Source organism: Uranotaenia lowii, chromosome 2 (genome assembly GCF_029784155.1).
Source record: "Uranotaenia lowii strain MFRU-FL chromosome 2, ASM2978415v1, whole genome shotgun sequence".
Classification (NCBI taxonomy): domain Eukaryota; kingdom Metazoa; phylum Arthropoda; class Insecta; order Diptera; family Culicidae; genus Uranotaenia; species Uranotaenia lowii.
This window is the reverse complement of record NC_073692.1, coordinates 173994945-174570558: the sequence shown is the minus strand read 5'-3', so window position 1 is coordinate 174570558 and position 575614 is coordinate 173994945. Positions and strand designations below refer to the sequence as shown.

Sequence of the window (575614 nt, the reverse complement as noted above, 5' to 3'; positions counted from 1 at the left end):
GATTCAATTTCTCGTCCTCTCTTTGTCTGGTGGTCTGGGGAAGTCTATCTCTCTCTCTCTGCATACCCCTAGGTGGCACGTTTGTGGCTTTTTCGGACCACAGACAGTTGGTAAACAGTCAGGCACATCTATATGTAGGCACACGAAGTGCCATAGCGCTTGAGTGCAAATAATAGTTGCAATTCTTGAAACATCGGCCAGTGAGATAGAATCAACATTCATTCAGCACCTACAACGATGTCCGATTCCAGGAATTCCGGGATAAGGTAAAGTCGTGTCGAAATACACAATAGATATATAACCTAGAAAACTAATAAAAAAAATTTAATTGATCAAGGGCTCGGCATTCTGACTTGGATTTTTAATCTTTAATATTAATGATATAATTCAATCTTTTAATTTCCGATTATATTCACAATATGACTTGTTAAAAACTAAGAAAAGAAAATCCATCTACTGTTAATATAAAGTTGAACATAACAATAAAAAAAAGTTTTAACTTGATAGGTTATAACTACGATATAAGTTAATTTTTCTTAAAAACAGTAGGGGAGAGTGGGGTAACATGGGCCATGGAGAAACGTGGGCCACTCTTATTATCTCAGAGGTGTGGCCACTTCAAAAATATAAATACAACTGTCATATTTTTTGATATGCTGTTGACTCAAATACGTATCATATGTATGGTTCTTTTATTTATCAAGCTTAAAAAAAAATAAAAAAAAAATTACTTACATAATTAAAGCACCCGCTAATTGCATCAAAGGGGAAACGAAAGTTTATAACAGAAGTATGCTCATACGCTTATGATCTTATTTTTGCCATGTTCTTTCACGTGGAAAAGGATTTTTTGATGAAAAATCAATAAGTCACACACACGCAACCAAATTGCAAATAATAGATTGTGGGGAATCGTGGGCTACATTTTGGGCCACCTATATTTTTATGTTTTATACACATTCAAAACTCAATATACGTTTTTCCTATCTGTTAAGTTTTCTTATGCCAAATGAAGACATATGAAAAATATGGGGTCCATGCTGTATAAGGAATTTGGCAGAAGCGTTCGCGAGCCAGGTTTAACGAATTATTCGTTCATACACAACTCTCTTTTATATTTCCTTATCTAAAATCGCTTTCAAATAACTAAATGAATTATGGAATTTCAACTCAATTGGGTCAACTCATAAACTTTATCTAGTCAATTTGTATTTGGTGGCCCACGACTCCCCACAGTTTTTCATAATAAAAAACAAAATAGGGGAGATAAGGGCATAACGAGCACCCGGGGTATAGTAAGCATTTCTCTTTTCTACAAAAGTACGCATTTTCTTAAATAAATTTTCATGAGGAAAAGTTTCGTACTTCCTATAATATTAATTTTTCAACAAAAAAGATCTTATTAACATATTCACAGAAATATTTAAACAAAAACATCTAGGTTCTCAAGTGAAGAAAATATTATAATTTTCAAGCACCAGGAAATATGCTTTTATGATCTTTGAATTATCTTGATCTATGATATCCGCACTGCAACAAGATATACACATTGTTCCTCAATTTTCATCATCGTCAATTTTTGGATTTTTCATTAAAATCAATTTTAAAACGCGTTCTTACTTTAAGTAATTTGTCGACTCAGGGCGAACAGAGCACAATTAATCGGGGCACGATGAGCGTTTTCTGCCGTATAATCTAGCATCGAATTCAACTTGATGTAGTCAACAGAATGATAGAACTACAGCTTCACCAGTTCACATCTGACGATTAGGTCTATTGGTTAGATGTCGGAGAGGTGATCAGAAGACTCGAGTTCGATTCCTGTTTGAGGAAATTTTTTTTTCATTTACCATCAAAAATTATAGTTTAGCATCAAAACAGACCAATAAATTTGAGAGTCAAATGCTTGAAGCGCCACACAGCGGTCAATCCGAGAACTTCTTCCACAAATCTTCATGATTTTTCTTCGAAAATCCATAATTTTATAACGAATGATACACTTCTGCCCACCATAAATCGACTAGGGATAATTGTTTTGAATGGAGATTGCGAATAAAACTTAAAGAAAGCGAAAAAATATATCTTGTTTAAGTTATAGGGCTGTGAATTTTACCAGTCATTTTGACTGGTCACGGTCCGAGTGTTTATGGCGAAATTTATTTCGCTTATTAAAAGAGCTAGAGAAATAAAAAATAAATAGATGTGTAGTAATTCAAAGTTCATGAAAAGTCGTACTTTTTGAGAATTTTAAAAACGAAGCTTTAAAAGATATTCAAAAACAAAGTGTCAAACCAGCCATTTTGACTGGTGCGGTCCTTTTCGTGTTAGCCATTGAAAACAGCTTTAATTTGTGAGTTACATTTCTATTTCAACACTCTCGGCACATAAAAACTTTATAAGCAAAATGCCTTCAAACCATTTGTAAATAAACAAAAAATCTTTTTCGTGTTCAGTCCCTAAAAATGTCTCTTTCCTGACTGGCTGAAACTTGAAAAAGTAGATGAAAACGTTTAAAAATGCATTTTAAAAATTTTTGTCGATAGCTGAAAATCATTCACTGTAGGGTAAGGTTGCCAGAATTTTTTAAGCACTCATCTGGGCCGGGCAAATCCGGGCAATTTTATACAAAAACCTGGCAAAATCCGGGAATTTATTTTAAAATTGACGACCAATAATCCGGGTAGTATCTGAACAAATTTTGGTAAAAACCTAGAAACTACTCAACAAAAATCAAGAAAAAAAATACATCAAAAGTCATCGATAGAATTCAAATCGTATTTAAGGATTTCAAAAACTTATTTATATAAAACGTGCTCACAAATTTCGTTATGGAGGCATTAATAATAAACTGTTACAACGCAATTTGTTTTTTTTTCGATTGATTATCCAAATAAAGTGAATAAATCCGGGCAGAATCCGGCATTTTTCAATTAAATCCAGGCAACCGGACCGGGCCGGGCTGTTCCCAAATTTTTAATGAAATAACCGGGCAAACCTGGATAAAACCGGACAATCCTAGCCGCTAGTCGTATAACGCAAAGATCAAAATATTCGATCATGAATGGTGAATGAAAAAAAAAAATCGTATCGGTCAGGAATCGAACTCGAGTCTTCTAAATACCTCTCCGATACCTTAACAATAGGCTAAGGTAAACAAGTCAAGCTGTAACTCTATAATTCAGTTGACTTCATCGAGTGTAATTTGCTGCTAGATTCTACGGCAGAAAACTCTCATTGTGCCCCGATCAATGGTGCTTTGTTTGCCCCGAGTTAACAAGTTAAAGTAAAAACGCGATTTAAAAGAAAAATAAAAAAATAATGATTGTGGAAATTGAAGAACAATATGTACATTATGTTGCTGTGCGTACATTATAGATCCAAATGATTTAACGATCATAAGAGCTTCTTTTCCGGTGCACAAAAATTATAATATTTTCGTCACTTGAGAACTTAGTTGGTTTGGTGCTTTGATCGCATGCAGACTGAGAAGGTGGCCGCACGCGTCTGTTCCCCAGGTCAGGGGCGGCGTGCAACAACAACCGAGCGTCTGTTCTCCAGGTCAGGGGCGGCTCAAACAGCGTGTGTCTTGCAGCAAGTGGCTGAATTTATGAAATGCGGCTCCCGCCAGCTAAATCCAAGATGGCAGCCCCATCGCGGGATAGGGACTTTAGGCTAACAACCTACTGCTCCCGATTCATAAACTTGTTACGGAATCCGAAAGAAATGACAGATCTGGAACTTTGGCGACGACTTTTATCATGATAACACGGACACGAATTGGAACTTGAAATGTTTTAACCCTTGCTCAACAAGGCAAGCTGGCTCAACTTGCTAGAGAAGCTAGCCGCCTCAAGCTTGAAATTCTGGGACTGAGCAAAATCAGTTGGCTTAACACTGGAGAACACAAGACACAGTCCGGGCAAGTCCTGCTTTACTCTGGCAAACGAGGAGAACATGCTACTCGGGAACGATGAGTTGGTTTCCTGTTAAGCCCGCAGGCCTACGCGGCCCTCATTAGATGGGAACCGATAAACGAAAAAAAATAATCGTAGCCAGATTTAGAACACGGGTTAGAAACCTTACAATGGTCCAGTGTTATGCGCCAACTGACGTTGCCGATTTGCAGGAGAAAGAGCAGTTTTACAGTCAACTGAACAACGTGGCAGAGAAAATTCCGAAGGGTGACATTCAAATCCATTTGGGCGACTTCAACGCAAAGATTGGCTCCGACAATCAAGACCTTTTGCGCATCATGGGGCTCCATGGCCTAGGACAGATGAGCGAAAACGGAGAGCTGTTTGTAGAATTTTGTGGCAACAACAACATGGTGATCGGTGGATCGCACTTCCCCCATCGACCAGCACATAAGGTCACTTGGGTATCCCGAGATGGCCGAACAGAAAATCAAATTGACCACATTTGCATCAGTCGAAAATGGAGAAGGAGCCTTCTTGATGTCCGCAACAAGCGAAGCGCAGACATTGCAGCTGACCATCACCTCGTCCTTGGCGAGATACGACTGAGAGTTGCGCGTGTCCAACGGCGCGAGGAGAAAGTCGGGCGTCGATACGACGTCTGCCGGTTGGAGAATCCAGAGGTGAAAAGGGCATACGTTGAACAGCTAGAATCCCGAGCCTCGGAGCTGCCGACAGACGGAACAGTCGAAGAACAGTGGTGTGGAATCAAGAATGCCTTTATCACGACGAGCCATGATACTCTCGGTAAAGTTTGTGGAAGAAGAAGTGAATGGATGTCGGATGAAATTTGGAGGATGGTCAATGATCGGAGAAAGGCGAAAGTCGGAATTGAGCAGGCATGTACCGGGTCAGCCAAAGCAGCCGCCCACTTACGATATGCGGAGCTGGAAAAGGCAGTTAAACGAGCTTGTAGACGAGACAAGAGAGCCTGGACCAACTCCCTAGCCGAAGAGGGAGAAAGAGCCGCCGCCAATGGAGATATCCGATTACTTTATGACATTTCTCGCCGCCTCAGTGGTGCAAGGACTAATGCAAGAATGCCGCTGAAAGACCGAACAGGTCAGTTATGGACCGATCGAACAGATGGACTGAGCACTTCGAACAACTCTTCCGAGTCACGCACGAATAGCGATGGCAAACAGAACCCTCAGCTTGAAGGGCCAACAGTAAGTCGCATAAATGGCGTCAACTCGGATGCGCCCTCGCTGGCTGAAATAGAAGCGGCAATCAAAAACATGAAATCCAACAAAGCACCTGGGTTCGATTGCATCCCTGCTGAAATGCTGAAAGCCGACCCTGCCCTGTCAGCACAAATGTTGCACCGTCTTTTCGCTGACATCTGGGATACTGCGACATTCCCGGCCGACTGGATGCAGGGTGTCCTCGTAAAGGTCCCGAAGAAAGGAGACCTGACAGAGTGCGGTAACTGGCGAGGCATAACGTTGATCTGTACAACCCTCAAAGTACTCTGCAAAGTGATCCTGAACAGGATCCAGGAGAAAATCGACGCTACACTCCGACGGCAACAAGCTGGATTCCGATCCGGACGATCATGTGTGGACCACATCACAACGCTACGAATCATACTGGAACAAATCAACGAACTCCAGGACTCTCTTCTGCTGGTTTTCGTTGATTTCGAAAAAGCATTCGACCGACTTAACCATGAAAACATCTGGGCGGCTCTAAGGCGACGAGGGGTCCCAGAGATACTAGTCCATCTCATCGAAGCACAATACGAGGCATTTTCGTGCAAGGTCTTGCACGACGGTGTCTTGTCCGAACCAATCCCGGTAACTGCTGGAGTGAGACAAGGATGTATTTTATCACCACTACTTTTTCTTATCGTAATGGATGAGATTCTGACTGGATCGATCGACTGTGCACCGAACCGAGGATTGCCGTGGAATCCTTCAACAATGGAGCATCTGAACGACCTTGACTTGGCTGACGATATTGTTTTGCTCGCCCAAACGCAACCGGATATGCAGAGCTAACTCGACGAACTCACCGAAAGTTCCAAGGCAGCAGGTCTCAAAGTCAATGTCGGAAAGACCAAGTCGATGGAGATCAACACAGGAAATCCCTCCAGTTTCATGGTAGCTGGGAAACAAGTTGAGAAAGTGGAGTGCTTCCAGTATCTTGGTAGCCAGATAACGCCTGATGGTGGTACCAGGAAAGACATCGAAACCCGGATCAAAAAGGCCCGATTTGCGTTTGCGAGTCTCCGAAACATCTGGCGGTCACGCCAGATCTCTCTACGAACAAAAATCCGAATCTTCAACTCAAGCGTCAAATGTGGTGACGACGCGAAAACTGCAAGTATTTGTAAACCGCTGCCTGCGGAATATCATCCGCGCTTGGTGGCCTGGCAACTGGATCTCGACTGAGGAGCTACATCGCCGTCATCAAAGGGCGCTAGAAATCGAGATTCGGGAACGTAAGTGGAGATGGATTGGGCACACGCTGCGAAAAGATGAAAACGAGATTTGCAGAGAGGCGCTAGATTGGAATCCAGAAGGTCATCGAAGAAGAGGCAGACCCAGAAACTCGTGGCGGCGAAGCCTAGCCGCTGAAATCCGAAATGTCGACGAGAATCTTGACTGGGACCAGATGAAAACGCTGGCTCCGGATCGTCAACAGTGGAGGTCTTTTACCACGGCCCTATGCACCGGAGGATCGGCGCGGGGTTATTAAGTAAGTAAGTAAGAAGTTTATTCTAATTTTTTCATTAACACGGCTCGGTATTTCTGGAAGGGTTACCAAAACCCCTTAAAATTTGTAATTCTACATAATTTGGATAAAATTCGTATCACATAATCTTAAGCACAGATCACAGAATTTAATTAAAAAATCACTGGTTATCCAAATTTTTCAAGAAAAATATTCATATTTTTTCTGTAAAATATTCATATTTTTACTGTAAAATATTCAAATTAATCGCCAGGTAGATGCAATATTACATCGAATCAATGTTTTACACCAATGGAGTTGAACTTAATCAACATGAAAATTTGAAAAACCTGCATAATTTTGGAAAAAATAAGGAGTTTGAGTTTTTCTATTAATTCAAGACATGCTTAGGAGTGTATCCATGGACCAATGTCCATATATTTTATGTAGCATTTCATTGAAATATCATAATGAAAACATTTTGGGTTCTAAAGTATGACAGATAACGGTTGCGAAATGTAACTGAAAATTGCTGAATTTTATAAAAGAATTTTGACAAAAAAGTTTAAATTGAATTATCTATTTTGTTGAAAACACAGGTTTTTGGGCAACCTTGATATCGAATAGAACTATTTTATATATAGAAAATGAGCATCGCTTATTTTTGCCCCATTGTAGATATGGAATTATCCTCTCTCATTTGATCCCATATTTGATATAATCAACCGGTGAATCTATAACTTTTTTTTTTTTATAAAAATGAAAATTTATAATTAATCAAGTTTTTACATTTGATCTTGGTTATGTGAAAAAAATGAGCTTTCAGAAAGTCATATAGAAGAAAAATATCATTCTCTCTATTATACACAATCATGGATGGCATTATTCTTCTGTTTGGCTTGTTTAATGAAAGAGAGTGCAATTTTGTCTCTACAGTTTCTACAGGAGATTCAAAAAAAAAAAATCTAAGCTAAAAAAGCCACAGATACTTTTAATTAATTTTTGATTTCTTATATATTCCCATAAAAAATGTTTGAGAAAATATAATCAAAAAGGTCTATAATGTTTTTCTCTTAGTTCAAAACTACTTGATTCTTAACTTCAATCAAGTTTTAGATTTTTGCAGATTAGATATCATTTTTAGTTTCCTTCCGTAGTAAAAATATCATTGGATTTTTTCCTTTTTTAAATAAATTTTTCAACTTCAAGGCGTTTGAGGGTCACCTCTGGAAACCAATAAAAGTGAAATTTTTATCTTGATTAATGGATAAATATTCAGAGGTAGGAGCAATGATATTTTTTTCAAAATTTACATACATTTAAATATCTAGCTAAGGGTCACTCTAGTGAACATGGCTGTGTAATAAACGACTCGAAAGGTCTCGACAGAAAAAAGTTAGTATAGGTCCAAGAAAATCTACAGTGGAAGAGAAAAGTTTATAAATGGATTAAGTTGTATTATTTCAAGTAAAAAAGTGGCAGAAATGTTCAACTAGCTGGTCAATTTTAAAGTCTAGCAGATGATTTTGAAAGAAAACAATTTTTTTTGTTTGATTACTTTATTTCCTAATTTTTTGACTCCGTAGTGACCAGATCTCTCGGTACAAAAAACGGGCAGTCGGTAGACAAACATGGTCGTTTTTGAGGTTAATGTTCCCAAAATTCAAAAGTGTTAGTGAAACGCCCTGAATTATGACTGGAATACTACTAGCGGCAAATAGGACTCTTGGAAGACGCACCCAAAAATTTAAAAAAGTCTTCTGGGACCCTCAATGAATTCATGAAGATAAAGTAAAAAAAAAGTGTAAAACCCGAACTTTTCATACGATCAACCACCGAAATTGTTTTAGTCATTTCAGAAAAAATTGGATGCTGGATTATAAAATTGCTGTAATTTTAAACATTTTGGCATCATTAGAACATATGATACACATATTTTTTTTATGTATTTTTAAAGATAGCTGTTTTTAACTATTTCTTCATTTCAGATTTTTCTTTTTCCTTAAATTTACTTTTGATTTTGAGTATGTTAGCTCAATGTTTTAGCAAAAAAATCAATTATATCTATCGAATTTTCAAGCTGTTTATGTACTACTCTACTGGATTTAATTTTTTAATTTCAAATTTTATATCAGATCGAGCTTTTAAAGTGGATTCCAGTTCATAAATCATAATGTTTAGCAATCCCTTTAATTAAATTTGGGTTCGAATCCCATTTCTGATTCGTACCAGATGAGAAATTTTAGGACGACTAATGCTTTATGGCTATGCAATTTATTTTCATCCCAACCGCGTAAAGCTTTAAATTCATGAACAATCTCAATCATCAAACGCAAAAACGAAATGGCGATATTTTATCTCTGATTTTAGAAACAACACAGGAATAATAATCTCAACAGTTAGCGAAAAATCAACCTTTTTGAGTATGAGCGTTCATAGTCTTTGGATAAGTTCATAGGACTAGTCTGCCCCTACTTGCATAACAGTCCCATATGAATTTTCGTCAATTTTCATCTGACCTGACAGTTCGTCATTTTAAACATTGGACTTCAATATAAAACAATGAAAAAATAAACTTTGTTCTAGCAATTACGAAAAAATATCAACTAGTGACTATCCCATATGAAATATACCCGCATAACAGTCCCATATCCCCCAGTCCCATATCCCTTACTATGTTTCTTTCGGTGAAATAATCTTCGATTTATTGCTTTAAGTGATTTAAACAAGATTCAACTCACTTGATGTCGAATTATGCACACTGCACAGTAAATTCAACTACTGTTTTTGAAGGCAGGCTAAAATAAAGGAAGGATGGTCTTCCCGTGAAAAAAGCTATCAGAAACAACTAAAAATCATAATAAGATTCAACTTACAATGTGGAATCCACGGACTATATTTACAAATTTAGAAATGATCAAATTTAAGTCTTAGAAGGTAGCTTGGTGAGCAAACCATATTCTGTATGGGACTGTTATGCGAGTAGATTTGAAAAAGTTCTCGAATTTTCTCGCATTACGAAAAAAATGGTGCCCAGACCTTGCCAGTTGCCAAATTTCAAAAATTTCAGGTCCTGCGATTTATTATGACAACCTTGAACACATTATATGAAACGATATTTGTTTATGCTGAAAACTGTGGTCACAATTTAAAAATGTATTCCAAAACAGAAAAAGCTGATTTTCTCGCTTGCTTGTTTTTGCATATGGGGCTGTTATGAAAGTAGGGGCAGTAGTGTGCTTGAAAACTTAGAGCTACTCTTTGTTCTTATCATTTATATTTGTATGTATATATTGTTTTAAATTTGGTTGGTGGATACCTTTTTTTTTATAAAGGACCTTTTTTCTAGGTTACGGTTCAATTAACCAATTGCCTAAAAAGTGTTTTTAAACTCGGAAGTTGCATTCAACTGTGATATTATTTCTCATAAGTGACGACATTCACATGAACCGGAATTCTGTCTTTTTCTCAATGGAACGTTCAATCGATATGGTATTTATTTCCTATTTCAAAACCCTTTTTGTGGTCTGTTTTTTAAATGGCTAAATCTGTTTTAATCTTAATCAAATCTCTCAAATCCATTTTCTGTGCGGACAGAATCTGTACTAAAAAATAATGAAAAAACTGTACTTTTTAAGATAAATCTGTACTTAAGCTATTTTTCAAACCCTGGGGCCTAAAAAGCTTCGTCTTGGTCCAAAACTCATCCATTAAATTCGCAGAATTTTTAAGTAACGTTTACATGAGTAAATTTGAACTTCAAGGTTTGTATGGGAAAGTTAAATATTTTGTACTGAAAAATCAACATCATTTTTTTTCTTCTGCACCCAAAATTCAGCCTCTGTGCCAATGGCGTGTAGTCAATTACATAGCATCATTGCTACAAGAAGATAACGCGACCGGTGCTGATTCGATTTGCTCCCACTGGCATTAATCTCCCAAGTTAACCGAATTGCGTATGTCTGAAAGAAACAAAATAAAAATGTTCTCACCTCCCTCCCTATCGTATCACAAGACGAAGAAGGATGGAAATAAATACCGGCCAACACCAGGCAGCCAGCGAACCGAGCACTGTGCGTGTGAATGTAGCAAAAGCAACAACAAAAATATCCTTCTAATTCAATCCACCAGCACAGGCAAACCACGGCCAACCTGTGCGTGTATATGCAGTAAAAGCAACAAAAAAAACATTGCTTCAATTCAATCCACCGGCAAACAACCACGGCTAAGCTGTGCGTGTGTATGTAGCAAAAGCAACAACAAAAACATTCCTTCAATTCACCGGCAAACACCCATCGGCCAAGCTGCCCGGCTTTAGCAGCTGTGTATATGTAGCGTGTGTATCCTAATAGCAGGCAGTAAGCAAACACAGTTCTCATTCAATGGGTTTCCCGTTCCTTCACTCCCGTTTCCTTTCCCGTTTCCATCGCAAGACAAAGGAATGCCTTGAAAGGAGGCCAAACACCGGGAAGCCTCCGTCGTACACCCAAAATAATTTTCACTTAAAAAATAAGTGACATCTGTAGTAAATTCTCGCCATACGTAATTTCATTTGAATTTTAAGTGATGGGTCAAGTGAATTCACTTAAGTGACCGGTCAAGTGAATTACACTAGGACGTTCGAGTGAAATTTATCTGAGTTTCTAAGTATGTTTCTAGTTAATTATCTCTCGCGTTTTTAAATAAAAGAACATTTAACGAACAGCACTACGATTTCAAATACCTACATTACGCTTTCGCCATAAATTTATGGCGAAAGGAAAATTCCATCTTAATCCCAAGGCAGATCGGTAACTGCGGATAGTGCGACTTCTAAATCTTCCCTGCTGCAAACCAAAAAACCTGTCCCGTTCAACCCACAAGCTGAAACATGATAACACCTTTAAATAACTTTTTCTTACATCGCGTTTAACACAAACTACCGCCAAAATCGCCTATTAAAGAATTGGAAAAATCCAAATCCAGCATAAGCTTTAAACGCTGCTCTTTAGAATTTGCCATTTCGAACTCTGAAAATAAACACAATTACAACCTGACATTCACTTGAAATTCAAGTGATGGGGAAGTGAATATTTTTTCTCACTTCAAATTCAAGTGACGACTGAAGTGAATGTGGATGAATTCACTTGAAATTTAAGTGACTGCCAAGTGAAATGTATATGTCGCACTTGAATGGAAGAAAATCACTGGATCCTTGTTTTTAAGTGAAAAATCATGTGTATTTTAAGAGTGAATTTGGGTTCAGTGTATGACAAACAGCCCTCGTCCTGCATGAATCTCAAATAGTACACTGGTTAAGATGTCGGACTGGCAAGACGATTTGAATGGTGATATGAGTTCGAATCTCCCCACGGCGCTGTGGTTATTAATTTTATTTTCTTGTTTCTGGGATGGATTATCCAATAGGAACGAAATCCCATAAAATGTTTTTCTTGTTTCGCTTGAATGTAGTGGTCATGCATAATTTTGGTTGGAAGCCGAGTCCTTATGCCAGTTACGGTTTTTCAAACATACCGTCTTCGGCACAGTGCACATTTCAGAGCATTATCGGCACAGAGATTTGCTAAAAAGGCATTGGATTTCTGTTACCTCTTCTATGGGTGTGTGGAAACGAGCTTGCTAATGGTTTATGTGCCAATTTATAAATTCTCTACAGAAAATTTTCCGCTAAAAAACTTTGTTGAAGTCCGTAACTTCGTGTCTTATTAGACAAAAAAAGTTATAAGCTGTTTAACAAAGTCATGTCTTTTCGCATTGATAAACCTTAAATTCAATTGACATCACTGCTGGGTGCCTAGCATAAACAAATGTAGGATTTTAGTCGATTTTATAAGATTTCTTACACTTTTTAAAAAAGAAAAGAAACATGAAAATATAAATTTTCAGAAGCAAAGTGATTTAAAAGTCATTAAAGTTCGTCATGTTCGTTAGTTGAATATTTTATTAACATTAGACAAGTATTCTTCTTTTCATTCCCTCCAATCCAAAGGGCATCTAGAGTAAAGGTCATTTGGGAACTACTCCATCCTTGAGTGGAAACGTGCAACCGTTGGGCATTTTGCTCTAGATGCTGTTTCAATATGGGTGTATCCAAATGTGCAACGAAGCTGTCTGTCCGAGCAGTAAACTTGGTTTGTTCCAGGGATCTAGAGCAAAAAATACGTAAACGACAAGGCTCCCGAGGAAAAATTGAATTTGATGAAACTCGGATCAGCGAGTCGAAACTGCTTGCTGCAAATAGTCTTCCCGGGAAAAACTAAAAAAAAAAGGTCTTGATCGGCCAGTTCCTGTGTACTTAGCTATAACCGGAACTGTCGGCTTCTTTCATGTTTTCAATTCCTTGGTACCCGGAAAGCAAAAAGGACATGATAATAAAATTGACCGAACTTGAATGCAATGCGGCTATCGACTTTTTTAGACAACCATTCGAACGTGATTTTTCTTTACTATTTGTCTGCTCGATTTCTTCCTGGAATTGTGCCCTATGTCGTCTTTTTTCAATGCTACTTTCATCGTTTTTTATGTTACAGGAAACTTAGTTTTAGTTGATTTTTTTACTGAAGACCAATATTAGTCTCAAATTTCTGAAAGCAACAATTTTATGAATACTCATTGAACAGTTTGACCGAAGAACGTCTAACTTAATCATGATAAATCAGACCGCACTCGAAACGGAGCCAAATCACTGACTGGTTGCCAGATTGCCCTCCCAATCTTCGAGTTGCGGAAACACTGTTAGAGAAATTTCCCCCATAATGTTGATTTATGCGTTTATCAACAACGGTTTTTTTTTCTCACCCTTCTCTTCATCTGCCAACATTTAGCGACAAAAGTCCGCTACAAAAAGCCGCTCAAAGTGTTACAATTTATGTATTTCCCAACCCATAAGTGAGTGTTGCATGGCGCTGAGGAATTGGCTCTGGCTTAAGAAGTTTTTCAACAACTGGAGAAATTTTACCCCCGTTCTGGTTTCAAGTTGAAAGCAATTGCTTTTTAATGCTACTTGCTGCCACTTTATTCTGTTTTGATCAATAAAATTGCCCGGGAGGGTCTTGAGACGTTTAAGTCGGCTGAAATATGGAAAACATCATACTCGTGGTCACTGTCAGAGTTTTGATGGAGTATTCTAGAGCAATTGATAACGGAAGAGTCTGAAGAAGAGCGTGTGGCTTTAAAAAAATTTAATTCAAAAATTGACTATAGGTTCAATTAGACATCAATCCTGATTTCAGTGACATATGTATGTACGTTTATTTTAGACGATCCAATTTATTTAACACCTATTACGAACGTATTCCCTTAAATATGCGAATGAAAAGGCAAAAATTCGCAAAAGGGACTTCAAACGGAACGGAAAGAGAAATAAATAAAAAAAGCGTATTCTGCAAACTTGTCTTAAATTGGGGATCCGGTTACAATTCTCATTCGAACGGAAGAGTGCATCCATATATGTAGATGGGTGACGATATTGGAAATTGTCTCGCGCCCCCCCATCCCACTTCACTCACTCCCTCAGGCTCATCGATTTGGTGTTGAATATCGAATCCTATCCTGAATCGAATCGAACATATCAGTCAAAGTAAGTTCTCGCATTTCTTCCATTTGGCTCGAACGTATGCAAGTTATGCTCTTGTCGTGCCGAGCATAATAAAAAAAAAACTTTATTATTACTTTTGTTACACTTTTCACTTTTTAACTTTATTCACTTGATCCTAAACTAAGACTGAAGAGCAAAGCTGATTCCCTGATTGTTTTATTAAACTATAATTAACGAGTCAGCAATAACCATCATCGCGTCGGTCACCGTTCGAGTCGTCCACGTCGTCTAGGTTGTCCCCTGCGCGGTTGCGCGTGTGTCACCTGATACCATACCATCGTTCACCTGTCTGGCTCGTGGCGCTATTCCATTCTGTTTCACACGTACCCGGTGGGAAATGTTCTACGTCACAGGTAGCCGGTGGGAAATGTTATAACGCCTCCCCCCTCAAGTGTCAAGCGTCCTCGTTTGACTTCTGATGCTTCGGAAGCGATGTAAATCCTGATGCTGAGAAGAATGCTTTCGATGTAGAGTTTAGGGTTGCTCCCTGGTCCTTGGGTTTTGTCTCAATAGGTACTTCTCCTGGAAGCTTTGGTTTCAAGCTGAAAGATTGTAAGGTAATCCTTCCTTCTTCGTGTGCAGGTTGATGCTCAGTCGATTTGGCTTTGTATCTGCGGATGCAAGATATGATTAGTAGTAACAAGATGATGGAGGCAATGGCTATTCCTCCGATGCTTTGTGAGTTGGTCATGCGTAGCTTGAGATTTTGTATTTCTTTTAGATTGTCAATGTGCATTTGATGTACTTCTTCGAGATTGAAATTTTGTTTGGTTATTTCGATCTCTTTTCCGAATATTGGAGTGAGATATTCGTGTTTTTGTTTTGTTTGAAAGGTGTTTTTGAATGTAAAATTCTGCACTGTAACTGTGCAGTTACCTGTCTCGATAATGATAGGTGTTGAGATGATCCGAGAATCTCCACATGAGTCCAGTATGCTGATTGCTTTGTGACTGTTGACCAATATCGTTCCTGCATTTATTTCTTTAATGATCGGTTGATCCGGCTGTTTGGACATGGGGCATTTTGCTTGTTGATTCGTCAGTATTCTTGAAATGCATTCATCTTCCACAGGATATGTGTTGTCGCAAATATAACATTTTTCCTTTTGCTCGAAAAACGTTTGTTGGTGTATGGTTAGGTATCGGATGTCCGTGTTGATTTGGCTGCCGTTAATGTTGACCGGTTCCAGTTGTATCAGCGTGTATTCCTTCTGCTCTACTTTTGGGATTTTAACAATTATTATAACATGGTTGTTTTGCAGAGAAGCTATTGCTTTTACAAATTTATAAATTTCTTCTTCGAATTTGATGTCTATTTGTTGATTAACCAAAAATTTATAAATATATTCTTTCTCCTGAGAACTAAGAATATTTTTGTTTAAAAAGTTGGATTTAGAAAAGGCAATTTGTTCCTCTAGTTCTTCTAGTGTTTTGATTAATATCTCTAAGTTGAATATAAGATTTATAACTTCTAGATCTTTTCGAAAATGTGTGTCGTTAGAGAAGATTTGATCTTTGATTAATTTGAGGGTTTTTGTGACTTTATTCAGAGTTGTTTGAAATAAACTATTGATTTTAATTTGCTTTGCTTGATTATCAATTATTGTGTTGCTGTTATTTTCTAAAATTTCTAAATTTTTATTGATGAGCGTTAAGTCTTCTTCATCTGGGTTTCCAGCAATGAATTTAACAGCTTTGCCTAGTGCGTTGATTAGTCCTCTCCTAAATCTTTTTGGGTAGAATCCATTTAATTTTTCGTTTGCTTTTTTAATTTTGAATCGTAAAGTTTGTTCTAAGTGATCTGTTATGTTAAGTGCGTTAGCTAACTTTTCTATACAGTCGATGTTTTGTCTAATCTCGTCTAAACTGATTCTGTGTATCAATCTTTCGTAGCCTATTCTCGTTTTTACGGTATCTAGTTTTATAGTCAAAAGTCCATTTCTTGTCGTTATGTCATGGTATGTGGTTGCTGCCGTCAGCGCTATCAGTCTGAAACAAAACGGTCAGAAAAAGGTTATGTTTTTAGTCGATTTTTGTGAATCTTGACATTATAGGAGTCCCTGAAAGTTAAGTCGTTGTTTTCTTTAAATTCGTTGGTTAACTTTGACAAAAACGTTTTTTCCTACTTCTAATTCTTGGGGTTTGTCTTTTGTTTTGTTTTTCTCTTCTACTTGTTTTCTACGTCTTTCCATAGTAACTTTGATTGCAGATTGCATTTTGTTGAAGTTTTGGAGGATGTCATCAGTGTTTGCTTGGTTTTGGCTATTGAAAACTATATCTCTAGGTTTGAAACCTGTAGCAGAATGAAATGTGTTGTTATAAGTGTCCACTAAAATGTTGATTTGATCGGAAAATTCTAAATCGTTGTATTTCTGATGTAAAGTTCTGTAAAGTTCGATTAAAGTGGAGTGGAAGCGCTCTACTATTCCGTTTGAGTTACTAGAACTCGCGTGGTGAATTTCTATGTTTAAATTTTGTAAGAATCCTATGAGGTCGATTGATGTGAAACTAGGTTCCTGGTCGCAAACTATTATTTCTGGTCTTCCAAAGATTCTAATGTGCTCCGTGATTGCTCTTTTGATGTCAATGATAGTTCTCGTCTCAAGAGGGATCACGTTTGCGAATTTTGAAAATGCGTCCACTACCGTTAACATTTTTCTTTGTTTCAAGAAAAATATGTCCATATGGACTTTTTGAAAGGGTTTTTGTGTTTCATTGAATTTTTGAATTAATTTGGGTGGCTTTCTGTCGTATTTGCATTTTTTGCAAACAAGACAGCTGTCGATAAAAATTTTGATCTTTTTTTCAATTTCTGGGAAAAAATAGTCCGAAAGAATTTGTAATTTATTTTCTTTTGCGCCCCTGTGCGCGTGTTGGTGAACCTTCCGCACGATTTCGTCCTGTTCTTGCGACGTCTTTACGTCCCTTAGTAGAACCTGTGAATGAAAAATCTTAAAAGTTTTATTACTAGAAAAATGTTTTTTATATGTTTCCTGAATCAATTGCATTATTGAAATGGGACAGTGTAGGCAGTTCATGCCCCTAGGATTTAATTTTGTCTTAAAAATATTCACTATATCGATTTCGCTGAATTGTGTTTGAACTATCGTGAATCTGTGGTATTTTGGAAAGATTTCTTCGTGAACTATCATTGGGATTTCACCTATTCTTAGAATAAGCTGGGTTCTGAAAACGTTTATAGGTTTTTCCGTAGCCCAGATGTAGTAATCGTCGCTGGTATCCGCTGAGTGGATAGTCATTTGGTCGCTGTCACTGTCTGTATCCGATAGTTGAGCTTCTATAGGAATTTGAGAGTTGGAATTGATTTCGTCTATCTTTAATCTAGAAAGTGCATCGGCTACAGTATTTTGTTTTCCAGGTTTGTAAATAGGCTCGTAATCAAATTCTTCAAGTGCTAATTTTCCTCGTATAATTCTTTGGTTGGCATTAGTCATCGAGAAGGTTAATGGTTGGTGATCTGTAATAAGTTTGAATCTTCTTCCATACAGATATGGTCGAAAATGCTTGACTGCCCATACGACTGCCAAAAACTCTTTTTCAGTAGTCGAGTATTTTTCTTCCGTTTGGCTTAATGTCCGCGATGCGTAGGCGATTGGTCTATCTTTTCCTAAAGGTCCTTGTGAGAGAACTGCTCCTATAGCGTAATCGCTCGCGTCTGTCGTCAAAATGAACTCTTTTGTGAAATCTGGATAGATTAACACAGGGTCTGTTATCAGCAGTTGCTTACATTTTTTGAAACACTTTTCGATTTCTGGAGTTATCGTGAAATTAGCGTCTTTCCTGAGTAATGCGGTTAATGGTTTAACAACTTTAGCAAAATCCTTTATAAATCTTCTGTAGTAACCTAATGTTCCAAGAAATTGACGAATTCCTTTTTCGTTATTAGGGATCGGCCAATTTTTTATTACTTCAATTTTGTCACTGTTGGGTCGGACTCCATCCTCAGACACTGTATGACCTAAGAATTGAGTTTCTTTTCTGAAGAACTCACATTTGTCCAGTTGGATTTTCAACCTGGCATCCTTAAGTTTTTTCATAACAAGTGCTAAGTCTATGGAATGGTTTTGCAGAGAGCTGGAATATATTATGATATCGTCCATGTAGACGAAACAACATTTTCCGATTAAATCTCTCAAAATGCAATCCATAACCCTCTGGAACGTTGCTGGTGCGTTTTTAAGCCCAAATGGCATACGTGTAAATTCGTATTTGCCACCGTTCACAGAAAAAGCTGTTTTTTCCTGGTCTGCTTCATCCAATTGAATTTGGTGAAAGCCAGAAACTAGGTCGATTGTAGAAAAATATTTCGACCTTCCCAGTTTATCGAGAATATCTGATATCTCGGGTATGGGGTATTTATCATTTATCGTTTTTTCGTTAAGTTTTCGATAGTCGATAACTAAACGAAATTTTTTTGAACCAGATGAGTCGGCCTTTTTAGGGACCACCCATACAGGTGAAGTATAGGGAGAGATGGATTCTTTTATGATCCCATCTTCCAACATTTTTTTAATTTGCTTCTGTACTTCCTCTTCATACACGTATGGATACTTGTATGATTTGGTGTGTACAGGGATACTGTCTACCGTACGGATTCTGTGTTTAATTTTATGAGTAAACGTCAGTTTATCCGATTCGATGTATAACACATCGCGGTATTGATTTACCACTTTTTTCAAAGCCCTTTTTTCCTCTTCGTTCATGTGTTCATCACGAAAAGAATAATTTTTAGGGTTAATTTGCTTTGGCAATTCTTTTAATTCGAATTGATCTTCGTTCACCAAAGCCTCGGTTAAATTTATTTCTTGTGGTCTTTTTGTGCTGTTTTGGATAGCAACTATAGCCGTTTTATTGACGCTATTGTACAGACCTGGTAAAATAATGAAAGAACCATAATTTTTTTCGTCAGCAATTAAAAAGTCTCCATCATTCTTCGTTTTAATTGCAATGAACTGAAATTCTTGTTCATTAATGTTAATGGTGCTGTTTTCCGGAAATTTTTTCAACATTTTAATTGTTTTTCTTCCAATTTTTAGAGTGTTGCTACGAATATCAATTCGAGCATTTAAATCTCTAAGTGTTTCGTAGCCAATCAAGCCGTCGAAAAACTTGTGAAATTTAAACACATAAAATTTTATTTTCTTGTTTATTAGAAACGGGTCGAAAGATGCCGATTTATTTATGCTGTGTTTTCCATTAATATTTCCAACTCTAATTCCTTTTTCGGTTTTACAATTTTCTATGTTTACATGATCTGGTGAGATATAGTTCTTATTTGATCCAGTATCGATCAAGAGCTTTATCTCGCCTTTTGAGGTTTGAATTGTAATGTAGGGTATGAAGTCATTTGTCGTCAGTCTTTTTGGTTTTCGGTCTCTTCCACCTGAAAATTTATTTCACCCTCGGCGAAATAATCGTCATCGTCTGATTCGATTACTGAGTCGTCCGGTTCTGAAGTTATATTATCTTCGTTTATAATTTCTGAGTTACTTTTATTTTCATGTATGTTGATATCTATTCTTGACTTTGCTGTTCTCATCGATACGTCATCGTCCATTGTCGGGTTTTTAATGTTTTTAAATTTCCCTGAACCTTGCCTAAAATTCCCTGAAGGCGGCTTGAGAATTTGTTTGCTATTCCCCGGTTGTGGTTTTTGGTAAATAAATTGCTTGCTATTCCCCGGTTGTGGTTTTTGATGAATAGATAATTTGTTTTCGTTTAATTTCGTTCGGTACGCTGCATTTGAAAATTGCAGAGTTGTATTGTATGCATCTTCCAAAGTTTTTGGATTGCAACTCCTTACGTGCATCGATACATTTTCATTTAATCCATCCACGAATCTTGTGACGGTTATTAAACTGATCAACGAATTGATCGCTTTTGTAGCATTTTTATACTCATCCATTGTGGATGCTGTTGCCTTTACTGAGGTGTCAATTGACTTTATTTTGTTATAAAACTCAGTGATAGTCCTTTTTCCTTGTTGTATGTAGAATAAGGATTGGATGTGTGAAGTGAGATCTCTACGATCTCCGTATGAATTGAGGATTGCCTCCTTAATTTCCTCCCATGTGTTGGGGTTTCCAGAAGCAATTAGTATTTCCTTAGCTTCGTCGATAATTTTGGCTTTTACAGCCCTTATAAGTTGCGGGTAAAGTGGGCTATGTAAATACCCCGAAAATAACTCGAGAGTATTCTCCACGTCTTCCACCCAAGCTTGTGCTTCTTTTTTGTTGCCTTTGAAATTCGGCAAGTTTTTTATCGGATCCGGTGTCCGAAAATGAATGAATGGGTCATCTGCCCTTGTTTTCATTTCATTAATTGTTTGTATCAAACTATTCTGGTTATCTGTCAGGTTTTTTAAATGAGCGATTAGCTCTTCCCTCGACATTTCTTCCGCCATTTCTCTATTTTGATCGAATCTTTCTATTCTTTTCATGAAAGAAAAATTCTATGGCGAGAAATGAAGATTGATAAACCACAATATTTTTTTCACTCGATCTTAAGATCGTTTTAAGTCACTTCTTGTAATTTGTAAAGAAAAATTTACTTACATTAACGGGATAATCGTGACCTTCATCTCCCGGAGTCTTAGCCTCGTTAAGTGATGGATGTAGGTTACCAGTTGGCTGCTTCTCCTCCCTAGGGGTCGCAAATTGAACAGTGTCCTCCTGTCAACGGTTTCCCGGGCCTCTAGTAATTCTCCCTGAATTTGGATGAGCTGCTCTTCGTGGCTGGTTGATGATGATTTAGGATTTTTTTCCACTTTTCTTCACTTCACTAGTCACTACTTTCCAACTTAGTCCAGACTGCGCCAGTTATGCTCTTGTCGTGCCGAGCATAATAAAAAAAAAACTTTATTATTACTTTTGTTACACTTTTCACTTTTTAACTTTATTCACTTGATCCTAAACTAAGACTGAAGAGCAAAGCTGATTCCCTGATTGTTTTATTAAACTATAATTAACGAGTCAGCAATAACCATCATCGCGTCGGTCACCGTTCGAGTCGTCCACGTCGTCTAGGTTGTCCCCTGCGCGGTTGCGCGTGTGTCACCTGATACCATACCATCGTTCACCTGTCTGGCTCGTGGCGCTATTCCATTCTGTTTCACACGTACCCGGTGGGAAATGTTCTACGTCACAGGTAGCCGGTGGGAAATGTTATAACGTGCATATATCCGCATACATATCTATGTATATACATTTGAACTTTCCAACTTTTGGAAATTTGAGCGAATACCTATCGACAGACTGCAGCTGCAGCACTTTTGTCGTCAATTTCGAAGGTACAGATAAAATCGACTCATCGGAGGAAGGATATCATCAAGTTGATATTCATGGAATATTTTAACGGTTTTTCCCTCTCTCTGTCAGTTGCTCTTTGGAAATGAGATATACCCATATGGGGACGAATGTTATTTGCCATCTCGGTACAAAGGAAAATATAAACCATCTTATTTCCATTAGTTTTACGTGGCAGAAGCGACGATATCGTGTTCTGGTGGAGTCTGTCCGGCATCACAGGCGTCCGTACTATCAATTAAAAACAGCATCCCGTTAAACGATTTAAAGTGAAAATAATTTTGAAAATTTAAAAAAAATGTGAGAGGAAAATTTAATTTTTGAAAGCTTTTTATGACCGTAACGCATAAACTCGGAAACAGAAGGGAAAAATGGAGTATAACTGGGGTAATTTGTACTTTAGGGTTGCATGAATGAATGGGAAAAATGATCATGATCGAATTTAGAAAACAGTTAGGGGAACATGCCCTATTATGCGCCACCTAAGCGAATCGCTGATTTTCTATGTATTCCACGTACAAATTGTGTTAAAAATGGGTGTAATCGTTGAAGAAAAGTGTTTCCTACAAATTCCTATGATTTTTCATCACTCAAATTACCATAGTTTCTTCAAAAACACGATTTTTAAAAACCATGTTCAAAGCCACAGAACAAAACTGTGTTGCGAATACGCGCCGCTGTGTATTCAATACGCGCCTAGCAGCCGAACACACCCGAGAGCAGCCGAAGACCGAAAACACACCAATACTTACAGACACTTTGACTGACAAAAAAAATCAAAATGGACTAATAGAAATTTAACAAAAAATGAAAAATAGGTTTTTTGGGCTGAATTAACGCTCAAAATATGGTTTTAGACTTTTTGTTCATTTTCAATGAAAATTGGCCTTTTTGAAAAATCAATGCTATTTTCAGCCTACTACGATTGGCGCGTTATAAAGAGCGCATGGGCCGTGATAGAACATATCCATGAAAAGCATACCTTAGCGAGTTCAGTATGATTTTTTAGCATAAAATCATAATTTAGATTCTCCTCTATCGATGTGTCAGAAAATATTGTCTTATTCGTGTTTCTCTGCTTGGTGACACCTTATTGAAAGTGTTTTAAAATTTAGATCGAAATGAAGAAAAACCTAAATTGTGAAATTATCACGACACAGGGGCATTTTAAGGAAAAATTCATACTTGCCATGACCAATCACAGCATTTAAAACAAATTGGTAATATTTTGCAGGCTTAAAATGTTTCAGATTCTTCAGAACAAGAGTGGCGCGTATTAGCCACATGGGGCGTTATATGAACTTTTCCCCTACATATACATTTTGTAGATTGGCACAAAAAACTGACCGTTGCAAAACTTCAGCTCAATCGGACTTGATTTAGAAGTGCCTCAAAGCGCTCAAAGTTTCGGTGTATTTACGCTCAAAAAACACCAATGGACCTTAGAAATGCTCGAAAATGGACCGGTTTTAAGCAAAACGGACTTCAGAATTTTTCGAGATAACACTAGAGCTCGACGTTTTTATGCATTTTGCATCAACATTAAAATTCAAATTTTCCAAACTTCCTTTGGTTGGCGTTACGGGATTTTTGAAATTCTTGACTCTAGACCAACAATTTTTTTTTAGAAAACATCGTATTTCGACGATTTTAGCATTTTCAACTCACTTGGCATCAAAATTTAAAAAAAAATTGATTTTACCGATTTATTATGTTCCCTTTTTGATGATGTTTGATCGCTTTGAAGCATACCTAAAACAAGTCCGATTGAGCTAAAGTTTTACACAGCTTAGTTTTTTTTTCGATAAACCTACGAAATGTACATCATCGATTTGCGAAATTCGGCGTGACATCACTCAGATTTCCGATTTTTTGGATCGATAAGCCATGGAAAAATCGATCAAATCGTTTTATTTTGGATCCGATATTTCGATCTTTTGAAGGTTTTTTTTTCTATTTATTGCAGAGATTTTCAGATTTTGTTTCATTCAGATTCCGAAAGACTGCTCTGCATTAATGGTGATACTGTGCCTATCGTGCCTATAAGGGTATATTCGGGCGATAGTATTGGCGAAAAATTGGCCTCAGCCATAACCTTAAATTTTGATCTGCTGGCGGCCTCATCAGTGATGCTAGGTTCGTGATGAATTCAAAATATTTGAAGTATATTTTTATGTACTGGTTGGTAGGTTAAAAAAGAGTTGTTTCTAACTTCTAAACGAATACTAAGTCATTCACTGTTACAAACAAGTAAATTAATGAAAGCCCTGTCTATGTTAACTTTGAAAATAATCGCCTACATGCTATGATTATTTTAAACATATCAATATAATTCGCTACATCGTTTAGGTGTGCGATACAGTAAGTCGTTATTTCATGTAGATAAATGATGCGTTTAATTTCACATTAGAATAGAAATCGACGGGAAAGTTGCAAATTCTCAGTACTGATGAAAATGTTTTTCAATACCAATGCAATTAAAAATATGTAATCATTTTCCAAATATCAATACACTTGGCAGCCCTGAACACCCAAACCACCAAAACACGAACATCTGTGTATCGCTTTTCGACAGGACGAATTTGTCGATATTAGTACCGAAAAATCGCGTTTATCGTGCGCCCTTCTCAAAAATCGATTCTGTTCTCCCATGGTTTGAGGTTAGGGCTGAGGCCTCCTCCTAAGGTGGTGTTCGTGTATAACTGTCAATATATCCTAATAGTATTATATCGAGACCGACTTAATATGACATGTTTTTATACTCTTGAGGAAAATCTGAACTCTTATCAAAAGCTTACTCAGCCTTGAATTAAGCATCCATAGCATTTTACTCAGCTCGAAATTTCAACTCTTATTGAAACTTTTAAGTTTCAAAGTCAATGCTCAGTAGAAGGCTGTTTAGCTGAATGAGACTACAATAAAAACTATTTCAAGAAAAATAAAGAGCTCATTTCCTTTTGAAGTATTACATTCCACAAATTGATATTTCAATATTCATTGCTTCTCCTCTTAATTAAGTTTATACTTGAAAAATTTGGATGCTTGGAGAATTGAACTTGATTCTTCTACATGCTAGCTAAGACTTGCCAGATAGCCGGGATATTTTGTCGCTAGATATTCGAAACAACGGATCAACTAACTCTTTGAACGGCTGCTTGCTGTAACCTCACCATCGTTCAGCTTTCTACATCGAACGTTCATGTCACGAAACCTATGATCTAGGGTAAGCCAATCGATTGCTATGCCGCGTTCTTCTCCAGGGTGGCCATCCTTTTGTCGATAGCTGTCTTCCAGAAGACCCAGTTATCCGGCGCTGGAGCTCGCTGAGTAATTAAGGTAGCTCCATATTAATATCGGCAGCAACGTTAGCCACGTAGTACTAAGGAGCTTCTCTGATTCGCTGACTGCGTCTCAGAGTCGGTACTGGATTAACGTAATATTGATCATAATCATCAGGAAATTCCATGCTACTCTCGTAGCCGCTTTTGCCTTGATCATCTACAATTACACTCTCAGTGTGATTGAGATCAGCAGACACATCCGCTAACCGCTCAGATGCAGGTCCTCGTCTGAAACCTTATGCTGACTGGCACCAGAATCGAAGACAAATCTAACATTTCGTTCGATCTGGTAGCTGATAACCGCACCATGCGATTGTACAGCATATTGCTTTCTCGAACGTTGTTTTCTGGTATCCCCAGATAAACAACCTCCTGCCGCTTTCTTCGCGTTTCCTCTCAAAGCCTTCATTACGCGATGACATCGAGAATCTGTACTTCCGGCAGGAGTACAGCACCCAGTGTCAAACCGTTGCACCCAAAGCACCCAGTGTCAAACCGTTGAAGACGAGCTCACGCATGTTAACCACATGCGCAACGCAACTCGAAAGCATGAGAATAATCCTTTCGGCTTGCAGCTTTATAGACTGTCCAGTTTCTCCAACGCTTTTATTGCTCTAAAGAGCTGAATTGAAACTTTCAGCAGCATGCGCCCAATCTGGCTTTGATGCACTGCTGAAGTTGCTGGCAACTAACCGTCGCCCAAAATATCTCCAAATCCACAGGAAAAATAAACTTCTGGCTTGGATCAGCTCGCGCTTGCTAACTGCAGCGTAGCTCCCATCCCGAAAGTCACCTCCCCCGAAGGTTCCTCCGACCACCGTTCCGGGTTAATCCTCCATAAAGAGTATTCAAATCTGACCAATCCTGGTTGTAGATCGCGAGAGTCCTCATCCCGGCCGTTGGAAACCCACCGCATCGAGACTACATGCTGACCACAGCGTACAACCAAAGTACGAGTGTAACCCTCTCGGCTATCAGTTCCACCCAATAAATGCGGGGTGAACCTCCTGACAATCGCGCTGGCCGGTTGTGGATCCAGGGAATCCTCCCGGCCGTCGGACGTGAGCTCACGAATGCTAACTGCAGCGTGGCTCGCGACGACATCGAGAGTAACTCTCTCGGTCCACGAACCTCCTCGGACTCGACCTCCGGTGGAACCTCCGTGCTAGCCTGTGACGTCTCGCTGGCTCCTGTCTGAGCTGGCAGTCCTCCGACAGCTTGCTGGCTCTCTGCGATGGTCCTCTGGCTCCTCGACCCTAGCTGGTCCTTCTGCGCTGGCCGCTGGAAAACGTGCTATCCGCAAGCCTGATAAACTTGAGTGTTCCCCTCTCACTAACTCGCTTTTTTTTCAAAATTTAGACATATCTGGGCCTATAACTTGTTGAAAACGCAGGTTTCAGTGGTAGAATAGAGTTAATCTTTATTCAGGTTTGTTCCTCAAGTCTTTTCATAACTATCCATGACATTAGCAATAGCTATTTGTCACTTCCCACTTCTCATATTCCTCAACCGGGAAAGTACTCATTTCTCAATGAGCACTTTGATACTCTTAGCCAGAATACCTGGCAACACTGTTGTGTTACCACGAATCTAATTTGAGTACTCGCTAACTTTAAGCTACTCAGTTCAGAGTGACGGCTACTCAGTTGTCGCCAAAACCGCACCTACTCAGTTCTGACTAAACGGCTTTTACTCAGAACTGACTAACAGCCCTTTTCGCGACAACTGAGTCATGGTTACTCAGAATGCGCGAAGATTCTGAAGCGGTTTTTGGCCGCTTTTTTCATGGTAGAATAGTTAAAACCTGTGTTATTTCTTAGACAAATGATGAATTTGTTGATTTGGTGAAAAACAAAAGTCCAAATTTTGTGCATACCCATTTATTTTTAAAAAAATCCATAAACTTATTTTTTATTTCGCCCGTCGGGCTCGTCGGGTCGTCTCCCGGGCTGGGACCCATTATCACTGATGAACTGATGTACAAGCTAAGCCTTGAAACGTGTGTAAAGTTCCAACGACCGTTTTCAATCAATTTTATGTGTTTTGGTTGAGCCACCAGATGTCTCCAAGGACATCAGAGAGAACTGTCAAGAAGAAAGTGAAATGTAAACAAAACAAAATAACAAACTATTATTCAGTTATGAATATGTCGAATTATTATTTGACGAGTTTTGAGCAAATTGATGTTATAGATTCGCGACACATTTATGATTTGCGTAATGGAAATGTTTAGCTTTAAGCTGTTTTCTAATTGCTTCGAACTAGCATGAAGCACTAAATAGAAACAGATATGATACGAGAAAATGCTCGCTCAGAAAAGCCTAGAATCGGTATTGTTAATTTTAAACTCAACTGGATAACTGGTTCGTCTGGCTTGTCCGAAGTTCTTAGTTAGTCTTTTTTTAGTAAAAAAGTATGAAGATAAAATTAAACAGGCAAATTTACTTTGCTGTGAATATATTGAAGTCGTCCATTCTACTACGATGTTAATTTATCAATTTTTGAGATCATATACGATTGTGCTCTTCCAAGAATGAGGTACTTCAAAAGTTTATTCGGCTTGTTTAAATGATAGCATTCGAAACTTTGTACTGGTTTCTGGAATATAATAATTCAAGCTTGTACATCTGTTTGTTATTTTGGCAGTTTCTGTAGTGAAAAAAATATGATGATGCTATTTTCCCCAACTTGAAATTATTATTGGTTAATCTAATTGTATAGAATAATTCGTCTTATTGTATTTAAATTTATTCATTTTTGAATTCAAATACCATTGCGTCCTTTCGAAAAATTGTTGCATTTAAAAGAGCTATCTAGAAACAGTGCCGTCTATTGCGCCGTTCAAAAGTTAGAAATCTAGCAATAGATGGCACTGTTTTCCATCATTTTTTAACGGCTTCTTTAAAATAGAGCACTGGAAATTTTACACAAGTTTCTGAAGATTTTTTGTTCGAGCTTGTACATCTGTTCATCTGTGCCATTATGCCGTACAAGATTAAGTAATGGAAAATTTATTTGGACCATCATCACAGAACCCTGTAATAAAAATAATATCAGAGCTAGAAATTATCTTTCGGATTAATATTCACCATGTATTTTTTTATTTTTGCTCCACGAAACAACCAAGTCCGACCGCCTCGCACAAAATGATCATCATTTACTCAGTTGTCACCTTCAAGCACTCGAGTTCTCTGAGTGCCGAATTTTCTGACGTCTGAGTAATTTTTCCGCTGATTTTTGAGTTCATTAAGATCAGCCGTTGGCTGCTTCATATATGTGGCGACGTCTGAGTAAAAGGTAGGCGGGCTCTGAGAATTTCAAATTTAGCGAGTAGTCTTGCTTAACCGTGTGATGATGTAAACATTTGTACCGCGTTTATCATCATCACCGGTCATCAGCAATCATCGATCTACTGTTCTCGATTGCGAATTGGACATTGCAAAAGGAACCTAAACAATGTGGTTTGGTTTCGTCGCGGAATAATATAAAAATCGCGAAATCGTTAAAAATGGTCAAATCGACCGTGTGCAGCCTTCTCAAACGTTTCCGTGAGATGCATACTATCAATCGGCAGGTTCAAACCAAGCGTCATAGTGGAACTAAGGATCGGAAGCTGCATTTGAAGGTGTTGAGAACGATCAAGGCAAACCCAGGGCAGACGGACTATGAAATCGCCAAGAAATTTAATGCAGAACGGAGCACCGTCAGAAGGATTCGCCTGCGCAAAGGAAAACGATCTTATTCGGTCAGTAAGCAACCAAACCGGACATTGAAGCAGAATGTAGTAGCCATAGGACGTGCCCGTAAGTTATACAACAAGATTCTAACGAAGTACGACGGATGCATTCTCATGGATGACGAAACGTCCTGGCCAAAAATTTTATAAAGCCACTGGTCGGGGTGGACCATGGACTCCAAGATGTACGAGGAGGAGTGGAACAAAATGGCCGCTGAGGTCAGCGAGGTACAAACTATGATGAGTGGTATTCGACGAAAAGTTCGAAATTTGAACAAAATCACATCGAAATAATTTTTTTATTATTTTTACTTTCAAGTGCAATAAAAACCTACATTTTGAGTGCAAAACATTTTTATTTCGTTTACAAAGCTTCGAGATCGACCCGTTTTAATGCGTCCAGTTTTAAGATGATCTATGCTTTCAAGTAATATTAATACAAAATTAACAAAAAAGTATATACTGCAGACTACACAGTTCTTAACATCGAACTTTCAACGAGGTTTCGCACCCTTTCGATTTGGACGTATCAAATCCAATATTCAAACGTTCGATCCGTGATTTCACTTTAATTTAAAATCATACATTGTATGTTATTAAAACAAATTTTTAATTATAAGTTCTTTAGTTTGTATGACTTCACGGTCAAAAACTCCAAATAAAATAAAGTAAAAATTATATAAAGAAGTTAAACAGTGTACATTGTTGAACTTAAGAAAAAATAATTTAAAGCGTGTCGAATTTCATGACAATAATTATTTTTACTTATTCTAACGAAGATATTTTCTAATCTCTAAATACTAAATAACTTTCTAAAAATACGTCTTTGTACCTATTGTTATTCACATAAGATTTTAAATAATAAGCTGCAGATGAATTCCGTCTTCTTTTCAAAACCTAACACACCTATTGCAGTGCCTTCGGAAAAGTTCCGCTGAAACTTTTGTAGATATTTCAAGAAAGTTTCATTGTTTAAACAAAGATATCCTTTGAAATCGAGATGAATAAGTCTTATCGTTAAAAATCCTTCGAGAATGAAAAATCTTTTAAAATAAGCTAAATTTTGCAAAAAATAAGGTTTATAGGCATTTCAAAGTTGTACCGTAATCCGGGGTAATATTGATAACTTTTTTCAATATTTTTCGATTATTTTTCCTGTTAATGAGAATATGACATGTTTCATATTTTAAAAACCAGTACTGAACTCCAATGAACGTAAAACATGGTTGCAGAAATTTATTTAACTACTTTAAATTTGATTTAAAAATCGATTTCGTCGCTGTTTAGGAATTGATGCTTTGGGGTTACATTGATCAGTCTCTATTTTGACGGTTTTAACGAGTTTTCTTGATCACAAAGGATACGAAACACCTTCATAATTGTTAACAAATTCTAATTTAACAATTTCACCTTGCTTTTTAACGTTTTTTTTAAAAACATTTACAATCGAAAAAAAAAACCATAATGCTGCATACATCTAGGGGCAAAAATTATAATCATTGCTAAATAGTTTTAGTTTCAAAATACAAATGAAATTTTACCTTCACACAGTCCCCTAGGCCCTCCCACTATTTCCATTTTCATTTTTTCTTCAAAGTTTACGATTTGATTGGATTCCTATCCATTTGTCCAATAAGGGCTTACTCTTGGAAAATGTCCATTCTTTTTAAATATAAAAATTTTATCATTAAATGACTATAAAAATAACACTATAACTGTACATATACAAAGAATAAAAGTAGTTCTTTCACATAAGGCAACCCGTTTGCTTCTAAATACTTTTTGATATCATCAGGAGAGTTGTTTGTTTGCGAGCCTTGGAAAAAAGAGATATTTTAAGATATAGAAATTAAATTTTTCACTAACAGAAAACAATTTCCAATACAAACCAAATTTTGTCTATTTGATACTCAAATAATAGGCTTTCGAACGTAGAAAACAGTTTTCAAAAATTCAAACTATAGACTAAGTTATTGATGATAATGTGGAAAAATTCATTGATGTTCAAAGTTACCCCGCTGATCAAAGTTACCCCGTTTTACGGTACTTGATTTTTCGGTGTAATTTACATTTAAAGGTGTATCTTACCTTAAAAATGTGAAATTCAAAATTTATTTGTTTAGTTGTTTGTGATGATTTGAGAGTAATAACGTGTTATTAGTATCCAAAACTTCAAAACTTAGTGGTTCCAGAACCTCCGATGATTTTTTTTATTAGTTAGATAGGTGTTTTTGTTTGAATATTTGGGAAAGTACTTACAATATTGTGAGAAATTCATTGATATCGTTTTTATTGGAATTGTTCAAAACGAGGTAACGAAGCGCCGTTACAATGAATGAACATCTAAAATAAAAGTTCTTATTCTGTAATTGTTAGGACTTTAGCACGATTCCAAATCTCAATCGATTTGTATCTATCCAGATACATATGATTTTATTCAAAACCCTTCATTCCGTTTAGATATAAAAAAAAGTTGATTCTATATCACTCTTTTGTATAGTTTCTAGTTGAAGGATCCTTTTTTCAAAGGCGGTGAAGTGTAGTGTAGATTGTAGCCAACACATTTTTTTTTTCAAATTCATCGATCCGACAAGAAAGTCGTATTGAATCTTACTGTGTGATATCTACAAACTCATTAATCATTTCCGCATGACGACGCCACCAATGCGTTTCGCCATTTTTTTTCGGAGGCAACATTTGCGAAAAGCGCAACAGCATGATGGAACATATTCACATATTTATGTATGTACCAGTACCCACGTCAGACTTTTATCAATTTTCCTTTTTTTCGCCGCGGCGCTGCTCATTCACACAAACATGCTCGTTCACCCACCCACCCACAACACAAGGTCACGTTTGCCAGCACTCGAAATTAAATAAAGCATAAATGAAAGTGGCAGAATGAAATTCCGTCGTATGAAGAACATCAAATTCAACGCTTTCGGATGATGGGGGAGTTTGGTGTATTGACGGGTAAATAAAAAAAAAAAACAGAAATCGTATAAAGAAATAACATCGCAAAAATAAACTGCCAAACGGAAAGATGATAAATGATCGGCTTCCAGCAAAGATTCCACACGAGGAGGAGGCCTTTGATGTTTGCAAACATATTGAAACTGTTGGGCCTTCCCCATCCCATTTCAGGTTGTTGATACTTATGGGGGAGAAAAAAGCTTCCCAATTTTTCCTTCAACTTCTTCCAACCACCAACACCCACCATAAAGACTTTGGACAGATGCGAATCGTGAGCGAAATAAAGGAGCAACTTTTCTTTCATTGCTTTCCCACATCATGGCAGATTAGAGGTCGAGCAATGGTTCGGAAAACATGGACAATTCCTAACATCATCGACGACGACGACGAGCTTATGAGCCTCTCTGTTCCTGGAAAAAAAAGTTAAGGATCAGAAAAAAGGAAAACTTTGAAGGCTAGGAGGCTAGGTGTCTTCCGTTTGACCATCAACATCAAAGCGGGAAGTAGGTGGTAGGACATGAAACATGGACGATCAATCAACCCACCAATTTGAGAAATTCTTGGATGCTCTAAATACAGACCCCGTTCGTTTTTGGCAACATTCGATTTTGGCAACATTCGATTTTGGCAACATCCGATTTTGGCACATGTGCCAAAATCGAACGGTTTTTAAAAACAACATTACAATTTAGTTTTCGTTATAACAGTACCAATTTAAATCAGACAAATACCACCAATACGTTTTTGTGTTCTGAAATGGTGGTATAAAACAACAATAAAACCAAAAGTTTTTTTTTTTAAATTTATTAAGTACTAAAAAATGACAAAAAGATGAAAAATTCAAAAAGTTAAAAAACAAATCCAAAAAAAAGACTGAAAATGACTAAAAACAACTAAAAAATGATGAAGAACGAAAAAAAAAGCAAATATGACAAATGAAAACAAACATTATAAACAAAACAAGATAAGTGCAAAATGCATCAAATACATGATGAAAAAAAAATTATAAATTTCTAGAATTGGTCGGAAATTGACTAAAAATAACGTTTTTGATAATAATATTATTTATTTTGTAAAAATAACTAATAAAAAAGTGGAGAAAAAAACCGTTCGATTTTGGCAACATTCGATTTTGGCAACACAAAATGTACGAGCGTGTTGCCAAAATCGAACGGGGTCTGTACATACCTTCTATGAAGGTGTTCAGTAAAAATTTGTAGCTTTAAAACCTAGAACTTAACATATATTTAGATTAACCGAATTTTTCGAATTTAAACTCTAGAAGTTGGAATTAAGAATTTTTAATTCAGTACCACTGACTTAAAAATCGCAAGCAAGCATTCTTAAATTTGAATTGAGATTGTGTAGATCAGTGGTTTTCAAAGTGGTCCCTACCGCCCCCTTGGGGGCGTTGAGAGCTTCCAGGGGGGCGTTGAGCTCAATTTTAAAATTTGGGGGGCGTTGGAAAGGCTCAGGGGGGCTATGAGGTCCTAATTCACAATTTCACCAGAAGAACGTATGTTTGGAATAACAACGAGTAGGTTCGATGCAAAACAATGAAATTACGTTACAGAACTTAACATCAGGTTCAAAACTGAAATATCTATAATTTCACAGAGCTGCAAGCTAAATTTTGTTCCTGAATCTTAATAGTTTTTTCCTTAAAATGTATCTAAAGGTTTTTTTTTTTAAATTGTCACAGATTTTGTATTTTTGCGTTTTGATCTTGTTTTGTAAGATTATTTTGGATTATACTGAAAAAGATTAGTTTTTGATGGCAATGCTAGATAATCTTCAAAATGTAAAGTCTCAAAAAATCTGCTAAACAGAAAAAAATCGAAAAATCTGTGTAAAAAGACCTAATCTGTGATTTGGTGATAGATTTGTTGGAAAGAAAATTTGGAAGAATTTTTTTAAGTTAGTGCTTTTTTATTTTAAGTTCTTATTTGTTCATCTTTATTTCAATTGGTTCAAAAAATCTATTGTGCTCTTTGCCATTGATACAGTTCTAACCTCTTCGGTTATTACAAACATTGCAAGAATTCATTTATAAGAACCTAAAATGAATTTTAAGACCCGTTAATGCTGCCTAACTTCGAACAGGATTCAAATTCAGATAACAAGAAATAATTCTATTTTTTACGTTATTTCACCGGCTTGTCAGTAATTCATTTGTATTCAATAATATAAATTAATATAGAATTGAATATAGATTTTTGTTTACCAAAACTAAAGTTTGATTAGATAGATATGCAAGATAAGATTTGATATCAAAACAAACTTATCAATCAGTTTAAGTATTTGTCCAGGAAATTTTACATAGAGTGAAGTGTTTACTGGAGGTTTGAGGCAATTTTTCGATACGTATCCTGGCCGGAAAATTCATTTAAAAACCTTGCAAAATCCGGGCATTTGATTTCAAAATTGTCGACCTAAATCCTGGCAATATCCGGCTAACTTTTTCAAAACCCAGAAATCACTCAATAAAAATCAAGAAAAAAATGAAAAAAATTAATTTTTATCAAATTTCATAGACAGATTAAAAAAAAAAAACTTTCATGATTATTTTATAAAACATGCTAAAAAATATCGTTTTGAAGGCTTAAATGAAAAATTTTTACATCACAATTGGTTTTTTTTTGTTTGATTTGCCAAAAAATTTTGAATAGATCCGGACAAAATCCGGGTATATTTTAATGTAATCCAGGCAGCCGGATCGGACCGGACTGTTCCCAAATTTTATATGAAATATCCGGGAAAACACAAATAAAACCGAAAAATCTGGCAAACCGTAACTGGGAGCCGAAAAGGTATAAGTGCAAAAAAGTTCATTCCGAGAAAACGCGGTTTTAAGATGTTATGTTTGGTAATTTTCCATAAACTTTTCGAAAATTTGCGTTTTTCCTTCGAACAAAATATTAAATTCTAAAAAATCTGAAAAATAACGAAACATAGTTTGAAATATGAAGCATCGTCTGACATTTTTAAATCAAAATCGACTTTTTCTAAACTTATAATATACCCTACTCCTTTGCCTCTGAGGGGCTCATATAAATTTGAATGAATTTTGTGTTAAGTTCCACAACAACATAAAGCCAAAAGCTAATGGTTTAACAAGTTCATCGCCCAAAATAAATCTCGGAGAGTTAAAGTAAAGCAAGAGAGCTCCAGATTTACAACGCGTGGCTAAACTGAGCGGCTATCTTGCGTAAATAAGACCCGTTTATGGGTCCCATGGCGACAAACGTGTTAACAACGATCCAGATTATATTTTTTTTTTTTAGATTTTCTAAAAATTTGCCCAGGGGGGCGTTGAGCTTGCAAATTTTGAAAAAGTGGGCGGTCGGTGAAAAAAGTTTGAAAACCACTGGTGTAGATTGATGTTGTTACTGCGTCTTTATTGCTTTTTTTATGATGTAAGTCTCTTCTCGTATCTACCGACATATCTGGATCCCCCATTTGAGTTTGTACAGTGATAAAACCAAAGAGATAAGTTCGGTTTGGTGAATATTTATGCAATGTTTTGTTTTTCTTTCAAGACAAGTGGCTCACTTGTTATGGCTTAGATAGCGTTATCGCGAGCATCTTGATGAACTCGATTTCAGCTTACATGAATACATTTAGCAAACAACAAAAAGATACGATGATGGGAAATAAAATGTTTTAAAAAGTGGGACTACTCCGTGTCTTCATTAAAACGACATTTTTTTTATAAATTACATTAGGTCCTCAGAGGTAGGGGTTTTTTGAAGAGTTGTGTTTTCCTATGAAAAAAAAATAGGTAAAATCTCAAAACCTGGAAAATGAACCAGTAGGTTGAACAATAGAAAATTGCTAAAATATTAAAATCTCGATACTTTTTGAACTAATTATTTACTCTCTATCTTTTTATAAGAAGGCCTTATAAATAAATCAACACAATTTTGCATTTCAATATATAAACATTAGGATAACCCTTAGCTGTATGGAGGTTTTTATAAGCCAACATTTTACTGCTCCCACCCCCTTAAATGGATCATTTTAGAAAGATAACAAACTGTACACTATTTCATTTTGATTGGATTACTCTAAGGCAGGGGTCGGGGAACTTTTTGAATCATTACCCCAAAATATGTTTATTTAAGTTGATATTACCCCATGACGAAGAGCAAAAAAAACGTATCCGTATACACTAAGCGAGCTCTCAAAGCGTGTTATTTAAATGCCTCAGGGGGAAATATTCACTTCTGAAAATGCCGCTTAACCCTTTACTTTCGAAATTAAACCAACAAATTCATAAAATTGCAAATTGAAAATATACACTTTTCACTCACAAAATATTCACTGTTACCCCCAAATATTTCACTTTTACCCCATTTGGGGTAATTTACCCCGGTTCCCCGACCGCTGCTCTAAGGCGACCTTCAACCGATCATATTGAAAAATTTTTGATAAAAAGGTTAAAAGTTTCATTAAAAAATTTATAAATTTTAGCAACACTGTAAAAATATTTAAACTTAATACAGGCTTGGCATCAGTCATCGTCATTAGTCAAAAAACTGTGACTGTGAAGCCTCTTGGTCCGTCAAACTCAATTGACTGTTCCTTATACGCCAGTCACTTCGTTCGCCAGGCAGTGAATAGGCCTATTAAAGCCTTACTTACTTACTTACTTACTAAACTTCCGATTCATGTTAAAACCATAGATGGTTTTTATGTGCATAAAGAAACCTTTGCGTATATTAGCCATAATTTAGATTTATGTTTTCGACCAGGAAGATGTTTTTAGATTATAATTTTAGGCTTTTTACGGTCTGAAATTTTGAGCAAACAACTTTTTTTTTGAAAAAACCCGAAGTTTCGACCATTTTTTGTGGACTTTCTCAAGGGAACTGGAAGTTTATTTGAGCATTGTTAGTGAACTATTGTAAAATGTGTAAACTTACTTATCTGTCTGCAGTTATTGTAAAAAGCGTTTTTTTTTCAACGGCTAGGTCTCCAGTATTTGCATCTCTGTAGAGGGTATTGTAATTATTACATTTGCAGTCATATTTTTGAATTGAGAATCTTTCCATCCGGTTCAAATTGTAGGAATCTGAATTCAAAAATTAATTTTCACCACGATGTGTGCATCCAAAACAGTTAGGATTCAAAACAGCTTGGGAGATATTCTTCTCTACACTAAAAAAATTAAATTCAGAACCAAATTATGATAAAAGAGTAAAGTTAATCAAGAGTAACAATCTAGACTAAAAACTAATAAAAAAATCTCAAAAACCCATTTTGCTACATTTTTTTAAAAATTTCTCACTTGGTCATCGAAATTCAGGTCTGAATATTAAATCGAATTAAATGAAACCCATTTCGGAGGTTCAGATTTCATAATTCCCATAACCAAATTTGTATTCCTATTTTCGTATTTCGGATTTTGTATCCTGACCAGGATTCATGATTTTCAGTTCGAATAATCATTAGAAATTAGAAATGAAAAGCTGCTTTGAAATTCTGGTTCAAATTTGGTTTTGCATTTCATATCAAATTTGAATCATGTTTTTTGAGGTCATATGTAATTTCAATATTTTGATAATAGTTTTCCGAATATAAAAAAAGAATAAAAAAAAATCAAATTCTATTCAAAAAATATTATCCACAAAATTTTCATTAGGGATTGATTCTTTATTAAATATATTTGCTGGTAAAGAAGAATCTTCACCTAAAAATCTGCACAAAATTCTAAATTTTCTTTCTCTAATTTGGTTCAAGTTTGCATCAAGAAAATTTGATCCGAAAACGTGATGAATTTTATCTCCTTCTTTTTTTTTGAAAATTTTATTTATTTACATCAAAGGTTAAAATCTTTGAATTTGATAAATAGTTTGGGCTTGTTTGATTTTAGTATAGAAAAAGCTTTTTTCAAAGAAATGGGAGACTCTCCTAAAAAAGCTTTTTTTATGCCCAAATCAACTAAGTTTGATCAACCAGACTCAAACTCTACTCAAACAAATTCAAAGATTTCTACCATCGATGAAAGAGAATTTGGCTTATCTTTTAGGTTTAGGACCAATTTTCAAAAGTTACGATTCAATACGAAAACTTTGGATGTTAAAGTACCTACTTAAAAATGAATAATCATATAGTAACAAAAATAATTTGTTTTTTTTTCTATGTATTCGTGCATTGTTGTGCAAAAAGTCATAAGATATAATCAGTCAGTTTGTAATCACCCCTAAAAATATACATATTAAGTTCGGCCATAACTCAGTCATCTAATGGGCTATTTAATTTCTTTTGATCTCAGTTGAAAAAGGATTAGCAAAACCTTTTTCGTAAGTATTTGGCAAAATGTTTATGTTAACTAAATATCACTTAAAATAAGCATTTCCAGAAATTCGCACAAAAATTTGCTAGTTTTTGTCTCGCTGACTTTTCAGCAAAATTTCCAGCAATTTAAATTTCTAGAAAAAACAGCAAACATCAATGCTGGTTTCCAGCAATTCAAATTGCTGGAAAATCAGCAATCAAGATTGCTGGAATCCAGCTAATTCTTTTAAAACAATCGGCTGTATTTAGTAGGGGAAAGTGAGGTTTCGTGGGCCATGGGGAAACGTGGGCCATTTTTAATATCTCAGATGTGTGTTGAGATAAAAATCTTGAACCAACTATCATCGTCGACGCTTTGCGAGAGCATATATTTCTATATGTTGTTGACTTCTATACGCATCATATGCTTCTTTTATTCATCAAGCTAAAAAAAGTTAAAAAAATTTACTTACATAATTAAAACACCACCCGCTAATTTCATCGATGGGGAACCTAAAATTCATAACAAAAATATGCTCATACGCTTATGATCTTAGTTTTGTCATAAACTTTCACGTGGAAAAGGAATTTTTGATGAAACATCAATAAGTTACACAAACGCAGCCAATTTGCAAATCAAAGCTTGTGGGGAATCGTGTGCCACACATCTTGAACCACCTATATTTTTATGTTTTTATACACATTCAGAACTTAAAATACGTTTTCCCTATCTTTTAAGTTTTCTTATGCCAAATGAAGAGTTATGAAATACGTTTTATCAATCCTATATAAGGAATTTTCCAAAACTTTCGCAAGCCAGGTTTTGGAATCTATTCGATCATACGCAGCTCTCTTTTTTCATCTGAAACTGCTTTTAAAATAACGAAATGAATTATGAAATCACAGTTTTGGGTCAACTCATAAATTTTGCGTGTTATTTGGTCAATTTGGATTTAGTGGCCCACGATTCCCCACCATTTTTCAAAATCCAAAAAATATTGCTTTTTTTAAATCAGTCAGAATTTGGAGAAAATAACTTGTTGAAAATTAAAAAAAAATATATTTATGATACCTTGAAAGAAAAGAAAACCATAGCATTTTTTATTTTCATTTTATCATTTTATTATTATAAAGAAGTTATGGAATAACGAAAAAAAGTGGCCCATGATTTCCCACTCTCACCTTTATTTCCTAGAACTTTTTTTTTGATTTTCCAACACCGGCTCTGGAGTGACAGCTTTGTGTCAAAATGTTGATCATTCGCCACCTGAGAAAAGAGTTCTTCCTTTTGTTGTTCCTTTTTCATTCCAATTTCATTTACCTAACTGAAGAAAACGTGATTCATACTAAGCCACCCCCCCACTCCCTTCGATTTGTCTGAAAATCCAGAAAGGAGAAATAAAGAGTGTAAAGAATTTTAATTCAAAATTTGATATTTTTTTCAGAACATTCAAACAGTTGAAAAAGCAAAAATAAAATGGTGGGAGATGGAAGTTGCATAACCTTTTGTTTTCGAAATTTACTCACATTTTCGATCTAACATTATTCGACTTTTTTATTCTGTGCAATGTTGATTGTATACAAGTTTGTTGCATGCAAGTTTGTGCTCAATTTAATTAAATAAAATTAAAATCTAGATTATTTTTTATCATCTCCCCCCATCATGATGCCTTACCTTAACTCCAAGTGACAAAAGAAAGCATTTCAAATTTGTTCCGGTCTTATGATCACTCAGAAGACGAATTGGAATGGCTTTAACATTTAGATTGATAATAAAGATTCTGAATAAGTATGAAATAAGTATGAAATTCTCTGAACTCTTGATTACCTGAGTTTTAAGGCCAATTTAAACCACGGGACATTATGAAAGAAATGTATAAGAGTTCGTTGAAAACCATTCATATCTTTAATTTTTTATTCAACGCTTTGCATAGAGAAGGCAAACAAATTATTCTTTTTCAATATTAATAACTTTAGTCTAGCATTTGAAATTGATATAAAATTATTTTTAAGTTAAATTTGTTAAATTTTTAAAACTTTATTTTTATGGAAATATTTCAAGCTTATTGCACAATTGCGGTTATTAGTTTTTGTTTTAGGAAGCCAATTCTGAAAAAAAAATCAAAACTGTTTTTCTACTGTTTTTATTATCACTAACTTATTTGTTTTTCTTCTTACTCGATTTTTAATTTCTAAAAACGATTTTTTCAGAACTAAGTATCTTTTCTCTTTTTTAATGTTTTTAATCCCTCTCGAAGATAGGTTTTCGTTTCTACGCATCGCCGCAAAACTTCGATTCCCAATTTTGTTTCCCATTGGCTAAGCGCTCGACTAAACTGTTTCGGAAACTCTGTGACCGTATCGTCGAATGATGTTTTGACGAATTCTTTCCACACCCCTCTTACAATCGCTTTCTTCCCACCATCGAACCCATTCATTTGGATAGTTTTATTTATTATTTCACCAGTTTTGTGTCGCATGCTGATGACTCTGACCGAATGGAGGAGCTTATGTAGCTATGATGAATTCAATCAGTGCATTAGAGTGGAAAATAAAGTTTATTCCCGATTCCCGAGAGTTTGGGTTAGTGTGTTGATTTTGTCCACTTATTCGTTTTCTGTCAATATATACACTCTATTGCTATGAGCCCGGTCGTCTTTTCTATTTTCACTCTCCTTCTTCACTTTTGATCGTCATGATTTAGCGAGATGTCGGTTTCACTGGGTCAACTTTCTGCATTTTGCTGGATGGTTCTGAAATTTAGGGCAGTCAAAGTACTTGAACAGAAAATGAGAGTCTTTCCAGGGAAAATATGTAGAAAGTATCAATAGTCACTCCTTTTTTCGATAATTTTTGTGCCATAACAAATTATAGTAAGATACAAGATAATTTGGTTAATTGTTTAAATTTCAATTTTTATTAAGTTATTTTGCAACTTTACATTAACAATTCATCAATTGATTCAATTTATACCGCAATGTTTTGGATTTCTGTGCAGAAAAAAAAAACATTTTCATCCACAGAAGGACGAACTCAAAAGGGTCACCATCAAAAAGCAAATCAAATTTTAGCAAATGTGGCTCCAACGTGAACATTTCATAAACTTTATAAACATGGAAACGTATGGAACTGTTGTCCACGTTTCTTCCTTCCTTGCTTTCAGTTGTCTCTGCGTTTTATACTGCGCAGTAGACTGAGTCGATTTGGGATCATTTTTGAATTTCCCAAACCCTGGGGTCTTAAAAGCTTCAACTTGGTCCAAAACTCATCCATGATTTTTTGCAGAATTTTTAAGTAACGTTTACATGAGTAAATTTGAACTTTTAGGTTTGTATGGGAAAATTCAAAATTTTGTACTGAAAAATCAACATCGTTTTAGTTTCTTCTGTGGAACCGATCCAGCTGACGGTTTTTGTGCCAATTTATAAAATTCCTTAGGGAAATTTTCCGCTGAACAACTTTGTCGAAGAACTTAAGTTCGTATCTTATTTGGCAAAAAAGTTATTAGCAGTTTAATAGGGGTATGTCTTTTCGCATTGATAAACAATAAATTCAATAGACATCACTGCTGGAGACTCGCGAAGTATTGCATGAAAAGTAGTCATGCAGTAGTTCAGCGGAAAATTATTACTTGGGTAAATCGATTTTTCTCTCGAAACTAGTTCACAACTAACTATTTAAATTTTGGGATTCCGAAAGAAAATAATCCTTCAAACAAAACGCAACCAGTTGGTCCATTTTTTATTAAATATATCTTTTAACTCTTAATTAAATACAAATTGTGTTTTTCACATCAGTCCAAAAATATATTCAAGATTGAAATCACTTTCTCAACCTATTTTTTAGTACGTGCATGAAATATAGATATAAAACGATGTAAAATCGGATCTTTTTAAATTTGGAGCGCATAAAATTAAAGGCTTAAGCATTCCTGGCTTGCATAGTTTTATAAATGTTTTGGTCCAAATGTTAAAAATTAGAATCTAGGATTTGAAATATTATTTGATTTTTTTCTTCTAAATTCATTAGATTCAAAAAAGCGCAATTTGAAATTCTATTCAAACATTCAAAAATATACTTTTCAATTGATTCTTTGAAGCAATTATGTGGTGGTTGGGTAATTATCAAATTTATCTAGTATAATTTACCGATGTCATTACTTGCAGCAACAAGCAGAAACACGTAAAATTAGTTAAATATTTGATTCAGAATGCTAATAACTTTTTAGAAATAACTTTAGTGATACTTTATCTTTGATATTCAAAACATAACAAATTAAAATAAATTATATTAGAAACTATAAGATATTTCAGAAGCATCTTTCCAAAAAAAAAATTGAACTGATAGTAAAAATTTAAAAAAAAAATCAAAGTAGATATGTAGAAAAGGCAAGTGATTATCAACAAACGCCATAAGGGTAGTTTTTGAGAATTTAAATGCCATTGATTAATTTAAGCCGAAGAATTTCTTTTCTACATTCCTGCAATATTGTAAAAGGCTGTAAAACAGTTTTTTTTAAAGCTTCAATATTGAAAACCTACACTGATTACCCTATGACCAGCACTAGTAGTATGGGAAAATAATAAAAGTTAATTCGAAACTTTGTTTTAGTTTGTGTCGAACTGAGCTTAGAGTAAACTAATCAATCTATTGTCGCCTGAAAGTCTCGAAACTCAAACTGACTTTTCAAAACATGTTTCCAGTTACACAACAAAATTCAAATTTCGTTCCCAAACAATTTAATATTCAATTAAAATACTTTCCCGTGATTGTAATGTTCGATTGATACTGAAGTAGCCGTGAAAACGCTTAAAAACTACTCAACCATTCAATCGGACACATAATTGGATAGCTCAACTCTCACCCTACAATGGGCACGCATTGACTATTCAATAAAATGCGTTTATGTGAATGACGAGGGCGATTTGTTTGTTTGTTCTGTGCCGCCATGCATTCTGATCTGATACCTAGCTAGCTGCCTGCAATCAAATGAAGCCGCCAAGCACGGATTGATTTTCGGCGGCCGGCCACACATCTCACATTTCATTCACGGTCCATGCCGGTCAGCTGCCGAAAACAAGCACTTCAGAATTCCTTCTTCAGCATTTGAATTGGACTTTGGTGTCCAGTCCACGTGGATTTCGGGGTTTTCGGGGACCCCCAAGTTTACCTGCTTGGATTATCGTTGTACTTACCGAAGGAAAATAAAAGCACTTGAGAAGCTGCGTGTCGTTTTCTTTGACGGATTCAAGTGGGTCGTCGTCGTCGTTAAACAGTCCCCGTCATCGCCATTAATGGTTTATCATCGTTGTCATCGTCATCCCCGCCATCTCGCAGCGTTCTTCAGATTATGTTGGTCATGTCAAGAACAAGAATTTCATTGTTGCAATATCTGAAATAGAGGAAGGATTGCTTTTTCCCTCGGCCCAAGGTAAACGTCGTGTGCGGTATTTGGAGAGATTTGAAATTTGTAAGAATTTCGGCTCACTCGTACTTTTCATGTTTGGATGATTCAGTGGTATGTTGGAAAGGGACATTGAAGTAAATCCTGCATGACCTTATTATTGTATCAGACCAGTTTTTTTAATTTTCACAAACATGCTAAGAAAAAGGGATTAGTTGTATTGTAATAAACTTTATTTTTATTGATGAATTTTATGAAAACGTTTGAAAATTTATAGCTTCTGATAAGCATAGCGCATAAAGCACCAATAGCAATTATTTTTGCTTTTGTTCGAATTAAACTTTACATTTTTTCGGTCAAAGATGTTTTTAAAGAAAAAGCATAAGGGTGCTGCATACGTTTATAGGTAAATAATACTACAAAAGTTCTATTAAAGGGTGATACGGTCGAAATTTGGTCAAGGCAAAACGCGTGTAAATCGGTGAAATAGTTTATTTAAAAAATAAATAAAATTTCTTTTTCAAGTTTAACTGGTATAAAATTCAGGTTAAGTAATCAGTTAGGCTTCCGCATTTCCAAATCCGAATTGCCGGGCCTTACGCTTGACCCCTGCCATCAGTTTTTGTACAGCCACCTTGTCCACCTTCTTCGCCGTAGAAAGCTAGTTTGCCTTGAACTGCTGCTTGTCCTTAGCAGGTTTTTGGTCTTCTTTAGGTTCCGCTTGAAAATAGCCCAGTATTTCTCAATTGGGCGGAGCTCTGGCTTGTTGGGAGGGTTCTTCTGCCGTGTTACGCTGAAGTGACGCATAAACCATTTTTGTTTTAAGCGTATAAAAGCGATTTTCTCTTTTTCTCCTTTATTCATTCATTAATCTGGTACTTTTCATAAAATGTGATCTGTAGAATTTAGGCGAGGATATATGACAAATGCAGTCTTTTGAAACAGAATTCTTCATTTCGCATAAAATTCGTACAATTGCTTAAAATGGACATGCGTCAGTTCGGCGTTTAAACGTTTGTTTTGACTTGACGATTCTCCGTCTAGGTGACGTTTTCTAAAGTCTTGTCGAGCAACTGAAACAAATTTCTTTCCTTAGTTAAAATGGAGTTGGATCTTTCTTAACTATATTCGAGTGAGGAAGAAATATAGGCTGTTAAAAATAGGGTGTCCAGCGACAAAAACTGGCCGAAATATAATTAAAAAAAAAGATTAAATTTGTCAGAAGATCGTTTTTGTTTTGTTATAAATCTTGTTTTAAAGGAGATTAGAAGCGATTTTCTTTAATCTCGGTGAAACAACTATAGGAAATATTGCACCCGGACTTTGACCTTAAATCTTCGCTTCACTTGAGAAATGAAAACAGAAGAATATAGGTTGAATGAAAAAAAAAAAAACAATTTAAAAAAAATTTTTGTCTAGTTATGCTAGATGGAAGACTTTTAGGAAAAGTTTGATGAAAAAAGTTTTTGTAGGATTATTGTTTTTTAATGATTTTCTTACTAATTCAAGTATTTATATACTTAAAAAACTTCTCCTTTTTGAAACTGGAATCCCTATCGTTTAAAAAATTCAAGTGCACAGCTTTAAAAATAAATAATACTGTTGATTACCCCACACAAAAAAATTGTTTGTAATAAAAAATTACGTAAAATTTATGAAAAATAAGTATTACTCTAAAAATGTTTAAAAATTTCTATAGTTTTTAAATTAATGTGGATGTTGACATTTGCATTCAAATATTATTCATCAAACAGTCTCGAGAACTTCTTTGTTTGAAATCCCTTTTATCGGAGCAAGAGGGGGGGCGGGGTCTTTTCTATTTTATTTTTAACCCATCATGCTCACATGCCATGTTAAAAAATGTTTTTTTTTCAAATCTGAGAAATGTTGCTTGAAAATTATACGCATTATTGAAACTGTTTTGTATCACTTCCAAAAACACATGGATATGCGTCACCCGGCGTATAAATCGCACTTTTGGCGATTCGTTTTTTCGATTATCTCAAAAACTGTTTGATATTTTCTAGATTTGTTAAAAGCATTTGAAAGCTCAAAGAAAAACGCACAAAATGCCATCAAAAAGTCAAAATCGGAAAAAATGGATATGCGTCACTTCGTCATATCACGGCAGTCTTGTCCTTGGGAACCACCTGCACGTTGTTGGCGGCGTACCACTCCATGGCCTTTTTACCGTAATTACCAGATGCCAAATCTGGCCAACACAGTACGGAACAACCGTGTTTCTTCAGGAAAGGCAGCAGACGTTTATTCAAACACTCTTTCACGTAAATTTCTTGGTTGACAGTCCCGGAAGCTATGAAAATGCTGCTTTTCAAGCCACAGGTACAGATGGCTTGCCAAACCAGATATTTCTTCGCGAACTTTGACAGTTTCATGTGCTTGAAAATATCTGCTACCTTTCCCCTTCCTTTTGCCGTATAAAACTCCTGTCCCGGAAGCTGCTTGTAGTTGGCTTTGACGTAGGTTTCGTCGTCCATTACCACGCAGTCAAACTTCATCAGCATCGTCGTGTACAGCTTCCGCGATCGCGGTTTGGCCGTCGTATTTTGTTTATCATCGCGATTTGGAGTCACTACCTTCTTGTAAGTCGATAGTCCGGCTCGTTTTTTGGCTCGATGCACGGTTGTAGACGATACACCCAGCTTATTTGCGACATCTCGGAGAGAGAAGTTAGGATTTTCGCTTGAAACTACCGGCAACTCTCTTTGTCGTCTCAGCGGCTTCCGGTTTTCGATTTCCCCCCGATCCAGACTTCCTGGCTGTCGACAAACGTTCCCCAAACACTTTAATTACATTTGTAACGGTTTATTTGGCAACTTTTAGCGATTTTGCCAGCTTTGCGTGCGAGTAGCTCGGATTTTCGCGATGCGCGAGCATAATTTTGATACGCTGCTCTTCTTCCTTGGACGGCATTTTGACAACTGAAGAGTGAATTCCAAAATCAAAATAGGAGCAACATTCTACACACTCTCACACACCTTCAAAATGAAGAATGTTCAGGTTTTTTCAATGCAAAATTGAAAGAAATACGTCAAGTTGATATTGACCAAATTTTGACCGTATCACCCTTTAGCTAGGGTTGCCATCCGTCCCGCAAAAGCGGGACATGTCCCGCTTTTTTGTTTAATGTCCCGCTGTCCCGCTTTTTCCTCAAAATGTCCCGCTTTTTTTTCTTGAAAAACTTTTACAAAGTTCACTGACATACACTGGAAAAATCAAGCTTAAGTCTCAATTCGAATTCATAGGTTCAACACAGAAAATCTTTCAAATACGTTTTTTCCTCAAAATAATCAGCATTTTTCATAGTTTACATAAGGTCTTAGCATTACAGTAAGATTCTGTTTCAGTTAAGCCTTCGTGGAGCACGTTATACCATTGTATAAAGAACATATGGTCTAAGTCACATTTTTTTTTGACTCAGTTGTCTAAAGTATGTAAAGATGGAAATTTTCTTGAGTTTTCAAATTTTTAAACAACTAACCAAACAAACAAATTTTAATACAAATTACACAAAGATTTTTTACGATGTATCGAATTTGCCGTTTACATGTACGACTTGAAGTATTTTCTCTCAAAGATCGTGTTGATTCGGGAGAACTGTGAAAAATTATGGTGCATATGGCAAAAAAAACGTATAAATAAATAGAAGTCATGTAAGAAAAACGGAGCAAAATCAATTCACGTTGAAAAAATCCTTAGTGTACTTTCTATGAACAACTTTGATTAATGGTATAAGTTAGGCTTGCCAGATACTTTTAGAAAAAAGCGGGACATTTAACGACAAAAAAGCGGGACACAGCCGAAAAAAGCGGGACATTTAAGAAACTTAAAAAAAGTTACAGTGGTTGTATATATGAAACGACCGAGAAGTTCACGTAGAATTACTACAGCCTATCCCGAGTCAATGTGTTTTTCGTTTCAAATAAGCATTCTAGAATAAAGTATGTCGAATTTTTTAAAGGAACTTAACTTCGAAAAAAATCATTCTTCCATAAATTGTCGTTTTAATAACTATGAATGGTCTAAATCGACCCATAAAGATAGTATGCAGCTTTTTCAACTGCATAACAAAAGGCGAATTAAATATAAGTATAAGCAGAAACAAGGCCGATGTCGTCGAAATTATGCGCCCGGCAGTTATGCAAATAATGTGATAAACACATGAGCTTTGTATCAAACGCTTGCGAGAAAAGCCTACAATGACTGCTTTGATCTAAACGCTTGACGCAAAAGCTCTCAAACTGTTTTTAGTCTCATGCGTCTCGTTGGATTGGAATCAGTATCATGTTTTCATTTCCCTTAAGATCACATAGCAATCACTAGCTTAAACTGTTGCTTAAACACGAGATTCCCGAGGAAGCGTTAGATTGACCATGTTTTCATATCTACAAATAACAAAAAAAGGCCCTTTTCAGGGCCAAAATCTTAAAGAGAGTTGCGCTTGACTTTTCTTTTGCTATAGGTGGATGACGAGTGCGTTGTGTTGGTGGTGCGTGATGGGTGGGTGGTGTGTGATGGGTGGGTGGTGTGTGATGGGTGGGTGGTGTGTGATGGGTGGGTGGTGTGTGATGGGTGGGTGGTGTGTGATGGGTGGGTGGTGTGTGATGGGTGGGTGGTGTGTGATGGGTGGGTGGTGTGTGATGGGTGGGTGGTGTGTGATGGGTGGATGGTGTGTGATGGGTCGGTGATGCGTGATGGGTCGGTGATGCGTGATGAGTGGGTGATGTGTGATGGATGGGTGGTGTGCGATGGGTGGGTGGTGGTGGTATTTGATGGGCGGGTGGTGTGCGATGGTGGGTGCTAAGCGAAGGGTGGTGATGGGGAGTGTGGTGGGTGAAGGTGGTAAGGGGGTTGCGGCTGTGTGTGTGTGTGTGTGTGTGTGTGTGTGTGTGTGTGTGTGTGTGTGTGTGTGTGTGTGTGTGTGTGTGTGTGTGTGTGTGTGTGTGTGTGTGTGTGTGTGTGTGTGTGTGTGTGTGTGTGTGTGTGTGTGTGTGTGTGTGTGTGTGTGTGTGTGTGTGTGTGAGAGAGAGTGTGTGTGTGTGTGTGTGTGTGTGTGTGTGTGTGTGTGTGTGTGTGTGTGTGTGTGTGTGTGTGTGTGTGTGTGTGTGTGTGTGTGTGTGTGTGTGTGTGTGAGTGTGTGAGTGTGATGGGTTAGTGAGGTGGGTTAGTGAGGTTCTGAGCTGTCTCAACACAACTTCAGTTAACCCCTTGTTTTATACCTTTCGTAGGCTGGAAATAACAAAACTCATGAAGGGGCGGGGCGTCTAATTTTTTTTCCATTTTCGAATAGCCAATCAACGTTGAGCAGGCTTGGTATGTCTTTTAAGAGAGATGTCTTTGAAAGAGGCGTTTTTCGTGACGCGAGATCGGTTCGCGAATTTCAATTTGCCCCCCTATAGTGTTGCCGTAAGACGTAATTCTACGTCAAAAAAACTTTATTTTTATGCTAGTTTCAATGGCATTGCGGTGAACGTTACGACGAAAATTCTTGATAGAAGAATTACAGATTGAAAATTATATGACGGATAGATAAAGCAGATGCTTAGTAGGAGAAAATTTACAGATGTTGAAAATGAACCAAGAGCATATTTAATTTTCTCCTACTAAGCATCTGCTTTAACTATCCGTCATATAATTTTCAATCTGTAATTCTTCTATCAAGAATTTTCGTCGTAACGTTTCACCGCAATGCCATTAAAACTAGCATAAAATTATAACCAACGGTGACTAATCGTTAAAAAAGAAAAAAAAAACTGTATTGTATCGCTATACTAACACGTACCAGCAAAAGTTATTTATTAAAAGTACACTGAGGATTTTTTTTAAAGCGGATTGATTTTGCTAAGTTTTCCTTACATAATTTCTATTTACACGGTTTTTTGCAATAAACATTGTTATTTTTCACGGGTTTCGCAAATTAACACGTTATATGAGAGAAATATTTCAAGTCCTACGCATAAACGGCGGATTTTATATCGCGCAAAAACCTTTGTGGAATAACAAATATATTTTTAATTTGAAAACTCAAAAAAAAAAACACGCATCATTTTATACTTTGACAACTGAGTCGAAAAAGGTGGTTTATGATAAAAGGACATTTAACTAAGATTCTGTCGGAAAATTTAGATCTATCATTTGGATAATTTGGAAGCGTCTTAAAAAATATTTTCTTTATACAAAATTTATTAACATTGCATTGGTTGAACGAGCTCCAAAAACGCTAAACTGAATAAGATTCTTATTTCAACTTAAGAGTTATTTAGTATTGTCTTATGTGGTTTCTGAAAAATTTATGCTTATTTTGAGAAAAAAGTCGTGTTCGAAAAACTATTCTTTAATGTTGGTTATTGTGAGAAAAAGACTTATTCGTAAGATTTTTTGTGTTGAACCAATGCAATGTATTAAAATTGAGGGTAAAGTACGATTTTTCCAGTGTAAGTCAGTGAACTTTGTATAAAAATCCATTCAAAAAAAGCGGGACATTTTAAGGAAAAGGCGAGACAGCGGGACATTCATCAAAAAAGCGGGACATGTCCCGCTTTTGCGGGACGGATGGCAACCCTAGTATAAGTATACGTTTGGCTATACAATTAAAATTTTTTAAGAGTTTCTTAAATGTCCCGCTTTTTTCGGCAATGTCCCGCTTTTTTTCGTAAAATGTCCCGCTTTTTTCAGAAAGTATCTGGCAAGCCTACCTTTAGCTGAAATAAAAAAAAATGTTTGAATGGATGAAATTTCGAAAATAACAAACGCGTGATGCAAAATAATCATATTCCAGCATATGGAAATGAGATATAAAATATGAATCTTTGATTTGCATTTTGATTCATTTTTGTCCAGACTGTTAAATGAATTATAAAAATATTTATTTAATAAAATTGGTGATTGTACGAAAAGTACTTTTACACCGACAGTGTACAATGTAGGATAATTAAAGCAATTGTGGATGATATCATTAATGCAATCCGTTATACTGGGTAAAGTTTTTGGCGGCATCGATAAATGCAAATATTTGTTCATCGCTTGCTCGATTTTTTTAATTTTCTTTGGGAATCAAAATTTTTGGAAAAAACTATCGCACGATGTTAGAAACTATGTCATCATCATTTTGTTACCATTAAATGATAACAATATTATATTATCTTATAATAAAAATTGATTAAGTGTTATGGTATACAAATGTTGCATCTAATCCTGCTGTAGCATGATGTCCCGTTTGACGGTATTTATAATTATAATTATTAATGCTGAAATTGTTCCTATTAATTTGAAATTTAAACCGTGAATCAATTAACAGGTGCGGAAAAAAATTAAGTTCATATAAAGGAATTCTAGTGAATTTGCATGTCTTCAGACAAAAGAAGGTCATTTTTAGACAAATACCTATTAGATGAATTAAAGAACATCTAATCAATCTTTGAAGTAAATATAGTTAGATAAAATTACAAAAAATAAGGCTAACACATAAAATTGCAATATTTTAACTTTTAAATATGCTATCTTTTTTTAACGAACACACACATATAGGATCTCAGTGAAACTTCATGTGTCTTCCAAGAAATCTTCTTTCCTTACCTCTCAGCGTACATCTTTCGAAGCTATGAAGGCTAGCATCTTAAAAAATGCTTAAACCACCAGACCACAGAAAGTTTACTATGTACGGCAGGACCGGGATTCGATCACATGAGCCTGGATGTAGATGTCTCGAACTCTAACCACTACGCCGCTGGCGCTTTTTTTAATCAGATTTTTATAGAAAGTTAATGGAAACGCAGGTTTCAGTGGTGGAAATGAGTTATCTTTATTCAGGTTTGTTTGTCGAGTCCTTAATCAACTATTCATTTTATTAGCGATAGCTATTTATCACCTTCAACTCCCATACATATTTCCTAACCGGGAAAATACTTATTTCTCAATGTGTACCAGTGATTGTATTTTGTTGAGAATGAATTGATCAACCCTCTCTCGCTCAACGCTTTACTCGGAAGCAAAGGTTGCTTTGAGGCAGCGAAAACGACAAAACCTGTGATGCATACGCTCTCAAAATGGCCCACCTTCACGAAGCAATATACATTCGAGGGAGCGAATCCAAAAAACCAAACGAATGGCTCTCACTCATCTCCTGTTACAAGCTTGAGGGAGCCGAATTCAATAGGCATAGCAAACCCGAGTCTCTTCGTTTGTGCCTGGATCGAATGCCCGAAGTTTTTCTGCTGTTGCTTTTATTGCACAGCAGCCTTGCCAGACCTACGGATTTCTCCGTAGTTCTACGGATTTTAAGCATTTCTACGGATCTACGGATCGATGCGCGAAATCTACGGGTTTTCAGCATTTCCTACGGATTTTCTACGGATTATCGAAAAATTTAAGGGATTCTGCGGATAAATGAAAATTCTACCTGACGACCACAAAAAAAAAGGTCATCAAGTTTTATTTTACCGAAATCAGTACATTTTTCGATTTTCGTCAAATCTACGGACTTGAGCGGTTTTCAATCTGGCAACGCTGTTGCATAGCAACCGCACGCAGGCAGCTGGTTTTTTCGTTTTTTTTCCTCCCCCCTCTTTGCACCATACGTTGCGGGACTGTGCAATGCAATAAGTTCGGTTGTTGCTGTTGTTGCCTCAACCTTTGCGGCGAGGTTGAAGATGTTCTCCTCAACGGCAGCTATTGGCTTGAGTCGTTCAAATTCAATAACGTAAATGAGTATGTGTGCCTCGTCTTCTTCATGCATCATGTAGCAACCGAATGTTGAGAGAGTTCGTTCGGGGCAGCAAACGGATAGTGTCTCTCGGAGCAGATCCTCCTCATAAGGGGAGGTTTGAATGAATGTATATGTATCGTCTCCTGTATTGCTATGCGAGACCTCGGAGCGTGTATTTTGAAAGCCTCTGATGAGAATATTGGTGAGGATTTCAATCACTGATGTGTACTCTAAAACTTTTACCAAGAAAATCTGGCAGCACTATGATGTAAACATTTGAACCGTGCTTCATCATCACCGGTCATCCGCAATCATCGATGCTCTGTCTCAATTGCGAATTGCACATAGCAAAGAGACAAAACCAAAACAAGTGTTTTGGTCGTCCCGGAAGGAACAGCAGATTCCTTCTACTGCATGATCAACGATCTTCCGGAACCTATCCAAACCGTTAGTATCAACACCTCCCCTCAATTCGCAAATTGAGAATGCTGAATTGCTTTGCGTGCCTCGCCCTCTCGTTGATCCTCAGTAGAGATGTGTCGCAAAGAATGCTAACTGCTTCTTACGATATCCTTCTTATGATCCTTATTCTTATGAGCTTCTTATGATCCCCTTCACGTTCAGATGTTTTATCCGCTGATGGGTTCGCGCCTCTTCCAGGTATTGGATGCATAAGATACCTGAAGATCATGAAAGCGTAGCATGACAAAGCTTATCCGATGAGTGAATACCAACTACCAACGCAGAACTCGCTTCAGATCTTGCCAGTGGCCATCAGTCAGGCTTGCCTGGTATTGGCTTAGTGCGCCAACTGCAGCACTGGTATTCGGTAATGTTGTAAGAAATTGTAAACAACCGATCATATCTTGGATGAGTCATAACCTCACCATCCTTTAGCTTCATTCAGCGAAGTGTCGGGTCAAGGCCTGTATAGGCTTACCGCTTCTTCACGAGAATAATCTTCTCGGCTATCAGCTCCATCCAATTGTTCCGAGGTGGATCTCCCGACCTTCCCGAACCGGTTGCGGATCCTACGACTCCTCCCGGCTGTCGTTCGTGAGTTCACGCTTGCAAATCGCAACGTGGATCGTGACGGCATCGAGAGTATCCCTCTCGAACCGCGAAGCTCCCACGACTTCGGCGGTACGTCCTGGCTGGTCGAGGACTGTTTGCTGGCTGACGTCTGCCCTGGCTGGTCCCTCTTGCCTGTGGTCCTTTTCCTGGTGGTCCTCTCGAACTTACTTTCTTCCAATATCCAGAAGAATCAAGGCCCATAACCTGTTGAAATTCAAGATTCCACGCAGATTTCAGCGGAGGAATAGAGTTTACTTTATTCAAGTTTGTCTGTCAAGTTCTTCATCAACTACCCATAACGTAAGCGATAACTATTTATCACTTTCCACTCAGACCACTCCTCATATTTCCTTACCGGGAAATTATTCATCTCTCAATGAGTACTTTGATACTATTACCAAGAATATCTGACAACACTATTGTGTTACCACGAACCTAATATGAGTAGTCTTGCTTAGCCGTGTGATTATGTGAACATTTGTACCGTGTTTCATCATCGCCTGTCACCGCAATCATCGATGTTCTGTCTCACTTAATCCATTTTTTTCCAAATTCGTACATTAACGTTCTTTTTTATTAATCCTTTGTTTAAAACGGCTCAATCCAGTAGGTTTAAGGAGCCAAGATTGAAGTTGTTTTTGCACTAGAAATTAGTAACAGATAGAGAAAAAGTTTACAGAATAAGATCGATAGCTTGAAAGGATAGATAAAGTTCGGAAAAGTAAGTTAAGTCCATCGCAGCCAACACATCTCTTACAGGTGCATAAGGTTGTATTCCTTGGGCCCGAAGGGAATCTGTTAATTTCGCTCTGGCGATCAAGTGGACCTCGCACGACCAAACAACATGGTAAATGTCGTGATAACCATAAATTAACGTTCTTCTGTTGGATATATATTGAAACACGATTTCGCAAAACTTGGTGATCTCACGATATTTAATTTTAAGTTACCGTTACCTGGTGAAACTTTGATCACCGGGGAAACTTTGATCAGCATGAAACTTTTGCAGATAGGGTGATTTGCCAATCGTTGCACAGCTAAGCACATGATTTTGGTTTTTATGCTGTATTTTAGCAATTTCAACCAAATTCACTCGATTTTTTTTTGTCGATGCACTCATACAGGATTGGTCAACAAGATCCAAATGTTCATGTGTTTGAAAAAAGTGACATAAAAATTTAAAAAATCATTTAAAACAGCTTGTCTGTGCCCAATAGCAGGCTTCATTTTGCTCATCTTGATCAAAAAGAGACAGTGAACTTTTTCGCTCAGAATAATTGTGAGTCCATTTTTAATGAGCATTTCATCATCTGCTGCTGAGTGAGCGGTGAGAAAATTTTTCTCTAACGAATGATCACTCTTCTACTGTCAGAGCACTGTTGGTGTGTGACTCTGAAAACATCTCATCAGCGCTACGTGTGATCAGTAAAATGAATTTCCCAGTGAAGGCAAGGGCATAGTTTCGCTATTCTCATCGCTCTAAAGAGAAAAAGAAATGCAAATCGCATATGAAATTTGGCCGTTTCACAAAATCACGTGGACAGCTTTAAAATGTGATTGAACTGTCCTCTTTCTACCTGGAATTATGGAACATTGGCCCCAGCATTTGTCAACCTGCTTTAATGCTGCAGACGTTCAATAATTCTGGCATGCAGAGGTAAAAAAGCTTGAAACTTTTGGAAATTTCAGACACTTCGGGGACCTTGGAGTTTGAAAAAAAAAATTCGATTCCGACATTGAGAACTCTGACAATCATAAATTAAAGAATTTGAAAGGCCGAAAGTAAAATTCAATTAGTGCTGAAATAAACCACAACCGAAGCATCACAATTCTGTTCGGTTGTTGATTTCTCAGCCAGCAATTGAGAAGCTGATGAACATTTCTCCGTGCGAGAATGAAATTAGGTGACTGCGTTTTTGAAATGCTCTGCAACAAAACGTGGGCTGTTTGATCGCTTCAAGTGTGAGAAAGCATATTTCTCCCAGGCGTTTGACAAGCAGATGAGAAAAAGTGAGCAAAAATCAAGAGAATCGAAGAAGCCTGGCAGGCTTCATTTTGCTCATCTTGATCAAAAAGAGACAGTGAACTTTTTCGCTCAGAATAATTGTGAGTCCATTTTTAATGAGCATTTCATCATCTGCTGCTGAGTGAGCGGTGAGAAAATTTTTCTCTAACGAATGATCACTCTTCTACTGTCAGAGCACTGTTGGTGTGTGACTCTGAAAACATCTCATCAGCGCTACGTGTGATCAGTAAAATGAATTTCCCAGTGAAGGCAAGGGCATAGTTTCGCTATTCTCATCGCTCTAAAGAGAAAAAGAAATGCAAATCGCATATGAAATTTGGCCGTTTCACAAAATCACGTGGACAGCTTTAAAATGTGATTGAACTGTCCTCTTTCTACCTGGAATTATGGAACATTGGCCCCAGCATTTGTCAACCTGCTTTAATGCTGCAGACGTTCAATAATTCTGGCATGCAGAGGTAAAAAAGCTTGAAACTTTTGGAAATTTCAGACACTTCGGGGACCTTGGAGTTTGAAAAAAAAAATTCGATTCCGACATTGAGAACTCTGACAATCATAAATTAAAGAATTTGAAAGGCCGAAAGTAAAATTCAATTAGTGCTGAAATAAACCACAACCGAAGCATCACAATTCTGTTCGGTTGTTGATTTCTCAGCCAGCAATTGAGAAGCTGATGAACATTTCTCCGTGCGAGAATGAAATTAGGTGACTGCGTTTTTGAAATGCTCTGCAACAAAACGTGGGCTGTTTGATCGCTTCAAGTGTGAGAAAGCATATTTCTCCCAGGCGTTTGACAAGCAGATGAGAAAAAGTGAGCAAAAATCAAGAGAATCGAAGAAGCCTGGCAGGCTTCATTTAGCTCATCTTGATCAAAAAGAGACAGTGAACTTTTTCGCTCAGAATAATTGTGAGTCCATTTTTAATGAGCATTTCATCATCTGCTGCTGAGTGAGCGGTGAGAAAATTTTTCTCTAACGAATGATCACTCTTCTACTGTCAGAGCACTGTTGGTGTGTGACTCTGAAAACATCTCATCAGCGCTACGTGTGATCAGTAAAATGAATTTCCCAGTGAAGGCAAGGGCATAGTTTCGCTATTCTCATCGCTCTAAAGAGAAAAAGAAATGCAAATCGCATATGAAATTTGGCCGTTTCACAAAATCACGTGGACAGCTTTAAAATGTGATTGAACTGTCCTCTTTCTACCTGGAATTATGGAACATTGGCCCCAGCATTTGTCAACCTGCTTTAATGCTGCAGACGTTCAATAATTCTGGCATGCAGAGGTAAAAAAGCTTGAAACTTTTGGAAATTTCAGACACTTCGGGGACCTTGGAGTTTGAAAAAAAAAATTCGATTCCGACATTGAGAACTCTGACAATCATAAATTAAAGAATTTGAAAGGCCGAAAGTAAAATTCAATTAGTGCTGAAATAAACCACAACCGAAGCATCACAATTCTGTTCGGTTGTTGATTTCTCAGCCAGCAATTGAGAAGCTGATGAACATTTCTCCGTGCGAGAATGAAATTAGGTGACTGCGTTTTTGAAATGCTCTGCAACAAAACGTGGGCTGTTTGATCGCTTCAAGTGTGAGAAAGCATATTTCTCCCAGGCGTTTGACAAGCAGATGAGAAAAAGTGAGCAAAAATCAAGAGAATCGAAGAAGCCTGCCCAATAGTAGCACAGGCAAATTTTATGTCGTGCATAATGTTGTCCGAATTTTTCCAATGGTTGCACATTTTAAAAATCTTCTGAAGGCTCAGCTCCCATGTGGTCGAAGATGCTGATATTTGTTACGGAAGCTTATTATGAGAACTTCTAGTTCAAATGCAATCTAATTTGGAGACGGCCCCTTTTGAGGGGGCGGGGGGGTTGTCATCCATATAAGTCGCCCAATGCCCAATTGGAAAATTCGGACCCAAAATCTAAAAAAAAAAAACACAAAGCCGCCGGTTTGAGTGTCTGGAATAGCATTTATTACACGTGAAGTTTTCTCAGAAACTCAAATATGCCGCTTAATTTAACCGAAGCCATTTAAGTAGAGTGTTACTTTACCCAATTTGCCCAGTGTTGAGCTTATTTCTTTATAGGGGAAAGGTTTCCTAAATGGGCCTATAGGGTTAAATGACCCTACGGCTGTTTGGCGAAATGGCTGACTAGACAGTTTATCTGACCAATGCATTTTGAGGGTGATACGCTTAGAACATAAGACAAGAAAGAATTTTATGAATTAACAAACTCAAAAAAATTTAAAAAATCATAAAAGGTTTTGATACATTTTGATGTAATATTTCGACTTTTAAAAATTATACGTAAAGAAGTTTAAAACAAAAACTAGGATGGTTTTTGTTTCTTACTCAAATGAACTTAAGAAATTAAACATATTTCAGCTTTTGTGGACGTTTAATAATGATTATTTAGTGGAATAATAGAGTGTTTTTGTATGCCCCCATCATGTTTGTAAAATGACTCCATCCTAAAATAACAGGTTGAATAGAATGAATAAATGATTTTTATCACTGAACCTTCAAATCTAAGCTCTGAATGACATCTTAAGAATGAATTGAAGATCTAAAGACAGATTTGATAAAGTTTTTCCCATGGATGAACTGCCTCCATAGTATGGCAACCCTAACTTTTGTTTTATTCCACTAAATTATAATATACATAGATTTTTATAAAACTTCAGCTTTGTCGTACGGAAATTATTACTTTCTAGCTGTTTCAATGAAATTATACGGAAATATTGCCCAAAAAACAGAAATTTTGTTCAAAACAGAAATAGGCGCATTTAGCCCGCACGGTTTAAGGTTCGGCATTTTAGACAACACTTACAATAAAATCGTTTTCTTGGAAACAGAAGAGAATTTTAACATAAAATCTACTCCAATGTATAGAAAACAGATGCCTGCACACGTGTATATAGTTTTTGTACACATATTCGACGTGATATTTGATTAAATCAGTGTTCTGCTTAATAGGCGCATATAGCCCGCTCCTCCCCTATGTCCTACCAACATGAATTTTTATGTCTTTAAAATCCCATGGAATGACTAAAAGGTATTTAATGCTTAATGTTTAAGTGCCTATTTACAGGTGAAAAGACTAAAGACCGTGATCTGTTTTGCCCCCCCCCCCTTTATCCCTATGAAGAAGATATGATTTTATAAAACAATTGCTTTAGGACTGACTTGGAAGTCGATCGATTTTAACATAATGAATATCAATTGAAAACTTCAAAAAGGACACAACCACGCCCAAAGTTTCGGATCGTTTGACTGATTTATGCTCATGATATACAATTTTGTATAAGAATGTATTATTTCGAATAGTTTATTGATTTAAATATCTTTTTCATGTAAGTGGGTTTATTTGTAATTAATGTAACCTCAGCAGCATTTCATCAATCTTCAGGAAACAATCACATTACATAGAAATGTTTCCCAAGAGTTTTCCGGCTGAAAAACTGTTTTGGATCAAATGAAGTTTCACAAAGCTATGACTGTTTATTTTTCTGGATGATAAAGGCCAAATAAAGCTTAGCTTAGATGTCTCCAGTGACGGCAACGAAAATTGTACATCAGATAATTCATATTTCGGGTCTTCCAACCTTCGACTGCGATTTTTGGGATTAAGTGTCGTAGTTTTCCTACTGTATAATATATTGACAGTATTATTAACAATATCAAGAGGATCGCTGTTGACATGGAATACCATTCTTTAAGATTTGTCGTCTCGAAATTTGAGAAACAGATTTTTCCAGAACAATTTTTAGATTCTTTGCGTAAAATGTTGAGTAAATTGGTCGGGATAAAGGATTTCAAAATAAATCTGATAAAAAAGTAGTCTCTAAAAGCCAATGCAGTTGAGGTGACTTTGACACTTTTCAGACGATGCAAGTTGCCCGACTTTCATACATACAAATGTTTTTCAACGAGTTTAATAATTTCAAAACTTCAATTTTAAGATTTGAAAATAAACTTATGGAAATTTAAAGTGTCTTTGAATTATTGAATTAATTATTAGGCCGGAACAAATTTCAAATCCTTCTTTTGTCACTCGGAGTTGGAACATCGCGAGGGGGGGGGGACAATAAAAAATAATGCGAAAAACAAATAAATTGAAATAAATTGCACGAAAGCTTGTATGCAACCCAATTGCATACTATATTATTGCATAAAACCTATAAATCAAATATTTTTTTTTATCGAAAAATTCAATAAAATCAAGAATACAAAATGTGAATTAACTTCCATCTTCCAAAATTTGGTTCTTGATCTTGTAATCTTTCGGATATTTGAATTTTTATTTGAAACTAGCTGACCCGGTAAACTTCGTTTTACCTTTAAATAAATAAATCGTAATAAATGTTTTGTTTCATCCACACGTCCTTAACTTTATCGTGCTCGCGAATCGAATTTTTTGAAAATCGTACTAAATTTACGGCTTTCCCATTTAAAGTTGATTTAGTATGAGGACCCCCCTTCCATAAAAAGTGAGATTCTTGAAACTATTATACAAACCATCTCTGACCCAAAAAACCCGCGGATACCAAATTTTACTTCATTCCGACTAACCGTTTATACGTGATGTTATTACAAAGAAAACGCTTCCATTTTTATATAGATACTAGCTGATTTACCCGGCCTTGCTCGGGTTTGCACAAAATATAAATCAAAATGAGTCGTTTGACTTTACGAAATTTTGGTAGCTTTGTATTCAATATATTTAATATATTTATTTTGAGAAAATTTTACCCATGTTGTGCCATGTGCCATGTATGTAAGCTTTGAAAGTTTTGTTAGTGTTTTTCAAATTTGAATGAAAATATTTACTGTGTTTCCCTTTTTCATATTTTTGAAACACTTATAGGTAGTTATGAGGTTCGTATTCATAGAAATTAAAAATAATTTCCCATGAATGCTTTTTTATTTTATCACGAAAAACATGTTATACCCACTCTTTCTTTAAGGAAGCTTGAATAGCTTTGGCTCTCTATTTTTTATCTTTAAATGATTAAACTATATTTTTATTTATCCAACCCTCCATCTAATGAAGTCTCTTTTGGAGATGATCTCATCGGACGCTATATGAAAAATGCTCCCCCGTATGCTATATTTAAGTTTTATTTGCGCAGAAAGTTCTAAGAAGGCTTCCGAAACTTGCGGCAGCTCGTGGCCTTCAAGACTTCCAAGCCAACGGCCATGAGTTCGAATCCCAGTCACGGCATACACAGTAAACTTTTGTGGTTTAGTGGTTTAAGCATTTGTGAGATGCTAGCCATCATATTCTCGAAAGATGTACGCTTAGAATTAAGTAAAAGAAAACTCTTCGAGAAAACATTAAGTTTCATTGAGATTCTGTATGTGTTTGATTTTGGTTTTTTTAACTTGTTGAAGACTCATTTTTCATGTTTTCAAATGTTTGTGTACTTTTCGTTGTTTTTTTCCGCACAGTTTTATGATTAGTTTTTTTTTTAATGTTCCAAGTTCCACTTATAGTTTTTTGAAGTGATCTAAATGAAATTTTCTCGGAATCCAAATCGCCCATTTTACGATGTTATAACAAAAGATTTTTTTTCCAATTTTTCCATTCTGGCAAAAACAAATCTCATTAATTATTGTGAAGAGTGATAAGGTAAAAATTCTTGAAAATAATTTGATTGAATTCGTAGTACTTAACGGTTTAAGTTTTCGCATAATTGGATGGTAAAATGAACACATTAATGATCAACATTTACACAAAAGTCATAGATTGACCGATAAAATTGAATTGTATAAAACTTAAAACCTCACACTTAATTTCAAATAAAGTTTTTTGCGTTGGATTTGTTTTTTTCCAGATAATGCACGTTAAATTTTAGATTTCTCGACGGCTTTCAGAGCATTGAAATCACAGCTCTCAACTCATAACTCTGAATTTAATTATTTTATGAGGAATTCTAAAAATACGGAAATGATTGGTTCTATAAAGCTTGATTTAAAGAAAATAGCTCAATATGTTTTCAACACTTCATCCAAATTCATAATGAAGATAAATAATTGCATCCATACTTCACACACTGTATATTCTTATAGACTCCAAAGCCCTGCAGCAGTGCAGTGGTAGGGAGTACTTTAAAAACCACTACAATTCAAGTCAATACATGCTTTACAGGTTAGTTGTATTTTTTAATCCGAAATGTTAGCTCATTATTGCACCCAAAAATCTCGTAACTACCGGTACCATGTGCTTTCAGCAGTAGAAGGTACAAAAAACACCCGCCAAAATTTCCCCTTTCAAATTTTTAATGCTTAGCAAGCATTGATTTGCTATACAGTACACGTGAACTCTGAATAGTCGTTTCTTACGCCCAGCCCATGGTGATGGTAAAAACAACCCGCCAAAGGAAACGAAAATCGGCTGCCAAATGGGTGCCATGACTTTTGATTTGTGGGAATAAAAACGAAAGTTGTATGGGAGGGTCCCTTTTCTTAAGTGGGAGGGGCTCAGAACTATCACTAAAACCTTACCCTGGTCCAAATACATCTCTGTACCAAATTTCAGGCTGATCGGTTAAGCGGTGTCGATTTGTATAAGGTGCATACAAACAAACAAACATATATAGTCCAACTCATCTTTATATATTAGATAAGATTTTTTGTACTCAAAAATGTATGGTAGCCCCCCTTTCCCCTTTATATCTGTCCGCTGAAAAAAGGTGGGGCTTCAATTTATAACAGAAACATTTCTCGTATCCAAAAAACCTCACATGCCAAACATGGTTCAAATTTACTCGATCAGATCTCCAGTTATACTAAAAATTGTAAGGGAGACCTCTCGTCCCCCTTTTCATCCACCTTTTTGAAGGATTAAGGGATACCAAATATTCAAAGAAGCATTTCTCGTATCCAAATATCGTTCCATGCCAAATTTGGTTCCATTTGCTGTTGTAGTTTTTGAGTTCTGCTGTAAAATATGTATGAAACTCCCCTCCCTCTTTCCTTTCTCCCCGCTGGAAGAAGGAAAGGGTCTCAAACAATCATTAGAACATATCACGTTTCCAAATACCCTCCCATGCCAAATTTGGTTCCATTTGCTAAATTAGTTTTTGAGTTGTGTAAAAAATTATAAGAGGCCCCTCCCCCCTTTATTTCTCCCTACTGGAAAGAGGGATGGGTCTCAAATAATCATAGAAATATTTTTCGTATCCAAATACCCTCCCATGCCAAATTTGGTTCGATTTGCTTTTTGAAATATTTTTCGTATCCAAATACCTTCCCGTGCCAAATTTGGTTCCAATATCTTGATTAGTTTTCGAGTTATATGAAAAATGGTAAGGTAGCCCCTCTCCCCCCTTTCTATCACCCCACTGAGAGGAGGGAGGGGTACCTTATATTCATAGAAATATTCCTCGTACCCAAATACCACCCCATGCCAATTTTGATACCATTTGCTTGATGGGTGCTCAAGTTATGCAAAAAATTGTCTTTTGTTTGGGAGGCCCCTCCCTCCCTTATTGAGAGAGGGAGGGGTCTCAAACCATAATAGGAACCTTCCCCTGCCTCCAATACCCCCACTTGCAAAGTTTCACGCAAATCGGTTCAGTAGTTTCCGAGTCTATAGGGAACAGACAGACAGACAGACAGACAGACAGAAATTCATTTTTATATATATAGATTTACTTAAAATACTTCAAACTTTATTTATTCCCCCCTTCGGGATTTTGGAAATTTCGAAGGGGGGGGGGGGGTTGACAAAAGAACAAATTAATATTTGTTCCAGCCTTATTAAAAATCAACATTGAATGCAAAAAATATTAAAATTATGAGTGGAAAATAATTAATTGGAGTACCTACAGAAATTAATGAAATTACTAGTGAAACGTAAATATCCACTTATTCAGAAAAAAACATGTCATATCAATGGACAATTCAAGTTGTTTTAGTTGCTATATATAGTCAATGAACGTGTCAATTTTGTATGACAATTTGTATGGAAGAAGAAATTTTCGCATATCCGAAAAATTCAAATAAGATTGAATTAAGTTTGTTTTAAATTATTGATTTAGCTCATTCTTAAGCTTAATTTTTTGCCACTTTGAGAAGAAGCAGAGTATTTCATGAAAAAAGTTATAACCATTTCAAAATAAAAAATCGGAATCCATTGAAAAGTATAGTAAAATTGTTTTAAATCAACACACTTATATGCTATGCAAAGCAGTATAATGCGATTCTAATTTTCATCCTACGGTTAACCAACTTTCTAATTAGCTGTCAAAACACTAAAATTAAAAAATATTTACCTATTTTTAATTTTTTGTATGACAACGAATATCACTTCTGAGGTAAGAGTTAGGTATAGTTTTTGTTCACATTAATTGTATTGTGAGAACCAAGAAATATTTTAATAATCCAAAATTATGTTTTTTGAACTTTTAGTAGATCTCTGATAGTTTTTGAATGAAAATTTGGATTTTTCCGTACAAGCCTCTTTACTAATTCAAAACATGTTTTTAAAATTCAGGACTTAATCAATCGCTTCTAACATTTTTATTTCTATTTTTGGCTGTTTAAACATCAAAACGAAGTTTTTGGAGGTATACGAATTTTTAAATTTGAAATTTGCAAACAAATTTTGCAGCAGAATTCTGTACAACAATGGGGCAGGAGGGTATAGAGCAGACCAATTGTTGCACGATCTGATATTTTTCCTGGTTACGGATGGATAATTTTTTTTTTTCAAAATCATGATGTTAAAATTGTCCAACAAAAGTTTCGTATGGAAAACTGATACGGAAAATGTTTTGTTCTGACGTAAAACCTTATTTGCCGTAGAAGGAATGTTAAGGTTTTTGTTAACAACTAGCACAAAAACCACGCGAAAAAAACAAGAAAAACTAAAACTGTCATAAGATACACATTTTACGGCCGAAAATAGCTCAAAAGCCTCATTTCATCAGAAAACATTCCGAATTACATGATTCAGTATTATTTTCGAGGAGAAGTTGAAAAACAGCTTAAGGGGGGGGGGGGGGGGGGGGTAGGGTCTAACGGGTATAAAAAAACACCATTTTCACGATTTTTTTCTGGAGCTATCGTTCAAACAAATGTATTCAAATTTTTTTGCATTATACAAAGCATTGTTAAAAGAACATTTAGTAATTTTTTCGTAGAAAAATATTGAAAAATGAGCCGGTGACGGAGCATTTTCGAGGATGCCTTTTAGAAAACAGGATTTGCGGTGGACACTGTATCTCAGCACAGAATCATCTGAAGTCAAAAAATCAGAGCAAAATATTTTTAAGAGATGTTTTTCTGGACCCCAACGTTTTTATTTAACTTAAAAATATTTTTATGTAATTTTTGTGGCATTTTTCACCTGTAAAATCTCCCCAAAATAAAAAAAAAACAAAAAAGAAAAACGTTGGGGTCTGGTATTTTATACGTAGAAAATATGTTCCAAATTTGAAAAGAATCGGATAAGTAGTTTTCAAATGACGATGTCCACGGACTTTAAAAATGTGCTTTCGAGAAAAACGCGTTTGAAGTTTCTGCTCTTGCTTTCTTGCAGTATTAGATAGGAGGAGATAAAGGCCTATAACTTCTACAGTTTTGCTTCTATTGACTTGAAAATTTGACACAACATTCTTGAAATGTTTTACAATAAGAAAATAAAAAAATAAAAAAATCGATTTTTTGAAAATGTTAGACCCTACCCCCCCCCCCCCTTAAATATTGACAATCTAATTCATGCTGTGCAACTATAGGTTAGGGGACAACGATTGGTAAATCACCCTAATCATCATTAACTAAATCTGAAGTTAGAATATCTGAAACCTAGAACGTTTTCAACGTTTGAAAGCCTATAAATTGAGTTTCAAATAGTTCAAATTTGGTTTGTAGTTGGAATTTTTTTTATAGGGTAAATGCACTAGTTATTGAACAGGTACCAGATTTGAACACTCGTAAAACATTAACCAATTAAAACAATAATATGCAGTAGAAAAATTAATTGAAAATTGTTGTGCCACAGTTGAAGCATTTTTTACCTCTGCTCAAATTTTTATCAAGAATTCCGGACTCTTAAAGCAACAATCCCTGGAACTAGAAAGTGTTATCAAATTTTGGCTTGATTTTTTGACTGGATGAAGAAATCAGCCTTTTTTTGATTGGGAGAAAAAGTGGATTAAAGACAAATAAACGTCTTTGATAATAATATGAGTGTTTTCAACTAAGTCTTTTTGAATGGTTTCTGGAAGAGTGGCAGCCTTTATTACCCCTTTTTTCTTAAAATTTAACAAATTAAAGTGTTCAATCATTGGATTACAGAAAACGAAAATGTTTCAACTATTGAACGTTCAATCTTGCAGTACTCGTTTCGTAAAGAAATGCATGTACCAGTTATTGAACCAACATCGGAAATATAAACAAACTGTTCCATGGTTGCTAGTTCAACCAAAATCGCCCCTTCAAAGCATACTATCAAGCGAAATACCCCTAAATATATACTATGAGAATCAATGTTTACGTGATCAATTATAATTAGAACATTGCCTGTTCAATATTTGAAACATTGTGTTCAATCGTTGGGACTAAAGTAATTTTGAATAAAAGTAGGTTTAAATGATAGTTTCAAAATATATTTATGCAAAAAAAATATCGATTCGAAGCTAAGAAACATGTTTAATCTACACAATCAAAAAAAATTCCAAAAAAACCTTTCGTTATTATTTATTGGCCACAAATGCGTTGAATCTCAAAGATGGTGTTCAATATATAGTGTTCTTACCCTATTACTTAGAATCCAATTTCAAAGTTTTGAAATACAGAAGTTTTTCGATTTTATCACGGTCAAAAAAAATCACCGTGAATATGGCGAAACTAAAAATTAAAGTGGAAAAAGTTTTTTTTATTGTCTTTAATCAATAATTTATAATGTTTTCAGTAGTGGAAACGTTTTATATCAATAAATTTTGATTATCATTATCTCTTATGTCGATTTTTAAAAAGAATTCAAAGAAAACTGCATCTTCTTGTAATTTGCTTTATGAGCCTTTCTTTTTCAAATGTAGAAAAACAGAAATCATAGCCCATTTGATCATCCAAATTGTTATTGACTGTTATTGATGTTTTAAGCCTTCTGTGTCAATTTGCATCAAACCAATATTTTTAAGATGTTGAGATACGTTAATACCAAAGTGGTCAAAGTTACCCCGACACATGAAATCTGGTATTGTTACCAACATTTAGTTACAGCCACTAATTTCGTTTGAATATTCTGCTATCAATGATCATGCTTTATACTCCTTACCTCAGTAAGTATTTTAAAACTTTTATGTGTTACAAAAAAGCAACCCCATCCAAAATGAATTCAAAATGTGACCAATGTTCTCCCAGTTCATCGAACATTCAAGAAGTGACGGTTGAATCTTAAAACTATACATTTAACACTTAAATTACTATAAGAGCTTGCAAAATTTTAAAATAATTTGATTTGGCAATGAAATGATCCATTTATTCCAGTATTGCATCCAAAAGAAGAATAAATCTAAGGATTTCTCCAACATTCAATTTTTTTGTTTCAAAAAACATATTTTGGGGCCTTTAGTAACAGTCCCTTGCAGAATATTTTCATCCCAAAATCATAAGTTCTGTGTTATGAATGAAAAAAAAAGTGATTAATATTCACAAAATGGATGCAGAACAGCAAACTAGGTTATGTATAATGTATTATGAACTATGGTATTAAATTTGCTTTTGAGATATCAAGCTTAAACTTGAATACTTTATATAATGCTTAGTCCAAGAATGACTACAGATAATTAGATTTATTCAATGAATTGAGGTGGAAATGAACTATAAGCCAAAACATTACTCAATTTCGATGGACCAAAATTCATCCGCCTTGAACGATCAATTTGCTATACAGAATTCAAATCCCATAACTCACATATCAAACTCATAAAATTATCTAAATTCAGTTCTACACCGCAGCACCTTCATTGAAGATGTATCGTATAGCTCATTAAAGCGGCTTACACAGCTCATCTTCTCCTTTAATTTCGCCCCAGTCAAAGCTGAGGAAAAATAATGTGTTAACTACCAATAGACAAATTGGCCCCTACAGATGAATGGCCATCATAATGGAGCAGGCAAAAACAACTGCCATCAACACCCCAAAACTATGGAGTAGAAGAAATGCAAGAGAAAGGGGGGATGATCCCCATAAATTTTCTCTCGACAAATTATGTAAATGAAGCTGAAAAAACCATAACCACCACTTACTAGGTCGAAGCATGTTCCTATAAAGGTTAGGTCGCTTTGGACTCGATAAGTGAATGATGTGAGAATAAGTAAGTCGACAGATTCTGGGAAATGCCAGATGATGTGAGTGAGGAAACCATCATCAAATTCAATCTAGAAAGGGGTGAAGAAGAGAGAGCGAGCCTTCGTATGGAGGCTATAAACATTAATGGAAATGATCATAAAAATCTCTATATTTAACACGCATTTTTTCCAAATACCGATCCAAAACTGTAACAACAAGTTGCCGCGACCACAAGTCGACGTTCGTTGGCGCTTCCGACCATTTCTGTTGTTTTTCTTGATTTGTTTCACACTTCTGGGTGACGTCGGTTTGTGGGAAAAATGAAGCAGAAGGGGGCGACGACGTGACACGACACGCGATCGAATATCGTCGCCTGACTTACACGTCCTACGACTTGAGACTTGAAGAAAGGGCATGAAGCAAAACAGAAAAACCATAAAGGTAATTAATATTAACCTCTTCTCTTCGACTGGCTGGCAGACGGAAGCAAATGGGCGAGAATTTTTTGATGTTTTTACTTTTTCAAACTTTGGGGGTCAAACGAGGATGACAAATGCGTCGGTGGCCTCCGACGAAAAGAGTCATTTAGCTGGTTGATTTATCGTTTTTTCATGTGATCTCTGCCGTTATTGTTTATTAATTGATTGGAACGGTTATTGGTTGATTTGAAACGATTTTTGTTTCTTCTGGATCAATGAACATCAACATTTCCAAAGGTTGATGAAGAAGAATTTTAATTGATGTTTAACGATACATTGGTTTTGATAGAGGTAGAATTCAAAGCTTTCGAAACTCTTCATGGAAATCTTATTAATTTCGAAAATTAATATTTTTATTGTTGAATTGATATAAAATGATTAATCGAGCTCAAAACTAATTCCTAAAACATCAGGATTTTTTTTTCTTAAACCAAGTGGAAGTATTAAAATTTTAGAAGAAAACTAGCTGACCCCGTATACTTCGTTCAACCTTTTACTTAATAAATCGTTGGAAAATGTTTAATTTCATCTAGGGTGATTTGCCAATCTTTGTTCCCTTACCGATGATTGACTTAAATTGTAAATATTCCAGCTGTTTTTCAACTTTTTCACAAAAATAATGCCGAATCATGTTAATTGGAACGTTTACTGATAAAATAAGGCTTGTAAAGAAATTTTCTGCTGTAAAATATGCATATAACTACTGTTTTATTATTTCGTGTTTTTTTTTCGCGCGATTTTTGTGCTTATTCTTAAACAAAATCTGTAGATTCCTCCTACCTCAAACTCATTTGCCGGACAATTTTAACACCATAATTTTCAAAAAAAAAAAAAAAAAAATAGAGATCCATTCATAACCAAAGAAAATATCGGATCGTGCAACAATTGGTCCGCTCAATCTCCTCCTGCCCCATTGTTGTACATAAATCCGCTGCACAATTTGTTGGAAATTTCAAATTTATTAAAAAACGTTGTGTGGTTGTTTTTACTGCCAAAAATAACAATAAATTTTTTGGAAGAACTTAATTGAGTCCTGATATGGCGTAACGTGTTTTGGTTCGTACGGAAAATGAAAATTTTCATTCAAAAATCACCAGAGATGTACTGAAAGTTCAAAAAAACTTAATTGGCAATACAAAAAAAACTTAATTGGCAATACAAAAAAAAATATATTCCATTTTGATTGCTAATTTGAAAGCTGTTTAACCGTAGGATAAGAATAAAAAAATTGCAATTAACTGCTTGGCATAGCCAATGAGTTTGTTGATTTACATAACTTTTGCAAAAACATGTCATGAAATTATTGAAAGCTCCAGCAAGCAAAGCCTGCAATTTTACCAAACTTTTCAATGGATTCTGATTTTTTATTTTGGAATGGTTATAATTTTTTTTCGTGAAATACTTTGCTTTTTCTCATGTTATCCAAAAATGAGTCTTACGAATAAGTTAAATCAACGTCTTATCAAAAACAAACTTGATTTCAAGCTTATTTGAATTTCCTGGATGGTTTCATATGCTCTTCTTCCATACAAAGTTTAACACGTTCATTGATTACATTACAACTGAAGGAAAAAAAAAGATTTTGTTATAATGTGACATGTTTTTTTTTTTGGTAAATGAGCAGATATTTACATTCATCTCTTATATCAAGTAATTTCTGTGCTCTGCAGATAGACTGTTTTCCAATCAGAATTTTCGTATTTTATGCACTCAATGTTGATTTTCAATAATTAAACCTTTATTCAAAGACACTTCATATTACCATGAATATTTTTTTTATCTATCTTCATCTATTAAAATTGAAGTTTTGTGATTATAAAAAACTCGTTGAAAAACATATCTATGAATTAAAAAGTAGGACAACTTGCAATGTCTGAAAAGTGTCAAAGTCACTTAAAATACTTTGGCTTTGAGGGACTATTTTTTATCAGATTTATGGTGAAATTATTTATCCCGACCATTCACTCATCATTAAATGCAAATATCCGGTAGGAACAAGACGAGCGGGAGCGCAACGAGCGAGATGGTTAGACCAAGTGGAGCGTGATCTGGCGAACGTGGGATGCCCAAGAAATTGGAGAATGGTTGCCATGGACCGAGTGAATTTTAGGAATTACTAGCTGATTTTACCCGGCCTTGCTCGGGTTCACATAAAATATAAATCGAAATGAGTCGTTTGACTCTTTGAAATTTTGAAAGCTTTTTGTTCATCATTATAACAAATTGGACCATGATTGGCTGTGTGAGCTTTGTAAGTTTTGTTAGTCTTCTTAAAGTTTTATTTGGGATTATTAGCAAAGTTTGTCGTTTTCATATTATTAAATAACTAAAAGTTTTGAGGTTTGCTAATAGAAATTAGAAAAATTTCCCTTGAATGCTTATCCATTCTATCACGAAAAACATTTCAATCTAAGGTTGTCAGGTTGAATTAAAATTTGAGGTAAGTCCGGTCTGGCCCGGTTTCCCGGATGTTGTTTCAAAAAGACCGGATTTTGGTCGGATTTTGCCCGGATTTATTCACATCATTTTTAAAATGTAACATAAACTGAGATTTTACAATTATTATAATTTTTCATTTTTATGTTCAAAAAGAAGTTTTAGAAATAATCATGACCCGTGTTTGGAAGCTTGATATACAATTTAAAATCTGCTGATATGGTTTGTTGAAAAAAAAATATTGCAAGTATATTTTTCGTTATTTTTACTGAATAATTCCGCGGTTTTGACCAAGTTCGCCCGGATATCAGTTTAAACATTTTGACATCAAATGCGGGATTTGGCCGGTCCCGATACGGCAATTCTGGCTTACACCCAAATTTTTTGGGAAGCTTGAATTGAATTAATTTTTTTTTTTTATCAAAAGATAACATTTTTTTTATCTTTTCCATGGGTTACCTTATCCCATGTATTAAGCTTGTAAACAAATATTAACGACCTCTTTTCAAGATCCCCCCGTAGAATGGAAAACCCATTAAAGTTTTATTTTGTACTTTGAAATTTCTAAATAGATTTCCGCTGAAACCTCTGCAAGTTTTCAATGTGCTTTTCAAAATTTCTTGTAATTGGATGGTAGAATTGAACACATCGATGGTCAATAATAACTTAAAATTTTAAAATTTACAAATGAAATTGAATTGTACAAACGTTACCGTAAAAACGTGAAAACTTCAGATTGAATTACTAAAAGTCTCATGCGTTGGATTTCGTTTTATTTTTTTTTGCATAAAATGAACGTTTAATTGTCTAATTCCTATTGTAAATTAAATTCCTACACGGCAATCAAAGTGTTGAAATCGCAGCCTTGAACCTACAACCCATAGTTTTATTAATTGTTTCCCTATGAAGAGTTCCAAAAATATGAAAATGAATGGTTCCTAAAAGCTGGAACATTAGTCTTCAGTCCTAATAGTTATTCAACTGAAGAAGTCAATTCATAATGAACATAAATTAATGTATCCATACTTTACATACTGCATATTCTAGTAGATTCTGTTCTCAATATATTCCTAACAGGCGAGTAGTTTTTTTAATCCTAAATGAAGGCTCATTATTGCAATCAAATGCCTCGCATCGGTACCACGTGCTTTGAACAGTAGAAGGAAAAAACACCCGCCAAAATTTCTCCTTTCGAATTTTTTATAGGTACTCAGCAAGCTTTGATGTGCTTTCCAGTACCGTAATCCGGGGTAATATTGATCACTTTTTTCAATATTTTTCGATTAATTTTTCTGTTTAGGGGAATGTGTCAGGTTTCATATTTTTAAAACCAGTACTGGACTCCTATGAACGTAAAACATGGTTGCAGAAATTTATTAGACTACTTTAAATTTGATTAAAAAATCGATTTCGTCTCTGTTTTGAATCTGATGCTTTGGGGTAACATTGGTCAATCTCTATTTTCGACGATTTTTACGAGTTTTCTCTATCATGAAGGATACAAAACCCCTTCATAATATCTTCAAATGCTAGTTTAAAAATTTTACCTTGCTTTTCAACGTTTTCTTTTAAAAATATTTTTAATCGAAAAAATAACTAATACATTGCATACATTAAGGGGCAAAAATAAAATTAATTGCTAAATATTTTAAGCTACAAAATACAAATGAAATTTTACCTTCACACATTCCTGTAGGCCCTCCCACTATTTCCATTTTAATTTTTTCTTCAAAGTTAACCATTTGATAGGGTTCCTGTCAATTTGTCCAATACGGGCTTAGTCTTGGAAAATGTCCTTACTTTTTAAATATATAAAAATGATCACTAAATGATGATAAAAATAGCACTATAAATACACATATACAAAGAAAAAAGTTGTTCTTCACTTTCAACAACCCGTTTGCATCTAAATGCTTTTTGGTATCATCAGGAGAGCTGTTTGTTTTCGAGCCTTAGAAAACATAGATATTTAAGGATTTTGAAATTACATTTTTGCTAACAGAAAAAAATTTCAAATAAAAATGAAATTTTGTCTGTTTGATACTCAATAAATAGGCTTTCAAATGTAGAAAACAGTTTTAGAAAATTCAAACTATAGACTGAGTTATTGATGATAATGTGTAAAACTTTATTGTTGGTCAAATTTACCCCGGTGATCAAAGTTACCCCGTTTTACGGTACACGTGAACTTTGGATGGTCGTTTCTAATGCCCTGCCCATGGTGATGGTGAAAACAATCCCGCCAAAGGAAACGAAAATTGGTTGACAAATGGGTGCCATGACTTTTGGCTCGCGGGAATAAAAACATAAGTTGTATGGGAGGGTCCCTTTTCTTAGGCGGGCGGGGCCCAAAACTATTACCTCGACCTTTCTCATGTCCGTTTACATCACTGTACCAAATTTCAAGCTGATCGGTTAAGCGGTGTGGATTTGTATAAGGTGCATATATATATACAAACATATATAGCCCAACTCATCTTTATATATTAGATGTTCGTCAAGTTATGTCGTGAGACGGAATACTATGTAAATAATCTAAAGGTTGTATTAAAAAAACCCTGTTCCTCAAATTTCGAGACGACAAATCTGAAAGAATTGTACATATTTCATGTTAACAGCGAACTCCTTGCTTTTGATAATAATATTGTCAAAATATTGTACAGTAGAAAAACTTAGAACCTAAATCCAAAAAAACCCGAAGTCGAAGGTTGGAAGACCCGGAATACTACTAATCATTTGCTATTTTCTGAGAAACTATAAATTCAAATCTGCCGTCGAGCAAAACCGGAGATATTCGAGCGAAGCTTTATTTGGCTTTTATTATTCAGAAAAATAAACAGTCATGATTTCTTGAAATTAAATTTGATCAAAACAGTTTTTTAGCCGAAAAATTGATAGGATAGGTGAATGTTTCTTCAAGATTGGTGAAATGCTACAGAGGAAACTTTGGACGTGGTTGAGTACATTTTTAAGCTTTAAATTTATATTCATTTTTAAAAATCAATCGATTTCCAATCGACTTGTAGGACAAAGAGCAGTTTTACAGTCAACTGATCAGCGTGGTAGAGAAAATTCCGAAGGGTGACATTCAAATCCATTTGGGCGACTTCAACGCAAAGATTGGCTCCGACAATCAGGACCTTGAGCGCATCATGGGGCGCCATGGCCTAGGACAGATGAGCGAAAACGGAGAGCTGTTTGTAGAATTTTGTGGCAACAACAACATGGTGATCGGTGGATAGCTCTTCCCCCATCGACCAGCACATAAGGTCACTTGGGTATCCCGAGATGGCCGAACAGAAAATCAAATTGACCACATCTGCATCAGCCGAAAATGGAGAAGGAGCCTTCTTGGTGTCCGCAATAAACGAAGCGCAGACATTGCATCTGACCATCACCCCGTCCTTGGCGAAATACGACTGAGAGTTGCGCGTGTCCAACGGCGCGAGGAGAAAGTCGGGTGTCGATACGACGTCCGCCGGTTGGAGAATCCAGAGGTGAAAAGGGCATACGTTGAACAGCTAGAATCCCGAGCCTCGGAGCTGCCGACAGACGGAACAGTCGAAGAACAGTGGTGTGGAATCAAGAATGCCTTTATCACGACGAGTCATGGTACTCTCGGTAAAGTTCGTGGAAGAAGAAGTGAATGGATGTCGGATGAAACTTGGAGGATGGTCGATGATCGGAGAAAGGCGAAAGTCGGAATTGAGCAGGCATGTACCGGGTCAGCCAAAGCAGCCGCCCGCTTACGATATGCGGAGCTGGAAAAGGCAGTTAAACGAGCTTGTAGACAAGACAAGAAAGCCTGGACAAACTCCCTAGCCGAAGAGGGAGAAAGAGCCGCCGCCAATGGAGATATCCGATTACTTTATGACATTTCTCGTCGCCTCAGTGGTGCAAGGACTAATGCAAGAATGCCGCTGAAAGACCGAGCAGGTCAGTTATTGACCGATCGAACAGATCAGCTCCATCGATGGACTGAGCACTTCGAACAACTCTTCCGAGTAACGAATAGCGATGGCCAACAGAATTCGCAGCTCGAAGCGCCAACAGTAAGTCGTATAAATGGCGTAAACTCGGAAGCGCCTTCGCTGGTTGAAATAGAAGCGGCAATCAAAAACATGAAATCCAACAAAGCACCTGGGATCGATTGCATCCCTGCTGAAATGCTGGAAGCCGACCCTGCCCTGTCAGCACAAATGTTGCATCGTCTTTTCGCTGACATCTGGAATACTGCAACATTCCCGGCCGATTGGATGCAGGGTATCTTCGTAAGGGTCCAGAAGAAAGGAGACCTGACAGAGTGCGGTAACTGGCGAGGCATAACGTTGATCTGTACAACCCTAAAAGTACTCTGCAAAGTGATCCTGAACAGGATCCAGGAGAAAATCGACGCTACACTCCGACGGCAACAAGCTGGATTCGGATCCGGACGATCATGTGTAGACCACATCACAACGCTACGAATCATACTGGAACAAATCAACGAATTCCAGGACTCTCTTCTGCTGGTGTTCGTTGATTTCGAAAAAGCATTCGACCGACTTAACCATGAAAACATCTGGGCGGCTCTAAGGCGACGAGGAGTCCCAGAGAAACTAGTCCATCTCATCGAAGCACAATACGAGGCATTTTCGTGCAAGGTCTTGCACGACGGTGTCTTGTCCGAACCAATCCCAGTAACTGCTGGAGTGAGACAAGGATGTATTTTATCACCGCTACTTTTTCTAATCGTAATGGATGAGATTCTGACTGGATCGATCGACTGTGCACCGAACCGAGGATTGCCGTGGAATCCTTCAACAATAGAGCATCTGAACGACCTTGACTTGGCTGACGATATTGTTTTGCTCGCCCAAACGCAACCGGATATGCAGAGCAAACTCGACGACCTCACCGAAAGTTCCAAGGCAGCAGGTCTCAATGTCGGAAAGATCAAGTCGATGGAGATCAATACAGGAAATCCCTCCAGTTTCATGGTAGCTGGGCAACAGGGTGAGACAGTGGAGTGCTTCCAGTATCTTGGTAGCCAGATAACGCCTGATGGTGGTACCAGGAAAGACATCGAAACCCGGATCAGAAAGGCCCGATTTGCGTTTGCGAGTCTCCGAAACATCTGGCGTTCACGCCAGAACTCTCTACGAATAAAAATCCGAATCTTCAACTCAAACGTCAAATCCGTATTGCTGTACGGGTGCGAAACTTGTTGCACATATGCGGTGACGACGCGAAAACTGCAAGTATTTGTAAACCGCTGCCTGCGGAATATCATCCGCGCTTGGTGGCCTGGCAACTGGATCTCGAATGAGGAACTACATCGCCGGTGTCATCAAAGGGCGCTAGAAATCGAGATTCGGGAACGTAAGTGGAGATGGTTTGGCACACGCTGCGAAAAGATGAAAACGAGATTTGCAGAGAGGCGCTAGATTGGAATCCAGAAGGTCATCGAAGAAGAGGCAGACCCAGAAACTCGTGGCGGCGTATCCTAGCCGCTAAAAATCCGAACTGTCGACGAGAATCTTGACTGGGTCCAGGTGAAGACGCTGGCACCGGATCGTCAACAGTGGAGGTCTTTTACCACGGCCCTATGCACCGGAGGATCGGCGCGGGATCATTAAGTAAGTTAGTAGATTAATGTGAATCATCATTCTATTCAAAATAACACTCTCAAATAGTTTACTTAAAGGAGGAAGTAAACTAATTGGTCGATAACTTGAAGGCTCTGAAGCACTTTTTCCAGGTTTCAAAATTGGAGTTTTAGTACTTTCCTTAATATGCGCATGTAGCCCGCCTCTTCCCTACTGTGGATATATAATCAGCAAATTCAAACTCTACACTCTTAACAACTCAGCAACAGTTATTTGGTGAAATCCGGCCCAGGAATGGCTAAATAGCTAAGGCTGTTTTGGTTTGGAGGACCGATTTTTTTTCAACCTAGGCCTCTTTTGTTTAATGAACACTTCAACGGAATGAAAACTATTGAAAGTTAAAAAGTACATGAGCTAGATAAATGAGGGTTTTAATAGAAATTCGAGCGTTTTCGTGTATTTTGAAACGATTTTTTGTCGCTTGGGGAAGGGGAGTGATCAAGTCGATCGCCACCCCCCCTTTTTTATTAGTTGTTAAACCAGGTGGTAAATCCATTTTACGGGTTGCATTCCAAGGCGCGGCGAGCCACCGCGTCCCCCCTGTTTGCTTCTTTGGGGCCATGGGTGCAATTGGACGACTCATGATACAATGCTAAGGAAAACTGTACCCCCTACGCCATAAAGTCCACCTGGGGCCACAGACCTTTGTTCCCACCTCGAACTGTTTGACACAATTTGCTTCAATAGTGGGAGGTCAATTCGGGCTTGTGCGCTCCAAGGCAATACCTACTCGTTTCCGAATCCTCTGTCAGCAATACCTCATTCTAACACAACTCGATGCGCAGCCCCTGCTCTGACGAGTTAGGACCCGACATCTCATCATGTGAATGAGGTCCCCATGTTGCGCAACTACAAGCTTTTTTGATCTAGTCCAGGAAGTCCAAAAACACAAAACGAGTTGTCGACGACACTTTCTCTGTTCGAACACGTGGGTCAGGGGGGGTAAGCCTCCTAAGCCACGTGTAGGAATCAGACTCCTCCGAACTCACAAGTAGTGTTGACTTAAGTCACCACTCAGCGCAACTACTCAATCTTCAAGTCAGGTGCTTTACTCCCCAAAGCGCAGATCGAGCTGTAGACCGCTCTCATTAGGTCGCACTCGCGGTTTGGGCGCATCAATTCCCGAATCGCGTGTCGAACCCTGACACATCCGGCTTAAACTGTGTCTCTCAATCGAGTCGACGCTCACAAGAAAACGAATATTGTAATCAGCAAAACCAAATTATTAAAAAAAACAATTTTCTAGTCCCTGAAATAGATCCAATAAGGATCGAAATGTTAGAAACGTTAATTTTACGCTCTTTGATTAAAACAAGACTGCAATCTAGGAAAACATCCTGAAAAAATATATTTTCAGTCAAATTTTCTATTACAAAAACTTCAATGGATTCCGGATTTTTATTTTGAGATGGTTATAGCTTTGTCCATTGTCCATGAGCTTCTTCTCATTTCAGAAAAAAATCAAACATAAAAATAGAAATCATTCTTTCAAGGTTATTTGAATTTTCTGGATAGATTATTGTGCAGCTCAATTTTCTTTCATACAAATTTTCTCATGTATTACACTGCATGATGCTTGGTGACCCAAAAAGTATCGAAAATAAATATGGGAGTCAATAGTCATTTTTTGCAGAAGTCTCATCCGTAAGAATGCTTTATTCCTTTGACAGGCGAAGTTAATCAAACTCTTATCAAAATAGAAATCAAATATGGAAATTTTTCTTTTTTTTTTTTAACAAAGTGTTAATTCTTGATTTGAGGGTGTTGACAACTTTTTCTCAAGGTTAAACTTTGGGAAATTTAAGGTTTAACTTTTGAAACTTTTGGAATCCATAAAAATGGCACTATTCCAGCCTAACTGTAAAAGACTTATAAAATATCTATATATATAAAAATGAATGTTTGTCTGTCTGTCTGTTACCTATAGACTCGGAAACTACTGAACCGATCATCGTGAAACTTGGCATCTAAGGGTTTTTGATGCCGGGGAAGGTTTCTATGATAGTTACAAACCGCTCCGATTTAAGGGAGAGGGGGCTTCCATACAAAACATGTAGTTTTTCGAAACAAATTAAAGTCATGACATCCATTTTCTCGAGGTTTTTTTTTCCTTTGGGCGGTTTGTTTTTCGTCTCCATGGTCGAGGCGTCGTGAGTCAACGTCGCGAGAGGATAGTAACCATGGCATAGCATACTGATCAGTGGGAATATTTTGGCGCGTATTTCTCAACCAAGCATTTTTTCAATGCACGTGGTGGCGATATGAAGCCTTGATGTGATTTTTTTTTCTACTGATTTGTACAGCACATGGTTATGAATGACGCCTAGACACATACATATACATATGCATTTTTTTCCAAAATCTTAAATTGAAAGTCATGGCATTCATTTTTAGAGATTTTCTTTTCTTTGAGGGGTTTGTTTTTCGTCTCCATGGTCAAGCAAACGTCGTCGCAAGTGGATAGTATCCAAAACATACTGTTCATTGATCGCTGGAAAATTTAACATTTAGGAGCCTGTTTCTCAACCAAGTACCTATATTTCTAATGCACGTGGGGGCGATATGCAACCTAGATGTGTTTTTTCTTGCTTAATTGTACACAGCACGTGGAAATGGAGCACGTCTAAATGTAAAACGGATTGGTATTTTATCAATCGAATCAAAACCAATTGAAAGATTTGCAAAAATACTTCCATATTTGTTGTCCATATAGCATTTGTTGTCTAAAAAATATAAATTTAGTTCTGATGCTAATGAAATAATGGTATGACACTTTGCGGACAATTGGAAAAAAACTGAAAGTAAAGAATTTACTTATAATTTTATACCCATTTTGCCTACAAGGTTATTTTTGAATCATATTGATAACAGAAATATGAATAAGATATTTTCTACAGAGGTAGATCCGAAACATTTTGTTGAACATATAAAAATAAACGAAAGTCTTTTCTTTAAATTAGATAAGATAGGACTGACGTGTTCATAAGTGAAAGGTATCAGTGAAATAAACTGATTTTCATAGGCCAAAAGTGAGGGAATTCATTGTTCGAAAGAATTTTTAATTCAAGGAAAACTAGAGCATGTTGAAAAGCTCAACTTTTCTCTGTTTCAAAAAAATAAAAAAAATATGTTTGCTCATAAAAATTGTTACTTCGGCCCAAATACACAACTGAAACGAATTTAGAAATGAAAATGGTAGCTTTTTATTTAGAATAATTCTGAAAAAAAAACATCGTACTTCTTGCTTACATACCAATTCAATCAAGTACGTACTAAACATGAAAAGTGATTTTGTGTTACATGGCTGCATAAAAGAGACTTTTGATCCGCTGAGACCTAGAACTGATATTCAACTGGAAGCAAAATTTTTATGAGAAATTTTTGGTATACTTTTAAAATGTTCAAAACAATATTCCCTCGAATCTTTTTCTTTCAATTATTTAATTTATGTAAACTCGAGCCGGGTAGATCAGCCTACCTTCTTCAAGTGGGGGTGGGGGTGGGGGCAGTGATGGCAAATTTCGCCCGTCACGCTTGACCCGACTAGTTTTGTTTCATCAAACGAATGGCACTGTTCTCAATTGACGGAGCTTCACTCCTCGCATGACGGATAAAGCACGACAACAATCAACATTTCTCCATCATCGACTGGCGAAGCTCCTACACAAGGTCAAAATTTCTCCTGAGAGTGACTGGCAAATCTTTTCACACTTCGATCGGCTGCTGACGGCAGGTACAACTAATTGAACGACTTGCTGGCAGAGAGCAACAATAGCAATAAAAAACTGAAAACGAGCTTGCTGGCAGGAGCAACAATAATAATAAATGCTTTTCTTGTTCCTCTTCGGTCGTCTTCGGCTTGCTGGCAGGAGCAACAATAATAATAAATGCGTTTCTTTTTCGTCATCGGTCGCTTGAATGCGATTGCTTGACTAGGAAATTCTTTTAGCTTCAAATGACTGGGGAATGAATGACTGGCAAACGAAGTGACTGGTCGTTAAGGAACAGTCAATTGAGTTTGACGGACCAAGAGGCTTCACAGTCACAGCTTCACGCCTCAGGGCACCTGCAACGGTTGAGGCGTAAATATTGGTTTTAAGTATACCAGTTTAAACACAATTTGAAATTTTAGAATCGGCTAAAACACCCACTCTCCACCGGTGTAGGAGCAAATTTAAAACGGAAACACTTTCATTGCAGACACTCAATAATTGAGAAGAAAAAAACCCATTTTATTAGAAAAATTGCATAAGTTTTGAGTTTCAAGGTTAATTTTCTTAAAATTAATTCTACGAATATTCTTTTTGACAGAACAATGATTTCAACTATTCTACCAGGATTACATTAATTTTAAAAGCAAAAATGACTACACAACGAGGAAAAAAGGTCAATTGAAACAATTCTTCAATAAATTCAATCAAATTGCTTTGAATCAATGTAATAAGGTTTTGTTAAAATGAAATGAAAAAGTAATTTTTTTATCAAGTAATTGCTGACATTGATAAAGGAAATGAGAAATGTTTATCCCAAAGTCAAAGGAAATTTTCCTTTGATTTGTTGACATTTTTGTTTGACAAAAACTTGTTTCACTTTGTAAATTTATGTATGGATACAGAAAAATATGCTGCTATTGATGAAAACTCCGAGCAATCTATACGAAACTAAAAATCTCTCAATATCTCAAATAAAACAAAAATTATAGAACAAACAATAAACATAAACAATTAAATATTTGATTTACCTCATCGAAAAAGTATTAAAATTTTCTTTTCGTTTCTTTTTTTCAAATTTTAGAACGCTGACTGGATTCACTAATTCGTCGAGCCCAAATGAAAAGCTTTTTATTTAATTATATTAAATCGAGAATAATGTGACATCTATTATTTATACTTGATATGGTTTTTATTAACATCTATTCTCAATTTATGTTACGTATAGGCTGGTTGAAGCGAAAAAAATATTCAAATAATATCTCAAAAAGAAACTACATATTATCACACCCAATGTTACCCAAACATGTGTGAAAGAAATCTTTGTTGGCTAAAATTTTCTCACCGTGAACTAAATCGGTCTGTCGTATATTTTGAAATCCTGTTCCAAATTTTCATGAATTTGGAACAAAGGCGTATAACTGTTGGGAATTTTGAAATCGATAGCTGTGCTAAAACAGCGATTTACGCCACCGGTGCCAGCCGAAATGTTTTAGCGTGGTCGAAAACCGTGTTTTGCATCTACCGTTGGGACAGCCCTCATGACGATGACTTTTGCCAAGCATGGGTGGGGGACATATTTGGAAAATAGTGGGGAGCTCCCATGTAAGTTTAAGATAAAGAGCTTTTCAAAGAAGGGACCATATTTTGAAAAATGGTTTTTTTTTGCGTACGGATATTTGGCATAGCTCAAAAATAGATGTGACAAATGTTTTTATGGAAGTAACTTCCCACTTTGGGAAAAAAAGGTAGAAAATCCATAAATATTGACATTATTTGAGTTATTATGAAGCTTTAAAAACAGAGTACAAATTTCAGATCTTGAAAAACAAGTTTAGAGATATAGCTTCAGTAAATAATATATACCATCTTTGAATTGCAATTCGGAACTCCAGCTGCAGCTCTCATTTACAAGTTGTTGGTTCTAAACCATCATGAGGTTTGATTAAAAAAAAATGCTTACAATAATCTAAATTTGAATAAATTTTTACAAATGACATTTATTTTTGCAAGGTGTAGCAATGCACACCGGGTCAGCTAGTTTTAAATAAAGGCAACACATTGCGGACCAAATAAGAGAGTTCTTGTATTTTCGCCTACTGTTAATGTGTTACTCTAAGAAGTATAACTCTTATGTTACGAAATTATTAATGAAACTGCATTCTAAAATACTGAACCCAAAACTTTGGTCCAGTGATTTGTGAGAGACAGATTTCCGTTTTTTTGTGATTCCGGCTTAAGCTTTTCCGCGGTCCTTAATGTGTTAGTCAACGTAGGATATTCTCGGTGCTGAAAATATCATTTTGTTTTTTTCCCTGTTTGGCAAGACATTCTATGTGAATTTTGAGTAAAATTTCAAAAAAATGTTGACCAAAATTCATCTAAGCTATTTTTAAAGCATAATAATATCAAAAATTCAAAAACGAAATATGGGATGATATTTTTTTTTTAAATTAAAAGCTCTAAGCATTCTGAAAGGAATTTTTCAAAAGATTATTTTTCTGAAACTAGAACAATTAAAATAAATCTGATTCCTTGATTGAATGGATTACTTAAATTTGATTTAAAATCAGTTTTTAATTTTAATTTGTACGTTTGATAGTTTTTTTGTATTTAGATTCTAGCTACATTTATACGGTTTTTTCTACTTTAGTAATTTAACAATACTTTGATAAATGAAGGCTTTATATCTATAAAGGACCTTTTTTTCAAATTTCTACTTTTTGCTATTCCATATAAATCTTTCCAAGATTAATATTGAAGAGATAATCTTCTCCAATTTTCTAAAACAATATTTCTCATAAAATAATGCATTACATTTATTTTGTATGTCCATCAATCCCTGTCTACTTCTGTTGTCTTCTCACTACTCGAAATAGATTATTTAACCAAATACAAATTACCAATATCTGGTTTGTTTGAGAAAGATGGTTGTGTTTGGTAAATCTGAGTCAAGTATCAAAGTTCCGAAAAAAATAGTTTAAATACTACACTTTACTGTACGCAAATACGACGAAAACTGTTATGAAATATATTTTTTTCGTGAATTTCAAATGTGTTTACAATGTGTGAAACGGCCTTCTCAACTATCTAGAACCGTGCCCAGTTTTTTTTTATACTAACAAACCATGGAAATTGAAAAATGAATTTGAAAAATGATCCTTTCATAATTCCAACGGATCATTTGATTGGCGTGACATTTGTGGCACTTCGCTTCGGAAGACAACAAAAAACCACTGCCCGACATTTGCTCGGTTGCAATAAAAATCCAATATAACTCAATAATGCTCATCATAATTATTATAATCGCTTCCATCAACTGTCATTCAACAAGCATGGGAGATCACTGCCATTGAATAGTCTGTAGAAAAAAAAAACCACAAACCCCACCCGATCCGCCCGGTTTTCAAGTGTCAAAGGCAACACTTTCCGTAAGACCTCAGAACAGTGGGACAGCACGGCTTCAATGTGTTGGATGACGACACGGGGCGCCCTCTACATTGACGTGACGAATAAGAGGGCATTAATCAAATCGTCACTTTTTGTCGTGCACACACATGTCAACCGCCATAGAATAATCACTTGTTTTAAAGTCCCTCGGTTTCCGTAACAGACTGCTGAAGACGGACAAAAGCTGGTTGTTTTCTATTTTAATAGAGTAGAATAGCTCATGAGTAACCCTTCCAAATGTGTTAACCCTAAAGTACAGTGTATCATCTTGAATTTGACATCAATTTGTCAAATATTACTTAAAATTTCTTTCTTTGAAAATTTTAAATTATTGAAAGTAGAACCTTTTTGCGTTCGTCACCTTCAAAAAGCATGAAACAACAATTCAACAGAAGTTTTCTGTGGCAATCGAGATAGAAACATCCTTCCGCAGTAGGTGAAAGAATTCCATCTATCTTCCTGAGGTGCTGCCATGTTTCTTTGCCGATGCTGAGGTACGGAAAGGCTAAACGTCAGTAATTACTCACAATGAGATAGGATGTTGTAGGTACGTACAATCTATGAAGATTTATATTACCCTGTCAGCTGTCAAGCATCGCAAGACTTTCCTCGGCAGCTTCCCCGAACGACCTAAGCGAGTGGACGAGTGAAGTGAGGAAGTTTATGCTCTGATGCCTCAGTGTCGAGGCACCAAGTAGGTTTTCTTTGGCATTGATCTTCGGACGACACTCTTCTGTTCTGAAGCAGGCTGACTGGAGCAAAGTATCAAATTGGGTCAACCATTTTGAACCCCAAGCCCATTTTAAATGTAAGTTGATTGAATTATGTTATTTGATTTTTTAAAGTCTTTTGGAACTCATTAATTTAAATATAACGTTGGGGCTGGGAGATTGATGATGGAATTTACTGAGGAAGAACATGCGGGAAGGGGTTTCGGTAACTGAAGTAGGGCTAAGACCAAACCCACCGGGCGTTGCTATTTCGGTCGGTATTTTAGATGTTTTGATTGGTTGCGTTTTTATCTACTTACTGATTTTCGCACCCATTGTTGCCATCCAGGTTGGTATTTGTGTTTGTTTATTTTTTGATAGCGACGACCCGCTGCGTTGCTACCGGGTTGCTACATAAACGCATCCTGTAACAACCTACTGCTCGAATGCTATTTCTCGAATCAAGTTAGCGACTGTTGGTGTGATGATGGGTTGATAGATATGTTGCTGAATGTACTCGATTCGAGGTTTAGCAACCATTGGTGGGCCTGGTCTAAGTGGACTAATTCTGAACAAGTGCCAAACGCGATACTGTGGGCATGAATCAACAAAAAAAAAGTTCCGAAAGTGGTTTATTTGGAATAATTGATCTAAAGGGTGATGCGGTCAAAATTTGGTCAAGGGAAAACGCGTGTAAGTCGGTGAAGTCGTTTATTTAAAAAATCAAATTAAATTTTTTTTTAAGTTTAATTAGTATAAATTTCAGGAAAAATATTCAGTTCGGCTTCCGCTTTTCCAAATCTGAATTGCTGGACCTCACGCTTAACCCCTTCCATCAGATTTTGTACAGCCACCTTGTCCACCTTTTTGCCGCAGAAAGCCAGTTTGCTTTGAACTGATGCTCGTTCTTAGCAGTTTTTTTGGTCTCCTTTAGGTTCCGCTTGACAACAGCCCAGTAGGGGAAAGGTTTCCTAAATGGTCCTATCGGGTTAAATGACCCTACGGCTGTTTGATGAAATGGCTGACTAGACAGCTTATCTGACCAAGGCATTTTGAGGGTAATACGCTTAGAACATAAGGCAAGAAAGAATTTTATAAATTTACAAACTCAAAAAAATTTAAAAAATCATACAAGGTTTTGATACATTTTGATGTAATATTTCGACTTTTAAAAATTATACGCAAAGAAGCTTAAAACAAAAACTAGGATGGTTTTTGTTTCTTACTCAAATGAACTTAAGAAATTAAACATATTTCAGCTTTTGTGGAGGTTTAATAATGATTATAGCGTGGAATAATAAAGTGTTTTTGTATGCCCCCATCATGTTTCTAAAATGCCTCCATCCTAAAATAACAGGTTAAATAGAATAAATAAATGATTTTTATCATTGAACCTTCAAATCTCAGCTCTGAATAACATCTTAAGACAGAATTGATGATCCAAAAACAGATTTGATAAAGTTTTTCTCATGACTGAACTGACTCCATAGTATGGCAACCCTTACTTATGTTTTATTCCATAAAATTATAATATACACCGATTTTTATTAAACTTCAGCTTTATCGTATGGAAATTATTACTTCCTTGCAGTTTCAATGAAATTATACGGAAATATTGCCCCAGAAACAGAAATTTTGTTCAAAACATAAATAGGCGCATTTAGCCCGCACGGTTTAAGGTTCGGCATTTTAGACAACACTTATAATAAAATCGTTTTCTTGCAAACAGAAGAAAATTTTAATATAAAAATTACTCCAATGTATAGAAAACAGATGCCTGCACACGTGTATATAGTTTTTGTACACATATTCGATGTGATATTTGATTAAATCAGTGTTCTGCTTAATAGGCGCATATAGCCCGCTCCTCCCCTATGTCTCAATTGGGCGGAGCTCTGGCGTGTTGGGAGGGTTCTTATCCTTGAGAACCACCTGCACGTTGTTGGCGGCGTACCACTCCATGGCCTTTTTACCGTAATGGCAAGATGCCAAATCCGGCCAAAACAGTACGGAACAACCGTGTTTCCCCAGAAAAGGCAGCAGACGTTTATTCAAACACTTTTTCACGTAAATTTCTTGGTTGATAGTCCCGGAAGCTATAAAAATGCTGCTTGTCAAGCCACAAGTAAAGATGGCTTGCCAAACCAGATGTTTCTTCGCGAATTTTGACAGTTTCATGTGCTTGAAAATATCTGCTACCTTTACCCTTCCTTTTGCCGTATAAAACTCCTGTCCCGGAGGCTGCTTGTAGTCGGCTTTGACGTAGGTTCCGTCGTCCATTACCACGCGGTCAAACTTCGTCAGCATCGTCGTGTACAGCCTCCAGGATCACGCTTTGGCCGTCGTATTTTGTTTATCATCGTGATTTGAAGTCACTACCTTCTTGTAAGTCGATAGTCCGGCTCGTTTTTTGGCTCAATGGACGGTTGTAGACGATACACCCAGCTTATTTGCAGCATCTCGGAGAGAGAGGTTAGGATTTCGCTTGAAACTACCGGCAACTCTCTTTGTCGTCTCAGCGGCTTCCGGTTTTCGATTTCCCCCCGATCCAGACTTCCTGACTGTTGACAAACGTTCCCAAACACTTTAATTACATTTGTAACGATTGATTTGGCAACTTTCAGCGATTTTGCCAGCTTTGCGTGCGAGTAGCTCGGATTTTCGCGATGCGTGAGCTGCAAAAAATGACATTTTGCTCCCATATGTTTTTTCGATGCCTTTTGGGTCACCAAGCATCAGTCTAAAATTTGAGATGATTTGGTTGATTCCTGAGTTAGCGCAACGCGTTTCAATTTTGTATGAAAATTTGTAAGGAAGAAGAAATTTTTGCACATTAAATTATCCAGAAAATTCAAATAAGCTTGAAACGAAATAGGTCTTTAATTTTTGATTTTGACTATTCTTAAGCGTCATTTTTTGATTACATGTCAAGCAGCTAAAAATTTCATAAAAAATGTTATAACCGTTTAAAAATAAAAAATCTGAATCCATTGAAAAGTATTCAAAAATGGCAGACTTTGCTTGCTAGAGCTGTTAATAATTGCATGAAATTGTTTTCGCAAAGACTTTATAAATCGATAAATTCTCTGGCAATGCAAAAAATTTTGAGATTTTTTATTTCCATCCTACTGTTACACAGCTTTAAATAAATGAATTTTGAAAACAAAAATATTTTATAACATTGAATATCTTTTCTGAGGTATAATTTAGGTTGGTGCTTTGTTGACATGAAATGTAATGCAAGAATCAAGGAACTTTTTTCATCCAAAGTGATATTTACTGGAACTTTCAGAACATCTCTTGCGATTTTTGAATGAAAAATTTTGTTTTCCCATACAAATTTGCATACAAAATTAAAACTCGTTGCACTAATTCAGGACTGGAAGGATCGCTTCCAAAATTTTTATTGCTATTTCTGGCAGCGAATCCAACAAAAAAAAGTTATGGGAGGTGTAAAAATTTAAGAATTTGAAATTTTCATACAAAGCTTGCAGCGGTCTAGTGTTCAGGTTTTTTAAATGCAAAATTGAAAGAAATACGTCAAGTTGATATTGACCAAATTTCGACCGTATCACCCTTTAATGCTATTACTTTACCCCTTAAAACTTGTTTTGTTTCGATTATAGTCGTTTTAACATCTTTATGTCATTCGCAACTTATATCAACGGTGCAGTTGGCGGACAGTCATTGAAAAACTTATCCGGTACAATTGTGATCGATCACAGGAAGCAACTTACTTGACAACCGAACTATATCAAAAGCCCTTGCCCGTGATGCTTGTCTGGATTTTGGAGAAATTTTGCAAAATTTTATCCGCGCTGATTTACAAATGAATGTTTATATTAACCCCTTAGTTTTTGTCCTATGGGGTAGTTATGAACACATGTTCTTAAGCATTCCCTGGCATTTTTATTGCTTTTTAACATTCAAATATTCTATTCATCAACTTAGGGACCGTTCACTAATAAAGTTTACACGAATTTGGTTTTTTTAAAACCCCTTTTCCCTCCCCCTTGTAAGATCATTAGTTTTAATTTTTGAGATTTTTTTTTCTAAAAATCAGAATCGGATATAAAAAAAATTAACGTGCAGGTTGCCTCCAGTCTTTGAAAAAATGTATTGAACACAATTTTCTAAAAAACTATAAATTACATTTCGAAAGTTCAACAGATTTTTCCCAAGATTATGATGTTAACAGATAAATGTAAAAATATCAACAATGACAAGCGACTAGAAGAAAACATAAACTGAGCTAATAGATTGTCATGAATGTTATGATTATGTTTGGAAAATCGTTTCTTAAGCCCGGTTTACAGTTCTTGTGAACTCGGACACGAACGTGAACGTGAACTCACCACAGTGAAAAAAATATTCCGCAGTGAAATGCCAAATCGGTCGAATCTTCAAAATAAGGAACAGGTTTGTTCAATAACAGATAGAAATTGGTTTCGATCAGATCATTCAACCAATGTTTTAATCGATACTAGTCGAACCGGTGTTCAAATTTAAAATCAAATTCCTCAAAATATACATAAAGAAACAAAAATAATTATTGTTATTCTTCAAAACACGTTCAGCTTTGAAAACGATTGATTGTAAAAAAATAAATTGAAATAATAAATTTTAAGCACTCTCAAAGAGTTTTCTTCGACCGAGGAGTAGATAGCTTTAGCGATTTGTTTCTTTTGAAAAACTTATTGAATAAACGGTATGAATAACTTCTACAAATTAGCCAATGTCTTCAAAATTACTTTTAATTAAAACAATCGACAAACATTATTTATAAACAATTTCATGAATTATCCAATTATTTCCATACCTTTTCAGAAGCACACATTTGATCAGAGCTGAATCTAGTTTTTATTTTATTTTAGTAGATTCTTCCGACAGGTACAATTAAATGATACCAAAGAGGGTTTTAAAATAAAAAAAGCAATCGTATGCGTTCAATTTAAAACTCGTAGTATTTAAAGCCTTTATCTGCCTTGAAATGTTCTTGTAATGTAAAAAAAACAATTTTTATAGAACACAATTTTTTCCGTTATCGGTGAAAAATGCTTCCAGAATGTACATTGCTATTCGGACGTGAAAATAAACGTGGAATTTATATTCACTACTCTTGTTCGTTTTCCGTTTTCACGTTCGCTCCGGGCGTTTACACTTCGAGTGGAATGCCGGTGAACGCGGAAAAAATATTCCGCAGTGAAAATCGGGGGAATCGAAATAAAACTAATTTGAGAGGGTTTTAAACAAAGAAATCAGATCAAAAATAATCTTTCAATCATTCCGCATCTATTCCACCTAGTTTTGCAACCATGAAATGTAGTAAAGTCGAGTTTTTGAAGAATCTAAGTATTTCCATTTTCACGTTCACACGAGGTGTAAATGCACCTTTACGTAAAATCTTTGGAAACCTCCAACCCCTACCCCTCTTGTAAAAATCGTATACAATCGAGTATCACTGGAATAGTTTGCTTATACCGAGTACCAATTTTACGTTCTTCCAAATCCGGTATTTTGGTAGGTATTGGTAGATAACAAAGTTATAAGCTCAACTTGAAGAAATGTTAATTTTTTTTAATAATTTACCATTTTTTAACAAATGGTTTGCTGCTCGAGCTTTCATTCATTACCACGTGAAATTGAACATTATCCTTAAGCTTCAATCTTTGTGATCAATAGTTAAATATATAAAAACTATTTATAACTAATTTCAAAGGTGAATAAGTTTACAAGGCAAAGAACGAAAGTTTCAATTTGGCTGTAATTTTGGACAACGTGGACAACGTCTCAAATAAGAGTAGTTTCTTATATCCGTTTTATTAACGACAACCTCGTTAGTCTTTTCAATGGAAGCTGTTTAGATAAGAGCAAATAATAATAGTTATTGAGTTATATTTGGACAAAAAAGTTTCACAATCTATTTTCTAAATTTTATATTGACGGTTTTTCAGTGTTGACTTGTTTGAAGTGATTTTGTTAAAATTTGATATAAAATGAATTACGTTTGGTTGAAACAAAAAAAAAAACATGAACCCTTCAGGGAAGTTTGAAAAGTTTAACTTTTTGATACTGTTTTCAGTGTAAATATTAAACATGTACAATCAATATATGGACTTTTATATATGAATTTAGTTTTTCAAAAAGTTAAAAGTGAGAGTTTATTGAAGATTACAGGTGTTACAACCTGTTATCTTCATTAAACTCTCATTTTACAGTAGAATGTTTTGTCAAAAACAATTGACCTGTTGGTGACCTATTTTTTTAAGGATCTATTTGCTCGAACAATGCACGAATCAAAAAAAAATTTGAAAGAAATATTCCTTATTACTTTTAACTTAAACTTTTTCAAGTTGTTTTACATTTACTGTTTAATGTAGGTACATATTACTTTGATAATTTTTAAAAATATAGCCGAAAATCTGTAAAATGGTGAACTAGATTTGTTTTAGGATATCTTAAGTAAAACATTAGATAACTTATTTACATTTCACTTTGAAATTGCTCTGAAATCTGTTAATTTCAGCCTATTTCTTTTGAACAAAAAATAAGCTTTGAAAAAAAGCCATCGATTTGTAAAAAAAACATATTCTATGCTCAAACCAAATATGTCAAATATCCCATACTCTCGAGCTTGACACGAATGTCAAAACGTTGGTAAAGTGTCCCAAATAAACAAAAAAAAAATACTCTCGAGCAAATTGAAAAATGTTTACCAATGATAAAAATAAATTTAATTTTCAATAGTAAATTTGATCGATTGAAGTTTTGCGTTTCAAATCTGATACTTACAATCTCGATCCAAATTCATTTTTTAGTTTGTAATTTGGCTCTTGATAAAACTGCAATAATAATATTATTAATTTTTTTCGGGATATTATCGCAAATACATTTCGTAAAAATGAATTCCTGTGTATGTTTTTTTTTACAAATTTGAAATTTTGAAATTGAGCATCAATCAAAATTTTAAATATAAACTTTGAATGATGAATCTTATTTAAGGTTCTTAATTCTGGATCACTTTTTTTTGAAGTTTTGGATTCTGCAAAAGAATTTAGTTTAAGTATTGCGGATCTGAATATGAAACAAAAACTCAGGATTATTTCTAAATGTATGAAAATTATGTCTGGACACTTCATTCCGATGGTAACTAAATTCCTACACTCAGAAAAATACTATTATACATGCCATAAGATTCTCTTATGAAGTGGCGCTATAAGAAAAATCAATGAAATTCATAAGATTATCTTATGACGCGAATGAACTCTGCAGATGAACACCTGCTTCAATGAGAGGTTGTGGCTTTTCATAAGAGGGTCTTATAATAACAGGAAATGTCACGTTCGATGAGAATAATACAAAACAATTAATGTTAAAAATTTATTTTATTGTTCGGCTAATTTGTTTGGATTTACATACGTTATGGTCACCATCAGCAGCACATCAATAGGGTCAAGTGGGGTAATTATGAACACGGGGTAATTCCGAACAAGTGCCATACGCGCTGCTGTGGGGGATGAATTAAAACAAAAAGTTCCAAAAGTGGTAGTTTAACATCCGATTGATAGCTGTAAGGTGTTTCCGATCTGTTTTCAAATCATAGTGATATCATTTCAGATGTTTTAAAAAACCATTACCTTGTGAAACGGAAATCGTTTCGAACAATGTTTAATGTTTTGAATATCTGATTATAGGAAATCCAGCTAGAATGTTGTTATCACATGTTTTACATCCAGTTTAAGATGCTATGTCTGGATTTTGAAGGAATTTTGAAAAAAAAATTTCGCACTGATTCACAGATGAGTGTTCATATTTACCCCATAGTTTGCGTCCTATGGGGTAATTATGAACACATCTTCTTATGCATTTCCTGACCTTTCTAATGCTTTTTAATGGTCAAATGATTTATTCATCAACTTAGAGGACCATTCACTAATTATCCAAGCATTTCCAGACCCCTTTCCCCCTCCTCCCCTTGTAAGAAATTTCTTTAGAAACTACTCCCCCCTCCACCCTCTTCTATAGGATCTTAACAATCTTAGCCGGGAAACACCAACATTCGGCAGAACCCACTGGACCAAATTCAATAAGGCCAGAACAAATGTCAAATCCTTCTTTTGTCACTTGAAGTTGGAACATCGCGAGGAGGGGGACAATAAAAAAAATGCGAAAAACAAATAAATTGGAATAAATTGCATGGAAGCTTTTTCGCTAATCGATCGTCAATCAGTTCGGACGTGTTTTAACCGCTCCTCTACACTTTGTGTTCATTTGTTTTTTGTTTTCGCGTACGTGTTTTTATTTGTCTGCGACCCGCGACGATTATTACTTTTTGCCGATTATTACTTTTGCTAACAAAATGAACAGCATGAAGTGTGATATTTGCACCTTGGACTCTGCTACGGATTCGATAATGTGGAAGTGTATTGGTTGCCCGCGAAGTTTTCATGCATCCTGCGTTAGAATCATTACCCAAAGGAACTCTTTGCGGAGCAAAACAGCAGATCCCGGTACATATATCTTACCGTTCTGCGAATCATGCCAGGAGTTTGTACAGGCTAAACTTGATTTCAAATTTTTAGTCGAGCAAGCAAGCTTAGAAGTGGAGCTCAATCGAAAGTTAAATGACTCAGGCTGGCGAATTCTGGGTAAAAAGAAGGTTTGGAAAGCTGACTGGACAGAGTTTGATGCCCGTCAGTTACGTCGCAAAGAACAACAAAGACTCGCAGACAAAGCGAAAAAACGAAGAAACCGTAAACGGAAGGTACAACGCAATCAAAACATCATCGGTACTAATAATAAGAACTACAAAAACAATAACAAAGACTCACACTACAACACCCGCAACAATTATAACAAAAACATCAACAGGAATTCAAACATAAAAATATTCAATAATCGGGGCCACTCCAACTACCAACTCAAGAACTCCAACAATTTTAATCACAACAAATACAACAATAACTACTCGCTACCGCCGGATCGTGAACTCCTAGCCGCTGCTAAAAATATTTTCTCCCAGCCACCTACCAGAAAAAATTGGATCAACTTTCAACGGGGTGAAATACTAAACCCTCCAAGGCACGACGCTCGATCACCTCCAGTAGTACATCAACCCAATTGGATGGCACCGGGGACCTCATCAACTATACCATGCCGAGCGTGTTCCTGTGGCCATTCGTGTTTTTAAACTCTCGTACGAACCCCTCGGAGGATTCCAACCAATCCAATAACATACAGGAAGTATTAAATTTCGATACCAATAACATTGTAGAGATTGATAGAAGTTTGAATAATTTCAATGTTACGTCTTCTTCGGGCCAAAATGACAGCAACAAGTTTAAAGAGTTAGTTATATATTGTCAAAATTTTAATAGGATGAGAAGTGCCGTTAAGATTAATGAAATTTTCAAAAAGGTGTCCGCTTGTTTTTTCCCTGTTATTTTAGGCACTGAAACTAGTTGGGACGAAAGCGTGAGTAGTGAAGAAATTTTTGTTGATAGATTTAATGTGTTCAGAGGTGATCGAGATAAATCACTATCTGAGAAAAAGTCCGGTGGAGGAGTGTTAATTGCTGTTTCTACAGATTATAATTCAGAACCAATTTCATCAAGTAAATTTAGAGAGTTTGATCATGTGTGGGTCAAATCAGTAATCGAAAATCAAATACATATTTTTGCCTCAGTCTACTTCCCTCCAGAAAGCGCTAAAAAAGACTCGAATGAACTATTCTTTGAATTTGCTAAAAACATTTTATCAAAATTTGAACCTGAAACTAATGTACACATTTATGGGGACTTCAATCAACGAGCGGCAAATTTTATTAATGATGAAGAAAATGAATCACTTTTAATCCCAATTGTAGGAGAAAATGAAACGCTTCAAACCCTTTTTGGCAAATGCGCAGAGTTAGGTCTTAATCAAGTTAATCATATCAGAAATCAAAATAACTGCTATTTAGATTTACTTTTTACTAATATGACTGATGATTTCTGTGTGACTGAGTCACTTACTCCGCTGTGGAAAAACGAAGTGTTCCACACTGCAATAGAATATTCCATATTTATACATGAAAACTCCACAGTGTTGGATAGTGTTTTATCTGAGCAATACTATGATTTTGAACAAGCCAATTACCTAAGTATTAAGAACAAATTAAATGCTGTAGATTGGCAATCATTAATTCGAAACCAAAACCCAGAACAAGCAGTGGATGATTACTACAAAATTATATATGATATTTTAGAAACGACAGTACCAAAAAAACAAAGAAGTATAAAGAAAAGATCTAAAATTCCAGCATGGTACAACAGAACAATAATATATCTCAAAAATAGAAAGCAGAAAGCTCATAAAGCTTACAAAAAAGATAATTGTGATGTGAATCGCTCAAATTATTTGGCCATTTGCGAGCAGTTGAACATTGAAATTAAAAATTCGTTCGAGCAGTACAACAATTTGATAGAAAATAATATAAAGAAGGACCCTAAAAATTTTTTCAACTTTGTCAAAGAAAAGCAAAAATCTCAAAATTTCCCATCTCAAATGAAATTTGAAAGCAGAATAGGGAATACAAAAAACGAAATCAGTAATCTATTTGCAAATTTTTTTCAAGAAGTTTATACTACGCATGACGACAATGATCGAGATTTTGATTATTTCTCATATCTTGGTGATCCGTTACTAAATGTTGATGTCAATAACATATTGCTCAGTGAAATACTTGCTTCTTTGGATGCATTAGATTCATCAAAAGGTCCAGGTCCAGATGGTTTGCCCCCCAAATTTTTAAAGTTGCTGTCAAAAGAAATAGCCAAACCATTATTTTGGTTGTTTAATTCTTCTTTGGAAACAAGTATTCTTCCTGCAATATGGAAAGAATCTTTTTTGGTTCCAATATTTAAAAGTGGCATCAAATCTGATGTACGAAATTATCGTGGAGTTGCTATATTATCCTGCATTCCTAAATTGTTCGAATCCATTATTAATAAAAATATATTCTCACAAGTAAAAAATTTAATCTCGAATAAACAACATGGTTTTTTCAAAGGCCGTTCTACGACCACTTATTTACTACATTTTGTAACATTTACTATAAAAGCGATGGAAAACGGCAATTATGTTGAAACATTGTATACTGATTTTAGTAAAGCATTCGATAGGGTCGACATTCCTTTGTTACTTTTCAAGTTAGCTAAGCTTGGGTTTAATCATAGACTTTTGCAATGGATCCAGTCATATTTAACTGGTAGAACACAAAGAGTACGATTTGAAGGAAGTCTATCACCAGTTGTAAATGTAACATCAGGTGTTCCTCAAGGTTCTCATCTTGGCCCGTTACTGTTTATTTTATTTGTTAACGATGTTGACTACATCTTAAAAGATTTAAATGTTTCAATTTACGCAGACGATATGAAAATTTTTCTGGAAATACGTAAACCATCGGATATTGAAGTGTTTCAACGTGGACTAAATTGTTTTTATACCTGGTGTTCAAAATGTTTACTAGAGCTTAATGTAAAAAAAATGTAACTCAATATCATTTTCGAGAAAGCAACTAATGAGACAAGAATCAGTAAAATTAGGTCAAAATAAAGTTGAAAGGTGTAGTCAAGTGAGAGACTTAGGAATCTTATTGGACTCTAAACTAACCTTCGTTGTCCATTTTAATAATATTATCTACAAGGCAAGTAATATGCTTGGTTTTATCAAAAGATTTAGTCTGCAATTTAATGATCCTTACACAATAAAAACTTTGTATGTAGCTTATGTTAGGCCCCTCCTTGAATACTGCAGTGTAGTGTGGTCTCCATACCAAGAAGTTCACATAAATCGTATTGAGTCAGTACAAAAGCAATTCTTGTTGTTTGCCTTGCGTAAATTAGGCTGGACGACTTTACCCCTTCCATCATATGAATCTCGATGCATGCTTATTAATTTAAACACACTGAAAAAACGAAGGGAGTTTGCTATGATAGCCTTCATAAATGATACTGTGACTCAAAAAGTAAATGCTCCTGAAATTTTAGAAAATCTTAACTTTTATGCTCTCACTAGATCTTTAAGAAACCGGAATTTATTTTACATCAATAGTCACAGAACAAATTATGCCAAAAATGTACCAATTAACAGAATGATGTCCTGCTATAATATGTATTATGAAAATCTAGATGTTACAATGAACAGAAATAAACTTAAAAATCAATTCTTCCGGATTAATAAGGCATAGTATATAACTAGTTATAAACGTATTTGTAAATGAAACGGTCTACAATTGATTGACGACAATAAATAAATAAACAAATGAGTCAACAAAATTGCTACTATATCATTGCACAAAATCTTAACATCAAGTAATTTTTTATCGAATAATTCAATCGTTCAATCAAATCGAGAAAACAAAATAAATAATCTTTCAGATATTGGAATTATTTTTCGAAATTCTCATAAATTACTTCAAACTTCATTGATGGGTTTTTGAAAATTTCGAAGGGGGGGGGGGGGGGGGGGTGGCCGAGGTTGACAAAAGAAGAAATTGATATTTGTTCCAGCCTAAATTTCATAATTAAATTAGGTCTGCAATGTGTTAAGTTTTGAATTTTTGAGGAATTGATTTTTTTTTCCAAAATTGAGATTCGGATTTTGAAAAAAAGCTATGCCAGTTCTTTTCAGTCTTCGAAAAAACTTTTGAACCCATTTTATTTAAAAAGAAAATATAATTTCAAAAGTGAAAAAAGTGAATAAAACAGAAATTTTGAAAAAGCTCAACCCGTAACCCAATTTAAACAAGTCTTAATTTTGTTTAAACAAACTGCGACAAAAACTTGCTTTTCGTTGATAGAAAAAAAGGCAGTCAAAAGTCCGGTTATACCAAAACCGAAAACCTGTATCCCATGAATAGTTCTCTTATACCGAATACAGGTTTTACGTGCTTCCAAAACCATCAATTTTTGGTAATTAATAAATTACAAGGTTATAAACCAGACTTGAAGAAATGTTTAATTTTACTAAAAATTAAATTCACTGTTAGTTAACAAAAGGTTTGCTGATCGAGCTCTTATTCATAACTGTGTGAAATTTAACATTATAATGAACCTTAAATCTCTGTAGTTAACAGTAACATATATGAAAAACTTTGATAAGTTTAATTGGTGAATAAGTCCACAAAGCAAAGATCAATTAACCTGTATTTTCGGACAACGTGCTGATATTCAGAACATTAGAATTACAGCAAATATTAATTGTTTATGTGTTACATCCGGATATCAAAGATCCAAAATCTATTTTCCTGCAGTCTAATTTTTTACTTAGATACTTTTTTCAAATCATTTGTTCGAATTTTTTTAAAATTTGGTGCAAAATAAACATCTTTTGGTTAAAAATTTTCTCTTTCAGTTTGTTGAGGAAAGCTTCGATAGTACTTCAATTTTTTTTTAAAGAATAGAGCTATTTATGTGAAATTTCATATAGGTGATGAAAAAATTTATAAGTGTAAATATTTTTCAAAACTGTCGATCATATACAACTGACAAGAATAGTAAAAAATAACTGTTCACTGATCCAAGAAGATTTTAATGAGTGTTTTTGTGAAACAACCCCTTTAAAATTTTTTTTTTTCGAATTTCCTGTATATGTATAGGTTTCAATTTCATGATACCTCGCACGTACGTGAAAAGCCTAGCCCACGATATTTTGGTGAAGACTTGATGTTTGCTGCGCAGGACATTTTAAACGGATGTAAAAACTATCGAGTAGCTTAACTCGTCTAAAATTTCACACGTATTGAGAGGTCCTATCAAATAAAATGTTCTGTAAAGACATAAAGAATTAGAAAAAAGAAACCAAAGAAAACGTAAAAAATGCAACAAAGAAAATAAACTCTCGAAACACAAGTTAGAAAATATCAATAAAAAAGAACACTAAATAGCTATTTTTCTATTGTTTTACATCTTAATTTTGATTACATTTGTTTATTTTGCAAGTTTTATACATGAATTGGATTGAGTTTTTAAAATAACTCATTTTCTTGTTACTGCAAGAAGCATAAGCATAAGCATAAGCAATAACCCATTTTCTTGTTACTGCAAATAATTTTCATTATTTGGTGTTGAATTGAGATTTTTTGACACCATATAAATCATATTGGACAAGTCTCGGGGTAAATATGAACATAGTCTGGGGTAATTATGAACAGAGTTTGGGGTAATTATGAACATAATTTTTTAACTAAAAAATCAGCATACACTGCTTACTATGGGTAAATGTAACGTATAAATACTATAACTTTTCAAAACTTATAAACCAAGTCCGTAATCCGTGTTCATAATTACCCCCTAGACAGGGGGTAAATATGAACAGACGGGGTAATTATGAACAGACGTCTCAAGGACGTGGGTTGCGACCAACAAAAAAAAGTTGCTCTACAGAATGATGAAGAGCACGGAAACTTTCATTGTTGGCAGCTTTTCAGAATTTATGTTAAGAAATAAACATATGGTGGCTGTAAGTGTGCCAAATGAAGAAATTTTGTTCATAATTACCCCACCTAGCCCTACCCGGTTCCAAAGAATTTGTTCAGCCGCATACGGTATTTTGACTTTGGATTTTTTCCCGGTCAACGTACTGAAAAGTAAACAAAAAACAAATAAGAGTTTACCTTTACAAATATGTTTAACCCTTTAATGCATAGTGTTGTTTTAAAACAACACTAATCAAAATCCAAATATTTCGAAAACGCGTGGATATTTTTGAGTGATGTATTCACAAAAAATATTCTAGAGATTTAAAAAAAATTAGTCCATGGTATTTTTTGTTATGATATTTTAATGTATGTGTGAGATATTGATAAAAGTATGCGAAAAAATTGCAAAAATCATATTTATTTATTTTTTTGAAAAAAAAAACAGTTTTTGGAAAAACGCTGTTATTTCTTCAGATTAGCAAATTCTAACAATTTTTTTAATCTCAACCAATCACAAACACCTTTTTGCACCCAAATAACAAGGTTTTGAAAAAATGAGCAAAACCGTATTGAAATTAACTAAGAATTTCCAAAAATATTTTTCAACTTTGATGGGCCATAACTTTTATGATACTCAAAATAACGATTTCAAATCTGTTGAGCTTTGTTTTTCGAATTAAAATGTTATTATTTCACTGAATCAATAACTGCAATTCTCGTTTTAAAAAAGTCATGCATTAAAGGGTTAACGATTACAAAAATAAACTTCAATTCAAACTTACCATTTAAAAGAATAAAACTAATTATTCCACAACTTCGTTTGACGACTGAAAAATGACTGATGGAATGAATGTGTTCATAATTTTTCAACAATGCCGTTTCTTCTATTTTTCATAAGAACATCGTATGAAAATTGAAAGAATTTCATAAGACTCTTATGAAAACTTAGTTTGGACGCAAAAAAGGGGTTCATAAGACGTATCTTATGAAAATTATAATAAGATTTTGCCTGAGTGTAGGGTTCGGAAATACAAAATTTTGTCACCGTTGTGTTGGTAATTGTTCAGTTTAGGAACCACTGGAAGTGTAGCATAAACCCGAATAACGAAAGGCGGAATAATTGGGAGAGCCAATGGTTCTGCTGATGCTGGAAAACTCACCTCCCATTTTTATACTACTGAGATATCAGCATACCTTTTGCTCTGCCGTGTACAGCAATAGGCGTCATCATCGATGGAGGTTCTCGATAATCAGTAATGATGATCCGTATGCCTGATAAGAGCAGGAGTTGCTCTGATAACATTCTCGGAAAACATCGCACACCAACCGAGCCACCTCTCGAGAGTTGCGATCGTCACCACCAGCAATCGATCACCAGTTGAAGTCGCACACACGAACCGTACAGGCTGAGCATGCAAGCCCGCATTTTTTAAAGCCAGTCCTTCACATTTAGTTATTTTTTAAGAAATTGTAATTTTAAGTTCAAAACACTAAGTAATAAGTAAAACCCCCCAAATTAATTGTTGGCAATCGAACTTCGCGCGTGTATTATTCGCTAAACCGGAAAATAAAATTCCCCTAAGTTACTGTCTTGGACGAGAGACAGAACTCGTGCCCTATTGTTCCGTTGGTAGACTGAAGGTCGAACGAGGCAACCGCTAGACGAAGGAAGTTCCGTAGCTGAGCAGGTTTGGCCCATCCGGGAATAATCAGTAATGAAAAGACTACCTTCCCTATTTTTTAGATGTCTAAACTTACGTGTTTTTAAAAAAATTACTGCGCAAAAGGACATGAAAAATAAATTTTTACACAATCACCTCTAAAATCTTTCATTGTCGACATGAAAACTCATGAACTGTTGATTTATCTGAGTTTTTTGGGCCCAAATAGATAAAAAGTATCAGCAGACTCACTAGAATGCTCACGTTTTTCGATCAAACGAATAGTTTTTAAAATACACGTGTTTGTAGCTGCTCGGATTCTTAACGATCATAATATTGGATTCATATCTTGATAAGTTATAATTTTGATAGGATTTGTTCTGCCCGATATCAAACTATGCTATCAGAACGAGTTATAATCTCGATAGAATAAGCATGCTAGAAATTTTGGAGCACGTATCCGGACTGGACATTTGATTTCAAAATTGTCAACAAAAAATCCGGACAATATTCAGGCAAATTGAATAAATCCGGGCAGAATCCGGACTATTTCTATGATATCCGGGCAACCGGGCCGGACCGGACTTTACAAAATTTTGTTTCAAATATCCGGGCAAACCCGGATAAAACCGGGCAATCTGGCAACCAGGGATGCTTTCCTCCGTGGTGTTTTTACGGAGCCGGAGAATTTCAACACCGCAGTATTATTGCCTTACACTCTCCAGAGAGATTGATAGTTTTTCACCACTCTCTTTCTGCTATCGAAGTACTCGAGTGTCATATACACTAACTTAAACTCTCACCGCCACCAGATCCTCACATTGGAGCATAAATGTTTGCACCGTAGAGCTCCGTAGAGTGGCAAATTTCCTCACCGGCAAGAATCACCTGCGTTTTTTTTTTGTGACTTGGCTTTGCCGAACGTAAGGAAAGCAGGAAGTTGAAAGCAATGTGCCATAAGACAGTATCCGTTCCTTATCCATTCTTACGGGGCGTTCGTATATTCATCGTTTTGAGTGATGCATCTGTAGATCGATTTATTTTGGTACATGTCAAAAAACCATCCAAAGCATTTGATTTACATTCAAAAAATCACTTCGACCAAAAACATCATTTTATTTCTACGAGTAGATAGCAATTTACGAACGCCCGGTATAATAAGCTTAAAAAATTTAGTAATCTGATGAAAACGAAATCTATTTAAAAAAAATCCATCGTTGCAACTGGAGACAATTGTCATTAAAGTGGAAAAATGTAATGTAAATATATGAAATTAACAATATTACACTTCAATAATACAAATACGCATTTTCAACATGGATCAACAAAAATCGAAGTTAAAGCCCAACTTTTTTTCATATTCTTTGCATTTTTTTAATGATTCATGTCACATAAAATTGAACAATTCAATCAATAAGAAATATTCCAGATTGCCCGAATTTATCCGGGACAAAACTTGAAAAAAGTTACCGGGAATAATTTTATAAGTTCACTCGGCCCGAACTTTTCTGAAAATTGTAATAATTTGAAAAAAAAGTTTTAACAAAATAAACATTTTTATTCATAGAAATCATTTATAAGATTTGAAAGCAATGGATTTCTTCTTCAGATAAACAAACTGTTTCTTCGTTGCTAGTCCTATTGGAACTGCCCTTCAAGTATATTATCACTCGAAATACCCCTAAATGTAGACCATCACCTGCAATGTTAACGTGTTCAATAACTGGATCGATCGGTTTTCTCGGTGGTGTATGTGGTGATCATAAGAGCTCTCACTCTCACGCTCTTTGGTGTTGAATTCAATATAATCTCTCCGGTGGTGTTAGTTAAACATCTCCGTGGTGAAATGCAGAGAAACTCCATGGGGAATCGAAAAACCCGCACCGCGGAGATTCTCCATAGAGAAAATGCATGCCTGCTGGCAACCTTATGATAGAAGCATATCAAAAACTGATTTTATTTAGCTATGACCGTATAGATTTTTTGATATAATTTGAGATATTTTAACATCCTACGAATACTGCATTATAACTCATTTTGATAGAAAAAAAAAGTATCAAAATATCTCATCTTGATATAATTTTGTTTTTCCCTCCTGATCGGGTTACTCAATCATTAAAGTTTGATTAAGAGTGGTGTATAGAGTGGAACACCACGCTTTTTCTGGACTCTCATGGGGGGTGGTTCTTGTCTAGTCTTGTCTAGTCTTGTCTAGTCTTGTCTAGTCTTGTCTAGTTTTGTTTCATGACTATTTTTATTTTTTTTTTGATAATCAATGATAATTAATTGTTTAAAATCTTAAGATTCTGACCCAATTGGAACAAATAAGAGATTAACCTACTTGAAAATACTCTCCCTAGTCTAGTCCTACAAATAAATTTACTAAGCTATGCTATGCAATTCATCAACCGTTATTAATTGAGTACCATTGTTTGCAGTCCATCCAAATGCCTACCGTCTGATATTATTCCAACAGAAATTTAACAATTATCCGTTTGCAACGCACGATTTGCCAATTAGGCAAGCATATGTTTCCCCGAAGTATTTAATCATCCTGTTGCGACTCGCACCGGTTATTTACAAGCCTTTTACACATGTACAAGAAGCTTCTACCGTCTTCAACCTAAGACAGACTATCATTAGCAAAGGGCCACCAAACACGTTCTGTTTTGTTTGACAAAAAAATGCTCTTTTTAATAATAGAAATTCATAATTTTGTAAGGTATAATGAATAGTGTGCGTACCTTGAAGAAGCGGTTTCGGGGACTTCAAGCTTGTTTGATCAATGGAGTGTACGTGTAACAGTGTCATAAAACGATGTCAGAATCAACACCTTTCGCACCCAACAAATCACGCCCATTGACGGTGGTGCATTCGCTGAGCCAGAAGGTCGGGGAAGGAAAATCGGGATGCGCGTTCCCTTAATTCGCACAAAAGGCCAATAGATCGCAAATCAATCAACGGCTGTTAAGGGGATCATTAATCATGATTCGCGAATAGGTACCTACTGCCAATACCCAAAGTGGAGTTCCTTCGCTAAGCGGGGCTTATTGTTCATTGAAGCGTGTGTATCGGTGTTTTTGAATGGGGCTTAGTTTGAAATGAATCCTCAAAGAGACCATACGAGTGATTGGGACAGGAGCATGTCGAGCCTCAGCAACGTAGGCATACAATCTTCAGCTCTTCCGATCATCAACCGCAATTTCAATGCAGTATTGCATGGGGTGATTAAGAAACTGGAAACTGCTGCCCGTTTTCTAAGGAAGCAACTTGTTGGCTGCTGCATGTCGGCTGATGCAATTATATGTGAGGGCGGCGCGTTTCAGATACTCATGTATGGTTATCGATTTCTTGGATAAGAGTCGGAACCAGTGAAACGAACGGTTTTAGAAAAGGTGAGCGGTAGTTTATGAATAGCTGACTAGAGCTTAAATAATTTGGCATGAACTATAAACATGTTACATGAAGAAAATGTTTCAATAAACAACCTTGTTCTACTAGGTGTTTAGGTCTAAAAGTTTATGACTTGAATGATTTGTTAAGCTCGAAGTCGATTGTGAAATGAAGCCGGTAATTATTTGTTGAAATCAGAGTTATTAGTTCATTTCAAAAATAAAAAGTTAGAACAAGACAATCAAGACATTGCTTGCTTGCTTATGCTTATGACTTATACACAGCCAAATCTTGTCAGCATCCCGGTGAGTAATAAAAGTACATTCACTGATTTACAGTTACATCTCGGCCGGGAACACTGTGCAGTATTAGACGCAGAGACAACTAGGACAACAGTACCATACGTTTCCATGATTATAAAATGTATGAAATGTTCACGTTGGAAGCACATTTGCTCAAATTTACTGTGCTACTTGATGGTGGCCCATGTGAATTCCTCCTTCTGTGGATGGAAATGAGGTTTTTCTGCACAGAAATCCAAAACATTGCAGCATAAATTGAATCAATTGATAAATTGCAAATTTAAAATTAATCAAACTACATGTTCCGGATTCTTATAAAACGAGCACATAAACAAACTGTCAGGTCCCCAGGCACAACATATTTGGAAGAACTTTCTTATTTGACTTTGATTTCTGACGTAATTCTTATGCGTATCTCACTTTTCACCAGTCACTTGTTATCAAATCAAAATTGTAATTCTAACACAACTTTATAAACGAAACCCGAAAATGTTTCCAACATTCTACTTCTTAAATTGAAAAAGTAGGCTGAAATAGAAAAACAAACTTCCCCGCAAATTACGGGGGGTCACCTAATTCTTCTTCTTAAAATAATTAATAATTTTAAAATTTTGTAGGCTCCTGAAAATTCTCAGGAAGAAATTCCTTGAATGCAACATCAGTTCATAACAAATGAATGAGAGGGATAATGGAACGAACTCACCAGTTGTTGTTTGTTTCCTCTTCTAGCGAATCATTCTACGTTGTCACGAAACGAACGAAATCAACGGAGAATCGGGTCGGGCGCAACAAATTAAACATGCAATTATTGATCACTAAAGGGTGGTACGGTCAAAATTTGGTCGATATCAACTTGACGAATTTCTTTCAATTTTGCATTTAAAAAACTTGAACACCCCTCATTTTGAAGGTGTGTGTGTGTAGAATGTTGCTCCTATTTTGATTTTTAATTCACTCTTCAGTTGTCAAAATGCCGTCCAAGGAAGAAGAGCAGCGTATCAAAATTTTGCTCGCGCATCGCGAAAATCCGAGCTACTCGCACGCAAAGCTGGAAACATCGCTAAAAGTTGCCAAATCAACCGTTACAAATGTAATTAAACTGTTTGGGGAACGTTTGTCGACAGCCAGGAAGTCTTGATCGGGGGGAAATCGAAAACCGGAAGCCGCTGAAACGACAAAGAGAGTTGCCGGTAGATTCAAGCGAAACCCTAACCTTTCTCTCCGAGATGTCGCAAATAAGCTGGGTGTATCGTCTACAACCGTGCATCGAGCCAAAAAACGAACCGGACTATCGACTTACAAGAAGTTAGTGACTCCAAAGCGCGATGATAAACAAAATACGACGGCCAAAGCACGATCCCGGAGGCTGTACACGACGATGCTGACGAAGTTTGACTGCGTGGTAATGGACGACGGAACCTACGTCAAAGCCGACTACAAGCAGCCTCCGGGACAGGAGTTTTATACGGCAAAAGGAAGGGGAAAGGTATCAGATATTTTCAAGCATATGACACTGTCAAAGTTCGTGAAGAAATATCTGGTTTGGCAAGCCATCTGTACCTGTGGCTTGAAAAGCAGCATTTTCATACTTCCGGGACTGTCAACCAAGAAATTTACGTGAAAGAGTGTTTGAATAAACGTTTGCTGCCTTTCCTGAAGAAACACGGTTGTTCCGTACTGTTTTGGCCGGATTTAGCATCTTGCCATTACGGTAAAAAGGCCATGGAGTGGTACGCCGCCAACAACGTGCAGGTGGTTCCCAAGGACAAGAACCCTTTCAACACGCCAGAGCTCCGCCCAATTGAGAAATACTGGGCTGTTCTCAAGCGGAACCTAAAGAAGACCAAAAAATCTGCTAAGGACGAGCAGCAGTTCAAGGCAAACTGGCTTTCTGCGGCGAAGAAGGTGGACAAGGTGACTGTACAAAATCTAATGGCAGGGGTTAAGCATAAGGCCCGGCTATTCGGATTTGGAAAAGCGGAAGCCTAACTGAATGTTTTGCCTGAATTTTATACATACTAAATAAACTTGAAAAATAAATTTTATTTGATTTTTTAAATAAACGATTTCACCGATTTACACGCCTTTTCCCTTGACCAAATTTTGACCGTATCACCCTTTATGTGTGTGTCTTTGATCTCATGTCTTACTACTCAGATTTCAAGTTTTGTGTCTTGTTTTTATAAAAACAGGTTTCAGGTCTCATCATTCAAGCCCCAGAGCTTATCCCACAAGTTTACGATAATAGAACTGTACTATAGCCTATAAGTAATTAAGCTCTTTTTGGTTTTGATTATTGTCGTTTTAACATCTTTGTGTCACTCGCGACTTATATCAACGATGCAGATGGCGGACAGTCACTGAAAAACTTATCCGGTACAAATAATTGTATTCGACGTTTACTCTTGGGCTCTAACTCACGTACATCGGCTCAGGAAACAACTGTTGATGTTTGACCTTTTCTCTTCTTCTCCATTTCCAGGTAATTTTTGAAACACAAAACCCAACATTGATGCACGGTTCATACCGGTAAATCGCATGGAAACTCTAATGAACCGTTCCAACATCAACCGGATGCGGTAAGGATAATTAACCTATTCAGAGCAATGTAACGAAATGTGGTGAAACACTATAGATAAAACTGTCTTGTGTTGCATCGCATGTTTTACTCATTTCTAACCGAAGGGCAACTTTTTATTCCTACGTTTACATTGTAAGGATGGAACGTTCATGGAAAAACCATACAAGTCATACAGACAACAAAGTTACACATACCCAGTTACAGGGAAGCACATCTTTTTGGAGTTGTTACATAACCAATGAATGGCAAAAATTGAAACTTGGAAAATGCTTTTCATTCCTCAGCTTCCACTTTTAACCACCAACTACCACCCCCACTGGTATCAGTTTTTGTCCACTGTAGTTTAGCAATTGCGCCCCTGGCTAGGCAAATTGACCGGACGAAGAATCCCCACTAGAACTTGGGACCTAGTCAATGAAATGGGGTTTCGTTGCAGAAAAAGTCATACACCGAGCTCAATGTGGCAGAAAAACAAGAACGTTTTCTAGCTACAATTTCCTGGTCCAACCAACCAACACCCGGTAGATAAAAACTCTTTTCCCCCGCACTAGCTTAAGTTCTTTATCTTTATTACCCGAACAAATTTAATAAAGAAAAAATATGCTTATAAAATTACGACTTGTTGGTGCAGTTTCTGGGACCAGAGCAGCGGCACATTGCTCCACATCTTGGTCCCAAAAATTCGGTTACGGTCCCCCGTCAAAAAAAAAAAAACGAGCAGAATGCCGGCAAACGAGGCACTAGCAGCAGCAGCATATGCAAGCAAGGAAACGCAATTTTCTTGCATATATGTGAAAATGTTTTTTCCCTCCATATTCTCTCTTGCACTTGCAATGTGCATTTCATAATCTGGCGCTCGCTCGAAGCAACAAACGTGGAAGCGGGCATGCATATCTTCCGACTGCCTGTTCCAAGGCCCAAAGGCTTTCTCTGGTGGTGGGGAAGACTTTTGAACCGAAAAACCGAATGCTCGAGACATTGGGGCCTTGCACAATCCGATATTGCCTTATAATAATTGAAGCAATGTTAGAATTTACGACCTATGGCCTGGCAGCATGATAGAAGCAGATATACAAACAAGTAGTATGTCGAACATGTTAATTGTTGCACACTGTATTTCGAGTGCTCTCGGAAGCGTTTGGAGATTTTTGGAGAGGAAGCAGGAAATATTTATGTAGGTACCTAGTTGAATTGAAAAAAAAAAACGATTAGACAAATTGCAAAAATATCTCGTTCATAGTTTTTGTTTCAAATTTATCATAGATATTTTACCACGGTTGTGGCTTTCATTCGAAGGTGATTTGTTTCATTAGGTTTCAATGTATAGAAATTGTAGACAACGAAATAAGTATGGAATATTGAAAACATGCAAAAACATAAAACAAAAATATGTCCTTGTTTCTCTGTTGAAATAATTTATAGATCTTTTAAAAATATTTCATTACATCAAATTCGACATGTCGTTAATGTTTTCATATGCAGCAAACGGCAAACTGTGGTTTGGGGAGAGCAAGGTACGTATTAAGAGAATATTTATTTTATTGAATATTACTATTGAAAAGTCTATTAAGACTATATGCACTAAAGCCGATAAAGGGTGATACGGTCAAAATTTGGTCGATATCAACTTGACGTATTTCTTTTAATTTTGCATTTAAAAAACCTGAACACCCCTCATTTTGAAGGTGTTTGTGTGTGTAGAATGTTGCTCCTATTTTGATTTTGGAATTCACTCTTCAGTTGTCAAAATGCCGTCCAAGGAAGAAGAGCAGCCGTTACAAATGTAATTAAAGTGTTTGAGGATCGTTTGTCGACAGCCAGGAAGTCTGGATCGGGGGGAAATCGAAAACCGGAAGCCGCTGAGACGACAAAGAGATTTGCCGGTAATTTCAAGCGAAACCCTAACCTCTCTCTCTATCTGAGATGTCGCAAATAAGCTGGGTGTATCGTCTACAACCGTGCATTGAGCCAAAAAACAAGCCGGACCATCGACTTACAAGAAGGTAGTTACTCCAAATCGCGATGATAAACAAAATGAGACGGCCAAAGCGCGATCCCGGAGGCTGTACATGACGATGCTGACGAAGTTTGACTGCGTGGTAATGGACGACGAAACCTACGTCAAAGCCGACTACAAGCAGCTTCCGGGACAGGAGTTTTATATGGCAAAAGAAAGGGGAAAGGGAGAAGATATTTTCAAGCACAGGAAACTGTAAAAATTCGCAAAGAAATATCTGGTTTGGCAAGCCTTCTGTACCTGTGGCTTGAAAAGCAGCATTTTCATAGCTTCCGGGACTGTCAACCAAGAAATTTACGTGAAAGAGTGATTGAATAAACGTCTGCTGCCTTTCCTGAAGAATCACGATTGTTCCGTACTGTTTTGGCTGGATTTAGCATCTTGCCATTACGGTTAAAAGGCCATGGCGTGGTACGCCGCCAACAACATGCAGGTGGTTCCCAAGGACAAGAACCCTCCCAACACGCCAGAGCTCCGCCCAATTGAGAAATACAAGGCTGTTGTCAAGCGGTACCTAAAGAAGACCAAAAAACTGCTAAGGACGAGCAGCAGTTCAAGGCAAACTGGCTTTCTGCGGCGAAGAAGGGGGACAAGGTGGCTGTACAAAATCTGATGGCAGGGGTTAAGCGTAAGGCCCGGCAATTAAGATTTGGAAAAGCGGAAGCCTAGCTGAATATTTTTCCCGAATTTAATACAAAATAAACTTGATAAAGAAATTGAATTTCATTTTTTAATTAAACGATTTCACCGATTTACACGCGTTTTCCCTTAACCAAATTTTGACCGTATCACCCTTAGGATGGTTTCTTTATATTGGATCAACTTTTATGTTGGAATCTTTGATAGTTTTTAAGGAAATGGTTTCATAACAAGTATAGTCAAAACAGCCAATTTTCGAAACGTACGCATAACAATATACAGGGTGACCAAAAAGTCCGGTCACACAGCAAAATCTCAATATTTCAAAGAAAAAGAAGAAAATCTGAATTTGGCTTTCATAGCTTCATTCAGTAACTCATAAAGATCCTTCACAGACGATTTTTCGGAATTACACCACCTTTCTCTGATCGAACCAGCTTCAGACGTCTCGGAAAGCCGTCGCAAGCGGCGCGCAACTCCATCGGCATCTCGTCCCAGATTTTCGTGATAACTCGCTTGAATTGCTCCAAGTTTGTTATTTTATACTCGTTCAGCTTCGACATCATGTAGCCCCACACGAAATAATCCAGCTTCTCGTCCGAAAAAGTAATCTCGTCATCTGCGCGCCAAACCGAGCAGCGATAACAGCTGCCCTTAACTCTGCCATGGCTCACAACTCAATGTAAACAAACTGCACAGAAACGAAACTCTGCCACTTTGGGCAGCAGAGTTAGCCCTTTCATTTGACATATAGATGGCACCAGAGAGATGCAACGTGTAGGCTACAGGCGACCCCAAAAAAGTGTGACCGGACTTTTTTGTCACCCTGTATAAAGCAATATTTCAGTTTCACTTGCAATATTTTCGTATAATCCTCTAAATATATAAAAACTTATTTTTGTCTGTCAATCTTCCTGTTGTTTATAGATTCGGAAATTACTGACCTATCGTGAAATTTGGTGTTAGCTATTTTTGAAGCCGCCAATGGATTCTATCATACTTTCAAACCGTGCTACGAGTTGAGGAAGGTAGGCTCCATACAAAATATACATAAAATTCACCTACCTACCTAAGGGTCCGGCGCCGATTGACCGACGCATAGGGCTGAGATAACAGATCTCCACTGCTGGCGATCCAGAGCCAGCGTCTTCACTTGCTGCCAGCCAAGGTTCTCGTCAACTGTGCGGATTTCAGCGGCTAGACTTCGTCGCCATGAGCTTTTGGGCCTGCCTCTTCTTCGATGCCCATCTGGATTCCAGTCAAGCGCCTCTCTGCAAATCTCGTTTTCATCTCTTCGCAGCGTGTGCCCAATCCATCTCAACTTACGTTCCCGAATCTCAATTTCTAACGCCTTTTGATGGCACCGGCGATGAAGTTCAACGTTTGAGATCCAGTTGCCAGGCCACCAAGCGCGGATGATGTTCCGCAGGCAGCGATTCACAAAAACTTGCAGTTTTCGCGTCGTCCCCGCATATGTGCACCAAGTTTCACACCCATACAGCAATACGGATTTGACGTTTGAGTTGAAGATTCGGATCTTAGTTCGTAGAGAGATCTGGCGTGAGCGCCAGATGTTTCGGAGGCTCGCAAACGCAAATCGGGCCTTTCTGATCCGGGTTTCGATGTCCTTCTTGGTACCACCATCAGGCGTAATCTGGCTACCAAGATACTGGGAGCACTCCACTGTCTCAAACTGTTGTCCAGCTACCATGAAATTGGAGCGATTTTCTGTGTTGATTTCCATCGACTTGATCTTTCCGACATTGATTTTGAGACCTGCTGCCTTGGAGCTTTCGGTGAGGTCGTCGAGTTTGCTCTGCATGTCTTGTTGTGTTTGGGCGAGCAAAACAATATCGTCTGCCAGGTCAAGGTCGTTCAGTTGCTCAATTGCTGAAGGATTCCACGGCAATCCTCGGTTTGGTCTACAGTCAATCGATCCAGTCAAGATCTCATCCATTACGATGAGAAAAAGCAGCGGAGACAAGATACATCCCTGTCTCACTCCAGCAGTTACTGGGATTGGTTCGGACAAGACACCGTCGTGCAAGACCTTGCACGAAAATGCCTCGTATTGTGCTTCGATGAGATGAACTAGTTTCTCTGGGACCCCTCGTCGCCTTAGAGCCGCCCAGATGTTTTCATGGTTAAGTCGGTCGAATGCTTTTTCGAAATCAACGAACACCAGCAGAAGAGAGTCCTGGAATTCGTTGATTTGTTCCAGTATGATTCGTAGCGTTGTGATGTGGTCCACACATGATCGTCGAGATCGGAATCCAGCTTGTTGCCGTCGGAGTGTAGCGTCTATTTTCTCCTGGATCCTGTTCAGAATCACTTTGCAGAGTACTTTGAGGGTTGTACAGATCAACGTTATGCCTCGCCAGTTACCGCACTCTGTCAGGTCTCCTTTCTTCTGGACCCTTACGAAGATACCCTGCATCCAATCGGCCGGGAATGTTGCAGTATTCCAGATGTCAGCGAAAAGACGATGCAACATTTGTGCTGACAGGGCAGGGTCGGCTTCCAGCATTTCAGCAGGGATGCAATCGATCCCAGGTGCTTTGTTGGATTTCATGTTTTTGATTGCCGCTTCTATTTCAGCCAGCGAAGGCGCTTCCGAGTTGACGCCATTTATGCGACTTACTGTTGGCGCTTCGAGCTGCAGATTCTGTTGGCCATCGCTATTCGTGACTCGGAAGAGTTGTTCGAAGTGCTCAGTCCATCGTTTGAGCTGATCTGTTCGATCGGTCAATAACTGACCTGCTCGGTCTTTCAGCGGCATTCTTGCATTAGTCCTTGCACCACTGAGGCGGCGAGAAATGTCATAAAGTAATCGGATATCTCCATTGGCGGCGGCTCTTTCTCCCTCTTCGGCTAGGGAGTTTGTCCAGGCTCTCTTGTCTCGTCTACAAGCTCGTTTAACTGCCTTTTCCAGCTCCGCATATCGTAAGCGGGCGGCTGCTTTGGCTGACCCGGTACATGCCTGCTCAATTCCGACTTTCGCCTTTCTCCGATCATCGACCATCCTCCAAGTTTCATCCGACATCCATTCACTCCTTCTTCCACAAACTTTACCGAGAGTACCATGGCTCGTCGTGATAAAGGCATTCTTGATTCCACACCACTGTTCTTCGACTGTTCCGTCTGTCGGCAGCTCCGAGGCTCGGGATTCTAGCTGTTCAACGTATGCCCTTTTCACCTCTGGATTCTCCAACCGGCGGACGTCGTATCGACACCCGACTTTCTCCTCGCGCCGTTGGACACGCGCAACTCTCAGTCGTATCTCGCCAAGGACGAGGTGATGGTCAGATGCAATGTCTGCGCTTCGCTTGTTGCGGACATCAAGAAGGCTCCTTCTCCATTTTCGGCTGATGCAGATGTGGTCAATTTGATTTTCTGTTCGGCCATCTCGGGATACCCAAGTGACCTTATGTGCTGGTCGATGGGGGAAGAGCTATCCACCGATCACCATGTTGTTGTTGCCACAAAATTCTACAAACAGCTCTCCGTTTTCGCTCATCTGTCCTAGGCCATGGCGCCCCATGATGCGCTCAAGGTCCTGATTGTCGGAGCCAATCTTTGCGTTGAAGTCGCCCAAATGGATTTGAATGTCACCCTTCGGAATTCTCTCAACCACGCTGTTCAGTTGACTGTAAAACTGCTCTTTCTCCTGCAAGTCGGCAACGTCAGTTGGCGCATAACACTGGACCATTGTAAGGTTTCTAACCCGTGTTCTAAATCTGGATACGATTATTCTTTCTTTATCGGTTCCCATCTAATGAGGGCCGCGTAGGCCTGCGGGCTTAACAGGAAACCAACTCCTCGTTCCCGAGTAGCATGTTCTCCTCGTATGCCAGAGTAAAGCAGGACTTGCCCGGATTGTGTCTTGTGTTCTCCAGTATTAGGCCAACGGACTTCGCTCAGTCCCAGAATTTCAAGCTTGAGGCGGCTAGCCTCTCTAGCAAGTTGTTCCAGTTTGCCTTGTTGGGCAAGGGTTAAAACATTCCAAGTTCCAATTCGTGTCCGTGTTTTCATGCTAAAAGTCGTCGCCAAAGTTCCAGGTCGGTCATTTCTTTCGGATTCCGTAACAAGTTATGAATCGGGAGCAGTAGGTTGTTAGCCTAAAGTCCCTATCCCTGCCATCTTGGACTTAGCTGGCGGGAGCCGCATTTCATAAATTCAGCCGCTTGCTGCAAGACAGACGCTGTTTGAGCCGCCCCTGACCTGGAGAACAGACGCTCGGTTGTTGTTGCACGCCGCCCCTGACTTTGGGAACAGACGCGTGCGGCCACCTTCTCAGTCTGCATGCGACCAAAGCATCCACCGGGGTTGGGTACCCGATCTCTGCTTAGGTTACTCGCACCCCAGTCGGCACCGCGGGGAGGTAGAGATAGGAGTTGTGAATAAGAGGTGATATGACCACTATGGGGTCTCGTGTTGCACATTATCCACCGTTTACCAGCCAAATTGGGTGATTGTTCGAAAAATATTTTTACACCAACAATGTTGGTATAATATGAGGAAACCTGTAAAAAGTTTGTAAGTAATTTTATCAAACCGATCCGTCATACTGGGTAAAGTTTTTTTCAGCATCAAAAAATGTTAAAATTTGTACATTTATTGCTCGATTTTTCAAATTTTACATAAAAATAAAATACTTAAGACAACTAGTTTAAGATGCGAGAAATTATGTCATCTTCATTTTGTTATCATTAAAAGATAACTTTATTACAATACATTAAATTAAAAATTGATTCAATGTAGTGTTATATAAATGTTGCATCGAACCCCGCTGTTGCATGATGCCCCGTTTGACGGTTTATTTGATATAAGAGGATTTTTGGGAACGAAAAAAATGTTAATTAAAGATTACAATCTCCATTCAGCAGGGGGTGAAGGGAAAGACAGGGGGGGAGGCTCTCTAATCAGTTTTTTAGCATAAATCCAGAACATATTAAGCAAAAACAACCATACTTTATAAGTTAGATTATTTGCGAACGATTAATTTGGGACCCTTCATTTTTAGGGCGATACTTAAGGAACCAGATGAAAATTTTCAGATCTTTTAAACTAATTTATAAATCAAGATTCAGAATATAAGTTATGGTTTGTGAAACTCAATATAAACAGAATATAAGTTATGGTTTGAAACTCCAGCTGAAGCTCTCATTTTATAGTGGTTGCTTATTAATTTCGTCATAATTTGATTTAAAATAATACCAAAACCAATAAAAATTTGAATGATTTCTGAAAATATCATTTGATTCTGAAAGGTGTAGCAAAGCAAACTTATCCGAGCCGCTATGAAAAGAATGCTCTTTATTGGGACAATGCCAATAGGGTCACTTTCGTTCCCAAATAAATAAACCTTCCTAGTATGAGAAGTGAAGCGTATAGCTATGGTATTTAAGTTAACACTAGAAAGACCGCACCAGTCAAAATGACTGGTTGGACACTTTGTTTGTTGAATATCTTTTATACACTATGCTCTAAAAATTCGCGAAAAATACGACTTTTCATGAATTTTGAATCTCTACAAAACTGTGTATTTTTTATTTCACTAGCTCTTTTAATAAGCGAGAAAAATTTTGCCATGGACACTCGGACCGTGACCAGTCAAAATGACTGGTAAAATTCACAACCCTATAACTCAAACAAGATAAATTTTTTTCGCTTGCTTTAGGTTTCATTTGCAATCTACATTCAAGACAACGAGCCCTAGTTGATTTATGGTGGGCAGGAGTGTGTCATTCGTAATGAAATTATTGATTTTCGATGCGAAGTCATGAAAATTTGTAGAAAAAGTTCTCGGATTGACCGCTGTGTGGCGCTTCAAGCACTTGACTCCCATTTTTTTTAGTCCGTTTTGTTGCTCAACTATAATCAATCTTTCTGTCAAAATTTGGCGACATTTCATCAAGATTTGTAAAAGTTATGTTAGATTTAATACACGTCCATTCGAGAAATCGAGTAGTTTTAGGTGATAAATATGTTTTATACTAAACTAGAATGAGTAAAATAATTATGAACTATGTACTCATTTATTCAAATTTGAAGACACCAGCTATGAAACTGACTAATTTAAATGATATTTCAACATGGGTGCACGGAATATTTTTTATATGTTGGTTATCCACCATGGGTGCACGGATGCACCGCAAATTCTGCCTTAGTATGTGTTCACATGCATTCTTAGATTATTAAGTTCGACAAATTTCCAATGGAAGTTCACTTACAGGTATTCCGGCACCCGTGTATATACTTGGCCAGCTGGCAACTGATTGACCATTCTTATTGAACATTCTTATTATAAGAGGAAGCACATCTTACCTGTCGGCAACTTATGGGGTTTAAATTAAACCCAAGTGTTTTCTCACCGATACCGAGAATCAAACCCAGTACGCCTGGCATACCTAGACCAGACTCGCGCCAGCCTATCTGATAGACCACATCAGCGCTAAGATATTTCAACATGGGTGCACGGATTGGCTGTAAATTCGCCGTTGAAAATAAAATAGAAATAAATAGTTTTCAACTTGCTTCAGAACACAAAATATTTTTGAGTTAGATATGATAGGTATTTGAAATGCAATATTGATCATTGAAAAACTTTTAAGGAAAAACAAGTCAACGTGAACATTTGACAATGTTGATTCATTATTTTTATTTCCACTTTTCCGTCGCACGACCAGGCTTCGGATTCATTTGAGAGCAAACACCCACGGAGCTTAAATCTGATCCCACTCTTTAGGCGGCAAGATGGAATGAGAAGGAGTTACCATTTGCCTCAATGATGCAATGCTCCTAGAGAGTTCTTTTTGCCTCTCGCTCTGCTCTGAAAAGAGAAATGAGCGCTCTACGGGAGTAGCTCCCTAGGAGCACGCTTATAAAGCAAACGTTATGTGCTAGGTATCTGGCTGGCCCTTGTTCGTTTGTTTTGGTTTACGCTGGCGGTGTCATTTAGGAATGATTTAATACGAATGGCAATAGATAGAACGTGTCCCCGCTGATAAGTTTGTTGAGTAGATTGGCCCAAAAAAGCTGATTGCTTTGTGAAGTTTACATGAACAGTTTAAGTCCGATAGCACAAGAAGGAATCGCGCAACGAGCCTCAAGTTAGTGAAGAAATTTGAGATATTTTGTTCGCGTAGCTAGTATTTCTTTAATAACCGTCAAACGGGGTATCATGCAACAGCAGGGTTAGATGCTACTTTTGTACACTACAATACTTATTCAATTTTTATTTGAATAAATATACCTAATGTCATAAAATTATCATTTAATGATTATGATGATTACTCAGTTTCTAACATTGCGAGATAGATTTTAAAATTTTGATTCTCATTTTCTCAATTTAAAAAATTGAGCAATAGATGTACAATTTTTCACATTTTTCGATATCCTGAAACATATGACCAAGTTTGACGGATTGGCTTAACAAACTGTATACTGCTTTTATCAACCTATAACAACTCTGATGCAAATATTTTTAAATAAATAAAAAAAAAATTATTCAGTTACCAGTCTGGGCTAAAATTCATCAAATTTAAATCTCGATTTCATATGCTTGAATATGATTGTTTTGCATCACGCGTTTGCTTATTTCAAAATTTCATCTATCATAACATGAACATTTATGATTTAAGCTTGTTGATTTTTTTGAAGTATTTTGTACCCCTAAATGTATGCAGCACCCCTATTCCTCTTTTTCAAATCATTTTTGACAGAACAAATTCGAACAAAATCGAAACTTACTAAAATTAGTGCTTTATACGTTATGACATCAAAAATATATCTAGAGCTATAAATATTCAAACGTTTCCATTTGTTTTTTCATTAAAAACAAATTGCATCTTGCCCCATTTTAGTAGGGTGATAATCGCATATTTTTGAAAATTCAAAAATAACTGGGGAAACCAATAATTTTTCAGACTACGTTAATTTGATGTCCTATCAATAATGATTATCTGTGTACGTTAAGTTTTTAGAAGCCATTCAAGGTGAAAAGTGTGCAAGATGCCCCAGTTGACGGTACTTCTTTTAACACCGGCCGATTTCTTTGTAATAAATGTTATCTGAAAACCAAAAATACGACAAACGTTTTACATGATCATTAAATGTAAATTAAAGTAATAATGTAAACGTTGTTAAAGTTAAAAATAGTCAAAAACTCGTTGTGCTTACATCGCCGCACAGCCACCCCATCAGCCAGCCAGCAGCTATGAGCTACTTGAAGCAATCAAATATGTACTAACTCGAACGCAATTCTGAATCGTCACACGCAAAGTGATTCCTCCCAGGGAGGCCTCTTTGGGAGGAACGCAGAGCCTCTGGGAGAGCAAAGAGTGACTGGCACTTTAAGAGATTCTGGCGTTAGGAGAAGCGAGAAAGAGTTTTTTTTCGACTGCCAGGAGTTTAGGAGTTCCTCCTCTATGAGTGGTACTGCTCTGCCTCTTTTGAGTCGCGCCTCAGGATTCGTCCGAAGCCTGCGCACGACATAACTTGATGCATATAATTCCTAAAATTCACTCGGTCCATGGTAACCGTTTTCCAATTTCTTGGATGTTGATCAGATCTTATCAGATAAATATACGATTTCAAAAACCTGTTTTTAAATAATAAGTAAATAAATTTATTATTTCAAGATATAATTAAAATATTTTTTTTCGAGGAATGAAAAAACGGAACTTAAAATGAAAATCATTATTTAAATCATTATGTCTCAACATGAAAGACATGGTTTCGACTTTGGTTTAGTTAAGATTTGTAAAAATGCTTTTAAAAATTTGGAAAAAGTCCAATATTTGATTAAAACGCAGTGAACCCGTGCACCCATAATGAAAAACCATGTATTTAACACAATTTTTCATTTGAATCTATAAAAGTCTTTATTCATTACCTTTACCATGCCAAAAAATTGATTTTGGATGAATTGCGGTGAATCCGTGCACCCATGGTGAATTGCTTTACTTATAGAAAAAGTATACTTCAAAACCTACAATATCAGGTATAATTTATAGGCAACGTGTTGAAAAATTTCAGAGCGGTGGATGCTAGAAAATATCTACTAAAACAAAATTGAAGTGAAACCGTGCACCCATGGTCAATACCTATAGCCATCTAACATGATTTTATAATTAAATAGATAATGTGTTTTAATGTTTTGATAATTATTTGAAATACTCATTTTATGACATACACGCATTCGTCAACTATGCGAAAATGAGGTGATTCCATGAACCCATGGTGGAAAAATATTTCCATTTTATAACAAAAATGATATCGAATAAATAACAAAATAATTTCAAAAGAAAAAAGTTAAAAATATTATGATATAAAAAATTTTCCCTTTACCAATCATTTTGACTGGTCGCGGTCCGAATAGGTATATTCAATTTGCCGGTCCTTCTAGTGTTTAAAAAGGTAAACATTCTGAAAGGATTTAAACGGATTATATTTACTTTTTGTTTAAAAGTTTTAGAATTATCGGTAGAAATAGGTGATTTTATTAACATTTTTCATAATGCTATCGCATATGAGACATACTTGTTACCGACTACAAGCTATGCAAGAGTCGAGCGAAAACTTGATATGGTTGCCTCCACACTGTTATCATTTTGCAAGCAATAAAATCACATGTGCCCATACAAAACTATTTCGTGAACACTACCAATAATGCACAGTTTAAACGAAAACAGATCTCATCCGAAGCCACAACATGCTTTCTCCACTATTCATTGAGTAACTTTTGCACTTTAAACGTGACTATCATTCTAGTTGGTAGCAGAGCGCAAATCAACAATCGATTCAAAACTGGACCCTCTGCTGAACAATGCAATCTATATCGCTGGCATGTGTAGCTCTAGCAAGTTAGATGGTGGCACTTGAAATTAGATTCCGACACCTCCAGGATACGCAAAAACTGACCCACTCCCCCACATTTAGTGCACTTCAACTAGTTGCCTTTCCGGATTATTTCCCACTATCCCTCGGTCTGGACCTACATTTATCAACATCCGAGCATCCGAGGAGAGCATCAGAGCGTATGCAAATTTAAATTGATTTCCTTCCACATGCTCGGCCATTCTCTACCGAATGCTACGCTTTCGTGCATATTTGAAGCGAACTCATGAAGCTTGTAATGCAATTTTGAACTTTGAATAGCTGTCCTTTATAGTGCAAAAAACTTGATTGTGGGTCCAGCTCCTAAGGGTTGCAAAAATGGACAGAAAAAAAAAATGCGAACTCTTCTAGAGAGAGCTAGCACATTCTTAAACAAGCATATGCTTGTGGTGGGTTGCAACTTTCCAAGTAGTGACGGTCCAGACTTTCCTATAAGAAGCAAAATTTTGGCCATTCACTCTGAAGTTGAAGTAGAGTAACAGCTCCTAGGGCACTTGGCCAAACCAATTTCCTTGGGATCACGCTTGTTCCGCAGCTGATTGTGTTGGTCAGGTGCCAACTTCCAGAACGACTACCCTATCCGGAAGAGCTATCAAGTGCACAGAATTTGTTCCCTGTTAGTGACCAGCACAAGTTGTGTAGTGCATCGGAGAACGGATGTTGACGCCTAATTTATTTTGGCTCTACAAGGACTTCCTTGTTATAGTGGCTTTGGCAGGATTTTTTTTGCTTACTACTTTCAAGCATAACGAATGTTAGCTCCCTAAACAGCAAGGAATAAGCCCACATTGCCATAAATACTTGAATGCATATTATGGTTAATTTTGGCCATTTTTAACTGTTTTTTTTTAATATTATATTGGAAACTTCTCGGATAAACTAGCCGCCGGTAGCTTTTTCTTACTTATGAAGATTTTTTGTATGCTTCATTTCATCACCTATTTTCTAATCAAGATTCTACGAAAATTCATTCTTCGATGCAAGACTTAGGCAGGGTAGATGTAATAGAAATGTTTGGGACTTCGACAGATCCAAAATTCCTGACCGAAGAATCAATGGGATTCAGCTTAAAAACTTTCACGAAAAAAATTTCTATTTGTCGTAACCTTTCCCCGTTTTTGCACTGATTTCACTTCACCCGCTTTTTTTTGCGGATGACAGAAAGCTCACCATTCGCGATAAAATTCGTTAATTGGCTCTGTATTTTCTGCGATGTTTTATTTTCATTTATCTTATACTATTATTCTTTACACTATTCTAACCGAAATATCGTATTTATAGTGTTAAGTGCTGTATTTCAACCATTTTGTTATGTTATATCTTAGTACCCTATGATTTCAATGTGAATAAACAGTCATTATTTACATGTCTTTGTTTCATACGGGTTAAAATCGTGATTTAATCGTAGTAATTTAAATTCGGTAACAGAAGATTTTAACCGAGAAGGTTGATGACAGAAACTAACCTTAAAATGATGAACATACCAGTTCCAGTCAAAGTTGCTGAAATTACAGAAAAATCTATAATTTTAAAGAATTTTGAGCAAATTTCCATCACAGAATATGTGTCACAGAACACAGAATTTTAGAAACATTCACAGATTTCACATATTTTTAACATTGCATACGTTTTTCCAAAATATCTTTTTTTACGACAATATAAATATTGGATTTTTAACGAGGGGAGATAAGGGTATAAAGAGCACTCCACTTTTCTACAAAAGTACGTATTTTCTTAAACAAATTTTCATGAGGATTATTTCCGTACTTTCGAAAGTATTAATTCTTCAGCAAAAAAGAAATTTCTTCATCATTTTTACAGAAATATTTTAGAAAAACCAACTTCTCGAGGTTCTCAAATAACGAAAATATTTTAATTTTTCATGATCGATTATTTTGATTGTTGCATTTCCTGACTAGTAGCTTCTTGGCGGGTTAAGCAAAGCACCAAAAACATAATGTAGGTATGATTGTGTGTGAATTGCTTGTATTCTACAAAAAGTCATATATTATTTCAGTATTGCTTTGTTTTTGGATCTACGCCTCACCGTTTAGTGTAAAATGCATCGATCATGATTGGTAAATCGGGGGCTTGTGATATTGCTCAGTTAGCAAGTCTGTTGTCTCCTGAGCCGATGTCCGCGAGTTCGAGCCCAAGAGTAAACATCGAACACAGTTGTACCGGATCAGTTTTTCAATAACGATCCGCCAACTGCAACGTTGATAAAGTCGCGAATGCCATAAAGATGGTAAAACGACTATAATCGAAACAAAAAAAAATGAATGGTAAATGAAAAAAATCATCTCGAACAGGTATCGAACTGGAACCTACTGATTACCTCTCCGACATCTAACCAATAGGCCAAATCGTCAGACGAAACAAGTCAAGCTGTAGCTCTATTATTCAGTTGACTTCATCGAGTGATATTTACTGCTAGATCCTACGGCAGAAAACGCTCATCGTACCCCAATCAATGTTGCTTATACTGCCCCAGTGGGGGTTCTCGTTATGCCCCTGCAGTGACTGATTTGCAGCTTTCGGAACAAAAAATTAAAATGCATTTTTAAACGTTTTTATCTATCTTTTCAAGCAAGGTTCCGAAATTGGATCATTTCTCCTTATCGTCAAGCGAGAGAATTCTCCGCCGAAACAAACATGGTGTATTTTCTCTCTGCTACAATCCCGCGTGACATTTTGTCAGCGTAGAGAGAGTTCCTGCAAAGAATATTGTTTCATTGTATCCTACGGGCAGACGAATGCAACAAATCACCTATTTATAATGAATCATTCAGAATCAACTCAACGATGATAAGCGACATTGAAAATACAAGTTGTCGCTTATCATCTCTGAATGCTATCTGTGAAGAGCGACTCAAGAGACAACTCTGAGCGATGTATTATCCTTCGTTTGTTTCCGAACTGGTTTGGTTGTAACCAGTGTTGGTAAATTTCGCCCGTCACGCTTGACCCGACTAGTTTTGTTTCATCAAACGACCGGCACCTCACTCAATTGACGGAGCCTCACTACTCGCATGAAGGATAAAGCACGACAACAATCAACATTTCTCCATCATGCGACTGGCGAAGCTCCTACACATGGTCAAATTTCTCCTGAGGCTGATGTCAAGCTGAGGCAACAAGCAACGCAACGCGTTCACCCGACAAACCAGCTCTCATTTGATCTCCATGGAAAAAGCGCAGACCTGTCATGCTGAGCGCATTGGAAAGCGCTCAACTGAAGAGAAGAGTGTTCCGAAGATTCAAGCGGAGCGGCCGAGAAGAGAAGTCAAAAAACCAGCAAGATTTTCATTAATTATTGTTATTACTTTTTCGAAAAGGGAAGATGATTTATTGGAACCACCCTCTTTTGTTACTTCTCACTTCCCTATGATTTCAACGTAAATGAATAGTCATGATTAGGTGCTCGAGAACACCACATGTCTTTGTAAACACTTAGAAATAAATTGTTGTTTTTGAATAAGAAATTGGAACAAGAAGCAACATGTGCGTTACAAGAGCTGAAGCAACGTGTTCAAGACCTACCGACCCCAGCAAAGTGGAAAAGACACTTGAAGAACACAATCAGATAGTGAAAACAAAAAAAGAAATTAAGGATGTGATACACTCGTATTCTAGAACACATACACGTCCACACATTACTGTAACTTTAACTGTTTCTATATTTTCGTAATCTTCCAAATGTGTTTAGCTCGACTCCAAAATTATTTTATCTGTTCGTTTACCTTAATTAACACAAAAAGCCAATCTAAGAATAATGTCTAAGTTAAAGACATCAATATTCTCTGATAAAGCACTAAACTCCTGTCTCCTTCGTATCAACAGAATGGGGCATCGCGTACCGTAGTTTCTTCCAAAACCACGCATCACCCCACTGGACATAAGTATTGCTTTTCAGGTAAGCCTGCAAATCCTCGTCGAAAAGATGCTGCTCGCTTGCGATGTCTCCAAGGATGATGACTATCACCCGGACTCTTCGTTCGGTCAGCGAGTTGAGATGCGCCGTCCGAAACTCCAGCTGTCCCCAGGTCGATCGAAGCATGTTCTTCGAAAGGACCACGATGGTTCGACGGGAAGAATCGATCGAATGGTTGATCTGATTGAGAATGGACTCCCCGGGAATCCAATCCCGAACATGTATGCAGATGCGAAAATTGAACGGACTTGACTCCAGCACCGGAAGCAGGTTTTCGGCCACGAACTGTTCATCTTCGTGAGCATACGCGATGAAGGCGTCATACAAGCGGTCTCGATCGAGTTCTTCCTCGGTGACGATTGACAGGCATAGATTGTGGGAATAGAGCCAAATTTTGATGGTCGTTTCGTGACGGAGGTAGATCTCGATACACGCACAAAGAACCACCAGCACGAAAAGACTCCACGCTGATATCGTTATCAGCACTGTCTGATGATTCTTACAAAGCTGACTCAGGGTGATACGGTTCGGATGTTGTCCGATGTTTATGCAGAGGAGCTGATCGTAATCCAGGATTCTTGATTTTTGAGCCAGGATGCGCTGCATTGATGGAATGGAGTCACAATCGCATTGGAAACGATTTCCTGATATGAGAATCGATGCGCTTTGCTGGGTCCGATTCAATAGATGGTCGATGTCAGACAGATTTGATAGGAAATTATTGGACAGGTCGATCACTTCAAGACGATTGGAAGGCCAGCTGAAATTCAAAGAAGCTATAGAGTTGTTTCTTGCTAAGAGATGCGTGATCAAATTGCAAAGTGGGCACAGTTCATATGACGGGAGCTGTTCGATACTGTTGTTTGATATGTTGAGTTTCATCATTGAAAGCCATGGATCAATCGAGTTTAATAAAGGGAATGATATCAAATTCTCGTTACGGCAATCTATTTCCAGCGTTTTGTTGAATTCTTGCGTTGAGCACATACATTTCTCTGGACACTCATCTGGTAGAAGGCAACGGGTTTCATTTCTGAGAAGCTCTGTAACAAGTTTTTCTTTCAATTTGCTGGGTTGGAAGCATTCGGTATCGCTGTCTATTTCACTGCGGTAGTTTTCAATAAAATCCATCATGAGGCAGTCGCATGTTATGGGATTTCCAAGGAGTCCTATACGGAGACGATTTCTTTTGTTGGCGATACATTTCTTGTGGTCTGTAATGGTAGATATGTTATTGTATCTTAGTCTCAACTCCACAAATTCAGATGCGAACTGAAGATCACTACAATTAATTGTCGTTAACATATTTTCCGAAAGATTTACCAGCTTAAGTCGCGGTAAGAATTTGAGAAAATTCGGAATCAGAGCATTTCTGTTTTTCCTCAGATCGATTTGCTGAAGAAACCTATGCTTTGAGTTTATTCCAATGGTTCCATTAAGATGAATGCTTTCAACCAGATCTAGTGCATTGTATCCGAGGTTTATTGAGATTAAATTAATGTTGGTATCGAATATGTCACTTGGCAGCACGGTTAGTCGATTAGATGACAAGTCCAATGTTTTAAGATTCATCAACGGCTTAAGCAATGATTTAGGTAAATGCGTTATTTGGTTCTTGTTCAAATTCAGCACAGCCAAATTTTCAAGAGTGCAGAAAAGATTTTCCGGGACATCTCTCAGATCTGAATCTGACAGTTTTAGTTCCACCAAGTTAGGTAGATCAATAAGAGCGTCGTTCTCTATTCTTGCTATCGGCCCAGATATTGTCAAGCTCGCAAGTTGTTTCAGCCCATTCAGAAATTCTCTGGTTACGATTAAATTTTGACTTCTAAGGTATACGAAGCTTAAACTGTTTAACGATCTCATCCGCAGTAAATTTTCGCTTAGGTTAGCTAATCGATCAGGAAGACCACATCTGCCCACTTTAATTCTAGCATCGTCCTTGCCTGGGAAGTCGAAACAAGAGTTGATAACAACCGGCAACATTTTATAGCCACAGCCGATGTGAAACTCTAATGTATTGTCAGGTCCATCATATATATTGAGTGTGTAGTTTGGGCAGGAGAATGACGTCATATCTTCCACAAATTCACAACCACTTCCTTCTAAACGAGCACGACATTCTTCATCCACAATTATTTCTTGTAAAATGCACATAACTGATACCGATAAGATGACTGCCAGCAGTTGAAGCAACATTCTACTATTTGTTCAGTTTTCAACAAAGCTCCAAAGACACTGAGCTGAATGGGATGATCGAAATATTATCATTTTCTGTGATATTCGATCGGAGGGTGGTGACGTTCCTCTCATTGACGTAGGGTAAACTGTCATAAATATTGACTAATGTCAAATGAATTTCTATATCGTTCTCAATTTGGACTTTGTCAATCCTAGCGGAGTAAAAACTGGTCATAGGATTTTTTTTAACAATTCATCCACAGAGGGAAAAGAATATTAAAATGTTTAAAGGATATTAACGGTACTGGATTCTGAAAAATGATAAAAGTTTAAATTTAAAAAATCTAGGCTTATTTTAGAAATTGAACAATGAATTGGTTCGGAGAAGAACAACTTACCCTTTAAATATCAATTATGTCATAATTCACACTGTTTATAGAATTTTCTTGGAACTTGTACTATCAGTTCCAACGAAATCCTATGAATAGAAGCTACTTGTATTGAGTTGACTTTGAAAAAGAGTTTTATAATGGCAATAATGAACTCAATACGATGGAAAATTTATCACTATAATATCACCACTGAGAAGCTATCTATTAAGATAAAATACAATTTTTCACTTTTTCCATACATTAACTGCTGCAAATTTGTTACTTTACGAAACAAAGGGTTAAGGCAAAAAGTCGTTTTTAATGGTAATTTAATAAAATGTAACCGGCTCATGATAAAAATAAAATAATGAAAAATGATGAAAAATGTTTTTAGATTTTCGGATGACCCCTTTTGAAGGGATTTTTTGTCTGTGTGTCTGTCTGTTGGAGACAGAATAATGAATATAGAAGAGAGAGGGGCCCTCATACAATTTATTTATTGCAGAATTCGATAACTTTTTATGCAGAGGCCAAATTTGGCTAGGGAGAGTATATTTGTACAAGATATCGTTAGTGAATTTTGAATAAGGCGAATGCGCCAAATGTAAATAAATGGAGTTATTGGCTGGGTGTTAAAATACATTCGGAGACCTACATTTTAAGTGTACAACATTAACCGAAGACTATTTCGTCTTCGACAAGGTGATGGTCTGTCCTGCATGATGTTCAACGTGGCGCTAGAAGGTGTTATTCGACGAGCGGTGGGCGCAATGCGGGGCACGATTTTCAACAGATCCAGTCAACTTATCTGCTTTGCCGATGACATTGATATAGTCGGCTGATCATCTGCGGCGGTGGAGGAGATCTACCGCAAACTGAAACGCGAAGCAAGAAGGATTGGGTTGATGATTAATACGTCCAAGACGAAGTACATGCTGGCCTGCTGATCCGAGAACGACCGAACCCACTTGTCTAGTAATAACAAGGTCACGATCGACGGCGACGAGCTGGAGATAGTCGAAGACTATTCTCGGCTCACTGATGACCGCAGACACCAGCCGTGATATCCGGAGGCGAATTATCAGCGGAAGTCGTGCCTACTATGGACTCCACAAGCAACTGCGGTCGAGAAGACTTAGCCCTCGCACGAAGTGTAACTTGTATATGACGCTCATTAGACCGGTTGTTCTCTACGGACACGAGACATGGATATTGCTCGAGGAGGACCTGCGTACACTCGGAGTATTCGAGCGACGAGTGTTAAGAACCATCTTTGGCGGCGTACAGGAGAACGGAGTCATAATTCACACTCCACAATACTATGTAAATAAATAAATATTTAGTTTTCGAGAAACTAAGAAAACAAAATAAAGTTTTTGCTGGGAGCTTATGGAGCTGTCAAACTTTGAACTCTAAACAGTGATGTTGGCGCATTCGCGGTATTCAAAATTCGATACCGATATGATAATTTGAAACCCCTCTCTTCCCTTAAGTGTTGGAGACAGAAAAAGGACCCTTTGTTTTTTTTTGTATAACTCAAGCAAAGGAGAATCGGCAACTGGATTTTCTGGTGTACACTAGAGTGCCCCAAATGAACCGAATTTTGAAAAAGTTAAGCGCTGCAGGCTCAAATTGATCCTAGGCCTAGTACAAGATCTCATGCCAAACTTGGGCCAGATCGGAACAGGGGAATTGTATCACGGCGTGCTTCCGTAACGGCTGTCTTATTTAATTTGAATTCAAATTTGATCTGCTTCTAACACCTGGTGTCCAACATTCTCGACGTCAACGTCGTCTTGATGTCAGCTAAAGTCCTCGTTCTTGAGGTCGTCGTTTTTGAATCCATCGTTTTGGTTCTAATGAAGAGATTAACCACCGTAATGTTTGTATGTTACTTTAATTTGTCGGCCTCAGCGGTGAAAAGTGATGTCCTTTTGACGTAGAATTACGTCTTACGGCAACACTATAGGGGGGCAAATTGAAATTTGCGAACAGATCTCGCGTCACGAAAACTTTCCATTTCACGGACGTCCTATCTAAAAGATAATGACATCATCACCAAGCCTGCTTTGATGGATTTTGTTTTCCCTGCCTTAGGAAGGTATAAAACAAAAGGCTCGCACGTCGTCTCACGATCCCTAAACACCTTTGCCAACTATGCCAAAACATGGAAAATCAAAATCAATGCCTCCAAGACTCAAGCAATTATGTTTCTCCATAAACAATCCCCAAAACTTAAACCTCCATCCAACTGTACGGTAATCATGGACGACACAAGGGTGCAATGGTCCACTGAGGTCGTTTATTTAGGACTAATGTTTGACGAAAAACTGCTTTTTAGATCACATATCGAAAGAACATTGACAAAGTGTCATTCGTTAATAAGGTGTTTATACCCGCTGATAAATCGCAAATCCCGCCTCTCTGGGATAAATAAATTGGCTGTCTACAAGCAAATTATTTCACCTGCAATCTTCTACGCGTCTGTGGTGTGGGGATCTTGCGCTCAAACTCATCGGAACAAACTGCAAGTCGTCCAAAACCGAATCTTAAGGATGATACTGGACCGCCCTTTCCACACCAGAGTTTCCGAACTCCACAACGATGCAGGAGTGCAAAAATTGGATACTAACATTAATGAAACAAAAATCAAATTTATAGAAAAATGCAACCAATCAGAATACACTTTGATAAACACTTTGTACATAGAAAATCATAATCCAAACTTTTAGTCTTTAGTAGCTTTATGTTGTATATAGTAGTTTTAGGTTGTACATAGTAGTTGTAAGTAGTCGTTTTTAAATTTCCTCAAATTTCTCATTTCACGGATGTGATAAATTCTTGCAAAATCTGATAGAATCAGGAAAATACAAATAGCTTAAAAAATTCCAATCATCAAAGTTGAAAAGGATATCCTGTGTCTCTTAGAGTATAAATATGTAACATTGTAACAAAAATTGAAATAAAAGTACATTTTCAAGTCAAGTCGTCTCGGTTTCATTCTCAGCTTGCCCGTCGAGCTGAACAGTGTGCGCTGCTCTTCGATCGGCGATTGGACCCCACCAGTGGTAATCCAACACCGATATCAAATAGCAGTTTTGTTCGGCATCAAGTGTAGGGGCATGGATCAGCCAAAGACAGCAAGCCGCGCAGACTACAAGCGGCGGAGAGCTCCAGTGGCGGAGAATAGGGTTACATCTTACAGCGTTGCAAGCGGACCGAGGAAGACTTTTAAATTTCGTTGCTGTGCGCACGTAAAATGCATGGCACCGGATACGGACGGAGCTGCTTGGAGTTCTCGTTCGCAAGCAGTGTTGCGTGCGGATGTGCTCTGGTGGCGGCTGGTCGCTGAATCGGCGCGTATTAGAGGGGCGTCGTCAGGAGAGATGCTGTTTAGGAGAGTGTATATTGGTTATTCGTAATAGGTCATATATTTTTCTTAAGCCTGGTCCGCACTCGGCAACTTGAGCGATTTCGGATTACTGAGACTTGTTTATTCTACATTTAGAACTTAACGAAGGGATGCATGTCTCAAGTGTTCCGACAAGTATGGGAGACTTTAAGCATCCTAAATGTAAACATAAACAAGTCTCATTGACCAGAATCGCAGTTCAAGTTGCCGAGTGTGGACTGGGCTCTACGAGCAAGCCCATCTTTGGTCCCACAGTTGCTTCACCGAGAAACTGGGAAAACTCCGATAGTTTCAGCTCAAAACTGAGAATTTTATTCAAACTTGGCCATTTTATTCTCAATTAAGGTTTAAAAGAAAGATTTTCGCTCGTGATGTGTTCATAGCTAAAACAAACTCGATGCATTTTTCCGTGAGGTTTTCTTAACGGTGCAAGTTAAGGTCTGTCTCATGTATGATGTTTTATACGAGCTGCAGCTTAAATTACTAGAGCATTTATAATCAAAGCATATCTTCAATACTTCACAACATTTGAACTTTCTAAAAGTTAATTATTGATTCGATCAAATTTCAGACTTGGCTTAATTGTTCCTTCAAAATTTCTTAAATCTTTCACATGTTTCGAAAAAAAGGTTTAAAGACTTCTGTCCTGCAATTTTTTATAACCTTCTCAATTTTCACACCAGAAAAACGGCAAAACTAATGACTTTTTTTAACCGTCACAATTTTTTATCAATTGTGAAAAATAGTGTTAATCATTTTCAACTATACGCAGTAACTTTAGAAAAAGGGTTTTCTAAAAAACGCCATTCATCTGATATATCAATTATTTTATCATTCAGCTCTGGACTAATTAAACAGAAAACAAAAACTGGACTTGACTCTTCCAGAAACACGGAGATGGTTTTTTTACGTAAAACTATGGATTTTGTTGGATGAAGTGAAATAAACTTCAATCTATCAAAATTTTATGAAGAATTATCAATTTGGTATGAAAAGATTTCCTGTTGGAAGTGTTTCAATTTCATACCAGTGAAGATGTTTTGACGAACAATTGATATAAATTCTATTTTTTTTTATAAGTCATGTTGTCATATTCAAAAGCCACTTCTACTAAAACCGGTAAAAACCATCATTTTTTAAAATCGCCACAAAAGCAATACAAACATTATGTACAATTGACAAAAGTATGTTTTCGTAATTCTACGTTTGCGGTCGTAGCAAAAATACAACCTCCTCAACTTTTTAGTAGGGAAATCTAAAGATTATTAATTTTTTTTTATATATAGGTGGATAAAAGGTTAGATGAAATAAAAGATGTTGAAAATGAGCGGGTAGAATTTATTTAGAAGCATATCATCACATATCAAATTTTTGTTCCTCACGGGCCTACTACTATGAAGCGGTAGATACAGATAGAGTTGCATCTACCACCACACATTAGTAGGCCCCACAAAGGAAAACTTGCAGTGCCGTCGAACAAAAAGATGATATGTGATCGCTCAGATATACTCCCTTTAACTCAGAAACGCATCTATCGATGTATAGTTTTTTCAGTTTGTTATCTTCGCATTTGTTACATCCGGGGTTTGGATGCGAAACGGTACGGTCGATAGTCTGATACCCACACGGAAAATAAAAAAAAGGTAAAATTTACCTTTTTGCAAGGTGAATTTTTTCCACCCCTCTTTCGAGGTAAATTTTACCTTTTTTTCATTCACCTAGCAAAAAGGTAAATTATACCTTTTTTCAATTCACCTAGCAAAACGGTATATTTTACCTTTTTCGCATTCACCTAGCAAAATAGTAAATAATACCGTTTTCCCATTTACTGATTTAAAAGGTAAATGCTGGTTGGTTTGATTGGTTTCTTCAATAAGAATTAAAAAAAAATACGAAATTCTATCAAAAATTATATTTATTGGAGATAAATAGGGACTGATAATTCGGCTTCGCATTCTTTCGAGCCGCCATGGCCGCTGAATACTCCTGCTTTGCGTACATTCATGACCTCCTCTGTTCGGCTAATCCGGTCAGGTTCGTCTTTTTCGGCTGGAGGATGACGTGGAATACACCTATAAGCTCTATGGGTCGATCTGAAACAAAAGCAATGTATTATGACGAGAACCAGCAAAACAAAATGATATCTAAGAAAACACTTACCATTCTATTCCGATTTTCACATATTATGCACAAAGCAAAACTTGTTCCTGAATGACAAAACAGCTTAACCTCAATAAACGGGTTCGGCGAATAGTCACTTTTTTTTCGAGAAGAATTGTACCGTTTTGTTTAGCTCAATCCAGGTCAACTTCACCTCGCTACGAGGTAAGATTTACCTTTTTTGGATTCACCTTTTTCCTCGGTGAATTGTACCTTTTTTCCAACCTCGATTCAGGTAAATTTCACCGTGCTGTGAGGTGAGTTTCACCTCGAAGAGGTAGAAGTTACCTTTTTGGCTTTCACGATCGTTTACCTTGGCTATCTCGGTAAATTTTACCTTTTTATTATTTTCCGTGCAGCTTACATGAAATCGTAATAGAAATGATAATCCAAATCGTTTAGAAAGACATTTTCAATAACCATCGTAAACACGTTGGTATTGAGTGATTTTCTATCCTTTATTTACGATAACCTATGCCCAGGAAAAGTGGAATCGGATAGCAGTTTAGTCAATTCGTAAATATGTCTCCAAAAAGTTGAGAATATGTTAATTCGACATTTACGATTTGAGTGAACTGATTTACGATAAATGGGCGGTCCTTCAATTGACACTCTATCCGGTCTCTTCTTTTGACCGGTTCATAAAGAGAAAATCTCACTAATAGAGCTATAGCGTGGATCACCTCAACTGATGAGTTGGCATCGTGGTAAGATATCGGACAGCGAACTCGGAGGACTGTAGTTCAAATCTCGGTCGGGGAAATATTTTTTTTTCATTTATTTTGCTTTTTGTGGGAAAATCGAATTTTTGGAATCTTGTCATAGATATATCGCCTCCACTTTTGTAGCTATATGCTATTTTGGTAAGTTTAATACAATCTTTTCATCTGGTATATTTGTTTGAATAATTCTGTTGTTCCTGCGTTATACCTTCATAAATGTTTGCTCGGTAGTGACCCATCACCGATGCTATGATGTCGTGTTTTATTTCTTTTTTGGCCAAAGTTATTTAATTTTAATGAAGAGATTAACCACCGTTTTGGTTCTAAACTGTGACGCCTCTTTCAGTTTCTGAAATAATTTTAGCCGACATCATCACGACGCCGACCCAACAAACATTTATGAAGGTATATCGCAGAAGCAACATTATTATTCAAACAATTATACCAGATGAAAAGGTTGTATTAATCTTACCAAAATAGCATATAGCTACAAAAGTGGAGGCAATATATCTACAATAACAAGATTCAAACGATCCGATTTCCCCACAAAATGCAAAATAAACGATTCTAAATAATTTGAGTTAAACAAAAAAAAATCCCAAACGAGATTTGAACTCTAGGCCTCTGAATTCGCAGTCCGGTATCTTATCACGATGCCAACTTAACAACGCTATAACTATATAGGTGAGATTTTCTTTTTACGAACCGGTCAAAGGAAGAAAGGGAGAAATCGGATAGAGTTTCAATAGTAAATCGTAATCGATATCGTAAATCAGTTCACTCAAATCGTTAATGTCGAATTAGCATATTTGACTAAACTGCTATCCGACTCAACATTTTTGTGCAAAGCTTGTCGTAAATGAATGATAGAAAATCGATCAATACCAACTTGTTTTCGATGATTATTTAAAATGTCTTAATAATCGATTTGGATTATCTTTCTATTACTATTTGATGTTAGCTGGGGAAGTTTTTAATGTTTTGCTCATTTTTTTGAATTTTCAGAAGCTCAGAAAGCCGCTGGAAGCTGTATAGAAGGTTATTCAGATTTGTTTTGGAACTTGAAAGTATCAATTGGAACCTAAATTTGGAGCTGCATTGAACGTACTTCAGATCAATGATGGGGCTGAGTAAGCTTTTTCGTAAATGTTTATGGAAGCTTTTGGTTTGGTGGGTATAGTGAATTCAATTTCCTAACTTCGAGTAACTGATTAATTATAGCGCGTTAAATGAAGTTAGTGTGCTTCATTCGCTTTTCAGTGTGTGCACATCCTGAGATATTTATTTGCAAACCGCGCTCTTGCATGTCACACACACAGACAAGCATCAGCTCACGAGCAGGGTTGCCAACATTTATTTTCAAAAATCAGGGAACTTGCGAAATAAAAATCAGGCAAAATCAGGCTACGTTAAAGTAACGGAAATTTCGCTCAAAGTGATGACCTTTTTTTTTTTTGGTCATCGCTCCACATTTTCACTCCAATATGTGTTGTGAGCCTACTTAGTTGAATAATTCTGCTGCATCAAAGCAATCCCTTCAATTCTCTTTTTCAATAAGAATTAACAGGAATCTTTCGATTGCTTTGATTCAGCCACATTTTCACTTTTTCACTTCAGCTATGGTACCTACTCCAGTTCCTTACTACCCATTTTTCATGACATTCGCAAAAATCATGCAAAATCAGGCATATTTTCAAAAATCAGGGAAAATCAATGGCTTATCAGGTTGTCAGGCAGAGCTTCGAAAAATCAGGCAACGCCTGAAAAATCAGGCACATTGGCATCTCTGCTCACGAGCATTACCCTCGGCTTCGTTCGCTCCCCTTTTCGTGTTTCCACCTTCGAATCGAGTGGACGGTAACAGGTCAGTAGGAACCAGGAGCAACAAGGCAAATCGGAGATTTCTTTCGGAAGCCAGAATCCGGAATTTTACAATGGTGATCCTACCAGAAGGCTTTTTTTTCAAGTGCACGAGAAAAGTTTGAGAAGCTTCAATCTCCGGTTGCTTTGATTGAAATAGAATTAGTGAATTTTTCTTGTGTGACGCGAACGCGTTGTGTTCGACTGTTGTCAAATTTCACTGAATTGGTTGAGGAACAAAATGGATTCATTATGAAATCGGGATGAGGTGAGAGCCACCAGTTTCTTTCTCAACGCAAAGCTTAAAATAATCCTGCGTATAGAGTGGTTTAGCTTCTACAATTATCTTGTTCGATGAATTATTTTATCATGAATCAGCCTAAACAAATACGTTAATTACCAGTTCAGTGAAGAGTTTACGTTCAGGTGAAAATCGCCAGTCGGCAATCAAGGGAGGACTTCGGCCCAGTTGAGGGCTACGGTCCAGTTCCGACAAAGTTTCCAGTTGAGGATTTTGGTCCAGTTTAGGCAAAGTTGCCAGTTGAGGTCTTCGGTCCAGTTTAGGCAAAGTTGCCAGTTAAGGACTTTGGTCCAGTTTGGGCAAAGTTTCCAGTTGAGGACTTCGGTCCAGTTTAGGCAAAGTTGCCAGTGTAGGACCTCGGTCCAGTTTAAGCAAAGTTACCAGTTGAGAACTTTCAGTTTAGGACTTCAGCCCAGTTCAGAAAAATTTTCCAATGTAGGACTCCGGTTCAGTTCGGACAAAGTTTCCAGTGTAGGACTTCGTTCCAGTTAAGGCAAAGTTGTCAGTTTAGGGCTTCAGTCTAGTTTAAGCAAAATTGCCAGAAGGACTTTGGTTCAGTTCAGGCAAAGTTACCAGTTAAGGACTTCGGTCCAGTTTAGGCAAAGTTGCCACTTGAGAAATTCGGCCCAGATCAGGCGAAGTGACAGCTTATGGCTACGGTCCAGTGTTGCCAGTTGAGGGATTTAGCCCAGGTTAGGAAAAGTTGAAAATTAAAGATTTCAGTCTAGTTAAGGCAACGTTGGCAGTTGAGGACTTAGGTATAGTTCAGGCGAAGTTGAGCTTATGGGTTCGGCTCAATTCAGGCAAAGCTGTCAGTTGAGGACTTCCGAACCGAATCGATCCAGTTGGGAATTAGGTCTAATGGAGTAACTGAAAAACTCCATGTAACCATGTAGACATTAAGCTTAGAACTTTAGGACTTAGGTTCAGATCAGGCAAAGCTGTCGGTATAGGACTAGGCCCAGCTGAGAACTTTGATCTAATTCAGGCAAAGTTACCAGTTTATAAATTCGGTCCGTTTGATTGCTTCGGCTCAGTTTTGGACTCTGTCTGATTAAATGCTTAGTTGCCAGCTTTGGACTTCAGTCATGTTAAGGCAAGTTTGTGTGTCGAAGATTTAGATCGAATTAAGGCAACGTTATCAGTTGATCGCGAAGTCGTCAGTTAAGTTCTTAAGTTTGATTAAGACAAAACTGAGATTAAATCAAACATTTAACATATGGTTTAGTAACTAACTCCGTAGGAAGTACGGAGGCACAATTTTCCCGTATGTTTGGATAACGTGCCGCTATTAAGCCTACCCCCATTCTGAACTAACTCCGTAGGAAGTAAGTTAGGAAATTACTAAAACTTGTGATTTCCCCAAAATTTGGTGTTAACAGTTCTTTTTGAGTCGAAGACGAGGACTGACGAATGAGGTAAAAGGTTATGTACATGGACAGGATATTACCTTTGTTGTGGTATGAGCCTACTTGGTTGAATGATTGATTCAGATATTACCTTTGTTGGGCAAGAGATCACGACTTTAGATCTTTTCATATTTCATCAGGTCGGTTAAATGAAACATTTACAATTTAACAGCTCCCACCCCCAATCTTGATCCAATCAATATTCAAACAAAACTGGCAAAGTTTTAGGTCATTCGGAAAAAGATAAGGCAGACCTTCAACTTTGTATGGAACTTTCTATGGAAATGTGAAAATTCCAAAAAAAAATATCTTAAATAATACGCATACGATTGCAAGAAAATTGATAAAGTCGACATTTCAAAACATATTTGTTATATTTATATCATATTCAAAAAATCGATAACTTTTTGAGTTTGAGCTTGAGCTTACTTCTTGCTTAGGTCATGATGATTTTTTTTTAAATGTCTGTCCTCCGTTTTTAACGTAAGAGCAAAGTTCTGAATGCATATCAATTCATTAAGTTTATTGACATTTTGTGCTTCCGACTTAAACAAAATTAATACGAATCACTGATGTGCTTCCATTCACCAAATTATCAAGAAATTCATGAAGTCTGTTGTTGTGTTAGTGATGCGCGTGTTGTTGCAAATGGCCAATCCGAGGAACTCGAAACGGGCCACAATATGGAGCATTTCAATCAATAGTTCAAAGGGTTTTATGTAAAAAACAATCCACAGTTTTAAAGCCAAGACATATTTTTACAGACTAGTAAGCAATCATATTTGTCGAAGGACTTTCAAGGGTGTACATTACAGAAAGGTTACAATCTTGGGAAAACTTGTCAACCATGCCTTAGGAGCCAACAGTGGGTACATTTACCCTATACCGATATAATCTGATCCCTTATCAATACGTGCTAGTGCGCGCGCCGCAATTAATATGGGCGTCAATCACTATGCAAACAAGTTGATCGAATCGTTCCAAAGTTGCAGCTCTCCAGTCGCAATGATCAAGTTTGCTTCGTTGATAGCAGTGGTTTTAATTGCTCGCGTCCCAGTCGTCGATGGCCAAGGCTGGCAGCAGGAAAATTTTCTGGTTCGATGTGCCCGGTTAAAGCAGCTCCAGAACTTTAACTGTTCTTGTCAAAATCTGGACGATGCGTTTGGTTTGATTTGTGACGATTTCAGTGCCATCGTTGACAGTAACTTTAGATGGGTAAAAATCTCCTGTAGCGATCCGGATCAGGAATTCGGTGAATTTACGGCTGAGAAAATAATGTCAGCAGTTTTTACTATGGATGTTGAGATAAACGATTGTATGGTTTTGGGAACCGTTGATAAGTGTGATGATTTTTTGGGTCGTTTTATAGAAGTTGCACATGTTCATACTCTAACAGTAGCATCGACCAGTGGACTGAAGATTGAAATTACTGATCAATTTTTTGCTGGATTTGACCATGTGGAGGTTTTAGATTTGAGAGAGGTCATAAGTGATATTAAAGAAGAGGCTTTTGAGGAAAACGATTTGATACAACTGAAGCTGGATGATAATGGGATATCGTCAGTTCGATGGTTCAAAACTTTGCACAGCCTTGAATTCCTATCGTTGAGCAACAACAGGCTACAGTTCTTAGATTTTTCGCTTGTTGATGGAAGAAATTCGGTGCTGCGGCATTTGAACTTATCGAGAAATCTTATTGTTACTCTTGACGAAAACGCATTTTCTAGTTTAAAGGAACTCATCATTCTGGATCTTAGCTTCAACCAGCTGAGATCAGTCAACAAAAGAAGTTTTGCAGCACTTCAAGAGCTAGAGTCTCTATTATTAGAAGGAAATATGTTGACATCGCTCCCCGATGCTATCATCACATTTTCCAACGTGAAACAAATCGATATATCAAGTAATGACTTTGCACAAATGACAAATTTTTGTCGAATATTTACTGAGAAAACTATACAAATTATCGAAGAGTTGAGTTTACGCAACAATAGCGTAGACATGATACCAAGATGTCTTGAGAGCATGAAAAGTTTGAAGAAATTAGATTTCGGGTACAACAACATCTCCTTTTTCGGCTGTGAAAGTATGGGTAGCTCATCATTCGACTTGCAAATTAAACTCAACAATAACAACATCAAACAGTTGAATTTGGATCATTCGTGTGTGTTTGCAAGAGATGGTCGCCCTATGGTTACCTTAGATTTGAACGGAAATCCAATCCAGTGCGACTGTAGTGCTCGAAATATTCTGCAGATGATGAGAATGAATTCTTCAGCAGTTCAGTTTGACATATCGAAGCTTTATTGTCATGATCCAGCTGATTTTTACAACACGCCTTTTTCAAACCTCAAGCTGGAATCTTTATCCTGTACACTTAACTTTGAATGCCCCCAAGAGTGCACCTGTTTCGAGCTAGAATATAATGCAACTGTATCAATCAACTGCTCCAGCCAAGGATTAAAATATCTCCCTGATCTCTCTGAAATCGATCCATGGTTAGACATTGAGCTAGATCTATCCCATAATCTGATTGAAGATCTCACAATCGGATCTTTTCAACGAGTTCAAAGGATCGATCTCACTGATAACAAACTTTCATCAGTAGCTGCCATCGCTCGAATGATCAATCAATCAAATCCTCACACAACGATGTTTTTGGAGAAAAATGTCTTCACCTGCAACTGTGAATCAATCGACGCTCTGAGATACATTCAAAATCACAAACATCAAATAGTAGAGTACGATCAGCTTGTGTGTTCTAACGGGCGCGAACTACACCTGCTAACTTTGAACGATCTCTGCCTGTCTTCATCCACTTCTACCTTCTACATCGCTATCATCTCTTTCACCTCTCTCAGCGCTATTATTTCAATGCTGCTGCTGTATCGTCACTACCAAACCATGATCAAAGCATTCCTGTACTCTCAAAACCTCTGTCTTCGATGGATCACCGAGCAGGATCCGGACCAAGATCGACCCTACGACGCGTTTCTCGTTTACGCTCATCAGGACGAAAAGTTTGTGCTAGATGTGCTAGCAAACACCTTGGAATTGGATCCGTACAATTTCCGGCTCTGTATCCATCTGCGGGATTGGACTCCCGGAGAGCTGATCCTGGATCAGATTAAAGGCTCAGTCGAAAGCTCTCGTCGAACACTGGTGGTTCTATCGGAGAATCTTCTCAACTCGACCTGGGGCCAGCTGGAGTTCCGCACGGCTTATACCAGTCAGCTGCACGAAGGACGTTCCCGGGTGATTGTGATCGTGTATGGTGATCTTGATCAGCTGAAAAGTCAACTGGAGGATGACTGGGTGCGAGCGTACCTCAACTTTAACACCTTCGTTAAGTGGAGTGATCCGTGGTTCTGGGAGAAGCTTCGATATGCGATGCCACACAAGCAATTGGAAGGCGTTCGAAATAGGGATCAGCGGTTGCCAGAAGTATTTCAACTATATTCAACGGCTTAGTTTAAAGGCAGATATACTTAAATTAAACGGAAAATTTGTGTTTATGCTTTTCATGATTAAATATCACTAAACAAAAACAAACTATCTCTTTTTTTAGAAAGCCTTCCATATTATGGATTTTTTTTCGTGTAGTTAGAATGAGGTTGCCAGAATTTTTCCAGCACGTTTCCGGACCGGACAGATCCGAGCTATTTTATCTAAAAACCTAGCAGAATCCAGGCACTTGATTTCGAAATTGTCGACAAAAAATGCGGGCTATATCTGGGCAAATTTGGTCAAAATTCAGGAATAACTAAAAAAAAAATTCGAAATTTTCTTTCATTAAAACTTATTAGCAAATGTCAAATCGTTTTTATGCTTCCAAAAAACCTTTCATGATTATTTTTTTATAAAATTGGCTCAAAAGTTTTCGTTTGGGACACCAAAATAAAAAAAAAAACAAAATTTGGCAAATAAAGTGAATGAATCTGGGCAAAATCCATATTTTTACCGATAAAATCCGGGTAACTGGGCCGGATTGGACTTTTCCCAGCTTTTAAATAAAAAAATCCGGGCAAGCTCGAACCGGAAAAAATTCACGAAACAAGCGTAAAAAATATCATACGAATCAACCGATGTGCAGCATCATAGTCCATCTTTCGATTTTAATTGTTGTTCGACCTTAACACATTAAGGATCGCGATGATGTTTTTTTTTTGGACCGTGAAGAAATCTAAACAAAGCAACACAGAAATTCAGAAGTTGTTTTGTATCCTTTACGGTCAAGAAAACTCGTTAAAACAGTCAAAATAGAGAATGATCAATGTTACCCCAAAGCATCAAATCAAATTTAAAGTAGTCTCATAAACTTCTGCAACCATGTTTTACGTTTTTAGTCCAGTATTAGTTTCAAAAATACGAAACAAGCCTCATTCCCATTTACAGAAAAAATAATTGAAAAATATTGAAGAAAGTGATCAATCTTACCCCAGATTACGGTACTTATTTGAGTTACATCATGTGATTTCCATCGTCAAGGTTTATTTAGTTGTGTCGTGATCCGGAAAACTGTGTAAATAAAAAATAAATAAAATGAGGTTTCCAAAACTATAAATTTTGTACAAATCGATTGAGAAAAAAGAAAGATATAGTGATTTTGGCCAATACATAGTGTCAAATTGACACTCCTTGAATATATATGTAAGACCCATTCCAGCGTGACGTCACAACGTTTGCAAAACATTTTTTTTGGTATATTGTTTGTAGATTTTACAGTTCATATCGTGCATTGGAAAAATTATACCCCTAAGTTCAAAATTTTACTCGTTACAATTTGAAATCATAAGTATTTTTATTGGACATATGGTTATTAAAATATAAGCAAATGAAATCGTGACGTCACAATGCGCCTGTTTTTCTACCTTTCAGTTTTTTTTTACAAAGCTGCATTTTTCTGCTCTTCTATTCGATCAAATTTTATGAAAATTTCAGAAAAGTATCTATTCATTACAACCAACAAATCGCTGTTTTTAGTTTTTTCAAATGTTGATTTAAATTTTTTTTAGAGCGATTCAGTTTCGTGACGTCACTACGCGCCATTTTTTTAAAGCAGGGTTTTGCGAAGCGTTGTGACGTCACGAAGATTTATGGTAAACCACATGAAAATATAATCTCAAAATTAATGCTTAATTTACTAAAAATGCTCAAAAACTCAACAAATAATGTTATTAAATGATGAAATCGTTCCATTCATACCCAAACAATTAAGGAAATTGAATCTAAATGGCTCATATAAGCAGATAAGGTTTACAACACTGCGCACATAAATTTTATTCGAAATTTATTTGTGCGATGATGTGAATATTATTAAAAAAAATTATACTAGAAAATATTTATTTGTAAAAGCGTTGAAATATTTTTCTGAATCTTGTTAATCTTTAATTGCACAAGAAAGGAAAAATAAATGCTAATTTCAAAATCCTGCGCTCTATTTAAAGTTATTTAATGGACACTAGACTGCCTAAATCAGCCGACTTATGAAAAGCAAAAATAGATCCCAGGCCTAGCACAAAGTACAGTGCTTAATTTGGGGGATCGGACCACGGAAATAGATGACGCAGTGAGCCTAAAATTTTTATGGAATTATGACAAATTTGTCTTGGAAAAAACATGAACACCTAGTTTTGCACCAATTTCTGAAGTCCCTATCGTGTGATTTGTTTTCATTATAGTCGTTCACAAAGCTTTCGTTATTTGTTATTTATTTCTGATCAACGGATCACATGTTGATCCAAATGATATGATATGACAAACAGTTTATCTCAAAGTCCCATTCCGATAAGGGTTATGGTAAAAAAACATATTGAGTTTCAAAAATAAGTTTCTTATGGGTCAATTACAAAAAATACATGAATGATCGTTAATCGACGCTTATATACCTGTTTTGAAGCTTAATAACTGTTTTTTGATAACTCTAATCGAATTGCGTTCCTCAGATGAAATACTGTTATAAGTTAAGCTTTAAAACACTGAAATTAAAAGAAAAATCGGTTGGTAAGGACCTAAATCATTGGTGAAAAACTGTTTAAAAGGTATTTTTTGTTCATCCATTTTATACAAACTTAAGGCCCAAGTAACAATTTGAGTTTTATGCCAACTTTCACAGCTCGCTTAAGACTACTTTATAATCCGAAGCGCATTCTATGTTTTAGCACAACTACTTTAAAGCTAACATACTAGTTGGCCCTGTTATGACAACGTCTTTCAAGCAAATTTTATAAGCTCATAAAACATCCTACAGAATAGTTTTATTCGATCTTGTGGACATAGCTTTAACACTAGAAAGACCGCACCAGTCAAAATGACTGGTTGGACACTTTGTTTGTTGAATATCTTTTAAACACTGTTGAATATCTTTTAAACACTCGCACTTCAAGCATTTGACTCCCAATTTTTTTAGTCCGTTTTGTTGCTCAACTATAATCAAACTTTCTGTCAAAATTTGGCGAAATTTCATCAAGATTTGTAAAAGTTATGTTAGATTTAATACATGTCCATTCGCGAATTCGAGTAGTTTTAGGTGATAAATATGTTTTATACTAAACTAGAATGAGTAAAATAATTATGAATTGTGCACTCATTTATTCAAATTTGAAGACATCAGCTATGAAACTGAATAATTTTAATGATATTTCAACATGGGTGCACGGAATATTTTTCATGTGTTGGTTATCCTCCATGGGTACACGGATACACCGCAGTTTCTGCCCAAGTATTATTCACATGCATTCTTAGATTATTAGGCTCGACAAATTTCCAATGGAAGTTCACTTACGGGTATTCCGGCACCCGTGTATATACCTGGCCAGCTGGCAATTGATAGAACATTATTATTGAACATTCTTATTTTAAGAGGAAACACATCTTACCTGTCGGCAACTTATGGGGTTTGAACCCAAGGGTTTTATTACCGATACCGCGAATCAAACCCAATACGCCTGGCATACCTAAACCAAACTCGCGCCAGCCTATCTAATAGACCACACCGGCGCTAAGATATTTCAACATAGGTGCACGGATTGACTGTAAATTCACCGTTGAAAATTATATAGAATTAAATAGTTTTCAACTTGCTTCAGAACACAAAATATTTTTGAGTTAGATATGATAGGTATTTGAAATGCAATATTGATCAATCAAAAAACTTTTAAGAAAAAAAAATCAACGTGTACATTTGACAATGTTGATTCATTATTTTTATTTTCACTGTTTTTCGTCGCACGACATAACTTGATGCATATAATTCCTAAAATTCACTCGGTTCATGGTAACCGTTTTCCAATTTCTTGGATGTTGATCAGATCTTATCAGATAAATATACGATTGCAAAAACCTGTATTTTAATAATAAAAAAATAAATTTATTATTTCAAGATATAATTTAATTTTTTTCCAGGAATGAAAAAACGGAACTTAAAATAAAAATCGTTATTTAAATCATTATGTCTCAACATGTAAGACATGGTTTCGACTTTGGTTTAGTTGAAATTTGTAAAAATTTGAAAAAATTTCAATATTTGATAAACACGAAGTGAACCCGTGCACCCATAGTGAAAAACCATGTATTTAACACAATTTTTCATTTGATTCTATTAAATTCTTTATTCTTGACCTTTAGCATGCAAAAAAAAATGATTTTGGATGAATAGCGGTGAATCCGTGCACCCATGGTAAATTGCTCTACTTATAGAAAAAGTATGCATCAAAACCTACAATATCAGGTATAATTTATAGGCAACGTGTTGAACAATTTCAGAGCGGTTGATGCTAGAAAATATCTACTAAAACAAAATTGAAGTGAAACCGTGCACCCATGGTCAATACCTATAGCCATCTAACATGATTTTATAATAAGATTGATAATGTGTTTTAATTTTTTGATTATTATTTGAAATATTGATTTTATGACATACACGCATTCGTCAACTCTGCAAAAATGAGGTGATTCCGTGCACCCATGGTGGAAAAATATTTCCATTTTATAACAAAAATGATATCGAATAAATAACAAAATAATTTCAAAAGAAAAAAGTTCAAAATATTATGATATAAAAAATTTTTCCTTTACCAGTCATTCATTTTGACTGGTCGCGGTCCGAATAGGTATATTCAATTTGCCGGTCCTTCTAGTGTTAAGAAACCCTTCAGAGCTCTCTTAAGGGGGGGGGTAGGGTCTAACACTTTCAAAAAATCGATTTTTTTATTTTTTTATTTTCTTATTGTAAAGCATTTCAAGAATGTTGTGTCAAATTTTCAAGTCAATTGAAGCAAAACTGTAGAAGTTATAGGCCTTTATCTCCTCCTATCTTATACTGCAAGAAAGCAAGAGCAGAAACTTCAAACGCGTTTTTCTCGAAAGCACATTTTTAAAGTCCGTGGACGTCATTTGAAAACTACTTACCCAATTCTTTTAAAATTTGGAACATATTTTCTACGTTTAAAATACCAGACCCCAACGTTTTTCTTTTTTGTTTTTTTTTACTTTGGGGAGATTTTACAGGTGAAAAATGGCGGATTTTTTCGTGAAAAATCGTAGTTTTTACATCAAACAGTCACAAAAATTTCATAAATTTTTTTTTAAGGGGGGGGGTAGGGTCTAACACTTTCAAAAAATCGATTTTTTTATTTTTTTATTTTCTTATTGAAAAACATTTCAAGAATGTTGTGTCAAATTTTCAAGTCAATTGAAGCAAAACTGTAGAAGTTATAGGCCTTTATCTCCTCCTATCTAATACTGCAAGAAAGCAAGAGCAGAAACTTCAAACGCGTTTTTCTCGAAAGCACATTTTTAAAGTCCGTGGACATCGTCATTTGAAAACTACTTATCCGATTCTTTTCAAATTTGGAACATAGTTTCTACATATAAAATACCAGACCCCAACGTTTTTCTTTTTTGATTTTTTTTACTTTGGGGAGATTTTATAGGTGAATAATGGCGGATTTTTAAGTGAAAAATCGTAGTTTTTACTTCAAACAGTCACAAAAATTTCATAAAAATATTTTTAAGTTAAATAGAAACGTTGGGGTCCAGAAAAACATCTATTAAAAATATTTTGCTCTGATTTTTTGAATTCTGATGATTCTGTGCTGAGATACAGTGTCCACCGCAAATCCTGTTTTCTAAAAGGCATCCTCGAAAATGCTCCGTCACCGGCTCATTTTTCAATATTTTTCTACGAAAAAATTACTAAATGTTCTTTTAACAATGCTTTGTATAATGCAAAAAATTTGAATACATTTGTTTGAACGATAGCTCTAGAAAAAAAATCGTGAAAATGGTGTTTTTTTATACCCGTTAGACCCTACCCCCCCCTTAAGTTAAATAAAAACGTTGGGGTCCAGAAAAACATCTATTAAAAATATTTTGCTCTGATTTTTTGACTTCAGATGATTCTGTGCTGAGATACAGTGTCCACCGCAAATCCTGTTTTCTAAAAAGCATCCTCGAAAATGCTCCGTCACCGGCTCATTTTTCAATATTTTTCTACAAAAAAAATTACTTAATGTTCTTTTAACAATGCTTTTGATAATGCAAAAAATTTGAATACATTTGTTTGAACGATAGCTCTAGAAAAAAATCGTGAAAATGGTGTTTTTTTTATACCCGTTAGACCCTACCCCCCCTTAAGCTTTTTTAAAACTACGCCATGGAATCTGAAAGGAATTGTACTGTGGAAGCTTTCTGTTCCGTGTTTTTATCTCACGTTTTCACTTACTCTCCCAAGCGTTTGGGGACTGTTGAAGATTCCATTTAAAGATATTTTCATTTTCATTTTCAATATATCTTAGCATGAAACTTCCTGCAACCTCGGATTTCTGGTGAAATATATACGAAATAGCATCAAAACATATGCGCGCCTGAAAGAAAATCAAGGTTTACCACAGTAAAGCATATTTTTAATTAAAAAATAATAATTTTAGGAACATATCAGTTTGCACAAATGATGCAATTATTGCAATTTGTTGCAATAAATAGTACCACAAACATTGTCAAATTTGTTTAAAATGCCTAGGTTTTAGTATTGTAATATTATTTCCAGCAAGATGGCTTCAGTAATTTCAATTGAATATTACAATCAACATGGCGTTTAGTAAGTTAATGTTGAAATCTTAAAACAGTTGTGAAACAGTTTTAAAATGGTTTTATGCCATTTAGAAAGTTTTTAAATGGATTTAAGATTGGATCTTTAATTATGCCAAAATGTATTTTTTATTCGTATAGATTCTCCTTCCAATAGGGAGATTTCAAAGTGGAGTTGGCTACCGAACTTTAATATAAACATTGCATCTAAATAACGTCACATGCCACGTTTGGCTCCATTATTTTCATTAATTTTCAAGTTATACCAAATGATATATGAAAAAACTTGTTTCGTTTCCTACTCCACCCTGAAAAATATGAGGGTCTTAAATTATTCGTAAGCAAACCTCTTTTATAGAAAATGATCGCTTTTGATTGATGAGAGCTCGATTTATGTCAAAAAAGCTGTAAAGAAGACTCCCTTTTTCCCTTTCCTGGTCGCCACTACTTCCTATACCCTCAATGGAAGAATGGAGGGGTTTCGAATAATCATATCTCACGTGAGCTTTCATTACATGTAGTCTGGACAACATATTTTATATGTGAAATGCAAATTTTAAAGTTATTGCTTTTGCAGCAGTTTTCTGTGAATTTTTATAATGTTTCATATGAAGTAATGAAAGCTCACGCGAGAAATGACCATTTCTCGTATCATATGGTCTACCATGTCAAAAAAGATTCTTTTTGCTTGATAAATCCTCAAGTTGTATGTATGTATGTATGGTTCCCCCATCGGTAGCAAGGTCCTGCCTATGTCTGTGTGGCTTGGCCTTCGAATTACTTCTAGGGCTTCCACGGTCCGATGGTTCGTCGAAAGAAGGCATCCAACCCTCAGAAACCTACAATGGCCGGCTACCCGTGCCGCTTGCAACAGTTTCTTTGAGTTATCCCCAGATGCATTCCTTCTAAAAATATATAATAATTGTATCTGCTGAATAAGGAATAAAATAATATGGAAATATATGGAAAAATATAAAAAAAATGAGAATAAAATGCAATAATATAGATAATACATGATAACAATTACAATAATAGTACAACCAATAATCATAAACATTTTTATAATATTTTTAAAAGGATACAGAATGCATTTGCAGCTATGTTGTAGTAGTAATCACTATTTTCACAAAGTTATTTGATGTATCAACTCTATTCCAATATAAATTGAATAATTAAAATCCATGATGCCTCCGTTTATATTAAAACGTTTTTTAGCTACGTTTAAGGCGTAAAGTAACAAAGCGCCTTACAGCACAACCATAAAAAAAAACAAGATAAGGGATCATTGGAATTCTCTTACCCAGATCGCGCTTCTGTAAGTTATCGCCAGTGAAAACTCCACCCGTTCTTCCAGCTATGATGACGATAATATGCACTTCCGCTTCACGCATATTTCCAGAACTCCTATGCCTCCGTTCTGCACTCAGCATAGCAGGCTGCGCAAACCTACTCTGCCTACATCTGGTCACTGCTCGAAACAGAGATGCTTTTCCAGCAGCTGGTGTTACTTGAAGTCATCTCTTTTTTTGCAGCTACCCGTTTGCAGTTTTTTCTTAACACACTTGATTGGCCCAAGGCCAGCCTCAATTTCAGAAATGAAATAATGCCTTCACTTTTACATTTTATTCCATTACACGATTTCAGACAAAATATTAAGATTCACTTCCCTCACCCGCCACACAAAAAACAGATTGATAATATTGTCTTTCTCTATGTTGGAAGAACACTCTTCGCCTCACCGGGGCGACGCCCGGGCCCCAAATTTGTCTTCCCTAGTCACGTTTGCCGAAATCTATCGCCATTTTTCGCGCATTCTTTCTTGATCACTCATGTTTATTTCATTTGTTAAGACACATATCTTGGATACATATTCACTGTAATAAGCATCTTCTTCCTTCAATCACAACATCTAATTCACATTTTTCGGACCAACATTAATATCATTCATTCTTTACACGGAGCATATATACAAACAAACCGCGCTTGACGACAACACGCATGCAACTGTGCTTGATAAATCCTCAAGTTATGCAAAAATATGTAAAATAGCCCCTTTACTATCTCCCCATTGGAAGGAGGGAGAGGAACCAAAAATCTATAGAAACCTGTTTAGTTCTAAAATACCCTTCCATGCCAAGTTCGGTTACATTTGCTCGAATTGTTCTCGAGATATGCGTTATAGATAGTATTCAGGCTTAACTTTTCCCTTCCTATCTTCCCAGTCCCAGTGGAAGGAGGAAAAAGGAAGGGTTAAAAATTAAACAGGAGCCCCCTCTCTTTTCCTATCACCCCACTGGAAGAGGAGAGGGATGCCAAAGATTCAGAAAAATATTACAACTCAATAAAAAGGTATTTTTTATTTATTTTTTAATTTTCACAGTATTCCGTCTCATGACATAACTTGACGAACATAATTCCTTAAATTCGCGGTCCATTGCAACCGTTCTCCAATTTCTCGGACGTCCCACATTCGCCAGCCATTCTAAAACCACAGGGAACAGAGTTCAGGCTGGAGCTAAAATTTTGTGTAAAACTGCCAACCGTTATTTTAAAGAAAAAAAAAAACTCAGCATATAGCCACTAGATGTCGTTAAAAACAAACTTAACAAAGATCTTCTAAAGAAATGGTATCTAGTGTAATGATACCAGATTGGCTGGTTTTATTTACGAGCTTACGCGGATTTTCAAAGAAAAAAATTAGGAGCGAGGTTTGGGGGTGGTCTGGATTTGGAAAAAACAAGCTTGGTTTTCTCCCGGATATATCCACAATTTTGGCAAAATCAAAACCAAAAGCTCCAATAAAACTAACGATATATGATTTTTGCGTCAAATAAAAAGTTTTGGCTTCATATTTTTTCCACTCGTGATTTTTTTTGCGTTTGAGTTTCTAGGAAAATTAAAATTATTAAATTCGTTTATTGTTGAAGTGAACTACAGTGTTTTCTATTTTTTTTTTGTTCTGGTGAAGAAATACCATTTCCCGAAGTGAAGAGCTATGTAAAAAAATAGTTGAGGCGGCCGTTTTGAAGAAAAGTTTGAAGTGAATTTCCCTAAATATCATATTTGAAAGGCATTTTGAGCTCGCAAGAAGTCTGTCGAAGCGCTTTGTTTGTTTCCCTGAGCTTGTGTATCGATTTGAAAATATAGTAAACATTATCAAACTATTCGCGAAGTGTTCGGGAAAATCTTGTTGTTCCGATGATCATAAAATAAGTGCTCAGAAATGGGAATTCTGTCTTTAAACATTCTTAGGTCGCATCGTTAATTTTCAATCCATTTTGTGCCATAGTCATGTTGTTGTTATTGTGCTTGCTTACCGGTTTGCTTTGACGGGATGCAGTTTGCTGCTTGGTGCCTTTAGCGCATCCAAAGCTAAGTATTATGTTGAAATTATTGAAATTGTAAGGGTCATTAATAAGGTAAGATTTAAAACATGATTAAAAATGTGTTAATATTTTTTGATTATAAATAGCTTAACTCTATTATTGGGGTTAAGAGCGGGGTAGGACAGGGCATCAAACGAGCGAAAAACTGATATACAATGGATTGTGGGTTCAAGCCAGCCGGAGTATCTCGGCAAATTAGGAATCTTGAGAGCAAACGCACCAATAAGTTAGTATACGCGGCCCGGTTTTGCTCATTTCAGCGGACCGGTTTTAGGATACACACTCTTACGCGCACCGGGCGGTAGCATAATTTTATTTTCAAATTTAGCATTGCACTGAGAAAACTTTTGAAGAAAATCTTAATCTTAAATTAATACGGACCGAGTAAATTTTCGAAGTCGTCAGTTTTTTTTTTGCTAAAATTTCGATTAATGTTGGTCTTAAAAGGGCCTGGGGGTTGTTGGCAGTTATTCGACGGGTTAGCTGCTATCCGTAACGTGACGTCAAAGTCTACATCCTGGTTGAACATGCCGTACAGCAGCAGCAATTGCCTTAAGGCCAAGCAGCTTAGACGACCAGCAATCGGGTCCGATGACGGATGCAGCAAGAACTTCTTAGCAGTTAGCAGGATGTTTGCTTCGCTTGGCCTCGTCATCATATCTATAGGACACCGCTTTCAACCGGTGGTGGTTGTTTTCGGCGACCGTTTCAACTTTGATCCTTTCGGCAAAGCGTTGAGTTTCCCTTACGGTGTTTCCAATTCCGTGTCACCCGTTTGCTGGATTGTGATTAAACACTTATTGAATTGTAGGACGACTTGATTGAATAAAATAAGTTCAGATAAGAATGTATTTTCGAATTAAGCTCGATTTTGCTTTCAAAACGCCGGGCACCTATATTTCCTAACACATGGACCCGAAAAACAAAATTCAACAAACTAAACAGTTCAACTAAAATTCAACTTTATTTATTTATTATATTTCTATTAAAATCATACTTTTCTAAAAAATCTTCAACTTTTTTCTATCCAACGTGCTGACTGAAATAGTTGCTGCTCCGAAAAACTGGGTCCCATTACTTGCAAACTTATTGAGAGACCTCGTTTCGAAAGCCGAATCGGTAGGGACAGTACTAGAATGCCACCCATATTGGCCGGTTGGATACAAAAATCCTGCACAGCGCACTGGTCTCGATTATTATTACCATTACTCCATTATATCGTCGGACTTGTAGGGCTTTTCGGAAATATTTCATGGAATTAGTTTTTGTGCAATAAAAAAATGTTTCTGCTCAAGATGCGATTTTTAACAACTCCGTTGAAGCCCTCGGCTCATCAGTGTATGTATGTCAAAGTGGTTCGCTTCCGTCATACCGAGCCATATTGCTGGCCACTTCGCATTGATTCAGAATCGAGTAAACAACGTCGTTTGTTTAATTCTGCTTAAAACGGTAGATTTTTTTCAGTGCATGTTTGCTCTCGCCCCTTTCTAGTGAGCAAATTTGGTGATTTTGTCGGTCCCGACGGCAACGGCCCTATTTTGCTCACCATGATACTAACCCCCGGTGCGTTAAAGAAGTGATTAAACTCGCGAGCATTTTCACTTTGCTCGCGATTGCTGCGGATGCCCTGAGTAGGCTATTTAGGTGGCTTTTCAGGATTCTTTATTTGTTTCGAACAGTTGGAAGGGAGTAAGATGAGTCAAACCTGTCCCAAACCAGTGATAACGGACCCCTTATTTGTACTGCAAATGTTGTTGATGAGTTAAGCATGAACAGTATTTGAATGTGCGATCGAGACTTCCCGTACCGACTCGGGTCGAAAGACCTATCAGTCACTGTCATACATACATACATACATACATACATACATACAATAAAAAATTTTGGCTTCATCAAATTGAACTTATAACCTTTGTTTTCGATTATAAATAAGATCAATGCCACCGAGCTGTCTCGAGAAAAATCAATTTATCATGTTTAAATTTGGAACACATGAAATTTTTGAAAAATACCGGGATATGGACTGATGTGTCCGGTTTTTAATTTGAAAATTTTGAATTCCAATCCACGGATTTTGCAAAGATTTCTGGTAAAAAAGACCGGGTTTGTTCGGCCTGGATACGTTCTGGAAAGGTTAATCATGTGAAATTTTGGATTTTGTTACTGTCTTAAATATATCCAAACCCCCTCTTCACATCCGATCAAATTCCAATACCAATCGAAAATATTAATCCCTCTAAAAATTAACTTAATTATGACATTGGTTGCATCTTATGAACTTCAGGATTAATCGCATAAGAGTGAAAGCAGTTTTTCAAAAAACAACTGGCACACCTGTTGAGTATCGTGGCAGTTCGTTTAGTTTTCAGCCTTCTAGTGGTTTTATGCTGAGTAATATTTGACCGAAAAACTAACGTATTTGAATTCAAATTCTTACACACGTTTTCGGCTCATTTTTGTTCTGGGCCAGAACTCTGTTCTCTGTGCTAATACCGTCCCATGACCAATTTGGTTTCATTTGCATGATTTGTCCTTGAGTTATGTAAAAAATTGTAAGAAAAGACACCTACCACTTTTCTTCTTCCCCATTGGAAAGAGAGAGGGTTCTCAAACTTTCATAAAAACTACCCTCGCACCCAAATATCTTCCCATGCCAACTTTGGTTCCATTTGTTCGGTTAGTTCTCCAGTTACGTAAAAAAATGTTTGGAAGCCACCCTCCCCTCTTCATATCGTGGAAGGAAAGGTGGGTGAAATATTCATTAAAACATTTTTTGTACCCTAATTCCATTCCATGCCAAATTTTGATCCATTTGCTTGATTTGTTTTTGGGTTAAGTAAATATTTTAAGTCCTATTTTCCTACAGGAAAGAAGGAGGGGTCTCAAATAATCATTAAAATATTTCTTGTAACCAAATGCCCTCCCACTTCAAATTTGGTACCACTTGCTTGATCGATTTTCGAGTTATACAAACATTTGTCTTTTGTTTGGGAGTCCCATCCTGTGAGAGGGAGGGGTGTCAAATCATAATAGGAACCTTCCACGGCCTCCAATACCCTCACCTGTCAAGTTTTACGTAAATCGGTTCAGTAGTTTCTGAGTCTATTGGGAACAGACAGACAGAAATCTGTTTTATATATCTTACAGATAGGGGGTTCCACACCAAAATCTTTCACTTGGATACGTCTGAAAAAGCTACAAACTTCCAAAAGTGTCATATTGACATAGTGGAAGATGGATAGCCTTATTTTTTCTTAAATTTAACATTGTTAAATGACGCATTTTATTTCGTTTTTTTTCTTCATCAGAGCATTTAATCTTAAAATTGAAACAGCTCCAATAATCTTCCCAGTCATAATCAATCGGGGGATGGAGAACTTTGATGGAATGACAAATGATTTCCTTCCTTTCCCGGAGACGTGCTGCAACGGTTCTTCTATCGAGTTTAATTGATTTTTATGCAACATTTTGCCGTTAATTGAGCAAAGCAGCTGTTATGCTCCCTATGGTTCTCGAATTGGTTGATTTTGCAATTTCCGGTACTGGTGCGCCGTGTTTTAAGATTTCCGTTTCACGGTTCCCCTTATAGCACTCAACGAGTAATGATGACTCCGTAGAAAAGTGTTCTTATTTCGGATGAAGAAATTCGTACCGAATTTTGTTACGTCATTAACGATTGTCGTTAGCTCTTCGAGAATCCATTCGGAACAATCTGTTACTCCAAGGAAAAGAAACGTTGGGAACTTATCTTACAGGTAATGAATTTGTTACAAGGTGATTGTTTCTATAAATCGAGAAATTTTCTTTGAATTTTACATTCGAACATTTTACACGACTGAAGAAGAGAATCATTCCACGGCGGGTATGATTCTCAATTAGTTAGCGGCAATTAGCGATTTAATTGAAAACTGTTGTTTGATTGGAATTGAGCCGTCCGTCGCTCGCTCGTTTTCCAGCCGAGAGCGGAAAACACTTTCTGTATCCTATTTCAGAGCACCCGACTTGACTTAATTTGTATGGTTTTATCTTTCCACTTTCAGGCTAATTTGCTGCTACTACGCGATAGCTGGCATCGTCGTATCGAGTGCAGGACCAGCGTTGGCCGATTTGAGCACCAAAGAGCGCATTCGGGTAGGTACCAAAGCAATGCATGCAATGGCTACAATGTTTGAGCAGTGCAGAGCCTTAGAGTCGGCATGACACATGTTTACCCAACAGGTTGCATTGCTGCACAAGGATTTGCTCCATCGATCGTGGAACATTCAGCAGCCGCGCTCTCCTAGCCCAGAAGAACTGCAGCGACTATCGATTACGCGTGAAAATGCAATCGTTGATTGATGTTTGCCGACACCTGTGTTTGGTTACAGCTCAGCCGTCGTTGATTTGAGCCGGTGTGTTCGATAGCATGGTTTGAGAATTGAGGGTAGAATAGTAGTGAAAAAAAGTTTAAATTTGGAGGAAGTCGAACTTTTCGATAAAATAGAAAACGGTTAGAAGAATTCAAATAAACCTAATGACAACAGACAGTGGCAAATTTAAATCCAATACCAAAAAATTCGAAGCCGCTGGTTTGAGGTCTTGAAATGACACTTATCTTACGTGAAATTTTCAAAGAAATTAAACCTGCTTTCGGATTCAATGAATGAAAATGCATGAAATGTTATATGACTTTTATTAATAGAAAAAAAACAATCTTATTTTGTGGAACTGAATATGACCAAAAAACATTTCACCAAAAATGTTTTGGTGAATAAAGATTAATGAAATGTTACAGAAGTTACAAACATTTCAAACAATGTCGTTTTGTTCAAGAATGCTATTTCAATCAATAAACTTTATAAAAGGGAGATTGCATATATTTCGCCTACACATTTCAGATTTAAGGTGTTTCAAAACACATAATTAAGCCAGGCACGGTCCTATGGGGGGTGATCGGGGTGATCACCCCCCCCCCCCCCCCCCCAAGCGGGAAAAAACCGTTACAAAATACCCGTAAATTCTCGAATTTCTTTAAAAACTTAGAACTTCCCCTAGTAAATGTGCTTTTGAATTTCAAAAAATTTCCACTCCGTGAGGGTGGCAACGAAAAAGTTTGCTTATAACTTAAAGGATCAAAATTCAAGAAAAGTCAGTCTACCAAACTCAAGCAGCCGATACTTAAAAATCTCTGGATTGAATTATATCAATCAACTTTTGTTGAATTACTTAGAGTGTTAACTTTGAATTTGCTAAACTTTTATCTTTTTAATATTTTAGTAAGGGAATGAAATGTAAGGACATTTTTTTTAATTGTCACTAATATCCCTCATATGCCTAAATTTACATGAGCTAATTGTGATAAATTTTGCATTTGTTTCAAAATCTGAGCTTCTTTATTCTTCATTATGTTTTGAATTTTGATGGAATGACAAATTTGAAAAAGTCAAATAGGGGGTGAATATTGATATAACACTGAAATACTTGAATATTTTATCTTTTGAAGTCATACATTGATTGCCTTTATCATGCAGTTTCTTTTTCATTCTGTCTAGAAGAAAACAATAAAAATACTCAAACTATATACATATTTATGGAATCTTAAGATAGGCAATTTCATTGAATTTTCAGAAATTAGATTGCCTTATTAGTAAAAAATTTAAATTGTAGTCACATCCTCCATTGAAGTGATCAGTTTTCCAGTAGACACTTAAGAAACGTGTGACTTCAATTAACAGTCTTTGGTACCTTCCAATCTTCCTGTTTGACTCCAATATTTCATAAAATAAATTCAATCGTAATATATAACATGTTAAGGCCTCATGCAATCCATTTTTAAGGAAGATTCAGCAACGGAAAGTTCCTCACTATGATTTTACTTTGTAGTTCAAAATATCTTAAAAACCGAAGGAATCGGGACAAAATAGTATAATAAAACTCTACTTCAAGATGAAAACCTAAGACGAATCTGAAACTCCATTATAAATTTCATTTGTTTACAGTTGGTTTATTGAAAATTTTAAAATTTTACAAAGTGATGTCTAACTCATTCCAAAATCCAATGCAGTACTATTCTTACTTGCGTTTACAAGGAATTCATAATCAGATTGCAAAATAACAATTGAGTTTTTAAATCACAGTAAAGATTCGCTTGCATGAATTCATCTTCCTCTCGATTTTACATAATTAAAATATGAATTATGAAACTTCAAACTAACCTATATTAAGAAATTTAAAAAAAAAATCCAATTAAATTAAATTTGGTTTGAAATCTATCACATCAAGCATTCATATAATGGATGACCGTAAAAAAATCAAGTATTTACTACCAAACCGAAATTGAATATAAAAATTTGAAATTTTAATAGTTAAAGTTTAAGATTTAAAAACTTTGTAAAGGTTTCTTAATTCAAGTTAATGCGTTAATAAAACACAACAGATTCCAGAGCAACAATGAATCAAAAGAAGAAATTGTGGGCAGTGTTTGTAATTTTTGCGTTTCCTATGAGTTTTTAGTGCCAAAAAGGAATAAAAACTATTTATAAAAGCTGTTTCAATGGGAAGGAATCGGTGTTTTATGAAAGAGATTCAAATTCATCTTCAAAACTCAAAATCTGTATTCACAATTATAACACAAAGAAACAAAATTCACATTTCCCGAGGTGCAAAGAACTTGAAAACTGAATTTGACTTATTCAAGGGTACTGAATGCAAATTAGTATTTTTTCTATCTGCTCTGTTTTTCGGAAAATTTTTTGAAAATACAAGATTAAAATTCATTGAAAATATTTGTGCACTTTCTGGCAAAAGTGTACAGTATCAATAGATTTAGAATAAAAGGTTCTAACTTCATGATCAATTTTTCTGACGACTGTGAGTAATTTACCATGACTTCTGGACAACAAAATTATAGAATTAAAAATGAATTAAATATATATTTTTTCAAATCGTTGTTTTTAGGAACAAAATCTATATCGTTGTTTTGGGAATGGGAGCTACATACTTCAGTACCTGATTATGATAATCTTATTTACAATAAAATTTATATTTAGGGTGTTGATTTCTTATATTAAGAATTTAAAATATAAAAACCAGAATTTTTAACGTGGATTGTGTTTCCAAATTGCAAATAATATTACGAAATTTCCAAGTCACTATTCAGTAAACTACTCCAATGAAAAATTTAATAACCGTTAATCACTTTGTAGTTCATAGCCATAATAAACATAAACTTATCTCATAACTATTTTCTTGTTTGGTCTAGCACTTAAAAATATTCAGAAGCTCATCAACGTGTGTATGATTTTCATTTGTAAAATGACATTTATAACAAGAAATTCTTAAAAGTTCTTTGAAAATGACAATTTCAAACTACCAGATAAACAAATTATGACAATTTTCTTTTTATTAACATTTTTTGCAGTGAATATAAACGGCTTCCTGGTTGTTCTATAAATATTGAAAAAGTTTGTTAAAAGATATCATTATTCTTCTCTTATTTCATATTTTTCGAAATACATATGATTTTGTTCAGTGAAAATTGTACTCATTTGAAAGTGAAAACCCTAACCCCCCTTCCCCCAGCCACCCTCCCCTAGAATTAAGCTTGGTTTTGGATTATTTACTTCCAATAACACATTACAAAGATAGTTCCAGTCAAATCCGAAGACAAATATGTATTTTTGAGAAAATTTCACGTTCGAAAAGTGTTTTCTCAGGTCCCTAAATCCGCAGCTTCAATTTTTGAGGGGCTTTAGGTCCATATTTTCCTATGGTCAACGATCAAGTCATCCACACCAGTGCAATTTTAAGGTTTATTATTTTTGATTTAATTCAATCCTTACACAAAGAGATTACAAATTTTGTGCTAAAACAAAATCCATCCCAGAATCATCTGTGCGTCCAAGGCCCCTTATCCATGGTGGGACTCCAAGTGTTCCAAGCTTTACACTGTCAAATCAACAGCATTCAAAGATTTTCGAAAACTTACATTTTTCGAACACGTCCATTTTGAAGCATTCCCTTTGAAAACCTTACTTTCTTACTTAATGATCCAGCGCCGATCCACCGGTGCATAGGGCCGTGGTAAAAGACCTCCACTGTTGACGATCCGGAGCCAGCGTCTTCACCTGGTCCCACTCAAGATTCTCGTCGACAGTTCGGATTTCAGCGGCTAGGCTTCGCCGCCACGAATTTCTGGGTCTGCCTCTTCTTCGATGACCTTCTGGATTCCAATCTAGCGCCTCTCTGCAAATCTCGTTCTCATCTTTTCGCAGTGTGTGCCCAATCCATCTCCACTTACGTTCCCGAATCTCGATTTCTAGCGCCCTTTGATGACACCGGCGATGTAGTTCCTCATTTGAGATCCAGTTGCCAGGCCACCAAGCGCGGATGATATTCCGCAGGCAGCGATTTACAAAAACTTGCAGTTTTCGCGTCGTTACCGCATATGTGCACCAAGTTTCGCACCCGTACAGCAATACGGATTTGACGTTTGAGTTGAAGATTCGGATTTTTGTTCGTAGAGAGATCTGGCGTGACCGTCAGATGTTTCGGAGACTCGCAAACGCAAATCGGGCCTTTCTGATCCGGGTTTCAATGTCTTTCCTGGTACCACCATCAGGCGTTATCTGGCTACCAAGATACTGGAAGCACTCCACTTTCTCAACTTGTTGCCCAGCTACCATGAAACTGGAGGGATTTGCTGTGTTGATCTCCATGGACTTGGTCTTTCCGACATTGACTTTGAGACCTGCTGCCTTTGAACTTTCGGTGAGGTCGTCGAGTTTGCTCTGCATATCCGGTTGTGTTTGGGCGAGCAAAACAATATCGTCAGCCAGGTCAAGGTCGTTCAGTTGCTCCATTGTTGTAGGATTCCACGGCAATCCTCGGTTCGGTGCACAGTCGATCGATCCAGTCAGAATCTCATCCATTACGATTAGAAAAAGTAGCGGTGATAAAATACATCCTTGTCTCACTCCAGCAGTTACCGGGATTGGTTCGGACAATACACCATCGTGCAAGACCTTGCATGAAAATGCCTCGTATTGTGCTTCGATGAGATGGACTAGTTTCTCTGGGACCCCTCGTCGCCTTAGAGCCGCCCAGATGTTTTCATGGTTGAGTCGGTCGAATGCTTTTTCGAAATCAACGAACACCAGCAGAAGAGAGTCCTGGAATTCGTTGATTTGTTCCAGTATGATTCGTAGCGTTGTGATGTGGTCCACACATGATCGTCCGGATCGGAATCCAGCTTGTTGCCGTCGGAGTGTAGCGTCAATTTTCTCCTGGATCCTGTTCAGGATCGCTTTGCAGAGTACTTTGAGGGTTGTACAGATCAACGTTATGCCTCGCCAGTTACCGCACTCTGTCAGGTCTCCTTTCTTCGGGACCTTTACGAGGATACCCTGCATCCAGTCGGCCGGGAATGTTGCAGTATCCCAGATGTCAGCGAAGAGACGGTGCAACATTTGTGCTGACAGGGCAGGGTCGGCTTTCAGCATTTCAGCAGGGATGCAATCGATACCAGGTGCTTTGTTGGATTTCATGTTCTTGATTGCCGCTTCTATTTCAGCCAGCGAAGGCGCTTCCGAGTTGACGCCATTTATGCGGCTTGCTGTTGGCGCTTCGAGCTGCGGATTCTGTTGGCCATCGCTATTCGTGACTCGGAAGAGTTGTTCGAAGTGCTCAGTCCATCGTTTGAGCTGGTCTGTTCGATCGGTCAATAACTGACCTGCTCGGTCTTTCAGCGGCATTCTTGCATTAGTCCTTGCACCACTGAGGCGGCGAGAAATGTCATAAAGTAATCGGATATCTTTATTGGCGGCGGCTCTTTCTCCCTCTTCAGCTAGGGAGTTTCTCCAGGCTCTCTTGTCTCGTCTACAAGCTCGTTTAACTGCCTTTTCCAGCTCCGCATATCGTAAGCGGGCGGCTGCTTTGGCTGACCCGGTACATGCCTGCTCAATTCCGACTTTTGCCTTTCTCCGATCATCGACCATCCTCCAAGTTTCATCCGACATCCATTCACTTCTTCTTCCACACACTTTACCAAGAGTACCATGGCTCGTCGTGATAAAGGCATTCTTGATTCCACACCACTGTTCTTCGACTGTTCCGTCTGTTGGCAATTCCGAGGCTCGGGATTCTAGCTGTTCAACGTATGCCCTTTTCACCTCTGGATTCTCCAACCGGCGGACGTCGTATCGACACCCGACTTTCTCCTCGCGCCGTTGGACACGCGCAACTCTCAGTCGTATCTCGCCAAGGACGAGGTGATGGTCAGATGCAATGTCTGCGTTTCGTTTGTTGCGGACATCAAGAAGGCTCCTTCTCCATTTTCGGCTGATGCAGATGTGGTCAATTTGATTTTCTGTTCGGCCATCTCGGGATACCCAAGTGACCTTATGTGCTGGTCGATGGGGGAAGAGCGATCCACCGATCACCATGTTGTTGTTGCCACAAAATTCTACAAACAGCTCTCCGTTTTCGCTCATCTGTCCTAGACCATGGCGCCCCATGATGCGCTCAAGGTCCTGATTGTCGGAGCCAATCTTTGCGTTGAAGTCGCCCAAATGGATTTGAATGTCACCCTTTGGAATTTTCTCTACCACGCTGTTCAGTTGACTGTAAAACTGCTCTTTCTCCTGCAAGTCGGCACCGTCAGTTGGCGCATAACACTGGACCATTGTAAGGTTTCTAACCCGTGTTCTAAATCTGGCTACGATTATTCTTTCGTTTATCGGTTCCCATCTAATGAGGGCCACGTAGGCCTGCGGGCTTAACAGGAAACCAACTCCTCGTTCCCGAGTAGCGTGTTCTCCTCGTATGCCAGAGTAAAGCAGGACTTGCCCGGATTGTGTCTTGTGTTCTCCAGGATTGTATCCCATTTACCCGAAAACCATTGCCCAGAATGAATTTTTCCCAGAATGACAAATACCCGAAATCAAACCCCAGAATGAACCATTTCCCAGAAAAAAAATCCCCAGAATGCACCATTTACCAGAAATTTTTTTCCCAGAATGGACCATTTCCCAGAATTTTTTTCCCCAGAATGGAACATTTACAAGAATGGCACAAATCCCAGATTTTTTCCCCTAGAATTTTTATTTGTTTTCTTTTTTTTCTAATGAATTCTTGAATATTTCATATGATTTATTTTAGAACCAATATTGTGCTTTGTTTATGGTTTGGGTACTTTAATTGATTCAATGCTTATCATGGTCCTTTAAAAAACCGTTTTGGTATCCGACTCCTCACGCTGCGCGTTCGAACTTGGAAGACGTTTTGTCCTTCACGCTGTCGCGTGGCGGACGGGGCTAAGGGATCACCCCTAGCTTTCACGCAGACCTAGGAAGCCCCGGCAGACCTAGACCAATGTAATGGGGCCGCCGCTTCCGACGGCGGGTCGGCGGCCTTCTCGGATTTGGGAGCTTCGGCGGCTTTGTGCCGCCTCAGCCCCTTCATCCTCGTTGGTTGCGGCTTTGCCGCAAAAGAATTAAGTTATGAAACCCCATTTTTTTGTAACAATTCCTTTTTTTTTATTAATTTCTAGTAGGGATAAATGTTTTCAATTTTCTGGGAAATGGTTCTTCTGGCGAAAAAATTTCTGGTAAATGGTTCATTCTGGTGAAAAAATTTCTGGGAAATGGTACATTCTGGCGAAAATTTTTCTGGGGAATGGTTCGTCTGGGGAAAAAAATTCTGGGGAATGGTTCTTTCTGGCGATTGGAATTCTGGGGATTTTTCATTCTGGGCAATGGTTTTCGGGTAAATGGAGTACAACCGTTCTCCAGTATTAGGCCAACGGACTTCGCTCAGTCCCAGAATTTCAAGCTTGAGGCGGCTAGCCTCTCTAGCTAGTTGTTCCAGTTTGCCTTGTTGGGCTAGGGTCAAAACGTTCCAAGTTCCAATTCGTGTCCGTGTTTTCATGCTAAAAGTCGTCGCCAAAGTTCCAGGTCGGTCATTTCTTTCGGATTCCGTAACAATTTCAAGTCGGGAACAGTAGGTTGTTAGCCTAAAGTCCCTATCCCGCGATGGGGCTGCCATCTTGGCCTTAGCTGGCGGGAGCCGCATTTCATAGATTCAGCCGCTCGCTGCGAGACAGACGCTGCTTGAGCCGCCCCTGACCTGGAGAACAAACGCTCGGTTGTTGTTGCACGCCGCCCCTGACCTGGGGAACAGACGCGTGCGGCCACCTTCTCAGTCTGCATGCGACCAAAGCATCCACCGGGGTTGGGTACCCGATCTCCGCTTAGGTTACTCGCATCCCAGCCGGTACCACGGGGAGGTAGAGATAGGAGTTGTGAATAAGAGGTGATATGACCACTATGGGGTCTCGTGTTGCACATTATCCACCATTTACCAGCCGTGAAAACCAGTTAAAAAAATAATAAACAGGAAGAAAAAGAAGAATTGGACAAATTTTGTGGATAGTTTATCACACCGGAAACATCCTTGAGTACCTTGTGGAAAGTTGCACGGAGCATGCGTAATCGATCATCTACGAATGAAAGTGAGGAATAGTCACTTAGATAGATACACCAAGGTTTTTTTTACGCGCGTACCGTAAAAATTAAAATTAAATTAGTTTAGCTCCGATTTCAACTTGCGACCACTCGAGTGAAAGGTGACGAAAAAAAGTAAGAGATTAGTTAAGCTCAGATTTCAACTTGCGACTCTTGTTAAAGGGTTTGACGTGTAGGTGACGAAAAATAATGTCGCGAGTTCGCTAGTACATGCTACTTGTGTTTGTACCGCGAGAAATAATTTTTGCTCAGATTTCAACTTTCAATCGGTCAAGTAAAAGGGTTTGACTTTTAAGTGAAGAAAAAAAGTGTCGCAAGTTCGCTAGTACAAGCTACTAGTGTAAGTACCGGTAGAAATTAGTTTAGCTCCGATTTCAACTTTTGACCGATCAAGAAAAATGGTTTGAAAGGGTTTGACTAGAGCTGTCGCAAGTTGAAATCTGTGCTAAACTAATTTCTCGCGGTAATTACACTAGTAGCTGGTACTAGCGTACTCGTGACACTTTTTTTTATTCACCTACAAGTCAAACCCTTTCATTTGACCGGTCGAAAGTTGAAATCGGAGCTAAACTAATTTATACCGGTACTAACACTAGTAGCTTGTACTAGCGAACTCGTGACACTATTTTTCGTCACCTATGAGTTAAACCCTTTCACAAGAGGGTTTCTGGCGGTACTTACACTAGTAGCGTGTACTAGCGAGCTCGCGACACTACTTTTCGTCACCTACAAGTCAAACCCTATCTCTAGAGGGGTCGCAAGTTGATATCGGAGCTAAACTAATTTCTCGCGGTACTTACACTAGTAGCTTGTCTCAGGTCTAAAGTCTCAAGTCTCAAGTCTCAGGTCTATCGTTTTGTGTCTCAAGTCTCTACTCTCAGGTCTCAGGTCTAATGTTCCATGTCTTAGGTCTCATGTATTAGATCTCATGTCTTAGGTCTCATGTCTTAGGTCTCAGGACTCTGGACTCAGGTCTCAGGTGATTCAAACAGCTTTTTTGGCTTTTAAGTAACATTAACTAAAGTTATGCAGCATAATTTTCCCTATTTTTGTCATCGATAGATCATAATGCTTTAAATATTTTTCGAAAACGATACTTAGTTGAAGTGACAAAAAATCATGTAATTTACGAATCAGAGAAACTGTTTATTTATTTTGCTACTGGAGAGAGTTAAGAAGAGCTTGATTATTATCATAGAGTGCTCGATTGGCTCCACGCCGCGAAGGACAGTTCGATTCTTTTTGCCAGACTATATGAAATTATAGTGTCTATAAGTGTTTCTAGTAATGATTGGAGCTTTTGATGCAGTTTCAATAAATCTCAAACATAAATTAAAGCTAATTTAACAATTTGTAAAGGACCTTTTTTTTATCAGTGCTTTTTTACATCTCAGCCCACAGTCCGTGGCGTAGAGGGTAGCCTACAAGTCTTCTAAGCCAACGGTCATGAGATCGAATCCAAGTCACGGCATACCAACATAGTACACTTTCTGTAGGTAGATGGTTTTAGCATTTGTAAAATGCTAGCCATCATATGCTCGGAAGATGTGAGCTTAGAGTTAAGTGAATAGATAGAAGAATCTCTTCGGAGAAACATCAAGTTTCTTTGAGATCTTGTATGTGTTTGTGTTCGTTATTTTTAAGTTATAAATTTAACGTTAAATGTATATGAGCCATTCCAAGTGCCCCTCAACTGGAAAACCGATTTTCATTTTTCATTATTCAAAAATTATTTGCCCGCATTTGAAAGTTTATTTTTTCAATTCAAAACTTCAATTTCCATCAAAAGAATTTCAGTTACCTTTTTTCAAAATTGAGTTTGTTGACGTTGAAATTTAAAAATTTTAGTACGAAAATAAACTGATTTTAACAATTATTCTTTATTTAATACATAACTTTGTCAAAAAACTAGCTATTTAAAAAAAATGATTGCAAAAACCCATCTTTTAAGCATGATATTAGATTAAAAATAATCACAGCAACTTCACGCTCTAGAAACGGTAATAAAGATATCTATTGAAGTCACGAAAATTGTACTATTTTTCAGTTCATGATTCCTTTATACGTCACATACTGTCAAAAATTTGAGATCTCTTCAAACTTTTTGAGAGGAATTGAATGCTTTTTTTCAGAATGAAATTCGGTTCAGAAGGTTGTGAGTTGCACCCGATTAAAGAATGCGTTGTGACGTCACGAAAATTGATTTCCTCTTTTTCGGAAACGTCCATGACTTCTTACTTCAACACTATTATAGTATTTCCTCAAAACAAGCTTAATAAAACAATGCGTTTCAATAATTGAATTAAATTATCAAGTTTTTAATGAAATTAAGAATCATATTTTTTCGCATAAACGCGGTTATTTTAAAACGTCTTAAATAAAAAAAATATAAATTTGCGCTTGTTGAACACTGAATTCGAAAATATCAATCATAAACATGAAATCCTCATTGATTTGTGAATTCTACAGCAGGTTGTGATCTCTGATTTGAATAAAAATCTTGCAGGTTGTTATCTGAGGTTTGAAAAAGAAATATCAATAAGATCAAGTTCTCTTTTACAAAATAACTAAGTATCTATGGAATAAATGCAGTGAGATTGAAAAATTTAGATTTCTCATAAAATTTTTTTTTAAAAAGTGTCCTTTATTGAACCTTTCACCTCAAAGAATGTTGCTAGAAAATCCAAATCGAACCCCGTATTCCCATTAAATTCCTAAAAGAGACTTTTAACTGAATAACAAAATTAAAATATGAAGGTACTAGCACAGGTTTCCATGCAAAATTAGGGGCAGATTGTACTACGAAAAGGGGTCGAGCAAAAAGTTGTATAGAATTTAGCGAAATTTGTTCTGGTTGAACAAAAAAAAAATTTAAATAGTTGTTCATCAATAATTTTGGTCCTTATTAAACGATTTTTCTTTAAATTTCAGTGTTTTAAAGCTTAAATAAAAACAATATTTCATCAGAGAAGCGCATTTCGATGAGAGTTATCATAAAACAGTTATTAAGCTTGAAAATAGGTATATAAGCGTCGATTAACGATCATTCATGTATTTTTTGTAATTGACCCATTGACCCATTTTTGAAACTCAATATGTTTTTTTTTACCATAACCCTTATCGAAATGGGACTTTGGGATAAACTGTTTGTCATAACGAAAGCTATGTGAACGACTATAATAAAAACAAATCACCCGATAAGGACTTCAGAAATTGGTGCAAAACTGGGTGTTCATGTTTTTTCCAAGAAAAATTTCTCATAATTCTATACAAATTTTACACTCATTGCGCCATCTATTTCCCTGGTCTTATCCCCCATGTTTAGCACTGGACTTTGTGCTAAGCCTAGGATCTATTTTATCTTTTCATAAGTCGGCTGATTTAGGTACTCTAGTGTCCATTTACTAACTTTTAATAGATCGCAGGATTTTCAAATTATCATTTATTTTTCCTTTCCTGTGCAATTAAAAATTGAAAAGATTCAATTTCAATTTTAACGCTTTTACAGATAAATATTTCCTTGCATAAGTTTTTTTTTTTAAATATTCACATCATCGCACAAATAAATTTTGAATAAAATTGATGTGCACAGTGTTGCAAACCTTATCTGCTTATATCAGCCATTTAGATTAATTTTCCTTAATTTTTTGGGTATAAATGGAACGATTTCATCATTTAATCACATTATTATTTAAGATTATATTTTAATTTATTTCATAAAATTTCTTGACGTCACAACGCTTTGCAAAACCCTGCTTTAAAAAAAATGGCGAGTTGTGACGTCACGAAACTGAATCGCTCTAAAATAAACTTAAATCAACATTTGAAAAACAGCGATTTGTTGGTTGTAATGAAACGATTCTTTTCTGAAATTTTCATAAAATTTGATCGAATACAAGAGCAGAAAAATTCGGTTTTGTAAAAAAAAACTGAAAAGTGGAAAAAGAAGCGCGTTGTGACGTCACGATTTCTTTTGCTTATATTTTGAAAACTATTTGATCTATTTAAATACTTTTGACATAAAATTGTAACGAATTGAATTCTGAAATAAGGGGTACAATTTTTTTCAATGTGCGATATGAACTGTAAAATCTATAAATAATGTACCAAAAATTGTTTTGCAAACGTTGTGACGTCACGCTGGAATGGGTCATATACATGAATCTAGAATAAAAACTATGAAACTGTGATCTTCTGCAGTTTGAATCCTTATGAAATGCTGAACCTGAATATTTTATATGAATTCCGGATCTGAATCCTGCCCTTTTAACCTGAGTTCAAAATTTTAATTCAGAATCTGACTACAAATTTTTAATCCAAGTTCCAGATAATTTTTTTTTTAAATTATGAACCCACAAGCAAAATTTATATCAAAACCCTAAACCCAAAACCCTAAGAATTCTAGTATTTGATTAAGAATTTTAGGCCTTTCAATATAAATTCTTTCTTCAGTTATTTATTTGAAATTCAATTTGTAAATCTAAATAAAAAATTGTGAATGATGAAACTGTTTCGTATTTTTCCATTCTGGATCACCATTGGGAAATTTTTTTAAGTTCCAATGCTGCAAAAGAATTAAATAAAAGTTGAAATGTTTTTATAGTTGTAACTTTGATAATTTTATTTCACATTTCGAAATGATGGGTTTCGAATATGGAAAATGCATCTAGTTGAGGTTTCAAATGTAAAACCAAGATTCGAATCAGGTTTTTTTTTAAATAATAATGATCCAAACTGACATAGAATTTTAAAGTATATTATTAAATTTTTATTCAAAAATCCAGAATTATTCCAATCTAATATTACCAGATATTTTTGCGCTTATATCCGGGCCGTGCAATTTCGCTTTATTTTTCCCGATATCCCCGAATATCAAAATCTATACATATAAAAATTAATGTTTGTCTGTCTGTCTGTTCCTTATAGACTCGGAAACTACTTAGCCGATCATCGTGAAATTAGGCATCCGAGAGTTTTTGGAGCCAGAGATGGTTTCTTTAATAGTTACAAACCTCTCCGACTTAAGGGAGAGGGGGCTTCCATACAAAGTTTGTAGTTTTTCGAAACAAATTAAAGTCATGACATCCATTTTCTCGAGATTTTTTTTCCTTTGGGCGGTTTGTTTTTCGTCTCCATGGTCGAGGCGTCGCGAACATACGTCGCGAGAGGATAGTAACCATGACATAGCATACTGATCAGTGGGAATATTATGGCGCGTATTTCTCAACCAAGCATATTTTCAATGCAAGGGGTGGCGATATGAAGCCTTGATGTGATTTTTTTTCTACTTGATTCCTAGCTCATTTGTTCAGCACATGATTATGAATGACGCCTAGATGTGATCCAGATTGACATTTTGCCGATCGAATGAAACATATACCTACATTATTTTTGCCAAAACCTGAAATTGAAAAGTCATGGCATCCATTTTAGAGATTTTATTTTCCTTGAGGGGTTTGCTTTTCGTCTCTATGGTCAAGCAAACGTCGTCGCAAGTGGATAGTAACCAAAGTATACTGTTCATTGATCGTTGGAAAAATTTAACAATCAGGCGCCTGTTTCTCAACCAAGTACCTATATTTCTTATGCACGTGGGGGCGATATGCAACCTAGATGTGTTTTTTTCCTTGCTTATTTGTACACAGCACGTGGAAATAAATTACGCCTAGATGTGACACGGATTGGTATTTTATCTATCGAATCAAAAGCAATTGAAAGATTTGTAAAAATACTTCCATATTTGTTGTCCATATAGCATTTGTTGTCTAAAAAATATAAATTTAGTTCTGATACTAATGAAATAATGGTATGACACTTTGCGGACAATTAAAAAAAACTGAAAGTAAAGAATTTACTTACAATTTTATACCCATTTTGCCTACGAGGTTATTTTTGAATCATATTGATATCAGAAATATGAATAAGATGTTTTCTACAGAGGTAGATCGGAAACATGTTGTTGAACATGTAAAAATGTACTTAACTGAAATTTTATCAAGCGCCATTTAAATTTAAAGAAGATCAAAAAATTCGATCCGACACATGAACTGATCCAGAGCCTTTTCTTTAAGGGGGTGTCCATTAATGATGTCATGCAAAATTTGGAAAAAATTTACCCCCCTCCCCTCCCCCCTCTTTCACTTATTGTCACAAATTCCGTAACCCCCCTTTTGTATTACGTCACGTTTTCTTACCCCCCCCCCCCCTGGATTAAAATTTTCAACCCTTTAGAAATTTGTTTAAAAATGTTGCTTTTTTAAATTCATCGGTTTTATTTAAAGAATTGTAAAAAAGGTTACCCACTTTTAACAAGCCTTTAATCATTGCTTTAAACACATTTCAATCATGAGTCCAAGGATTATATTGATGATTTTCCATATCAATAGCCGGGAAAGTCGAGGCTGTAGCTGCAGTATCAGCGACGATGTTGAAACCATCCAAATCTAGTTCCTCTTCTTCAATCCATTCGCAATCCAAAACTTCTCCACAGGTTAGAATAGCCAAGCAATCCTGTTCACGTTTTGCCACAATTTTAGTGGAACAGACTTTCCTGAGTGTTGCAGTGAAAGTGTTCTTGTGAACTTTCTTATTCTCGTAAAATTTACCAAAAGTGATTACGTGAGTATAGTTTTATTGATTTTAGGATTAAATTATTTGTTATGGTTTTGCTGATTTTTTGTAATGATAAATGATGTCACGCTCAAGCAGACCACCCCTTCCCCCCATGTCACAAATTGTCAAAAAAATCGGAACCCCCCCTCCCCCCCTAATGCGTGACATCATTTATGGACGGACCCTAAATTAGATAAGGTAGGATTGACGTGTTCATAAAGTCTGCTTCATTTAATATTGGAACAAATTCTTTTGCTCATTGTGGCGCTCCTAGTGGACGGATTTGGAAACTTTTTTCACCCACGTGTTGGGAAATTCATTACCTTTCACCATGTATTTATGTCATAACACCAAACGATAGCATTTTGTAAACAACCGCCATGGAAGCCGAACGGAGAGATCAAATTGGGCACAGTTTTCTTGAAAATCCATTGTTGTCGGCATCGAAGCTAGCTAAACAGCTTAAAATGCCCAGAAATACCGTATGGCGTGTTATCAAGCAGTACAAGGAAACATTGACGACGGCTCGGAAGCCGCATTCGAAGCGTCGGAGTGGAACTGTCGACCGGAAACTGCGTGGGAAAGTCATCAAGGCCGTCAAGAGGAATCCCAATCTTTCAGACCGCGATTTGGCCAATAAGTTCCAGGCCGCTCACAGTACGGTGCGACGAATTCGTCTCCGGGAAGGAATAAGGTCATTCCGAGCCAGCAAACAGCCAAATCGGACGCTGAAGCAGAACAATGTGGCCAGAATCCGTGCTCGAAAGCTGTACGACCAAGTGCTGACCAAGTTCGACGGATGTATTCTGATGGACGATGAGACCCACGTGAAGGCGGACTTTGGGCAAATCCGAGGTCAAAAATTTTATTTGGCGACGGCTCGGGGGGATGTACCTGCAAAATTTAAGTTCGTGATTGTGGATAAATTCGCCCGCAAGTACATGATTTGGCAGGGGATATGCAGTTGTGGACAGAAAACCACTGACAAGACAATGACATCAGAAGTCTACAAAAAAGAGTGCCTACAGAAACGGATTCTGCCGTTTATTCGTGCCCACGACCGTCCAGTAATGTTTTGGCCGGACCTCGCAAGCTGCCATTACAGCAAAACGGTTATGGAATGGTACGCAACGAACGGGGTCAGCGTAATACCAAAGGACCTCAACCCCCCAAACTGCCCCCAGTTCCGGCCGATAGAGAAATACTGGGCAATCACGAAGCGGAGGCTTAAGGCTAAGGGAAAACTTGTTAGGAACATGACTCAAATGAAGAACTGGTGGAATCAAATCGCCAAAACGGTGGACGAAAAGGGTGTGCGCCGCCTAATGTGCCGTATTACGGGAAAAGTACGAGAATTTCTTCGAAACAGCAATGAATAATTTTTTAATTTTTTTATATGAAAGAGTAAAGAAAATGCTACATTTGTATGAAAAACAAATTATGAATTCGTTAATAAATGACTGAACTACACGCAATTGTTTGTGTTCCAATATTAAATGAAGCAGACTTTAAGTGAAAGGTATCAGTAAAATAAACAGATTTTCATTAACCAAAAGTAAGGGAATTCATTTTCCGAAAGAATTTTTATTCAAGGAACACTAGAGCATGTTCAAACGTTCAACTTTTCTCTGTTACAAAAAAATAAAAAAAAATGTTTTCTAATAAAAATTGTTATTCGGCCCAAATACACAACTGAAACGAATCAAGAAATGAAAATAGGTGATTTTTATTTAAAAAATTCTGAAAAAAGCATCGTACTTTTTGCTTACATACCAATTCAATTACGTACTTAACATGAAAAGTGTTTTTGTGTTACATGGCTGCATAAAAGAGACTTTTGATCCGCTGAGACTTAGAACTGATATTCAACTGGAAGCAAAATTTTTATGAGAAATTTTTGGTACCGTCAACTGGGGCAACATGCAACAATTTTCAACTTCAATGGCTTCTAAAAAACTTATGTTCACAATTAATCCTACCCCTTATGCATCAAAAGTTTTAAGGATGCTGGGGTATCAAATTGGCGTAGTTAGAAAAATTATAGGTTTCTTCAGTTATTTTTAATTTTCTAAAAACATGCGATTTTTACCCTCCTTAGAAAATGGGGTAACTTGCAACAAACTTTGTTTTTAATGAAAAATCTTATGAACACCTACAAAAATTTATAGTTTTTAATATATTAGCGATGCCTTAAAGATCATTAGGCATGACAACACCAATTGCAGTAGTTTTTGGGTCTGTAATAACTAATTTTCACATTTTTTTTTCTGAAAATGAAGATGCTGCATACATTTAGGGGTTAAATAACACTACGAAAAATTCTAAATGCTGAAATCATTAAAATAAATGTTTGGATGAATGAAATTTCAATGTTTACAAAACATTCATATTCCAACACATGGAAACAAGATTTACAAGGTATTTCTTTGATTTGCATTTTGTTGCATTTAACCCCAGACACCTAACGGAATTTCAAAAATATTTATTTAAAAAAATTGGGTGATTGTTCGAAAAATATTTTTACACCAACCATGTTGGTATAACATGAGGAAACCAGTAAAAAGTTTGTAGGTAATATTATCAATCCAATCTGTCATACTGGGTAAAGTTTTTTTCGGCATCAAAAAATGTTAAAATTTGTACATTTATTGCTCGATTTTTCAAATTTTACATAAAAATGAAAAACTTAAGAAAACTAGCTTAAAATGTGGGAAATTATGTCATCATCATTTTTTGATCATTAAAAGATAACTTTAAAACAATACATTAAATTAAAAATTGATTTAATGTAGTGTTATATAAATGTTGCATCGAACCCCGCTGTTGCATGATGCCCCGTTTGACGGTATACTTTAAAAGTGCTCAAAACAATATTCCCTCCTGTCAACTTACACGGTGGGGAAAGGGCAAACGTCGAACTTCTAAGAAATTCATCTTCAAAATGATTCAATATGTTGGAAACACCAGAAGGGTTTTCCGAATGTTGAAACTGAAGCGGATATTAAAAATTCTTAAATGTTTTTGTAAATGAAGGTCATTTGCCTTGGACAGCATTCGTTAAAAGTGGAATAACAAACATAAGCTTATTCTGCTGGTTTACTGCAGCTATATCAATTAAACTTGATAAAACAAACAAACAGATAAAAGTATTAAATCAATTTTGAAGCCATTACTCTGACGCATCTGAAAATAAGCTTTCCATTTACACTTGCCCCAATATACGGGACAAATGTAAACTTAGAAATTTGTTTTTGTCAACATTTTTGAAAATTTGACTTTTAAAGAGAAAATAATAAACGCGGAGAAATTTTTTAGTGATGCAACTGATATTTTTTGCTTTAATTTATTGATTTAAAAAAAAGAAATTTACACTGTATAAAATCGATAATTTTCATACCATGATAAGTGTTGTTTGGGAAAACTTCACGCTATAATGTCTCTCACGAGTTGGGCATATGGCGATCATCTAAAGCTAATCAGGGGCTGGCATTGCTCATTATACAGAATTTTAGGAATACACTCAAAAAGCTGTCTCGATTCACGCTATGGATCGGTTTTCAAAATTCTATTTCCATAAAGTACAATGTGCAATAAATTCCAATATGCGAATCTTTTTCTTTCAATTATTTAATTTATGTAAACTCGAACCAGGTAAATCAGCCTACCTTCTTCAAGCAGTGGAGGACAAAATTGGAAAAGATGGGGGATATCCCATGTAAGTTAAAGAGCATTTCAATGAAGGGACCATATTTTAAAAGAGTGTTTTTTGCGTACGGATATTAAGCATAACTCAAAAATAGATGTGACAAATGTTTTTACGGAAGTTCGTAACTTCCCACTTTGGGAAAAAGGTGGAAAATCCATAAATATTGACATTATTTGAGTCATTATGAAGCTTTAAAAACAGAGCACAAATTTTAGATCTTGAAAAACAAGTTTAGAGATCAAGCTTCAGTAAATAATATATACCATCTTTGAATTGCAATTCGGAACTCTAGCTGCAGCTCTCATTTTAAAGTTGTTGGTTCTAAACCATGATGAGGTTTGATTTAAAAAAAAAGCTTACAATAATCTAAATTTGGATAAATTTTTACAAATTACATTTATTTTTGCAAGGTGTAGCAATGCACACCGGGTCAGCTAGTAACTAGACAGCTAGATTTTATATCCAAACACATCAGTCAATTTTAAATCATATTTCAAGTTTTAAAAAATCCTTCATGTTAATTTTGATGCAATATGTTCAAAAAATTTGGACGCAAAATGTGTATTTATATTGTTTTTGAATCAATTCGAATTTTCGATTCATTTAGCAAATAATGTGATAGAAATCGGGCAACCTCAGGACAATTCTGGAATCCGGTATTTGGGACCCAATTTCGATCTACAAGTGTGATTTTGTTTTGTTGGAAAACTAGAGTGTAATATGATTTTGAGGTTTTGGATTTAGTTTTGAGTCGAGACTATTTCTCTTGAACAATTTTAGTCGTTTATGTTAATTTGATTAAGAATTTAAAATTTTGAGTTTAGAAAAGAACATTTCACTTGACTTTTTGGAACCTCATGGGGGGAGGGGGGGTTGGTTAATCCCTTAATATTCCCCCTCCCTCCCCGTTCCTACGGCCATGACTGATAGCCTCAGCTCTGTTGAAGCAATTCGTTTTATAAAACCTAGAAAATTCACGCCATACTTTCTGGAAAAGATCCGCTATATTATAAATTTTTAGCAGTAAGGAATATAAAACATAATGATTATACATTTTTTTTTAATATTGCGAGTAGGTTCCGTCTTTTTATTTTTATCCTATTCTATCCTATCCTATTTTATTTTTATCCTATTCTATGAACACCATTGAAAATAAATTTAACCTTATCAAATTTTTATTGTTTTAAGGCTAAAAAGTTGAACAGCAATCGACACATGTATCTTCAAGCCTGCCTGTTAGTTCCAGTTCAAAACTTCCGACATTTCCTATTAACAATAAAAATAACTTTTTGCATTCCGCCCTCAGTGCCTTCCGGGAGGAGGCACTTTTGTGTTGACCGCTTGCAGTAGTCCCACAGTCAATTTCCGTTGCAATAGGACTTTGGGAATAGAAGCAGCATTCATCACCGAGGCTGACTATCCCAAACGATCCTTGAAATGGAGCAACTGTTGGATAGATTGTTTGGACATCAGTGTTTGTTTATCTTCGCGCTCGCGGCTTGTAAATCTAGCTTTTTTTCGGTTAGGTCCTTCTCCGATTCTACCAATGATGCAATGTAGCCGCACAGCATGGTCCTTTTAAAAGTGTGGCTATCTTCGCTGTAAGCAATGAATTCATTCGGTTGCATTGGATTGGGTGGACTTTTATATTCCCTGGAGGATGAGATGGATCCGTAAAGCGGGAGCCTCGATTTTAACAGAAGCAGCGCCACTATTCAGGAGATTCTCTTCATATCTCATGGCGTTTGTTTGGTCAACTGGCTTTCTCCTCTCATTCAAGATTCTTCTGATTTTCACCAGAAAAATGAAAGGAACAAGTGCGGCAAATAGGGTTGACTATGTCCGGTTCATACTATCCGGAGTAGTGCGTCTTTCCATTAATACTTTTTCAAAGACGTACCCTAAGAGCTCAAAAAACTCCCTCTAAAGTACTCAACCAGCCATTTATAAAGTGGTCCCAAATAACGCTAGGTGAGTGCACTGTGAGTTAACTCAGTCAAAACTATTAAAGACCTAGGCAATGCTTCGTTTTAATTTTTTTATTTCAATAAAAATAACTGAGATTTACATTATTGGATTTGAAATGACATCTCAAATCTCTCAAAAAATTAAAGAAATTCGACTGAAACAACATTTGAAAAAATAATATAATAATAGGGTAAAAGCACTAGGTATTGAACAGCACTAAAACAGCCAATTAAAAGCTATTTTCGCAAGATAACCATAAACCTTTTTTTCGCAATACAATAAAAGTATTTTCTAGTCCCTTATAAAACAAAAACTTTAACTTGTAGCTTGCTCTAAAACTTTAAATGTTACTTGGGATTTTATCATATTTTTCTAACTTCTTTTGAAGCACTTGTTATCAAATAAGTCTAAATCAAAAGTTTATGGATTTGTGAAACTATTTTATGCAGTCAGTTATCAAAAAAAATTAAAATTTAAGTGTTCGGTAACTGGATCGCCGAAAACGCCAATGTTTCAATTATTGAACTGTTCAATCTTTCTGTGTATTTTTGTCTAAGCATGCTTGATCCAATTATTGAACACTGTTTGTTATTTGACATTGGTGAACAAATTTGATTTGTCCGAGTTGTTGGTCGATAACTTCTCTAATCTTGAAGAAATTGTAATTATTTTATGATTTTCATTATTGTTTCTTAATCAATTTATCAATACTCACAGGATACCAGTAAGTCGCGATCAAAATACACGGAAGAACGCCTGGATTCAGCGGTTTCCAATGTCGTCAATAACAAAATGGGCCTACGGAAGGCTTCACGAATGTTTGGCGCTCCTGTCTCGACAATTCATTTTAGAATAGCCAAAGGTTATTTATCCGGATGCCATGTTAAGCATGGACCCAGCTCCATTATGACAGCTGCTGAGGAGGCAGAACTAGAGAATTGGATCTTCGGTATGCAGAGCCGAGGTTTTCCTGTTACCAAAACTCTGCTTACTCAAACCGTGAAATTATTTCTGGACAATCACCCACGCCAAAATTCCTTCAGAAACAATACTCCAGGTAAACGGTTGTACTAAAGCTTAGTTTTAGAATTGTCAGCTTATTTTTGTTTATTAACAGGACGTTCTTGGATGAACCTGTTCCTGAAACGACATCCCAAGATTTCCATTACAACTCCAGAATTTGTCACAAGTGCGAGTGCAACTGTTTCCCAAAGGATATCATCTCGTGGTTCCAGAAAATCGAAAACTACCTGGTGTCGAATTACTCTCTCGACATTTTGGATGATCCTGATAGGATTTACAACGGAGATGAGACTTCGTTTTTCTTAAATCCTAAGACAAAAACTGTCTTCGCAATGAGAGGGAGTCGAAACGTTTATGAAATAGAACGAAGCTCGAGTAAAGTTAATATCATCACTATGTTTACTTTTTCGGCATCAGGGAAAATGGTTCCTCCTACCATCGTTTATCCCAACTCCCAAAGCAGTTGCAGAATCAGCTCCGCCATCGTGGGGTTTGGCAAAATCGGATAAAGGATGGATCATGTTGCGTCTAGGATGTTTATCTCAGATGCCGAATCGCCATTCAGCCATATTGAAAAAAGTTTTGACAGCTGGCTGTAGTGTTTACGAAAAAAGGGGTCCAGGGATGCCAGGTGTTAGAGATGAAAAATCAGATGGCAAAAAAGTGTGTGTATGTGCACAAGCTAATCGTAAACGAAAGATCAAAAGATTTAAAACCGTACTGGGGTTTAGTTTATTTTATTATATTTAAATTGAGTTTTCGTAAATAAAGCAATGATATGAGTATATTCAATGAATTAATTTGTATTCCAAACACTTTTTTTTTTTTTAATACAATTACAATACAGTTCGGTCTTTCCGTATGTTCCGAAAAAGAAAAACTTTTCATTGACCGTTATGATAGAAAGGATCTTAAAGGGTGGAACAAACAACCAAAACCCTAAACCAGATGTTGCCTGCCCCTTATTCTTGTTACCTTATCCAAAGAGCTGTTTTGTTTCCCTCCAATCGAAAAATGTTGGATGAAAATAAATCGGTTCTGCTAAAAGAATGCTATGAGTTCTGCTATTGATAATTTTCATGATTAAGCGATAAACGATTTTTTGATTCGAAATTTTATTTTCAAATAACTGTTGCACCATGTAAATACTGCTTAAGCCTTTTTTAATATTAACATATTCAGTTAATCTACCTTCACCATCACCCACGAGCAGCGCTGAGCTGGAGCTTTGATGCACTCGAGGATGACTAGAAATTGGACAGCATCACCTGTAGGAATCCTTCAGGGGCTCAATCCATTCCGGACAATCAACAGTTGGCAGTGGATCGAACTGATTCCCCAACCCACTCATCGGACTTATCGTCATGCTGCTCAGGCGCCTAACGTTGCGCCTATTTTCCTACTCCAGCTCATCGGTTCCTCGTTCAAAAGTGCCAAAAACTTCATCTGGTTTTCCCAAATGCTACCCATCAGATCCGGATTACTCGATTGGATCTTCTGGAGCAGCGATGGCAACAGACGGGGATCCTACTGAAGCAGCTTCTTCATCTCGATGAAGATCGGATGTTCCTGCAGGAGGGCCAGCCGCTTCTCGGACGATGGAATGTAACGCCTCGCCATGTTACCATCCGATTCGATGACTTTCTGCTGCTTCTAGATAGCTCTTGAAAGAAAAAAGTGTTGAATAAGCATAAATTTGTCATAAGTAATGCAAAATTAATGTTACTCACCGCTACCGACAAAGTTGGCACTGTCGTTTAAAGGTCCAACCTCTTCCAGCTTTGCTTACCAGCCCGGAGCTCAGCCGGAAGATTTTGTTTCCATTCTATGAATTATATTTGCAAAAATCAAGGCGAAATCTTTGTCTAAGCAATATCTTGATGATTGGCCAAACTTCGTGTTTTACAAATAATCAGAGCACCTGGCATCCCAGCCAGCCAGCAGCCAGCCAAACAGCCAGCTGTCAAATTTCGGCTGCGTTTTGCCCCCTCCTCCGCATCCAACCCTCGTCTACTTTTTGCCAAATTGAGACCACCATATCTAGATTCCATCATGGGATGGATGACGTGCGATGTTTTTCGTGACTACATAAGAAATATGTTTAGTCCTTTCCTCGAAAAACATAACATCAAGCGACCAGTGGTTTACATAATCGATGGACATAGCAGTCACATAAGTTTGGAAACTTCAGAATTATGTCGAGAGTTGGACATTATTCTGATAGCATTGTACCCCAATGTTACGATAATCATGCAGCCTGCTGATGTAGCTGCTTTCAAGCCTCTAAAAACTGGTTGGTCGGAAGTTGTAGCCAGATACCGTCTTTCAGATCCTAATAAGGCGATTACGACAACGACTTTCGCATCAGTTTTGGAAGATTGCCTGAAACATTCTTTGACCAAAACTGCTGTCAGAAATGGCTTTAAGGCTTCAGGTATATTGTGCGTTTAGATAAAAATTTTATAAACGTCGTTGGTGAACTGGCATCATGCCTGACTTCCGACCAAAACATATTGAGTCGTTTTATTTAAGCGTGCTCCAAAAAATTTTCTGTTTTCAAATTCACATAAAATCAACGTTGCCACAAATTCATTTGAATCGTGTGTTTATCTCATTATTGCCCGTAAGAGTATATTTCACGCGAACACAAATGATTGCTGGCGAAAAAAGCAACAGCAACAAAAAAAAAACATTTCCACTCTGGCAGAGGGTGGTGGTTTGTACAAAATATTTCGATCCCGACCGATTTTACTCAAACCGTTTGGGCGCTCATACAAGCAGTGCCATACACGATGCAAATCGTGTTCACAGCGAAAAAATTTCATCGAATTTCATCGCATTTGTACCAATGTGTGTAGTCTGTGGCACGCTTAATGTATGTAGAGATACTCTGGTGGATACAAATTTATGTGTGGCAACGTTGCATATAATACACTGTTATTTTTTTAAACACAACTGTCAAAAGTTCGGAAGTAAGTTCGGGATCGGAAGTCCGGACTTCCGAAGTAAAACTTAGTGCTGGCGCTATAATATTTCCGTGGAATTACAAAGCGATTGATTACACCAAATGTTTGGGTAAAGCATCAAACGAAATGGAGAATTTGGCTGAGATTTCCAATGAAAAAGACGGCATGGATTCGGTAATAGACGTCTTTTACGAATCTCCGAACATTTCTTCTAGATATAAAAAAACGCTGGAGCAATGCATCGAAGCAGTTGGGCCTCAAAAAATAACCAAATTTCATAAAGATTTTTTTATTTTTGATAATGATGATGAACGAGCACTTTTCAAAATTTACACTGCATTAAGTAGCAACTGCTCAGAACTTATTGAAAATATAATTCAGAGCAGAGAATCAAACAACAATTCAAACATCTGTTGTCAAGATTATGGCTACGTTGTTGATATCGAGCCCAATCCCGATGATCCAGGAACACATAACCCGGATGATGCTGCAGGTTCAAGCAATGCTGATTCGCCGTTGAAATCCAATATCAAAGATTTTCTAAACATGCCACCCACACCTCAACGTGGTCAGAAACGGATTTACAAATCAAAACGATTCCATGTTTTGACCTCGGATGATTCTGTCAAAGAATTCAAGATAAAAGAAGAAGACAAACGTCGTCAAGAAGAAGACAAGGAAAACAGGAAGCGGATTCGTTTAGAGAAAAAAGCTGCAGTCGATCAAAAGAAGAAGGATAAAGTTCGTTAGAAGGCATTTAAACAAGCTTCTAAAAATTGAAGCACCATGATTTGCATTCAATCATATTTGTTTTATTTAATTAAAAATAAAAAAAGCTGTTTGAAAATCACATGTTAGTTTAAATTATTCGTAAAAGTTGTTGAATTATGTTCTTTTGTAATGAGAGGAAAAACATGAACTGTCTGCATTAAAGAACCCACAATCTTACCGAGATTGATTGAATTTGAAATATTATTCATCAGTTTTTTTTATCTTATTCAAAAATATTCATTTACCTACTGTTCAAATAACTGAACCGTGAACTGTTCAATAACTAGAACACGACATGTTCAATAATAAAATTATGTGTTCAATAATTAGTGCAAGGCTATTAATAATATAAATGGGTTTAAAATAGTTATAATGCGCATATTTCCTCAAAATACCATGTTCTACCACAGCTGTGAGACTAGCAGAATCAAATAATACCAAAATTGTATTGAACTTATGATGAATGGCTAGTCTATAAGTAAAACTGTATAAGTTAAACTTTGTAGTGTTCAATATAAAGTGCTTTTACCCTATAAGTATTGAAACTATTACCACAGCTTTAAATTTTGCTCAACGCTATCCGTTATTCCTGGTCACCCTTCCAAAAGCCTCCTACTTGCATACGGAAACTGAATCAGTTTACACAAAAGGGATCTAACTTTTCCAGCACTTCCCGGAAGGTGGCCTCATAGACTGCTACAGCACTAGTGGCCTGGTTCCCGGCAGGGAAAAAAGTTTCGAGATTTATTACGAACCACAGACAGATCAGGCAGTGTACAGATATGCAGCGCAGTTCCGGGAGGCCGACACCGAACTAGTTGTTTGACAGTGGCAACGGCAATTCCCTGGCCCAATATGCTACGCCGAAAGTACAAGAGTGTGGCCAACCGACTCACAGAACGGGTCCCAATGTGAGAAGCACCATTTCCGGTAGGAACGTACGTCCATACTCGTAGACTTCCGGCCATTGCCAGGAAGATAAATGATGTTGAAAGTTATTTTATCCCGCACCACCATATGAATGTTTTGAGTCAATATCTGTGTAGGTAGTTCGGGGATGATAGAGTTGAGTCGATCGGAATCCCTGTTGCCTCTAAATCAAACGGCGGCGCGACGTTTAGAAAGGGTGTCGATTAAATTGGCGTTGAAGTGACTCTTCAGGAGGAAATAACCATTCATCATTACCAAATACCATCGGTCTTACCCAAAATCCCATCTGTTCAGTATTTTTGTGCTAGGTTGTGCTAGGTTTAAACTTTTTCGTCCTGATAAAATGAACGTTTGGCACATGATGTTCACTGCCGTAATAAACATAAGCGATAAAAACAATAAGGTTTTGATTCATTTTCTTGAGTAAATAATAAAGCTCAAAAATTTTCCACTATATCGTTTAATACGATATTTTTTTGAAATTTTCCTTTAAGTTTTAATCATGGTTTTGTAATGAGTCTGATTAGTCAAAAGAAATCGCGATGCTACTAGAATCTAGCTCCCGATAGTCCAAACTATCTCCTTATCCAATGTCCAGGAATCCAGAGGATAGCGGTTGAAAATCCGATATAGTTACCTACCAATTCCAAGGCGACATTTTTGTCCAAAACTATTGTATGAGCCATGTCCCTGATTGATAAAGATGTTGACTTGTGAGCCTGCTTGATTGAATAATTCTACTGAATCAAAGCAATCAAAAGATTTACTATAATTCAACCACAGTATCAGAAAAGATGAGATACCAGTATTTCAATTGCAGCTTACTATCTTCTTCAGTGAGTTTTTTTTTTTCGATTGATCGAAAATGAGAATCGCTCTCTGAAGAATATAGTAAGTTGTTTTCGAAATACCGGTATCTGAACTTTTGAATTATTCGATTGCTTTGATTCAGAACATGTGTCACTTATTCCGAGAATTCAGCGCAATTCATCGGACGAAGTACATTGTCAACTGTGAAATACATCCATCTCGCCATGCATAATGCATTTCCCAAACCAGTAGTAAATGGTTGGAAAATTCTTCAGCAAGTTTTACCGAATTGTTAGTTTTGTTTGCACAATGGGACAGTTTGCTTTATTTCTACTGTCATAATCATGCATATATTCTTTTAATACTTCAACATAATTTAGGTTCAGGTTCATTTATTTAAATGCTTCAACTTACCATCAAACCATGCAAAACGATGCCAAAATACAATCGTTAACTGGTGCCCTCAAAACAAATGGAAACTCGCGAAAAATGGGAAAAACTTTTCCTCCCAGACCCAAAACTGTCCCGAGCATCCGAGTGGTGGCTGTAGCAATTCTGTTTTTGGGTGGCCTTATTTTTTATTTGCTTCCCTTTCTCGTGTCTGATTCGAAAAACTATTCCGCCATTACTGGAGCGTTTTCCAGCGAGGAACAAATAACACAGCACTGCTCCGGTGCAATCGTGATGATAGGATACAACTTTGACTTTCGGGTCGTAATTTACCGCCCTGATGCTAATTAATTTTTCGTTTACATAGTTGCAATTTGTTTAACTACATTCGCGAAGAATAGTTTGCACAACAGCACTACACACAGTGCTAAACAAATAGCTTTTGATGCTCTCTGAATCTCTTTCTCCGAAAAAAAGTTTTAATTGCATGGCATTCGGATGGGGATTTTTCGAGTTCGAAAGGATGAAAGGTAGCGATGAATGGAGCAGATGTTTCGCTACAGATAATCAAATGACTAGGTGTATGAGTGCTTGAAAATGTTCGGGTATAAATAAAGGACGGTGGCCGAAGCTTACAATTTGAACGAAGCACTGAGAAAAAGTCAAAAGAGGTTAACCTATGCGCGGTACTAGACGTGGTGATACACAAGCGCGAGATCGGCCCTCCGCAGGGCCATCAACGCAAGCAAGAGGGCACGTTTCAAACAGTTATGCCGTGACGCCAACGACTGTCCATGGGGTGATGCCTATCGGATAGTCATGGGCAGAACTAAAAGTGGGGGTGCACCACCTGAAACGTGCCCCGATAAACTGAGAGTCATCATCAATGAGCTGTTCCCACAGCACGATGTTACCCGCTGGCCAACAGTCCCGTATGACTGGGACACCAGCGCTGAAGAGCGGATAACGGTGGAAGAACTACGCGAGATCGCCAAGTCTCTCCAACCGAGGAAGGCCCCCGGACCGGACGGCATTCCGAACGTCGCGGTGAAGGCCGCGATCAGGGAATTCCCCGATATGTTCCGAACATCGTTGCAACGATACGTGACGGAACGGGTGTTTCCTGACACGTGGAAACGGCAGAAACTTGTTCTTCTGCCAAAGCCGGGTAAGCGTCCAGGAGACCCATCGGCATATCGGCCGATCTGTCTACTGGATACAGCGGGTAAGGTCCTGGAGAAGGTGATTCAGAACCGACTTCAGAGATACACGGAAAGTGAGGGCGGACTCTCGGGGAAACAGTTTGGTTTCCGTCGAGGTCGCAGCACCGTAGATGCCATCCGCTCGGTCATCGAGGTAGCGGACAGAGCCAGGCTGACCAAGAGGAGGGGGCTCCGCTTTTGCGCGGTTGTCACTCTGGATGTGAAGAACGCCTTCAACAGTGTCAGTTGGAAAGCGATTGCGTCGTCGCTCATCCAAATGAGGATCCCGGCATATCTGTATAGGCTTGTGGAAAGTTACTTCCACAATCGCCAACTGCATTATATGACCGGCGAGGGTTTGCGAACACAAGAGGTTTCGGCGGGTGTTCCACAGGGGTCAATACTCGGCCCGGTTCTGTGGAACATCACTTACGACAAACTCCTACGAACGAGCCTCCCATCGGGAGCCGAACTCGTAGGATTTGCAGATGATGTAGTCCTCTTGGCGAGAGGCTCCTCAACAGCGTAGGTTGAGCTACTGGCCACGGTAGCTATCCAGGCAGTGGAACGCTGGATGCACTCCAAGTGCCTGCGTCTAGCCCACCACAAAACCGAGATGGTGCTTATCACCAACCTGAAATCACCCCAAACAGGTACCATTGCCGTTGGACCGTGCAATATCGTGTCCAAACGCGCAATCAAGTACCTAGGGGTGATGATTGACGACAGGCTCAGCTTCACGAGCCATGTCGAATACGTGTGCAAGAGAGCGGCAATGGCCACGGCCGCACTCACACGAATGATGCCGAACTCCTCGGCCATCCAAAGCAGCAAAAGGCGGATCCTGGCAAGTGTGACCACATCGATCTTGCGGTACGGAGCAGCGGCCTGGAGGCAGGCCTTGGGAGGAAGCTGTAACCTGCAGCGACTTATCAGCGTTCAGCGGCTGATGAACCTGCGGGTTATCAGCGGATACCGGACCATGTCGTCCGAAGCCACCTGTGTAGTAGCGGGTGTTATGCCCATCTCTGTTTTGCTTGAGGAGGATGTTTATTGCTACGACAACAAAGACACGCCCAACGTTCGAGATCTCGCCAATGAGGACTCGATGTCCAACTGGCAGCAGCTGTGGGACAGCTCAACGAGAGGAAGGTGGACCCATCGTCTGATCCCGCACATCGGGAGCTGAATCGGAAGAAGGCACGGGGAAGTGGACTTCTATATGACGCAATTCCTGACTGGTCATGGATGCTTAATGAAGTACCACTACCGGTTTGGACACGTGGCTTCGCCATATTGCCCAGATTGTGGTGATGAAGAGGAGACACCCGAACATGTGGTGTTTTTCTGTCCGAGGTTCGCGGCGGTACGTACTTCCATATTTGCCGCCTGTGGGCATGACACGACAGCAGATAACGTTGTACAGAGGATGTGTGCGGATTCCAACACTTGGCATGCGGTCAGCGATGGGTTCACCCGGATCATGACTGCCCTGCAGAGGAGCTGGAACCAACGGCAGTCCGCGAACGGTGTAGGATGACTCCATCGGCGGGGAGCATCTGAGTAGTGTGCGTCCGATCCCTTGATCGAAGCTACAAAGATAAGGCAACATCTTCTGCGTAGCGGAGGTCAGGGGTGCGCCGCGAACGTGTGTAGGATACCCCAACGTCGGGGGGTATCCGAGTAGTTCCGCTTCCTAAGAGGGAAACTGCGGGGATAAGACTTTACCTTCCTCGTAGCGGATCTCGAGGGAAGAGGGTTAACCACTGTCGGGGGATACCCACGGGTAGAGAGGCTCTCGACGCCGGGCGAGCCTCTCGAGTCGGTGTAGGATGTCGTCACCGTCGGGAAACATCCGAGTCGTAGCGTTCCAAGTCCCGAATGTGTGCCGTGACAGGCGTGAGTCTAGGATAAGCTGCTCTCGATTTGGCACACAACGGGCAGGAAAATCCGCGGGCCAAAAATCCTAGGGTTGCCAACCAAGGGGGATAAAGAAGACCGGACAACGGTCGGAGTAGACTGACCCTATCGACGGGGGGCTTTCGAGTAGAGTGCGTCCGACCCCACGGTTTGAAGTTACAAAGATAAGACAATACCTTCTGCGTAGCGGATGCCGTGGGTGCGCCGCGTTCGTGAGTAGGATGCTCCACCTTCGGGGAGTATCCGAGTAGAGCGGTTCTCAACGACAGAAGCTGCGGGGATAAGACATGACCTTCTTCGCAGTGGAAATCGTTGGGAAAGGGTTATTCCACGTTCGGGGAATACCCACGGGTAGAGTGGCTCTCGACGCCGGGTGAGCCATTCGAGTCGGAGTAGGATGACGTCTTCGTCGGGAATCATCTGAGTCGATGCCTTAAGTCCCGCGCGTGTGCCGTGACAGGCGCGAGTCTAGGATAAGCTGCTCTCGGTCTGGCACACGACGGACAAGGTGACGAACTTCGAGCCCTGAACATAAGAGGTCGGGCTTCGAGTCGTTATAGGAGAGGTCAGGCCTCGACCCTCCAGGAGGAGAGGTTTGTGTGGTAAACCCCGAGTCTTTATGATAAGGGGTCGGGTCTAGAGTCGTAAGAGGAGGGATCAGGCCCTAAATCAACAAGAGGAGGAGTACGAGTGGTCACCTCGAGGCATTACGAGGAGAGGTCAGATCTCAAGTCGCTAGAGGAGAGATCGGGCCTATTTAGGATCGTGCAGAGGAGAGGTAAACCTCGAGTCGATGCGAGGAGTGGTCGGATCTCGAGTCGTCAGAGGACAAATCAGGCCTCAAGTCGTCAAGAGAAGAGGTTTGTGTGAGAATCTCGAGTCACTGCGAGGAGATGTCGGTTCTCAAGCCGTTAGAGGAGAGTTCAGGCTTCGAATCGTAAGGATGAAAGGTTTTGCTGAAAGTTGTCTCGTAAATGAGTATTGCTTTGGAGCGCACTAGCGCGAATAGACCTGCCATTATTGAAGTTTGTGTGCTAAACAGTTCGAGGTGGGGACCAGGTCTGTGGCCCCAGGTGGAGTTTAGGGAGTAGGGGGTATACACGGAGTATATCATGAGTCTTCCCATTGTACTCATGGACCCAGAGTAGAAAACTGGCTCGCCGTGTCTTGGAATACAATCCGTAAACCGGGATTTACCACCTGTGGTTTCCAACTAAAAAATAAAGACGGAGTGATCACTCTTCACTACGTACTCCCCCCCCCCCCCCCCCTCCACACCAAGCAGAAAAAAAACGATACAAAATACACGAAAACGCTTTAACTTCCTTAGAAATTTTGAACTTTTCCTAATGGGTATACTCCTGAATTTGTAAAATTTTCTACTCTGGAAGAACATATTTGAATTGCCGTTATGAGATGACATTTAAATGGGAGTCAATTTTTTCACTGAGATGATGAATTTCCCAACACGCGCTTCAGAAGCGTTGGATTTCTACTGGCCGTCCACCTTTCTTAGCTTTCTAGTAACATTGTAACCTTTACTGTTCAACCCAGTTTTTTTTCGATGAAAATTCTCAGAAAATGAGTTTTATGATTGAATACCTCTTTAGTTCTAAGGAAATATCTATCGTTTAGAAAACTCTTTTTTTCATTTGTTTAAAACTTGTAGGGTGTTCACGATGGAATTGCCACACACAAAATTGATTCGCAAAATTCGTCTTTTTGTCCGATTGACATCAAATTTTCAGGAATTGAAAAATAACTATTAAACTACATTCTACCATTTAACTCATATTTTATTAACAGTCCATACGCAAATGGCCCTAACCCCAGCCATAAAATTCTGCACAACCTGTGAATCAACCGGTTTTTTGCATGAAAACCCATACTTTCTTCAGTTCCTTGACTGGCTCCACTACCTAAGGTCGTTTAAGAAGGTGCTGCTTCATAATCGCCCAGTACATCTTGATGGGACGGAGCTCCGGAGTGCTGGGAGGGTTGAACATTTCCGGCACAAAATAGACCTTATTGTCCGCATACCACATCAACACGTTCTTGGAGTAGTGGCATAAGGCCAAATCCGGCCAAAAGATTGTTGGGACGTTGTGGGCCTTCAGGAGAGGAAGCAGCTTCTTCTGGAGGCACTCTTTCGTGTTCACCTGTCCGTTCATCGTGTCCTGGGTCCCGAAAGTTGCACTCCGCTTTCCGCACGTACAGATGGCTTGCCAAACCAGGTAGTTATTCGCAAATTTGAACATCTTCTGAGTGCGGACATGCTCCGGAACACGTTTCCGGGCATCTGTTTGAAGTCGGCTTTCACAAATGTTTCTTCGTCCATGATGCAGCATTTAATTTTCGTCAATATTTTGAGGTACAACTTCCTGACAAGGGTTTTGGTGGACTTGTTTTTTACCTTGAACGTTCGAAGACCAGCCTTAGTTTTGGCCATCTGAACAAAACTTCGGCTTAGGTGTAGCTTAGGCGTTCGGGTTTCGGTTGAAGGCCCCAACTAATCGGTTGTGATTTTTGGTGTTGCACGGACGGAATACTTTTTTCTTCAATTCTGGGCTTCCGATTGGTGGTCAATCGTTCCTCGAACTGCTTAATCACTCGTGACACCGTGGAATACGCGATTCCCAACGTTTTGGCGATGGAACGATGGGAGAGATCCTAGTTCTCGTGATGAATGCGCAGGACTTTAAAACTTGCAGGATGTAAACAATGCACTTTGAACAAAATCCACCCAAACTTTCATTAAATTCTACCCAACGGTTAAAAAGTTAGAGCAATTTCATAGTGGGGCAATTTCATCGTGGACACCCTTAATACCTACACCGAAAGAATTCTTCACATGAACGCTACGTGAAAATGTTCATGGATTTTTGCCACCATGAAAATCACGTGAAACCTACGTGAATTTCAGACAGCAAACAGAGCTCGCGCAGCAAACCAAATTCACGTTATTTTCATATGAGTTGTATGTGAAATGAACGTAGATCGAATGTGGACAGGGATTCGTTTTGCTACGTGCAATTCACGTAGATTTCATTGTAATATTAATGTAGGGAGGTTTTTTCTCGGATATTTTTCATAAAAATGTTCAATTTCGAAAGTAAACTTTATTATTCGACCAAACTTCTTTACTTTAATCCACACTTGCACAACACATGCACTTTTCATTTCCACTATTGACATTCACTTCACTTAATTTATTGAACACATATTCGTCGAAAAGTGTCTTTGGTTTGGCCTCTTTAGCGGTTGCTTGGCCGTCTCCGCTGCCTCAATTTCGAATCCTGTTGAAAGAAAAAACAAAAGATGTAAATAGCAACCAAACAACAGAACTTTATTACTTACGAAAAGAATATCAGCTTCTCCATTACTTAGATTTTTTTTTCTTTATGCACCAATTGTCGGATCCGCGCCATATTGAAACTGGTATTCCTCCACACAGATTATACGTGAATGAGCCATTCAGGTTTTACGTGAACATCACATAGAATGCACAAAACCCCTCTGTACTTTGCGGATCATTGGATTCTCACGTAAATCAAATGTGCCATTCTTTTGACAGCATTCAACTATGTGAATTTCACGTAAGGATCAAGTGATTTTTTGTTAACTCCTAAGTGCTTCACGTAAACCAGGCAAAAATTTACGTAACGAATGGCTACGTGAAAATCCAGGTAAATTTAACGTTTCTTTTTCGGCTGAGTGTATATATTTACCTAAGGGTCCGGCGCCGATTGACCGAAGCATAGGGCTGAGATAAAAGATCTCCACTGCGGATTTCAGCGGCTAGACTACTCCACCAAGAGCTTCTGGGCCTGCCTCTTCTTCGATGCCCATCTGGATTCCAGTCAAGCGCCTCTCTGCAAATCTCGTTTTCATCGTGTGCCCAATCCATCTCCACTTACGTTCCCGAAGCGCGATTTCTTGCGCCTTTTGATGACACCGGCGATGTAGTTCCATGTTTGAGATCCAGTTGCCAGGCCCTCAAGCGCGGATGATGTTCTGCAGGCAGCGATTCACAAATAATTGCAGTTTTGCGTCGTCACCGCATATATGCACAAAGTTTCGCACCCGTACAGCAATACGGATTTGACGTTTGGGTTGAAGAACTGGCTTGACCGCCGGATGTCTTTCTTGGTATCACCATCAGGCATTAATTGGCTGCCAAGATATTGGAAGCACTCCACTATCTTAACCTGTTGGCCAGCTACCACGAAATTGGAAGGATTTTCTGTGTTGATTCGCATCGACTTGGTCTTTCCGACATTGATTTTGAGACCTGCTGCCTTGGAGCTTTCGGTTAGGTCTTCGAGTTTGCTCTGCATATCCGGTTGTGTTTGAGCGGGCAAAAAATATTGTCTGCCAGGTCAAGGTCGTTCAGTTGCTCCATTGTTGAAGGATTCCACGGCAATCATCGGTTTAGTCTAAAGTCAATCGATCCAGTCAAGATCTCATCCATTACGATGAGAAAAAGCAGCGTTGATAAAATACATCCTTGTCTTACTCCAGCAACCAAGATTGGATCAGAAAAGACACCGTCGTGCAGGACCTGTCACGAAAATGCCTCGTCCTGTGCTTCGATGAGATGGACTAGTTTTCTAGGACTCCTCTTCGCCTTAGAGCTGCCCAGATGTTTTCATGGTTAAGTCGGTCGAATGCTTTTTCGAAATCATCGGACACCAGCAGAAGAGAGTCCTGGAATTGGTTGATTTGATCCGGTATGATTCGCAACGTGTGATGTGGTCCACACACGATCGTCCGGATCGGAATCCAACTCCTATCTCAACCTCCCCGTGGTGCCGGCTGTGATGCGAGTAACCTAAGCGGAGATCGGGTACCCAACTCCGATGGATGCTTTGGTCGCATGCAGACTGAAAAGATGGCCGCACGTGTCTGTTCTCCAGGTTAGGGGCAGCTCGATTTATAAAATGCAGCTCCCGCAGGCTAAGTCCAAGATGGCAGCCCCATCGCGAGATAGGTACCTTAGACTAACAATCTACTGCTCCCGATTTATTTAATTGTTACGGAATTTGAAAGAAATGACCGACCTGGAACTTTGGCGACGACTTTTTGCATGAAAACACGGACACGAATTGGAACTTAAAAACGTTTTAACCCTTGCCCAAAAAGGCAAGCTGGCTCTAACTTGCTAGAGAAGCTAGCCGCCTTAAGCTTGAAATTCTGGGACTGAGCGAAGCCTAACACTGGAGAACACAAGACACAGTCTGGGCAAGTTCTGCTTTACTCTGGCATACGAGGAGAACATGCTACTCGGAAACGGGGAGTTGGTTTCCTGTTAAGCCCGCAGGCCCATGCGGCCCTCATTGGATGGGAACCGATAAACGAAAGAATAATCGTAGCCAGATTTAGAACACAGGTAAGAAACCTTACAATGGTCCAGTGTTATGCGCCAACTAACGTTGCCGATTTGCAGGAGAAAGAGCAGTTTTACAGTCTACTGAACAGCGTGGAAGAGAAAATTCCGAAGGGTGACCTCCAAATCCATTTGGGTGACTTCAACGCAATGATAGGTTCGACAATCAGGCCTTAAGTGCATCATGGCACTCATCAGAGTGCATCTCAGGTCACACGTTTTTTAGAAAATCAAAGTTTATGAGATAACAGTTTGATAGTTGATCTATTTTACGTAGAAAGTTTGTTATGAAAGTTCAAGGTAGAAGTAACAGTGCGCGTGCTTCTCATTTCTATGAAATTATGAACGGTAGTGTACACATGTTTCTATCTGATCTTTATAAAAAAATAGAACTATCATTGTAGTTTTTCAACAAAATAACATTATCCGTCAACTGTGAGGTTACTGTTGTCAAAATTTTGTATTCATTATTTTGTGTAATTTATTCCATCACTAATGTTTCTGTGCAAACGTTACGTTAATCAATGTATTGAACTTAACTGCAACATTGTGTTTCCGGCAGCATTTTTTCTGACATTCGTCATTTCCATGAACTTGAACTAACGCATGAAATTAACAAATTGACCGCAAATAATCAACCGGGAGGAAACGAATACAGACTGACGATGCTGATGCCCTTAAAATAGGGAATTGCTGAAGCGCTTAATTTGTGCTCATTTATTTTACGACCCTTAGCTAGCCAAATCTATGGTACTGTACTCACACTCGCTTAGCAAATAGTAGAATTCCATCACCCAGAACACCCCTAACGATTCAATTCTGCCTAAACTGAGCAAATAAAATTGGAATACATATTATCTGCTGACTACTATTTTCAAACTTTTATTCGTGGATGAATGCTCCTCTTTCTGCCGAACGACCCGCCAATCGTTTCCCCTTGGAAGGCAATTTTTAAGACACTAAATTTGATAGCTGATGGTTTTCCATCTTCGCAATCAGACAGCTGGTAAAACTTTTTATGATATCTTCCCGGTTCGTAAGTATATTGTTTCATTGAATTTCCGCGGCGTCCCGAAAAGAACATAATCACATATATACATTAGGGTGGCAGACCTTAAACATTTAGTAGATAAACTCAAAAAAAAATGTCCTAAGCTAAATTTCAGCTCAATCGGACTTGGTTAGGCGGTGCCCTCAAAAATCATCTAAGTGGGGAAACCAGTAGAAATCGGTAAAATCGAAGTTTTAATTTAGATGCCAAATGAATAAGAAACGAATAAAACTTTGAGATCTGATGTTATCACGAAAAATGTTTTAGCCAAAAATCACCTTTTTTTAAAAAAAAACTGGTGCTGAATTCGAAAAATTGCCAGAAAGATTTTTTCGATATCAAAATTTGCAAAATGTAGCCTTCTAAAGACCATACATTCGCTCTATTGGTATTGTTTTTACTCTTTTCTTTTGAACTCATAGAAAACTTTTCGCAAGATTTTTTTCCCAGCTTACATCTACTCCAGAATCATAAATCAATTCACTCGGGCGAGAAAAAGCATAAACAATGACTGGAATTTAGTACTCTTGGCCCAATGCTCTGGGATCTCCCCTCCAAAACGAAACCAAACGTAGCCAAAAAATATGTATTTTGAATATGTGCGGTTTTGTTTATAACTTTCTGGCGTTCCGCCACCGACTGCCTCCATTTGATACTACTGGTAGCCGCAGATTTTTGCGTCTCTCCCGCCAATCCAGCTAGAAAAAATGTGACTTCAGTTCCCTCGCGCCGAAAGCATGGCACAAGAGGAACGAACGTTCACAGCTCAACGTGTCAAACACGAGCCACATTTGGCGATCCAAAGTCTCAAAGGTTCATAAAAAGTTATTACTCCTGTGGCCATAATTTACTACACACGCATCAAACGCCCACGACAACTTACTGTGTGGAACGAGGAAGTTTGAACTTGTGATTCAAATTTTTTGTTTCATGTTCTGTGTCAAGGGACTGCTCGTTTGATCATGGGAAACTTCAATTATTTTGAAAACGCTCTAATGTAGGCATTATTTTTAAGACAATGTATGCATTGGTACAGCGATTGTGGCGAGGACCCTATAAGTTTAAGGTTTTTTTATGTAGAATTACGTCTTAGGGCAACACTATAGAGATATAAATTTTCGATAGTATTTCACGATAGCCAAGTTGTTACATCCTAATACATCCTAATTTAAAGATAACTAACGACATCACCAAGTCTGCAAACCAATCAGGGATTTAAATAAAACTGGACAGAAAACTATCAATTTAATAATAGGTATATGAATTATATTAAATAAGACATGAGACTTTAGACCTAAGTCAAGAGACGTGAGACTTGAGACCTTAGACCTGAGACAGGAGACATAAGACATGAGGCCTGAGGCATGGACAATTGGACAAGAGCCATGAAACATGAGACCTGAGACGTGAGGCATGAGGCTTTAGTTAGTTTAGCTCCAATTTCACCCTCTAGTGAATGGGTTTGACTTGTAGGTGACGAAAAATAGTGTCGCGAGTTCGCTAGTACAAGCCACTAGTATTAGTACCGGTAGAAATTGGATTAACTACGTTCAGAGACCTACATTTTGAGTGTGTACAAAAAACGCAGTGCACAACATCAACTCAACAAGCAGTGTGACATTGACATTTTCAAAATGCCGTCCAAGGAAGAAGAGCAGCGTATCAAAATTTTGCTCGCGCATCGCGAAAATCCGAGCTACTCGCACGCAAAGCTGACAAAATCGCTAAAAGTTGCCAAATCAACAGTTACAAATGCAATTAAAGTGGTTGGGGAAAGTTTGTCGACAGCCAGGAAGTCTGGATCGGGGGGAAATCAAAAACCGGAAGCCGCTGAGACGACAAAGAGAGCTGCCGGTAGTTTCAAGCGAAACCCTAACCTCTCTCTCCGAGATGCCGCAAATAAGCTGGGTGTATCGTCTATAATCGTGCATCGAGCCATAAAACGAGCCGGACTATCGACTTACAAGAAGGTAGTGACTCCAAATCGCGATGATAAACAAAATACGACGGCCAAAGCGCGATCCCGGAGGCTGTACACGACGATGCTGACGAAGTTTGACTGCGTGGTAATGGACGACGAAACCTACGTCAAAGCCGACTACAAGCAGCTTCCGGGACAGGAGTTTTATACGGCAAAAGGAAGGAGAAAGGTAGCAGATATTTTCAAGCACATGAAACTGCCAAAGTTCGCGAAGAAATATCTGGTTTGGCAAGCCATCTGTACCTGTGGCTTGAAAAGCAGCATTTTCATAGCTTCCAGGACTGTCAACCAAGAAATTTACGTGAAAGAGTGTTTGAATAAACGTCTGGTGCCTTTCCTGAAGAAACACGGTTGTTCCGTATTGTTTTGACCGGATTTGGCACCTTGCCATTACGGTTAAAAGGCCATGGAGTGGTACACCGCCAACAACGTGCAGGTGGTTCCCAAGGACAAGAACCCTTCCAATACGCCAGAGCTCCGCTCAATTGAGAAATACTGGGCTATTGTCAAGCGGAACCTAGAGAAGACCAAAAAACAGCTAAGGACGAGCTGCAGTTCAAGGCAAAATTCGGATTTGGAAAAGCGGAAGCATAACTGAATATTTTTCCTGAATTTTATACTAATTAAACTTGAAAAAGAAATTTAATTTGATATTTTAAATAAATGATTTCACCGATTTACACGCGTTTTCCCTTGACCAAATTTTGACCGTATCACCCTTTAAATCATATGAAGGGCACAAAAGTGCTCCAAAAGGGATTTACGCAGTCACAAAAAGTGCAATCAGGTGCTTTCAAAATCACATCACCACTCAGAGTTTTAGATTCAGTTAGAACAACATCTAGGCGTGGTCTTGTGGTAGCATGTTCGATTCTCACCACGAAGGTCGGGGTATGATCTCCAAGCCGGGCAAGTTGTTTTTAAATTGGAAATTTGGTACTCGAGTTGAACAATACTCGAGTTGGACGATACTCGAATTGGTACCATTCTGATGCGATTTATGTAGGAAATGTAGGAAAGAAGCGATTGAGCAATTTGTCGAGTTTGGAATCCGGCGCGTGGCATCATGGCGGCACCATACTGAACATAGTAAAGAATCAAGAGAAGGAGATATGAACCGGTGCCAAGGATGCAATGCAATTGAGATACAGAAAGATTTTTATTTTTGCTAATTTTACGATTTTTTGAAAGCTTAATAGAAGATCATTAAGACCTGTTTTGGAACTTGAAAGTATAAATAAGAACATAAATTTTGAGCTGCTTTGAACGTACTTCATATCAATGATGAGGTTGAGTAAGCTTTTTTGTACTTTTTTATGGGACTTTTGGTTGATTGGGTTGCTTTACTTTAGCCGATTTAAGAAAACTTCCTCTAATTAAGCACTAATTAATTGCGACGAACTTTCCTTACAGAGCTAATAAAATGCATGGAAACAAGCTATATAGCTGATTCTAATGAGCACAGAAGCCAGCTCTTTAGAGCTTTAGACGACTGAATTGGTATAAAAAACACAGACAAATTTTTACTACAACCCTGAGTTTGATCTAAATTTAAAGAATTGCCAGGTTATTCCAACTTGATAGATAAAAATTGCAAAAAATCTGACGTCAATAAAAAAAACTGCTCACCTCCCAAGCAACCAAAAGTCGCGTTTTTACTTGAAGATGGAACTCCGAAGTTCACATTTGGCTGAAAAAATGTTTTACGGGAACTTCAGGTGACTCTTGTCGCGTAAAAGTTACTCAGGAACTTCCACCGCCCTTTGAAAGGTTAAACTATCGATAACGGAACTTCTAAGTGCTTTTAATGGAACTTCTTTCAAGAAGGTCCATAACGTTCGCGTAACATTCTAAAGCTCACCATTAAGATACTTGAAGGTGTTTTAAAGAACCTATAAAAATGTCTGTCAATTTCTTGTCATGGTATTTGTTTTGTTTATATCTGTACTGATATTTACAAATGGAATTCAAGATTTTTTCGAATTTTTCTTATAAATGTTAAGATATTCGAATAAATTTTTGATGATGCGAATTTTTGTTATGATTCATATTGTGTACTGAAAGTCCTTTGAACGAAATAAAGTACCTTCTTTTGACCAACCCACTCAATCATCTCAAATGACATTAAGTTTAAATACTTATCATTACAGTGGCAATTAACTATTGCTGGATTGGTCGAGAGGCTGGTGAGTTTCATTGCAACCTAGAGAGCAGCGGTTCAATTCTCTAGGCGTAACCAGCTTTTGTAATCAAAACAATATAAATAAAATCAATGAGATAGACCATGATAGACCGGCAACCTAGCAATCTAACATGTGGTTGTCAGAGCAATCTGTCAATCGGATTTTTTTTTTCGGCGCGTAGAAGTTTCTTGACATTCTCTTAGAAGCTGAATAGCGTTCTCTACAGCCACCTAAACGAACTTGAAAGTAGCTTTAAGAACTTAAATTTTGGGCTGATTAGCATTCTCTTCAGACACAAACGAGAGCTGATTAAGCTTCTATGGAACCTTTTTAAGGTAATTCTGGTTGCTTGGGCTGTTAATTGGCAATGATTTTTTCTGCCACGAGTTCCACTACTACATTCTGTGGTGCACTCTGAATATAGTATCTGAACCGATTTCGTTATTTTGCTATGCACTGGCTTTCCGCGAGCTGTCAGAAAGTTGCCAGCAAACAGAAGCATTGATAAGATACAATTTAATCTGCACCGAAAACAGAGCGCCATTTTTTTCGCCTGTAGTTACCTCTCCATTTCCGTACGAAACTCCGTATGAAAGTGTAACCAAAAAGAGCCAGATTTATCGTCCGTAGTGGTTTTGCGGTTCTCCCAGGCAGGCACTTGATGCTGCATATGCTCTGGCAGTCTTCGCAATTCGTTATGGCATGGATTAAATCGGCTCGGACCAACAAATGGTGGAATGCCACAATTGAAAGCGAAATGTGTGAAACCTTTTGGTGCTACCAAATGGGGGAACTTTTCAAGCTGTAAATATGGTCAAATATTTTTGGTTTCGAACTGCATCCCGCCGATTAGAAATGCGCACGAGTCGAGATATCGCAACTGGCAGTTCAGCAGATATCAGCGAGCCAAAGTGTTTGAAGTTCACACATTTGACACTGACAAGATATAATTGTCTACCACAACCAATTTAGCAAATTTGCATTCATGAAGACCTAGAGCAGTGAGACCCGTTTGAATATGTTTTACATGGGAAAAAACAGGAGCCACTCAGGTGCACTGGATTTTTACTTGATTATTATGAATACCCAATTTTATAAACCTTTATAGAGGAGATTTTTAAAACTAACTCAGCTCTCCAAAGAGAGCTTTTTAGTAAAGCTAAATACTTTTTCATATAAAATTAAATGAAATTATGAATACGTTGAATTGTTATTTGAACTAAAATTTGCTCCTGTATCCCTACATAGAAAAACTACGACGATCTGACCTTAGGCTGCTTCTCCGCGCGGCGAAATTGCTCACGTGTTATTATCTGTGAAGCTAGTCAAACATCAAATGTGTGTTCCATGACCTGCAGCCAGCTCATCACTTCGTTGTCTCCGCTTTTTCAACCAAACTCAAAGGACCAATCGTTCATCTACGGGACCCACTTTGATTGCAGCACAGAAGCATTTCGGGAAATGAGTTTCCCATCGCAACTTTTCATCGACTCTGCCAAATGGAAATCCGGTAGAAAGTGCATCCTGAATTCTGGCTGACATCCGAACCGGTAGGTGCCTGCATAGATTATTGCATTGCTAGAGCAGCCAGCAAAAGCACACGTGTTGGGTGTGGGCGGATGCAACCCTCAGCTGCTTCCCGCTTTTTGTATGGGACATTTTGCAAAGTATCATTGTGATGTCGTTCTGAGATATGGGTACCCGCCATGGAGGCCTCTTGATATATCTTTGAAATCATGTAGGATAAACGGGAAATGAAATGTGTGGTTCAACTATCTAAGCCTGTGTGCATCGCAAATTACACAACCATCGATAGCACGTGATGTATGAACCATTTCTGGTTTCAATGATAAATCTTCGTTTGAATCCTAGAAGATAACTTTCCAATGCACTTACGAACAAACATTTAGTGAAGTCTGTTTCACATAGGATCTGGTCGGATAAAATAGATCATTTCTACGCAATGAAATAACGTACAACAAAAGTAAAAATGTCATTTTGTAGGGTTTTTATTGCACTTTGAGGAAAAAAATACATAAAAATCATTCGTCAGCTTTCGGATGAATTTTCGAACTTTTTTTGTGATACCACCCATCATTTCCGCACAGTACTGCTGGTAACCTCATTCGCCATCTTGTTCCACCACTTTTCCATTTGAGCGGGTTTTTTCATGGTTCTGCCACATTTCTTCAGTTTGCACTTACAGTTGCGTTCAAAAAAGAATGAAATCGCTTGAAGCTGCGCACCCAGTTCCAACTTTGATAAGCTGTCATTTCTCTCTCGGTTGATATTTTTTCATGAAAATTTCACACAATTTAGTTCAACTATTCAACTAACACTCCACAAAATTTGAAGTCTTTACAATGACGGGAAACAAAGATAGAGCTATTTCCGTAAAAAAGGGAAATTTGGAGTTGCTTCACTAAGCTTGCTATATCTTCAACAATTTTCATTGAAAAATCTTGAAATTTGGTCCAAAGATGTAAAAATGTTTGATCTAATACCAGGCTAAGTTTAGTCAAAATCGATGAACGTGATAAAAAATGGTGGTGGGTAGAAAATCAGGTTTATTATCGCCCAGCAGACGATTTCATTCTTTTTTGGACGGATGTTTGTATGGAAAACATCGTAATCCATGTACTCTTGGATTTTTCTTTAACAAAATCAAAAAAATTCACAAAGAATGAGGTAAATTGGTAAAAACTTCATACCTGCTTTGTTTCGGAAGAGAAAATGTTTCAACAGGGTTCGAAATAAGAAGAACAGAGATACAGAAATTCCCCGCTAATTATTCCGATAAACAAATTTGATACACAATCACAGCGAGTATTCAATTCGCTCTTATGTTAAAATACCAGCTCTTTTGGAACAATTTCTATTTCTAAACAAAGTAGGAATGAAGTTTCTATCAATTTACAACCTTCTTTGTAATAAATTTTGAATTTGTGAAAGAAAAAACTAAGAATACATGGATTACGATGTTTTCCATACAAACATCCGTTCAAAAAAGAATGAAATCGTTTGCTGGGCGATAATGAACCTGATTTTCTACCCGCCACCAGTTTTGATCACGTTCATCGATTTTGACGAAGCTTGCCCTGGCATTAGATCAAACATTTTTACATCTTTGGACCAAATTTCAAGATTTTTCAATGAAAATTGTCGAAGATATAGCAAGTTTAGTGAAGCAACTCCAAATTTCCCTTTTTTACGGAAATAGCTTTATCTTTGTTTCCCGTCATTGTAAAGACTTCAAATTTCGTAGAGTGTTAGTTGAATAGTTGAACTAAATTGTGTGAAATTTTCATGAAAAAATATCAACCGAGAGAGAAATGGTAGCTTGTCAAAGTTGGAAGTGGGTGCGCAGCTCCACGCGATTTCATTCTTTTTTGAACGCAACTGTAACTATTGCCCAATATTTTTCGACGGGACGAAAATCTGGACAGTTTGATGAATTGATACTTTTTACAACAAAATCGATCTTGTTCTCCTTGTACCACTTAACGACATCCCGGCTGCTGTGGCAGCTTGCCATGTCCGGCCAGAACTTCACCGGACCTTTGTGGGACTGAATGCCGGGCAAAACCCTCTTCTGGAAATATTCTTCTTTGTAAACATTTCCATTCATTGTGTCCCCTGTGATGAAAATCTTAGTCTTCTTCCCACAACTACAGATCCCTTGCCAAATCATCAACTTACGAGCAAATTTATCTGCGAAACCAAAACTTGAATCTACCAGCAACATTTTCTTTACACTTCGCAAGGTAAAATTTGTTACCGGGTATTTGTCCGAAATCCATTTTGACGTGAGTTTCGTCGTCCATCAAAATTCATCCGCTGTACTTGGTCAACACTTTCTCATACCTACAACTTCCTTGCCCTGGTTTTGGCAACCAGGTTGTGTTTCAGCGTCCTGTTGGGGTGTTTGCTTGCATGATGCGACCGCAAGCCTTCTCGCAAAGAAATTCGTCGAGCTGTACTGTGGTTCGTCTTCGTTGAGATTCCAGGATTATTGTGAACTTATCGAATTATCTATGCTCGCAGCTTCCGGTCATATGTTCCACTTTTACGCCTGGTTTGTTATGCTCGATCCACCGTAACGGTCTCCCGGTAACGTTGCAGCACTGAATTTGCAGTCGATTTTGGATATTTCAGGAATTTCGCAATCTTTACCCCTGACCACGTCGGTTTCTCTACGTGAGTGTGCAGAATTTTCTCTCGCCTTTCGCGTTGCATCGTCCATAACTTTTGACTGACTGCTTCAATCTTAATGAAATTTTCACCACTAAGTAAACAAACCATCCGGATCAAAACACTGTCAATAGATTCGCGATGTGACAACTAGGGGCGCTGCAGTAAATGAAAAGATGCGACCAGATTCTATGCGAAACAGACTTTACATATATGAAATCGTCCTCTGTTAACTAGCATTATTTTGCATACAAACAGCTTGTTTGTACCTTTTAAAACGATTTTCAAAATTGATTCACGAGCACGGAATAGTTATGAACGTGAAGATGAAGTTAAACATTTATAACGATTCATTAATTTAAAGGTAAAACAAAGTTTACCGAGAATGTTGACCTAAAAACCGGGAAAATGTTAACCTAAAATCCCAAAAAAATCGAAGCCGCATTTCACATGTAAAATTTCACGATTTTAAGATTTTTTAAGTGTTTCTTGAGTTTAAAGTCTTTTTAAAGAGCATTTTTCCATAAAAACTGCTACTTTGAACAATTAATTTTTTTTTAATTTTTTTTTTTAAATAAGTCTTTATTAGCCTTTCAATCATTACATTCAAGTTATATTATTACAGTATATTAAGTGTTCAGATCAATTATGATCAGTTCAACTCTTTAATTTAGTAAATATTAAACATTGTTTATTTGATTTAAATTTGCTATAGCAAAAAATTATTTGATATATAGGAGAATATCCTGTATAGAAAAAAAATATTTATATATAAACTTAAGCCTAAACTATATCCTAAAAACTAACTTAATTGTAAAGAGAACGAATCTCTGCGATGGAAGACTGCATCGATTTGCCTCTGAAGTTGGAGATGATTTTGTTGGCCATCTCTTCGATAGACTCCATGCCCGCAATCCGATGAAGATCTTCGGTGCTGTGCCAAGGTGGAAGCCGCAAAATCATTTTCAGAACCTTGTTCTGAATCCTCTGGATGGCTTTCTTCCTCGTCGCGCAGCAGCTAGACCAAATCGGAACTGCATACATGATCGCTGGTCGGAAAACTTGTTTGTAGATGAGCATCTTATTTCGCAGACACAACTTGGATTTCCTGTTGATGAGAGAATAAAGAGATTTAGTGTATTTATTACATTTAGATTGAATATCTTCAATGTGATTTTTAAAAGTAAGATTCCGATCAAGTGTAAGTCCCAAGTACTTCACATGATCAGACCATTCTAAAGAAACCCCATTGAAAGTTATGGAATGATTTTCATTAGGTTTTAAAAAATTTGCTCATGGCTTATGGGGAAATAAAATAAGTTGAGTTTTGGAAGCGTTAGGAGAAATTTCCACATTTTCAAGTAATTCAAAAAGGAATTTAAATTTTGTTGCAATCTACTGCGTACCACCCGTAAATTTCGACCTTTGGCTGAAAGCAAAGTATCATCAGCAAATAATCTTCTACCTTTTCCTTCTGGTACTTCAGGGAGATCAGAAGTAAAAATATTGTATAAGATTGGCCCAAGTATACTACCCTGAGGGACACCAGCTCTAATGGGTGTCCTTTCAGAGCATGAATTTTGATAGATTACTTGAAAGGTTTGGCTAGTCAAATAATTTTGAATAATTTTGGTGAGATATACAGGAAAATCTAATCGAGCTAATTTAGCTACTAAACCTTTGTGCCAAACACTGTCAAAAGCTTTTTCAATATCAAGAAGAGCAACACCAGTTGAATAACCTTCAGATTTGCTAGCGTCAATCATATTAGTTACACTCAAAAGTTGATGTGTAGTAGAATGTCCATGACGAAAACAAAATTGTTCATCAGGGAAAATAGAATTCTGATTAATGTGAATCATCATTCTATTCAAAATAACTCTCTCAAATAGTTTACTTATAGAAGGGAGCAAACTAATTGGTCGATAACTTGAAGTCTCTGAAGCACTTTTTCCAGGTTTTAAAATTGGAGTTACTTTGGCATTTTTCCATTTATTTGGAAAATAAGCCAACTGAAAACATTTATTGAAGATTTTAACTAAAAAATATAAAGTGCTTTCAGGCAACTTTTTAATAAGAATATAGGAAATCCCATCTTCCCCCGGGGCTTTCATATTTTAAAATTTTTTGAAAATCAATTTAAGTTCATCAATATTTGTCTCACAAGAACTTACAAATACATTTTGTTTAGAAAGAATATCATCAAATTCAAGGGAAATTTGAGCATCAATTGGACTTACAACGTTTAAATTAAAATCATGAGCAGACTCAAATTGTTGGGCCAATTTTTGAGCTTTTTCTGCATTAGTTAAAAGAAGTTTATCCCCGTCTTTTAAAGTAGGAATTGGCTCCTGGGGCTATTTCAGAATTTTAGTTAATTTCCAAAATGGCTTTGAGTAGGGTTTTATGTCCTCTACTGCTTTGGCAAAATTTTCATTACGAATGAAATTTAAACGACGTTTGATCTATTTTTGAAGGTCGCAATAAATAAATTTCAAATAAGGATCCCTAGTACGTTGATATTGGCGTCGACGAATGTTTTTCAGTCGTCTCAAAAACTGAAGAGCATCATCAATTAAAGGTTGATTAAATTTATGTTTAACTTTGGGTATTGAAGCGGCTTTAGCATTGACATCCAAATTACGTTCAATAAAATTCTTATATCGCTCCCAGTCAGCTTTTTGAAAGTTAAAAGTTGATTTTAAAGGGTTTTCAATGGGACTTTGGAATAAAGAAAAAGTTACTGGAAGGTGGTCTGAATCGAGGTCCGCATGAGTAACTAATTGACTACAATGCTCGCCTAAATCCGTTAGAACCAAATCAATTGTGGAAGGATTTCTAATCGAAGAGAAACAAGTATGCCCATTAGGATATTCAACAGTATAATAACCTGCAGAGCAGTCATTAAATAAAATATTCCCATTTGAATTTGATGAAATATTATTCCAAGATCGGTGTTTTGCATTAAAGTCACCAATAATAAAAAATTTAGATTTATTTCTGGTGAATGTTTGTAAATCTCCCTTCAAAAAAATTTTCTGTTCACCGCTGCATTGAAAAGGCAAATATGCGGCAATAATTATTATTTTCCCCATAGATGTTTCTAATTCAATTCCAATTGTTTCTAAGACTTTTGTATTGAAAGAAGGAAGAAGTCTAAATTTGAGACGACTATTGATGACAATAGCTACACCCCCACCTTGTCGATCAAGTCGATCATTTCGCAAAATTTTAAAGAACGCATTGCTTTTCAAGTTATTGTCTGGCTTTAAAAAAGTTTCAGTGATGGCAGCAATATGTATGTTTTGAGTTTTCAAAAATAAAAAGAATTCATCTTGGTTAGCCAGCAAAGATCTAGCATTCCAATTCATAATATTTAAACATCTATTTGGATCCATGAGGGAATCGTAAAGTCATAATAATTTTGTTAGCATAATTAAAAGAAGTTTGGAAAGCTTCAAACATTCAATTTGCTTTCAGCATAAGTTGCATCATTTCCATTAAATTTTGATGCAAAAATTTTAATTTTTCCTCAGTAATCTCACCCAAATCAACAAAATTGTTTGGATCAGAAAATGAAAGAGAAGAACAGGTATTTGAATTTGAATTTCGGGGACTTTCCCAAGCCTTTCCTTTTTATTGATTATGCCTGGATAGGGCAACCCATTTTCAACCACCTCTGAGAACGATAAACAACGAGTCTGTGGCGCAGAATCAGCACAGGTAACAATAAAATCACTTCGGGTATTACCCAGCCGTGATTCCAATGTAGACCGGGGCTGATCGCGAACAGGCAGGTTGTTTGTCGGCCTGACGTGTGAAGACGAAAAAGAGGAAGAAGGAGAAGAAAGTTTTCTGACAACTTTGGGATTTTTCCTTGAAGCAATAATTTTTGCCCTAACGGGACAGTCTAGAGAATTCGCGGAATGATTACCTGCGCAATTCGCACACTTGAAAAATTCTGTTTGTGATTTATCACCACCAAAAAGGCATTTAGATTTTTCATGATCGAATGAGCCGCAAAGCATGCATCTGGCATTCATTCTACAATTTTTAGTGCCGTGACAAAAAGCTTGACAACGACGACATTGCGTAATATTTTGAAGGAAATTGATTGAAGATTTTCTTAAAGGTTCGAATTTGACTCGACAATGAAACATAAGACGAGCCTTTTCAAGAATTTGCAAATTGTTAACTTGATCCTTTTTAAAATGGATCAAATAAAGCTCAGGAGCAAAACCAACACTACTGCTATTATTCGTGTTGGTTCTTTTCCTCATTTGAATTACTTGAATTGGGGAAAAACCTAACAAGGAATTTAATTCAGTTGTGATCTCATCCGGTGTCTGATCGCCGGTGAGACCACGAAGTACAACTTTAAATGGACGATCACTTCTAGTGTCGTAAGTAAAAAATTGGTGTTTTTTATTATTCAAATAATTTAAAATTTTATGAAAATCATTGAAAGATTCCGCCAAAATACGAGCAGTTCCCCTTCGACCGATCTGAAAAGAAATCTTCACATCCTTGACGGAAGTGACGATTTCTCTCCGAAAGGCATTGAAGTCAGGAATTGTGACCGTAATTGGTGGAACCTTTTCGTTTTTAAGAGTATAAGAAGAAGAAGGTTTCTTAGTACTCTTATCAGAATTAAATATGAATATTTCCTCATCACCGATGTTATGAAGGGCATCAAATGAATTGGAAATTTCAACTTTTTTGGGCGATGGACCTGAATTAGGTTCGACAATCCGTTTTCTTCCGGCCCTTGAACCGGCCGATGACTTCCCCATTCTGGAAAGAAAAGAGAAAAATATGAATAAAAGAAAATGAAAATGATTTTAGCACTGAAAAGTGCTGATTGAAAAACAGGTAAGGGGCCATCCATAAATGATGTCACGCGTTAGGGGGGGGGGGAGGGGGGTTTTTCGATTTTTGTGACAATTTGTGACATGGAGGGAGGGGGGGTCTGCTTGAGCGTTACATCACTTATCATTACAAAAAATCAGCAAAACAATAACAAATAATTTTATCCTAAACTCAATAAAACTATACTTGCACCATTCATTTGATGAATAATAATACTCACGTAATCACTTTCGGTAAATTTTACAAAATTAAGAAAGTTCACAAGAACACTTTCACTGCAACACTCAGGAAAGTCTGTTCCACTAAAATTGTGGCAAAACGTGAACAGGATTGCTTGGCTATTCTAACCTGTGGAAAGATTTGGATTGCGAATGGATTGAAGAAGAGGAACTAGATTTGGATGGTTTCAACATCGTCGCTGATACTGCAGCTACTGCCTGGACTCATGATTGAAATGTGTTTTAAGCAATGATTAAAGGCTTGTTAAAAGTGGGTAACCTTTTTTTCAATTCTTTAAATAAAACCGATGAATTTAAAAAAGCAAAATTTTTAATCAAATTTCTAAAGGGTTGAAAATTTTAATCCAGGGGGGGGGGGTTAGGAAAACGTGACGTAATACAAAAGGGGGGTTACGTAATTTGTGACAATATGTGACAGAGGGGGGAGGGGGGGTAATTTTTTTCCAAATTATGCGTGACATCATTAATGGACAGCCCCTAAGAAAAAAAAATAATGTGAAATGTTCCTGCAGGTACACAGCAACGATACGATGCTCCGGCGTACGTGTTGACGGCTCAACGGTACAGATGGAAGTGATATTTTTTTTATTTTTTATTTTATTTTATTTCTTTTTTTTTAAGTTAAAATTTAATACAAAAATGAATACCTTTGACAAACAGAAGTAGATCGATCTAAAATACCAATTTTTGTTGTATGCAATCTCAAGCTTCAATTTTTTGTTCATTTCGTTAAAATCGATCAACATTCTAGTGAGATATAAAGCAATTATTTCATGCAATGACAAAAACTTCATAAATAGGGGTAAAAGAGGGCAAAATAGACCACTTCTTAAGATCTCTCTATCTGTGAATGTTCCATTTCAAATGATTTTGCGTATGGAAAAAACTTTCAGCTCGTTTTATGAAATACTCAAGAAAGCACATGTTACATTTTTTCCGAGGTGAAAAGAACTTAAGAGCTAATTAAGACCTTATTTTTTCCAAAAAATAGTCACTTAGGGCTTCGTTTATTTTAACCCTCATCCGCATTAGGGTGTCATTTTGACACTATTGCAAGTTTGAAGGCTTGTAACTTTTTTCAGAAGCTTCAAAATACAAAAATTTCTTGGGGGACCCTAAATGAATTCAAAAGTTCTTCAATATTGCATCTTTACTTTTTTTATGGACGAACCCTGGAAGCCTGGACAAAAAAACTCCCTAATCCGACTTTGGGTGTCATTTTGACACCACAAAAGTAAAATCTATTTAAGTCGTTTGAATTATTATGAACTTCATATAAAACTTATATCAGTAGAAACCTTGTAATGTCAGTAAAATATGTTTGGAACATTATATACAGCTAAAGTTACAAGTTTTCTCGTTATTCAGCATGAAAGAAAAAAAAATCCGAAAAAACATGCCTCACGAAAACTACTGTAGTTCATATATTACACGCCCAAAAAAATATTTGCCTTATGCATATGAAAGCTGAAGTTAATGCCTACATCATGAAGACAAGAAATATTTTTTTTTATTTTTTTTTAATGAAATGGTCACAAAAAGTTTAAAAAAGTGGTCTAAAAAACCTACTTTTCATTCGATTGCTAGTAAATACTGTTTGAGCGATGGTAGGGTGTTTTTTTTTTAAAGACATACACCGTCTTAGCCGATTTAGGCTTTTACAGACTGAATAAATGACATGGACAACTTAAGATTAACATTTTACACCCAGTACCGAGATGGGAATCGAACCCATGCCAGCAGTGGACCAGCGATTACCGTCTTACCACGCTAACCACTCGACCACCGAGACGTACTTTCTCGGTTGGAAATTTTCTCGGTTTCTCGGTTGGAAATTTTCTATTGACAGGAGTTCTCGTTTGCTAGTCACGACACGCGTCATTATTTCGTCTGTTGGCTTCGCTCTCTGCCCAAATCACCACCCACCGTACCTACTCGGAGAGCAAACAAACACTTTTTGCTGGACGCGCTGCTTATAGTTCTAGAAATTCAGAAATGATTTTACGTTTATAATTTTCATATTTTTGTGAAATCTCACAGCGTAAATTGTTGCACCTCACTAGAATGTAGATTAAATTCCCTTTTCAATGGATATAGTTTTGATTGCTTCAAACGGCGAGAAAGCACTGAAAATCCGGGTACAACCTGACGGAGGACCACAAAAACAGATGAAATTTCAATTAGTGAAAAAATCGCGCAAAGTAGCCAACTTTGAAAAATTCTAGTAAATTCTAGTTGCATCGAAAATCTAAAGACAGCAAAATGTTAGAATTCCAATAAAGTTTGTAGTCATAGTTTTTAAAACACTCTACCATCGCTCAAACAGTATTTACTAGCAATCGAATGAAAAGTAGGTTTTTTAGACCACTTTTTTAAACTTTTTGTGACCATTTCATTAAAAAAAATTTAAAAAAATATTTCTTGTCTTCATGATGTAGGCATTACCTTCAGCTTTCATATGCATAAGGCAAATATTTTTTTGGACGTGTAACATATGAAATACAGCAGTTTTCGTGAGGCATGTTTTTTCGGATTTTTTTTCTTTCATGCTGAATAACGAGAAAACATGTAACTTTAGCTGTATATAATGTTCCAAACATATTTTACTGACGTTACAAGGTTTCTTTTAATGTAAGTTTTGTTTAAATCGGTTCAACACTCCAAAAGTTATAACGATTTGAGCTTGTGGTGTCAAATTTAATGAAATCTAATGCGGATGAGGGTTAATATTATTATTATTATTTTTATCATTATTATTATTAAGTTTAAATCATCGAACATTTAAGTTTTAAAGAATTAAAAGGTTCTATACAAAGCAATTAGATAACACGAAACAATGAAGACTGGCGTACTCGGTTGATGAATCGGCTAGATCAGGGATGAGCAACCCGCGGCCCGCGGGCCGCATGCGGCCCTCGAGACATGTTTGTGCGGCCCGCGAAGCTTATCTCAAATTATATTAATATTTTTTTTTCTACGAAAGATTGTTTATTATCATTAAATAGCATGAACCAAAAACAATGCATTAATTACTTGATCAAATATGTACGTCGCTTATTTGCAGTTGCATTAGCCCAATAATCATTCAGATTGTTCACTTTTTTGAGGATTTCTCGACAAAAACAATATCTGTAGTTCTGTGATTCAACCCAAAAAGTTTGTAACGACTACTCAGGAAAACAGCATTATAGGTGCTTATGTTTCAATAACTAATTTTGTTAAATATTGGCGTCCTGATTTCAAAACATTTCACAGGTTTTGTCAATCACTTCTCGTTTCGGTGATATGGCGTGTGGAAATTTTAAAATTGATCAGTTTTTGGTGAAATCGATCTTTTAAAACTGATAAATCAATAAACTTCATAATAACCAAAAGCTGATTTTGAATCAATTTACTATCCTTCATTCAATCAAGGTCTCAGATATTGCCAAGATATTCTTGTAAGAGAGATACTACGCTTTCAAAAAGTTGAATTCTACAATTTAAAAAAATTCCAAAAAATAAGATAACTTTTTCTGGCCTCATTTCAGAAAGTTATTCAAAATTGGATATTAAAGATTTTAACTCATTCAACAACTTTGTCTAAGACTGCGAAATGATTTGACTTAGATTCAACTTAGTTTAATTTAAAAATAACAAAAAGAAAATTTCCATTTTTGTTTTAGAATCAAAATTGCTTGCGATCTTTGGGAAGGTTGATTATTAAGTCAATAAGTATTTGTTTTTCACAGTTTTGTACAATAAGTACACAAATTGAATTACTTATTTTTTACCTCTTTTTAAAAGTTATTTCAAAAACTAGAGCTGACAAAAAAAAACTAATTGAATATTTGGATTCAGTCCCCCCGAATAAGTTAAAATCAATTCTGAGATTCCTTGCTCCTCGGAAAAAATGTGAATTTCGTTGTTTTGCTCGTTGTGGTGCTATTTTAAGAAACTTCATTGGCAAATCATGCCAAACATCGATTGAACTGAGTCATTTCACTTGAAATTTAGCAATACACATTACCAAAGTCATAAGATTTTCATGTTTCATCCTTACAAGACTTATCCCAGAGGCATTTATATTAAATTATCTCAAAAAATTTATGAAATCTAAAAAAAAATGCTAGAATCAAAAATTTAAACTGTAACATTGACAAACAAATCTGGATAAAAATCTGTGAAATTATGAATTTTTCATAATTTTTAAACCTTGCTCGATATCTCAATGCAATAAATTCATACAGAACTTCAAATTAAAAAATAATCACCGTTTCTAGAAAAAAAAAACTGAGGCTTCACAACAAATTTTATATAAATCGTAGCTATGGTTAAGCGCCATGAAACTTTTAAATGGAAGTGATGACGAAAAATACCATCGCATTTGTTCGAATAAAAACAGGGTATTCCCAGAAAACGATTCAAATCTTTTTACGAACCATAGGAAGAATTTCAACATTTTTAGTTTTTAATAAATAAAAGGGAAGCAGATGATGTTTTCCTTTTGTCAAAAAGAATTCTCGCTTAACATTTCAAACAAATTCAAACCTTATGGTGATTATTCAATTTCGGCTGGTCTAATCAACTTATATTTAAAAAGAATGCTTATGCAAGCACATGAATTCGTTTTATTTATCCATTTCAGTTTTATTTTTGGTAAAAATTTGTCTTTATAAAAAATACGTGAAGCTTTACAAACGATTTTTACCTAAGTGTTGTTTTTAATGCGGCCCACCGAAAGAATTCCAAATCAAAAGTGGCCCCTTGCTTCAAAAGGTTGCTCACCCCTGGGCTAGATGGCTCCCCCAATTGATATAGATGCTCAGCAATCTGGAACGTACGCATCATTGCACTCACTGGTTCATTATGGCCGTAGGATGTTAGGTGGATTCGATTCGATAGCAAAGAGTGATGACGTAAAGTCCTTGAAGGAGCATTAAAGTTGATCATTCCTAGCAGGTTTGGCGGTTGAATTTCTCCATTCAGTATTTTTGCGATGAATGATACCTGTTAGTTTTTCGGAGGCGTTCCAATGTTTCTAATCCCAGAAGCTGGCACCTGTCGAAATATGCGGGAGGGTTTTCAGGATTACGTCAGGGTAGATGTCGTAGAACGAATCCAACAAAACGCTTTTGTTAGATTCACTCTACGACATCTTCAGCGGTGTCAAAAATAGTTGCCATGTTATCTATTTGAATCACTGAAAATTGATTTTTTTTTGTACAGCTATATATGAATCTCTTAATCCTTGATGGAATGAAGGATAATAGAAAGGTTCTAAATTAATTTTGGTTTTTCATGTAGATTTGTTGGTTCATCAGTTATCAATGATCGATTTTACTCAAAATCGTACAATTTCAAAATTTCCACACGCCGTAGCTCTAAAACGAGAGCTTTTTTTTGTTTGATTTGCCAAATAAAGTGAATAAATTCGAGCATTTTTCAATGAAATTCGGATAACCGGGCCGGGCCAGACTGTTCTCAAATTTTGTATTAAATATCCGAGCAAACCCGGATAAAACCGGACAATCTGGCAACCTTACATTAAACCTCTACAATGTACAGTGGTCCAGAAATGAAATTTATCAAGAAACATTTATCAGTATCTTCCCCTTTAGTTAAACGCACTCGAACCCTTCGACAAACTTTAACAACAACTGATTGAAGGGAGTCATTTGTATAGAATTTGTTTAGGGTGGTTCATGAGATTCCTGAAATACGAAAATTATTTCTGACTGTGATAAAATAGAGGCCTACATTATTCTAGAATATTGTAGAATAAAGTTTTTATCAAGAATTTGTCGAACACACTAAACGTCTATCTGTTGAACTAATGCTTTATAACAACTTGTTTTCATGAAGTGGTCCTATAAAAATCAGTTTTTTCATGATATCTTTTTAAGGTGACATTTCATCAAAAAATTTAATCAGCGACATTTTAGATTATCAATAGGTTATGAGGCAATATGTGTTGAAAAATAACTCTTTTAGAGTTTCAACCATTCAATATTTCAACTAGCAATAATCGCACCTCAGTAGAACTTCATTGGTTACGATATCGCCTTTTTATAGAGCTAGTCGAATTATTTTTTGTTGATTGCATTTGAAAGATAATGCTACAAACTTTACAATATCAAAATACTAGAGATTTTTTTAAATTTTCGTAGTATTCCATCTCACGACATAACTTGACGAACAAAATTCCTAAATCTCACTCGGTCCATGGCAACCGTTCTCCAATTCCTTGGACATCCCACGTTCGCCAAATCACGCTCCACTTGGTCTAACCACCTCGTTCGTTGCGCCCCTGCTCGTCTCGCTCCTATTGGATTCGTAGCGAACACCTGTTTTGCAGGACAGTCGTCCGGCATTCTCGCAACATGTCCTGCAAAGCGTATCCGTCTAGCCTTCACCACCTTCTGGATACTTTGTTCACCGAAGAGTCGCGCGAGCTCGTGGTTCATCCTTCACCTCTACAATCCGTTCTCCTGCACGCAGCCAAAGATGGTTCTTAACACTCGTCGCTCGAGTCGCTGGTGTCATTATCTGCAATCACCAGATATCCGAGAAAGACAAAGTTCTCGACTATCTCCAGCTCGTTACCGTTGATCGTGACCTTGTTCTTACTGGACAAATGGGCTCGGTCGGTTTCTGATCTGCAGGCCAGTTTATACGTCGTCTTGAACGTATAAATCATTAGCCCAATCCTTCCTGCTTCGCTTTTCAGTTTGCGGTAGATCTCCCGGCTATGTTTATGTCATCGGCAAAGCAGATACGTTGACTGGATCTGTTGAAAGTCGTGCCTTGCGTTTCGCCCACCACTCGTCGAATACTACCCTCTAACGCTACGTTGAACTTCATTCAGGGTAGATTATCACCTTGTCATCTCATAGCTCATCACGGTCGATCGTGTTGTATGCGGCTTTGAAGTCGATCTTGTCCGTCGTAGACCATCCCTTCATGAAGCCGGCCTGATGACTTCCCACGAAGCTGTTGATTGTGGAGTTAGGCGGCGGAGTAGGATTTGGAATAGCACTTTGAATGCGGCATAGAGGACAATGATCGTTCGGTATTTCCTACAGTCGAATTTGTCGCCCTTCTTGTAGATTAAGCATATTACTCCCTCCTTCCACTCCTCTGATAGCTGTTCTGTGACCCAGATCCGGACCATCAACAGCTGTGACCAATCGGCCAACTTGTCAGGGCCATTTCGGTAAGGTCAGCTGTGATGCCATCCTTGCCAGCCGACTTGTTGCTAAGCACCTGCCCAACCGTTTTAGTCTCCTGCATGTGCACCGTTCAGGTGTACATCGAAGTGCTGCTTCCACATTTTTATCACCTTACGATTGTTCATCCAGATGCCTCCGTCCTTATCCCGGCACATTTTGGCTTGCGGCTGAAGCCTTTACGGAATGCTTTGAGCTTCTGAAGGAACTTTCGTGTTTCCTGGGAACGATGCAGCTGCTCCAGCTTCTCGATATCCTTCTCCAGGTGGCGTTTTTTTTCCTAAATAGAAAATTTGCTGCCTCTTCCACTGTCGTTGATTTTCACATTTCGACGGGTGCTCAGCACTACAGCCGCCCGCGTGGAGTTCTTTTCGTCCAGCGCCAAAAAAAACACTCCTGATCGAGCTCGCACCTGTTCGCACCTCAGGCAGCACCACGGGGTGGTAAAGAATCGGAATTGTATGTAAGACAAGAACTAATATGACCACTAGCCGAAGGTTGGGTGTATGGGGTCTTCAGTTGCACATTGTCTACCATTTGCCAGCCAAATATCATATTTTTCAACACTACAGTCTCAATTTAAGAAATAAGGATGGATTTCTAGAAGAATAGAAAACGTAAGAACTTAATTGGGGGAAGGGATTGTTGTAAGAAATTTTACTTATTGTAAACTGAGCAAGAAGGGGTCTAAAATTCCTTAATTGCGTTTACGTAATTCGTGAAAAGCCCTTATGAATAAAAATATACTAAGCGCTATGTGAAGTACTAGCGCCGATGTGGTCTATCTCGGCTCACTGGTGACCGCAGACAATGACACCAGCCGTGAGATCCGGAGGCTAATTATCAGCGGAAGTCGTGCCTACTATGGACTCCACAAGCAACTGCGGTCGAGAAGACTTAGCCCTCGCACGAAGTGTAACCTGTATATGACGCTTATTAGACCGGTTGTTCTCTACGGGCACGAGACATGGATATTGCTCGAAGAGGACCTGCGTACACTCGGAGTATTCGAGCGACGAGTGTTAAGAACCAGCTTTGGCGGCGTACAGGAGAACGGAGTGTGGAGGCGAAGGATGAAAGACGAGCTCGCGCGACTCTACGGCGAACCCAGTATCCAGAAGGTGGTGAAGGCTGGTCGGATACGCTGGGCGGGACATGTTGCGAGAATGCCGGACGACTGTCCTGCAAAACAGGTGTTCGCTACGAATCCGGTAGGAACAAGACGAGCGGAGGCGCAACGAGCGAGATGGTTAGACCAAGTGGAGCGTGATCTGGCGAACGTGGGATGCCCGAGAAATTGGAAAACGGTTGCCATGGACCGAGTGAATTTTAGGAATTATGTTCGTCAAGTTATGTCGTGAGACGGAATACTATGTAAATAAATAAAATAGTGGTCTAGCGGATAGGCTAGTGCGAGTCTGGTTTTGGTATGCCAGGCGTACTGGGTTCGATTCCCGGTATTGGCAAGAAAATTTTTGGGTCCGAATCCCAAGTTGCCGACAGGTAAGATGTGTTTCCTCTTATAACTGACTATATATAAGAGTGTTCAATCAGTTGCCAGCTGACCAGGTATATACACGAGTGCGGAATACCTGTCGTATATTCATAACACTGAAATTATGATGAATTAAATACGGTTGCGAAACTGATGGTCTCGTTCTTCAAATAAGACTCACACATACACAAAACGCATTCATTACATGACAGTTCACACGAAGCCATGGTGTCGGGTATGTGGTGATTTGCATTGAAGAAACTCATTATCTAAAGAATGCAATTCAGCGCATACGTTGGTGAATCTGCGGTGAATCCGTGCACCCATGGTGGATTATCTATCAAACTGAATAAATTAATACTGGTTCGACCCCACAGCAGGTGCTTCACAATTTTCACAGCTTTTGGTGTTGAAACATCCAAAGATTCTGTATTTAGTTCTTCGGCAAATTTATGATTTTTTCATATTTAAAAACTCAATTTTTTCCTGATTGATTGTTAAAAGATGTTTGCTATCAACATTTGGTTGCACGTATTGCATAGGCTTAGTTACTTTCGCTTAGATTTTAAGATGAAGATATCGCTTTGCAAAGTTTCCTTGCCATATGGTAGCTGATTCACTACATCCCACAAATCTCAAGGTCAAATCTCTCCATCCACTCTATTTCACCCATTCATCAGCGAATAAATAAAAATGAACCGCACCAACTTCATCTATCTCACGCCGAGCACGCTGTTTTTGGCTAACGATTATTCCCAGCTGCCCGAAAAACTTCATGCTCTCATCAACATCATCGACACCATCATAGTTAGACATCACAATTCCAGCCGCCTCCCACTATTCCTGTGTGTCACGCCTCAGGAATTTATCACTCGATCTAATATGAAGCGATCAATGCGTTCGATGGGTGTTTGTGCGTATGGATGGATAATTCTCTTTCTTAGAAAGTCCTTCCAACGCTACGTTTGATGGAAACCATATCTGAGAAGATGATGAAATATGCGTATAGCAGTTTTTTCTGGCAGCTTTGCTTAAAACCAACTTCACAACACAAACGAGCAGCTGGTGAGGAGCTGTAATGGTAATGGCAAGGCATCTACAAACTTTTTTTTCGGCTCGAGTGATTTTTCGATGTGGGTGCACTGAGATTCGATAAATTTATCGAGAATTTTTATTTCCAAAATTGTATGTCCTTGCTTGTTAAGGAAGTCCATAATTTTGTCAATGGCCCTTGAAAATTACTTTAACTTTTTATAACAATTTCCTCAATAGTAATCTTTGCGTGTATAATATGTGGTTGTGTCATAATCATTATCATAATGAACATGAGATGGTGATAAAGATGATACCAAGCGAGCAGAACTTTATTGCCGGAACGTGAGGAGAAAGTTTGACACTTCCAGGAGCCCGCAAATATGTAGCTCGGAAAGATTATCTGCTGCAAATTATTTTCGAGATGAGATGGATTACCACATGATGTGTGTTTTCTTATAACCCATCTCAAACTATTAGTCATGGAATGTGGAGTATTGTGTTTGAAAATTCCTGAAACGTTTATGGCATTTGAATGAATTTATGACACTTTTTTTTTTTTTAATTATTCGTTTATTTCAATCGGCTCAAACCTTTTAGTATTACGGAGCCAAGGTTCCTTTTTTACATCAATTGCTTAAATCTACGTCACTGATTTATTTTTCACACTATGTTTCGTTTGATGGTTGATTATTGGTTGTATTGTATGTAGTCTGGTTCAAGTATTTAAAGTTCATTATTTTAAAACTAATATAGCCAAAAAGAAAAAGAGAAAAGAGGAAAAAGATACTTAAATGCGGAGATCGATAGATTTTAGATAAAGATATATTTCGAACATGTAGTCAAGGTCTACCGCAGCCAGCACATCCCTCACCGGAACGCTAGGTGGTTTCCCTCGGGCCCGAAGGGAGTCTATCAAATTCGCTCTGGCGATAAGATGGTCCTCACACGACCAAGCAATATGCTCGATGTCGTGGTAACCCTGGCCACAACGACACAAATTGCTGCCAGCGAGATTCACACGAAAGAGTAACGCGTCTAAGGAACAATGATTGGACATGAGGCGGGAAAATGTTTTAATAAAATCCCGACTCAGGTTCAATCTATTGAACCAAGGTTTAAGGCTTACCTTTGGGATAATCGAATGAAGCCATCGACCCAACTCATCCTCATCCCATTTGCGCTGCCAGTTGACAAGAGAGTTACTTCGGACTAGAAAGTAAAATTCGCTGAAGGCGATTTGGCGCTGGTAAATTTCGCCTTCAACCGCGCCCACCTTTGCCAGCGAGTCTGCCTTCTCATTGCCTTTTATTGAGCAATGTGAAGGCACCCAAACAAAGGTGATGATGAAGCAGCGTCTAGATAAAGCACTCAACGTTACCCGTATCTTCTCAAGAAAGTACGGCGAGTGCTTTCCAGGTCTTATTGAACGAATAGCCTCAACAGAGCTAAGGCTATCCGATACAATATAGTAGTGTTCAACGGGTCGTGTGGCTATAGTTTCCAGTGCCCAATGTATAGCTGCTAATTCGGCAATATATACTGAACACGGAGATTGCAGACTGTAAGATGCACTTGAAATTTGGTTGAATACTCCAAACCCGGAACATTCATCTATCAGGGATCCATCAGTAAAGTACATTTTATCAGCATCGACATGTCCATAATTTGCATCAAAAAGCCTAGGTACAATAAGAGAACGATGTTGTTCCGGGATCCTACGGATTTCATGCTGCATGGACAAATCAAACTGGACAGAGGAAGTGCCGTAATCAGGGAGAAAAACACGAATGGGAGAGAACGATGAAGGATTAACCTGCATAGACATGAATTCATGATATGTAGTCATATATTTGGATTGAAGATTTTGCTCTAGAAGCTTCTCAAAATTGGCAATCACCAATGGGTTCATGACTTCACACCTGATGAGGAACCGGAGAGATAATGAATAAAACCTATCTCTCAGTGGGAGTACGCCCGCTAAAACCTCGAGACTCATGGTGTGAGTTGAAGGCATACAACCCAGCGCTATTCGGAGACAACGATATTGGATACGCTCAAGTTTAATGAGGTGTGTCTTGGCAGCAGATTGGAAACAGAAACTGCCGTACTCCATCACTGAGAGAATAGTTGTTCGATACAATTTGATCAGATCTTCCGGATGGGCTCCCCACCAGGTACCGGTAATCGAACGGAGGAAATTGATTCTTTGCTGACATTTTGCTTTTAGATACTCAATATGAGCTCTCCAGGTGCACTTGGAATCAAACCAAACCCCAAGATACTTAAAACATCTCGATTGAGTGATCGTTCTGCCTAGGAGTTGGAGCTTTGGTTGAGCTGGTCTATGTTTTTTAGAGAAAACTACCAATTCTGTTTTCTCTGTGGAGAACTCGATCCCAAGCTCCAAAGCCCAGGATGACAATCTGTTTAAAGTATCTTGTAAAGGCCTGTGCAGATGAGACTTATTTATGACACTTGAATCCATTGATATTCTAGACGTTCCTGACCTTCAGCAGAAGAAATGTTCTTTATGATTCATGACTAAATTTTTTACCATTCAATTAATGATAATGAAACAGAAAGAAATGCTTTCTCATGATGACTACAAAGAAAGTCAGTCTAACAATATCGATACAATCACAATCTCTCTCGGCAGATCTAATATTCATATTGCAAAAACAAAAACCCCGGGAAAACAAAACCAAAAAACTAGGTTATCACATTTTCCCATCACACAATAGATGGATCAGTTCGTCACTCCGGATCAATGTCCGTCCAGTAAGCAAGCCATCCAGCTAACGTCCATTCATTCAGCCAGCCATCCATCCATCCTGTGGCCACCCATCAATTACAAGGTACTTTTATCGTCATTCATGAACTTCAACCTGGTTGGGATTCTGATGCTGATGATGATGATCGAGCAATTCACAGAGAGGAGGTGGAGGATAAAATAACAGAACCGAACAGGAGAGAGAAAAAAACACGAAAACAAAACATCGAAAGGATGACCCGAATCATAAAGCATACAATTCTCACTGGAGCAACAAACAAGTGCCCGGTTCGGTCTGGGCTGTGGGAGATGAAACAGAATGGGATTTGGTCCTCGGTTACGGATGATTCCTCTAAGCTGAACTGAAACATTGATGGGACCAGCCAGTGAGGCGAGGCGAGTTTTAGATTCTCAATTCTAAAATTTAAAAAAAAAAGTGGTATTCTGGAACAAAAATTTAAAACCATATGATCAACCAAAAACAACTAAAATTCCACTAATCACTAATCACTAATCGTACTTCCACAGCCAGAACTTATGTCTGAGTCCCAAAGAATAATACAAGTTTGTTATTATTCTTCTTTTCTTTGTTCATGTTTGAAATTATTTTAACATAAAAACATTAAAATGATCAAAAACATAAAGTGGTTGGGCCTACCGTGGAGCAGAGAACGCAGAGACATCTGGAACACAGGAACAGTAAGAAACGTGGACCACCAGTACCATACGTTTCAAATGGGCAGTATCGTTGGAAGCATGCTAAGAAATTGCTTCTTGATGAAGGAACCATGTTTAATGTTTATTAACTACTCCAATCACTAGGACCATCATTTAACGGCTGGAAATGGTTTATTTTGAACACAGAAATCACAAAACCAGAACAGAAGTATTTTGTAGAATTTTATGAAATCAATAAACGTATCTAAAAAAATACAGGCTTTAGTTTTCTTAGTTGAACTGTTTTGGATTTCAGTGTACAATCATTTCTGGTCATCGACCAAGGATAAAGCGCCTTTACTCGCTCTTGAAAATAAAGAAGAGAAACAAGAAAATATTAGTAGAACTTTAAACCTTTCGAGGTCTGTTTGAGCTCGAAAGGTTTTTTTTAATGTACCCTTATAGTAGAAGTGTTAAAAAGTAAAATAAATAATCAAAACATTAATTTTATTTATTTGCTAGATGAATACTTATCGTTTGACGGTTTCTTTCGTCGGAATGTTTCTTCGGTGAGCTTCCAGTAAGCACACTTCTCCTCCCTTCCTCCACACAAAATCTTTTCTATCTTTCTTTTCCTAGGCGCCAAACTTTTACCTTAGCTCGCAACCTTTCCTTTAAAAAATACTTCGTAAGTACTCAATTCCAAATATATTTTTTCTTCTGTCGAGCCGTATGCAGAACTCAGGCGTCCTTATATGTTAGACGCGTAAAACCGACCCGCATCTCAGCAACCTGGAAAACCAATCCCCCCGTTTTCATCACGTGGACTTTTTCTTCCTTTCCATACGGCTAGAAGTGAAACCTTGAATACGCCAAGTCAATGATGGCTTTTGCTAGATTCCTGGATTTAACCCTTTAATGCATGACTTTTTTAAAATGGGAATATCAGTTATTGATTCAGTGAAATAACAACATTTTAATTCGAATAACACAACTCAAGAGATTTGAAGTCGTCTTTTGAGTAAATATTGTAAAAGTTATGGCCCATCAAACTTGAAAAATATTTTTTGAAATTCTTAATTCATTTCAATACGATTTTGCAAATTTCTTCAAAACCTTCTCAGTTGGGTGCAGGAAGGTGTTTGTGATTGATTGAGGTTAAAAAATTTGATAGAATTTGCGAATCTGAAGAAATATCAGCAATTTTACAAAAACTACTTAAAAAAAAAATAAATTTGAATTTTGCATTTTTTCCGCCTACTTTGTTCGATATCTCACAAAAACAATGAAATACCGTAATAAAAAATACCATGGGCTAATTCCTTTTAATCTCAAGAACATTTTTTGTCCATACATCTTTAAAAAATTTCCGCGCGTTTCCGAGATATTTGGATTTAGATTAGTGTTGTTTTAAAACAACACTATGCATTAAAGGGTTAACGAACACTTTTGTGGACACTGTCAAAACCAATTTTCATAACCTAGTAATAAGTTTGAACCTTTCCCATGTCATTATTTGCAATACATTCTGAACTCTCTTGATAATATTTTTTTCATTTTTGACATTTTCCACTTCTACGACACCCCTTAGACTAAAAAAAAATGCCGTTCGCGAGCAAGGCACTAATCGCACACTTTTTCTAAAAGCCTCTTTTTAACTCCTCTAAATCCGTTTTCTTCGAGTGACTACTTTTCGGACACACCTCAAATGAACCACTTTCTTAGAGAACCCAAACTTTACCCAGCACTAAAAAACAAATTCATCACGTCGCTTAAGCAGCCACCCATTTTGCAATCTTTTTGATTAAATTAAACTTATTTCACGAGAAATCGCGGAACATCCCGTTAACACCTTAAAACTGTATGCCACCCATCACATTTGAACTCGTTTTGGTTGTTCCATATCTTTTTTGCCATGAAAAAAAATTAAATTTTATAAAATTTTCGCGGACGGACCAAAAAACGCGTGCGATTGACAAGCAGCATCGCCTACTCCATCCTTAAAATTCCCAAAAAAAAACAACTAAAACTCCAGTACTAAAAGTTGAAGTTCATGTATTTATATATAATTTAGGACGTTTCAGCTTCTCAGTCAGTTAAAATATTATTAAAAACAACACATTTATAAAATGTCCAACGTTTCGGCCGTGTTCTTAGTCATCATCAGGGAAAATCTATAATACAGTGAGCGAAATAAGAATAGCACCACTATGTGTTTTGCTTGTTCAAATAGGAATGATTGAAAATTACGGAAATTTTTTTCACCGTTTGTTCTGACTTGCTTAATGGATTAATCAAGCATAAGTTTATATTTTTTGGACGTAGCAATTGGCGTTGAAGACCAAAAATGTGAAAATGGGGTGCAAAATAAGAATAGCACCAATTGAGTTTTTCAACAAAAACAAGATTATTTTTAAAAATTTACGGTTTAAAAGTGAATAAGAATGCTTTTACGAATTATTTGAATAGTTTACTGCATTTTAGAAGTTTTCCAGAATTCCAAAGGTTTTCAAAGGTTTTAAAAGGGGGTTTTAAGAGATGCTCCTCTAGCGTTAAGGAATTTGATATTTGAGCTATAAAACTTTATCAAACTGCTTGATTTCTTCATTAACATTATAAGTATGATGCAAAATAATGAAACATAGTTTTGAGGCTGAGTTTGAATCCAAAAAGCAGGTTGAAATTCAAAAATACTAATGTTTGTTAGTAGTCAAACACTATTTCTCTAATTTTAAGTCATAGATGGCAGCACTATCTTGCCATTTAACCGAATTCATGCCCATTTTCGAATATCCGAGATTAATTAGGGAGTGCTGGATGATTTTGGTCAAGAAATAAATACATGTACCGTGTGAACGCATTGGAAATTCTAAGATCACTAAATCCAAAAAAAAAAATTTGAATTGCATCAAGGTCACTAAAAGTGAATTTTTTGGACCGATTACACTAGTTTATAGCATTTTTGAACTCAGTAAACTGATGTTCTTTTTAAATGTGAAATCGGGCGCTAAATCCGAAAATGAAATTCAAAAAAATCTCAGTAGAACCGTTTTTGAGTTATGCTACAAATATGAAATTTCGGAAAAATTAAAAATGTACTTGTACTTAGATTAAAATATCTCGGACGGCATAACAGTAATTTGAAACCCCTCTTTCGCATATTGAAGGTGAATAAATTTTCTATCGATCATCTGAACACTAATAATGCGTATGATCAACAGTATTGTTGATATAAGTGACTTTATGATAGAAAAATTTATAAAAAACTATTATATATTTATATATAGTATATATATATAAATTTATATACAGTATTAATACGCCACATGAGTCATTTAAATTCACTTTTGTTTTGTTTTGAAGCATATTCCACGAATTCTTCTGGAACAACATAGTAACCAAAATCATCTTAACACCAGAAAATTTCGACATAGTTTTGTTTGGCATTTGATCCTTGTAACTGCAATAATCTACCATTCCTGAAATCGAAAGAGAATGTTTTGGTTCCACTTTTTTTATTTCATTTATCCATCCTATCACTTTTAAATTCAACTATCTGAATGAGTTTTCACCGGGGGGGAACACAACGTTTACTGCGAAAGAGAAATTTTGGCTATATGCACAATAAATCTCGAGTCAGAGTAGGAAAACTTATGTCGCGAAAAAAAAATTAAAACAATCAATCTGCCATGTTTTACATTATTTTCATCGAAATTTTATATTAAGAAATGTTTTTGAGATCAGGGTGTGTAAATTTAAATCAAACAAAATTAATTCTATATCAACAACTCAAAAATAGATCAAAAAGAGTTTCGAATTACATCTTATTTGAATTACTCTGTTGAAAAAAATGATCACTCGTGTTTTAGATTGCGTATACTTTTAGATTTTTTTGCTGTGTTCATGAGTTTTCAAGTCAACAATGAAGGATTTACCAGGTCCTTTCTTATCGTAAATTTCTCAAAAATACGTTAATTTAGACATCTAAAAATAGGTAAGGTAGTCTTTTTCATTACCAACACAACGCTGCCAAAATTTAGCATATCCGAACTCTAGAGAAGTAGTTATCACCGAAATGAAGTGCCCGAACTCTAAATGATCATATTCTTTAGCAGAATTCAAAACTTCAAAGTGGCGATCCAGAACTGGAAATTAATTGAATTGAACAATTAGTTTCATCATTGGAATTCAAATTTTAATTCAGATTAAAAATTTAAAAAATTAAATAATGAATTCTGATTGAAACCCGAAACATCAAATATTAGATTGATGATTGAAGACTCTAAAACAAATTTCAGTTCTTGGCTCATATCGAAATATTGATCTGGAATCTAAATTCAGATGTCGTTTTTTTACATTTCAGATATCGTTTTGAAATTCGAAAAAAAATTAAATATAATAATAAGAAGTAGGGGAGAGTGGGGTATCATGAGCCATAGGGAAACGTGGGCCACTTTTAATATCTCAAATGTGTGTTGAGATAAAAATCTCAAACCAACTGTCATCGTCGACGCTTTGCGTGAGCATATATTTCTGTATGTTGTTGACTTAAAAACGCATCATATGTTTCTTTAATTTATCAAGCTAAAAAAAGTTAAATTTTTTTTTTACATAACACCCGCTAATTGCAGCGATGGAGCTAATTGCAGCGATGGAGAACCTAAAGTTCATAACAAAAATATGCTCATACGCTTATGATCTTAGTTTTGTCATGATCTTTCACGTGGAAAAGGAATTTTTGATGAAACATCAAAAAGTCACACAAACGCAACTAATTTGCAAATCATAGCTTGTGGGGAATCGTGGGCCACACATCTAGAACCACCTATATTTTTATGTTTTTATACACATTCAGAACTTAAAATACGTTTTTTCTATCTGTAAAGTTTTCTTATGCCAAATGAAGAGTTATGAAAAATATTTTGTCCATCCTATATAAGAAATTTTGCCAAAACGTTCGCGAGCCAGGTTTTTGAATCTATTCGATCATACACAGCTCTCGTTTTTATTTCACCATCTGAAATTGCTTTAAAATAACGAAATGAATTATGAAATCACAGTTTTGGGTCAACTCATTAACTTTGCATGTTATTTGATCAATTTAGATTTAGTGGCCCACGATTCCCCACCATTTCTCAAAATCCAAAAAATATTGCTTTTTTTAAAACAGTCAGAATTTGGAGAAAATAACTAATGAAAAAATTAAAAAATACTTTATGATACCTTGAAAATGTAGAAAATCATACCATTTTTTATTTTCATTTTATCATTTATAATAAAGAAGTTATGGAACAACGAAAAAAAGTGGCCCATGATTCCCCACTCTCCCATATAATAAGTATTTCAACTTATTTATGAGCTAAACCTGAATTTTGAATATTAATACTGTGTTTGAGTTTTGAACTTGAATCATATTCATGTTCAGAATTCAGAAACAGAATATACATTCAAAAATCAGATGAAGCTCATTTATGAGTTATAATTATCAAGGTTACTATTTAGTTGAGGAATTCTAATTGCAAGGGATCACAGACTTATAGTTCCGATTGTTTTTTTAAATTCAAAATTTCAAATTCGATACCAAAGTCAGGCGGTTTTTTATTTTAGAAAAAACCATCCACAGGAATTTATTAATGAAATTCATTTTTACGAAAAGTATTTTCAGATAAACGTGTAGTATCCCGTAAAAATTGCAGGTTTATTAAGAGTCATATTTTTGAAAAAAAAAAAACCTGAAATTTGGATAGAGATTGCAAGTATCAGGTTCGAACTACAAAACTTCAACCGGTTAAACTTACTTTTGAATATTTAGTTTATTTTCATTAATGACAAATATTTTTGAATTTGTTCGAGAGTTTGGTAGATTGAGCTTATTTTATTTGAGCAAAGGAATTAGTTTTTTTTTATCAAATCGAGGGCTTTCTTATTAAAACTAATGGTTCTTTCGAATCAAATAAGCGAAATTGACCAGAGAGCAAATTCAAAGTGAAATGTCAGTAAGTTCTGTAATTTGTTACATAAGGATTCCTTATACAAATCTAGTTAACCATTTTACAGATTTTCGGATGTATTTTCAAAATTATCTTTTATTGTAAAAGAAGTTAGAAATGGTTAAGTAAAAAATAATAAGAAGCAGCAGTTTGAGCAATTATATCCTAGAAAAAAAAAAACAGGGAAACACCAAAATTCGGTATCTTTATCTTCATCTCAGAAATCACTTAGTATTGATGAGTTGTGCAGGTATTTAGGTGTTTAATTTTTTAGATAAAAGTTTCATTACTAAATTAAAAAACGAGAAATCTCGCATTTGGTCCACAATATGTTAAAAAAATTTTACCACCAACTCAGTATTGAACTCTGTCTGGAATTGCAAATACTAATGAACTCTTATTAATATAAAAGATGTATTGTATGAAGTAAAATTCCTAAATACCAAAATTTTTATTGCTTCTATTTTTATTTTATTTGTAACCTTTTCTTAAATCGTATCTTAGACCCGAACTTCAGCACATCGTGCCGAATCAAAAATACTTCAAACACTTGTCCCCACACTCGGGAACTTATCTTGCGGTATACTTTATCGATTTGACCTGTTGTTTGTTTGTTTTCTTTTTCGGTGCCTCCACTTCGTCATTCACTGACTGTAACCAACGCCAACTTTCCTGAAGGTCGTGAGAATATTTGATGGTTATTCGGTGAGAGATTTCTTGCTTGACCATCTTCATCCTGGCTTTTGCCGGTGTTTGCCCTTTCATTGCACAGACCAAGGTGGAGATGAAATGATGGGACTCAGAGGAATTTTTGACTGAAGCTGGAATCTTCCGTTTGATTTACGACATTTGGAGCGCTCTGATGTTGATGAGTGGTTTATGGGTTCGGACCATTGAACAACAATTTTCTGGATTAAACCGTGGTTTTCTCAACAAATGATCGCTTTCAAAACAAATACAGTGAGCGAAATAAGAATAGCACCACTATGTGTTTTGTTTGTTCAAATATGAATGATTGAAAATAACGAAAATTTTCTTCCACAGATTGTTCTGAATTGCTTAACGGATAAATCATGCATAAGTTTACTTTTTTTGGACGTAGCAATTGGCGTTGAGGACCAAAAATGTGAAAAAGGGGTGCGAAATAAGAATAGAACCACTTGAGTTTTTCTAACAAAAATAAGATTTTTTTCAAAAATTTACTCTGTAAAAGTGAATAATATTGCTTCTGCGAGTTATTTGAATAGATAACTGCATTTTAGGAGTTTTCCAGAATTCCAAAGGATTTCAAATGTTTTAAAATGGGGGTTTTAAGAGATGCTCCTCTAGCGTTAAGGAATTCAATATTTGAGCTGTAATTCTTTATCAAATTACTAACCTTCTTCATTAACATGACGTGAAATGATGAAACAAACATTGGGGATTAATTTTTAATCAGAAAAAATAGGTGGGAAATCAAAAACTTTGATTTTGTTCAGTAAACCACACTTTTTTCCAGTTTCAAGTCGTAGATGGCAGCACTATCTTGCAGTAAGCACCAAATTTTGTCTCAATATTGATTTTCCAGATTTATTTAGGCAAATATTCATCATTTTGAGGTATTTTCCTTTTACAGTTTTGTGGATGTTCACGCTGCAGAAAGCTTTTCCGGATTTACAAAAGAATCACCAGCAAAAAATATACAACCGCCAAAATTCCTGCTCATCTCAACTTCCGATTCAATTGAAAATCATACCAATAATACTGCTAGCCGTCTGGTCAATCAAGCTGCATCCCGAAGTATAACTTTATTCTGATAATCGGTCCAAAAAATTCACATTTAGTGACCTTGATGCAATTCTATTTTTTTGGATTTAGTGATCTTAGAATTTCCAAAGCGTTCACACGGTACATGTATTTATTTCTTGAGCAAAATCGTCCAGCACTCCCTAATTAATCCCAGATATTCGAAAATGGGCATGAATTTGGTTTAATAGCAATATAGTGCTGCCATCTATGACTTAAAACTAGAGAGATAGTGTTTGATTATTAAAAAACATTAGTATTTTTTAATTCCAACCTGCTTTTTGGATTCAAACTAAGCCTCAAATCTATGTTTCATCATTTTGCATCATACTTATGAATTCCTATGAAGAAATCAAGCAGTTTGATAAAGTTTTATAGCTCAAATATCTAATTCCTTAACGCTAGAGGAGCATCTCTTAAAACCCCCATTTTGAAACCTTTGAAAATCTTTGGAAGTCTGGAAAACTCCTAAAATGCAGTTATCTATTCAAATAACTCGTAGAAGCATTATTATTCACTTTTACACAGTAAATTTTTAAAACTAATCTAGCTTTTGTTGGAAAAACTCAAGTGGTTCTATTCTTATTTCGCACCCCTTTTCCACATTTTTGGTCCTCAACGCCCATTGCTACGCCCAAAAAAAGTAAACTTATGCTTGATTTATCCGTTAAGCTATTCAGAACAATCTGTGGAAGAAAATTTTCGTAATTTTCAATCATTCATATTTTAACAAGCAAACACATAGTGGTGCTATTCTTATTTCGCTCACTGTACAATGATTCGTTTGATGTATGGTCTGATCAGTTTTCTAATCTTTGGTATTCACTTTCAATTGCGAAATACGTTACATCTATTGTTTACAGATTTAGTTACACATATTTACTTAAAACCAAACGAACACACTCCACACTCGATTTTCAAATCGAGTAAATCACTCTCATCCATTTGTCGTTCCAAGAAAAGTGGCGCTGCAGCCATGCATTCCATTTCACTGGCAACTCTTACTCTAATTCACTTAAGCCGAGTGTCAAAGCTGATTACAGTCAGTAAATAAATTTAAATCTACACAAAACAAGCCAAAAGCAGCACCGAAATAAAAAAAAACGACGCCGTTAATGGGCAAATATTACAAAACAAGTATAACACTTGAGTCAGTGTCGCGAGTTGAATCGGATCGAGTCAAGAGAGATTTACTTAAGAAGAGCAGTGAAGATAAAAACCGACCGAAAATTCATTGGGAAGATGTCACTTTGTGGCGGGGAAAGGAAAATGCGCGGAGTTACTCATTCAGCAATTGTTGTTTATCTAATTTAAAGGGTCTGCGTTGAATGCAAATTAGCCCTTCGTTCGGTCCGGGAGAAGACGCAAATGGGACGTGAAAATGCGTTCAAGTGGAACTGTTGTAGATTGCATTGGGAAAGTGCATTTGAAGGCGTGGTGAGAGGCTCTGTTAATTTACGATTAATATACTTTGGGAATAGTGGAAATCGCGTGGCTTGCGTTAATTGAGTTTGAATCATAACTTTTTTGAGAGTATTTTTAACACTTAAATATGTGCTTGAAAGTTAAACTTAAATATTACTTTTTGTAAGGCCAAAGGTCTATTGATTTACAAATCATGATAGAAATTTCTTAAAATTTAATAAAATTACATAATACCGATTATATACAGTGAGCGGAATAAGAATAGTATCACAATGTGTTTTGCTTGTTAAAATATGAATGATTGAAAATCACCAAAATTTTCTTCTTCAATTTGTTGAGAATTGTTTACTTTTTTTTGGTCGTTGCAATTGGCGTTGAGGACCACTTGTGTTTTTCAACAAAAACTAGATTATTTCTAGAAATTTACTGAGTAAAAGTGCATAGTAATGCTTCAACGAATTATTTAAATAGATAACTGCATTTTAAGTAGTTTTCTAGAATTCCAAAGGATTTCAAAGGTTTTAAAAAGGGGTTTTAAGATATGCTCTTGTAGAACTAAGGAATTTGATATTCGAGCTGTAATACTTTACCAAACTATTCAGAAAATCAGAAATTATTTAGACCCATATTCATCATTTCGAGGTAGATTTCCAACACAGTTTTGTTGGAGTACACGCTGCAGCAAGGTTTTCCGGATTTGCAAAAAAATCACCAGCACAAGTATATTCCACCGCCAAAATTCCTGCTCATCTCAACTTCTGATTCAATTTCGAATAATACTGCCAGTCGTCTTTTCCATCAAGCTCCATCGAAAAAAAAAAAACAAAATTATTCTGATAATCGGTCCAAGAAATTCACTTTTAGTGACCGTGATAAATTTTTTTTTTTTTTTATTTTGTGATCTTAGAATTTCCAAGGCGGTCACACAGTACCAAGTTCTTATATCTTGACCAATATCATCAAGCACACCTGAATTAATTCCAGATATTTGCAAATGAGCATCAATTCGGTTTAATTGCAAGATAGTGCTGCCACATATGACTTGAAACTAGAGAAATAGTGTTTGACTATTTAAAAACATTAGTATTTTTGAATGTGAAACCTATTTTTTTTTATCAAATTCAGCCTCGAATCTATGTTTCGTCATTTTGTGTCATACTTAAGAATATTAATGAAGAAATCAAGCAGTTTGATGAAGTATTATAGCTCAAATATCAAATTCCTTAGTTCTACAAGAGCATCTCTTAAAACCCCTTTTTAAAACCTTTGAACATATTTGAGTTTCTAGAAAATTCCTTAAAATGCAGTTATCTATTCAAATAATTCGTAGATGCATTATTATTCACTTTTACACAGTAAATTTTTAGAAAAAATCTTGTTTTTGTTGAAAAACACAACACGGAGAAAAAAGACGACAATTGTTCCAATAATTTCAGCTTGTTATACAAAAAATCGAAATGCAGTTGATTTTTTCGCATTCAACTACTTATATAATAGATTCAACTACAAACTTCTAATTGTCCTTACGTAATCAACTATCAATATAATGCATTCAACTGTATGATTTATTTTATGCATTCAACTATAAATACAATAGATTCAACTACAAACTGCTGGTTTACCTAATGCTATCAACTATGAATATAATAGATTCAATTGTAATGGTATAATTGATTCAACTGTAGACAGGATAGATTCAACTACAATTGTATCATTGATTTTAGGCATTCAACTGTAAATATGGTAGATTCAACTGTAGTGGTATAATTAATTCAATTGAATCAAAGCAACCGAAAGATTCCTTTTAATTCAACCACGGTACACTTCTTCAATTTTAAAAACACGTTTGGCTCGAACGGCTTGGATGCCATATTCACTCTGTTGTGGTATGAGCCTACTAGGTTGAATGATTCAACTGAATCAAAGCAATCGAAAGATTCCTTTTAATTCAACCACGGTACTGTGGTTGAATTAAGAGGAATCTTTCGATTGCTTTGATTCAGTTGAATCATTCAACCAAGTAGGCTCATACCACAACAGAGTAATTCAATTGTAAATATGATAGATTCAACTACAAATGTATGATTGATTCTAGGTATTGAATAATAAATATAGTAAATAAAACTATATTTTTATGATAGATTGTGTGTTACTTGAATACTATAGTGTTTATCAAAAAAAAAAACAAAAAAAAATAGTAAGTGTGGGACCCAATACGTGTTCCCTGTAGCGATCGTATTGGTGTTTTAGGGCTCAGCCGATAGTTCCTGACATCGGTGGCAAATCGAAAGCACTCTCCGATGATGGGGAAACATTGTCCTCTACCAGTTGTTGGCCGACAGTTCCTGGAATTGGGAAAAATACACCTACTATGGCTGCCCGGGAAATCGACGTGGGTCTCGACGTTCTTTTACATGATCCTGGCAGGATCCCACAGGAAACCAGCATTATGGTAAGTCAGCGTATGATAGATTTATGTCATGATAAATTTCCCCCCCCACAAGATCAATCTTCGACGGGTGCAGAAGCACGGACGTCTTCCGGCACCGATTAGTTAAGACGCACAATTTCCTGGGCAACCATACATAGATGCCCAAAAGAACAACAGCGGAGGAACCGGACGTGGATATTGGGATTTCCGGTCTGGTTTTCCAGCATCATGGCGACAAAAACGAACTAGATGCAAAATGCTGAAATAATAAATTAATAGAAAAATAAAACGTAGCCATAAAATTACTCCGAAAAAGTGCTTCAGATATGATAACTTCCAATATTAACAGAAATTAAATGTACAATATTAATAGTTGACCTCAGCGAATAAATCATAGAAATAAAATTGAATCTATCATATTTATAATTAAATCAATCATCTTATTATAATTGAATCTATTATATTTATAATTAAATCTATCATATAATTATAGTTGATTCTATTATAATTATTGTTGAATGTATATCATCAATCGTGCATTATAGTTGAATCCATTATATTTATAGTTGAATGCATAAAATTAATCATACAACTATAGTAGAAAGTATTTTATACATTGTTGAATGTACGAAATCAATCAGATTGTCTATTATATGTATTGTTGAAATTTTAATTAGCTGAGAAGCAATCAGATATATGATTGAATATAAGTGGATTATTGTTGGAAATACTATTCTTTTTTCTCCGTGAAGTGGTACTTTTCTTATTTTGCACCTTTTTTTTCCATATTTTTTATCCTCAACGCCAATTGCAACGTAAAAAAAATTCAAAACAAAGTGTAGAAGGAAATTCTGATGATTTTCAATTATTAATGTTTTAACAAGCAAAACACATAGTGGTACTATTCTTATTTCGCTCAATGTATTTGAGTTAGTCTTATTTGTAGTTCCGTCACTGACTATTTATTAAAAAAAATATTTTTATCATTCAAAGATAAGATTCTCCACCTTGGGATTGCACTGATGTAAATTTAAATTCTTTTATATCAACAGCATTCATTCACTGAACGCTCCCTTTAAGGGTACAAAAACAATCAACGCCTTGTAGTGAAACGCGCCATTTCACTGTTTTGACAGAACGGGTTCATATAATGTTTGCTTAAATCGGAACATTCGCTAATCCTAGTTGATTGAGCTCCCTTTTGACAGATAAAGCTGCATCAATCAGAACCACCAACTGTTCATCAACAATGATCATCAATGCATTGTTGGCACCGATAACAGGCTTCCTATTTCACCAACACTTTCTCTGTTTGATTTTCTCTTCCACCAACAGATCCACAAAGAATGGCTCGAAAGGCGAGCCGCCATCCGGCAGAACGTCAGCACTGATTCTAGTAGTTCCACCCCGAAAACGACCTACCTGCGGAAGTTGATCAAATTCAAGAACGCTCACGAGCCGCTTTCCGAGAATGACATTTCCTTTGTGCCACATTTCGACAGCGACAATAACAGCGATGTCAACAACAATAGGAACAAAAGTGACGAACACAATGGTGGACTCGTTCCTGTCAATCCCAATCAGCAGCCGGCTGGAGAGGGCAATAATAATATGGTAGGTATTGTTACGATCTGGATATATCGGTGGCTTGGGTTTGAACATTTTCGGTATCGATTGTGTGTGATATTACAGGAGAAAAATTGAGAAAAAAAGAGGTGAAGATTTGAAAAATGACAAAATTTTTCAAGAAAAATCGGAACTTGAAATTTATATTTAAAACAACAGCTTTTATTGAATATGAAAAAGTAAAAAAAAGTGGTTATTCAACGAAAATAAAGAAATAATCGAATCAAAAATTCTATGCTCCTATTTAAAAATTTTACAATTCTTTGTTTCTCGTTAATTAAATATTATTGAAATTTGAAATTTAAGATATTTTCCAGATAACATAAAAATACGTAGAATGGTTGATTCAAAGTCGTCAAAAATGTCTTCTACAATTTTTTTAATTGTTCAATGGATTAGTCAAGCATTTGTTTACTTTATTTGGATGAAGAGATCGACGTTGAGGAAAAAAACGTGAATAAAAGTGAAATAAGAATAGCACTACTTCTTATGTGTATAATTGTCGGAAAAGCAGTTCAAATTTCACTAAACATCTACAAGATCCCATGTGAAGAACCCTACCCCAATGTGTACATCGGGGTAACGAGAAACACATTAGATCAACGAATCTCGGGATATCGAAGCAACATCAAGATACTTCATCAAAAATTCTTATTATAGATTCCAGTTACAACAAACACACTCTCAACTTTTTAGAGATGTGCCATATCTTTAACACACCCCACACTGTTAACTATAAGAAAACTACCCAAAAAACCAAGAACAGTCGTAGTACCGTCAAAATGTTGTTGTTCTTATACAAAACTGTACCACATAAATCTACCCCTAGCTGAATTGGATGATCGGGGTCTATAAAAATTAATTTACCCCTACAAAATTATTTTCTTGGTGAGAATTCAAATTTAAATTCAAATCTCATGATACCTTTTCTCAGTTTAAGTAACATTACTAACAGAGAAACTATAGTGACAAAAAAATCCAAAAGTACGCTTTTACAAAAGCAATACTTTATAATTTAAAACACATTGAGAATCCCTGAAGATGATATCATAAGACATCGAAACGTAGGTTTTTAAACCAAGTTATCTTTTCAAATAATTCGTAGGAGCATAATTATAACCTGTTGATTTGAAGATGTCGACTGGATTATTTTAATGTGCATAATTTTTGGCAAAGCAAAGTCCAAATTTTACTTAGCAAAAGAAGTTTATTTTTAAATAAACAATCAACATTTCTCCGTCATGCGACTGGCGAAGCTCCTACACATGGTCAAATTTCTCCTGAGAGTGACTGGCAAAGCTCCGTCTTGCGAGTAGTGAGGCTCCGTCAATTGAGTACGGTGCCGGTCGTTTGATGAAACAAAACTAGTCGGGTCAAGCGCGACGGGCGTGTTTTACCTACCCTGAAGGGAAATTTCGCTCAAAGTGATGACCAGTTTTGGTCATTGCTTCACCATTTTCCCTCTAATATGTGTTGTGAGCCTACTTGGATGAATAATTCTACTGAGTCCCAGCAATCGAAAGATTCCTTTTTTTAAGTTAGAATTAAAGGGAATCTATCTTTCGATTGCTTTGATTCATAACTTCAGCAATGGTACTCAATCCAGTTCCTTACAACCTATTTTTCATCACATTGGTAAAAATCTGGCGAAATCAGGCATATTTTCAAAAATCAGGCAAAATCAATGGTATATCAGATTTCCAGGCTGAGCCTTGAAAAATCAGGCAAATCCTTAAAAATCACGCACATTGGCATCTCTGCTCACAAGAAATAGACACATACATATAAGATAAAAATTATAAAATATCACATATAGATGTTATATGGTAAATACTAGTGAACCTACATGTAAGAAAAGCGAAGACGTCTGAAACACAAAATTGCAATCGATACAAAAGAACTGTCAAAATCGATTCCAATCGGTTCGAGCTTTTGTCCTGGAGCTTTTAGCTTTCTAATTAAAAACTCAACGAAGGTGAGTATTGTGATTTCTGTTGTGGTTCAAGCAAATAATTTTAAAGCTCGTCATATGACTTTATGATAAGATGCAATTTTAATCACTGCTCCGATGGTTTGTGCTCGTAATTAGAAAACTATTTATTTGTTAACAAAATTCAAGTCATTCGTACCGTTTATCGCGATCCACCGGACATAAAATTCAAAATTGTTTTGTTGGATTTACTGAGCGTTCACTTTAGGGCTTGAACATTGTGCCACAAAACAGTGCTGAAGATTTTTTTTTGTCCAAGCTCTCGGCGATGTGGCCAGATATTTTATTTTAAGAGGGATCAGATGTCGCTTTTCTTATATGCAGGTTCACTAGTAAATACATTCGTTTTTAAAAACGCCAAAAAATAGGCTACAATTTGGGCGCTTGAGAATGAGGTGGACAATTATGATTTTTTTTATTATCAGTGATTACAATTTAGGATTGATTAGAAATTTTAGCACACATTATCATATATTTAAAACTAATTTTTACGCCTAATTGCTGTACCCTTCCGGTGGCTCACGATCCAAGTTTTGTTGTCTGAATCCGTATCCCACGTTCCATTTCGGTTGGGCTACCCACGATCTGCATCAGCCGCCAACACTCGCTGTGGGAGAGAAATAGAATAATAGGGGAACATGCCCTATTATGCGCCACCTAAGCGAATCGCTGATTTTCTAAGTATTCCACCTACAAATTGTGTTAAAAATGGGTGTAATCGTTGAAGAAAAGTGTTTTCTACAAATTCCTATGATTTTTCATTACTCAAATTGCAATAATTTCTTCAAAAACATGATTTTTAAAAACCATATTCAAAGCCACAGAACAAAACTGTGTTGCGAATACGCGCCGCTGTGTATTCAATACGCGCCTAGCAGCCGAACACACCCGAGAGCAGCCGAAGACCGAAAACACACCAATACTTACAGACACTTTGACTGAAAAGAAAATCAAAATGGACTAATAGAAATTTAACAAAAAATGAAAAATAGATTTTTTGGGCTGAATTAACGCTCAAAATATGGTTTTAGACTTTTTGTTAATTTTCAATGAAAATTGGCCTTTTTGAAAAATTAATGCTATTTTCAGCCTACTACGATTGGCGCGTTATAAAGAGCGCATGGGCTGTAATAGAACATACTCATAAAAAGCATACCTTAGCGAGTTCAGTATGATTTTTTAGCATAAAATCATAGTTAAGATTCTCCTCTATCGATCTGTCAGAAAATATTGTCTTATTTGTTTTTCTCTACTTGATGACACCTTATTGAAAGTGTTTTAAAATTTAGATCGAAATGAAGAAAAACCTAAATTGTGAAATTATCACGACACAGGGGCATTTTAAGGAAAAATTCATACTTGCCATGACCAATCACAGCATTTAAAACAAATTGGTAATATTTTGCAGACTTAAAATGTTTCAGATTCTTCAAAACAAGAGTGGCGCGTATTAGCCACATGGGGCGTTATATGAACTTTTCCCCTACATTCATACACTTTGTAGTATTCCATGATAAACAATCTTTTCGGAGTTTTTTGAATAAATATAACTTACCTTATGTGTCAACTAATGAACATCATATTTCGATTTAATATGTGATATAACTTCAAACATAAAACTTATTTGAATCATATAAGAGAAGATGTGTCACTAGATGGGCTAGTGAAGTAGACAATGTGCAACTCGAGACCCCATACACCCAACCCTCGGGTAGTGGTCATATCACCTCTTGTCTGCAACTCCGATTCTCTACCTCCCCGTGGTACTAGCTGGGGTGCGAGCAACCTTAGCGGAGATCGGGTACCCAACCCCGGTGGATGCTTTGGTCGCATGCAGAATGAGTTAGGGGGCTTCGTACGCGTCTGTTCTCCATGTTAGGGGCGGCGTGCGGAGTGCAACAACGTCCTGGTGGTGTTCGGGACCCAAAACAGCAACATCACGACGGTCCTCCTGCGAGATAGTGGGGTTAGCTGCGGGCCTTGCGAGCCTGTGACTACTAAAAAAAAACATAAGCAACGAATAACGAACAACAAATTTCGGATGGAAATCGGCAAAGACCCACGCGACGAAAAGGGACTAGCGATTGGAAACTTGGAACATGGAACTGCCGATCTCTAAATTTTGTGGGCAGTACCCACGTGCTCTCCAACGAATTGAAGAGCCGCAAATTCGACATCGTAGCGCTGCAGGAGGTATGCTGGAAGGGCTCCACGGTACGAACGTATCCAGATGGTCGTGCCATCTACCAGAGCTGCGGCAACACACACGAGCTTGGAACAGCTTTTATAGTGATGGGAAAGATGCAAAAGCGCGTGATCGGGTGGTGGCCGATCAACTCACGAATGTGCCGGTTGAGAATCAAGGGCCGGTTCTTCAACATCAGCATCATCAACGTGCACAGCCCTCACCTCGGAAGTACCGGTGACGACAAAGACGAATTCTACGCGCAGCTGGAGCGTGAATACGACCGTTGCCCAAAACATGATATCAAGATCGTCATCGGGGATTTCAATGCTCAGGTCGGCCAGGAGGAGGAATTTAAACCGACAATTGGAAGGTTCAGCGCGCACCAGCTGACCAACGAAAACGGCCTCAGACTTATTGATTTCGCCGCCTCCAAACGAATGGCCGTACGTAGTACCTTTTTTCAGCACCGCCTCCCACACAAGTACACCTGGAGATCAGCGTACCAAACGCAATCACAGATCGACCACGTTTTGATCGACAGCCGGCACTTTTCGGACATCATCGACGTCAGATCCTGTCGGGGCGCCAACATCGAGTCGGACCATTATCTGGCGATGGTGAAGATGCGCCCAAAACTCTCCGTAGTGAACAACAAGCGAAACCGGCGCCCGCCTCGGTTAAACATCGCGCGACTGAAGCAACCTGAGGTCGCGGCAGACTACGCGCAATCGGTCGAAGCAGCGCTGCCGGCAGAGGGCGAGCTTGACGAAGCCCCTCTCGAGGACTGTTGGGATACCATCAAAACAGCCATCAACAGTGCGGCGGAGAACGTCATCGGTTATGTGGAGCGATCTCGACGGAACGACTGGTTCGACGAGGAGTGTAGGAGGGTGATGGACGAAGAAAATGCCGCGCGGGCGGCAGTAGTGCAAAGAGGCACCCGTCGAAATGTGGAAAATCACCGACAGCGGAAGAGGCAGCGAGTCCGACTTTTCCAGGAGAAAAAGCGCCGCCTGGAGGAGGAGGAGCTCCAGGAGCTGGAGCAGCTGCATCGTTCCCAAGAAACACGAAAGTTCTATCAGAAACTCAACGCATCCCGCAAAGGCTTCGTGCCGCAAGCCGAAATGTGCCGAGATAAGGACGGGGGTATCCTGACGGACAATCGTGAGGTGATCAAAAGGTGGAAGCAGCACTTCGATGAAGACCTGAACGGCGCACATGCAGGAGATCAAGACGGTGGGGGAAGGTACATCGCCGGCGTAGCCAACGACGAAGAGGAGCCACTCCCAACGATGAGTGAAGTTAAGGAAGCCATTCGCCAGCTGAATAGAAACAAGTCGGCTGGGAAGGATGGCATCGCAGCTGAACTCATCAAAATGGGCCCGGACAGGTTGGCCGATTGCCTACATCGGTTGATAATCCGGATCTGGGACATAGAACAGCTACCGGAGGAGTGGAAGGAGGGAGTAATATGCCCCATCTACAAGAAGGGCGACAAATTGGACTGTGAGAACTACCGAGCGATCACTGTCCTCAACGCCGCCTACAAAGTGTTGTCCCGAATCCTACTCCGCCGCCTAACGCCACAAGCAAACAGATTCGTGGGAAGTCATCAGGCCGGCTTCATGGAGGGACGGTCTACGACGGACCAGATATTCACATTGCGGCAAATCCTCCAAAAATGCCGTGAACACCAAGTCCCTATGCATCATCTATTCATCGACTTCAAAGCCGCATACGACACGATCGACCGTAACGAGCTATGGAAAATCATGGACGAGAACGGCTTTTCCGGGAAGCTGATCAGACTGATCAAGGCGACGATGGATGGAACGCAGTGCTGTGTGCGGATTTCGGGTGAATTGTCGAGTTCATTCGAATCGCGCAGGGGGCTTCGACAAGGTGATGGTCTATCCTGCATGATGTTCAACGTGGCGCTAGAAGGTGTTATTCGACGAGCGGTGGGCGAAATGCGGGGCACGATTTTCAACAGATCCAGTCAACTTATCTGCTTTGCCGATGACATTGATATAGTCGGCAGATCATCTGCGGCGGTGTAGGAGATCTACCGCAAACTGAAACGCGAAGCAGGAAGGATTGGGTTGATGATTAATACGTCCAAGACGAAGTACATGCTGGCCTGCGGATCCGAGACCGACCGAACCCGCTTGTCCAGTAATAACAAGGTCACGATCGACGGCGACGAGCTGGAGATAGTCGAAGACTTTGTCTATCTCGGTTCACTGGTGACCGCAGACAATGACACCAGCCGTGAGATCCGGAGGCGAATTATCAGCGGAAGTCGTGCCTACTATGGACTCCACAAGCAACTGCGGTCGAGAAGACTTAGCCCTCGCACGAAGTGTAACCTGTATATGACGCTCATTAGACCGGTTGTTCTCTACGGGCACGAGACATGGATATTGCTCGAGGAGGACCTGCGTACACTCGGAGTATTCGAGCGACGAGTGTTAAGAACCATCTTTGGCGGCGTACAGGAGAACGGAGTGTGGAGGCGAAGGATGAACCACGAGCTCGCGCGCCTCTACGGCGAACCCAGTATCCAGAAGGTGGTGAAGGCTGGCCGGATACGCTGGGCGGGACATGTTGCGAGAATGCCGGACGACTGTCCTGCAAAACAGGTGTTCGCTACGAATCCGGTAGGAACAAGACGAGCGGGGGCGCAACGAGCGAGGTGGTTAGACCAAGTGGAGCGTGATCTGGCGAACGTGGGGTGCCCGAGAAATTGGAGAACGGTTGCTATGAACCGAGTGAATTTTAGGAATTATGTTCGTCAAGTTATGTCGTGAGACGGAATACTATGTAAATAAAAAAAAAAATAAAATAAAAGAGAAGATGTTTATGAGCTTATGTGTGAAGGAACATATACAATAAGTGCTGATTTTTTCAGTGATAGAAATGAGATGAAGGATATACAGAAAATAAATAAATTTTGAATAAACAAATAAAATTAAAGTTGAATACGGCAAAACTGAAAAAAAAAATGAAATAAAATAAATGTCTATCGCAACGTTTTATATTTTGGCAATACTAGGAAAAACAAAGAATACAAAGTCAGTCATTGATCTATTCTTGTGAGCATCAGACGTGTCTGAGTGAATCTCTGAAATGAGAATCGTAAGATTCATAAAATCACGACAAGAAATAAGAATTGGAAAACTAGAGCTTATTTTTTGTGATCAAAATATTTCGTTCAAAAAAAATTAAAAAAATTTTTTTTGATCAATAGATACTCTCTAATTGTAGGTTATTTCTACGAAATATTGTGGAAGATTTATCGTTCCACATAAATTGTAAAGCATTTTTAGTGAATCAATTTTTTATTTGGTTTTTTTTTGCATTGTTGCAGGAGACTTGATTTTTCAACAAAACATTTAGGGAAGTGAAGCTTGAGACGATACAACACTAAGAAAATTATGATTCATTATATTTTGGAATGTTTTCAAATAAAGATAGTCAAGAAGCTTTGCTCAAGGGTTTTATATCAATTTATTCAATACAATGATAGAAAAATCACTTGATGAAAGTTTTGTACTGTAAGCTTGAAGGGTTTGAAGCTAACGACAAGTATTCGATCTTTTTTTTTTTTTTTTTTTTTTTAAATATGTCTTTATTTGTATCAAATCATCATTACACTTATATTACATTATTGCATTAAACTAGGTGTTCAGCTCAATAATGAACTGTTCATAGCCCTATAAGTAACTAGATTATAAAAATTTATTTATAAGATTTTAATTTGCTGAGCGCAATCAAGTTTTTAATGTAGGAGAACATCCTGTAATAGCAAAAATATTTTATACTTAAAACTAAACACTATCTTAAAATTAAACTAAACATAAAGAGAACGAATCTCTGCGATGGAAGACTGCATCGATTTGCCTCTGAAGTTGGAGATGATTTTGTTGGCCATCTCTTCGATCGATTCAATGCCCGCAATCCGATGAAGATCTTCGGTGCTGTGCCAAGGTGGAAGCCGCAAAATCATTTTCAGAACTTTGTTCTGAATCCTCTGGATGGCTTTCTTCCTCGTCGCGCAGCAGCTAGACCAAATCGGAACTGCATACATGATCGCTGGTCGGAAAACTTGTTTGTAGATGAGCATCTTATTTCGCAGACACAACCGGGATTTCCTGTTGATGAGAGAATAAAGAGATTTAGTGTATTTATTACATTTAGATTGAATATCTTCAATGTGATTTTTAAAAGTAAGATTCCGATCAAGTGTAAGTCCCAAGTACTTAACGTGATCAGACCATTCTAATGAAACCCCATTAAAAGTTATGGAATGATTTTCATTAGGTTTTAAAAAATTTGCTCTTGGCTTATGGGGAAATAAAATAAGTTGAGTTTTGGAAGCGTTAGGAGAAATTTTCCACATTTTCAAGTAATTCAAAAAGGAATTTAAATTTTGTTGCAATCTACTGCGTACCACCCGTAAATTTCGACCTTTGGCTGAAAGCAAAGTGTCATCAGCAAATAATCTTCTACCTTTTCCTTCTGGTACATCAGGAAGATCAGAAGTAAAAATATTATATAAGATTGGCCCAAGTATACTACCCTGAGGGACACCAGCTCTAATGAGTGTCCTTTCAGAGCATGAATTTTGATAGCTTACTTGTAAGGTTCGGCTAGTCAAATAATTTTGAATAATTTTGGTGAGATATACAGGAAAATCAAATCGAGCTAATTTAGCTACTAAACCTTTGTGCCAAACACTGTCAAAAGCTTTTTCAATATCAAGAAGAGCAACACCAGTTGAATAACCTTCAGATTTGCTAGCGTTAATCATATTAGTTACACTCAAAAGTTGATGTGTAGTAGAATGTCCATGACGAAAACCAAATTGTTCATCAGGGAAAATAGAATTCTGATTAATGTGAATCATCATTCTATTCAAAATAACTCTCTCAAATAGTTTACTTAAAGAAGGAAGCAAACTAATTGGTCGATAACTTGAAGGCTCTGAAGCACTTTTTCCAGGTTTCAAAATTGGAGTTATTTTGGCATTTTTCCATTTATTGGGAAAATAAGCCAAATGAAAACATTTGTTGAAGATTTTAACTAAAAAATTTAAAGTGCTTTCAGGCAACTTTTTAATAAGAATATAGAAAATCCCATCTTCCCCCGGAGCTTTCATGTTTTTAAATTTTTTGAAAATCAATTTAAGTTCATCAATATTTGTCTCACAAGAACTTTCAAACACATTTTGCTTGGAAAGAATATCATCAAATTCTAGGGAAATTTGAGCATCAATTGGACTTACAACGTTTAAATTAAAATCATGAGCAGACTCAAATTGTTGGGCTAATTTTTGAGCCTTTTCTGAATTAGTTAAAAGAAGTTTATCCCCATCTTTCAAAGTAGGAATTGGCTTCTGGGGCTTTTTCAAAATTTTAGTTAATTTCCAAAATGGCTTTGAGTAGGGTTTTATATCCTCTACTGCTTTAGCAAAATTTTCATTACGAATGAAATTTAAACGACGTTTGATCTCTTTTTGAAGGTCGCAATAAATTAATTTCAAATAAGGATCCCTAGTACGTTGATATTGGCGTCGACGAATGTTTTTCAGTCGTATCAAAAACTGAAGATCATCATCAATTAAAGGTTGATTAAATTTATGTTTAACTTTAGGTATTGAAGCGGCTTTAGCATTGACTATTGAAGTTGTCAAATTTTCTACAGCCAAATCAATATCTTCTATTGAATTCAGTGGAACGTTGACATCTAAAGTACGTTCAATAAAATTCATATATCGCTCCCAGTTAGCCTTTTGAAAATTAAAAGTTGATTTTAAAGGGTTTTCAATGGGACTTTGAGATAAAGAAAATGTTACTGGAAGGTGGTCTGAATCGAGGTCCGCATGAGTAACTAATTGACTACAATGCTCGCCTAAATCCGTTAGAACCAAATCAATTGTGGAGGGATTTCTAATTGAAGAAAAACAAGTATGCCCATTAGGATATTCAACAGTATAATAACCTGCAGAGCAGTCATTAAACAAAATATTCCCATTTGAATTTGATGAAATATTATTCCAAGATCGGTGTTTTGCATTAAAGTCACCAATAATAAAAAATTTAGATTTATTTCTAGTGAGTTTTTGTAAATCTCCCTTCAAAAAATTTTTCTGTTCACCGCTACATTGGAAAGGCAAATATGCGGCAACAATTATAATTTTCCCCATAGAAGTTTCTAATTCAATTCCAATTGTTTCTAAGACTTTTGTATTGAAAGAAGGAAGAAGTCTAAATTTGAGACGACTATTGATGACAATAGCTACACCCCCACCTTGTCGATCAAGTCGATCATTTCGTAAAATTTTAAAGAAAGCATTGCTTTTCAAGTTATTGTCTGGCTTTAAAAAAGTTTCAGTGATGGCAGCAATATGTATGTTTTGAGTTTTCAAAAATAAAAAGAATTCATCTTGGTTAGCCAGCAAAGATCTAGCATTCCAATTCATAATATTTAAACATCTATTTGGATCCATGAGGGAATCGTAAAGTCATAATAATTTTGTTAGCATAATTAAAAGAAGTTTGGAAAGCTTCAAACATTGAATTTGCTTTCAACATAAGTTGCATCATTTCCATTAAATTTTGATGCAAAAATTTTAATTTTTCCTCAGTAATCTCACCCAAATCAACAAAATTGTTAGGATCAGAAAATGAAGGAGAAGAACAAGTATTTGAATTTCGGGGATTTTCCCAAGCCTTCGCATGAACGTTGAGACTTGGTTTTTTCCCATTTTTATTAGTTAAACCTGAAGAGGGAAACCCATTTTCAACCACCTCTGAGAACGATAAACAACGAGTCTGGGGCGCAGATTCAGCCCAGGTAACATTAAAATCACTTCGGGTATTACCCAGCCGTGATTCCAATGTAGGCCGAGGCTGACTGCGAACAGGCAGGTTGTTTGCCGGTCTGACGTGTGTAGACGAAAAAGAGGAAGGAGGAGAAGAAACTTTTCTGGAAACTTTGGGGTTTTTCCTAGAAGCAACAATTTTTGCCCTGATGGGACAATCTAGCGAATTCGAGGAGTGATTACCTGCGCAATTCGCACACTTAAAAAATTCTGTTTTTGGCTTATCACCACCAAAAAGGCATTTAGATTTTTCATGATCGAATGAGCCGCAAAACATGCATCTGGCATTCATTCTACAATTTTTAGTGCCATGACAAAAAGCTTGACAACGACGACATTGCGTAATGTTTTGTAAAAAATTGGTAGAAGATTTACGAAAAGGTTCGAATTTGACTCGACAATGAAACATAAGACGAGCCTTTTCAAGAATTTGCAAATTATTAACCTGATCCTTTTTAAAATGGATCAAATAAAGTTCAGGAGCAAAACCAACACTACTGGTATTATTCGTGTTGGTTCTTTTCCTCATTTGAATTACTTGAATTGGAGAAAAACCTAACAAAGAATTTAATTCAGCTGTGATCTCATCCGGTGTCTGATCGCCAGTGAGACCACGAAGTACAACTTTAAAAGGACGATCACTTCTAGCGTCGTACGTAAAAAATTGGTGTTTTTTATTATTCAAATAATTTAAAACCTTTTGAAAATCATTAAAAGATTCCGCCAATATACGAGCAGTTCCCCTTCGACCGATCTGAAAAGAAATCTTCACATCCTTGACGGAAGTGACGATTTCTTTTCGAAAGGCATTGAAGTCAGGAATCGTGACCGTTATTGGTGGAATCCTTTCGTTTTTAAGAGTATAAGAAGAAGAAGGTTTCTTAGTACTCTTATCAGAATTAAATATGAATATTTCCTCATCACCGATGTTATGAAGGACATCGAATGAATTGGAAATTTCAACTTTTTTGGCAGATGGCCCTGGATTAGGTTCAGCAATCCGTTTTCTTCCGGCCCTTGAGCCGGCCGAAGACTTCCCCATGCTGGAAAGAAAAGAGAAAATATGAATAAAAGAAAATGAAAATAATTTTAGCACTGAAAAGTGCTGATTGAAATACAGGTAAGGAAAAAATAAATAATGTAAAATGTTCCTGCAGGTACACAGCAACGATACGATGCTCCGGCGTACGTGTTGACGGCTCAACGGTACAGATGGAAGTGAAGTATTCGATCTTGATCCTTTTGTTTGTTTGTTCTTCTTTTGTAATTTTCAGTGTATGTTCCAATTTTACTCATACAGGTGTATTGGTTAAATTTTAAGTATTTTCACGCTTCTGATTGTTTTTTCTTGGTTAAACTTTGGGAAATGGAAGCACGTTTTCAGGGGGATTTATTTTTGAGGAACTATTAGCAGGTGGGATATCCTCAGTCTGCGGTTAAGTTTCAATTTTAATCGAATAAATCGAATAACTGCTTTTTAATGGCTCGTGACTGTAAAGAAGAATGGGGATGATCCCCTTTTCTTATTTTCATCATATCTTCTTAGGAAAATTTAGCAACTCGCCGTCTTTTGCTCCAAAAGTTAGAACTATACATGAACTCGTAGATGAACTACATTCATTTACGTGAGACTAATTGTAATATTTTTTTAGGTTACAGGAGACTTGATCCTTTACTAAAGGAGACTTGATCCTTTCTTCAAGGTTCCCTGACTCTAGGAAAAAATCTAGACTGTTGTTGCCATATTAGTTCTCATATCACAGTTTGTGATATGAGATACAGAGAGAATTCTAATAGTTTGTCTACTACCCTAGATTCATTACATACTTTAAGGCGCAATTTCCTTGTTTTTAGATAAATACAGTATTTTTTGTCAGATTACTAGATAAATATTAGTCATTTAGTTATAACATATTTTGTAAAACTTCTCCTTAAAAAAATGGGGAATTCTTATTGCTTTGAAAATATGGCATTATGAAGGTCATATTGACTCTAACGATTGATATATTTGATTAAATATTTTTATTTTTATTTTTTTATGTAAGAAACATTTTAAAGTGATGAAAAGATCTTCGAATCACATTTTGTTAAATTTTTCAAACAAAGTTCAATAACTCGAAAAAAAAAATATTGTTCAGATAACAGTATTGTTGTTTTGTTCTGTTTGGAACATTTTTCTAGAACATTTGAAGTTTTTAAAACATTCCTGTTTCGAGATATAGCGAAGGAATCACGTATCCCCAAGGATCGAGTATGCTCATTCTCCTCTACAGATTGAATTTCCATGTCTTAGGTCTTCCTAAAGCTTTAAAAACAAACACACACACATACAGGATCTCAGAGAAACTTGATGTTTTCCTCGAAGAGATTCAATTTTTTTACTTAATTTCTTAGCGTACAACTTTCGCGGATTTGATGACTAGCATCTTATAAATGCTAAAACCACCAACCCACAGAAAGTGTACTATGTATGCCGTGACCGAGATTCGATCTCATGACCGCTGGCTTAGAAGACATGAACGCTACCCTCTAGGACGGGGTCGGTGGCAGCTTAGAATATCATCGTCAGTAAAAATATACGAACTGAAGGGATAAATTGTTGTTGTTCAGAATCAACTAAGTATGTTCCTAGTAGTAAATACTAGGATAAAAACTGCCTTAAAACTTTGTGCCACCTCAAAGATAGTCACAGCTTTCCCAGGGTGCAGGGACATCCACTTATAACAAGCTCGATTATAGAATGCCTTTCTGGACCAAAGATCGGTCTGTCCAATTTTTTTTCTTTTTCTTGGATTTTAACTCTCTCGAGTTGAAATTGGACGTTCTGTCCAAAGCCTCGCTAAGCATTTCATGAAAAGTAATCATAAATACCTCGCTAGGCACCCAGTAGTGATGTCAATTGAATTTATCGTTTGTCAATTCCAAAAGACATGCCCTCATTAAACACCTCATAAATTTTTTGTGTAATAAGATAAGAAGTTACAAACTTCGACAAAACTGTTCAGCGGAAAATTTACCTCAGATAATTTATAAATTGACACACAAACTACTAGCAGACTCGGTTCCACAGAAAAAAAAAACAAAAATGATGTTGTTTTTAAAGTACAAAATATTCAATTTTCCCATACAAACATCAAAGTTAAAATTTATTCATGTTAACGTTACTTAAAAATTCTACAAAAAAATCATGGATAAGTTTTGAACCAAAATGAAGCTTTTAAAGCCCCAAGTTTGAGAATTTCGACAATGACCCCAAATCGACACAGTCTATTCTTCATACCAAAGAATGATAATTTAAAACTTTCCCGATTTCATGGGAGTGCATTTGAAAAATTTATTGAACGAATGGCTCTCAAGATAAACTTAAGGAGCTTTATACGCTAAAAAAAACTGACTAAAAAGGATAAATGTTTTGGAAAAAATGACTCAAGATTGTCAGAAATTCGATGGGTTGTTACTATTTAGGTTTAATTTATCATTTCTTGGTGTTCATGAAATTTCGCATTAAATTCATGGTTCTACATTGGAAAAATATGAAATCTAGCCATTTAAAAACTAACCAGGTTTATTAACATAATAAAAACAAATGTAGTTAAAAAAAACATTAACTAGAACGTTGAAAGGCGATGCGATCTATCTATTTTTATATAAAAAACTGGTTACAATGGAATGTACTTTGATGTTATCAAATCTTCAAATAAAAATGGATTTTGTTCAAAACAATGATCACCTTGTATCGTTGTTGGGCAACGAAGTAATAATGTCAAATGTTTTCTTCAATTCCAGAGCAACAGTTATCAAGCCACTCCATCTCAACTGATGTCTGACAATGCATACGGCTTGCTTGAATCAACCGGTGACAGTAACGTGGATTCCCCAACGGAAGGAACCCGACTCTCGCTTCCCCTGGACATCCATTCGGACCGTTATCGTTACGAGCTGGCCAGCGAAAATCATTTGTCCAATGAGCCAGAAACTGGTAGCGGTCAATTGACTGCTCCGGTGTTACAATCTAGGCTTCTGGACCATCAACAGCATCACAATTATAATGACCATCACCATCAGCCGGCAGCCGTTCCAATCAATGACCATGACCAAGACACATCAAATGACATCCCACCGGTCACTCCTGGCCCAGTTTCCTTTTCATTGGGGCAGAAAAGCCATCATCAGCTTCACCATCAACAACTGCATGGAAATGAAATCGTGATTGAGGATGACTCTTCCGGTCAGGAACATCAGCATCAGCAACAACAGGAGTCGATTCCTCCCACAGAACGTGTTAATCCGGTGGCCAAAGTTGATGAGCCTGCTAAATCTGATCAGGAAGCGTTTGGTGGTGACACCGTTATTGCCAATGGACACGGTTCATCTAGCTCAGGTGAGTCCTGTTGAGTGTATGGTTTTATTTGAAACGTGCTCTGTGTTTAGCTCACAGATTCACGTTAAAGCAACCAGTAGTAAAAATTGCTTTTTGAGATTTTTAAAATATTTTAAATTTTTTACAGGATTCTATGATAACAATTCAAACTCCAATAGCCTGAATCAACAAACGCACCATCACCAACAGCATCAGCATCGGTCAGATCCACAACATCAAGGTGTTATAAATAATGAAACTACAGAAGATGAAACTACTACCATTCCGAGTCAATCGTTCTCTAGTACAGAATCACCGGATCTTTTGCCACCGTTTGCAACCACTGAAAAGACCGTTGAAGATGCGGATCAGTTGCCAACTGGGAACGTTACCATACGGAATGGATTTGGTCCTTGGAGTAACTGGACTGCCTGTTCTCGATCCTGTGGGGGTGGAGTCAAATCGCAGAACCGCAAGTGCTGGCGACGAGAGTAAGTGAATTGAACATATTATGCTCATCTCCATAAATTAGGTCAATTCAAACCTGTTCTACTAACCAATCATTTGGTTTTACATGCCTCATCAACGCCGAAGTCTCGGTCATTGTAGGAGTTATTCCCGAGCTTATGCTCCTTCGTTCATAACACAGTAGTTTGCATCCTTAGCCTTCATCCGCATTAGATTTCGTTACCCTAACTAATCAGCACTAGGAGTTTCAATTTGACACTACAAGCTCAAATCGTTATAACTTTTGGCGTGTTCAACCGATCTAAACAAAACTTATATCAATAGAAACTTTCTAATGTCAGTAAAATATGTTTAAAACATTATATATACCTTAAGCGGATTTGGAGTCACACCGGTTGTTTCGACAAAGGATAAGTTGTTTTCATAAGCCTAGAAACACCAACATTTACAAATGAATCAAAAGACGTCAAAATCACCCGTCGATTCCATTTAACCAGAAGTCCCTAAAAATTTTAGCTTTCTAACTATATGTTCCCAACCAAGTAATTTAATCATCATCAAACACTGCCTACGAACTTCTAACAAGACTAAATATATTACACTTTCAAAAGGTGAAGTGAATTTATTCAGTGAGTGTCAAAGCTTCTCAAAAACCCACAAAATTAATTGACATCTTCCTTCCGTCGCCAGTAAAGCGCGTTTGTTCACATTTTTTTTTAGCTAACACCACCCAGAGTAAAAACTCCCAACGGAACTTTTCCACCCTCAGCGCTGTGGTTTCACTTTCATTTTCACTAATTACACACACATACAGACTCACAAACAATGCCGGGAAACCACAAACAACAACGGATAAAAACACCAACGGCAGCAAACATGCATAGAACCCGCACGTGACACACATACAGCATTGTCACACATACCAGCAGACAAACACAGATATACACAAACACGCACACATGTTTGCTCCGGCATCACTAATTAAAAATCTGGCGAACATAAAAATCTACTCACGCTGGAGATTACTATTTTTTCTCGTCTTCTAAGCAAACATAAAAATATTAATTGTACGATACCGAGGAGGACGTGCAGCCAGTTTTTCTCATCCGAAATACTCCAGCAGAAGAGTACATTTTTGCTTTCCGTTCCCCATTTTTTTTGGTCCCTTCGTCTTTTTTGTTGCAAAGGGAGAACGGATTGGGGAAAGCTTTGTTTATCGTGGCACAAGAGTGCGGGAACCATGTGGAAAAATTGAAAACTTCGGCTAATGGTGCCCAACATTGGCACGGAACCTTCCCCTCATTTTCCCGCTTTTCAGCGAAAAGGATAGAAACGGATCGTAAATTATTTGCTGACGTGTGTGAATTTTTAGGGAGAAAGAGTACATACAGAAGGGAAGAAAATTACTAAAGGGTTCATGTTTAGTAGCTCCAAGGCTAGGGAATCGGTTTCCAGACGATTGAGTTCAGTTTTTCCTCCGTTGATCCATACAGCTGAGCCTTCAGCTTCGGAAAATTAGACTTAAAAGTTTTGCAGGAAGCTCCACAACAGTTTGCATTAGAGAGAAGCTCATGAGTTATCTGTGGCTCCATTTGGATTGCAATTTCCTGGTTTGAGTGAAGAAGGAAAGTCAAATTCATACTCAATATTCAAACAAGAATTCGACTGTTTTTTCTAATGTGAATATTGAAATAGGGAAGAAAAGGGCGAATTCACTTTTCTAAGGAAATACGTATTTTCTCAAATAAATTTCCACAAGGAACAGTTTTGTAGTTTCAGTAGTATTAATTTTTCAGAAGAAAAGTAATCTCCTTATCATCTTTACAAAAATATTTAAAATGAACCAACTAGGTTCTCAAGTGACGAAAATGCTATAATTTTTGAGCACCGAAAAATAAGCTCTTATGATCGTTAAATCATCTTAATCTATAAGATACGCACTGCAACATGATATACACATTGTTCCTCATTTTTTGGTTTTTCACTATAATCAATTTTAAAACGCGTTTTTATTTATACTTCTGGACTCGGGGCGAACAGAGCACCATTGATCGGGGCACAATGAGCGTTTTCTGCCAGCTAATTCAACTCGATGAAGTCAACTGAATTATAGAGCTACAGCTTGACTAGTTTACATCTGACGCTTTAGCCTATTGGTTAGGTGTCGGAGAGGTCGGTGTCGAACTTGAGTTCGATTCCTGGTCGAGGTTATTTCTTTCTTATAATATGTACCATACATGATTGATTATTTTAATTGTTGCATTGAACAGCTAGTAAATTTTAAAAAATTTCATAGATTAAAAGAGCGGCATTATTGTCTTCGCGGCAAAATTAAGTATATCGTTTCCTGAATTACATTATTAAAATAATCTTAAAAGTTATAAAAAAGCTGTTTTCTATTTTGAATTATTTACGTTTCGTTAACTGAGGAAACATTGATCACTTTATTAATTCATTTTCGAATATTTTGGAAGGGGTTTAGCCTTAGCTTTAATGATCCCGCGCCGATCCTCCGGTGCATAGGGCCGTGGTAAAAGACCTCCACTGTTGTCGATCCGGAGCCAGCGTCTTCACCTGGTCCCAGTCAAGATTCTCGTCGACAGTTCGCATTCAGCGACTAGGCTTCGCCGCCACAAGTTTCTGGGTCTGCCTCTTCTTCGATGACCTTCTGGATTCCAATCTAGCGCCTCTCTGCAAATCTCGTTTTCATCTTTCCGCAGCGTGTGCCCAAACCATCTCCACTTACGTTCCCGAATCTCGATTTCTAGCGGCCTTTGATGACACCGGCGATGTAGTTCCTCATTCGAGATCCAGTTACCAGGCCACCAAGCACGGATGATATTCCGCAGGCAGCGGTTTACAAATACTTGCAGTTTTCGCGTCGTTACCGCATATGTGCACCAAGTTTCGCACCCGTACAGCAATACGGATTTGACGTTCGAGTTGAAGATTCGGATTTTCGTTCGTGGAGAGATCTGGCGTGACCGCCAGATGTTTCGGAGACTCGCAAATGCGAAACGGGCCTTTCTGATCCGGGTTTCGATGTCTTTTCTGCTACCACCATCAGGCTACCAAGATACTGGAAGCACTCCCCTTTCTCAACTTGTTGCCCAGCTACCATGAAACTGGAGGGATTTTCTGTGTTGATCTCCATCGACTTGGTCTTTCCGACATTGACTTTGAGACCTGCTGCCTTGGAACTTTCGGTGAGGTCGTCAAGTTTGCTCTGCATATCCGGTTGTGTTTGGGCGAGCAAAACAATATCGTCAGCCAAGTCAAGGTCGTTCAGTTGCTCTATTGTTGAAGGATTCCACGGCAATCCTCGGTTCAGTGCACAGTCAATTGATCCAGTCAGAATCTCGTCCATTACGATTAGAAAAAGTAGCGGTGATAAGATAAGATTTTTTTGGAAGGGGTTGCTTTTTTGTAACACATAAAAGTGTTAAAATAGGTACTTACTGAAGTAAAGAGTATAAGTCATGAATCATTGAAAGCAGAGTATTCAAACGGCATTAGTGGCTATAACGAAATGTTTGTTACAAAACCAGATTTCATGATTCGGGTTAACTATTATCACTATGGTTTTATCGTATCTCAACATCTTCAAAATTATTGTTTTGATGCCAATTAGCACAGAAGGCTTAAAACATCAATAACAGTGATTTTTTGTTTGGACTTTATTGAATTTTTCAACGTTTTCTTTCAAAAAAAAAACTCAAAAGATGGACAAAGTGCTGCATACATTTAGGGACATACATTATAAATATTTCTCAATATTTTTAAGTCTCACAAACAAATGAAACAATACCTTCATGCAATTCCTTAGATCTTCCCACTGTTCCTATGTTCTTTTTTTATATTCACATTCAACCATTTGATAGGATTTTAGCCATTTGTTTTATGCAGGTTTTCTCATAGAAAATGTCCGTTTTTTATATACAAAAATTATCATAGAATGACCATAAAAATAACTCTTAAACTATACATATACAAAGGAGAAAAGTTAAACTTTCATTTAAAGCATGCTGTTTGCTGCTTAATGCTTTTATTTCATCAGCAGAGGTGTTTGTTTGTGAGTCTTGGAAAAACAGATATTTTAAAACTTTAGGATTACATTTAAGTAATATGAAAAATCTCCAACTACAAACCAAATTTAGCCTCTTTGAAAATCAATTTATAGGCATTCAGACGTAGAAAACAGTTTTCAGATAGTTTTACTTCAGACTTAGCTAATCATGATTATCTTCAAAAATTTCATGATGATCAAGGTAACCCCGGTGATCAAAGTTTCCCCAGTTTACGGTACATATAAATGTATGAATAATTTTAATAAGACGAAAAAAATAAGTTGGATGAGGTATCTTATGTATAACAAACATTTTATATCCTTGTTGAAAGTGATAAAATCTGACATTTTCTTAATGGTAACGAAGCATGTACCTAAATGTTTCAGAAACATGGGGATAAATCAGATTGAATTTTTATATTTTATAAATTTGGACTTCTAAAATCATGGTTCAGGCAGCTTATGTCATTTTTATATATCTATGCCATTTTTCATTTTTATGAATGAATAGTCTGCAGAATTTTCCGCATAAGAAAAATACTGAAATATAATTTTACCTCAGAATAAACATTTTTGGGCATCTGCTGGGAATATTTGGCAACTGATGAAAATTAAAACTATTTCGTTAATTTAATTGAAAGTTTAAAAAAAAAATAGAGCTGATCAATACGTTGAATGTGTTTTACTTGCATGATAAATCAGTATTAGAATATTTTCCTGGATTAAGATTTCAAATATGGGTTGGAAAAGTTGGTGTTGAAAATTTTAAAATAATAAGCTTGAAAATAAAATATTATTTATTCTGAGACATGATATAAACATTCTTTACTGAAGCTTTGCACAAAATTTCGGCCTGTGATTTTTGAAAATAGCACAAACACATAGAGGATCTCAATGAAACTTGATGTTTCCTTGAAGGGATTCCTTTTAGTTATCAATAAGCGTACATCTTTCGAGGATGTGATGGCTAGTATCGTAGAAATGCAAAATCCACCTACACACAGAAAGTGCCATGCCTATATATGCCATGTCCGGGAATCGATCTTATGATCGTTTGCTAAGCCGACTTGAAGGCTATCCTCTACGCCACGGGCTGCTGCACAATGATTAGAAAGCTGTCAAGATAGTTTTTTCCAACAATCCTGATGATTTGATCCAATAAATATTTTTATTTTAACATCTTTGTTGGTCTTACATTGAATATTTTTCAACATTTGGCAAAAGTCTTATGTAAATATTTAGGTACTTTAATTGGAAAAAAACAAAGTCAAATAATTCATAGTAGTTATAATGAATTCGTGATTCATTGTTTCAAATCTAACTCAAGAATACAAATTTGAGATTTGGTTTTCAATGTTTGATTTATCTGGCTTCGGATCCCTAAGTTGGCATTAATTTTTTTTTCTTAATTTTCGTATGAATTCTATATACATGACATACTAGAATAAAATGTTAAGATCTAATACTAATATAAATTCAAACAATCTGCTTGTACAATCGATACACTTATTTCTTCTCAAATTAAGAAATTTCTGTCTAAAAATAACAAAATTCGCATAATTTGGAACTGCGCAGAATAAGGGCAAGCCTTGGTATTTAAATTTAAAAACACTATCAAACTTGTAATTTCTAGATTTTAAATTCTAATTATAAGTAAAATGAAAATTTGCAATTTTTAAAGCTTTCTTTTAAACATTGAATGCATGTCATTTTAAAATGGACAAGTTTATTAGATTCTTATCCAGTATTATTATTTTCTTCAACTCAAATAACACGACAGAAATGGATTAAACCAGCTATTTTTTGTTTTTCAAGTTATTTTTCTTTAAAACTTTGAATATTTTTCAAATAATTGCTTCATTTTGAAACGATTTTTAAAATAATTCTTAAGCTTTTTTCAAAATGCGTATAGTTATTTGTGATATCTTAAGGCTCAGAAACTCGGTAAGAATAACTTTTATTGATTGAACAGCGTTTCACATCACTTTTTTAAAATATCAATAAAATTTGATTTTTTTCACACATTTTTTTATAAATTCTTGCCTGTAAATCATCAAAAACAAAACAAAAATGAGTTCATTTTTTTATCTCCAGCTCAACTAACTAATTGATTTGAAAATAATAATTGAAAACATTTTCAGGTGTTAAGATAGTTTGATAATATTTTTTGTTATTTAAGAATTAGGTTATCCATTGAAGGTTTAGTGGAATGTGGTCATTATTATTTATCACTAGCTGACCCGGTGTGCTTTGCTACACCTTTCAGAATCAAATTATATTTTCAGAAATCATTCAAATTTTTATTGTTTTTGGTATTATTTTAAATCAAATTATGACGAAATTAATAAGCAACCACTATAAAATGAGAGCTTCAGCTGGAGTTTCAAATTGCAACACAAACCATAACTTATATTCTGAATCTTGATTTATAAATTTGTTTTAAAGATCTGATAATTTTCATCTGTTTCCTTAAGTTTCGCCCTAAAAAAGAAGGGTCCCAAATTAATCGTTCGCAAAGAATCTAACTTATGAAGTTGTTTTTGCTTGATATGTTCTGGATTGTTCTGGAAAAAACTGATTAGAGAGCCCCCCCCCCTGTCCTTCCCTTCACCCCCTGCTGAATGGAGATTGTAATCTTTAATAAACATTTTTTTCATTCCCAAAAATCCTCTTATATCAAATATAGTTCCATTGGTTGATTAGTATTTAAGCTTTACAACAAAAATTGTATGGAGCCCCTTTCTTTCTTTCCCTCTCTACACTGTAAAGCATAAGAGTCTATAACAATCGTAGAAACATATCTCGTAACCAAGTACCTTTCCATGCCATATTTGTTTCCAATTGTTGGCTTCGTAAGCATAAATTGGGAACATATGCTAACAAAATTGTATTGGGCTCACCTCCCTCCTCCCATGTACCTTCTCACTGAAAGGAGGAAGATGTGTCAAATAATCATAGAGTCATACCAAAATGATTTTCCATGTTAAGTATTGTCCATTTCTCGGATTTTGTAAAATAAAAGTTAAATGTTAGCTTCCCTCTTCCCTTCCTATTTTCCATGCCATGCCAAATTTGGTTTTATTTAAGTAGTAAATTTTTGAGTTATGTACAAACTTGAAAGGGAGTACCATCCTCGTTTCCGTTCTCTTCTTTCAATAGAGTGGTGATAACTTAATATTCATAAAAGTATTTTTCGTACTCAAATACTTTTTGATGTCAAATTTGGTTTCATTTGCTCGATTAATTCTCGAGTTATGCAAAAAAAAAATGGAAACCCCCCCTTCTTCCTTTTATCTTACCGCTTAAAAGGTACGGCTTCAATTTATAATAGAAACATTTCTCGTATCCTAATACACTTACATGTCAAATATGATTCAATTTGCTTGATCAGCTCTCCAGTTATACTGAAAATTGTAAGGGAGACCTCGCCTCCCCCTTTTCATCCACCTCTTCGAAAGAGTGAGGGATACCAAATATTCATAGAAGCATTTCTCGTACCCAAATATCGTTCCATGCCAAATTTGGTTCCATTTGCTGTTGTAGTTCTTGAGTTATGCAGTAAAAATTGTATGAAACTCCCCTCCCTCTTTCCTTCCTCCCCGCTGTAAGAAGGAAGGGGTCTCAAACAATCATTAGAACATGTCACGTTCCCAAATACCCGCCCATGCCAAGTTTGGTTCCATTTGCTTAATTACTTTCTTAGTTATGTTGAAAACTTTAAAAGAGGACCCTCCCCCCTTTATATCTCCCTACTGGAAAGAGGGAGGGGTCTCAAATAATCATAGAAATATTTTTCGTATCCAAATACCTTCCCATGCCAAATTTGGTTCCATTTGCTTTATTAGTTTTTAAACAATGTAAAAAAATATTAAAGAGGCCCCTTCCCCTTTCAACTGGAAAGAGGGAGGGGTCTCAAATAATCATTGAAATATTTTTCGTATCCAAATACCTTCCCATACCAAATTTGGATCCAATATCTTGATTAGTTCTCGAGTTATATGAAAAATTGTAAGGTAACCCCCCCTTCCTCCTTCTTATCACGCCACTGAAAGGAGGGAGGGGTACCAAATATTCATAGAAATATTCCTCGTTCCCAAATACCACCCCATGCCAAATATGATACCATTTGCAGGATGGGTTCTCGAGTTATGCAAAAAATAGTCTTTTGTTTGGGAGGCCCCTCCCCCCCTTCATGAGAGAGGGAGGGGTCTCAAACCACAATAGGAACCTTCCCCTGCCTCCAATACCCCCACCTGCCAAGTTTCACGCAAATCGGTTCAGTAGTTTTCGAGTCTATAGGGAACAGACAGACAAACAGACAGACAGACAGACAGACAGACAGACAGAAATTCATTTTTATATATATAGATGGTTCAAAATATGCGTTAACCAAAAAAAATTAGTTCCAATCAAATCGTAGAATGTTGGTACCGTCAACTGGGGCAACATGCAACACTTTCCAACTTCAATGGCTTCTAAAAAAAACTCACGTCCACAAATAATCATACCCTCTATAATTTTTTACACATGCGATATTCACTATATTCAGAAAAAGGGGTAACTTGCAACAAAACTTTGGTTTTTATGAAAAATCTTATGAAAATGTATGTGAATGTGTAGTTTTTGATAAATTTTTGTTGCAGTAAAAACCAATACTTATAAAAACGTCAATTGCAGTAATTTTTGGTTCTGTTGAAACTAATTTTTACATTTTTTGTGAACATAAGGATATTGCATACATTTAGTGGTGAAAAATACTAACAAAAAATTCTACTAGCTGGAATCATAAAATTAATGTTTTTATGAACAAAATTTCAATGTTAACAAACGCGTGATGAAAAACAATCATATTCCAGCATATGGGAACGATATTTACAAGGTTCTCTTTGATTTGCATTTTGTTGCATCTTACCCCTGACAGGTAACTGAATTATGAAAAAGATATATAAAAAAAATTGGTGTTTGTTCGAAAAATATTTTTACTTCAAAAGTCTTTAACAGGATGATTGAACCGGTAAGCAGTTTTGTAGGTGATATCATTAAGCCAATCCGTAGATTTTTACGGCATCGAAAAATGTTAAAATTTGTACATTTCTTGATGGATTTTTAAAATTTTGAAAAAACTTTAAAATGTGAAAAATTATGTTATCATCATTTTGTTTTCAGACAACTCGATCACGATATATAACATTAAAAATTATATCAGTGATGTGGTATACAAATGCTGCATCTAACCCCGCTGTTGCATGATGCCCCATTTGACGGTATTTCAGCCTTTTGAACTGTTTCTACAATTAAATCAATCGTAGAAAAAATTCGTTTGGACCTTTGAAAATCTGTAGTCAGAATGTCGTGGTATAAAAAATTTGGTTTTTGGTCACCAAACTCAATTCTACAAACAGACATACATTATTTTGTTATTGCTTTGTTTGATGGATCTACGACTCACCGTTTAGTGCAAAATATATCGACGAAAAAAAATGTTGTAACCTGCAATCGAACTAGAGTTCTCCGATTACACTAGTTTACAGCATTTTTGAACTTAGTAAACCAAAGGTCATTTTTAATGTGAAATCGGGTGCTGAATCCGAAAATGAAATTCAAAAAAAATCCCAGTAGAACCGTGTTTGAGTTATGCTCCAATTATGAAATTTAGGAAAACTGTACTTCTTGTACTTAGATTAAAATATCTCGGACGGCATAACAGTAATTTGAAATCACTCTTTTTCATATTGAAGGTGAATAAATTTCCCATCGATCATGTGAAAGCTGTTTTTGCGTATGATCATCAGTATTCTTGATATTAGTGACTTTAAGATAGAAAAAAATTATAAAAAACGTATTTTTTTAGAGAAAATTTGGTTTTAGCGAAAGTTTTAAACTCGATGGTAACATTTAAAAAATCTCATTTTCTTCTGCTCTTAAATGTCAATTTAAAAAAAAGATTTCAAGTGGTTATTTATCAAAATCGGTTGAAAATTGAAGAAGTTATGGCTACTTTACCATAACAGTATTTTTTGTAGTTTTTAATAATTTAACGAACCGCAGTACACTCATCATAGTATTGGAAGAATGAAACATAATAAATCTCGCTCGCTCCAAGTCAAAATTATTTATTAGCTTACCAGAAGGTCACATGCCAAAATTCAGGAAGATCTGATCATAGGGAGGGGTAGCTTGAATATCAAACGTGAATCAAATTTAGAGGTATTTTGCCCGGGAGGAACGAAAAATACTGGTTTTTCATCAATAACTTTTTTCATTACTTGTCGATGTTTTTTATGGTTGATTTTCTTAAAGCCCAAGTTAAAACAAATATTTCATTTCAAAACTGTAACTCGATTGGATTTGAAACAGAAAAGTTATTGCAGATCAAAGTTCAAAGTTTAAAACTTGTGCTGAAGCCAAATTTTCTCTAAAAATACGTTTTTTATAATTTTTTCTATCATACAGTCACAAATATCAACAATATTGTTGATCATACGCAAAAACAGTATTGAAATGATCGATAGGAAATTTATTCACCTTCAATATGCAAAAAAGTGATTTCAAATTACAGTTATGCCGTCCGAGATATTTTAATCTAAGTACAAGAACTTTTTTAACTTTTCCTAAATTTCATAATTGGGGCATGAATTTCATTTTCGGATTCAGCGCCCGATTTCACATTAAAAATATTGGTCAGTCAATCAAGTTCACGATTTTTTTTTTAATTTTGTAAACTAGTGTTATCTTTCCGTTTCTTTACCAATAGGCAAAATTGTCAGATGAATCTAGTCAAGTTGTAGATCTATAATTCAGTTGACTTCATCGAGTTGAGTTCGCTGCTAGATTCTACGGCAGAAAATACTCTTCGTGCCCCGATTAATGGTGCTTATGCAGCCCCAGAGTGGGTTCTCATTATGCCTCTACAGTGACTGATTTCAGCTTTCGGCAAAATTATTTAAAATGCATTTTAAACGTTTTATCTACTTTTTAAGTTTCAGCACATTAGCAAATAGACTTTTTTTAGTGTCTGTACACGAAACAATTATGTTACTCACAAATTATAGCTACTTTCTATGCTATTAGAATAAGCGCCCTTCTTAAGATGGCCATTAGGCCCTCATTTCCCCTATCAATAGTTTAATCGTTAATTTAGTATTTCTATTTTAATCTTTTATGTTATATTTAGTTTAATCAGTTTAAGCGTGACTTTCTTTTTTTAAATAAATGTTTTCCATTGTGATTCTAATTGTTATCTTTTTTAGTTTTATCGCACGTTTTCTCGCAATACAAATTTTGTGTTATCGTGGGGCTCATATGAGCCTTTGATATTGAGTAGTGTGATGGGCCGCTACACAAAAAAAAAATCAGGAAAGGTTTTTTTTTGTTCAGAACCATCTCATGTAAAATGAGATAAATTCATGAAAGTCGATTTACGAGCTATCAAGCTTTCCATAAAATGGTGTCAAAAGGTCATTTCTCTGCACATTTTTTTATATCCATTATCGCGTTTCCCATTGCCTCAAGCAAAACGAAAGAAGAAAAAACGATTTCAATCCCGTTAAAACTTCTCTTATCATGAGCGATTATGGCGCGCGCGGATGGATCGTCCTCGACAAAACAAAGTAATTCCTCAACATACTTAATCCAGATTTTGCGATTCAAACTTGTGCTTCCCAGTTTTGAGTTTTTCACAAGAGACGCCGCCAGAGCCAGTTTGTGAGAAAAGCCGCCGAAGGAAAACGTAAAGGGTGAATTGAATCTTCAGACAGCTCTATCCCTAAACTTACAAGTCAATTCCATTATGAAACCGTTTTTCTGATATAACTTGAAGCAGGAGTTTACAGATTATGTTCTTGGAAATGGTTTCAGATAAGTTTAGTAGAAAGAATTTGAAATTCAGGGAAAAAATTATAAAATAAATAAATGCTTAATATTCCTGATAAGGAAAAGAATCTTGTGAGATGAACACTTTCCAATAATTTGAATGCATTGGAAAATTTTTAAAAATTAAATTATAAAAACTCCTTTCAATAAATGCAATTGCAATGTTCCTATCTTTGGATCTTTTGTCATCGATTCCCACTGTCTAGAAGCTCACAAAATTGAGTCCCTCGTGTAAAGTTCCGCAGATGACAGCGCGTCTTATCCTCAAGTGAAAACGAATGAAAATTTGCATCGCAATTTTCGGTAACGACCCGATTCCGGGAAACAGCACACCACCATCAAAGTGAGGGCGTCAAATTAGTAGGGAAGCCACAAATGGAATAAGAGAATGTCGGGAAAGAACAATATCAATGCTCATTTTGTCAGCAATTCGCTGTAAAGGCCAATCCGGCCGGATTCCAATACCCACCTAAATGAAGGGAGTAGGTGTGGATTGGTGAATAAAGAGGAAAAACGCGAAAGCCATCGAGATCCCGATTTCATGCGCCATCAGCTGTCACTTTGCATTTCAACACGTCAGCTTCGTTGAGCTTCTCGGCGCGGTAATCCCGCTGAGAGTCCGAAATCGGTGAAATACCGCCGTCCATCCACTACTTGAAGGTTTTGGCTCCTCTGGGATCTTCAAGAGGATAGATTGAAGGTGGCTTTAAACAGAGAAGAAGGATTTCGGTTGTTTGAAAAGTTTAAGCCTTCCCCTCTTTTTTTTTTTTCAAATGGTTGTCTCTGGATTGTTACTACAATGTTTCTACAAACATTACATACATAATAATTGTTTTGTGCTTTTAACTACATTTTCAGGTTTAACTAATTTTTTTTTAAACGAACACAAACACAAACAGGATCTCAATGAAACTTGAAGTTTCCTCGAAGAGATTCCTTTTTCTTTTAACTCTAAGCGTACATCTTTCAAGGATATGATGGCTAGCATCTTACAGATGCTTAAACCACCAACCCACAGAAAGTGTATGCCGTGACCGGGATTCGATCTCATACCCACTGGCTTAGAAGACTTGAAGGCTATCCTCTGCGCCACGGGCTGCGGCAATTTCTTATAATCAATTAAATGTTATGTAGATAAACCAATTTTCATTTGGCAAGATTTGCTTGAATTTAAGTTTTCCCATTCAAAATGATTTTTTTTTTAATATTATTTTATTCATCACGAAAACGGTTTTCTTCTAGAAGATCAATTTATGTGTTGAAAACATTAAATTAAATTGTTCAGAAACATCACGATTTTCTCAGCGGCTCCACACCACCCCCTTTTCCCAAGCGGCCAAATACCAGTACGATAAACTCGCAAATGTTCAAATTTCTACAGAAACTTAAAACTTTTCCTAGTACATGTACTTTAAAATTTAAAAAAAAAAAATTGTTTGTGTTTCTTACCACAAGAACTTTATTTATCACTTAAAGGCTCAAGATTGAAAAAAAACTCGGTCTAACAAACTGAACCAGCTATAATTAGCAATTCTTTGGACCGAAATAGCTTTTCTAGAGTTACTTAGAGTGTTGACTTTGAGTTTTTTGACAGTTTATCTAATCTCCTTCATATGCCTAAGTTTATATGAGCAAATGTTTATACATTTTGTAATTGCCTCAAATTATGAGCTTTTCAATTCTCCATTTTGTTCGGAAGATCAAATTGGAAAAAGTCAAATTAGGGGGAGGGGAGGGTTTGAATATGGATATAATACTGAAATACTTGAAATATTTCATACATTTTTTGCTTTTACCTTGCATTTTTTTTTTCATTCGCTGAGATAGAAAAAAAAATCCTCAAACTATATTTGTACGGTATCATGTGATTTGCAATTTTCAATAATTTTCAGAAATGTTTACCATGTTTTATGGTTTAACAGATATTGATCGTTCTAAGAAGTAACGCCTTTAAACGTCAGTTTGCTCTTATACACACAGAGAAAACTTTTTATACAAAAGAAAGCTAATTTTGATTCAAAACATTCGCTTTTTAACAAAACTTTTGTTTTATTTGAATCAAAAATTTTTGTTTTGGATTCAAAAAATAATTTTTGAAAGATCTTATTAATTCTTTGAATTTAGTATTTGTGGATTTTGATTTTAAACAAATTCTTTGATTGATCAATTTCTTATTTCTTTTGAAACGAAGTTAACTTTTTTTTAACCAAAGAAAAATATTTTTAACTTATAGAACTGATTGCTTATATTTTGGATTTGACTTGCAAGAATAGATAACCGAAAAAGCGAATCAAGATTGGCTGGTCGCAAGGCCGTGCGAACGAGGGGGGTTTTAGGGGTTTAACCCCCCCCCCCCCCCCCCCCCCATGATGATTTTTTCCCAGTAAAATTTTCGAAGAAGTAAAGAGAAATCACTTCATCTTAAAAGGTGTTAAAAAAGTGTTAGCAGAAAGTCAGAAATTTTTCTCGCCTCCGGCGGAAATTAGTCTTGAATCATCCTTGGCTTGAGACATTTTATTTTACGACATTACATACATATATGCCGTTCACGAATTGGAACTAATTTTCAATAGTAAATTTCGATTTGCATTTCAATCAACCTTTAGCATGGAAACTCTTAACTTGGCATACAAAAACCCTACCTCGTCTTAGGAATGGGTTTTTATTCCAGAAGTGTAACCAAACAAATTCAGAATTTGAAACATTTTAACTTCGAAAGTAATTCACCGAATACTAATTTTATTCACCAACAAGTTGGAAGGCATGGATGATCATCAGAATTAGCAAATTAATATCTTCAACCTAGTATTCTCTACTTTTTAACTTAAAATTTTGATTTACAAAAACATGTGCTGATATGAAATATTCTTTAACAACCCAATTTCGGTCTCAATTTTATTTTGTGTTTTTTGCTCTTCTAAGTGCTCAACATCACATTCAAAAACGTTTTGATAAATTACACAAGGCCCCGAAATAAACATCCTTCGATGTGCAAAGAATTTAAAAGCTTATTTTCGATCGACGGTGCCCTGGATCTAAAGATGCAGTTTTACTATCAGCTTTTTTTTTGAATAACTTGTTTAAATATTTAAAAATAATTTTATAAATTTCTGCATTTTGACAAAACTTTAAAACAAAAACACAAGATTTAAAAATCAAGGTTCACATCAATATTCAACTTTCCTCAAGACTTCAAGTAATTTTGAATTCTGCTAAAAAGTTATATAGATTTTCAAATTGTGTACCTTCCTTCATTTTTATTGAAGTTGAATTGAAATTTAAATATTTTTAAAGCAAAAATCTAATCGTTTTGCAGGTTTGAACAATCTTCTAATATATAAAGATGAGTTGGGCTATATATGTTTGTATATATATATGCACCTTATACAAATCCACACCGCTTAACCGATCAGCTTGAAATTTGGTACAGTGATGTAAACGGACATGAGAAAGGTCGAGGTAATAGTTTTGGGGCCCTCCCGCCTAAGAAAATGGACCCTCCCATACAACTTATGTTTTTATTTCCACGAATCAAAAGTCATGGCACCCATTTGTCAACCGATTTCCGTTTCCTTTGGCGGGGTTGTTTTCACCATCACCATGGGCCAGGCGTTAGAAACTGCCATCCAAAGTTCACGTGTACTGGAAAGCAAAACAAAGCTTGCTGAGCATAAAAAATTTGAATGGAGAAATTTTGGCGGGTGTTTTTTCCTTCTACTGTTCAAAACACGTGGTACCGGTGCGAGGCATTTGATTGCAACAATGAGCCTTCATTTAGAATAAAAAAACTACTCACCTGTTAAAAATATATTGAGAAGAACAGTGGTTGAGAATCTACTAAAATATGCAGTGTGTAAAGTATGGATACATTAGTTCATTATGAATTGACTTCTTCAGTTGAATAACTATTTGGCCTGAAAACTAATGTTCCAGCTTTTAGGAACCATCCATTTTCATATTTTCGGAACTCCTCATAGGGAAACAATTAATAAAACTGAGGGTTGTAAGTTCAAGGCTGCGATCTCAACACTTGGATTCCCGAGTAGAAATTTAATTTACAATATGAATTAGACAATATAACGTTCATTTTATGCAAAAAAATTAAAACCAAATCCAACGAACGAGGCTTTTAGTAATTTAATCTGAAGTTTTTAGTTTTGAACAATTCAATTTCATTTGTAAATTTTTAAATTTTAAGTTATTATTGATCATCGATGTGTTCAATTCAACCATCTAATTATAAGAAAACATAAAAAGCACATTGAAAACATGCAGAGGTTTCAGCGGAAATCTATTAAGAAATTTAAGTACAAAATAAAACTTAAATGGGTATTCCATTCTACGGGGAGATCTTGAAAAGAGGTCGTTAACATTTGTTTACAAGCTTAATACATGGGACTTTCACTAGATAACCCATGGAAAAGATAAAAAAAAAATGTTATCATTTGATAAAAAAAAATGGTAATTCAATTCAAGCTCCTAAAAAATGGTAAAATAAGGTTGCCTGAATTGCCATATCAGGACCGGACAAATCCAGCCAATTTTATCAAAAAACCTGGCCAGCATTTGATTTCAAAATGTACAAACCGATATCCTGACAATATCCGGGCAAACTTGATCAAAACCGCGGAATTATTCAGTAAAAAAACGAAAAATATACTTGCAATATTTTTTTTCAACAAACCACATCAGCAGATTTTAAATAGTATATCAAGCATCCAAACACAAGTCATGATTATTTCTAAAACTTGCCATTTCAAACTTCTTTTTTAACTTAAAAATGAAAAATTATAATAATTATGAAATCTCAGTTTATGTTACGTTTTAAAAATGATGTGAATAAATCCGAGCAAAAACCAGGCTTTTTGCAACAAAATCTGCGGAACCGGGCCAGACCGGACTAACCTCAAATTTTGATTTAAGTGTTCTAGCAAATCCGGATAAATCCGGGCAACCTGGCAACCTTAGATTGAAATGTTTTTCGTGATAGAATGGATAAGCATTCAAGGGAAATTATTTCAAATTTCTATTAGCAAACCTAAAAACTATTAGTTATTCAATAATATAAAAACGATAAACTTTGCTAATAATCCTAATTAAAACTTTAAGAAGACTAACAAAACTTACAAAGCTCACATGGCCAAACATGGTCCAATTTGTTATAATGATGTACAAAAAGCTTTTAAAATTTCAAAAAGTCAAACGACTCATTTCGATTTATATTTTATGTGAACCCGAGCAAGGCCGGGTAAAATCAGCTAGTTTTTTATAAACTGTAGAGTTTAACTTTTTCAGATTATGCATCATCATCATCTTTGAAATATCATTCCTTAATTCAATGAAATGGGTATAGTAAACAAATTCAAAATTTCTGTAGCCGTAGATGTCTTACTTCATCAGTTATCAATGATTGGTTTCGCTTAAAACTGATGCATTTTAAAGTTTATAAACTCCATATCGCCAAAACGCAAGGTGATGGACAAAATTTGAAAAAAGATTCGAGTTCAGAACGCTGAAATCTACCAAATCAATCATTCAATTAGAGGCATAAAAATGCTGTTCCTTAAAGTTGTTAATTAAATTCTTTTTAAAATGATTGAACGAGTTTCATGAAAAAAAATCCTTCTAAAATTTTAAGAAATTAATCTTTTCTTCTTCATAATTTGATTTAATTTTCAAAAAAAATTTAATGAATTCTATAGAAAAACTATTTAAATTTTACGAAATTTTCGTGTTCTAAAACCATAATCTACAGCTTTCGAAACTAAATTTTGAAAAAGAAAAACATAGTTTCCATCTCCTGTCCTTTTCAGGACCCAGTATTGCAATTGATTGCGACAAAATATTCAGATCTTCAAATTTTAAACTTCGATTGAAAATTTTTAAAAGTTTATCTAATTTTCATTATATTAAATAATGATCATGATTTTCAATTTATCTTATCTATAATTGATTTGATTCGAAGTACCAACTTTAAAGTAAAATTTAAATGCGCAATTTTAACTTTATTTGTATTATCTTTGTGGTTTGAATATTTACAACAAAACATGGAATTCATTATTTTTGTTTTATCAGTTTCTTATTGATCATTACCCAATCTGTAATTTGTTAGTATAACTGAACATTTTGTATTTTAAAGATATTTAAAAAGTTATTATTTTGAACTTCAGAACTTTTTTTGCCTTTTGTTTGAATTACTAAATTAATTTTAATATAGAAAAGGGTTTTATCTTTGGCTTTGATCAAAATTAAATATTTTCTTCTTTTCGTCAAATAAAAAACAATTATCTACTCTTGAAGTTCAAAATGTTTTTCTCCTAATCAAGATTCACATTGCTAATCGGGATAATTTTTTTTTTTCCCAAATTAAAGATACCTACTACAGTGGATTTTTAAATCAATACTTCCATTAAAAATGAAGAAAAGAAATGTGAAATAAGATGAATTTTAAAAAACAATCATTATTATTTAAAAAAAAAAATACCATGGGTAATTTTTAACGTGATCTTACAATTATTGAAAATTCGAATTTAATATATTTTGAGCTTGTGTGATAGTTATAAGTAAGAAAATAGTTGAAAATTAATTTACCTATTTCTTGTGTATTTTTGGTATTGTTATTATTTTCGGCTGAATTTGAATTTCGAAAACCCCCCCATGGACGAGTCCTTCGCACGGGCCTGGCTGGTCGTGTGAAAATTTGGATCAAAGTTAGCTTAATTAGGAGGAATTTTGAACCGTATTTTGATAGCTTGATAGGTGTTGAAATTTTAGGCTTGAGGGCGGGACAATTCATGGGAGCATTTAATCAACATGCCCAAAAATCTAAGTATCTCGATCATGGTACCTTCTATAGCTCCAATATTTTGATCTTTCTCACTTAAAGTGTCACATTTCCATATATATATAATAGAAATAATATTTAGAACATTCACTTTTCTGCTTATTTCGCCTGATCTCTTATCAACTTTTTTTTCGTTTAGCGAAAACCTCTTTAAATAAATAAAATAAACAATTTGACGAGACAAAGATAGTAAAAAATTTTTATTTTAAATAAATAATATTTGAGACAAGGTCAAAATTTCTTAAAGATATTGTAAGACATAAAACAACTTTAATTAAGATTTTATAGAAATTTTCCTTTCACCTCATATCTATCTCTTTGAACAGCGACTTAGTATCATTTTTTTCCAAATGTCGAATGACAGCCATAGCAGAAGCATAGGGCGAAAAAAAACCTCCGAACAAAATGAAAGTGTACGTTAACCGATCAAAATGTGCCAACCTGGTGAGAAGTGGTTTTCGTGAGATGCAAATTAGATTTTTCCCGGAGCGCTTCTTCGCTTTCCGCCGCCGAAACTGACAAGTTAGGGAATTGGGTTTAAGAAGGATTAGGACGCCACACACACACACATTTTGGGTGTTGAGATGTTGAGTTGAGAGCTTGGTTTGGAGAGAAAAGCGAGACTTCCAAATGATGATCCCTCGTTTGCTAATCTTACTTAAGTTATACACAGCTAAGCTGAATTTTCATTAGATAATTGGTTACTTTTTCTTTTTTTTGCAGGTATATCAACGGGAAAAAGAGTTCGAAAGCTGCCGTCGAAAGCTATGATTGTATTGGCATCGTCAAACGATACCATCTTTGCAATGAACAAGTAAGTTGTATACCAAAATTAGAAATTTGAAATAACTCCTAAATTGTAGCATTTAAATATTTGTTGTTGTTTAAACTTTAGGATTGCCCAGATCCAACGGTGGATTTCAGGGAGCAGCAGTGTACCACTTTCAACAACCAGACATTCCAGGAGAAGCGCTACATCTGGGAAGCTTTTATCAAAGGTAATTTCCAATTCGGAGAAAAGATAAAACCACACACGTCGGTTGGAATCACTTTTCTCATACATATAACTGAACATGTGTGTGGGAGTATGTCGGTACCAGAACGTGTGATTAAGTATTTTCGTCTATCTACGTTTTCTAATCCACGGAATCGTTTTACCCATCTTTCGGTACCATTTTCTCTCCAGACGATGCCGAATGTGAACTGAACTGTAAGCCAATTGGCATGCGGTACTTTGCCACGCTAAACAAAACCGTCATCGATGGAACGCCTTGCACGAAACCAACGGAGTACTTCCGGCGGAACAACAGTGGCCGCGGAATCTGTGTCGAGGGAATCTGTAAGGTAAGTACCTCAGCCTTTTGGGGAAGCGTTCTGTTGAAACAGCAGAAGGTATGGCGTGGAGTATCGCGTTGCTGTTTTGAGAAAAAAAAATTGGGATAGATTTTTGTCGATCCCGAGAGAAAGGAAAATTCCTTCAGTCCCCTGGGGTAGACTATTCTCGGAAAAGCCAAAAAGTTGGAAGTATATATAAGCGTTAAAATGTCGCTAACGGAATAAAGGCACATATAAATATGTTCTATTACCTACTGAGTTTAAATATTCAGGAACTTTCGGAACATAAAAATTCATGACGTTAGCTTTCATTGTCTGAAATTTTTATGAATACTTAGAAGCCTACAAGGTAAAACAAATGACAATGGATTAATCCAAGAGCCTTCTGAATTGTTTAACCGATAGAGAGCCAACAATGCCATCTGTCGCATTTTCAATCAAACTGATCGTTGCTATTAGCTATTAGCAACTTGCTAACAGATAGTGGAACAATAACAAGTCAGATGTTTGGGTTAGTCGTATTGGAATAATGTATATAGAGTTAACAAAATATAAGAATCTTGAAATAAAAATTTAAATCATTATAGGCATAAAGGGCTAATTAATTAGATTAGAAGCACTCAGATTCTTCAATTCAAATTAATAAGTTTATTACATAAACGCAAAGGATAAGCTATCTTTTTTACAATATGCCTACAAAAAGGCATATTATTAGTTTTTCGAGTACAACAAAACAGTAAGGGAGAGTGAGGATACTTGATCCCTGGGGATACTTGATTCCTTTGCTATATCTCGAAACAGGAATGTCTTACAAATATCAAATGTTTTAGAAAAATGTGTAAAATAGAACAAAACAACAATGCTGTTACCTCAACAAATTTTAAAAACTTTATTTTTCGAGTTATTGAACTTTTTTGAAATTTTTTACAAAATGTGATTTGAAGATCTTTTTTTATCACTTTAAAATGTTTCTCACAATTACAAAAATTACAAAGAAAATATTTATTCCAATACGTCAATCGTTAGAGTGTTATTTGAATTTCAATATGCCATATTTTCAAAGCAATCGGACACTCTAAGTTTTTTTAAGAAGAAGTTTTCCATAATGTATGCTATGGGTATAATTGATCCCTAGAGTCCAAAATGAAATAATTTTATCCTGAATGGATCGTGATCATTGGTTATCATGAAATTACGAATATTTGTCCAATAAATAATGTTTGTTCATATTATCTGTTAAAAAGACTTAACAGGAACTCCAGTTAAGTCACTGGAGTTCCTGAGGGGACTCACTGGAGTTCCTGAGGGGACTCACTGGAGTTCCTGAGGGGACTCACTGGAGTTCCTGAGGGGACTCACTGGAGTTCCTGAGGGGACTCACTGGAGTTCCTGAGGGGACTCACTGGAGTTCCTGAGGGGACTCACTGGAGTTCCTGAGGGGACTCACTGGAGTTCCTGAGGGGACTCACTGGAGTTCCTGAGGGGACTCACTGGAGTTCCTGAGGGGACTCCCTGGAGTTCCTGAGGGGACTCACTGGAGTTCCTGAGGGGACTCACTGGAGTTCCTGAGGGGACTCACTGGAGTTCCTGAGGGGACTCACTGGAGTTCCTGAGGGGACTCACTGGAGTTCCTGAGGGGACTCACTGGAGTTCCTGAGGGGACTCACTGGAGTTCCTGAGGGGACTCACTGGAGTTCCTGAGGGGACTCACTGGAGTTCCTGAGGGGACTCACTGGAGTTCCTGAGGGGACTCACTGGAGTTCCTGAGGGGACTCACTGGAGTTCCTGAGGGGACTCACTGGAGTTCCTGAGGGGACTCACTGGAGTTCCTGAGGGGACTCACTGGAGTTCCTGAGGGGACTCACTGGAGTTCCTGAGGGGACTCACTGGAGTTCCTGAGGGGACTCACTGGAGTTCCTGAGGGGACTCACTGGAGTTCCTGAGGGGACTCACTGGAGTTCCAGAGGGTACTCACTGGAGTTCCTGAGGGGACTCACTGGATCCCAGTAAGCGCGTCCTCTCAGAAATCGACAGAGCATGCAAAAAATTGAGAGTTGAGTCACCGAACTTGGAATAAAACGGTTAACTTCGACGACACTCCAAGAACGCAAATATTTTCATTCGGTTTGTCCTGCCGAGATACCTAGAGGCAACAAATACGAATGCGTACATGCGAAATCAGTTTGAATCGTACATTCGCACGGTGTGGTCGCATTTTGTCCCCGTGTCCCGTGTGTGCTTTCAATCGTAGCTGTCGACTTCTCAGGCAGGCGAACACGCGTCTCGGAGGGAAACATACAAACACGATTTGGATTGTGTTCGTGTGTTTCTCTGGAGGGCGTGTCTTAGCTTAATTCGTGACACTCACCCAAGGCACGCGTATGGTGTGTTCCTCTCTAACGATGTGATGATGCAAAATCGCCAGAGAGATCGTTACGATCCCTCTGGCGATTTGAGTTACCTCTCTGCCGATTCAAATTTACCGGGATGGAGTTCCAGTGGGGACTCACTTGAGTTCCAGTGGGGACTCATAGGACGTATTTAAATTTTTTTCTTGATATATTCATTATTTCCAACTCGTAAAAATGATTTTTAAGAAAAAATAAAAAATCGTTAAATGAAGGGCTAAGAATTGGAACAAACTTTTGCTCATATTGTGGCGCGTCTGGTGGATTGATTTGTGAATTTTTGACGCCCACGTGTCGGAAATTTTATCAGCTTCCCGTAGGTATTTATGACATTCCGCATATCGACTGTACTTTGCAAACAATCAACATGGAAACCGAAGAAGGTGAAAAAATCTGCACAGTTTTTTGGAAAATCCACTGTGGTCTGCATCTAGGATGGCTAAACAACTGAAATTGCCCGAAAATACCATATGGTGCGTTATCAAACGGCATAAGGAATCATTGGAAGCCAATCGCCGAAGTGGAATTGTCGACCGGAAACTGCGTGGTAAGATTTTGAAGACGATTAAGAGGAACTCCAATAGTACTGTGAAGAGCATTCGACTCCGGTAAGGAATCAAGTCGTATCGAGCTAGAAAACATTCAAATCGGACCATAAAACAGAAAAGTGTGGCTAAAATCCGTGCTCAGAAGCTATACGACCAGGTGCTAACCAAGTTCGACAGATGTCTTCAGATGGACGATGAAACCTATGTCAAGGCTGACTTCGGACAAATCCCAGGTCAAAAATTTGGCTTGACAACGGCTCGAGGGGATGTTCCAGCCAAATTTCAAATTGTTTTTGTGGACCAATTTGCACGAAAATTTATGATTTGGCAGGGCATTTGCAACTAAAGCAAAAAACGAAAGTTTCCGTTACGAATAAGACAATGGCGTCGGAACTATACCGAAAAAGTGTCTCCAAAAATGAATTTCGCCGTTCATTTGATCCCACGACCATCCCGTGATGTTTTGGCCATATTTAGCAAGCTGTCATTACAGCAAAAACGTCAAAGAATGGTATTCAGAGAAACCTTAACCCACCCAACTGCCCCCAGTTCCGCCTTATTGAGAAATACTGGGCAATCTTGAAAAGGAGGCTCAAGGCAAAGGGAAAGGTTGTCAAAGACATAAATCAGATGAAGACCTGGTGAAATAATATAGCAAAAACGATGGACGAAGAAGGTGTGCGCCGCCTAATGAGCCGTGTTTCAGGAAAATGGATGAAGAAAATGCTACATTTGTACGAAAAAATATCTGGAATCCAATAATAAATAACTGAAATACAGGCAATTGTTTTTTTTTTCAATTCTAAAGGAAGCAAGCTTTACAAGGTGTTCAATAAGTTTTTTATACAATTGAACACAAACACATACAGGGTCTCAACGAAACTTGATATTTCCTCGAGGAGATTTTTTTAAAAATAAAATATACCGAGCACCAGTTATTTTTGCGGGTTGTCGCATATGCAAGTGCCGCTTTGCATAATCACAGTTACTCGATCATAAAAACAATAAAAATGATCAACGAACTCTGTGTGCTAAAAATTTTGTGAAAATTTTCCGGGATCAGCGGTTTCCTTTAATTTGCTGTGCTTGTTTAATCAATCTGAAAAATGCAATTATGATGTCCCAAATTGCTCGTAAGTGTTACCAATATCTTCCAATATTTTTCAATTATTGATGGTCAACCTCTGCGCAACTTCACGCGTAAAACGGGCAGTCAGTTATGTTAACCGCTCACATCACTGAGCTGAAGTGCAATCCAAAGATTAAACATTGGTGCAATTGAATGTTATTGGATGAGACAGCAGGGGGCGCTCTTTAAAAGCCATCCCACACACAGACCCACAATCGGACAATAAAATCCCATTTGATTTTCCAATAATTTAGTGTGGTTAATTGAATATAAATCCCATGATCGGTATCGTGTGTATATATCTGTCATTCATTCGGTCAGCCATTCATTCATTCATTCATTCCATTGATTCCGCACTGAGCTCTCTGGCAGCTGGGATCGGGAGTAATTGGTAGAGCCGATATTAATTGCAACCCATCAGCATCATCATCTGCAACGGATTTTTTGTTGTTAATACTGCCATCCACCGTTTGATGTGTGGGTGGGTTTATGCGTTTGTAAAGGGTTCAGAGTACCTACAAATTGCCGCTGGATTTTGCCAAGTCGGCACTTGCTTTTGTATTAATTCAGTCCGGGTTTTTATGTTTAATCCAATTAGGGCTGATGGTAACCGTAGTTCTCTGATCCAGCAACTTTCAATAGTTCCTGATAACCGTTTTTTTATGCTGCTGGAAACCAAAACTGCATTCGCGGAGCATCGCGCGAGTTAGCGAAAGTGAGAAAAAAACGCAAATAATAAAACCTTGTTACGCCTTGTGCCACTCTCAAAGACATCCGCATCATTGCCCTGGAATTAATAAAAGCGAAACCGATAGTAATTTATTTATTGGTGCAAAAGCAATCATTCGATTTTTAATTGAAGAAAACGAGATCATTGAATGTATTTTTTTTTATTTCTGCACCATTTTATATGAAGAAAAACAGCATTCAGTATCTAGATTTTCTTTATTTTCACTGAAGCTTCTAATTTTGAAAAGACACACTACACAGTCAAACCCTTTATTTTTTCAAAATATCTTTTCAATAAGGATTTAAAAAATGGGGTTAATGGTAGGTTTTTAATTATGATTAAGCATTAGGAAATATATTTTAGACACTTAGTTTATATAAGATACTAGCTGATCTAGTTTGCTTTGCGACCCCTTCAAAATTTAATTTAGTTTGTTAGCTTGCTTTTGATTTTGAAAAAAATATTTAAATTACAACATTATTCGGAAGAAACCTATTTCAAATTAAAGCTGATCTTCTGTTTTTATGTCTTGAGTTTCAATGTAACTTGAAGTTTTAAAGGTTAAAGGAGCCACCGTTTAAAAAAATACCAAGGATCATCAATTAATTGATTAATTAATTTAATTGATATATGGTACAAAAAAGTTTGTTTTTGGTTTCGTAGGATTTTGCATTCATATTTCGTGCTCTGACATTTTTGCAGAACTTTAATAATAACAATGATAACAAGTTTGAACACCTGTGTTAAAAGAAATTAAAATTTGGCTGTCCCATATAAATACTTTGAACGTAAAATGTGACGGTAAAAACTTTGTTCATATTTGTGAAAGCGGGCTTCCATACAAAATAAAAAAAAGGACAGAATTCGAACAAGTTTCAAGAGATTATGTTTGAAAGCTGAAACACATTAGAATTAAACAAAGTGAGATGATTTTTTGAAATGGCCCAGAAGTTTTGATAAATTAAAATGTTGCCATTCAGTGCAACTTTTCAACACTGTTTTTTTTTAATGCTCAAAACTATACAATCAATTAACGAAAATTTAAAACACAAAAATAAACACACATATAAAAAAAACACCACCCTGAACACAACACAGAACAAGCTGACATTTAGAAACAACAAAAACAAAAGGTGAAAAGTGAATTTATCCGAGAAACACTTTACACAGTAAGTCAATCACTATACATTATTGTCATAAAACACGTGTTAATTCGGAAAATTAAAAAAAAAACAGATAAATAGACATCAAGAAAAGAAGAAAACAAGAAAACGACACTTTTCAGGTAAACATCTCACAACAAATATTTTATAATCGGCCAAAAATTAATTGAAAAATACATTTTTTAGTCCCTGAAGAAGTTCCAAAACGGATTGAAACGTTGGATACATAAAACAAAAATCGTTTTTGCTCTAAAATAGACTGCAAGCCGGAATTTCCCAAGAAAAACACAAAAATCAGTCGATCCCCAAATATTAAAAAACATTATGCTTGCAAATGAAAGTCCACGACCTACTAGATCTGAAATTTTCATTCATTGGCATGGTCGTCCACATCCGGTTATTGGTTGAGATGTGCTTCTTGTAGTTCTTTTAAACGATTTTCCAAAGTTTACAAAAAAAATTATATGCTATTCGTTAGAACTTCAATTTATCAGCATTCGACCTAATAATTGTATCTGAATTTACGACTTGTGCTGGAAAAATCCACATTTTGTTACTTGTTGCATAAATAACTATTATGGGAAATACGGTGGTGTTTTTGTCGGTAGTGCGTTCCGTCTCGCGTTCTCATAACTACTTTTATTACTTTAAACTTTTTTCATTGGAACGGATAAAGTGAAGTAAAGCATAATTAAATATAATTTTACGGCTATATCTGTTAATTTTTATGTTCTCTTAGTGATAACATTGCAAGATTTTGATGTTTATAGATGGATAGAAAAAGATTTGAAAAAAAACTATAGGTGTTAAAAATGAGCGGGTAGAAATTTCTAAGAAGCATTTTCATCACATACTAAACATTTGGTCAGCACGGAGCAACTATTTTGAAATTTTAGAATAGGACAGGGTTGATTCTTACACAATATAATAATTGGTCTTGCGTGGTTTGCACCGCAAAACTTGCAGTGCGATTGAACAGAACGAACAAAAACAAACAAATTGTGTTGTAAAAATTTATTCTTGCGTCCAAAACGAAATTTTTTGAGCAAGATTTACAAAAATAATCAAGAGAGGTTTTTTAAAAGCCCAAAGGTCGATTAAGAAAATGCTGATGAATTATGATGGAATTTTTTTCATTTCTTTTTATTAATGTTGAATACCTCCTGGGTTTTGGCCAAATTTGCCCGGATATTGCCCGAATTTTGGCAGGCAATTTTTAAATCAAGTTTTCCAGGTTTTTAGATAAAATAGCTCAGATTTGTCTGGCCGGAGTACGTGCTGGAAAAATTCTGGCAACCTTTATCTTGACGCATAAAGCACCAATTTCAATAAGTTTTGGTTTTGTTAGAATTATATTTTACATTTTTGCTGTCAAAAATGTTTTAAAAGAAAAAAAATGAGGGTGTTGCATATATTTAGAGGTGAAAAATACTACAGAAAATTCTACAAGCTGGAATCATGGAAAATTATTTGAGAAGGATGAAATTTTGAAATTATCAGAACAAATATTTGCCAGCATATGGAAACGAGATAGAAAAGGTGAATCATTCTAGGCCAGATTGATGACTGAATTATAAAAATATTGATTTAAAAAATTAACAATTTTCCAACAAATATTTTAACACCAACATTGTCTGGATAGGATGATACAATATAATACAATGTAAAGTTTGAAGGTGATATCATTCAGCCAATTTGTCATACAGGGTAGAGAATTTTACCGTATCAATAAATGTTAAAAAAATATATCATTTGCTCAATTTTTTTTCAATTGTCTATGAGAATCAAAAACTTTTAAAAACTATCTCACGAAGTAAGACACTATGTCATCAACGTTTCGTTATTGTTAAATTATAAATTGAAAGTATAGTAAACTCCAGTATACATGCAAATTCACCATTGAACATTAGTTTTAATATCCATGCAACTAACCTGGAGGAGCTTTGAAGCCTTAACTTAAATTCAATCAAAAAATTCATATATAAGGAGTGTATTCGAAAAAAATACAACACTTTGTTTCAAAAATAACTTTCAAATTGATGGACTTTTCACTGAAGCTGCCTAGTAATATAATGTTTACATGTGCAAATTTTTGTGACGTTATGTCAAATGGTTTTTGAGATAGCATCCAATGAAGAAGCTCAGCGGCTTTTATTTTTGGGTGCCACGTGCGCCATCTATAATCCGTACTATGAGCCACTATTTTTCAAAATCAAGGATTTTTTTCATTACTTTTTTTTATTTCCTGAAGTTTGACTTTTAAAGCTAGTCAAAACTTTTAATTTCATCGAAGTTATGACAATTTTGGCAGCTTGTCCTCCTTCTACACAAAAACATCATTTTTGACTTTTAATCACTTTACATTTGATTTCGAGTAATTGCCCCATTCCAGATCCAACCAAAACGTAGTCTCAAGTTGTTCGAATCTATGGAAGTGTTATTTAGGGGAAAAGTCTCATTTGGAGGCCACTTTCTTTGTAGATTAGGCCATTCATTTTGTCAATAGTTATGTAAAACTAACTGATTTGCAGCTTTCACAGATCGTCAACCAACTCAAGTGATAGACATAAATTTTTTCGCTTTTTTCTCTTTGTCAGACTTGTAAACGAAAATTTTCTTACTGGAAAACAGCCAGGTGGTCGCGAAATAGTTCGATTTGATGTCCTTCACGTAATTTTTCAAAACATCTCCCCGCTATCGGTTTCAATATTTTGCGCACGATTAGATCACCGTATTTTGTTTATTTTCACGATGGGCAGCTTTTTTTTCTTCCAGAAATGAAGTCAGACGTGTATATTAGTTAGCTAGATAAACTATTGAAAAAAAAAAATATCACTTCCCCAATCGGAGCTTTTGATTTATGCTTGGTAAAACCTCTAATATTCCCTACCTTCATGAAATCCATCATATTCACTCTATGAACAGTGAAAATTAGAATGAATTAGCACACTTTTATTTAGATTCTCTCAGTCTCCTTAAACGAATTACCATATAAGTTTTAGTCGAATAGTTGATTTCCAGCTGTTTTTAGTCTTTCACTGGGACTTTCATGAATTTTTCGTAATCCTTCTCAAAACAAATTATTCAATGACCTTCTGTATTGGACGATATCTCAAAAATCACTCATATCTTCACAAAGATTGGCACATTACACTGCTAGGTCGCTTCATTGAAAATTTCATAAATTTTCATTCACGCATGTAGAAGTTTTTAACAAAATAAAGTTTTATTTTCGAATACACTCCTTCATAGAAAAATTTCCAATTCGTAAGTATTGTGCTAAAAACATATTTTTGCAATGATAGGAAAAATAGCAAAAATTGAATAATATGTCACTGACTTAATTTTTTCAACTTTTTTCGTATGATCTTTAATAAAAAAATATGCTTTTTAATCATTTTTGCCAAATTTTTTTATTTTTAACCACAGTGCCGCGGGTCTTTGGCTAAGACTTCATCATTTTAAATTTCTAAAAGCAGGTTAATACAATGAATTTGATAAAAAAAAAAAAGTTTTCCGTTCGAAAACTTAGTATAAAATTAAAAAACGACAAAGAATCTTCAAAACCAAACAATTCAAATAAAAAAACGCTACGTTGAGAATCGTTATGTTCTGTTGCACAAAACTCATCATTTAGAACTTCCGTTTCGCAAACTGTTGACAGTAGCAAAATCTTCGGCAAAGAAATTGCATATTTTGAAACAAAAGATAGTTATCTAAAAATTTGAATTTATGAATAACCTGTAGTCTAGCTAACCAACTTCTAAAGATAGTGAAAAATATTTTTCAAAAAATTCAAACTTAAGCCAAAATAACAACAATAAGAAAAACACACAATAAATAAGGTAATTTATTTCTAAACAATTTTCTTATTCAGCATACACACAAAAAATAATAAATTTTACTGAATAAATAAATCAAAATTTTCAAAACAAATCAGAATGAATGTTTCAAATCAATGCTATTTCCAGTAATTCATTCATTCATCAAAATGATGTTCCTTATTCTGAACTTTAAATATCCTTGAAAATGAATTCTAAATAGTCATGTTTTAAAATTTGGAATCCATATTTCCGAAACACCAGAAAAAGAATGAAAATCAAAATTTCAAATAAAGCTTCAGACACAAGAATCAATGCACAGAAATAGAGTACATAAAATATATCACCAGATTTAAAAAAAATCTGAATTCTGAATTCTCAAATAAATGTTTGATTAGATTTAAAATTAAGCATGATTAAATATTGTTAGAAAATTGACAACGATTTACTATTCATTTTATTTTACATTTCTTTTCTTCATTTTCTTTGAAGCATTGATTAAAAAATTCCACTCTACTATCTTGAAATCGAAAAAAATACAAACACGATTTGAAATGTGGATTCTAGATTCGGAAAAAAAACAGTTTGAACTTAAAAGAATTTATTCAATAGTTGATAATTGATTTTTGTTTATAAAAATAAGTAAATAGGTACTTAAAAACTGACATGAACAAAGTCAAAGATAAATCCCTTTTCTATGTTTAAATTCTTCCATTTACTAAAATAAATAGGTAAAAAAAATCTAAACATCAAAATAATAACTTAATATATTTATAATACAACACGTTCAATTAAACTGATTAATTATAGATAGGGAAATGATCGATAAGAAATTGATGAAAAAAGTATATAATGAATTCCAAGTTTTGGTGTAAATATTGAAAGCAAAAAGTTTATACAAATTTTATACACATTGAGCATTAAAATTTAATTATAAAGTTGCTACTTCAAATAACTTTCGAACTTTCAAATGATAAATAAAAAATCTTGATTGATTAATAAAATTATTTAATGAAAAAAAAATTAAAGAAATGAAATTTATAAAAAAAAAATAAATACTCAATTAATTAAAAAATGCTCGTAGATTTAAGCTTTAAGGAAAAAAAATATAAATTAATAAATAAGTTCACAAATTTGCAATCGAAGGTTATGAAGTTTAGAATTTCAAGTTCTAAATATGTTCTCGCTTTCATTTGAATTATTGGGTCCTGGAAAGGACAGAAGGTGGAAACTATATTACTATATATTACGAATTTAGTTTCAAAGTCTTCCAAGAGAAAAATGTTTTCAGAACACAACAATTTAGAATTGAAAAAACAAAAACAAACTTATAAAAAATATTTCATAAAGTTTACATAATTTTTTTTTAATATTCGGCAAATGTATTTGAACATTAAAACAAAATATGAAAATGAAAAGTTTTTTTATAAATGATAAGTTTTTTAACATTTTAGAAGTTTTTTTTTAAATAACTCGTCCAACCATTTTAAAAACTTATTAATAGAATTTAACTGACACATCAAAGGTGCAGCATTTAAGTATCTATTATTGGATGGATGAACTCGTTTGGTTTGTAAAATTTTGTCAATAACCTTGTATTTAGTGATATGGAGTTTGTAAGCTTTAAAATGTATCAGTTCTAGGTGGAATCAATCTTGATAACTGGTGAAAAAACAAATCAATGGTAAAAAAAACACCTGATTCTGAATTTGTTTATTATTCATTTAATTCAATTAGGTAATAATATTTTAAAAATGATGATGCATGATCTAAAAAAGTTGAATTCTACAGTTTTGATTAATTTGGAAAGATATCACTACAAGTATTACTGACATTACTGTAGGATAAATATGTAGAATAATATTGAGTACCACTGAATAATAGAAAAAGTTCGTTTAGAGTAAACTATGCTTGATAATGAGTATTCTTGGCAAAACATGTAAATATCGTTTGTAGAGATTTTGGAAAAGCAACCGAAACGAAAAACGATATAAACCGTTTTCAGTCAGTCTATTAGCGAATTTTGGCAGTAACTGATGCGAGTGTTTGAATCTAGTGGATTGACCGGAAGACTCCTACTAAAAATACGACAATTACTAAAAAAAAAATTTAGAAAAAAAAATTGAATTCATTTAACAACCTGTAAAACGATTAGTTTTTTGCTTTAAAAATATCTAAAACTCAATTTGATTTAAAGCTTCATTCATCGCTTTCGAATGTTATTTCACAGATAAAGTTATATTAAGCATCTAGAAGAACAAAAAACATAAAATAAAATTGAGACTGAAATTGTTTTCTTGGAGAATATTTCATATCAGCACGATCACGATGTTTTGTAAATCAAAATTTTTAGTAGTAAAGTGGAGGATACTAGGTTTTAGATTTTATTTTGGTAAATCTGAAGACCATCATCGCTTCCAACTTGTTAATGTATAAAATTAGACTTCGATAAAGTAATTTTGATGTTAAAATGGTTGGTTTCAAACTCTGAATTTGTTTCGTTACACTTCTTATAAAAAAAAAACCCATTATAAAGACGAGGTAGTGTTTTTGAATGCCAAGCTTAGAGTTCCAATATAAAATGTTGATTCAATTACAAATCGATATTTTCAATAAAAATAAGTAAAAGTTTGAATACGGCATGTATGTAATTACGTGAACTAAAAAAGTCTCAAGTCTAGGGTGAGGGTCGCACGGCCTTGAGTAGAGTGTTAAAATCTCCATTATCAATTTTTCTCGGGATTCCGAGAATTTCCGGGAAAAGGATAGTCAGATTTCCCGATTCCCAGAAACGGTGGAATTGCTGGGAAATGGCAACTTTATGCAAACTCTTATGCAAACAATGAACTTTCAATCTTCCAATATGCTATTCAGTGTTCGGCACAAAAAAGCTAATCCACTAATCGCTAGTTAGTCCGATAACTTTTTGTTAGCGGTTTAATTTTGCCGCTAAATTTTGATTGAGCCAGCGAATTCAAAAGTTCCGCAATTTTTTGGTCGCTTAATGAAGAACGCTAACTTCCATTTACTTGTTTCTAATTCACAAATTATTACTGATAGAAGTAGACTTTTTGTCATTTGACAAGTAAAGGAGACATCGGGCATCATTCTTACACCAAAATGTGCTCCAAGTGAAAATGGTTACCGTAATCCGGGGTAATATTGATCACTTTTTTCAATATTTTTCGATTATTTTTTCTGTTAAGGGGAATGTGGCATGGTTCATATTTTTAAAACCAATACTGGACTCCTATGAATGTAAAACATGGTTGCAGAAACTTATTAGACTATTTTAAATTTGATTTAAAAATCGATTTTTTCTTTGTTCAGAATTTGGTGCTTTGGGGTAATATTGATCAGTCTCCATTTTGACGGTTTTAACGAAATTTCTTGATCATAAAGGATACAAAACACCTTCATAATGGTTTACAAACTCTAATTTATCAATTTTACTTTGCTTTTTAACGTTTTCTTCTAAAAACATTTATAATCGAAAAAAGAACAATGATGCTGCATACATTAAGGGGCAAAAATTATAACCATTGCTAAATAGTTTCAGCTTCAAAATATAAATGAAATTTTACCTTCACACATTCCCCTTGGCCCTTCCATTATTTCGATTTTCATTTTTTCTTCAAAGTTAACCATTTGATAGGGTTCCTATCCATTTGTGCAATACGGGCTTACTCTATGAAAATGTCCTTATTTTTTAAATATCACAAATTTATCGTTAAATGACTATAAAAGTAGCACTCTAACTGTACATATACAAAGAAAAAGTTGTTTTATCACATTCAACAACCCGTTTGCTTCTAAATGCTTTTTGATGTCATCAGAGAACTGTTTGTTTGCGAGCCCTGGAAATAATATATATTTTAAGATTTTGTAATTACATTTTCTGAATCAGAAAAAAATTTCAAATACAAACCAAATTTGTCATATTTGATACTCAATTTATAGGCTTTCAAACGTTGAAAACAGTTTTCAAAAATTCAAATTAAAGACTGAGTTATTGATGATTATGTGGAAAAATTTATTGATGGTCAAATTTACCCCGGTGATCAATGTTACCTCGTTTTACGGTACTTCGAATGATCTCAGGGCTGAAGTGCCTCATACAGATTTCTTCTTACTAAAATACTTCTTTTCTCAATATTCTCAGACAAACAATTCAATAAATATTGTTAAACAGTATTAAACAATTTTAAACATCATTTATATAATTCAAAGCTAGAAGGTAAATTTTAAGTTACTGTTTTTTTGCTTGCAAAATACAGTAAACGGCCTACTTGATCAATATTTTACATGACTTTAGCATGGTCGTCCACATGCGGTGATTTGTTTTTAGGTTATTCGATGGATTTTCAAAAGCTTTTCCAAATTTCTAAGTTTTTTTTAGATCTCACATTCCTATCTCACACGGCAAGTCTCGAATAACAAATGCTGGAAAATCCGCTTTTTACCACTTGTTTTGAGTGGATGAGATATTTACTTTTCACAAAGCAGTTTTTACAAGTATTTCAAATCAGGTAAAATAAATATAAGATAGTATCACCATAGAATGAATTTGCATTTTCATTTCATTTAGTTTTTAGATACACGTTTGGCAATGCTCCTATCATGAGAATTTTGCATTAGTATTTTGAAAGTTTGAAAAAAAGTAAAACCTGGTTAAAGATTTTTCAACAGACTGGGCATAATAAACAATCTGCACTATGTTTGTAAAGTATTTGAGCAAACGAATTGAGATGCAACCATAAAGCTTAGTTCTTTTAGAAATGGGACATTTTCATTTGCTAATAGCTCGTTAACTAGTTATTGGATATTAAAAACTTTGACAGCATTTTGTTGCCTGTAAAAAATACTATTCGACCTATTTTTTTCAAAATTTAAACTTTACGCGTTTTTGAGATATGTACGATGCAAGAGAAAAAGAAAAAAATTATTTTGCACAGTTTCCTTTAAAATACGTCATTATCAAATTGATAGCTGAAAAAACCGTTGATTATTCAAAGAATTACTGAGTTTTTGTGGTGGATAAGTATGCAAACACTGTAAATAATGTCCACAAAGTTCAAATCAAGCATTGGAGTGAAGCACATGATCGGCAACAACGGTTAAGGGTCATCAAGGAAGTCAAGTCTCATACCAGCATTTTTAATTTTTAATAAACGAAAAACTAAGGGTAGATCGCTGAAATGTCCAAAACAATTTTCTCCGATAAGCTGAAAGTGTTGCCTAGTGATGACTCATTGAAATCCAACCTCAAACATATATTTTTTGATAGTTCCAAAGCGCTTAAGCTGTAAAACCGGTACCGGAAAAAAAACGTACAAAAATGTGGTCAAAAATAATCAAATTTGTTCATTTCGGAACAACTGTATCCACTAAAATGCTTCCAGTTTCCAGTTTCCAGAGAAGTATTGGACCAAAAAGTATCAAAAATTGAAGAAGGAGGGTGAAGCCACCTGAAATATAGATTTTACGAAGTATAAGTTGGAGAAACTGATCAATACCATGACTGAAAAAAGTGTGCGCCGGCCAATGGGAGATACCAAGAATAAAGTAGAAATTTCTTTAACCAAAAACGGTAAATATTTTTTTTCAAATTTTTCCATAAAAGATCATAACATTACCTTATTTTTCTTCAAAGAAAGTATTTCGTTTAAACGAATGGTTTTTTAGATACAGGCATTCGTAACTGTCCCATTTCTAAAAGAACTAAGCTTTAATCCATGCTGTTGCCATCCTGTTTACGTTATTGTTTATCAACAGTTAGCTATTAGCGATTAGCGCTTTAAGCTTGAAGCGATAACTTTTTCCGCTCATTTAGCGGTTTGAATTAGCGATCGCTAAATTTGAATGAGTTAGCGATTTAATTAGCGCCGCTAATTTTTCAATTAGCGATGCCGAACACTGATGGTATTATTTTTGCGCTTAAAAGCAACTTTTATGAAGAATAATAAGCAACTTCAATAGAATTCGCATCACCTTTAAAAATGAGCTGCTTTTTCAATGATGTACAGATATCTTGAATCAAACCTAATGTTCCGAATTCGTCTTTATACTTCTTCGTACCTGCAAATTATCACATTTTCAAAGGTAATGGGTAGTATTAAAGAAACATGAAATAATAATAATAATAATAACATTCCTTTTATCAAATTTGATTTATCTCCTGCATATCCTTCATCACATGTCTACACAACGTGGCCGGCGCCGTTTTTGATGTTAGTAGAGAAAGCATCAGTTTTGTACAATGAGAATGAATTGCTAATCCCAAGCATCATTCTTTTGAGCTTTGAACAAACTTAGTGTTCTCGGTCAATCACGGATTAGCAGCCATTGGCGAATTGGAATTCGTACTACTGAGACACACCTACGGTCATGAATTCTAAATTGTTTGATTTCCATAAAATAGTGCAGAAAGGAATCAACGTCATTGTTATGAGATGATACATTAAGAATTTCCAACAAGCATTTCGGGTTCAATTATTCGAGGTGGATGTGAGTAGTCTATCAAGCTAAGCTAAACTCTTCTAATAAAATCATTTTGGCTTCTGTTTATATACCGTTATTGCGTTCTATTAATTCGTGAACTTTTATGTTTGCTTTTTTTGTCAATTTAAAAATGACGATGCCTTTTCCTAAGCTAGCAAAACTTAATTACTTCTGGGTCGCTTAGGAGAAAAATTGATAACGGACTATCTGACAGCGTGCTCGTTGCAATGCGCCCGAGCACAATGCAACCAGCATAACATCAATCGGATTCCGATTCGATATTTCCAGTACAACTCCAACTAGTATTATATCAACCCAAAAGCGACCTCTGGTTGTTTCTAGCAGCTTTCGACTATCAATGGGATGCTAAGCTTGTTCAAAAGCAACGATCGATTGGATCGAATCGTATTCAACCGAATATAAATCGTTATTTCTTTTTTCGATGTTTCTACCATAGCGCCTGAAAGGAATGGGGAGCATGAAGATCTCATATGTACATACATGCTTTCGAAAAAAACCACCTTTGATTTGATGTATGCCGTTTGTACGATTTAGTCGCTCCCCCAAAAATAACACGTACCCCGTATAAATAAATAAATGCCCCTCCGGGCCAAACAAAATCGTTTTTTCCTATCTCTCTTGCTGTACTCGTTTCGCGCTTTTTCTTATCATCGATGCACGTGTTCCTCGCACTTGGACGGTTTACTTTTCTGATTTCCCAATTTAACATTATTTGCCAGCCATGCATCGGCTGAGGGCGGAAAAATTATCGATCGTGTGCGTACTTGAACTTGACGATGCCCCTCCGGGACCGCTGACTGTTTGCCGAACTGTTTTTGAGTGTTTGCGTTCTATGTTTTTCGTTTTGATTTTTTTCCGTTTTATTATTTTATGTTGCCACGTTTTGGTTGTCTTTCGGGTGCGCATATCCATCAAATTGAGGAACGTTTAGCGGAGCACATATGGAATTTTTATTGTCAGCTATTACGCGTGCGAAACTGTTTTCGAGCTCTGGGATGAAACAGATGGACAACATTCGCGGTCACGGTTAGAATTGATGCAACAGGAATCAAAGGATAACAAAAAATACAATGTTTTTGAAATTTTTTTTTATATGTCTCAATTTTTTTCCGATACGGATACAACATATCTTATGCAGAAAACCGATTGAAGCTGGTAATGTGTCATAAATAACACAAACAAAAAAAGAAAATCGATTTCAACATAAAGATCGTTTTTTATGCCTCAAAGTTTAAAATATTCCACATTTCTAAAGAAATTTCAAAAATTCAGAATTTAAGATTGGTTTGTCAATAAGTTTTTCCTTCATCAAATTTTCAGCATTAGAGGCTCTCTAGATGAATGTTTCGAGAATCGTAATTGTTTCTTATGACTTAAGGGGGGAGTAGGGTCTAACGGGTAAAAAAAACACCATTTTCACAAATTTTTTTTAGAGTTATCGTTCAATCAAATGTATTCAAATTTTTTGCATTATACAATGCATTGTTAAATGAACATTCAGTAATTTTTTCGTAGAAAAATATTGAAAAATGTGCCGGTGACGGAGCACTTTCGAGGATGCCTTTTAGAAAACAGGATTTGCGGTGGACAAGTGGATACTGTATCTCAGCACAGAATCTTCTGAAGTCAAAAAATCAGAGCAAAATATTTTTAATAGATGTTTTTCTGGACCCCAATGATTTCATTTAACTTAAAAAAAAATTTTATTAAACTTTTGTGGCTGTTTGAAGTAAAACTACGATTTTTCACGGAAAAATTCGCCATTTTTCATCTGTAAAATCTCCCCAAAGTAAAAAAAATAAGAAAATCGTTGGGTTTTGATATTTTATATGTAGAAAAAATGTTCCAAATTTGAAAAGAATCGGTGCAGTAGTTTTCAAATGACGATGTCCACTGACTTTAAAAATGTGCTTTCGAGAAAACGCGTTTGAAGTTTCTGCTTCTCTCTCTCTTGCAGTATTAGATAAGAGGAGATAAAGGCCTATAATTTCTACAGTTTTGCTTCGATTGACTTGGAAATTTGACTCAACATTCTTGAAATGTTTTACAATAAGAAAATAAAAAAAAAAATCGATTTTTTGAAAGTGTTAGACCCTACTCCCCCCTTAAACAAAAACCCTCCAATGCAAATATCACAGTAGAAATCGAAGATTTGTACTAGGAATGTGAGAATAACAATTTGACAATTTATGCAAACATAGAAAATGGAAAATTCTCATCATTTTTAGGATTTGAGGGGCAAAACGACGACCTTAATATATATGGTATAAAGTGTGGTTAAAAGTGCTAAATTACTATAATTAACACGATTGAAATAGGAGAAATGGATCAGGTTGATCAAGGAAAATGATTGTTCTACTTTGTATCAGCTTAGACTTATTTTTTTCTTTTTCTAAGAACGGGTAAAAACATTGAATTTGATAAAAATGTTTTTTGGTTCGAAAACATAATTTGAGAGTGAAAAATTACAAGAATTTATAAAACCAATCAATTCCAATAAAGAAAAGCTACGAAATGAATCTGAATGTTCTGTTTCCCAACACTTATCATATAGAACATCCGTTTCGCAAACTGTTGACACTAGCAAAATCTTCGTCAAAGGGATGATATATTTTGAAACAAAATAATAGTTGTGTGACATGTATAAATGTGTGAGTGAGTTCAACCGCGTGTTCTCTCTAAACTAGCCGCCAGTAGCTCATTCAGGACGCGGCAGTCAGACAGATATCGCGAAGATTGGTTTAGCTGTTCAGTGTTTAGCGGTGGGTGATTTCTGGCGGATATCCATCCTACACATTTGGCGACCGTTACTCGACCATTTTTTGTGCAAAAGTTTCCAGCGCATTTGAAATAAAACCTGCAGGAGAAATCACCCACCAGCGACATTTTACAAAAAACAAAAGTTTCAAGAGTCTTTGATATGCTTTAGTGGTGTAGTGAGATTCATTGTCCAGTGTTGCTAACTATGCCGATTGAATTGAAAATGTTCAGAACAAAAGTGACTGCTGTGTAGTTAGTTAGAAAAGTGATTTAAAAAATATGGTTTGCGAAAAACGAAAATTAGAAGCGTGTTGAAACGATCAAATATTTGGAAAAATGAAACTAAGAATTATGAATTGCGATGAACAGAAGGACTGCGAGTTGGGAGGGCCGCGATGAAAAGTTTTAGACTGCGAGTTGGGAGGACCGCAATGGAATGTTATAGATTGCGTGTTGGGAGGACCGCAACAGAAAATAGGAAGATTGCGAGTTGGGAGGACCGCAAAAGCAAATAGGCAGATTGCGAGTTGAGAGGACCGCAAAAGCAAAAAGAAAGATTGTGAGTTGGGAGAACCGCAATAGAAAATAGGAAGATTGCGAGTTGGGAGGACCGCCAAAGCAAACAGAAAGATTGCGAGTTGGGAGGACAGCAATGGAAAATAAAAGGTTGCGAGTTAGGAGGACCGTAATGGAAAGTAAAAGGTTGCGAGTTGGGAGGACCGCAATGGAAAGTAAAAGGTTGCGAGTTGGGAGGACCGCAATGAAAAGTAAAAGGTTGCGAGTTGGGAGGACCGAAATGGATTGTTAGAGAGTGCGAGTTGGGAAAACCGCAAATAAACAAAAATTGCGAGTTGGAAGAACCACACTGAAAAAAATAAAGATTGCGAGTTAGGAGGACCGCAATGAAAAATTGAAGAAGATTAGTTGGGATGACTGCAATGAATAAGCAAAAGTAACGAATCAATAGGACCGTAACAAATAAGAACGATTAGAAGTTTAGAGAACTTCAGTGAATGGAATAGATTGTGAATGAAAAAAAAGACTGTAAATAGTTAACATGATTGCAAGTTAGAAGCACTGCAATAAATGGAAAGGATTGCAAGTTGAAAAAAAAATGCTATTGCGTGTTGAGGAGACCGCAACTGCAACTGAAAATTTCGTGTTCAGATGACTACAACTGAGGTCAAAATATAGCGCGTCTGGAAAATCGCTATGGAAACAAAAGAAGCCAAACTGATTGAACTGATAGAAAATGTGCTTAAACATTTTTGAAAAAAAAAAAACATCTTTAAACAGTCGTAGCAGAGGACACCTTAACTGGTAAGGCAGGCACTAATAAGTAAATGCGATAAATTTTAAAGCTAGTCGAGATTCGGTAGAACATGTGTTCGAAATGTCAAAGCAGACGTGAAACAAATTTATATCAAAGCTTCCAAATCCAAGTCTAGTGTATTAATCGTTTGAATATCAGACAGAAAAGTCAACTTGGGTAAAAAAATGGAAAATGAAGTGTGAACAGAAGATGCCCGATTGTTAACAATTAACTTTAAAAAAAAAAAAAAACAAAACAAAACAGAAAACTAAAGCGTTGGAAGTTGTTTAAAAGATTGAAATATATGGAAGGTTGCTTACGGGACATAACTTATCAAAAGAATGGTAAAGTTGATTATTTAAAGGCTAGATTGTGTAAAGAGATTATAGAGAAAACCTGCTTTGAAGAATATTGTGTTTGAATGCTTTGAAATATCCAGTTTGAATGAAAACAGTTATGTATGTCTTGGTAACCTAAAAAAAAAAAATGAAAATGACTTACATTTTGATTACTAAAAAAATGAAGGTACCTAAAATTTTCAAAGAAACTGGCAAGCCTGGCACAACAAATTAAAACCTAGTAGCTTTCATAGTTGTAGGTTTTGTTGTCGTGGTATGGGTGTCAATAATCCAATTGTCCATTCCAAGAAGTAAGATTGATGCGACGCAGTAGAAGGAGGAACAAGAGAGGACCATTATGTGCACAGAAACAACACCATGAACAACTTATGACTGTCGTGGTGCAATTCTGATTCCTGTAATGCTAGAGTTAAGAAACGAAGAAATATCAAGATAGGTATTGCGGTTACTGGGAAAATTTCTAATCGCGCGACGGTAGCCTTCCGTGCGGTAGGCTAGCCGGAGCAGTAAACACAGTTAAAAAATTCACTCTTACTCACTAATTTCATTAAAAAGTAAAGAAGTAAATTCTTGAATCAATCTTCAAATCATTATTTTGCAAGAGAGGACAAAACATGAAGTCATCGGAATGAAATATTATTATTCTTAGTATTCATTGAGATTGAAATAATTACGAGCGTTAAAATCCCAGACAAAACAAAAAACAATCTGTACATTATTGAAAACACATTTTTCCATAGCCTGAGAATTTACGAATTTGGCATGACGAAGATTTTTGGTGCGATAAATCCGTCTTTGATACTTTATATGGTGGTCGAATTCAATTATGTTGTCGTTAAAATATAACAAATCGTATATGAGAAGTTAAAAAAGGAGTTGTGTACGGTGAATAATCTATTATAGGAAATAATACCATTCGCATCGCAAAAAATTAGACTGCGCACTGATAACTGCTAAATTTGTGCGATCTGTCAAATCAGTATAAAATCTGAGGCCGATGACATAGTGAGTGCGATGCGATGCGAATCAGCGGAAAATTTACGGACGCAGCCTACGCGAACTCGAGCGGCGGAACAAATTGACATCTGCTTCGCCGCGTTGAGTATGTCAGGTTTAAGCGGTTCACATATATTTTCATCAAATGTGGTTCACCGCATTGAATCGCATTCACCGCATCGCATCGCATCGTATTCACTATGTCATCGGCCTGACGGTTTTCTACACGCTAACCGCTTTTCAGTTAAACTTTAAACGGATAACTCCGACTCCAAAACATAGCACGAAATCCAACATTCAATGAATGATCGCTACCGTGTCGTCGAATTCTAAACTTATTTAAACAACTACAGGTTTTCATTTTTTTTTCGTGAATTTGTCCGCTGATTGACCCCATCGCAAATAGGTTATTTTATTATTCATTTTCCCGTGATTTTGACCGCTGATTGACCAAGCTCAAGGCAAACACAATTTTTTGTTTCATAAACAATAGATAATCCGATAATAATATTTGGTATATGGTCAATGTTTACCGCTTGTTCATCCGATTTAATTTCAGTCGATAAATAATCCTTATGTAGAACAATGCTCATTTTTTTTCTTGAATACTATAATTTTTTTTACAGTGGTACCCTACGGGAGCCCAAATCAGCTATCGCAGAAATAGAAAAAAAGAGTGGATCAGCAATATATATCCTCGATTCTGTTGCCCAGCAACGACGCCCTTCGACTATAGGGAGAGAAAAATCAAAGCGAAAGTATGGCGTCAACAGAGCCAAAGGGGATGCTCTCTCCTACAAATGACACCCACTGAAATATTTCTAGGCGCATCACATCTAGGTGTTTCCACGTTTGCTTGCGCGCTAGCCTAAATAAAGGCGCATTGTTTATTGCGGCTGATTTATTTTCACTCCATGTGTTGTGAAGGTTAAAGCCAGTTTACAATATCAAAAAGTAGAGGGGAAATAATAAATAGTAAAACCACATATTTACAACTCGTTAAAGTTTGACTAAACGACAGATCTTACTCTTAATGACACAAAGAGTGAGTACAATTATAGAAAATAAAGTAATGTTAGAAATGTTGTCAAAGCATCGATATGGAGCGGTGAACCAATAGAATGTTAGTAAGGAAAAGCTGTCAAAGATTAATCCAAAGTGACTAACTTCTAATGATAACGGATTATCACCACTTAAATCCATATATCATATAGATATTCTCATAAAATAAAATAATTCGATGATTCTTGTAAGTTAAAGATAAGAAAGTGAAGTAAGAAAAGGAACAGGAACATCACGTTTTTTTTATTTCGTTTAACAATAAAATATGAGCTGAACTGTTTTTTCTTTGTTTTTTTTCCGAGAGAAAGGGACATGTGTGACATGTATAAATGTGTGAGTGAGTTCAACCGCGTGTTCTCTCTAAACTAGCCGCCAGTAGCTCATTCAGGACGCGGCAGTCAGACAGATATCGCGAAGATTGGTTTAGCTGTTCAGTGTTTAGCGGTGGGTGATTTCTGGCGGATATCCATCCTACACAATAGTTATCTAAAAATTTACGAGATTTGATGAATAAACTGAAGCCAACCAACTTCTATCGATGGTGAAAAATCTTTTTCCGGGAAAACATTTGTTGTACTGGAATACCCTCTCATGCCAATTTAGGTTTCGTTTGCTTCATTAGTTGTCGATTTATGCTATAAAATTTATACCGGAGACCCTCTTCCTACCTATCGCTTACCTGGAAGGAGGGGATCAAGATCAAACATAGAGTGTATTAAAATACACTCCCATGCCATATTTTGTTTCATTTGCTCGATCGTATGATGGTTCCATTTGTTAGATATGTTCTTAGTTTATGCAAAACAATCGTAAGTGAGCTCCCGTCTTTCCTAACTGTATCCCCAATTGAGGGAGAAAAAAGTCTCAAATAAACAAATAACTATAAAACGTATCCAATTATTTTTATTTACATAGTATTCCGTCTCACGACGTAACTTGACGAACATAATTCCTAAAATTCACTCGGTTCATAGCAACCGTTCTCCAATTTCTCGGGCACCCCACGTTCGCCAGATCACGCTCCACTTGGTCTAACCACCTTGCTCGTTGCGCCCCGCTCGTCTTGTTCCTACCGGATTCGTAGCGAACACCTGTTTTGCAGGACAGTCGTCCGGCATTCTCGCAACATGTCCCGCCCAGCGTATCCGGCCAGCCTTAACCACCTTCTGGATACTGGGTTCGCCGTAGAGTCGCGCGAGCTCGTGGTTCATCCTTCGCCTCCACACTCCGTTCTCCTGTACGCCGCCAAAGATGGTTCTTAACACTCGTCGCTCGAATACTCCGTATCCAAATGCTTTCCCATGCCAGAGATGTTTACATTTGCTCGATTAGTTCTCAAATTATGCAAAAAAAAATGTATATACGGTGACGACATACGATTTACAGATACGGTGATGGTATACAGATAAAGAAGAGGGAAGGGGGCTCCTTCACATTTTTCAACAAAATTGGAAAACTTATAAAGCATATGGATCTAAATTTGGCATGGGAAGGTATTTGAATACGAGAATTGTCTCTATGATTGTTTGAGAACCTTCTGTTCCTCCTGTGAGGAAATTTTAAGGTGAGAGGGTGCTCTCATACAATTTTTACATCACTCGAAAACTTATCCAGCAAATGGAACCAAATTTCGCTTAGTAGGTTATTTGAGTAGTTACGAGGAATACTACTATGAATACCCCCTCCTTCCAGTGGGGTGATAGTAAGGAGAGAAGGGATATCCGTTATAATTTTTCGCATAACTCGAGAACTAATCGAGACAATGGAAACAAATTTGACATTGAAGGGCATTTGGATACGATGAATGGTTACATGCTTATTCAAGACTCCTTTTTCCTTCAATTGGGGATAAAGTTAGGGATGAGGGGAGCTCACATAAAATTGTTTTGCAAAAACCAAGAACTTATCAAACAATTGCAACCAAATATGGCATGAAAAATCATTTGGGTATAAGAATTGTTCATGATTATTTGAAACACCATCTTTTTTCCAGTGAGTACATAGGAAATGGAGAGGAGGTGCAACACAATTTTTTTTGTATATAAGTAATCAAGTAATAAAATCAAATTTGAGTACAAGAGATGTTTTTATGGAATTTCACAGACCCTTCTGCCTTGCTTCGTGGAGAGGAGAGGGCAAAAAATATCGGGGATCCATATAAATGTGTATGTTTTGCTTAAAATTTATCACCCAGACAACCATTTGGTGGCTATTTCGAATTTGCAACACAAATATACGTGCAAATATACACTGTATCAAAAATTTGTCCGTACAGCAAGTACCTTGAAATCCAAACAATCAAAAAGTGCACTTTTTCAGTCAATAAAAATACTACAAATACATCATTCGCTGCAGAAACTAGACCTTTTTGTAGATCAGTATTAAAAATGTTTATGAATTAAACCTTAAACATAATCCAATTCATTTTTTACAGAAAGTCCCAAAAACGACGTCAAAAAATTGTCCGTACACTGAGGCCTTTGTCAAATATTAGTCAAGTAATCAGTTATTTGTCAGTCTGTCAAACGCAGAAACGTGAGTTGAATCTCAGCAATGACAATTTCCAGTGGTCTGAGCGATGAATACGATAAAAAGGAACTTTATCTAGCATAAATCAGTAGATTTTCGTGGTTCCGAATGTCAACGGGTATATTTTTGTGAAAAGCAAACATTTTTCTGTGAATTAAATCCACAAAAATTAACAAGAAAATGTCTGCTCCCCACAAAAAATACCCGTTGACATCCGGAAACTGATTGCTGACCTGAAAAATGACGGTAAAAGCTTGTCCGAAATTACAGGTATGGTAAAACGGCCAAGATCGTCGGTTCAGTATGTCCTTCAGAATTTTAAGAAGACTAACTCCTTGGAGACCACTCCAGAAAGAGGCCGCAAACTGAAGCTTACGGATCGTCACCATCGCATCATTGTCAGGGAAATCAGTCAGAATCCTAAAATCAGTGCCCCGAAGCTAGCAGTCAACCTGAAGAATATTGAAAACATACAGGTTAATCCTCGAGCGGTACGGAATACTTCATGAGAAAAAATACCGAGGTCGTGTTGCTCTGAAGAAGCCGTTTATATCTGCTAAAAATAAAAAAAAAAGTGGACGCTCAAAAGTATGTCCTGGAACCGGAAGAGTTCTGGCAGAACGTCATATTCACTGACGAAAGCTAATTCAATATTTTTTTTTTGGGTCTGAAGACATGTAAGAGTATGTCGTAATCCAGATACTGAATTGGATCCGAAAAATTTGTGACCGACAGTTAAGCACGGTGGTGGCCATGTAATGGTGTGGTATGCTTTCAGTGCAAATGGCACCGGAAACTTGACATTCATTCACGGAGAAAAATAAATAGATTTATCAGTCATATTACGCGTCTACAGGAAAATAAATATGATTGTTTGGTTCTGCTGTGTGGTGGCGGCTTATAGAATACTACCACTGGGATACTGGTCCACGTCGTAAAAGGCGACTTATCCAGTACTTCCCATATGCGTTAGTCATTCTTCAAATGCGACTATCACATTGGGAGGGGGGAACCTTGGCTTGGAATTTTGAAGTTCTAAGCCAAGTTTTCTTCAGGGAGGATTCACCAATTGTGCTTATTGCTATTAATGTGCATGCACGAGTTGTATTCTCCTAAATTTTGTAAACACCCGCTTCAAGGTGGTTCTGTGCCTGCGGGCCCCAAAGTGGGGGTAGGAGGGTGTATAATAATCCTATCTTAAGCAGAATGTTGTTAAGGTCTGCACTATAGCCAGGCACTGGTGCAAAGGGCCGTATTTTTCCTGGCAACTCGTGGGATTCAGATTATACCCACGATTTTTAAATTTTCATCCTGTATGGGATACCCCGCTTCATGCGTCGATATGAAGGTGCAGAGGTTCTTGTGTGTGATGGAAATATGTGTGGAATTCTTTGATAGAAATGCTTTCTATTAAGGTTGCACAGATAAATCTGCAGCACAAAAGAACCGCTACACTTAACTTATGTCGTTTAATCCTTAATGGAACTGCATCAATCGCCTTGGTCCAAGAACCCTATTTCCGAAATGGAACTTTTTACTTAGGGAATTTGCTCAAACCAAACTTTACTGTGTTCAGTGTAATTGGAATGACTAATGCCCGAATAATGCCTCGTGCATGTATATTGATAAACAATTCTTTAAATGCAACACTTATACCCAATCTAACAACAAGAGACATTTGCGTCGTTCAGGTTTCGCTGCCTGATAGAAAATACATCTACTGTTCAGCATACTCACCATATGAACAATCATCCCCTACGGATGATTTAAAAAATGTCATTTCATTCTGTGAATCACAAAATATACCTCTTGTAATTGGCTGTGATGCCAATGCCCATCATTTTGTATGGGGTAGCTCAGATATCAATCTGAGAGGCTTAAATTTAATGGAATATTTTAGCAGCACTGATTTAGAAATTCTAAATGTAGGAAATAAACCAACTATTGTTAGGTGTGACAGAGGAGATGTGATTGACATCACACTTTGTTCTAGAACAATTTCTCAGGAAATATCAAATTGGCATGTGCCTAACGAAGAATCGATTTCTGACCACAGGTTTATCTATTTTGAACACTCAGGTGAGTTTTTAGAAACAATTACATTCAGAAACCCAAGAACAACTAATTGGGACCTAAATTTGGAGCATATTGCTATTAAATTTCATGGATATACACCTGAAATTACTACTCCTTCTGAGTTGGATGAAGTGGTTGCAAAAACCACCGAAATTATTTTAAATTCTTATGAAGAAGCGTGTCCCGTAAGAACGTTGAAATTCAACAAAAACAGTACACCATGGTGGAACTCAAATCTCAGTAAATTACGAAAAAACTGCAGACGCTCTTGGAACCGAAGGCGCACGGAAGGTTTTGATGCCTTCAAGTTGGCTCGCAGAGCTTATCGGAAAGCAACAAGAGCTGCCGAACGCTCAAGTTGGCAGAACTACTGTACAAACATTTCAAGCTTGCACGAAGCAAGTAGGTTAAATAAAGTCTTAGCCAAATCAAAAGATTATCAGGTTTCATACCTTAAAACCCCTAGTGGTGATTATACATCAAACGACGAAGAAACATTAAGTTGTCTATTCAATACTCACTTTCCAGGATGTGTTGATCAAGATTCATCGATAGAGCCTGAGTTCTTTTCTGGAAGTCTAGATTCCTTGCATTTTGCTCGGAAAATAGTTACTACAGAATCGATCAAATGGGCAATCGATGGTTTTGCTCAATACAAATCTCCTGGAAGTGACGGTTTATTTCCAGTTTTGCTTCAAAAAGGTTTCGATCATTTCAAACACATATTAAGAAAAATAATGATAAGCAGTTTTGCTCATGGATATATTCCTAAACTTTGGCGGCAGATAGCCGTGAAATTCATCCCTAAAGGGGGACGATCATCATACGACGAAGCCAAAAGCTTTCGTCCTATTAGTCTAAGTTCATTTCTATTAAAAGCACTTGAACGTTTAATTGATCATCATATCAGGCAAGAATGCCTTGTCCAACATCCGCTTAATGCGACACAACATGCATACCAAACAGGAAAATCAACATTAACTCTTCTGCACAACGTAGTACATAATATTGAAAATAGTTTTTCACAGAAAGAATCATGTCTAGGAGCATTTCTAGACATAGGAGGAGCATTTGATAACGTTTACATCAATAATGGATGCGGCACTACTTCATGGAGTGCCTAGTGTTATGACTAACTGGATTAGCGCAATGTTAAGTAACAGGAATCTTCATTCGTCTTTAAGACAGGCTTCAATAACAAGGTTAGCACACGTGGTTGCCCACAGGGAGATGTACTATCACCTCTTTTGTGGAACCTAGTTCAGACGGTTTGTTGAGAAAACTCAATGACCGTGGAATACCAACCTATGGATTCGCAGATGATTATCTTCTGCTGGTAAGAGGTTTGTGCATAAGCACATTATTTGATATAATGCAACAAGCTCTGCGCTCTGTTGAACGATGGTGTTCTCATGTAGAACTTTCAGTTAATCCTCTAAAAACTAATATTGTTTTATTTACTAAAAAAACGTATCACCCGCGGGGTGCGCCCTCTGCTGTTTTATGGTTCCGAAATCACCGTGTCTGATCAAGTTAAATATTTGGGTGTCATTGTTGACTCCAAATTAAACTGGTCTGATCACATCGAATTCAGAATCAAAAAAGCATGCATGGCCTTCGGACAATGCCGACGTGCAATCGGAAAAAACTGTGGACTCAAACTCAAACATATTCACTGGATTTACTCCACAATAGTAAGACCAATTCTGGCCTATGGGTGTCTAGTGTGGTGGCAGAAAGGAGAAGTTGCAACAATTCGGACTAAACTAAATCACCTTCAAAGAATGTGTCTTTTGGGGATGTCCGGATCGTTCACTACAACTCCTACTGCAGCACTAGAGGCTCTGTTTTCTATCAAACCTCTACACTTGTTCCTAAAACAGGAAGCCTTCTCATGTGCTTTTCGTCTACAGGCAGTTGGTATCTGGCTGTCAGGAAATATCGAAAGATCATCGAGTCATACAAATGTGTGGCCTGAATTAGTAAGATTAAACAAGTTTAATTTAGCGCCAAACGATTTAACACTCTCGAGTAGTTTTCCCTACATGGGGTTTAAAGTCAAATTTCCTTCTCCTCAAGAATGGTTATCAGGTTTCGTAGAGGACCAAATGTCCTCTCATATTGTATTCTATACTGACGGTTCATTATCAAACGGCCGTGCAGGTGCAGGAATTTACTGTCACGAGTTGAACATAGAACATGCTCAACCTCTAGGAAAATATTGTACAGTCTTTCAGGCTGAGCTATATGCTATTATGTATGGAGTGCAAATTGCACTTCAAAAGAAGATTATGTTCAGAACAATTTATTTCTGTTCAGATAGCCAAGCAGCTATCAAATCACTCAGTGCTTCCAGTTCTAGATCAAAACTGGTAATCGCATGCCGGAAAGCAATCGAAGAACTTGCTGAAGGCAATGGATTAAACCTTCTATGGGTACCCGGACATAAGCGAATTTTTGGAAACGAATGCGCCGACGAACTCGCTAGAGCTGGGTCGGAAAAGGAATTTTACGGACCAGAGCCGGCTGTCCCAATATCACCATGTTGGTTCAGAAACCAAATTCAAACTTGGTCCTCTAACCAGCATGAACGATACTGGGAAGAGTTGGACACTTGTCGTCAAACTAAATTATTTTTAGAAAAACCATCTCCAATCATATCGAGTTACTTATTAACTTTAAATTAATCTCATTGCAGCATCTTGATCAGAGCACTCTCCGGTCATTGTAAACTCAACTATCACATGCACAACATTCAGCGTGCTGAATCTCCAGTATGTGTAAGGTTGCCAGAATTTTTTCTACTCTCATCCGGGCCTAGCAATTCCGGGCATTTCATCAAAAAAACCTGGCAAAATCCGGGCATGGATTTCAATTTTTCAAATCCAAAAACCGGGCAAAAACCGGGCAAAATTTAGGAGTTTTTATATATAAAAGCAATGAAAAAATGCAAAAAATAAATAAATTAATATTTTATTAATGTTATTGCAGACTTCCAAAAACTTTTTGGAACACTTAAATATTTAATGGTTTATAAAAGTAAATCAGCGAAATTATTTGAAACAACCGTTGAAGATTTACATACCGTTAATCGATTTTTCTGAAACTTACTCAAAAACTTTGATTTTTTTTGATTACTTTGTGAAAATTGTGAAAAAATACGGGCAATATCCGGACTTTTTTCACGATATCCGGGCAACCGGGCCGGACCGGACTTTCTCGAAATTTTGCATCAAATATCCGGGCAAACCCGGATAAAACCGGGCAATCTGGCAAGCTTAAGTATGTGGTAGTTGTGAATCAGATGTGGAAGATCCCTTCCATCTTATATGTAACTGTCCCTCATTTGCCAGACTACGTTTTCGTACTCTGGAACTTACGCTTTAAGCGAATCTGAGTTTAAGAAATTAAACTTAAAAAACATTCTATCATTCCTTACCGAATGTAGAAAAGAGCTTTAATGCTTATAATCCCTAGTGGAAAGGCTTTATGCCATCTTAAATAGATTGAATTTATTTCTTCCTTTTATAGGTTTCTCAGGTAAATGATGAATTCTTGGATAAAAAAAAGGCTAGGCACAATTTTCCCGTATGTTTGGATAACGTGCCGCTATTAAGCCTACCCCCATTCTGATACCTGATGTCCTGGAACCGGAAGAGTTCTGGCAGAACGTCATATTCACTGACGAAAGCTAATTCAATATTTTTTTTTTTGGGTCTGAAGACATGTAAGAGTATGTCGTAATCCAGATACTGAATTGGATCCGAAAAATTTGTGACCGACAGTTAAGCACGGTGGTGGCCATGTAATGGTGTGGTATGCTTTCAGTGCAAATGGCACCGGAAACTTGACATTCATTCACGGAGAAAAATAAATAGATTTATCAGTCATATTACGCGTCTACAGGAAAATAAATATGATTGTTTGGTTCTGACCCAAAAATACGATAAAACCAACCATCAGCTTATCCGGTTAGTCTCCAGGGAGTTAGTCTTCTTGAAGTTCTGAAGGACATACTAAACCGACGATCATGGCCGTTTTACTATTTCTATGCGTAATTCGAAGATAAGTAAAAAAATAAATTTCGGACAAGCGTTTCTACCGTCATTCTTCAGGTCAACAATCAGTTTCCGGATGTCAACGGGTATTTTTTTTTGTGAGGAGCAGACATTTTCCTGTTAATTTAATCTACAAATTGTTGGAATCTACTGATTTATGCAAAATAAAGTTTATTTTACCTTATTTATCGCTCAGACCACTGGAAATTGTCTTTGATGAGATTCCATTCACGTTTCTGAGTTTGACAGACTGACAAATAACTGATTACTTGACTAATATTTGACAAAGGCCTCAGTGTACGGACAATTTTTTGACGTCGTTTTTGGGACTTTCTGTACAAAATGAATTGGATTATGTTTAAGGTTTAATTTATAAACATTTTTAATACTGATCTACAAAAAGGTCTGGTTTCTGCAGCGAATGATGTAATTATAGTATTTTTATTGACTGAAAAGTGCACTTTTTGATTGTTTGGATTTCAAGGTACGTGCTGTACGGTCAATTTTTTTATACAGTGTACGTGTAAACATATCGTATATAATGCAGCAAAACCAGTATATACGTATCATTTTGGAGGCCATATAGGTACATTAGCACACATATTCTTGATTTGAATCATGCAATGTATTAAAATACGATAAAGAATATGCATGGGCCGCACATTGTAGGTGCAGATATACGAAAATGAGTTTAAATAACATTCTATACGATATAATCTGCAAAATAAAACACGACTTCTGGTTGTCTGGGCAACCAATATAACCAAATTTGATATGAGAGTTTCCAGCATTTGCGGATGGGAAGGGGAAAGGGGGGCTTCCATACAAGTTTTTTGGCATAAACCGAGCACATATGACATCTAAAAAAGAAATTTAATTAATTTCTTGAAATTTCATTTATTTTTGGAAGGTGTTGCAACGCACAGTCAGCTAGTGAAATCTACACAGCAAAAAAAAATGTAACGTAGGCCGATGTAATTTCAGTTGATGCGAGCCAAATAACGCATTATCCATGTTTTTTTATGTAATAATACACATCTTTCGACTTTAATGCATTTACATAAAAAATTAAAGAATATTACACATGTTGGATGCATTTTATTACATCCAAACGATGTAAGGAAACTGAACATGCCGTCCTGTGTAATATAATATCATCCGTTGTAATATTACAACACAGTAGTCAGCGGTTGTCAAAAATTCAATTTGTTTTCCTCCGCGCTTCAAAACAAGAAGGAAGGATTTTGCGGCCCAGAAGGATTTGTTTGGCGGGTAAGTTACATAAAAATTTATAGAATCCCTGAGCAAATCTTCAACTGGAAGGTTTATGTAGTTTTTTTTTAATTTTTAGCTAATTAACCGAGAATCAAATCATCCTATTTGATTTCGTTCGGAATAAGATTCGTCCGGAGCTAAAGGTAAGTTATTTTTAGTATTTCTTTTACAAAATTTGAAAAAAAAAACTGTTTTAAAAATACAGTTTAACCTAATGTTTTTTTTTACAAAATGTTCCGGTTCCGGAAATTCTAGACTTATTTTCGATTCATATCAAATTTTGATTTTTTCCGCAGATTAACGATCAACATTGATGATGGAAATTTTATAGCTGGTGATGGAAGCGTAATTCTGGCCGAGAAATTGGAAAACCACGCGACATACCTTCGGTGACCACAAAGTTCTGGCCAACATTTGTTGAAACCTTTACTTAATGGTGGTAAGGATCGTCGATGCATTGTTGGCGTTGACAATTAATACACGAGTGCAGTGGGCAATCAGACTGTCACCCTGAGTATTTGGAGGCCATGTCTCGAAACGAACGAATGTTATCCCAAAATTTTCAGCGTTGTTTTCAATTTTAGTTTTATCAAATTTGTTCACTTGCGGTTTGAAATTTTAAGTAAATTGACATGAGAAAATTTTGACCAAATCATAAATTGCTTTAAAAAATCTCTTGGAACAAAAAAAATCATAAAAACAAAGCTGCATTCTATATCATCTCAATAAAATATGAACCAACTTGAATCACAAACATTTCATCAATACTTAAGTTTTTAAATCAGAACTTGAAAAGAAATTCAGCATCAGGATTCAAAACTAAAAAGAAGTATTCCGAAATGGAGCCAGAGAGCAAGTAATAGGATATTTTACTATCAGAATTCAGACTAGACTCCTGCGGGATAGTGGGGTTAGCTGCGAGCCTTGCGAGTCCATGACTACAAAAAACACAAGCAACGAACAACTAACAGGATTCGATTGCACGTGCTAATTCCACTTATACGGTATATAAATTTGAATGTTCATTAATATATTACATTTTTTTTTATTATTTTTCAATTGACAATCTGCTTGAAATTATGTTAGGAGCTTTGCACATTCTTAATGGTTGTTGTTGTTTACTATGATACACACATTTACTGATCTTTTTTACATCCCTTTTACGTACTAGATTGTACAAAAAAAAAGATGTAATATTAGGTCACCTTTGCAACTCAAGTTATGTGCACGTTTTCGATGTAATATCGCAACACTTTTTTTGCTGTGTATATATATAAAAATGAATGTTTGTCTGTCTGTCTGTTCCCTATAGACTCGGAAACTACTGAACCGATCATCGTCAAAACTGGCATCTGAGGGTTTTTGAGGCCGGGGATGGTTTCTGTAATAGTCAAAACACCATCCGACTTAAGGAAGGAGAGGCTTCCATACAAAATTTGTAGTTTTTCGAAACAAATTAAAGTCATGACATCCATTTTCTTGAGATTTTTTTTTCCTTTGGGCGGTTTGTTTTTCGTCTCTATGGTCGAGGCGTCGCGAGCCAACGTCGCAAAAGGGTAGTAACCCAGGCATAGCATACTGATCAGTAGGAATATTTTGGCGCGTTATTCTCAACCAAGCATATTTTGTTTGAGGGGTTTGTTTTTCGTCTCCATGGGCGAGCAAACGTCGTCGCAAGAGGATAGTAACCAAAGCACACTAATTGATTGCTTGAAAATTTAACAATAAGGCGCCTGTTTCTCAAACACGTGGGGCGATATGCAACCTAGATGTGTTTTTTTTTCTTGCTTATTTGATTTGTACACAGCACGTGGTAATAAATGACGCCTGGATTTGACACGGATTGGTATTTTATCAATCAAATCAAAACCAATGGAAAGATTTGCAAAAATACATCCATATTTAGTTCGTGTTAATGTAGGTAGCATTCGACTTTTCATTCAAGGAACATTAGAACATGTTCAAACGTTCAACTTTTTCTGTTAAAAAAAATTACAAATTATGTTTTTTTTCTAGAAATTGTTACTTCGGCCCAAATACACAACTGAAACGAATTTAGAAATGAAAATGGGAGCATTTTATTTTGAATAATTCTGAAAAAAACCATCGTACTTTTTGCTTACATACCATTTCAAGTACATACTTAACATGAAAAGTATTTTTGTGTTACATGGCTGCATAAAAGAGACTTTTGATCCGCTTTGATTTTGAAAAGCGAGACTTTAGAACTGATATTCAACTGGACGCAAAATTTTTAAAAGAAATTTTTAGTTTACCCTTAAAGTGTTAAAAACAATATTCCTTTCTGTCAACTTACACGGTAGGGCAAGGGCAAACGTTGAACTTTTAAGAAATTCATCTTCAAAATGATTCAATATTTTGGAAAGACCAGAAGGGGTATTCCGAATGTTGAAACTGCAGCGGATATCGAAAATTCTTAAATGTCTTTGTAAATGAAGGTCATTCCCTTTGAACAGCATTCGATTTTAAAGCTATTACTCTGACGCATCTGTAAATAAGCTTTGCATTGACACTTGCCCCGATATACGGGACAAATGTAAACTTAGAAATTTGTTTTTGCCTACATTTTTGAATATTTGACTTTCAAATAGAAAATAACAAAACGCTGAGAGCTTATTTAGTGATGCAACTGATATTTTTTTAAATTTTTATATGTTTACCGTAGTAAATTTATTAAAAAAAAGAAATTTGCACTGTACTTAATACATAACTAATTTAATATATTTTTTATTACCATTATAAGTGCTGTTTGGGTATCGAGCCGGTTAAATTTCTTCTTCATGCAGTGGGGGACAAAATTGAAAAAGATGGGAGAGCTCCCATGTAAATTTAAGATAAAGAGCTTTTCAAAAAGGGACCATATTAAAAAAGGTTTTTTTGGGTACAGAGTACAAATTTCAGATCTTGGAAAACGAGTTTAGAGATCAAATTTCAGTAAATAATATATACCATCTTTGAATTGCAATTCAGAACTGCAGCTGCAGCTTTCATTTCAAAGTTGTTGGTTCTGAAGTATGATGAGGTTTGATTTAAAAAAATGGTATCTAAAATCTAAATTTGAATAAATTTTTACAAATTACATTTATTTCCGGAAGGTGTAGCAAAGCACAACGGGTCAGCTAGTATTAAAATAAAATATTCAACTTTCATAATTTAAAGATAACGGTGATTTTTTTTTATTTCGATTTTTTTTTTCAATAAAGAAGATCAATGAAATCAAAGTTCACGAAACAGCAAAAGATGTTTAAAAACCCTTTCTTTAATGCATAGTGTCTGTTGTTAAACAACACAAATCAAATCCATCGGAAAGGTGTGGATATTTTTGAATAATATATTCACAATAAATATTTAAGAGATTAGAAGAAATCAGCTGATAGTATTTTCATTACGATATTTCAATTTACATATGTGTAAGATAATAAATAAAGTAAGCATACGAAAAAATTGCAAAAATCAATTTGTTTTTTTGAAGTATTTTTTGGATAATAAACTTTTTTTTTAATTTCAATCAATCACAAATACCTTCCTGCACCCAATTAACAAGCTTAAGAAGATATTTGAAAAATCGTATGGAAATGAATTAAGAATTTCAAAAATTATTTTTCAAATTATATGGTCCATAACTTTTATAATATTCAAAATAACGACTTCAAACCTATACAGTTATGTTTTTCGAATGAAAATATTATTATTACACTGAATCAATAACTGCTATTCGCATTTAAGAAAGTCATACATTTTATTTGTTTTATTTTCATAGTCAAGCATTAAAGGGTTAATCGTATAAATATTAAAAGGTGGGAAATTATCCATTGATGATAAAACGACTATAATCAAACCAAAAAAAAGGTAGCCCTATTGAACTTTGTTTTATTTTCCAATATTAGGCCCATTATTCAGGACGAAACCATTGACTTATTCTGACGATACATACGACGCGCGACGTGCGAATTTCAGAACGATTCGATTTCAATTATCTGCGTCAGTGATCATACATATTTTCAAATTTATCGAAGGTAAATTCAAGCCCCGAGCCCAATAAGAAGCATCGTGTGCCTTCATGTGCCTTCCATCGATAAAATGAAAGTCAAAATTAATAATAAATAAATCTTTAAGGACGTTATCATCACTTCGAATCGGTAATAACTCTTTTTGATAATGCAACGTTTACATGGGCATGTATAGTAGGTATTCCAGCAAGAAGTCAGCTGAAAGCGCAACCAAAATTTCGCGAGAAATACCCTTTATTTGCTTCCACTGAATTCGTCTCTGAAGCAAGGAACATCGTAGGGGTAAATTATGTGCTCTCACATGCGCCGCTCATCATTATGGGTAATTTGCATCTTATGGCTCCACTTGAAACGTTCCGCATTAGAGCCGGTTGTTATGGAATCTGCGGAACTGTTCCCGTGAATTATTTGTTCTTACCGGGGCGGGGTTGGAACCGAAAATTTACACGTATGCATATCAAACCAAAGGCACTCGGTGAAAAGATCTCTCGCAGCCAGGGGAGGTAATTCGAGGTTAAAGTGCACAATAGCCACCCCCAATATGGCGCAAGGTAGTTAATGTAATAGCTTTCCACATGTGCTTCCACGACTTTTAAGCTTCCGGCGAATCGTGTTTCAGATAAAATGGAACAGTTTTGTTCTTTTCATAAAATTAAATAGTCAAGAAGAAAAGCAACATTTTAGGTTCTTCTCGCGAAAAGCAAATAAAAAACTTGGACACCTAAGCTGTGGAATGTCAATCACTTTCGAGAAACGTTTCATTCAAATCTGAGCATTATAGAACGTGAGTCTAGCGAACATACAAACTTTTCAGCCAAGCGACATTTTATCGGTTTTCGCCAAATTGAATACGAATTAAGTTGTCTCTATCGGATCCATCAAGGTGCGGCTCCCAAATAGTAGTTCCATGGAATTGAACGCTAGAAAAAAAATGGGAATCGAACCAACTTATTTGCACAAGTTATTCAATTTTGGCACTCGTCCTATCGGGCCATTTCGCAGTCCCAGCCGTATTCGCTTATCCTAATCCCATTACGATTTGACTCTGCCTCTGAGATTCTATGAAAGAAGCAGACATAAATTAGTTCCATAGACAAACAATAAAACGAATCAGTAAGGCGACGACGCGCAACCATTGAAAAGTTCTGACGATATGCAAAATTTATGTTCCTGTTGAGAACGGCTAGACACTCCATAGGTATGCCACGCATGGAACATAATTTTCTTGCCGGAATAGGAATTGGCCACATTTGGATAATCGACAATCGAACCAATCCTACGACACGGGTGTGATCCGGAGAAAGATAATTATTGTGCGCAAACTTGAATATGGATCGGATGTTACTATGTATGCGATTTGTTTGGAGGGATTCAAAGCTGAAGATGAAGATGAATTTATCATCTTAAATTTATATTGTACAGATCTATGTAAAAATTATGATTTTTTTGGTAAACAGGTTTATTTGGACAAAAACGGACATCTAATATAAAGTTTCTGAATGTTATGAACAATGTTACTTAAGTTTATCGGCATTATCAATGTAAAGTGATGTCCTTTTAATAGGGAAAAGATGATATGTGATCGCTCAGATTAGCTCCCTTTAATCCAAAAACGCATCTATCAATGTGTAGTTTTCTCATTTTGTTATCATCGCGTTCGTTACAACCGGGGTTTGGTTGCGAAACGGTACGCGATGATAACAAACTGAGAAGACTACACATCGATAGATGCATTTCTGAGTTGAAGAGAGCTAATCTGAGCGATCACATATCAGCTTTTCCCTATTAAAAAGGACATACATAACTTTACACCGATATGTTCGTTCGCACTGCAAGTTTTTTCGCTTGTGGGGCCATTCACGCTTGGCCTACTACCCAGCAAACATTTTTGTAGGTATATTTCTCTACAACTTTGTTAAACGTTTCATATAGAATGATCGCATGAAACTCGAAAAAACAGCATTTAGGTACCTACGAAAGAGGAGGTAATATACATATGTACATTAGGGTGTCCCAAAATTGCATAACTTCTGGGAATCTGGGGGCTCACCCTCCAAATGGTAGATTAGGATGTGCCGAACAAACTTTTATATGGAGCTGACTTAAAAAAATCGTGTTTAGAGGTTCCGCAAGCGCGATCTTTAAAAAAAATTCACTTTCAAAAGATTTGATTTTAAATAAATTCTGAGTCCAAAAATTTTCATAAAATTTATATATTTTATATTTTTTTAATTTTGTTTGAGTTAAAAACTACACGTAAAAAATACAAAATGAACCAAATTTGTACCAAAATGTAAAACTAGCAAGCTATTTTCAAGGAAAAAAAATTTTTTGGTCAAAAAATTTTGAATTCAACTGATCAAAATGTGTACCAAGCGTAGAATATTTTTGATACCAATGCCATCAAAAGATGCGGATTTTTGTGTACTTAAACTTTGCTCAACAAAACATGTGGTTTGTATCAACGTGTGAACAGCTATTCACGATTTAATGGTTAACAAAAATAACAATTTTGGATATTTTTTATTTAATTTATCAAATTTGTCTTAATAAATACCTACTTTAAAATCAAAATACTTGCAAAAAAAGACTTTGATGGTTTAAAGGAGTCATCAGAAGGCCATATGCCGAATTTGAGCAGAATCGGACAACAGGAAGGGGTTGCACTGAATCTAAAGTGTGAAAGGGATTCTGAGACATAGTGTTCTAAAGAAGCATAAAAAACTGGTTTTTCATCATGCATTTTTGTCTTTACTAATCGATTGCTTGATTATGAAGATATTATTAAAATTCCAATTAAGACTAACATTTCACTTGAAGACTGCAACTCGATTGGACTTAAAACAAAAAAGTTATGGCTGTTCCAAGAGTTTATTTTTGTGGCAAATTGTCGTTTGACACACAATGAGTACTTTTTACTCATTGAATTTTACAGGACAATTTGTAACCAAAATACATTCTTTGAACAGCCATAACTTGTTTGTTTTAAGTCCAATCGAGTTGCAGTCTTCAGGTGAAATGTTTGTCTTAATTGAAATTTTAATAATATCTTCATAACCAAGCAATCGATTGATAAAGACAAAAATGTATGATGAAAAACCAGTTTTTTATGCTTCTTTAGAACACTATGTCTCAGAATCCCTTTCACACTTTAGATTCAGTGCAACCCCTTCCTGTTGTCCGATTCTGCTCAAATTCGGCATATGGCCTTCTGATGACTCCTTTAAACCATCAAAGTCCTTTTTTGCAAGTATTTTGATTTTAAAGTAGGTATTTATTAAGACAAATTTGATAAATTAAATAAAAAATATCCTAAATTGTGATTTTTGTTAAGCATTAAATCGTGAATAGCTGTTCACACGTTGATACAAACCACATGTTTTGTTGAGCAAAGTTTAAGTACACAAAAATCCGCATCTTTTGATGGCATTGGTATCAAAAATATTCTACGCTTGGTACACGTTTTGGTCAGTTGAATTCAAAATTTTTGGACCAAAAATTTTTTTTTCCTTGAAAATAGCTTGCTAATTTTACATTTTGATACAAATTTTGTTCATTTTGTATTTTTACGTGTAGTTTTTAACTCAAACAAAATTAAAAAAATATAAAATATATAAATTTTATGAAAATTTTTGGACCCAGAATTTATATAAAGTCAAATCTTTTGAAAGTGGACTTTTTTAAAGATCGCGCTTGCGGAACCTCTAAACATGATTTTTTTTAGTCGGCCCCATACAAAAGTTTGTTCGGCACATCCTAATCTACCATTTGGAGGGTGAGCCCCCAGATTCCCAGAAGTTATGCAATTTTGGGACACCCTAATGTACATACATATTTTCAATTCCTAGCAAAAGCGATAAGAATATACGAATTCGACGATATTCGATACCTTATTCATACATACGGAAAGAATACAAGAGAGTAGTACAAGTTTTCTATCTCAACGCATGCGAACCGTTGCCAGCGACAATATTTGCTGCTTCTGTCATTGAGCAATTCTTACAAATACACCATCTGATTTTAAGCAATCTGGGTGCACTGTTGATCGCAGAAAGAACAACAAAGCTATTCTCTCACTTGACCCACTTGACGCGGAAAAAAGGAACAAAATCGTCTTCAAAATCTGCAAACATGGCGGACTTTTTGTAATATCCGATTTAAACCATTTAATCCGACTTCGAGTGACGATTTTTACGACCTTTTACTTGGAAATACGATCCTCAGTAACGTTTTCAATGACTTGAGTTATCATTTTTAATGCGATTTTATGTTTGCTGGGTATTGTTTGTTGGTAGAATCAACTCTATCTGTATCTACCACTTCATAGTAGTTGGCCCGTGCTGAACAAAAATTTGATATGTGATGATAATGCTTCTATATAAAATTCTACCCGCTCATTTTCACCATCTTTCATTTCTTCTAAATTTCTATCCATCTATAAAATTTCATAATCTAAAGATTTCCCTACTAAAAAGGACATCACTTTTTTTAAGGTCGATAAATTGAAGCAACAATATCAATTACGGAGATTTATCTCTTCATATAGTTATAAACAATTTTAGAGCATTGTTCCTATCAGATCTTCTTTTGTTTTTAATTCAGGTATTGCAAACGTGTAAAAAGATCTTCTTCCAGACAAAATCGTATTCAATTTTAACTGATGTTGGTTCTTTGCGGTCGGAAGCAGTTGGCGAAGGGCGTCGAATCCCAGCAGCGCATACTGCGATTGATTAATAGGCCTTTACTTTTATGTTTCGCTAAATTCATAGTTGTTCTATGGCTACCTTAATAGGACAGCTGTCCCAAATAAAAATGCCAATTTGAGATGTAATCCTTGCCACAGCTGAGTTTGGGATGTTCAATACAGATGCAATGAACCATAAACGAGAGGTCACGAAGGTGTTTAATACTATGATCTTCTGATGAATGCTTATTAAACGAGATTAGCCACATCAAGTGAGATGTTTTCCGTATCGCATTGTTCCTGATAAAATCTACCATTAGCTTGTGAGAGTTGAAGAAAAGGATTCTAAGGATGTTCACGCTATCTTGAAATGTCATCCAATCTGCATGGGTTGCATGGTTAAAATCAGCTCCAATTTCAATAAAATTTGGTTTTTCGTGAGTTAAGAGTAGCACTAGAACATCGCTCAAAGCTTTCAAAAGCTTCTGTGATAAAGGGAAGTTTTCTTTCATTAAGCAAAATGAAAGAATTTTCTTTTATTAAAAATAATTTTAAATTTCTAGTGAGATGTATTTTTCAATGAGAATTTAAATGCAATTTTCAAGATTGCAATTGATAGGATAAGATGAGAATTTTTTGTTAAACTAATATTAGGATGTCGATTTGAAAACTAAATATCTACAAATTTTGGAATCGCTAATCCCTACACCCAAACCTCCAACCAAAAAATGTTTTGCTAGGATGCAGAGGTAAACTTGGTCTTAAAGCAAATTATTCTTTCATCCCTTTCTTTCCTTTTAAATCTATCACTTGACTACTAGGACGTGGTCGGCACCGTTATTGATGTTTAAAGAGAGAGTTATCGTTTTGGGCTTGTGAATGTGCAACTAATGCCAGATTCCATTATTTTGACCTGTGAACATAATTGATGGCCTCGGTCAATCACGGAGTAGCAATAATTGGCGATGTAGAACTTGTTCTACTGAGCCTCGCCTGAAAAATGATGAAAAGCTTGCTTCCAGAAAATTGTTATTTTTTTAAATTTTAAGATAGAGCATTTCAGATTCAACGATTCAAGGTGGATGTGAGTAATCAATCAAGCTAAGCTAATGATTGTCTGATAAAAAGTGCTCAAAAAGTACCTTTATCAAAAAATTAGAAAATTGCGACTTTAAGTATACAATGACTTTAAGGTAGCCCACAATCTTTTAGACTTTATTTTGTCTGATACTTAAAAACTGTGAAATGAGAACTTATACGTGCTTATACGTCCAAAAATAGTCAATGGACCTTTCAACTTTAGAGCATGCTTGATTTTTGCCAAGGGGTAGGGCTCCCTGAACGAAGGATCAAGTCTCCATTAGTTTGAAAAAAAAATCAATATTTTTTCCGTCCCTCTGAAAAGCTTCTAACTCATCTACGGGATCATGTTTATCTCTCATTTTTAAAGCGTATAAACCTATAGCGCCGATGTGGTCTAGTGGATAGGCTGGCGCGAGTCTGGTATTGGTACGCCAGGCGTACTGGGTTCGATTCCCGGTATCGGCAAGAAAAACTTTTGGGTTCGAATCCCATAAGCGGGCCGACAGGTAAGATGTGTTTCATTATATAACTGACTATATAATTGGAATGTTCAATCAGTTGCCAGCTGGCCAGTTATATACACGGATGCCGGAATACCTGTAAGTAAACTAGCCCACCTGATTGATTCGTTCTTCCAAAAATATACCTACATCAACACACGCAATACATTCACCACATAACAGTTCATACGAAGCCATGGGGTCCGGGTATGGTGGCGCGCTGCATTGGAGATTTGTCGAACCTAATAATCTAAGGAATGCATGTGAACCCATACTTTGGCAGAAACTGCGGTGAATCCGTGCACCCATGGTGGATTACCAACATACATACAGAACATACATTTTTAAAGCGCATAAACCTTAAATTACAAATTTTCCAAAAAAAAATATGATGAAAATAAGAAAATGAGATCAAGTATCCTCATTCTGCCCTATATATGAAATAGAATTTGGTGATGAAGCAGACGGGGGCTCCCATTATTTTTTTTTGCAAATTTTGAGATCCAATAAAGTTATCGGAACCAATTTTTGCATGCGAAGGTCAGGCCCGTACAAAGGACCCGGCCATGGGGGGTTTTAGAGATTCAAATTTAGCAAAAATAAAAGCAATACCAAAAATATATGAAAAAAATAGATTTCTGACATCATTTTCTAACAAGAATTTATCACACTTACTTAAACATTAATAAATACTGAAGAAATGAATAAAAACTTCTAAAAGTAAGTCATTGATATTTTTTTTCAAAATGACGTTTCTAATTATAAACTAGAAATTTGCTTCAAAATAGTTTCTACGCAGTCAAATTTTAAAATTTGAAATAAATATTGTCAAAACACTGGTTTTGAAAAAAAGAATTCAAATATAAATGTCACATCAGGTAAAAACTAAACATGATTGAATATCAGGAAAATAATAATTGAGGCCCTCAGGATCAGAGGGGTGCAAGTGCCAAAATCATCAATTTTGAGTTAGGTATACCTAACGATTTTTCTATGTTTCAATGTACATCTGGTGCAGAACTAAGATTTTTTACAATTTTTTAACACTTTTATGATTGAATTAAAATTGCTCGAATACGAAAAAAATATATGAAAAATCGAACACCTTCACAACTTTGAAGCGCGTTTTCTCGAAACTGTTATTTAGACACCTCTCTGATACCAAGCGCCTCAATTGTTATTTATTATTCATCTTAAATTACATTTCTTTTCTTCATTTCCAACTGAAGCGTTGATTGAAAAATCCCGCAGTATTGTTTTGAATTATAAAAAATAATCACGATTTTAAACGTGAATTTTCGATTAGGGAAAAAAAATTAAGGTTTATGTTTTCAGTACACAAAATTCAGAATTCAATAACATATACAAATTTATCAAAAATATTTCTTAATATTTTAAAAGTTTGACTTTTAAATTTGGTAAATTTAATTAAAAGTTGAAAAAACTGTGTTATAAGATACCGTAAATCCTATTGAAAATTAAAACAAATATAAAGATTAGAAAGATTAGTTTTTTTATTAGATTTTAGTTTTCAATAAACACGACTTACCATTACAAAAATTTATTCATAGAATTTAATTGATAATTCAAGGGAGAACCGTTTTGATGCTCATTTTTTGATGATTGATTCGGTAGATTTTAGCGTCCTGAACTCGAGTTTTTTTTTTGTTAAATTTGGACTTTTACATTTCGTTTTGGTGATATGAAGTATTAAAATGTGTCGGTTTTAAGTGAAATCAATTAATGATAAATGATTAACTATCAAACTTACATTTGAGAAAAAAATATGATTCTGGTTTTGTTTACTATACTGCATTCAATTAAAGAATAATATTTTGATGATGACTATGAGTGATTTAAAAAAGTAAAATTCAACAGTTTCATGGTTACATTTTACAAATTTGCTGAAACCAATAAAATTCAATTTAGTTTAAAACTTCTATAAAAGGCCCTGAAATGAGAAAAGGTAAACAAATAGGAAACTTCTAAAACTATGTTCTCAGAACTCAAAAAAACTTTTAGTCCAGAGAAAAGTTGATGATTGATTCAAAATATTATGATTTTTTTTATGAAGAGATTGTGTTATTGTTTTAAAGTTTTGTTAAAAAAGTGCAGAACTTTCTTAAATTATTTCAACCTATTTTCAAAAGTTATTTCAATAGCAAAAGCTGATAGAAAAATGTCATGTTAAGGTTCACACAAAACAGTCAACTTTACGTTTTGAATTCACTGCACCTCGCAAAAATGTAAATTTTGTGGCCTTGTGTAAGTTATCAAAAAATTTTGAAATGTGATGTTGAGCATTGAGGAGAATAAGGAAAATAAACTGAATGATGCCGAAATTGGTTTCTTGAAAAATATTTCATATCAGTATAACATTTGTAAAGACATTTTCAAATCGAAATTTTTCGTAATAAAGTAGAGGATATTAAATTTTGACATTTTTTTTGTTGCTATTCTGTGGACCAAATGTCAATGTATAAAATTTGTATTCGATGAATTAATTTTTAAGTTGAAATTTTTCGTTTCAAACTCTGTACTTGTTTGGTTACACTTCTTATCAACAACCTATTCTAAAGACGAGGTTGAGTTTTTGGATTTCAAGTACAGAGTTTTAAAACAAAACGTTATTTGAATTGCAAATCAACATTGACTATTAGAAATTAATTTAAATTCTTGAACGTCATATAGTGTCGAAAAATGAAATGCCTCAAGCCTAGGGTGATTAATGATTAAATTCCGGCGAAGGCAAGCCGAATTTCTGACTTGCTTGCTAACACATATTATTAAGCACTTTTAAGATCGAATAAACTGAACCAAATTGAACACATTTAACCTTCCAGTGGAGGAATAAGAGAGAGGGAGGGGCGTTCCGTACAATTTTTGCATAACTTGAGAACTTATTTTTTACTTACTTACTTAATAATCCCGCGCCGATCCTCCGGTGCATAGGGCCGTGGTAAAAGACCTCCACTGTTGACGATCTGGAGCCAGCGTCTTCACTTGGTCCCAGTCAAGATTCTCGTCGACAGTTCGGATTTCAGCGGCTAGGCTTCGCCGCCACGAGTTTCTGGGTCTGCCTCTTCTTCGATGACCTTCTGGATTCCAATCTAGCGCCTCTCTGCAAATCTCGTTTTCATCTCTTCGCAGCGTGTGCCCAATCCATCTCCACTTACGTTCCCGAATCTCGATTTCTAGCGCCCTTTGATGACACCGGCGATGCAGTTCCTCATTCGAGATCCAGTTGCCAGGCCACCAAGCGCGGATGATATTCCGCAGGCAGCGGTTTACAAATACTTGCAGTTTTCGCGTCGTTACCGCATATGTGCACCAAGTTTCGCACCCGTACAGCAATACGGATTTGACGTTTGAGTTGAAGATTCGGATTTTTGTTCGTAGAGAGATCTGGCGTGACCGCCAGATGTTTCGGAGACTCGCAAACGCAAATCGGGCCTTTCTTATCCGGGTTTCGATGTCTTTTCTGGTACCACCATCAGGCGTTATCTGGCTACCAAGATACTGGGAGCACTCCACTTTCTCAACTTGTTGCCCAGCTACCATGAAACTGGAGGGATTTCCTGTGTTGATCTCCATCGACTTGGTCTTTCCGACATTGACTTTGAGACCTGCTGCCTTGGAACTTTCGGTGAGGTCGTCGAGTTTGCTCTGCATGTCTTGTTGTGTTTGGGCGAGCAAAACAATATCGTCAGCCAGGTCAAGGTCGTTCAGTTGCTCTATTGTTGAAGGATTCCACGGCAATCCTCGGTTCGGTGCACAGTCAATCGATCCAATCAAAATCTCATCCATTACGATTAGAAAAAGTAGCGGTGATAGAATACATCCTTGTCTCACTCCAGCAGTTACCGGGATTGGTTCGGACAAGACACCGTCGTGCAAGACCTTGCACGAAAATGCCTCATACTGTGCTTCGATGAGATGGACTAGTTTCTCTGGGACCCCTCGTCGCCTTAGAGCCGCCCAGATGTTTTCATGGTTAAGTCGGTCGAATGCTTTTTCGAAATCAACGAACACCAGCAGAAGAGAGTCCTGGAATTCGTTGATTTGTTCCAGTATGATTCGTAGCGTTGTGATGTGGTCCACACATGATCGTCCGGATCGGAATCCAGCTTGTTGCCGTCGGAGTGTAGCGTCTATTTTCTCCTGGATCCTGTTCAGAATCACTTTACAGAGTACTTTGAGGGTTGTACAGATCAACGTTATGCCTCGCCAGTTACCGCACTCTGTCAGGTCTCCTTTCTTCGGGACCTTTACGAGGATACCCTGCATCCAGTCGGCCGGGAATGTTGCAGTATCCCAGATGTCAGCGAAAAGACGGTGCAACATTTGTGCTGATAGGGCAGGGTCGGCTTTCAGCATTTCAGCAGGGATGCAATCGATCCCAGGTGCTTTGTTGGATTTCATGTTTTTGATTGCCGCTTCTATTTCAGCCAGCGAAGGCGCTTCCGAGTTGACGCCATTTATGCGACTTACTGTTGGCGCTTCTAGCTGCAGATTCTGTTGGCCATCGCTATTCGTGACTCGGAAGAGTTGTTCGAAGTGCTCAGTCCATCGTTTGAGCTGATCTGTTCGATCGGTCAATAACTGACCTGCTCGGTCTTTTAGCGGCATTCTTGCATTAGTCCTTGCACCACTGAGGCGGCGAGAAATGTCATAAAGTAATCGGATATCTCCATTGGCGGCGGCTCTTTCTCCCTCTTCGGCTAGGGAGTTTGTCCAGGCTCTCTTGTCTCGTCTACAAGCTCGTTTAACTGCCTTTTCCAGCTCCGCATATCGTAAGCGGGCGGCTGCTTTGGCTGACCCGGTACATGTCTGCTCAATTCCGACTTTCGCCTTTCTCCGATCATCGACCATCCTCCAAGTTTCATCCGACATCCATTCACTCCTTCTTCCACAAACTTTACCGAGAGTACCATGGCTCGTCGTGATAAAGGCATTCTTGATTCCACACCACTGTTCTTCGACTGTTCCGTCTGTCGGCAGCTCCGAGGCTCGGGATTCTAGCTGTTCAACGTATGCCCTTTTCACCTCTGGATTCTCCAACCGGCGGACGTCGTATCGACACCCGACTTTCTCCTCGCGCCGTTGGACACGCGCAACTCTCAGTCGTATCTCGCCAAGGACGAGGTGATGGTCAGATGCAATGTCTGCGCTTCGCTTGTTGCGGACATCAAGAAGGCTCCTTCTCCATTTTCGGCTGATGCAGATGTGGTCAATTTGATTTTCTGTTCGGCCATCTCGGGATACCCAAGTGACCTTATGTGCTGGTCGATGGGGGAAGAGCGATCCACCGATCACCATGTTGTTATTGCCACAAAATTCTACAAACAGCTCTCCGTTTTCGCTCATCTGTCCTAGGCCATGGCGTCCCATGATGCGCTCAAGGTCCTGATTGTCGGAGCCAATCTTTGCGTTGAAGTCGCCCAAATGGATTTGAATGTCACCCTTCGGAATTCTCTCAACCACGCTGTTCAGTTGACTGTAAAACTTATTGACTGAGAACTTATTTGAAGAAAAATTATCCGATAAAGAGAAATGATGCTAAAATTGGATGTTAATCTATGTATGATATGTAATGAAATCATTGTTAAAATTATTTTTTATTTTTCGGTTCTTGTCTATCTCTATTCAAAAAGGTCGTCAGCCGCGCATACATTTACATTTTAATAAAGTTGATCCGTTGAACTTAAACATTTGGTTGATCAATCCTGTATAAGTTCTGACCAATCAACCTCGACTTAAATTAGCCGATTTCTATTCATAAGGAAGAAAAACTAGTCGTGTCTTTCAAAGTATGTATCAATTTGTGCTAAAAAGTAATGAAACTTTAGTGAGAACGCAGATCAAATAATAATTCAACCTTTCGACCCGGATGAATTGAAAATGAATCTAGCCCGAAACAACAACTAAAATTTAGCTGGAACGTTGACAAGACGCAAGACACCGAATCATCAATCACGATTGCCACATTAGCTATCCCCATTCATATGAGCAAAGCAGCCCTTCCTTATTAGTATGTATGGAAGCAATCACGCCCTGACGACCCTTTTGTTTGAACTAAACTCGTTCAATTTTCAAAACTCGCCGCCCGCCATGAGGAAGTTGGACATCATTTTTCATGGCGCACAACTTTTCTGAACTCAGTCGACAGTCGACGTGGCGAGCAACACTTGAAGCTTTCAGCAAAAAGACCCCTCTCGGAATATTCTCGTTATTAGATTCGGTATTTATTGTAATCTTGACGATGGACGTTTACGTTGTTAAGGTGGAACGTAAAAAGATAATGCATATCGTCAGAACCAGGAAATACCAGCGCCATGACGGAATACACGGAATAGGACTGAGGCGATTAGGAATTTTCCCGCCATTTTTCGGTCCACTGAAGTGGTTCCGAATAATTGCAATTTTGTCAGATTGAGCAGCGGGCCTAATATGATTTTGTTTCAAATGGCCGGCCATCTGGATTTCGCAACAAAGTTTTCTATCGCGATAAACATGGTTCTTTCCCTTTCGCAGTGAGTGAAGAAAGCAAAAACCAAAAAAAAAATCGCTAAACGCTGACGGACGCACGTTCTAAACTGATGGAAATTCGCTACGATAAATGTCTAAACAACCGATTTGGCCCCAACGAAAACGTTTTCAAGATTGATGTGGTTTTACGGAGAAGCTACGACGAACAAAAAAAACCGTCCGCGTATTTATGCGTCATTTTGTTTTCTTTTCTCGGCTTTATTTGTGGCTTTGTTATTTTTTTCCTTTTCCATCAAATTTTATTTGTCCCGCAGACGCACGCACAAATCATTCACTAATCGTCCTAATCCAAGGGGTATTATCGTTTTCAAGCTCCAGTTTGATGCTTCTTTATTTTTGCAACAAGCGGTTAAGATTCTGCCGGGATTTTGGCGTATTTTCCCAAATCAACTGAGAAGAGCACACAACTAGAAAACAATAAATTCGTTTTTATGAGATTCGATTTGATTTATACTACAAGTAGGTCAAAATGTTCTAAGCCCACAGAAGTGTCCGAAAGAATTTCTTGGGGATCAACTTTGATTTGTTCAAAATATATTAGAGAACGTCAAAAACTCTCGAAAATTGGAAGCACACTGTAATTTTTTTAAAATTGTCTTTTTTAAATATAAGATAAAATAATTCAGAAACTTTGAGCAGAAGCTTATACCAGATTTATTCAATGCATTTTTGAAGCTTCGATTTTTTGTTTTATTTTGTACCTAATAGAATGCCTTGTTCCAACATGATTTACCTTGTTTCATTTTGTCTTATTTGATGTTGTTTTATCTAGTTCAGTCTTGATTAATTTTTTATCCTCGTTCATAATTGTTTTTCAGACTCACCCATATTTGATCTTGTTCAACGTTGTTTTATCTTGTTTTTGAGAACTTGTTTATCATGTACGAACTTCGTTTCGCTAGCAACTGCAAAAATTTGATCAGATTAGATATTATTGTTTAAACAAAATAAAATCTCGATTCCGTTGCTATAAAACAGATGAACCAGCTGAAAGCTGAAAATGAAAAGCGCTTCTGGCAGCGCTGGTTTTTGATCGACCGTCTCGTTTTATTGTCCCGCAGTTTTATTGAAATTTATAGTAGTAATACGTATTTTTTAATCCGTGATGAGTTTAAGTGGCGTTATTTAGTGTTCAGTGTGCAAAACCGTACTATGATTTTCTACTTTGGATTGTCCTAAATGTGTTAAAATTGAATTTTCCTCTGTGCTAAAATACATAAAAAAAAAACATACCCCAAGCGTTCGTGTGGTGAGCTGTGTATTGAAAGTCACTTCTCTAGGTTGGTGAGTAAAGTGAACTTTTCTTTCTTATTACTTTTCACAACTAACATTCTCAAGAGTATATTGCACAGCAGCAAATCGTTGACCAAGCATATATCTCAACCATATCTGCATGCGTCCACTGTTTGTCGGTCTATCTGAGTGAAAAAAAACTGCCGCTGTTCAACTTCTTGTGGTTCTATCATTTGCTCAGCTGTTAGTAAATCTCGTCGCTGAGCGGTGTAGTATTTGGCCAACCTCGGGGCACTTGCAAGTAGTGCGAAAGTGTGTGTCTCTGTTATTAGCGCACTTCAAAGGGTTGTGTTTCTTGCACTTGCTAGCTTGTTAGTGAATCTCGATCGCTAGCGGTGAAGATTAGGCAAACGCAGCCAGCGCACATGAGTAGGTACGAAAGTATTGTTGCTTCCGTTAGTAGCACACATTGTTGGAACTAGCGTTTGCTGGTTTTCATGGTGACTCGTCACTTGTATTCTTGATAGTCGTACACAGTGCAACATAAACTTGAAAATTGTTCTTTTTGGAAAGCAATGATTTTAACTTTCGATTTTATTAGATTTTTTTTTATTGTGCGTTTAATATGTAATCAATTTTCTTTTATTTCAACGCTTTTAAATTGAATTATCTTCATCTCCGTACACACACATAATTTAGGTTTGTCTTTGTCCTTAAAATTTTATTTGTTTTGCGATTTTGACATTGAACCCTTTTGAAAAACGCTTTTTAATTAAATATTTCTCATCTCCGTACATACAAATAATTTAAGATAGCTTATGATTTTTTTTTTAATTTAATTTTTTTTTCCTCTTTTCATAACACTTTTTCTTTGAAATATTTATTTGTATTGTTTTCTTAAATAATCTTAGTTTGTGCGTTTGTTAAAATAAACTTATAAGTCTTTTATTTCTTAACTTTAATAATTTCTAGCTTTAGTTGTGCGTTTCATCAAAAGAGTTAGTTCCTTTTTAGCTTTTAATTGTTGTATTATGGCGATGGCGAACATGGAATGTGATGATGAAGTTATTTGTATTGAATGTAATAATGTTGAAAATAATCTTGATAAAATACTTACTTGTGCATATTGTTTCAAGAGCGTTCATCTTCGCTGCAAAAATCTGATTGGAAGTGCAGCTCGCAAAATGAAAGCGCAGCAATACTTTTGCGATGCCAACTGTGCATGTATTTACGCCAAAATAATAAGTTTACGGAAAGATCATGAAACAATTATCGAAAATATCCATACTAAAATTGAAACGACCGTACATAATGTGGTTTCACATGAATTGACCTCAATCAAAACGGATATGAGATCAGTTACTACTGCGATAGAGGCTTCGCAGGAATTTTTGTCCACGAAATTCGATGAAATTCAGACTGATTTCAAAGACATAAAATTCCGAAACGATGCTCTTGAAAAAGAAGTAACTGATCTCAAATCTAAGCATTCAAATCTTACCAATCAGGTCCATAAATTGGAAATAAACCTCGACCGATTTAACCGGGAGGCTGTTTCAAAAAACCTCTTGATCTTCGGATTGCCATACAATAATAGAGAAAATACACAAGAACTTGTACGCAAAACATGTGGCACTTTTGGCTACGACCTTAAAACTGAATCCATTTTAAACGCTGTTAGATTAATATCATCCAATAAACCCAATGAAAAGTCTCCACCAATTAAAGTTCTATTAAAAGATACAGTAATAAAAGAAGAAATTTTCAGTAAAAAAAGAATTTTTGGGAAACTTGCCTCTTCTTCAATAGATCCTTCATTAGTAGTTGATGGTAAACCACTAAACGTCACAATAAGGGATGAATTGACGCCCTTATCCATGGAAATTTTAACTGAATTGCGCGAATATCAAGACTTAATTGGAGCCAAATACATTTGGCCCGGAAGAAATGGTGCCATTTTGGTCAAACAAACAGATAATTCAAAACCTGATATAATCAAAACTAAATTTGAAATGAATCGCTTCATGAGCATGCATGTCACTCAGCAAAGAAATAACACATCCACGATTCCAAATGAAAGTCCTTCACCCAAACGAAAAAGGAACAGTGCTGATCCACGATCAAAATAAGATCTTAGATCTACAAATGTTTAAAACTGAAATATATTTTATTCAATGGATAGTTTAATGAATAGATACCATGAAAATGTAGAAGATTTTAATTTAAGTACTTTTAATAATGATTCAAGATCCTTTAGAATTTTGCAATGGAACGTACGTAGTATGAATAATTTAGATAAATTTGATTGCATATTACAGACCATTGATCATTTTAATGTTTGTATCGATGTTATTGTTGTTTGTGAAACCTGGCTTGGTAAAGATAACTGTTGTATTTACAACATTCCGGGATATACATCGATTTTCTCTTGCCGCGACCAACCATATGGAGGCCTAGCTATGTATATAAAGACAAATTTGAAATTTAAAACTACTGAAATTATAACTTTTGATGGCTTTCACCGAATTAGTGTCGAAATTTGTACAAGTGGTCAAGTAATTTGTGTTCATGGCGTATATAGACCCCCTTCATTCCCGTTTAACATGTTTTGTGATCAAATTGAATCTCTTCTAACGTCTGTTGCTGATAATCACTCCTGCTTCATTGTCGGTGACCTAAACGTTCCTGTGAATTTGATTAACCTGAATACCGTAGCAAAATATAGATCTATCTTAGAATCTTTTGGATACGCTTGTACAAACACCTTTCCTACTAGGCCAACAACTCAGAATATTCTAGATCACGTTATATCGAAGCAAATTGACTTAGATCGATTGAAAAATGATACAATCTTTTCTGATGTTAGTGACCATTTACAAATACTCACATCATTCAATTTATTATGTGATAAAAATGTAACAATTCTTAGGAAAGAGATAGTTGATAACGCTAAACTAAACAGCTTATTTGTGAATTATTTAAACAGTATTCAACTACCAGAAAATGTTGATGAAGGCCTACAAGAAATCACATCAACTTACAATCGCTTTGTGAAAATTTCTTCTCGAACACTTAATAAAAGGGTAAAACTTAAAGGAAATTGCTGTCCGTGGATGACATTTGACCTCTGGACACTCATCAAAATAAAAGAGAATTATTTAAAACGATCGAAAAAGCATCCAAATGATATCAATTTAAAAGAGATGCTAATTCACATAAATAAAAAATTGAGTTCAAAAAAACAAGAATGTAAAAGGCTCTATTACGAGCGCTTATTAAATAATTCACCACATTCAAAGCTCTGGAGAAACATTAATACGCTCTTAGGTAAATCTAAAACGACTTCCTCAATTAACCTTTCAGATGAAAGAGGTGTTATAACCAATAGTACACAGATTTGTGAGAAATTTAACAAACACTTTTCCACAATTGGAAAGAACCTGGCTGAAAAGATTCCAGTAAATACTGAAAATGATCATTTGACTCAAATCGAACAGGTAGAAAATACAATATTCTTACGGCCCGCTAGTGTAAACGAGGTTCGACTTGTAATTTTTTCACTTAAAAATAAAAAGGGTCATGGACCAGATGGTTTCCCTGTTAATGTCTTGAAAAATAACCACGAAACATTCTCGCACATACTTACACAATACTTTAATAAAATTTTGGAGTCAGGAGTTTTCCCGAACTGTTTAAAAATTGCGAAAGTCATCCCTGTTTTTAAGGCTGGCGATTTGCTTGACGTCAATAACTATCGCCCTATCTCGACTTTAAGCGTTTTTAGTAAAGTGTTCGAGAAGCTTCTTGTTAATAGAATTGTAGACTTTCTAAATCAGAACAATATACTTTATAAACTGCAATATGGATTTAGATCAGGTTCGAGCACTCAAATTGCCATCTCAGAATTAGTTGACTCCATCATATGTAAAATAGAGTCAAAAAATATTGTTGGGGCACTATTTTTGGATCTCAAAAAAGCCTTCGATACTCTAAATCATGACATATTATTGTCCAAACTGTATAAATACGGGATAAGAGGAACAGCAAATAATATCCTTCGTAGCTACTTAGAAGGTCGCAAGCAGTTTGTGGCTATTGAAAACACAAGAAGCGAATTAAGAAATATTGATATCGGTGTACCACAAGGGAGTAATATCGGGCCATTACTTTTCCTTTTATATGTCAATGATTTATGTAACCTTCAACTTAAAGGCACAGCACGTTTATTTGCCGATGATACAGCAATTTTTTATTCTGAAACTTCACCTGATATTATAATTCAGCACATTGAAGACGACCTAAAACTGCTTTCAAAATATTTCAATTCAAACCTACTTTCACTAAATTATACTAAAACAAAATACATGTTGTTTCGTTCTTCGCATAAAAAGCTACTTCGTACTAATGACCCAGCTATGAATGGAAATACTATTGAGAGAGTTAGTTATTTTAAATACTTGGGAATTTACTTAGATGAAACTCTCTCATGGAATCGTCACATTGAACACTTGGAAAAAAAAATTACTCCTCTTTGCGGTGTTCTTTGGAAACTGAGAAATTTTGTTCCACAACATGTTCTCTTTAAATTTTATTTTGCGTTTATCCACTCTCAATTGAACTACCTTATTATGATATGGGGAAGAGCCTCCTTGTCCCACTTACAGAAACTTCAAACGCTCCAGAATAGATGCTTGAAAAACATCTTAAAGCTCCCTTTGTTATTCCCTACCCTTCAGCTTTACTCTTTAAGAACGCATAACGTTCTTCCAATATCTGAACTCTGTGATTTGCAAACTGTTGTATATGTCTATGATAATCTACACTCAATTGAAAATATTCAAAACCTCCATTTTACTACGGGGTTGCGAACTCATAACACTCGCCAGTCAGATTTCTTGCAACGAAGCCGATCCACAACATCATTAGGGCAAAAAAGAATTTCATTTATTGGACCTACTAAATACAACACCTTACCAACGGATATTAAAAACATAACCAATCGTTCCATGTTCAAAACCAAAGTGATACAGCTTTTGAAAGAAAAATTGAACCATTAAAACAGTCGATCATCAACCAGTCTTTGTTTTGTTTACCTTTTGTACTTTTGTAGCGTTAATATCTAATATTATTTTTCTTAAAAATCTTGTAGTTTGTATTTTATCTTATAAAATTATTGAACATAACATAATAAAATTAGCAATAAATAAATAGTATATTAGTAAATATCGAATAATGAATCTCTTCAAAGGAAATTATTTTCCATTGAGATTTCATATTGTAGTCAATTTAGTTAAATAATACATTTCCTCGCACGACATTATAAATATTTGTGTTCTCAGCATGATTAAAATTTGCTCGCGTTTACTCTTATTATCATTTTGCTGCCAGACATGCTGAGAACAGTAGCGTCCATTACCAGGGGGCTCAATTGAGCCTTTTGGTGTGGGGGAGTGTGGTGGGCCGCTACAAAAAATTAAAAAATTAAAATTAAGAACACTCTTAATTAGAAAATGAAAATTAAGAATACCGTAAACTGGGGAAACTTTGATCAACGGGGTAACTTTAAACAACATGAAATTTTTGCAGATAATCATCATTAACTAAGTCTGAAGTTAAAATATCTGAAAACTGTTTTCTACGCTTGGAAGCCTATGAATTGAGTTTCAAATAGGCTAAATTTGGTTTTTAGTTGGATTTTTTTATATTACTTAAAATGTAGTTTTGAAATTTCGAAATATCTCTTTTTTCGAAGACTCACAAACAAACACCTCTCCTGTTAAAATGAATATAAAAGCGAATGTGTAGTTTTATATGAAATTTTAACTTTTTTCTTTGTATAGATATATTTTATTAGTTATTTTTATGGTCAATATATGATAACTTTTGGATATTTAAAAAACGAACATTTTTTATGAGAAAGCCTGTATACAACAAATGGCTTAAAACCCTGTCAAATGGTTAAGTTTCAATAAAAAAAGAACATAGGAACAGCGGGAGGGCCTAGGGAATTGCATGTTGGTAGAGTTTCATTTGTATTTGATTTCTTTTTTTTAAATTTATTTATTTAGAACCTTTTTTGCATTCGGGTCCTGTATTTGATTTCAAATACCTAATATTGAGATATATTTGAAATTTTCGCCCCTAAATGTATGCAGCAACATTGTCCGTCAGTTGAGTTAGGGTTACCATACGTACTCTTTTAAGAGTACATGTACTCTTTTTCAGTCGAGAAATGGGCGTACTCTTCTTTTTGTGAAATTTTACCAAATGTACTCTTTTTTGTTGAAAGAGATTTGATCATAAGATCCTACATACTTCTTCCATTGTATGAGGTTGTTTGACATCTAATGCTTAAACTACGAAAGGAATACGACTTCCAACAAATTACTTTAACATCTTGTTTGCATAAACATGCATTTTTAGTCGTAATAAAGTCAGCGCGAAAAGCTCCTTTATTATGCAAACAGTAATCAATATGTACACAATTTAGATAATATGCGTCAATGCGCACAAATCTCTTTTTTAAGGTTTTATTTTGACACTTTACCAGCGTTATGGCATTCATGTCTCATTTCAAATAATGATTGTAAATTAAATGTACGCGTCAATAAAAAAAAAAATGCTCTTTTTGAAATGGATTGTTTTATAATGTTTTTTTTTTGTGGTTGTCAGCATAACATATAAATACTACAATTTTTTCGAATAATCCAGCTTATGCATAACCTCAAAAAATTGACAGAATTCGACTGAATGGAAATATTTCGGTTTCCAATTACAGTAGAACCCCGCTCATCCGAGGTAGTAGGGACTTTCTAAGATAATTCGAAATATGTTCATCCTTTTCCTCCTGTTTTGCATACCATCCGGAAGCAAAGCTCGATAATTAAATAGATCTTGTATCAACCTGATGGCTGGGAGCTCAAAAAACCAGAATTATATCGTTTCTCCTGGTTTTTTGGGTAAATGAACCCAATGTACTCTTTTTGGTGTTGCGGGATCTGGTAACCCTAAGTTGAGTACATTTGTTTTTGAAAGAAAATGTTAAAATTTTCGATTGAGTCCAATAAAAAAAATACTGTTATTGATGTTTAAGCCTTCAGTGTTAATTGGCATAAAAACAAAAAAATTAAAGATGCTGCGATACGATAAAACCATATTGAACAAAGTTATCCCGAAACATGAAATATTGTTTTGTTACAAACGTTTAGTTTTAGCCAGTAATGTCGTTTGAATATTCCAGATCATGCTTTATACTCCTTACCTAAGAAAGTATTTCTTGAAATTTCAGTGTTACAAAAAAAGCAACCCCTTTCAAAATATTTTAAAATGAATAAAAAAAAGTGATCAATGTTTCCCACTTTACGGTACTCTTATTTAGAAAGGGTAGAACCCATACTCATAAACAACATAGTATTTCTTTTTGAAACCTGTTATTCAATTCGCAGGCTTACTCGTTCAATTTTTAGCGGAAAGTTCAAGAGAGTTATCACTTCTTTTTTTTACGATATTGATTTTCTCACAATATCCCTGTGCATAAGTTTTTCATATCAATCCGATGCATTTTCACTCCATTTTTACAAAAGCAGTAAACGCTGATATGAATGACACATTCTAATTCAACATAAGAGAATGAATGATCGTTCATCAACCAGTGTGCAAATACTACATCGATCGACAATATCATAAAACAGTTATCGATTCAGATTATAAACTTGATATCTGTAATCAATTGTCCGTCCCTCAATACCCCGATGTGCAATATTGCATATTGATCCGATGTATAAAAACGCCAATATTTAAAAAAAGGGTTGATATGGACGACCCCTTCTGCCGAATCTTTACACTAAATTTTATACCTAAAATTGATTGCTCGTGTTTCAAATCCCATGTCAGTAAATTTTCTTCTCAATCCAATGCATAACAACGTAAATATTACACAAAACAGTGAACTGTATGGATGACCCCTTTAACCGTCCTGACCCGCCATTTGATACCTAAAACAGATTTCCCGGGCCAAAAAAAACCCCACATGCAAAATTTTCAACTCAATCCGGTGCATAGTAACGACAATATCAAGAAAACAATGAACAATCATTATGAACGACCCCTTTTTTCGACCCCGATCCAAAAATGAATTCTTGAAATCAATTGCTTGTCCCTTAAAACTCCCACGTACAATATTCCATCTCAATCTGATGCGTTATTACTGCAAAATCGCTTAAATAGTAAAATGTTGTTATGTACGACCTCTGATAAAATTTTTTAACCTGAAATCAATTTTTCGTCCTTTATAACCCTCATATACAAATTTTCATTTCAATTCAGTGTCAATAACGCCAAAACAGTAAACAATTAATACGAACGACCCTTTTTTACGACCCCTGATACATAATTTTAAAAGCGGAATTAATTTATCATTCTTCATCCCCGTGTGCAAATTTTCTTCTAAATCTATTGTAAAACAGAGTAAATAAAGCAAAAACATTAAATTGTTTATATGGACGACCCCTTTGGCCAACCGTAACCCAAATTTGGCATCTAAAATCCAGGGTGTCCACTCTTTTAAAAATGTCGGGAAAAATGGGTAAAAGTCGGGATTTGAAATCCATTGGGAAAATGCGGAAAAAAATCTCTAATTCCTCCAACAAATCAGGTTTATGTTTCTTATTGCCTTGCAATGCTCCAGAAAAACTGGAAAATTTCAATTTCAAACTCACTCCACGTTCTTAAAAAAAAAATACTGGAAATCTATCAAAAATGATAAAATTTTAAAATTAGGTCCAGTTGTTACCAATAAATTGCAGGAAGAAATAAGAAATTTTCCGTTTGGAAATAAGTATGTTAACTCCTGCTTGAATATCCTTTTTTTGAATGACGGAATGTCTTAGAAAAAAATCAGATCATTACCCATAAGCACATAAATAATATTTTAAGTTAAATATAATTAAAACAGTTTTAAAAATTGTAAATCTGATTACTGGCCGATATCTGCATGTAGAGTCTGAGTTTGAGTTTTATTGATTAGATCCTAGGCTTCAGCCCTTTATCTTATTCTATGATATAAATAATGTAAGAGGTCGTTATAGCAAAAAAGATGCCAAATCGACATTGGACTACTTTAGAGTATGAAAAATTCCACGATGAAATAGGTTTAGTTTCACAGTTTTTCCAATAAAATTGTTCTGTCGCAGATTTCTTGAATTGTTGAATTTTCTATAACCGGTTCACCATGAAAAAGTATTTCCAATAAATTCGCGTTGAGTAACGTTGAGGGGCTTTGAAAGCTAAAATTTATGATAGAATTTATTTATTGTTCAGACAGCATTTCAAAATTAGGTATCGTTGTTCTTGTATGGATCAAATATCCTAGAATCACATGAATTGATTTCTTGTTTAAATTCACCTTTGTTTGTTACTCGAATTCACTGATTTGCGAGTGTTTTAATCGTTAAATTTCCTTTATCCGAAATGTTCCATTTTAATAGAACCAAATTTTACTACAATGCACCTTTTTTACCCAAGTAACCATAAGCATATAAAACTAGCATCAATATTGCTCTAACGTCAGCTATAGAGCTTGATTCTATGCATGATATAAGTTCTGTTAGCCAGGTTTGGCGAAATTAACAGCTGCTTCAGTGCAGAAACAGGTATAACCCTATAAAAGCATCGATGAGCATTGGTTGATGCTATTGCGTTGGCAGGGGTCCGCGTTAAATCTTTTAATAAAGCCCTATTTGAATCAAATTTCAAGCAACCGGTTCCCTTAAATTTGCATTAATTCAGCATCAAGCGAGCTTGTATAATACCAATTTGATGCTTAGGAAATACAACATTTGTTATTCTGATTTAGAGCTATGTTGCGTTTCAAAAGCATTGTGCAAAGCTGATAAAATGCGAGTTGCATTTTAAATTAATGTTATAATTCTAATATGATACAGCATAGTACTCGAAGGGCTGGTATAATGCAAAATTGCACTTGATGTTCTGATATAGTGTAATATAGCACTTGAATTCTGGTTTAAAGCTATAAATATATAAAGCTTTAGTGCTTATGGTTACTTGGGTATATATGTTTACTTTAAAAAAGTTTAAGAGGTTGTATATGAGACACGACCGTAATGTTAACGTAGAATTACGACAGCCTATCTTGTGCCAATGTATTTTTCGTAATAAATTTAAATTTTTTTGAGTAAAGTTGATCAATTTCAAACAAGGGGTTGGCCGTAAAAAACATTATTCAGCACTATTCAGTTGCATAACTAAAGGCGAAATAAATATAAGCATGTACAATAATGTACATATAAGTGGTGTCAAGACCCATGGCTTAGAAATTGAAGTTTTGTTACTAAGCAAATTATATGAAAGCTCAGAATCAAACGCCTGCGAGAAAGCTTCTAATGATAGTGCTGGCATTTAATAAATCAAGTGTTCTTAAATAAGGAATTTTGAATCTGTTTTTTTCTTTTATTCAACGTTTGGATTAAAAAAAACGCTGCATAAAAAGACAAAAATTGAAGCAATACTTTTTTATACAACACAGTTTTTCATCAAATTTCAATAGAAAATCTGCTAAATCAACAACTGATCCCTTTCATCCATACGCTTAACTCTTAGCAAAAGATGACGCACATAAAATGTGCGTTAATATATATCAAGTATGTACATTTGTTGTCTTATATGCAATTCTCGTTTGGTCAATGATTTAGAGTCACTACAATGGTCATGCTAAAAACGAAGTTTTTTAAACATTGATACCATAAGTCAAACTTGTGACAGCAAAGTGTTTTTTTTATTTTACACATAATAACTATGATCAATATGTTTTGATAGGCACAGAAGAACGCAAAATGCTCTCTTGCATGCAAACTATCCGTAGCAAAGAAACGCATAGTATTAAACGCCTATGAATAGGCAACGATTTCTTCAACATTAAAATCAAACGCTTGCAAGCTAACTAGTACCTATAGGTGCCGAAATTTTGAGCTTTCTCACCGCTGCCTTTGATAGAAACGCTTGACTCAGTGCAAAAGTAGAGAAAAATCTCCCTGAAAGTTCTGCCTCATGCGTCTCTTCTGAATCAGTATCAATTCGGTATCGATTTTTGTAAAGGGCGATAGTGCCAATATCGCTGTTCGAGAAAATTATTTTTAAAATTTTACAGCTCCATAAGTTTCCAAGGAAAATATTACTTATGAACTCAGCTGATTACTCGATTTATTTACATTTGACTCAGAACCTCTTTTGAAAAATTGATACCCAAATTTATCATTCCCTCTAAGTCAATTCTTTTTCCGTCCAGCAATCACTAGCGTAAAACGACGTTTTAAGGTGGGATTATTGATAATTCTAGATATTAGATTATTATAAACTCAACAAACGGCCCTTTTCAGGGCCAAAATATCTTTGAAAGAGTCTTGTCTTTTCAATGCAAATTGGTCGATTGGGTGGTGGGTGGTGAGGCGTTGGTAGTAAGTGGTGTGTGGCAGGTCTCGTGGGTGGTAGGTGGCGTGGGTGGTAGGTGGCGTGGGTGGTAGGTGGCGTGGGTGGTAGGTGGCGTGGTGGAAGGTAGAGGTGGTGTGTGGCGGGATGGTGGATGGTAGGTGGTGTGGGTTAGGTGGCTTGGGTGGTAGGTGGCGTGTGGCATGGGTGATGTGTGGCGTGGGTGGTAGGTGACAAGGATGGTGTGTGGCGTGGGTGGTAGGTGACAAGGATGGTGTGTGGCGTGGGTGGTAGGTGGCGTGGGTGAAAGGTAGAGGTGGTGTGTGGCGAGGATGGTGGATGGTAGGTGGTGTGGATAATGGATGGCTTGGGTGGTAGGTGGCGTGGGTGGTAGGTGGCGTGGGTGGTGTGTGGCGTAGGTGGCGTGGGTGGTAGGTGACAAGGTAGGTGCTGGTTATGCATGGTCTCCGCACTTTTCGTACTGTGGCAACTTGCCACTGTTTGACAGCAAAACGATATCTGCATAGGATTACCGCTGGTGGGGTCCGTATGCAGATCGAATTGCACTGCTCAACGGGCAAACTGAGAATGAAACCGGTCGACCGGAGACCCCTTACTTTTATATCTTTCGAAGGAAGGGAAAAATAAAACATACCAAGGGGCGTGGCGTCCGTGTTTTTTGTCATTTTCGACCAGCCAATCAACGATGAGCAGGCTTGAAATGTCTTTTAGGAAAGATGTCCTTGAGTTGGAAAGTTTTCGTGACGCGAGATCCGATCGCAACTTTCAATTTGCCCCCCTATAGTGTTGCCGTAAGACGTAATTCTACGTCAAAAATATTCGAATACATAGAATCTGAAAATCGTGAATTTCCAAGCTTTGCGTATAAATAATTTCCGGTGAAAATGATAGAACTGATAGACAGTGTACTCATGCCATAAACAGTGGATGAAATGGATGTAAATTGTATCTTTCAGTGAAATAATGCCCTGGTTCATGTTCCAAATAAGACTTTGTTAAGGTTTTCTGACAGAACGATTTTTTTTGGAATAGCCAAGTCATAGTCCAGATCTAAATCCTATTTGAAAATGATAGACTATCCTTGCTAGAGGTGATAATTGCAAATCTGTTTAAGTCGGGTGGAACAAAAAGCCTCAAAACCTTGAATAAACCAATTGACTGAATGCCAAACCAAATAAAAACTGGGTTGTTTTTGAAAATTTTGAAAAATATTTTTGGATGTATTAGATGTGTATACACACCTAAGCGAGCTCGCTTAGGTGTGTATACACATCTAAGCCACTCTGGGCTGACTGTAGAGGGGGGCTGCAATTGCTTCGCCCCCTCTCCATAGTCAGTCGGTGCGCAGCAAAGGATTAACCAACAGCTTTGAGCTTTCTTCAAAAATTTGCCCTTCGCTTACATCTTCACCGCCTACTCACTTCTTCTACGAAGCGCACTCGCTTCATCTATCCACCTATATATTTCACAAAGTCTTAAATTTCTACTTAAAATTCATCTTGCCGCAATGCCATTAAAATATTATAATCAACAATTATAACGGCGATAAAAATCTGAAACAACTATTGACAAAGGCAAATGCTTCAAAGATGTATGTTAAATTGAGAGTCAAACAAAAAAAAGAGGGTCATCACCTTCAACAAAAGTTAGCTATCCAGATATTTCCAGTCATTTTTTCTAAATCTTCCAGACTTTAAAAAAACCGTTGACATACCTGATTGTCAGAGACTTATATTGCGAAGGTATATTCCTGATTCAGAGAGAGGAGTAGTTGGGAACGTGAGTTAACACATCGAGTTATTGTTTCTTAATGTGTTTATCTACATGCCTGAATGAATAAAAAGGTTTTTGAATAATTTTCATAACAAAACATAAATTGCGGTTATAGGAATTTCCATCCCAAAAATATGTTATTTTCTTTTGCTCAGCTCTTAACAACAGGTTTGTTTTATGTCAAAATAGGTGTTATTTGGAAAATTTATCGGATGGTGAAAATTAGTTGTTCATATTCAACAGTCCTACTTGCCGCTGGTAGTGTTCGTGATATTATGCTGGTTGTTTCACCAACACTTTTCAGTTTTGGGAAAATCAACCTCCAAATCTACAAGCAATAAAACACACATTGGTTTTTGAAAAACTGCAAACATTTATCTAATGACCGAAAAACCGGTTCAAATTGTGCTTAAAATGTATTTCTAAATCCATTTTATCTGGAACTCATTTATGGTTTACTCATCATTACCTGCCAATGTTATGCTAATTCCGAGTGACAAAAACAACAAATTTGACCGGGAACCAATCTCAGCTTGTCGGAATCTACAAAACTCATTTGCATTAACATACCGCCGCACCGTTGCGCTGCTCGCCGGAGAGAAACAAACAAACCATTCCACAAAATTCAGGTACATGGGGTAGGTACCTACATATTGGTTCCGAAATGGGGCCATCATCGGCAGACATCACATGGTCGGTTCCCAATTTAGCGAACTATAATTTTAACCCTGGCTCTGTTAGGAACCTAAAAGGTAGGGCAGAGCAATTCCATTGTATGCATTTACTAGCGAAAGCTGCTGTCATTGGCAATAGTCAAAATGTTTTACATTGCAACTTGGCAACTAAAAATCCGAAGCGCCATTCGCGAATATTGCTTTTAGTTCGCTAATTGAACCGTGCGCCTGTAATTTTGGTTCACACTTCAACTACACCCACACACACAGGCACAGGTAGTCATTCGAAGGCTTCGTCCATCGTCGAGTGGAATTAGTACCGACCTACCTCAAATGGAATAAATGTGCCGATCCGGTAAAATGTTTCCGACCAAAGCTAGCTTCCACTAGATTCCAGCATCGGAGCACCCATCCATGGCCATGGGGGTGGCTACAAATGGAAGTCCTTTGATGCATCCGCTGCCACACTTTGGTGCATTAATTAGATCCGGGTTGGAAGTTTTTAGACCGCCATCAATTTATTCGCGGTGCTCTTCCTACTGAAGTAGCTAGTGGTTGCCTCTATCCAATCGGTGAAAATTCAATGAATAAAATGGTGGATAGGCTGGCCGATATCATAGGTAGCCCCTAGCTGGAATGATTTTTACGTGTCACTGAAAACTGTTTGAAAGTATTTGGAAACTGTTATTTGGAATCAACAACAAAACTATACAGTTACTCCCATAAATTAGTGTATTACCAATTTTTACCTTATCAGAGCAAGTTCACTGGTGTTTGGAAAAAGTGGTAGAAATTTTGACACTCGAAGTACTTTTCGTAAATTTTACCTTTGGTCGTCAAGTTGTTTTACAACTCTTGATCTATTTTCGCATGCTGTGATGCAAAATTAGTTGGATTTCTACCACATTCGTCTAAAATAGAAACAGTGTTGGAAAAAAGTTTGTCTGCCAAAGATCTTGAAAACATTTTCGCATGGTAAAATTTTCAAAATGTGCTACAAGTATCAAAATTTCTACCAATTTTTCCCAACATGAGTGAACGTGTTCTTATAACCCAAATATTGCCACATATTTTTTTATATCAATTGAATTAATCATAATGCTTGTACCACTTATGCCATATTCGTTTTCATCCTGGTGGTGCACCGGTAGTGCACCAAGTGCTGTCAAAGCGTTTTTTTTTATATGAAGATGACAGCAGTTGGTGCACTACCATCTTTCCACCAGATGAAAACGAATATGGCATTAGTATGGGGTCGTTTTATCTTATTCACTGCCAGCGCCTCAGACAATAGTGTGTTCTGGAAGGTTTGTTTATCTAATGGTGAAAACTTATCAAAAATGGAACGCGAGAGAGGAGAAATCATTCTTCACAACCACGTTGAAAACCCAACAGGTCAGGACAAATGATCGCCAGGGCTTTCAAACTCCCGAAATCGAAAAATTCCGGGTCAGAAATTTTACCCTGCTACCCTTAGGGGGAATCACGCCCATGTAACTTATCAAAAATTCTTCCGCTCAATGCTGCTTCCTCCTGAGAGAAAGGATTATAAACGGGCGACTAAAATAGCTAGTCTCCATAGGAGTCCATGGTTTAAGTCAGGGGTGAGAAAATATACTTTCCTTTAAGATAAGGAAAACACACTAGATAGTTCTCATTTGCTCTCAAATATCGAAAAGCCTTCATCCGATTCTTTGGAAAAAAAATCACACAAGTTAGGTCTCATTTGGGTCAAAATTTTCCAGTCCTAAATTTTCTAATCCAAATCAGTGTTTTTCTATATTGTAAATATAGGAGAATCGGGGCGATAAAAAGGATATCTCCGTTCGTAAGCTCGTACGGCATCTGAAACTATGTCTGATCGATTTTCCGGACATATTCACTAAAGGAAAGTAATTTTCATAGATTTGGTTCATGAAGGAGGGTGAATATTGAATTTCTTCGCGGTTTATAAACTTTTTCCCCATTGTGCATCGCTTTAAAGTTGTCCAATCAAAGCGAAATTTGGCACACTTCGATAAAAGGACCAATATTAGGAGGTGGGAGCAGTGAAATTTTGATTTGAAAAAACTTCCATATTGCTTCCATGTTTGTGCATACAAACTTGAGCGTCGTTTATTGTTGACCCTTAAATAGAGTTAATCAATCAGCTGAAATTTGTTATAAATTCTTCTATTTAACAGGCCAACGACCGATTTCGGCATCCAAGGTTTTGATACCGGAACAAACCCCTTTTTAAATCGTTCTTTTGTTCATTTTCCATTTTCCATTTATTGGCACAACCTGAATGTAGTTGGCGAGAAGATTTCGAACATAAATCCGTAGATTCGTAGAAGTGCTGTACGGATTCATCTACGAATAAATCCGTAGATCTGAAAACGTTGCCGACAAGCGATCTGAAAGTTGGAAGCAGTGATGTCAACCTTCCATATTTTGTCTGGATCTTCCAGACTTTTTGGACTTTCGTCAGACTATTTTCGAAGGTTTCTAGACTTCCAGATTTTTACAGTTTTTTTTTTTTTTTGAAAATTTGAATATTTGTTTTTAAAAGTTATTCAAATGCAATTCCCGAACCGAACTTTATTCAAAGTTTACACTAAACGTAGCAAAGAGGGTCGAATAACGTATTTTGAATTTAAAATGATAATAACACCAAATATAATCTTTTTTTCGCAAGTTTCACTACAGGGCTATATTTGTTTTCGTTTTTCTGATAAGAATCACGCCGCCAATATAATGACTGTAGGGAATAAAGCTAGATAAATGACTTTAAAGAAAAACGAATCTGAAAATGTATTAACATTATAAGATTGACATCCCTATTCGTGCCTATTTCCTTCGGTTTACAAAGAGAGGGAGCACGAGAAACAAACGGACTCACGGACTGGGTGCCCTTTCGAGAGTGCATTATGTTGAAAAGGAGAAGAAGAGACGAGTCTATTCCAGAAGAGAGAAGGGAAAATTAATGTATGGTGAGAACGAGAAACTTGGTTGGAAATCAGTTTACAGACTAATTTTGTGTGCATCGGATCGCGTCAGTTTTGCGCAAATAAAAGTTCCGAATAATTAAAAAGAAAATGGCGATGGTTTTCATTCGGTCTCGACAATGGCGTGGTCGGTTCGATGAGCGTACCTGTGTTGTTTTTTGATAAGTCTTAGCGGAAAATTTAGTTGAAATTAGCACGCCGATCGTGCAACGAGTGGTGTTTTTCTTGAAAAAAAAAGGAGACTCAAACGGGTAAGCAGACTTTAAAATGTTTCGATCTGGTGGAGTGAAGAAAAGTAAGTGAGGAAGTTTCAAAGGGTTGACCAGCGTTTCGTGTTGTTTTCTGCGCTGAGTTAGGTGTTGCTGATGATGCGAATTTAAATAGATACATAAAAGGTGTGTTTAATTTTCTCTTTTATTGCCGCTTACCGGAAATGAAAAAATAAATAAAATATTACAAAGATGATTTCTAGAATATTTCTGAGATTAATAATAAAATGAGAAAAATATGAACGATCGTTTGAGTAAGGATGGTTGAATTTTTTTTTAATCCGCCAAGAAAAGTCAATTTATTATCGAAATAAAAGGAAATGAATGAAGAATCTAACAAGGGACAAGCCCTTGAGTGGAGCTGTTCCGAAAACTAGATTTGTGGGACAAATCCCTGCGTGGGGCAGTCCGAATAAATGAACGGATGGGACAGACCTCTGAGTGGGGCAGTCCGGGAAACTTCTTTATGAGACAATAAACCTCTGAGTGGGGCAGTCTAGATATTTTGATTTGTGGGACAAACCCCTGAGTGGGGCAGTCCGGAAAATTTTCTTCATGGGACAAACCTCTGAGTGGGGCAGTCCTGATAATTTGATAGAATAGGCAAACCCCTGAGAGGGGCAGTCAAAAGAGTCTGATGTGAGGGACAAACCTCTGAGTGGGGCAGTCCAAATAAATGAATGAATGGGACAGACCCCTGAGTGGGGCAGTCCGGAAAATTTTCTTCATGGGACAAACCTCTGAGTGGGGCAGTCCTGATAATTTGATAGTATAGGCAAACCCCTGAGAGGGGCAGTCAAGAGAGTCTGATGTGAGGGACAAACCTCTGAGTGGGGCAGTCCAAATAAATGAATGAATGGGACAGACCCCTGAGTGGGGCAGTCCGGAAAATTTTCTTCACGGGACAAACCTCTGAGTGGGGCAGTCCTGATAATTTGATAGAATAGGCAAACCCCTGAGAGGGGCAGTCAAGAGAGTCTGATGTGAGGGACAAACCTCTGAGTGGGGCAGTCCAAATAAATGAATGAATGGGACAGACTCCTGAGTGGGGCAGTCCGGAAAATTTTCTTCATGGGACAAACCTCTGAGTGGGGCAGTTCTGATTATTTGATAGAATAGGCAAACCCCTGAGAGGGGCAGTCAAGAGAGTCTGATGTGAGGGACAAACCTCTGAGTGGGGCAGTCCAAATAAATGAATGAATGGGACAGACCCCTGAGTGGGGCAGTCCAGCAAACTTTTTGATGGGACAAACCTCTGAGTGGGGCAGTCCAAATAAATGAATGAATGAGACAGACTCCTGAGTGGGGCAGTCCGGAAAATTTTCTTCATGGGACAAACCTCTGAGTGGGGCAGTCCTGATAATTTGATAGAATAGGCAAACCCCTGAGAGGGGCAGTCAAGAGAGTCTGATGTGAGGGACAAACCTCTGAGTGGGGCAGTCCAAATAAATGAATGAGTGGGGCAGTCCGGAAAATTTTCTTCATGGGACAAACCTCTGAGTGGGGCAGTCCTGATTATTTGATAGAATAGGCAAACCCCTGAGAGGGGCAGTCAAGAGAGTCTGATGTGAGGGACAAACCTCTGAGTGGGGCAGTCCAAATAAATGAATGAATGGGACAGACCCCTGAGTGGGGCAGTCCAGCAAACTTTTTGATGGGACAAACCTCTGAGTGGGGCAGTCCAAATAAATGAATGAATGAGACAGACTCCTGAGTGGGGCAGTCCGGAAAATTTTCTTCATGGGACAAACCTCTGAGTGGGGCAGTCCTGATAATTTGATAGAATAGGCAAACCCCTGAGAGGGGTAGTCAAGAGAGTCTGATGTGAGGGACAAACCTCAGTGGGGCAGTCCAAATAAATGAATGGATGGGACGGACCCCTCAGTGGGGCAGTCCAGCAAACTTTTTGATGGGACAAACCTCTGAGTGAGGTGTGTGACATAGACCCTGAGTGGGGCAGTCCGGGAGACTTCTTGATAGGACAAACCTCTGAGTGGGGCAGTCCGGATATTTTGATTTGTAGGACAAACTCCTGAGTGGGGCATTCCAAATAAATGAATGAATGAGACAGACTCCTGAGTGGGGCAGTCTGGAAAATTTTCTTCATGGGACAAACCTCTGAGTGGGGCAGTCCTGATAATTTGATAGAATAGGCAAACCCCTGAGAGGGACAGTCAAGAGAGTCTGATGTGAGGGACAAACCTCTGAGTGGGGCAGTCCAAAGAAATGGATGAATGGGACAGACCCCTGAGTGGGGCAGTCCAGCAAACTTTTTGATGGGACAAGCCTCTGAGTGGGGCAGTCCTGATAATTTGATAGAATAGGCAAACCCCTGAGAGGGGCAGTCAAGAGAGTCTGATGTGAGGGACAAACCTCTGAGTGGGGCAGTCCAAATAAATGAATGGATGGGACGGACCCTGAGTGGGGCAGTCCAGCAAACTTTTTGATGGGACAAACCTCTGAGTGAGGCAGTCTATATATGTTGATTGTGTGACATTAGACCCTGAGTGGGGCAGTCCGGGAGACTTCTTGATAGGACAAACCTCTGAGTGGGGCAGTCCAGATATTTTGATTTGGAGGACAAACCCCTGAGTGGGGCAGTCCAAATAAATGAATGAATGAGACAGATTCCTAAGTGAGGCGGTCCGGAAATTTTTCTTCATGAAAAAAAACCTCTGAGTAGGGCAGTCCAGGAAACTTTACAGGCCCTACCGGCCAAATAAATGAGTGTATGAGACAGACCCCTGAGTGGGGCAGTCCGGGAGACTTCTTGATGGCACAAACCTCTGAGTGGGGCAGTCCGGATATTTGATTTGTAGGACAAACCTCTGAGTGGGGCAGTCCAAATAAATGAATGAAAGAGACAGACTCCTGAGTGAGGCAGTCCGGAATTTTTTCTTCATGGAACAAAGCTCTGAGTGGGGCAGTCTAGATTATTTGATAGAATAGGCAAACCCCTGAGTGGGGCAGTCTAGAGAGTCTAATGTGAGGGACAAACCTCTGAGGGTGGCAGTCCAAATAAATGAATGGATGGGACAGACCCTTGAGTGGGGCAGTCCTGGAAACTTTTGATGAGACATACATACCTCTGAGTGGAACAGTCAAAATAATTCGATGAAAGAGTCAAACCACTGAGTGGGGCAGTCCAGAGAGTCTGATGTGTGGGACAAACCTCTGAGTGGGGCAGTCCAAATAGTTTGATTTGTAATATAAACCCCTGAGAGGGGCAGTAGATAATTTGATGGAATTGGCAAACCCCTGAGTGGGGCAATCAAAAGAGTCTGATGTGAGGGACAAACCTCTGAGCGGAGTAGTCCAAATAAATGAATGGATAAGGCAGACACCTGAGTGGGGCAGTCTTGAAAATTTTCTTCATGGGACAAATCTCTTAGTGGGGCAGTCAAAATAATTCGATGAAATAATCAAACCTCTGAGTGGGGCAGTCCAAAGTGTCTAATGTATGTGACAAACCTTTGAGTGGGGCAGTCCACAATAAATGAATTGATGGGACAGACCCCTGAGTGGGGCAGTCCGGGAAACTTCTTGATGGACAAACATCTGAGTGAGGCAGTCTAGTTATTTTGATTTTTGGAACAGATAGACTCCTGAGTCGGGAGTTTTTCTTTATGGGACAGATCTCTGAGTGGGGCAGTTAGGATAATTTGATTTGTGGTACAAAAAATCGGCTTGGGGCAGACAAAAAAAATATTGCTGTAAAATGGGGAACGAAAAGGAAGGAAAGATAAAAAAAAAATTAAGAAAAGGAATTGGAGTGAAAAAAAAAGGTTGAAGTAAAGATGAGAAATATAAAATAAAATGTGGTTCAAGTTTGAAAAATAAATAAAAAATATTAATAAAAAAAAGGGAGTTGAAAATCACGAATAAAAAAAAATTAACAATGAAAAAAAAGGTAGTACATATTGAAAGAAGGAGTTTTACTGAGAATGGAAACGGGAAAATAAGAATAACCAGATTTCAAAAGCAAAAATGAAAAGAATGAAAGATAACTATAAAAGAACAGAAAATCAGCGAAAGACAAATTTGGTTAGTTGGAAGATGAGAGGATTTAGAAAAAAGTGCAAGATGAAGTAAAAAAAACATTAAACAAGAGCTGAGTGCTGAGACTACAAAAAAAAAATGACAGAATTTGAAAATCAGAAAATAATTCAAAATTATTGGAGTAGAGTCTGAAAAGGAAAGTAGAAGAAATGAAGATAAGATGAGAAGACAAAAGAATGGAAGAAAGGTGGGAGAGATGACGTAATGAGGATTAGAGGATAAAATATTGAGACGGGATGTATAGATTAATTCCTTGACTTCGCTGATGTCATGGGCAAACAAATTGATAAAAAGGTAAAATAATAATAATTGAGAAAAAGGAATTACATAAATAGAAGGGCCACGACAATTGGAAGTTGGGTATTGAGACGACGAAGAGTAACCGGAGTTCCAAATGAGAAAATGATGAGATCAAAAGAGGACGATTTAAGAACAGAAGAATGGTAACAGAAAAGTTTAAAAAATAAAAGATGTGAGGCTGGAGAGAAAAGTGAGAGAAAGGATGATAAGTTGTGAATATGTGGAGTTAAACGAGAAATACGAAACGATAAATAAAAATAAATAAATAAATAAGAGATAGGAAGATCGAAGCATTAGATAATAAAGATCAGAGCTCAGACGACTAAAAGATGACAGGATTTGAAATTGAGCAAATGGAAAGAATGATAAATATAATGAGAGGCTGGAGAGAAAATCGGAAGAAAATATGACAAGATGTGAGGACAAGAAGAACAGAAGTGTGATGGGAAAGTGAAGAAATTGAAGAGTTGACGAGAAGAGAATAATAAGACGAGATATTGAGCTGGTAGAGATAGTATTATTCATTGACTTTGATTGGCTTATGAGATAAATTGATAAATAAAAAAAAAACTAATAAAGAAATAAAATAATTAAATAAAAAAGCTCACGACAAGAAGAAGTTGGGTATTGAGATGGCGAAAAGTAACCGAACTTAAAATCAGAAAATGAAAAGATTGAAAGATGTCAATATAAGTATAGAAAACTAGTGAAAGAAAAATTTGGTAATTGGAAGAGAACAGACTAAGAAAGGTTAGAGAGAAAAGTGGATGACAAGATGAAAGGATGAAAAGATGTGAATTGAGACGGGAGAAATGAAAAAAAGAAAAGGGAAATTATATGGGAAAGTTTAAAACGGAAGAAATAAGAACATAGAAACATAAGATAATAGGGATGAAAGCTGGTTGCTGGGACGATAAAAAGGTATTAGGACTTGAAAAAAAAAATTTAAAGATAAGAACTATACGATGAGAGGCTGGATAGAAAAGTAGAAGAAAAGATAATAACATGAGAAAACAGGAAGATGGGAAAGGTGATGGTAGAAATGAAACTATGAGAATCCTATACGGCTTTAAGGAAAAGAAGTTAAGCTGGTGAGATGACGAAAAGAGGCTGATAAGATCAGATTTTGAGGCTGTATAAAAGGTATTATTCATTAACCTTGTTAAGCTCATGAGCAAATGAATTGATCAAGAAGATAGTTAGCGCCTAGAAGTACAAAAGATAAATAAACATAGAACTACAATGAGAAGATGGGCATTAAGGCGACGAAGAATATCTGGATTCCAAAATGAGAAGGTGGAAGGATTGAAGCTGGGCACTAGAGAAATGAAAAGTTAGTGAAAGAGAAGTTTGGAAGGAAGTTACGGGAAGGATGCAACGATGATTTTTTTTTTCAATTCAATAAGAGAGGTTGAAACACAAGAGATAGGAAGATGAAAGGATTGGATAATAAAGATCAAAGCTGAATGCTGAGACGAAAAAAAAAGAAGACAGGATTTGAATAAAAAAATTGAAAGATAAAAATTATAAATAAGAGTCTTTAAAAAAAAAGTGAATGATAAGATGAAAACACAAGAAGAGTAAAAGATGAGATATGTGAAGTGAAGATACAACGATAAGAAGCGGAAAAGACTTAAAACAAAGTAGTTAAGAAGCTGAAGAGATGACGAAAAGAGGATAGTTAGATGAATTATTAAGATGGTATAAATAGTATTATTCATTGACTTTGCTAAGTTTATGAGCAAAAAAATAGATTAAATAAAAACAAGTAATTAAGAAAAATTATTGAATAAATAAAAAGGTCACGAAAGAAGAAGCTGGGTATTGAGTGTGAAAAGTAACTGGACTTCAAAAGATTGAAAGATGACGATATGAGAAAAAAAACTAGTGAATAAACAAAATTTGGAATATGAAAGGCTAAGGAGAATAGTGGAAGAAAAGATGGTAGGTTGAAAAGATGTGAATTGAGACGGGAGATATGAAACGAATAAAAAAATAAGAGAGGTTGAAACAGAAGAAAGAAGTAGGTAATCAAGATATAAAAAAGCCAAATAAAAAAAAGGCAGAATGGAAGGATAAAAAATATAAAATGAGAGGCTGGAGAGAAATGTAGAAGAATAGATGATAGGATGAGAAGACTAGAAGAATAGAAGATGAGATATGTGGTGAGAAAAATAAAACGATGAGAAACTGAAACAACTTAAAAAAATAGTTAACCTGGAAAGATGAAGTAAAGGGGATAATAATAATAAGGTGTGAAATTGAGACGGTATAAAAAGTATTATTAATTGACCTTGTTAAGCTCAGAAGCAAGTGAATTTATATATAAAAAATAAAATAAAATAACACCTAGATATTAAAAAAATAAACAAAAAGGTCACGACAATAAGAAGCTGGGTTTTGAGACGACCAAAAAATAACCGGATTTCAAAATGAGTTAAAGAAAAGATTTAAAGGTGAAAAAAAAAACAGAAATTTAGCGAAAAAAAGAATTTGGATATTAAAAAGCGAGAGGATGTAAAGAGGAGTGGAAGAAAAGATGATAGGATGAGAAGATTAAGGGAAAGGGGATTAAATAAGAGAGGTTGAAACAAAAGAGATAAGAAAATAAAATATAGATAATAAAGATCCAAACTGGGTGCTGAAACGACAAAAAGATGGAAGGATTTGAAAATCAAAGGATGGAAGGATAGAAGGTTGCAAGTAGGTTGGCTGGGTTGACCAAAATTATGTCTAAAAGATTGAGTTTTTTTTTATTCTTAAATGTTAACCCCAGGTTCGATTATTAGTCGAAAATCATGGTCCTTATTTTAATCTGAATTCGACATGCGAATCCGTTTTTATAGTTGGCCTCTGAAAAAAAAATGTAAAGTCATAATGCATAATAAATGTGTGAATGTGGATGGGCAACTTAAGAATTCGGAGACCTAATTATTGTACGAGAGGCGAAAAAAAAAGAATCCGTCATGTTGATCTAAAAATAAAAATTTGAGATATTAATATTTGTACAATATCTTGCATAGCTCCGCGGACATATCTAACGATTGCTTCTCGTTTCACGTGAAAAAATTAAGAGAGCGGAATGAAACCCATGATTATCCACTCTTAGTTTTGTTTTTTTCCTAGATCAAATTTAATACAACTAGTTAATTGGAATGATATTTATTGCAAATAGATCGGAAATAAATAAAAAAAAAATCTGTTAAGATTAGATTTGTGTAATTTTAAAATTGTGATTGACGCCGGAGAGTGTAGAGGCGGAGGCGAATGTAGGGAATAAAGCTAGATAAATGACTTTAAAGAAAAACGAATCTGAAAATGTATTAACATTATAAGATTGACATCCCTATTCGTGCCTATTTCCTTCGGTTTACAAAGAGAGGGAGCACGAGAAACAAACGGACTCACGGACTGGGTGCCCTTTCGAGAGTGCATTATGTTGAAAAGGAGAAGAAGAGACGAGTCTATTCCAGAAGAGAGAAGGGAAAATTAATGTATGGTGAGAACGAGAAACTTGGTTGGAAATCAGTTTACAGACTAATTTTGTGTGCATCGGATCGCGTCAGTTTTGCGCAAATAAAAGTTCCGAATAATTAAAAAGAAAATGGCGATGGTTTTCATTCGGTCTCGACAATGACATCACTAGAACAACTATGAAATTGCATTTCTTGCCTTAGTGGAGAATGGGGTTACTTGATCCGTTTTGCAGATCGCCGTATTTTGCATTTCCTGACAGCGTGTAATTTCAAGTTTATATGCTGTAAAATTTAGATCGATAGGGGATAGGGTGGCTAAATGCGCATACTATGGAGAACATCAATTTTCTCCCAGCAATTTTCTGATGAAGAGATTTTCAGTTTTTGAGAAAATTATTTTATAACAAAAGTAGTCAAAATAGTCGACTTCCGAATTCGGGCGGGCTTAATGAGCATATTTATGTTTCAGCTGTAATTCAGCTCCATTTGCACTATTTTCAAATAATTTGATTAAATGGCCTGGCTTCGACCAGACCGAACTAAACGCCATGAGAAAAATTTTAAACTGCAGATTTTGAAACTCATGTCATTCGTTTGCGAGACCAATACAAGTAAATTTACTCACTGGGATGTGTTCTCTGGGTTATAAACTATTAGTTCTGGATGATAAGTTTTACAGATTTTGTCCAAAGCTAAAAATATAAGTACATTAAACTCAAGTGTCTCGGAAAACTGCTGATGGCGTTCAGTTCGATCTGGTCGAATCCCAACCAAATATGGTGGAAACTGACTTAAAACATACGTTAAAGCTGATATTTTGGCAAAATTTAATATGCCACTAGTTTTTTTGCTTATTAGATAGTCAGGAATGCCATATGGCCATAATTTATGGTACTGTTTTGTTCATTGCATATTTTTATCAGATCAGTATTAAGTTCTTCTTCTTTCACTGTAAGATTGTAATTAGAGCATAGATATAATGTTTCAATGAATCAAAGTAAAAAATTATATGGCTGATTTTTTTTTTAATTTTTTTTTATTTTGTAGAGGCAATTAACCTGACTGATATGGGCAATTAAAACCAGTCACTTCCAATATTAAATCATTTGTCAAAAGCTTCAATTTGTTGAATTTTGGATTTTCAGATGCAATAAGAAGAAAAACTATTAGCATTTTTGTTTACAGATTCTGTACGCAAGAGTATTAAGAGTAGGCCATGAAAATTTATCGCGGTCGGTCGTGTTTATTTCGGCTCCGAGCAAAGGTTTTTTTTTCTAAAAGTTTTGAAAAGAGACATTTATCTGAATTCGGTAGTAAAGTAACAGTGATTTTTATTTGAATTCGGTAGTGAAGAAACAGTGATGATATGTGATGATATTGTTTGATGATCTTGAAATAAAAAAAATCGTAATAAGGGAAAACAAAAAGAAATTAGGTATCAACATTGAAAAATTAATGCCGGTAAGAGTAAATGATGAAGATAAAAAAACCACTGATTGCTGTGACCAAAAAGAAAAAAAAACCTTTTTTCCCTCGTGCGAGTTAATATTAAAGAAATGCAAGTTGAAGGAGTTGTTCAAGAGGTTGACGGAGAAATTTTCGAAACAAAGTACATTTGAAGATGGACAAGAAATTCATACCGGGATGAAGCCGTGAAAAATATGAAGCGGCAATTCTAGAGATCTAGACTACCACTGGATAAGGTTCAAGCATCGCAGCACCTCCTATACAAAGCAATATGTAGGGGAGAGTGGGGATACTTGATCCCCTTTTCTAATTTTCACCATATCTTTTTGGAAAAATTTAGCAACTTGCCGTCTTTGACATTTTCTGTCAGCTTGTAACTTCAAGTTTCTAAGCTCCAAAAATTAGAACGAAACTTGAACCCGTTGATGAACTAGAAGCATTTTCGTGGGAGGAAAAAAATTGCGATTTTTCTGAACTTAGGGGAGACTTGATCCCCTATTGAAGGAGACTTGATCATTTATTCAGGAAACCCTAATCCTTGTATAAAAATCAAACAAAACTCCAAGATAGAATATTAATTGACTATTTTGGTCATGTTTGTTCTCATTTCACAATTTATAGCAGACATAAGAAGAAAATTCTATAACTTTGTCTCAACGCTAATAACATTGCTTACTTATAGGCGCTATTTTATATTATTAAGAGAATATTAATTATGTTCGCTCTTTTCTTAAGACAATTGTTCGATAAATATAAGTTTTTGGATAAAAATTAGTAATTTCGTAATCAGCAATCATAGCGATCAATTCAGAAGAAGAATATGCCGTTTGGAAGGGGGATCAATTGTACCCATAATCAACATTTTAGAAAACTTTTTCTGGAAAAAGTTAAGAGTTTTCCATTACTTTGAAAATATGGCATTATGAAATTCATTTAACGCTCGAGCGATTGATACATTGGAACAAATTTTTTTTTTAGTTTCGATTATAGTCGTTTTACCATCTTTATGACATTCGCGACTTTATCAACGGTGCAGTTGGCGGATCGTTATTGAAAAACTTATCCGGTACAACTGTGTTCGATGTTTGCTCTTGGGCTCGAACTCGCGGACATCGGCTCAGGAGACAACAGGCTTGCCAACTGCGCTATATCACAAGCCCTGATATTGGAACAAAAATTTTTTTAATAATTTTCCCAAGTAAGGAACATTTTAAAGTGATGAAAAAAGATCTTCAAGTTACATTTTGTTAAATTTTTCAAACAAAATTCAATTACTCAAACAATTATTTTGTTAAAATTTTTTAAACTACAAACATTGTTGTTTTGCTCATTTTGGCACATTTTTCTAAAACATTTGATCTTTGTAAGACATTCCAGTTTTGAGATATAGCTAAGGAATCAAGTATCCCCAGGGATCAAGTATCCTCATTCTCCCCTACATCATAATCACAAATCTTCAACGAACGGCGAGCTCGTTCCTTGTTTTTTACTATACAATTGTTTTTTTTTTCTTGAGCAAGTTATCTTACATTTTATTAAGTATTTGTATATTTTATTCTTCATCCATCCTATTTGCCAAGTACCGTAAAATGGGGTAAAAATGATAACTTTTTTCAATATTTTTCGATTATTTTTCTGTTAAGGGGAATGTGGCATGTTTCATATTTTTGAAATAAGTACTGAATTCTTATGAACGTAAACATGGTTGCAGAAATTTATTAGACTACTTTAAATTTGATTTAAAATCGATTTCGTCTTTGATTAGAATTTTATGCTTTGTCAGTCTCTATTTTGACGGTTTTAAACACTTTACTTGATCACAAAGGACACAAAACACCTTCATAATATTAACAAATGTTAGTTTATCAATTGCTTAGGCAGTTCGGACCGAACTCAAATGATATAAAATTAATCATGAAACTCTACAAAATGAAACACAGCTCTATCGGTGGCTCATAGATACTGGATTTGTAAATTGAGGTCTAGTGAATTCTGAGATATACAATGGGATTTCTTCGCGGCCCAAAAAAACCACATCGCGGTTCAGATCATTATCTAGACAGAGCACTTTCAAAAACCAAAAAATTTAACGAAGCACCTGCATTTTTCAGAGAACGATAAACCCGAGCTTTGAAAACTATTTTTGTTTCTTTTTTCTCAGGAGTTTTTTGAAAACTTGATAATATTAATCATTCAAATGAGATGAGTCTTGTCATCGTAGTCAATAAAATTAGTAATGAGTGGCTACTCTTTGAATAGTCTTATTTTTATTAACAAAATATGATTATAATTTTAATGGCATGTGCGGCGTAATGAAAACTAGAGAGAATTTATTTTTATAGAATTTGAAAGAAAGGTGGATAGACAGGCATTAGTGCGCCAATAGGAGAAAGCTTGATAGGTGTTGAAATTTTAGGCTAGAGGGCATGTTGATGAAAAGCTCCCATGAATTGCTCCCGCCTTTGCTCTGCATTAGCTAACTATACATGAGAAACCCAGAAAGAGAATTCCCATGTATAGCGAGCCCAATGGTTTGAGAGTGTGTTTTTACGCACACTTCAAACGAGCAAAAACGTAGCAACCCATGGGCCTACTGAGCTTTCCTTATGCGGCAAAAAGAAAAAATACAACAAGAAAAATCCGGTTAAAAAATTGACACTTGGCCAAAAAAGTTAGAACGCGGAATAGATAAAATGTGAAATGCGAAAAAATCGACAAGTAGCAACTATTTGCAGCGAATCTGAAAAGATGGCAACGTCAATAGAACTGTTCTCGTATAAGGAAAGCTCAGTAGGCCCATGGGTTGCTACGTTTTTGCTCGTTTGAAGTGTGCGTAAAAACACGCTCTCAAACCATTGGGCTCGCTATACATGGGAATTCTCTTTCTGGGTTTCTCATGTATAGTTAGCTAATGCAGAGCAAAGGCGGGAGCAATTCATGGGAGCTTTTCATCAACATGCCCTCTAGCCTAAAATTTCAACACCTGTCAAGCTTTCTCCTATTGGCGCACTAATGCCTGTCTATCCACCTTTCTTTCAAATTCTATAAAAATAAATTCTCTCTAGTTTTCATTCCGCCGCACATGCCATTAAAATTATAATCATACAAATTACGGCGATTAAAATCATATGACAAACTAATAATTAACAAAATATGTGTCATCAAAAGTTAATGATTTCAATAGAACAAATACGCTTTTTCGATTTTGCAAGCTGCAACATGTTTAGTCCAATTTGTGTCAGTTGTAGTGTATTTTGTCTTCGTTGAAATTCATTTTTCAGTTGACACCAAAACTTCTCCAACGACTTCATGGATGCGAATCTTTCCTGTAGCTTTGAATCCGATGTCATATCTATCAAGCATTCATATCCTTGCGATTTTGATGATTCTGGCTTCTTTGACATCGAAAAGGCTGTTCCACCCATTTCAAGTATTCGTTCTTTTTATGATTTTCTACGGGGAAACATTGCTGGAAGCTGTTTAACAAATTGTGCGGATAAACATTGTAATTGTAATTGTAAATGACTTTATTAGATACGTGGGCCTGCTTGTTTAACTTTACATCAAGAAATACAAAAAAATACTATCAACGAAAAGTGTTGTGATTGCCATAATACGTACATACAAATTCTTGTTGAATGTTTGGGAATTTTCGGATGATAACTTCGAGGTTATTTCTGATTGAATTTTGCCCAAAATATAATTTTTCTATTGAAGGCTATGATTTTGTCGTTTGAATCAACGATTGTCATTTTTTTACCTTGCGTTGAAAGACTCATGTCATCCATATTTTGAAAAATGTCAGCCAAATAAGCAAACCTGAAGAGCCACTGATCATCATTCAATTTGACTCCCAATAAAAAAAAATTTTCGCTCAAAAACGTGCAAGCAAATTCTGCCATTTCAAAATACTTCTCAAAGGATTCGGATTTTCGATTTTGAAATGCTAATAACTTTTTTCATGAAATACCATCAGTGCCTAGCGAAGTATTGCATGACCACTTTTCATGCAATACTTCGCGGGGCACAAGCAGTGGTGTAAATTTAATTTATTGTTTATTATTGCCAAAGGACATACGCCTGTTAAACACCTAATAACATTTTTTTGTCTTAAAAGATACAAAGTTATTATAATCGACAAAATTGTTCAGCGGAAAATTTCCTTTAGAGAATTAATTAATTGGCACGAAAATTATAATCAAGCTTGATTCCACAGAAGAAAGAAAAATGATGTTGATTTTTCAGAAAAAAATATTCATTTTTCCCATACAAACCAAAAAGTTCAAATTTACTCATGTAAACGTGAGTTAAAAATTCTGTGAAAAATCATGGATGAATTTTGGACCAAAACGAAGCTTTTATGCTCAGAGTTTGAGAAATTCAAAAATGACCCCAAATCGACGTAGTCTACTGCTTTGGGCCCTCGTTACCCTTTGATTTTCTCCCTCAAACTTTACCATTTGAAAGGGCCTTTTGTCCTAGACTGGCTTACTCTTTGAAAATGTCTTTTTTTTTAAATATCAAAAATTTACCTCTAAGTACAACAAAAACTACACCAAAACTTTACATTTACTAATGAAAAAATGAACTGTAACATAATTCAACCTGTTTGCTTCTTTGTTGTTCATTTGTCTTGGATTTCAACACTATCGTGTTCTTCATCCCTTTAGCTGTTTGCATCTAAACGCTTTGATTTCATCAGGAGAGATGTTTGTTTGCAAGCCTTCGAAAAATAGACATTGCAAGATTTTGACGTTGCATTTTTACTCAAATTTGAAATAAAAAAATCATTTTTTTCAAAATTTGAAACTAAACTTATTGGTTTTCAAACGTAGAAACAAGTTTTGAGATATTTTAACTTTGGACTTAGTTATTGATGGTTATCTGGAAAAATTATGTTGATGAAAATTAACCCGGTGATCGATGTTACCCCGTTTTATGGTACCTTTTCAGAATTTCGTTTCGAACAGTTGGAAGGGAGTAAGATGAGTCACACCTGTCCCAAGCCAGTGGTAACGGACCCCTTGGTTGTGCTACAATTATTGTTGATGAGTTAAGCATGAACAATATTTGAATGTGCGATCGAGACTTCCCGTACCGACTCGGATCGAAAGATCTATCAGCCACTAGTGAGTTTAACTACATACATACACACGGTGTCCTTGGTGGAACGATTTTATTTATCGAAAATTAGCATCGCTAATTTTTGCACCATTCAAAAGCTGGGACTTTCCCCTTTCATTTGAGCCCAAATGTGAAATAATCCACCGGGGGGTCTAAAACATTTTATTTTTTTGAAGATTTTTTAACCTTTTTAACGGTTTTTTCAAAGTCAAAATCGTACTTATCACTGTGGAAATGATTGTCTTTGCTTTAGCGCAAATCCAACATCATATGTCAATAACATGATTTAATAGGAAAGCATTTAAGCATTTTAAGCCACTGCTTCAAATACTGTTTATGACAAAAAATCTGATGACTTCAGATCTGAAAACTTAAAGTGAATTGAGAGAATATTTTCAGATAATAGTATTACATCAAATCAACCTTTTAAAATTGTTGAAAACAAAGTTGATGCTGAGATTTTGTAATCTTTTTTTCCTTTTTATCAAAAAAAAATCAGTGAAAGATAATGAAAGATTAGGTTCAGTTCATGTACGTTTGAGAAAAATGAACAATCTCGAAGTTTTGCTTGAAAACTTACATAAACTCGACCACATTCTTACATACGCGAGGGCGAGTGGTTCCAAAAACACTAATTCATGCAATCAAATATTAAGAATAGATTGAGTTTTTTTTTTTAATTTTATATATGACACTTTATCATGCTTGTGATACCCTTGTTTAAGGTTTACCAATCAATCAAAAGTAAAAAGTAATAACTAAGCTCGTAGAATACTTTTTCTGGTCATAGTACAATCAGTGGTGAGAAGTTTTATTAGATTTTTCAAATGAAATAATAATCACTCTGTTTGTGACAGTCCAACTCTTTTCTCTCAATTTGTATCACTTTGGTGTCTTCTACAAAATTGTAGCCAGGGAAATTTCCTATTAAATCATGTTACTGACATATGATGTTGGATTTGCGCTAAGGGAAAGACAATCGTTTTCACAGTGATTAGTATGATTTTGACTTTGAAAAAAACCGGTAGAAAGGTTAAAAAATCTTCAAAAAAATAAAATGTTCTAGACCCCCCGGTGGATTATTTCAAATTTGGGCTTAAATGAAAGGAAAAAGTCCCAGCTTTCGAATGGTGCAAAAATTAGCGATGCTAATTTTCGAAAAATAAAGTTTTCTCCCAGAGACACCGTGATACAGACATACATACATGATCTTTAAAAAATTAAAAAATATTCCCATATGACAATAGACAGCTTCTAACTATGGTGACTAACTAAGTGAAACTTTTGCTTGTCGATCTTTTAACAACTGATTTACACCCTTTTTCCCGAAGCATGTTAAAAAGAAAAAATCTTCGAATTAAGTAACGTAAAATTCAATGTTTATAGCTGACTATTGTCTAAGAATCATATTGAAGTCACGTTACGAGGTTTTTAAAACGATAAGTTTTGTAAAAATCAGTTAAGAAACAGAAGTTTTAGCGGAACAAGTGTTTTACGTCTTTTGACTCCTTTACTCCTCATCAGTTAATGTTCTTGTAAAATTTTTTCACTTTTTCCCTGTTTATTCATTGGTTAGGTGAACAACTGCTATGAAAATTATTCAAATTCAAACCTGTACAAAAGTATGGCAAATAAATTGTCTGGGGCTGCGAAGAGGTAAACTGCGTCACATTTGTAAAGACTTTACCGAGTCCCATTCGGAGCTTGACGAGGGAATTTGCCACAATTTATGGCCCAAACCGACCAACCGGCACCCACCTATCCTATCCTATACAGTAGTGGCTTCTGCTGGTAGGCCCTATACACACAAAATTGCCACTTCCAAAAGAGTGCCAAAGTTTGCCAGTTGTTGGTCCAATAAGAATACTGGGACCTCCCCTTCTGTCTTCTTCCACCACCCAATGAAAAAACATAAACAGCTCGGGCATAAACCGAACCAACCATCGTTTATAGTCATAAATTTTCAAGCCTCACTGGAACGTCCGTCCACAGGCACTGGGCCGGGAAGTGGTTTTGTTCTGCCGCCCGGCCCGGTGAAGAAGATCGGCCCCAGAATCCGTATTTGGTTTGTTTAGCGCCAGTGGTCGTGCCGTGTTTTTCGGTTCTTTGCCAAGCCGAGGAGCAACCCTTATGGCCGTCAAATGGATCAATCATTGTTGTTTTCTCCCGACGCCATAAAACACGGTGCTCGCAAGACCCATTCATCGTCCGGTTGAATAATTGACGAGGATTGTTGTGTGTTTTATATGATTTTACCAACACTGACTCTGTTTCTTAGGCCGGCCGCCACGTGGATGTTGATGTTGATACCCCACTTCCAACCAATATCGCAGAGCTGAGAGCACTCTTTCCGGATTGATTCTTGCCATTTTTGATTGGGGTGGCAACTGTTTTACGGGCGCCCTGAACTCTATAAACTATCCATCAACTTAGATTGGAGATTGAAGTTCGTAGGGTTCGATATGATAAATATTAACGGCTCCATTTATCATTACAAACGATATGGACGATTCGGTGCACAGATTTATGCTTTTGGGTTGAAACATTTTTATGCGTTCTTATCAATTTTTCATGAGACTGCTAGAATTGATCATTGATGTCTATATGATTGTCGTGAAGTCTAGCTCGATTAGTTTGATTGCGTCTAATAAACAGACTTGTGCTATGGTGCCGTGGTGGTGATGTTTATTTATTACTTTGAAAGGGATTTCGTAATCGTTACTTTTGTATTGTTCTTACAATGTTTATTTTTACATGAGATATTCATGCAAATATTGAATAACTTGTATTTCTATGTTTTATGAGTTTACCAGATATTCTTATTGATTTTTTTAAACATAAATATATCCAGTCAATTTAAATTTTAATATAGTTTCGATTTGAAATCTCGTATGATTTGATTCCGTTAAATCAGTCCAAATCTTACCAGAATCAGTCATGCATCATACAAAAACACAAAATTTCAAAGTAATTAAGCTATAATAAAATTGATTTTTTTTGTTTCGATTACAGTCGTTTTTCCATCTTTATGGCATTCGCGACTTTATCAACGTTGCAGTTGGCGGATCGTTATTGAAAAACTTATCCGGTACAACTGTGTTCGATGTTTACTCTTGGGCTCGAACTCGCGGACATCGGCTCAGGAGACAACAGACTTGTCAACTGAGCTATATCACAAGCCCAGATCAAATTGATGAAAACAGCTCATGACACAAGTCATAAAATAATTGACAAAGCCGAAATATATTCAAATTAATCAACTTAGAAATATGAATGAACAAGTCTAAGCAATGCTGAACATTTGTTTTGCGAAGGCATTCTCAAATTTTAGAACATAGCTTATACTTTATAAACCTAAGCTATCCAACCAGTAGAAACCTGAAGTTTTTTTTTAATTAAATTTAACGAATGAGTAAAAGAAGGTGATAAAAAAATTGAACAGTACCGGAAAGTATTTAGATCAAGCCCTCGAGACATGTGTGTGGGGCCCGCGGAGCTTTCAACAAACTGATCTTATACCACGATTTTATCTTAGATAGATTTTTAATCATCATAAAACACCACCAATTAAAAAAAATGATACGTCAGTAACTTGATCAAATATACAGTTCACTTATTCGTTGTTGCATACACCACACAATTATTCAGATTTATTACCATTCTAACATTTTTAGTGTTTTTTTAAAGGAACAGATGCAATATCATTTATCAACAACATGTCATATAGGAGTTTTTATTATGATTTCTTTTTTCCTAATTATTTAACTACTAGCTGATTTTACCCGGCCTTGCTCGGGTTCGCATAAAAAATAAATCAAAATGAGTCGTTGGACTTTTCGAAATTTTGGAAGCTTTGTATTCATCATTAGATATAAGAAATTTCGCCAATTTTAGGCCATGTGAGCTATGTAAGTTTTGTTAGTCTTTTTTATGTTTTGATTGAGAATATTTATTGTTTTTCTCGTGTTCAAAATTTAAAAAAAATTGTTTGTATTTAAAGAAATTTAAACTATTTCCCTAGAATGCTTGTTCATCCTATCATAACAAACATTTTTTTTCACCCACCATTTCTAAGGAAGCTTGAATAGCATTTACCTGATATCTTCAGCTGATTAAACTGTTTTTTTTTTACTTTCACATCCCCCATTCAATATAAACTTCTTTTGGAAATCATTCCAATTTTCAAGTTACATGATCTCCCTGTACAATGGTATATTCAAGTTTTAGTTACTTAGAAATTTTCAAAAAAGACTTTCGAATCTTGTTGAATTATGTTCAAACTCACATTGCATGTTTTCAATTGTATGTGTGCTTTTAAAATCACACTGCTTTATGAGTACTTGTTCTTAAACGATAAAAGTTCCACTAATAGTTTTTTAAAGTTATCGAGAACAAACTATCTCTGAACCGAAGTTACCATTATAATGCAATGAAATAGATTTCATTTGAGTTATATTTCAATGTTTCCATTGTTGGACACAATCATGCCATTAATTATTGTGAAAAGTGATCAATGTTGTCAAATCACATTGATGACCTAAAATGACTCAAAAGTTAGAAATTTGTCCAATGAAAGTGAATTGTATAAAACTCAAAACCTTAGATTTAATTTCTTAATCAATTTTCTAAACTCCCGTTTGAATTCCTCGAAGGCTATCTAAGAGGCTGAAAGCCGAATCTAATAAATTTTTCTTTCTCTATGAAAAATCCCATAAATATTAAAATGGTTGGCTCTTTAAAGCTGGAATTTATGAAAATCGGTTCATAAGTTTTTCAACATTCAGCCCAAATTGTTGTTCAGCTGAAAAAGTCAATTCATTGTTCACTGTTCAGTTCACTGTTTGCTTTTGTAGACCCTTAAAGCCACCCAGCCGCGGTAAAGATGTACTATGAACAATTCTTGTCAATATCTATATTCCTAACAGGCTAGTTAGATTTTTCAACTCAAAATGTAGGCATATTATGGCATCCAAATATCTCGTACCGGTTTCACGTGCTTTGAAGTAGAATGACAAAAAACACCCGCCAAAATTTTCCCTTTCAAATTTTGAATGCTCAGCAAGCTTTGATTTGCTATCCAGTACACGTGAACTCTAGATGGTCGTTTCTAACGCCCAGTCCATGGGGGTGGTGAAAACAATCCCGCCAAAGGTAACGAAAATCGGTCGACTAAATGGTGCCATGACTTTTGGTTCGTGGGAGAAAAAACGAAAGTTGTATGGGAGGGTCCCTTTTCTTAGATGGGAGGGGCTCAAAACTATTACTAAAACCTCACCATGGTCCAAATACATAACTGTACCAAATTTCAGGCTGATCGGTTAAGCGGTGTGGATTTGTATAAGGTGCATACAAACAAACAAACATATATAGTCCAACTCATCTTTATATATTAGATGTACCACTTTGAAATTTAAACCCATCAATGCGGATTAGGAAAGCAAACCAATAAACATAGGCAAAAATCACTAAGTCCGTTAGAGAGATCATTATTTTTTCGTTTCAAGGAAAGGTAATTTTGTATGATAAAAATGCTCAATATATTATTTTTTGAAATTTTTAATAACCTTTTTTGTCAAATTTGGAAGAAGGTTAGTTCTGGCCAGAAATGAAGAAAAAAAGCGGTTAAAAATGGAAAACATAATAATCAAATCATTAGTGGAAGATTTTTTTTTAAGAATATATTTAAGGAAATAAGGAAAGTTTAATAATGATGACTAGATGAACGATTTTCATCAAGTATGTAAATTTTCCGACAAAAATTCTGAATTTTCAACATAAAGTATATTTGTCAGCCTGTGAAAAAAAAATTGTGACGATTATCTGTGATGCTATTTTTAGACATTTTAAAGTAAAATTATGCTAAACATCGATAAATTGAGTAATTTTGATTGAAAATAAGCTACTACACCACAAAGTCGTAAAGTTTACATGAATCCGCTTTAGAAATCTTATCGCAGTGGTATCCTAATTTAATTGAGAAAATCTATAAAATTTGTAAAAATAATCAATAATCAAGAATGTTAGCTGTTACTTTTAAGATGATCGCTTTCGAATCTGTGAATTATAAATGTTTCCTGTGATTTTGACAACCTTGCTCAACATGCATCAATGCAATGATCTTATACAAAATTTCAAATTAAGTTCAGTTTCTCACCGTTTGAAGAAACAAAAACGGGTCTTCGAGAACAAAATTTAAATCATGCAAAAACTTTTCGAAAATGCGCACAGAGAAAAGGATTTTAAAATTAATAACAAGTCAACGTTCAACGCTGATGTCCTAAAAATATATTTCTCTCACTAAAAGTTATTGCACTTTTAAATTGAAATGATGACAAATTGTACCATCAGTTCCAACAAAAAAGGGTTTTCCTAGAAAACGGTTCAAACCTTTTAACGAACTATTGAAACACCTTCAAAAATGGTCGTTTCTATTGAAAAAAGGGAATTAAATTATGTATCTGTTAGTAAAAATGTACATATTCGTAATGTACATATTGATCGAACCATTAAAATCAGAATGCGCAGTATGGTTTTCGGATGTACAAGGATGAGCAAAATACGGCTGGAAAGCTCTTGACGTGACAAAAATGTCATTATGAGGTCAAGAAAATCTACCGTGGGAGAAAAAAGTTATGGATAGCAGAAGATATAATATTTCGAAAAAAAACAGTGACAAAACACAAACTGAACATTTTTGCCACACGTTTCTTCGTAGTAACTACTTCTTGTCTCGAATCTTTCGAATCTTATATAACTCATCTGTGTGTATCCGAAAATCAAATTGCTTATCCTCCATTAAATAATTTGATCGATTTGAATTTTTTCAGTTCAAACGGGGCATCATGCAAAAGCAGGGTTAAATGCAACATTTGTATACCACAACACTCATTCAATTTTTATTTCAATATAATGTAATAAAGTAATCATTGAATGATGTCAAATTGGTGATGACATAGTTTTTCACGTCTCGTGCAAGAGTTTTTTTCAAAGTTTTTGATTCTCATTAAAAATTTAAAAAAATCGAGAAATTGATGTACAAATTTTTACATTTCTCGATGCCGTAAAAAACTTTACCTCGTATGACCGATTGGCTTAATGATATCACCTACAAACTTTATATTGCTTTCATTATCCTATACCAACACTGTTTGTGTGTAAATGTTTTTCGGACAATCGCCAAATTTTGTTTAATCAATATTTTTATATTTCAGTTAGCTGACTGGGGCAAAATGCAACAAAATGCAAATCAGAACTAAATCTCATAAATCGCGTTTCCATATGCTGGAATATGATTGTTTTGCAATATGCGTTTGTTAAAAATAAAATTTCATCCATCCTATGATTTATTTACATTATTTAAGAGAATAGAATATTTTGTAGTATTTTTTACCCCTTAATGTTTGCAGCAGATTAACACTTTTTTCCTCAAAATATTTTTGACTGATAAAAAGTAAAATTTAATTCGAACTAAACCAAAAATTACTGCAATTGGTGCTTTATGCGTTATGACATCACAAATGTATCAGAAACTTTACATTTTCAAGCGTTTTCATTTGATTTTTTATGAATTACAGAGTTTGTTGCAACTTACCCCTTTTTCTTAGTAGGGTGAAAATCGCATGTTTTTGTAAATTTAAAAATAACTGGTAATACCAATAATTTTTCTGACTACGTCAGTTTGGTGTCCCATCAACCTTAAAACTTTTGATGTACAAGAGGTATGATTATCTGTAAGCATTGAGACTTTAGAAGCTATTGAAGTTTAAAAATGTTGCATGTTGCCAATGTTCGGAAAATCGCTCAAGAAAAGCAATCAGGATTCGTTTCAAGCTAGAATACGAATACCTCCGAGTGCTGTGATACGCACGTGGTAAAAGTATTCGTTGAATATTTGTCGAACATCAACACTAACTAGATACATAAAAAAATACCATGCCCCATCGGGGGCTACCGTTTCTATTCGTCACGTGGCTTTTCAAATGTGATCGACATACTTGATGATAAATTTTGAACGTCGTTCCCACAATCATTCAATAACGCCGAATGTCTCAGAAGGAAAATCTGAAGGAATACCAGGACCACATGTTGAAAAAAGCCGAAGCACATGCTGGACAGTTCATTACGGTTACTTAGTAATGATTTTGTTCTTCTACGCAAAGCGAAAAGTTAAAAATCATATTGTGACCTTTACGCATCGCTCAGAACTGATACATATCAGTTGTGATCCTAGAAGGTTGAAATACATCAAGGAAGGCAATCAGCATCGAGACGTTCGTTGCTGATAGTCTGCGTCCTGCTTTACCATATCATGTTTTGCGGGAATGTTTCAAATACAGAAACGTCGTTGTCATGTATGATTGTTTATATAATTTGGTTGAAGAAGGAAAAATTGACTGCTTCGATTTTTTTGCTCTGAATGCAGTAACACATGGCTGATCGGAAATGATTGATTTTCGGAACATTGCATGTTGCCCCAGTTGACGGTACATCAGAAAACCTGATTGCCTCTTCTGACCAAATTCCTGACCAAATTCCAAGTCCAAGTCGAAATGCAAATGGTTTGTAAGTCAGCTTTATACTGAAAACCTTCTTTTATTCATAACTTTTTTTCCTACGATAGATTTTTAACCCCCTTAGTTTCGTCAAGATCTTTCAAACCGTGTAGTACTGCCAATCTGTGTAGACGAGAAAATCAAGTTTAATCTTAATCTCCATTATAAAAAATTATCAGGTTTGGAGGATGTATTTCCCTATATTTTTCAAATTATGTTTTATTATTTTGAGTGCGGCCCGCCGATAAGATTTCAAATTACTAAGTAAGCTGAAATGAGAGGCTCTATGTTACATACATTGACATTTAAAAAAAAAAATAAGATCATGGCCACAAAAAATCTTTTAAAAAAATGATATAAAACCCGTACTTTTCAATCAATCAACTGCCAAAGCTGTTCCAGATAAATTAAAAAAAGTGAATTTGGAAAGTTGACGTAATTTTTCACACTTTGGCATCTTCTGGTTTTTGAAATACAAAACACAAAATTTACGATGACCTTGCAAAGGCAGCTCTTTTTCGAACTTTTTATCAAACTGCTTTTTCTGAGACAGTTCATAGAACTACATTCAGCTTTGCATTGGACTTTGAGTATATTAACATACAGTTTTAGGTACTATAACTATTTATATGCACAAAAATGCAATTTCATACCGGTATCAGTGATGTAACTGCATTGGTAGAATAGGTACTGGTACAGGTAACAAAATACGACGCTATGAACAAAATGTGAAAAAAGTAATTAAATACACAACACAGATTTCACAGATTTTTTAAATTTTGAATGTATTTCCAAAATTTTAATTTTTATGGCAACATAAATTTTGGATTTTGAACTTTGGTTTGGAAAAACATGATAAGTTGGTAATGTTCATTGATTTTTCTCAGGTAAAATATAAAATATACACAATTTTTTAAGAAATTTCAAAGAAATTTGTGCTATTTCAATCACAGAAACCTATCACAGAATTTTTTGGGTAAAATCCAACGAATTCAGAATTTTTTTCGCAAAAACATTTTTTTTCGGCAACTTTGGCTGTACCTTCAAAACCATTTCTAAATCGTCTCATGTTTAGTAATTTTTTATGAAGAAAAAAAATATTATAATTTTTTGGTGTCTGAAAATTAAGCCAAAAAGCAAAATGGTGAAAAAAAAAGATGGCGTTTTTGAAAAAAGGTTGTGACCATCCGGGTTCAAACAATAAAATTTGACTATGGCAGCTCAATTTAGGATGATTTAAAGATTCGTTTAAATTAAAAAAGGTTTTTGGTTCACGATATCATGCGCCATTACTGTAAATATAATAAAAATTGAATATATAGTCATTGATATTTGATATTCATCTTGAAAACAATGTTTTTCACTGAAAAAGCTCATATTTATCAAACTCGGCTGATAAATTATTTATTCCAAAAAAACATGAAATTCGTAGGAAACATACTAAAACTTATTTTTTTGTGGTATTTTTATCACTTTATGGACCGCAAAAAACATACAACGAGAGATTCCAGAAATTCACTGAGCCGTAATTAAACTTAAAATGTATTAAATGAGCAGATTTAAAATCTTGAGTTGATTGAAGTGTCGTTTTTGATTTCTTATACATATTTTTTAAATTGAATTTTACATTTCAAAGTTGTTGTGCTCAGGGTAAAAAAAACGTATAGTTAAAGACAACATACCTCAGATTAGGTTCTCAATATATTGAAATTCTATGATTTAATACTACAACTGCTCTTCCTATCAGTCTCTTCTTTATTAACTCATCACTATCGGTTGGAATTGAACAGAACGCTAATTTTTTTTTCAAGAAAAAATCCTTGATCCTCATGAAAATATTGTCAAAAAAATTATTAATTTTTCAATTCACCAGCTATGATCTGTAAAGCCAAGCATTTTTATTAATTTAATATGAGCTCTCAATCTAGCTAAATTCATAACAATCAAAATGAGTTATCTTTGATGCAAAACAGTAAGTTTATTTTCTATCTACTTTTATTTTTTAAATAACTTAAAAATAGGTTAAAATCATTCAAGAAATTTCTTTTACAAAATTTCAAAAAGTTAATGAAAGGTTTTAAACCAGTGATTAACTTTCCTCAACCCCGCAGGTTCTATCAACTTCTGCGAACAAAGTTATAGAAGATATCTATTTTTCCTTTACTCAGTTTTGTTAAAAAGCGGAAATTCAACCAATTTTTTAAAAATGTTTTTAACCTAATTATATTTTAAGATTTTTTAAACATTTATTCGTGTCTCATGATTTAACGAATTGTGTAATTGAGATAAAACAATTTTTATTTTAAAGTTTCTTTAGTAATGGCAGTAATACTCGTAGAAATTTTTTTTTGTAGGTATTTCATCATTATCTTCATCAAAATATAATTCCTAGATTTAAAGAAGTATAATAAAAAAAATCAGAATCAAAATTTTTTTTTCAAACATTGACTTTTTTTTAAACCTGTTGCTATATTTTGTATTTTCTATTTCTGTGCCCTCATTCTTATATCCGAAGCTTTCAATTCTGGTTTTATTCGAAATTTTAATTTGCATTTTTTTTCTAGTGTTTCTTAAATATTGATTTCAAATTTTTAAACTACACTGCTCAAAATTAATTTTCAAGAAAATTTCTAGAACAGAAAAAAGAAGATCATATTTAATAGTTTTATAATGACTTACCGGATGTCGCAATAATTTGATACTTTGATTCTGATTGACTTTGAATCGTATCAGTAATTTTTTGACTCGTTAATCGTCATACCAACAAATCCATCATTTTTCTCGATTATCATAATTGTTTTAATTATTCAACCACGAAAACCCGGTGAAAATCCGCTTCGCAATCATTCGTGCTTTCTGAGTAACCCTGACTCAGTTGTTGCGAAAAGTGCTGTTAGATACATAGATCTGAGATCGCTGACCAATTTTTTTTTCTTGACCAAATCTCATTTCATAAATTTGGCCCGCCGCACTGTGGGGCATCTGGTGAAAGCCTGGTGAAAGCCTGGTAAAAACCACTTTTTGGAAATTTCGCAAATTCATCAAAATTTATGGTTTTCAGAAACTGGACATTACAACGATCACAAATCTGTCCAATATATCTTAAAATTCGTTGTTTCATACAATTTTCTTCGTAAGTAAAGTTGGGGTTTGATGCTGTTGTATTTTATCGCAAAAACAAATGTTTTCGATACTCCACAAAAATGTTTATTTCTGTAAGAAAAAAAGCATGGATGTGATCAAAATAATAGGAATTATATTTATTTAGGGTTTAAGAATTGAAAAAAAAAATTTCGAGTACAAACGTATAACGTCAAAAAATAACGAATTTTCATCATACCGGATATCTGGAAAACATGTTACTCCACTAGACCCACTCTTATTCCTACTCAAACATTCATATGGAATTCTCAACTATCCAGCGAAACAAAAAATTATTGCGACTTTTTTTCAATTCCAGAGTTATTCACGTTTTTGTGAAACATGTTTTTGGACAATTTTTGTACTTTTGGGGTTGCTTTTGATAATGTTTCTAGCAGAAATACTCAATCGAATTTGAAATTCAATTTATTCTTATGAAAAATTTATTTTCCTCTTAATAGTTTTGATTCCTAATTCTATTTCTTTTTTTTTCATAGTTTTTTTAATTAGTTTTAAGAAATGTAGAAATTTCGTACGATTTCTATGAAATGTTTTTCTTCCAGAAAAGAGATCGGTCTCAAACTAGCGTTAAAATGACATGCATTTCTCTCTTGACAAATTTGGATCCATTTGCATTATTAATTCAAGCGTTGTGCAGGTATTCAGATAATATTTGAATGGGAGCCCCGCATTCTTGTGAGGAGAGTGGTCTCAAAACATCATTTAACCTTTTAACGATCCAAAAAACCTTTACAAGAAAATTTTCACGCCGATCTACTGAGTAGCTTCCAAGTTAATTAGGAATATCAGCTAAACAAAGTTTTATAGATCAAATTTCTCAGCATCTAGATGAAAAAAGTAACATCAAATTGAAGATTTTGTACAGATGAACAACTTTTCAGAAGACTTCAAACCAGTAGGACTTGATTTAAAAAAGTTATGAGGTTTTGACCATCGATTGATCAGGTCTTCCCTACTGTGGCGCTTACTGTAAATGTTGGTCACCTTGCTTTAACATCAATAAAACTGTTAGATAGAAATGTTAACTTTTAAACAGTGCCTATCAAATCCAGCGCTGTGTGCAGGATGTTGTCAAAAGGGCCTAAAAAATAAGTCACTCAAACAACATTTCTATAAAACAGTTCAAACATTTGGGCATCAAGAATCTAGGTTCTGAAACAAAAAAGCGTATGATAAATCTAAAGATGCCTTATTTAAGCTATTTTTGAAAAGTTTTGAATTCATTAACTTATCTGGTTTCAATTTATAAGTTAAGTTTTGTTCAATAGTCAATAGGTCAATTCCAAAACTGTGAAACGATAATTATGAACGTATGTGATGAAAATACTTCTTAATAAAACTTTACTCGCGCCTTTTAACCTTATATCACTTCTTCTAACTAAAAATATTTATCCAAGGAAAAATTGGAAAATGTTAAACAACATATGCATGAAAAAAAAGTAAAGCAAAATTGCGTCTTTATCAAATGTTTCAATACACTTAGCTTAAAATTAAATTCATCGGCATTTTTTATCGAAATTAAAACCGAGGAGTTCAGCTTCTTTTCAATTTCATATTAAAAATATTACTTTCAAAATAATCTTAATAATCCTAACTGTGACAACATTGTTTGGAAATTATAAATCGATTCAAAAAATCTATGCATCAGTGGTGTTGAGCCATACGTTCGAGCGAGCCATTCGAAAACTATTCGAGAAATAAACAACCTCGCTCGGCACAGCCCCACTCAGATCTAAAGGCTGTAAAATTGAAAATGCCGTCGCATTAAGGCTATTCAGTACCCATCTAAAAACTATCAAACCAAATCGCGAATCTGCAATCGGACGATCCAAAAATGTGGCACTCTTCGGATTTCCCAAAATGGATCATAAAAAATCGATAAATTTCTCTTCCGAGCTTTCAACACCCTCTCTTGTGCTACGTATGATAGTGTCATAGAAAAGCGATAAAATTCCAAAAAACTACTCAAAACTTAATCGAACCATTTCGTTTGACGCCGGTCTCTAGCGAAAAGCTCTCTTGCCATGGCTTTGGCTTTGGCTTATCGTCTCTCGGTAATAATGTCAATTTTTGGGGGTCGTATCTTTCCGTATTCAGGTGGGGCAGATCGCATGAAATCGAAATCAGAGAAAAAAATGGCAGAACAGATTGTCGATGGCTATTTCCGATGCGTATGGTTGTCGAACCTTTTGGCACCTGTGCCAGTTCATATGGATCAGATAGTGAAACCTTAGCTGATGCTGCAGTGACCTATGCCATCGGCTGGTATCAGGTGAGATGATGGCTGATGAAATAAAATTGAATCTGGACGTTAACTATGGTATTTATGAGTTTCGAAGTCACGTGGAAATCGGTTGGTTGATTGCCAACCGTAGGAATAGTGTCCTGAAACTTTCAAAATATGATGATAGTCCTACAATGTTTCATTTAAGGGGGGGGGTAGGGTCTAACGGGTATAAAAAAAACTACATTTTCACGATTTTTTTCTAGAGCTATCGTTCAAACAAATGTATTCAAATTTTTTGCATTATACAAAGCATTGTTAAAAGAACATTTAGTAATTTTTTCGTAGAAAAATATTGAAAAATGAGCCGGTGACGGAGCACTTTCGAGGATGCCTTTTAGAAAACAGGATTTGCGGTGGACACTGTATCTCAGCACTGAATCATCTGAAGTCAAAAAATCAGAGCAAAATATTTTTATTAGATGTTTTTCTGGACCCCAACGTTTTTATTTAACTTAAAAATATTTTTATGAAATTTTTGTGGCTGTTTGAAGTAAAAACTACGATTTTTCACTAAAAAATCCGCCATTTTTCACCTGTAAAATCTCCCCAAAGTAAAAAAATCAAAAAAGAAAAACGTTGGGGTCTGGTATTTTATATGTACAAAGTATGATCCAAATTTGAAAAGAATCGGATAAGTAGTTTTCAAATGACGATGTCCACGGACTTTAAAAATGTGCTTTCGAGAAAAACGCGTTTGAAATTTCTGTTCTTGCTTTCTTGCAGTATTAGATAGGAGGAGATAAAGGCCTATAACTTATACAGTTTTGCTTCAATCGACTTGAAAATTTGACACAACATTCTTGAAATGTTTTACAATAAGAAAATAGAAAAATAAAAAAATCCCTTTTTTTTTAAGTGTTAGACCCTACCCCCCCCTTAAAACCTTTACGTTACTTTTACATAACGCTTACAGAAGGTACAAATCTTCTTGGACAAAATTAAGCTGTTCTCGTTCCATAATGCTATGGAAATTTATTCCGGCTAAGCGCTTTATAAAATCAATAACTGTGTTCGACAAGCGAAGAGCTTCTTTATGATGTTGTCATCATACCTGATTCGTGAAATTTACTACACATTCCTATGAGCGTTCATAGTTATCAGAGTTTATTTCCGGTTTTCAATTCCTCGGCATCCAGATCGCCATCATAAACGAAGAATTTTTAAATGAGACAAAATCATCAAGCCACAAATTTGGATGCAGAATTTTCCAAACGCCCTAAAGAATTATGATAATTATAAATCGTGTAGGTATTACCTTTTATAAAAGCCAAAAAAACCTTTTAAATTAAAAAAAAATTGTTTTCGGTTTATAATCACTTGATTTTTTTGTCCATCAACGCTTAATATTTTTTGCTTTAGTTGGCGAATAAGCATAGGAAAAACTAACCTGTGTAGATTTATAACAAAATAATTCAGTATTCTATTGATTACACTGGGTGACAGCCAAAAAATAGTCTGGGGTTTCTCAGCTGATTTAGACTATTTTTTGTGTCCTGAGTTAGAATATCACATTGATTTTGCTGTATCAGGTCAACTCTTTGAGATACAGTATTCTAATATCCTGACCTGATTGAACAAAACCATGCTCATTTTCGGACTCAGGGCGTCAATATTAGTCTAATTCAGTTGGAAAACCCTGGACTATTTTCAAAAAATCTTTTTTTGTTACTCAGTATTATAATTCAAAATTGATGATTCATTTCCACTAAAACTTGCACCACAGTTGGAGTTGTTCTTCAGTTAGTGAGTAAGCCTATGTGTCACAGAAATGTGTTATAGCTTACAGGAAGAGTGCAAAAATTTTATCATCTTAAATTGCTTGGATAGTCTTTTTCCATATTTTGCTTATTTTTTGGCACATCTTGTTCTATTTTTTCCAATTGCTCTGTTATGATTTATTGCTTTTTTCTCTTACTATTTTGTTATGTTTTATTTTTTATCTATTTTGTTGTATCAGTTTTTATCTTGTATTTGGTTTTGTTTTTTTTTTCAACCATATTTCATATCTTACTTATATTGATGGATCTAGTTGAATCTTGTTTTATGAAATTATACATTTTTATTGGTATTACCAGTTATTATTAATATTGTTTTAAATGGCCAAACACAAAAACTTACAAGCGTGTTTTCACGAAATTGACTTCTATGCACCTTTATTGCGTTGGCTCCGAAGGCCTCAATTCATCTTATTGATTTTTATTATGTTATATTGTTCTTCAAATTTATCTTTTTTAATTGTTTTCTTTCTTATGTTTTATTCTTCTTGATCAATATTCAATATCTTGTTTCAACCTTTTTTCTATGTTTTTTTAAGTTTATCTCATTTTATCATGTTTTATCTTAAATTTATCTTGATTTTTCTGTTTGGTGTTGTTATCATATTTTATGTTTTTATAAATTGTTCTTCTTTCTTTGGGTCATGTTTAATTATGTTCTATTTTATACTGTTTTGTTGCATCTGGTTTACTATTATTACGCATTTCAACCATTTTTTTTTTTTGTAAATTCTTTATTTGAAACGGCTTATACCTTTAGGTTTCAATGAGCCAAACTCGTTTTGTTTGATTACAATTGTGTGCTTATTTCTAGTTCACTTTTTGAAGAAAAGATAGAAAATAGATAGGGCAATGTAAAAAGAATTATTCGTCTATAATTAATTCCTTTATGATCAATAGCTTTTAGGAAAAGTAGTCATTTCAACCACATTTCCTTTGTTTTCCAAGTCTGCCTTTAAATGATTTGTTTTTTTTTTAAGAGATAAGCACTCCAATTATTTTTTTAAGAAATTAAATTTGATTAAAAAAATTAAGATAAATTTGAACTACATTTTAAGAAAAATCATTTTGAAATATGAAGCCTGTTATACACATATTCTGTCGTAACTTATTCCTATAGATGACTTTATAAACAAAAAAAAAAAGTCTGTAAAAAATTTAGACTTTCTAGTCTTAAATAGTCTCCATGCAATTGTGAGTTCCAAGTAGGCATTGCTCGGGTGAAGACGCGCTTTTATCTGTTTTCTCGTTGCGGTGCGCTGAATTTTTTTGGTTTTTATTTTCTTTATCGTTGAAATTCAAGTGATTTTAGAAATAATTCAAAGTGAAATTTACAAGGAATTGAAGAATATGTCAACCCTGTCAAGAAGAGCTGGCGTTTAAAGTTGTATTAAAAAGAACTCGTGTGACTGTAAATGAGGGAAATGCGAGCAAAACAGCCGTCATATTGCGGAGAGCGGTAGTCGACACGAACAACAAGGACAGGAAAAACCGGTGAGAGCTTTCCGATTAACCTTTATAACTTAGACACTTTCACTTTCCTATCGATTTGACTGCTGTGCATTTTTTTTTTTTCAAATTACTTAGAATAGTTCCAAACTGTTTGGAGCAGCATTCTCTTGGTTAGCTATCGTAAACGTGAGGTTTCCTCATTTTTTCCCAAACACAAATACCATTCTAAACAGAATATCGATGAAAATTATATAGAAAGAGAAGGATTTTATTGAATCGTATATTATTTGAGGCAGCGATGCCGTTAATATTGATTAGCAGAAGTTTGGTAGACAAGAGAGGATAGCCTAAAATTTCAGAAATGGATTTTTCCATGTTTTTTTCCAGTAGCTACCATTATCACAGGCTTCGATTGCTTCGATCGATTAAAAAAACAAGTGCTGACAAAAAAAAAGTTGAGTAATGATCTTAACATTTTTCGCTAATCATTATTTCACGGGATTATAAATATATTTCTTTGATAATTTTTTTTTTTTTAATTTTTAAGTTAATACTTTTCCATGAACATTGAAATTTCAAATGAAGTATAATTTTCTCATGGATGTATTAAGATCTGATAAGTGTTTTTGTTCAATGTTGTACAACCACAATCAAGTTTGTTTTGAACTGGAAATTTCATTATGATTGTTATTTCTTACTATCATTTCAGTTTTTGAGTAAAACGCAGAACTTGACCTGAAACAAGGTTTAGAAAACGTGCTTCACTGGACATTTTTATCTTGTTCTTTCCATTTTTCATGAGTGTGTGGTTTATTCTAACATTTTCTATTCAGTTTTGGTCAGTAATTTGTGTTTAAAAATATGAATGACAATGTTATGTGCTTGAATTGGTAAAATTTATTAACATGAAGAATAGTTTAGCATCGCATCGATTTATCCGTACAGATGTCTTCCCAGATTTGTACTATCGAAAGATGAAATTTCATTATGGTTTTCAAACAGACAATAAAAATCAAATTCAAATTGAAATATTTAATGAAAAATCTACATGAGGCCTTTAGTCAGAGTAGGGACTTGAGTTCACGGATTTAAGACAAATTCTATTCGTTAACACGAAGTTCAGTAGGAAACAGGAATTTAAAGAGATTAAAATCGGTAAAGATATGAAATGATGGAACCAAAGAATGGAATATTAAATTTAGCACATGCAAAACAGTTTTCTTTTTGCATTTCTTTTTAGTGTACGATTGGATACATTCAACCTTCTAGCCTTTAGTATTATTTAGGAGTTTCAATAGGAAACTTAGGCATTTCAAAAAAGTAGGAGAATAGGTTTCAAGTGGTCACATCACTTACCAAGGTGATTTCCATACCACATTCCCTTGCCCCATACATTCAGCGTGAGATTTGTGGAGGGATGGCGTACAGCCGGTCTCCTTAAAACAAATCATCACATGTGCTGCTCTTCCCTTCCTCTTATCGACTAAATGGACTTGGCCGGCGTCGTTATTGGTTCATATCAAGTAGGAGGTTCTCAAAACTGTATAGTGAGATTGTGTTGCTTGTTCAAAGCAAACTTTCATTTGGTTCATTGTGCAATGTTGATTATCTCGAACCAATCACGGAGTGCAACCATTATGTCATTGGCCATGGGGCCGTAGGTGGACCGTAGTTGATAACAAGCTCAAGCTCAAGCTTAAATAGTCTCCATGCAATTGTACCAATCGTTTTATCCATTGTTTGAAATTCAGAAACTACTTGATTTAATCACTTTGTTTTCATAGCTGTTTAGTAAATTTTTCGAAGTTATTGTTTTACGAAATCTCATAGCGTATTTGGTGTTTTTTGTTTCAATAAAACGGCATTTTGCTAGGGTAACGAGCCCTGGTCTGGATAACTTGTTTAAAATTGTTGGTAGTTATATTGAAGATCCGAATGGTGAACTCAATCTTTTCCGACCCTATTTCTACTTTTATATTTCGATTTTTTTTTACAATTTTCGATCTTATAAACAGTAAATTCGAGGTGGGTGGTTTTTTTTCAAATTTTTAAGTATGTACATTTAAAAAGTTTAAAATTTTTAATTTTCTCTCTTTAATGTTCTCTTCTGTTTAAACCAGAGAAATTTGTAGGTTCTAACAGTAAGAGTTAGCAATGAAAACTTTGAATTTCAACAATAAAATCTGTTTTGACGAACAGTCAAATTTTTATAAGGATGCCACACATAAGATTTATTAACCCAAATGTCAGTGATTCAATTGTAAAGAATTCTTTTTTTTACATCCTTCATAGTAAAAATATGCTGATCGATGAACTAAATATATTTAAAAAATTTAGATTATAATTTCCATATAGGGAAGGCACGAAACATAACGAGCACCCGGGGCATAGTATGCACTCCGAGATATCAGCCAAATAAGAAACATAACTTCTAAAAATCAGTTTATTAATAATAACGTTTTTCAGTAAATTTTAAGTTTAATAATATGTTCCACAAAGTTGTTTGTCTTGCTAAAATACACTACTTTGTTTAACATTTTAAGTTTGTAAAATGTGATTCTGCAGAGCTATGTTAAAAAGAATACCGAAAATAAGGCTTTTTCACGCCATATTTTACAAACACCGGACAACATCGGGCAGCCCGCTTTAGATGCAAAATAAAGTCAAAGATTTTGTCTACAAGATGCAGGTACAACCGTCTGTATCCACTTGTATCCAAGCGAGATACATCAATTTAACTTTTCCATGTTTGCATTAAAAACAAAAAATTTCTATGAAACTATAGCGCATTCTACCAAGTGTGTTTTCTTCTAGCTTTTCCCTGCGCGAACACACAATAGCCTGATGCTAATAATACAAATGTTATATGATTTTAATCGCCGTAATTTGTATGATTATAATTTTAATGGCATGCGCGGCGGAATGAAAACTAGAGAGAATTTATTTTACAGAAATTTGAAAGAAAGGTGGATAGACAGGCATTAGTGCGCCAATAGGAGAAAGCTTGATAGGTGTTGAAATTTTAGGCTAGAGGGCATGTTGATGAAAAGCTCCCATGAATTGCTCCCGCCTTTGCTCTTCACTAGCTTACTATACATGAGAAACTCAGAAAGAGAATTCCCATGTATAGCGAGCCCAGTGGTTTGAGAGCGTGTTTTCACGCACACTTCAAACGAGCAAAAACGTAGCAACCCATGGGCCTAACTGAGCTTTCCTTATGCGAGAACAGTTCTATCGACGTTTTTGCTCGTTTGAAGTGTGCGTGAAAACACGCTCTCAAACCACTGGGCTCGCTATACATGGGAATTCTCTTTCTGAGTTTCTCATGTATAGTAAGCTAGTGAAGAGCAAAGGCGGGAGCAATTCATGGGAGCTTTTCATCAACATGCCCTCTAGCCTAAAATTTCAACACCTATCAAGCTTTCTCCTATTGGCGCACTAATGCCTGTCTATCCACCTTTCTTTCAAATTTCTGTAAAATAAATTCTCTCTAGTTTTCATTCCGCCGCGCATGCCATTAAAATTATAATCATACAAATTACGGCGATTAAAATCATATAACAAACAATCATTGGCAAAAAGAAAAAATACAATAAGAAAATACGGTTCAAAAATAGACACTTGGCCAAAAAGTAAGAAACGCGGAATAGATAAAATGTGAAATGCGAAAAAATCGACAAGTAGCAACTATTCGCAGCGAATCTGAAAAGATGGCAACGTCGATAGAACTGTTCTCGCATAAGAAAAGCTCAGTTAGGCCCATGGGTTGCTACGTTTTTGCTCGTTTGAAGTGTGCGTGAAAACACGCTCTCAAACCACTGGGCTCGCTATACATGGGAATTCTCTTTCTGAGTTTCTCATGTATAGTAAGCTAGTGAAGAGCAAAGGCGGGAGCAATTCATGGGAGCTTTTCATCAACATGCCCTCTAGCCTAAAATTTCAACACCTATCAAGCTTTCTCCTATTGGCGCACTAATGCCTGTCTATCCACCTTTCTTTCAAATTTCTGTAAAATAAATTCTCTCTAGTTTTCATTCCGCCGCGCATGCCATTAAAATTATAATCATAATAATACAAATGCGCTTCCAAACCTTTGCTTCTGATATCGCGCAGGGAAAATCTAGAAGAAAACACACGTAGTAGAATGCGCTATATGTGCTTTCATAGAAATCGTTGTTTTTAATGCAAACATGGAAAAGTTAAATTGATGTATCTCGCTTGGATACAATTGGATACAGACGGTTGTACCTGCATCTAGTAGACAAAATCTTTGACTTTATTTTGCATCTAAAGCGAACTGAACGATGTTGCCCGGTGTTTGTAAAATACGGCGTGTAAAAGCCCTTTTTTCGGATTTCTTTTAGAGGTTAAGTTTCTTATTTGGCTAATATCTCGGCTAATCATTATTTTAGAAACTTATCATCTGAGACAAAGTTGTAGAAAATTTAATTTTAAACAAGTTTGTCGAAGACATCAAAAAGCTAAAACCTATAACAGTGAAGTTATAAATTTTATCTCACTTGTAGGGGGATTAATCAGAAAAATAAGAGTTTTTATTAAAGAACTGATTTTACTGACAAACTTCTCCGAAGACATCAATAAGCTAAAATGTGACCTAAAAAAGTTATAAGCAACGATCACGTTTTTCGCATTTTCGACCACTGTGCAATGGAGTCATATTTGTTGAACTGGATGGCATTTATTCAAGTCCAAAAAACGATTTTTTTTTGTCTGTACCAGTACTTAAGGCTGGATTGTCAGGTACCCTGATGCTTCTGTAAATCACAGACTTTTGCTTTTGACCCTTCGTCAAGATATTGCTCAGACCATGGCCGTAGGAATGGGGGGGGTTTTGGGGGTTAAACCCCCCCCCCATGAGGGTCCAAAAAAGCAAGCGAGGTATTCTACTCTAGACTCAAAATTCTAAATTCATAATCAAATTATGATAATAGAGCAAAGATATTCAAGAGTAACTATCTGGACTAAAAATTAATGCAAAAACCTCAAAAATCCATCCCAAGCTTAAAATCTGCTACAGTTTTCAAAATTTTCCCACTGCTTCATAGAATAAGGTTGTCAGATTTTTTTCAGCACGTATCCGGGCCGGACAAATCCATGCTGTTTTATATTAAAACCTGGCAAAAGCCGGGTATTTGATTTCAAAATTGTCGACCAAAATCCAGACAATACCGGGCAATTTTGGTCAAAACCTAGGAATTGCTCATCAAAAATCTATAAAAAAAAAACTTTAAAAATCCTTTCATGATTATTTTTTTGAAACTTGCTGCAAAAATTTTGGACGCATAATTAAAAAAAAATTACTACACAATTTGTTTTTTTTTTAGTTTGATTTAAGAATGAGAATGAAAACAAACCTGGGCAAAATCCGGGCTTTTCCAATGAAATCCGGGAAACGGAGCGGACCGGACTTTTCCCAAATTTTATATTAAATATCCGGGCCAATCCGGTTAAAACCAGGCAATCTGGCAATCTGATTATAGAAATTCAGTTCTGAATATTAAATTTTAAATCAAACCCATTAGAAGGTTCTGGTTCCATATTCCCATAACAAAAATTATATTTCGATATTTTTTCGTATTTCTTATTATGTTTCAAGTTTAGGATTCTTGATTTTCAGTTCGAGTAATCATAAGAAATTAAGAATGGAAAGCTGCTTTGAAATCCTGGCTCAAATTCGGTTTTGCATTTCATATAAAATTTGAATAATGTTCTTCGAAAATCACATGCATTTTCAGTAGATTTCAAATTATAAAAAAAGAAGAATTTTGTTTTATACTCATATTCGAAATTCTTAAACTTTATTTTAGCACAAAATTTAAACATATAAAGCTCCTAGGTGGCGATCCAAAATTGAAAATTCAGATTTAGTTTCATCATTTGAAATTCACATATTGCTACGTATTGGTAATTAACTGGTGAGATTAAAAGGCGCAAACTTTACCGTCGGCACTTAAGCGCCATCCACTATGTGTAGATGTGCCAACGGTCATCTATTTAATTTGCCCGGACTCTTACCCCAGAGGGGGACAATTTAAATTCGCCCGAATCTCGTGTTGAAGGTTTGGCAATCTCAAGGAAAAAAAAAAATCAAAATGTAACAAATGAAATTTAAAAGCAAAAATGACTTACCGACGACGCGCCGATTCCTTACGTTCAGCGTCTTAGCGCGGACCTTCAACTGCCCTCCAAGGACCAGGTTCGACAACCAGTAGGCACTTCCACTAACCGACTTCCCGTTTAGACCGACCGAATGCGCGGAACAACGGCGTCGGAGATTGCCAGCCTCAACGACTTTAGGTTTTCCGATACGACCACACAACTTCCACTTTACCAACGACTACGAGTTTTTAAAATATACGATTTTTCAACGAGCGACTTTTCCGATCAGCGTCTGGAGTCTAAGAGAGCGACCCCCGGGTCACCAGCTCGCAAGAAGGCTTCCCGATTGCCTCCCCCTATGAGGTTGGCTTCGGGTTTTTGCCAAGACAATGCTTGTAGATCGCGCGCGAAATTCAAGCATTTCTTCTCAACGGTTGAAATGGACGCTACGTCGACTAGCCATCTTTACTTTTGGTAGCCCTCTTGATGTCGGATCGTGAAGTTCAATCCGTATCAACAGGGCCGGTTCATCATTTGCTACCTAGAGATTTTTACCTTGAGATTGCCAAGAAAATAAAATACAAATAATTAAAATAAGTTGCAACGCAACAATATTTAACCAGATTCACAAAACAGATCAAAAATCAATCATTGAAATGATGAAGATTAAACCAGCTCTACAGAATTTAAATAATAGATTCATGAATGAGGGCTCACAGGCTTGGATAATAAAGTTCTAATCTAGAAGTAAGATTCCTAAATCATATTTTTGTACATTTCAAAAATCGTATAGAAATTTGGAAACAGATTCAAAGTTCAATTGAATGAGTTTTTCAATCAACATAAAATAGTTGAGAAATTCAAGAGAACATGAACTTAAAAATTTGCTTGTCAATTCAATTTCCAAATATCATATTTTTAATCAGAATTAGTTTGTACAAACAATTCAACCGAAAATCCCAAATCTAAAGTAGAATTTGAGTAAATTTTCAAAGTTATGATTCCTGCAAAATATCCCAAATTATATTTAAAAAATCATCCACAAGATTTTTATCATGGAATTGATTCTTCATGAAAATATTTCCAGTTAAAGAAGCATGTACCTGATCTTCACTTAAAAAATCTACTTAAAATACTTTATTTTTTCAGTGAATTGTTAAACATTATTAATATTGCAGTTTTTAAAGCCTAATTTCAAACTAAAATTATAAATTTAGTTCAAGTTTGCATCAAACATATTTGATCCGAATTTTTTTTTTATCTTTTACTGTTTTTTTATTTTGTAAAATTTTATTTATTTTCATCAAAGGTTAGAATCCTAGAATTTGCAAAAGAGTTTAGAAGATTGGGCTTGTTTGATTTGAGTATACAATAAGTTTTTTTTAAAAAGAAATTGAAGGCTATTATAAAAAGAACTTATTTTATGCTCAAATCAAATAACTTTGATCTTCCAGACTTTTAAACAAATTCAAAAAATTTTACCATCGATGAAAGCAAATTTCATATTTTGGCTTCATTATAAAAATTTAGCTCACCCTTAAGGCTAAGGACCACTGTTTTACAGTTACTTTTTTAAGGTTTATTTAAATGACACACAAATGACATCACCCTTGTGGCATTCGTGTTTTCTCTAAAGTTACGATTTCATACAAAAACTATTAATGAGAACTTAAAAATGAATAATCATCTAGTCTCAAACATAATTTGTTTATTTTTTTTTATTCGTGTGTTGTTGGGCAAAAAATCATAGGTAAAAATAAGTCATTAAAACCCCCCCCATGAGTCGGGTCTTCCTACGGCCCTGGCTCAGACCCATGTTTGGCCGTGTTTTAAATTGAGAGTGCCAGATTCCCTGTACTTATGCATTGGTTTTTGATTTGATTTATTTGGTAACAAATCAACGGATCACATGTTGATCCCAATGATTAAAAGTATATAAAACAAGTCTATTAAAATAAAATATTAAACACTACACAAACTACACAGTTCTCAACGTAATTAAAATTTTTCTCCTGAATAAATCCCTCGATTCATCGAATTCAAAGTGTTCAGAAAAACGGTTGAACGTCCTGATAACGCCGATCAGTGCACTATTAGCGCCGTAGTTGTTCTGACGGAGAGGAGTGTAGAGCAGTAGATTCCGGTTTCGTAGTCCTTGGGGTCGAACACTTAGATTAACCGATTCCAAAAGCGAAGGACAGTCAATTCTCGAGGCCAAGATATCGGAGATAAGTAAGGCCCGTGTAGCTGCTCGGCGGGCTTGTAGCGTGTCTAGGCTTATGAGGTTGCAGCGGTTCTCGTAGCTTGGAAGGTGGAACGGGTCAGACCAGTTCAAATGGCGTAAAGCATATCGCATGAAACGTCGTTGCAATGCTTCGATCCGATCAGCACCATTCTGATAGAAGGGGCACCAAACAGCCGACGCGTACTCCAGAATGGAGCGAACTAAGCTGCAGTAGAGGCTTTTCAGGCAGTACACGTCTCTATAATCCTTCGTCACGCGGAATATAAAGCCCAAACATCGGGAAGCTTTATCAACTATGTAGTTGGTATGCGTCTTGAAGTCAAGTTTCTGGTCAAGAACCACGCCTAAATCTTTTATGTGGTCCACACGAGCGATTAAATGGTCCGAAAGGAAATAATCGGCGAAGATGGGATGCCGTTTGCGCGAAAATGTTATGATGGAACATTTACTGCGGTTTAACGCCAGGCAATTGTTGTCGCACCAGGTAGCAAAAAGGTTGAATTGTCTTTGCAGAGAAACAGTGTCTTCAGGACCTTTGATTGCGTTGAACAATTTCAAATCATCGGCATAGGCGAGTTTTGGTCCATCAAGCAATAGGAGAGCGTCATTGAAATAAATAAGAAAAATAATCGGTCCTAGGTGGCTCCCTTGCGGAACTCCGGATGTGGCAGGGAACTGTCTGGATAACGAATCCACGGATTTAACGGTTAGCTTTCTTCCAGTAAGGTAACTACGGAACCAATCTAATAAGGAACCACAAATGCCTAAACGTCCGAGTTTTGCTATAGCAATTTCATGATTGACCTTGTCAAAGGCAGCGGACAAGTCTGTATAGATTGCATCGGTTTGGATACCCGCTGTAAAGCTGTCTTGCACAAAAGATGTAAATGTTAATAAGTTCGTACTCGTTGAGCGCTTGGGCATAAAACCATGTTGATCATTGGAAAAATATTGCTTGGAAAAATAAAAAATAGGATCCAGGATTACCAGTTCGAACAATTTAGCAATGGCACATAAGGCGGAAATTCCTCTGTAGTTATTTACGTCCCTTTTGTCCCCTTTTTTGTGAACGGGGAACATATAAGCATCCTTCCACAGCGAAGGGAAAACAGCTCTGTCCAGCGATGCTTGAAATATTCGCTTGATAGGAAACAATAAATGAATCATGAAGCGTTTCAAAAAAGTGGCGGGTATTCCGTCCGGGCCAGAGGAAAGAGAGTTTTTTAACTTAGCAGTCGCCTTCAAAATGGTGTCCTCTTCTATTGCAATGTTGTTTAGAGATGAGTTCAGGGAAGGAACGTTCCGTGCAGCGTTAGTTATTTGATCAGCAGAAATAGATCCAGAAGTGAAAACACTAGAAAATTTTTTTGCTAGTAAATTACATATGTCTGCATCCGAATTTCCCATCTCGTCGTCCAAGAACATGCGAGTTGGTAATCCCGATTCTCTTCGTTGATCCTTGACATGTTTCCAAAATGATTTAGGATTTTTCTTGAAGTTTCGTTGCAATCGTGTCAAATAGTTCTTGTAGCATTGAGAGCTAGCTTTTTTATACGCTGAATTAAGTATTCGGTAGTGGTCTTTAGTTCTTTGTGATTTGTTCCTATTATAATTGCGAAAGGCTTTGCATTTCAAAGTTTTCATCTGGCGTAATTCTTTAGTTATCCATGGAGCTCTAAAGTTTCCAGTTGTCACACGTTTTGGAACGTGACGATCAATAATGTAATTGATGATGTGAGAAAACGTTTCTGCTGCGGCGTTGGGGTCCGAAAGTACGAGCTCAGATTCCCAGTCGATGGAGTCTAACACAACAGAAATAGCGTGAAAATCAGCGTTTTTATAATCGTGAAAGAATGCAGCTGGAAGAAAAAACCGAACCGGAAACCTCAATCGAGATAAGTAACGCAGGATGATGACGAACTAATTTGACCAACGGCGCAGGAGCTAGTTCAATCGTCGGCATACTAATTCCTTCATTCACAAAACATAAATCAAGCATACGACCGTTTTCATTTTCAACGCTGTTGATCTGCCGGAGAGTAGCTGTGCTCAAGGAATCAAGAATGATTTCGGAAGGTACCGAGAACGAGGAACGAGCTGGGTCAGGATATAAAAATACGCCATGGGCAGGAGACCATTTGATATTTGGTAAATTAAAATCGCCGATGATTAACATGTCGTCTTCAGGTGAGGCAAGCGACATAACTTTGATCAGGCTCCTGGAGAAAGAATCGGCAATACTCACATCTCGCGTGCGCACAAATCGTTCAAAACTTCAACACCCACTCCCACCCCACCCTCACACACATCGAACCCTTGTTTGGTATAAAATTTATGCTTTTCGCATGTGCACAGACATCCACAGACTTTTTTTTAAACTGCCCCGATTTTTCACCTAAAACTATTGGCGCCACCGATTTGTGGTGTAAGAAGGCCATTAAAAAAAAGGAACACTTAAGGAGGGGTACGGTCTAACGGGTAAAAAAAAACACCATTTTCACGATTTTTTCTAGAGCTATCGTTCAAACAAATGTATTCAAATTTTTTGCATTACACAAAACATTGTTAAAAGAACTTTTAGTAATTTTTTCGTAGAAAAATATTGAAAAATGAGCCGGTGACGGAGCACTTTCGAGGATGCCTTTTAGAAAACAGGATTTGCGGTGGACACTGTATCTCAGCACAGAATCATCTGAAGTCAAAAAATCAGAGCAAAATATTTTTAATAGATGTTTTTCTGGACCCCAACGTTTTTATTTTACTTAAAAAAAATTTTATGATTTTTTTGTGGCTGTTTGAAGTAAAAACTACGAGTTTTCTCGAAAAAATCCGCCATTTTTTATCTGTAAAATCTCCCCAAAGTAAAAAAAAAAGAAAAAAGAAAAACGTTGGGGTCTGGTATTTTATATGTAGAAAATATGTCCCAAATTTGAAAAGAATCGGATAAGTAGTTTTCAAATGACGATGTCCACGGACTTTAAAAATGTGCTTTCGAGAAAAACGCGTTTGAAGTTTCTGCTTTTGCTTTCTTGCAGTATTAGATAGGAGGAGATAAAGGCCTATAATTTCTACAGTTTTGCTTCAATTGACTTGAAAATTTTACACAACATTCTTGAAATGTTTTACAATAAGAAAATAAAAAAATAAAAAAATTCGATATTTTGAAAGTGTTAGACCCCGCCCCCCCCCTTAAGGAACTTCTGTTCAACATGCGCTTGCGGGGTATAACGCCAACAACTATATTTTGGTTGTTTTTTTTTAGATTTGCGAAATTTTAGTAGATTCTTCTTACACAAAGGTGTTCCTAAAATTAATACCTTGTAGTTTAAATAAAAATAATCACCAGATATTTTATCGATCGCGAAAAACAATCTTATTAAACTTTAAGGTAGCTTAAGTTGTAAAAAGTGAGCTAATCAAATAGGCCTTTACGCTATTGTGATGGCTTAAAACATCCTCACCATTAATTTTATTGGTTTTCAAAGAATATGTTCAAATTATTTTTTGATGAAAAACTTCTGTAAATTGTTTTTAAATTGAAGTTAAATTGAAATTTTTGAAATTTAAATACCTATACGATCAAAATGACCTTATCGATTTTTGGTCAAATCGCCCTCTTCTCAAGGTGCTGTTCAGTCAGAAGTCAGAGTTAAACAAAATCCTGTTTTTCAATCTTGATTTTGGAGTAAATTATTTCATGATTACAGACCGATTATCAAAATATCATGTCGATCTTCTTCTTTACTTAGTCCAAAATTATCATACGAATTGGTAATCATTGCAACTATCAATCGGGTTTGAGTCAAAAACTTGCACTGAATGTCGAATCGATTTACTTAATTTGTCACCAACAGCAGCAGAAACACTAGTTCAAACCGGCACAGTTAAAAATAAAGCCAAAAATTCCAAAATTATTAATTGTTTCATTGAAAAATGATTAAATCCGCTTGCTTTCATGAGAAGACAAACTTAGAAAATAATACTTATTTCACTTTTACTCCGAATTTATTAACAATTTTTTTTTCACGGTGAATTGTGTTGTTTTGTTCCAATGTTTTGGAGCATCACTTGCCTACACAAGGACGTTTTACATCCAATGATTTCAAATGTTGCTTTTCGGTTTCGGTATTCGGTCAGCTTATGTTTTCCAAATACTCGGTCGTTTCCCTTAGCAGGTGCATATTCCCTCGAAATACCATTGTGATTCAAGTACGGAATCAATCTAAAAAATTTCATGTATGTGCATAATTCCCTCAGAAAATGTGATTATTTCCGGGCCTTCAAAAACTGATATTTTAAGATTTTGTAGCAACATACTCACAGCTTAACATACAACAGCTTAAATTTATCAAAACTAACTTAGTTTTTCCTACTTGATTTAAACTTTACACTTATATAGTTATTGATGATTATGTAGAAAAACATCATGCGGATCAATGTTACCCCGGTGATCAAAGCTACCCCGGTGATCAAAGTAACCGAAGTTTACAGTAATTTCGATTTCGTTGAAAAAAACAATCGCGTTGTAATAATTTCTTCAAGTCTCCGGAATGCTAAATCCAGAAATACAGTTGCATTCATCAGTTAAAATTTAAATCTATCTCTTTAACTTGCAAGTTCGAACGGGTATAAAAAAAAATCCTCAAGGTCGCCTCAGGGCAGATCTGTCAGAAGATATAAAACAAATTTGAATGTTTGTACAAACTTCATCCATCCTCGGATCGCTTTCAATTTGCTACAACAGGAAAAAACTTTTTCCATTAGTTGCTCTGGACCCTTTCCCATGCGGCTGGTCAGCGGCTAATCTGCTTTAAGATTAGTGAACCTTTCTCCCGGTTCAATTTTCAAAACATCTCCATTTTCACCCATTTCTCGAAAGGGAAAATGAAGAGAAAAAATGAAACAAAAACAATAAAAGTTCAACTTCAGTCCGCTCCTAAGCTCGATACCTTCGCTGGAAAGTTCTCTACCATCGCATTGACCGTCTCACAGACACCAACTGAACCAACTAACGTTCGGCTCGGCTCTCCGTGGCCAAGGACCATTTTCGTCCCCCCCGAAACACCCAACGGGGCCATCGATTATCATAAATCCCGAGGCACCATATATCAGCCATCATGCTTCGTTACACTTTTATTCTTCTTTTTCTGGTGCAACTTCAAGAAATGGTCCTCGGACGTTAACTTTTGAAACGGTTCGTTCAGCTGTGTGTGTGTGTGGAAGCGAAAGGACCCAAATTCTGTCCCCAACTCTAGTGAAGGACACATCAAATCATCACTAAACCGGATGGCCTGCAGGCTGACCGAATCTTTCAAACGAACGTTGCCAATCGTTTCGAGATTTTCACGATTCCTTCTGGAGCAGAGGATTAAAAATGTGAATATTCTTTAATCATAATGATGAATAAGTGAATGAGTTATTCCCAATCAATTTCATTTAGTATGAGAGCATGAAATTCTAAAACCTTGAATAACAAAAAAAGTTAACTCGAAGGATAAAGTGACAAAAACCTTGGTTTTCTTATTGTCACCTCTAAGGACCGCATTGGTGTGAACTGTAAAATTTTGGCGTCAAAAAACTGTCCGGTGATATGGTAAAATAAGGTTAGATGGTATTGCTCCATTTTTCGTGGTACTGATATAAATATTTTTAACCACGATGAATAAACAGAACTCGACGGCGAGAAGAATATATCGATTAGTTTGAGTATCGTAGGATAATGCTAAAAAAAACCCTAAATAAACTCAAAATAATTCAGCTAATGATTATGATGCCTCCAGTTTCTACAGTAAGACACTCAGTTTTTAGACACGCATCTTAAAGTTGTGTTAACAATATTTCAAGCATTTAAGATTCGTCGGGTGCAAATGCTTAAATGAATGTTTCAATAAAAGCTCTTCAAAGTTGTAAAGTCAAAAGATTTTACATTTTTTTCTAATTCGAGCCGTTTAAAAACAACCAAAAAAGTGAAAACAACAATATTAAATAGAAAACAGATTTTTTCATCAGAGATAAATATAAGTATGAAAAATCCTTTTATATACTTAAGTCAAAATTGTATAAGTACTTTTCAACACTTAAATCAGCGTCGAAAAATTGAACTTTTTGATACTGTTTTTGAACTTTCAAAACAATCATTTATCGGAAAGTGCTTCCAATTGGTGGATAGTTCTTCATAGCCTTCAGCAACTATAGGGGATGTCGTCCAGCCACCGTGCCTTTTCAAAACCGAAATATTCACTCCAATATCGCCGGAAACAATTACCACGGTATATTCCAGTGAGTGACAATGGTAGTTTCAAAAAATTTACCGAACTTTTGAAGCATGGTTAACATCCATGGGTTTTTTCGGGAAAAGCAAGCCACCGAAACGCAATTGGGTAAACGACATGAAAAAAAGGTGTCCAACCCTCCCCCCCCCCCCCCCCCCCTTCCACCCCCGTGGAAATTCTAAAAATGCCAAATAAAATGTTCTTCTTTAAACTAAAAATTTCATATACTTAATCTAATTTCAATAAACGACTAAAATGATTCAAGAGTAATAATCTCGCTCGATTTATATCTGAAGCCAAAACCTTGAAATCTTATTCCGGGTCCACAATTCTACAACAAGCTTACCAAATTGACCACATGTTGCCCGATTTTGTTGAATTTATATGCAAAATCAATCAAAAATTTTAATTGATTCATTAGAAATAGAATTATGTATTTTGCGTCCAAATTTTCGAAGCAAATTTCATAAAAATTAACATATACGATTTTTTGGAATCTTAAATATGATTTTAAATTAACTGATCTGTTTTCATAAAAAACAGGTTTTCAAATGCTTTTTTATTGATTTTTGTTAAATAATTTAGATATTGACGAATATTGGGAAAAATAACCCGAAAATGCATAGCACGGATATTGTCGGAAAAATATCTGATAAGCTTTGGAACAATTCTGGATTTTTTGGTTCCAAATTTGCTTTTAAACATTGAAATTCTATGTCTGTGATCAGATTTCGGATTCTTTATCAGTTTTTTTTTTTTTGCTATTGAAATCCGGTTTGGATTATCATTGGGGAAAATCTGATTCGAATCTAGGATTTGCATTTGAAACCTTTATTTATTTTTATTTTATTTACATAGTATACCGTCTCACGATATAACTTGACGAACATAATTCCTAAAATTCACTCGGTTCATAGCAACCGTTCTCCAATTTCTCGGTCACCCTACGTTCGCCAGATCACGCTCCACTTGGTCTAACCACCTCGCTCGTTGCGCCCCCGCTCGTCTTGTTCCTACCGGATTCGTAACGAACACCTGTTTTGCAGGAGCGAGCTCGTTGCGCGCGAGCTCGTGGTTCATCCTTCGCCTCCACACTCCGTTCTCCTGTACGCCGCCAAAGATGGTTCTTAACACTCGTCGCTCGAATACTCCGAGTGTACGCAGGTCCTCCTCGAGCAATATCCATGTCTCGTGCCCCTACAGAACAACCGATCTAATGAGCGTCATATACAGGTGATATACTCATATACTTCGTGCGAGGGCTAAGTCTTCTTGACCGCAGTTGCTTGTGGAGTCCATAGTAGGCACGACTTCCGCTGATAATTCGCCTCCGGATCTCACGGCTGGTGTCATTGTCTGCGGTCACCAGTGAGCCGAGATAGACAAAGTCTTCACTATCTCCAGCTCGTCGCCGTCGATCGTGACCTTGTTATTACTGGACAAGCGGGTTCGGTCGGTCTCGGATCCGCAGGCCAGCATGTACTTCGTCTTGGACGTATTAATCATCAACCCAATCCTTCCTGCTTCGCGTTTCAGTTTGCGGTAGATCTCCTCCACCGCCACAGATGATCTGCCGACTATATCAATGTCATCGGCAAAGCAGAAAAGTTGACTGGATCTGTTGAAAATCGTGCCCCGCATTTCGCCCACCGCTCGTCGAATAACACCTTGAGCATTTGAAACCTTAGCTAGATGTATTTTCCATATTCAAAACTCATCATTTCGGAAGGTGAATAAAAACTAAAATTACAACTATTACAACACTTCAATTCTTAGATCTTTGCAGGATTGGAACTTAAGAAAGTTTGATAATGGTGATCCACGTTGGGTAGCTGATCCCAGTTAACGATAACTCTTAGAACAAATGAACTATTATGGAAAAATGAACTGTTGATTGGAATTTGGATATTGGAAGAACGCGAGATTCGTAGATATTAAAAAAGATTTCAAATACATTGGTTAACCGGTAGGGGAGAGTGGGGATACTTGATCCCCTTTTCTTATTTTCACCATATCTTTCTGGAAAAATTTAGAAACTCGCCGTCTTTGACATTTTCTGACAGCTTGTAACTTCAAGTTTCTATGCTCCAAAAATTGGATCGATACTTGAACCCGTTGATGAAGTAGAAGCATTTTCGTGGGAGTAAAAAAATTGCGATTTTTCTTAAGTTAGGGGAGACTTGATCCCCTATTGAAGGAGACTTGATCTTTTATTCAGGAAGCCCTAATCCTTGTATAAAAATCAAACAAAACCCCAAGATAGAATGTTAATTGACTATTTTGGTCATGTTTGTTCTCATTTCACAATTTATAGCAGACATAAGAAGAAAATTCTTTAACTTTGTCTCAACGCTATTAACATTGCATACTTAAAGGCGCTATTTTATATAATTAAAAGAAATTTAATTATTTTTGCTCTTTTCTTCAGACAATTGTTTGATAAATATTAGTTTTTGGATAAATATTAGTAATTTCGTAATCAGCAATCATAACGAACAATTCAGAAGAAGAATATGCCGTTTGGAAGGGGGATCAATTGTACCCAACTCTAGGGGATCAATTGTACCCATAATCAACATTTTAGAAAACTTTTTCTGAAAAAAGTTGAGAGTTTTCCATTGCTTTGAAAATATGGCATTATGAAGTTCATTTTACGCTCGAACGATTGATACATTGGAACAAATATATTTTCATAATTTTCCCATGTAAGGAACATTTTAAAGTGATGAAAAAAGATCTTCAAGTTACATTTTGCGAAATTTTTCAAACAAAGTTCAATCACTCAAACAATTATTTTGTAAAAATTTTTTAAACTACAGGCATTGTTATTTTGCTCATTTTGGCACATTTTTCTAGAACATTTGATCTTTGTAAGACATTCCAGTTTCGAGATATAGCTAAGGAATCAAGTATCCCCAGGGATCAAGTATCCTCATTCTCCCCTAATTATTAAGTTGTGCATGACCTGACCATACAAGAACGAATTCGATAGAATTTTTCCAAAAAGCAGCAGCCAAGATGTTTTTGTACTCTAAGTACTCTAAGTTACTCTTTATAATCTAGAAAACCTGAAAACGTATCTAACGTATAATCGTATTTGAACTGCAGGCGAATTAATTATTAAAAAATCATCATATTGAAAGTGGGGTAAAACGAAAGTTTTAAAATGTTTTAACTTTTAAGATTGAACGTCCAAAAATCTAGTGTTTATGTTTGATTGCTAGAGCGTACAATATTTTTTAGCTCACTGGTTTTAAATTTGCGTTCTTCAATTCAGGCTGTTATAAAAAATAATGCTATGTTTAGGTTATTTACTTTCTCAACAAAATCCAGGGATTTGTTGTTAAGAATTAAACCGGACAAATTTTTAGGAAGCAAGGTATTGAAAGACCATTGATGAAAACTGAGAAGATTAATTTTAAAGGACAAATCAGATCGATTATATTTGCCGTAATGGCAATAGTATTACAGATGCACATCATCGGCAAAAAAAAAGAAAAAAGCAATGAGTGAAGACTACTTACGAACCCTTGTGGGACACCTGATTTAATGCTTTCAAATCCCGAAAGATTATTCTGATAATAAACTGTTGTTGTTCTACCAAATATGATTTAGTTAAATCTGCTGGAAATAAACTGAAATGGGACACGCGATAAAATTCTTTTGAAAAGGCTGCCAATAACAATACAGCGATCCCTTATTTGAGCAATACATTTGGCAATCTTATCATAAACCTTTATCAGAGCAGTTTCTGTACTATGTTTTTTTTGCGAAAACCAGATGGAAAATCATTTAAAAATGTATTTTGATTAATGTACAGTTATATATGTTCCTTCAGAATCTTCTCAAAAACTTAAGATAATGAGCAAAGTAGCCTTATGGGTCGTAAATTGGAGATTCTATCGCAGTTAGGTTAATAGATAACACTCTAGTTTACAAAATTTCAAAAAAAAAATTGTTAACTTCATCGACTGAACCAAATTTTTCACGTTAAATCGGGCGCTGAATCCGAAAATTAAATTCAAAAGAATCTCAGTAGAAAAGTTTTTGAGTAATGCTTAAAATTTGAAAGTTTGGTAAAATAAAAGAATACGTAAATTAATTGTCTATGTAGATATGTATGTAGATCATCCACTATAGGTGCACGGATTCACCGCAGTTTCGCCAACGTCTCGTTGAATTGCATTCTTTAGATCTTGAGTTCGGCTAATCTTCAATGCAACCACCACATACCCGACACCATGACTTCGTGTTAACTGTCATTTCATGAATGTTTTTGTGTATGTGTGAGTCTTATTTGGAGAACGAGACAATCAGTTTCGCAACCGTATATGATTCATCACATTTTCAACGATATGAATCTACGACAGGTATTCCGCATTCGTGTTGGGGAGAGTGGGGATACTTGATCCCCTTTTCTTGTTTTCACCATATCTTTTTAGAAAAATTTAGCAACTCGCCGTCTTTGACATTTTCTGACAGCTTGTAAATTCAAGTTTCTATGCTCCAAAAATTAGAACGATACTTGAACCCGTTGATGAACTAGAATCATTTTCGTGGGAGTAAAAAAATTGCGATTTTTCTGAAGTTAGGGGAGACTTAAAGGATCAAGTTCAGGAAACCCTAATCCTTGGAAAGAAATCAAACATAACCTCATGATAGAATATTAATTGACTATTTGGGTCATGTTTGGTCCCATTTAACAATTTATAACTGTTAGAGGAAGAAAATTCTATAACATTGTCTCAACGCTAATAACATTGCATACTTAAAGGCGCTATTTTCTATAACTATGAGAAAATTAATGATATTAGCCCTTTTCTTCAGACAATTGTTGGATAAATATTAATTCTTGGATAAATATTAGTAATTTCGTAATCAGCAATGATCACGATCCATTCAGAAGAAGAATATAACGTTTTTTAAATGTTTCTGAAAAAAGTTGAGAGTTTTCCATTGCTTTAAAAATATGGTATTATGAAGTCTGTATTACGCTTAAACGATTGATTTATTGGAAAAAATACATTGGCTATAATTTTTCCATGTAAGGAACATTTTAAAGTGATGAAAAATTATCTTCATTTCGTGAAATTTTTCAAACAAAGTTCAATTACTCAAACATTTATTTTGTCAAAAATTTTTGAGGTTTTAGCATAGTTGTTTTGCTCCGTTTGGCATATTTTTCTAGAACATGAGATCTTTGTAGAACATTCCAGTTTCGAGATATGGCTAAGGAATCAAGTATCCTCAGGAATCAAGTATCCTCACTCTCCCCTATTGATGGTGTAGTTTTTTATGTGTATTTTTTGTTACCTAGCAGTTCGCTTAAAACGGTATCTTTTCAGTAAGAAAGCATAAATTATGATCAGCAGAACTAACTAAATAAACACTATTATTAGTCCCTGAATCCAATAAGAATCCAATAAGATCCAATAAGGATCGAAACGTTGGAAACGTAAACCAAATCGTCGTATTTTCTAATAACAAGACTGTAAGCCGAAAAAACTCCCCGAAAAAACGTATTTCCAGTCGAATTTTTCTACCACAAAACATAAGTCTTGTTCATAATCTCACTTAGATTTTTCTTCTTCCCAGCAAACATAACATCGCATAAGAAATGTCAGCTCAACTCGTTATCAATGTTAATGCGAATCGTAATTCCTACCAAACCAAGTAAATGGTCGTAAAAATGGTTAGTTAAAGTCTACCGACTCGTATATGACAAAAGTCCGCCATGTTTGTAAATTTGTATCCCGCGTGCGGGATTCAAATGAGAAAACAACATTGTTGTTCTCTTTGCGATAAGCAGTGCAACCAGATTTCTAAAAATCAGAGGGTCCATTTGGATAAACTGGCCAATGAGGGAAGCAGCAAATATTGTCGCTGGCAACGGTTTGCATGCATTGAGAGCAAAACTGGCGCTCTCTCGCATACTGTCAGGATGTACGGTAAAAGGTGTTATATATCGTCCAATTTTTACAACTCTTATCGCTTAAGCCGAAAGTTAAAAATGTGTATGTATATTGCCTCCACTTTAGTACGTAAATGCTGTTTTTTCGAGTTATATAAGATGATTTTATAATGTATATGAAACGTATAGCAAAGTTTGTTGAGAAATATACCTACAAAAATGTTTGCTGGGTTCTTTCTGATTCGGAGCTGGTGCTCCTTGGGGAAGGCTAGTCACTTAGATTTTAGGCACGCATCTTAAAAGTTTGTCAACAATATTTAAAGCATTTAGGATTCATGGGGTGCAAGTGCATAATCTTTCTTTGTGAACCAAACTGTACTTTTTAAAAGCGATATCTCAAGAACGGTTGAAGCTAGATACATGAAATTTTCTGACTCGAGGAGCTCTACAATTTCTCGTTTTAGATTTTTGAATAAGATTTCCAGAGTCACCCAGCAAAAAAAAAAATGGACAAAAAATGAATGGATTATTGTTTTGGTTTGAAAATCAAAACTACTAAACCGATTTTCATAAACCATACCATTTAGAAATTGTTTAAGTATCTGCGATCGGATTCTAAAAAGTAATTAAATCAGTGTCGAACAGTTGAACTTTTAGATACTGTTTTTGAATAACAAAAACAATTATTCATCGGAAAGTGCTTCAAGTGGTGGATAGTTTTACATAACCATCAGCAACTGTAGTAGATGTCCAACACCCGTACCTTTTCAAAACCGAAATGTCCACTTCATTCATGCGCGATCCTTCGGGGGGATCCCCCCTCCCGTGTCAAAAATCGTAAAAAAAAAACTTCGGCGAACGATAAATTTAAGTGTTTAGTACTTTTGTTGATGTACTTTTCAATTCTAAATGTTTTGTTTGTAAAATATGAGCGTTTATTAATCACTTAAAAGCTTAAGGTGGAAAAAAGTCGGTCCACCAAACTTATACAGCTGAAACATGCAATTCCCTGGACCGAATTTCACCAAATAACTTTTGTAGAGAGACTGTTGAATTCGAATTTATTGACCACTTATCTATTATACATTCGAGCCACACAAAGAAATGTAGAGGCTATTTACACGTATTTGTCGTCATATGCCTTAATTTATTCGAATATTTAGTAATCGATTTTGAATTTCCTTAAAGTTCTGGGCTTCTAAATTTTTCATATTCTTTTGAATTTTAACTGAACGACATATACTTAAAAGACAAATATGGAAGTTAATGTTGTTATTAGACCGAAATACTTGAAATATTTTTTTTTCTGCTGACGGCATACATTTATGGCCTTTATGCAATACATTTTATATTCGCTTCTACATAAAAGCAAAATGGAAGATACCCATTAAATTTGAAAGGTACTGAAGGTACTGAAGGTCAGGATAAACATTTTGGTTTTGTTTGTTTGTTGTTGAATTATAGAAACTTTAAACTAAAAGTTCATTCATCTCTTAGAAATTTTGTAGATTGGCTATAAAAATGACCTGTGCAAAATTTCAGCTCAATTGAACTTGATTTAGGGGTACTTCAAAACGCTCAAAGTGTCGTTTTTCCCTCTTAAAAATAAAGGAAAATGTGAAAATCTAAATTGAAAAAAACATAAACCTAACCTAATTTTTTAATTTTAATGCCAAATGACTTAAAAATGCATAAAACTTAGAAATCTGGTGTTATCTCGAGAAAAAAAATGTTTGTTGTCAAATATCGATTTTTAAATTTTAAAAATTGCCTGAGCAGGGGCCCAAGGAAAATTGAAAAATCGAAATTTTACTTTGATGCCAAATGCATCCTCTATGGCGATTTTTGAAGGTCGAAAAACCGAAATTTTGAGCGCTCCCTAATCAAGTCTGATTGAGCTGAAATTTTGCGCAGCTCAGATTTTTGGGCCAATTCACAAAATTTATAAGGTCCAATTTTTAAATTTGAAAAGCCTCAATGGGCTGCTACCCTACTGTGACATATAATGAATCATGTAATTTCAAATTACTTCAATTAAAAAAAAATCTACTATTTTGTATGGATCAATATGTTTTGGTCCTTCTTAGAAGTTATAAAGAGGTTGGGCCTTTAAATGTTGAATTGCCTTTATAAATAGTAAGAAATTAAAGTTACAGTTAAATTTTCCATTTTAGAGATCAGTTTTCCAGTAGGCATTTCTGAAGCGTATGACTTTCACTGACAATCTAACTTTAGAATCTTTCTTTCCAACGATTCCTTTCGATTTCTGATTTTCATTCATTGAGTTTCTAATTCACAACAGATATGTATAACCTAGAAAAAGTGACAAAATTTTTCTCAATATTTTTTTTTGTTGGAGTATATTATTTCGCAATGAATATTGTTTAAATATAAAAATTAAAATTTTTAAAATTGAGTGTTTAATTTTTTTATTCCTCATTATAACTTTATTACAATCTTTAATTTCTAATTTCTTGGTAAAGTAAAGGAGTGAAGTTTTGAAAAGTATTCTCCAGATTTCTTCGAGATTCATCAACAGTAAATGAAAAGAAGGGATTGTGTGTTATAAATATTGCGTTCGTTTAGAATTTTCAGAACCAAAAATGTGCTTATGCTTAGATTTTTTCATCCACACAATAAATAAAAATTTTAAAAGAAATCAGCATCAAATTTTGAGTAAAAAAGCAACTTTAAATAATTGTTTTTTTTATTGCAATTGTGTCAAATTCTTCATAAAATTATAGGTATTATCTTTCAAAAATGAACCCTTTTTTCCATTTTAAATTTAAGAATAATTTAAAAAAATTGAAAATATCGTGTTTAAGATTGAAATGATTTTTTGCTCTTTATAGTTCACTCGCTGCAAATTTATTCTTATTTTATTCGTTTCAGTTCTAATAAAATAAAAATTCTAGTGTGAGAGCTTAAAAATTCAAGCAAAAAAACTATGAAAATTAAAATCCAATAGCTCAAAAATTCAGAATCTCAATTTGATAATCTTATTTTAGAATAAAACTCTCAAAAAAAATTGAAGAATCTATACAAGAACTGATAATAATAATACGATATTTTCGAATCACGATACAAATACTTCAGAAAATAGTCCAATATCAGAGTTCAACAATCAGTTTTCATTTCATAACATTTATTTACAAACTCTTTTCTCAAATGTTTAATTTTTATAACTTCTAGTTGCAAAATGAGAATTTTGTTGTGAGTCAAGTGCTGATATGAAGAATGTTCAGGTAAAATATTGTAAACAGCGTGAAGTTTGATTAAAACATTTTCTGCTCCAGAATTATGTGTATTATTTATATTTGAAAAAAAAAACTTATTATGAGAGATTCTTCAAAGAAATAATATGTAAAGTGATAATTTCTAAACTATTTTTTTTTTGTTTATTTTCCCAAAATCTGCAAAATGCATGAATTTTAATGAAATTTGAAGAAAATTCAATTGATGAAATTGAATCCAAGATATTTTTAAAACAGTTTTCAAATCGTTTTGCAGTCTTGAACAAAGTTGTTTAATGAATTAGAACTTGCTTAATTGATTTCTGAAATAACTGTTATACCAAGTATCTTAAAAAATTAAAAATAAATTATTGATTTTTTATTAATTCTATATTTCTTAACTATCTTAGCAACATTTAAATCCATGATTCAATTCAGGATAATAAAAAGATATAAATTATGTATTTTCATGAAGGTTTATTGCTTTATCAGTTATTAATGTTTGATTCCACTCAAAAATGACTTTTTTCAAAACACTAAAACTAAAGGTGATAGACACTAAAAAATAATCCAAATTTTGAATAAATTGGAACAAATTGGACAAAAGATTGCAAGCAATAAACATTTATACAGACTACAATGTACAAAATAGAAAAATCGAGTTATTTTAGATCGATATTTGGAAACAAAATTTTGAGTTCAAAAGGTGATGTAATCTCCATCTTATGTAGTTTGACTTTAATAATTCCCCCCTAAGAACTTTGGGAAAATCGAAGGGGAGGGGGTGCGAGTTGACAAAATAAGAATTTGATATTTTTCTGGCCTTATATCTCGATTAGTTTTTCTATTATACAAGTTAAATTGGCCTTTCGGAGTATGCATTGCGGAATTTGCGGTATTCATGCGGGAAGAGAAAAAAAGATTTTTTTTTTATTTTTCGAAAACTGACAAAACTTGCACATTTGGAATTTTTAACACAGAATCCTGACAATTTTTAGCGGAACTTATTAATTGAAAAAATAAACAAGAAAGTGAAAAAAAATCAATTTTTTTCATCGAAGCACGACAGCAGATTGCAAATTGTTTTTCAAACTCCTAAAGAATCTATTTTAGAAGCGAGCTCAAAATAATTTTAGCCCAATTTGAATTTTATGCAAATAAATTTCCAACAAATAATTGAATCTACATTATTCTGGCAGTCGGGCTTGAACGTAGTTTTCTAAACTTGTTCATCTTACTTTGAAAATTTTCAATTAAAAACTCGGGGATTATCCGGGCGAATGCGACCAAAATCCATGGTTTTCTCATGGAAGTTCAAGAGGCAATTTGAAAAATGGACACTTCAAAAATTATTTTTAAATTGAAAATAATTTTATAGTGTTTATTTTTCACTTGTTTTTAAATTTGATATGATTTTGGATACAATTAAAGCTCACATTTAAACAATAACAGTGTTTGGTTTTACAGACCACAGCTGATTATTTGGAAAGTTCCTGGAATGTTTTTAAACTATGATTTCACTACTATTATTTCATGAGCGACCCTTTGATTAACTCAAGGATATGAAATCTGCATATTTTGTTATTTTTCTGTTGAAATAAGGCACGGTGTACTCCAAAAATCTTTCTTTGTGTGTTTTTCTGTGGTTCTCAATGTGATAAAAATAAAAAAAAAATATTTTTGTTATTTTTAATGATGTTGATGTTTTTACAAAATAACTCATTTATTTCATAAGTTTTATGAAAATTAGCTGATTATTTAGTTAAAAATTAAAAGTTTTTCAAAAAGAAAGTCACTTATTTTACAGTTTTTCTTGAAGTTCCATTTATGGCGTATGACATTGGAAACCAATTATTTTAAACTTACTATTTGTCAGCTTAAATTTAGCTGACAAATTAAATTTAATTATTCGAATCGGGATACGATCCTAATTAAAAATACCAGCTTTTTTGTGCATTTTAGCTTTAGGCTCAATTTTCAGATGCATCCAAAATAATAATGAATATTCCTCTTTATGGAGAGGAAAATTCATTATTATGATTAGATAGGGAACATGTAGACAATTCCAAAGTGGTATAATTTATGAAAATCGGTTCATTTTTGTTTTTTTTTTTTTTTTTTGAAGATACAGCTTAAATAGAAATCCGAGTTTATATAACCATAACCGACTAATTTTCCTTTTTTTTCAAACCGGACAGAAAGGTTTATAAAGATTTGCTAAAAACATCGGAAGAATATTCTCGATACTTGGGGATTTCCACCTTATAATGTAAAGTCTTTAAAATTGCTTTTGCTGATAAGAAGCAGTTTTGTTGTAACTTTTTGTTCAACCAGATTAATCAAATTTTCCTTCTAAAATTTTGTTGAAAAGTTATTTTAAATGCTTCACATGGCAACATTGTCCATGGATGCAGACTTGAAATGGCATCCAACACCAGGCAGCAGCATCAGACATCAGAAAGGTCAGGTCAGGATTTGGTCCTTGATTGGCATATACCCGACCTAGCTGGACAGAATCCAGCCCACCATTCTTGGGCTCCCTCCCACCTGGAAAATCACCCTCCAAACCTTCATAGGTTTGGGAGGAATTTTCCCACCCATCACATAGTTCCATTTGGAGTGTTGGCAAACATCGTATCTTACACTCGATGAGTTAACGTCAGTCCTATCAGGACTCTAACATCTGTCACACATCTGTGCGAGAGCTGATGCTGATTGCTGATAATGATATGGCATGATTTGTAACTATTTGGACAAATGTAAGGTTGGTTTTGCCGTAGCCATTTTCTCGCTCGGTTCGACTTTTTTATTTGTGCTTCCGAAACTGTCAGCTTAGCCATCAATTTCGGAAATAGAACTAACTTTACAGATAACCATCTTCGATAGAATAAAGATAACCCTTAATATCTTCATAAACTTCGCTGCTGAAGCCCAACAATTAAAAGACCACGTAAAGACGATGAAGCTTCCCGTCACTTTTGCTTTGGTTTTCGCTCGTTTGGTGGATTCCCCAGTTGGGAAAAATTCGCTAAGCTATGTAGATACTTGCCCAACAATTTGGTGTGATGATGCAAAAGTTTTCCTTCGGACCAGAAAGGATTACCGAAGAAGGGAAGAAAAGTTATGGCGAAAGTTCGAGAGCAGCTTTGTTATTGTTTGAGCTCCCTCGGACAACTGAGTGTTCGGGAGTAGGTCGGGATGACGATGGGATGCTGTTGTAGGTTTATGAGAGAGAGTTTTCCCGATGTAAGAAAATCTCTGTCTCGTGTCTCTCGACTGAGTGTACCTGCTTCTCTCGACGAGCGATGGAAATGAGTTACCCCATCATCATTGAGTGGTTTAATCATTCGTTTTGCAGCGAAGGAAGAGACGATTACTCCATAAAAAACGCTGTACAGAAACATTGAACCTTAGTGATTAGCTGTTGAAATAACCTCTTTGGAGACAACTAAAGAATAATGAGAACAATGGCATTTAAAATAATTCTGTGAAGTGTACTGAAAACTGTAAAAAAAGTGATATTTTTATTGGCGGTTTAAAAAGATAATGTAGGTATTCCAAAATCATTTGTTTTTTGCATATTTTTTTGAGTAAGAACATTTGGTTTATGTTTATATTTGATTTTTATTTAAATTTGATTTTTATTCGAAAATGATCTCTCAAACAAATGGTGTCTAAACCTTGTTGAACAACCCTCTCTTTTTTTAAATTTCAAAAACCCTGTAGTCTAAAAAGTTCCCTTTTTGGTCTAACAAACGACAGAATTTTCACTGATTTTTAAAATGAAGTTTAGATAATCGAAGTTTGATTTGAAATGTTGTATGGGGAACGCGAAAATATATTTGGAAAATGTCACTTTTATGTTTTTTATGCCTAGGGTTTGGGACGTTATAACTATTTTATCGCTACTACTACCGCTATGCCGTCTTATGCATAATTGTAGTCAGAGAATCTCCAATAAGCTTTATATATTGGAATTTCATTTGCAATGCGTGAGAACATTGCATTCAAGAAAAAACCAAAAAGTTACGTTCAAATCAAAACTTGGCTACCAAAATCCCTTTTAAAAAATTTGCAAAAAATCCTTCATTCTTTTTGACCAAAAATAAAAAATTTTAGTCTACAGGGTTTTTGAAACTCGAGAAAAGTTACAATTCTACACACCCTACTCTAAAGTTCAACAGATTAGCTTATCCCTTCGTCTCATAAAGTTATAAATTCGCAAAATATTTTTATTCAGTTTTTCTTTATATACATAGAGATTATTTCCAAAAATGAGTTTTTGGAAAAAATTAAGTAATCATGAAATGAAGGGTTAAATTTGGCATGGTGTCGTCTCTTAGGCCAAGTATCAAACTAAGACCCCAAGTTCGTTGTTCCCTACAGTTGATTCTTGATAAAAATGCATTGTAATATTTCACAAAAACAAACGGCGAGTTTTGTGTGATTAGATCATTCTTTTTTCAATCTCGAGTCCCAATTTTATCTGTTAAATCCACACTTAATTTGAATTTTATTCAAAGACTTTTTGAAGTCATCTCCAAAAACTCTCTTTAAAAAATACTAAAAAATGAGACTTAAAATAGTTTGAACTTTCTTATTGGACGCTTAGTTTGTGCTTCACCAAAAATTGAATAATTATTTCCTTCATGAAAAGGCTGCCACAAATATCCAATTTTTTTCATCCTGCTCTTCAAAGTTTTTAGTTAAAAACCAGAAGGGGAAAATACACAAAGTTTTAAGAATTTCTTTAAAAATTTGATTAAAAATAAAGGCAAATGCAAACTGTAGAAGCTGGGTTTATTTTATCTTTCGTATTCATGTTTAATTCAATTGTTTGATATAAAACAACTTGAATTTGAAAGATTTTGTTCAATTTATTCCAATTTTTTGTGTTTTTACTATCCCATCACTGGTGATGTTTCAACTCCAAGTAACAAAGGAAGGATTTGTTCCGGCCTAGTTGTGAAAAAGTAAAATTTAAATCTGAAATGAGTTTATTTGTAATGGTTACAAATCTTTCATACATATTCCAGTTTTTAGAAAAAAAAAAAAAAAAACACAACAAAGAAAATAAAATCGTCATTTTTTGAGAAAATTGATTAAATATTTACTATATGTTTTTAGAATCACATCTCAAAGTCTCAAATAAAATCAAATTCATAATTTCAAATCAAGATTGAGGAAATATTGCCAATGCAGTTAACATCCGAAATTTTCGCGCTGGTGATTGGCAACTTTGCCAACCAGCGACTATGATGAATGTAATATCAATTAAGCATACAACTTGGCAATCAGTAACCCTTCCTTTTGTTTAGTTCCGACACTTGGAAAATGTTTGATAAATATCTGGACAACATGAAATGCCTCCACATTGACGAGGTACTTAACTCGATCTGTTGAACACGCCAAACTTGACCGTAAATTACGAGAAAACTTTAAACATGAAACCTTTTTGACACATTTGATTTCAACTTAGATCACACAACATATTACACTGTATGTGATCTTTATTTTTGACAAAAGACGTGAGTCCAATCCAAATTTTTCGCCTATTTATACCACTTTTATGGAAAAAATTGTTCAAAATTTGCGAAAACGCGTAGAACAAAAAAATTTACGTTATGTCCGAAGCACGGGTTACTTCGATCTCCCTACAGATTTTTCAAGAATTCGTTAAAAAAAAACTTTAAGCTCATCATGGATACGTGCTACAAAAAATAAGGAACGATTACACTAGCCACCCCCTATAGATCTATAAGAGTAAAATTTCCTATACCTACATTCTATTTTATTTAACATTTCAATATTGATTTTAAATCTCGATTTTCAATTCTAGATTTCTGTAACTTAAAGCAGTGTGGTTTTAATTTTCATATCTTCCTCGAAAGACCCTTCTGAGCCGGAGGGCTGAAGGCAATTGCTCGCCATTGGCCCCTCCCCCTGACTCTGCCTTGCAGACATAAAAAATGTATATTTAGTCATGAATGTGTATGTATAAAATTGCAAAAATCTAGGTGACCCACGATACCCCACATTAAGTGGCTCATGATTCCCTACAAGCTCTGATTTTCAATGTGGTCACGTTTAAATGGCTTGTTTACATTTCATGAAACATTTGATTTAGTTTAGTTTAATTTATTCATTCAATAGTAGCGTAAGACAATTGTATTTTCATGTTGCCACAATGGCGATATAGTAACGATAGAAGGCACTTGAAAATTAATCTACAATTCTCTAACGATTTACCCTAATACGATTTTCAATTTACAGTTTTATAATTAAATAACATTGAACATTGCTTCTGAAATGTTACTTACTTACTTAATGACCCCGCGCCGATCCACCGGTGCATAGGGCCGTGGTAAAAGACCTCCACTGTTGACGATCCGGAGCCAGCGTCTTCACCTGGTCCCAGTCAAGATTCTCGTCGACACTTCGGATTTCAGCGGCTAGGCTTCGCCGCCACGAGTTTCTGGTTCTGCCTCTTCTTCGATGACCTTCTGGATTCCAGTCAAGCGCCTCTCTTCAAATCTAGTTTTCATCTTTCCGCAGCGTGTGCCCAATCCATCTCCACTTACGTTCCCGAATCTCGATTTCTAGCGCCCTTTGATGACACCGGCGATGTAGTTCCTCATTTGAGATCCAGTTGCCAGGCCACCAAGCGCGGATGATATTCCGCAGGCAGCGGTTTACAACCCAAGCACCAAGTTTCGCACCCGTACAGCAATACGGATTTTACGTTTGAGTTGAAGATTCGGATTTTTGTTCGTAGAGAGATCTAGCGTGACCGCCAGATGTTTCGGAGACTCGCAAACGCTAATCGAGCCTTTCTGATCCGGGTTTTGATGTCTTTCCTGGTACCACCATCAGGCGTCATCTGGCTACCAAGATACTGGACCACATCACAACGCTACGAATCATACTGGAACAAATCAACGAATTCCAGGACTCTCTTCTGCTGGTTTTCGTTGATTTCGAAAAAGCATTCGACCGACTTAACCATGAAAACATCTGGGCGGCTCTAAGGCGACGAGGGGTCCCAGAGAAACTAGTTCATCTCATCGAAGCACAATACACAATTATTAAATGAATATCCTAGCAACATGTGTTGTAAATGAGTTATCCGATCCAAGCAAGTAAGATTAAATATAAAACGGACACACGAATTAAGCGCTATTTTTATTCTGTCAAGATCTCTTGCAGAAATTGTAGGTAGTAAGAAATCGCACGCAATAAAATATGATAAAATAAATGTCTTGAACAGTTTCAACTTGATGGCCTGGTAAAGGAAACCTGACTTCAACTTTATGTTTCTAAGGAAACCTTATATTTTTCCACATTGGTTTAACACGTGGTTATCCCAATCAAATTTGCTATTAACAATTAATCCTAAACTAACGGCTTTGTTAACAAATTTTTTTTCATTTGAACCTAGTGTAAGAAAAAGGTTTTTCTGTGTACACAGTTCGAGTTATTAGAAGAGCGTTTGGTTTACCAGCATTCAACGTCATTAAATTATTTTGAGCCCACGTATTGATAGATTCCAGATCGATGTTTACCACTGACAAGTTTCGATAATGCTTTGTTGTTTACATTTTACATACAGCTGGATGTCGTCCGCGAATAACGGATCCTTGCGGCAAAGTAGTCTTGCAATACCTCACTAGGCACCCAGCAGTGATGTCAATTGAATTTATTGTTTACCAATTCCAAAAAACATACCCCTGTAAAACAACTAATAACTTTTTTGCCTAATAAGACACAAAGTAAAAGTCTTCGACAAAGTTGTTCAGCGGAAAATTTCCTTTCGAGAATTAATAAAATGGCACAAAAACCATAAGCAGGCTTGGTTCCATAGAACAAATAAAAATGATGTTCATTTTTCAGTTAAAAATATACAATTTTCCCACACAAACCTTAAAGTTCAAATTTACTCATGTAAACGTTACTTTAAAAATTCTGCAAAAAATCATGGATGAGTTTTGAACCAAGACGAAGCTTTTTAGATCCCACGGTTTGAGAAATTCAAAAATCACCCCTAATCGACTCAATCTATTGTACAGTTCTCAAATTTTTTGGAGCACTAGTTGGATAGTTGAAATAGATAGTGTGAAAACTTCATGAAAAAATATCTACCGAGACAGAATTGGCGGCTTATGAAAGTTGAAACAGAGTTTGCTGCTTGACGTGATTCTTTTTCGAACGCAACTGTAGATCGTAGAATTTCCTTCTGTACTTTAACCAACTTACCTGTCTCCACTTAGTCCACGAAAACAGTTTAAAAGCTCATCAGATTTGTATCAATAATAAATGCAATCTACTATTTCATGTTTCCACCTTAAAAAGTTATCCTTTCGCAGTATTATTTATGCAAAAACCTCTTCAGTAATCATGTTTTGTTGAATAGACCTTCTGTGTTTCACGTTTGTCTTCAATACTAATGCTGATTACGCCAAAGCCAAGTTCGAATCAAATATCAGAGGCACAAATCTAAGTAGCCACTGATGAAATCTTCTAGACTTTTTCGGTTGACATATGAAGCGCAAGTCACAAGCGTCTCAAAAACTTAGAATTTTGTCTAATTATAGTGTAAAAATCATCTGTAGATGATTTTTACACTATAATTAGATCGGCATTGGGAAACTCCTTGAAGACGTACAAGAAGCGGAAGTAGGGTAAGTGAGCCTAGTTTCGCTTTATTATGTCAGAGGTTTTTAGATTTGATATTATTACGCCGAATCTTTACTATTTAGACATACATTTTTTTGGTAATTAAATTCCAATTTTTTTTTCTGAACTCTGTATTGGTTTGAAATAATCATTTCCAGCCTTAATTTACGAAAAATACCATGTTTTATAAAGTGTGTCGATGTTCTTAATTTGGCACTAATTGTTCCCAATGTTAACATATGAGGAAAAATGTATCAGCGTACCCAACATTACACTATTTGTTCCTGATTTTGCATATGGGTCTGTTTTTTTTTAATACTTTAATGAAAAAAATCTTAAAACTCACATTTTTATAAGTTTTGCAACGTTTTTGGAATATGAATAGAGAAATAAAGACTATTTAAACCCTACACAATATTCCTTTACGCTAGTTCCTCTTTCTTCTACAGATGAATTCAAAGTAACTCCAGTAACACTGGTTGTATGGATTTCATTGAAAAAAGCCCGGATTCATTTTTTTTAATTTCCCAAAACAAACGAAAAATACACAAACGTCCAAACGAATTTTTTTGAGAAAGTGTCAATTTGACATTCCAAAAGTAAAATATTTCTAAGCCGTTTGAATTATAATGAATTCCATATGAAACTTATATCACTAGAAAACATGTAATGTCAGTAAAATATGATTGGAACATTATATACAACTAAAGCTACTAGTTTTTTTGTTATTCAGCGGGAAAGAAAACGTCCGAATAAACATACCTCAGAAAAATTAACGCAACTTATGCATTACTTTTTAAAACAAATATCTATCTGATGCATTTAAAAGTTTAAGTTATGATCTACATTATGAAGTCAAGAAATATTTTTTTAAATTTTATTTAATGAAAGGGTCACAAAAAATTAAAAAAGACTTCTGACTAACCTACTTTTCATTCGATTGCTAGTAAAGACTATTTGAGGGGTGGTAAAGTTTTAAAAAAATTAAAACTACAAAATTTATTTTAATTCTAACATTTTGTTGCATTTAGATTTTGGATAAAACAAAAAATAAATTTAATACAATTTTTCAAATTTGACTACTTTACGCGACTTTTTTTTAAATATTGAAATTTCATCTCTTTTTTTAGTTCAGCGTTAGATGGCACCTGGATTTTCAGTGCTTTCTCGCCGTTTAAAGCAATTATTTCGCATCATTATTTCGTGCAATTTACTTGACTCCCTTCCTCAATTACCTCCCACCGTGGGACTCGGAGAGCAAACAAACACGTTCTGCTTATGGTTCAAAATTTAGAAATGATTTTGCGTTTATAATTTTCACATTTTTGTGAAATCTCACAGCGTAAATTGTTGCACCTCATTAGAATTTTAATTAAATTCTTTTTCCAACGGATATAGTTTTAATTGCTTCAAACGGCGAGAAAGCACTGAAAATCCGAGTGCAATCTAACGCTAAACTAAAAAAAAAGAGATGAAATTTCATTATCTGGAAAAAAAACGCATAAAGTAGTCAACTTTGAAAAATTGTAGTAAATTCATTTTTTTTTTATCAAAAATCTAAGTACAACAAAATGTTAGAATTAGAATAGTAGTTTTGCAGTCATTTTTTTTTAAACTTTACCATCCCTCAAATAGTCTTTACTAGCAATCGAAAGAAAAGTAGGGTTTTCAGATCGCTTTTTTGAGCTATTTGTAAACCTTTCATTAAAAAAAAATTAAAAAATATTTCTTGACTTCATTATGTAGACCATAACTTAAGCTTTCATATGCATAAGACAAATATTTTTTTGGGTTTGTAATGCATGAGCTGCAATAATTTTTCTGAGGAATGTTTTTTCGGATTTCTTTCCCGCTGAATAACGAGAAAACTATAAAAAGCTTTATATAATGTTCCAAACATATTTTACTGACATTACAAAGTTTCTAGTTAGATATGAAAAAAGTTATTACGATTTTAGCTTGGAGTGTCAAATTTACACTCCTAAGTCTGATAAGGGTAACGAAACTTAGTGCGCATGAGGATTAATAGGAAAAATCATGAATGAATTTTTAAAAGGCAAATACACGATTTAAAAACTGCTGATGAGTTATGATAAAAAAAATGTTTTCTCAAGTTTTTTTTTCTTGAATTGTGTTGAGCTATTCTTGGGTTTTGAACTATTTCGCTCAGATATTGCCCGGATTTCTGGTCGAAAATTTTGAAATAAAATGCCCGGATTTTGCCAGATGTAATAGTCTGGATTCGCCCGGCCTGGATACGTGATGAAAAATTCTAGCAACCTTACATTAAATAGCTGCAGTATATTTGAAGCAATCTGTTTGAAATATTTTAAATCTGTAAATAGGTACTAAAGCAACCTTTTTTACATTTCAGGTATGTCAAATCGGAAGTTATCATTCAGAGTAAGTAAACCCTCGTTGTAACACTCCAAATTTAAATTCTCACCCTTGTCGTTAAATCTAAACTATAACTTTCGCATATGGTTCCCACACCATGCGTCCCCATCTACGACCTAGTAGGAAACATTCCCGAAATCGTAAAGCAACAGCAGTTTCGACAAACAGCTGCCAATTCATTTATGTTTCAGCTCGTCAACCTTCCCTCAACGAACAAACGGTTGGATTGGTCGATCCCCACGGTCATGTCAGCAGCCGTCTGATAAAGATGATGATCCGGTAGAACGAGAAAACTGCCGGCCCCAAATCTCCTACCCCCCCAATTCAGTAGAACACCTGAGTCGATTCAACGGTGTCTCTCTCTCTCTCTCTCTCTCTCGTGTGTGGGTGAGTGGTAATTCACCGGATTTGTTGTTTTCTTTGGGGTTCTCACCAACTCTAGAAGAATGGTCTTTGGTCCATTTCCCAGCAGGTGAAAATGGATACATCCCGAGGGAGTCATTGAAATTTCGAAACGAAACAACCAGCGCTAGAACTCCTCTCGCCACGTGCTGTTGATCGAGAGAAAAACAAATCTGGTGGACTCACGCTCACGATTGCGGAAGGTATTCGTTTTGCGTACACAGAGTTGGCGCTCCGCGATTTTTCGGAGAGTTCTAGTCTGGAAACACTCAACTCTTCGTTGGATGGGAAGACTCTAGTTAGGACAAGCTAGGACAGGAAATCACGGAAATCTTTACACATTTGTTCGCAAGCCAGCTTTCGAAAAGCAGGTCCGGATTCGTGTGCGAAGCGCCATCAGTCTTTATCGAGATTTTGCCGGATACGGTTCAATTGTGCCGCCGCGGGGCTGTTTGCGTAGGTGAAAAGTCTTCGTAGGTTCGGGTTCCGATTTGCCCTTGGTGTAGACTTAACACCAAAAAGTTTGGACGTTTCGAAAGTGTTTCGACGCGAGACAGTTTTCGGTTTTTTTTTAGTTTCTCAAGAAGGTACACTACGAGCTGCACATGGATATTCTCGTTGTGGGTGACCTAGGGTGGAATTTTGGGACTAATCACAGTAAAAAAGAAACGAGAGCTTACTTTTAAAAGCAAGAAATCTCACCGACGAATGTGAAAAACCAAAACAAGCGAGCCAAAGTGAATTCCTGTGTCTGTATGCGGGGGGATTGTGTTTTTGTCTGTTTCTGCTGCTACTGCTGCTGCTATGTTTACAGGAGGAATTTCCTGGACCTTCCCCACCAAATTCCTTCGAATCAGCAGGGGAACGTGCTTTTCGGATGCTTCTAAAAGTGCCGGCACCGCAAATGGTTGACGATTGCGGAAAACGGCAGAGACTCGCAGATTATCTTCGGTGCGAACGTGCTGAAGCCGCTGATCGCACTCGAAAGGAAGTGAACGGAAACTTCCGGGAAAACTTTCCGGGAGTAACATTCGGGGGAAAGTGCTTGTTGTACGGTAGGATTTACGCTGGCCGTTTTCCGGCGAGGCTAAGCCAGCGACGAAAGTTTACGCTTTTGATTGAGAAACGTGGTGTTTGCTTCCTCTCGAAGTGATTTAATTTATGTGATACGCTTACATGATGGTTTCATTGGTGTGAACGAAAAGTTTTGCCCGGAATCAACAAAATTTCGCTCTGTTCTTTAAAGCACTTTGTTGCAATCGTTGTACACCGTTCCAGGAAGAAAGGTTCATTAAACAAACTCGTAAGTAGATGAAGAAACTGGGGAAAAACGCTGAATTAAGCTTAAGGGAATTAATTTAATTTACTTGCAACAACAAGCCGTTCTTGATAAAATGCTGTCGGCTAGTTTCAATTTTGATGGTTATACATCTCTTCTCTAGATTTAAGTTTTTTTTTTTTGAAAACTTCCTGCTGACACGCTTTCCATAATTCTCTAGAACTATTTAAGTAAAACAACGCTATGAAACGCAACGGCTGTCATCAGGACACATTCGTCCAAAGGAAATTGGAAACGATTCTTCGATTTCCGCAATAAGTAATGGGAGTGGGCGAAGTGCTAGAGATTAAACGGAATCATGTGTGAAACGAACTCCTGCGGGATTAGACAGTAGAGGGAGGCAGCTGGCAAACTTTCACATACGACGAATGCTTCTTTTCCTAATTTGAACGAATGAGTTCGTCCTATCAGCTGCTGCCCGGTTCCAAAGTGGATGTTTCAGGAGTTTCCCTCGGGAGGGTGAGTGTAGGTCAGTTTTATGCGATTTAATTGGAACATCGTCGTTTCTATTCAGTCTGGTTCAGTTGATTAAGGATTTGTGCATTCATAAATTGGAGCATTAAGGGGGAACGAGACGTTCTGAGTGAGCTTTAAATTTAAAGGTTGCACAATGAATGAACTGTTTGAAGTTAAGATGTTTTATTGCGATTCGATAGCTGTGTTCAAAACCCAGTGTTTTGGTCTTGTTACGATTATTTTTTTCGAAATCTTCTTTAAGAAAAAAAAAACACTTTTAAATCGGGAGAAAACAACAAGAAACATGATTTTTAAATTTTGTTTTGTTTCTATTTCCAACTTGTGATCTTCAAAGTATTTGTGCAGAGTTATTGAGCGAGCATTTAAATTAAACTTGGGAATCAATCGCTCTCCGAGTGTTGAAATTAGAGCCGAAATTGTTATTTTTCAGATTCGATACATTGTATATATGTCTTAAGCAATTTTTCCGCTTTATTATCAATCCCCATATATTCTTTGAAATACTCCTCTTAATTGGTAAAAATTTGCTCAAATTAATATTCAGCATATTAATAATTTTATTTTGAATTCTACCAGATTCGAGATCATTTTCAGTTAAATTATAGAAAAATTTAATGCCTAAGCGTTGAGGACCAAACATCAGGTACTTCTTTTCATTTTCTTCCCCTAATTGGTACATACATAAGAATAACTCATGTCAAACTTATAAGTAAATCAATACTCTAGAAAGTCAGAAGTTCTGGTGTGTTGGGAGGGTTCTTATCCTTGGGCACAACCTGAATGTTGTTAGCGGCATACCACTTCATGTCCTTTTTTATAATGGCAGGATGCCAAATCCGGCCAAAACAGCACAGACAAGTCATGTTTCTTCAGGAAAGGCAGCAAACGCTTTTGAAGACACTCTTTAACGTAAATGTCTTAATTGACGTTACCGGCTGCAACGAAAATGTCGCTTTACAAGCCTCCGGTACAGATATGTAGCTTTCAAAACGAGATTTTTCTTGCAAACTTTAATAGTTTAATATGCTTGAAAATGCCTACCACCTTTCCCCATCCGGTTGCTGTTTAAAACTCTCGCCCCGGAAGCTGTCTGAAGTTTGCCTTGGCGTGGGTTTTGTCGTCCATTACCACGCAATCAAACTTTGTCAACAATATCGTATACAGCTTCCGAGATCTTGTTTTTGCCGTAAGGTTTTTCTTTTCATTGCGATTAGCAATCACTACCTTCTCAAAAGTCGATAGTCTGGATCGTTTTTAAGCTTCATTCACAGTTGTAGACGATATTCCCATCTAATTGGCGACATCTCGAACGGAGAGTTTGGAGTTTCGCAGATCTCGGCTTCCTTGTTGTCGAACTACGTTTCCCGAACACTTTCATTACTTTGGTGACGGTTGATTTCACCACATTCAACGATTTTGCTATTTCTGCTTGCGTGTAGTTTGCATTTTTACGAAGCATGTACAAAGTTCTGATTCGTTGTTCCTCTTGCTTGTACGCCATTTAGAAAAGAAGAGACCTAATGTCTAAAGCCAAATAGAAACATCATTCTACATAAATACGCACAAATGAGGGGTGTTCATGTTTTTTATATATGAATGATTATAAAAAATACGAATAGTTTAAGTTGATCACCTTTTGATCCGAACACCCTTTATGCAGTTCAATGCACACATCCTGCAAAAATTTTGGGATTACTCCTTCATGAACATGAAAATTTAGTTTGACCATAGCTCAGCCATTTTATGACATATACTAATCTGTTAACCTCATGAGAAATAGCTAATTTGTACACCCTTAGAAAAGGTTGGAGAAATCTAATGGCTATTTAACGCATCTCTGTGCCGAAAATATGCTCAAAAGTGAACTGTGTCAAAAGTGATGAGATTGGAAAAGCACTACTGGCATAAAGACTCGAGCTCATAAGCAAAATGATGCATGGCCACTACATTCAAGAGAAACGAGAATAACATTTTATGGAAATTTTTAACTATTGAATAATTCTTTTAAAAAATAGTAAGAATCGAACTCACTGCAAAATCTCATCTTGGTTTGCCAGTTCGATATCTAACCTAGTGAACCATCTGAGTCGGTTAGCTGACGAAAGTTTAATGTCATAGCGTTTCTGCTACCGCCGATTATTAGAAACAAAGGCACTGCATTGGCCGATCTTTTTTTCATCCTGCTTTTTCTTTGATAGGAAAGGTATGTGAATGGGGTGGAAATGGGAAAGTAGAAATTGTTTTCTATTGCCGGTCGATTTACATACACACGCACAGCTCATCTTGGCTGGTGGTTGTTTGCCGTCGGTTGGAAACAAAGAATGTTTTGGGTTTTTTTTCTCTAATGCTACGCCGGTTCCTTTCAGACTTATGCAATGCAGTTGCGCTGGGGGCACAATGCCAGTTATTAAGCTTGTTAATGTCGGTCCGGCATAGAATTTTATACCGATAGTTCCACCTCCAATGAAGTTCATTATTGGAGTAGTTGTCTAACTAAGTTGTGGGTGAACATATTTGTCAACAAACATGTGGCAATGTATATGTACTTTAACTTGATGTGAAGTAAGACATATTTTAAGTATTTGCGCTCAAACTTCATAGACAATTGTATCTGGCTAAGACCAAAACAAAAGTTTCAGTACAAATCGTACTCCATGCTTTAAAAAGTACACTTGTAAAAATTTGAGCATTCATATTTGAGTCTATTTCAAATTAATAAAACTGAGAACTAGGCTTATAATATTTTGGTATCCATTTTCTAAAACGTACAATTATATTCAATGACTTGTCCGTCGGAATGGGAGGGGATTTTCGGGGGTTAAGCCTCTCCCCCTCCCCCATGAGGGTCCAAAAATGTCAAGCAAAATGTTTTTCTCTTAAATTTTAATTTGAAATTCTGAGTCAAATTTCGATTAAGGACTATAGCCAATCAAGAGTAACAATTTCAACTCAGAACTATGGTCAGAACCTCAAAATCAAATCCCAGGTCCACAATTCTGCAGCAAATTTTCAAAAAATTTCTCACTTGTTGACGGATATTTAAGGAATGTACTAAAAAACGCTATCAATAGTTATTCACAAAATAAGCTGGTGCATGGATGTTGGGTACAATCCTTAGTCTTGAATATCGTTTTTTCAATAAGATTAGACTCACTAAGGTTGCCTGATTGCCCGGATTTGGCTCGTTCAGTTATTGTTCAATTATTGTACAACAAATTCAATCCAAATATACTGACAGTTTCGATAAAAAAACTTCGAGTGTTTTTTCTTCTAGAATTTAATTAAAGAATTTCTAAGTTTTCCGAAATATTACCCAAATTTTGTATTGCAATGTAAACTTTGAAATCGAATTCCCAGATTTTGCAAGCTATTAAGATTAAATAGCCCGGATAAATGCGGAAAAATATCTGGTGAGCTGAGGTTAGAATCAATTCCAATGTTCTGGATCGATTTTTTTTAATCTAAACTTGTCGCCTGTGACCGGATTGTGGAATCCGTATCCAGTCTATTATTTTTGTTTTTTTTTATTTGGGAAGAGATCCTGATTCGTACCTGGGTTTTGCATTGAAAACTGAAATTTGATTCATTTTCCATGTTGCATTAAAATATTTAAAATCAGATTTTCAAGATTTGAATTTGAAACATTTACTCTTGATTCTTATGCAGAATTGAACTTAAAAAAGTTCCATAATGGTGATCCAGAATCCAGAAGTATTAGAGTTTCATTATTCGAAATTTTCATTCAGATTCGCTAGTTGAATAAACAATAAATTATTGAAGAAAACAAAACACAAAACAGGTGAAAACTATTATTATAAAACAAGAGCTGCACTTATTTTCAAAATTGCGTTATTTGAAAAATCTAAATTTTTAATTTTTTCCACACGATTTTAATAATGAAACAAATTACAAATGATAATTAATTGCTGGTAAAATAACTTGTACCTAATCTCCAGTTTCAGGAAAATTCAGCTGGAAATATATTTTATTGGTTTTTTTAACATTTACAAAATTTTAGATAACAAAGATTTAAACTTAAATCTAAATATATAGAGTTTACAAGAGTTGGAAATAAATTTGATTTGAACCCCAAACAAGTTTTTTTTTCAAATGAAGCCTCCAAGATCCTTCATTTATTTTTTAAAGCTTTAAAAAAACTGAAAACTTTTAGGACTTATTTTCGATAGTTATGATTTTGAATGAATTGAAAATAATAAAAAAAGATCCTAAATTCTAATGATGAGTTACTCTTAGTATCACTTTTTTCTACTATTCTTTATAAATGCATTTTTCTAGAAAAAATGTAATAGGAAAGATTTTGTCACCAAACAGAAAACAGCTAAAATATGTAACTTAGATGCGCTCAAAAATGAACGAAATCGCGCAGAACAGCGCACAAACTTCCAACTTTGACAACATACCATTTCTTTACAGTTGATATTTTTTTCAGGAAACTTTCACATTAGCTAGATAAACTTGTAAACTTATCATTGAATGAGTTTCCAACATTTAACTACAACATACAACTAAGCGTTTTAGTAAAAAGAAGGGGAAAATTTAAGATTGTCTCAGAAAGTAAGGTGCAACTTTGTCAAATTTTATGTTTTCATCTCAAAATTTGGTGAGATTATGAAAAAAAAATATTATAGTTAGTGGCCAAATTTTACCATAATCGATCAACGGGATCAAAAGTTGGAGCGGTTTGAATATGAGGTTGATTTTGGGAAAAAAGGCGATATCTTTTTTTTTTTTTGTTCACACATTAAAAAAGCTACTGCCTATCTGGCTGAAACTTGAAGAAGTAAATCAAAACTGAATCAAAGCAATCGAAAGAAACCGTGGTTGAATAAAAAGGAATCTTTGGATTGCTTCGACTTAGTATAATTATTCCACCAAGTAGGCTCACAACACATTATAGAGTAAATCAAAACGTTTAAAAATGCATTTTAAAAGTCGAACGCTGAAAATCGCTCACTGTTGATAAGAAACATGATAAGAAACAAACCCTACATCTACCCGTGAAAAACCGTATTTCGAAAAAAATTCAGCGGTTGAATCCTATAACATTTCTACTCGGGGAAAGGTCCCTCGCAGATTTAACTATGTATTCGCTTGTTGTTCCGTTAAAAAAGTGTAATGATTTACCAAGACTCTACTTTTGTGAAAAAAAAACAACAAATTTTGAAATAAAAACTTTGGTTTTCGTTGTTTTTAAAAGCTTAAAAGAAGTATTCTTGTACGTATATTTCACAAACTACGATCTAAGCTAACCGATTATACTTGAAGTTCAATCTCATGATGGTTTTACTTTGTTTTTGTCAGATTTTGTCAGTAGACATTCCAGTAGAAACGTTTTTAATGTAACAAAACTAATCAAATTTTGATAATTTATTTCGAAAAAGCTTAATCCAATAAATTACCCTTAGTTTCTTTCGAAAAGGTATAAAAGAGAAAAGTGATCAATATCATGAATGAAAAAAGTATGCACCGGCCGAAGAGAGATACCAAGCATAAAATAGAATTTTTTTAAATAAAAATCGATAAATTTATTTTTCCAATTTTTTTCATGAATTATTATAGGATTACCTTTATTTCCTTCGTAATTATTTTGATCAAATAAATTGTTTTTTAGGTACCAGTATTCGCAACTGTTTCATTTCTAAATGAAGTAAGTTTTTCGTGTATAAAAAATTTGTTCGCTATAGATCAACTTTCTTTTCACCGTTATACAACTAAATTGATAAGAAGAATAAATTCAAAAGTTATCTAGAACTCTCAAATGTTACGAATTGAATAAATAAGTTGTTTATATCTATGATTCGCAAAAATGGATTATAAATCTATATCTATATATATAAAAAGCAATTTCTGTATGTTTGTTTGTTTGTTTGTTTGTTTGTCCTCTATAGACTCAGCCGTCTCAAGAGCTGGAGGTCTGAAATTTGGCATGGATACTCATTAGGTCCAGGAAGGATGAAAAATGTTTTCAGATTTTTGGATGACTCCTTCTGAAGGGGGTCGTCCATACAACACAAATTTGGTTTTCGCGATATTGTCGTTATTTTTTGTCGGATTGTGTTGAAAATTTGCACTTGAGTATTTTGAAAGACGAGAAATCGATTGCAGTTATCAAATTTAGGGTCAGGGGTCGGCCAAAGAGGTCGTCCATATCAACTGATGAATGTTTTTGCGATATTGGCGTAATTATACACCAGATTGTGATGAAAATTTGCACATGAGTGTTTTGAGAGACGAGCAATCGATTACAGTTATGAAATTTAGAGTCAGGGGTCGGCAAAAGGGGTCGTCCATATCAACTGATTAATGTTTTTGCGATATTGGCTTTATTTTACATTGGATTGTGATGAAAATTTGCACATGAGTGTTTTGAGAGACGAACAATCGATTACAGTTATCAAATTTAGGGTCCAAAGGGGTCGACCATATTCACTGATTAATATTTTTGCGATATTGGCGTTATTATACACCGGATTGTGATGAAAATTTGCACATGAGTATTTTGAGTGACGAACAATCGATTACAGTTATTTAATTCAGGGTCAGGGGTCGGCCAAAGGGGTCGTCCATATTCACTGATTAATATTTTTGCGATTTTGACGTTATTCTACATTGGATTGAGATGAAAATTTCCGCATAGGAGTTTTGAGGGACGCTCTTTTGCTTTCAGGTTTCAAATCTTGACTCAGGGGTCGGCAAAAGGGGTTATTATCTGTTCACTGTTTTTACGATATTCTCTTGATTGAGCATAGAATTGTAATGAAAATTGACACATGGAAGTTTAACAGAAAAGATAATTGATTTCAGGTGTCAAGTTTTAAATCGTGGTCAAAAAAAGGTCGTCCATGTCAGTTGCTCACTATTTTCGCGATATTGTCGTGATCATGCATCGGATTGAGATAAAAATGTTCAGATGAGGGTTATAAACTATGAGCAATTGACTCCAGGTAGCATGTTCCGTGTCAAGGGTCGGCGAAAAAGGCGTTCACTGTTCACTGTTTTCAAGTTCCTGACGTTATTTTACACATAATTTGAAAAGAAAAAATGGCACAAGGGAGTTTTGAGGAACGTAAAGTTGGTTTCAATTATCGAATTTCGGGCCATGGGACAGAAAAAGAGGGTTTCATTGATAGTTCAGTCTTTTGTTCAATAATTTTGTTGGAGGCAGTTAATTGATACCAATTTAAGTGTGAAAGTCAAGCAAAAGAGTCGTGCATATAAAGAATTAGTACATGTTTCTACCATAATGTCTAGATTTTGCAACCGATCGAGAAGAAAACACTCTCACATAAATTTTAATAAATAACCGTTTAATTTGAATTTCAAGTAATAGTAATAGTAGCAAATTTAAACACTGTTGAATTTTTTCCCCAAAATTGTGGAAAGAATGTTTCGAATTCATTTTCTAAACTCATTTTGACGTACCAATGTTTTAAAGCGAAACGAAGTTCGTACGGGATCAGCTAGTATAGAATAAAATGGATTATAGATATGATTTTTTTTCTAAGTTAAGTAATTCATGTTGATGACAGTTATTATTCTAGATAAGCACCCAAAATTCATGATTTTCAAAACCGTTCTGGCGCCACTGCAAGCAAAGCTGGAGGTTACATTTACAAATCATAAAGTTCACCTGATCCTACACCTGCTGAGTGTAGGATGCATGAAGCCCCCCATTATTTAACAACCCGGTACGGGTGCGATTCATACCTGTATCTGAGAATGGTTTCACTTGAAAAGTAAAAAAAGACTTTTCAGAACAGAAGCAAATATAGAATACAGGACAGGAGAAAGGTACCCTCACCGAGTGGCTGACAGCCATCTCTAGTTATACATTCAATATCTGGAGATGGCATATAGTTGGAACAGCAGCGGTGCAAAGTGCAAACAAAACTTACTTTTTCCCGGGTGCACTTGAGATGGTGGAAGTCCAATAAAATTCTATGCTCTGAGTATGTCGAAACGATAGCTCATATCGGAGTAGGTACTAGCTAAGCTACCTTGAATGGGTAAGTAGCCATGAAGCGGCCCATTGGGGCTTTTACGATTGTATTTTCATAACTTCGCTGACTGGTTTTTCGGGGAGGGAACGTGCAGCGGCTTGGCAGATCTAGCCTAAGGTTAAATTGGTAAAAGATATGCCGTTTCAAAGTTTACTCTAGAAAATTGGAAAAAGATTAAAAAAAATAAACATACCTGGTTAAGATTACGAAAGTGTCTTCGGATGATCTGTAGCATTTTCTTAGGGAAGTTTGCTTAAAGTGTAGGGCTAGTTATATAGACTTTTATTTAGATTTGTCAACCTTCTAAAAGCTTTGAGTATTTTCCGACAATTCAAGTAATGCATTATGTTTTGAATAGCATTGGTAAATCTTAAAAAGGAGCTAACAATCGTTTCCAAGCAACAACTGCTGTACACTACGAATGATGATTTTTTTATGTTTAACTATTTTTGTTTACCTCTCTAGTAGGGTGAATGGAAACAGTGGCTTATTAATCGAGGAATATGTTCATTTGAGCTTTCATCAACTTTCACCTTTGAAAGCTGAAAGCGAATATATAATTTTATTGTTTTACAGAGGATCCTAGACACTGTGTTGTCAATTTTTGATTAACCCTGCGCAAAGAATGTTTTTTGAAGTGTGATAGCATTTTAAGCAGCTTTAATCAATTTACTTTCTCTTTTTTTCCAAAATCACTTTAAAAGTTTTCTTCAAAATTTCGTATATCGAGTTTACAGACACGACACATCACTTTTAACAGTGTTTTTTTACGCTTCAAAATTTTTTTAAATCAAATTTCATAATACATTCTGTATCTCGTTACCTGTTCCATGAAATGCATTTGATTATCTAATTTCAATTTTATGATCAGGTTTTCAATTAAAATTTGATAAAATTTATCAAAATGTTCATGCTTAAGTTTAAAAAAAATCAAAACTTTTCAAATATGCATCGAATTCTGATTCACAGCAATATAAAATCATAGGGTAATGAAATCTATTTTTTACAAGAATGCATTGAAAATTTCAATAAACAAGCCCCAATTTCTCGTTAAGGTTTTGAATTCCTGCAGTAAAAAATCAATTTTTATTTGTAGAATAGAAATTTTTGCAATGAAAAATGATTTAAACTCCTAAATTAGTTTGATGATAGTAGAATTGGCAATTAATTTCAAAATTGTAGAATTTTATTTTGAATTTTCCTACTATTTCTCATCAATGTTCAAAATCTGGCAATCTTAGCTAATCTTAATCATTTATCATTATTTTTAACGTTTGAGTTCAAACCAATGTAAACATATGAAGATATTAAAAAAATTGTTTGAACTGATCTTTGGTTTTAATTGTTTTTGTTTTGGATCTTGGTTCACATTTTTCATAAGACTACAGTTTTCACATTCCAAGCTTCTTGTGTTTGAAGATGTTATTGAATCAAAACTTGTTTCTGATTTCTGATACTGAGTGTTGGATAAATTTTTGGGTTTTAGTTCTAAAAGTTAACTTTTTCTTAATACTAAATTCCGTTTAGTTTTTAAGCATCAAAGCATAAAAAGAAGGAGAGAAGTTGTTCAAACGTTTCCTAATTTTCCAATTGATTGTTTTCTAAGATGATTTTTTTGGATTCACAAAATGGATACCATTTTATTCTACAATTAACTGAAAACATTCTTAATATTTTTATAAAATATCTTTGATATAAATTTAAAGTTGCGTTATATATTAATTAGGTACAAATAAGACGTTCTCGTGGTGTAACCACGTTCTCTAATATGGCAGTAAACTAATCGCGGTCGTGAAAATCCAGGTTACTTTCTCAAAATTCTGTCAATATCCGTGTATTTGATTTCAAAATGTCGTATTTTCAGCTTCCAGAATCCGATCATAATTGTTTTTTTTTTAATTACAGTTTTTCGATTGATTTTCAAATAAAGTGAATTCCTATATCCTGATTTTTTTCTTCAAAAATATTCGGGTGCAATTTTAACAAGCTTTGGGTAGATCAGCTTAAAAAATGGTAAAGTTACATCGATTCTGAAGCAAAAAAATATGCACATCTAAAAAAAAGACATACACCGTCTTAGCCGATTTAGGCTTTACAGACTGAATAAATTACGTGGACAACTTAAGATTAACATTTAACACCCAGTACCGAGGTGGGAATCGAACCCATGCCATCAGTGGACCAGCAATTACCGTCTTACCACGCTAACCACTCGACCACCGAGACGTACATTCGGCAATACATATGCTCATAACCCAAGGAATATTTAAATAAGGTAGTGCCGAGAGCCATATTCGAATTTTTGTGACGTCACAAAAACTTTTTTTTTTTTTTTCCGTCACAAAAACGATTGTATCGAAAATTTATATGAGAATGGTGGGAATTTCAAAGAAAAACACGTTTCAGAACGAAATTGAATTCCAATTTCGTTTTGATTATGTTCTAAGGCCTCTATTACACTATGTTATGAAGTTTTTTGGTCCAATGAAGATTGCATTATGTTTTATTCTTATTTTATTAATGAATGCAATGTCACCTTAACGCAAAAACGTGCAAAAATGAACAAAAAAAATCAGCTTTCAAAAGGTTTACTTGGAAGATATTGAATGTTCAACTGATTGTCATAATTTTAATTCAACCGGTTTACCATATACAATTTTTATGTAGAACGATTAACATCAATAAATCATTGTTAAATCAGTTTACTTAAAGGCCAATAAAAGATTGTTGTGTTTTGATCACTTTATTGTAATGAGGAGCTTAAACTGCACTGACTTGAACATTTTCATGGAAGACTTTAAAATATTTTTAAAGTTTTGCAAATATCCGTGGGAAAAACCTTTTTTTTCTAACTTCAATGGTCTATTTTATAGAAAAAATAATCGAAAATGCAACTTTTTTACCGATCTTGAAGGGCAAGAATCCTTCTACAGTAACATGTTTTCAAAGTGGAAAATTTCTAGCAGATTCTTCGAATTATCAACGAAAAAGATAAGTAAATTAACAGATTTTTCGTGATTGTGACGTCTTAGCCTGTACCAATACTAGAGTAGAACTGCCTTGACACTACCTTCTTTAAATATTCCTTGCTCCTAACCAGATTATTGCGTTTTTTACCACATAAGACAGATTACAAAATCATCCCAGTATCCATCTTACTGGTGCCACGTGAGGAATACAGTGGCTATGAAAATGGGCGCCAAAAGTTCTTACATAAACATGAATGAGCATCAGTATGCCTTGATTGTATTTGGTACCTTCCTTTTCTGGGTGATTTGAGTGAAAAAAAACTTTGGAAATAGGGTGCCATGACTTTGATTTGATAGGAACTAAAAACTAAACATTAATCATCAAATTCTACGGGAACATTTTCGAAAAAAAAACTCTCCGTCGTGTTCTGTTCTCCGCGAAGACAAACACAACAAAAAATTGCATGCGAATTGTCATTGTAAACATTTTGCAATCCTTTATGAAAGTCCTTTAAGAGAACTACAAAACTTGAAACTCTCAATAAATCTCTCAGCGTAATTTTTCTACAGGTTTTTTCTGCAAAAGTTTTCTACAGTATTCAATTTTCTCAAATTTTACGTTAAAGTTTAAAAACGCTGTATTCATCAATTCAAACAAGGGCTTAACAAGGAAGCAGAACTTTTTATGACTATGATCCAAGTGTTGATTTTGGATGAATTTTACATCCTGAATTCAAATCATTTGTCAAATTTTGTCAAGCACCAAAAGTTAAAGTATAATATTGATCATTTAAAATAAATCAGCTGCGTAAAGTCAAACAGGCCGGATCAAATTTAAAATCTTTCTATTGTTACTTGGAGTTGAAACATCACAAGATGGGAACATCTTTTGTAGTTCAAGTTTCACTCTTTCGACTATTTGAGTTTTGAACATTATACAGAATTTTTATAACAAAATTCATCACACTTTATTTATTTTCTCATTCGAGATTTTCGGAAAAAGACGCGGGAAGAAGTGTGGCATAAGAAAAATTTGGTATTTTTTCTGGCCTTTTTAAATTCGGCAAGGCTATTCTAATTCGGGAAAAATTAACAATTTTAGGAAACATTACTTAACTCTCATACGTCCCAAAAATTTTTATCCGTTACAGTCCCTGGGGCGTCAATTTGACACTCCTGACAAAAGTCAATACATATATCTCTTTTGTTTCCCAATCGATTTTCACAAGACATGCTCCGGAATAAAAATTGTAGATCAGCTACGGAATGCTAAAAAAACTGTATCTCGTATTTTGAAAATCTAGAGATAAAAAATAAGCCAAATTACGTCAGCTTTCCAATCCAATTTTCAAAATTTATATGATATGACTTGAACAATTTTTACGGTTCATTGATTGAAAACTACGGGTTTCACGCCACTTTTTTACATTTTTTTTGTGGTTATGATCTTAAAAAATTAAAAAAAAACATTAAAAAAAAATGTTTCAAGCCGCCAAACTTCCAATAGTGCCATTTTGACACTCACCACTAGTCACCAGAAGTGATGTTAGTTGAATTGATTATTTTTCAATGCCAAAAGATATACCCCTAATCAACAGCTCATTTTTTGCCTGATAAGATTCAAACTTATGGTCTTCGACAAAGTTGTTCAGTGGAAATTTTCTTTTGAGAATTTAAAAATTGGCACAAAAATCATTAGCAGGCTCGGTTTCACAGAAAAAAAACAAAAATGACATTGATTTTACAGAACACAACATTCAGTTTTCCAATAAACAAAAACATAAACATAAAAGTCCAAATTTACTAATGTAAACGTTACTTAAAAATTCTGATAAAATTCATGAATAAGTTTTGAACCAACACGAAGTTTTTAAAACCCCAGGGTTTGATAAATTCAAAAATGACGCCAAATCGACCTAGTGTATAATTTCCAAAGTCTTATTTTAAGCTTCCAAATTTAAGCTGAAACCGAATTATTTTTCACTAAGAACATGTTTTTTATTGCATTTTTTTTTTTTGCTGATCTGTGAGATATTTCATTGAAACCAAGCTCATTGAGGTTATCACACCAGACGCCATAAATTTAGTAAAAAGTTTTCCAAAGAGTTATATTTCTAAACAGCGAGCATTGAATCTGGAGATAAATTATCGCCTAGTGTACCCATAAATAATGAACCCGAAGGCACCGGAATGGATCATTGCACATTGAAACCCACGAAGAAGCCCCCTTGAGACGACAAATCTTTATCTCGATGGCATCCTCTCGCTCCAATTTCCTCAAATCTCGAAACAACCCATTTGGCCCACCCACTTATACAGTCTTCCTACCGCCTTATGACTGTCTACTAGAAGATTCACTAGCTGAAGCCATTTCCGAGACAGCGCAGCGCCTTCAACGAATCGGGCCAAACAATGACAACAAACAAGCTTCCGCTCCGCTGCTCGATTGAGTTATAACTCCAAAATTCAACAGGCAAAAAGCTTCAAATCTGTTTTTTTTATTGTTGAGGCCTTCGCGTCAAACGTAAGATGCTCCAATTTTTCCCCGCCCCGCCAGCATACATATGTGTAGATATGTATAGCACACTTAAGCCAGGGATGGCTGGCTGTTCTGTTCATTCATTTGTGTTTATCTTTTTATGACCTTTCCTTGGAGTTCGGGGCGGATGAGCTCTTGCGTTCACCTGTCCATCAAATGGCACAGTGAGAGGTAGCGTGGAAAAAACTAAATATAAAATCTCCCGCGAAGGTGCGAAGATCCAGGGGCATTATAACGGTGGGTGACGATAATCACTTTTCGTGTGGCGAGGATTTGATGTTCTCTCTCTGCCTTTCGAGACTGACTGCAGCTTGGTGTGATATGAGATGGTGATGATGATACTGTTGTTGTTGTTGTTGATGATAATAATCATGATGGTGATGCCATTATGTGGAATTCTTACACAACATACTTTTAAACCAACATCAGTATCATGGTACATAATTACGAGAGTTATCTCTTGCCTGCGTAATGAAGTTTGATACATTTCTACAGAATATGAACTTACAGACTCGTAAACTCTAAACTTTCAGCAAAACATTATGTATGGGAAAGTGGGGAATCATGGGCCACTTTTTTTCGTTGTTCCATAACTTCTTTATTTTAAAAGATAAAATGAAAATAAAAAATGGTATGGTTTTCTACGTTTTCAAGGTATCATAAGATTTTTTTTTTAATTTTTAATAAGTTATTTTCCCCAAATTATGACTGTTTGAAAAAAAGCAATATTTTTTGGATTTTGAAAAATGGTGGGGAATCGTGGGCCACCAAATCCAAATTGACCAAATAACATGCAAAGTTTATGAGTTGACCCAAAACTGTGATTTCCTAATGCATTTCGTTATTTAAAAGCAATTTCAGATGATGAAATAAAAAAGAGAGCTGTGTATGATCGCATAGATTCCAAAACCTGGCTGGCGAACGTTTTGGCAAAATTTCTTATATAGGATGGACAAAATATTTTTCATAACTCTTCATTTGGCATAAGAAAACTTTGCAGATAGGTAAATTGTATTTTAAGTTCTGAATGTATGTATGTATGTATGTATGTATGTATGTATGTATATATCCACCTTGGGTTTGCGGCAGCGCCGCGGTTATGGCCAAAAAAATAACCCACGCGTCCATCTTGGCTACCACGCAACACAGCCATAACAACTCAATGAGACTTGTAAGGGAATGGAATCGTAAGCAGAGGCACTAACGGTATACTGGGTTAAAAGAGGAAAAGTCTCGAGAAGCTATAGCCATATTGTTGACTAGCCAAAAAAGCATGCAAATTATAATCCCGCCGCCAAGGCTTCCGAAAAAAGAGTGCATCCTTATTTTACAAAAAGTAATCAAATACTATCTTTATCTCAGCCGTGCCAAATTCCCTTGACATGAATTGAGAAACGTCCAGTATTCGAAACAGGTAACGAGCACATACCGCTATCCGCTCCTTTTGCAAAAGAAGGTTACCCTGATGCCCCCAACCCATTCGTTTGATAAAATAATAATATAGATAAAATTGAATAAAATAATGAAATATTATAGAATAATACAATTATATAAAATAATATAATGTACAGTAATATAACATAGGATAATAACGAAATGCATAATAATTTTACATAGAAAGGGAATGATAATCAAGTAAAATAAAATAAAATCCATGCAAAATATTAGTCTACATCTACTTCGATAAATTAGTTTTGTGCTAGATGTAATTGAATAAATAAATAAGTTGATGAACTCCAAACTCCAGATATCCTGCTAGAAAATTTTTTTAACTAAAATGCAGACATTCGGGCAACTTATTTTTCATATTTCTAATCTATATTAGCACCAGGTTAATGAAATACACGTTTACAATTTTGGAAGGTTCCATTATTAAATCATTTTGAATGGTTTGAATGGATTATTATTTTCGACATTTTTTCCAACTCGATGATTCGATCCTGACCTGTACCTATAGATAAACGTTAATATTGGATATTGGACCAATTATGATGGCCCTAAAAATTGAATGGAAAGGTTATGACCATAGTCTGGTATGCGACCTCATGATTCTGATATTGAGATTGTTTGATGAAATATAATTTATGATATTAATTAAAATCGAAATATTATATTGAACACACATTCCATAAAATGAAATGATTTCTCAGCTATAAAGAAATATAAAATGGCACTTGCTTAAGTTTTCCTTCCTGTTTGATCCGCTATTTTTTCAGAAGTGATAGGATAACAATATTTTAGTGAAGATCATAACGAACAAATTAGTCTAGAAAATACAAATATTTGGAAAGAATATGCAAAACGACGTCGCGTAGTGATCATTTTGATGCTAGTGCAGGGGTTCAGTAAGAGTTGCTTTTAATATAATCATGAAATGTGATGTAAACGTTTAGATTACGTATGTTTCTATGTATGTTTGGTAGCAACCATGGGCAATTATAATAAATAAAATATACATAAATTGCCTGAAATAAAATAAATATAATGACATATTCCAAAAAATGGGATGATAAATATAACAACCTCATAATAGAAAATATATTTATGAAGTTTGAACAATAACTATTTGATGTTTTTTTCAACAAATGTATAATATAATGACTGAAATGAAAATAAAATTAAATTTAGTGCAGTTCAACTCACACATGTGAGCTCCTATAAATTTCTCCTGTGAAAAAAGAGTATATAAGCAAGGCGACATAATCACAGGAACATGGAAGCTTAACTTATAATTCGAATGGCGTGTTAAAAAATGATAAAATGTAATAATTCAATAATCAATAATAAATTGTATGTAGTAATATATAGCAATTAAGATAAAGATATCAATAACAAAATGTGAACACGCGTTAAATGATATGAAATGATTTGTTTGGCATGTTTCTGGTTTGCCTACAGCCTTCAAAGTTCAAACTAAAATCTTAAAAAGTTTATTTGTAGGGTGGAAAGTTTAACATTTTCGCCTTTGAACATGAGTAACATCATGAAAATAAAAAAAATGTCAATATTAGTAATTACAGATTGCAAAAAGAATTTTATAATTGATACACTAAGGTTTTTTTGTGCAGTATGACATCATTCGCTAACGTATAGGACATGGAATATTTTCGCTCAAAAACGTACCAATGGCAAAAAACCTTGTAGAAAGAAGCCGTGTTAAAAATCTAAGCAGAATAAAACCGCGTGAAAAAAAAACCTTAGTGTACTATGGTGGCTGGCATTAACATCTACCTAAATACCCAAAAACAACCAAAAAATATAAAATTTAATAATAATAGCAAGATTATTAACCCGGCATCTTAAATAAACCCGAATGTTGTCAGGTCTACCTGAAAATATTATAAATATATCTCAATTTCAGCTCATAACACCTTTATGCCTCCATTAGTATTTAATTGTGTAAATTTTATTGTTATTTTGTCGGTCTTATTTTGCAATTATCAACTTCAGAGTAGTCATATAAGTTCACTTTACAGTTTAAATTGATCCTCAGAGAAGCCTGTTAAACTAGTATCATCAAATTCTACTTAAATTTATGTGGAAGCTAACAAATAAAATACTAGGTTTGATAGGTTTTATGAAAGAATATTTTTATGTATGTATGTATGGTTAGTAGGTTAATTGCAACCTGGAATCAGGAAGTATGGTTTAGAAAGGAAATCGTAGGGCAATATTCATAACGGCTCAACGTTCGATACATTTAATTCATTTTAATACACTGTAGAAAAAAAAGTCTAACATTCACGGAAACGTTATGAAATACTCGTCAATTTCAGAACGCTGCCACTTCATCATAACATATACACAATCACAAGCTACAACAAACTGAATCGGACTCATTGCCACTGCAGCAGCAAATATTTTGATCAAATGTACCAACATGAGATCCGTATTTGTATCGTTAGGAAGTGTATTCGAGGCAAGCACTAGATAAATAAAAAATAATACGCGAGCAAAAAAACTACCGTCTGATAATAAAACATGTCGGAGAAATCTCGCATGTATCTGTTAACACGTTCGTCGCCACGTCACCCATATTCGGCAGACGGGTGTATTTCCTGGGGGGGCCCGTCACATCAAAAAGCAGGTGACGCTCTCTTACTTTAGTTTACCGCTCAGCTTCGCCACACGTTTCAAATATGGGAGTTCTCCCTCTTTGCTTTCTCTCTTTGAAAAATTGTTTGGGCCCGGCTAGCAAAACTACCAAAATGAGCGTGGCGACGAACGTGTTAAGCTAAAAATCAAACAAAGATACTTTCAACTTACCCTAAAACCGAACCTGAAAATAAAAATATTAAAATCAATTCTGTTTAGATATCGCAAACTCTTAACATTTGTCAAACAACCCGAACGTGTTTGACCACCTCAGTACTGAAAACCACTTTTTGATTCTTCTTTGGTTGCGTTTCGTATCTGGTATCACGGTCTGCAGTCGCGTTCACAAGTATTCATTATCACAGTAGATCTCGCAAAATGGTAAACTTGCAACAAACATTGCACACATTGATGAAAAAAACTCAACTGTGGTAACTGAGAGCTAAGAAAAACATCCAAATCGCAAAACTAAAATGTGAAAATTTCACTTCTTTCGTCATCGATATCAATTGGATTTCACTTCGCACTCGAGGATTATCACGTAAGGTATCTCAACACTCAACTTTAAAAGGGAAACTCGCGGTTTAGATAAGTAAATCGGATAAAATTGAAAGACCCCACAAATCGCGTCCGTCGTAGTGTACAGGGATGCCAACCGTCAAATGTGTATTTTAAGTTCTGAATGTGTGTAAAAACATAAAAATATAGGTGATTCAAGATGTGTAGCCCACGATTCCCCACAAGCTATGATTTGCAAATTGGTTGCGTTTGTGTGACTTATTGATTTTTCATCAAAAATTCCTTTTCCACGTGAAAGATCGTGACAAAACTAAGATCATAAGCGTATGAGCATATTTTTGTGATGCACTTTAGGTTCCCCATCGATGAAATTAGCGGGTGTTTCTTTTTAATTATTTAAGTTAATTTTTCTAACTTCTTTTAGCTTGATAAATAAAAGAAGCATATGATGCGTATTTCAGTCAACAACATATAAGAATATATGCTCACGCAAAGCGACGACGATGACAGTTGGTTTGAGATTTTTATCTCAACACACATCCGAGATATTAAAAGTGGCCCACGTTTCCCCATGGCCCACGATACCCCACTCTCCCCTAGTATTTGTTCGCTGCTTTTTTCAGCACCATTACTGTTTTGCTCCATTTTTGTTCTGTTCCCATTTTCTTGTTTTGATCATATCTTGTTGAAAAATTTTAAAAACTCATTTCCAGAGTATTTGAATTATAGGGTACCGTAATCATGTGTGAACGTACCCCCACGCCGGGCATGATGACGTAGTTGTTATGGGATTCTTCATACATTCCATAGGAATAAAAAATAAATCTACGTTTTTCGTCATTTGCATACAAAAGTTCAGTAATTAGTGTTAAAGAACTAAAGTTAGTGTTAAAACAATTGATTACAGTATGAAATGTATTGAATAAAGAGCTTGGAATCATTCCAAAACTCGAATACGAAAATAGTTACGATAAAAGATGATTTTGCGATTTCATATTTTACTGTTAACGAACTCAAAATTTGCGTTTTAAATGATTCATTAGAACTATTAAATGTGTCCCCATGCGATATTTTCAATTTTTAAGCTAAGAATTTGCTCAGAAATTATTCCGAGTAATAACAATTTCCCCGAATAATTAGACGTTTCCGCGGTAAATTAGCATTTTATGCAGAACCGCAAACCAAACCGTGTTTTTTTAAAGAAGCTCATAAATCAGAGAAGTTGAATTTATGAATTTGAGGACAGTGGCATACAAGTTACTGGCATAAATAATAATTTTTATGGAAAAACTGAAGAATTCGGTACAATGCTTGCTACTTTTCGTAACAACTACGTCATCATTCTGGAAATCTGCCAACCAATATGGCGGATGAGGTAACCTGTTATTTCGAAGAACTTTGACTCATTTCTTTTTAACAGTTTCTGACAGCGTGAAAAATCAAGCTACCATTGCCGTGTGAACGGTGAGATTGTAGTTGAGGAGTTTGCGGGGGTTTGATTGGGTTGAAAATAATTTTCGATTGTTGAATTCGATTTGACCAAACTAAACTCAACTAAACAAAACAAAATTAACAAGTTCAGACTTCTAAAACATCCATTTTGACTTCCAAATTCATTCATCGAAACTGATTTTACACATAAATATGTTGGTAGCCATATTACAGAACAAGTTGTCTTTTTTTATCTTTAAAAATATCGGCATTTCTGAAAATTTACCTCATAACAGAGGAGATCTATCCAAGATCTATCCTATCCAACGCACTATTCAGGGAAAAAAAATCGAAGGCAGGGTCTCGAACAACTATTTTTAATTGAAGATTTGCGAACAAAATACACGAGTAAAATTTTCATGTTTTCGCATATAATTTTTCCTAAGAACTTCAAATTTTCCATTTTAGATCTTAGATTTATTAAGATTTCTTTTATATATAAATAACAACTCCATAAATTTTGATAAAAATGATTTTGATCAAAAATTTGGCAAAAGTTTATAATTTCGAAAAAAAAATTGAAAATAAACAATAAAAAACAAATATTTAGAGGACAAAGTGAAGTGGTGAGTGAAGAAAGTTACAATTTAAACATTCTACAAAATATATATAATTTTTTGTTGTTCACATTTTGTGATGGTCATGAGCATGGCAGGTCAGCTCCTCTCAAATCCAACAGCGCGTCGTGAAAATCACACTTTTATCTCCTGCGATTTGCAGAGCGTCACACTGCCTTCCAAAAAGCTCTTCACTTCCCCGGCGTTTCAACTAAGCTGGGCTTATGTTTGAGAACGCCAAGTTCACCAAGTTGCATTTTTCAAGCCGCTTGGGGAGAAATTGACAACCACGGTCATGAGGAAGGTAAAGGTTTCAGATATCAATTTCCTTTTTTTGTGAATGTTTGGTGTTGTTATTAATTCTAGCTAAATTTGATTTTAAAACCAATGTCGCCCTCATCCGATAATACATGATTTGACAAGCCTAGTTATATATTTTACAATAGAAAAATCGAAATAAAAAATCAGAAGCAGCAGCCTAAAATCAGCGCTTCCTAAGCCAATTTTGTCTTTTTCTACCAGAAGGCCAAATTGAAACAAACAGTCAGCAACAGCAGCCTTAAAAATCTGTACTTTCTAAGCCAATTTCGATTTTTTTCACCGGAAGGCCAAATCAAAGCAGACTTCAAAATCTACGCTTCCAAAGCAAATTCCGTCTTTTTCCACCGGAAAACCAAACCAAAAAAAACGAACACACAGCAGCAACAGTCTGAAAAATCTGGGCTTCCCAAGCCTTTCCATCTTTTTCCATCGGAGAGCAAAATCATAACAAACAATCAGCAGCAGCAGCCTTAAAATCGGCATTTCCTAAGCCAATTCCATCTTTTTCCACCGGAGGGCCGTCTGTTTCCACCGGAAAGCTAAATCAAAGCAAACAATCAGCTACAATAGTCCTAAAAATCTGCGCTTCTAGGACCACTCTGTCTTTATCCACCGGAAGGCCAAATCATAAAAAACAATCAGCAGCAGACTGCGCTTCTTTAGCACAGGAAAGCCAAACCAATACAAACAACCAGCAGCAGCAGCCTTAAAAATCTGCGCTTCCAAAGCCATTCCGTCTTTTTCCACCGGAAGGCCAAATCGTCACAAACAATCAACAACAGCAGCTTTAAAAATTTGTTCTTTTCTAAGCCAATTCCGTCTTTTTTCACCGGAAAGCTAAATCAGCAGAAGCAGCCTTAAAAATGCCATTTGTGTTTTTTTTTACCAGATGGCCAAATCAAAGTAAACAATCAGCCGAAGCTGCCTGAAAATCTGCGCTTCCGAATCCATTCCGTTTCTATCCTCCGGAAGGCCAAATTATAACAAACAATCAGCAGCAGCAGCGGTCTTAGAAATCTGCGCTTCTTTTTTCATTTCTCTCTTTTTCTACCGGAAAGCCAAACCAAAACAAACAATCAGCAACATCCTTAAAAATTAGCGCTTCCAAAGCAATTCCGACTTTTTCCAGTGGCCGAATCAGTTTTTTTTGTCGTAGCAGCAGCCCTTAAATCTGTGCTCCTTGTGCCAATCCGTCTTTTACCGAAGGCCGAAAAAAAAAATTTTCTTTGCAACAGCCTGGAAATCTGTGCTCCCTGTGCCAATCCGTCTTTCTATCGGAGGCGAAACAGAATTTAATTTTTCGTAGCAGCAGCCTTGACGATCTGCGCGTTTTGTCCTTATTCTACCAACCACGCCATTGTCGTGATTTAACGATTCTTATGAGTCTCAATTAAGAGATTCATACTCAGACATGTCTGTCACTGACAAGAATAGATCAATGACTGACTTTGCTTTGCCTAGTGTTGCCAAAATAACAAACGTCGCCATAGACATTTATTTTATGTTATTTATCTTCAGTGTTGCCGAATACAACTATTAATATATTTTATTTAAATCTGATTAATATTCTGCATGCCCTCCATCTCATCCCTGCAGATTTGTCAAAGATAACATTCTTTCCTAATTATTCAACTTTCATTTTGCAAAATCCGAAAACTTCAGCTGACCACAGGCATTTCTTAATCCGTTTGTGAGCTTATAATTGTTGGTTTCATGCAAAGTAAAAGTTGATACATGAATATGCTCAGCAGATTGAAGAAAAAAAATAATTATTTATTTCATAAAATTTAGGAAAAAAGACTAATGTTTGAACTAAAATTCTGATAAAAAAAACTCATATGTATTTGCTCTTAAATAATGACAGAAATAAGAAAACTTTGATAAAAATGACTGGGTGAACCATTTTGAAATTCTTTTTATCGACTTTCTTGAAAACTGTTATCCTGTGATTTGACCCAACATATTAGTGGTGGTTTCCTGTGAAGCTATTTTCAGAAAGTTGTTCAATAAATTGAGTCATTTTACTAGAAAATTTACAATCCACATTTCATAAGCAATAAGATATTGATGACTAAGCTTTAGAAAGCCTTTTCCCAATGGTATCTACAATAAATTGAGAAAACCCACGAAATCGTTAAAAGAATTCTTGAATCAAGATTTTAAACTGTGACTTGGACGAAATTTGCTTATAAATCTGTGAAATTGAGAATTATTTTTCTGTAACGGAACTTCAATTTAAAAAAAAATTGTTTATTTGTATAAAAAATCAACGGATCACATGTTGATCCAAATGATAAATTAATCCTAAATAACTTATCAAAATTAAAATCCACTCGACACAGTTCTGGACACGTCTAATTTTTTTTCTTCGGAACACATTTCTCGAAACTTCAAAGTCGAAATGCACAGAAAAACGATTAAAAGTTTTAAAGATTCCGACAAAAGCGCTGTTGGCCCCATAGAGCTGCAAATGCTGGTTTCTTAATCCTCAAGGTCGTACACTGAGAGTGACAGCCTCCAGCAGCGTGGTAGAGTCTATTCTCGATGTCAGCAGGTCAGCCACAACCAGAGCTCGAGTAGCGTTCCTACGATCTTGAAGCGTGTCCAAGTCTATGAGGCAGCAACGATTTTCGTAGCTTGGCAGACGAAACGGATCGTGCCAATTCAAGTGACGTAGGGCATACCGCAGGAAGCGCCGCTGAATAGCCTCGATTCGTTCAGCTCCGTTCTGATAGACGAGGCACCAGACAGCTGATGCGTATTCGAGAATGGAACGAACTATGCAGCAATAAAGACTTTTAAGGCAGTACACGTCTTTGAAGTCTTTGGCCATGCGAAACAGGAATCCAAGGTTTCTAGAAGCTTTGTCAACATCATAGTTCGTGTGAGTCTTGAACTTCAGCCGTTGATCGAGGATAACTCCTAGATCGTTGATGTGTTCTACCCGGGTGATGGTTTCGCTTCCAAGGATGTACTCCGCACGAAGAGTGTGCCGCTTACGGGAAAATGATATAACCGAGCATTTGCTGCGATTCAACGGCAGGCAGCTAATGTCGCACCAGTGAGCAAATAGGGAAAATTGCTGCTGTAAAAAGTCGATATCGTCTTGGTTGTTTATGGCGTGAAAAAGTTTCAGGTCATCAGCATAAGCAAGTTTTGTGCCTTCAAGGAGCGAGAGTGCGTCATTGAAGTAGATTACGAAAATTATCGGTCCTAAATGGCTTCCTTGGTGTACTCCTGAGGGGGCAGGGAATTGCCTGGAAAAGGATTCACCAGTTCGAACGGATAATTTCCGTCCCTCTAGATAACTCCGGAACCAATCCAGTAGGGATCCACAGAATCCTAAGCGTCCGAGCTTTGCGATTGCAATATCATGGTTTACCTTGTCGAACGCAGCTGAGAGATCAGTGTAAATGGCGTCAGTTTAGGTCTTCCTGGCAAAGCAGTCTTGAACGAAAGATGTGAAGCTCAGTAAGTTGGTAGTTGTGGATTGTTAAGCCATGAATCCATGCTGGTCGTTGGAAGTGTGAGGCTTGCAAAACGAGAAAACAGGATCCATAACGAACAGTTCAAAGAGTTTGAATATCGCACATAGAGCTGATATCCCACGGTAGTTGCTAACATCTCTCTTATCCCCTTTCTTTATTGGCAGGAAACATATGAGCTTCCTTCCACAGTGAGGGAAAAATTGCGTTGTCCAGCGATGATTGAAAAATATGTTTGATGGGAGTCAGCAAAAGTGGCATAGAACGCTTCAAAAAAGTTGCAGGTATACCGTCCGGGTCCGTAGAGGTAGAATTTTTCAACTTTGCTGTTGCTTTCAAAATGGCTGCATCTTCATAAGGAATTCATTCAAAGATGAACCTAGAGGTAAAATATTCCGGACAGCCCTGGCTAGTTGCTCTGAAGAAACGCCCTCGATGGTAAAATGCTTGAGAATTGTTCACCGATTGTATGAAAAATAAAATCTGGTTTTCGAAAAGAAAAAATTAACCGTGACAAAACTGTTCAAAAATGCGCAAAGAAAATCGATTTTAGGTTAAAATAAAAACAAATATTCTAAGCCCAACAGACTTTCAAAGGGATGACGAATATTGATTCGATCAAAAAAAGAATTTTCCCAGAAAACGGACCACAAAAACTAAAATTATTCATTTTCAATTAAAAATATTATTATTATTATTATTAAGTTTTATTCATCGAACATTTTGTTTTAATGAATTATCTATACTAAGGATCTATACAAAACAATTAGATAACACGAAACAATGAAGACTGGCGTACTCGGTTGATGAATCGGCTAGATGGCTCCCCCAATTGATGTAGATGCTCAGCAATCTGGAACGTACGCATCATTGCACTCACTGGTTCATTATGTCCATAAGATGTTCGGTGGGTTCGATTCGATAGCAAAGAGTGATGACGTAAAGTCCTCGAAGGAGCATTAAAGTTGATCATTCCTAGCAGGTTTGGCGACTGAATTTCTCCATTCAGTATTTTTGCGATGAATGATGCCTGTTGAGTTTTTCGGCGGCGTTCCAATGTTTCTAATCCCAGAAGCTGGCACCGGTCGGAATATGCGGGAAGGTTTTCAGGATTACGCCAGGGTAGATGTCGTAGAGCGAATCTAACAAAACGCTTTTGTACACGCTTTTGTACACGCAAAATCCAACATAACTGATAGGGAGCCCAAACAATTGCAGCATGTTCTGTAACTGACCGGACAAGAGCGCAGTAGAGTGACTTCAAGCACAATGGGTCTCTGAACTCTCGTGCTACTTTGGAGATGAAGCCAAGCTGACGATTCGCCTTTCTTATAACTGAAGTTCGTTGACTATCGAACGTAAGCTGAGCATCGAGGATAACTCCAAGGTCGTCAACTTCAAATACCCTGTCAAGGCGCTGGTTATCGATGTTATAATCATATAAAATTGGCATTTTCTTTCTATGGAATGTTATAACGGAGCACTTGGAGACGCTGACTGATAGCTTATTAAGTCTACACCATTCACCAAAGTGATCTAGTAAAGATTGAAGGTGTGCACAATCGACAGTGGATCCAACTGGAACGAATAGTTTCAGATCATCAGCATATCCTATTTTGGTTCCAATTTCCAAGCTAAGGATCAAGTCGTTGAAAAACAGAACAAACAGTAAAGGTCCCAAATTGCTCCCTTGCGGCACGCCAGATCGGTTAGTAAATGGAAATGATATGCTATCACCAAATTTAATTCTAATACACCGCTCAGTGAGGAATGATTTCAACCAAGAGATCATGTTGTCATGAATACCGAGCTTAGCTAGCTTAGCGAGTAAGATTCCGTGATCAATCGTATCGAATGCCGCTTTGATATCGGTGTATATAGCATCGACCTGTTTTTTTCTTTCCATTTGGTTCAGACAAAACGAAGTGTACTCTAAAAGATTGGTACTCACCGATCTGCCAGGCATAAACCCATGCTGTTCAGCGGCAATATAATGTGAGGAAGCGCGTAAGAGGGCTTGACGTACAACAATTTCAAAAAGCTTGGATCCTGCCGATAAACTCGTAATGCCTCGATATTGCTTCACATTTCGTCGTTCGCCATTTTTGAAGACAGGAAACATTAAGGAATTTTTCCAATAATCCGGGAATTTACGTTGTTGAAATGATCGGTTATAGATTTGGGCTAGCGGCAACGAGAGAGCTTCGATGCATCGACTGTAAATAACAGCCGGAATTCCATCAGGTCCAGGAGCTTTTCAGTTTCCTTGCGGCATTTTCGATGAGCCTTTGATCTATCTCGAAGGTGTTGAAATCTATAGAATCCGCCGGGACGTGAAACGTGGCATCAGAGCACTCAGTTTCGGAAGAGACAGTGTCCAGGAAGACCGCCCGAAAATGCTCAGCAAATAAATTGCAACACGTGTCTGGAGAATCAGCAACAGCATCGTTGTAAAAGACTGAGGTAGGTAGGGAGCTCGATTTTCGTTTCGAATTTACGAAAGTCCAGAAACTTCGAGGGTTCTTACGTAAACCAGATTGTACTCGCAGAACGTGGTGTTTGTACAGTAATGCATTGAGTCTGCGGTAGGCTGTGCTTGCTGCTTTAAACTGTTGTTGAGAGTCTACCGTTCGATTTTTCCGAAGCCTTCGTAAACATGCATTTTTTTCGCGTCGAAGTTGTCGCAAACTGGGCGTGCTCTAAGCAGGTGTAACAGGACGTTTAAATCTGGGAACATGCGAATTCAACCAAGTACCAATCAAATTGCAGAAAGTTTCAGTCATAACGTCTACTGATGCGTTGCCGAAAACTGCATCCCAGTCAATGCTGTTCAAGTACTGTAAAAGCAGCGAAAAGTCCGTCTTCCGAAAATTTAACGGTCTACTCCTACGATTCGAAGTGTTTGGCGAGGAGTTACTTGCCAACACAGCAGCTGGTAAATTGAATGCGACAGGCGGGTGGTGCAAATCTACAGGTACCAGAATGTCAGGGGCATTTCTTATTTCAATTTGTTCGTCACTCAGGCCAAAAAACAAATCAAGTGTCCGTCCGAGATGATTCCTGATAGAGTTGAGTTGGATCAGATTTAACGAATCAGTTCCATCGATCAAGGATGCGGCGGCGGCGCTTAAGGCGGCAACATTCATTAGTTTAGCACCTGTTTCGCTTTCAGTCCACATCAAACGAGGTTGGTTATAATCGCCACATATCAAAACTGACTCATCAGCGCCAAAGCATTTTTTTGTACTGTTACGCGAGCTGCGGTCGCAACGGAAAACCGAGTAACCATTACCGAAAAGTTGGGCCGAGTTGAATGAGTCAGTCAAACCAGTTTCTGTCAGAATAATGACATCGTAGCTGCACTCGATGGTCGCAAGGTAAAAGTCTTCTGACTTGGTGCGTAAGCCTCGGACGTTCTGATAATAACACCAAGCTGTTTCATTCGTACGGGCAGATGAAATCCTTTCCAACACCCCCGACACGGGCCTACAAGTTAAAGATGCATGACTGGGTGAAATATTGAAATCAGACGGATACTTGCCACAGTATGGCAATTGGAAGTCTCCCCCTGAACCACCTGACTGATACACGGGACGACTTGAAGCAGGAACGATCGGTCGTTGGTGGTCAGAGAAAAGAACTTCCGAATTGCTTTGAGAGGTGCGTCCCGAGGTCCTAGTGAAATTCCCAGGAGTTGTGTCGACATCAAGATAAGGGGGGGGGGAAAGCAAGCAGCAGGGAAGCAAATGATGTTTCTGTTTCAAATATTCGCGAAAATGCTCAAATCCATAAAAATAATTAAAAATGATCAAGATAAAGCAATGATCAATTTCAGCTGGTATCATCAACCTTATATTTAAACAAAAACATATTACTTGTTTTGTTTTCTTTGAACACATGAATTCGTTCTTTTTTTATCAGATTATTTCCTTTCTCTTTTTAACAAAAAAAAACCTTTGAGATTGGCCTTATAAATATCGCGATCTTTTGTGTATAAATAGAAACATTTATGTAATTCCGCACTAAAATATCAGTTTCTCAAAACTAACTTTAGTTGCATATTTGCCCATTTTGGTTGCTTTTTCTATCAAAACCACTGTCGAAAAGTAGTTCTTAGTGATACTGTTTTCAAAACGGTGTCCAAACGTGTTACTTTTCGATACTGTTTTGATTGTTCAGAAAGAACTACAATCTAATTCTTAATGTTCAAAAAAAAATTTTTGCATAAATAAATATTTCGCAACTTCTTTCTAAGGTATTTGTTTTTGGTTACGAAGTTTGGTTTTGAAAAGGCCAGCTTTCCCTATCGAAAAAACAGTGTGGAAAAGTAAAGCTTTTCGAAACAGTTTGATTTCGAAGGAAAAACTACAACCGTTAACTGCTGGTATCATTTCTTGATTATCACAAGGCATTTTCCGGCATTACAAAAAAAAATGTGTATGCAACTTATTGCAAATTTTAATTTTGCATCCCTGGACGTAATTATCCAACTCGCAGTCTTCGACTCGAGATGAAAATATCTACTTTTTACAACATGTTGCATAAATAACTTCGTTTGATCTTAACAATGTTGGTTACCTGAAACTGAAACCCAGGATAGCTCATTGTACCAATTGTCATGTTCTATTATGTGCTGAGTGTTTTCAGAATACTCTATTGGTTGAAAAATGTTTTAGTTTTTCGCGGGAAAACTGTAATTATTGATGGAATACGAAATAAATGTTCTCTTAGTTATTCGTTCACACCAAGCAAAGTTGGTTTTTTTTATTTCCCTTCCCGAGAAAAATGGTTTGAAACAACTCTAATTGGGAAGCGATTTGTTAAGCAAAATAAATCAACAAATATCAAGAATTTTTTGCATTTTCCACGCCAAATGTCTCGAAACCCCATTCACAGGCTCAATGCAACCCCTTCCCGTAGATCTTTCTTTAACTTGGTTACTTCTAGTAAGTCAATGATGAATTAGAGCCTGAAGCGCGTGAGTTCCTATACAAAGATTATCAACTCTACTGTACACTACAGGTCCTCAAAACTATTTAGAACAACAAGCATGACTGATACAGAAAAAACAATCATGAATTCTACGATTTTTCAGTGATTTTGAAAAATGAACATTCTAAATTCTTTGTGTTAAATCAACATTGCAGGCCGATAGCCAATAAAATCTTTTTAAAATGTTGAAATCGAGCAAAAAACCGTAAATGAAATTTATCCTGAAAAAAGGCGTTTCATCGTTATTTCGAACATTTATTCGTAAATATCAACAATACTGTTTGTTATACCGACTGTGGCCTTGAGGATAGCGTTCAAATCTTCTAAGCCAGATGTCATGAGATCGAATCTCGGCCACGACATATTTAGTACCGTAAACTGGGGGAACTTTGATCAGCGGGGAATCTTTGATCAACATGGAATTTTCGCAGATAATCATCATTAACTAAGTAAAAATTTAAAATATCTGAAAATTTTTAACTGCGTTTGAAAGCCTATAAATTGAGTTACAAATAAGCTATAATTGGTTTTAATTAGAAGATTTTTGATATAACTTAAAAAGTCATTTTAAAAATCCTACAATATCTGGTTTTTCGAAGGCTCACAAACAAACATCTCTCCTGATGAAATGCTAGCATTTAGGAGCAAATGGGTTGATTTGTGTGAAAGTTAAACTCTTTTCTTCGTTTAGGTTTAGGTTATGTGTTATTTTTATGATCATTTGGTGATGATTTTTGAATATTGAAAAAAAAGGTGATTTTCCATGAGAACGCCAGTATAGTAAAACCCTATCATATGGTTTAATTTGAAAAAAAAAAAAAAGATCATGGGAACAGGGAGAGGACCTAGGGAATTTCATGAAGTCAAAATTTCATTTGTTTTGTGGCCATAAAAAAACTTGAAAATGTTTATAATTTTTACCTCTAGATGTATGCAGCAACATTGTCAATTTTTTAATAAAAATGTTTTTGAAAAAAACAAATGCTGAGAAAATCAGTTAAGTTCTAACAAAAACTGTTATTAATGTTTATGCCTTCTGTGCTAAATAGCACCGTAACAATAATTTTGAAGATGTTGAAGTAAAACCATAGTTACCCTGAAACTAGAAATCTGGTTTTGTAACAAACATATAATTATAACCACCAATGTCGTTTGAATTTACTGCAATCAATGATCATGTTTTATACTCCTAACCTCAATAAGTGTTTTGAAACTTTTAGGTATTACGAAAAAGCAACCATTTTTTAAAATATTCAAAAATGAATGAAAAAAGTGATCAAATTTCGCCTAGTTTACGGTACACTTTCCGTGTGCTGTTGATTTTAGCATTTGTAAAATGCCAGCCATCATATCCTTGCAGGATGTACGCTTTAGTAGAGTGAAGTAAATTAGATCGCTTCAAAGAAACATTTGGTTTCACTGCGATCCTTTTTGTGTGTGTTCGTTTTTTATACGCAAAAGTAAAGTGAAAATGTACAAGAACTTTTTTTATCATTTTATAAATTCCATATTTTGAGCATAAATCAAAAAAGGTGCTACAGAGAATTTCATCAATTTTCATTTTACAATCAAAAGCAATTTACAAAACAAAGTGTTGCATTTTTTTCGAATGCACGCCTTAGTGTAATTGAGATGAAATATAAAATTTGAAAATTATTTTTAAAAATTTCTTTCAAAACCGTAGAGGATCAGCAAAACGGCTTAAACTACAATCAGATGAATCAACCCAAATTCAAAAATTATTTCGGATCTCTATAGTAGGGCTAGGTGGGGTAATTATGAACAAAACTACTCAGTTTTTCATACTATCAGCTCAAACAAGTAGCTCTTTAATTTTGAAATTATGGAGTGTAACCAAAAATGAATGACTGGTTCCCTTCTTCATTTTAAGACTTTTTGCTAATTTTTAAGTTGCAGCTTGTGGGCGTAAAACGCTTGTTCATAATTACCCCGTTTGTTCATAATTACCCCCTTGTCTATGGGGTAATTATGAACAATGTAGAGATTCTTGTTATGTGATGACTTTTGATATTTGCTTTATTCCTAGATTGAAACCACATCTAAACAGTGCATTGCAGTGAGATTTATTGATTTTTTTAATTTACTGTTGAGAAGTTATAGGTTATTTTCAGTTTTACATGGCTGGAAGGCATCTTTTTATATAATCCCATACCCACAATTTTAAAAAATAAATAAAGTAAAGTTTAGGGCTTATTTTCAAAGTTTGGATGATTATCGTGATTTGGAATGCGAAAAGTAAATTTTAGACATAAACCAATGCTGAGAAAACACGTGTTCATAATTACCCCGCATCTTGAAAAGTATGGAGTAAATATGCGTGCCTCTTTGTGCGTGAGTGGAAATTTTTTTCAACAAAAAATCATATCAAACCACATGGAGCATCAATTACCGAACGTTAAACTTTAAAAAACAACATTTTATCTCCATTCACATCGACGAGGGAGTCAATTAATAAGACACGTCCCAAAACGATTTTCGATTCTCAGAGACATAAATTTTGTTCATAACTGTAACTACAAAATTTATACAGTTAGGTTTGCAAGTTATAACTGTAACTTAACAATGTAATGACAGACTATCAAATTTGATCAGTTTTGAGAACCTACTATGACCCTAACGGTGCTTACGGCGTTTGTTCGGAATTACCCCTTGTTCACAATTACCCCACTTAGCCCTATGCATAAACGCGTACAGATCTCAACATGCCGAGTGCAAGTGTTACATATTTATCCGGAATTTCCATAATAAAATAAGTACCTTGGCATATATTATTGCACACCCAACATTCAATAAATGGGTCGGAATGATGAAAAATTGGTCCATAGCTCTCCATAATCGCTCTCCTCCATTCAACCAGCTCACTCAGCAATTTGGAAGCATTTATCCTCATGCGTAAAAAATTTTGGTAGATACTTCAAAGCCCTTTCCAACCGTTCTTTCGAGAGGTTATTACTCCTACTTGTGTGTAGCAAAATGGTTGCTGGACCCTTTGTTGTTAAAATGTTGTAATCAAAATTAATAATTCATGCGGAACGATTTTGCCCATCATTGGGTCCATAAAGTGATACCATTTTGCGCATTCAGATGATGCACAAACATGGCTTTCAGCAAAGTACCTACACATACCTACAGACAGACAGACAGCAGCTCACCGCATGTGTAAATAATACATGCGGAGCAATTTATATCACTGGCTAGCTGCTGGCATCAGACACAATGGTACGAATCTTTGAGCAAGGATCACAACGTTAAGAACCAAGAAGTATCGTCCTTTACGGATGGTAGCCAGTACATTCCTAATTACGAAAAACCGCTTACGGGAATGATTCATAGAGCAGTTGTTGTGGGATGTTTGGGATTTAGCATTGAAACAACTTAATTATCAATCTAAGTTATGAATTGTTTCATTTGTGTTCCACAATCCGTTTTGTGTTGGCATGTGAGCTTTGGGCGATAGATCTCTTTTGCAGTGGTGCGTTGAGCTTAATTCAATATCAATCACTGTAAGAATTGTGACGGTCGCCATATGAATGAAAATTCGAAAAAAAATTGACTTGAATCTTGAAAAGCAATATTGTTTGCTATTGCTGACAATAAAGGTTTGAAGAAAATTTTATATTTATAAAAAAAAAGAGTTCACCCAATGTGTACAATGAAAGCTCAAAACACCGGACAACACACATTCCAAATGAAATTATCCTCTCGATGAACCGAATGTTGGGATATTTGATTAAATTTCATTGGTTCCGGAGCACTTTCATCAATCAAAAGTCTGCTGCCTCCCAACATCATTCGTCAGACTGACCTTCGAAGCAGCAGCCAGAATCTCAAGCCACCGGAAGCCGTTCCAATTTCTGAGCTCGGTGCGTCCGGTGGGACAATGTTAAACCATTTCCGAAACTGGCTGGCCGACTAGCTGGCACGTGACAGTTTACTGATTGGTTCCGCTATCATGTATCTGCAGCTCCTCGATGCGGATGACCAACAACCGACTCTGGTCTGAACTGGTTCATAAAAGATTTATGAACGGCATCGTCGGAAGTGAACGTGGTTCTCGTCATCTTCGACGCGTCGAGGAATTTATTTGTGCATATTTAGTTTCGGAAATGGAAGGAAACAAAGTATTAGATCTTCGGAATTAAGAGTATAAAATCTTGACTGTTTCTGATTTGGCCTTTGAATTTGCAATGAATTCTATTCTCTCCTTGAAATCTTGAAGCTTACAAGGGTTTGCAGAAGATTTCTGTTACCTAGAAATTCAACAACAGAACCATTTCTCACTGAAATTCACACGATCAAATGGCAGCTGTCGGTATTTACCTTGTTCCGAAATTCTGCCACCGCCACCGACAAACAAATCCGGTGTTAGATGTGTACATGTACCTACATAAATCCAGCAGCCAAAAGGCATTCTGGGGTAAAAGTGCTACCCCACCGACACGGTTCACCGAAGCCGAAAGTATGTGCAAATATGGGAAAGCACGAACGCATGAAATGTCAGAAGCCAACCCTTGGAGTACCACATTAGGGGTTATAATGTTTATAATAAAATAAATCTGTTGACTACGGATTTTCTGTAGAAACTACTGTCCCTACTCGCATAACAGTCCCATATGAAATTTCGTCATTTTTCATCTAATCTGACAGTTCGTCATTTTAAACGTAGGGCTTCAATATTAAACAATAAAAAAAAGAGATTTTGTTCTAGAAATTTCGAAAAAATATCAACTTGTGACTGTACCTTATGAAATATACCCGCATAACAGTCCCATATGTGAAATACCACGAATTTATTTACTTTTCAATGTTTCTTTCGGCGAAATAGTCTTTGATTTGTTGCTTTGAATCATTTAAAAAAGATTCAACTCACTTGATGTCGAATTATGCACACTACTTTTCGAAAGTAGGCCAGTCAGAAGGAAGGAATGTCTTCCTGAGGGAAAAACTATCAGATGCAATCAAAAATCGTAAAAAGATTCAACTTACAATGTGGAATTCACGATATTTTTTCAAAAGTATGTTCCTTTTCCTGATAACTGTATTTCGAAATTAAAAAATGATCAGATTTAAGTCTTAGAAAGTAGCTTGGTTAGCAAAACATATTCTGTATGGGACTGTTATGCGAGTAGATTTGAAAAAGGTCTGAAATATGCTCGCATAACAGTCCAATAACGAATAAAAATGGTGCTCCCGACCTTACCAATAGACCAATTTTGAAAATTTCAGGTCTTTCGATTTATTATGACAACCTAGAAAAATATATTCCAAAACAGAAAAATCTGATTTTCTCGCTTGCTTGTGTTTGCATAAGGAACTGTTATGAAAGTAGGGGCAGACTATCCATTTACACATTAGTTGCAGCAATGGATGCTCGTAGAGACCAGATCGTAACGATTAGTCATGTTTTAAACGACATAGTAAGAGAGAAAGAAATTGTACCGGAGAAAAGATATTCAATTCAAATATTGTGTAGAGTTCCATTCGATGTTATATTCTGAAATTTTAACTATCCTGATTCGAGTCAGAAATGTTTGGTCTAATCCATTCAGTCGCTTCTGCCAGGGAAAAAGCTTCCCTGTTTGCTTTTCTGATTCTATGAGAGTCACCTTATGTTAATATATCCTTGTATACCCCTTATTCCTTGAATTATACCTCTACATACGTACTCTTTAAACGACTTTAAGACTGATACCCCCTCAAATCTCTCAAGATCCGACCTTTCCTCGTGTAGAAGCAGAGTTCGCTCTTTTACCTGTTGTGTACTGAGTGCTGAGTACCGAGTTTCGCTAATTCTTAACTCGCACATGTCACATCATTTGCCTGGGTCTTTGCGAAAAGAGCTACGTATGATTCCCAACCTGAACGTCATCCTATACCGATTCAACTGACTGCTCGGCATCGAGAAGTACTTAACAACAAAGATTGTTCCGTACCGTGAAAACCCCTTCTCCCAACGATATTCGCTGCACAGCAAATTCTTCGATTCCTTGAGTTCCACTACGCAGTAGATCATGCACTCTACACCTGGCTTCGGTGCTCCACGTAGGTACTCTCCTAGAAGTGCAAGCAATGATTATGACAATCGCGAGGAGATAGTCCATCAAATGTACCATCCCTATTTCGTTCTTAAACTTTAAGCGCTTTGTTATGTTCATAATTTTGTTCATTGGCAGTTGACAAGCGCCACTCGTGTTCCGCTGTTGGACAGTCCAATTCTCAACGCGCACTAAATTCTCCTAAAATACCTTCAACGATGCACTAAGAACCTGCTTAAGACTTTTGAAATCCACGCCCATTAATGCATTATATGCAGAAGCTGGAGAAATGCCAATTAAGAAAAGGGCCCAATGGCTGGCTAAAAAAGAAGTACTAAAAGCATTCTATAACAATAAACCGATAGTCGACATATTAAGTAAATTTTTAGAATCAGAAATACTACCAAAAAAAGTAACACTTTTAGAAACGATAACCTATCAGAACAACTATCTGATAATCCAAACAGCTTCAAATAAAACCCACCACTTTGATGAAAATCACAGATCACGGATCAAAAACAATATTGAAGAAAATATCATAGGAATTAAAAAAAATGAACAAAACAAATATACAATTAAATCAATAGTTAAAGATATTCTTAATAACAAATATAGGGAATACGAAAAAATATACACCGATGGGTCAAAATCAAATGAAGGCTGTGGAATCGGTATATTCTTTGAAAAAAATTCAGGGAAAATTTGCAACAAAGTAAACAATGAACTGTCAATCATGAATATTGAATTGATTGCAATAAATATAGCCATTGATAAAATTATAATTGAACCAGGAAACAAATTTCTCATTTGTACAGATTCAAAATCAGGCTTACAATCCCTTAAAAATTTTAACATTAGAGATAACTTCATAGTAAATGAAATACTTACAAAATTATTAAATACTGATAAAACAATAAAACTCCAATGGGTGCCAGGACACTCAAACATATACGGTAATGAAATCGCTGATCAGTTATCGAAACAAGGATGTTCTAACGAACAGATGATCCACACTCAAATCCCCTTAAACGATGCTTTAATTTTAGCGAAAAAAGAATCCTTACAAGAATGGCAAGAGGAATACAAAAACATATCTCTAAGTAAAGGAAAAGATCATTTTAAAATTCTACAAAATCCAACATTAAAACCTTGGTTCTCAAACCTTGATCTGGGTTTGCAACAAATAATAGCCATCGGAAGACTAAGAACCTTCCATACTCTAGATAAACAAAAACTATATCACTGGAAACTAACCGACAATGACAAATGTGAAATTTGTAACACGACAGAAAATATAGAACATACGCTATTTAGATGCTTCAAACATACTCTCTCCAGGAACAACTTTCCGAGCTTAATACTTCATGACGATTTAGTTTCTCTCCTCACCAACGCAAACAGGAAAAGATACCTAGAAATTGCTAGATTTATTAAGCTTAACAATATTTCTCTCTAAGTCACTGAGATCCTATACCAATCCGATATCTTTGAAAAGTAAATATGCAACTGCCATTTCAATTCTGAAAAACCAACAACTTTCGTAACACAGTAACTTAAAAGAGGCGAAAAACTGCCCAACATAAACTTCCCCTTTCACGTTATGCGACAAGACTTGGCAGTATAGTTCGTAAACACAACGCGAACTCGCCATAAATTAGAAAAGAAGAAGAAGAAGAGAAATTCTCCTAAACTTCCGATTTAGTTGTCATGATTGTTGGATGGCTTACGGCTGGAGCACGAGCTTTATGTAACCTGCTCGCATGTCAGTTGAGTGTGTCACTCACTAGTGGTTCCATTCATTGTCATTGGAAAAAGTGAGTCCAGTTTATTTAAGGGTTTAAAGACATACTTCAATTGCCTTTTTTCATCTACCCTTCCTACCTCTGGGGTAAGATTGATAACTTTTTTCAATATTTTTCGATTTTTTTTTTAAGGGGAATGTGGTATGTTTCATATTTTAAAAAATAATACTGAACCTTTATGAACGTAAAATATGGTTGAAAAATTTATTAGACGCTTCTGTTTAGAATTTGATGCTATGTATGGGGTAACATTGATCTATCTCTATTTTGTCGGTTTTAACGAGTTTTCTTGATCATAAAGGTATTCTGAGGTATAGAATACTGAATTTCGAAAACAACATCGCGGTCCAAAAAACAACATTGCGGTCCTTAATGTGTTTAGGCATAAAACAATTAAAATTGAGAGATGAACAATGATGGTGTATGAATGAGGGAGCTTAGGGGGCATCCATAAATTACGTAACGCTCCTAGGGGGGGAGGGAGTAAGCTTGAGCGTTACGAATTGTGACATAGGGGAAAATTTTACTTTAATCGCAGCTATTTTAATGTCATGCAATTGTCATGTAATCTTCAACATGATTGAAACTGGTTTGAAACCTTTCCTCTTTAAAGATTCTGAGATAGGCTCCTTAAAATGTGTATTGAATATCCGTGAAATTACCGTTGGAAAACCGAATATTAGGTACATTTACCCCAAGAACTCAATTCAACCTGAAGACAGAAATTTTACTATTTTTCTCAATTGATTTCAAAAATGCAATTTTGACTATCCCGACGAATATTACAAAGTTGAGTATATTTTGCTTAACAAGTTATGCTCCTCGAACAAAATAAAGTAAACAAGGTAGATCATCAGTGAACAAGCACGGAGTAGCTCGTAATAAGACAATCAATTTATTTTATCAGATCATCAGATCATCAGTGAGTACTAAGAATCGATTTGGATAGTTATTAATTCCGTTAAAGAAATTGATGTTAAAATCTTTTTTACCTTCGAAAATCAGTAGATAATTGAAAGCATAAGAAGGGGGGGGGGAGGTAATTATCAGCGTTACGTAATTTTCATAGGGGGGTACGTCGAAACGTTACGATTTGTGACATACGGGGGGGAGGGGGTCAAAAAAGTGCATTTTTTGCGTTACGTAATCTATGGATGACGCCTTATTGTGTTTACATTACTAGCAATATTTTAACTTAAAAGCAAATGAAATTTTGCTTTCATTCATTTTATTTTTTCCTTCAAACTTTACTATTTGATAGGATTTCTAGCCTTTTGTCCTAGAATGGAGAATGTCCCTATTTTTTAAAAATCAAAAATTTTCCTCAAACTACAACAAAAACTACACCAAAAGTATACATTTACTAAGGAAAAAAAAGTATTACTCTTTCATGAATCAATCTGTTTGCTTCTAAACGCTTTGATTTCATCAGGAAGGATATTTGTATGCGTTCCTTTGAAATAATAGATATTTCCAGATTTTGAATTTACATTTTTACTAGCATTTGAAATTTTCAAAACCAAACCAAGTTTTTCTCAATTTGAAACTCAGCTTATAGGTTTTTAAACGTAGAAAAAAGTCTTGAGATATTTAAACTTTAGCCTTAGTTATTGATTATTATGTGGAAAAATTTTATGTTGATCAAAGTAACCCCGGTGCTCGTATATAATAGTACACGCAAGTCTTGCGATCCCTTTCTCTCGTTTGGAGTCCTTTTGCGATGAAGTTTTGTTTACCCCACTTCAACACGAGGTGGTGAATTCATCAGATATATGTAAATGAGTTTCAACTCAAGGGTAAGAGACCGCCGCTCTAAAATGCAGGCGCCTTTGAAAGATGCTAGGATATCCTTTTTGGGGCCTTGCACAAGGTTGAATTTGACGAAGAAGATATCTGACGTCCGCATCGACTGGATGATTAGATCAGTAACGGCCTGCGAAGCCTCTCCGAAAAACTCGCCAACCTGTTATTATATAAATACGGCAGATAGCCACTCCTTAGTATGTAGAAACTTGATTTTTATTGTGAGCAAGGAAAAGCCCCTGGGAGTGTAGCGATTTCCAAACCACTTCTCCCATCACTTCTTTTAAAAGACATACACCGTCTTAGTCGATTTAGGCTTTACAGACTGAACAAATGACGTGGACAACTTAAGATTAACATTTAACACCCAGTACCGAGATGGGAATCGAACCCATGCCATCAGTGGACCAGCGATTACCGTCTTACCACGCTAACCATTCGACCACCGAGACGTTCATTATTCAATTTTTTATGTTTGATTTTTCGATGGTTTTAACAACATTTTATATTTTTAATTTTCGTAGTGAAACAAACACTTTATTCGTTAGAGGTATTCTGGCGTAGGTTTGCTGTTGGCAGTGGGTGGAGGTGTTGGTGGGCAGTGGCGGACGGTGGCGAGAAGACAAGAAAAGTTTGCACAGGAATTAGTTTGGTTTTGATACAACTTGTGGGATTTAGAGTGATGAGAATTCAGGTATTTTATGCGTTTCCAGCGAAACATTTCTGTTTCAATAAGGGAACGCTGGCTTACAGGCTACCGGAAACTGGACTGTTGGTTTAGTTCATTGCATGAACGTTTCCAAAATAGTTCTTATGTGTTTCTTGATCAGGGCTTTAAATTTGATGATACTACTTTCAGACTTCAGAACGTACGTTTGCAGGTAGTCAGTTGTACAAATTTTACCATAGAAAGTGAAGGCTTTCTGAGAATTCAATGGTAGATTGACTTACAAACAGGTTACTTTGATTTCTCGAAGAATACCTGTGATCAGTAACATAATGGAGAGTTGTTTTACATTAAAATGCTGTTGATTTTCCAGAAAAGACCACTTGCCGAGGTAACATCACTCTTCAATTTTTGTATGTGGTTTGTCCATTTTAACGCTGAATCGATGGTCAGTCCGAGATAAGTGAATTCCACTTCTTGTTCAATCTTCTCGGAATCGACAATTAGATCGCATTGTCCTGCATTAGCAATTCAAAAAGGTGTTAAAACGCTTCGTTTTAGATAGATTTCAAGACAACATGTTCTCGCTTAAATATTCCTGAAGGAGTCTCATGTCTTCAGCTTTGTGCTGGATCATTACATCGAGATTTTCTTCAGTGTAAAGTAAATGAACAGGTGTGATCGGCAAAAAACAGTGGTTTCTCATGAAGATTTAAGTTTGGAAGATCATTAACGTATATTGGAAACATCAAGAGACCCAAATTACTGCCTTGAGGCACTCATACTTTAAGAGGACGGAGATCACTTTTAAAGTCGTTCAGCTTTACGTATTGGGTTCTGACAAAAAGCTCGGCGGACAGTCGTCATAGAATAATCGAATTTGCGCATAATGTGCTGTACTATACTCTATGGCCCGCCCTCATTACGCGCTCAATTCCTTGGCTATGACATGACCAGTGTGGTACTTAAATTCTGTTGACTTTGAACTGTTCACTCTACAATATGTAATAAACATGTGATAAGTAATAAACATAACTACACTAATCGATCAGTTTCTCCAATTGGGATTAGGATTGGGATTGGGATAAATTTTTATTAAGACTTGCTTCGAGAAAGCAAAGTATGCTGATCTTTTCTCTTTTGGCATTATTGTTCTTGGGAATTTTTTTTCTAATTTTAAATGATGAAACAAAAATAAAATATTTTATGAGATTGTCAAGAAACCCATCGGCTGGTTCAGATGGTGTCTGTTTACACCAATAAAAAAAATCATAAATTTGTTCGATCGAAACAAACTGCACGATTCGAAATGCCCAAACTTAATTCTTGTTCATGTGATTCGAACAATCCATTGTTAATTAAAACAACATCTTCACCTAATTTTAGTTTATTTTTCGCAAAACATATCGAAACCCTTACCAAAACCAATTTTTTTTTGTTAAAATTATATTACTGAATATTTCACGGATCAGTTCACGGTCAGTATTTCTAGTATTTTTCCATAAAAAAAAGAATGCTCTATATTAATAAGCTTGCCAGATTGCTCGGTTTTATCAGGGTTTTGCCCGGTTTTATCAGGGTTTTGCCCGGATATGTAAAAAAAAATTGAGAAAAATCTGATCCGGCCCGTTTTTTGTCCGGATTTTTTCACTTATTTTACAAAACCGACAAAATGTGCTGTGAATTCCTTTTATACATGCGTTCAAACCAAAATTTTTAGCAAGTAAATAAAAATAATCATGAAAGGTTAAACGATTAAAATCTATGTTTTGATGAGAAAAAAATGTTTTTAAGTTTTTTAAACTGATTTTTGTTGAGTATTTCCTAGGTTTCGACCAAATTTTCACGGATACTGCCCGGATTTTTGATCGAAAGTTTTGAATTCAAATGCCTGGATTTTGCCAGGATAAAATACCCCAAATTTGTACAGATACGTGCTGGCAACCTTATTCTTTAACCATACACGGAAAATATTGTGTGGCTATTCCAAAGACGTTGTCATGATAATTTTACCATTTCTGCGTTATAGTATTTTCAACCACGCGAAGAATAACATCAATTTTGGAAAAGTGCACATGAAACATTTTTTAAATTACTATGAACCTGGTAGTTTTCGATAACTCTCAATGTTTGTTGTGGAAAATACTATGGTCATGATAATTTCATCATAGTTTCTATTACAACTAGCGTTCGCATAAATAATTTAGACATTGTGGCACCAATTCTTATCAACAAAATATTACGCACATGGTACTTTTGAGAATAGAACATATTTGACTCAAAAGCATCAGTGCGTATGATAATTTTACTATGCTAAACATTCTTGTCGTTTTTACTAACAATCAACAAACCCGTGTGTAAACAAACAAATTTTAAGCTGCTTTCAAGTTTCATAACTTTGAAAATCTTTCCAAAGCATCGGGAAAACACACTAACATTGACCGACGTGTGTCGGGAGTGTGAATTTTAATGTTTTATATCATGTTATAAAGCATGCATGCAAATAAACTAACAAACATACACAGTAATTTTACTAATTAAATCTAGCTCCTCGGGCATTCTAATCTTTATTATAACACATACTAGTTTCAACATGAAACATATCAATTTTACTAGGCACGAAGTAAAAAAATGCATCATTTCATTTACAATTTTACTCAAACGCAGTCGAGTACTATGCGCTGCCAAATTGAGCACATGGTAAAATATCTATGCGTAAGGTATTATAAACAACAAAACATATTTAACTCAAAAATATAGTTGCCTATTGCTCATTTAAACCACGGATTTAGTAGTTTTACTATGCTTTTTTTGTGTGTATTCACGCTACTTCTACCGTTCTGCAGTTTTCGGCAAATTAGTAGCCATAGTATTTTCCAGAAATAAAAATATATTGGGATTTCATTTACATCGTGTGAGAACAAAATATTAAAGAAAAAACTAAAAACCTGACATTCTTCGAACACATTTTCACGTGTTTCTACACAAAATTTTAAATCAAAACTCGTGTACTTAAATATCATTTAAAAAATCTGCAAAAATTCCATCCGTCGTTTTAACCATAAACAAAACTGGTTTAATTTACAGGCTGCTCGAAATTCGAAAAAAGTTGCAATTCGTCACACCCTATTGCAATGTAATAGTGTTGCATAATAAACCAGGTTAAATAAACTTCAACTTAACAAAAGGTATGGGTAAAAGTTAACTGAATTTTGGACTAAAAGTAATAAAACAGAAGTAATTGTAAAAATATGGACATTTTCACACAAAAGCATGGTAAATCAGCTCATAACAAAACAAGTCACCTGATATCAAATCCAACGAGTAAGGATGATTTATTTCTGTATTCGTATTTCTTAAGCAAGCTGTTCAAATCAGCGGTGTTTAAACTCGCCTCGGAAAGAATCATTCGGCTGATTTTTTCCGAGTTTAACTTGTTGTGTGCAGATTGATTTTATCTTCGTTCCAATCATGACGTGATTGCACACAAAACAAAGAGAACAGTTCCGAGTTGATGTTTTCCCCTCCTCGCAGGAATAAAATCACACCAATGAAACAACAGAACGAAGCTTACCGTCATGGTTGCCACATGTACAGATTTATCTAGACCGGTACAGATTTTTTAGCTCATTTTTGGTACAGAATCTGTACGTACAGATGACAGATTTTCAAAATTTGGTACAGATTTGTACAGATTTTTTACTTTTAAAAACTGAAAAAAAAATTTCACATTTTGTTTTTATTGAGTTTATCGAAAAAAATTATAGAAAATAAGTCAAAAGTTATCCTTTATTACTCTGACGGTAGGAGTTACATGGGAATTACACGATGGAACAATTAGATTTCCAAGTTTGCTATTAATGATTAAATATCTGATTATAATCCCCCACTCGTCAGTAGTGGTTGAGCGCATTTTCTAGCAAGTAAATGCCAATAAAACCAAAATTCGTAATCGTCTGAGTGTTGACACATTGGACGCTATCCTTAGAACGAAAAGTTATTTAAGATAAAACGGCGGATCGAATAATGTCTTATTAAATGTGACGCTCAAAAATCGTTTTAACAAAACTTTGAATAAATATCATGAACATTAGCAAGTGATTGTTATGAAAAATATTTTTTAATGTAGGGAAATGAATCCAACTGTAAGTCGGAATTTCAGAGACTAGACTAGATGAAAATTAATGTTGAAAAACATGCGAAAAAAAATTCGCGAAAGACTCGCGATTTTAACATCTCTGGTTCAAATAAGTCATTGAAAGGATAGGGGAGAATGGGAATACTTGATCCTCTTTTATTATTTCCATCATATCTTTTTAGGAAAATTTAGCAACTTACCGTCTTTGGCATTTTCTGACAGCGTGTAATTTCAAGTTTATGTGCTCCAAAAGTTAGAACGATACATGACTCGTAGATAAAGTAGAAGCATTTTTGTGAAATTGAAAAAATTGTGATTTTTTTTAAGTTACTGGAGATTTGATCCTTTACTAAAGGAAACTTGATCCTACATTCAGCGTTCCCTGACTTTAGACAAAAATCTAGTAAAATCCGAAGTAAAAAGGCCTATGTTTTGCCATATTAGTTCTCATTACACAGTTTGTTAGTATCACACAAAGGGAATTTCAAAAGTTTGTCTATTAACCTACAATCATTGCATACTTTAAGGCGCAATTTTCTGGTTTTTAAATAAATGCAGTATTTATTGTCCTTTTTAACAGATAATTACTGTATAAACATTAGTTATTAGACAAATATTAGTAATTTCAAGAAAACTAATGGTCACGACGGACCATTCAGTAGAAACATATATCATTTTGAACTCTAGGGATCAATTATACCCATAACATATATTTTTGCAAACTTCTTCTTAAAAAAAATCGAGAGTTTCTATTCTTTAAAATATAGCATAATAATAAGGCTTATTTATCCCCATGAATTTATTTTCCAATTAATCATTACACTCATCATTTCATCGAGTATACTGCTGATACACTTGAACCCATTGAAGGGTTAACAATATCCGAGTGCCATTCATTCTGACAGCGCTATCACTGCCAAAGGAAGCCGCTTGCTTACCGGTTTATTATGAACGGCGGCGGCAGGTTGCAAAGCATCACTAGACAGACAGGTACCTACTTGTAGGTTCCTACACAGAACGCACAAGCATTAGGAGCGCGTCGCCATGAGGCGTTTCTCGCACTTTGTTGGTATCAGTCAGTCAGGAGTTCAGACTCCTCTTCTAGACCAGCCACCAGTTTGTCAAGGTAGACTTATAACGGAACTAAAACCTCCGGGCCTGATTTGCATGCCGCCGCCAAACAAACCGAAACCAGCCAACTGGCTCAAGCATCGTCAGAGCCAGAAATCAGGCAGCAAACATCGCAGAATGTGGCGGTGGACCACATTTATGGAAGAATGTGTGCCGGCACGAGCTGAGCTGTGTACCTATATATGCGGGTGGAAAAGTACCACGTTTTCCATGCATCATAAAATTCATACATCATTCAGAGCAAAAAGGCTTCCCACCTTCCGACTTCGACTCCCACTCATCCGACGGCGGAACCCAAATTGCAAACACCTCACCTCGCAGCATGTTCCTTGGTGTGCTGTTACTGTTGAACTTTGCTTTGTTCGCTCATCGAGTTTCGCGAATTACCGAATGCCGGATGTTAGTCTAAATCCAGCAACGCCTCAGCGACCTTCCCTGTCAGGATGCTATCCTGCTGCTGCACCAATTTCGTTGGTTTGCTCTGGCTCCTAAAAGAGCACGAGTCGACTCGACTGGTTGGAAACTATACATACTGGTAAATATGTGTAAGATGGACCATGATGCATGAGGCAGATGGTCCGGAACCGAGACCTTCAATCCTGGTAAATTTTGCAGCCCCGGATACCAGCTGATGTTGCATGGCTCCGGATGAGATACATCCCTATTTGTACAACAACAACAATATTGTGCAAATTTGTGCAACACGCGCACCGTGGTCAGTTTACAGCAACTGGATACCGACAACGTTTCCTCTAGACATAATGTGATATCATAATTTTGCACGAATATCTGGAAGGGGGTGATCCGAATGTTGGTTTGAAGTGGCAGAGGAGAAAGCAGGACCACAGAAGAAGATTTATCTATGGCATTCTTTTGCTTGATGCGGAAAGGATTGCAACAATATTATCAATGCAAATGGAACGTTTGTAACATTGGATTAGCAATAGATGGTGTTTTCCGAATGAAAGTGATTTGTTTCCTATCAATTTTTTTTGCGATTATGATTAGGAAACAGTCCCATGTTCGGCACAAACCGCTAATTAGCCCGAAAATCGTCAAATAATTCGTGTTTTTTTGTTAGTAAATCTGTTTTCTTATAAAATTTTTGGAGAACTAACGGGTAAATAAACTCCACCAAAGGCAATTTGTGTAAGTAATGTATAGGGTGTCCCTTTATGTCTAAGCACGATTTAAAATGAACAGAATAAACACAATTTAGGGTTAAATAATCTTTTTTTTTTCATTTTTTTAAATCATTTTAAAATTGATTCCAGTCAATCGTAGGCCAGTGATAAAATTTGTAATCGAAGACTGTTCATTAGCTTCAGTACAGTTTGGTTTGCGATGATTCCAGTCATTTGCAAAGTCTCGATAGAATCTTCAGGCTTCACAAGCTTTCTCAAATACGATTTGGTATGGCCCAAAAAGTTTCAATCGGTCTCACTTGAGAATAATTTGGAAGATTCATCTAATTTGGTTGACTGAAGCGGTTTGTTTTTTGACTCCTCTCCGGCTTCTTCTGCTTCTTATATATTTTTAGACCCAATTTTTCCTTGGCACGATGGACGGTGCTGAGAGAAGATCCCACTTTTTTGGCCACTGAGGCAATCTTCCTACTGACGAAAGCACGCATGACTCTCCAGTCCAAAGTTTTGTCCACCGGGCCCGGGTTTTCTGCGGTTTTTTGTTCATGAAGCTGTTTTCCTCTCCATGCTTCCGAAACGCATTTTGGACCGCTTGCATGCATACTTCTTTGATTTTCGACAACTAACTCAGCGAAATGTTGAGGGAGTGCATTATTTGTAGGCGATATTTTTGCCGTTTCCCGGAAAAATGTTTCTCATTTTCACGAAAATTATGAAAACTTTATCAATTAAGATTAATCACCGTGATTAATCTTTATTTATTAATTAACTATCCATCCATAATTTTCAATTCTTGAAATGTTCTCAGTATGAGAACATAACATTCACCGATAAGGCCGTTAAAATTAATTTCAAAAAATTATGAAAACTGGAGCTCACAATACACATAGTTTCAATTTGAACTGTATACAACAACAAACAACAGAAATTAGCTGCTTAAGCGTCATCCGGAATGAGTAGGTTTGCATCAAAATCGTGCTTAGACATAATGGGACACTCTAAAGGGTGTCCACGTTGAAATTGCCACACACAAAATTGATTCGCAAAATTCTAGTTTTCATCCGATTGCTCTCAAATGTTCAGGGATTGAAAAATAACTATTCTTCATTTTACCATTTTACTAGTATTTTATTTACAGTCCATACGAATAAACCTGCACCTTGACCTTAACCCCAGCTATAAGATTTTGAAAACCTGTGATTCAACTGCTTTTTGCATGTAAACCTTGCATACTTTCTTCAGTTCCTCGATTGTCTTTACTACTTTGGGTCGTTTAAGAAGGTGCTGCTTCATAATCGCTCAGTTCCAGAAGACCTAAACTAAGGCTGGGATTCGAACGTTCAAGGTACAAAAGGCCCCTAATCGCGACGAAAAGCCGAACAAGTCCGCCAAAACCCGTGCCAAGAAGTTGTACCACAATATGCTGACGAAAGTTGAATGCGCATCATGGACGACGAAACATATGTGAAGGCCGACTTCAAACAGATCCCCGGCAACCTGTTTTCCCCGGCCAAGGATAAGTTCAGCGGTCCAGAGCATGTCAGCACTAAGAATATGTCCAAATTTGCGAAGAAATTCCTGGTTTCGTGGACTTGTTCTGCTTTTCGTCTTGATTAGGGGCCTTTTTTACCTTGAACGTTCGAAGCCCAGCAGGTAGTGAAGACAGTCGAGGAACTGAAGAATGTATGGGTTAAAATGCAAAAAACGCTTGAATCACAGGTTTTGCAGAATTTTTAGGCCGGTGTTAAGGCCATTGGCGGGCATTTGCATACTGACTGTAAATAAAATACGAGTAAAATGTTAAAATGTAGTTTAATAGTTATTTTTCAATCCCTGAAAATTTGAGTGCAATCGGATGAAAACTTGAATTTTGCGAATCAATTTTGTGTGTGGCAATTTCATCGTGGACACCCTTTATATGCTATTTTCAAGGTATGGCGTCAATAAAATCAATTGAAAAAAGTCCGCTATTTTTCTATCATCCAATTCATTATTACACAAATTTTTCGGTTACCTAACGCATTTACAAACACCATTGTGTCATTAGTCATACAAATGTGTACCTTGCCAGGTGGTTCGTTTTTACGTTACTTTGCCAACAAAAATATAAAAAAAATTTGATTGCAAAAAATGAGCGGATTTATAAGCGATTAGCATTTTGTGTCGAACACTGGGAAACACGTTATTAATAAAAATGATCGTTAATAATATTTTAGCAAGATCACATGTTTGCCTCATTTGTAAGAAGTTGTAATCAGCCCACAAAATGTTAATGTGTGCCTCATTGTTACGCATGAAAATGAAAACTTTGGGATGCGGATGGTTATAGATTAAGGTTTCCAGATTGTCCGGTTTTATCCGGGTTTGCCGGAAAAAATGTGGAAAAATTCCGGTCCGTCCCGGTTGCCCGGATTTCATTGGAAAAGCCCGGACTTTGCACGGGTTTATTCTCATTTTCATTCACAAATCACACTTTAAAAAACAAATTGTGCTATAATTTTTCTTATTTATGCGTACAAAACTAAATTTTCTGAGCAGGTTTCATAAAAATAATCATGAAAGGTTTTTTGAAAGCCTAAAATACGATTTTAAATCTGTTGATAAATTTTGATGAAAATCATTTTTTTAAGCTTTTATTTATTTTTTTTTTATTAGTAATTTCTAGGGTTTAGGGTTGTAGGGTAATTTCCAGGGTAAGTTTTGACCAAATATGCCCGGATTTTGCCCGGATTTTGCCCGGATTTTGCCCGGATTTTGCCCGGATTTTGGTCAATCATTTTGAAATCGAATGCCGGATTTTGCAAGCTTTTAGATAAAAGTAGTCCGGTTTTTCCAGTCCGGATACGTACTGAAAAAAATCTGGCAACCTTATAGTAGAGTCAATCTTTAAGCGCACATTTTCCTTGTTCTTCAAAGTGAATATCGGACTTCGTAGATGAACAATGTTGTCTCATAATTATATATTATACAATCGGTTTACAATCAAACGACCTTGCTGAAGCAGTAATCTACCATCACAAATTGAACATTGAACATGTTTTTCTTAAAGCCTAAATTATGAAAAATATTTCATCCGAAGACTGCATATCGATAAGAGTTAAGATAAAAAAGTTATTAGGCATCAAAAATGGGATTTCTTTTTTAAGGATGGTATTCATCACTGTTAGTGAGTCGGGGCGGTCGAACATATTGACGCCTCATAACAGTGATGAATACAACCGTTAAAAAAGTTAGCCTATTTTTGAAACCTAATAACTTTTTTATCTTATCTTTTTTCGATATGCAGTCTTCGGATGAAATATTTGTCCTAGTTTAGGCTTAAAAAAACCGTTCTCAAAAGAAATCGACCGACGGGAACTAAAGTTATTGATGAAAACTGGTTTTTCATGTTTCTCCCGAACAAAATGTCTCCAAATCCCATACAAATCTCAGGCTCGTTGAGCGACCCCTTCCCGTGATCCGATCTGGCCCAAATTTGGCATGAGGCCAAAACAATCAAACAATCAGCAGCAGCAGCCTTGAATTCTGCGATTCCTCAGCCAATTCTGTACTTATTCACCGGAAGGCCAAATCGAAACAAACAATAAGCAACAGCCCTGAAAATCTGCGCTTTCTAAGCCAATCTATCTTTTTCCAGAGGCCGAATCAGAAACAATTTTGTTCGTAGCAGCAGCCTTTAAAATCTGTGCTCCCAGTGCCAATCAAAAAATTATTTTTGTAGCAGCAGCTTTAAAAATCTGCGCATCCTGTGCCAATCCGTCTTTCTACCGGAGGCCGAATCAGAAACTTATTCCATCAACCACACCATTGCATTGGCGCGATTTTAAGATTCTAAATTCAAAGATTGGCTCAGACAGGTATGTCGTTCACAATGACTGTCTTTGTTTTGTTTGTTTTGCGTAGTGTTGCCAAAATTATTTTACTTTATATATCTTCATACAAATACAGCTGTTATTTTATTCTATTTTCAAGTATGATTTAAAGTTTGAAACAAGTGCTAATATGATTATAATCAGCAGGTTGAAAGATACTTTATGTTTAATTTTTTTGAGTTTTGATTATTTTTGTGTAATCTGTCATTAAACAAATTAACAAACTTGAAACGTTTCACTGATCCAAAAACTAACAAATCTTAAATATTAAGAATTTTGTACAATAATAAAATTTGAGGATTTGCCATTGATGAGATTATTGTCAAAGTAGAAAACTGAAATAAAAGATGCATAATGAAGAGAGAATATATCTGGTTTGGAAAAAAGTTCAAAGTTTAAAAGCAAGCTATCCTGACTCACCTGTAAATTTCGGAGTTTTATAGAAATCGGGAATACAGGAAATCAAATAAATAATTGTTCTAGATGATTGCACTAGCCAAAAGTGTCTCCTAATTACATCCTTTCACCCATAAAGAGAGATACGGTCAAAATTTGGTCAAGGGAAAACGCGTGTAAATCGGTGAAATCGTTTATTAAAAAAATCAAATATTTTTTTTTTTTTTCAAGTTTAATTAGTATAAAATTCAGGAAAAATATTCAGTTAGGCTACCACTTCTCCAAATCCGAATTGCCGGACCTTATGCTTAACTCCTGCCATGAGATTTTGTAAAGCCACCTTGTCCACCTTCTTTGCCGCAGAAAGCCAGGTTGCCTTGAACTGCTGCTCGTCCTTAGCAGTTTTTTTGGTCTTCTTTAGGTTCCGCTTGACAATAGCCCAGTATTTCTCGTTGGGAGCTCTTGTCCTTGGGAACCACCTGCACGTTTTTGGCGGCGTACCACTCCATGGCCTTTTTACCGTTATGGCAAGATGCCAAATCCGGCCAAAACAGTACGGAACAACCGTGTTTCTTCAGGAAATGCAGCAGACGTTTATTCAAACACTCTTTCACGTAAATTTCTTGGTTGACAGTCCCGGAAGCTATGAAAATGCAGATTATCAAGCTACAGGTACAGATGGCTTGCCAAACCAGATATTTCTTCGTGAACTTTGACAGTTTCATGTGCTTGAAAATATCTGCTACCTTTCTCCTTCCTTTTGCCGTATAAAACTCCTGTCCCAGAAGCTGCTTGTAGTCGGCTTTGACGTAGGTTTCGTCGTCCATTACCACGCAGTCAAACTTCGTCAGCATCGTCGTTTGGTCGTCGTATTTTGTTTATCATCGCGATTTGGAGTCACTACCTTCTTGTAAGTCGATAGTCCGGCTCGTTTTTTGGCTCGATGCCGGGTGTAGACGATACACCCAGCTTATTTGCGGCATCTCGGAGAGAGAGGTTAGGGTTTCGCTTAAAACAACCGGCAACTCTCTTTGTCGCCTCAGCGGCTTCCGGTTTTCGATTTCCCCCCGATCCAGACTTCCTGGCTGTTGACAAACGTTCCCCAAGCACATTAATTACATTTGTAACGGTTGATTTGGCAACTTTTAGCGATTTTTGCCAGCTTTGCGTGCGAGTAGCTCGGATTTTCGCGATGCGCGAGCAAAATTTTGATACGCTGCTCTTCTTCCTTGGACGGCATTTTGACAACTGAAGAGTGAATTCAAGAATCAAAATAGGAGCGACATTCTACACACACACACACATATCTTCAAAATGAGGGGTGTTCAGGTTTTTTAAATGCAAAATTGAAAGAAATACGTCAAGTTGATATTGACCAAATTTTGACCGTATCACCCTTTACTTCCAAAAACCTTTTTTTTTTTGCTAGAATGCAGAGGTGACCTCGGCTCCTAAAGCATAGTATTGATCTTTCTCTCTTTTCCAAACTATCTTTTGACACCTAGCACGTGGCTGGTGCCGTTGTTGATGTTCAAAGAGAAAGTGTCAGTTTTGTGCAAAGAGATTAAGCTGATATTTCCAAGCAAAAATTTAAACTTCCACTGCTCAACAAATGTATGAAACATTTCGGACTCAATGATTTAAGGTGGATGTGAGTAGTCAAACAAGCTAAGCTAAGGAAATGTCACATAAATCGATAAATCAATAAACTCCCACAGCTTATGACTCACCTTCTATAACATTCCATAAAAAATCTAAATTTGACGCTTTAACTGCATAATGGTGCAAATTGCCATGATGCAAAGCTTGAAAACTACAAGAAACGACTAATGTGATAAACAATCACCGATGAAATGTATTTATTTTATTTTATTTTATTAGGTAGGGGAGATGGGGGCATAATGGCCACCTTAAGGAAAACGGTTATTTAACCATAGAAAGTAGCTATAATATGGAGGTTACATTATTGTTTCGTGTTCAGACACTTGAAAAGCCTATTCCCTAACGGGCTGAAACGTGAAAAACTAAATGAAAACGTTAAAAAATGCATTTTAAAAAATTTTCCCAAAAGCTGAGAACCAGCCACTGTGGAGGCATAATGAGAACCCCCCCTGAGGCAGTATGAGCACCATTAATCAGAGCAAGATGTGCGTTTTTGCCGGGGAATCTAGCAGCGAATTCAATTCGATGAAGTCAGGTGAGTCGTAGATTCATCAAACAAAGCAATAACAAAATAATCTAGGTCTGTTTGTAGAATACAAATAATTCACGCACGCTCATACATTAAGTGCTTTGTTCGGAGGATGATGCTACTAGCCGTATAATGTTACAATAAAAAAAATCGATCATGAATTGTGAATGGAAAAAAATCACCTCGAACAGAAATCTAACTCTAGTCTTTTGATTACCTCTCCGACACCTTACCAATAGGCTAAATTGTCGTATGAAAACTAGTCAAGGTGTGGCGCTATAAATCAATTTTAATTCGCTGCTAGATTCTACGGCAGAAAATGCTCATTATGCCTCGATAATATGGTGCTCTATATGCCCCTAGTCAACAAATTTAAGTAAAAACGTGTTTTCAAATTGATAAAAGTGAAAAATCAAAAATTTTATGATGGTGAAAATTGAGAAACAATGTGTACATCATGTTGCAGTGCGTACATTATAGATCAAGGTTATTTTAAGATCATAAGAGCTTATTTCGTGGTGCTCAAAAATTATAATATTTTCGTAACTTGAGAACCAAGCTAGTTTTTTTTAAATATCTCTGTAAAGATGATAAGGAGATTCCTTTTTTTGTGAAAAATTAATGCTATAGGAAGTACGAAACAAATCCTCATGAAAATTTATTTAAGAAAATACGCACTTTCGTAGAAAAGCGTAGTTCTCATTATGCCTCGGGTGCTCGTTATGCCCTCATCTCCCTAGATCAGATAGTCAAACAAATTAGAAGCGATTTAGATACATTTATTTTGACTCTTTAATTAAATTCTCAAACTTAACAATTCTTGCGCTCTGATTTTCAAATTTTTACTAAGTTGAAATAAGTGGTTGAAGTGGTAACATATTTTACTAAACTCAAAGTTTCCCTATAATAGGCATTTCCATTGTAGAAATAAATGATACAATGTTATGTTTCTTCTACAGTTTGACCAGAACTATAGTACGATACCCTTCAATGTAACACAGTTCCACTCAAAACTTTCCCAAGCCAATTTGAGTGATTAGCTTTACATTTCCTCTCCGAGCAAATAATTGACAATGGAGACAGCTGAAAACAATTCAAATACTTTCCCATCCAGCTAGCTATCTTGCCAAGAATGGATTCGAAATGGAAGAACAATTACAAATCCCATTCCGCACTCGGTGCAAATCTCATCTGCCAACGTCCTACAGGTGTTCCTGAGTGAAAGAAGGAGATGTTTTACTTTTAATCCGACAGCCTGCGCTCGCTTGGCGGCAACAATGTAGGGAGGATTGCCATCAAATGGCAACCTGCTGCTGCTGCTGCAACGTCATTTCCCCCGGATCCCCAGTGCAATGAAATGAGGAGCAAACAAGCAAGCAAAAGGAACCCAAAGACAAGAAATGTGCTGAGCTGCAACAATTTTGCACCGTAAACAACAACAAACGGGTTTTCAAAATTTACTGTAAATACCATTTCCATCCCCCGTTACGGCGCAGATAAGCGTCATTCTAGCCAGAGAGAGAGCTGCTGCTGTTTTTCTTCTGTTACCTTTTCCAGGATCTATCTAGTTATCTATAGTTTGAACGGTAACTAGAGCGGTAATTTTATGTTGCCTGACTGCTGCCAGGGGAGGACTTCTGGGAGAGGTGGGACAGCATGTACCTTTATAACAAAAACAGCACATCGAAGGAGTCTTCAACAGCCAGAGTGAAGCCTTCAAAGAACTGCCGTTCGACGAAGACGTTTGCTGCTAGGTATCTACCTTGATGTTCTTTGCCAGAACGACGGCTGTTGCTTTTTCAGCGCAGCGACTGTTTTGTTTTCCATTACCTACAGTCGAGGCACATCATCAGAGATGGAAATGAATTTTCATCTGCATAACAAGACGATTAAAGTAGGCGGCCTGGGTGCACAGTGGCAAACTTCGGGGGGTGTGGTGCTTTTAAGGGTTTCATTGTGACTCTTTATCGCTGCGTCAAACTTTAAAAGGCGTGGATTCTTTTTCAGTATAAAGTATCCAATTCTTCAGCATCAAAATCATAAATTAAAATTAGATCCAATAGCATAAAAATAACTTTTTTGAACCGAAACTTTTAAATTTAAATGTTCTTACTTTTGATTTGCCATCCATGTTGGCATTGATGCCACGAAAAACCATAAAACTGTACTTGGGAGGGTGCTTGGCTAAATTACCACTGCTTGCACTTGCCCCTTCTGTTGACTATCTGCCAGGATACCGCTCCCCTCGTGGGATTGGACCTTAAGAAAAAACCACCCGTGGTTGTCTAATCTATGCATAGTGGTCCAGAAATGGTATTTCATAAGATTACTGAAATCCGAAAATTATTTTCTAACTGTGATAAGATAGAGGCCTTTACAAACTTTGTCGAAAACACCACACATCTATCTCGTGACTTAATGTTTTATGACAACTTGTTTTCATGAAGTTAGGGTGGTCCTATGAAAATCAGTCTTTTCTTCATATATTTTCATGGTGATATTTTTTCAAAATCATTTATTCAGCTACATTTCAGATAATGATGATGTGCATCTTTTGTTGAAAACTGATTACCAACAATTATTTTTGCTTTGAGGTTATGAGGCAATATGTGTTGAAAAATGATGAGGTTTTTCTCGTTTTTTCTTTATATTGGATGGGAACCCCCCTTTTCTTTGACGGGAGAGTCCTTTTGATACTTAAAACTATCAGATCATGTTTTTTTTTTTTTTTTTTTCCTTTATTAATAACTTAAAATAATAATAATATAAAAAAAATATATAATATAAAGGCTCATTGGCTTTTACCATCACGGAGCCGGATTTCATGGTTGTTATTTATAAATGTAAAATAATAATATTTATTTTTTACAAAAAATCCTTGATGCATATCTGCATGGTATGTCCTTCTATTTGGAGGGATGATAAATCGTAAATGATTTTTCCTTGTCTTCAGTCAAACTGGATCATCGCATTGTTCAATCCGTTATTATATTTGTATTTTAGCTGCAACAATGAATCCGTTGATTGCTTTCATCGTTATAATATCCTGGATGGCGATGATATCTCTCAAAGGAATGCCAAAAGGTTTTCCAATCCTCTCCAATTCCGCCAATAGGTGTCGGCGGGGAGTACTGTATCGCTGGCATCTCCATATCACGTGATCAATATGACCGTAATCTTCTCCGCACTCGCAAAGGTTAGTAGTGGTGAGCTGAATTCGGAACAGATGTGCATTTTGAGTATAGTGATTCGAAATTATTCTTGACATATTTTTTATAAACATTCTTTCTACATCAAATTTAGCGAACCAAGGAGCTTTACTTACGGAGGTAATGATACTATAACAAAATCTACCAAGATCACTACTATTCCATTCGGTTTGCCATGATTCCAAAGTTCGAATATTTAACGTTGGATAAAAATCTCGAGATTCATGTTCCCTGTGATAAACTTCTCCATTTAGTGCTCCATTCTTAGCTAGGGTGTCAGCCATCTCATTACCAAAAACTCCGTAATGAGAGGGAACCCATAAGAAAGAAATAGAATAATTTAAACTACGCAATCTATAAATTTCTTCTCTAATTTTCAAAACCATGATTCCAGTTTTTCCGGAAATTCTAAGTGTCTTTAATGCCTCAAGAGCACTAGCGGAATCTGAACAAATTAGGTACGATTGTACAGGGAGACTGCCAATAAATAAACATGTGTAGTATATAGCGGTAATTTCTGCAACGAAAATGGAACAAGGAGCAAGAAGAGAAAAACTAGCTTCATGATTAACATTGAAAACTCCAAATCCGACACAATCATGATAAGCTGATCCATCTGTATAAAATACATTTTTCGAGGGATAAACTGATATTTTTTCTAAGCATAAATTTTTCAATAAGGCTATTTCAAGTGTATTAGCATTACTCGAGTTTTGCTGAATAAGTGAGAGATCAATAGTTGAAGATAAGTTCATGGATACGGAATTTGATTCATAGTAATGTAAAATGGACGAATTCGAGGTACTTAGAGTCAAACATTCTCTATATGAACTCAATAATTTATTTTCAGGTTTGTATTCGAATAATGTATCCAACCGCTCCATTATAAGTGACTTATTAATGTGACAATCAATCAAATATCTACAATTCATTTCGTTGAAGCGAAAATGTAAAGGCGGTATTCCAGCTAGAACTTCGACAGCTAATGTGTGTGTTGATGTCATTAATCCCAAACAAATACGTAAACAGCGGAATTGAATACGCTGCAATTTTATAAAGTGACATTTTGCTGCTGTATTAAATAAAAAACAACCATATTCCATTACCGACAAAATTGTAGTTTTGTATAGTTTGATCATATCAGCCGGATGTGCGCCCCACCATGTACTGGATATTGTTCTTAAAAAGTTTATTCGTCTTTGACATTTTCTTACTAGGTAACGAATATGGCATCCCCAAGTACATTTTGGATCGTAAAACACTCCGAGGTACTTAAAGCCTGCTGCCCTGACTATTTCATTTCCATACAAATATAATTGAATTTGCGATGGATTATGTTTACGGGAAAAAACGACTGATTCTGTTTTAGAAACCGATAGTTCTAAACCAATATTGGAAGCCCACTCAACCAGACCATCTAGGGTTGTCTGTAAACTTAACTGAACTTCATGTGCATTTTTACTTGAAAACCAAATGCATGCATCATCTGCATATTGAACTAAAGAACAATTACTTGTAATGCAAGAATCAATATTTGAAATGTACAAGTTATAACAAAGTGGACTAAGAGACGAACCTTGAGTGAGACCTATCATACTGTGTCGCACTGTCTTAATTTCCTGATTTATGGAAAAGTGTAAGATTTTCAACGATAGTAGATTGTATAAAAATTTAACCATTTTCTCAGGAGCTCCATAGAACGATAATTTATGGCATAAAATATCAATTCGAACTGCATCATATGCACCCTTAACATCGAGAAATACAGCTACCAATTCTTCCTGACGTGCAAAAGCAATTTGTATGTCACAAGCAAGTAATGCTTGACAGTCGCGTGTGCTTCGATTCTGTCGAAATCCGTATTGAGATTTTGAGAGCATATTATTTTTCTCAGCCCAACAATCCAAACGAGTATGGATCATTTTTTCAAAGGTTTTTCGGAGGCATGGTAGTAAACCAATAGGTCTGTACGAGTTGGGTTTTGAGGAATCTTTCCCTGGTTTCAAAATAGGTACTATTTTCACCGACCGCCAATCGTTTGGTATTGAATTATTATTGAACATCCAATTATAGGCATTGACCAAAAGCTGCTTAGCATTGCAAGGAAGATTTTTAATTAATGAAAATTTTATCCCGTCTATTCCTGGGGCAGTGTTATTACATGCTGATAAAGCTATTTCCAACTCGTCAAGAGTGAAATTGTCGTTAAGATGTTCAAATGTTATTGAGGATTGTTCAAAAGATGGGGAAATAGGGGGTACGAAAGGTGGGCTTACAATATTCGCAAACTCTTCTATCCAGTCTACACTATAGTGTTGATCATTATTTACGTTTGGTTCAAAATTCCGAAGACGGCGAGCAGTGTTCCACAAAACAGACATTGAAGTTTCCCTACTTAGCGACTCCACAAACGTCTTCCAATATTCTCTTTTTTTGGTCTTGAAGGTTCTTTTACTTATAGCTTCCAAACGTTTGTAATTCAGGTAGTCGTTCATGTTACCAGAAGATCTGAAAATTTTGAAGGCTTCTGATCTTTCTGAAACAATTTTGTAGCAATCGTCATCCCACCAAATGTTGGGAGGTTTCCTTCGTTTATTATTCTTATTAAATGGTTTCGTTTGAGCTTGATTCGCCGTAGTCAAAATCAAGTTTGACAGAAAATTATAAATACTCGAAGTAGGTATGTTCTCTGCGTTCTCAACTGCATTGAAAATAATATACCTGTATTTTTCCCAATCAACGTTTTTGCTAATATCCATTGGAATGATTTTAGAACAATTTGAATTTTTTAAACATTTGATAACAATTGGTAGATGATCACTGCCAGCAGGATCAGAGAGCACAGACCAAGTAAAATTAAAAGCTATTGAGGAAGAACAAAGGGAAAGATCAACTCTACTACATCTTCTTGGAGGCGAAGCTACACGTGTTATTTCTCCTGTATTTAGAATGGATAATCTGAACTCATCAAGAACGTCATAAATTATGTTTGCTCTGGCATCATCATCCTGCTCACCCCAAGCACAGCCGTGAGCATTAAAATCGCCAAGTAAAAGAACTGGACTCGGAACACAATTTAGTAAGGATTGAAATAAATTATTAGAAATACTACAGGAGGGTGGAATATACAATGAAACAACTGATATGTTCTGATTATCAATTTTTATAGAACAAGCAACGGCTTCAATAGGACTTAAATCAGGTAAATTAATTCTTTGGAACGAGTATGTATTCTTGATAGCCAGCAAAACACCCCCTGCCCGTGTTTGTCTATTGAAATATATAACATTGAATGACGGTAAATTTAACGTTAGCGTTCCAGCAAGAAATGTTTCAGAAAGAGCTATGCAATCTGCATCAGTCTGATTAATAAAAAGTCGGAGATTTGGTTGCTTTTGAAGAATGCTTCTGCAATTCCATTGAAAAATCGTGAAATCGTTACCCTGCGCTGAGTTAGCCATCGATACAAATAAAGATTCCAAGGGGTGGCCACAAAGAGATTATCTTTTTCAAAATCATTTTTATAATGGGGGACAAATTAAACAACAATTCTTTCCAAACATTATCCAAATTCAAAATATTTGAAAACATTTCAACGATTTGTGTTAAAGTAAACTTTTGAGAATCATCTGAATTAGGATTTTCGGACTGTTCTGGTATTAATGGAGGAAAATCTGTTTCTTTCAAAGGAAACCCAGGAGGATTGATTGAAGGTTTTTCTTTCATTGTAGATTTCGGATGATCTGAAGGTTTTGTTTGTTTCTGTTGGTTTGAGGGATGAGATCTCTTGCGTTTAGGAGGCTCGTAAGAACAGTGTGCTACCTCACCATCATCTTCCGAGTGGTCTTCCAAAGAACTGAATGTGTTATTCCCAGCAAAACTTTCTATACCCACTGACTGAACGATCTCAGCATATGAAAGCTTCGACCTTTGTTGTAGTCGAGCTTTTGCCACCTTAACTCTTTGTTTGTAATTGGGACACTCTCTTTTGGAGTCATGAGTTCCCTTACAATGCAAACAGACATTCTCCTCTATCCTACACTCGCTCTCGCTATGTGATTCCCCACATTTTCCACAGCGTGGTTTGTTGGAGCACATCATTGCGGTATGCCCGTATCTCTTACACTTGGTGCACATGAAGACTTTCGGTGTATACAACCGAACAGGAATGAGAACCCCATCAATTACTAAGTAGTTGGGGAGAATACTACCAGCAAAGGAAACCCTTATTGCATGAGATGAAGGAACAAAGCTTTTTACACCATCTTTTATCTGAGTTTCTAACAATTGATTACATTGCAAAATGGGAACACCAGCAACACGAGGATCATTAAATTTACCCAATCCCCTCTCCAAAATATCTTTAAAAGCAAGCGCCTCTTGATTAATAACTCCGTTGATTTCCACTTTGACGCTTGGAACATAAACTCGATATAGTGCAGACAACTTTTCGTTAAACACAACTTGATTGGCATCCACTCGTCTAGCAAATACCATGCGTACTTTGCCATATGATATTTTTTTGATTTCTTTGATAGAAGGAAACGATTTATGAACTTCGGCAGAAATTAAAAGTACATTTATTGGCTTTTCGGGATCTTTCTGGCGTACAAATACCTCAAACGGTCCCGTGACCGATTCCGGGTACTGTCGCAAACGTGTTTCGGTTGGTTCTACTAACAAAGATGGAGGCAACAATTCAGAGAGATTATCGATAGGGACATCTGAATCTTGAGAGGACACAGCAACCTCACGGGTCTGTTCCTCCATACCCTGGCCGTTTTGGGGCCAAGCCCCCTGGTTCGCACGTGACTAAACTATTATATTTTTTTTTAAATTTCGGATATCAATCTAAAATCGAATCAAATACTTATCTTGATTGAAAGCAGGAGCAAACAATGGGTGCACAAATCTGTCAAGGCCACTACCACACTACTATACCACGAGGTGCTCGATGAGAGAAAGACGACCGTTTTCCACGAGTGATAGGAGACGAATGTATCAGATCATGTAAATGAAAGCGTTTTCACTTTATTTGATAAGATTTTCTTGCCAATTGATTGAATTTTACCGCTTTTTATCATATTTTACGCTTATTTTGTATGGGAGCCCTTCCTCTCTTGAGTGCGACGGACTCAAAACTCCACGGATATCATCCTTTACTCAAAAAGGTTAAGACGCTAAATGTTTTCCGCTAAATTTCATTTCTGAACCACTGTGCAATGGAGGCAAGTTGTCAAAACACTGCCTGGAGCCCAAGACTCAATCGCCTGGTTGACCGAGATCCAAACTCTTTCAGAGAGGGCTCTGAGAAGATTCAATTGTGGCAGCTGAACCCGGAAGTAAGGCGTCAGAACGAAGCACCAGAACAAGATATGATACACTCTATTGATTTACATTCTATTTATTCTCTATATGTTCTTATTTTCTACTATTTACACTCAATATTTACGTCTTTTACTTCCGTTCCATCTTAACGGTCTGGCAGTTGAGAAAAAATAGTGAGAATGCCAGATTTACTCATGTAAACGTTACTTAAAAATTCTCAAAAAAAAATCATGGATAGATTTAAAAAAAAACGAAGTGTTTTAAACCCCAGGGTTTGAGAAATTCAAAAATGACCCCGAACCTGACTCCCAAATGACGATAAGAATGCATAAATGTAAGTTTAAATGGTGCACCAATATTTCACGGAGAAAAATATATTGATTCATCAGTTATATTACGCGTCTACATGACCATAAATATGATTGTTTTATTCTGACCCGAAAATACCACCAAGCCAAAAATCTGATTAAACGTTGCCACAAATGGACAAACGGCTGATTTAGCGATCGCATCAGCTTCGAGAATCCAACAGGAATTTTTAGTCAATCATTCGTATGGCTGTTTTTACCGTAATACTGTTCCCCATGAACGTCGGAAATTGTAAATTCAAATATTAATAAAAATTAATTTGAGCAGTTAAATGCATTGTTTTTCCTTTTCATTTTTAATGAGACATATGTTTTTTTCTAATTTAATCAAACATTACATCAGTGGCATTTTTTTTATTTGAACCAATGCAATGTACTCAATTGATGTAGCTGCTCCGCCGTTTCCAGAAGAATAATTTTTCGAGACTCGCGCGGAAAACGCCATCCTGGGCCTGAAACAATTTTTTTAAAAAAATCGTCAGAATAAAAATTGTTTTTTTTACCGAAAGAACATTATTAGAATTCAAAAAATTATCAAATGACTTAATTGGTAACATTGATTTGGAGACATTTTGGGGCATTTTTTTTCCTTTGATTCGGTCTAACGGGATCAAAGTTTGCGTGCTACAACAGTTCTGACCAAGCGGATGAATCTGAAACTGAAAATAACTATTAATATTATGCATGCAAAAAAAATACAAAATATGAGCGCTGATAATCATAGCAGCTTTGCCTACTAGCGACACGTCGCATACGTCGCGACGTTGAAAATAAAAACGACGCACCGCAAGTTACCTGGGAGACCTGGAGCATGCGATTGATGGTCTAAGGAAAACGAACAGTAAATAACATAAACAATGTTCGAGTTCTACAAGGAAATCGCCTACTGGACTGAAAAAAGAAAAACAAACCTGTGGATGACAGAAATCTCGCTAGTAAAAAAGCGTCGCTAGTCCTCAGGTATCAGGTATCAGAAAAGGGGTAGGCTTGATAGCGGCACGTTATCCAAACAAACGGGAAAATTGCGCTTAGCCTTTTTTTTTACAGATTTCATCATATACCTGAGAAACCTTAAAACCATAAAAGGATTAGAAAATAAATAAATATTTATGGCATAAAGCCGATCCACGTAGGGATTTTGAAGCATTGAAGCTTATAACCACATTGGGTGAAAATGGCAGATTGTTATTTTAGTTTAAATTCTTAGAATTAGATACACTTATAACAGGATAGGCGAGAGTACATAAAAGCTTTCTAGCAAACGAAAAACAGGCATATATGAGCTAAAAGAATCATACATTATTGATTCACAACTACAAAATTCAGGAGATTTGAGTTTACAATGATCAGAAAATGTTCTAACCAGGGTGCTACAATGATGCCAAATAAACGATTTTATAATGGCAAAGTTGGCATTTAGCCTATCCACATGGGGATTTTTAAGCAATGAAGCTTTTTTCAATCATAATATTGGAAATAAGGATTTTTTTTAACTTCCTTTGTTAAATTCTGACATACATAAAAAAAAATGAAATCGGGCAAGAGAGGGACATGTACACAGTAAGTGGAAGGTAAATATAGGTACAATAGTACCTCTGAATCATAGCTTAACCATACAGGAAATTCAGAACACAAAGTTTTGATTTTATATATTTTTATTTTACTGACCAGTTAGCGCTCTGATTAGACGACTACAATGAGCTTCTGTGACGCCAAATTTGAAACAAGCGATATTAACACTGCACGACGTTGTAGCAGTGGATTCCAGAACCAGAATTGACGAACGATACGAAATATCAGAGTACGATATTAAAGGAGCTTTGACTCTTCTTAACACTATAACCATTCTAAAGCTAAGGGAACATGTGTCAATACAAGAGAAGTGACATTTATTAGGTGAAACAGATATCAGAGATGTTAAAATCGCGAGTCTACATACTCGCACTTTGCCCTTCTTTGCAGAACGATTTTATTTCGTTAAACTCAATCTGCAATGATGCTATCTAAAGTTCAACTCGGAAAGCATCAGGAAGTAAGCTTCGGGTAAACTCGGCAGGAGTAAACAGCAATCGGGGGGGAAACCAGTGTTACCACATCCAAATCTGTACCGCTCATCGAAAAAATCTTTTTCATCTGTACCGAAAACTCAAAAATCTGTACCAAAATCTGTACCGAAGAAAACAAAGTTCTGCATTCAATGTGTTGATGTGTGAAGATTTTGTTTCCTTATTTTTGATCTTAAAAAAGATAGATACTTTATTGCACATAGTACAGTTTTTTAGTTTAGGGTGACTTTTAGGGTGACAAAAAGTCCGGTCTCACAGAAAAATCTCAATATTTCAAAGAATAAGAAGAAAATCAGAATCTGACTTTCATAGCTTTATTCAGTAACTCATCAAAATACTTCACAGACAATATCTCGGAATTACAACACCTTTCTCTGATCGAACCATCTTCAGACGTCTCGGAAAGTCGTCGCAAGCGGCGCGCACGTCCGGTCTCGTATAATCTTTTTCAACCTTGGATTCTCACAGACCTTGGTCGTCCAGATCGTGTCCTGTACTCGGTGCCTCTGGTCTCTAGGTATCGATTTATGGACTTTCCGGTTGATTACGAGCGGTTTTAGGTGTTTGAATATGTTGAATATGTGTCCGGGTTTGTACCCTCTCACATATTCAGCGATAACAGCTGCTCTCAACTCTGCCACTCACAACTTAATGTACACAAACTGCACCGAAACAAAACTCTGCCACTGTGGGCAGCAAAGTTAGCCCTTTCATTTGACATATAGATGGCACCTGAGAGATACAACGTATAGGCTACAGGCGACCCCAAAAAAAAAGTGTGACAGGACTTTTTTGTCACCCTGTAAACACTTTTTGTGAAACTCATTCAATCATTTTTATTTTTTCTCTTTATAAAACTGACATTAAAAAATTTTTTTCATAACAAATACTTCCTTGATGTTTATACATAATTTTATTGAAACGATTTTTGAGGGTCATATTTAATACGACATTTTTCGATCCGCCATTTAATCTTAAATAACATTTCGTTCTAAGGATAGCGTACAATGTGTCAACACTCAGAGAATTACGAACTTTGGTTTTATTGGCATTAACTCGTTAGAAAATGCGCTCATCAGATATTTAATTATATGTAGCAAATTTGGAAATCTAATTGTTCCATCATGTACTTCCCAGTAAGGAACTCCTATCGTCAGAATAATAGAGGTTAACTTTTGACTTATTTTCTCCATTCATCAATAATCTGGATCTGGACAAATGTAGAAACTTTTTTTCAGTTTTCAAAAGTCAAAAATCTGTACAAATCTGTACTAAATTTTGAAAATCTGTCATCTGTACGTACAGATTCTGTACCAAAAATGAGCTCAAAAATCTGTACCAGTCTAGATAAATCTGTACATGTGGCAACCATGGGGGAAACATCAGCGAAGCAAACGAACAGTTCTGCGAATTAAAAAAAAATCGTTTTCGATCGGCAGCCGAACACATCAATCGGACAACGCATAGGGGCGTGGCTTAAATTGATAGATACAAGGGAACGGGAAACGAGCGAGAGAAGGGTGCGAGGAATGTTAACTCGGTCCGTCGGGCAACGATCGCTCGTGAGCATTCGTGTACGGTAAGCTTCGTTCTGTTGTTTCGTTGGTATGATTTTATTCCTGCGAGGCATGGGAAACATCAATTCGGAAATGTTCTCTTCGTTTTGTGTGCAATCGCGTCATGATTGGAACGAAGATAAAATCAATCTGCACACAACAAGTTAAACTCGGAAAAAATCAGCCGAATGATTCTTTCCGAAGCGAGCCTACACACCGCTGACAGATATGACTGTTGACATCAGATACAAGTTTTGATCAAAAACTTGATTTAATAGGGAATATTGAAGCCTTTTGGCAACCAAAAAAAAATAAAAAATATTTTTTTTGAATTTTTTTTTTCCACGGAAACGATATTTGTATGGCTTCAATGATTGAATAACCATGACGCAATTTTAACAAAAATATCTTTAAATGAACGGACATTTTTCTCCACAAAATTCTGTTACCAATCCAAAGATAGAAGGGACTGAATACTTGCCCATTATAAGGAAAATACACTAATTTTGCGCTTGACGTAACAGATATAACTGATGTAATTTAGATTATATTCTTCTATGATTTCAAATCGGTTAATATTAACAGATGGGACCGTAAGCGATGCAATGGGACCGTAAGCGATGCGTTTGCGATTCAAATTTGAACACTCGTGAAGAGATTTTATTGAACGGAGTTACTAGGAGAGCAAAGAGATTAGTTAAATGAAAAATCATATTCCAAATTGGTAAAACGAGAAAATATGGAAGAATACAGCTTGTGCAAATGCATGTACTACATATGCACTATTGGCATACCCTTCTCGAAAGAAAATACGTACAAAGGTTAAAAATACTAGCAAGAATTAAAAACTGATTCAGATTCAAAACATTTTCTTCCAATATTTTGAACTTGAAAAACTTCTGAACTCTGCATGCAATAATTGACCTTGACCTATTTTCTCCCCCGCCCAGATACAGCCTCATTGATTTCCAATAGACAGAAATATGAGATAAACGTATCTGGGAAGTACTGGATAAGTCGCCTCGTACGACATGGACCAGTATCCCAGTGGCAGTATTCTTTAGGCCGCTGCCACACAGCCGGATGAAAATCTCGCTAGTAAAAAAGCGTCGCTAGTCCTACTGTCGCTATTCGGTTTGGTGCTATACACATAATAGAACAAATCAACTTATACAACAAATTAAACTCCCATTTTCGCTTTCTAATGTGTATCTTCCAAAAAATAGCTTCCACCATTTTCTGTTTTTGTGACATTTTAAAATTAAATTTTAGAATCTTTAAGTTGATCTGAATAAAATAGCAAAATCTGGCATATGTACGTTAGTTTATATTAGCGATGAGCAGATGAAAAATTCTAGATAGCCAAAACAACTTCACAGCAACACTGATTTGTTCGTAGTTATCGATGTTGATCAATTAAAACGGTATGTTGAATTTAAAATCATCGGTATGGAATAGGCAACCATATGAATTTTTATAACAACTATTAGACTTTTTTATCCGTGTTGATTCGAAAAATCATCTGCAGCCACATTGCCGCGATATCAGCCAAGAAATTGAATTGCGTTGTCTACTGGAAAGCGTTTCACCTTAATGGATAAGTGAATTTTTAAATGGGAAATATTCGATAATTTTTGCAATAACAAATCATTTTTTGCAAAGTATGGTTAGTTTACAAAAATACGACCAACCGCATCTCCCTGAGGCACTCCTGAAACCAAAGTTTTCATGACTTTCATAAAAAAAATTCTGCAACTATCGACATGTTATTGTTTTAGTGGTACTTTCATCGCTCTTTCATTTTTGGAAACACAGAAGAGAAAGTATCGTTCGAATTACTATTCTCATTTTTTTCATGAACTGGTAAAGCCTTAACTTGTCAATAACAGATCCGATAATTAAAAATAAATAAACAAATAACGGCAATAATCGATAAAGTCACAGCAAGAAAATATAGTCAATTATGATACTATGGCAAAGACATTGGGTTTTCATAGCAAAATAAGGCCATAATATATGCTCATCCTTATGTTTCATTTCTGAGAATACACTACTTAAAATATTTATTTATTCATTCATTTATTTCAATTAGGCCGGAACAAATTTCTAATCCTTCTTTTGTAGCTCGGAGTTGGAGCATCGCGAGGGGGGGGGGGCAATAAAAAAAATGCGAAAAACAAATAAATTGGAATAAATTGCACGAAAGCTTGTTTGCAACTAAATTGCATACTACGTCATTGCACAAAACCTATAAATCAAGTAATTTTTCAACGAAATATAATTCAATAAAAAATATAATTCAATAAAATCAAGAATCCAAAAAGGTGAAATAACTTCCAACTTCCAAAATTTATTTTTGCGTCTTGTAATCTTTCGGATACTTTATTTTTTTGTCGAAATTTTCATGAAATACTTCAAAATTTATTTATTTCCCCCTTCGGGTTTTTGGAAATTTCGAAAGGGGGGGTGACAAAAGAAGAAATTGATATTTGTTCCAGCCTTATTATTCTAATAAATTGTTACAATGTGTGTTGAATATTTTTTATCCTAGACTAATATTGATTATCTGCTGTTTTAACAAATTAAATAGTATAATTACAGTTGAAAACAAATATCGTTCTTATTCTGCAAGTTCAACCAATAAACCCCTTTTTAACTGTGACTTAGATCGAATAGATTTGATAGCCAGGCAACCGATACGTTAGCTTCAAAGTGGCACAAGTAGTGATTTCAAATATACTGGTTTACCCGAAGTAAGGATTCTGTGAATAACAGTAGCTGATCTGAATGCCAAAAACTTTTCAAAACGGCAACCTGGTAAATGATTTTGAAGATGTGAATATTCAAAAATCTATTCAAATTTAAAACATATCTTAAACAGAAATTCAACGCAACGCAAAGTGTTGGGATGTTCAGGAACGACAAAGGTCCAGAATCGGATCCAATATTCGAAGTTCACTGAACATGCGGGCTTGGGGTCAATGACCGTTTAAGTAGGACTTCTCGCGGATCTCGCGGATTTGAAGAATAAACCGTGTTTAAGGAAATTAAACGTGAACTCTGTAATAACTTCTTAACTTTTAATAGATTATACTTTAATTACAAACATGCGATTTTATTCTTAAGAATAGATACACGGACACGATATAATATTTTTCTTCGGATGGTAGACTTAGTCTGCTCGGGATCCAAAACGGCGTGTTTTCCAATGTTTTCCTGCTATTGTTGGGTCGTGACGACTAACAGCCCGCAGGATCCAACTACCTAAACGAATTAAGTAGGAACGAGAGGCTTTGGTATTCAACATGAAGTCTATGCATTGATTTGTCGGTGGCATTTTGATATAGAATATCTCCATAAATAAATAGCGCGTGGATAAACGATTTAAACAAATATAGATTTTTCAGTGAACCATATATTTTGCCAGCGTGATTATTTGACGTTCCAAAGAGTTACCAGTGTCAGTAAATAGATTTTTTTTTTGGCGTCTAAGTAAAGTTTTGGGGGTAAAATACGGAAGGTTGGTTTATTGATGAAAATCGCTTTCGTTTTTCGGGCTTCATTGGAAGAAAGTTATCTATGGCCCATTCATGAATTTACGATAGGTCATGGTTTATTTTATGTTTTGAACATTATTAGCAAATACATGAGCTGTGCTAAAATCCAGAACCCACCAGATCCTCCAGAATCAATATCTGAAAACTCGGAAAAAAATGCCATTGAAATAAACGGATTCTGAAAGTTCGAAAGGATGTAAGTATATCATATCAGCCGCCCATTTGGAGAAGTTATATTTAAGTATCAGTTTTTGGATAAGTTTACTGTGCGGCACCCTGTCGATATTCTGATACAGTCAAACCTGGATAAACGAGAACTGGAACAGGAACCTCTATAAATAAGACATCTCGTCTCATCAAGTCCCGTATTTTTTGAACCACATAACTTAAGCGAGAGTCAAAACATCTAAAAGCGAATGTTGTTTTCCTGGCTATACTAAAGAAATCCTGAAGATGAGTATTCCCTGAATAAAGTTTTGGTATCAAACTTATGTCTGGTAAAGTTATAACAAAAAATAATGGCGTCGTGGTGCCGAAACATTGATATTAACTAACGGTTTGACAGCGCACTCAGTGTTCTAGATACATATTTTCTCTTTTTTTTGGGCTTGTGATATAGCTCAGTTGGCAAGTCTGTTGTCTCCTGAGCCGATGTCCACGAGTTCGAGCCCAAGAGCAAACATCGAACACAGTTGTACCGGATAAGTTTTTCAATAACGATCCGCCAACTGTAACGTTGTTAAAGTCGCGAATGCCATAAAAATGGTAAAGCGACTATAATCGAAACAAAAAAAAAAATATTTTCTCTTTGACACCCCTATAATCACCGATAATAAAAACCTTTACGTAGAATTTACACACGGTCAATTCGGTTAAGTTTTATATGTACACTTAACTGTTTTCGTCACAAGAGGCATCGTTATGTTCTTACATACTTTTTCTAATGAAAATACCATAAATTAGTTCTTTGGAGAGTATTTTGATTGGATTAAAGAAAATCTCTGTTAGGAAGTAGGTAGTATAGTTCCAGAATCTATAAAAACCAAACCTGGAAAAGAAAGAAACCTGTTTAAGAGAGAAAATAAATTGTGTCTGCTGGACTCTGGCCTAGCCAAGTTCGACTGTATCCAATATTACTTCATCTGATGTATTAAAAAATAATCCGGAAACAACTTCGACTACTACATTATAAAAATATACACACCATAAGACTTAAAAACCGTTCTCTTTGTTCCACCAAAAGCTACAGTTGCACTGATCTCAAAAAACTGTTGTACTTATAAGGAACACGATAATTGGAGAACTCAATGCTTCATCGGGCTTCTAAGTTATGAAAGTTACTGGAAAATGTTCAATTCCACTTGTACATATAAATGTTTAACAATCCTTGCTTCATCCCTGCCTTGAATGCCTCCAATGATGCTGCGACACAACAAATGCAAAGAGTCATTACAAAGTTGTATCTAGATAGATACCTATAGATGGTATACCAACTGCTGTTGCTGCAAAGATGCTCGCTGCAGCTCATTGTTGCCACTGTGTGCATTATTTGTTGCAACTGTTGTTGGTTTTTGTTATTTTTATGAGTTCCTTTCGTCGCCGTTGTCGTCTTCGTTGTTATGAATTGTTTTGAAAAATTGTTCTACCGTTTCAGGAGATTTTATTTTTTCACATTTGCCAACGACACCGGGGATACATGCTTTTGAAATTAGAGCATTCAGGCGGAAGCTGTTGCCGAGAGAATGTCTTCCGTTTGCTCGGAAAGCTTAGCGTGTCATTGTCGATTGTTGTTAGCATTTCTAAGCCATTTTTCCTCGCTCGCTGGCTGGCTCCGTTTCATCATAATAAGAGGAGTACTCTGGTTAATAAATTACGAGGAACTCTTTTTTCTCACATACCGATTTAAATTTGGTATAACATGGTAGGAATGACTGAAGCAAAAGCTATAAAATTTACTGGTAGGCTATCATTAGTGTACTGTAACATTCCTTTTGTTCAGTCCTGGGATACATTAGAGATGGTGAACAGATATTTGATGATACTATTTTATGCTGAGTCCCCCTTGTGCACTCCAATTCGAAGCACTATCTTCTAAACTTACTCTATGACTATCTAGTAGAGTAAAAGTATTGACATAGCTACTTCTAAACTAGAGCAGCATAAAGGTCACAGTAAAGAATATATGTAACATCGAAACTGGAACTGATAGTGGGAGCTCAAACATAGCGTGTCTTGTGCAAATAAGATAATCCGTTGCTCTTCAAATACAATTTGTAAGATTTGTGTTCACTATGAAGAAACAGCATCGCAAAGCCGACAACTGTCATTTCATATGACTAGTTTTTCTACCGTGTTAGGCCTTCGGACAGTGTTTTTTTTATTATAACAGGCATTTGCCATAAAGTAAGAGATTGAGAGCTTATTTTGATAAACTTAGGAGCGCTAAATGCAAGTAAGCAATTACCAAAGCAATCAAAAATTCGGATTTCTCTTAAGTAACGAACTCATAAGTTCACATAAAGCTGTACAAAAGTTCCCTGTAACTTTTTGCCTGTTTTGGATTATATTTCAAGCTCTGTGAAACTTCATTCATAACCAAGATTAGTAAACACTCAAAACCAGCTTTAAAATACTTTTTTGGCTTCCTTTTTGGAATCTTTAAAGTTGGTATAGAGAAAAAAAAACTTCTTGCGAACTTTTCATTTTTTTTCCAGCATCAAGTAGCTACCGAAGGTTTGAAAGTCTTTTTGATCAGCTTAATAGCTTAATACTATTTTTTAAATTTGAAAAACTCTAATGAGTTCCAACGGGAGTCCGAACAAGTAGATTAACAATAATACGTATTCAAAAAAACTTATTCTGGCCCAGTTCAATGCTAAAAGCCATCATAAATCGCTTCACCTAGATGTAATATCCTAATTTGCATAGGTTAGCGAAACGCGCCACTTCTCGACGGGGCCAATCTCTGATCAGCACTCCCAAGCACCTTGAACCTTGGCATGAAATATTTTTACTGGAAACAACGTGAATGTCCTGATATCACCCACACGTACGTCCAAGATAAAGAACCGTTTGTGCATACAAAAAGAATGCCGGCAGATGTTAGCCAAACACTTACACATATTCACATGTCCCCATACACCGGAGCGCACTCGATCCGAGAACGCATACGATCCAAATTAAATTCCTAAACATGTCCCCGGAAAAGCCCGGGTTCAATCGGGATTATATGTTCCCTGGCGAGCGAATGGAGGAAAAAAAAGGTTCAATCCTTCGGGCCGTTTTGCTCCGGAAAAATAAACTATGAATAAAAACGAATGATGTATCATTAAACGAAACATCCTAGGCTAGGTTAGGTTAGGTTCTACTCAGCAAGGAAGAGGGGCTTGTGGCTGGTCGATCCCAAAGGCAATCTCTACTGAGGGGGGCGACTAAGCCATTCTAGTGGAGCCACTTTGATCTATGGAATCAGTATGTTTGTTTGATGATGTTTCATCTCTCTTTGGGTTTCTCTAACGGATGGAATTACTATCATTGAAAAATACCAACATTGTTTTTGCTTTTCAATCGTTTGAGAATTACTTATTTCAATAATAACACATTTTATCGCAACGGCACGGTACTAGAGATGGGCTCAGATTTCTTCCTTTTTTGCAAACTTATTCCCGATTGGGATCAATTCTGGGAACGGTTTATGTTCGAATAGCGACTGAGAATTTCGAAATTGGATCATCGATAGCACCCGAAAGCAACCAGAATTAAATGAATACGTACAACAGGAAAAAAAACGACAAATATGAGGCGAACCATTTAAAATCACTTTATGATTGAAAATGGACAGTTTTTTCGTAACAAGCTTTATTTGAAGTGTTGATAATTGAATGGAAAACGCGCACATCAATTGAGCTAACACGGTTCTCATGGTTATTTCATTTTATTTACAGATGATGTTTTATAAATATGGATAAATGTATAGTTTTCTTATTTCTATGAATAATGTCATTAATCAATTAAATTTTTCTAGAAAGAGTCTTCTATGTCAAAGGATAACTTCAAGTATTTTTTTGTTGTCATGCTCACAGTTATATTTACGCGAAATATTACTATTTGAATTTAAATGAATATTATTTATTTTTATTTTTCGCCATTTGATATTTGAAGAGATCAGATACGACTGCAAGCTTTACGAAGAATTACGACAGCCTGTCTATACTCAGTGTTATTATCAACATATATATACTTTGTAGAGAAAATTAAAGCTCTAAAATCTGAACAAAAATGTTATCATCGCCATTGATAGAACCCTCAACTTCATTTTTTATATCAAAATATGCGCGTTGTTAAATTGAGCAATGTTGCCGAAGAAATCAGCAAACTATCTTGTCCAACTTGGGCGCGATTAATTTAGTTCCGCTAGATTGATGTTCTGTACCAGTGTGCATTGTGAATCCTGACGCACTTCGACACTTCCATCTGGACACAAACAGGGCGGCCAATATTCTTTCCTCAAATTCAGGGAGCTTTGAGAAGAAAAATCAGGCAAAATCAGGCCAACATTAAATAGTCAAACTTATGACTTTTTCAGCACGAGCGCTGTTCATTTTAAAGAAAATTTGTCCGCGCATTTCGCTTAAAATATGTTACAATCTAAGCAGTCCTTGCTTCCCGATTATCTCATTTTATCTGTCTGTCAGATGGTCCCAGAACAGAATCAGAATCCATGAACTTTTGACTCTGCTCTTTTCAACCTAATCTGGCTCAGGTATTACACTGGTGAGGCTTTCGGATGGACAAAATGAAGATAGAAAGTTGTTGTGAGTTGGAATCTCACTATCCCAAGGATTTTTTTTATTTTCTTGCTCCTAGGAGCCTCGGCAGACAGACAGAACAGTCGAAAACAGTGGTGTGGAATCGAGAATGCCTTCAAACCGACGAGAGATAGTACTCTCGCTGAAGTTTGTGAAAGAATAAGTGAATGGATGTCGAATGAATCTAGGAGGATGGTCGAAGATCGGAGAAAAGCAAATTTAGCGGAATTTAGCAGGCATGTACCGGGTCAGCCAAAGCAGGCGCCCGCTTGCGATATGCGGAGCTGGGAAAGGCAGTTAAACAAGCTTATAGGCGAGACAAGAGAGCCTGGACAAACTCCCTAGCCGAAGAGGGAAAAAGAGCCACCGCCAATGGAGATATCCGATTACTTTATGACATTTCACGCCGCCTTAGTGGTGCGAGAACTAATGTAAGAATGCCGTTAAAAGACCGAGCAGGTCAGTTAACGACCGATCGAACAGAACGATGGACTGAGCACTTCGAACTCTTCCGAGTCTCGAATAGCGATGGCCAACAGGATCCGCAGCTAGAAGAGCCAACAGTAAGTCGAATTAATGATCTCAACTCGGGAGCGCCCTCGCTGGCTGAAATAGAAGCGGCATCAAAATACGTGAAATCCAACAAAGCGCCTGGGATAGATTGCATCCATGTTGAAATGGTGAAAGCCGACATTGCCTTGTCAGCACAAATGTTGCACCGTATTTTCGCTGACATCTGGGAAACTGCAACATTCCTGGCCGAATGGATGCAGGGTATCCTCGTAAAGGTCCCGAAGAAAGGAGACCTGACAGAGTGCGGTAACTGGCGAGACAACGTTGATATGTACAATAGACTGAGTCGATTTGGGGTCATTTCAGAAATTCACAAACCCTGGGGTCTAAAAAGCTTTGTCGTGGTCAAAAACTCATCTATGATTTTTGTAGAATTTTCAAGTAACGTTTACATGAGTAAATTTGAACTTTTAGGTTTGTATGGGAAAATTGAATAATTTGTACTGAAAAATCAACATCATTTTTGTTTCTTCTGTGGAACCGAGCCAGCTGATGATTTTTGTGCCAATTTATAAATTTCCTTAAGGAATTTTTTCGCTAAACAACTTTGTCGAAGACTGTAACTTCGTATTTTATAAGACAAATAAGTTATTAAACCTTAAAGTTCAAATTTACTCATGCGAACGTTACTCATGCAAACTTGGTGCACATATGCGGTAACGACGCGAAAACTGCAAGTATTTGTAAACCGCTGCCTGCGGAATATCATCCGCGCTTGGTGGCCTGGCAACTGGATCTCGAATGAGGAACTGCATCGCCGGTGTCATCAAAAGGCGCTAGAAATCGAGATTCGGGAACGTAAGTGGAGATGGATTGGGCACACGCTGCGAAGAGATGAAAACGAGATTTGCAGATAGGCGCTAGATTGGAATCCAGAAGGTCATAGAAGAAGAGGCAGACCCAGAAATTCGTGGTGGCGAAGCCTAGCCGCTGAAATCCGAACTGTCGACGAGAATCTTGACTGGGACCAGGTGAAGACGCTGGCTCCGGATCGTCAACAGTGGAGGTCTTTTACCACGGCCCTATGCACCGGAGGATCGGCGCGGGATCATTGAGTAAGTAAGTAAACGTTACTTAAAAATTTTACAAAAAATCATATATGAGTTTTGGACCAAGATAAAGCTTTCTAGACCCCAGGGTTTGTGAATTTCTGAAATGACCCCAAATCGACTCAGTCTAATGTACAACCCTCAAAGTACTCTACAAGCAAAGTGATCCTGAACAGGATCTAGAAGAAAATTGATGCTACCCTCCTACGGCAACAAGCTGGATTTCTATCCGGACGATCATGTGTGAACCACATCACAACGCTTCGAATAATACTGGAAGAAATCCACGAATTCCAGAAGTCTCTTCTGATGGTGTTAGTTGATTTCGAAAAAGCATTCGACTGACTGAACCATGAAAACATCTGGGTGCTATTAGGCGACGAAGAGTCGCAGAGAAATCTCATCGAAGCACAGTAAAGCGTGTCCACGATGAAATTGCTACACTATGAAATTGCTTCAACTTTTTAAACGTTGGGTAGAATTTAATGAAAATTTGGGTGAATTTTGTTCTTAGTGCATTGTTTACATCCTGCAAGTTTTAAAGTCATATGATCAAAACTCGTGGAAATGGAGTTGAATGAACAACTCGTGCGTGATAAAATCTTGCGCATTCATCACGAGAACAAGGATCTTTCGCATCGTTCCATCGCTAAAACGTTGGGAATTGCGAATTCCACGGTGTCGCGAGTGATTAAGCGGTTTGAGGAACGAATAACCACCAATCGGAAGCCCAGAAATGAAGGAAAAAGTATTCCGTACAACACCAAAATCACAACCGCGTAGTTGGGGCCTTCAACCGAAAACCGAACGCCTCCGTTCGGGATGTGACTAAGAAGCTGCACCTAAGCCGAAGTTTTGTCCAGAAGGCCAAAATTAAGGCTGGGCTTCGAATGTTCAAGGTACAGAAGTCAAGTCAGATCAAGTCCGCCAAAACCCGTGCCAGGAAGTTGTACCTCAACATGCTGACGAAAGTTGAATGCTGCATCATGGACGAAGAAACATGTGAAGGCTGACTTCAAAAAAATCCCTGGCAACCTGTTTTTACGGCCAAGGATAAGTTCAGCGTTCCGGAGCATGTCCGCACTCAGGAGATATCCAAATTTGCGAATAAATTTCTGGTTTGGCAAGCCATCTGCACAAGCAGGAAGTGGAGTGCACCTGGTATGAGGACAATAAGGTCAACTTCGTGCCGAAAATGTTCAACCCTCTCAACAACCAGGAGCTCCGCCCATCGAGAAGTACAGGGCGATTATGAAGCAACACTTTCTTAAACGACCTAAGATAGTGAAGACAGTCGAGGAACTGAAGAATGTATGGGTTTACTTTACATGTAAAAAAAAAAACGATTGATTCACAGGTTTGCAGAATCTTATGGCAGGGGTTAAGGCCAAGATGTGGGCATTCGCGTATGGACTGTACGAGTAAAATGGTAAAATTAAGTTTAATAGTTATTTTTCAATCCCTGAATTTTGCGAATCGATTTTGTGTGTGGCAATTTCATCGTGGACACCCTTTACGAGGCATTTTCGTACAAGGTCCTGCATTTTTCCTCATTGTATTGGATGAGATGTTGACTGGATCGATTGACTGTAAACCAAACCGAGGATTGCCGTGGAATTTTTCTACAATCGTCCAAAGTCAACAAGACATACAGAGCAAACTAGGCGACCTCACCGAAAGCTCCAAGGCAACAGGTCTCAAAGTCAATGTCGAAAAGACCAAGTCGATGGAAATCAACGCAGAAAATCCTTCATATTTCGTGGTAGCTGGGCAACAGGTTAGGAAAGTGAGGTGCTTCCAGTATCTTGGTAGCCAGATAACGCCTTATGGTTGAATCAAGAAAGACATCGAAACTCGATTCAGAAAAGCCCGATTTGCGTTTGCGAGTCTCCGAAACATTAGGCGGTCATGCCAGATCTCTCTACGAACAAAAATCCGAATTTTAACTCAAACACCATATCCATATTGTTGAACGGGTGCAAAATTTGGTGCACACACGTGGTGACGACACGAAAACTGCAAGTTTTTGTAAATCGCTGCTTGTGGAATAGCATTCGCGCTTGGTGGCCTGGCAACCGGATTTCAAAAATGGAACTACATCGACGGTTTCGTGGAATACTGATGGGCATCGCAGAAGAGGCAGGCCCAGAAGCTCGTAACGGCGTATTTAGTATAACCGCAGAAATTCGCACAGTATACGAAACTCTTATCTACAAGTGAAAACTGTTGGATACCGTCAACTGGGGCAACATGCAAAAATTTTCAACTTCAATGGCTTCTAAAAAATTTATGTTCACAGTTAATCCTACCAAACCCTTGTGTATCAAAAGTTTTAAGAATGAATGGACATCAAATTGACATAGTTTAAAAAAAATATTGCGTTACCTTAAACACCATTACGCATAAAAACACCAATTGCAGTAATTTTTGGTTCTGTAAAAACTAATTTTCACATTTTTTCGGAAAAAATAAGGATGCTGCATAAATTTAGGGACAAAATAATTCTAAAAAATTCTACAAGCTGAAATCATGAAACTATATGTTTGGAGGAAAGAAATTATTTTTTTTTCTTGGCCGGAAATGTTCCGAATAAATTTCAATGTTTACAAACGCGTGATGCAAAACATTCATATTCCAGCTCACGGAAGCGAGATTTACAAGATGTTTTTTTTATTTGCATTTTGTTGCATTTTACCCCAGACACCTTACTGAATTATAAAAATATTTATTCAAGAAAATTGAGTGATTATTCGAAAAGTATTTTTACACCAACAGTGTTGGTATAGCATGAGGAAACCAGTAAAAAGTTTGTAGGTATTATTATCAAGCCAATCCGTCATACTGGGTATAGTTTTTCACTGCATCGAAAAATGTAAAAATTTGTACATTTATTGCTAGATTTTCCAAATTTTATTAAAAAAAACTCTTAAAAAATAAGCTTAAGATGCGAGAAATTACGTCATCATCATTTTGTAAGCATTAAAAGATAACTTCATTACAATACATTAAATTAAAAATTGATTCAGTGTGTTGTTATATAAATGTTGCATCTAACCCCGCTGTTGCATGATGCCCCGTTTGACGGTAACTTTTTAAGTGCTTAATGTACTCGCAAAAAATGAAAAAAAAAATGTTTGTAATAACTATTACTCTAAATCAATTTGCTAAGAATTCTCGAGTCCCATCTTTACGCCTGGCAATGGAAATTTTTTTATGTAGGTAGGTATATATACAAGCAGTTAAAATAATTCTGTCAAGACGTTCCATTACTTGGTGGAATAATCTGTTTTATAACCAAGATAGAGAAAATAAGTCGCTCGCATTGCTATCGCATACTATTAATTTATCCGACTGTTGAACGTGACGCCGGGAATTTCATTTCGTCCGTGGCCATAGAAAACAGAAACTGTCCTGCCACTCAGCACCACCATTAGTCGAGCGAGGATATCCTAATGATGGGAGATGAGATTTTCCAAAAGTGATTTTCCCTTCACCATCTCCTCGGCACCTTCTTAGGGAGTCTTATTGAGAAGATTCTGCGTGCTGCTCAGTGTGACCCCTCCATGCATAATGGATTCTCGAGGGTACTCTTGGGGGATTTTTTTTCGGGGGCAGGCTGAAAAAGTGGATTTCCGAGTGAGAGTCCTTGGTCCTTCCGATCGGGGCTGTATGGTCCGACAGCTTGCAAGGATCGGTTATAATCACCCAATAAGCTGGATTAGAATAAAATACGGAACGGTAATAAGATTTCCAGTAGGTACTTCCATTAGCAGCCAACTGTACGAGTCCCCTGTTGAATGGGATTAAAGTCGAGAAGTTAGTAAGTTGGGGACCGAAAGGATGCCAAAGTTTTCGTGTGGGTTGTTAAGTTTTAGCAGCTGGTTGTCGACATAATTTAATTTTACTGCTGGGGCAGCGACACGTTTCCAAGAAGTTTTATCAATAAACCGGTCAGAAATTACCTTCTCGCTTATTTTCGGTTGATTGAAAAATTATTTCTAAAAATCAATAGAAGATTTTTCAAACATCTTAACCAATCAATTTGAATAAAAGATAGAACCCATGTAAACTAAACGGAAAAGAACTGTTGACAGCTTTTAATAAAATTCAACCGATTGGTCACGAAAACCAACACCGAGGTAGCAAAAAACATACCATTCTTATATCCTTAACTCGACACGATAATGAAAACTTTTTTGTTCTTTTCCCGACCCCGGGAGGATCCTAACTGATGGTGGTGGTGATGGCACCAGAACTTCCCGGAAATACACGCGATACTAAATTGGCAAAAAAATATCCAGAGAACCGTACTTTCGTTTTTGCTTCTGCAGCCTTCCCACAGAACAGAGGCCGCCACCTCACAGTTGCTGGGTACTAAAAAATGCGAAAAAATGTGATACCAACTGGAAGAGGTCAAACAAGGCGCAATCTGTAATAGGTCTTTTGGGTAATTTGTATATTTCTTTATGTTCGGTAGGAGGGTTTTTTACTCTGCTGCTTCCCGGATCCAGACCATTCATCGGGATTCGTGAATAACCACGCGGTAATAAAGTGAGAAGAAATTTGCCCTTTTTCCTTACGGGGAAACCCGATGCGGCGGAAAAAAAGAAAACGGAAAGGGTGCCCCGGGAAAAAGTTACTGCAAAACGGTTGCGACCGTATCCGTTCTTGTTGTTTGTTTGCTGGGGGAGGTGTATTTTATCATTTTACCGCGATAATGAAAAAATTGTTGCCCTAAACAGTGATAACCATTCTGCGGTATTCGGCAAATTTTGCATTTTGATGGAAAATTATTGAAAAAAAACCGCAACACATGAACATAAAAATGGAAATTCAATAAAAAATGGACTTGATTGAGAGATTGCTCCCTTAAGTTGTGTATTACAGTCTGACATGTGGAAATCTATCCAGCATAATATTCAAACAAAACCTTTAACCCGGTCATACGGTAAAATAAGATAAAATAGGTTATGCATGTTATGAATCAAAAGAATAAATAATGTAGGTAATAAAACTTTGAAAAGGAAATCTTACACGAAAAAATAAAGATAATGAAAAATTTCTCAAGCAATCAGAATTTCCTTAAAAAGGTTTCATTGAAGCTTAATCAGCTCTCATTTGTGTCTGAAGAGAATGCCACTCAGCCCAAAATTTAAGTTCTTAGAGCTACTTTCAAGTTCGTTAAGGTGGTTGTAGAGAATGCTACTCAACTTCTAAGAGAATTTCAAAAAACTTCTACACGCTGAAAGAAATATCCGGTTGACAAATTACCCTAACAACCAGATGGCAGATTACTAGGTTGCCGGTCTATCATGGTCTAACTCATTGATTTTAATTATATTGTTTGATTACAAAAACTCCTTATGCCTAGAGAATTGAACCGCTGCATCATAGGTTGTAATGAAATTCACGAGCCTCTTGACTAATCCAGCAATAGTTAATTGTCACTGTAATAATGAGTATTTAAACTTAATGTCATTTGAGATGATTGAATGGGTTGGTCAATAGATTGTACCTTATTTCGTTTAAAAGACTTTCAGTACACCATATAAATAAAAAGTCTCATCATCAAAAATTTATTCGAATATCTTAACATTCATAAGAGAAATTCGAAAAAAATGTGAATTTCATTTGTAAATATCAGTACAGATATAAACAAATCAAAAACCATGACAATAAATTGACAGACATTTTTGACATGTCGCTTAGATATCTCATATAGGTTCTCTAAAACACCTAAAAATATCTTAACGGTGCGTCAGAAAATGTTAAGCGAATGTTATCAACCTTCTCGAAAGAAGTTGCATTAAAAGCGCTTAGAAGTTCCGTTATCGATAATTTAACCTTTCTTAATGCGATAAAAGTTCCTGAGTAACTTTTACGTGACAAGAGTCACCTGAAGTTCTCATAAAACCTTTTTCCAGCCAAACGTGAATCTTAAAGTAAAAACGCGACTTTTGGTTGCTTGGGTTAGCTACCAAAACCGGTAAAAAATAATTCCTCAAAAATGAAGGATATGAAGTGAAAAAACTTAAACAAGAAAACAAATAAAATATAACAAAATACACCAGATAAATCAAGAACAAAAAATAATCATTGCAAAAAAGAAGATTAAAGAAAACAATGAAAAAACAATTGGAAAACAAAACATAAAAACAAAAAAGAAAAATTAAATTTGAGGAAAAAACTCATAGCAAACAAGAAAATGGACAAAAAACCATTGGGTAAAAAGTGGAGAAAGAGAATATATATCAAAAGAATAAATTTCAAAGAAAATAAAAGTCAGCAAAGAAGTGAAGACAAGAATGAAAGAAAACAATAAAAAGTTACAGGATGGATATAAATAACAATCGAATAAACGATATGAAAACTTCAAAATGAGAGAACAATTAAATAAAAAAAATTTAAAACTGAAATCGGGAAGCTAAAAAGACATTGCAAATAACTGTAAGATAAGTCAAAACATCCAGGCCAAACTGAGAGAAATAAGATATACAAAGAAATTTGTAAATATCAGATTTTGGAACAGGAAAAGAAAACGCAGGAAAAACGTATTCAAGTTTACAAAAAACATCAAAAATAGAAATACAGAAATAAAAAACAAACTAAAATAAAAAAAATCCTCAAATTCAGAGAAATGAAAAAAGAGAAAAACAAACTAAACAGTTGTGATAACAATAAAAAAACGAAATAAAGTAAAAACAACGATGAAAAGCTCAAGAAGCAAATAAGAAAGACAAAAAAAAGCTAACACTCAAAGAAAACAAACAATGAAAACATAAAACAGGGAAAAGAGTAAGAAAAAATCAATAAGATAAAAGATATATAGAACTGGAAATAGATCAATAGAAAAACAATGAAACAAATAAAATGAGATGAAAAAATAAATGAGCAAAAAGGAATGTAAATCAGGAAAGAAGAAATAAAGAATATACAAACAATAATTCAATATTATTATATGAAAATTATAATAGGCAAAAGGAAATCATGATAAAGATATATAAACAAATTATTATTCACTAATGAGAACTAATGAAACATGTTCTAAAAACAGAAAATAGCAGAAAAAAAAGCTACAAAAATACCTACAAAACTTTATTTAAAAATAATTGATGTCAAGAAATGATGAAAGATAAAAAAATGAAAAATAGGTTTAAACCATGGATTGGAAAGAAAGTCCGAATAAGGAAAGAGCAAAAATTAAGTGAATCGACAAAACATGTTGATAAGAACAATGGAAAGAAGTGGAACGTGGAGTGAAAAATTCGAAAAACATTTTTTATTGAAAAATGGAGCGAAAGACAGAAAGAGAAAAAGAAGAAGATGAGGAAAAATTTAAAAAAATAAAACCAGTAAAAATACAAAGCAAAAAATCATTTGAAAAGTGTCATCTCTACAAGAGACGAAAAAAATAGAAGAAAAGAAAGGGAATGAAGAAAAGGGAAAAGGAAAGAAGAGAAAAAATTAAAAATAAGAAGAAGAAAAAGAACTGTGTAAAATTTAAAAAAAGATTAAACAAAACAAACAACAAACAAAAACAAACACAAACTGACGAAAAGAGAACTGCAGTCAAGTCAAGATTACAGAAAAAAGATAAGTGAAAAAAGAGAAAAAAATTGAATAAATGATACAAGATAATATTTTTTTTTTTTTTTTGTTTCGATTATAGTCGTTTTACCATCTTTATGGCATTCGCGACTTTATCAACGTTACAGTTGGCGGATCGTTATTGAAAAACTATCCGGTACAACTGTGTTCGATGTTTACTCTTGGGCTCGAACTCGCGGACATCGGCTCAGGAGACAACAGACTTACCAACTGAGCTAGATACAAGATAATATGATTAGAGGAAAACTGAAGAGAAAATAGGAGCACAAGAAGAAAAAAAGGAAGCTAGGACAAAAAAAAAAGAAACGAGACCAGAAATGGAGATAAGGAAGCAAAGTAGAGAAAAAAATAAAAATTAGAGAAAAATGCATAAAATCTTTAAAAAAGATTAAAAAAAGGAATGAGAATAGATGGTTAAAACAATTTAAAAAAATAAACATAACAAAAGAAAACTGTAGTGAAGAGAAGATAACAGAAAAAAAGATAAGTGAAGAAAATGAAATAAATAAATGATTCAAGATTATCTGATAAGATGAGAAGTGAAGAGAAACTAAGAGTACAAGAAGAAAAGAGAAGGAAGTGAGGATAAAAAGAAGAAACGAGACCAGAAATGAAGATGAGGAAGCAAAGAAGAGAAAAAAAAAATAAAATAAGAAAAAAATGCTCAAAATCTTTAAGAAAGATAAAAAAAATAAGGAATGAGAATAGATGGGTTAAATTATTTAAAAAAAATTATACTGAAGAAAAGATTAAAGAAGAAAAGGGTTAAATTATTTAAAAAAAACTATACTGAAGAAAAGAGAACTGCAGTGAAGAGATGATAGCAGAAAAAAAGATAAGCGAAAGAAGTGAAATGTAATGAAAAAATGATACAAGATTATATGATGAGAGGAGAAGTGAAAAGAAAGTAAGAGTACAAGAAGAAAAGAGAAGGAAGTGAGGTTAAAAAGAAAAAACGAGACCAGAAATGGAGAGGAGGAAACAAAGAAGAGAATAAATAGAAAATTAGAAAAAAAAAATGCTTAAAATCTTGAAGAAAGGTTTAGAAAGAAAAAAAAAAGGAATGAGAATATATGGGTAAAATTATTTTTAAAAAAATACACTGAAAAAAAAGAAAAAAGATAAGTGAAAGAAGTTAAATATTATGAATAAATAATACAAGATTCGAAAGATTCCTTTTAATTCAACCAGGGTGAAAAAAAGTAGGGGAGATGAGGGCATAACGAGCACCCGAGGCATAATGAGAAGTCCATTTTTCTACATAAGTACGTATTTTCTTAAACAAATTTTCATGAGGACATGTTTCGTACTACCTATAGTATTAATTTTTCACCAAAAAAGAAATATCCTTTTCATATTTACAGAAATATTAAATAATAACCAGCTAGGTTCTCAAGTGACGAAAATATTATAATTTTTGGGCACCACCAAATAAGCTTTTATGACCTTTAAATCATCTTGATCTGAAATGTATGCACTGCAACATGATCTACACATTGTTTCTAAATTTTCAGCATCATAAAATTTTTGATTTTTCACTTTAATCAATTGTAAAACGCGTTTTTACTTTAATTTGTTCACTAGAGGCGAACAGAGCACTTTCAATGAAGGCATATTGAGCATTTTCTGCCGGAGAATCTAGCAGCGAATTCAACTCGATGAAGTCAACTGAATAATAGAGCTACAGCTTAACTTGTATCGTCTGACGATTTGGCCTATTGGTTAGATGTCGGAGAGGTAATCAGTTGACTCGAGTTCGATTCCTGTCCGAGGGGATTTTTTTTTTGCACATACCATTCATGATTGATTTTTTTTATTGTTACATTATACGGCTAATAGCATCAAAGCATCATCCGTCAAACAAAACACCAGAAACATAATGTATGAACATGTGTTAATTCTTTGAATTCTACAAACAGACCTAGATTATTTTGTTTTTGCTTTGTTTGATGAATCTACGCCTCACCGTTTAGTGCAATCATGATCATAAATGATAAATGAAGAAAAAAAAAATCACCTCCACCAGGAATCGAACTCGAGCCTACTGATTATCTCTCCGACATCTAACCAATAGGCCAAATCGTCAGACGATACAAGTTGAGCTGTAGCTCTATTACTCAATTGACTTCATCGAGTCGAATTCGCTGCTAGATTCCCCGGCAGAAAATGCTCATTATGCCTTCATTAATGGTGCTCATACTGCCTCGGGGGGTTTCTCATTATGCCTCTACAGTGACTGGTTTTCCGCTTTCGGCAAAATTTTTTAAAATGCATTTTTAAACGTTTTTATCTACTTTTTCAAGTTTCATCCAATTAGACAATAGACTATTTGAGTGTCGGAACACGAAACAATGATGTAATTCACATATTACAGCTGTTCTCTATGGTTAAATAAGCATTTTCCTTAAGGTGCCCATTATGCCCTCATCTCCCCTATTAGCGATAGCAACTTACTACTTTTCTTTTACCTTCTTTTTTCGGTTGCTTTGATTCAGTTGAATTATTCAACCAAGTAGGCTCACAACACATTTTAGATACAAGATTATATGAATAGAAGAGAAGTGAAGAGAAAATAATAGTACAAGAAAAAAAGAGAAGGAAGTGAGGATGGAAAAAGAGACGAGACCAGAAACGGAAGAAAAGAAGGACAGATAATGTAAAAAATGAAATTTATGAGGACTATATTGGAGATGAAAAAGCATATAATGGGAAGAGAAGAAAATATTAACTTAAAAAGAGGCAATGGAAAAGGAAAACAAACAATAAGAAGAAATAGAATGAATGGCGAAAATATGAATATAAGGAAAAAAAAGTGTTGAGACTTACGGTTTCTACCGGCATCGGATCCTCTGGAGAGAATCGTTGAGGATCGATCCGATTCAGCAGCAGAAGATCTGCAGCAACCGCCGTCGAAGAACCAAAAAAGTTTGTTTTGGTTCTGTTCTCTTTGCACCAATTCGTCATTGATTGTTGCAGATAACAATAGAATGCTGATGATAATCAACATACAAAAGTTTACATCATCACACGGTCAAGCGAGACTACTCAAACTAGGTTGATGTTGCCAGAAATAATGAGTAGTAATCTCTTTTTACTCAATTAGAAATGAGTACTTTCCCGGTTAGAGAAAATGAGAGGTGGAAAGTTTCACCAAGGGGTACGACTCCGAGAGGTGGAAAGTAACAAATAGCTATCTCTAATGTAACGAGTACTATTATAGTGACTAGACGAACGGAACTGAATAAAGATTAACTCTATTCCACCACTGAAATCTGCGTTTTAAACAAAAAGGAATCCAAATGGACGGCATGATGAGAAAAGGCATGAAATAATATAATTTAAAATAATGGATAGCTAGAAATGATCAAGAAAACAAAATGACAACCAACAAATAAAATGAATTATAAAATGTAAAAGTCATATGACAGATAACATGTGATAACATGTGTCATAAAGAAAGTTTTTAAATACATGGGAATTGAAAACGGAAGAAACTCTGCAAAGGAGATAAAAAACAAAACAATAGAGTAGAAAAGGATGAAGAAATAAGAAAATTTTAATACTCATGAAAACCAAAACTGATTGTTTTGGTTTCGTTCTCTTTCGTCAATTCACTTATTGAGAACAAAAGCGGTTGACAGTTGTTATGATCAATGATGATGACAACAATACAAATGTTGTCATCATGTACGCTAAACTCAGCCAATACGGCTTGTGGTTATGAGTTTCCCTGCAGTGTTGGCAGTTTATGCTGGGTGGTTAGCCCAGAATATGATTTAGAGTTGAGAATCACTCAGGATAAGCGACATGATTGTAAATAATCGCTATAGGTCTAAGATAGCTTGTAAAGACTTACAAACAGAAATGAATAAACGGTATATCATTTCCAAACCAAACCCCTGTTGCTAAATCATTGAATTCAACAGAAAATCAAAAAGCTAAAGAAATAAAGGGTGAAACGGTCAAAATTTGGTCAATATCAACTTGACGTATTTCTTTCAATTTTGCATTTAAAAAACCTGAACACCCCTCATTTTGAAGGTGTGTGTGTGTGTAAAATGTTGCTCCGATTTTGATTTTAGAATTCACTCTTCAGTTGTAAAAATGCCGTCCAAGGAAGAAGAGCAGCGTATCAAAATTTTGCATCGCGAAAATCCGAGCTACTCGCACGCAAAGCTTGCAAAATCGCTGAAAGTTGCCAAATCAACCGTAACAAATGTAATTAAAGTGTTTGAGGGACGTTTTTCGACAGCCAGGAAGTCTGGATCGGGGGGGGGGAATCGAAAACCGGAAGCCACTGGGACGGCAAAGAGAGTTGCCGGTAGTTTCAAGCGAAATCCTAACCTCTCTCTCTCCGAGATGCCGCAAATAAGCTGGGTGTATCGTCTACAACCGTGCATCGAGCCAAAAAAACGAGCCGGACTATCGACTTACAAGAAGGTAGTGACTCCAAATCGCGATGATAAACAAAATACGACGGCCAAAGCGCGATCCAGGAGGCTGTACGAGACGATGCTGACGAAGTTTGACTGCGTGGTAATGGACGACGAAACCTACGTCAAAGCCGACTACAAGCAGCTTCCGGGACAGAAGTTTTATACGGCAAATGGAAGAGAAAAGGTAGCATATATTTTCAAGCACATGAAACTGTCAAAGTTCGCGAAGAAATATCTGGTTTGGCAAGCCATCTGTAGGCCATGGAGTGGTACGCCGCCAACAACGTGCAGGTGGTTCCCAAGGACAAGAACCCTCCCAACAAGCCAGAGCTCCACCCAATTGAGAGATACTGGGCTATTGTCAAGCGGAACCTAAAGAAGAACAATAAAAACTGCTAAGGACGAGCAGCAGTTCAAGGCAAACTGGCTTTCTGCGGCGAAGAAGGTGGACAAGGTGGATGTACAAAATCTGATGGCAGGGGATAAGCGTAAGGCCCGGCAATTAGGATTTGGAAAAGCGGAAGCCTAACTGAATATTTTTTCTGAATTTTATACTAATTAATCTTGAGAAAGGAATTTAATTTGATTTTTTAAATAAACGATTTCACCGATTTACACGCGTTTCCCTTGACCAAATTTTGACCGTATCAACTTTTATAAGATTAACTGAAACAAGTAATGAGAAAGAATAGAAGAGGACCTGCGACCAATATAGATAAGAAGAGAAAAGGAGTAAGGATGGCTAGAAACAAGAAGAAAATAAATGAAAGGAAAAAAAACGAAGAAAAAAAAATGATTTGATTCGAAAGAATACCTAAGGACACCAAGAATGATGCAAATATCATATAATATTCCAAAAGGAGGAGACGCAAGGGAAAAATTACAAAAGCAGGAAGAAGGGTAGAGATGATAAGCTAAGCTACAAAACGACCAGCAAAAAGAAATAAAATAAAATAATGAAAAAACAATACCAGAAAACACCCTTGAAACCAAGATACTCGAAAAAAATACGGGGAAAATGGAAAAAGAATTAAGACGAATATAAAATATGACGAAGACCGGAATAAAGAAAACATAACAAGATAACAGAGGGAAAGAAAACGACGGTTAAAATTGATTACAGTTCGTCTTTATTTTCTATCGATAAATCGTTTAATTATCATCTCCCCTTGGTTCCAGGCAGTTTTTTTGCAATCAAAAAAAGATCAAAATCCAGTCATCCGCAGCCATTGAATTCCAGTGGCATACAGAGAGCCAAAAACGAATGGTTGCTCTCAGCAGAACCACTAGAAAACTGTTGAAGAAATTCAATTAAAACTTAACCATTTCTGCCGGGCACGCGGCACGGGAGGCTCGTTTTCGTGCCATATTCCCATGATGATTGTGCTTCAGGATAGTACCTGTTCAGCATTCCACTCCATTCCAGATACGACGGGAAAATTCGATTCGATTCTGAATCTCTTTCTCGTTTTTATCTCCAATTCGTGCTATCAACACGGAACCACTTTCATTTGCTGGTTACAGTTGAAACGCGTGGATTAAAATCGGGGTTTAGGTTGTATGTTTTTTTTAATCTAACTATAAAATCGGAACCTTCAAATTTATAGTCTGAACTTCATTAAGTGAAAATCAATTCTGAAAATTAATAACCAGAAAATAAATTTTCATAGCCTGCTTTTTACCCTTTCATACCCGAAGAAGGAAATGGGCCAGATTGGATAAAAGGAAGGATGAGTTTTTCCACCATATCATCAATTTAACTTTCTTATGCCTAAATCCTAATGGGCTCACACCCTGACTTGGTGAGAGCTTGGAAACGAACTGTTAATCGAAAATGATAGCCATCTCTCATTTAAGATTTCCATTATGGAACTCCACAAAAATAAGTAATCAAGTTTTCATTCTATTATGTGTTGTGAGCCTACTTGGTTGAATAATTCTACTGAATCAAAGCAATCAAAACATTTCCTTTAATTCAACCGCGGTATAAGAAAAGTTCAGATACTGGTTTTTCAAAAGCAAGTTACTATCGTCTTCATTGAGCGTTTTTGAAAATGCTCACTGAAGAAGATAGCAAGTGGCTATCGAAATACCAGTATCTGAACTTTTCTCATACCGTTGTTGAATTAAAGGAAATCTTTCAATTGCATTCATTCAGCAGTTTTCATAAATTTTATTTAATTTTTTGCATGTTTTATATTTGGAATGTCGCGTCAGTTTTCCCATTTTTCAACTGTTTTTTATTCCTCGACAGTTTCTCCAAGACAACATGCGTTTTCCAAATCATTTCACCATTTTACTTAAGCAACAAAGTGCTGCGTTCGGTCAAGTCAAGACACTTACAGTTGAACGGAAGACATGTAACTATTTATTTTGTTGTAAGTTATACTTCCGTTGAAGGTTCGTTGGAATCAAGGGGGAGGACTTTTGAACCAGAAATGCTGCATCTGAATGGCACCATCTGGCATTGGACGGTTGCGCCACCATTCAGTTGCACCATTTTTAACGCTCACACCCTTCTGATATACAATGCAATGCAGCGGCTGCGGCATCCTTGGCATCGTCCTTTCACCAAAACCGGAACCCAACTGGACATGACATGACAATTTTCCTAAACCGGAAACCAAAGGGAACAGACAATACATTTTCCGGTTCCAACTTACGTTGCACATTATGCAGCAGTAGCTCAAAAGTAAATAAGAAAAAAAATTATAAACCGGATGTTCTCAACAAACTACCGGAACCTCTTGTTATCTGTGTCGGGGTGAAGACAACAGCACATACAGATAGTATATGGTTGGACCATCCGGTTGCTTCCAGTGAGGATGCGTTCTTGTAATTGCAGATTTTGCTGTTGTGTTGTCCCCGTTTGCTGGGGGACTGTGTTCAATATTTATGCAGTGCTTACAGAACGGAGAAACGGGATTAAAGGTGCCTTGCAGAGGGTTGCTTCTTTTGCTTGCTTACTATTGAGTGTTCCGAAAATTTTAAATACACTTCCTTTCTTAAAAAAAGAAACAATGATTTAAAAAAAAACATTTTATTCTGAAATATACTGCAAAACAGTGTTTCCTTTCAGTTTATAATTCATTTAGAATTAGTTTTTGTACGGTAGATGAGTTCTTTTACTTATATCTTAACACTTCTCATCAGCTTTTGGACAGAGCTTTCTCCTACCATTTTTACTACTTTAGGCCAATTTTTCCTAAAATTTTTCAACAATGTCCGCTAGTTTCATGAATTTCCTCAGATTTTCCTTCATCAAAGCTAAAAAGTGTCGATTGGAAAAATCTCTGGACAGTTTGATGGGTTCATGTCTCCCTGTAAACATGTGACCTTGTTGACTTCATACGACTTTAATGCATCCTTAAAGTAGTGGCAAGAAGCGAGATCAGGCCAAAAAATTGTAAGGTTGTAATGCTATTTGATTAAGGGTAGCAACCTTTTTTGCAAACATTCGTCCACGAAAATTTTGTCACTCATTGTATCTGAAGTTATGAATGGACGAGACATTTTACCACAGTCACATATGGCTTGCCACACCATAACCTTTTTTTCCAAATTTTTCCAAATTTTCCAGGCTTTTACTAATGCAGGAACATGCTTTCCCTTCTGTGAGGTATAAAATTGTAGATCAGGTAGAGTTTTATAGTAGAGTTTAATATAGTTTTCATTAGTAAACCTGCATATAAGAGAGGCAACATGTGATCTCTCTTAAACTAAAATATCTGGCAACATCGCCGAAAGCTTGGACAAAAAATCCTTAGCACTGTATTGTGGTGCAATGTTCAAGCTCTAAAGTGAACGCTCAGTGATTCCAACGAAACAATATTGAATTTGATGCCCGGTGGATCTCGAAAAACGATATGCATGACTTGAATTATGTTAGCAAACACATAGTTTTCTTACTACGAACACGAACCACCGGAGCAGTGGAAAAAATTGCTCCTTATCATAAATTCATCTGACGAGCTTTAGAATTATTTGCTTGACCTACAACAACAATCACATTACTCTTCTTGGCTGCGTTTTCAATTAGAAAGCTGAAAGCTCCACAACAAAAGCTCGGATCGATTGGAATCGATTTTGACAGTTCTTTTGTATCGATTTGAATTTTGTGTTTCAGACGTCGCTTTCCTTACATGATTTCTTGGTCAAAAGTTTGTCATAGAGTTTCCGAGCCCAAGGTTTTACGGATTCAGTCTGTTTGGTACTCCTAAAGTCTGCTTCATTTAATATTGGAACACACACAATTGCGTGTAGTTCAGTCATTTATTAACGAATTCATAATTTGTTTTTCATACAAATGTAGCATTCTCTTTCATAAAAAAAAATAAAAAAAATTATTCATTGCTGTTTCGAAGAAATTCTCGTACTTTTCCCGTAATACGGCACATTAGGCGGCGCACACCCTTTTCGTCCACCGTTTTGGCGATTTGATTCCACCAGTTCTTCATTTGAGTCATGTTCCTAACAAGTTTTCCCTTTGCCTTAAGCCTCCGCTTCGTGATTGCCCAGTATTTCTCTATCGGCCGGAACTGGGGGCAGTTTGGGGGGTTGAGGTCCTTCGGTATTTCGTTGCGTACCATTCCATAACCGTTTTGCTGTAATGGCAGCTTGCGAGGTCCGGCCAAAACATTACTGGACGGTCGTGGGCACGAATAAACGGCAGAATCCGTTTCTGTAGGCACTCTTTTTTGTAGACTTCTGATGTCATTGTCTTGTCAGTGAGAAAGACTTTGGTTTTCTGTCCACAACTGCATATCCCCTGCCAAATCATGTACTTGCGGGCGAATTTATCTGCAAACACGAACTTAAATTTTGCAGGTACATCCCCCCGAGCCGTCGCCAAATAAAATTTTTGACCTGGGATTTGCCCAAAGTCCGCCTTCACGTAGGTCTCATCGTCCATCAGAATACATCCGTCGAACTTGGTCAGCACTTGGTCGTACAGCTTTCGAGCACGGATTCTGGCCACATTGTTCTGCTTCAGCGTCCGATTTGGCTGTTTGCTGGCTCGGAATGACCTTATTCCTTCCCGGAGACGAATTCGTCGCACCGTACTGTGAGCGGCCTGGAACTTATTGGCCAAATCGCGGTCTGAAAGATTGGGATTCCTCTTGACGGCCTTGATGACTTTCCCACGCAGTTTCCGGTCGACAGTTCCATTCCGACGGTTCGAATGCGGCTTCCGAGCCGTCGTCAATGTTTCCTTGTACTGCTTGATAACACGCCATACGGTATTTCTGGGCATTTTAAGCTGTTTAGCTAGCTTCGATGCCGACAACAATGGATTTTCAAGAGAACTGTGCACAATTTGATCTCTCCGTTCGGCTTCCATGGCAGTTGTTTACAAAATGCTATCGTTTGGTGTTATGACATAAATACATGGTGGAAGGTAATGAATTTCCCGACACGTGGGTGAAAAAAGTTTCCAAATCCGCCACAATGAGCAAAAGAATTTGTTCCAATATTAAATGAAGCAGATTTTATTTGGCTACTTCTGCTTCCGGCTTGTAGGCACAATTTTCCCGTATGTTTGGATAACGTGCCGCTATTAAGCCTACCCACATTCTGATGCCCCTTTTGTGCACAATTTGTTGCTTTGCTCGAGAGTAAGGCCACGCATTTACAGATTTCTTCGCGAAAAACGCTTTCTTCACTTAGATGTAAACAACAGCACGCAGCCAAAATTTGGTTGAACACAACAAGATTTTTGAATAACGGTTATTTTATAATTTATTTATAAATATCGAAACTGTCTATAAATGTGCTGCATTTAATTTGGTCGAAAAGTTGATCCCCAGCTGTTTAGGGGCCCCTCACTATCCTGAATTTTTCACGATCCAGCCCAAAAATTTTAGTCACTGAACTTATTCATTGAACACTATTCCAAAATTAATTGAAAATTTTGCACTTGTAATCATTACATTTCTTAGTAGCTTCACAAAAAAAATTAATTAATTCAACAGTTTTTTTACAAATCAAAGTGCATTTTTTAAGAATACATTCTCAATTTTCATGCTTTTTTATTACAAATTGGAGCTGACCAGGAGAATGGGAGGATAGCCACTGAAAATGATAAGAGCCTGAATTTCACCCAAATCCATGTATAATTATTTCCCATTTTTATGAAAATACAAGACACTCCCAAAATGTGACCGTGAAATGTTAACTAATGATCTAACAAAATCTGAAAATTCTGTGAAAATATAAAAAATCTGTGTTTTGTGTTATGCAGTCTAATACAAAAATTTAACTTCGGATTTCACTGTATGATGGATTTTCAACACAAAAAAAAACTAATAAACACATTACCATCTTTCTCTCTTGAAAATGATGCTAATAAGTATTTTTATTTTCCAGCCTTTTATACCACTTCTACTGCAATTATGCGAAACGTTTTCACGAATGTGAAATATTTATTTTCGGAAAAAATTATGGTTTAACTAGCTTTATCGGTATTCTCACCGACCACCCACTAATCAAGACCTAGGGCTGAGGATCAAGAATACTGAAAGTGGGATCATGATCAGAATCCGAAATCTTTTTCTTCTTTTTCTTTGAATAACATAGCCGAAACAAGTAACCATTCTGGAAAATGAAAGACCTGCGTCCTTCATTTTTCTTTTCAATGTATTTCTCTGTTACATCATGTAACTTACATGTAAAGATGCATTGTTGAGACTACTATGGCCGGGCCAACCATGTGATACATACCGCAAAAGATACTGGAACAAGGGAAGGAATAAAGCGTGTAGTTTCCTGTCGAACGCTGTATATGGATTGTTATCAAAATAATGCAATGTAAAAGTCTAAAACTGTAAAAAAAGATTGGATCTCACCAAATAAGTTTTCGTCGATAGAATACAAAATACGATCCTGGATCAGATTCCGGGATCCAGATCATGATCAAGATCGAAATCAACATTTAGATCAGGGTTAGGATCAGAATCTTGATCATATTTTGAATCAGAATTAGAAAATTTTTCTATTGTCATTTAAATCAGGGGTGAGCAACCTTTTGAACCAATGGGTCAGTTTTGATTCGAAATTTTCTCGGCGGGCCGCACTTATATTCAATAACATTCGTAAACTTTTCGCAGAGCTATATAGATAATTACAAAAAGATTTGCTAGGTAATAAAAAGTTAAATCGGAGTAACTACAACGTATATAGATCAAGTTTATTTATTTCACATCTTTAAAAAGAAATTGAACATCGTTTTCTATTATGCGAACCGGACAAAATCTGCCGAAAATGATTAGGTAGATCACTAAATGAATGTCGGGGTTTGTTGCTGTTTTGGAAAACATTGATTTTTTTCAATCAACTTGAACTACTTTGCAAAAATTCGTTATTCTGAACGGATGGATCATTTGCATCATTTTTTCCCTAAAAACGGAAGTTTTTCAAGATCTTCCTACGATGCATAAAAAAACATTTAACTAGTTTTCATATAAAAATCTTTTTATTTAAACCGATGGTCATTACTTCCATTCAAAAAACTTCTAACCTAGCTAAACAAATATCACACCAATATTTAAAACGAGAGATTTTTTTTTAATTTTCCGGTTCAAATTAACTGATCTAAATTTCGGTTTTCTGAACATATTTCCAAAAAAATGTTTCCACAGTTAAAATTTGCCCTCGAAGTCCTTTTCTTTTTTTCTGAAATTGGTGAGAATATATTTTTTTACATAACATGTTGATCAAATTTTCTAAAAACTTGTGAATATCAATAATTTTACAGATTCCCAAGCAAGTTATATCCAATTCAAGGCTAGAATTTAAATTTTTTGTTGTTAGTTCTTTACACATTTTTAAACAGATTTCATGAGTTAAATTTTAGTGCCACTTGAATATGGTTTCTAACCCTAGTTTAAAACAAAATTGACGTTGATAATATGAATTGTTATTTACCAAGTAGAAAAACTAAATTTGTTAACGTTTGATAGAACATCATAGAAAATTTTCACAGATTTAAAGGATTAGATAAAAAAATACGGTATGGGTTTTGTCAAGAACACAGATTTTTTTTCAGCAATTTTATTGCTTAGTTTTAATTCAATTACCAACGAAATAAACGTTTTTGTCCAATTTGATAAAGTAATTATACTTAAAAACAAAATATCTGCTGAATAAATTTACAACTTTATCTTTGGCAGAAATATAAAAAAGTCATCATCATGTGCTCAACAATAGTCTTTCGATTATTTTATTTGCCTTTGTCGACTTGCTATTAGTTATTGATTTTAAATTTAAAAGTCTTCAAGAACATTAGGAAAACTGTACAAAAATTAGAAAAAAAAAACTCCAATACTATGATTCTGATAATGATTTTGCACTTATCCCTTTGAAAAAAAAACAACTTGAATGTAAAAATTTCTGGAAAAAGTCACCAATCTGAATGATTGTGGAATAAGTCCAAAAATAAACACGTGAAGTACATAGTTAAACAAGTCATCGACATATCAATTACAGTACCGTTCATAATTGTATAGAAATTGGAAGCACGCACACTGTCACTTCGACTTTGAACTTCCATAACTTTTGACTCTGATGATATTTTTTGATCAAATTTTCTGCGTTAGATAGATCAACTATCATACTATAATATCACAAAATTTGAGCTTTCTGGAGTTTGTGTGGCCTGAGATACAGTCGTTCTACGAAAATCGGACTTTTTGGACTTTTCTCATTTAAACTGTAATATATCAGAAACTACGCTACATTTTTTGTTGAAATTTTGCAGAGTGATTGTTGAAATGTAAAGCTATCATGTCTGAAGTTTTTGAAAAGCTTTATCGACGGGAACAAAAGTTACACGAGGTACAATATTTCAGGCATGCACCTAAAAATGCGATTTCTATAGAATTATGGACGATTGTTTTCATAGGAAACTCCTATTTTATGCATAACAACCAGTAAATCTATTTCAAATGAGTAGGCTGCGGCCGTGAACGACGGGTGTGATTTTTTTTCGCTACCAAATTTAACTCCTGGAGAAAAATTCATTTTTTCTTGTCATTTGTGCTGAAAATTTGTTCAAATGTTAGAGATTCTCAATCTGTTTTCAAGAACGCCCGGAACGATTACCACGACGTTAACAGCAGACAGTAGGGGATTTTTTTTTATTATCTGACAATTTGCGCCGGGGGTCTTCAGATTTTCCTCAAAATTGAAAATTTGGTTCATTTTTGCGACTTAAAAACACATGTATTTTTTCAGATTTCTAACATTTTTATTTTTTGAGTTAGCTTCCGTTAGATTTTTTTGTAAATTAAAAATAACCATTTTTCAAAGCTACATAACTCTGTTGTTTCTCAACGGAAATTATAAAATAGCAAATCAAAATGCATTGAAATTTTATCAGCTTTCCAAATAGAATAGTTGAAAAAAATTGAATAATGACCTTCAACATGAAAAGTTGTAAATAAACTTTAAATGGCGTCTAAAAGTACCGTCTGCACCACCGAATATTTTGCAAAAAATACCATTGTGTAGCTCAATTCATTATGCAACTTTCATCTGAAGACACCAAAGTGGGCCATTAACACCTTGAAGAGTTATGAAAGAAATAATGACAATAAATCTCTTTTTTGCATCGAAAACAAACAATGGTGGAACAACTGCACTCACATATGGAGATAGCAATCACTTCTAACAACATGGAAACAAAAGAACCTACCAAAGCAGGTAAAAAAACACTACTTTTTAGTGCTTTGTAGAGTGTTTGCAGCAAAACTGACTTTAAATTTTAACCAAAATTCTGAGTACCGTATCGTTTAAGTGATATAACTAATAATGGGAATGTTGCTTTTACAACCTGTTCATATACTATGTAACTTATTAATTTTTCGATCAAAGATCATTGTAAAGCATGATCAATGCCAATAGTAAAAGGTTCAGTCCCTGTGTTTGGGATCACAAAAATGTGATTAAAAAAATGAAATATAGACGTGCTTTACATAGTTCTTATATCGGGAGCTAAGCACTGGACACCAAAATCCTTTCCCATTGATCAACAAAGTATGAGAAAGTGGCACAAATGTTGTAGAAATAATCAAAGAGCTCAGTATGGCCAGCCCAGGCTTTAAAATGATGAAAATATGATACTTTTACCGTATTCGTTTTCTACATTTGCCCAGTTTTGAGGTTTACCATACTAGAACGAACATAATTCGTCGTCAGTGTTTTGCTACCTCGATCGCTCACACACGAATCTTCAGTGTTCCACCGTCCATTTTAAATCAAATCTGGGGAATACCGGATGCAAAACTGAGCGCATAAACTTCTAAAAATGACAGTAAAATGTGCATAACTTGTTGTGACCTGGTGCAAAACTGGGTATAAACGAATACGTTAATAGATTTTTGGATATAACATGAAGTCAGTTAAGCTGCAACAATCTACCGCCCTATAGTTCTGTTTTGGAATATATTTTTAAATTGTGACCACCACTTTCAGCATAAACGAAAATCGTTTCTAGGTTGTCATAATAAATCGTTAGGCCTGAAATTTTCGAAATTGGGTTATTGGTAAGGTCGAGAGCACCATTTTTATTCATTATGGGACTGTTAATCGACCATATTTGAAACCTTTTTCGAATCTACTAGCATAACAGTCCCATACAAAATATATTTTTCTCGCCAAGCTACTTTCTAAGACTTAAATTTGATCATTTTTGAACTTCTAAATGCAATTGTCAGAAAAAGAAACATTCTTTTGCAAAAAAATATCATGAATTTCACATTGTAAGTTGAATCTTTTTACGATTTTTGATTGCATCCGATAGATTTTCGCTCAGGAAGTCATTCCTAAGAAAGTCAGACCTGCCTTCGAAAACTAGTGTGCACCATTCGACATCAAGTGAGTTAAAAAAATGTTTAAATGATTCAAAGCAATAAACCAAAGACTATTTCGCCGAAATAAACATTGAAAAGTAACCAAATCCGTGGTATTTCACATATGGGGCTGTTATTCAGGTATATTTCATATAGGACAGCCACGAATGGATATTTTTTTTCGAAATTTCTAAAACAAAACCTCTTTTTTTAGTCTTTTATGTTGAAGCCTTATGTTGACCTAGAATGACAAAAATTCATATGGGACTGTTATGCGAGTAGGAGCAGTCTGAAAAGGACGAAAAAATAGTGTTTTTACCAGCTTTGATAAGTTCTTTTGTTTCCATGTTGTTAGAAGTGCTTGCTATCTCCATATGTGAGTGCAGTTGTTCGACCATTGTTTGTTTTCGATGCAAAAAATGAGATTTATTGTCATTATTTCTTTCATAACTCTTCAAGGTGTTAATGGCCCACTTTGGTGTCTTCAAATGAAAGTTGCATAATGAATCGAGCTACACAATGGTATTTTTTGCAAAATATTCGGTGGTGCAGACGGTACTTTTAGACGCCATTTAAAGTTTATTTACAACTTTTCATGTTGAAGGTCATTATTTAATTTTTTTCAACTATTCTATTTGGAAAGCTGATAAAATTTCAATGCATTTTGATGTGCTATTTTATAATTTCCGTTGAGAAACAACAGAGTTATGTAGCTTTGAAAAATTGTTATTTTTAATTTACGAAAAAATCTAACCGAAGCTAACTCAAAAAATAAATATGTTAGAAATCTGAAAAAATACATTTGTTTTTAAGTCACAAAAATGAACCAAATTTTCAATTTTGGGGAAAATCTGAAGACCCCCGGTGCAAACCCGTCAGATAATAAAAAAAATCCCCAAGTAGTGTCCTCTGCAACCAATGCAATCAGTATCAGCAATGCTGTGGGAAGTAACATTATCGCTTCGCAACAGGCCAGTTATTATTAGCTGACCAAAAGGGTTAGCTACAACAGCCCTCGATTCCCTGATCAAGCCACGCGGATTCTGGTGAGGGTGTGCTTCATGCGGCCTTTTTTGGTTGGCTAGCAGAGCACAATTACGAAGAACCTCGGGTCGACTTTGACGAGGGGGTGACACTAATCAAGAAATGCAAAATACCGTGTAGTGCTACTGCGGGATGTCTTGGGGCTCGAAGATCGTACGTGGTGAACCAGGTGGCAATGGTGGTGCCGAACCTTCAATTTCGGAACTCGTTGAACTTTAACGGGTCCCAAATGTTGCAGAGCAATTGCTGTTGCTCGCAAGATGGGTGTTGTTGGTCACTAGCCGTTTCTCAAACCCTTTCACACGTTGGTCATCCCCCGGTAAGTGCAAGAAGAGCGATTGTTGGCAACTGACGGATTTGGCTGCAGGCTTGCCCATGCTTGTCTTTTAAATACTCCCGGAAATAATCCCTTTCAACATGTATCCTTTTCAAATGAAAAAGAGGTAAGATGTAAAAAGTGTTTTTTTCATATGTTCAAAATAGCTTAACTCTATTACGGGGTTCAGCGGGGGATTGGTCAGGACATCAAACGATCGGAAGACTGATATACAATGGATTGTGGGTTCAAGCCAGCCGGAGTATCTCGACAAATTTAGAATCATGAGAAGGTTACTTAAGATCCTTTTCAGAATTATTTATTTGTTTCGAACAGTTGGAAGGGAGTGAGATGAGTCAAACCTGTCCCAAGCCAGTGGTAACGGACCCCTTGGTTGTGCTGCAATTATTGTTTATGAGTTAAGCATGAACAATATTTGAATATGCGATCGAGACTTCCCGTACCGCCTCGGGTCGAAAGACCTATCAGCCACTGGTGGGTTTTCATACATACATATACATACATACAACAACCAGTAAATCTATTTCAACCAAAAAATCAAAACAATATTGCGAGATTCTGATTTCAAAACACAAATAGTTATTTTATTTAATTTTTTCATTTTATCATTGCTTTTGCCAGACATTTTTAGACTGATTTGTGGATGGAAACGATTATGTTCTCATGAATTGTCCAAAATTCTATAGAAATCGCATTTTTAGGTTCATGCCTTAAAAATTGTACCTCCCGTAACTTTTGTTCCCATCAATAAAACTTTCCAAAAACTTCAGACATGCTTACTTTATATTTCAACAATCACTCTGCAAAATTTTAACAAAAAATGTAGTTTAGTTCCTGAGATATTGCAGTATGAATGAGAAAAGTCCAAAAAGTCCGATTTTCGTAGAAAGCGCAAATTTTGTGGTATAACTGTGTGATAGTTGATCTATCTAACTCAGAAAATTTGATCAAAAAATATCATCAGAGTCAAAAGTTATGGAAGTTCAAAGTCGAAGTGGCAGTGCGCGTGCTTCTAATTTCTATACATTTATGAATGGTACTGTATTTCCGGTTTATTGACTGATATTTTATGATAGCTTATGATCTATTGAAGTAAAAAATCGAGGAAATAATTTAATTTCAGAAAGGCTTCACGGGCCGCACAATGTGGTCTTGAGGGCCGCATGCAGCCCACGGATTGCGGTTTGCTCAAACCTGATCAAAATTATCGATAGAATCATTTACACGGTGTAAATGATAGAACAATTATATTGATCGAAAATTACCATTCGAAAGCTTTTATTTATGCTTAAATTTGAAATAATCCATCGATCCAATCAAATCAATTAAAAAAAAATCCGATGAATTTTAGCCCAGTCAACCAACTAAAAGTGCATTGAAGAAATACTTTCAAATAATTGTATTAAATCAAATCAACCAGTATAAACTGAATGAATACAAAGTTTATTTAAAGATTGTGTAATCTTCATTTTCTTTTTGATCGAAAATAATCAATGAAATACATAAAAGTTCAGTTCGAGTACGTACAATCTTAAATTATCGCACAATCTTGAATTAAATGTACGTTAACTCAAATTCGCCACATTTTTCATTATAGGAATGCCTCTAAAACCGCTAACTTTTGCAATCAATCATGAGCAAAAGGTTAAATTTTTTTGTTTTTTATTTTATTTTTGACACTTTACCATCCTTGTGGTACCCTTGTCTAAAGTTGAACCATCGTCTAAAGTTTAACAGTCATCAAAAAGAATTCAGGGCTTATGATACAGCTAAGTTGGCAAGTCAGTTGCTTCCTGAGCCGATGTCCGTGAGTTCGAGCCCAAAAGTAAACATCGATCACAGTTGTACCGGATAAGTTTTCAATAACGATCCGCCAACTGCATCGTTGATATAAGTCGCGAATGATAAAAAGCTTTTAAAACAACTTTAATCGAAGCAAAAAAAAATCAAAAAGAATTTAAGGTTTTCAACATCTTTTGATATCAAAGTGAATTATTTAAAATTTTGGCTTAAATGAAATAGGAAAGGAAGAAAGTTCAATTTGTTTCCTACTCAAATATTTTTTTTTTGGAAGTTCTGTAAGATTTTTCAATTAAAATAATTTGTTTTCGACCTATCAACTCCAATGTGTATAACTTGGAATTGAGTTGAAATGTTTTGTTGTAACCAAATTTTAAACTATTCTGTCAATAAAGCTGTTATAAGATAAAGCATAAGGGTGATGCATACATTCAGGGGTAAAAATACTACAAAAAATTGATGTAAAACAATCATACTCCAGCATTTGGAAACGGGATTTACAAGGTGCCACTTAGATTTGCATTTTGTTTAATCTTACCCCAGACAGGTTACCACAGAGAACAGACGTACAAGCTCGGACAAAAAATCTTCAAAAAAGTGTATACAATTCAAATACTGAAAGCAAATATTCCAAGCCCAGTTTTCGGAAAGGCGTGATCGTATATGAACTCAAATTAAACTATTGTAGCTCTAAAATATACGGGATCAATTTATCGCTAGATAAATGCAATAAGAGTTACTTTTGACTGGACAGAATTTCACTTCCTTTATTTTATACGGTTTTTACTTATTGACTTTTTTCAACGAGTGAAAAATCTTTTTAATTTACATAATGCTTCGGATTTCTTTTCATCAGATGTCCTCCAGAGTACCGAAACGTTATGTAAATTAAAAAAAAGGTTGATTTACTCACCGAAAAAACCGGTTGTAAACATTTATTCATTCCTTTATTTTTGTTACTAACAATTTTACAATGAGTTTTCACATTACTTGAACGGTTATCGTCAGAAGTCGAATCGGCAATATCCACTCAATTAGGAACATTCTTGATGATCAGTCTTACCCATCAGAACTGATTCTAGAAAACTCAAAGCGAGTTACTTTCAAGTATCACTTTTGCATCCCATTGTCTACAATTTAGCACTTCTAGCTTGAAACAAAGACCGATTTACTTCTAAGATATTTTTCCATCATACAACCGGACGGAAGTGTTATAAAATTTAACAGAAATTTCTTGTAACATGCCAAACAGTTCATACGACCTGTTCAAAACTGACTAATATTTTGTTTTTTTTTCACACTTTGGTTTTGACAGTTCTCTTTGGTGTGTTTGGCTTTGGAGACATCTGATGGCCCAGCCAAAAAACAAAAATTGGTTCAATGCGATCGTTGGAAATTTTTTTCTAGCATAAAAAAATTTAGGAAACATAATAGAAAAAGAAATGAAACATTTGAAAAAATAACACTCAATCGAAATTAAACATCCATCTTCCGTAACCTTTCCTAGAAAGTAATGTAACACAATGTTCAACACATTGCCTCCTTTTGCTGTTCCTGGTGTGAGGACAGACCCCATGTTCGAATATGTATGTTTGGGTACATAAATATGTTCCATTGCAGGCGAATCCTTTCCAATGAATTACAAGATTTTGGCGGACTTCCGGGTGACATGTAGCAGCACCAGTGCGGAGGCTCCGTTATTTGCCGGAGAGTGAACACCATCTGGCAAATGTCGCAGCATCTGGTTTCTCGGAACCAACAACCCACCCAGGGAAAACAAGAAAGCTAAATCGTCGTCGTCGCCGTCGTTGTCGTATGACTACTAGTTAGTTTGATTCTGTCTTTTAATGTTCTGGTGAAATTACTTTTTTTTTCGCCCACTTATTTACCGGCTTTCCATTTTGCTTTACTATTTGTATGAAAGTTTAACACGAATCATTTGCTGTTTCTAGTGATTCTGACGCGATGTGTGATGGTGCTGAAGATGCTGAAAGCTTCCAGGAAAGGGAGGATAAGCTGGTGATGACATGTTTAATTTCTTGTTCCTGTGAATGCACAAAAACATACACTACGAAGTACACATGTTCGTGAGCAGATATTTTCGGGAAAATAACCGTTATAAGTTTCATGAATTTGAAAGGTGAACCAGTCAGTGTGAAAATGTGTATTGAGAACGTTCATTGTAAATTTAAGGCTCTTTGGCCGGGTTTTTTTTATTGAAATGTTTATTTTGTCTTGCTTATTTATTTTAAAGCCATTCAATTCGAACATAAATCAGTAAAATCTGATCAGATGATTTACCAAAAACTAACGTAATTTTCAGGTGTATAAAAACTTGTTGGGCACTTCTTCTACGCTAAAAGTTTGAATTTTTTCCTTTTTTCATCCAGTAACTTACTCGAAAAAGAGTTAATAAGCACAAATGTTTCAAATCGAATAGAGAAATTTGACTCAAAATTGTTTCCAACTCGACAGTCTTTGTTTTGTTTTGTATAATACTGTATTTTAAGGGCTTAAATAGTTTGAAATGTATCACAGTCACAATACTTGAACAGTTCTAACTTTTTGACCCTTTTCCTATTGTCCTACTTTTAACCCAAATGACTTACTTTTTCGACATATAGTTGGTTCAAATTCTATTTCGATTCATTTTATTAATCAATTATTGGAATTTTTGTTTGTTGATTAATAAGAAATTTTCTTATTAACTTTCTTCACATATGAAAAAAAAAATAGAAATTTTAGATTTTTCACTTAGAACAAAATCCCATATGATTTTGTAGCTAACTTCCTTCTTCAATAATAATGTTACGATTTTTTGAAAATTCAAACAGTTGAAAGATTGACTGTTTAACTATTGAATATATTGTATCTTCTATCCTTTTGAGTTCGATTTGTTTCGAATTTTCGTTCTTATATAAGCCAATTAGGTTTATTTTAGCATTCTAGCATTCACCTTGTTTACGTGTTCTTAATTTTGACGTAGGTGACAAAAAACGTTAAAAAACGGTGCAGATATTGAAATCACGATTCCTGGCTTTTGCGACAAGGCTTTTTTTAAGCTCAGAATCCTTTAATAAAGATTGAATACCAGATATCCGAGTTCATGATGTGTAAAACTTTCGAATAAAAAGATGTTCTACTGTTTGTTAGTTTGTCCTGTTTTCTAAATTTTATTTTTAAAAGCCAATTAATGATACAACCCATTTTTGACGGGTTTTTTTTCTTATTCCGAGCGAGACTTTGCCTTATTCCGATATCTTCAAGATATTTTTTCACAGTTTGTAGAATCATTCGAAATTTAAAAAAAAAAGTTTAACCATTAGTTATCATGTATGATTATAAAATTTTAATAACAAATCGAATGCCAATCACATCAAAACTGTATGGTTGTAAATAAAGTCGAAATTTGCCCTAGGGTGTGCACAGTTTGCAATACAGGAAGCCCGTCTAAAGCGGAAACCGAAAACTCCAACGGAAACGTCTCGAGTGCTTCCATCAGTCGTCGATAAAATAAAAACCCAAACCAATAAAACCAATTGTTGCTTCTTATCCGTGAAAATCGTTTTCCCCCGCTCTTTTTCGTCAGTGGGAATGCCGGTTTTCTTTCCCACAGCACTCGGGCTTCCTGGGAGCTATGTTATGCAACCCCACTGTTCATTTTTACTCCCACCTGCAGGCCAATAATCTTTCCCCCGTTTCTCCGGTCTTCCTCTTTCCACGAAGACCACATTTCCATACACACCGTTCACTCCGCTTCGTAGTTCCGGTTATGTTCCAGCCAATGGAAAATTCGCTCGCCATCCAAAAACCGTTTTTCGAATGTTTGCATTTGGCCAAACTGCGTAAATAGCAACGACAATAACAAGAACAAACCGAAACCGAACGGTTATTCGGAAACGACTACATAATAGCTGTTGGTGCTTGCTGAGTGTTGCTGTGGCGTTGTCTCAGTGTGTATGTCTTTGTATGTGCGAGTTGTTAGTTCGGATAAAAAGCGGAAAACGGAAAAATAAGTTCAGCCAACCGGAAGTTGTTTTTGTAGCAACCGGAGCCCGGTGCCAAGCAGATCGCGTCAGGCAGCAGAGATGAAAATTTCTTCCCGTTCCGAGCAAAAACGAGGAGTGCGCGGCTTTTGTTCTGCTCAGAACTTCCAGCAACATGTTTCGAGAGCCTTTGATGTGCACTCGGGTATTTTATTCTCCGCTTTCGGTGTGCAGCTTTCATCCGAATGACCCGAGTTGGTAATGAAGTTGCAGCGCGGTCAGTTCCTTCCATCTGGAACACATTCCACGGGACTGGGTGGAAAAGCTGCAAACAATAATGAGCCCCCTCCCCCACTCCTCGCAAACAATCAACCTTCAGAAAAATAGAAGGAAAACCGGAGCCATTAACTCGTTATTCACTTCAAAACAATCAGCATCACAATAGGGTTCCGATAAAGACACAACAAGAGACAATGAGTTGGGAAAAGCTTCTAGGAAAACTCATTCCGTTTCAGACAAAACTACTCTAAAAGACTAACTTCAAAGCTGTCAAAGTTCTGTGGAGCAAATCGTCACTGTTGATGCAAACAAAATAACAATAACAAACAACCATTGTTTCAAATTTCCAAAGGTGAATTTAGTGATAGTTGACAACTGAGAATATCTTTGGGTTGACGGAGTTCGATAAAGTACCGTAAATGTGTTAAAGGAGAATGCTAGTACAAGTTTCTAGAAGTAGGGCCGTCGAACGTGGCCTAGAGGATAGCGTTCAAGTCTTCTGAGCCAGAGATCGTGAGCTCGAATACCGATCACAAAATACATGCAGTGCCCGGCACAAATAAAAATCCACTCATTGATTTAATCTTATAATGCTGATATCTTCAGTTTCTCAAAATTTATTAGATTTCAATGAGTTCTTTGAAAATTTTGTAATTTTGAGATCTTTTTAAAATTAAAATTATTTGTTTTGATTTCTTTCTTAACTCAGTAGCAATCAGTTTACTGAATTGCATACATTAAGGGTATAACAGAAAAAAAATCCACTTAATGGTTTAGCGCAGATTTTAAGGCTGCTACTGATTGATGATTGCATTTGGCCTTCCGGTGGGAAAAGATTTTAAAGGATGCTGCAGCTGATTGTTTGTTATGATTTGGTGGAAAAAGACGGTAGGCTTAGGAATCGCAGAAGTTTAAGGCTGCTGCTGCGGATTGTTTGTTGTGATCTGCCCTTCCGTTGGAAAAGACGGATTGGCTTAGGAAGCGCAGATTGTTTGTTATGATTTGGCCTTCCGGTGGATGAGGACGGATTGGCTTAGGAAGCGCAGATTTTTAAGGCTTTATCTGCTGATTGTTTGTTATGAGTTGGCGTTCCTGTGAAAAAAGACGGATAGGTAGATTTCTTATTTTCGTTTTGTGCGGATGTTCCAACTGGATTGAGTTGTCGCATACGGTCAACGGTCAGAAATCTTGGCCTAACTATTTTCGATATCGGAACGATGTTTTTGTAATTGATTTTTATAGCCGAATTATTTTTATTATTTTAAGAGGAGAAATCACCGTGAATTTGTTTTTTATGAAATGAATTTGCGGCTTTATCGGTGAGGGTTAAAGAGTTGAAATGAAAGACGGATAGAAGAACAGAAGAAAATTCTAAGGTGGTGAAAAGAGCGAAGAGCATTTGAAATAGAAGCTTGACCACATGCTAAATTCTTTGTCCCGCATCAATTAACTGTATTGAAGAAGTAGTACCCAATAGAGAAGGCACTACATTTTTCGATACAGTTAATTATGGATGGTTCGACCGCCATGTGAGTGTGCACATGTGCCGAACGGACAAAAAAATTTTAGCATGTGGTTGCTCTGTTAAGTCTTCTATTGTGCGATATCGTTCCATCGATGGCTAGGTAGATTTCTTATTTTCGTTTTGTGCGGATGTTCCGATAATCGAAAATAGTTAGGCCAAGATTTCTGACCGTTGACCGTATGCGACAACTCAATCCAGTTGGAACATCCGCACAAAACGAAAATAAGACATCTACCTAGCCATCGATGGAACGATATCGCACAATAGAAGACTTAACAGAGCAACCACATGCTAAATTTTTTGTCCGTTCGGCACATGTGCACACTCACATGGCGGTCGAACCATCCATAATTAACTGTATCGAAAAATGTAGTGCCTTCTCTATTGGGTACTACTTCTTCAATACAGTTAATTGATGCGGGACAAAGAATTTAGCATGTAGTCAAGCTTCTATTTCAAATGCTCTTCGCTCTTTTCACCACCTTAGAATTTTCTTCTGTTCTTCTATCCGTCTTTCATTTCAACTCTTTAACCCTCACCGATAAAGCCGCAAATTCATTTCATAAAAAACAAATTCACGGTGATTTCTCCTCTTAAAATAATAAAAATAATTCGGCTATAAAAATCAATTACAAAAACATCGTTCCGATAATCGAAAATAGTTAGGCCAAGATTTCTGACCGTTGACCGTATGCGACAACTCAATCCAGTTGGAACATCCGCACAAAACGAAAATAAGAAATCTACCTAGCCATCGATGGAACGATATCGCACAAAGACGGATAGGTTTAGGAAACGCAGATTTCAAGGCTGCTGCTGCGGATTTTTCGTTGTCATTAGGAATTCTTGTGAAAAATGACGAATTGGCTTAGAGAGCTCAGATTTTTAGAGCTGCAGCTGCTGATTGTTTTTTTTTTCGGCATTCTGGTGGAAAAAGATGGAGTGGCTAATTGATTGTTATGATTTGGCCTCCCGGTGAATAAAGACGGATTGGCTTAGGAAGCGCAGATTTTAAAGGCTGCTGCTGCTGATTGTTTGTTATGATTTGTCCTTCCGGTGGATGAAGGCGGATTAGCTTGGGAAGCGCAGATTTGAAGGCTGTAGCTGCTGATTATTTGTTATGATTTGGCGTTCCGGTGGAAGGATGGATAAGTTTAGGAAGCGCAGATTTTTAAGGCTGCTGCTGCTGAATTTTTGTTATGATTTGGCTTTTCGGTAAAAAAAGACGGATTGGCTTATGAATCACAGATTATTAAGGCTCTTGCTGTGAATTGTGTGTTTTGATTTGACCTTCCAGTGAGAAAAGATGGATTGACTGAGGAAGCGCAGGATTTTAAGACTGCATCTAGTGATTATTTTGTTTTGGCCTTCAACTGGATATAAACGAAGTTGGCTTTGGAAGCGCAAATTGAAGCGCAGATTATAAGACTGCTGCTGTGGATTCTTTATTTTGATTTGGCCTTCTGGTGGGAAAAGACGGATTAGGTTGAGGGGCTGCTGCTGCGGATTGTTTGTTTTGATTTAGCCTTCCGATGAAAATAGATGGATTGGCTAAGCAAGCGCAGAGTTTTAAGGCTGCTCCTGTTAATTGTATTGTTTCGGCCTTCCGATGGAAAAAGATGGATAAGCTTGGAAGGCTGCTGCTGCATATTGTTCATTGTCATTTGGCCTTCCGGTGGAAAAAGACGGACTGGCTTGGGAAGCGCAGATTTTTAAGGCTGAAGCTACTGATTGTTTTGTTTTGACCTTCCGGTGAAAAAAGACGAAATTGGCTTTGAAAACGCAGATTTTAAGGCTGAATTGTTTCTTATGATTTGGCCTTCCAGTGGTAATTGACGAATTGGCTTAGGAAGTGCAGATTTCAAAGGCTGATGCTGCTAATTGTTGGTTATGATTTGGCGTTCTGGTGGCTGCAGAGGGATTGGCTTAAGAAATGCGGATTTTTAAGGCTGTTTCAGCTGATTTTTTTTGCTGGATAAAGGCGGAATTGGCTAAGGAAGCGCAGATTTTTAAGGCTATTGTTGCTGATTGTTTGTTATGATTGACCATTCCAATGGAAAAAGACGGAATGGCTTGGGATGCGCAGATTTCAAGGCAGCTGCTGTGAATTGTTTGCTTTGATTTAGTCTTCCGGTGATAAAAGACGGATTGGTTTAGGAAGCGCTGATTTTTAAGGCTGCTGCAGCAGATTGATAGTTTTGATTTGCCCGGTAACGTGCGTGAAAAATTCTGGCAACCTGAAAATTCCTATACTCAGATCTGTGTTTTTTCAAAAAAAAAATTTTACTATCTGAGATTTTACCGAAAAATGCTGTGATGGTTTTATGTGATGGAAAGAGCATATTTTTTTTTAAAGAAATGAAAAATTGAGTCTGTTTAACATTTTACTCAATTAACATTACCAATCTTATCATGTTTTTTTCCAAAACAAAGTTAAAAATCCAAAATTAATGTTGGCATAAAAATTATAATTTTGGACATACGTACAAAATTAAAAAATCTGTGAATTTTGGAAATTTCCGAAATTCTGTGTTTTGTAAAACAGAATCTGTGATGGAAATTTGCTCAAAATTCTGTAAAATTAATGATTTTTCAGTGATTACGGCAACCTTGCTCAACTGCCTTTGCCAACGACACTATTTTCTGCTTCTCTTATTGGACAGATCTTGCTAATACAACATCTGATTGATCTGGTTGCACCATTGGTCGTAGAGAGAACAAATATCCTGTTTTCTCATTCGAAGGCCGCGCGGGAGAACAGATTGAGCGAAACCGTCTTCAGAATCTGCAAACATGGCGAACTTTTTTTTACATGTTCGATTTATACAATTTATACCAACTTAAAGTAACCATCGTTAATTTTATCGGTAGGAATTGCGATTCGCTTTAACGCTGTTAATGACTTGAGTTATCATTTCTGTAATTTAATGTTAAATGTGACCAAGATGATCAACAAATTAAGCTTAAAGTGATTTTCGGAAACGGAATCCACTAAGTACAAGTTAATGCTTGCGGAGTACATTATGCTAAGTAGGTCAATTGCGTGCGTAGGAAGTTATTTGCATGCAAAGCAAAGTTCGTTCGAGCAAGTTGGTGATGAAAGGTTATGGCTCAAGTTGTTCTCGCTTCACCTCATCCGCCCACGACTGGAGTTTTTGAAGAATTTTATATTCAACAAAAGTATTAAAGTTTATCGACATACTGAGGAGTATGAGGCTTATCCATCTGTGTTATTTACGTAAATGTTCTTTGGTACTCTGTACCATTAAAAATATCGGTGTTAAATCAGAAAATTTACAAACATTGATTTTGAATAATTTGTTCTGCCCCACAAGTGCGAATGCTGATCGTCATTAATCCGGAAACCGTAAAACCGAGCGGGGCATCTTCCATTAAATCAAACGAACCGGGTGGTTTTTCGCAAAAATTAAACGCAAAACCTTCTCACCGAATGGGTTTCCCAAAAAGGTGAGGGTAGTATCCGCGGTGTTGGTTGGAATGCTAAATACGCCCCCGAGCGTACCCACACCTGCCCACAAACACACACACATACACTCGCATGCACACTTACATTACCATCCCCACCGAACGGGTCCGTTCACACACGTTTGCGGACAGTAGTGGCGGGAAGGTCGGTTGTATTTACACAAAGTTATGAATATTCAAGCAGCAATTTCACGGCGTACAGCAAACATAATCAATTACTTTTCCGAGAAAAGCCGAAAATGGAACTGGAGCCTTACTTCAGCTATACTACGGAACGGGGCATATCAAAGAATTCACTTTGCAACTGGAAAATGGCAACCAGATAGCTTTCCACTTGCTCTTTTTCTCCTTCTCACTATCTCTTACCTTGCTGAGCAGGAAAAATGATAACCATGTTTGCCAAACCCCGAAATGATTGGTTTGTCAGTTGAACGATCAGTCGAATCTGGGATATAGGGTCAGTGTTCCAATTTTCGCACGCAACTGCACATTTTAAGATTCACTTCTATTCTACACTCTTAAATTAAAAATTTTTTTGGTCACGAAAATTTTATAATTCCTTGAATGTTACTTGTTGTAGAATATCTTTTGATGGAAATTTCAAGATAAAATATTTAGAAATCGTGAACGGATTAAAATCTTAACCCAATAATTTGGCTCGTGTCGCTATAAGATTGCTTCAAGTGAAATACCGCAGGCATCGTAAGGATGAGGGATGAATGACATCCAGATGTTAAATCCCTAAGCACCAAATAAATTGAAAAAAAGTGGGCCTCCGAGTAAAAACAGTTCAAATAGCAGACAAAATACTATTACAGTCGAACCTGGATTACCGAGAACGGATGAGCGAGAAACCTCTATAGAAAAAATAAATCTTCAGATATCATTCTATTTTCAACATCATATTTCTCAATTGAAAATATGAAACCCATATAAGTGAGAGTTTTAGTCAAAGCTAGACGAATAACATTTTAGAGAAAAACATGTTCAAGTTAAGGTTTTGGTACCAAATAAATTTTACAAAATATTGGTTCGGGCATTTATTTACAGTTTGACAGCAGTACTTTGCAGATTTAGACTCTGTACTTCAGATTTAAAATTAGAAAAAATATCAATATTAAGCTGATGAAACGAATCGTGTTCACTAACACTTAAAAAATCAAGATCTTTTAAATTCATTTGTTTCCATGAATACACACTTGACGATAGTAGAAAGTGGAAGAAGTCCATAGCTAGTTCATTTAATGATTTGAAAATACGATTTGGAAAAATCGCCAAGGGGAGGGGGGATGGAAATCACTAGAAAATAGTACGAATTGACAATTGAGTCTCCTCTAGTAAGTTGGGGTAGTTTTCCAGCACATCAACTCGTTATTTTGAATCTTGTTTGTGAATGATACTTAGTTTTTTGTCTGATTTGTTTTCTTTTTAACAAAATTTTGTCGTTATAATTAAAAAATGTTCTCAAAAGACAAAACATAATAAATATTTTTCGAGTGCAGTCATAAGCCATGGATTTTTGTGAAACAGAACTAAGCCATCAACTTTAAATGAGATTTTATGACCCAATTAGGCCTGAGCAAATATCAAATACTGTTACCATCTCCTACAATTTTTCTGAAAATCCCGAGGAGGGGAATAAACAAAATTCAAGGCATTTTATTGAAAAAATTATTAATTTTTTATGGAAAGTGTCTATAAGGGTGCTGGTAGGATTTAGAAATTCCTTAACATACAATTTGAAAATCCACCGATATTTAGCTGTTTCAAATAACATCAAGTGATTTTTCCAGATTTTAAGTATTTTTTCACATATTATCACGTTCGAAAGAAAATTTTCGAAAAATGTCTGGAAAATTGCCAAAAACAACCCTTAAAAGCGTGTTTTGTCGAAATTAGTTTTTATGCGCTTCTACCCTTCGGCTCCAAGGGCCTCATATTGAATATTAGATATTTTTTAAGTTTAATTCAAATCGATTTGCAGTCCTTAAAAAAGTCGTGAAATGAATTGAAATCTTCAAAATAAAAAAAATCTTGGAACCGTTCTTACGTGATATTCGTCATAATTGTAATATTAAGCAACGAAATTTCTTAAAATTAGAGATTTTAAACCTTTTTCAGAGCGTTGTATTACTGAATATCTAGGCGAAATCTGAATCCTAGAGGTGATAGACAAAATCTGACAAAAGATTCGAGTATATGATGCCAAAAACTTCCGAAATCAGTTAATAAAACACAGGCACCAAAAATGTTCCCTTGTGTTAGTTATGAAACTCGAAAATGAAAAATATTATAAGATTTACGAAAGTGTGTTCGTTTTAAATTATAAAAAAAACTATAATTAAATTTTAAATTCAAATAGATTCTCAGTTTTCTAATTTAAATCTTTCTCATTATATATGAAAAAACTTCAGCTCTTGCAAAACAGAAATCGAATATAAAATATTACGGATTTTAAACTCAAATAAGACTATTTTCCCATGAACTGACACTCGTTTGAGTTGAATACTCGAAAGATCTTGGAGTGATATATGGCTGGGTTTCAAGATTCACACCAGTCATATCGACAATTTTGTTTCAAGATCATTCAAACAATAATAATTTAAATTAAGTTATAAGATATACAGTTTCAGATTTGACAAAAACGGTTGATTATTTTAATTGCAGTTAATTGAGACTCTATGCTTAGTTTAAGCAACTGGTTTTGTCGTCATGAATTCGAAAATTTTATCAAATTTTCTCTATCACCTTTTGTTTCAGTGCTATAACTCCTAAAAATTTTAAAATTGACCATTGTTTATTGAAATGTCATTGATAGTTGATAAACTAAAAAAATTGAAACAATAAAAACTGATTTTGAATATTTTTACTATCTTTTATTTAATGCAGGATTCAGATTTTGCCAAAAAAAATTAGTTTCAAAGATACAATATTGAAAAAATGAAAATAAAAATAAAAGAAAAAACATTTTTTTATGAAAAGGGCTTTAAAATAATGTGAAGATTCAATTTTTTTCTTGTTTTGTTGGCTTCAAAAATATCTAAGGTTCATTTTGGTTTGAAGCTTCTTTGAAATTTCGCCAATTTTCTGAATTTTCATTGAACTGGACAGTTATTAAAAAATAAAGCCATACGTCACTTTTCTCAGAAGTCTTAATTACTTACAACCATCGAAAAAGATAAGCTTTGATTTCAAACCTTCTTTAAATTTGGAAAAATGTGAATTTTATTGCCATGTGCTATCAGAAATCGATCCCACATTTCATGATTTTTATATTTCATCCAAAAATCATTTTTAAAAAAATGGGAACAATTTTTCCCTTTATTCATACATTCTTTGTTGCAATTTGTAACTCTTTGACCAAATTTTCATCACAGAATCTGTGTCACAGAACCCAGAATTTTAGAAATATCCGAAGATTTCACTCATTTTTTGTTATTTTTGTACGTTTTTCCAAAATTATAGTTATTTTTGTCAACCTTTATTGTTGATTTTAACTTTATTTTGAAAAATCATGATGGGATTGTTAATTTCAATTGATTTTTTTTCAAGTGAAATCTAAAAAATACTCAATTTGTCATGACTTATTAATCATAACACAAACCCATCTAAGAATTTCTTGCTTGAATCACAGAAACACAGAAATTTCGTTGTTTTAACCTTGCATTTTTCATTATAGAAAGTTCCAGAATATTCCATTACCGTGTTCTACCTAAAAGGTTCCAAAATGTTCCATTTCTATATGATTGCACTACCCGAAGTTTCTACAAATTTCCTGAAATATTTTAGCTAGAACAATTTAGAATATTCAAAATGGGGTTGATGATCAGAATCTCGAAGATTCCAGAATCTTTGTTCTGTTTTTAAATAGAGCTCCGCATAGCCTTAGGAGTTACACAGTATTAAATATTCTTGTGCATTTACATGATTTATCCTGCAAATAATTGAAAAAAGTTTTTTCTACTAAATTTACATGGCTTATGTAAATCCCGGGAAGAAAAAAAGCCATTGTAAATTTACATGACCATAAAAATGATGCCGTTTGTTGTTTGTTTGCGAAACGATTCTGTTTCACATCGTTTCATGCAAAAATGATGAAAAACTACAAAAAGTTTACTGGAATTAGGAAACGCATGATTTTTTTCCAGGGCTGCGTTTTATTAAAGCCAATTTTACAACACGTTTGACCTAGTTTTACTTGAAATTGAATTTTACATTTAATGTAAAGCTCAGATTTTTCTCAGATTTGCTGTAGTTTTACATCATTTTTGCATGAAACGATGTGTAACAGAATCGTTTCACAAACAAACACCAAACAGCCAATTTCAGAAAAAATAAACATTATCAATGACTATCAATGATATGCTTGGTTATAAGGCTGGTGACTAGAAGTTGATAAAATAATTATCCAAAAATAAAAAAGGAATAATAAGCCAGATCGGTTTCATTACTATGGTCATGTAAATTTACAATAGCATTTTTTCTTCCCAGGATTTACATTAGCCTTATCAATTTAGTAAAAAAAACTTGTTACAATTATTTGCAGGTTACTGTAGAAAATTTGATGAGGATAAGTAGATAATCAGAATAAAATAGAACAATCATAATCACAAGAATATTTAGTACTGTGTAGTGTATGAGTCATAAGACCCATTAGACTGAGCCGATTTGGGGTCATTTTTTAATTTCTCAAATCCTGAGGTCTGAAAAGCATAGTTTTGGTCTAAAACTTGTCCATGATTTTTCGCAGAATTATTAAGTTACGTTTACATGAATAAATTTGAAGTTTTAGGTTTGTGAATATTTTGTACTGAAAAATGAATATCATTGAAAAATGATATCTTTTTTGTTTCTTCTGTGATTCCGAGCCTGCTAATGTTTTATGTGCCAATTTTCAAATTCTCTAAAGCAAATTTTCCGCTAAACCACTTTGTTGAAAACCGTAATTTCGTGTTCATTTAGACAAAAAGTTTATTAGCTGTTTAACGGGGGTGTGTCTTTTGGAATTGAAGAACTATAAATTCAATTGACATCACTGCTGATGCCTCGCGAAGTATTGCATGAAAACTAGTCCTCGCGGCACCCAGTAGTGATGTCAATTGAATTTATCGGTTTTCAATGCCAAAAGACATGCCTCCATTCAACACCTAATAAATTTGTTTTATAAAGTTCGAAGTTTTTCGACAAAGTTGTTCAGCGGAAAATTTCCTTTCAAGCATTTACAAATTAGCACAAAAATCATACATTACATAGTGCATATTCAAAATGCACATTCATCTGTGAATTACCATGTTATAAAATTTGAACAAACTCAAACTATGGTTTTCGAACCTTTGCTCGTGATTGATTCACCATAACTTCACCTCACTTCCCTTTTCCCTATATCCAAGTGGCAGAATATGATTTTCGATGTTTAGACGCCTTTTTGCAGCTTAACCAAAGGACCTTCATAGCTACACGGCGGCGCATAGTTTGAATTCAGAAAAGTGACGATAAGAAAAATGATCCCCCGCATTCCTTCCACATTCGCTGGCTCCTTCTCCGGGGAAAACGGCCAAAGTTTTCGCTTAGAAGTGGTTTAAACTTTCTTCAATAGACCGCGAATCCGCATCGGGACTCTCTTTATAGGAAGGAACTTCGGCGTCAAAAAAGAAGGTGCATCGTGGCTGAGCAGTGAATTTCTAGCGGGTGGGGAGTATTGGAACTGATTGAACAGTTGAAGGAGAAGTTTCGAGAGGGAAGAGGTCAGCTCCCATAAATTTCCTTTATCTCGATACCCTCGATGGTTTTTTTTTTCTTTCGCTCTCCGATGATGTAAAATGTTTTCAGTCAAGCGCATCCAATCAGGTTGAAGTTTGGCAAACTTCGTAAGGAAAAGTTATGCGTGATCAAACATTTTCGGGCGCCAGCTCTTTCTCAAATTGCATAGTTTTTTAAGAAACTTAAACTTAAACTTGGAATATTTACTCACTCTATACCGAATGAGCACTAGAGTGATCTTATATTAAACCTAAAATTAGACTTTTTAGATTGATTCCCAGATTCACAGTTTGAAGTGAAGTTCATTCTATAGGCTTTTTTCAATTACCAGGAATTTGTTTTCACTTAAGTTATTTTCGCAAGAAACTTCAATACCTTGCTAGATCTTAATACTCCGGAGTGCACCTTTTCCAGTTCTTTCATATTTTTCTTGCACAATCCACTCTCACATACCGGCGCATCCACAAATTTGAAAGCATCTTTTCGGAAGGATAAATAATATGTACCTCACTCTCACCGGACGTTGAGTAGATATGGTGCATCAGTAAGCTGGCAGAGGTCGAAATTTGTTCAAAGCTTTCATCCGTTCATGGAAAAATAACTTTTTTTTTCGGGAATGTTTCTTAACCTCATCTTTGCCAGTTTGTTTGAATGATGCAGGTCGGTATTCACATCTTTTTTTATCCGGAGCATTTTGATTTCCGAAAAGCATCTCCAGGGGGTTCGTCGGCAGAGATTGTTTTTTTTTCGAACGATGCAAAGGATGCAAAGTTGTGAAATAAGCTGACAAAATTTCAAAGAATCTAACGGTTTCTCAATTTGCTTCTTAACAACTCAACTTTTTCACAGCTTAATATATTTTTCAACATTTGATCGATACTGGATAGAGATCATATTCTAATTTCAGGCTATAGATTTATGCTGGTTTACTATTTTTATTTCGAACCATGATTTTCTTAGCTCATCGCCCGCACAAATCCCCAGTGCAATTAATTTGAGCTAAGCTGAGACGTCACATTTTCTCAGAAAATCCACCCCCTGATTCGTCTCTGACAAATTTATCTAATCATGTTTAATTAATCGGTGTCCTTTTCTCTCCGAAGCTATCCTCAATCAAATTCCAATTTCATCTTCTAATAAATGATCTACTCAATCCCCGGATGGGCGGCTGGCTGTCAGAATCTGGTAATGGTGTAGAGAGTTATGTAACGTCATCACGAATCACTTCTTTGCTATTTAGAAGTGAAGCGACTGAGAGCTCAGGATAATTGGTTTGGTGTGGATTAGTTTTCCCCTTCGTTTTGAGGAAAGGAATGCTTAGTTAGAGAAGACAGAAACTAATCATTTACTCAGAACGGAAAAAATATTAATGATTCCAACCGCACCAAGTAGATATATTGACCAAAAAAGGTTTTTTTTATTTGCTTTGTGGAAATACGATATGAAGAAAAACAAATTGTTAGGCTATAAATTTTTCTCTGCTTAGAATTGATAAAGAATTAACGTAAATAGAAATGCTGTATAAAATATTAGATATAACTTTCACGAACGTTAAAAAAAAATCGATACATTTTTTATGAATCAACCACTAAGGCTGAAAGAACCCCAATCATTTTTTTAACGTTTCAAATTTCCCTACTTAAAAGCTTCTTCGACCTTTATTTGAAATCTTGTGCCTTCAGATGCAAATCAAAGTGGGAAGATTCCCATTAACTTTTTGCCTCTACTTTGCACAAGATTATCTCCCGTGTGGATTTCCGAAATGGAAATAATCCGATCTCAATCCCCTCCCGGTGAGTGTTCCTGGTTACGGGAATTTGCCTTGCTAGGAAAGCTACTTTAGAGCAGTCTTGCCTTCCCCAGTGTGCTCGAATTATCCGAGCTTATTTCCGATATCGAAATTTCATTTCCCAAACCATACCTATACAACCACTGGCAATCGCTTTCGTTAGAATTCTAGATGACCGGGAAGGGCTTGCTGGCCCGGGCACAGGAATGAAACGAAATGAAAACCTGTTTGAATGTAATGAGATCAAAAGGCTTTCAGCTGGGTGGTTATGCACAGGCTTTATTAGAGGTTAACCATCGGAAGCGTTTTCCAAGGACTGGGGAAGTACACCAGACATTTTTTCGTAGTGAACTTTAAAAGTTTCTATTTTTGTTCGCTAAAAAATTTATAGAAACTGCTTCACAAATCAGTATGAAATTGGACCATTTATTGACTAAATTACATAGAGTTTTCTGTAAAACATTGCAAAACTAATCCAGAACAAGAAGAAAGTGAGAAATTAAACCTAAAGATAAAATTGGTGCACTTTTCCTCGAACTCCCATCATAAGCCTCTTTACAGTTTCCGGCTTGACTTTTCGGCTGGCTTTTGTCCACATTTTCTTGAAATCTTCGATGGACTGTGCTTCTCTATCATCCTTCCGCAGATTGCGCTTGATGATTGCACAGTAACGCTCTACCGGGCGCAGCTCAGGACAATTTGGTGGATTGTCCTCTTTCTCAAAAAAAACATATCTTGAAGGATTTCAGTGGTTTGAGAGTAGCTGAAGCGTAGTGTGCGGAAGCAAGGTCAGGCCAGAACAATGGTGGGCTTGTATGATGACGATGAAGAGGAACAAGGCGTTTTTCGATGCATTCCTTACGATAATTTGCACAATTGATGGTACCTGTTGTGAAATATGGCGAACTTCCTTCTCCGCAAGAGCAGATAGCTTGCCAAACAAGCACTTTTTTGCTAATCTTTTCGACTTCAATGGATCGCTTATCATGAGGTACCTCCTTACCAACAATTGCTTTAAAAAATGGCGCCCCAGGAAGAGCGGCTGTGTCCAGTTTGCTATAAGTTTCATCGTCCATCAAAACGCAACGGTTACTTTGCTTCTTCAAAATCGTATCCAGTCTCCGACATCGCTGCTTCGCTCCGTTCGTGCTGTTCCGTGCTCCGTTTAGGATGTCTCTGCTTCCTGTAGGTCTTAATGTGGTTCCTTCGTTTTATGTTTTGGGCGGCCCCAACGGAAATGTTCAGTTTCTTGGCAATCCTTCGAACAGAGTTGTGTCCATGTGACAACAACAGGTTAACACATTTCTCCTCGATTTGTGGATTTCACTATGCCTCTTCTGGTTTCGAATCTTGGCAAATCTTCAAGAGAATGGTGCTCTCCAAACTTCCTGATGATTTGATAAACCGCAGACTTCGGTCGTTTCACAAGTTTTGCAATATTTCTACACGATAGTCCATCTGAGCAGTACTTTTGAATTATAAAAACATGGGTTTCTTTATCGATTCGTCCATTTTACGAAATCCAGTCGCTTTCTCAAAAAAAAATATGTCAGTGCTTTGTCAACAAACTTTTATACACGATGAAACCAGTTTCATCAAATTTGGGTTAAACGACAACTTTTTATCGTAACATCTAGGTGTCCGTTTTATAAAATGAACACTCCTTAGTAAGCTAAAATGTGGGTGACACAAACCGTATGGGGATTTTATTTTAATTATCTGACAATTTGCGCCGGTGGTCTTCAGATCTTCCCAAAAATTTATAATTTGGTTCATTTTTACGACCTAAAACACATAGCGGTATCGAATTTTGAATGCGGCGAATGCACCAACATCCCTGTTTCGAGAGAAACGCGTTTAAAGTTTGACAGCTCCATAAGCTCCTAGCAAAAGTATAATTTTGTATTTTTAAACTGTGACCCAAAGATGGGTCTTGACTCAAACATTCAGTCAGCGAAACTTTTTTTGTAGAGAAATGAATCCAACTTAGATGAAATTTCAGGGACTAGATAAGGGAAAATTGATGTTGAAAAACATGCCAAAAAAATTTCGCCTTGTCTCCCGGTGAGACTTGAACCCACATCTTGCGCCTCTCCGGGGCCCATGTATTAACATTCTACTACAGGAGACCAACCTGGCGTATGAATATTATACTGGTTGAGTGTCGATGTCTATCGGAATGAAGGGAATAGTTCTCCCATGTGTTTTTTTCGCATGTTTTTCAACATCAATTTTCCCTTATCTAGTCCCTGAAATTTCATCTAAGTTGGATTCATTTCTCTACAGTATAATTTTGTTTTCTTAATTCCTCGAAAATCAAATATCATTCAGACAACTTTGTACTATCAAAAGGTAGATCTCCAAACGTACTTTTCGACCCAGGTAATAACTACATTTGTTTACATATGGCGCATTCGCCCTTTTCAAAATTCACTACCGATATATTTTTTCGGATTTCTAAAATTTTTATTCTTCGAGTTGGATTCGAAACCAGAAAACTTCTTTTATTGGCATTAACTATGCTTTACAATGATCTTTGATCGAAAAGTTAATGTACACAGTATATGACCAGGCTGCAAAAGCAACATTAATTAACAATATGATACCTATATTATTGATTTATGCTTAAAGTCAGCTTTGTTGCGAAAATTCTGCAAAGCAGGAAAAATAGTGTTTTTTACCTGCTTTCATAAGTACGTTGTTAGAAGCGCACGTTACCTAAATATGTGAGTGCAGTTGTTCAACTATTGTTTGTTTTCGATGCAAAAAACGAAATTTATTGTCATTATTTCTTTCCTAACTCTTCAAGGAGTTGTTTGCCTACTTTGGTGTCTTCAATTGAAAGTTATATCATGAATTGAGCTATGCTCTGATATTTTTGGCAGAATATTCGGTGATGCAGACGGTACTTTTAGACACCATTTGAAGCTTATTTACATTTTTTAATGTTTTAGGTCATATTTTCAAATGTTTAAAATAATTTATTTAGAAAGCTGATAAAATTTCAATGAGTTTCGATGTGAAATTTTAAGATTTTCGAAGATAAATATCAGAGTTATGTAGCTTTGAAATATGATTTTATTTTATTTACAAAAAAAAATGTAATCAAAAACTCGAAAAATAATAATTTTAAAAATCTTAAAAAGTACATATGTTTTAAGTCGTAAAAATGAGTTCAATTTTTTAATTTTTGGAAGATTTTTAGACCCCCGGCGCAAACCCGTGAGGTAATAAAAAAATCTTCGTATACAAAAATTGGAGCAACACAATCAGACAAATTTATTTTAACTGCAAATATTCCTTAAAGAGTATGCCTGGGACAATGCTATTCACTGTTTTAGTGAATAATCAGCTCATTATCACCAAAACTTTGTGTCCCGATCTGACAATTATACTAAATCAAATATATTATAATCAACATTGGTAACTCTCAACATGCTTCATATACTTCAGCAAGGACATGTTTTTCAGCACCACCTCCTGGATAAAGTTCTTACTAGAAGGAAATTTCAACCATTGAGGTACTGAGGAAACTCTGAACATTCTTTCCATCAACCGTGGGTTCGCGTCTTAACTACATAAGTTCGTGTTTGAACTTGCATTTCTATGACCACGCAGAAAATTTTGTTTATGTTCTATTTTCAACATAGGAATTTCTGCCTACTCCAACTTTTCTTCGTGTAGCAAAGTATGTTGCTATGGTTCTCAATTTGTGTTGTTTTCTGCCGAATGGAAAAAAGGTGCTCCAGATAATAATAATAATAACAATAATGATGATGTGGTCATCAATAAATCTCAAATCATATTGTAGAGTAGATTTTGAGATCAATTTACTTAGTAATTTGTTGCCTTTTTATGATTTCTTTTATAAAATATTCAGTATTGTCCAAAAAGTGAAATTTCCATCAATGATTGTTCCAATTCAAATGACATTAGAATTTCAAATTGAAGATTTATTAGCATACTCCGTCAGTCGGGACCTTTTTTCCATTCGGCAGAAAACAACACAAATTGAGAACCATAGCAACATACTTTGCTACACGAAGAAAAGTTGGAGTAGGCTGAAATTCCTATGTTGGAAATAAAACATAAACAAAATTTTCTGCGTGGTCATAGAAATTCAAGTTCAAACACGAGCTTATGTAGAGTTAAGACGCGAACCCACGGTTGATGGAAAGAATGTTCAGAGTTTCCTCAGTATCTCAATGCTTGAAATTTCCTTCTAGTAAGAACTTTCTCCAGGAGGTGGTGCTGAAATACATGTCCTTGCTGAAGTATATGAAGCATGCTGAGAGTTACCAATTTTGATTATAATATGTTTGATTTAAGTCTTGTTTTTGAAATTTGAATGTTATTAAACTTTTATCACATTTGGAGTTTTTACATACTTTACGCCATTTTAGGTACAATGAAGGTGCATCATTCTACACACCTGTGCCGAAAAAAATTGGGTTTCCAATCACTTTCGAATAATTGGCTATGTCATTTATGCTACGCTGAAGTTAAGCACTTTTTGGTTGACCCACCCTTTAATAACCTGATAATTAGTTGGTACTAATTCAACGTTCTTGGAATGAAAAACTTCTTTCAAATGCTATCTTTTTTTCAAACAGTGACTTTCCATTTGCTGACAAAAAAATTTATGTTATTATTTCTTACATTATTATTCCCACCTATATGGTATGACACAGTTACGTAAATATGTACGACCAGTGTGCCTGGATTGATAAATTCTTCAAACATCCGCGTATCGGCTATGCAAATTGAGCTGCCAAACTGCCATGTCAAATTATTCGTAATTTCGAGGCACCGACCGTTATCCATGGTTGCTTACTTTTTTTCTTCTCATATGTGAACAGATTTTTGCAGCCTAAATATGTCTCTCCAAAATTGATGGGTCAACAATATGCATTTGTGCTGTCGGATTGTTCAAACTAAAGGTCACATTCAAATAAAGACCTATAAATAGTTTTGCTGGTTGCAGTTTATTGTTCCACTAAGCGGAGGGAGATATTCAAATGCCATAAATTTATTCGACTTTCTGCTTGTTCCGAGGTTGAGCTGGCAGTTTGGTCTGGCAAATGCGAATCCATTCAGGAAAACTTTTCCCAATTTCAAGCCGAACAACCAGCTTGACGTGACTGGTGTGGCCAACACGCAAAACCCACCCCGCAAATCCCACCAAAAATCCGCAGCCCGTTGAAGAGACACGTTTTGAAAACAGCAAATATTTACTAAACATTTATCACCGACCAAAAGTGTTAATGGCTCATTTAGCTGAAGCAACAAATTTCGAACGCTTGCTCGTTCACTGATCCATTTTTCTCATCACTATACACAAGCTCTGAATAAATATATATATGAAGATGGACAGGTTAACAGTGCAACATTGCAAAGACAGACTCCAACTCTCCTCTATTTGTTGGAAGATACGAAACATTGTGTTGGGGAAAAGTAATAAATTCAACCCTTTGTAGAATATTTACAAGCGTTCAAAGTTTATAACTATAGACAACTGGCATTCTATCCAAGGATTTGTATTCCGTTGAAAAAGTAGCAGTATTCTTAATCGAAATTTGTTTTATTTTTGAAATCAAGCTTACAATTATACAGTTTATGTTTATGCAGGAGATACCAGTAGTTATTCCATCCATCCATAGTAGCATCTTGATTTTTTTTAAATAGTTCGTTTTCACTAACACAGTTTCACTAGAAACTGCCGGTTTATCAAGCAACAATCTGGATTCCTCCCGGAGTTACTAACTTTGTGACGCCGGGAAAAATTACTTAGCGAATAAGTCGGCAGCTTCCGGTAGGTCCTATCCTTCGATGGCAAAAAGACGGTTTGCTAATTAAAAGCTAGACAACGTGCTCTTGTTCCAACTTTAACCTGCTGCAAACTGCCAAGAGGATTTTCGAGCGTCGCTGTCTAGGAAAGGGGCAATGTGAGTAGAAATGGATCGAGATAGAGATAGAACGGGAGAGACTGACGAGGGAAAGAGCGAAAGTTTCACTTCATCATGTTTTCAAGCGTAAAGTTCTTCGCATAATAAAAGCGACGTGCGAAAGCTGCAAAGATTCTTGAATTGTTAATTCAAGAAGGAGGTACGACGTAAGGTATTAATAGGAAGTTCAAGGACTTTTCCCTACTTAACGGAGTTAGGTAGAAGAACCGACTCTTTTACGGTGTGCACAGGATATTTTTTTTTGGTTTAGAGAGTGTTCATCAAAATACAAAAAAACTCAGTTTTGGAATATCATTCGAGGAAGTTTTAAAGCAAGTTAATCCCAAGCAACCAAAGATCACATATTTACTTGTATGAAGGCTGACTGGTTGAATTAAAGGGAATCCTTCAATTGCTTTGATTCAGCATTTTTCTTCAAACTTTTCACATAACTCGTTTGGTTTAAATCGGTGAAATGTTGGGCTATCCTCTCGATGTGCTTCGCCTTATTTTCAAGCTGTATTCTCAATTCAGGAATTCAAAAAATTAATCTTTGCGGTCACTCAACTTTCATCCCTGTTTACTCTCACCTCAAACTTTCCTTGCAACTCGTTTATAGTTAATTTTAATAGAAACTAAAGCTGTTATTAAAGTATTCTATTCATCTTCATATTTTCCATTCTACTTGCACATTTTAAATTTTTTTAAACTTGATATTCGAACCAACTTCTTCAGGTTGTCCTCTAGGCTCGTCCTCTTAACATAATTTACAATTTCAAGTGGATCCTTACTCACTTGAAATTTAAAAAATCATTCTTGGTGCTCTCTCGAAACACTTATTGATTTATTCATATATCAAGCTATTCTTTCAAATCGCTCGACTTTTGATTTTAATCTATTTTATTTCTTAATGAAAAGCTGTTCTTTTGAATTTTTTTTCTCAATCCTAAGCTATTCTGTCAACTCGCTTCTAATTTTGATCAATCAACTTGAACTGTATGGTTCATTCCTATAACAAGTTTCAAACTGTCCTCTCGACACTTTTTTTTTCTTAAAATCAGCTATTCTTTCGACTAGCACCATATCTCAAGCTGTTCTCTCAACCCGCTTAATTTCCAATTAGATAAGATGACCTCTAGATTTTTTATTTCTAATTTCAAGCTGTCCTCTCGACTCATTTCATAGCTGAATCTTATCCAAAGCTGTCCTCTCAACCCACTTGATGTTCAATTTGATGAGTTACTTAGGCTTGTCCCACTTTTTTTTTTAAATTTACAATCTTCTCGACTTGTTTGAAATTTCTATCTTATCTTAAGCTGATTTCTCAACCCACATGATTATCAATTCGATGTGATATGGATCCTGTCTTCTCAACTCGCTTGAAATTTCTTTCGATACGATTAGACTGTCTTCTAAAAGCGCCTTTCAACTTCTAGCTGTCATTTCAACTGGCTTGAAATTTCTATCGATATGATCAGGTTGCCTTTCAACTCGCTTTCCAATTTCAAGCTTTTCTTTCGACTCGCTTAAAATTTCAATCGATTTGTTTAGGCTGTCCTCTCAACTCGCCTTCCAATTACAAGCAGACTTCTCACACCGCTCGAAATTGTAAACTTTGTCAATTTTTTCTTACGGCTCGCGTAATATTTCAGATTATTTTAGTTTACCTATTTTCCCACTTTTTGTACTGGGTAATTAAAAAACTGCTTTGCTCTTGCTGCAGCAAGATTGATGGAATTTTTTTGAACGTGAATTGGTGCTCGCCTTTGTTTGCCTTTTTTTTGGTTCAATTTATTTTGTAATTTCTGTATTTCGAGGTTAACGAAAAATAATCTGTCTCGGTCGCCAAATGTGCAGACCAGTCCGGAGCTCCAATGCTTGGGAGCAGCATCGAAGAGCCCTCGGATCACGAGCTACCGGGAGAAACGACGCACACTACTTGACTCGCTTCTTCGACGACCGACTGACTGACCGACAGGCTGCACGCTTGGGGAGAATGGCCCGGTGTCCGTTTAATCCATTCACACTCACTGGTAGGGCACCATAATGTGGACGGTGGTACACTCTGAAAGTATGCAGTGTTGCTTGTGCCCTCACCAATACTATCGAGAATTTTGACAGGTCGTGCTTTCCGATGTAAACTAATTGTATGGAAGCGAAAACAAAGGTCAACTGGTGATGGATTTTCATAGCTTGATGTGGGGTCTCATCCAAAATTTATGAAAAAATGATACAAATCGAATAATTTTTAAAATGATTTTTAACCCAAATAAGGAAAACAAAAAGTTTCAACATAAGGATAAGTGTTATCCTACTTATGGACTAAAGTTCTTTCAAAACAAGAATATTCAATACAATATTCCTAAAAATACTAAAACTTTTTTCATGTGACTTTTATCAAACTTAGAGCACAAGCAAGTTCAAACAGAAGACATTTGAACTGGATAAACCCTATAGATAAAAAAAAATGAATATAAAGAGATAATTCATTTGATTTAAAACCTCCCACTCTTTTATAAGAGACACGTTCCATACAAAAACTATAAGGGTATATACGGACGATAGTATTGGCAAAAAATTGGCCTCAGCCATAACCTCAAACTTTGATTTGCTGGCGGCCTCACCAGTGATGCTAGGTGCGTTACTAAAATCATTATTTGTTTGATTTCAACTAATTATAATATTTCTGAATTGATTATTTTTTTTGAATGTCAACAGCTAAACGTTTGAATTCATTATGAGGCGTCCCAAAATGGATGAAAATAAGCCATATTTCTCTAATGAATTTTCAAGGTGAATTAAAAACATCTGAAATATGTTTTCATATACTGCTTAATAGATTCAAAATTTGTTTCTATCTTCTAAACGAATGCCAAATCATTAACTGTTACAAAAAAAGTAATTTAATGATTATTATAAACAAATCCACATAATTCGCTACCTCGTTGAAGTGTGCGATACAGGCAGTTGTTATTCCGTTCAGATAAATGTTGCAATCAATTTCTACGCATTTAATTGCATTTCATTTTTTTCTAGAAATCTACGGGAATATTGCAAATTCTCAGTACTTATGAAAAGGTTTTTCAATAACAATGCAATTAAAAATATAATCATTTTCCAAATATCAAATCACTTGGCAACCCTGAACACCCAAAAAAATCAAAACACGAACACCGTGTATCGTTTTTCCACAGGGAGAATTTGTCGATATGAGTATCGGAAAAACGCGTTTATCGTGCGCCCTTCTCAAAAATCGGTTCTGTTCTTCCATGGTTTGAGGTTAGGGCTGAGGCCTCCTGCTAAGGTGATGTTCAATATATCCTAATATAGAATACGGCTCAATACCAAAAGTTGTCAAAAAAAAATCATAAAACTTTGAACACGAGAATGTTTTTATATAAAGAGATGATTTAATTTCAAAACAAGGGATTCCTTTTCAAATTGATTATGAAATACGACACAACATATATAATTTACATATATCAAGTTTATAAAACAAACGTGTTTTGACATAAGGAGATGCTTTTTTACAAGCCTTCCACTTTCAAAATCTATGTAAATAAAACACCCAAGCTCGAAAAAGACCTCTCCTAATATAAAAATGGGAGGTCTTAAATAACATCAAGGTAAATAGAACACGACTCAATCTAAGAGATTTTCAATAATTTTTATTCAAAAACTTTCATTTCTTTCCTATCAATTAACAAAACAAGCAATTTGAAATTCATTGAATGTAAACAGTCTACCCCATTAAAAGGAAAGATCCCATCCAAAATTAATGTAAAAAACGACTTAACTTAAATTTTTTTTTTCAAAAATTCCCTTAATTTTTACTTTGACATATTGAGAAGATTTTTTAAACCGAAAGAGACCTCCCATTTTTTTCAACAGGAGGGGATTGAAACCAATGATATTTGATTTAAAAGTTCGCTACTCAAATCGACAATTTTTTAACTCATCTGCAGTTAATAGATTTTAAAAGTCTACCTTCCCAAAATTTACTAGTTCGTCAGAACCCCTCAACAAAACACTAAAGCAACTTTAACAAATATTCTATTTAATCTGTTTTAATGGGGTGCTTCTTCTAAGTTGTTCAAAATATATAAAATTCGTCCTATATTTCTCTCTAGTTTTTCTGAAGATGGCTGAAATTCTGTAAGACGAAACGTAGAAAAACAGCAGTTTTGTTTTCGTCGTCAATCACCGAAAAATATCAATTAAAGTAGACCACAAGAAAGTGTGGTGATCAAAACCAAACAAACAAACAAAAATCTAAGTTGTTCAGTAATGAAAGAAAAAACGGGAGTACAAACAACTCAACATTAAAAGTTTTCATAATACGTATGGTAGAATAAAGTTTCTCACAAACAAAGTAAATATGTTTAAGTTAATTAAAAATAATTTATAGAAAACATTAAAGATAAGTGAGGTTGAATAATGATCAGTAAGGTGGTGCCAAAGCAGCCCTGGTACAGTTAGTTGCGTCATTTCAACAAAGGATTACTTGATCAAGAAGAACGATTTTTTTATAATTTCAAAACCTGTAAGAAAATTCAGTGTCCCTGTTTGAATATGCATTGAAATTGAGGGTCAAGCAGATAAACTTTTCTTTAACCAATCTTAAAAATATCCAATATAGAACTCGACATCACCTTGTTAAAAAATTTCCTTGATATGAAGTACATTTTTCTAAGCTTGAGCATAAAGAATGAAACTTCTACATAGTTTCAAATAAATTCTTTAACATTTCTTCTTCGCAATGATATGTACACATTTGAAAACTTAAAAAATCGACTGATTTGATAAAAGAATCATTTCACTGTGAGAACACACCATTCATTAAGATTAAGCAACCTAATTATTCCGAGATAGGTTATTTTTCCCAGTGGGAGCCGGAAAATAACATAACCGACCGATTTGATATCGTTTATCCGGATTATTCATGTTTCTTTGAGCAACAGCAACCACCAGACACATCCCCTAATGCCTCCGGAATTATGCTTAACATGTGATATCTTTGCTCAACTGATTCCGAAAGCTCTTTGTGATCCCCCATGACAGGCCCGAAGCTAGGGGTTCTTCAATACGATGTACGATGTGGTGGTATTTACTCCTTAAAAGTCAACCCTAGGGTCTGAGAAATTTCTAAAAATTATCAAACTAATTAATCATATTTTATAATGGATCTAAATAAAGTTGTTATTGATGAGGTGAAGTAAACAACTATGAAACATCCTTAAGTGCATCCCTGACTGGTGAGTTAGGCCCCCATAGAGAAATTAACTTATTCATTATCATAAGAGTCCTGATGGAATGGAAAACCAGTGCGGTAGTCTGACAGGTTCTCTCGCCAGACCCGTGCCTAACTAACCGACATGGTGTTGTTGATGTGTTCTTGCCAAAGGTACACGATTCCTCGACCAACCGAACCACCCACTCATCCATTCACCTTATCCAGGTGCTTCTTCTTCAAAATAAATGGCTCAACTCGCGTGGATATGATAACACAAATGATGCCGGTTTATGCATCTTTTTTGCTCCATCTCTCTCATTTTAAACTACCACTTTGTTCCCAGAACGAGGATGACGTCGGCGCGGACGCATATAATCCAATCAAACCATGAACCATGAAACGGGTCAGTGCAATGCCAGTCAGCAACCGGGAGCCCCGGCAAACAAACAAGTGATACATTAAAACATAAATGTCCGCCCAGGGGAAACGTCCGCAACTCGGCACATTCCGGATAACCGGGATGATACATGAGAGCGCATCCGAAACAGCATAGCAATAAAAAAAAGAAGAGAGCAGGCGGAGGGAGGGGACACACTTATCGGTAGCACGGGTACACATTTAGTAGTTGTTCAATGGCCAACCGACAACACCGGCAAACGAACCGGTATCAGCCAAATGGGTATTGTAAATTTGGCGATTTACGTTTTTAATTAATAATCACACCGGACCGTTGCGTTGCGTTGTCGGGTACAAATTGCGATACAGAGACCCCTCGACTGCAAGTGTGGTTGGAAACATTGGGGGTGAGTGGTCGTTAGAAGCTATCTAAAGCCGGACAGGGATGATTGAATTGATTAAAATTAACAAATGACATGGGTTGGTGAATCTGTCCAGTTGGATGTGGATCAGGTAAAGGATTATTTCAGAAATGATTGAGCGGGATCTCGCTAGAGTGGACATGATGAGTTGGAAACATACATAAATACTTTCAGCTGTTGTTTAATTTGTGGACAGGTAATTATGCCACAGATATTTGAAAGTTACGGCATTTGTGACAGTGAAGGATTAGGGTAGAACGTTGGAGCAGTTGAACAGAACTTAATTCCAAGGAGACTTTTACAAGATATTGGGGCTTATTCTGCGACGCGAGTGACGTGTATCACGAAATTTCACTTCTTCGTCCTGACTCCAGAAAATCCTTCAGAAAAAAAATTTGTGTATCGATGAGCTCTGAAGAACAATAACAGCTCATCCGAACGAAAATTCCGAGGCTAGAGAGGCTATTCAAGCCAGCAAATCGATATAAAATTTCAACGATATAAAGTCACGTCACTCGCGTCGCAGAATAAGCCCCATTGTCAAAATAAGTTATATTTGACTATTTTTTGGGATTTTCTCGCTACACGACTAGATTCGCTCAGGCCCTTGAACACAAGTCACATTGCATACGACACGATCGACCGTGGAACGAGCTATGTACGAAGAGCTATGAAAAATCACGGAGTGTGGAAGCGGAGGATGAACCACGAGCTCGCGCGACTCTGCGGCGAACCGAGTATCCAGAAGGTGTTGAAGGTTACACGGATGCGCTGGGCAGGACATGTTGCGAGAATGCCGGACAACTGTCCTTCAAAACAGGTGTCCGCTTTGAATCTGGTAGAAACTAGACGAGCAGAGGCACAACGAGCGAGGTAGTTAGACCGAGTGGAGTGTGATCTGGCTAATGTGGGATGCTCGAGAAGCTGGAGAATGGTTGCCATTGGCCGGTTGAATTGGAGGAATATTGTTCATAAGCTTAAGTCGTGAGACGGAAAACGATGTTAGGCGGCATCTATTAATAACGTAACTAAAAAAAATGCAATTTTTTGACTCCCTTCCCCCCTATGTCACAAATCGTATCGCTGTGACGTACCCCCCCCCCCCCCCCCCCCTATTAAAATTACGTAACACTGATAGTTTATCCTCGAGTTTCGTAAGTCGACTCCTAAATCTTTTATCGATACTTCATGTAGATCTAGCATGGGTTCTTTGCTCACTATTGATCTCTCAGTTGTCTTTATCACCACCCATCGATTCGGGATTTTAGCCGAGCATGGGGTATCGATAGAAGATCTAGGGGTTGACCGATGGAACTCGACATGTACGCATACTGGAGCCTATTCACGTTCACCGTGGTGTAACTGGCTGACGTGCCGTTGTACTGAAGCGAAAATTGCGGGTTCAAGTCCTTGCCGGTGAGCCGTTGTACCTTTTTAGAGAAATTTATGATATTTACGGATTATGTTCTTTCTTTCTTTCTTTCTTCATTGATATCTCATTTTTCTCTAATACGTCCCATCAGCTTTGAAAATGTGATTATTTTCAGGTATGAAGATGTAGGCCGAGACGAATTTAAAACATTAGATTTGATTTCTCTGAAAATTGCTTTTCTCGTTCAGCCAGAGTGAACCGGGCCATACAAACCTTAACATACATATACATATCTTAACTGTTAACTTACCGCTTGCATTGTGAACAATAAGAAGCAATAAAGTAAGAATTATTTTGCCATTAAACTTCAAAAATTGGAAAACAAAATTTAAGGGATTCGGTTTAGCCTGGCTGAACGAGATGTGTAAAATATGTTGACAATCCGCAATATGCAGTTTTCAGCTATATGAACGCTGTTTATCATTAAACTTATCAAATATCAGTTCTTAAGAAGCCCAAAATCTGTTGAGAAACGGAAAATCCAACACACGTAAGATTATTTCGCACAAAAACCATTTTCTTGACCAAAACGGGCTTTTCATCTTTCTTTTTAAGGTGGCTCTCAGTTCATTTTGGTGTAACCTGTTTGTGCATTTTCTCCTGCCTGTAACATTGGATTTTTCCAATAAAAGCATCAAAATTAGAAAAAAATATTCTGATTTTCACAGGGTAGATAGTTGAGCATACGATGCAATCAATATCTCATTTTTTTTTAACTTGGCGTTCAGTTCGGTCTGTCAAAAACTATCAAAAATATCAGCTGAGAGAAGCTAAAAGCATGAGAAACTGTAAATGGCTCTATTTTTAGAAAAATGATCAATTTGGTAGCCTCAGAAATTCTTGGTCAATGGGTTTTCCCATTTTTTTTCCTAAGTAAGTAACCTTACTTGAAATTCCTGATTCAATTATGTGCAATCGATGCCATTCAATAAAAACTAAATCTACGTAAAAATTCCGTAGAATCTATCTTTAACCCTTCATTTCATGATTTTTTTGTTTTTTCATGAAAAAATTCTCAATAGTGCGCAATAATGAGTACATGATGGGAAAAATAATGAAAAAATATAATTTTCACACATTTCGAGTATTTAGCCAAAATATTAATTGTTGCAAATTTGCAACAACATGAAATGATTATACCTTTTTGTTCTTCACACAAGACAGCTAGATATAAATGCTTACTCTTAGTTTATCTTGCACTAACCATAGTTTTGCTCAAAAACTTCGTAAACGTAGTGTCTGGACACCATTTAGCTGGGGGTAGCACCTATGTATGCTGGTTATCCACCATGGGTGCACGGATTCACCGCAGTTCCTACCTAAGTATGTGCTTACATGCATTATTGAGATTAATTAGATCGACAAATCTCCAGTTCTTTTGAAGTAACTTCATTTTTTGTGAATGATTTTATGTAGTTTTATGATCTTCGTGTTCATGGTATTTTAGCGCAATATACAACAATCTAAAAAAATGTTTATTCTCGGCTAACAACAACGAATTTTAAAACCATTTATAACAGAAAAAGTGATTGTTGTACATGGTATACTTATTTGCAAAGAACCAACTAACTTGAAAATCAGGGAATACAAATTGATGAAGAAACAATTTGCATTGTTTATTGAAACACCAATAATTAAAAAAACAAAAAACAATATTTTCAATATTCCTTCATTAAGAAAACCGATAGATAAAATACCTTCAAAATGCACTCATATAACTTTTGTTGAGTTTTTTTTTCTTTGAATCATAGATTTATTCATTAAGGCAATTTACTTATAAGTTTCATTTTGCCGAGTGGATCACTATTTAATCCATGTTAGTAGAGGAAGGAGCCGTGATAGTTGCGGTGACTCAACTGTTAGCTTTCTCTTCTGATTTGGAGAAGGAAGGGGAACGTTTAGGGTTCAATATCGAAAACGATTTTCCGATGGTACACATTCTGAAGAGATAACGGAATTATAAATAAGTAGGACTAAAATGATACTGCTATTTCTCCATCATGCGCCGTTTCCTTATCACATTCGTTCTGAAAACATTAATACTGTAAACATAAATACTGTTTAAATGATAAAAAGTAATTGAAGCACATTATGGAACTCATGTTACAAACTAGGGTACTACATTGTATAACGTTGAGAACATGTAATGCATTTGCTCTTCAAAATTCAATGTACTAGTATGGAAAAAAGTATGTTAATAATTAATTTACTAAAAATGCAAAAATATTTATTTTGAACCCAGAAAATCTTTCCCGGGGATCACAATATAATATTTAAAATCATAGAAACACAGCGCTTGTTGTATTTGAAAAATTAATGATTCAAACTATTACTACAGATACTTCAACTTCTCAAAAGTCACAAATTTGTACTAAATGTGACCCTTTGGAAATATATTATCGAACTTAATAATCTGAGAATACATTTGAAAACATACTTAGGCAGAAATTGTGGCGAATCCGTGCACCCATGGTGGATAACCAACATTCAACATACATACATATGTGACTCTTTGGAAATTCAATTTTTCAACTTTTATGCAGAATTTCTAACGAGGTTTCGTAATTAATGCCATTTTTTTAACTTTATGATACAAATGGTTGATGATCTAGTCAAATGGATTTTTAACTGTTTTTTCCCATATTTCTATAGTTAGTAGCCATTTTGTTCAGTTAGAGGCTAATGCATCTGCATTATTTTTAAAAATGTCGCGATAACATGATAATATAACATTAAAATAATAATACTTTCATCGGGACACATATACACTGTTTAAACGATGAAACATTCGAAAACACACTTTGTAGCCCATATACGTAACTAAAGGTGCTACCGTTGCATGATGTTGCAAATTTGCAACAATTAATAAAAGGCCATTATATCAGTCAAAAATATAAAAAAAAATCTTCAAATTATATTCACTTGTGTTAATTGCATTACTGAAAATGCGAAAATATTTTTTCCAGTCAAATTTTTTTTCCTCGGTTCGAATTGGACTAAGTCAAAGTTCTGAAAAATAAGCCTATTTTAACATTTCTTTATTTTCAGATTGAAGTTGGTCTAGTTTGTACATATATATTCGGAAAGTCATTTTTTTTAATTGAATGGTATCTTGAAGTCAGAAATATGATTATCATGAAGAAAAAAGTTGACTATTTGAATTTCTGCATAATTTACAACAGCTTTAATTAATTGTTGCAAATTTGTAACTTTATGAAACGAAGGGTTAAATTATTTTTAGTGTAACTACGTTTCGATTCTTGTTGGGGTTTATCCAAAGACTGGAATTGGTTCGTTTAGTTTATTTTGTTGGTTCTTAGGTTCTTATTCAAAAGTTGTAAGGCGACCTGGCTTACCCAATGATGCAAAGATCCAGGGATAAATCTTAGTAAATTCTAATAAAATTAAATTCTAATTGCATACTATATCATTGCAAAAACCCATAAATCAAGTAATTTTTTATCGAAAAATTCAATAAAATCAAGCATACAAAAAAGTAATATCATCTTCCACAATTTGTTTTTGCTTCAAATTTATTTATTTCCCCCTTCGGTTCTTTCTGTGAAAATTGACGGAACTGCAAAGAATGAACCATCTGGCATTCCAATCCATATTCTTAAGTTTAGAAGTCTGGAGTAGGTTGATTACAATTATTTGAGTATACTGAATAGCTAGAGAAATATTTTTGGATTGAAGTTTTTTTTAATATGTTATTTAAATAGATTTAATACCTAACAACTTTCATCATATATGTAAGTTATATATTGTGAATCCCCTTTTAATCCCTTTTTAATTCAGCTGTTTATTGAATAATCCTAAAACAATCCGATTCAATCCTAGTTAACAAAAAAACGGTTTCCTCCATCACCAAGTTCTGTCGAAGATATTTCAAGTTCGCAGCACCTACAGCAAGCACACTCCCCCTTCGCCACTTAAGAGGGACGACCCGGAAAACTTAGCACGATAATCACGCTGCAGATGTGACATGGTTTAAAATTTTTGTTTGCAGTGCAAAACTTTTGCAGCCTCTTTTTCATGATTCTGTGAAGCAGCAGCAGCAGCAGAAATTTGTTCGTCGAAGAACAAAAAAAAGTGCATCATTTTGTGGGACAGTGCAAAAGCTATTGTTGCATAATACTTAGGCGTTCTGCCTAGAGGGCGTTCTGGGATGCACGGGAAAACTGCAGCCCAAATGTGTGCGCCCAAAAACAGGCGCTGAAGAAAATCGTTTCAGAAAAGTGGATGAGGACAAAGAACAAAAAACGCCGAAACGAGATTTGCGAATTCAAAGAGTAAAACACGAATCCTCCACGCGACCCGCACCAACAGTTCTTTGAAAGCAAGTTTGTTCAAATTAAATTAAATCACATTATAGCTCAACATATTAATTATATTAAAGCACAAAGAAGAGTAAGGTCGACGCCAGAAACTAAACTACACAGAAAAAAATCTGAACTTCAACTACAAGTTGCTGTGCTTAAGTGCTCTCGTTGCCTTCCACGAGGAAGTGCGGCAAAGGGCCTTTTGTGAATCTGTGAATGGGTGAGTGAGTGAGTGCAAAGAAAAGTGGAAGCTAAAGAACGAGCGGAAACTGCTCAACAACGAGGGTTTGTCTGCGAAAGTTTCTGCGAATACTTTATTGCCCCTTTGGCTGATTTTAAAACGCAGAACCCTGCCCGAAGATCATCAGAAAAGGTCCCTTTTCGAACTAAAAAAAAACCTGCCATCGCCACAACTTCGACAAGCCGAACGAATAGAGGGAACACTTTTTAAATGTTTATTAATAATTCATTGTTGCAGATCGTCACCACCTTGCTTGTGGTAAGTAGAATTTCCATACAGCGACATATTTCCAATATAATGTTCATTGAAATAACAGGTACAGAAGTAATTTTGATTAACTCAACCAAAAATACCTGTATCACAAAATCTTATTACGATTATTTTAAATAAAACATAAATAAATGGCATTCAATTTTAAAAATAGAAAAGTAATATTATACTTAATGGATATTAACTGTTTATCCTTGAATAATCTTAAAAGTACACCCATAGAAAAGGTTGCAAAAATCCAATGCCTAAAGTCTGTTTCACATAGAATCTGGGGCGGGATTATGGAACTCGAAACAATCGAGTTTCGTTCGATTCGACCAACTTTGGCATTACCGATCTCGATTCGAATGGAACATTTCGAGATGATCTACTACCCGATTTACTCGAAATCTAGTACGTGAAAATTTAGAACTCGAACGAGATTCGTAATACTGATGCTAATTCGATTCGAGTTCAACTCGAAACGGGTAACTCGAATCGAATAGGATTCATAATTCCACCCCTGGTCGAATAAAATAGATCATTTCTCCGCAAAGAAATAACGTACAACAAAAGTAAAAATGTCATTTTGTAGGGTTTATATTGCACTTAAAGGAAAAAAAAATAAAAATCATTCGTCAGCTGTGACACCACCCATCATTTTCTGCACAGTACTGCTGGTAACCTCATTCGCCATCTTGTTCCACCACTTTTCCATTTGAGCGGGTTTTTACATGGTTCTGCCACATTTCTTCAGTTTGCCCTTAACTATTGCCCAATATTTCTCGATGGGACGAAATTCCGGACAGTTTGGTGGATTGATTCTTTTTTCAACAAAATCGATCCTTTTCTCCTTATACAACTTAACGACATCCCGGCTGTAGTGACAGCTTGCCAGGTCCGGCCAGAACTTCACCGGACCTTTGTGGGACCGAATGAATGGCAAAACCCTCTTCTGGAGACATTGTTCGTTGTAAACATTTCCATGCATTGTGCCCCCAGTGATGAAAATCTTATTCTTCTTTCCACAACTACAGATCCCTTTCCAAATCATCAACATACGGACAAATTTATCTGCTAAAACAAACTTGAATCTACCCGGAACATTCCCTTTACGCTTCGCAAGGTAAAATTTGTTACCGGGTATTTATCCAAAATCCATTTTGACGTAAGTTTCGTCGTCCATCAAAATGCATCCGTTGTACTTGGTCAACACTTTCTCGTACAACTTCCTTGCCCTGGTTTTTGGCATCCAGGTTTTGTTTCAGCATCCTCTTGGGGTGTTTGCTTGCATGATACGACCGCAAGCCTGCTCGCAAACAAATTCGTCGAGCTGTACTGTGGTTCGTCTTGAACTTTTTCGCCAAATCACGCAAGGAGATTCCAGGATTATTGTGAACTGATCGAATTACCTTTGCCTGAAGCTTCCGGTCATATGTTCCACTTTTACGCCTGGTTTGCTTTGCTCGATCCACCGTAAGGGTCTCCCGGCAACGTTGCAGCACCGAATTTACGGTCGATTTTGGATATTTCAGGAATTTCGCGATCTGTACGACTAACCACGTCGGTTTCTCTACGTGAATTTTCTCTCGCCTTTCGCGTTCCATCGTCGATAACTTTTGACTGACTGCTTCAACCTTCATGAAATTTTCACCACTAAGTAAACAAACCATCTGGATCAAAATGCTGTCAAAAAATTCGCGATGTGACAACTAGGGGCGCTGCAGTAAATGAAAAGATGCGACCAGATTCTATGTGAAACAGACTTTATTTAGCAAATGTTTGTACCGAAAGTGAAAATGAATCCTTCTTTGTATGTATTTGACAAAATGTTAATATTTAATTTATATGGCTAAAATTTAGCTTAAAGTTGGGACATTTTTCAAAAACCGAACTTAAAATTCAAACCCGATCATCTCAGGGTGGGGTGGACCAAATTTCAAAATTTTTTCATACCGATTAAAATATATTTGTTTAATTTTGTGCGAAAATTTTGCAATGTACTTAAAATATATAAAAGTTTGGGATCACCCCGAAGTATGGTGTAACGACCAAAAGTTTGGGATCTGTCTTCTAAAACATGCATTTTTATTTCACGCGTATCTCTGTTATCAAACAACTTATTGTTCATCTGGTAAGCTGATTTGGAAGCTAATGAGTTGAACTTGCTTTATGGATATTAAGTTGAAATATTTTTGAAGACTAACTTCTTTAGAACTTTAGCTAAAGATTCCAAATTTTCTGATGGTTTTCACCAAATAGTTCGTCCGTTAAAAAAAAGCAAATTTGTTTTGACCATTACTTTGATGTCTTACAAGGTATTGCAAACAGAGATGTTAAAATCGCGAGTCTACAAACTCGCACTTTGCCCTTCTTTGCAGAACGATTTTATTTCGTTAAACTCAAACTGCAATGATGCTATCTATAGTTCAACTCGAAAAGCATCAGGAAGTAAGCTTCGGGTAAACTCGGCAGGAGTAAACAGCAATCGGGGGAAACATCAGCGAAGCGAACAGGGTTGCCAACATTATTTTTCAAAAATCAGGGAACTGGCGATATAAAAATCAGGCAAAATCAGGCAACGTTACAGAAACGGAAATTTTGCTCAAAGTGATGACCTTTTTGGCTTTCTTACAGAAAGGCATAGGGAACGGTCAGTTTGGGATATCATTAATTAAGGGTCCAAGACCCCACTTTATAGGTACCAATCGACTCAGCTCGACGAGTTACGATGATGTCCGGGAATTTGTATGTTCCATAAAAACGTTCTTAACACATTAACTCCTATTCTAGGTTTCACGATTTTGATGAATTTAGTATCAAAAAATTGGATCTTTTTTCCTGTAGGACCTATCTCAAAACCAAAAAAAAACAAAATTGTTTAAAAATTTTCTATTCCATAGAACATATTTTGCTTACGTTGGCTCCAAAAAAGGTAGCCATTTGCTCAGCAGCAGTAACCAGCAATCGCTAAATTAATTACAGAGGCGATCGAAAATTTGTCAAAAAGTTCATCAATCAGCCGAGAATCGACCCCACGACATCCATCATGAGAGTTCAGAGAGCTAACCCTTTGACCACTAGTGAGCGTCGAAAAATGTGGCTCTCAAACTTGAGCACTTTGAAATATGTTGATGGTCAAACTCAGTTGCACCGTTCTGGTGCCTTGGCCGGTTTGCGGTGTGTCGGTCCCGCCGATATTTTCTGGCTCTTTTTTGATTTCTCCTTTTTCATTGCTTTTCAATACAGCAAATGGCGGCTTTGGGCAAGTCAATCATAACCGCAGCTTTCCCTTCAGAGAGCCGGGTGTCGGCAAAACAGCGCATCCGCACAGAAAAAATGCATGGAAGGGAAATGATTAGAAGATTTTTTCTGAGCCACGCTTTTTGTTGTTGTTGTTGGGTTTTGGTTTGATTGGCTCGAGTGTCAAATCCTCATATACGCAACCTCGCTTTTTAAACCTTTTTTAAGTGAGACAGAATTATGTTTGAGAAAAGTTTCAAATCAGGATTAAGGTTCAGAATCCAGATTCATAATTCAGTTTCAGAAATCAGATCTGATATCATTTTTTTCATCAAACTTTGCCGAGGTTGATTTCAAACACCATATGGACAGGGGTTGCTTTTAATAACCATCCAGAGTTCATTTTTACCGGACAAAGCACATGTGCTGATAGTAGAAAAATTGAAATTTTAACCGTTTTTTTTTTTGTTTCTTCTGTTTGAAGAACGCGGCACCGCCGGCACAATGTTCTTGGATTTAAAATTGAGCCTATCTTCAGGAGTATACGGGTCACAAATGTATTAGCGAGAACAGTGGCATTATAGAACACATCATTGATATGTTTTATGAAATGAATTCTACCACTGAATTACTATTAAGAATGAGGATTCGAAACTAATAAATCTTTTTTTAAAAAATTAAGCTTTCGAATTAAGATTTCTGTACAGACATGACATTCAGAATTAACATTTAAATTCATAGAAAAGGATTTAGATGAAGAATTGAAATTTAGAGTTCAGATTTTCAATAAATTCCAAATTCCAATAAATAGGTTAAAAATGATTTTGAATAATTTGAAGATTTTATTTGACCTCATTCAATTGTTTTGAAGTATATGATTCATGTAAATTTATTCAAATAAACATTCTTAAACAAACTTTAAAGATTCAGAATTCGGACTCAGAATTAAGACCTGACACCCAGAATTTTTTTTTGTTCCTTCTTCTGTTCAAAGAACGCGGCATCTCAACTATGTTCTTGGATGTAACAATGAGCCTACTTTCAGGAGTTAAAAATGGGTCACGAATGCATTAACGAGAATAAGCTGTGTGTAAAGTACGGAATTCATCATTGATTTTTTAATGAAATGACTTTTTCAGTTGAATTTCTATTTGGAATGACAAATCGAAACTAATAAAAACCGATTATATAAAATTACATATTTTTGGAAGCTTTCGAATTCAGAGTTCTGTACAGGATAAGCATTCAGAATCAACATTAGGATTTAAAAAAAATAATAATTCCAACTAAGTCAATTTCGATTTGGACGTAGGAAATTTGACAACTTCAATAGTCAATGCTAAAACCGCTTCAATACCTAATGTTAAACAAAAATTTAGTCAATCTTTGATCGATGATGATCTTCAGTTTGAAAAACATTCGTCGGCGCCGATATCAACGAACTAGATATCCTTATTTAAAATTTATTTATTGCGACCTTCAAAACGAGATCAAACGTCGTTAAATTTGATTCGTAATGAAAATTTTTCAAAGCAGTAGAGGACATAAAACCCTACTTAAAGCCATTTTGGAAATTAACTAAAATTCTGGAAAAGCCCCAGAAGCCAATTCCTACTTTGAAAGATGGGGATAAACATCTTTTAACTAATGCAGAAAAAGCTACAAAACTAGCTTAACAGTTTCAGTCTGCTCATGATTTTAATTTAAACGTTGTAAGTCCGATTGATGCTCAAATTTCCCTAGAATTTTATGATATTCTTTCTTAACAAAATGTATTTGAAAGTTCTTGTGAGACAAATATTGATAAACTTAAATTGATTTTCAAAAAATTTAAAATATGTAAGCTCCGGGGGAAGATGGGATTTTCTATATTCTTATTAAAAGTTGCCTGTAAGCACTTTAAATTTTTTGTTTAAAATCTTCAATAAATGTTTTCACTTGGCTTATTTTTCCAATTTGGAATCAGAATCCAGTATCAGAATTCAAAATCTAAATCTAAATCATTATTAGATTTGAATTCCTCATTCAAATTAAACATTATAACCTACTGTCAATTGAAATTGTAAACTTCGCAAATCATCGGTTTGTCGCACTGAAACTACACTAGATCCTTATGTTCGGAAAACGTCTCATGTGAACAAACAAACATGATAGTAACCTTTTCGACGCAACACTAGTCCTGATTGACCAGAAAACGCTTCATGTGAACAACGAACGCGAAAATAAATTTCATCAATTTTCATTCTTCCGAAAGAAAATGAGAATTAATCTTTTTGTATAAATTAACACTGAACACACCTACCGACATGACACACTCGTTTCACCCACTTCTCTGAACGTACCCCACACGGACCAAAACAAACGAAAAAGTGGAAAGAATTTTTGCGTGCGACTGCTGTTTTTGCTGCCGACGGAGATTTCTGGTCTTCAAAAGGACTGATTTCGGCCTTCCAATTTGACCAGATATCCTCCAAAAATATTCGGACGATGGACGGGAAGAAGCTGCTATTTGGTTCCAGAAGTTTTTTTGCCAGGTTAGTAAACTGTATCGAATACAATGTTTTGTTTTTAATGGAACGTCTATGGGGAGGGTTCGGGGTATTTTGTTTGTATCTTTTTAGGTTTATCGATGGATAACTCTCGCCAATAGAAAGAAAACGATAGTTGGGAAAAATCGTAAATAGACATCTATCATCGGATATGAATTGAAGGATTTTCTTTGATGACCTTGGAACCAAAAATAGATTCGCTAATTGGGGTAAAAGTGTTTTTAGCTGTATGAGAAGTCAACCCCTTTGCATTTGAGTGACTATAGCGGACGGGCGATTTTGTTAACGGTGACCTGTTTTGAAGATTCGTCGCGTACATAAACTACACCCGAGCAGGACATAAAAACCGGAATGGAAAGGTAAAAAAAAAGATTTTTTAAGGATTTTTTTTGGAAAGTAACAAACTGCTACGGAAATCAGAAATCACAATAATTGATATCAGATTCATAATTCAAATTCAGGACTCGAATTTTATTTTGATTTCATATTTAGAATTTCTATTTTTCGTTTATGCAACAGCATGCATCAGTAATTCCATATAGAATTAAGAATTCGAAGTCACAATCCAGTATCAGAATTTCAGATACTGAATTCGAAGGACGTTCATACAAGTTCAGATTCTGAATAACATGTTAGTATAAATTTTAATTCAAAACTTAAAATATAACATCCAGATTCAATTTCGTTAATTCATTCATTCAGAATTAGAATTTTTTTAGCTTTACTTAATAACAATAAATTGATAAAATTTTAGGTTCAGATTCCGATATTGGATTCGCAATACAATTCAGGTTGTAAATTTATCTTCAGACATAAGATTTAGATTCCGATTTATTAGTTAGATTCAGAATTCTGATTTAGAATCATAAATCGGATTTAGAGTAGAGATCAGGTTCAGAGTTAAAATTCAGATTCAGAATTCATATTGAAAATTGTAAATCATAATTCGAATTAGAAATTCAGATTTAAATTAACATTTAAAAATCAAAATAAAATATTTAAAAAAGAGCTCAGGCTCAGAGTGCCGATTTGTGCTCAGAATTCAATCAAAATTTCGATTCAAAAGTTCTTGTTTCAGATTTTAAATTCAAATGCTATGGAAATCAAAATCAGATTTAGAAGTCAGTTTCACAATTATGATTCAGAACTATAAATTGAACTTCGAATAGATATCAGGTTCAATGTTTTGAACTCAGAATTCAAATTCAAATTTAAATCTCAAATTCAGATTCATCAATCGGATTGAGAAAAAAAATTAGTTATTCCTAATAGTTTTAAGAATTCGAAGTCACAATCCAGTATCAGAATTTCAGATACTGAATTCGAAGGATGTTGATACCAGTTCAGATTCTGAATAACATGTTAGTATTAATTTTAATTTTAAAACTTACAATATAACATCCAAATTCAGTTTAGTTAATTCCTTCATTCAGAATTAGATTTTTTTTTTGCTTTACTTAATGGCAATAAATTGATAAAATGTTAGGTTCAGATTCCGATATTGGATTCGCAATACAATTCAGGTTGTAAATTTATCTTCAGACACGAGATTTAGATTCCGATTTATTAGTTCGGTTCGGAATTCTGATTTAGATTCATTAATCGGATTTAGAATAGAGATCAGGTTCAGAATTTTTATTCAGATTCAAATTAATATCTCAAATTCAGATAAAAAAATCGGAATAAAAGAATAGAAAATAAGCTCATTTTAGAATTTAAATTCAAATGCTATGGAAATTAAAATCAGATTTATAAGTCAGTTTCACAATTCTGATTCAGATCTATAAAATGAACACAGAATAGATATCAAGCTCAATGTGTTGAACTTAGAATTCAGATAAGTACAAATTAAATTCTCAGATTCAGATTCATCAATCGGATTGACAAAAAAATCAACTTCAAAGTGTAAACTCGGACTCTGGATTCATATGGATTCAAAAGTTTTATTCATATTCCACATTTAGAATTTAAATGCAGAATGCAGATTCAGTATTCAAAATCTTATTAAGAAATTGAGTTCACAATTGACATAGTTTCAGATTCAAATTCTGAACTAATATTGAAAATTTAAATTCCAAATCTTCATTTTGGCCCTGAATTCTGTATACAGATTTAGGATTTCCGGTCTAAAATTTTAATTCACATTGAAAATTTAGATTCATAGTTCAGGTTTCGGATTCAACATACAGATCGGGCTCAGGATAGAAATTCGGATTTAAAATTCATCTGATAATTTAGATTCAGAATTCAGTTTTCAGATTAATTTTGTTCACAGTTCTGAATTCTGATTTTAGAATTATTCATTGATCAAAACTAGATTCCTGATTACAGATTCATATTTCAAAATGAAATCACGATATTTGATTCAAATTATTTTGCTTACCCTGAGCCAATTTGTTCTTCTGAAGTTCAAGTTTTTCAAAAAGGCAGTTTAAATATGTTTGAAAAATCGGTATTCAATAAGATTCCAAAATCAGAATTCAGATTACAAATCTAAATTCATATTAAGGACTTGGACTCAGAAATTGCTCCAAAGCTTCATAGTGTTATGGTAATTTACGATTCTCTTTCATGAATTTCTCTTTTTGATAATTCATCAATGCAGCAAATGGTGACCACGAGGCTTGTCCTCTGCCACCAACCCGAGTTAAAAATAGAAACAGCCTTCCAACAAGATTTTTTCGAACCAGAATTTTCCTACTTAGACAGGGAATATTTTTCCAGTTGATTTTTTTAATCCGTCATTTTTTTCCTTTTTTAAAGTCAAGCATAATTTATGATATACTAGCTTCAACCATAATTATGTAGACATGAGTTAGTTTTCTTGAGGAAAAACCAGATCACAAGACGGAAACGGTTAATTTTTGTATTAGATATCCTTGTAAGCAGCAGTAAAAACTATATAAAGTATCTTGAGAGGATGCATTTTGTTGAATTTTGGCTTATGTTGGCTCCAAAAAAAGTAGCCATTTGCTTGCTCAGCAGCAGTAGCCAGCAATCGCTAAATTAATTACGAGGCGATCGAAAATTTGACAAAAAGTTCATAATACAGCAGAGAATCGTTCCTACGCCATCTATCATGAGAGTGTAGGAGGCTAACCCCTTGACCACTAGTGAGCGTTGAGATATGAGGCTCTCAAACTTAAACAGTTTGAATTATTTTGAGAGTAAATGAACTTGTTGATTATCAGTTCGCTTATCCCCCAAAAAACGTACTGGCCACCTTTTTGGCTTTCTTACAGAAAGGCATAGGGAACGGTCAGTTGGGGATATCATTAATTAAGGGTCCAAGACCCCACTTTATAGGTACCAATCGACTCAGCTCGACGAGTTACGATGATGTCCGGGAATTTGTATGTTCCATAAAAACGTTCTTAACACATTAACTCCTATTCTAGGTTTCACGATTTTGATGAATTCAGTATCAAAAAATTGCATTTTTTTTTCCTGTAGGACCTATCTCAAAACCAAAAAAAAACAAAATTGTTTAAAATTTTTCTATTCCATAGAACATATCATGCTTACGTTGGCTCCAAAAAAGGTAGCCATTTGCTCAGCAGCAGTAGCCAGCAATCGCTAAATTAATTACAAAGGCGATCAAAAATTTGACAAAAATTTCATAAAACAGCAGAGAATCGATCCCACGCCATCTAGCATGAGAGTTTAGGAGGTTAACCCCTTGACCACTAGTGAGCGTCGAGATATGAGGCTCTCAAACTTTAACAGTTTGAATTATTTGGATTATAAATGAACTCGTTGAATATAAGTTCGTTTATCCTCCAAAAAACGTGCTGGGCACCTTTTTTTATATTGAGTTTAGTAATTTTTGCTATCGATTTTCTTTAATCATAATCTTTTTTATAGATTAATAATAAATAATTCAGAAATAAGGAATCCATTATTGTGTCATTTATTTCCAAAGATAATTGACACTCTGTAAGAAAGCCTCCAATCCACTGATAAGTGTATTAAATCGGGTTTTTTTTTTTGGTCATCGCTCCTCATTTTCCCTCTAATATGTGTTGTGAGATTGTTGTGAGATTAAGCAATCGAAAGATTCCATTTAATTTTTTTTAAATAAGAATTTTTTTTTTTTTTTTTTTTAAATGTGGAACGCTTCACGATTTTGCGTGTCATCCTTGCGCAGGGGCCATGCTAATCTTCTCTGTATCGTTCCAATTTTAGTATATGTCCAGCCGAAGCTAGGACGAATTAACGGGAATGTTTCGATTGCTTTGATTCAGCCACATTTTCATTTTTTCACTTCAGCTATGGTACCTACTCCAGTTCCTCACTACCCATTTTTCATGACATTCGCAAAAATCAGGCAAAATCAGGCATATTTTCAAAAATCAGGCAAATTCAATGGCTTTTCAGGTTATCAGGCAGAGCCTCGAAAAATCAGGCAATGCCTGAAAAATCAGGCACATTGGCATCTCTGGAAGCGAACGTACAGGTCTGCGAATTCTAAATTTAAATCGTTTTCGTTCGGCAGCCGAACACATCAATTGGACAACGAATGGGGGAGTGGCTAAAAGTGATAGATACAAGGGAGGGAACGAGAAACGAGCCAGAGAAGGGTGCGAGGAATGTTAACTCGGTCCGTCGGGCAACGATCGCTCGTGTGCATTCGTGTACGGTAAGCTTCGTTCTGTTGTGTCGTTGGTGTGATTTTATTCCTGCGAGGCATGGAAAACATCAATGCAGAACTGTTTTCTTTGTTTTGTGTGCAATCCAAGGTTGCCGAAATCACAGAAAAATCTGTAATTTCACAGAATTTTGAGCAAATTTTTATCACAGAATCTGTATCACAGAACACAAAATTTTGAAATTTTCACAGATTTCACAGAATTTTCAAATTTTGAATGGATTTCCGAAATTATGATTTTTTTGATGCTATCAAATTTAGATTTCTTACTTTGAATAAGAAAAGTATGATAAGATTGGTAATGGTTATTGATTTTTCCCAAACTAAAATGTGAAAAAGGCCCAACTTTTCATGAAATTTTTATGAAATTCAAGGATATTGCATCACAGAATTCTATCACAGAATTTTTGGGTAAAATCACAGAAAGTCAGAATTTTTTTTCTCAAAAACTTGGATTTTTTTTTCGGCAACCTTAGTGCAATCACGTAATGATTGGAACGAAGATAAAATCAATCTGCACACAACAAGTTAAACTCGGAAAAAATCAGCCGAATGATTCTTTACGAAGCGAGTTTACACACCGCTGATTGCAAATCGGATAGGCTCATTTGGAAGTTGCAGCAAGTTGCTGGCTGATTATTTGGATGGCTTTATCTTGTGATATGATCAGGGAAGCAAATCGAGCAGTTCTGATAATGATAACTGGTTTATTACTTGTTTAACACTTAGCAATAAATATGAGAACGCGATGACCTCTCATCCCTTTCCAATGCTGATCAAATTAACTCGTCCGAAATTATTTTCTCTCAGTCAGCTCTAGTTCTGAGAATACTCTCCGACCCCTGGAAGCGATCAAGAGAACAAACGCACAGAGAGCAAGAAATATTTAAAGAACGTAGTGCCAAGGCAGCCCTACTATAGTGTTGGTACAGACTGTGTCGTCACAATCACGAAAAATCTGTTAATTTACTAGAAAATTTGCCTTTTTCGTTGATAATTTGAAAAATTTGCTGGAAATATTCCACTTTTAAACCATGTTATTCTAGAAAGATTCTTGCACTTAAAAAAAATGTACTAATCAAAACACAAACTTTTATACAAAACCACAATCATTGATTGGCATTTTAGTAAATCGAGTTAAAAACCATAAATTGATGTTAATTGTTCTACACAAGAATTGAATATGGTAAACCGGTTGGATAAAAATCATGACAATCAGCTGAACACTCAATAACATTTTAGCGCGTTTTAGCTTTGAGTTGACATTGCATTCATTAATAAAAAAAAAAAAGAAAAAACACATAATGAAATCTTCAAAGGACCAAAAAGTTCCATAACATAGTGAAATAGAGACCTTACAACACTATCAAAATGAAATTGGATTTCATTTTTGTTCTAAAACGTGTATTTATTTGAAACTTCTGCCATTCGCATATAAATTTTCGATACATTCGTTTTTGTGAAAAATCAGGCACATTGGCATCTCTGTTAAAAACGATAAATTTGAATTGGAATGCACAACTTATCAAGAGCAAAATTTAAGTTGATAAGCGCTAACACTATACGTTCTTGCGGATGAAAATCTCTCTCAAGGTTGTTTTGATCGGCAAATTCAATCTGGTTTCATTCAGACATATGCAATGCGGTTGCGCTGGAAGGACAATGTCGGTTATCAGAAAGCTTGTTAATTACGGTCCGGCATAGAATCTTATACCGATAATTTCACCACTAAGGAAGTTCATTATTGGAGTAGAATCTGATTTGTAGATGTATTTTTCTTGTTAAAATATAAATGAATAATGATTGAAAATCATCAAAAGAAAATTTTTCAATTGTTCAACGGAAAAATCAAGCATAAGTTTACTTTTTTGGATGAAGCAATCGGCGTTGAGGATTTTATTTACAATAATGTAATTGAAAGTTTTCTCAACCCGATTTTGTGTTGTAAGCCTACTTGGTTGAATAATTCTACTGGACCAAAGCAATTGAAAAATTTCCCTTTAATTCAACCACGGCACGATATGGTACCTGAACTGTGGTTGAATTAAAGCGAATCTTTCGATTGCTTTGATTCAGTTTACTCAAAATTTCATAATGATCAACGTTATTTTGGGGAACCAAATACCCTCTTGTATGACATTTCATCACCATCACCAAAGTTTGAAATTATTGTGATTCATTTTGAATAAAGTCAGCATAAAACTTTAACAAAACTCTGAAAATCTACCATGAAGGCTTCAAACAGAAGCCATGCTTACAAACAGTAAACATTTCCCAGGCCTAATCATTATCACCTGAGCTAATGATAGCTAATGGGTCGGTGATGGTAATTACTGGCAGGATAAATGGCTCTCAATTTTTTTTGCTTCACCCCACTACCCAACTGCTACGTTCCCTATCAAATTGCCAACGGCCTTTTGCCACCGTGATGATGTGGGTGGATAGAGGGCTTGCTAGCTGACTCTTAATGAAGAACCTTATACAAGATTACAAGATTGGTAGATGATCCTTCTCGTCCCCCGGTAAAGTTTCAATGGTTTGGCTTTTTTCTCACCATTATTTCTGAGATGTCGAATCTGGATCCATCTGCCCGACAGAAAGTCTGTGTGTGCGGTGCTGTTTTGCTAACGGACACGGAAAATGGACCTTTTGCCGAGAAAAGTCTTTATAAAGCCATTATCGCTCAATTAAATTATTCAAATTACTGCTCCGACACAAGTTTTGTGGCTTTCCGATGGCAGCGGATTAAAGGTGAAAGAAGTTTTTCCCGGTTTTCGTCCTCACACAACGATGATTTCCCGCAACTTTTTCGATCGGTTCAGCTGAGCTGTTTTGAAGTGTCACAAATTGGCTAAGGTTTGCTGGACACAATTTGATCCTATACTATTTTCAATCAATTCTAGTCGATGGATTTGAAATAAAAAATTTCCCAACGTTTTTTTATATTCCTAACCAGAACGAAAAGAAAATTGCGTTATGCAATGCAAGTTTAGCTCTTGAACTGATTGTCATAACGATCCATCTCACCTAATTTTTACATAATAAGTTACGAAGTTACGGTCTTCGACAAAGTTGTGCAGCGGAAAATTTCGGCAAGAATACCATTAGCAATCAATTCCACAGAAGAAACAGAAAAAATGATGATTTTTCAGTAAAAAATATTCAATTTTTCCATAAAAACCTAAAACTTCAAATTCACGCATGTAAACGTTACTTAAAAATTCTGCAAAAAATCATGGATTAGTGATGAACCAAAACAAAGCTATGAGATATTCAAAAATGACACCAAATCGACTTATTCTACTATAACATATATAAATTTTCAAAATCGTTCATCTTTTTTCATTAAAAATGACTGTCGATTAAAACTCAAATTCCCAAGGCCTAGCTATAACTTGCCAACCACTGATCCGAATTTCACAAACTTGGCCTTGTTCAATTACTTCAAAGCGTCTTGTTCTAGTTTGTAGAGCTTTATTTTGCTCCAAAGTCAAAGAGTTTTGAGAAATTTATTAAAATGTGGAAGAATTTTTTTTTATTAACCTCGACTTCACCCAGGTTTTGAAATGGTTTCGATTGGACGTAGTTTCAGACGCCGCACGAGCTTATATTATATTAACCCATAATTTCCCTATGTTTTGTAAATAATGGAGAAAAAAACTAATTTGGACTTGAAAATTTTGAACAAAAATAGAACTTTCTTGTGAGATTTTTTTTCGAAAAATCCAATGATAGCTGTTTAAGCCACCACACGCTTCGGAAAATGAAGTTAAGGCTGTTTTACCCTCAATTCCCCTATATTTTTTTATTACACAAAAAAAGCATGTTCGGACTTGAAAATTTGATTGAACTGGAAAGTATTTTGTGTGATTTATTTTTCGAGGAATCCAATGGAAGGTGCTTGAGCCACCGCACGCTTCGGAAAATAGAGTTACGGCCGTTTTTACCCTCAAATCCATTACATTTTTTATTTGTTTAAGAAATAAGCATCTTCGGACTTGATAATTTTGAACAAAATGGGACGTTTCTTATGTGATTTTTCCGAGGAATTCAACGAAGCCTATTTGAGCCACCGCACGCTTCGGAAAATGAAGTAAAAACAGCCAAAACTTCATTTTTTTTCAAAATGGCTGGTAGTTCAAACAGTCTTTATTGAATTTCTCGGAAAAAATTATATAAGATAAGATAAGTCTCATTTTGCTCAATATTTTCAAGTCCGAACATGCTTTTTCTGAACTATTTTAAAAATTTAAGGGAATTTCGGGTGAAATAGCCATAACTCATGTTTTCAATGCGTGCGGTGGCTAAAATAAGCTTCGTTTGATTTCTCGGAAAAAAAAATCACACAAGATTCGTTCCATTTTGTTTAAAATTTTCAAGTTTGAACATGCTTTTTTTCTGAAATAATTGAAGAATGTAAGGGAATTGAGGGTCAAATCGTTCAGCTTGGCCGTTCGATTGTGGGTGGAAAGGTGCCGTAGTGAGGTGCTGTATGCCGTTTTCAGCGCAGAAGGTTTGGAACAAAGCGCTGCAAAACTGGGGCCCGTTGTCGCTCACCAAAGTTGTCGGCATTCCAAAACGAGCGAAGAGATCTCGGAGAATGTTGATTGTAGCTGTGCATGTGGTGCTGCTTGTTCGAAAGATCTCAGGCCACTTGGTGAAGGAATCGATCACAAGCAGGAAGTAATCTCCTTCGATTGGTCCAGCATAGTCAATGTGCACTCGTTCCCATGGCTTGGTGGATTTGGGCCACAGCGAAGGTGCAGAGTGTGGTGGAGATTTCGCTGTCAACATTCGGCCAATACACGTATGAACGAGCGATGGCTTTCATACGCTGAGTGCCAGGGTGGCCACGATGAAGCTGGTCGAGACAGCGCTTGCGGAATGGAGCTGGGATGGCCAACCGTTCCCCGAAAAGTATGCAACCGTCGACAATCGTGAGGGATTCTCTTCGGTCGTAAAAGCGCTTGAGCTCAGGAATGGAGAGAGCTTTTGGATCGGGCCAACCATCTTGCAAAAAGCGGTAGACCTTCTTCATGACCAGATCGGTTTGCGTGGCTTGTTGAATGTCGCTAAAAGTAAGGGGAAGTGCATTAAGAGAATCGGAAGCAACTGACCTCAGGTGATCCTCGAGAACCAAAGAAGCGATCACATAATCCTCGTCGGGCTTTGTATGGTGTTTGATCAGCCGGGAAAGTACATCGGCGTCCCCAAACTTCGCTGTCGGCACATGTTCGATGGAGAAATCGTACAGGAGCATCATTAGTGCCCATCGTTGCAAGCGGTTCGATGTGTAGACCGGAATGCCCTTTTTCGATCCAAAAATTCGCAACAAAGGAGCATGATCGGTCTTCAGGAGGAAGTGGCGGCCAAATATCATTTTGTGGAATTTGGTGGTTGCAAAAATGATGGCTAATCCTTCTCTGTCAGGCTGGCTGTAGTTTTTCTCCGCAGGTGTAAGCGCTCTGGCTGCATGCTGGATGACTTTCACAGAACCTTCCGGAAATCGGTGACTAATAGTAGCCCCAACTCCGACTGAAGAAGCGTCCGCCGAGACGACTATGTCGAGCCTCGGGTTGTAGTGGGTAAGCAGAAGATTTGAAATGAGAATCTCCTTGAACTTGGTGAACGATTCTTGGCATGCAGGGGTCCAATTGAACTTAGCTCCAGCTTTCAAGAGCTCATCCAGCGGGAACCGAAGTGTCCTCATGTTAGGCACGAATTTGCCATAGTAGTTTATGGCTCCGAGGAACGAACGGACTCCAGACACGTCAACTGGAGCTGGCATCTCGTTGATGGCTTGCACTTTGGCTGGATCTGGACGTAGACCATGGCGATCTAGCAGGTACCCCAAGTATTTGATTTGAGGCTGGACGAAAGTGCATTTCTCCGGGCGCAATGTAAATCCGAAGTCGCGAATCCGCTTGAAAAGCGCTTCAAGATTGGCTAGGTGTTCCTCTTCGGTTTCGCCTCCGACTACAACGTCGTCGAGGTATCCAGAAGTGCAGTTGAGACCAGCTGTCATGGTGTCAATCAGCTGCTGAAAAGCTCCGGGTGCTGTTTTGATGCCAGGCGAATGGCGATTGTACCGGTATAACCCGCGATGCGTGTTGATGGTAAGCAGGTTCCGGCTATCCTCATCAACCTCGACCTGTAGAAAGGCATCAGAGAGATCGATTTGGCTGAAGACGGTGCAATTGGACAGTTTCGTGAAAATGTCTTCAGGGAGCGGAAGCGGGTACTGGTGGGGCTGCAAGGCTTCATTCAACCCGGTGGAATAGTCTCCACAAATCCGTATTGACCCGTTGGATTTCCGCACGACCACGATCGGAGCTGCCCAGTTGGAGAAATCAACCGGTGAAATGATGCCTGCGCGCTCAAGCCGATCGAGCTCATCGTCGACAGTACCTAGCATTGCGTAAGCCACTGGGCGCTTGGGCCGGAAAGCTGGCTGGACATCGGGCTTCAGTTCCAGCTTTACTTTGGTTTTGCTGCACAATCCTAGGGCACTCCTGAAGACGGTCGGGTAAGCTGCTTTTAGTGATTCCAACGAAGTAGATGGTTTGGTAATCTGGTTGCAGAACGACGAAATTGGCACTGACCAGAGGCCAAACGCATCAAGCAGATCGATGCCAAGCAGATTCAGCGCTTTGTCCACCACGTAGAATGTTCCACGGCGAAGCTGACCGTTGACGTTGACGTCACAGTCAAATTTAAACAGGAGCTGGAGAGGGGCACCAGAAGCAGTAGATGCTTTTTCTAGTGCGGGGGTGGTGGATGGCTTGCCGATTTTCTCCCACACACGCTTCGACACGACACTGATGTCGGATCCAGTGTCTAACTGGAGTTTCACTTCAGCACTATTTAGTTTCGCCTGCACAAAACGCCGCTTTCGTTGCTCGTACGGCGTCTGGAACAACGTTCAATCGATTCTCTGGACATTTTCACTAAAGGAGCGTATTTTTTCATAGATTGATTTCGTGTAGGAGGGAAGATATTGAATTTCTTCGTGGTTTGTACACTTTTTCCTCATTGTGCATCGTTAAAAATTTGTTAAAAATTCTGTATATTCCTCAAATTTTCAACTTTGCGATTAAGGAAGGCATTACTTATAAAATTTCATTACTTTTTAATTTTCAAACGGGCCAACTACTATGAAGTTGAAGATACCAATGTGTATATATATAGATCATGGCCGCAGGAACGGGGGGGGGGGGGGGGGGGGAGAGTTGGTAAATAAACCCCCCCCCCCCTCTCTCTCCCTCCAGGGGGTCCAAAAATGCCAAGGGTCCAAAAAAACTTCTCGATACGAAAATTTTCAAATTCCTAATAAAATTTTTATGAACAACTAAAATGATTCAAGAGTAAAAATCTCGACTCAGCACTCTGAAATCTTATCACAGGTCGATAATTCTACTACTGTTTTTTCAAAAAATTTCTAACTTGTTGATAGAAACTAGTCCCGAATATCTAATTCAAATAAGATAAGACAAAGCTCCAAATCGTCGAGATTTTAGACGAAGTTTTGCACTTTATTTGCAAAATTAAACAAAAATTTCAATTAAGACATAAAGATTGTGCATTTTGCGCCTAAATATTTTTAATTAAACGTTATCAAAATTAATGTGAACATTAAGTGTTTATCATCATGTATTTTTTAAATAATTTTGATATTAGCAGATATCTAAGAAAATATCTCGGATTTGCACGGCCCTTGTACTTAGGGAAAAATTAGGCTAGAGGAAAGCTTAGGCTAGAATAGTTCCAGATTGTGTGGTTCCAAATTTACTTATTATCATTAAAATTCGATCCCTGTTAGAAGAATTCGGATTCTGTATCTAGTTTACTGTTACTGAACTTCAGTTTGGATCATTATTGAAAAAAAAATCCGGATTCGAATCTTGGTTTTGCATTTAAAAATTTTATGTTCGAAACTCATCCTTTCGGAATATGCAAAACAAGATTTGAAATTTTGACTTTTGATTCTTATGCAGGGTCTAGAGAAAGGTTTATGGTGATTCAGAATTAAAAAATCTGAAAAGGGTTCATCACTCGCAATTTTCCTTCAGATTCACTAGTTCATTTTCGAATAAATAACTGAAGAAAGAATTCCGATTGGAAACCAGCTACTCAGAATTCAAATACGAGATTCTGATTGAGAAATCTAACCCAAATTTTGCTTTTGGATTCATAAAGCTTAGTTCTTTTAGAAATGGGACAGTTACGAATGCGTGTATCTCAAAAACCTTTCGTTTGATCTAAAAACTTTCTATGAAGGAAATGAAGGTAATCTTATGATAATTCATGAAAAAATTTGAAAAAAAATATTTATCGTTTTTTTGTAAGAATAAATGCTACTTTATTCTTGGTACTTCCAATCGGCTAGCGCACACTTTTTTCAGTCATGATATTGATTAGTTTTTCAAACTAATACTTCGTCTAATCTGTATTTTAGGTGGCTACATCCTGTTCCTTCAATTTCCGCTACTGTTCGGACCAATCCTTCTCTTTTATAAGAAACTGAGGGCAATTTAGTGGATACAGATGTTTCGAAATTAACAAATTTGATTATTTTTGAGCCACTTTTTAAGCGTTTTTAATATAAATTCTGCTGGTGAAATCTGGCAATAACGAAGTAAAACCACCATGAGATTAAACTTAAAGTATAATCGGTTAGTATAAATCGTAGATTGCAAAGAGTACATAAAAGATTACTCTTTTTAGGTTTTAAAAACAGCGAAAACCATAGTTTTTGTTTCGAATATTGTAATTTCTTTCCACAGGAGCAGAATTTTGGCAAATCATAATATTTTATACAAAATAACCAGCAAATATATACTTTAATATACTCGGGACCTTGCACGAGCAGACATGGTATAGGATTCAAACGCTGGAATTTGTTTAAAATAGGGTATTTCATAAGTTTTGTCGTTCATCAGAAATCATCTGTCCCATAGCCTCGGTACCGGCTATACAGCTTACGAGCTCTGGGACTAGCAAAAATTTATTGTTTGAAGTGGGGTTTGAATGACTCTTTTGGCAGTATTTGCATACTTTTCCACCACTTACATACAGTAATTCTTCGAATAACCAACGGTTTTGTCAGCTATCAATTTCATAATGATGGATTTTAAATGAAACTGTGCAAAATTATTTTTTCCTTTTTCTCTTGCATCGTAAATATCTCAAAAAAACGCGTAATTTTCAAATTTTGAAAAAAAATAGGGCCGATAGTATGGGAGAGTGGGGAATCAAGGGCCACTTTTTTTCGTTGTTCCATAACTTCTTTGTTATAAAAGAAAAAATGAAAATAAAAAATGCTATGGTTTTCTACATTTTCAAGGTATCATAAGGTATTTTTTTATAATTTTTAATAAGTTGTTTTCCCCAAATTCTGACTGTTTGAAAAAAAGCAATATTTTTTGGATTTTGAAAAATGGTGGGAAATCGTGGGCCACCAAATCCAAATTGGCCAAATAACATGCAAAGTTTATGAGTTGACCCAAAACTGTGATTTCCTAATTCATTCCGTTATTTTAAAGCAATTTCAGATGATGAAATAAAAAAGAGAGCTGTGTATGATCGCATAGATTCCAAAACCTGGCTCGCGAACGTTTTGGCAAAATTTCTTATAAAGGATGGACAAAATATTTTTCATAACTCTTCATTTGGCACTTTGAAAACTTTGCAGATAGGAAAAACGTATTTTAAGTTCTGAATGTGTATAAAAACATAAAAATATAGGTGATTTAAGATGTGTGGCCCACGATTCCCCACAAGCTATGATTTGCAAATTGGTTGCGTTTGTGTGACTTATTGATGTTTCATCAAAAATTCCTTTGCCACGTGAAAGATCATGACAAAACTAAGATCATAAGCGTATGAGCATATTTTTGTTATGCATTTTAGGTTCCCCATCGATGAAATTAGCGGGTGTTTTTTTAATTATGTAAGTAATTTTTTCTAACTTTTTTTAGTTTGATAAATAAAAGAAGTATATGATGCGAATTTCAGTCAACGACGTATAGAAAAATATACTCACACAAAGCGACGACGATGACAGTTAGTTTGAGATTTTTATCTCAACACACATCTGAGATATTAAAAGTGGCCCACGTTTCCCCATGGCCCACGATACCCCACTCTCCCCTACTTTTTACAGGCAACAAAATGCTGCCAAAATTTTTCATGTCCGATTACTAGTAAACGAACTATAAGCAAAAGAAAGTGTCCCATTTCTAAAAGAACTAAGCTTTAATAAGTAAGAATTATAATCTGAAGCTTAGACTCAAAAATCGTTTATGAATTCGGAATTCTGCAGGTTCAAAAGGCAGTACTCTGGTTCGAAATTAAATTATTGAGATTCAGCTTGAAGCTAAGTTTTATAATCTAGATTAAAATATCAATGTGAGAATTTTAATAAGGATTCAAATTACAGGCGATCGCCGTTTCAAAATTTTGATTCTGGATTCAAAATCAAAATTTTATATTCATTCATAGTCAGTTTGGAACACAAACCAGAAAACATAAAATTAAATTTTGATTTTAGATAAAATTTGATTTTAGATAGAACTAGATGAAATCATATTTTACTGGTTTTTTAAGCATTACTTATATGGCAGATTTTTCTTAAACTAAGTTTCAAACTTAAATCTTTAATTTAATCGTTTAAAAGAGTAGAAAATAAATCGGATTTCAACCGCAAACCTTATCACTTACTTTTATTTTTGAATATGTGGATTTTATTTACCATACCTCAAACGGTTATGCTTGTGGTTAAAAAACTAGCTTACTTCTTTCTTATTTAAGGAAATATAAAAAGTTTTTCTTCAAAATAAAATCTTCTTATGTATTTTTTATACTTCTTGAAAAAAAATTGGCAACTTCTAGGACTTGTTTTCAAAAGTTAGATATTGAAATATACACCTTACTATTAATGTAAAATGACTCAAACCTGAATAATTATATACATAGAACCTTTAATTTTTTTTTTTACTATTCTTTATGTAAGCCTTGTTCAAGCAAAACTGTTATTGAAAAAATATTGTCAAGAAAAAAATAAATAAAATGATAGAATTTAGAAGCAAATGGGTTGTTTTATATAAAAGTTTAACTTTTTCCTTTGAATAGGTATAGTTTTGGAGTTATTTATATGGTCATTCTATAACAATTTTTGAATATTTAAAAATTTCATTTTCTATGAGAAAGCCTGAATAGAACAAATGTCTAAAAATCCTATGAAATTTCTAAGTTTGAATTTATAAAAAGGCATAGGAACAGTGGAAGAACCTAGGGAATTGCATGAAGGTTAATTGTTTTTTAGACCAAAAAATAGTGAGAAATGTTTATAATTTTTGCCCCTAAATGTATGCAGCTATATTGTCCATCTTTTGAGTATATTTATTTTTGAAAGAGAACGTTGAAAAATTCAATTGAGTCCAAACAAAAAATTACTGTTATAGATGTTTAATCCTTTGATGCTAATTGGTATCAAAACAATAATTTTGAAGGTGTTGAGATACATTGAAACCATAGTGATCAAAGTTACGCCTAACCATGAAATCTGGTTTTGTAACAAACATTTAGTTATAGCCACTAATGTCGTTTGAATTTTCAATGATCATGCTTTAAAATCCCTAACTAAGTAAGTGTTTAATTTTTTTTTAGTTTAACAAGAAAGCAACCCCTTTCAAATTATTTGAAAATGAATTAAAAAAGTGATCAATGTTCCTCCAGTTAACGGTACTCTTTTTTTTGCTGGGCCCGGAGCCTAAAAAGAGATCTGGTTCTACAGTCTCAACTTACCAATTTTACTTTTACTGGAATTTAATAATGATTTTGTAATGTTTTGTTCAGATTTCAGCAGCTGGCATCCCAGTTAAAATATGTTTCAATGGCACAAAAATAATCCATTTCAGTTAATTTCGAAGCTGCTGAAACCACCGAGTTGTCCCAGGTTCTTCTACATATTTAGGGAAGTATTTGGTAATAAAAGAGTGAAAATGGAAGCAAAAGGGCACAGTCACCCAAAATATTGATTAGACAATGTATTGGTGGAAAAAAAACTCTCAACAACATGACTCAAAAAGTTGTCGTCTACTGAAGGAGGTAAGAAGAGTAAAAAATAAATTCATAAATTATCGTAAGATTACTTCGACTTACTTTTCAAAGTATTTTCATCAAATAAACAAGGTTAAGATACACGCATTTTCAAATGAACTACGCTTTAATCAGCCGAATGAACGATAAGTTGATCTGCTGGTCTATTTGCTTTTAATCTTAGTTCTTCAGGAATTCAATAGGTCGTTAATATTTCAGCAAAAGAAACGTGTAAAATGGACTTTCTAATTGCATATTATGAGAAAAAACCCATCTCAACCGAATCCATAAATTTTAAGCTAAAATACACATTTTTCACCGGTAGCTTTCGTATTTTATGTGACAAGCAATAAGACAAGTTGCTCGCTATACATGTTGAAATAAATAGCAACCGAGGCAAACTTTTCTATGAGAGCGAACGTCTTTATCAGATATTTATTAAAAGCAAACAGCTTCCAAGTAGCCGAAAAGGATCTCTCTGGGGGCTAGCTGCTACAAATCTTAAGAAAAAGGCGTCTTTTCAAGCGTCGTCGTTTGACGCTAAAAGAGTAAGACTCTACCCCGGCAGAGTGTTTATGTTTTATGTGTGATATGTTGGTTTAGCGAAGGTTGTACTACGTACTACCATGCATCACTGCCACGCTCCTTCCTTCCAACCCCAAAAGTCGAGCAATTGAAGTCAACTGCACAATAAGACAAGAAGCTAACAGCGATGCAGAAAAATTAAAAGCAAACAAACACCATCTTTTCCCGCTTCTTCCCGCTTCATGCAAGGTTAACTACCAAGGATGAAAGTATATTTTTAACCATCCTGTAGCCATTTTTTCGTTAAAAAGGACCCTGGCCTGGCAAGAAAACGGCGACGGCTCAAGGAAAGGATTTACTATATTCGTGACTTGTATAAAGTCATGTTTATGCTGCGGCACGTTGGGTGTTGAAAGTGTGCACGAGGTAGAAAGTGATTTCTGCACTTCAACGCCTTTCTTTACGGCCGGCATCTGGCTGGGTTAGCCTTACTTAACGCTGACGAGCACGCCGCATCTGATCACAAATGAAGATATCTTGAGGATGAAAAAAAGGTTGAATGAATATTTGAGTATCGTCGTCACGCGAGCTTTCCTTAATTAAAAATCTGATTTTATTCTCGTTCCCGCTTTCGTATCCTTCGGAGTAGATTTAGGGCGGAAACAGTTATGTATGGTTGGAATATTTTCACACCTTCGCGAATGTTTGAACACGGTTTGAAACTTCTAAACTGCCGTTTTACGCAAAAGTGTCCTATGAGACTTTTAGGTCATTTTCATTATCTGCTGGAAACAGTTTTTTCTAGTTTCTAGTTTCGAATAAAAACACGAAGAAGCATGCTTTGTACTGACAGTATAAAAAAAAAATCATCAAGGTGGTTGTCTCTATGTTGGTGATTCTATTTATGCAATTATAAAGCTACAGCTTGATTTGTTTCATCTGACAATTTGGCCTATTGGTTAGGTGTCGGAGAGGTAATCAGAGGACTCGAGTTTGATTCATGGTCGAGGTGAATGTTTTTATGGTGGAAATTGAGGTTCAATGTGTAAATCATGTTCGCTATATCTTGCAGTGCGTGCGTATCTTATAGATCAAGATGATTTAACGATCATAAGAGCTAATTTGAGCAAAAAAATTTATTTAAAAAGAGTGTTATGCTCACTTTACAGCAGAAGTGTTTTAACGGATGATTACCCATCGCGCCAGGCCTCTAAATACAAGACCACACTAATAAATTTCAACCTTTCTCCGAAGATAACGCTGGCAGTGGCATCAGAATTAATTCCGGCGACCCAAATCTCATCGCCTAATAAACCTTCCTTTTCCATCTTTTTTCCTTTGGTTTTTTTTTGTTCCAGCTCTTTTACATTTCAGAAAACTGACTGCTGTGGTCGAGGGCACATTTCGGAGTTAATAGACCTTTTTATCATATTTTTAGTTATTCTCCTGCTTAACCGTTTGCCCTCACATTCATTCTCTGTCTCTTTCTCCGTCTCTGTCATTGCAGGCCGTCCACAACAGTGGTGTGATATCCGGGACGTTTATGAATAATGGCGCCGTTCGGTGTGGCACATCCGCCGTTTGCCGTCCGGTGTCCGCCATCTACACCAAGAGTCAGCCGACCAATGGGTACGTCCACGTGGCCACAATTCCGGCCGGGGCCTACAACATTACCGTCACGGAACTGCAGAACAGTCAGAACTATCTCGGTGAGTCTTTTTCATTTTTTGTTTGTGCGAAAATTGTGTGAATGTTTGTGCAAAGGTGCTCATAAGGTTTTAAATTAAACTTCTGGTGCCTTTTGCGGAAATATGTCACGTGAATGCTGGAATATGCCATGGGAAAAGGGCGAGTTTGCGAAGCCGATGGAAATCAGGATAATAGTATCTATTCAATCGAAAATGTCTTGAAAGCTTTTTGAACAGTTCAAAATTCATCCATATTTTTTGAATTTTTTTATATTAGTGGAGAGTGGGGTATCGTGAACTATAGGGAAATGCGGGCCACTGTGAATATCTCGGAAGTGTGTGTTGAGATAAAATCTCAATCCAACTGTCACCGTCGTCGCTTCGCGAAGGCATATATTTCAATGTGTAACTTGTGTACCTATCCTTCATATGCTTCTTCTAAATATTCCTACTACAAAAAATATACTTACTCTATTTAAACAAGCACCCGCAAATTGCATCGGTGAAACACCAGCTGCCTACTGCTGAAGGCACACTAACTACACTTATGTAAATACATGAGTGTTTGGATGTGTATTAGACTGCCCCAAATTTGTATGGAAAATTTGAAGCTTGTAAAATGTTATGCACTGCTCTGCAGGCTTAAATTGGTCCTAGGCCTAGTACAAGGTCTCATACTAAATTTGGGCCTGATAGGATCACGGGAAGGGGTCGCTCAACGAGCCCAAGTTTGTATGGGATTTTGAGACATAGGATGGCTAGTGAACGGTAGACAATGTGCAACTCGAGACCCCATACACCCAACCTTCGGGTAGTGGTCATATCACCTCTTGTCTGCAACTCCGATTCTCTACCTCCCCGTGGTGCTAGCTGGGGTGCGAGCAACCTTAGCGGAGATCGGGTACCCAACCCCGGTGGATTCTTTGGTCGCATGAGACTAAGTCAGGGGGCTTCGTACGCGTCTGTTCTCCATGTCAGGGGCGGCGTCCTGGTGGTGTTCGGGACCCAAAACAGCAACATCACGACGATCCTCCTGCGAGATAGTGGGGTTAGCTGCGGGCCTTGCGAGCCCGTGACTACAAAAAAACATAAACAACGAACAACGAGCAACCAATTTCGGATGGAAATCGGCAAAGACCTACGCGACGAAAAGGGACTAGCGATTGGAAACTTGGAACATGGAACTGCCGATCTCTAAATTTTGTGGGCAGTACCCACGTGCTCTCCAACGAATTGAAGAGCCGCAAATTCGACATCGTAGCGCTGCAGGAGGTATGCTGGAAGGGCTCGACGGTACGAACGTACCCAGATGGTCGTGTCATCTACCAGAGCTGCGGCAACACACACGAGCTAGGAACAGCTTTCATAGTGATGGGAAAGATACAAAAGCGCGTGAGCGGGTGGTGGCCGATCAACTCACGAATGTGCCGGTAAAGAATCAAGGGCCGGTTCTTCAACATCAGCATCATCAACGTGCACAGCCCTCAACTCGGAAGTACCGGTGACGACAAAGACGAATTTTACGCGCAGCTGGAGCGTGAATACGACCGTTGCCCAAAACATGATATCAAGATCGTCATCGGGGATTTCAATGCTCAGGTCGGCCAGGAGGAGGAATTCAAACCGATAATTGGAAGGTTCAGTACGCACCAGCTGACCAACGAAAACGGCCTCAGACTTATTGATTTCGCCGCCTCCAAACGAATGGTCGTACGTAGTACCTTTTTTCAGCACCGCCTCCCACACAAGTACACCTGGAGATCACCGTACCAAACGCAATCACAGATCGACAACGTTTTGATTGACAGCCGGCACTTCTCGTACATCATCGACGTCAGATCATGTCGAGGCGCCAACATCGAGTCAGACCATTATCTGGTGATGGTGAAGATGCGCCCAAAACTCTCCGTAGTGAACAACACACGAAACCGGCGCCCGCCTCGGTTAAATATCACACGACTGAAGCAACCTGAGGTCGCGGCAGACTACGCGCAATCGGTCGAAGCAGCGCTGCAGGCAGAGGGCGAGCTTGACGAAGCCCTTCTCGAGGACTGTTGGGATACCATCAAGACAGCCATCAACAGTGCTGCGGAGAACGTCATCGGTTATGTGTAGCGATCTCGACGGAACGACTGGTTCGACGAGGAGTGTAGGAGGGTGATGGACGAAGAGAATGCCGCGCGGGCGGCAGTAGTGCAAAGAGGCACCCGTCGAAATGTGGAAAATCACCGACAGCGGAAGAGGCAGCGAGTCCGACTTTTCCAGGAGAAAAAGCGCCGCCTGGAGGAGGAGGAGCTCGAGGAACTGGAGCAGCTGCATCGTTCCCAAGAAACACGAAAGTTCTATCAGAAACTCAACGCATCCCGCAAAGGCTTCGTGCCGCAAGCCGAAATGTGCCGGGATAAGGACGGGGGTATTGTGACGGACAATCGTGAGGTGATCAAAAGGTGGAAGCAGCACTTCGATGAACACCTGAACGGCTCACATGCAGGAGATCAAGACGGTGGGGGAAGGTACATCGCCGGCGTAGCCAACGACGAAGAGGAGCCACTCCCAACGATGAGTGAAGTTAAGGAAGCCATTCGCCAGCTGAATAGAAACAAGTCGGCTTTGAAGGATGGCATCGCAGCTGAACTCATCAAAATGGGCCCGGACAAGTTGGCCGATTGCCTACACCGGTTGATAGTGCGGATCTGGGACATAGAACAGCTACCGGAGGAGTGGAAGGAGGGGGTAATATGCCCCATCTACAAGAAGGACAACAAGTTGGACTGTGGGAACTACCGAGCGATCACTGTCCTCAATGCCGCCTACAAAGTGTTGTCCCGAATCCTACTCCGCCGCCTAACGCCACAAGCAAACAGATTCGTGGGAAGTCTTATGGAGGGACGGTCTACGACGGACCAGATATTCACATTACGGAAAATCCTCCAAAAATGCCGTGAACACCAAGTCCCTACGCACCATCTATTCATCGACTTCAAAGCCGCATACGACACGATCGACCGTAACGAGCTATGGAAAATCATGGACGAGAACGGCTTTTCCGGGAAGCTGATCAGACTGATCAAGGCGACGATGGATGGAACGCAGTGCTGTGTGCGGATTTCGGGTGAATTGTCGAGTTCATTCGAATCGCGCAAGGGGCTTCGACAAGGTGATGGTCTATCCTGCATGATGTTCAACGTGGCGCTAGAAGGTGTTGTTCGACGAGCGGTGGGCGAAATGCGGGGCACGACTTTCAACAGATCCAGTCAACTTATCTGCTTTGCCGATGACATTGATATAGTCGGCAGATCATCTGCGGCGGTGGAGGAGATCTACCGCAAACTGAAACGCGAAGCAGGAAGGATTGGGTTAATGATTAATACGTCCAAGACGAAGTACATGCTGGCCTGCGGATCCGAGACCGACCGAACCCGCTTGTCTAGTAATAACAAGGTCACGATCGACGGCGACAAGCTGGAGATAGTCGAAGACTTTGTCTATCTCGGCTCACTGGTGACCGCAGACAATGACACCAGACGTGAGATCCGGAGGCGAATTATCAGCGGAAGTCGTGCCTACTATGGACTCCACAAGCAACTGCGGTCGAGAAGACTTAGCCCTCGCACGAAGTGTAACCTGTATATGACGCTCATTAGACCGGTTGTTCTCTACGGGCACGAGACATGGATATTGCTCGAGGAGGACGAGGAGCGACGAGTGTTAAGAACCATCTTTGGCGGCGTACAGGAGAACGGAGTGTGGAGGCGAAGGATGAACCACGAGCTCGCGCGACTCTACGACGAACCCAGTATCCAGAAGGTGGTGAAGGCTGGCCGGATAGGCTGGGCGGGACATGTTGCGAGAATGCCGGACGACTGTTCTGCAAAACAGTGTTCCGGTAGGAACAAGACGAGCTGGGGCGCAACGAGCGAGGTGGTCGGACCAAGTGGAGCGTGATCTGGCGAACGTGGGGTGCCCGAGGAATTGGAGAACGGTTGCCATGGACCGAGAGAATTTTAGGGATTATGTTCGTCAAGTTATGTCGGGAGACGGAATACTATGTAAATAAATAATAAAAAAAAAATTAATAATACGAGGGATAGTTGAAAAAATGTGTCAAAAGATTTGGATTTAATACACTAAAATCATCCAAACCAATCATTAAAACATAGGGACAAAAATTTATCTTTTTCATCTTCATTTCAATTTAGGAATAGCTTATTCACTGTTAGTTATATGTGTTAAATTAATCTATCGACCTTGTTGGTGATAGTTATATTCTTTTAGTAAAAACATTTCAAGACTATGAAAATTACAGACGTATAGAAAGTTAGAAGAAAAGAAAAGGTTTATAAAATTAGTGAGTAGAATTTGAATAGAAGGATTTTCATCTCATGTCATCGATTTGTTCCTCATGGAACGAATTTTCATTTTCAACATCTGGAAATGTTCTTACTAAAAAATCATATGTTTTACCGACAAGGGCGATAAATTGAATTTAAATTTTATTTTAATTTTCAAATAAATGAACAGAATTTTACAGTCGAAGCAATGATTTTTTTAAAAATATTTTCAATGAGTTAGCTTTGTTCTTCAACTCCGCATTTTTGTGTTCTTTTTTTTTCAAATCAAATTCTATTCAATCTCTTGAGTTCAAAATTGATATTTTTTCCTGATAGAAAATTCACATCTCACATCGTGATAAAATATTATTTCAAATTTGAGATCAGACGGATGAATTTTTCAACCCTTCAATTGAAAATGATGTAAATATGTATTTAAATGATACATAACTTACAATTATTATTATTTTGTCTAACAATTAACAATAAGGATTAATTGCTGAGCTAATTTGAAGTTCACTTAAGAACTTGGATTTATTTTCTTTTTAAATCTGTTGTTATTTTTTATGTATTCTATTTCTTTGCACTGGTGTTTATGTCCAAAGCTTCAAATTCTGGGTTCAAAATTTTTATTTGCATTCGTTCTCAGTATATTGGAAATATTGACCTCATATATATAGTTCAGATATTTTAGATATTTTATAAATTATACAAAATCATTGGAAAATTTTGACAAATCTTTTATTTTATAAATTTTGAAAATAAATATTCGGCCGAATACTTAGCTGAACTATTCGGTGAGCCAAACATTCGGCTTAACAGTTTTGAAGCAGTATTCGGCGCCGAATATTCGGTACATCTCTAGTTATTAAAGCGCATCAAAACACTAAAATATTGTTGTCCCAAGATGCTCCACAAGCTATGATTTCCAAATTGGTTGCTTTTGAATGGCTTATCATTATATACTGCAATACTTCGCGAGGCACCCAGCAATGATGTCAATTGAATTTATTGTTTTTCAAGTATAAAAGACATGCCCCCAGTCAACAGCTAATAGCTTTTTTGTCTAATAAGTTATGGTCTTCGACAAAGTCGTTCAGCTGAAGATTTTCTTTAATGAATTAATGAATTGGCACAAAACCATAAGCAGACTCGGTTTCACAGAAGAAACAAAATGGATGTTGATTTTTCAGTAGATACAGAATATTTAATTTTTCCTTACAAACCTAAAAGCTAAAATTTACTCATGTAAAGTTTTAAGCCAAAACTAAGCTTTTTAGATCCCAGGGTTTGAAAAATTCAAAAATGACCCCAAATTGACTCAGTCTAATATCAAAAGCCCATTAAGTTTGTTTTTTTAACACTATGTCAAAGAGCGGTGTTATTACTAAAGTTTGTTTTTTAAAAATTCCGAAATTCTCAACATGTTCGTTCATGTCATATTTAAGAAAATATAGGTATCATAAACTAAAAAAATGGAAGACACAAAGAAGAAATCATTAGAGCCATTCATCCAACCACTTATTTTCCATTTCTTGTATCATTTGTAAGAAGGAAGGTTTCTCGCGCGTGTGATGGATCTGCCCCCTCTTTGCTTCACTACGCCTAAAGAAAACCAAATTATCGAGTTCTACAGAAGCAAGAGACCGGTAAATGATATTCCCCGTCGCGCCCAAATGGTGCTGCGTTGTCGGCTGGTGACAGTTATTTAATACCTGTTATACCATTAACCAGCCGGCAGAAAACAGAGAGTTCATCAGTCAAATATGTCACGCGGTATTTTAGCGCCACTTTTCCGGGCGACATTTCCTCGTACCGCGGCGCGGGTAGATTAAGCAGTAGGTAGCAGTCTTTTTGTGTGTTTTTGGTTTTGATCGTCGGAAAACCATACAACATCGACCACCCCCACTTTGTTTCTCGGAAAGCATCTTATACCAGGATTTTTCCTCAGCCTACGGAAACGAGATGATGCTGCTTCTTGGTCATCAATTTGTTGGCCTACATAAGATGAAGCTGTTCTGCTTCGCTCTTGTCAGTCACAGGTGTGAAGTAATCAATTTCCTCGAGAGGTGATAACTGTCAACTAGTTTTCAATAGGCCCCCTTTTATTCCATGGAAATGTGTTGAGAGAATAAGATGGTAGATAGCTGGGTTGGAATCCTATCTAAAAGGTTTTAGATCGAGAAGCATTTTATTCAAATGAGCAATTACACGACAATTTGTTAGGTGGTGCTTTCAACATGATTGACCAGGTCTAAAACATAAAATTAAAACTTTCATGAACACTAAAGGGAGATACGGTCAAAATTTGGTCAAGGGAAAACGCGTTCAAATTTGTGAAATCGTTTATTTAAAAAATCAAATTAAATTTATTTTTCAAGTTTAATTAGTATAAAATTCAGGAAAAATATTCAGTTAGGCTTCCGTTTTTCCAAATCCAAATTGCTGGGTCTTACGCTTAAACCCTGCCATCAGATTTTGTACAGCCACCTTGTCCACCTTCTTCGCCGCAGAAAGCCAGTTTACCTTGAACTGCTGCTCGTCCTTAGCAGTTTTTTTTTGGTCTTCTTTAGGTTCCGCTTGACAATAGCCCAGTATTTCTCAATTGGGCGGAGCTCTGGCTTGTTGGAAGGGTTCTTTTTCTTGGGAACCACCTGCACGTTGTTGGCGGCGTACCACTCCATGGCCTTTTTACCGTAATGGCAAGATGCCATATCCGGCCAAAACAGTACGGAACAACCGTGTTTCTTTAGGAAAGGCAGCAGACGTTTATTCAAACACTCTTTCACGTAAATTTCTTGGTTGACAGTCCCGGAAGCTATGAAAATGCTGCTTTTCAAGCCACAGGTACAGGTACTTTGACAGTCTCATGTGCTTGAAAATATCTGCTACCTCTCCCCTTCCTTTAGTAGTATAAAACTCCTGTCCCGGAAGCTGCTTGTAGTCGGCTTTGACGTAGGTTTCGTCGTCCATTACCACGCAGTCAAACTTCGTCAGCATCGTCGTGTACAGCCTCCGGAATCGCGCTTTGGCTGTCGTATTTTGTTTATCATCGCGATTTGGAGTCACTACCTTCTTGTAAGTCGATAGTCCGACTCGTTTTTTGGCTCGATGCACGGTTGTAGACGATACACCCAGCTTATTTGCGGCATCTCGGAGAGAGAGGTTAGGGTTTCGCTTGAAATTACCGGCAACTCTCTGTTGTCGTCTCAGCAGATTTCGGTTTTCGATTTCCCCCCGATCCAGACTACCTGGCTGTCGACAAACGTCCCCCAAACACTTTAATTACATTTGTAACGGTTGATTTGGCAACTTTTAGCGATTTTGCCAGCTTTGCGTGCGAGTAGCTCGGATTTTCGCGATGCGCGAGCAAAATTTTGATACGCTGCTTTTCTTCCTTGGACGGCGTTTTGACAATTGAAGAGTGAATTCCAAAATCAAAATAGGAGCAATATTCTACACACACACACCTTCAAAATGAGGGGTGTTCAGGTTTTTTAAATGCAAAATTGAAAGAAATATGTCAAGTTGATATTGACCAAATTTTTACCGTATCACCCTTTAGAACTATTGTAGGATTTTGGATAAATTAAAAAAAACTTAAATCATCAAATAAATTTTTTTTAAATAATATTTCATTTACTTTTTCTAAATTTTTGTGTTGTTCACAGCTCTCAAAACGGCCGATCACCAGCGATTCCTCATCAACGGAGACTACACCATTTCGCTGAGTGGATTCTATCAGGGTGCAGGTACGACATTCGAGTATCGCCGAGTTGACGGCTTGAACAATGCATCTACAAGTAGCTATCGCAAGATCGAAGGTGTCACCGAATGGATCACAGCACCGGGTCCATCCCTGGAGCCGGTCCAGCTGTATCTGCTATCACAACAACCCAACCCTGGTATCAAGTACGAATACTTGATGCCCATCACCACCAATTTCGCAGATTCGCAGAGTGCATCCAGCGAAGATAACCGTATCGATGGTAAGTGAGATCGGTTAAATATATAGGTTATAATCAATGAACTTATCATTATTTGACATTACAGAAGGGTTTTCTAACGACATCTCGGAAAAGGCAAGCATTCGAGCACCAAAACAACGAATCATCATGAATACTACGCTACCGTCATCCAGTACGACGAAACCTCTTCGTAAGCGCAAATTCCTATGGAAGGTGGTCGGATTTGGAGCCTGTAGCAAATCGTGCGGTGGTGGAGTCCAACAACCAGTGATAAAATGTGTCCGCGAGGCTCCTACAAGAATTTTCTCACCCAAACGCTGTGCCCATCTTACGCAACCGGTCTTAAATGAAAATCTCCTTCGTTGTAATACCCAGCCATGTCCTGCATATTGGAAGCTGTCTGAGTGGAGTGAGTGCAACTGCGAGGATAAATTCAACGAAAACGATGTCTTCAAAACCCGTGAGGTCAAGTGCGTTCAGGAGCTCATATCTGGGATAGTTATCCAGGTTAGCAGTGGTGCTTGCATGGAAGAACAACCGCCGGCAGCTGAGCAGTGCGATTGTTCCAAGCACTTCAAACCACCGCCACAGCAGGAATCACACAAACGAAAACCTACTGTTATCAACCATCACAGCCACCACCAACATCATCACAATCACAACAATAACGGAGGATTCAACACCCAGAACGACATGGGCCAGGGCTACGGTGGACGACTTCCGATGGACCGAATAAGCCAACGAGTGGAAGCGAAGAAAACCGGCATCTGGCTGACAGCCGACTGGAGTGATCGCTGCTCGGCTTCGTGCGGTGTAGGACTGCAGACACGATCGATTTTCTGCGATCGCAGCTCGTCGACAAATTCGGAACGGTGTGATTTGCGATTCACTCCCGACACGACCAGAGAGTGTACCAGCGATCGAGCTTGTGAGTTCGGCGAATGGTTTGCTGGACCATGGGGTTTGGTAAGTTCTGACGTTTTGTGCGGTAACTTCCTTCAGTAATATATTTTTTACTTAACTTTAGTGCTCTGGCGACTGCTTCAACCTGACCCGGTCTCGAACTGTGCTTTGTATTCGAAATGATAACTTCGTAACGGATAACGAGTGTGACGACAACGTACGACCGAAGTCCGTCGAAACGTGCGACATTGAAACGATCGACGATTGCAAACCTCGGTGGCATTATTCCGAGTGGAGTGAGGTACTTGATGGCAATCGATCGACTTTGAAGTAGTCTAACAATAACAATCTTATCATTCTAGTGCACCAAAACATGTGACGGTGGCAATCAGCGACGTGTGGTCAAGTGTCTCGAGTTCAATCTTCGAGATAAGGTCATGCAAGAATCTGCTAGCTGTCGGTATTCAGATCGTCCTGGAGCCTACCGGGCTTGTAACGAAGAACCGTGTCCCACATCAACCACGATCCGGAGCAGTACAACGACAGCCATTTCGTCTCCGATCGATGTTGAACCCCGAGTCGACATGATCCAGAATGATGCCGGTTGTCGGGATGACTTCCCCAACTGTAGCATCGTGTTGAAGGCCAAACTTTGCAGCTATGCGTACTACAGTCAGGCTTGTTGCCAGACGTGTCGAAATCGATCTAACGAGCTGTACTAGCTCGGTTCCTGTGGCCATAGTTTGAAAACAGAAACTTAGTGAATTTTAAATCAGTAAATTAATTTAAGTTATTGTTTCTCCTATCTTTCCACAAGATTGTGAATTTTTCTGCATCCTTCTACCCTATTTCACCATTCATCCATCCAATGATTTACTAAAGATCGAAACCTTTAAAGTAACGAGAAATTATAAAGTTTTGTAACATTATATATAAAAATTTATAATTAGAAAACAAGTAATTTTAAGAAACCGAAATGACTGTGAAAATTTTAATGTAAAGCGGACCTTCCGAATACAGCAGCGTGAACAAAACTAAACGTTACATGCAAAAGTCAATATTCTCATGTTTAACCCAACAAAAAAAACTCACACATACTTACGCCATTTTGTGAAAAGAAGCCATATTGTAAATGTACCCCGCATTGATTGTGTGCTGCAGAGCACCATTAACCCCACAGTGTGTGCCCCTCCTGAGGTGTAGAACAGAAAAGATCACCTTAATCTCTGTAGCTACTGAACCTACCCCGATGAGCGAACAATCTATGTAAAACTTTAACCAGGATATCAGATTTTCTACACACGCAAATCGCGGGAGTTTATCTCGGAACAGAGCCATCATCAGAGAACTAATGTAAGATTTAATGAACACGTTATTCGTTGTACAATTTCTGACAAATCTGTAGAAGTTTACGAAAGAGAATTTGACAGTAGATGAGAAGCATCAGAGTAATCACAAATCAAACGTTCTTCAAATGCGAACAAACTTACTGTAACTGAGTGAAACCTCCTTTCTAGAGGATAGAACAAAGATGAGTTGTTACAAAGCCGGATATATCAAACGATCAAAATAACAAACAACAACATAAAAGTGAATCTGTATATTAAGTGCATCAAAGAACCATACTAACATGGACATTGGAGGAAACATTACATTTGAATAAACAACTAGAATTTCAATCACCAATTGTTGCTGTTTTTAATAAATCCGAATCACATATTTTCAAAAAAACCATTAAAAGCGACCCAAGCAACCAAAATTATCTTTAAACTGGTTCATAGAAGCTTAATCAGCTCTCGTCTGAGTTCCTAGAGAATTATGTGGTATTCAAACTAAACTTCTGAAAATATTTCATCTGACTTTCCGCTGATTATTTTGTACTCTTTACTTTTTTCACTAGAACATGAATTGAAGAAAAATAAATACACAAGCTTTTCTTGATAAACTTTTATTTCTTTTCAAAATATTTTATGCACTTTTTTCCAGCATTTTCTTCTCATTCACGAGATATTCACATTTCTAATAAATAAAAACGGCAGACATGAGCCTCCGACAGGGTGCAAGTGTTATATTTAAATCGCCGGCATCGGTGATCGAAAGAATGTATTCAATCTCTGATATATTTAGAAAACAAATAAAAAATAATAAACAGTTGTTTTCTTTGTTCTTATTTGCTGTTTTTAATATTTTTTCTCTCGAAAACGATGTGAACTTAGGAGTGCTATGTTTAAGAAAGTACGCGACTTTTGGTTACTTGGGGAAGGTAACGAGCCTATAGTAAACAAAGAGACGAAATGTCACGATTGGAATTTTTCTTTTTCTGTCAGTGTCATTCCAATCGAGCAGAACCGTTTTTCGTTTATTTTTTCTGTTAAGGGAATGTGGCATTAGACTGAGTCGATTTATGGTCATTTTGGAATTTCTCAAACCCTGGGGTCTAAAAAGCTTCGTCTTGGTCCAAAGCTCATCCATGATTTTTTGCATAATTTTTAAGTAACGTTTACATGAGTAAATTTGAACTTTTAGGTTTGTATGGGAAAATTGAAAATTTTGTACTTAAAAATCAACATCATTTTTGTTTCGTCTGTGAAACCGAGGCAGCTGAGGGGTTTTGTGCCAATTTATAAATTTCCTAAAGGAAATTTTCCGCTCAACACCTTTGTGGAAGACTGTAACTTCGTATCTTATTAGGAAAAAAAGTTATTAGCTGTTTAACAGGGGTATGTCTTTTCGCACTGATAAACAATAAATTCAATTGACATCCCTGCAGAGTGCCTAGCGAGGTATAGCGTGACTACTTTCCATGCAACACTTCGCGATGCTCAAGCAGTGATGTCAATTGAATTTATTGTTAATCTATGCGAAAAGACATACCCCTGTTAAACAGCTAATAACTTTTTTGCCTAATAAGATACGAAGTAATGGTCTTCGACAAAGTTGTTCAGTGGAAAATTTCCTTTAGGAATTTTATAAATTGGCACAAAAACCATAAGCTGGCTCGGTTCCGCGGACGAAACAAAAATGATGTTGATTTTTCAGTACAAAATATTCAATTTTCCCATACAAACCTAAAAGTTCAAATTTACTCATGTAAACGTTACTTAAAAATTTTGCAAAAAATCATGGATGAGTTTTGGACCAAGACGAAGCTTTTTAGACCCCAGGGTTTGAGAAATTCCAAAATGACCCCAAATCGACTCAGTCTAATGTGGCATGTTCCATACTTGATGCTTTGGGGTTACATTGATCAGTCTCTATTTTGTCGGTTTTAATGAGTTTTCTCGATCATAAGGGATACAGAACACCTTCATAATATTTACAAATG

At 36.1% G+C, this 575614-nt stretch overlaps 4 protein-coding genes, 1 non-coding gene and 1 pseudogene across 12 annotated transcripts; 3 read left to right on the top strand and 3 right to left on the bottom strand.

The window, feature by feature from the left end:
• Nucleotides 1-120183: 120183 nt before the first annotated feature.
• LOC129742102 (protein toll-like) lies at nucleotides 120184-124065 on the bottom strand. Its single transcript, XM_055733948.1, has 3 exons — nucleotides 124047-124065; nucleotides 122655-123974; nucleotides 120184-120266 (listed from the first exon to the last, which is right to left on the bottom strand). Exons 1-3 carry the CDS (start codon nucleotides 124063-124065, stop codon nucleotides 120184-120186), a joined length of 1422 nt encoding a protein of 473 aa, XP_055589923.1.
• Nucleotides 124066-136115: 12050 nt separating this feature from the next.
• LOC129742101 (protein toll-like) lies at nucleotides 136116-138644 on the top strand. Its single transcript, XM_055733947.1, has one exon. It carries the CDS (start codon nucleotides 136116-136118, stop codon nucleotides 138642-138644), a length of 2529 nt encoding a protein of 842 aa, XP_055589922.1.
• A 10531-nt stretch (nucleotides 138645-149175) lies between these two features.
• Nucleotides 149176-245687, top strand: LOC129742100 (GATA zinc finger domain-containing protein 14-like). The gene is made up of 5 exons (XM_055733946.1): nucleotides 149176-149279; nucleotides 152689-152779; nucleotides 229478-229756; nucleotides 244619-245213; nucleotides 245341-245687. The coding sequence occupies exons 1-5, from the start codon at nucleotides 149176-149178 to the stop codon at nucleotides 245685-245687; spliced, it is 1416 nt and encodes a 471-aa protein (XP_055589921.1).
• On the bottom strand, nucleotides 209229-209404 carry LOC129750242 (U4 spliceosomal RNA; annotated as a pseudogene).
• A 19660-nt stretch (nucleotides 245688-265347) lies between the features above and the next one.
• On the top strand, nucleotides 265348-573975 carry LOC129744503 (thrombospondin type-1 domain-containing protein 4). 8 transcript variants are annotated; one of them, XM_055737056.1, is made up of 7 exons: nucleotides 265348-265440; nucleotides 265629-265786; nucleotides 562907-563108; nucleotides 571090-571407; nucleotides 571472-572352; nucleotides 572414-572590; nucleotides 572652-573975. In XM_055737056.1, the coding sequence occupies exons 2-7, from the start codon at nucleotides 265667-265669 to the stop codon at nucleotides 573009-573011; spliced, it is 2058 nt and encodes a 685-aa protein (XP_055593031.1). In that variant the 5' UTR covers nucleotides 265348-265440; nucleotides 265629-265666; the 3' UTR covers nucleotides 573012-573975. The 8 variants fall into 8 exon arrangements, with proteins under 8 accessions (XP_055593031.1, XP_055593033.1, XP_055593032.1 ...); XM_055737058.1 differs by lacking the exons at nucleotides 265348-265440; nucleotides 265629-265786 and adding exons at nucleotides 401022-401265; nucleotides 537923-538344; XM_055737057.1 differs by lacking the exons at nucleotides 265348-265440; nucleotides 265629-265786 and adding exons at nucleotides 401022-401265; nucleotides 537899-538344.
• On the bottom strand, nucleotides 548230-548336 carry LOC129750258 (U6 spliceosomal RNA). Its single transcript, XR_008738374.1, has one exon. It is a non-coding gene; the product is annotated as a U6 spliceosomal RNA (small nuclear RNA).
• Nucleotides 573976-575614: the final 1639 nt, after the last annotated feature.

Coding starts and splice junctions, on each gene's coding strand:
- LOC129742102 (XM_055733948.1), bottom strand. Junction 120,267..122,654: donor CCATTCTGTTGATACGAAGG/AGACAGGAGTTT, acceptor ATCAACCTTCTC/GGTTAAAATCTTCTGTTACC.
- LOC129742101 (XM_055733947.1), top strand. CDS start 136,116: ATGGGCGTCAATCACTATGCAAACAAGTTGATCGAATCGTTCCAAAGT.
- LOC129742100 (XM_055733946.1), top strand. CDS start 149,176: ATGCCGTACAGCAGCAGCAATTGCCTTAAGGCCAAGCAGCTTAGACGA. Junction 152,780..229,477: donor GCACCAAAGAGCGCATTCGG/GTAGGTACCAAA, acceptor TTCCACCAACAG/ATCCACAAAGAATGGCTCGA. Junction 229,757..244,618: donor GAGAGGGCAATAATAATATG/GTAGGTATTGTT, acceptor CTTCAATTCCAG/AGCAACAGTTATCAAGCCAC.
- LOC129744503 (XM_055737056.1), top strand. CDS start 265,667: ATGCGGTACTTTGCCACGCTAAACAAAACCGTCATCGATGGAACGCCT. Junction 563,109..571,089: donor GAACAGTCAGAACTATCTCG/GTGAGTCTTTTT, acceptor TGTTGTTCACAG/CTCTCAAAACGGCCGATCAC. Junction 572,353..572,413: donor TTGCTGGACCATGGGGTTTG/GTAAGTTCTGAC, acceptor ACTTAACTTTAG/TGCTCTGGCGACTGCTTCAA.